The following is a 521,423-nucleotide window of genomic DNA, read 5'->3' as shown; positions in this document are numbered from 1 at the left end:
GAACAGTTGTGAAAGCAAACCCTGTCAGAGGAAATGAGCTGACACTATCATGGTCTTCAACATCTCATGGGAAATCTGCTTAGAGCCACTTTTTTTTGTATTAAAACAAAGAATAGAGATGCTGCTTTTGGTAGAAACTGGAATGACCCTGTATCTACTAGTTGGTGGTGCTTGGGAGAGAAAGGCTTAAGCCTTTGGCCTGTCCCTGGTAAAGCCTTGTTCAGTGATGACCAGCCACAGGAGGAAGTCTGGCACCAGTTCAGGGGGCCACCCAGTCTCCTGATCAAGTGAGTTTAATTCAGCACACAGGTGTCTGGAGGGCCAGAGCTCTTCTTGAACAAGGGTTCCTAGATGTGCTTTCAGACAACTCAGTGTGTTAAACAGAGATCCTGACTCACACAACGAACTCTGACCAGCCACATTCATCCCATCCCAGGCTGAGACCATCCTTGGACACAATTTATGGAACTCTTTTGTTACCCTTGGTGAATGTTGTGGTTTGGGAACTCAAGAAATTTGAGTCTTGAGTTATAGTTGTTTATGCTGAATACAGACCATGCACAGAGTAGGTCTCCATTGGTCATCACCCACAGCATTGCTGGACATGTTGCTTCCGACAAGCACACAGACTTCAAGGACACAGTGGCCCTGGCTTGGACACCAGAAACTTCCTCTCCAATACTCTCAGAGGACAGTCTGTCAACTAGCATTAAATCCATGCAAAAATGCTGTAATCCAGCCCCATTTTCTGTTATTTATGCATTTTCTATTATATATATACATACATTATATGTATGTATATACACACATACACACATGTATATATACATATATATACATATATATACACGCACACATTAGTTTTTAGATTGCTGTTGTTGCAAAATAATGAGACAGGCAGAGATATGGAGAAAGTGAGAGCTTCCATCTGCTGTTTCATTCCCCAGATACTAACTATCAGGGCTGGGCTGGGCCAGTCCAAAGCCAGGAGACAGGAACTCAATCCAAGTCTCTTACATTGAGGGTAGAGACCTGACTACTTAAGCCACCATCTACTTTTAGGGTCTCCATTACTAAGAAGTTGGGCATCTGGAGCCAGAGCTGGGGAATGAAACCCAGACAACCCTAATGGGGGGTGGGGGCAAGGGTCTTTTAACTGCTAGGCTAAATGCCAGCTGCATAGACATTTTGTAAAGACAATGTAAGGAGAAGGGAAGATGGCCGACGTAGGAGAAAGGCTATGAGGGAGAGTTCAGTGAGAGAAGGTTAGAGTGCTGCAGAGACAGCGAAGAGGAGCGGCAGGAAACCGTAGGGAGAGGTCCGTGAAACTCCCTGGGACAGTGTGGAGCCAAAAAGTTCCACACAACTCGGAAGAACAACGAGAACGGAGCAGGGCAAAGGTAGAGAAGCCGACATCCCACTCCAGACCTGCTGAGTCACCTTTGAGAGCGGCCTGACGGGAGACGCGGCCAGCTTGGAGACAGGGAAATCGGAGGGATCGTCGCCGGCGGAATTCTTCAACAACAGCAGAAGCAGACTGCAGCAGCCGGACTTTGGTGAGCTGGGGATTAACGTGGCAGCCTCCGCATTCCCCACCCCCTGCTGAGGCTCCAGCCTCTGAGAACACAAGGGGCGCAACCTGAAACTGTCAGGTCTGTGCCTTGGGAACAGCGGTGCGTGTTGGTGGCTGAAAAGGTCCCGGGAAAGCGCCTCAGATCTTCCTGCGCTAAGTGGGCCAGTGCATCTCAGCGCGCGGAGGCTGCTGGTGGGAGTCTGGAATCCCCGACACCCTGAAACCCTGTGGGTGGGCGACAGCACCAGGAGGACTCTGAGCGCCGCGCCGGGCTGGGCTAGGCGGTCCCGCCTGCAGCAGCCGCCTCCGTAGCGCAGGAGTCAGGAGGGTGCTGAACTGGGAAGTGTAGCGCTGTGTGTCCCTGACACGCAGATGCCACTCCCATAGTGTGAACTGTCCATTCCTCGCCTCCCACCCCGCAGTCCTGAGTGTAGGCGACACACCGGGAGAGCTCTGAAATCTCCTGTGCCACACTGGCACTGTGCGATCCCGCTGAGAAGTTATTTTAACAGGGCGCCTGGGTCACACCTCCTCTACGGTCCTGTGAGGAGGAGCCACACACACACCACGAGTGGTGGAATCACTGCACAAGAGCCACGCCCAGAAAGTGCCTCAACCACAGTCTTGTGTGTGGGAGACACACCAGGCGGGCTCTGAAAAACCCTGCAGTCCCTGACAAGGAGAACGCAGGGAGAAAGCACATAAAACCTTCTACGTCCTGTGGATTCCCGTGCAGGGGGCGCGCCCAGAGAGCGCCTCCATCCCTCCACGCCCTGCGGTGGCACACCTGTAGAAGAGGTGCCCAGAGTGTGCCTGGAATCCACTGGGCCCCCAAGGTGGTGCTCTACAGCCCCGGGCCCTGAGAACGCACCAACGGTGCCTTGAAAATTACCACGCCCGGCAACACCACGCTTGCAGGCTCCAATCTCTACAGGAAAGCACCTGACAGCCCCTCAACACACGGGTCCATTTGCCTTACCAGAATACACCAACGCAATGGGAAAAACCACTAGAAAGAGCTGTGCTCCAGATGAAAGAGCCAGCACCCCACCAAACATGGGCCAAAAGCCATTATCAATATCGGCGATGCGAGATGAAGACATGGACGTGTTACCAGCAAAGGAATTGATGAAAATAATGCTAAAATTTCTCAGAGACGTGGACACAAAGCTGGAAGACTACCAGAACCGCATAATCACCGAAATACAACAAATCAAAACCAAACTGGATGCCCAAGAGAATAAAATTGAAAGCCTCATCAACAGAATAAATGCGGCAGAGGAAAGGATCTCTGAAACAGAAGACACACAAAATGAAAGTGCCCAGCGAATTAAACAGCTAGAGACAAACCTCAGCAAAACTAATAAAATGATGCAAGAGATGAAGGATTACCTTAGAAAATTGAATATTCGGATCATCGGCCTCCCCGAGGGAGTAGAAAGAGAATCTGGGATGCAAGCAGTGCTTGATGAAATTATACAGGAAAACTTCCAAAACACTTGGAACACGAATCCACCCCGCATACAGGATGGACAGAGAACTCCCAACAGACATGATCCAAAGAGATCTTCACCCAGACACACGGTGCTCAAGTTCTACTCCAATGAAGACAAAGAAGGAATCCTGAGACAAGTACGAAGTAGAGAAAAGATCACATACAGGGGAAAACCCATCAGAATTACTGCTGACTTCTCCGAAGAGACCCTACAAGCAAGGAGAGAATGGACAAAGATCTTCCAAGTCCTGAAACAAAACAACTGTCAACCAAAAATAATCTACCCAGCAAAGATCTCATTTGTATTTGAGAACGAAATCAGATACTTCAATAGCAAAGAAAAACTAGAAGAATATGTCTACACAAAACCAGCCCTGCAAAGTCTCCTTAGAAATGCGCTAGTCCCGGACAAAAAGGAGGCAAATCACAAACAAAGTTGGCAAATAAGAAGGTCTCCAAACTAAAGGCCGCACAAACAAGACAACTACATAGGCAACAACACATACACAACACAAACACATGGCAGGGCAAAATTGCAACCTCTCAATTTTAACTCTCAACACAAATGGTCTAAATTCACCAATCAAAAGACAGAGATTAATAGAATGGATCATCAAACAAGACCCAACCATCTGTTGCCTACAAGAAACGCATCTAACCAGAAAGGATGCAAAGAAACTGAAAGTGAAGGGATGGAAAAAGATATTTCACGCTAATGGACGAGAAAAAAAAGCTGGGGTAGCTATCCTAATTTCAGACGAGATAGATTTCATTCTAACTAACATCAAAAGAGACAGGGAAGGCCATTTTATACTGGTGAAAGGAATGATCCATCAAGAAGCAATCACCATCATTAATGTTTATGCACCGAATCTTAATGCACCTAGTTACGTAAAGCAATTACTTACAGACTTAAGGGAAGACATAGACACCCGCACAATTCTTGTAGGCGATCTCAACACACCTCTAACAACAATGGACCGGTCTACGAAACAAAAACTCAACAAAGAAACAACAGAGCTCACACAAACAATAGAACAACTGGACTTAGTAGACATATATAGAACTTTTTATCCTAAGGCCACAGACTATACATTCTTCTCAGCGGTGCATGGCACCTTCTCCAGAATCGACCACATGATAGGACATAAAGCGAATCTAAACAACTTCCAAAACATTAGTATCATACCATGTACCCTCTCAGACCACCATGGGATGAAACTGGAAATCAACAACTCAAAACTCCCCAAGAAGTATACGCACTCTTGGAAATTGAACAATATGCTATTAAACGAACATTGGGTCAGAGAAGAAATCAAAGATGAGATCAAAAAATTTATGGAAACCAATGAAAACTCTGATACAACATTCCAAAACTTGTGGGACACCGCCAAAGCAGTGCTACGAGGTAGATTCATCGCAATCGGAGCGCATGTCAAGGCCCAAGAAAGACGCCAAATACAGGAACTAACCTCACACCTCCAGGATCTGGAAAAACAGCAGCAGAAGAGTCCCACGCACAATAGGAAACAAGAAATCATCAAAACAAGGGAGGAGATAAACCAAATAGAAATCAAAAAAACTATACATAAAATCAACAAATCAAAAAGTTGGTTTTTTGAGAAAATAAACAAAATAGACACTCCACTGGCCCGATTGACCAAAAAAAAACAAGAGAAAGTGAGAATTAATAGCATTAAAGATGAAAAAGGCAACATAACAACAGACACTGCAATCATTAAGAAAATAATTAGAAATTACTACAAAGAACTGTACTCCCACAAATTTGAGGACCACCAAGAAATAGAAAAGTTCTTGGACTCCCACCACTTACCAAAACTCAGTCCGGAGGCAACTGCAGAATTAAATAAACCCATAACCGAGGTAGAGATTGAAACAGTCATCAAGGATCTCCCAACGAAAAAAAGCCCAGGCCCAGACGGCTTCACTACAGAATTCTACAAAACATTCCGAACAGAACTAACCCCAATCCTCTACAAGCTCTTCAAAACAATAGAGGAGGAAGCAACCCTCCCAAACTCATTCTATGAAGCCAACATCACCTTAATCCCAAAACCGGACAGAGAACCATCAGAGAAGGAAAACTACAGACCTATTTCTCTGATGAACATTGATGCTAAAATTCTCAACAAAATCCTAGCCAATAGAATTCAAAAAATCATCAGACAGATCATTCATCCGGATCAAGTAGGATTCATCCCTGGGATGCAGGGATGGTTCAACATTCGGAAATCCATAAATGTTATAAACCATATCCAAAAACAGCAAAACAAGAACCACATAATAGTTTCAATAGATGCAGAAAAAGCTTTCGACAAAATCCAACACCTCTTCATGCTAAAAACTCTAGCCAAAGTAGGCATAGATGGGAAAATCCACAACATAATCAAAGCAATTTATGAAAAACCCAACGCCAGTATCATACTGAATGGAGAAAAGCTAGAACCCTTCCCACTGAGATCTGGAACAAGACAAGGGTGCCCGCTATCACCACTGCTATTCAACATAGTCCTAGAGGTACTTGCAGAGGCCATAAGACAAGAAAAAGAAATCAAAGGCATACGTATAGGAAACGAAGAAGTCAAGCTTTCACTATATGCAGATGACATAATCCTATACATAGAAAAACCAGGAGACTCAATACAGAAACTGCTAGAACTTATACGAGAGTTTGGCAGAGTGGCGGGGTACAAAATTAACGAACGAAAATCAACAGCCATAGTGTACGCAAATAACACCAAGATGGAAGAAGATCTAACCAACAGGATACCATTCAAAATAGCAGAGAGAAGTATGAAGTATTTGGGAATAAATCTAACCAAAAGCGTAGGAGACCTATTCGAAGAAAACTACAAACTATTTAAAAAGGAAATTGAACAAAACCTCAAAAGATGGAATAACATCCCGTGCTCCTGGATAGGCAAAATCAATATCATTAAAATGTCTATACTACCACAAGCAATATACATTTTCAATGCAATTCCAATCAAATTGCCCAAAACATTCTTCACGGAACTGGATACAATGATTCAAAAGTTCATCTGGAAGCACAAAAAACCACGAATAGCTAGAACCATCCTGAAAAATAAGAAGTCAGCAGGGGGAATCACAATCCCGGACCTCTGGACATACTATAGAGCAGTGGTTATCAAAACAGCCTGGTACTGGCACAAAGACAGAAAGGAAGATCAATGGAATAGAATAGAAGCACCAAAAGGGAACCCACACAAATACAGCCAATTAATCTTTGACAAAAAGACCAATGACAGCTCAAGCAAGTGGGAAGGCCTCTTTGGTAAATGTTGTTGGGACAACTGGCTGATAGCCTGTAGAAACAAAAAAATAGACCCACATCTATCACCATACACTAAGATCCAATCTACATGGATAAAAGACCTAAACCTACATCCAGAAACCTTCAAACTCTTGCAAGAAAATGTAGGAAATACCCTGCAAGACCTAGGAGTAGGTCCCGACTTTCTAAGAAGGACACCAAAAGCAATAGCAGTTGAGAACAGAATAAACAAATGGGACCTCATCAAACTAAGAAGCTTCTGTACAGCAAGGGAAACAATCAACAAAGTAAAAAAGCAACCCACAGAGTGGGAGAAGATCTTTGCACACGATATAGGCGATAGGGGGCTAATTTCCAGGATATATAAAGAACTTCAAAACAACCAAAAAACCAAAACAAACAAGCCACTCAAGAAATGGGCACGGGAAATGGGCAAACATTTCACAAAGGAACAAGTCCAAATGGCAAACAAACATATGAAAAAATGTTCCAGCTCCCTAGCAATAAGGGAAATCCAAATTAAAACATCGATGAGGTACCACCTAACACCAGTAAGATTGGCCCACATAAACAAGAACACCAACGACGCTTGCTGGCGAGGATGCGGGGAAAAGGGAACCCTACTCCACTGCTGGTGGAGCTGCAAATTGGTACAGCCTTTATGGAAATCAGTCTGGAGAACACTCAAACAACTCAAAATCTGCATACCATATGACCCAGCAATAGCACTCCTAGGAATATATCCAAAACACCTGTTTTACGACAAACCAACATGCATCCCTATGTTCATTGCAGCACAATCAGTAATTGCAAAAACATGGAAGCAACCGAAATGCCCATCAGCAGAAGATTGGATAAGAAAGCTTTGGTTCATCTACTCCATGGAATACTACTCAGCTATTAAAAAAAACAAAATGCAGTTCTTTGTGGCTAAATGGGTACAACTGGAAACTATAATGCTAAGGGAAATGAGCGAATCCCAAAAGATTAGATACCACATGTTTGCCTTGATTTAACCTGTAATTTTTTGTTTGGTTGTTTGTTATTTTTTTTTTTTTTTTGAACCTGTCATTGATACTGTCTCAACCCAGATGTTTCGAAGAAGGGAACTTGCATTATTTTTAACATATTGTTTACCCAATACTATGTCAATTAATTCCATAATGTTGTATATTGATACTGTGGCCTCGTTGGGGCTTTTAACTGACTGGATCTTTACTCTGTTAGACCTATTTTCAGACCATAGAAGGTCTCCCCAAGAGGCCACTGAACTTATCTGGACAACAAGACGCTGAACTTTATGCTAGGCATGTGTCTGCAAGCAATGAATCTCAACCGAACTTGAACTATGGTTATGCAACAAGGTGGAGGAATCCACCATGGGGGGAGGGGTATGGGAGGGGTGGGGGGAATCCCCAGCGCCTATGAAACTGTACTACACAATACAATGTAAGCAACAATAATAAAAAAAAAAAAAAAAAAAAAAAAAAGACAATGTAAGACAGTTTTCCTAAAACCCCATGGAACTCCAGATATGCTAACCCTAAGACATTCCTTCTCTTACCAAAAACAAGAAAACAAGATAAGCATGCTATAACTCGTTCCTAGTGAACTGAAAGTAACTTCCAGGGCACATTGCCTTGCTTTCCAACAACATAGCTGGTAACCCAATGAACTCTAATTTCATCACTTAAAGACCAATGAGCCATTATCATTCTAGAACTTTTTACTGACTTGGTTTTATCTTTCCTTTTAAACTTTGTGACAGGCTTATTATTATTATTATTATTATTAAGATTTATTGACTTACTTGAAAAGCAGAGTTACAGAGAGAGGTAAAGACTGGTATCTCTCATCTGCTGGTTCACTCTGCAAATGACAATAGTTATGACTTGGCCAGGCTAAAGCCAGGAGCTAGGAGCTTCATTCAGGTAGGTCTCCCACATGGTTGGCAGGAGGCCAGATTTGGACTCTTCTGCTGCGTTCCCAGCTGCAGTAATCAGGGAGCTGGACCAGAAGCGGAGCAGCTAGGGCTTGAACTGGCACTCGGATATGAGATGCCAGTGCTATGGAAGGCAGCTGCACCATTAACACCAGCACCTTAAAGGTTTTTTATTGGTCCAGGAGAGCCTCAAAATACCATGTGACCAAAGCTGCCTTGAACTCCTGTCTGCCTTTTTTGTGTTCACCTACACTGACATACAGTCAAGGGAAGGCTCTTTGAGGGCAGCGACTCTGTCTCCAGCTTCTTTGACACCCACCCCCTTTTGCATAATAAAATCCTCATGCTTGGAAAGGCTCAATACACATTTCTTATGTCAATCGGGAAATGACCTATGCTTGTGGAAGGATAAAAAAGGACTCCATGTTAATCAGTGAAGAAACACTGAGTGAAGCCTTTGGCTCCCCATAGTTGGTGAGGAATTAGGAACCTTGGTAAGGAGCAAGAAGACAGAAGGCTGGGGCTGGGTAAGTGACAGGCAGGCTGTTGCTACAATCCTGGTTCATGGAGACAGGGACCTGGAATGGGCTTGCGGCTGAGGACACTGGAGACAAAGGCAGGTTTTGGGATCTTCTTCTCTGGGACTTGGTAGCCAATGGCCAAGAGTGGATGAAGCAGACCCAAGTCTCCAGCTTTATAGTTTAGTAAAGACCCAAGTGTGCAGACAGAAAGGGGTGCCCTGGTGAGGCTCAGGAGGATCACAAAGGAAGACCGGAGTCCCTCTGTCACCAGTCCTGAAGGCAGCTGCAGCAGGCAAGCAGGGTGCACTGTTTAGGGCAGGAGCTGCTCTGGAGGCTGTAGTAAGGCTGGGTGACAAGAATGATGGATGGGGATCCTGGGGAGTGGGCCGGCAGCTGGGGGTCTTGTGGACCCCTTCCCTTCTACCTTCACCTTCCAGGTTCTCCCCTGCTCTCCCAGACTCTCTTGAGCCATCTTTGCACTTTAGGCCCTGAGACTTACAGGAGGAATCAGAGGTAGGAATGGGGCATAAGGTGGCACATATGGCAGTCCTACACCAATGGTTATAGCCAAGACTTCTCTGATGGGTCTGTGCTTTTGGATGATAAAGAGACGTAGAGCTAGACTCTCCAAACAGGACGCTCCATCCCTCAAGAGAAGGGCCTCATGCATTTGAGGAGTGCTGCCAATTTGCTCTTTTAAGGGGTTACATGTTCCACAGCTCCTGGGTCTGTGATGTTCCCGAAGGTAGTTGCCTCTCAACACCCTCCTTGGCATTTTCCCTGCCCCCATTTCTTATAATCTCGCCATAACACCCAAAATGGAAGCCACCAGTTCTCAGCAGGGAAGAGCCTCCAAAGTCACGTTGTCTCATGGCAAAAAGCAGAAAAAAATGAGATTAGAAGAGCTAATGTCTTATCTGAGGTCACAGAGCTAGGAACAGAGCTGGATCTAAAACCCAAGGCTCCAGGGTCTAGGCTGTGGTCTTGTCCCTGCCCTCTAAAAAGTCCCCTTTCTCCTGCAAAGTTCATCTTATGTCAACAGGTCTTATTCCCATTCTGTCCCCAGGTCCCCAGTAACTACCCTCTCCTGGAGAAGACTTATCTCTACAGCTCTGCTGAGAAATATCTCCCCATCTTAATTGCCCTGACTAGACCAGGTGAGTTTACAAAGACCCTGCTTTTCCCCCATCAGTGAGACCTGTTTTCATCTTGCACAGCCTAACTTTCCATTCTCTCCTGTGTCAGCACCTCCTTCACTTCAGTTCCTGATGGTAGGGGCAGAGGCCTTGGAGGCAGACACATCGGGGTTTGACAACCACTCTTGCTTTCCCAGTGAATCTCAAACTCCCAGAGCCCAGCTTTCTCGTCTATGAAACCACACACCAACCAGACATCCTCCTCCCCAGGCTCTGGAAGAGAAAATGGAGCCCTATGGGACCTGGAACTCACTAGATGAAGAGCAGCATGGTGAGGCAAGTTACCCAGTCCAGAGCCTGTAGCCACCAGCTCTTCTCCAGGCACAGATGGAGCAGCTGAGGCCTGACCATGCAAGGACTGGCCCAGCCAGATTTCCAAAGCAGGAAATCAAGCCCAAGGGAGTTGGCTGTCCCTGGACTCTGAGTTACCAGTAGTTGGAAAGGCGCAGAAACCCTGTGCACTGGCCTGAGCATGCAATGGGAGAGGAAAGTTGGCCAGAGGTTCATTTCTACAAAAGTCCCTTAGAAAGAGGAGCCACTCCCGGCACAGTAGCCTAAGCTATTTGCCTTGCATGTGCCAGGATCCCATGTGGGCACTGGTTTGTGCCTCAGCTGCTCCACTTCCCTTCCAGCTTCCTGCTTGTGGCCTGGAAAAGCAGCAGAAGATGGCCCAAAGCCTTGGGACCCTATAACCATGTGGGAGACCCTGAAGAAACTCCTGGTTTCTAGCTTTGGATTGACCAAGAAGTGGTTGTGTGGTCACTTGGGGAGGGGGAGTGAGCCAGTAGATGGAACATCTTTCTGTCTCTGCTTCTCTCTGTAAATCTGACTTGCCTATAAAAATAAATGAATATTTAAAAGAAAAGAGAAAGGAGGGAAAGCAGGAAGGAAGGACAGATGGATGGTTGGACGGACCGACGGATGGACAGAAGGAGCGAGCCACAAGAGGAGTCACTTGGCAGTGAGGGTGAGGTGACGGGGGGCGGGGGGGGGGTGGGAAGCCAAGAAGTGAAGACAAGGCATCTTGGTGCACTTGACCAGAAGGATTCAACCTACCTGTTCTGTCACTCATTTTTTCCTTCTATGGAAACTTTCACAGGGTAGGCAGCTCCCTTCCCCTCCTCTCTGCTTGTGGGCAAAGTCTCCCTGAGCCTTCTGGTCCCGCTGCCCTTAGACACCAGCTGTCATATCATCCTCAATCAGTCAGCACCTCCTGCGGGGTCTCCTCCAGGCCCATGGACCCTGCCAGACTTTGTTCCATTTGTCCCAATTCCTCTAGAATATGCACAAAACACACTCTCCAGGCTCCAGAGACTGTGGCAAGTCCCTCCTGGTTACTAGTCAGCTGTGACCTTAGTTCCTTGCTCCAGGATGCCCAGCTTCCACTAAAGACCTCCAAAGTTGCTACCAGCCTGACTTCCATACTATCCAGTTCAATCTTACTCCCAAAGCTTTCCCCAGGGGCTCTACGCAGCCAGAACTGTTTTTCCCACATCCTGTTCTGAGCCAGGAAGTACTTCCTGTTACTTGATCTCAATCTTCCATTGAGCCTGTCAACAAGAACATCCCAACCCTTACCCCCATTCCTGGTGCCTGCCGCTGCGCACATGAGCTTTTGCATCTTAGGATTTTAGCAGCACCCAGTCATCAATGCTTATTCCTTATGCTTCAGTGAAAGCAGAAGAGTAACAGAACTGGAGGCACTATTTCAAGTCCTGGCTGCTCCACTTCTGATCCAGCTCCTTGCTTATGGCCTGTGAGGATAGTGGAGAATGACTCACGTCCTTTTCCCCTACTCCCAGACATTGGCATTCTGGGAGCAATTACATGGCCTACTCAACAATACCTACTCGTTATTGGGAGCTGGGGCTTACAGGTCAGTCCTCTGACACCAAGTCCAGTGCTCTGGTCCCAAACCCAGAGGTGACTCATAGGCCTCTAGTATCAGCTCTTTGAGACATTCACACTGCCTCCTATTCCCTTCTCCACATCTGCACATGGGGTTAAGAGGGCAAGGACATGCTGGCAACGGTCTTTCCTTGGCCATGTCCAAAGTGCCTCTTAGGAGCCAGGCACTATGCTGAGCTTACTGCATTGTCTCATTTATTCTCCCAACAGCCTGGGCTGCCAGAGTCCCTTCTTAGCAAAAATGATTCAACATTCCCTAAGGGTAGGTCACTGGCCCAGCAACCAAGCCCTGAAACTGAAGAAGCTGGGTTTGAAGATGGGAGTGTCTGTCATACCCATGTGCTTTGCACCTGCTTTAAGTGCATGTGCTGCACAGAGTCATGGCAAAGAGGACATGGAAGTCAACCAGGCCAAGTCCCTTTCCCAGGCAAGGGGAGTTGAAGCAGTTGCACACAGAGGATTGGTGGGTGGGGGTGGGGAGAAGGAGAGAGGAGCCCGGGGAGTACTGAGAAGAGTGTACCGTCCAGCCAACTGGCAGACAGCAAAGGAGAGGTCAGGACAGGCTTCCAGGAGAAGGCAATAGTGAGTGAGTTAAGGAAAAGTGCAGGGGAAGGAAGATGCATTTCAGGCCAGGGAGGCAATGTAAATAGAGACATGAGGGGAGGAAGCTGCATGGTGCGAGGGACACCCAGCCCCCAGCCAGCGGCTCTGTCCCTCTGTGGCTAACAGGCAAGAGAAGGCAACCAAGCAGCAGAGTGGAGAAGGTGCCACAGTGCCTGCGCCTCTGCTGCCTCTCCCAGCATGTCTGGGATCAGGCCCAGAGCTTCTGCATGGAGCACAAGGAATGCAAACCATTTCCTGCTCCACAGGGGCGACTGTTCCCTCTACACTCACCCTCCTTGTCCCTGGGGGTCACCTAGGAAATGGCTCAGGCTCAGCCTACGCCAAAGGACATAAAGAAGCCTCTCAAGACTGTGTCCTTCTGCCTTACTGTAAACAAACAGGCCTGTGGTCCCTCCCTTGTAGCCCCCACTGCACCTGCCTGTGCCCTGAAGCTGTCTGAATCACCACTGCCCACCTCCACCCCTAACGCTCGCTCAGGCTCCACTCCATTGTCATCAGCTCAGACTGGGAGACTTCAGACAAGTCAAGGAGCCTCCCCTCATCTGTAACACAGAGGAAGTAGGGATCTGTGCTGTGGAGCAGCAGGAAAAGCCTCCACCCACAGTAGCCGCACCCCATATGGGTGCCAGTTTGCATCCTGACTGCTCTGCTTCCAATCCATCTTCCTGACAGTGGACCGATAAAAGCAGCAGCAAAGATAGCTCAAGTGTTTAGGTCCCTGCTACCAACCTGGAAGACCTGGTGGAAGTCTATGGTTTCAGCCTGTCCCCATGCTGGCCATCATAGCCATCTAAAGAGTGATCCAGTGAATGGAAAATCATTCTGGCTATCCCTCCCTGACTCTTTCAAATAAATTTTTGGGCCAGCACAACGGCATAGCAGGCTTATCCCCCACCTGTGATACCAGCATCCCTTGGGCACCGGTTCAATCCAGGTCTGCTTCGGATCCAGCTCTGTGATAATATCCTTGGGATGGCTGCAGAGGAGAGCCCAAGTCCTTGGACCCCTGCACCCATGTGGGAGACCCAGAGGAAGTTCCTGGCTTCTGGTTTCTGATTGGCTCAGTTCCAGTTGTAGATATTTGGAGAAATGAACCAGGAGATAAAAGACCTCTTTCTCTCCCTCTTTCTCACTGTAACTCCGACTTTCAAGTAAAATAAATATTTTTTAAAGACAAACAAGTTTTTTTGGAGGGAATAATATTTATACATATCTCACAGGGTTGTCATGAAGTTTAAATTGGCTAGCATTTTTACAGTCCAGCACTGTATCAAGACGTCACTGTTATCAATATGAAGATACCTGAGAACTGACTGCATGTATCTTAGAAGGACTTCATTGCATGAATGAATTTTACATATTACAGAGGTGGGCAAGTAAGACCAGATCAAGCCCACAGACATTTTCCATCCAATATATGGACTACAGGACAGCGGCATGCTCGTCCTTTAAGCACTAGCTATAGCTATCTTCATGCAACGTCCAATCTTCTCACCAACAGAGCCAGAGATCATTACTGCCAAGCTCGTTCAGAAAAAAATACCTATTGACTTTCAGGATGAGTCCTAGGCAGCTGGCAATATCCAATTATTTTTCATTTACCAAAACATCCATGTTAGGGTTGCTGTTACAGTAGAGTAGGTTAAGCTGCCACTGTGAGGCTGGCATCCCATATCAGCTCCAAATGGCGTTCAGCTGCTCCATTTCTGGTCCAGCTCCTGCTAGTGCACCTAGGAAAGCAGCAGAGGCTGGCTCGAGGGCCTGGACCCCTGCCTTCCCCATGGGCGATCTGGCTAGACTTTGTGGCTCCTGGTTTCAGCCCAGTCTGGCTCCAGCTATTGCAGCCAAATCGAGAGTGAGCATACAGATGGCAGTCTGTGTCACTCTGCCTTTCAAACACCTCTATCTTTTTTTAAAAAATAAAAGTTCCAATTTTATATCCATCATCCTAATACATCAAATACATCATACTTGCTCACCTCTTTCTTGTTTGACCTATAATATCTGGAAGAACATGCCCCTATGCCCAGCAATTCTGTGCCTAACAACGTTCTATTGCTCATATATTGAGCACCATGTGCAAGCTTTTTCTGGAACTTTCACCACCCCCCCCCTTTTAAAATTTTTTTTAATTTTTATTGTAAAGTCAGATATACAGAGAGGAAGACAGACAGAGAGGGAGCCCTTCTGTCCAACGATTCACTACCCCAGCAGCCACAAGAGCCAGAGCTGAGCCAATCCGAGCCAGGAGCATCTTCTGGGTCTCTCACTTGGGTGCAGGACCCCAAGGCACTGGTCATTCTCTGCTGCCTTCCCAGGCCATAAGCAGTGAGCTGGATGGGAAGTAGAGCAGCCAGAACTAGAACCAGCACCCATATGGAATCCCGGCACAGGCAAGGTGAGGACCTTTGCCACTAGGCTACTGTGCCAGACCCCTACCTCTGCTTTTTACAGACCAGAACCACTGAGGCTCAGCCAAGGGCTCACTGGGAGCCTGGGGATGAAGCCAGGGGCCCTGCCCCACCTCAGCTGTGCTGCCCCTACTCAGGTTTCTGCATCTCAGAGGCTGCTAGGGAGTAACAGCCATGGCTGATGTAGCTGACCTCCAGCACTCAACTCCTCTGTGTGTCCAGCCCCCACGTGCTCCTGTGCCGGCTCTGGCAGGAAGCTCCAGGAGGCCACCTTCGGCAATCTGAATAGTCCGACTTTGGGACTTGGCGGGGGCGAGTCCCAGGGCTGGCTGGGGTGGGGGGCAGGGAGCACTTTCAGAAATAAGCCAGCTCTCTTTCCAGGACTGAGAGAGCTATTTTTAGCAGCCGCCTAAATTATGGCTTCCCCTCCTGTGCTCTGGGAACAGCCAAGGAAACAAATGTAAACTCTCTCAGCCCAAGTCCCCCTGTGCAGGCCGGAAGGTGAGAGACCCAGAGCGGAGTTACTGAGGTGGAAGTGAAGTAGGAGGAGGCAGAAGGGGAACCCTGCTGGGAAAAGGCAAAACTGAAGCTGTCTCAAAGGGACATGTCTGCGGTGTGTGGCGGAGGGTGGAAGTCAAGGGCTTTTCTGTTGGTTTTCTCATGGAGAGAAATGCTAAGGGGAAGATGAGCGCTTTGTCTTAATGGGGCACCAAGGAGGCGGTAGTCCTCCAAGGCCATGGGCAAGCATCCATCCATCCCTCCCCTCCCACCCACCCACCTGCCCTCTGAGCCCTGAGAGGCTGGCACATTCAATGCCATTTCCAGAATGCTTCAGATTAGTTAGGCCCCTGAGCCATGCTCACTAAGCTACAGCCTTGCTGGGGAGCCACAGCACAATCACCATGGGGAGGCAGGGCTGCTAGGCTGGCTTGTGGCCATTGCGTTTGTTGGCTGAGGACCAAGAAGAGATTTTTGCGATGTCCAGTCAGCACAGGGACCCACACAGACATCCCCGGAGCAGTGGACGGGGTGAAGCACAGGAAGGAAAAGCAAAGAGAGGAGGAGAACAGCAGGCAGTGACCCTGCCATGTGGCCAACAGCTAATGAGACTCAAATGGAGAGGAAGGGGTGGATGTGAGAAATGGCATAGAGGAGCATGCGTGACAGCTTGCGTGTGAGTGGCTGATAGAGCCTTGGCAAGACCTGTCCTGGGAGCAGAAAACTTGACCTTAGGCTGAAAGTGATGGAAGCAGTGGCAAGCTCCTTGGGCACCAGCTGTGGAGTCCAAGAAAAGAGGCATCTTGATGCCCTCTGCTAGTCCTGAAAGCCAGGGTGCTGGGACCTGTGGCTCCAGGTCAGAGTAAAGCCACTCTTCACATGGCAGCCCATCCATGCACCATCTTCTGCTTGCAAGAAGCCAACCCACTGCCCTGGTTCCCACAGATAGGGCTGTGGGGTTATGCCTGTAGAAACAGTGCAAAGAAATGGCTTTTTCCTTACTGCACCTGCAGTTCTCTCACCTTGAGTGCCTCACAGCATAGACAGTTCAGCACCACTCCCAACATATGGCCGCCTCTTCCTAGTTCTTTCACCCCCAAAAGACCTCAGGACAAAAGTCATTCTGTTGCTCAGGCCTCAGGACTCAGGAGATAACATTAGGGCAGTTCCACCCTGGGACCCCAGCTAGGCCTGCACAGATGGTCCTCTCAGTGACCGCTGAGCTGCATAATCCCTAACACAAGGAGATGTTCCTGTCGGGAACCAGTATCTTGTCCCTCTCAGCTGTCCACATAAGGAAAGGTGCTACATGTAACTCAGGGCCTGGCTGGACATAAATCCATAAACACAAGCACATTCCTACCTAGGGAGGGAAGGAAAGAGGGCAGGGGAGGGCCGGCACACGACTTGAGCCGTCTCCTAGAAGACAGATGTAGTTGAGAAATGGAGATCCAACATGACCCATGACCTCCTCCCTGACACTGGCCATGCAAACTCCTCTGTTCATTCATTCCTTCTAATAAGCATTGTGAACACCGAAATCCCAGCTATGAAATGGACAAATGCATGGTAAACAAGAGTTCAGTCTGGTGTGGGAGGGAGGCAAACAGACTGTGGACACAGGGCAGGGTGATCAGGGAAGCACGCCTGTTATTGTCTACATCTGCATCCCAATAGGAGATCTGGTCCCCCAGGGCCCTCCACTCACACAGTTCAGAGAGGGCAGCGTGGAGGGGAATGAGAGCTGGAAGATGATCAGATGCTATTGAAGATTCATGATCAGAAGAGCTCCCCAGGGATGCTGATGCAATAAAAGATCAAACCACCCAAAATATGAAGATTTGAGAACGGACAATGGATGATGGTAGAAAGGCAGACAGATAAGCACACATATTTGAAAGACTGAAGCAGTTATTATTGAGTTCCTGCGGGGATGGTTAGTGAGTTTTCTTACGTTTTTCTGGAAGTTTTTCAAATTTTCTACCATAGGACTCTTGTTTTCACCAAAAAATACCATTTGTAGAAGAAAAAGAGCCCAAGACAAACAACAAAGAAACCCCTGCTTGAGCCCAATTCTAAGAGCCTACCTGAATGACTGTGGACAAGACAAGGGCATTCTCTATACTTAGGTTGGTTAAATCATACATTCTCTGGAATTTCTTCCAGTCCTAATTCTAGGACTTATGCCACAAAGTACAAGAGGAGTTCTATGGAATTTGTTGAACTGAATGAGTCTAATAGTTCACCATTCGCTCATGTGTCCATTCATTCAAATACCATTGGTTTGTTTTGTGGCACTTGCTCTATACCTAGCACTTCTCTTGACCTTGGGTTGGGGAAACAGAACAATCATCCAATCAGGTCACTCCTCCTCAGCGTCAGTGCTCCAAAGTCCCCAATGCCAGATACCCTTTAAACTGCCCCTTGTCACCCATCCCTAATGCTTCATGCTGTGAATGATACTCTCCACCTTGGACACACTGTTTTGGACATATTGTTTCACTGCAGAACACCATCTACAGATCTGGACAGCTCCATGGGACCTCGTGCTGAGAGCAGGGCTACCCTCTCCTTTTCCCCACTCTCCCTGTCTTTCAGCAAGGGGCCCGTGAATAATGTTATAAGCATGTTTGTGCCACATCCCTGGACTCAGGCTCTCTCAAGGTTCCCCCCAGCTGAAAGACACCTGCTTTTGTTTTCAGGCCACAGATTTTCTTCTAGCCAAGCCCTGACATCTGATCTACCACCAGTGACTCAGTGAGGATGTGAGAAACTTGGAACTCTCACATACTCCTGCTGCTAGAAATGGGAGAGGGGGTGGCCATGACAGAATGCAGTTTGGCCGTTTTCTTTGCCTACACATGACCCAACTCCGCTGCTCCCAGGCAATTACCCAAGCAGAAGACACATCCATGCAAACACTGCTCCATGCACGTTCTTAGCAGCTTTACACACACTGGTTCCCAATGCCCATTAATTAATAAACCAACAACTTGCATATTCACACAGCAGACTACTACTCAGCAAGGAGAAGGGATAAACTCACAGATGGCAGGAAACAATAGTTCCATGAGGTGGTAAAAGCCAAAGAGACAAGAGTACATACAGTGCTAAGAAATGCAGCCTGATCTGCAGGGGCTAGAAGCACACTGGCATTCACCTGCACAGGGAGCGGCAGGTGGGCACATCAGCAATAGGCAAAGGGGAACTTTGGGGGACACTGAACACCTTTACTATCTTGACTGTGGAGATGGTTTCAGGTCAGCGAAAAACATCAAATCACTCACTTCAATTTTGTGAAGTTGATCATGTGCCAGTCACACCTCAATTTAGCTGTTCAGAAACGAACACATCTATTCATAGTTTCACAATAGCAAACTTCCTAGGGTAGAGGCCACTGCAGCCAGCTACCCTCCTGAAAAGGACTTATGTCAGCCATCCCAGCTTCTAAAAACACCCCATATAGCCCAGGGTGAGGGAATGGAGAGCTAGGATTCTAACTCTAGGCAGAAGCCTCAGCAGATCTCCCATTGCAAGAGGCAGGCTGGGACACTGTAGAGACAACACACTTTCCTATCTCACCTCCAGCAAAATTACTTAGTGTCTGGGAACCTTGTTTCCCTTGTGGGCATAAGGAATAGCAAGGTCCACCTCCTAGAGTCTCCACTTCCATCAGCCCCAGGTGGAAGATCAGGTGTCATGTGGCCAGCACACTGCTGAGCACAGCACAGGTCTTTCCTGGCTCCCAGTCCCTGGCTCCTCATAGTAGTAGCCATGGGTTAAGGTTTGACCCACAGGAAGATGGAGAGAAGTCATCCTGAGGGTAGAGAGGGGTGGAAGTCAGAAACCAGAGGAGTAGACAGACCCCAAGCTGGCTCCTGGTGACCATGTGTGGGTGTAGGGTAGAAGTGACTGCAGCCAAGGTTCCTGTGTGGGTATGATCAGGGCTCTCACAGGCTGGGTGAGAGTCCAGAAATGTATGCAAGGCAGAAAAGAGGATGGAGAGAGGGCTGAGACTGGCATCCAGGAAGTGAAGCCTTCGGGGCAGGCATCAGGACGGATACAGATAGAGTGAGTGAGGGTGTCTCTTGATCCAGAGCCCTGGTGTAGCAAATGTTTGTAGTGACTACAGAGAGAAGGGATGGTCAACACATGCTGACTTGGGAGAAGGCCTGACGCCAGGAGTGCAGAGGAAGTGAGGTGTGGAAGTACATAGTTATTGGAGGTGTGCATAGATGTGTGGTGTGTTAGTGGACATGGTGTGCATGAGATGTGTGTGAGAATAGTGCTGTATGTGCATTGTATGTGTATATAGGGGGGAGATGAGGGTGAAGTGTATGTGTGCTGTGTGTACACAGAAGGTGTGAGTTGTGGGGTGTGCTCAGACATGGTTTATGTACATGTAAGGGGTGTGGTGCATATGTGTGATGCATATGCACATGTGTGTCATTGGCATGTTATGGATGCATGGTGGTGGATTCATAGGGATATGTAAGTAGTATTTTGCATGTGTAGGGCATATATACATGTATGTGTACTGTATGCATTGTGTTTTGCATAGGTGGTATACATAAATGACATGTGTATGTGTGGAGCATGTTTGCACATAATGAGTATGTTATATGAGCATCATATGTGCATAGGTGATGTGTGTGTAAGCAGTTTGTGTGCAAATGGCTTATGTGCATGTGTGGGTTATCTATATATGCATCCATCTTCGAGAAGCAGAGACATGATTACACAAAGTTCCATGACCAATTGGAAAACCCAATCAGATCCCGCAAACCTACAAGTGAATAATAGGGCCGAAGACCAGCCCCCTGCCAATTCCACCACCTGCCCTTCTCCTTAGTTGACAGAGGCGTTGCCTGAGCACAGTCTTTGGGTAGGTTATGATGCAGGGCAGGTCTGCCCTGGCTTCCCAGGGGTACCTAGCATGGCCTGGGGGCAGGGCCTCTCATAGAAAGCTTGTGTCATCATGAGCCAGACATGCATGTGCACATCCGTTGTCCCACGCAATCTCACAGCAGTCCAGTGACTGGCAAGGGTACAGAGGCCCATGACCAGGAGATGCTGCACAAATCAGGGCTCCTTCCTGCACACGCTGGCTCACGGCTGCTCCGTCACCCTTCTGCTCTGGGTGTCTGTACATGTTACATCTGTGTGCAGCAGATACAACTGTGCTTCCTAATTGGGTGTCCATTCCAGCGGGACATGCCCTTCTCTGCTTTTTGAAATCAAGACTATTTTTAAAGCTGCTTCCCTATCAAGCCTGGGGTGGAAAAAGCAAATTACCAATAAGAATGCATCTCAAACTAACCTGGTATCTACACTATAAAAAATTCACTGTCAAACACATTCCTAGGAAGAAGGCTACTAACATGTACTCAGGACTAAGTCGGGGTCAAGATTTCCCATTATTATCCCAACATCTGGCCAGGAGAGCATTACTGCCTTTATTTTTTTAAAGTTAGGGAAATTAAGACCCTGTAGAAGCCTAGGCACCTGCCAAATCAATGAAGTTCAGTCTACTTCATCCCAACTCCCACCCACCATTCCCATGTTGAGAACCACAGGCTCCTTGAGTACAGGAGGTTCCCATTGGGGTCACACCCTCCCCATCAATCCTGCTGGTCTCACAACCCACGCCAGCTCCCAGGACAGAAGTCAGCACCACATGGAGAAGCCCCATTCATACAGCCAAACACACTGCACCCTCTGCCCCTATTATCAAACACACATACACACTCACCCATTCACAGTAGAATCCAGGCCCACCCATCTTCAGAGCAGCCTCTTGGGTGTGTGAACTGGCCACACTTGCAAGGATCCTGCACATTCTGTGGGTTCTGTCTTGAAATGCTTAAGAAGCTCTGAATGAGGAGCCCCGTGTCTTCATCTCGCTTCCCCCAGAGCCCCGTAAATCACGCAGCTGGTCCTGCCTGTCTGCCGTGGCCAGCACCTGCGCAGCCTTTCCCAGCAAGAGCAGCCCAGTCAGCCACTCCCTGTGTGTTTCCAAAAATGTTACCCACAGTCCCCAAATGGTTAGGCCTGCACAGAGACAAGTTACTTTAATCTGGGGTGGCTTCCTGCCTGGACAGCCTTGACCCACAGCAAAGTAACTGCAGGGCTGTCTCCACCCCACCCAGCTCCTCCTCTGCATCCTCCAGAGCTCCCAGTCACTGGGTCCGACTCACTCCATCCTAAAGGCACCATTGCTCAAGGGTCTGCAGTTTCTAGAGGGCATGGACACTTCTGGCTAAGGGCAGTTCTAGTTTTATCTTTCCCCCTCCCCAAATGCTCAGTTAGGACTCCATTGGAGAAGAGGGTCTAGCTGGATTTTCTGAAACCCTGGCCCTATCGATATGACAATCCTCAGTGGGATAGCATAGATGAAAACAAGGGCACAGAAGAGCTTTGCACCATGGCCCAGCTTACTCCCTGTCCTCCAGCTGTCCCCTGTGCCCCCCTCGGCCGTCTCCCAGCAGCCTCCTGACCCTGCCGGTCTACCCAAGTCCTCCCCAGTCAGCTCACCGCATACTTTGCTCTCTCTCTGGAGGACCCTTCATGGCTTCCTGCCTCACAGCACTTCATGCTATCAGGCTTCTTGTGCTGCTTTACATATTTTATGCCAATGAACTCGTTCCCCAGCCAGACCCTGGAGTCCCATGGGACTGATCCCTGGCTCAGTGCCACGTACACAGCAGGTTCTTGGCTGTCTTGAGTGAATGAACGTGAATGACAGTTTGGGGTGGGCAGAGAAGGGACAGCCCTGGACTCCCCAGAATCAAGCTTCCCAGCAGAGCCAGGCGTTCCTCGCTCCTCCTCAGAGTCCTGAGAGTCTACAGGAGGCATCCTAACACTGGCCACACACCCTCAGGAAGTGTCTCAAGTGACTCTCAGCAAGTGGCGGAGGAATGCACCTTCCTAAACTCCCAGGTTAAATCAGGTCTTCAGATTCCTAGACGGGGCAAGCATTTGGTGTAGCAGCTAAACCCCTGCTTGGTGCACTGACTTTCCAAACTAGAAATGCCGGGGCTCCAGCCCCGGTCCCACTTCTGACCCAACTCCCTGCAAGGCGGCAGGTGGTGAGTCAAGTGCTTGGGGCCCTGCTACCTGGACTAAGTTTTGAGTTCCAGGTTTGGGCCCCGCCCAACCCAGGCCAGTACAGGCATCTGGGGGAATGAAGCCATTGATGGGAGATCTCTGTTAACTTTTCAAATATTTTTTTTAAATCTTCTTAATTCCCATGTAAATGTTACACATGGTAACTTGCTTATCCTGTATCCACTCCCAATCTCCCGTCTCCCTATAAACAGCAGGTGCCTTGCAAGGAGGAACTAAGGGAGATCTTTCTCTTAAGGCCCTGAGGGATAGGAGGCTTGGTATAGACTGTAAACCTTGGGAAGTTAGATTTCCACAAGAACTCAGGGCACACCCCACTCCCATTTTCCCAGGCTCCAAAAGCTCCTAAAAACAGCTCTGTGGAGGCCACAGGAGGCAAAGAGCAGATACAGCAAAGCTGTCTCCAGGATGAGACAGCCCCGGTCCTAATAGACCAGCACTAAGGATGGAGACCCTTTCCATGGAAATAATCAGGGGAGAGCTTTCAGGGATGTCAGAGTTGAAAACAAGGATTTAAAACTGGGAAGTCCATGCCAAGGGTGTCCTCTGAGACTGCAGCCCCGGCTGAAGGTGGCCCAAGCACCCTGGACTCCTGCCACCCCCACGGGAGACACAAGGTATTCTAGGCTCCTGCCTTCAACCTGGCCATTGCCACCGCTTGGGGAATAAATCTGTAAGTGGATGATTTCTCTGTCCTTCTCCCTCTCTGTAGCTCTCCCTTTCAAATCAATAAAATCGGTCTTATAAAGCAAGAGCCCTGGTGCCCGACACACAGAGGAACACTGGAGCTTTGCTAGGATTCAGATCCTTCTCCTTCCACAACCCACCTGCATCTCCATCTCTCACACAAATTCAGCAACAGTCACTACAAACTCCACTGGCTCTACTCAACCATGCTGATCTAACTCCCACAAAAGTCTGGCAAATGGACTTCCTCTCCATCCCTTCACTCCGTGAGGGACACCACAACCCCCTGGTTCCACACTCACAGCAGCATCTTCCACTGTGCCTTTGTCTTGAGGACCCAGTGCTGGGATTCTTGTCCAGATTATCTCGTTAAATGCTCACAAGCCAAGCAGATGTTGGCATTGAGATTTTACAGACGAGGAATCCACGCTCAAAGAGGTCAGAGGACCTGCTCAAGGTCAGACACACGAGCGTGTCACCGCCGTAGCCAGGAGCAGAGGCAGCATACCCCAGAGTTCCCAGTCTTCCTAAGACACAGTCTTCTCTCCTGTAGCTTATGGGTTAGCCAGTCTCCACTGCCAGTTGATATGACTCAGAGTGTGGACACAGAGCTGCTTCGGGCCTCAGGCACAGAGGATGATGTCCAGGCTTTCAGGGGAAGGAGCTGGGCCATGTAGAGTCCTGTACTTCTCACAAACACTGTGTGCTCACATTGTCTGCATGGGACATCTGCCCCAAAGGGCTGACCTTCCCCACTGGCTATGCTGACTGCCAGCCCAGGCCAAGGCTCCTGTGGTCCTGGCAGATTCTTCTGCATCCCTCTCACCCTCTGGTCTGCCTGGACCACAACTCTAGGCTCCCAGCCCTCTCCCTCTCATGTTACCTTTGTTTTTTCCACCTGCAGCAGATCTCAAATCACAGTGCATCATGAGTTACCTGGTAACTTATGAAAGCCGCAGCCCCCAGGGTCCAGCCCTAAGAGTTTCTGAGTCATGTGTGCCTTAGGTATGGCTCTGTGAGTCTGAGCTGCAACAAGCTCCCTTTGGTCTGTTCTGGTCTAGAAGCAGGCAGCTTAACTTACACTGAATCTTCTTCAGTCTTTTCCTGCTGGCACTTTTATCAAGCATTGCAAGTCATCTTCTCCCTTTCATTAATTTTTTAAAAAAGATTTACTTTCATTGGAAAAGCAGATTTACAGAAAAGGAGAGACAGAAAAATCTTCCATCCACTGATTCACTCCCCAAATGGCCACAATAGCCAGAGCTGAGTCAAATGGAAGCTGGAAGCAAGGAACTTCTGGCAGCCCTATTTCTAGAATTCAGGGTTTCCCACACAGGTGCAAGGATCCAAGGCTCTGGACCATCCTCTGCTGCTTTCTTAGTCTATAGGCTGCTCCACTTCCGATCACAACACTAACTGGCACCCATATGGGATGGATGCTGGTACTTGAATGGAGAGGATTAGCCTTTGAGCCCCATCTTTGTTCATTTTAAAGGCAGAGAGAGAAACAGACACACACAGAGAGAAAGAGAGAGAGAGAGAGAGAGAGAGAGAGAGAGAGAGAGAGAGAGAATCTTCCTCTGCACTGTTTTACTCCCCAAATGACTGCAATAGCCAGGATGGGTCAGCACAAAGCCAGGAACCAGAAACTAGCCAGGTCTCCCCTATGGATGACAAGAAGCCAAGTGCTTCTTGCACTTGCTCTGCCTTCTCAGGGACATCAGTATAGAGCTGGATCAGAAATAGAGCAGCTGGGACTCAAACCGACACTGACGAAAGAGGTCAGCATCACAAGCAGCACAACACTGGCACCCCTGGCTCAACCCTGGCTCCATAGAGAAATCCTCAGGCATTCTGGAAACTACTGATGGCTAGTGCCCATCCCAAACCAGCTGAAACCAAGCATCTCATGAGCAGACAGGAGAGCCACGGTGGGGAGCGCCTGGATCTTTTACCTTGTGATCTCTCTTGGCCATGTGGAAAATCTGAGCAACAAACAGGCTGAGGAAACCAGGTCAGGCCACACTGCTGGTCGGCAGCCAAGTCATGTCTAGAACCCGGATGTGCCCCATGCCAAAGCCCTCATCTTCTCTCACCTACACAGGCTTTGTGAGTCTCCCTCCAAAGCCACGCCTCTACAAGCCTGAGTGAAGGCAGTGACCAAGGAATTAACTGTCAGGCAAGCAAGAATTGGCATGGAACGGTTTGAGGCGGGGAAGTCAATGCCCCGAGAGAGACCTTGGTTTTGAACCTAGTGTAGCAATGCTTACTGACCACTAACTGGTTGACTGGAACATACCATCCCATCAAAGTCAACATGAATTCCACCAAGGATTGGAGGTTGGGGTTTTGCAGGGTTCCTTCATAAGACTTTCCACTTCTTGCTCAAATTCATCCCCGATTGAGAAACAGATTTATGAACTACACTGAAGGAGGTCAGATCAGCAGCCGTGTTTGTGAGAGTATAGGAGAGTTGGAGTAGGTAGTCTCACATTCCCTGCCAAAGGGGGCTTCTAGAGAATTCCACTCATGAGTGAGGCCAATTCGCACATCCAAACACTGTCACAGGAGATGACCACAGGTCACTGCATGGGAACAGGCTCCCAGTCTCACCACTCAGAGTTGGCCACATGCAGCCAGCCTATAGATGGAGGACCACAAGCAGGCCCTGCTCTCAACTCCCCGGGAGCCAATGAGAGACATCTTACCTCTTCCACTGAAGAAGTGATAGGGAAGGAAAAGCCAAGGAATGAACCCCACTTGCCATGACTTTTCAGGCTGCTCAAGCCTTGTGCATACTCCCAGGGATGAGGACTTGGTTTGGGAAGAAGGCCACATGCTCATATTTTACCAAAGCTCTTCCCATTGGCTAAGCTGCCACAGTGTTGAGCAGCCACTTTGAAAAGACTTTCTCTTAAAAACAAGCAACCAGGTCCCTCTGGAAGGGTATGCATTGTTCCCATGTAGAAACCAGGAAAACAATTGTTCAGGACACTCATGCTTGCCCTAAAGCCTGCAGCTAGTACCTACAATGATGAGAACCAACAATCCCAGTCCCCCCAACCTAGGGTGGACTTAGGAGCTTTCAGCCAGCCTGGAGTCAGACCAGCAAACTCAGCCATCTGCAAACTGTACTCTATATTTGAATTTCCTGAAGGGCTTGTTAACCTGCAAATTCCCCAAGTCTCTGACTCAGAGGGATGGCTCTGTAGCTGTGAGAATAGGCAAGTATGAATTCCTGTTTATTCACTGGCTTGCTTATTCATTTGAAAAGCAGAGAGATGGATCTCTCATAGGCTGGTTCACTCCCTAAATGCCCACAAGAGCTGGGGATGCGCTAGGCTGAAGCTAGCAGCCAGGAATGCCATCTGGGTCTCTCGTGTGCGTGGCAGAGCTCCAATGACTTGAGCTGTCACCTGCTGCCTCCCAGGGTGTGCACAGGCAGGAAGCCGACATCCTGAGCAGAGCTGATTCAGACTCAGGAATTCTGATAAGAGACACAAATGTCTTGAGCATGAACTTTCGAGTGAGGCGTGTCTGGGTTCTAGGCATAGCTTTGCCAGCATCGAACCTGGTTTACTCAGTTCCTCCGTGTGTCAAGTAGGGGTCACAGCCATCATGACCTGCTATGTTTTCTGTGAACTGAATGGGGACACGTAGAGCACTTAGGGTGATGCATGACCCATAGGCAGAATGTGGCCACATGGTGGGTATTACTGCTGGTGTTGTCACTTAGGGATGGTTTTTCAGAGAAGGTTAGGGGGAGGTCATGGATGCAGACAACCTGTTGAAATATTGCACTATTTTATGCATTCATAAAATGTGCCAGTATTTCACCATCATCCAAGAGCTTGAAAAATACTTTAAAACTAGACTACTGAGACGAAACACGAAGGCGAGATGGAGTGAAGCCTTAATGGATAGGCATGGAAAGGACAGGAAGTGATCTCTGAGCTGAAGGCTGGCATGGTCAACTCATGTGCCAGGAATAGGGTCTGTTTCAGACCTGGCAGCAGAGGGGCCAGCAGTCAACAACACCCAGAATACAACTTTCTTCTCTTTGGGCCTGTTATGTACGGCTCCCCTCTTCCCTAGGCCACACTCACTCAGCATGCCTGTGACCAGACTCATTCCTTAGAACTGGCCCCCCACCCCACCCCCACCCTGGCCCTAGGGACTCCAGGAATCTGAGCAATGTCTCTAAGTGCTGGAGGGGAAGAGGAGAAATAAAAGCCACGTGGGGTTGGGCGGGGGTGGGGAGCGGGCTCTCTCTGGAGACCTGGGCTTTTATAGGACTTCCTACTACCTCCCAGATTCCCCCACCCCAAGATATGACCATCAATATTTGCCTTCTGGTTAGGGGTAATCCACCCCAGGAAGGGCACAGCAGCCTTCCTCCCATCCCCGCCCCCACCTCCCTGAGCCACAAGCCCACTTGGCCAGCTCATGCCCTTCCCCCCTTTCCTAGCCAGGCTCAATGCTTGTCCCCTGATGAACTCAAAAGTGATTCCATCAGTTTCTTCCTCCACATGCTCATTCCTTCCACACGTGTTCCCTCAATGCCCACTCCATGACCAGGCTCTGTGCCATCCATCAAGGATTCTAAGCTGAAGCAAGCACAGCCCCTGGGCTCATGTGGGCTAAGGAAAATAGCTTGAGACTCCAGGTCAGGGGACAGGAGCTCCTGCAGCCAAGAGGAGGAAACAAAGCCCTTCTCATAGGCAAACTCTTTCTCTTCTCCTTATTTTTGATTTGTATTCAGTTTGATCTACTTGAAAGGCAGAGATATCAATACCTGAAGGTATCCCATCTGCTGGTTCACTCCCCAAATAGCTACAACAGCCACAGCTAGGCCAGACTAAAGCCAGGAGAGTTTGGGATACAATTGGGATCTCCTCCACATGGATAACAGGGGCCCAAGTATTTGGGCTGCCACCTGCTGCCTCCTGGGGTGCACAAGAGCAGGAAGCCGGAATCAAAAGCAGAACTGAGACTGAAATCCAGGTACTCCAGTATGGAATGCATGTTAAATGCTGGTCTCCTTCTCTTCCCACATGAGAGATCTCCCAGCCATTTCCAAGACATGGCCAGTTCAGTTCCGACTGTCCCTCATGCACATGCAAAACCCACAAAAAAAAGCACAGCACATCTGGCAAGGGTCAGACCCTTGCTGACGCCAGGCAGCTTTCCCTCCCATAGACTTCCAAAATCTGTCTCAACCTCCATGCACCAATGCCAGGTACTGCCCAGACCCTCTGTTCAGCCTCTCAGCTTCATGGTCATCTCAGCCAACAGTTCCTCTGGATATGCAAGTCCTTGGAGTGACCCAACAGAATGAGATATTCTGTCATACTTAGTCACATGGACAAGCACGCGCCTAGACAGCCATAAGACTTGTCATAAGAGAAATAACACATCAGTGTCATGTGAGTAGAGAGGGGCTCCTAACAAGTGCTGGCTCTGGGTGAGCAGAATCCCCAAGGGGCTTCCTGGAGGAAGCCACACCAGCACTCCATCTTAGAGGAGAGAAGCAGCAAGTGCAAACTCAAGCCTGTTCATTGGCTTGGTACTGCATTTTAAGTTCTTGAATCATCTCTCACTGCTTTCATTCCCTTCCCTGCCCTGCCTGGGTTTCATAGGCTCAGGGCACTGGGGATTTGGGAAAAACGAATCCATGTGTGGTATGATCATGGCTGCATTTTTCCCTTCCTTTTATTTAATGTTTTAACACCAATAACATGAAGCCAGTTGTGTAACAACAACTAAAAATATGAAGCAAGAGTTTATTTCCCTCTGTTTTTGTGGTCTTCAAATACCCACGCTGGTGCTTCCAACTCAGTGCAACCAAAGGCCAGAGTTGAGTTTTCCAATATTTCACCCGTGGGACTCAATCGCAGATCGGTTCCTGGCAGATGGAGAAGGGCAGGCCTCCATCCAACCGACTGACCAACCGGAGGGCTGAGTTGGAGCTGTCCTGGGCTCAGCTGACAGGAACAGCAGCTGTGAGTCAAGCGTCTCCTTTACTGGGAAGTGGGTGTGTGTATGGCAGGCAGAAGGGAGCAGAGGAGGGAGAGGTGGGTTTGTCCTTAACTGATTGGAACAATCAAGTCCAAAAACATAGGAAGAGGGACCAGCGTGTACAGGTTCAATCACCACCGGTACCTCTGACGTCCCATATGAGAGCAGCAGTCTGAGTCTCAGCTGCTCCGTGTCCCATCCAACTCTCTGACGGTGGGCTCCTGGGGTTCCTGGCTCCTGATCTCAGCTTGGCCTAGCCCTGCCTATTGTGTGTATCTGGAGAACAAACCAGCAGATAGAGGATTCTCTCTTCTCTCTCTCTCTGTCTAGCTTTCAAACAAATAAATCAAATTTTCAAAGACATGTAGGAAAGAAACAAGTGGACATGTGCATGCCTATGGATGGGCGAGTCTGAAAGCCAGCATGTCCTTTTCTGACACAGAACCCAAGTCCCTGTGACAGTGTCCTATTTACCCCTGCCTAGGCCAGGTGAAGCCAATACCCTGGACTTTGTCACCAAGCGATGGTTAATAAGTCCAGTAGAAGGCTCAGAAAGATCCCAGGAATGGCACAGGCGTTTTGGAGGCAGCAGGTGGTGGCTCAGGCAGGTGTGTTTCTGCCACCCACTTGAGACACCCAGACTGGATTCCCAATTCCCAACCATTACAGGCATTTGGGAGTTGGCCAAAAGATGGAAGACCTAACTATCTACATGCCTGTATGTAGGCCTCCCAAATGACCAATGATAAAAATACTTAAAAAATAGATAACCAAATGGTGTGGAGAATCTGCAGTTCTGAGAATCTGAACTTGCCTCAGCAGGTGTTGGCTTCTACCCGTAATCTGATCCTAGCACCTTCTGTGGATTTCTGAGCAGAGGCCCAGGAGGCAGGGGCCACAAGGCACAACTCAAGAGATCAGCAGAGACCCTGCGGCCCCATGGCTGATCCTGACTTCCCTGGGAACTCAAAGCACTGGGACTGAACTCTCCCCGCTGGAGTTTCCCCTCCCGTACTTGATCTTCACGAGCCTGGCCAATACCCACAGTGACTGTGGCCAGGCATTCGACCCCTCTGACCTGTTCTCACCAGATGAGCTGCAGAGGAGCCAGCACCTGCTCCTCTCTGCTTATACCTGTGTACAGACCTCTTTCCCCGAGAGCCTGGCCAGCCCTGGCCTGCTCAGGTGAAGTTGTACAGGCCTCTCACCCACTGCCCCCCCCCACCACCTGACCTACTTTTTGTCATGTGTCTGAAGCTAGACAGGCTGGTCACAAGCCCGAGCACCTAACCTCATCCACTGTGTCCCAGACCTCCCTGTGCCCCAATTTCTCCAGCTGGGAATGAGACTAACAATCTGCCTCACAGGGTCCTGATGTAGATTACATGGATGAGCCACGTCCAGAGGTTAGTTTGGCACCAAGAGGGGACCCTGACCAGGAGGTCTTCCACAGAGCCGTGCTGCTCCGTTCCCCACCCAACATGTTCCCCATAAATTGTTTGCATCTGTGAGGCTGTATGCTTCTGTTTATTTGCTCTCTCCTACATTCCAGGGACACTTGTCTACCCTTCATCTTCAGTCTGTAGAACCACTGCTTGGCACTTGGTAAGGTCCTTGAGATAGACAATGTGTTTATAGAACTCTGTATCAAAACTGTTAACATGCAGGCAAGTTATTGAGCTTTACCTGCCTCCATTTATGAATCTGGAAAATGGAGTTGGGGCTATACCCTGATACCTCTGTGAGAATTTTACCTGGTAGCATTCGTGTATTCACACAGCTCAGCCCTTGGAATGTGTTGAGAGGCCATGGACGCTCATGCGGCGGTCCAGTCTCTGCCTAACTCCTTCAGGGCCTCCCCGACCAAGGCCAGGCTGGGCTGTGGGGCTGCTGGCAGCTGGCCAGGTGGAGGGCACACGTCACAGGCACTTCCCGGTCTGGTGCCGTCTTGCCCTGGGCAGCTGGAGCCTCCTCCCCCAGCCCCTTCCTATTGAGAGACACTGCCTGGGCCTGGAGCATTTGGGAGTGAAGGAGCTGAGCGGTGGGAACGTCTCCCTGCCCGGGTCCCACGCCACATCCTGGCCTTGGGGGAGGTGGACCCAAGGCCCAGACTTGCTTCCCAGCTATTCCCAGGCGGCCTGCTCTCCCGCCAGCCCAGTTGTGTGCTGCTTGAGTCGGAGGAAAGCTGCAGGGACAGGTCTGTCCTCCAGTATCACTATGCCCTGTCACAACACACACATGTATAGCCTCAGCCCTACAGCCCCCATGTCTCCAGGCCTTGGGGCAGGGTGTGTGAGAACAGAGGGCGTGTGAAGGCAAATGTGCATGGCATGGCCAAGTCACACAGCAGACACATAAAGGGCAGGGAGCCCGACCTGGGGCTGCTTGCGTGCCTGCAGCTTCTGGCTGTGTTGCCCTGCAGTCTACTTCTCTGTGGATCACCAGAAAGACAGGGAAACTGACAGCCCCTTAGACTCCAGCACAGATGGGGCGGATGGAGTGAATGGAAGCCGAGGTCTGCCACACGGCTTGCCCTATTTCCAGGATCACGTTTGAGTGTTAACTATGCACACACTGAACAGAGAAGTGGCCACAGCCCAGACCCTGCCATCTGCAGCACCCTCAGTTGGGAGTGGGTTCAGTCAGGGAGTGGAGGCTGTGGGAAGGGGCAGCTGTACCTGGGAAGAGTGAGGACAGCTGAGATGACTGTCTGCCTAGGAAGAGAAGGGCCAGACATGGGGCAGGTGTGGAGCTACCCCAGGCAGCATGGGAGTCAGGGGTCTGAGACAGGCCTTTTCCCACACAGGGGCCAGTTTAGAATGGCTCCAGGAAGAGGCCTGGCTCAGCTCCCATCTTTCACCTGCAGGGACTAAAGCCACAAGGATAGGGACCTGGTACTGTCTGTGTCCTCGGTACTTGAAGCCAGTCACAGTCAGGTGTGCATAGGCTCATGGATACATGGCTAAGTGGTACCCCCATCCCCAACACAGGGCCTGAGTTCAAGGGTCCAGCTTCCTGCTAGCAGCAGCAGTGATGGCTCAGGTACCCAGGTCCTCCCCGCTAGCTGGAGCCCCAGATTGACAGATGATACCACTCCAAATTTTGTGGGCATCTGTGGCATGAACAAGTGCATGGGAGACCTGTTGGTGTCTGTCTCTCGCATAAACACAATGAATTTGGCATTTTAAAATTGTGTGATTGTCTAAAAGCACAAACAAGCACCTGGAGAGAAAATCCTACTGACCCTGAAGATTCTTTGTTCTCATTTGACCCCACCGAGATCCACAAACATCACTGCTGCTTGGGTCCCTCAGCCAGTGCGGGAAGTGCCACAGGCCAGAACTCACGCTGTGCCATGCAAGGCACCTCTCAGGCTCCAGCACCAGAACAAACAGGGCTCTGTCACCCAAAGTGCTGGCAGCTGCCCCTCCACAGCCCCCCTCCTTCTGTGCACCTAGGGTACAGCCACCAAGAATCACATGCCACCATGGACAATGGCCAGAAAGCCCGGACAGTTGGCACCAACGACCACAGCTCAATACTTACTGAGAAACTGATTGTGCTGTACAAGTTACCCACAGCAAGTCTCGGGCATACATGTTGGCCTGTCTGCACACCCTACGTGGAACATGCAGCCCCTCCCTAGGTGCCAGCCATGAACCGCAGTGATGAGAAGACACAGAGTAGAAAAATCCATGTAGACACCATGGCTGGCTTTGGGCACCCCACACAACACTAGTCACCTGCTTTCCTTTTCAGGGGAAGTTGGTAAAGAGGATGCACCCCCTGGTATATCTGGGTTTCATTTGTTCTATATTCATTTGTTCAGTTAATACTGGGTGAGAACTTCCTGGGCACTAGATTCTGTCACTGGGGCTGGACTGTTCAAAGGTTTGTGTTCGCTTCAGAATTCATGACACATTTATTCCCCATGGCTACGGTAGTAGTGGGTAAAGCTCCACCTGTGAATGGGTTAGCACCTGAAGAGGCCTAAGGACAGCTAGCATGGGCCCTCCTAACCTTGGGTCCCTTCTGGTCACACGAGGACACAGGAACAAGGCACCATTTTGGGGCCTCACTAGACCCCAGTCCTGCTGGAGCTATGGTCTCCTACTTCCTGACTCCAGAACCACAAGAAGTCAGATTTTGTTGTTTGTGGATTACCTAATTGATATGTTAGAGCAGCATGATTGGATGGAGGCAGACTAGGAATATACAATGGACCCTTTAGCTGGTGGCATGGCGGAAGTTCCTAGCCTAGTAAGAGTGACACGGAACAGGGGTTTTCAGGTAGGATGCTGTGCAGCAACAGAGACTGGGGTAGGGGTTGGGACAGCTCAACCACCTCAAGTTGGGGGAAAGGGAGGGCCTCCAGAAACTACACCAAAGCCACAATGTTGGAAGTGCATCCTGAGGGATGGCAGCCCAGGGGTGGGAGGGGGGAATACCAGGTAGGAAGCAGTGGGTGGCAGGAAGGGTGAGAGGCAAGAATGTGAAAGATGCAGTAGGCAGGAGGCACAGGTACCCTGAAAAGTCATCCAGGCAGGCACTTGAAGGAGGACGCCAGCCTCCTTGGGTTCTGAACCTGGGTTTGGCACCTACCAGGAAGAGATTCTGTGCTCAGGCCAAGCTCAAAGAGCAGTTCCCTCCACACGGATGAGGTGCTGGGCTGCCATCTGCACAGAGACCCCAAAGGAAGGCATCAGGCAACATCCTTCAGCTTCTCCCCATCACACCAGGCACAGAGTCATCACTACTGGCCCACACCCAGGAGGCAAGGAAGGAGGCCCGAATACTTGCCATCCACCCAAAGCCATGCATCAGACTCTAAAATGACTGCCCCTGCCTTCCACTCCTGCTGACCGGCAAGTCCCTCTCCTGCCAGGGAGGGAAGGGTATCAGCTCCTCCACACCCTGACACAACCTCAGGGACTCCCACACCACTGTGGGGAGCCGTAGGAAGCTGAGAACTGGACCATTTTGCAGGTAAGAAGTGGGCCACTTGCCCTAAGACTCACAGCAAACACGTGACACAGCCTTGAATGGAATCTCACCCTGAACCTCACAGCCCAGAGCTGCAGCCTTCCCCATTGTACCCCAGCAACAGACAGATCTGGATTCAGTTCTTGGGCTCTATTAGTTTCCATGGAAGACAGAGCATGCAGGAGAAACAAGCAAAACAGAACACAATACAAGACAGAATACAAATGAAAACTCTCCAAAAGTCATAGCCAAGATTTGTCAGTGATCCCTGCTGGGCCTCCTGCAATGTGGCCTGCCTTCCCATGGAAAAGAACTCACCACTTGTCCCAAGTTTCATCTTGCAGGTTCCCTCTATGGTCTGAGATGCACTTAGCAACCCCAGAGCTGCTGTGTGCTGAGGTGTCACTACAGGAACCTGAGGTCGGACACCATCATTATCACCTGCTCACCATCAGTGTACTTTCTCATATCTCACATCTAATATTCATGTATCTTTCCTAACTGTAGAGTATAAACAACCCTCACATCTAGGGAGAAAAATCATCAGGAAAAGCTAAAAGCAAGGGACTGGTATAGTGGGGGAATAAGCTAAGCCTCTGCCTACGGTGCCAGCATCTGATATGGGCACAGGTTCAAGTCCTGGCGGCTTCATGTTTGATCTAGGTTCCTGCTTATGGCCTGGGAAAGCAGCAGAGGATGACCCAAGTTCTTGGAACCCTGCACTCATTTGGTAAACCCGGAAGAAGCTCCTAGATCCTGGCTTCAGAGTCCCTCAGCTCTGGTTGTTGCTATTTGGGGAATGAACCAGCAGATGGAAGATCTCCCTTTGTCTCTCCCTCTTTCTCTGTAAACCCTTCATTTCCAATAAAAAATAACTTTTTTAATGGCTCAGTGGCTAAATCCTCACCTTGCAAGCACCAGCATCCCATATGGGCACTAGTTTGTGTCTCAGCTGCTCCACTTTCCATCTACAGCTCCCTGCCTGTGCTCTGGGAAAGCAGTAGAAGATGGCCCAAAGCCTTGGGATCATGCACCAATGTGGGAGACCCAGAAGAAGCTCCTAACTCCTGGCTTCAGGTCAGTCTAGCTCTGGCGATTATGGCTATTTAGGGAGTGAACCAGCAAATGAAAGATCTTTCTAAAAAAATAAAAATAAAATAAAAGGCTGGAAGCCAACCAGCCTACCTGATGCCCAAGGATCCAAGAATCTAGAAGGATCTGGGCAGCACTGGGGTCTGTTCTCCGGAGAGAAGATTACCAGCCAGCCACAAGCAATGCCTCAAGGACACAGTGGGGACCACAAAGAAAGAGAGAGAGAGAGAAGTTAAGGCACAGGGGCTTCCTGTGAGCTAGAGAGAGAGAGAGAGAGAGTGAGCAAGCTTAAGACAGAAGTCCCCATGGCTCCTCTCAGGCCACAGAAATGGTCACCTCTTGGAAGACTCATTTTCCCAAAGTAGTCCCAGGCACTCACTAAGGTGACTTCATCCCATGAGTGACAGAGCCATAAGCACCCGCTTTCAAATGGCAAGGACCCTTGAGAGTTCCAGGATCCAAGGAGAACTCAGAAGCCCACCTATGACCGGTTACTCAGATGAGCTGTGCCCCCATTCTAAGGACTGGGTGTCCAAGGCTTTCCTCCCCAGTTTCAGCAGCCACTCATCATGGGCTTGTTACTTCTCCAAGTAGCCTTTCTGGAGAGGCAGATCCCCAGTGGGAGAGCTGCTGCAGGGGGGGAAGGGAGGCATGCCAGGCTCACAGAGCCAGGTACACACTCTGTATTGTCTGATATTTACCAGCCCTCCTACTCCAGTGGCAAACCTGACATCCAGCATCAGCCCCACTTTCCATTACAGTCAGGAAGCTCCCAGGGCCCAGATCATTGATCCTGGCTCCTGGCAACCGCAGAGCTGGGCTGGGTATCTATCTCTCATACCCCATTCTGCCCATGAAGCACCAGGACCACTATATGCAGTACTCAGCCAATGAACTACAGAGAACTGTGCCCAGGGCAGGGACATGGGTCCCCAGAAAGTGCCTAGGGTACATGCTCAGCACAGTTAGCAGGGTGTAATGGAGCCTATCCCACACCCCCCACCAGAGACTGCCTGCCACCTGCCCTCTACCATCTAGGATGAAGGCCCAGCATCTCCTCTCTGGCACCCCAGAGGGCAGGCGAGTTGATGGGAGGGTAAATCCGTGCATGCACAGTCAGGTGCAAGAGTGTGTTCCCAGGGCAGAACAGGACTCCTTCCCCAAAGGTGTAGTAGACTCTGGTTCTGACCTGAAACTAGCATCAAGCCTCTGTGTGATGAGCTGCCTACCTGATTGTGGCTCCCCTTTGGCAGGTGGAAGTTGGTCCCCTGTGCCACCTCCAGAGGCCAGCCCCAAGTCAGCTGGCATGACTCTCATCCCATAGCTGGACAACTGAAATAGTTCAGCCCCTGAAAGTCTGGGGGGTCCCCAGGATACCTTATGTATCTCTGTTCCTGGTGCTGGTCCATGGGCCTCTCCCCAGGATCTTTACACATCCCTAAAGCACTCTGGGTGGGAAGGAGGCACAGAAACCATGCTGGACACTCCCCCAGCTCTGGGATAACAGCTTCCATAGCAGTTCCTCAGGCTGAGAAGTCACAGCAAGGGGCTTGGCAGGGAGTGCCCTAGCATAGCCCATCCTGCTGACAGGAACTGGGGACCTCTCTCACACGAACACAAGTCTCTCTGTCCTCACATTGCACTACCATCTCCATCAGGGATCGAGGATTTGTTTTCCTAATGAACAAAAGCCTAACATCAAATTCCAGGAGCTGGCAGGGGCCTGGCCTTCAACAACTGCTAGGGAAAAAAAAAATTTTTTTTTTTTGCTTTGAAATCTGGCTCTGCCATACCCTGTGTTGGGTGTCAAAACAAATAGGGACACTGGATCATGGGGCATAGAATGGGGCCAGTGCCCGCTCAGGTTACAGAGCCTGTGATGGATTTAGCTCCAGGATGTATCAGTGTCTGACAGGTGAGGAGATGCGGAACTCCCTGAATGGCACAGCTGGCCCCTCAACAGCCGGGTGCTGCTGCACAGTCTCTAGGGAATTAAAGGAGACGCAAAGGGTTGAGGCCAACTATATTCCATAGGGATCTGCTGCCTTGCAAGGCCAGAGATGCAGGTATGACAGGCACCAGAGAAAACCGAATCCTGTCCTTGAGGAAATGGGTTCAGGATAACTTGTTGGTGTAACATAGTTCACTCACCAGGCATGCACCAAGAGATGGAGTCACAGAGCACAGGAGGAAGCCTCAGGATCAACAAGAGTTAAAGGATGGGCAATTGTGGCAGGACATGAAGAGGGACTAGCTGACCTGGACAAGAAATCAAGCTTAAAAGCAGAACAGGACGCACAAGGAGGAAGAAGGGAGGAGGATGGACATGGCAGGTGGAGAGACCACAGAGACGAGGCCTGGGAAGCATGGAAGAGACAATTGTGTTCAAGGAACACAGGCAGTATAGTGTGGCAGGAGAGCTTGGTTTCCAGGGTCACAAGAAGGTCTGTGCCAAAAGGTACACCTGCAAGCACACAAGGAGTGGCACCATCATGCTCAAGCTTTAGGCAGCCCACAGGAATAAAGGAACTACTATAGTTCATCTTTCATCAGAGGCCACCTCCGTTCACATCAGGGTGGCACACTATGGCTCAATAGCCCAACCTGGCCCACCACCTCATTGGACTCCAGCCTCGTGGAGTGTTGTGGCTGCTTTGGCATCACAGGGGCAGAGCTGAATGGCAGAAACAGATGAGGTGGCCCTCAGCATGGGAATATCAGCTGTGTGGGAGCCTTGCAGAAGATATTGACGACTCCTATCACCAAAGGGCAGGGTGGGGTCTGGAACAAAGAAGCCGTCCAGGGAAAGCTATCCTGGAGCATCCCACCAAAGTCCTCTCTGGGCAGACCCTCAGCAGCAGCAGCAGGCGACGACACAGGAAAGGAGGCCCAAGCTCTGCGTCCCCCAGCTGCAGCCTCTGCACGGGTGACCTACAGAAGGCCGTTTGCCCACCACAAGGGCTAAGGCACAAGGCAAGCATGATGTGTCCTGGTTACCCTAAGTGGCAGGGGTAAAGTTACAGCAAAGATGATACCCCAGCCTTCTCACTGGGTAGCCTTGCCCTGGGGGAGGTGGGAGGCTCTGAATAGGCAGAGGGGACATCCCACTCTGGGAAGGGCCGATATTGTGGGGAGGCCCATCCTCACCTTCTCCAGCCTCAGAGCAAGCTGTCCACTCACCTACAGAAGGCAGGAGAGGAGCACTGAGGTACGGCAGGGCTCCAGGCTCCTAGCCCAAAGACCTTTCTTCTCCTGATTCGCTGGATCCTCTCCCAGTCTCTGGTCTGGGTCCACTCTTACCATCCAACCTCTCGGTGTCAGGCATCAACCTTCGAGCTGCCCAACCCAGTTGGGGACAGTCCCTCTGGTCAGAGGGGAGAGACTGTCACACCATGTGCTCCTGACATACTCTCCCAGCTCCTGTGCCTTCCTACAGTAGAATCAGTGCAGTCCTTCCTCATCTTTGGTACTCCAGGCCTTCCAAGCATGCAAGGCTGAGCCCAGTTTAAGAAACAAAGCATTAAAAGTTAAACACTATCATTTGAGGACACTGCTCACTGCCAGCTCGCACCAAAATGCAAACTTGGGGACTAAAATCTCCTGCCAATGGGAGGTTCTATGTGGTCATGGCCACGATGCAGAATTTTTAGATTATTATTAAAACGAAAAAAAATGAAACATTTTTCAAGGGAGAGAATGTTCTGAAGCAGGACTCACAGATGTGGGAGAAGGTGGACATTCCCACACAAGGGCCCGGCATGAAGCACTCCAGGTGGGAATGCAGGCCCAGGCAGAAGTTGGGCCCAATGTCAGTTTTCCCAGTCTTGGTCTTAGTTGCTCCACCAGGCACATGCTGGGCTGTCAGCTGCACGCTGTTGAACATATGAACACATGGTCGAAGGAAGGAATAAATGAAGGAATGGAGCAGGCTGTGCCCTGGCTGTGCACTTGGCTAGCTCCGTGTTTCCTAGGAACGAGACATAATCTCTGAACCTCTCTGTCTCCATCTGTAAAAATCTCATAAAAGTATTGATGACTCAAGGAATTTCTGCAAGAATTAACAGAGGGTAAGCCCTTGACACAGCAACTGGGGAATTCAAAATAATGGAGTAAATGGGTTCTACTCTGGTTCCTTTTCAAAAATGGTTTTCAGCACACATCCAACGCATCTTTCAGGTGGCTCTCCCTATCACCCCACCCCCGTTTCCATCAAGACCCTCTGCATTGTGCTAAACCTCAGACATGAAGCCTGGCACCAGCACGAGCACAGAATACAGCTGTCACAGCCGAAGCTAGCAGAAAGCTCCACGTTCTGAAACCCTGGCCTGGGGGAAAGCACAGGAGCTGAGGCTGCAGCTCCATCCTGCTTCCAGAGCCGGGGTTCACCACGCCCCTCCCACCTACTGGCACCATCCCACTGCACCTGGCATGCAAGGCCAGGGAGCTCATTGTGTCCACGTCACAGGAAGTGGAAAGGGGAGGGCCAGGTGCTACGTGAGGGAAGGTGCTGGCTCAGCCCCACCGACCTCTCCCCTCAGTCCTCCCCCTTCCAGCTCTGGGCAGCGTGGGCCTCCCCTGAGGCTGTGTTCCCAGGCCTCTGCGCTAACAGACGTTCCTTTATTCCCTGCCCTTGGCAGAGCTGCCTCCTCCCACCACAGCTCATGGGCAAGGCCAAGGGCACAACACAGACCTTTTAGGGTCTGGGGAACAAGCCCAGCCTGGTTAGTCGCCTCACCCCAGGGGGAAGAGGAGTAGTCTTGAAGCTGCCACTTAGGCAGAGTCACCAATCCAGGCTTCACCATCTGCCTGCAAATGTCACTTGACCTTTCTTCACAGCCACCTTTGACCACGCCGAGTTTTTCCCCAAATGAGGGAAAAATCTGACATCCGTCCCTCCCCGGACTGCACGTCTTGGGCCAGGCTCCAGCTGTGTCCAGATGTCAACCCTCAGCTCCCTGCCTCAAGGGTGACAACTGCTAGGAAGAGGAGTCAGGGTTATCCCCCTTCCCCCGCAGCCCCAGTCTCACCGCCTACCCACTGGGGATCCCGGGCCTCCCCTCCATCTGCTCCTTCTCACATTGCCCTGTCAGATCCTCGTTGGCAAATAATAAAACCAAGTAAAATCACCACCACTCAACCCCAACGCTTGCCTTCATAGTCCCCAGAGAACGCAGTGCAGGTTCCTCTCACTTACCAAGTTCATTCGCTACTTTCCAACTTTCTTTTAGCGATCCTGCGCTCAGTCCTCAAGAATGAGCTTCTTAAGTCCCCAAGCCCAAATGGGGTGGTGGCAACCCAGGGCCGCCGCAGTGGAGGGTTGCAGACAGGGGGTCCTTCCGTGGGCATGGATTCCTGGGGGGTGTGCACCTGACTCGGAGCAACACCTTGACACTGGGGACTCTGCTGCTCCCAACAGCCCAGAAGGGTTCCAGCTGCAGTAGCCCTAACACTGAGCCCAGTAGAAACAGAGAGGGGGCAGGACTGGCTGGCCAGCTGTGCTGCTGTGTTTCTTAAAGGGACAGCCTGTGCTGCAGCGGAAATGCCAGCAGGGATGGAGAGAGGAGCCTGGGGAGCCAGCATTTTCCAGGGAAGAGCTCAGAGCAAGCTCCCAGACCCTGGGCCCCTCACAAGCTTGACCCTGAGGATTTAGATATTCACCCGCTCTCCTGACCAGTAAGACACTGGAGCAGCAAGACCCTTCTCTTTCCCTTGTCCTGGTCCCATTCCAGAGGGCAGCAGCACAGTGACCAGTCACAGATATTCCAGAAGGAATGACGTGACTGCGCAGAGGGCACCCTTTCCCAGTGCTCTAAGTGGAGAGATTCTGGTAGACACCCATAGGAATTTGGGAACTGTTATTCCTCTTTTTATGGTTATTCCCATTTCAGAAATAAGAAAAAACTGAGGCCTCAAGAATGATAAGCTAAGAATTGAACAGGAGCTCCAGCGCTAAGCCTACTCTGGAAGAGTCCCAGGAAACTTCACCACATCTGTCTTTCAGTGCAGCTGGGGCACCTGCCAAGATCAGGTTCTCACCTCCGAGATGGCAACATTCAAAGCAGGCTGTCTGGTCCTGCAAATGCCTCTCAGAGCTGATACCCATCTAGTCTCTGAGGGGGCTAGGATCACTTGAGTCTTTTTCTTCATCTTTATGGTTTTGCTATTTTGACCACATTATTAAATGAGTGGTTATTCTTTATTAAGAGAAAAGAGCATGAAGTTTGCGCATTCTCTCCCACCCAAATATCTCAAACAATGAAGACCAGAGCAAGCAGATGCACACGTCCCAGATGGAAGCTCCAAGAGTAGTGCCAGGATGAATAGGACAGTGCAGGAAACACTGTGGCTGAATCTATTTGAGTTCAACATCGCCTGTTATAGACTAGGAGACAGGTTAGAAGTAAAATGAAAGCAAAAGCTTTTTCTGTTTGCCAAAAAGGAAATAAAACATCTAATTAAAAACTTCAAATGCACACAGGAATTCATGACTTGACCACGAACGCCAGCTCTCCTGCCTCCCAACAGCCCTCCTCCCAGTGGCCTGGCCAGATACCAAGGCTCACGTGATTTATGCATTTGGGGCCCGTCTCAGTGGACTTCTTCTCCCTCTTCCTGTGAAGGTGACATCTCTCAAGACCAGGTTCATTGCCACTGCTGCCCTGAATCCTGTCTCCCGCACAAGCTGCATCGAAGCTCTGTCCTCCGAGTTCCCACAAGTTCTGCCCTGTGTAGCTGACAGACAGAATGCTTGTGTGGCCTGGGAACTCTCCATCAGATGTGTGGGTGTTAGGAGTTGGGGTTTTTGACAGGTGATAGGTCATGGGGGCAGAGCTTTCACAAATGGGGCCCATGTCTTTCTCAAAGCATTCCACAGTTCTGCCCCACCCCTTCCTCCAGGGAGGAATATACTGAGAAGAGGCCCCCAGCAAGGGAGCCTCTCCCAGGCCCCGATTTGTGTAATTTTGACCTTGGACCTTCCAGGTTCCATCATCATGAGCTATAAATGCTTCTTAAGCCACTGGGTCTGTTTGGCTGTATCAGTTCAAACTAACAAAACTGCTAGAACCTTCTACCAGAGTTGGCAGCACACTGTACTCCAATAAATTCAATGTCTTGGTTCACTCATCTAGCACCAAAAGTAATTTGTGGAGAAAGCAGACAGAGGATGACAAGAACAATTAGGACTGTGGATGGTTTTCCAGACATGGCCTCAAATGTCATCTCATTTGACGGGCCGGGGTAGGTTTCAGTCAGGTCAAATGTGAGCTTGGGAAGCAGCAGCATCTAAGGGCCTTGACGTGGTCCTTTAGGAGTGAGTCTTGCCCACATGGCCTCTTGTGCAGCAGGACCAGGCAGTTCCCACACCTTGCTCCTACCCTGTGCCTGCCTCTTAGTGCTCTGACCCAACGTGGCCTTGCCCTGAGCCCTTCACCCCCAGCCAGGAAGAGGACCTAGGGACATGGGGGTGACACTTCTCAATCGGTATGCAGGGAATGCTTCTAGTTAGAACCCAGAACTATCCTTCCAGTTTTATGGCAGGACACCCTGACACAGTCCCACCTTCGGGCAACAAAATGGCCACTCCATAACCCCTACTGAAGTCACCAGGAAAGCGTGTGAGCCAAAGAAGCTGGAAAGCAGTTTTAGGATTACATTGCTCAAACTGCCTCCCAACCCAGGACAGCCAGGAAACACAACATCACCACCCCCTAGTCCACAGTAGAGAGATGCAGCACAAACACGGAATGAGATGGTGACAAAATGACAGCTGGCTCTCCAACACTTTCCAGGGAGTCTGATCCAAGCAAGAAAAAAAGAAAACATCAAAGATTTGCATTCAAAGGAAGTAACAAAGGTCAAGTTAATTAACAGGGCATTCTTCAACAACCATAAAAAGGATCCCTCTATGGGACACTACATGCAGAAAGCAGTCAAAAGAAGCCCAAGGCCCGGTAGCAGCATTCAAATGGAGTCACACTGGGGACCAGGTTTGCCAAATCTCACCTTCTGTGAGCTTGCCTGTAAATACAGCCATCATGTGGGCCTACTTCTAAGCTTGATTTGGCCTTAATTTAGCACAATACATGGACTATGACCACCCAGCAATCCCATCTTTCACCCTGGGACAAAATCACTTGCAATGGCACTTGTGCTTGGTGCTTAGGCAACCATTGTTGGTCCCCACTCCATATTCCAGGTAGAGTGTACTTCCTGGCCACTTGCATTTGGGAGAGACCATGCAGCAAACTCTGACCTTTGAGCCTAGTAGAAATTCAGTGTTGTGATGGGGGATTCACAGCTCAACCTGCCTGCATCTCAAACATCTTAGCTGGCTCCTACAATCCTGTGAACCAATTCCTTCAAAACAAACTCAGGGAGAAAGACCGAAAGGGAACCTGCCATGGAGAGCTCCAGTACAAAGCTCCTAAGTAGGGTGGGCAGCATTCCTTCTGTCCATTCTCCCAGCCTGTGCTTCTGGCAGAGTGGAACAAGTGCAGCCCTGAGAGCTGGATGACACAAGTGAAAAAACCTTCTGTTTCATGTGCCTAGACTTGGGAGAGGTCTGTTACCAAGCATGGTCTGCCTTCTACCAACTAGGACACAGACTGTGCCCTCTAGGCATGGGAGGCTGGGGTATGAGGAAAGAAATCTGGAAAATTACCGGAAGCATATGAGGATTCAAATCCAGTCTCCCCTGGGAGTGCCAGAAGTATGAGCTCTGGCTCCAGTTGCACAGCTTCTCCCCCATCTCTCTTGAGAACCAGGACTCAGCCACAGTTGCACATATGCATCAAAGGTACAATCTCACTGGCGAAACTTGCCTAAAATGTTCACAGTTCCACCAAGGAATCTGACCTGAGTCTCGAATGGGAGACTGTCCAAAGAACAAAAGTTTCCACTACGGCAAGAAGAATGCTAAACATGATTTGAGGGGGAAAAAAAAAAATCTCTCAGTAAGAGAAATGATCTGATGAGTATTTATAAGCCAAAAACCAAAGGCCATTCCCTAGTTCTGGCGAGGCTTACTGTTGCCTCGGGAGGGTCAGGAGGGTGGGAAGCGTCCTGGAAACAGAGTCAAGGGCCTTAGCTCAGATGCAGGTGAGCAGAGCATGGAGCCCTGGAGGAAGGAGAGGGTGCAGTGGTGAAGACTGTCCCTAGCATGCTAGCATGGTGTCAAAGCTGTAGACACTGCTGCATCTTCCTGTTCCATGGATAAATCCAGCCCTCTGACCTTAAATGCATTCCAGAGGGAAGCTCCAGGGTGGAATAAGATGTGATGGACTTATGGGAAGCGTTCTGCTCAGCTAACTTTCAACTGCTAGTGGTTTCTCACCCCAACTCCCAACCCTCACTCCCAGGGGACATTTGATAGTGTCTGCAGGTGTGTTTTGTTGTCACAGGATGACAACGTTGGAGAGAATCAAGATGGTGGAATAGGGTAAGGACACATTAAAACAGAGAAATGTTAGCCAGTGCAAAGCAGAGAGGGCACATTCCAGGCAAAAGGAGAGGACAGAACAGCAGAGAGGTAACTGGAGACTGACAGACACAGGAAAGCAGCAGACAATGATGCAATGTTGTAGTGACTGATACCCTATTTAGAGAGTGGCAATTTGAACTGCACCACCAGCCAAACTCCACCAGCAACCAGGTGGGAAGGGACTTTTCACCAGGGGAGCTCAGCAGGTGAACCCAAAGAATTGCCCATAGTGCTGGTCTGTTTGATTTGACCAAGAGCAGAGACAGAGCAGCAGATCCCAGACGGGCAGTGTGGGAACAGGGTGGATTTCACAACCTTGTCCATTCCCCAGAGCCATATCGGGAGCCATTTAGTTTAAGGAGGCAAGGGCTATGGGGCAGGACTGCACTGAGCTGGGAGTGAACTGATTTCTGACTCAGTGAACTGCAAAACCATGGCATCCTACAGGTTTCACCCAAGATAGCTCCAGGTAGCCCTCAGATGTGACAGAACTCTAGTAGTGGCACATCAAGTGCCATTTCGTACAGTGTAGCAAATTTAAAACTCCGGAGACAACAGTGAGCTGCGCATGCACTGAGCTCGCCTAATTCAGTGCATTGCACTGGTCCCACAGGAAAATACTGACCATGGCACCATATGGGTCAAAATAGGTCTGTGTGGCCCTCAGACGTAATGGCTGACAGCTTCTGGCAAGATCAGCACTACCAACAACTTAGCTACATAGGACACCTGGCGTCTCCCTAATCCTGGGAACTGTTCCAACTGGAAGTGGGAGAAAGGTTGCACAGACAACAGTGCAGCCTCAGCATGGTATCACAGGAGGTGGTGAGACTGGTAAGGCAGGAGCTGAGGCTACGGAGTTCTTTGTGGAAATCTAACATAGGAACCCAGACCTGGGACTTGCTGGAGGGAGTGGTACAACTGACTGCAAACAAAGAGTTGTGTGCCAACTGCAATAAGTAAAAAGAAATTATGGACCTGTGGGTGACAGCTTAGAAACCTGTCCCAAGAAGAAGATTCTGCTAACCAGAAGTACAATGACTAAGAGCAAAAGAAGAGACAAAGGCACAATGATTATTACTGAAGTCTCTCCTGCAAAGGAACAAAAGCTTACGCCAGCCTCAGAGTTAACTGAGGAAGACATCGAGAAAATGGGGGCTACTGAATTCAGAACACTTGTTATAAAGCTTCTTATCAACAGCGAGAAGCATGTAAAGCAGGCATTCAAGGAATTCAAGGAATATGTCACATTGGAAATCAATCAAATGAAAGCTGATATATCAGAAATGAAGAATACAGTGGAACAAATTAAAAGTATAGCGGAGCATCTCCAAAATAGAATGAAGGAGGCAGAAGAAAGAATCTCAAAATTAGAAGATATTTCGTGTCATCAGGGGGAAACAAACAAAAAGCTGGAAGCAGAGCTGGATCAGGCCAAAAAAGTATTCAAGAATTAAAAGACACTATTAAAAGGCCAAATATAAGAGTTATGGGAGTCCCACACGGTGCAGAAGGAGAAGCTGGGTTTAAAAATTATTCAATAAAATAATAAGGGAAAATTTCCCTAATCTATAGAAAGAATTGGAAAACATCCAGGAGGGCCACAGAACTCCCAACAGGCTTGATCAAAAGCAATCTTCACCATGACACATGATAATCAAGCTCTCTTCCATTAAACATAAGGAAAAGATCCTTAAATGTGCATGTGCAAAAACTCAACTGACACATAAAGCAATGCCAATTAAACTCACAGGAGACCTCTCACAGGAAACTCTACAGGCCAGAACAGAATGGAGTGACATATTCCAGATTCTAAAAGCAAAAAACTGTCAGCCCAGGATAATGCACCCAGCAAAACGTTGTCTTTGAAAGTGAAATAAAATTCTTCCAAAGAAAAAAGAATATGCCTCTTCCAAACCTGCCCTACAAATGATACTTAAAGATGTTCTCGACAGAGAAAAGGAATAGTGTCCACCCAAACCAAAGACTAATGTGAAGAATATCCAATAAAATAACAGAAGACTAAATCAATGAACAATTCATTGCTAAAATAACAGGACGAAATTACTACTCATTCATATTAACCCTGAATATAAATAGCTTAAACTCAATCAAACGTCATAGATTAGTAGACTGGATTAAAAAACAAGGCCCATCTATTTGTTCCCTATAGGAGACACATTTTAGCAAACATCAGCCAAAACTATATCTCATGGATTGTGATTTTTTTGTTTCACCTGTTCAAAACATTTTCTACTCATTATTCAGTGACTCATAGATCATACAATAGCATCATTTACTTCAAGAAGGTTCTTGGTTTTCTTTTTCATTTCTTCAGTGACACAATAGTCATTCAGTAGCATGTTATTTAACTTCATGGTGTTAATTTCTTTTGCTTCCTGTTGATTTTGTTTTGTGGCTTTTCATTTAAGGGGATGTATAGTAACTGTACAATGGAGACTATCATATCCAGATGTGAGGATACAATGCAGTATACATCTCTACATCCAAACAAAGATAGACTCCCAATGAAACTGTTCACTATATCTTGACAATTGGATGCTGGACTCTCTCCAATTGCCCATGCCCGCAATGATGGGCATATGACTGTGTAGGAAGAGCTATATAATAGTAATGATATAGAAGAACTCAGTGGGGCAGCAGGGGAGGGAGGGAGGAGGAGACCAGGGAAGAGGTAAGGGAAATCCCAGGGCCTATTGAACTGTATCATAAAATCATAATTAAAATTAAAATTTTTAAAAGGAGGACATTAGTGGAACCTCCTGGGTAGAAGGAATACCACGAAGCATCTTATAGTGCCCAGGTCAGATCAACTCCAAAGAATTGTCTGAGCTAGTACCAAGATTGACAAAAATCCTAGTTGAGACTTAAACTTTGGTAATAAGGGTGCGATAGTTCAGAACAAAGAGCAGGCAGGTCATTTATAACAAAATAGCCTCAAGGGGAAGGCCAAACAGATACTTACACACACATAGAACTCTGTGTATCGTGAAACATTTGTGAGACTTCCAAAAGTTCAGAAAATACAATAAAAATATTGATATTGGTGTGAAAGGTTTTAAACGCATGCATGCAAGAGGTCTTCTAACCTTTTTTAATGGAAATGTGTATTATTTAAAGAACTATGGGGTAGGTACGTAGCATTACATCACAGTTCAAGCCTTTTGCACCACTTGCAATGTCTGCCCCCCATATCAAATTGCCTAGCTTTAAGTACTTGCTCCACAAATTCCAGCTTCCTGCTAATGTACCCTATTGAGCAGCCAGTGATAGATCAAGGAGTTTGGTCTCTGTCATCCTGGCGGAAAACCTGAATTGAGCTTTTAGCTACCAGCTTCAAGCTGCCCCATCCCCAGCTTTTGCAGGTATTTGGACCAGCAGATCAGAGGAATTGTTCTGTTTTAATTCTGCATTTTCACAATTTTTTGAAGTGCCTTCTCTCTCATAAATCCAAACTGGCAGTACCACCAAAACCTCTCACCTGATAGGAATCAAACTGCCCATAAATCACACTGCTACTCTGTTCCTCTGGTAGCGGACTCCAGCTGGAGAATCAGCTAGAAGGTCCGTTACTTAGAAGTTAGCTTTAGTTGTGCCAGCGGGGAGCTGGAGGACTAAGATGGCAGAATGAGTCTGATCAGAAGGGGTGTTTGTTTGTCTAAGTCGCTGGTGAGCATGCAGGCAGAGAGGGGGAACTTAGAACAGGGTTGGCCAAGGTCACATTGCTTGCATTATTACATAAACACCTGCTTTCTTCAAGTGTACTGTGTTCCTTCTTTAACAGAACTATGTTCACAAAGTGTGTGTGTGTGTGTGTGTGTGTGTGTGTGTGTGTAAATCACAACACAGGAGCTGAATTCCACATCTTGGATAATGCAATACAAGAAAGTCAGTTTGCATAAAACTATTCCAACCACAGCTCCCACATACCACAGGCTTTCCACGCACCAGGCCCTGTTCATGTGCTCAACAGCCTCACTGACAGCTCCCAGCCACCCTATGGGTCGGAGAATGTCATGACTTCCCTCAACAGGGACAAGATGTCCAAGACAAAGGATGTTAAGCCACTCACTTAGACACTCTGTCCAACAAGTGAGCCTTGAGGCAGAATTCAAATCCAAGTGATCTGTGCAGCTCCAGGATCCACGTCCTCAGTCCTTGCCATGCTCTGCTTGTGAGCCAGGGTGGAATGATAATCCTAACCAATTGGGAGAAAATAGAACCAAGATTCAAAGGTGACATGAAAACCACTAGCCACCTTCTTTTACCCTGGAACATCTCCACCAGGCTCACATGGGTAACAGAGTGATCAGGGAGCTTGCGGAATTGCAAACTACAGGGCTGTAGCCCGAGTTTGACCCAGGACCATGAGCACAACTCTCAGATTCCTGCCTGATGCTGGTCCTAGAGTTTCTGCCATGGAGCTCCTCTATAGCCACTGCATTCTGCTTGCAGGGACAAGGCTCAGCTTGGATACTACAGGTCAGGATTCCTCCAAGGACCATCGGGCATTTTCTGATGCCTGGAATTCTCACAGGCTGAGCCTGATGGGACCAGAGGAGGGCAGGCAGTGCTGGAGGTAACCCAGGAGGAGCCTGGGAGTAGCAGGCTTGCTGAAATCTGCTAAAGACCCACTCCAGAGAGCAGGGGTTAGCCAAGGGTGTCCCCTCCCTCAGAGAACGTGATTTATTTAGATGAATGCCCATTCTGAAAACTTCTGTGAGGCCACCCAGTCCCTGGCTCTTGGGTGATTCCACCCAGAAAGTCTTGGCAGCAGGTGTGCAGGCAGCAAGCAGCCTCGGCCGGAAAGCTGGACAGGACACCAGCTGAGAGACCAAGCAGGTCCATTTGCAGCTCTGCTGCTGTGTGCTGTGGACTTGGCTCAAAGTTTTGGTTTTTCAATTAGGCATTTTCTTTTTACTTGAAAGGCACAAAAACAGGTGCCAAAAAAAAAAAAAAGGAAGAAGGAGAGGAGGAGGAAGAAAAAGAGGGAAAAGAATAGGGAGGATGGCAAGGACATAGAGAAGGGGGGAGGGAGGAAAGGACGGGGGAAGGTGGAAGAAGAGATGGAAGATGGGGAGGGACTGAGGGAAAGAGGAGCAAGGGTACAAGAGGAAAAGCAAGAGCAATCGCCCATCTACTGGTTCACTTTCCAAATGCAGAAATAGCCAGTGCTGGGTCAGGTGGAAGCCCAGAGCTCAGTCTGGGTCCACACAGGCCAAAGGACCCAAGCGCCTGCCTCCCAGGGAGGGTAACAGCAGGACCTGGAATCTAAAGCAGAGCTGAACTGTGGGGAGCGGCCGACCCCAAGTGTATGTTAGGCTGTAACAAGATGGCAGCTGGCCAAGGGCCAGGAGGCAGGATTTGTCCCGCCAGTAGGCAAACAGGAAGTCACAGGGATAGGCTAATGCTTCCCCTCCACCCCCTGCGATTGCTGGCCTATCAGCGCCAAGTGGACCCACGGGGAGAAGTGATTAGTGGAGAACTGTATATAAGCAGCCTGCTTTCGGCAATAAAGCCCTTTTGGTTTGCCTTCCCCTTTTCATTCCTTCGCCCTGCCTTTCGTTCGGCTTTTCGTTCACTCGTTTGTGCATTTGTTCGTGTGTTTGTTTGTTGTGTGTGGCGGTTCCCGTTTTTCCAGGCCCTCGAGATTCCTCGACATTTTAGTGTCACTGCACACTGAACTCCAACCAGACACTCCAATAACGGATGAGGGCATTCCAAACAACATCTGAACCAGTGCATCAAATGCCCACCTTGCTCAAGGCTCTGAACAGTTTCACGTCTGTAAAATGGATCAACAACCTACATTTCAGTTGCACGTGATGAACACACTACAGTGCCCCACCCTATCACAAAGCTTAATAGGGGCATTAGAGGACTACCCGTGGCCAGGAACACCAAGCTCAAAAAAACAGGGGCTTGCTTCACCACTGCTCATGCCCCTGCAGGAGTCAGGAGGGTGAACTGTGTCCCTGTGTAAGGAACCTTCCATGACTCAGGCTGTCTTCCAGTATTTTAGAGACCTTTCACCAAGTTTTGAGATTTTTTTTTCTCCAGCAAAGTGGTCCCAAGATCCCTTTCTGCACTTACATCAGCACATCTCTCTTCTAGGGCCTGCGTCATGGCACAAAGGGTCAAACCATGGCCTGTCCAAATCAGTTTTGGTTCAAGCCCTGGCTATTAACACATTTCTGATTCTGGTCTCTGTTAATGTGTCTGGGAAAGCAGCGGAGGATGGCCCAAGTGCCTGGGCCCCTGCACCCACATGGGAGACCCAGAAGCAGCTCCTGGTTTCAGCTTCATCCAGTGCTGGTCATTGTAGCCTTTTGGAGAGTGAATCAGTGGGTAGAAGATACCGTTCTCCCTATCTCCTGTGCTCCTGTATAACACTTTCTTTCAAATGAATAACAACAACATGTCCCTCCTCATTTACAAAGCTGGTTGTTTTAGGTAGAACAAAAGCAGATACAAAGGGGTCTAACATGTGCACATATGGTATCTAGTCAGCCCTGTTTTAAAGAGCGTGTACAGTGAGAAAAGCTTTGTCACCTGCCAAAAAGCTACTTAAGCAGTAAGACACATTTCCCGAGCATGGTCTGTGGCCATGTAGGAGGCTGAGGGGCAAGGGAGTGAAGGAACAGGAAGATCCAGACCCCATTCAGTGCCCCAGGAATGGACTTCAAAGCTGGTTCAATTGTTGGACTCTGCCTCTGCCTCCACTAAACCCGCATTCCCCTTGCAAGCCAGGAGGCAACACTTCTTAACTTGATGTTCTCCTAAAGCACTCCGTGGCTATAACCTTCTCCTTGCCACTCTGCTCACTCCCGTGTTTCCTCTTGGCTCTCACCCTCTGTGTCTGGGCCATGAATTTGCATCCATGGCTGTGAAAGCTAGTTTCCCATGTACGTACTTAAGACCCGCTGCGAAGCTGAGCTGTTCCCAGGTGGGAGAAGATGTTTCCCACACACAGAAGAGCAGCTGGGCTTATCGCCCACCACTCGCTTTTGGGCAAGCCCTCGCTCCCTCCCCCCAAAAACGCATAGAGGGATCGTCCTACAGTCAGAAGTTCACACTAACAGAGAGGAGCTGAGAGGTGAGAAGAATGGTGTGTACACATGGGTATAGGCGCACACACACAAGCGTGCCTTTGTCCCGCCCCTCTACAAAGGAAAGTGACATGAGATTACTGCCCTCGGATGAACCGAGAAGGCAAGTTCCCCAGTTGTGGTCTGTGAGGGGGTGGGAAGCGAGGGCCAATCCACTTCCATCTGGCTCTCCAAGTTCCTACTTATTTTCCTGGCCTGGGCCCCGATCTCATTTCCCCATGTGAGGAATCTTGCTCCCTTGGTGACACACACTTTTTCCAAGAATTTTCCACGAGGAATTTTTTGCATTTGGGAGATTCTTGGAAATGGGACAAAGATTAACGAATTGCCGGCTCCAGTTCTGTCCCTGGCTTAGATGTCTTCTGGAAATCACAGCAGAAGGCAGGCGAGGAGGGAAGAGGGGAAAAAAACTAGCAGGAAGTGTTGGGGGCAGGGTGGAGGGTGACGGGGTGGAGGTGATGTTGAAGCTCCAGGCCCTCCAAAAGCTACTGGCTGGGTGACCCCACTGCAGGAGGCCAGCCAGCCGGGGTGGACCTACTGAGGCTAGCCACTGGTAACAAAGCAGAAGACTGGGCTTGATTGCACTGTTTATGGCACAGAAGTGGTGGCGGCCTTCTGGGGGTGCCGCACAGAGCACATGGGCATGACATTGGCCATGTGGTCCTGGGAATGTCCTCTGACTACCTCTAGAAAACTTGGTAGGGCACCTCAGTTCTCAGGAATGGGATGGTAGCCCAGGGATAGTGTTTAGCAAAAATGAGATGAGCTGGAATGTACAAGTGTCTGCCACATGTGAAGCCCTCCACAGCAGGAGGTGACACTGCCTTCCCTTGGTGTCATGGGCCTGACAATCTCCAGGGAGGAGACCATACCCACAGTTCCTTCTTTGGTGTGTTCTCCAGGCCTCTGTCTGCTCAGGCAGATCCTGGCCCTTAATCCTGACTCCTGTCCCCCCAATCCCACTCCACATTCCGTGTGCATCTCAGCTGCTCAGAGCCAAGATGTAGCTATGCAGGCTCCAGAAGGAAATCCCAAGGTGTCTACAGGAATTCTAGGTACTTCAGGCTCATCCACTGAGAACAGCTGGGACGTGATCTTGCTGCTAAACAAACATCAGATAAGCCACTACATACCCTGTTGTCCTGGGATGCTGGGGCTGTTAAGCCAAGACCCTAGGCCACCTCTGCAGGGGCCTGCATGCAGCTCCATAACCTGGGTGGGTGTGGCATGGCCCCAGGGTGCCCTCAGTCTCCCAAGGAAGGCCCAGCACAGACACCAAAGGGGCTTCAGAGAGCAGAAACACCAGGAGCGAAGAGCATGCTGGCTGCCCTAGAATCTCACAATGCAGGTTACAAAGCCCGCATTCCACAGAGAACTCCAGATAGGCTATGCAAAGAGGGTGGTACTGGGTACCATTACCTAGCTGCAGCCTGGTCAGGCACTCCTTGACAGAGTAAGTTTATATAACCCTGGTGGTAGTGGCGCTGTGCAGGGTAGCTCTGGTTACAGCCAGCTGACAAGGAAGGCAGTGCTTCAGTGGTAGAGCCAGGAGGAAACAAAACAAACCCACATGAGGTTTTCATTTGCCTCAGCCACGTGAGATCGTCCCGTACACCCAGCTATAAATACTCAGCTGCCATGGCCAGAGGCGGAAAAATCACACAAGCTGGCTCACATGGGCACACATGGCCAAGTCACATGGGCGCGCACACACACACTCACAGATATATGCAGCCAAGTCATGTACTCATACACACTCAGACATGCACATAGCAAAGTCATATGTATACTACCCATGCTCGCACACGCAGGTACATATGTGTATACATAGAAGATTCATACATGTACAGTCACATGCCAATATACACATACACAATTCTGAAATAAATAGATTCACATGCTCATGTACACATACATTCATGCACAGCCAGTTCACACATTTACTCACAATACATACACATAAATATATTCACATGCGCACACATGTACATATACTCACGCATGATGCACATGTGCTCACATGTACACATTCATGTGTACAGCCTATTCATTGTGCATATTCACACGTGCGTATATATACACACGCACAGACCTGCTCATATGCTCACAACGCACATTTACCTAGACACAAGGCACTCACCTACCCAGTGACACGGTCACCCACACAGTAAGTCCTCGCTAACACTTCCCGAGTTTCAGAACAGAGTAATACTTCTAAGCATGTCTGCCTTGAGAGAGAACAGGTGCAGCTTCCCTGTGCTGTGTGTGCACCTAGCACTGAGGCATCCTCAAACATACTGCACAGGCCCGGCAGCAAGGAGCTGCCCCAGCAACTCCCAGGGCGGAAGGCAGAACTTGCCCCTTTCTGCACTCCACCCCAACACACAGGCCATGCAGAAGGCCACCAGCAGCCTCAAGAAGAAACAAGGACAAAGGCAAGATCTTAGAGGGCAAGGGAGAGCAGCCCACTCCAGGGAAGCCATCAAGAGCGAGTCTCCAGATGTGTACACACAGAATTTGCCGTAGTCATACTCTCAGGGGAGGCCAGGAAGGGAAAGAGTGAAAACAGGAGCAGGCACAAGAAGCAACTGGGCAGCAGTGTGCTTCCAGATGAAGTCCTGCTGCAGCCACAACCCGTGGGGTGCTCCCCCACAGTGGCCCGCACTGCCATGTTCACTCCTGGGGCAAGGGCAGGGGGCAGCCTCTCCTGGTCAGACATGGGCTGTAGGGTGCATGGGAGAGATGGAACAGAGCAAACTGGGCATGCCTACCAGGCAGCTCTGGTCAAGAACTCCCCAGACCCAGGGTGATCCACGCAGATGTGAGCCATCAACGGGTACTTGCGGCAGTGCAAATCCTAGTAGGCACCAATGACTTGCTCTGTTCAGGGTCTGGGAACCCCAGTGGGTTGCTGGCTTAGAATTTGTCTTTTACATTGCTAACAAGGGTTTAGTTTGGTTTTGCTTTGTTGCTCTTTCATTTGTCCTGATATATCTTCAAAAATCAACCCCAGAAGCCAAGGTTTTATCACTCCCATTGTCTACCTAGTACCTGTTAGCTCATTTTCCCATACTAATAAACCCTGGCTTTGGTCTAAGGCAGTGGCATAGCCAGTTCAAATGTGTTCCACTGCCTCCTAGGCTCTGGTGGAGCTTGGGATTTCCTTTTAATACAGTTGGGACCAGTTTCTGGCTGGGGCACACAGAGGAGCTTGCTAGAGAGTGCAGAATTAGCTGGCATGTATCTGCTATGCTTCCTTATTTTCTTTCTGTTGATAATGTGAGTGTGAAGACAGACACCACAGCCAATCGTAGTCACAAGGCCATATGCACAAAAATGAAAGTCTTATGCTAAACAAGGCTGAAGCAAAGAGATAAAGGAGCCCAGGCAGCCCTGTGGAAGCACTCTGTTGACTCTGTGTTTGCCTGCCATGTCTCAGTAAAGACCTCCAAGTGAGCAGCTCTGCTTGGGGTTCTGTACAGTCCTACCAACCTCCCAATGCTAGTCCTGTGGAGCATCTTGTGAGCAAGGTCCTTTCAATAAAGCACCTCGTGAGAATGCTAGTCAGGACGATGGGGACGCAGCATTTCACAGAGCACTGTGGCTCTGTAGGAATGGAAGGGTGACAGTTGAAAGTCATCCACTGGGAGCAAGTCTTCTCTGCAAGCCACTGCATGTCCCCAGCTTGCTGTCACAGCTAAACAAACCCTGAACCAGTCAGTACCTTCTTTGGACTACTCTTCCTGGAGTCTCCCAGTACTTCCTATATCTGTCCTTTCTGGGTAGTGAGCCCTTTCTGCAATCCTCACCAGCTAGATCCTTTGTGGGTCACCAACTTTTTCTGCCTGGAGTTTGCCCAAGCAGATTGCAATGCACATGCTTAGAGAAACCATTCTCCCATCATCTGCCCAGACAAGAGCTGTCTTTCACATTAAGCTGAATTATAAGACCTACAAATCAGCCAGAATTGAGGGGAAAACCACCCACAACAAGGTTGAGGGTCACATGCTGAGCAAGGGACAGAAGCTGTCTGAGGAGTCAAGGCAGTGTGTCACTGCCCTGGGCTCAAACCAGAACCCCTGGGGGAAGAGCTGTGACAGAGTCAAAGACTTGTAAGAGCTGTATCCACTGCAATGCCATGGGACGATCAGGGACTGAGGCCTCATCTATCAAGGGCAATACCAGAAGTTGCTCCCCATTCAAGCACAGGATGTGTGCAGAAGGACCAGAGCCCTGACGGTCTGTGGGCAGGCAGAGATGCATAGGGACCAGGCAGTCACAGTGGAATCAGGGGTGGGGATGACATTTCCATTCTGGACAATGAGCACTACTCGAGACTGCCAGTTCCCCAACCCTTCCAAAAGCACGATGGGAGGATGATGGCGGCTCCTTTCTAACACATCTAAGAAATCCCAGTCACTCCCCAGGAAGGGATGGGAGAAAGAAGGCTCCAGAAATCCATTCTGTGGGAATGTGCCCGAGTGTGGCTGTGACCCCATTTTGCCTGGCCACTGATGTATCAAAATAGGATCCCAACAAACCCACAAGTCAGAAAAAAATAGGTCACCATGTTTGATTCAAAACCAGCAGTTGCCATGTGCGTGTGTGGGGCCTCCAGGGGCAGAAGTCTGGGGCCTGGCCCACCAGGAGCCAGGGCTACCCCTAAGTCTCCCAGGAGAACTTGGAGCAGTGGGGAGCAGCCTCCCACTCCACCCCACAGCACGTCTGGCTTGCCAGAGGCTAGGAAAAGCGGGTTAGGAGTTCAGGGCTGCATCTTAAAAATAACTTGTTTTCAGCAAAAATGTCTGAAGTGTCTAAGACGTACTGAGAAGAATAAGCATTTGCACATTCACCACTGAGGGCAAGAAATACAATTTTTACTAGAAAATAAAAATCAGCAGACTCCCCTTGACTCTCCCCCAACCCAGGTTCTCCCTGTTGTGGTCCATAGAAGACGGGAAGACACCTCCTTGGTGCCTCTCGGCACCTCGTGACTTTTCACAAGCATGATGTACACTGTAAATACACATGCAAATACATGAAGACAAGAGTGCGTTGTGCTGCAGGACTTTCAACAGCAAGAGCACCCTTTTTGTGCTGTTTTTTCCTCCTGTGACAGACTATACTTCCTGGCCCCTGTCATCCTAATGCCTGCACCCATCACACCCCTGGGTCCCAGCCTATCTCACTGTGTGTGTGCAGCCAGTGACTACTCAAATTTCCAGTTGATTATGGATATTTGCCTTGCTGTTTAGCTCTTGAAACTTTTTGGATCTTCTTGATCCCAGCTCCTTTGCACATGTGTGCATCCTTTGCTTAAATCCCCTTCCACAAGGGGTGAGGGGTGAAACTTCTGAGTCCTATGTGGGTGCCTCCCAAGCATTCATGTCATTTTAGTTCCACCATCAACAACAGTATGTCCAATGGGATAAATGTGAATTCTTTCCCCAAGTTGATGAGTTTGGAATCACTCTCCTTGTGATGATCCTTCTCTGTTTCCACAACACCAAGCTAGGCTGAGCATCTTCTCATTTGTTATTCTATAGAAACGTTTTGGTGTTAAGTGCTCCATTTGCATGTTCAGAGAAATCCAAAACCTTGCCCTTTCCATTCATAAAAGTTTAGAAAACCTGTAGCAAAGAAATGCCATCCATAAAGGCAAAGGAAAGACCCCATTTTGCATATTGGCTTTAAAACAGTGATTTCTTTAAACAAGCAATAATATTAGAAATAAAAACCTCACAGCAGAAATGCCAGCAATCTCTATGCAATGCAAGGCATGCGTGTGGAGGCCTCACTGGCATTGTCCGACTTTTTTTCCATGCCTTTCACCTGTGAGACACACAACAGCACGGGTAGGAATGTAGGTGGGAGCACATTACAAAATTCATGGAGCAATAGAATGAAAAGTACATGTTGGTGAAGAACATGCTTAAAATGTATGCATAATTCAAGATTTACTTTTATTGTAAAGTCAAATATACAGAGAGGAGGAGAGTCGGAGAGGAAGACCTTCTGTGTGCTGATTCACTCTCCAAGCAGCTGCAACAGCTGGAGCTGCATCTATCCAAAGCCAGGAGCCTGAAGCCCCTTCCAGGTATCCCACATGGGTGCAGGTTCCCAGGACTTTGGGCCGTCCTCCACTGCCTTCCCAGGCCACAGGCAGGGAGCTGGATGGGAAGTGGGGCCACCAGAATTAGAACTGATACCCATATGGGATTCTGGCATGTACAAGGTAAGGACTTCAGCCACTAGTCTACTGCACCAGGCCCACATAGTTGTTTTTCCTAATATGCATTTTCTAATAGCTATTTGAAAGTCCCACATACACACAAGTACAAGTTGGTTTTACACCAAAAACAATTTAATTCTGCTTCCCACTGAAATGCCCTTGTAGCTACCACCCAACAGACACAACTAGTCCTCTAATCACAGAAACCCAAGGAGTCTTACATTCCCATGTTCAACAAAGCCTGGACCGCCCCCCCCCCAGGTTTGAGCATCACCCCATCCAGTGTTCATCACATGGAGTGGTAGAGACCAGGATCTCTTCCAGATCCTTCCCCCAGGCTACCAGCAAACATGAGAAGGACTCATCACACCCACCATGGCCCTGGCACAGAGACAGCAGCACAATGTGTGAATGAGTATGGCAACACACAGAGGCAGGGCCCGTGGGTTACACAGTTTCAAAGCCCCAGTGGGCACTTGATTCACACACTTGCAAGGTGGGAGTTTCTTGCACATTGACGTTTCAATGAGCTTCAGGACTAGAGTGAGGAGGTGGCCACCTGGCACAGCACACAACTCCCCACTTGGGATGGCTGCATCCCAAATGGGAGTAACAGCTCCTCGACTTCTCCAGCTTCTTGCTAATGTGTACCCTACAAGACAACACGTACTTCTCAAGTAGCTGGGTCTCTGAACCCACTTTGGAGACCACCTACTCTAGCTTTGACAGATGCAGCCCTGGTCAGGAGTGGGGGGTAAAAGTGAACCAGCAGGTATGAAATCTTTATCTCTGTTTCTCTGTCCTTTCAGATGAAAGGAAGCAATAAAAATTTGAAAAAGAATGCAGTGATGCTGGACATTAGCAAACCTCTCTTGCCTTGGGAGGCTTCTTATTCATGAAACCTCCCCCAACTTCTCCCGTCCCCAATCTTTCCTCCTCTAATTCTGTACTACGTTCATGTCATTTTGATCGGAGGGGAAAAAAAACCTCAGTGACTGGCAAATAATAATAATACACATTTATGAAAGACACTACATTCCAGGCACAGCTCTACACACTTTATCCACCTGATCCTCACTGGGATATTATCACCATCGTACAGAAGAGGATGCAGAGGACTGGTTTCCAAAGGCTACAGGTTACATGTCTGAAATGGTGGCACCGGGAACCAGATTCCAGCAGTTTGATCCCTAAGCTCCACAAGAGCAGCCCCTCTGCTGTGCCCAAGCTGCTGCTGGCCACACGATGCCCTCGAAACACTTCATGGTGTCACTCTAGTACAGAAGCAGCCTGGGATCAGCAAGAGATTAACCATCCTCTGTATGCTTCATCAAATCCTTAAGGCCCCAAACAAGCAGACTTCCCAGCCATTTGGGCTGCTAAGAGGGCCATGAATACAGGGGTGAGTTTTGCTCCCTGGCATCTCCCCAGGGTCTGGCTTGGTACTTGGTGTCTTAGACCCAACAACCACGCCTGTCAGCAGCCAAGAATTTCATGACTCTTTGCAGCATGCGGAGCACTGGCCATCAGCCCTCCATCATTCAGACTCAACTCTGGCCCACACGACAGGCATTCCCGTCATCTCCATTACACACATGGCTAAGCGAGGGCTCACATGCACACTCAGTCACTCATCTGAGGCAGAGTGGCTAATGAGTGCAAAGCTGGAATTCACCCCTGGATCCAGACACCCAACCCCTGATACATCAACTTTCATTACAAATGAAGTTCATCTCTTCTTCATGCACTTGCATACACATAGACACACCTGGCTTCCCTTCTGGATCAGCGGACGAGGGTAAATATCAGAAGCAGAAGAGGCACCTGAGCTCTTGCTTGCATGACTTATGAATGAAGGAACTGTGTGTGAATGTAGGTATGAATGATATGCACCATCAATAGGGATGACCCAAGTGCTGACTCTAGCCCACCATCAGGCTTGGTCTCTAACAGTAGCAATGTGACCGTGCTAGTTTCTAGCCAACTCTCAGGGGGTAACTGGAAGCACCACTGCCAGGGGTGCCATTCAGAGCAGGAAAGATCATGGAGAGCAGTAGTAAGAGGTCAGGCCCTGCTTTCCGCATGGGTAGAAGAGATATCAAGGACGAGGCACTGGAGCAAACTCTAGAGACCACGAAGGGGTTAAAAACAACCTGTACAGTCCCACAGATGAGGACAGCAAGGGTCATTTCAGACTTCCAGAGGGTGAGTGTGTGCCCCAGCTGGCCCAGGAGAAGTTTCCATTTGTTGTTCTTTCACGTCTGCCCATCCACTTGGTGCCCCTCTGGCACTTGAAAGAGTCTTGGTGCAGACAGTAAGTTACACAGTTGCCCTTGCCTTCTGGGAAATGCATGACTTTCTCCAACAGCGCCTTTTTTGGATTCTCAAGGTCATTGAGTTACAATCCTTTGTATTGGGCTTCTCACACAGGTCTGAGGGCAAAGACCCCACCCAGAGCTTTGTGCTTTTTTCAGGGACAGCACAAGGGCCAAGCATGCTGCTAAGGGTTCGCACCACACCTGAGCAGCAGAGGTGGAGAACCTCGTTTCATATCCCAACTCTCAGACTCATCCTATATCATCTTGAGTCACTAACGTCTCCTCTTCCATCCCAGTCTCCTCAGTGGTAAAAGAAGGTGGTGATGCCTGACTCAAGAGTTAGCTGAGAGGATGTGAAGAAGCAGTATAAGAGAAGACATCTAGCATGGTCTGGGCCCTGCCTACCCCTAAAGTACATTCTAGAACAAGTGCACTCTGGATGGAAGGGGTATGGAGGATGGAAACATCTAGAACCCCAGGCTATCCCCAGGACTTGATCCTCTGCACTATTGTGTTAGAACTACCTCTTGGTCCTGAAAACAAAGGGGTGGGGGGAAGAAAGGAAATGGAAAGAAATAAAAATGTGATATAATTCCTCTCTAAAATGGTTTGGCAATACATAAAGCTGCACTAATATACCAGTAGAAATATATTCACACATCCATGAAGCAAATGCACAAACATTTGCAGCAAGGGACCTGACGACATCCACACACATGCTCATTGGCAGAAGCATGAATCCATACAGTGTGGCAGCCATGCAATGGGCTACTACAAAACAGTGAGAGGGAATGAGCGGCACAGCATTGCACAGACCAAAAGAAGCCAGACCCAAACCAGGACCCAGTGCATGACTCTACATGAATTCAAGAAAAGGCAGAATTAATCTATGGGGTCCAACATCAGAAACTTGGACGGGTATTTAGCCAGCAGGGGGCGCCCACGGGGATATGTCAAGGAGGAGCTAGTATAAAGGAGGGGATGTACCCACAGCGCTGTTTCTCCAGACTGGTGCTGCTTACACACGTGTATTCAGTCTGAGAAAAATCCATTCTGCCAAATACTTATAAACCGTGTAGCTTTCTGAATTATGTCAACCTTCAATGAAAAGATTAAGTTTTAAAGTAGAACACGTAACTCTTGCTTGGCAGGGAGTTGAGCAAACTAAATGGGCACAGACATATAGCCGAAGGCTGTGGGATCATTTACTAACTGTTGATTGAGACCCAGTTCTACACCAGAGACTATGCACTATTCCTCAGGATGCTGAGGAAACAAAACAACAGATGTGCTACCTGTTCTCCATTACCATCTGTTATCACATCATCACTGCTGTCATCTTATAGTCATATCATCACCTCCATCTCCTTGTCATTACCTTCACCAACAGAAGTACTTTCCTTTTTCTAAATGAACAAATAATGTGTTGACTATATCAACCTTATCTTCATAACAACCCATCCTATAGGTAAGGAAAAGTAGGTACATAGAGAAAAATCATGGAAGATCAAGCGGCCAACAAGAAGTGATCCTTGGCCGTCTGAATCCAGAGCATGGTCTCTGAGAAAGAGCCTTATACTACATCTGCCAGTTGAGAAATCAGAGCTGCTTATCAGCTCTGTTCATCCCAGTTTCCATGGACTTGGAAGCCATTCCCTTTGGTCAGGACAGTGGTGCTGGTAACTTCTCCCTTGTGTGTCTTTGAACAGCACAGTGGTGGCTAACTCAGCCTCTGGGCAGCTGCCAGTGTAGTGTTGTACAGAAAGGAGCAGATAGGAGGGAACTTCTCAACATGTGTAGAAAAATGGAATTAAAAGGTTTACTTTGGCTCAAAAATCCGAAACACATACATACTGTGCTTTTTTATAATTACATACTTTCCAGGAACGGTTTGAAGATTCCTCATATGCATAGATTTCCAATTTTGCACCAAATTAAACTTACCTTAGGCAAGTATGTGACAGAGCAGGTTAACTTGCTGCTTGAGATGCTCACATCCCATGTTGGCGTGCTGGTTTGAGGCCTAGATGTCCTGTTTTTTATCCTGTTTCCTGCTAATGCCTCCTGAGAGGCAGTGAGTGATGGCCCAGTATTTAAGTTCCTGCCGTCCAAGTGGGAGACCTAAATGGAGCTCCTCGCTCTTGTCTTTGACCTGGCTCAGTTCTGGCTATTGTAGGCATTTGGGGATTGAGCCAGGAAACCGTGACTAGAAGATCTTGCCTTCTCGCTCTGCAACCCTCCCTCCAAAATAAACAAATCTCTCAAATAATTACACATCTTATATTCCATTTTCCAAGAACATTTTCAAGTGCCCTTGTTTATTGGTGCAGATTGAAAAAGGAGGGTTAAAACAGCCCATCCTTCTGTCCAAAGTCCACAGGAACTCTTAATTTGCTTCAAAGCCACCTCTAACATGTGGTACTATAACTCAACCTTCCCTCTGATCTGGAATCCTTTGCTTCCCTCCCCGCTCTAGTCAAGAGGACTTGAGGCTGAGGCATGCTGGAAGAAACAAAGACAGGACTGGTGACACTGACCCAGGCCGGTGTCCTTATGCCTGGCTGATCCAGTATACATCACGCAGGAAAACTTGGCTCTGGAGTTTGGGCTGAGTGAACAGTGCAAGGAGGAATGTTCCAAGTAGAGAGTGCATGAACAACAGTGCAAAGAACAAATGCTCACACAGAGGAGTCAGATTTACCAGAGACCTACACAGGTGCCTATCCAGTCAGCTTGGGGGCAGGCAAGGGACAGCTCCCAATGGACTGGCAGGGTCCTCCAAGACCACCTTGCTTTTACTGCAGAAGCAGCAGAAAAGTGAAAAGGAATTCTCCAAGTTCAATTTGTCCTGACTCCCATCTTGAGGCAGGACAATGGCAGAGTCACTGCTCATGCTTCCTCGTCAACCCTTCCTCAAATTACCATGGGGTGGAGTACACACAGAAATTCGCAAAGATACTCGATTGGCCCAGGCATGGCACATTGTATCAGAGAAACCAGTTAAAAATATCTTGGAAAGCACATGAAAGAAAATATGGGGGAGAGGGGACGGAAATGGGAATATACTTCTGCTTACTCTTAAAAACTACCAAGAAGTAGCTGAAAAATAATGCACTGCTCCCAATTTCATTTAGAAAAAATGAAACTCATGTAGTTGTCGCAGGCATTGTGTCAAGGATCTAATGCACATCTTCCTGTTTAACTGTTAGCAAAGCATAGAAAGCCACTGCCTGCAATGCTAACATCCCACAGAGACATTGGTTTGAGTCCCAGGCACTCCACTTCCAATTCAGCTTCCTGCGAATGGCCTTGAAAAAACGGCAAATTGGCTCAAGAGCTGGAGTCTCCACTCACGTGGGAGGCCAGGAAGAAGCTCCTGCCTCCTGCCCTTGAGCTGGCCCAGCTCCAGTAATTGTGGTCATCTGGAGAGTGAAGTAGTGGATGAAAAATCTGTCTCTCCATCTCTTTGTGATGCTGACTTCCAAATAAATTTTTAAAAAGGTGTGAATGTGGTTATTTTTCTACTTCATTATGAATCTGGGTATAACACTTGTTTAAACAAGGAACAATCATTTCATGACAGAAATATAAAACTTAAATACATGCATAGCACCTTGAGTATAAGACTGAATAGCATAAATATTATTATAAAATATTATTAAAATACTATTTCATCCCCTATTCTCTCCCTCTTAAGAAGCAGCTCCTGGTCAAAAAAATAATCTGATTCAAGTGGAAGAATTTTCTCTGCCATCCCTTTAACAACCAGGAAAGAACTTCATCTCAACATTATTCCACACACAATGTATATCTGCCACTACAATAAACCTGCTACTTAGATCTATAAAAATTATACAACACATTTTGCTGTCAAAGAACAAAACTGAGAATTTTGTTTGCTATTACCTGTGATCATGTCTGCCTCTACTGCTAGGAAAGAAAGCAGACCATACCAAGCCATCTTCCCATTATCTTGGCATGTAGACATAGACCTAGAGAAGCTAAGGCCCAACTTTTCACATCTGTTGACAAGAAATCAGAGCTAATTTTAAGCTTCTTCCATCTTTCCCTCTTCCTGGTTGCCACCTAGAAGTGTTTCAGAGGCTAAGAGCCACCAAAACCTGGAGGGATTAACACACAAGGCATCTGCCCAGAATTTAAAAGGGGCATCACCTGTGCTTCTTCCTGGCCTTGGAGATTTGCTTTTACACTCCCATTGATAGCTGGGCAGATCCTTACTACTCAAGGGTTAACACGAATATTTTTGTATTAGATCAAGTGTCTACTTGACATTGCTTGGCTACCAGGTATTGCTGTCACAATGCCATTTGACTTATGAGCTCTAAACACATAGAGAACATGAAAGAAACTTAATCCTTCCTTGGCTGCAACTCAGCATATTAAATTATGGCAGAGCTAGGTGCAGGTTCATGAAGTTGAAAAGGGAGGAGTGATTGGAGAGAATCCTGAAAAGGCAGTTGGACAAGCGAAGTGGAAACCTGAAAAAGACTTGAAGCATGAGGACCCCAGGAAGATGAGGGCAGTGGGAAGCTCTTCCAGGTAGAAAGAACAGTGAACAAGGTAACTGAAGTCAGATGTCCTTGTCACGAGAGATTCAGGGCAGGGTCACCTAAGCTAAGCCTTGTGGCATGATGGGAACCACTGGTCCACAAGGCAAGCACCTCCTCAGGAACACCTCATTCACACAGCCTAGGGCCTGACATGAGTGGTCTTGAGAAGACATCCTGCATCCTACAAATTGATCTTTCTTCAACACTAACTTATGGGTTGCTTACCTCACCTCTTGCCCTGTATCTTGATACTGGATTTATACTTGACTGTAATTTCTCCTTCACTTGGTTAATAACCAGTGATTATAGCAGCCATCAAAGATAGCAATAGCTAGTATTTATACTGGGTTTACTTCCAGCCAGGGGCTGCCAACTTCCACAACCATCCTATGAGAGAGATATTGTTGTTGTACCATCCCCACTCTTCAGATGAGAGAACTGAGAATCAGGTAACTAACAAGGTCTTACTATAGGTAACTGGAAGAATCAGAAATCACACAAAGGTTTGTCTGATTCTAGATTTATCCTAACAGTTGTGCTATCAGGACCACCTCTAAGCTACTAGCTCTATTCATGTCAAGAGGCAGAAAACATGTTCCACTGGGGTCAGATGTAAGCATTTGTTAATGTATTTGAGAGGCAGAGTAACAGGTAGAAAGATCTAACCAGTAGCTTATTCCTCCAATGCCTGTAACAGCCAGGACCAGACCAAGCCAAAGCTAGGAGCCAGGAACTCCACAGGAGGAACGGGGACCCTACTACTGAAACCAGCCCTGATGCTTTTCAGGGCATGTACTAACAAAAGGCTAGATTGGAAGGTAAAGCCAGGCTCTCCTATATGGGGCTATAGGTATATTAACCAGCATCTTAATGGCTAACCAAATGCTCTCCTTCAGGTAGTAAACATGCTCAACTCGTGGGTTGGTAGTCTATCACTACAGCTCCACCATTACAGCCTGAAAGGGGCCATACACAGCACATAAAACAGTGGGCATGGCTGTGGCCTTCAAACTATTTATAAAATAGGATGACAAACTGAACTTGGTTACTGAAATGAATGTCACCTTATCTATATAGCATTTTGTACATTATTCAGTCACCCAATGCTTATTGGGTGAGCCTGACAGTTCTAGAGTTACAGGGAGAACCATACAAGAATCCTGAACCTTGTGGAGTTTAAATCCTACAGAGCCTTGGCTGTCTGATCCACACATGGTGACCTGGTGCTTTTCAATCTTATCTCAGACCAACTGAGGTCCCAGCTGAGGTCTCAGCTCACCTGGGGAGTTTGCAAATCTGTGGTCACCCAGGCCCCACCGCCCAGGGACTGCTCTGTGATCTGTCTAGGGTGGGCTCATGGTTCATATTGACAAGCTCCCTGCCTGATTCTGAGGTGAAGTTGAAGTGCTCCTCTGATTGGTTTTGTTTACTGTTTTCTTCTGCTTGCTTGTGTGTAAAACAGTTTTTTTTCAACCCCCTGAATCTGAGCAGTAAAAAAATGAGATTAATACTAAACTCAGAGGATTGTTATGATGTATTTAACCATTTAAGATAGGTATTTAAACATTGAAGATGTATTGAATATTTAAAAGACCCTACACCTTCCAAACAGTACAATATTATGTAAGTTTATGGCACTGCTATCATTAAATAGTGCTATCATCACTAGATTTTAACGTTAGATTCTTCCTCAATGAGTGTTTTTAGTTGTTGTTTTCTTTGGCTTTGCTTTAATAAGAGCGAGCTCACAAATAGCTCAGGTTCACAGGCGTCCAAGCTAGCTGCCGGTCTCCCTGTTATTCCAATAGGTGGTCAGACAGACTCATCTGTAGTAAAGGTCTCCATCTCAGGGCTGAGATTCCTCGTTTTCCAGCTCTGTTGTCAAACCTCCAGTGAGTGACTTAGCTCCTTAGATTTGCAGTCCGATGTCCAACTCAGACTTCCATGAGAACCAGGGAGAGCAAAGGCATGACCATTGTGATGGTATTTAGCAGGTAGTTAGCCCTTTCCCCTGAACCATTTCATCTCATCTTGAGACTATCCCTGGGAGGTGAACACGCCGATTATCCCCATTTAATAGGCAAAGAAGATTCAAAAAGCTTGAACAGCTTGTGGCTGGAAGGTGCCAGGAGGCAAATACTAGAGTGCTGGATTTTAAAGCTCTTTCCAGAGAACATGGGGCATCCTATAGATAATTTAGCTCCTCTGCAGCCAGGATTTTAAAAGACACTAAATCCCCTCACTTTCATTTTTCCTACGGTTTTATTTTGTTAAAGAGGAGAACCCAGAAAGAAACCCACACAAGCTACTAATGACCACAGTCTGATAAGGCACAGACAGCATTCACATAATATGCACAGATACCAAGCAAAAACACCTTCTTCCCTCCATAGCTTCTAGCCTGTGCAGTTTTAGAACTTCATAACAAAGCAAAAACCCCCCCAAAAAATGTGAGGAAAGAGTTGCAGAAATAGATGCTGCCAGGAGTGAGGAATTCAATGACCCCCCCCCCACCCCCCAATCTGGGCCATCTCAAGAGAAGTTGGCCACTGACTGAGCCTCTTAAAAGCTTAAAAGTCATCCCAGGCCATGGTGAAAGAGAGAGCACAAAGCAAACAAAAGCAAATGTGATCTTCAAAGTCTTAAATGTCAACTTGAAGGCTAACTTAGCAGCGCAGGAATGGGCCAAGAGGACTGCAGCTGCTCTCCCAGCCTCAGGTTCGCCTTCTTTCCTTTGGAGCAGGCACAGGCCTGGATCATGTATCAATCAGGGTTCAGGGGGCAGCCTCCCACCCCTATCCACTGCACATACCCATGGTGGCTAAAGGCTCAAACCTCCATTCTTTACAACCCATCAGATTCTCCCTTAATCAGACCTGAGCTTCCCAGGCAGGCAGTACCCTGCTTAACCCATCTTGGACCTCAGGCTTGTCCTTCCAGGCACAGTTCATTCTTTTTCTTTTTTCAATTGGAAAGGCAGATATACAATAAGAAGGAGATACAGAGAGAAAGATCTTCCACCCACTGGTTTACTTCCCAAGTGGCAGCAACAGCTGGAGCTCAAGCAATCTGAAGCCAGGAGTTTCCTCCAGGTCTCCTCAATGGATGCAGAGTTCCAAGGCTTTGGGCCATCCTCTACTGTTGTCCCATCTTATAAGCAGGGAGCCACATGAGAAGTGGAGCAGCTGAGATACAAACCAGCACCCAAATGGGATCCTGGCAGATGCAAGGTAAGGATTTAACCAGTAGGCCACCATGCCGGGCCCACAGTTGGTTCTTAACCCTCCTTCCTGCCCAACCACCCCCTCTGTTTCCCTCCCCATCTCACATGCACAAACTTCCCAGTTTCCCTTCTACCCACCCCCGCAACCTCCAGAGAGCGCAAACACTGAAGTGGCTTCCAGGTTAGAAACTCAAAGTGCCTAAGTGCCTCCTAGAATCACCCCTAGGAGAACTGGCCAGGCATACTTAAGGACAATCCTTACTGGTCACCTTTTCCCAGAAGGAGGGTGGAAGTACACCCTGAGTCTTGGAACGCAGCCCATGACGTCATCTTCAATCATGAAAAATCACAGCCGGATTTGGAGAGAAGTCCCTTCTGGTCGCTGAACAACTGAAGAAAGACCCTTTATAAAAGGGTCAATGCTATTACTCATGTTTGTAATTAGTCTTTTAAAAAGTTGTTACCTTTTAAATAACCCTGGACAACAAATACTATCATCTTACAGATGAGGCAGTTGAAGCTCAGAAGGAGTAAGTCACGTATCCCAGGCTACTAATTCTCGAAGCAGTGTTCACAAAGTTCATGGGAAATGCATATGATCCTTTTTTTTTTCTATCTAAGAAACATAAGCAGATAGATGGAGCTCCCACTTGCTAGTTCATACTCCCAAATGCCTACAACAGCCAGGGCTGAACCAGGCCCAAGCTAGGAATCTAACACTCAATCCAGGGTGAAAGGGACCCAATTACTTGAGTTATCACCAGTGTCTGCCAGGGTATGCATTAGCTTCAAATCCAGGTACTCAAATACGAGACACAAGAATCTTAACAGCCACTTAACCTCCAAGCCAGTGTCCACCCTGTATATTATCTATTTTGCCACAAACTTCCTGAGGCGTCTTATGTAGGTCCCAGTTCTTTCCCAGAATGTCCTGCCCTAAGGTCTACAATCCCTCTGCTGCCAGGATGCACCTGGCATCCAGGACTGCATGACAGGGGATCCTTAATTCTGATATTCTGACTGTTGAAACTTAAAGGGTCCTCTGCTCTCAAGGTCAGGGATATCCTCCAAGCCATTCCTTCCCACCAGGTGCATTTGCCCTTTGTGGCTACAGAAGAGCCTGAGAAGGTAGCCTTTTAAGTCTGCTTGATCTCAGAGAGGACACAAGAGCTGGCCAGAAGCCCCACCCCCAGATGAGCAGAAAGAAGATTCCCAGATCAGTCCAAGAGTCAGTGGCCTGGGGTGCCATTCCAATTTTCAAGTTGAAGAAATCTCTCCCACACCAAGCTCAGAAGGCCCAGGGCCACACTGGTCCTCTAAAGAAACCTCAGGCATCAAGACCCAAGAGCTCAGTTCTGTCAGCAATCCTTGACATGTTATATGCTGGGGCAAGGGTTCTTCTGGGACCCCTGCAACAATGGGGTCCCTCTGGTGTTGACCATCTATTTTTAAACAATGGGAAGGAAGGAGAGCATTTGAACCAATTATTGCCATTGGCGCCTGTAAAAATCAAACAAAAACACCCACATCGTTTGTTATGCCTTTCTCACCACTTAGTCTTATGTTTGCCTCCATTCTTTACCAGCAACCCAATGACTATTCATTAATATAGACCATTCAGCCTGTTTTGTGTCTACAAGTTGAAAGGCAAGAAGTTGGGACAGGGGTTTGGGGAGGTACAGGTGTAGAAGCAGCAGGTGAGATAGTAGGAGTGTTGCTCCCTGGAAAGTCCTGGCTACTTACTGCACTTTCCATACAGCTCCCTGCTTGTGACCTGGAAAAGCAGTGGAGGATGGCCTAAAGCTTTGAGAGCCTGTACCTGCATGGGAGACCCGAAAGAAGCTCCTGGCTTTGGACTAGCACAACTCTCACAGTTGTGACCATTTAGGGAGTGAACCAGTGGATAGAAGATCTAGTTCTCTCCCTTTAAGATCTGTTTATTTGAAAGGCAAAGTTACAGATAAAGTAAAAAAAAAAGTTTAAAAAAAGTGGTACTGCAGGCTCCTCTACAAATACCAAATACAAAGACAGTTACAGGCTCCAGAAGGGCCCTGCCTTCACACCCCAACCTTGCTATACCGCTGATTCTTCAGGTCCTAGCTCCCTGGAAAATTTTCTCTCCTCCTTTTGTCCTGATGGGGGCACAAGTTTGCCCTTCGCAGCCAAGCATCTGGAGGGAAAATTCTGAAAACTGCACTTGCAGTTGGAGCAAGAGTGCGTCAGGGAGGGAAGTATAATGGCACAGTTGTGTTTTTAAAGGCAGAAATGGGGGTGGGATGCAGCTCCCAGCAGAGATGAAGAAATGACCCATTTATGCTTCCATGCCCGAGGCAATGACCATCACCACACAGTCATGAGTGCATAAACATGCACCAGTGGGTGCGTCTCGCAGGGACCCAGCTACCCCTGTTACGACGTGCCTGGGTTTACAACACTTGTAGATTACCCCATTTCTGCCTTCTTCCCTGTACTTTAGCTACCGGCTTACTCTAAAAGTTATAAATGAGTCTATTTCTGACATTGCCGCCCACTTCGTCTTTTATAGTGCTTCCCTGGGGGTCAATTTGTATCATTTCTAAAATCCTTCCTGAATTCCAACTTCCGGCATGTCTGTTTTTATATCCAGATTGCCTTCTTGTCCTTTCACACTCTTTTTTCTAGGACACAGGGAAGAGTCCAGTAATCTTCCTCCCACCCAAACATCTCAGGTTGGCTCCATTGCAAAACACAAAACCAGAAACCTGGCTAAAGCAAAGCTGAAGATTCGGGCTGTCTTGCAGTCACTCCTGTGTGTGGGTGCAATGCCATGCACCATGCAGTCAAAGCTGGTGGATCCACACGGTCCCACAGCCACTCTCCTCTGCGCCTTCCACACAGCTCTCCCCTTTGCTTTCTCCATCCTAAGAAAAGCCATCCCTTTCTCTGATGGCTTTCCAGAAAAATTCAACAAACTGATCTGAAACTCAGAAAGGGGAGCACACACAACCTGTGTGTGAGAGGGGAACTTGTTCTCATCTGGACTTCAAGGAAACCCTACCGGGATGCTTCAAGAGATGCAATGTTGTCTCCCGCCCTCCCCAAAGCCCCCTGATGGCTCCCGCAGAATTGTAGCAGAGGGGCCGAAGCAGAGAGAGAGGAGTTAAATCAAGCCCCGACCTCAGCAGCCTGTGTTCAATTTTGATAAAAATCTTCGCTCTCCCCCCACTGCCCCTCTTCCTCCACACCACCGTTCAGACACGCCTCTGTTAGCTCCTCGCTTCTTGCTTGGGGCACCCCACGCAACTCTGAGAGAACCCAGTGCCCAAACTCCCACCTGGCTCCAGGCACCATCCCCCTCCTTCCCTCCTCATGATTACCTGCTCCCAGTCCAGGTCCTTCATTCCCCCATTAAATCCTAGGCCCTTTGCCTGGTGAGATTAAAGGCCCCAATCCAAGGTTAGGGCGTTTGAGAGCCCCACAGCGGGGGACCCCTTTCTGAGGATGCTCTTTGCGGAGACCCAGGTCCCATTGTGGCCGAGAGCAATAACTTCGCTGCCGCTGCTTGCTACTGCCCTGCCTGCTGGCCTGGAGCCAGGCCTGTAAGTGGGTGCTGGGGGGCTCTTGCCTGCTGCCGTCCATACACGCTCAAGGGAAAGCACTAGCGTCCTGGGGTAAAGCCACCTCCAAAAAAAAAAGTTGTCAGTTTGGAGGTTCTGGGCTGTTTGTCCACTTGTGACAACAAGGAGTCAGATTTCAAAGCCACAGAAAAACATTTTTTAGAAGTTTTCCAAAGACATTTCCTGTGACCAGATGTGCCAGGACTGACAGACACACGCAGGCCCACGCAATCGCCGCCCCACACCCTCACCCTACACACACACACACACACACCCGTGGACACAGGGAGGCCCTGGAGCCCACTCCAACATCCAGGCTGTTCCAAACACTTGGGACACACAACAGTCTGATCCCAGCGCCGCCGTCTCTCCCAACCTCATCTAGCATCCCGAAGAAAGTAGAAGGAAGACTGCCCACAGTGCCCCCGCCACGTGCCCCAGCTGTGTGCGCCTCACTCACCCTAAGGGGCCCCCTGGGCGCGCCCGCTTCGCGCAGTCCCCAGATGTCCCAGTCCCTGCGGGCACCGTTGCTGCTTCTTGCTCGCGCTCCGCTGGCCGCTTCTGTCTTTGCAAGAAGTCAGACCTCCTGGGCCGGCCTAGCGCTGCAGCCCGCCCTGCTCTGACGTCAGGCGCCTTGGAGCGGGATATTTATGGCAAGGAAACTCTGAATTTTCCCTAGGTAGAGTTCTGGTTGCAGTTCCGAGGGATTTGTAATTTTCACACTTGCACACACCACGGAGGGCCGAGAGGCAGCAGCAGGCAGGGCGAAGCGCACAATGAAGGTGGCTGTTGTCCGTCTTGGCTCCCTATGTTAGGTAGTACGGGAAAGTGTCAAGGAGGCAGGCTTGACCCCTCCGCTGTGCAGCGATGTCCCTGGGCACCTGGCTGGAGGTTTGGTTGGAGGCCAGCTGTGGCAAGTGGGGGTCGAGTCCTGAGGGAGCTCTCATCTTTACCAGTGTCCCTTCTTGGGACCCCAGGGTCTCTGGCACTAGGCAAGACAGCAGGGAGGCTGGCTCAAACCCTAACAACTTTTCCATTTCTTCGCTGGGAATATACATGTATAAAGTTTATTTTTATTAAATTATGTTCCACACTCCCTGCCTCTGTGTAGCTTTTACAGCTCAGTGCCACTCAATTCATCTTACTTCTTTGCTTATATATGCAGTTGGAGCCGTTTACAATAGCTCTTATTCATTACTTTTTAAATTGGCTTTTTTTTTTCTTTTAATGTGATTGTGGTCCATCTCCCTGACTGCACTAGAAATTGCCTCAGTCCACAGCAACTGTTTGCTCCAGGATTGGCCACACCCTGGGGCGAGAACTTGATCTGTATTTTGCTGGCATTCCCAGGAGTCCCTGTGCCAGCAAACGGTGCCTGGCACTGGGTGAGGACATGCACAATTTTCTGGGTGTTCAGGTCTAGGTTCTAAAACTTGTCCATTTTTTTTTTTTAACAGTCTGAATAGGATATAGGGAAACAGTTTCAGTTAACAGCCATTTTTCTAGAGAAAACAGCAATGGGTCTGGTAGCATGGCCTAGCAGCTTAAGTCCTTGCCTTGAACGGCTTAAGTCCTCGCCTATGAACGCGCCAGGATCCCATATAGGCGCTGGTTCTAATCCCGGCAGTTCCACTTCCCATCCAGCTCCCTGCTTGTGGCCTGGGAAAGCAGTCAAGGATGGCCCAAAGCCTTGGGACTCTGCACCTGTGTGGGAGACCCAGAAGAAGTTCCTGGATCCTGGCTTCGGATCAGCATAGTATCGGCCATTGCGCTTACTTGGGGAGTGAATCATCAGATGGAAGATCTTCCTCTCTGTCTCTCCTCCTCTTTGTATGTCTGACTTTCCAATAAATAAATAAATTATTCAAAAAAAAAAACAGCAATGCTCCATGGTGTCCAAGGATTAAGGAAGTTTAAAATGACACAGGTGTGGCTATCTGGCCTAGCTGTTAAGACAGCAGCATCCCTATCAGATTGGGCTATCCTGACTCTAGCTTCTGTATGTGCAGCTCCTCAGAGGCAGCAGTGGTGATGGCTCAAGTAGAGTTGGATCCCTTCCACCCACATGGGAGATCTAGTTTGAGTTCTGGGATCCCGGTCCTAGCTTTGGCCTAGTCCCAACCACTGCAAGAAGGAGTAGGGGGTGAATGGGTATACAGTCTGACCACCTCTCCCTAATTTTCTCTCAAGCTAAAATAAATGAGTAAATGGTATCCATGAGACACAAGTCCCTTCTACTAAAGGTAAATGGCATAAGGGTGTAGATATTCTACTCCCCCTCTGGGGAGGGGGGGAGGCAGAGACCAAAAAATCATTAGAATTTAAAGTGATGAGCTTTTCATTAGCCAGATGGGGTAATGGCAGGAGCATGAATTCACCCAGCTTGCACATACAAAACAGCAAGGACTCGAGGGTTTGGAATGTGTTTAGCTTCTGGTTAAACACAGTGACTGGTTAGGGCTGATTGCCAGTAACATCCAAGACTTGGGCTTGGACCTCTTGGCCGGGGACAGGCATGCTGTTTTGTCATTGTTAAACAACTCGCCAGAGCATCAGGCCACTGGCACCTCCCTCCATCCCCTTCCGCGTTTCAGGGTCCCATCAGCAAGGTGAGGTCTCAACGAATTCCAACGCTAGGGAGAAGGAGGATCACTGATGGTTTTGAGGTCTCCCTCATCCCCAGTTGGGGAATCAGTCTGCTGCCCCCTGCTATCCCACTGGCTGCGCTCAAGGAGATGCTCAGTTCTGGCATTAAGAACATTGTTAATGTTGGGGAGGCCAAACAAGCTTGCTCCAAAGTGGATCCCAACCAGCAGACACCACACGCATGAGGGGATGCAATCAGGGGCGCAGGCATGAGCCTAACCATGGGTCTGCCCGGTCTCTCACTTGTAACGAAGGATCTGATCTCCAGTGTTTACAACAGGAATTACTAAGGATACACATGACTCAAGAGAGAAAAATTCCATAGCTATCAGTTTATTCTTTAAGAAATGATTATCAAAAGAACAGGACACTAGAGCAGCTTGAAGATATTTTAGGTCCTTCTTGTCACATGATGAAGTAGAAAGACATAGAATACAGCCTAAGAGCCTGATTTCTTACCCCAGCTCTGCCTCTTACAATAAATAGCATCATTTGCTTCACTACCAAATATGACTTAATAACAAGACGATCAATGGTAAGGTGCTAGAGTGTAAGTAAACTCAGACTGTTACAGATGGCCACTATTCGTATATGCTTCCTCCTGTCTTTACCCTCTTTTCCATTTCTCCTCTCCAAAACACACCATTCCTCTGTTAACTATCACCAAAAATGCACTTAGCATTAGCATACACTTCCCCAGGTTCCTGGCATTCAGCTCTCTGCAAAACTCTTTGCCCAGAGTTAAGAAATCTCCTCCAGTTCAGACATGACCACACCAAATAGGCAGTGATTGGAAAATTGCCCCCATAAAGGCTGGCTCTTTCTGAGGCACAGGGCTGCATTTTTTAGGAAGCCTTCCCAGGTCGTTCGCAACAGCTTTGAGGGTCAGCTCTGTTGCCTTGCCTGCGTCAAAACCCTAAGTGTTTAACCACAAGACACACAATCCTGGGACACGGTGGCGGCGGCCCTCCACCCCCACAGCGAGGCAAGCCACGCGTGTGTCTAATCTGGTATGCAGCCCCCATCACAGGCCAGTAAAGGCCAACTCTGGTCCACTCCACCGTACCTGACCAGATGTGAGATGGAATATCACAGTGAGCAGAGTACTTTGATGGGCAGGAAAGGGGGCAGAATTCTCTCCCAGCCTCTATCTCCCATCCCTTCAGATAATCTATGATCAGGGCTCAAAGCCTCCCCCACCGAGGAAGGCCATAGCCATTGTTAACCACAGCAGTTTATGTTATTTCTGGAACTGTCATGATCACATACGAACTTCCAATCTATCCCCATTTTCAGTAGATCAAAAACCTTTGGAAAAATAACATTCAAGGCCAAGTGCTCTGGTCAGCTTCAGTGTAAAATTATGTTTGGGACTCCTGAACAGAAACCTCCCCAGTTGATCCATATTGGCCATGAGGATGGATCTCTTACAAAGACAGACAGACACACACACACACACACACACACACACACACACACACACACACACCATTTCTCTGTTGAACCATAGTTTAAAGCCATTTACAACATCCAGGGGTGTGTGAATTTGGGTTGGTACCTGTATGTGTATTGGACAACTGAACAAGGAATTAGAATTCTAAGACTAAAGGACTTCAAGAGAAGCATAAAATGTTTCATCATTCAGTGGTTTTGTCTTTTAAAGGAAAATATCTTTAAAATGGTAAAGTGATGATGTTAAGAATCTGTTCTTAATTACCACTGAGTAACTTGGCAATCTGTTTCATCCCATTCATTTCTTCTGGAAAGTTCTCAGCATCTCATCTCTTCAGCTGTGTGTATACAATCTCTCTCTGAGACAGAGAGAGAAAAAGAGAAAAAGAAAAGAAAGGAGAAAATTCACCCTGCTTCCCCCTGGAAGGAGCACAGGACATTGAGCCAGCCTGCTACATATTGAATATTCATAAGCACAGATTTTTTACACAAAGGCGGGAGGGGGAAAAGGGGTGATTCTTAAACACCCAATACATTTACTGACTGTATCTGTTGTTTGGCATCCCTAGTATGGAGCCCTATCTTACACTGCTTAAAAGAAAAAGCAGCAGTAAGAAATACAATTAAACCAAAGGAAATGAAAACCCTCTCCAACACTTCTGTTCATTCAGTTCTGCAAAGCGCCTGGCACTGTAGCAAGTGCTGCAAGATGAATGCGATGGGGCTCCTGTGTGTACGGAACTTGTAACTTTGTAGAGGGACCACACAGTTCAAGCTTCACTAAGTGCCGGCTCAGAAAATAAAAACAACAGACCTTTCTGGGTCACCATGGATAGGAGAGGAGGGTGGCAACACGCTGCCTCTGGACAGGGAGTCTTCCACACAAAGCAGAATCCTCCCCACCCCCTACCCAGTGGGACTTTCCAGCCCAATAGTCCCCAAATCTTTCCTACAGAACACAAACTCCAGTGGTTTACTAAAGAGGTAATGGGACAGTTCCCCATGGCCAAATAAGTTTCAGAACTATGTATACTCTGTCCCTCACCTCCATTCCCAGAACCTCAAGGTGAGGCTTAGATTCCTGCAATGAAAGACTCAAAGGCTCTGAGAAGTCCTGCAACGAAAGGGACTGCTTGACACAGTGTTTCCATAAGTTAGCTCCTCAAAGGATCCACTCAACACAGAATGCCTGCGAACAACCCACAACTGAGAAATGATGCTTAGGAGCCAAATGTTGCTTAAGAGCCAACGGCATACAATGTTAAGTCCCCGCCTGTGGCACCAATATCCTGTACGGGCACTGGTTCAAGTCCTGGCTGCTCCATGTTCAATCCAACTCATTGCTTAATGACCCAAGTCCTTAGGCCCCTGTATCCACATGAAGACCCAGAAAAGGCTGCTGACTCCTGTCTTCAGATCATCCCAGCTCCAGCCACTTTGGCAATTTTGGGAGTGAACCAGCATATGGAAGATCTTCGCCTCCCCTCTCCCTGTTAACTCTGCCTTCCAAATAAAAGTATATCATGAAAAACAAATGAACAATGGTTAGTCTAAGGAGGACCAATAGCCAAACATATATGCAACAGAATGGAGAATTGCAATTTTTAATGAGACAGCAAGATACAATAGATAAGAAATCCTAAAATAATGCTTTAGGGTAAGAAGCAAATCTTCTAAATTAAATATCTGGGAGCCAGTATCATGCCTCTAAAAATCTTTCCTCCGAGTTTATAAAAAAAAAGTGGAAAAGGAAAAGAAAAAAGAGAAAAGAAAGAAATGACAAGTGTGGAGGTAGAGAAGAGAGATCTGCCCCGATGCTGGGTTTGTTCTCCTCACCCCACAGTAAGGAACGCCTCCAGGGACCGACTCAAAGAGCTCATCAAGCATGCCCCAAAGTTGGGGGATTGTGAACAGACTTGGACTGCAATCTGCAATTGCCTGGCAATCTGCAAAACAAGAGACCCCGCTGGTAGAATGCTTCTTTGGCGCTGGGGTCAAGGAAAGGAGTCGCCTTGCTGAAAAGCCTGGAACCCCCGGAGCTTAGGATGAATGCTTGTTTCCTGAGGACCATGTGTGGGTCACTTGAGAAAGTGAGCCAGGCATTATTTGTAGATTTTATCCCAGAATTGGAAGATTTATGGGATCATCAACACATGAAGTAAAACCAGTGGGAAAGCAAACCAAGTAGGAGAAAAGCAACTGCAGGGAGGATGCAAGCCAATGCCAACATGTTTCAAGTTCAAGAAGCCCAGTTGAACAGTTTCCGAAAACTCAAAGAACTATAAATATGGAAGAGTCTAATAAACTGTTATACAATTATACCAGTCATGTAGAAACTTCCCTGTAGAAGGAAGCACCTTTTAGCTAGGGACAAAAAGGAGATTAACAAGCCTTACTTGCCAACAGCAACCATAAATAGGGATACAAGGGACAAATACAACCATTTTGCTTCCTGTTTGGTAGCCTAGTAGCAAAAGTCCTTGCCTTGCATGTGCCAGGATCCCATATGAGCCCCAGTTCATATCCCGGCTTCTCCACTTCCCATGCAGCTCCCTGCTTGTGGCCTGGAAAAGCAGTCAAGCATAACCCAAAGCCTTGGGACCCTGCACCCATGTGGAGAGCCGGAGGAAGCTCTTGCCTCCTGGCTTTGGACTGGCTCAGCTCCAGTTGTTATAGCCACTTGGGGAGTGAACCAGCAGATGGAAGATCTTCCTCTGTCTTTCCTTCTCTCGGTAAATTTAACTTTCCAATAAAAGTAAATAAATGTTTAAAAAAAACAAGCCATTTCACTACTGTAGAAGTCAATCAGAGGCATAAAACTGAAAAAAATGATTTTTTTTAAAAAAAGATTTGTTTTTATTGAAAGATTTACAGAGAGGAGATAGACTGAAACATCTTCTGTCCGATGGTTCATTCCTCAACTGGCTGCAACAGCAGGAGCTGATCCAAAGCAAGAAACCAGGAGTTTCTTCAGGGTCTTCCACATGGTTATAGGGTCCCAGGGCTTTGGGCTGTCCTCAACTGCTTTCCCAGGCCATAAGCAGGAAGCTGGATGGGAAGTGGAACAGCCAGGACACAAACCGGTGCCTATACAGGATCCTGGTGCTTGCAAGGCAAGAACTTCTGCCACTAGGCTACTCTGTCAAGCCCCTGAAATATGTTTTTACCTTAATTTATTTTTATTGGAAAGTCAGATATACAAAGAGGAGAGCTAGAGAGAAAAATCCTCTGTCAGCTGATTCACTCCCCAAGTGGTTGCAATGACCAGAGCTGAGTCAATCCATAGTCAGGAGCTTCCTCTGGGTCTTCCATGTGGGTGCAGGATCCCAAGGCTAGCCTGTAGACTGCCTTCCCAGCCCACAACCAGGGATCTAGAAGAGAAGTGGGGTCACTGGGACACGAACCGATGCCCATATGGGATCCTGGCTCGTGCAAGGCAAGGACTTTAGCTGCTAGGCTACCTTGCCAGACCCATGATTTCACTCTAAAAACTACTAAGAAGTTAGGACTAGTAAGACTCTTGGCTGTTCTGATTTAAGCTGAATTAAATCATTGGCTTGTCCGTATTCTCTATGGCCATGACTGACCCTTAGGAGCTAACCTATAACATTAAGAAGGTTAAAAACATGCGCCCAGCATGATGGCGTAATGGTTAAGGTTCTCACCTTGAACGTGCCGGGATCCCATACGAGCGCAGGTTCTAATCCTGGCAGCCCCACTTCCCATCCAGCTCCCTGCTTGTGGCCTGGGAAAGCAGTCGAGGACGGCCCAAAGCCTTGGGACCCTGCACCTGCATGGGAAACCCAGAAAGAGGTTCCTGGATCCTGGCTTTGGATGGCGCAGCACCAGCCGCTGCGGCCACTGGGGGAGTGAATCATCAGATGGAAGATCTTCCTCTAGTCTCTCCTCCTCTCTGTACATCTGTCTTTCCAATAAAAAATAATTTAAAAAAAAATGGTTAAAAACAAAATTGAGCTGAGATTACATTGTCTGCATAATGCATATTTCACAAGTTCAAACAAGGCAAGTTATAAGACAAGCAAGCAAATGAAACAGCAATAGCAAGCTCAGGGGAATAAAATTATAATCAAAATTGCTATAAAATTTTATCTACAATGTTTTATATTCAATAACAAAAAAAAATCACAGGACACACAAATAGTAAATGGCATTCTGTTTACAAGAAAAAATTGCCAGTAGAAACTGTCTTTGCCCTAAAATGTTGGATTTAGTAGGAATAAGACACAGACTTTAAAATGTCTACTACAAGTATCTTTAAGGAAATAAAGAATGCAATGTTTAAAGAATTAAAGGAAGCATTGAAACTATACCAATAATGACATAGGACACAGACACTAATATAAAAAAGCAAATTAAAATTCTAGAATTGAAAGCTATAACAATGAAGAATCCACTAGAAAGGCTTAATAAGGCATTCCAGATGCAAGAAGAATTAGTGAACTTGAGCATACAACAATAAAAAAGACCATTTTGAAGAACAGAGAGATGGACATAGAGAAGAAAATGGAAGGAATAGACTCTCAAACCTGTGGAACAACATGTACCGAGCCAAAATTCATTTACTAAGAGTCCCAAAGACAGGAAACAACTCGGTACAATAAAGTTTTGAAAACATATTGGCATAAGATTTCCAATATTTGATTATTTTAATCTATTGATTCAAGAAGCTCAATTTTTTTAAAAACGTAATCATCCTGTACCCAGATAGCTCACACTTTAACCCATAAAAGACATAACAAACTGAAAGAAAAAGAAAGATGACTTTCTATAACCAGGGAGCAACAGCATGATTAGTGATTGACTTCTCATCCTACTCGGAGGCCAGAAAGCAGCATCACAACGTACTCAATGAGATGACGGAGGAAAATTATTGGGGCTGGTTTTATAGTATGGCAAATCGGCTCCTGTCTACAATGCTGGAATTCAATATGGGTGCTAGTTTGAGGGCCAGTTGTAGTGCCTCTAACCCAGCTCCCTGCTAAAACACCTGGAAAACTAGTATTAGGTAATCCAACAACCCAGGTTCTTGACACTAACGTGGGAGACCTGGAAGAAGCTCCTGGCTTAGCCTGATCCAGCCCTGGCCACTGGAGACATCTGGGGCGTGTAACAGCGGATGGAAGATGTGTTTATTTCTCTATCTATAACTTTCAGAGAATAAAATTTCAGTAAATAATTTCAATACAATTTCAATAAATAAAATTAGAGATTCCACATGAACATGCCATTCACTTAAAATTGAGGCAAGACTGTCCTAGCACAGGATTAAAACTAAGCAGTAATAGTCACCCCTGAAAACTCATTGAACTCATAGGAAAAACCATCAAGATGGAAGCAGCAGCATATGGAGCAAGTAGCAAGATAATTACAAATCCAACCATAAAATGTAAAACACATGTGAATGGTCTAAAAGCACATAAAAGACTGTCTTACTGGCCTTGAAGACAAGAACCAGCTATGTGCTGCCTGCAACAAACATATCTTAGGTTTAAAGATACAGAAATAAGTTGAAAGCAAAAAGATGGAAAGACATGCCATGCAAATGTCATCCATGAGAGAACTGAAGTGATTATACTCATATCAGACAAATTGCATTTAAAAGTTAGAAATACTACTGAACTCATGACAATCGTGAAATCATCAGTACATCAAGAAGATTCAACAGCAAGGGAACTCAAAAATTCATTAAATAATGACAAATTGAAATGAGAAATAGAGAATTGATCCTGAGTTGCAGATTTTAATCTCACTCCCAAGCAATAAACAATAAGTCAGCAAAGATAGAGCAGATGTGAGCATTTCTACCAAATAACTCAGCATAACTCATTGCATGTATGTACATATTTCATTAGCAGACACAAGGATCTAAGGCATCCCCTGTAAAATTCAGATGCTACCAATGTCAGCTATCAAGAGGCAGGCCTTTATGAAACGAATAGATCCATGAAGGTTCCTCCTTCATGAAAGGGAATAAAACCTTTATTTAAAGGAAAAAAAAAAGTTATGGCGCAGTAGCCTAGTGACTAAAGTCCTTGCCTAGCACACGCCAAGATACTATATGAGCGCCAGTTCATATTCCAGCTGCTCCACTTTCCATCCAGCTCCCTGCTTGTGGCCTGGGAAAGCAGTCGAGGATGGCCCAAAGAGTTGGGACCCTACACCCTCATGGGAGAAACAGAACAGCTCCTGGCTCTGGCTCGGCGCAGCTGCAGCCCTTGCGGTCATTTAGGGAGTAAACCAGCACATGGAAGATCTTTCTGCATCTTTTGCTCTCTATCTACCTTTCCAATAAAACCAAATAAATCTGTTTTTAAAAGGCTCTATGCAGTGTTCAGGTACTTTGCTCTTTACTTTCTGCCACAGGACAACGCCACAGTCCCCTGCCAGAGGTTGTAGTCCTCCTGGGGCATCAGATCTGCCTGCATGTTGATCTTAGACTTATGGGCTCTCAAGAACTGTGAAGAACTAAACTCTACTTAAATTACCCAGTCTTGGATATTTGACTGCAGCAGCAGAAAGACAGTGTGTGTGTGTGTGTGTGTGTGTGTGTGTGTGTGTGTGTGTGTGTGCGCGCGCGCGCATGTGTGTGTGTTATGATTTGTTTTATGATCTCGGAAATCCCCTGGGAAATGTTTCTAGTATGCTTGAAAGTCATTTGTATTCTGCAGTCATTGAATGGCTATTATAATAAAGTATTTTCCTTCTCACGTGTTTCTAGCCTAGCATACTCGAACACTCTTCAGGGGGAAAAAAAATCATTCATGAGGCTATAGAATGAGTCAATAAATTAGAAAGAATCCAAACCATTCAAAATATGGCATATGGCCACAGAGGGAATTATAAAGCAATGATGAAAAGAAACCTTAGAAATCCCCCAATACTTGGGAAATTCAACACACTTCTAAATGTGGACTAGAAGATTCCATCTCGTCAAGATGGCTGTTATGACTCTACATCATTGGACTGCATTCCCCAAAGGCCTGAGTGCTGAGAGCTAGGGCCCTAGGGCAACAATGCTGGGAGGTGTGGCAGTCCTTCAGAGGTAAGGCCTGTTGGAAAGAATTAGGTGGTGGAGACACAGCCTCAGGAGGTCTCTGTGCTGATCTCAGAGTTGGTGAACGCTCTGGAGAGTGGATTATCATCAAGTGATGTCACCCCAAGCACTTGGCCCCTGTGAAAGTGACCTGTTTCTTCCCACCTCTCTGCTATGTTATGATGTGAAGGAGGAACCCCCCAACCCCAGAGCCAGGACCATGCATTTTAGACTGTCTGGCCTCATGAGTCTAATAAACTTCATTATTGTCCATGTCCTCGGGGACTTTGTGACAACCACAGCAAACAGAGCAAGAAAACGGCATACCTCCCCAAACTGAGCTGTAATGTCAATGAACTGCCTATCAAAATTACAGAATTTTTTTTGGTTTGGACTCTTCCTGCTCCTCTTGCTGCTCCCCCTCTTCCTCCACCTTCTTCCCAATAAAAATAAACTCATCTGAAAGTTTGTAGAGAAATGTAAATGACAGTGACAAGTGAAACAGATTTGAAAATGAACAAAATGGAAAAATTCATACTACATGATTTCAAAGCTTACTATAAAGATACAATAGTCAAGACTAAGTGGTTTGTATAAAAATAAGCATCTGGAAGGACTAAAGTTCAGAAAGAAAGTTTTGCATTCTGTAGAATCAATTTTTGACAATGCAATGAGGAAATGATGGTTTTCAGCAGGTACTGCTATGACAAGATCTAGGATAGACTTAAGTAGAAAACTGTAAAACCTCTTCCAAGAAAAAAAAAATTCCAAATTTGGATCTTACAGAGTTCTTACACCAGAAACAATCCATAGAAAAAAAATGTTAAACTGAACTTTATCAAAATATAAAACTTTTGTATTTCAAGACACTGTGGAAGTGATAAGAAAAGGTAATGAAATGCAAAAAGACACACCACAAATGGAGAAAATGCTTTATAAATCATGTACCTGAAAAAATGTTTTGTTTTAACCCAAAACTGTTAACTCTTACAACTTAAGAAGACAAATGACCCAATATAACACTGGTCTGGGGCAGGCATTAGGCACAGCTGTCAAGATGTGAAAGCCTGGGTTTGAATTCTGGCTCGCCTTCCAATTCCAGCTTCCGGCTAGTGCACATCTTAGGAAGAAGCAGGTAATAGGCCAAGTGCTGGGGTCACTGCTATTCATGTGAGACCCAAATTGAGCTCCAGGTTCCAGGTTTCAGCCTGGTCCCAGGCCCTGCACTTGTGGCTATTTGGAGTAAACAGTAGGTATAAATAGCTTTCTCTCCTCTTAACTCTTTAGCGCATCTAAAAAAATGATATTTAATAGAAATTTCACTGAAGGAGATACAAGAATGCTAATAAACAGTGAGACATTCAACATCTCTAGACATCAGGGAAATATAATTTTAAATCACAACGAGATATATTTACATAGACACTGCAGTAGTTACAATAAAACAAGACAGAAATAATTATTGGTAAGGATGAAGAAAACTGGAACCCACACACTCTGCTAACACAAATGTGAAATTTCACAGCTTGCAAGGAAAACATTCTGGATAATCCCCAAATGCTAATTTTGAACTTATCATTCCATCCAGAAACTTTTCTTCTAGGACAAAAAACAAGTTCAAAAGAAATAAAGAGGCAACTAGATAAAGAGGTAGTGGCTACCTTGCATTGAGAGAGCAAGGGTTACTTGCAAATGAGCTTCAGGAAACATCAGGAGGTAATGGAAATCTTCTGATAGAGTTAACACTATGATAGTTACATAACTTCATAAATCCACCCAAAAAATAATTGAAATTACACACTTAAAATGGGCAAGTCTTACAGTAAGCCAATTGTGGTGTGCGGACTACTAGAAATAATCATAACTCTTGCCGCTTCTTTCCAACTGTTATCTTAGGGAGGAGGGTGACTGGGGGAAGAATCAGTCCAGAAAGAGGGGAAGAGGAGAACTGCATCCCAAAGGAGGGAGTTCGACTACAGCCAGTCTTGGTGAGGCAGTGATTATGATGCCAACCATGTTAGAAGGCCCAGGTTCAAGTCCCGATTCCACTTTCGGGTCTAGCTTTCAGGGACATGTGTGGTAGGTAGTCTCAAAAGGACAAATTAAGGAGATAATTTATATGTAAGGTTAAGTCTGTACAAAAATATTTTTAGTGAAAAGGCAAGTCCACAGAGAAAGAAACAAAAATCTCCCATTCACTGGTTCACCTCCCAAATGGTTGCAATGACCAGAGCTGAACTAACCTGAAGCCAGGAACCAGGGCCTGCTTCTTGGCCTCCCATGTGGGTGCAGGGTCCCATGGCTTTGGACTGTCCTCCACTGATTTTCAGGCCACAAGTGGGGGGCTGGATGGGAAGTGAAGCAGCTGAGATGTGACCTAGTGCCCACAAGGGATGCTGGCACTTGCATCTGGAGGATTAGCTTGTTGGATCACCAAGCTAGCCCCAGCATTAAATTTTCAAGCAAGACCACCTTTTTACTTCCCAACATGTTTGTGAAACTTTCTCTTACCTACTAAGAAATGAAAAGGTCACTGAAGTGAGTTTTTGCCTGCAAGTGAGAGTAGGTAGCAACAGACCAAAGTTGTGATCACCACCTAAGAACTCATTGATTAGCCTCATGCTGCACAGAGATGAGAAACAGTAAGAATACAGACTGAGCAATGCATTTTAATTCAAAGTGTCTGAGAAGCATAGAGGTTAGAGCTCAGAATCTATTAGGCCTGGCTTTGAGTCCCGATTTGGCTGTGTAATAGCTGAGTGACTTGTTACTTTCCGACTTCAAATTCTTTATCTTCAAGATTTGGGTAAAGTTTACTCTAAGGATTTGAGTGATGGATATACAAGGATCTTGAGGGAGTCTTGGCTTGTGAATCAGGTTTTCAGCCGAGAGGAGGATTCAGAATGGGACACAGAATGAGATTTCCTACAGGGCTGATATTTAAGATTTGGTGCAACAACAAATTTAGAGGCAACCAAGTCTGCACTGCCACAAGCATGGATGTGAAGTAGGGAGACTAAGGTTGAATGGGCTGAAACCACGACTTTGCTTACCACCTTTACAAACTTAAGAACACAAGTGACCCTCAAGGTGAGCTTTACCACAAAGCTTCACCTACAACTGACTTGGTGTCCAGAGAAAGGAGGAGGATGCCAGCTAGGAGCTGGTAGCGTGCTGGGCCCAGCTCCTGCCCCTGCCAAAAGATTTGTCACAGTATGCATGGGTGAGCAGCAACTGCTTCACAATGACTTGCTCCTTTTCCACCTCTGAAATCCTATGTGATAGAGCCATACAGAAAACTATGGGAAATGTAGTTTCAGCTTGGTGAGGTTGAAGTATATAACTCAGTCTGTCCCATGACAACTTGGTATCCATACGTATTTTTTCACAGTTAACCTCTAATTAAAGACAGTAACAAGATCATGCTTTACCATGAAGATGCAACTGCCTGGTACACCACCAAAAGCACATTAAGAGAGCATACAAGGGAGCTCAACACAGTAGCCTAGTGGCTAGTCCTCACCCTACAAGTGCTGGTTTTAATCCTAGCAGCCCCACTTCCCATCCAGCTCCCTGCTTGTGGCCTGGGAAAGCAGTCAAGGATGACCCAAAGCCCTGGGGCCCTGCACCCGTGTAGGAGACCCAGAGGAAGTCTCTGCCTCCTGGCTTTGGATTGACTCTGCTTCAGCAGCTCCAACTGCTTGGGGAGTGAATCCACAGATGGAAGATCTTCCTCTCTGTCTCTGTATATTTGACATTCCAACAAAAATAAATATTTTTAAAAGAGTATACAAGGGCATTTTTTTCTTTTACAATTCATCTTTGAGGGATGTTTATCCCTCTTGCAGGTAAACATTATGTTAACTTCTTGGGTAAGATGAAAAAGTGGGAGAAGGGGATAAAAAGAAAAATAAAAAGGAAATATTCATAATTATCTTTTCATTTCTGCAATTGATCATAGAATCCTAGTTGGTATCTATGATTACCTCCTTCAACACCTTATACTACCCATCGACTATTTCACCCTCAATAAGCACTTTTAAGGGGTCAGGTTTCTTTATGTGGACTGTGTAGGCAGCTCTACTTTTATCTCTAAAGGTTCTAGACCACTACAAGTCCATTCTGTAAGAGGTTGTTGCAATTGATCATTAAACCATTATCGTAAGTTCTAAGAAGTGCAGCAAAGATCTCCTGCATTGTAGACATATTGACACACTCTTCCTCAGCCCCATAACATTGTAAGTAGCAACCAGTTCCCCTTTGATGAAGCTAGCCATCTCAATTGACACAACGGCTTTCCCTTTACCTACTGTTTCCTAAAGAAGTCTACCACAACCAGAGGGCAGTCCCAATTTCCAGCTTAATAAGCACACTGTCATGGTAGATAATTTTATCTTTATCTTACATAATCTAACTGTTCTAGACAAAAACCAAAGACACAAGGCCAAGAAGCAAAGCTTACTGGTGATACCACTAATAGCGGGAGAACTCGCTCCCATTTCCACTTGATTTCCCTTGATTACAAGACCGCTTCTTCCTGATGAAGAGAAAGGTTGCTTGCACTGGTCAGAATTCTCTAGCGCAACAGTATCTGTAGGAACAGCAATAATGAAAGTTACAGAGAGAGTGAAGGGATATCTCCCCCCTAACAAATATGAGATTATTACGAGAATTGGTTCACACAATTATAAACATTGAGGGGATCACAATCTGCCATCTGTAAGCTACAGAACTAGGAAAGCCAATGGAAAAGCCAATCCCTGCGAATCAGGGGCGCTGCAGTGTGAGACTCAGAGTCTGAAGGCCCAGGAACCAGAAGCTCCAATATCTGCAGGTCGGAGGAAATGGATGAGAAGCCTCTTTTCTCATTCAGGTCTTCAACATGCGAGATGCTGCCAGCCCACTTTGATGAGCTCAGATCTGCTTTGTTCAGCCTATTGATGCAAATGCTCATCTTCTTTGGAAACACCTTCCTAGATAGCTCCCTGAAAGAATGCTTTGACTACTTTCTGTTAAAGCCTGCTCCAGTTCATACATAAAAATTAGCAGTCACACCATTCTGAATTGTTTGCTTATAGCATGTGCCTCAGGGATGGTGTTCTAGCTCTGCCAGAGATGTGATGCAAATATGGCTGCAGCTAAATCTTCAGAAGCCTCTCTAGCATTCTAAAAGGTTACTCCAGGACAAAGGTTTCTGGGTAATTTCATGAGCATGGGCCCATCCCTGGACTTCATTGAGCAAGTTCTGTGTCAGAAGTGATACTGTACAAAACATGGACAAAGCACTAAAGCCATTGCAATGTGTTTGGAAGAATTGAGTCCAGGAAGGGAAAATCTAGATCCCAAAACAGCATCTAGCAAGAATAAAGTGCTACGTCTTCCATGATGGAAAAAATGTACCATAATGAGTTTGTCACTGGATAGCTGGCTGGCTGATTCCACCAAGGAATGGTCTCTGTCAAGGACTCTGTCAGTCGCCACTATGGCATGTTGGCTCTCAGCAGTGATTATATACAAATTAGTGTTGGTAACAGAAAGTTCATGCTATTGAGCCTGTGCACATACTGCATTTCCTGGCCCCATGTTCACTAGCCAACTGGGCGAGAAGTGTGGCTAAAGATTCTGGGCATCTTGTCGATCAGATTCAGGTCCATCTTAGCTGTGGTCACTCTCTGGTGAAAATTCACAGCATATGCAAACATCTTTAGGTTTGCATGTGGAAAAGCTTATCTACATAGCTCTTCCCCAGAAGGTTTTGTGAGGAGTTTTCTAAGGCCTTGGCCATTTACCCGATCCATTATCCACCATACATATATCAGCATAAACCCAAATTGCTAGCTATTTCCTCTTCCAGGCAAGATGAGCTAAATTCCCACTAGCAGGCATTTCTTTCAGCGCTGGACCTGCAATTGGACTACGATTTGGTAGCCATCACCTTCAAGCAATGGCGATTCTTGAGCCTAGAATTATGATCCACCATGTTCCATTTTTCTTCAGTCAATTCATCATTGAAAATTCCTCACACAAGCATGGGCATAGCTTGAGAAGGAGGGAATTATGTGGTCCAGACTACATAATTTGAGAGTCTCTGATCAAGATGAAGAAGACAGGCCCTTCCTTTAAATATGATCAGTAATTTCAAGATGGTGACAGCACAAAAATAAACAGATTCATTGGAGCACAGATCCTGGGAGGCAATACAGGTCAGGTACCTGTGAAACTGGCCCTTGTCCAGAATGTGGGGTTTGGCATCTAGACCCTTTGCTCTTGTAACTTACTTGAGCCCAGTTCTGTGACTACCTCTCTTGTCTGATGGAAGGACGTGGGTACATTCCACTTGATGGCTTACCATGTCAGACAAGTTGATACCCCATTCATGATGGGCTGCTCCACATCCAAGGCATTCTTCTGTTATTCCAAGCCATGAGGCTCTGGGCATGTCTGGCACTTCCAAGAAGCCTCTGACAGCTCCAGGCAGATCTTCACGATTCCCAAGGCCTCTGCTACCTCTGACATTCTAATACTGCATGGGGACTCCCAACTGCCATGAACTGTGTGTCCCTCTCTCCCTGTAGCCATGAGCACCCATGATCCCAGCAGAGAGCGCTTTGATCAAGACCGTACAGCGTTTGCCCCAGAAGTAGGTCCACCAAAGATTTTTATATATGTGTGTGTGTGCGTATTACATATAGGTATTACATATAGTTTTCAGTATATATAAATATATATATACTGAAATATATATTTATATCTATCTATATATAAATATAATTTTCAGTATTTATGAAAGCCCTGGCAATGGCTCCCTCATATACAACTGAACTATTTTAAGCCCAGGCTATTTTCTTTTTCTTTTAAAGAGTGGGTGGATTTTAAGACAAACAGACTAATGAGGTATATGTTAACATCGCCACAAAAGCAAAACAGTCATATTTCCCAACACAACACCAAGTTTGGGCTTGGAATTTAGAGGATTAGAAGGGAAACCTAGGGAATCATTTCTGTTCTCACGCCCTGGGGTCTTGATTTGCTAACCATCCACCCTCTTGCTAAGCTTAGGCAGGGGGAGCCCCTGGGAGGGTCTCTGTCCTGGGGGTAGAAGGGGCGGGGACAGTGAGATTCCCTCTTTCCATTCTGCAGGCCCTAAGAAAAAAAGCAAAAACACCGCAGATACTTAAACAATTAGGCAATAATTTAAAACAAATGTGTGCTGGAGTCCGCATAGAGCAAAGGAGACTTGGCTTAATTTGCAATGTAGCAAGTCTTCCTTGTACTTTATCTTTCACTGGGGAAAAGAGACTCCTTGCCATATTCAATGCACCCAGGAATTCTGTGAACCCCCCACCACCCACACACAAACACACACAGAGGCCCCTGATTATCTTATTTACTATTCCAGAGGAGCCTCTAGCTCCTTGGAGCTGCCCTTGTATGCAAACTCCCAGGCATCTCAGCTAAACTAGTCTTGGCTGTATAAAGCCAAAGACCCCGAAAAACAAAAAGCATGGGGGAAGTGGAAGGTTACTTCTTGTTCACTTCTAAGAAGTCCATAGACAGGGAGTCCAAGGCTGGGTGCAGCAGTCAACAGTGATGAGCATGCCCTGCTGGATCTTCCAAGGGTCTGTCTCTGACCTCAAAGTTTTATCAGATAAGCAAAGAAGAGGGCATCTGCCTCAACTACAACATATTTACTGGGCATATTTACCTACTATGTGCCAGGTAGTACGCTCAATGCTAGGGCACTGTGTAGCAATAGGCATGGTCATACTCTCATAAACCCAGATCACAGTGGAAGGAACAGAGAAGTCAATTAAAGCTAAGTGTTCTATAGGAAACAGCCAGAGCCCATGACAGAAAAGCAGGGGAATTTGACTTTACCCAGATCAGTCTCTTCAGAAGTAGTAGAGAGAGGAATAAAGCAAGAAGATCCAAGCATTCTAAGACACACAATGTAAGACCTTTGGAACATGACTGCAGCTGTTCACACATCAGTCAGGCACACTCACAGCCTGGGATGGACTTGGGAGAAGGCACACTCAACCATGCCAGGCTCCGTGCTATCCTGCCAAACCTACATGGAAATGATGATGTAGCTCATTTTACCAACTGGAGTTCAGCCGGGGGCGGGGGCAACAGTGACCAAGCTTGCTTCAGATGAAACAGCAAGAAAGAACCTAGGTGCTGAGCTCAGGTTCTTGAGGTCCGAGTCCAGGCCCTTTGTACACACAGATGCTCAACTGACATGAGAATGCGGTCCTGTTTTGGAGCATCTGTTTGGGTTAGTGTGTGGGATACTGGCTGGAAAAGTTCCGTGCTGACGCCCATAGAGACCCCACAGATCTGCACAAAGGACACAAAAGGATTAAATTACATTGCCCAGACCTAATAGCTTTACAGATGACACAGTACAATGTACAGTCTGCTCCAGGACAATGACATCCTCCCTTCTAGTTCTGCTCTGTTCCCAGGGATTCCAGCAATTTCCTCAGACACCCCAGACTGAAGCCTGAAGCAACAAGGATCTCTGGGTTCCAAGGCAACCATTGTGAAAGACCCTCAAGCAGGGGCCTGTCAAGAGAAGGGGAGCTGAACATTGTGGCGGACTGGAGCTCAGCAGAGGGACTATCCCAGACAAATCTCATCAGAACTAATCCAGCGAGACCACGCTGACACAGAGGTTAACCAGAAAGCCAGCATATTAACCACCTTGGGCTCATGCAGGTTTTTAAATCAAGCCAGGGTAGACAGCCCTAATCCCAAGAAATAGCCGGCTTTATAAATCACACACAGAAAACTATTTCTCTCCATTTCCCTCACATCTCCCTTCTTAGGAGAAAGTAGCCATCGTTGAAAGATTAAAAAGTAAGCCTTTCCAAACAACACAGATTATCTTGCTGTAGTCATCACTTTAAAAAAGTAGAACTTGAACTTCATAGAGGGCCCTTCCCATTTTCTGCAGAGTAGCATCTTCATCTGTCTCCAGGCTGTGCCCTTACACTGTCATGACAGCCACAACCTTCTGCGTGCAAAGGTCACTACGAGGACTGTTGCTGTTCTTATCTATGTGTGCCCCTGAATATGTAAGGCAATGAACAAAATCATCAGCAAGCTTCCCTGTTCTCTTTATTCCCTTTCCCTATCTCCAACCTCCCTCTGATGGTAAGGGAAAGTAGCCATATATTGGAAATGAAAGGAAGAAAAGAATATGGCTTAGAGCTATACTAGTAGCATTTTTATCAACTCCTGGAGTTTCTACATAATTGTTCAGTGATTTGTGCCTCAAGTTGGGCATGCAATCATTAGACTCTTTTAAAAAATTATTTTAAGGCTCAGCACAGTAGCCTAGTGATTAATGTCTTTGCCTTGCAAGTGCCAGGATCCCATATGGGTGCTGGTTCTAACCCTGGCAACACCATTTCCCATCCAGCTCCCTGCTTGTGGCCTGGGAAAATTGTCAAGGATGGCTCAAAGCCTTGGGACATTGCACCTACATGGAGACCCGGAAGAGGCTCTAGAATCCTGGCTCCGAACTGGCACAGCTCCAGCCATTGTGGCTGCTTGGGGAAAGAATCAATGGACAAAAGATCTTCCTCTCTTTCTTCCTCTCTGCATATCCGACTTTCCAATAAAAATAAAATTTTTAAAAATGATTTTATTTTTATTGCCAATGCAGAATTACACAGAACCAAAGATAGAATAATTTTCCATCTGTTGGTTAACTCCCTCAAATGGCTGGAATATCCAGAGCTGAGCCAACATGAAGCCAAGAGCCAGGAGTCTCCTCCCAAGTCTACTATGAAGGTGCAGAGTCTCAAAGCTTTGGGCCATGCTCCACTGCTTTCCCAGGCCACAAGTGGGGAGCTGGAAGGGAACTGGAGCAGCCGGGACATGGACTAGTGTCCATATGGGATCCTGGAGTTTTCAAGGGGAGGATTAGCTATTTGAGCCATCACACCAGTCCACAATCATTAGTCTTACAATGAGGGCAATTATGGCTAATTAGAGATAAGGGTTCCATCCCCTTTATTCTTAGCTACACGTATCTCTTGGGTACCTTTCCAATTTCAAGTAGTCAGTACATAGCAGAAAAAAAATTCTGCTGGTTTTATCAAACCTCTCCACCTGTCCACTCGCCCACAAGAGCAGCAGCAGCAACCTACATCAGACAATGTGCATAGAAAGCAAACATAAGGGACATGCCTGGGTTTGAAGCCATTTGCTGTACTTTAATAATTGTGTGGTTATGATCAGGATACCTGATCTCTCCGTGGCTCATCTACAAAATGGGAAGGACAGAGCAATGAGAAATAACACAAGTGTGGTACAGTACGTGGCACAGAAAGCATTGTTGCTATAATAATTATAATACTTATCTTTGTTTATTATTATCATTATTATTAACATCATCCATATGATCCCTGGTGTAGATGCCATCAAAATGGTAAGCTCTGAAAATGATTTCTTCACCCAAAGATTACATGTACATAAGTTGTTAATGTATTATTTTTTACCTTTTCATCTTACAAATCTGGAAAATCACCAAAGTCACACATCCAGATAAGGTCCTTACAAATCGGATAGTGGAAAGGAGTGGTACAACTCGTCCCAACAGTCAGACCATCAGATTTGAATACTCAACATCTGCAATGCCTGCTGTGTAGACACACATGGGCATTCCATGCCAGCCTCCCCAGTAGCATTTAGGTCTGACTCCAAAGGGTGGGCAGTGTGAGTTCTCCTGCCTTTCACCTTGGTAGCAGGCATCCCTTAAGAACACAATTCAAGTCTCCAGCAAGACTAGGCAAGCCAGATCAGATATGAGAACCCTCAGAATATCAGCAGGTCATAATAATGAACAATGTCAGTGCTGCCAGACATTCCCTGGGTCTCCTTTCTGCCATTTCCCTGCATACCCCCTACATGTTGAATGCGGCTTTAATTGCCTGCACCTGCAACTCCTCTTCAATGGATCATCTCTGGCAATGAAAGCCATCTTGACTTCTTATCCAAGGAGCTGGAGACGGGCTTATGACTTGTTCTCTGCCCCTTCTTCTACCCATGACTGGAGTAGAGAGACATAGGGGTTGTGACTACCCTGAGGCAGAACTCTTAAGCCATAGGCCCTCTGCAAATATCAGGCTGCACCACTCCCACCAAGACTTTCTCTCAAGATACTCTATTTTCTTCTTCCTCTCTCCCACCAGGCCTACCACTCGTTGTGGCCATCCTCCATGTGGCTGTCCATTCCCTGTGGCTTTCCTAATGAATTACTCAGATATAAGTAACTGTCTCTGCTCTTGGGGAGCCCCACCTAGCCCCAGACCAAAGCCAGGAGCATGGAAAGCTTGTCAACTTTCTCCAAATATTCCTTTCCTTTTAGCCAGAAACAGAATCTATATTCCTCTCTACTTTGTCCTTTAGATAAACCAAAACTCTCTGGAGTTTACAGGAATCTAAGGCTTAGCTCTAGATTCTCAACCACCTTCAAGCCTATGTCCACAACAGCGGCGCACACAACGTTCTAGGTGAACAAGAGCATCTCCACGGTCTCAATGCTCCTGGTTTCAAGCTGGTACATTCCACCCCCACCATAAAGAACCCTGCAGCCACAATGTGTGACTTCACTTACCCTTCAGCCAGAAGCCTCAGTCTCTCTCCAGGACCCACATGGAGTTCCCCAAAGGTTAAGTTGAACTCCTCGATGATTTCTGCTGCTGCCGAGAATGTTGCAGAAAACCAGCAGAGAGCCCTGGTGAGCTCTTATCCTTGCTCTCTCTGTAGGCTTACACCTGTGTGCAGGATGTTCCTCTAGGGGCCCAAATTGAAGAGCGCTGGTAGAACCAGGAGTTCCTAATTTGGGATGAAACAGGTGTTTTAATTCTGAAAACCTAACCCAACAATGAAGTTAGTTAAGATGCACATTAGGAGAGCAAAAGAAAATGGGATGGTTCTGTCTAGTAAAATCTGATGCCCTCCAAAAGTCCCAGTAAGTTGTAAATTGCCTTAAAGAGCCGATCGACACTCATGACCAAAATTAATGGCATTTTTTTTTTTTGCTCTGGGTTGATAAAATTCTAGTGACCAACCAAGAAACTTCAGCCACCCGGTATAGCCTTCTTATGAGCAGGCTTTATCTTTTTTGTTTTAGCTTCTCTGATTTAAAAACAAAACCAAATCAGCTCCTCAGTTTTCATGGCCTCCTGGAGTCTGGAAAACTTGTGCAGAAGGTGAGATTTTCAAGGATTTTTGCTCTCCATAGTGATGCTTAGGAGCAGGCCCAGGTCAAAATGGATATGGCTGATTGCACTGATTTCCACCACCACCACCTGCAGCCATCCCTGCCAGAATGCAGGTTCCCATAAGGATGGAGGGGGGTGTGTTCAGAGGCAGCCTTTCAGGATCAGGGCCATCTCTGAGGCGGCTGAAACCTCCCCTGGATTTCTTGGTCCTGAGGACAGAGGCTGCACCAGAGTGGGAAATAACTGCCTGCCCCACGGACTTCAGAGGAGCCAGGCCCTGCCCTACCGCCAAAGACCATTTTCTGCTTTGCTGTTTTTCTCTGTTAAAGAAGCCTACTTGTTAAAAGCAACAGCGAAGGGGTCCCCTATCTCACGTGTCTTAGCATCCATTGAGGATGCTTCTATGAATGACAGAGCTGGCTTCAGGAGTCCCCAGACAGCAGCCTCTGGCTGGGTAATTAGGGGCTGGGATATTCAGTAACAGCACAAATGGTTTGGCTCCATTGTGCACGCCTTGTTTCTTTTTATCTTACCCCTAACTTTTTATGGGATTCTGCATGTAAGGCCAATGTTATAGTGCCAGCGAGCACACAATGTGTCCATGGGGAAATCATTATTCTTCTATGTTGGATGTGCTTGTTTGAACCATTTTAAAATTATTTCTCTGGAAACAGGTCTGGCTTAAATGTGTTTATCCCTCTGCCTTTGTTAGTCCTTGTTTGCATTCACTGGGCATTAGCAACAGATGAACACAGTCATCGGAAGGTATTTAACTCTCCAAGGCCCTGTAGTTGCTTCCACATTTCTAGCCTAGATAAGATCATCAGAAACTGGGAAAACGTTGCTGTGGCTAGAAGCCCAGGGGAGCAGAGTCTGGCTCGAGATACAAAAAACTCAGAGCAGAGTCACTTGAGGATGTGTCTTCAGGTCTTCCCCTGAGGCTATGTGCACACACATTAGTTACACATGCAGTATAGTAGCCCCAAGTCAGAAGGAAAGCAATGGGGGCGGGGGGGAGGGAATGAGTGATAAATTATGTCTAGAAACATTGAATAAAAGCAGGACAAAAGTTGTAGGTTGGAGCTTGCCGTGTCACCCGAGTGATCAAGAACAAATCGCTTTCTTTGAACAGTGGCAGACTTGGACTAGAACCAAGGGCCCTCCCAATTTTGGCTTTCAAGGGATCTAACATTCAGAACAGCTGATGGTAAAATCTCCAGGATAGCCATCCAGGGGAGCTCTCCCAGAACCAGAAAGTTCACTGGAAGCGGGGGAATTTGGAGCAGGTGGTATAGCTCTGTCCTGAACAGTGCGAGTTCTGGAGCTCTGCAGGAGGGGGTCAGATCCAGATGCAGCAGCCTTCCAGCTGTGCAACTGTGAGTCAGTTCTCAGCTTCTTTGTGGCTTTATTTCCACCCCCTATAAATTAGGACTAATAATAATAATATCTACTTCACGGTGCTCAAGAGAGAAACCAATGGATTAATGGGACGAATTGGTAATTAGATATTTTGCACCTAAGGATACACCCACATTCTCACTATACATATATAAATACATATATGGCCCTCGTGAGATTGGAGGATCTATCCATGTATGGGAGATTGCAAGATGCCTCTCAATAGTCTTATTAGGGGGGTAAAAATCATCCTTGTTCAAGGAGACAGGTCTCAGAGCTCAAGAAGAAGATTCCAGACCTGGATTGCAGATGTGTGGGGAGAATTGCTAGGCTGTGAGCTTAGGAAGGTTAGTTGGTGGTCGAAGCATAAAGAAAAAAGTTTTGCTGGTGTCCTTCAGCCTCACAGGCAGCCTCTGGAGCTCGAGAGAGGGGACTGGACCCAGACTTTGTAGGAAGATGACTTCGGGATGGGATAAAAAATATACTCCCCAGTGGGAAAACTGAGGGTGAACTGTTGCAATCCTCCAAATGAGTGACACAAGCTAAATGAGGGGTCAGTGACTGTCAGGATGCAAATGAAATTGGGATTCAAACATCAGAAGACTCAAGGAATTGTAGAACAGGCAAAGATCTCGTCAACAACCACAGTGAGGAACACAGTAGAAGAAACGTGAAAGAGGAAAAATGGTGAGCTTGGTTGGGGCTGTTCAGTTACATATGATCAGTAGTTGTTCAAATAGGAGCCCAAGGCGCAGGTGGGCAGCCCAGACTAGGAGCATTCTTAGGTGCAAGCTGAGGTCCCAGGAAGGGAGTGAACAGCTCAGGGAGGCACCACAGGAGGGTGCCAGATCACCTGCTCTTCTCCCAGTGTATGTAAGTACCAGGTACCCCCAAGAAAGGCATCAGCTCCCAGATCTCCATGATCTGGGTTCCCTTGGTGGCTTCCTTAAAGCCAACCTGGAACTAGTATCCTGCACACGTGTCCATCCTGGAGACCCGCTGCCCGGCCCCCCTCTCATCTCCTACCTCCCTACCTTCCCGTGGATCCCATTCCAGGTGAGCCCGAGGCTCTTTCAGACAAGACCAGCCTGGAGGGGGCTCTGTGATGATGTCTCCCACTACTGGAGAGCTTCCACTGCGGCTGTACACCTTTCTGTCTCATTTAGATATGCTCAGGGTCCTGGGGTGTGCCCAGCAGAAGAGGCCGCCTCTTAGATTCCCTGGGTTCTTCTCAATTTCCAGTAAATAAATTTCAATCAGCAATTATTTTTATACTTTCAACACAATTTCTCTTGTTTACAATTTCCACTTCTTTACCTATCTTTTAGTTTAAGGATTTGGGGAACAGAGATGGATATGTTGAGGTAATGGATTTGTGCCATGGCTTATTAGGTTAAGGCATCTGTGCAATGCCAGCATCCTATATGGATGACAGTTTGAATCCCTGCTGCTTTACTTTGGATCTGGCTTCCTGCTAATGAACCTGGAAAAGCAGCAGAGGATGGCCCATGCACTTGGGCCCCTGAACCCTCATGGGAGATCCACAAGATGCCCCAGGCTTCAGCCTGGCCCAGCCCTAGTCATCACAGTCATTTGGGAGTGAACAAGCAGATGGAAGATCTCCCTGTTTCTCCCTCTATCACTGTTACTCTGCCTTTCAAATACATAAATAATTTCTAAGAGTCCTAAAGATTTATTCTAAATTGGAATTTCCAGTTGATAGGGGCCTGAGAAGGTTAAATCATCACTGAGTCCAAGAAGTAAAATTGGTTTTCTGTGACTGCTCAGTGGTCTGGAACCAGGAAGGGAGTGATCTCCCAAGCCACAGATGGACCCGCAAGCCTCAAGTTCACAATCCACCATGCCTCTATGTGAAGCTGCTCTCCCTCCATGGCAAGAGCATAGCCAGAGAGATGGCTTCAAAGTACCACACAAAATATCTGGAACAGACCCAAGACAGAACTTCTGACAGTGAGAACTGTTAGGAGAGAGTTCTAGAAATGGCACTTTTCTGAGGTAGTGTACATGTAGTTTTATTGAAAGGTGAAAGAATAGATGAGTCAAAAGTTTCCTTCCAATCAGAGAAGAAAGTTAAAGGTCTCCCTTTCCTGGGGGTAAATTGTGCTGGGGTGGCTTGTGGTGAGGTGGCTGGTGGGCCCAGTGGAGCCAATGTTACTGCTCCAGGCTAATTGTTACATGGTGGCCTTGCCCCCAGACAGGCTATACACTAGGTACATCAGGGATGGCGGTGAATTTACTGAATTTTTTTTTTTAACCTATCAGGACCAACCTACATGAAGCCACCCACACATATAGGTGTAGTCCAGTTTTTTAAAGCTCGGCTTGAATGTTCTGTTTCCTCCTGCCTTTCTGTGCACGTAATAAAGCCACAAAGCACTTCACTCTGGTTTCTATCACAGTGGCAGATGCATTTGGAGCTGACTGGGAGTGAGTACAGATTCTCAGCACAAAATAGAACAAGCTCCATTGCCTGTTCGTGTGCAATTAAGGGCATGCAACCAGCTGCGTGCAGGACCAACCGTGACTGGTGAGAGAATCAAGGCTGCTGCTCTTTGCCAGGACCCCTGTGAAGCGTCTAAGTTCACGCTCTGATCTAAGCTGCAGACACTCTATGACACCAACATCCAAGGTTTACAGCAATGGGAAAGGCCCAATACCCAGATGACCCCTGGGGACTAGACAAGAAGGAAGATCTCACTTCAACGTAAAAACCAATCTTTCATCTTGCCATTATGTCTCCAGTGCTTACCCATTGCTTCTCTCATGCATGACTTCAGTTCTCTGTCTTACACCAGAAGTAGTCTTTTATTGTTGTTATTAACATTATATGCTGGGAACTTCTCCGAGGCCAAAGCAGTGATGTCGCTATTGCATTTGTACATTCAAGGAAGCAAGGACAGCCAGGACAGCATCCCATGATGAGGTAGGTATTGCCTTTGGCACAAGAAGAAGTCCCACTACTGGTCAGCCTTTCAGAGCAGTGTGGACCCATGTACAGCTTCTCGTCATTGGAATTCTGTGTATAAGAAGACTGGTAGGACTGAGCATCCTTCCTACTATGGTTGTGAGCAGATGGAGGAACAGGCAGCCTGCACTGCACCAAGACCCTTCAGGCATGCATCCACATACCTTATTACCCTGCCTGGTTAACACACCTCGCTCCTTGTGTCTCTAAGTGACTGAGTTCTCAAGGACATTTGAAGACACACTGAATGTCAAGTCTGCTTTATTTTTGTTATTGTGCTATCACAGAGGATCTCAGAAATCTTGCAGGAAAGGACAGCGATGTTTTTCTCCTAAATCAGACTCCAGTGCAACCTGTAGTGAGTGTTAAGGTTTCCCCTATCGAGGAAGGACCAGGGATCAGGAGGGCCAAGTGACAGATAGGTACCTCAGTTAATGGACAAATATACTAAACTACTACCTATCTCACACTTGGTAGTCTTTCTATCTAGCGTATGGAATAAACTCATAGGGATTTGGTCTGTTACTGAGCTCACTCCACTGGTCTTGGATCAGAAAGAACTTCATCCACTCTCAGGGAAGCAGCATTACCATCATGGAGCTTTCTTAGGTTTTAGTGAATTTATGAGCATGGCCCAATATATATACATCTGGTTACCAGAGTCTAAACCAAGTGATGGCCTGAATACATGGTGCCATGCTCATGCATCCAGCGTTAAGGAGTATCAGAGTTCCTGGACTATGTTGGGAATTTACCAAAGAAAGGTCAGGTGTGATGCTCCTTGTACAGTAGGAGGTCCGGGGGACTTGATTCAAGGCATTGAAACAAAAAGCCACTAAATGGTTCCCCAGTGACCTGAGTTAATCAGATTTTACCAAAGGCTTAACCACGCTTGGAACAGAGTTTACATATGGGAGGTGCTTGCTTGTTGCATGTACATTTGATCTCTTTTTCCTTTGAAACAAAATTTTTCCCACAGGGTAACTTTTAAAAAACTGTGACCATTTAATTTTGGAAAAACAAAAAACAAACAAATAAAAAAAACCCCTTTCTTTTGTGAAGGAAAAACTCAGCCTCATGTGTTTGTTTCCAGCCTCCCTTGACTTTCTGAGATTCTGTATTTTGCTGTTGGGGAGCTTTTTTCCTCCCCAGCTATACAATAAAGCCTTTGTTGTTCAGCATTGGATTAACCCCAACCCTCCAGAAACCAGCACATCTGTGAATCCCAGTACAGCAATTGATGTTCGTGATCATGACTCAGACTCTAGGAGGTCTCACACGCCTCCCATCTAAGAGAACACATTAACATGTGTTCACAGGCCCAGGGCACTGATCCCCCCAGCCAGAGAGAATCGGGGTCTGCCAATGCCTAAGGTAGAAGGAGCCTGTAGTGAGAATTTCTGATTGGCTCCCAGGTCGTCCACCATGGGAACAATGATCATCTACGCACATTGGTCAGAACGTGTCCCTCCTTTGAGTGAATCTCTCTGTGGTCTTCGCAGCCTCAGCCAAAACACACACACAGCTGTAAAGGCAGACATACATGCACCCAGTTAAGTCGATGCTGTCTGTGCCTACTTTGCATTTCCTATTGATGGGTTAGTGGTAGCTTAAAAAAAAAAAAAAAAGCTTTTTTAAAATGTAAAACTGAGTTTAAGAGTAAATGACTCTCTCCCTCTCTCCCCTTGATTGGTATCATGTGGATGCTTCCTTCTGCTGGCCACACAAGAAGGCCACATCAGGGCCTCAGCACAGACAAGATCCCAATTTACATGTGAAACAAAGCCTGGGGAAGAAGAGGGAAAAAAAGAGAGTGACCAGGAATGCTGGACTCCAGATCACTTTTGAAATGTAACACAACTGAAGGAACATTACAGCACCTTTCAGCAATGGCAAGTGAATTTCATCCTGGGGGAAAACCAACTCATGAGACCCCATATAAGGCTGATTGGCAAGGACTGATTGATTCGCAAGTAGGGCAATGTTGATTCAGTTAAGGAAGAAGGAAATATTATTTCAAGCAATGTTACCAGGAACACGTCTTCACAGAAAAACAGAACATAAATATTCCTAAATGGTAACAAAACTAGGATATCATGACTTCCACAGAGACAGATAAGTTAATGCCCTGAAAGAAAGTTTTTCAAAAGCTTATAGTACGTGATGTTCCTACTCTCTAGCCCTCCTACTCACTTGCTACTTCACTGTATTTTTCCATAAAATTATAACCTTTTGTGATTTTCTTATTCAATGTTTCTGAAGGACTGCGCTGCTGAGGTAGGTGGGAAAAATGCATGTTTCCAATGGTGGCCTCTTTTGTGAGCAGGCCAACTAAAATGTGTTTTCCATAAGCACCATGCTTTCTAGGGGTTAGCATCATGCCTAATCCTACCAAAAGTCTATGGTGGAATGCTGCAGTTCTGGAATCTTCTAAATTCTATATTTTTTACCTAATGATTTACTTGAGTGGATCTCAGCTGGGATGCCTCTGACATTTCAGCTTGAACTCTTCTCCCCTAGTGTGTGGTGGGACAGTCAGCATCTTTGGGCCATCTCTACTCAATGCCAGGCGTACTCCCACCAAGTCTTTAGCATGACCACATTTTCAAGGACTCCCTGGGAGGGAACTTCTATCTCCCTAGATAAGGAATAGGGAAGCCAAAGGCAACAACAACAACAACTCATCATGCTTTCCTAGTCGTTCCTTTACTAGACTCTCATCTCCCTGCTCTGTACCTAAATACGCAAGCTCATCGAATCATGAGTGATGAAACACAATACCCAAAGCTCTTGTTTTTGTATGCGTATTGGATTTTTCAAAAGTCCTTGGTATCAGGAGCAAGCATTTAGCCTAGTGGTTAAGATGTTCATATCCCATATCATGGCGCTTGGTTTTCTGTTGCAGCTCTGGCTCCAGACTCCAGTTTCTTAATATACCGACTCTGGGCAGCATTTGTGAATCAAGTCATTGGGTTCTTCCTGCCTAGATGAGAAACTTTTCTTGAGTTTCCAGCACTTGGCATTGGCCACAGCTGGCAATTATTGCAGGCATTTGGCAAGGGAACCAGCAAATGGAGGTGGTCTCCTACCCATCATATGACCACTCCCCCACACACTGTCTCTCAAATATTGGACTTAAAATCATACATGGTGCCATGTCTGACTCATGCTATATGTAATTTCCCCAGCTCCCTTCCTTCTATTCCCTGGAACCTTTCAGGGTCAACTTCCTGTTACAATTTCTTAAAATGTCTACCTAGAGTTTAAAGCCAATCTGTGTCTACTTCAACAGCTTCTCCTACTTTGCCTGTGCAGAAGGCTCTAAATGTTGAATCCAACTTCACTCTCTTCTCTAAGGCTCTCCCCTGTAGATCCACCTTCTCATACCAGCAGTTTCCAATGAGGCCTGCCATCAGTTCCCTTCCTCCTTCTATGTGTGGACTACCCCATCAAGGCCCCTGATGGATTTGACCCATAGAATGTGACAGAGCGACAAAGACTTCCAAGATCTGACAAGTTCTGCTCTCTTGTGCTTTAAAACCAGCTGCCACATAATAGGCTGGACTACCCTGAGACCACCATGCTACTAGGAAGCTCAAGACACCTTGAAGGGGCACCAAATTGACAGATCTATAGCTACAGCTTTCCCAGCCCTTCCAGCCTCACTCGAATGAAGCTAATTGTCCCTGGCTGAAACCACCAAGAGGAGAAAATTGCTCAGTTGAATTCTAAATTGGAGTAACAGCAATATTTTTTGTTTGTGTTGTTTTTTTAAAGATATGTTTATTCTTATTGGAAATGCAGAGTTACTGAAAGAAAAGGATAGATGGAGAGGTCTTCCATCCACTAGTTTACCCTCCTAATGGCTGAGGTGGCTGCAATGGCTGCAATGGCTGCAATGGCTGCAATGCCCAGGGCTGGGCCAGGCCAAAGCCAGGAACTTCTCTGAATCTCCCATGTGTGGGGACCTAAGCATTTGGACCATCTTCTGCTGCTTTTCCAGGCATATTAGCAGGAAGCTAGATTGGAAGTGGAGCAGTTGGGACTCAAACCTGTGCCACATGGGATGTTGGCACTGCAGGTGGAGAATTAGCTTGATACACTACTGTACCCATTCCATAAAATGTTATTTTAAGCCACTACATTTGGGGAAAAGCTTTTATGTAGCAATAGATAATTTATACAGACTAAAGGCTATGTTTAAAAAATAATAGCTCAGGCTGCATTTAGGGTTGTAGTTTAAATTCCTTAATTTGGACAAGATTCTTAAACAACTGCCAACTCACACCACCAAAGGAGAGGCCTCCCTGCTGCCACTCCAGCTGCTGTGCTAACCTTTGTTCACTGATGTTCTGGAGAAATCTTTTCAGAGGACTCCATGTCCTTGCTGCATTTTTTCAAAAAGGGACAGTTTTCCTGTCACTAGAGGAATAACTTCTCTGTATACAAAGGACACAGGGACCAGTTGTGGCTGAGCCTCCTGAGCTCTGCCAGCCTCTCTGGAGAGTGCTACTGTGGTTGCTCTTCCTCTTGCAAAAGCAGGTTCTTCACCAAGAGATATCTCGACAACCACGTCTTGAATTCCATTCTATTCCTCCAGCAACCGCTTCTTCCTGAAGTATAGACACACATTTAAATAAATCAATCATACAATGTGTAGGATTTCTTTCACCTCTCAATGTGGAGTTGCTTATTTAACAAAATTTTCGACTCTCCCGGTGTTATCATTCTCGGTGCCAAAAAGTTTGTGTTATGTCTCTGTTCCTGTGTTTTATTAACTTGGAGGAGTTCACTGTCACATTTAACAAACACTGAGAAGGTTTAGGAAGTGCCTATTACTGTCTTTGCATCATCAGGCCCTTGACCTTCACGAAGCTTTCAAGGGTTTTCCAATCCATTAGGGCAAGGGAACGGGAAGGCTTTTCTTTTGAATCTCAAAGATCTTTAAGAGGTAAATTGTGATTTGCAATCTCTGTTACACAACTTCACTCTGTGCCAAAGTCCTAGCAAACCAGAATAGACAGAGCAATTCTAAATTAGGCACCATTTTGGCATCTCCTTCATACTCTAATTTTTAAAAAGATAACATTTATACTGATTAGTTTACACATTCTTTTTAAGTTTGGACACATCAAAGTCCAAAAATTATTAGGCTGTCTAAAGATATTCAACCAACGAAGCCTGCTTTGCTTGTATTATTTCCTGCCCTGTTCCAAAGCTCACTTTGATGGCATGTTTATGAAGCCCATATGTACTGAGCATTGAGGCAGAGGAGGAGAATTCAATCATGTTGATGAAAACCAATGCCAAGGCTTGGAAAAAGATTTAGGTCTGTTGCACCGAAACATCTTCCCATCTGTATATTAAGATGATTCTGGAACTATGACACCACCCCCAGAATGTAGGAATGCCAAAGTCATGCAAAAGTTGGGCATGAAAATCCCATGCATTAAAACCTGATAATACCATAAAAACATTTCAAAAAAGATGGGTTAAGCTATGAATTTGGCTGCTTGGGTAGTAGTTGGGTTTCAAGTCTCTCTTGACAGGGACACATTAGAGGAACCCAGTTTCTGCTGGATAGATTAATTTAATAAGCCCAAGCTGTTCCAATGGAACGAAGTGAGACATATCTTCAAAATCCACTAGGCATTAGGAGTTTTACATTCATCACTTCAGATAAGCCTCACAATAGCCCAAGGAGGCATAAAACATCCAGAAACTAAAAAAAAACAAAAGCTCAGAGGGCTCACATCAACTGGCCAAGGCTATTTGCTCTTCCAGTAAAGGCGATAATTTGAGATTTGAACTTGGATCTGACGAACTCAAAAACTCTTTCCTGTAAATATCAGAGCTTCTTTGAAACCATGATGAAAGATTATTAGCTTGGCTCTGCATCAGGCACAGACTCCCCTCCTCATACTGGCCAACAGCTGCTAACAGGTGACTTATGTAATGGAGAGTGGAGAGTAACAAGTGGATGAATGAGGGAACCCTCACCTAGCTGTGAGAAAGCTGTGGATCTTGGTTACATCTGTATCTTAACCCCCAGATGACGCACTGCACTGTGGACCCTATCATAACACCTGCAAAGTGTTCAAGATCCTTGTTGAGTTGGATCTGCTGAGAGTAAGAATGGTGGTAGCAGCATCTTCTGAATTAAAATATAATGAGCAATGTCTTATATGATAAATACTGTCTTATATCCTAAAACTCATTGAACTCTTTGGGTCCTCATAGTGACTTAAGAGACATACAAGTTTGTTTTCATATTTTGCAGAGAAACTAAATGTTTCTCACATAAGTGTCAAATAACTTGTACAAAGTTACATAGCCAGTAAGGGTCACCAACAAAAATTAAATTGAAGCATTTGAATTCAGTACCACTTTATTAGTATTTGATATACATGTGTGATCACAAGAATTATTTGAGGCACATTAAAAATACTTGCCCTAGGACTTTTTTTTCCCAGAGACGCTAGATTAGAAGGTTTATGAGGGGTCCAGTGATGGTTTTGTAAATATCATTTCATTTCCCCCTGCTCTCTCTCCCTAGTGGAGGAACTCCCCCAACACACAGAGCTCTGTTAACAACGTCACTGACGAAGAGTGTCTCTTCCAGTTGCATGGGTTTCGGTCCTCTGAGAAGCTGATGCCAAGACAGCTTGGACATGCAAGAGATTGACTTGAGGAAGCCGCAGCAAGGCAAAGGGAGAAAGGACTCAGAGGTAGGTAGGAGAACCTTCAGATCACAATGCAGACATGCCACCTGTGAAAGGAAAGAGAAAAGGAAAGACAAAAGGAAGGATTAGGTGGAAAATTGTCAGTCCTGAAAAAGCATTGGCCAGGCTGGTCTGCAGTCCCCAGGAAAAGTTGCTTGTTAGAACTGAGTCTCACATGGTGCAGGAGGGTTCCATTGTAGTGCATCCAGCCTGCTCAGAAACAAGGATAAGTGCTGCCTGGAGGAAAAGTGGAGCTGGCGAGTGTGCTATGAAGGATACAAAGTGATGGTGATGGAGGCAGTTGGTTGGCTATACTTCCTGCAGCAGGTTCTTTGGAAGACGAACTGAAGGGTTCAACCCCAATAAGTTTGGACAATAAGTTTCAACCTCAATAGCTGTCACTGATGCAAACCTGAGAAGTGTGTAATCAAAACGAGCCCTGAGCCAAATGAAAAGGAACTAAGAAATGTGAAATATTTACTCTTTAAAATAAAGATATAGTATGAACATGAGAAGGCAAGCCACAGACTCTGGGGAAATAATCGCAAAACATTCCTGATATAGCGTTGGAATCCAGAAAATTTAAACAACTTTTACAACTCAATAGTAAGAAAGTAACAAATATTTTATTGAGGAAGATAGATAGGTCACAAAATTCATGAAAATTCACTCAATTTTAATAGTTACTAGAAAAATACAAATTAAGTGATAATGAAATGCCTGTTATGTCCATTATAGTGGCTGCTGTTAAAAGGCCTCATCAAGTGTTGATGGGATGTGGGAAAACTTGTCAAACAACTTGTCCAAATTTGCCAGCTTCTTTAAAAGTTAAGCAGACAGGACCAGCACTATGGCATTGCAGGTAAATCCCCAGCCTATGAAGCTGGTATCCCATCTGGGTGTTGGTTTGAGTTCCAGATGCTCCACTTCAGATTCAGCTCCCTGCCCACATACCCAGTAAAAGAGAGGAGGATGGGCCAAGTGCATGGGTCATCTGTACTCATGTGGGAGATCCAGACAAAGCTCCTGGTTCCTGGCTTAGGTCCAGCCCAGCCTCGGCCATCATGGTCATTTAGACAATGAACCAGTAGATAGAACATCTCTCTTTGTCTCTCCTTCTCTCCGTGTAGCTCTGTCTTTCAAGCATATAAAAATAAATCTTTAAAAAAAGTTAAGCACCTATTTACCGTATCAACCAGCAATGACAGGTCCGAATGTCTACCCAAGAACAATGAGTTTAAAAAGCTAAAAAGGCTAACAAATTGGAGTATGACTGCTGATTGCACCTGAAGAATAGGATTGAAGGGATGTCAAGATGACATACTTGGAACTAGTAGAAAATGTAAAGCTCACAAGTTTGACTTCAAGAAACATACAATCTGATCCTCTGGCTTCTATACTTGTTTCAATATATAGATTCTTGAATAGACAGAGGAGATGATGTAAAAGGAACTAGAAAACTCATTGATCTACTTGTTCAAAGAAAAGTCGAGAAGGATCTGGTAGATTGTCTCTGAAAGCAAATTTGAAGAAGTTATTCAGGCCAAAAAGGCTTCTGTTTTGTTTAAAAATATATATATATCAGTTCTTGTGGGTTTCTTTTTTAAGCTTGCATTGGTCATTTTATTCCAAGTAAATTTTATTCTGGTTTTCCAAGAGGCATGGTAAGTATTATTTTCAGAAGCTCTTAATAGGTTGTGCAATTCCTGGCAAAAATGAATGTGTTCCAGACAATAGAGAAGTGAGGCTGCTTCCTTGGCCCTTTCACCAACAATCTCTTCTACATAAAAATACAGATAAAGGAGCGCGGACTAGGTCTGACAAATGAGTTGAGCTATAAAAGAAGGACAAGGACAGCTCCATAACTGTGTGCTTGGAGGATAGGAGATACTGGCTCAGAATGACAGGTGGGTAATGAGACCTTTGAAAGCCACATGGAGGATGGAGAAAAGCCACCACCGGAACCGAAGACACAGATAGTCAATGTGATCTGATGATCTTGGGCAGTGTGTGGCATCTTGCTGTGTGAGTTATTTTTGGTAACTATTGCAAGGAGGACTGCAATTAGGTCCCAAGTGACCTGATGTGGCCAGACGACGGAGGGCTGATGTTTCCACTATCAGGCAGGGGAAGGAAGCTATGTCATGTGCTGCATGGACTAAGTCTGTATGAACTCTGGCTAAGCTTGACATAAATGGTCATGCTTCAAATTTCTCCCCAAAGAATGGCAAGCTTCTGTGGCTCTCCAGTAAGGGCTAGTCAAAAGCTCCCAGATAGTATGGATCAAGGAGGACGCTGTTGGAATACCTTCTATGGCCAGACCAGACCTGGTATCCACTCAGCCAGTTCTGCCTCCAGAGAATACCTGCAGGAATGCCTCTTCCAATTGGAAATCACTGCAAACCAGCTAAAGTTAAATACCCTTCTTTTAGCTTACAAAATGAGAGTTCCCTAAATTCAACTGTTTCAGTTAAAGGTTTTATGTGTAAACTCCTTAAAAATCACTTGATTCAAGAGGAAAGATTTTAGATGGTCAATTTCTAAATCTTTGAATCTACAAGTAAATCTGAATTATGTTTGATTGATACAAAATTTACTCAATTATGCTTATACTATTTTTTCCTACTTAGAAATTTTAAATGGATTCCCAGCATAATGAAAGAAAGCTTTCATGACTTAAAAAATTAGGCAGAAGCCAAGAACTCAATCCGGGTTTCCCATGTGAGTGGCAGCCAAGTTCCTGGACCATCATCTGCCACATTTGAGGGTGCAGATGAGCAGAAAGCTAGGTTAAAAATGTGGAGGAACTGGGACTTGAACCAGGCACTTCGTTATAGGATGGGAGTGTCACCAGCAGCATTTAACCCACTGTGCTACACTTGCTACTCGGCACAGGGTTGTATTGAGCTCCTTGGTCTGGAAATAGCTCTGCCTCATCTGATGCATAATGGGCTAGGAAAGATAGGAGAGTGATGCTGCCACTTTCCAAGATGCAGTAGATGCGTTAGACATTGCCAGCTTCTCCCAACCATTACACGACCATTTACTCAGGTAAAAGCCAGCAGACACAGCACGCTCCCTGATGGCTCACCATGTTGGTTTATTGTAGCCATTAGTTCTGCCTTCCAAATGCAGCACCAAATCTTACCTTACTGATCACTTTTTAATAGAAGATCATATTGCTTCTTATAAAATTTCTTTTATTGTGACTGCTTTTCAGTGACATGAAGACCTGTTTTACATTCTCCAAAGTGTCTATTTCCTCTTAATTACACCAAGGAACCAAATAACTCTCCCAGATCAGCCCTTACTATCAACGAGTCTGTCTGCATGATGGAAAACACTCCCCACACAGCTGTATTCTTTGCTCATTCCTTGGATATGAAGATTAGTCATTATATTAAAATCTGATTTTTCTGCCTTACAGATGAGAATCCTCTTGTAAAATATTAGACATAATTTATAAGTTATTCAAGGTAGATTTATAGATTCTTAGCTTTAATTTCACTTGTATTTATATAAACTAGTGTATCTGTTCACTATTACTCTGGATGAGGACGAAGATACTTTTTTTTTTACTCATTCTGTTTTTAACTTAAAAAGAAATATCTCTCACAATTTATGGAGTGCTTTGATCACAACTTTCTGTTGGCTTCAGTACAACACAGAGATGAGCTTCTGCATAGTGTTTCTAGGGTATATTGCCTATACCAATAGGCATCCAACTCATACCATTTTCCAAAATGACAGTTTCTCCCTGGATCTAGTTAGTGAAAAAGAGGCTATATGACATCTTACCAAGATCCTAATAATTTCTAATCTTCTTAAATTCTCTTCCTGTTTTGAAGATGCTAACTCTGAAAGAAGCCAGCCATTGGCCATGAGAAAGTTGAAACTGCCTAGGAGGAAGTCATCGGACAGAAGTCCTGATGGAGAGCCACTGAGACCCTCAGCTCACTGTCATTATCAACAGCCAGCCGAGGGAGGAAGGGAGCCTCATGATTGCAGGCTTCTTATCCCAGGCCCCAAGTTTTCCAGTGGAGATGCCAGGCATCATAAAGCAGAAATAAACCTTACACCTTCTGCTTTTTCTGCAATCCTGACCACAGACTCCACAAGCAAACTAAATGGTTGTCTTAACGCCAATACGTTTAGGGTAACCTTGTAGGCCATGAATGTGACTACAACATCTTGTTTTCTTCTTTCCTTCCTTGTCCTTTACACTCTTCTATGGTTAGTACAGAACATTTCTGGACATGTCAAAGAAGAGAATATAAGGCCTGTAGAACATTATTCTGTTATGCTGATATATTATACAGATATTGAAATTACAAGTACAGAGGTAGCTCTCATTGCTGAGAGATGGGGTACCTCTCGAAAGCAAAGAAGGAGAGACACCAAAGGCTTTCAGAAGGGCCTTGGGATTTTTAGGCTTCCCTGATCCCTTCTTGCTTGGACAGAAACCTGCAGAAAAGACATTCTCGAATGGTGGTCTCTTAACCAGTTAGGAAATGGCTCGCCAACTCTTATGCCACACTTGAAGGTGTGGCCACGATTTTAACACACGTGGACAGTTTCAAAGTCCAAATATTTATTTATGTTTCTAGAGTGTGATGATTAGCTCTAGGTATGATGTTAAAACTTCAGCAGAATGCAACCAAATGACAAGTTTTCCATCCCGCAATTTGGTTTTAAATGTTGATGCCATAGACGCCAGGATTTTTTAAGAGATCATATTGGGTTCAAGGCAACACATTCTTCTTGGCCTCCATTTAATCAGGAATCATGAACGTGCCATGGCATTGATTCAGTGGTCCATGTTGGTCTAACTACACAGTACAAATGAGTCGAGCTATGAAATAAGCACAGGGACAGCTCCATAACTGTGTGCTTGGAGGGTAGGAGATTCTGGCTCAGACTGACAGGTGGGTAATGGGACCTTTGAAAAGGAGGATGGAGAATGAAGAGAAGCAGTCACTGGAACCCATATTGATGAACTAAAAGTCATCATTCTTAACAATTTAAGGTTAGAAGGTACTCAAAGACATAAAGAATTCCTCTTTATTATGTGTGAGAAGCCTGGACACAACTACTGGTAAGAAGCTATTTGCTTATTTTACTCCTGAACACTCTTCATTATTTGACAACTTTTGAATTGAGTTCATATTTCCTTTCAATTAAATATATAATTATAAATATGTCATTTTAATATATACAGTTTTATATATAAATTATTTTATATATTTATAAACTCATCCTCTATATAAATTACATATTACATACAATACAAACAACAATTTATAGTATAATATTCATGTTGTATATGATATAATTATAATCTTATTTAATTATATATACAGCTATATATTATGTACAACATAAACATATAATACATAATTAATATAATATAAATTAATATAATATAATATAAAATATGCTATGATATAAAACATATATAATTAATTATAACATGCATGTGGTATATTATAGATTATATATCATATATGTAATATAAAGTCTGTTGTATATAATATATTGCATGTATATAAAATATAATATATAGCATACTATATAAATATGTTTTATATTATATTTCTATAAATATATAAGTAAATTTATATAATTTATGAATCATATATTATGTTTTTATAGTGTATGATTATACTGTGCAATTATATTGAACACAGTATATATTTATATATAATGTGTATACTGTATTATATATATTATATATAGTATATATTACATAATATATGCTACATATTATTCTATGTAATAAAATATATGATATAAAATATATGTGAATATATGTGAATATATTTCTATAGAATATAATGTGTTATGTATTATTCTAAAATATTGTTATATGCATTATACACATTGCATTATATATTAATATATGATTATTATAATATGATGTTATATATTTATATGTGAATATATAATCATATGTTATAATTATAATATAAATTATATATAAAATGTGTTTATAATATATTAAATATGTAATGTCATTTGTATATAATTGATCTATAGACAGTCTGATCTTCGTTACTGGTCCTTGGCCAGGACAGCTTGGCTGCAGGATGCAGGTTGGGCAATTCAAGACCATGCTGTAGATCACGTTCTATTTACTTGTTCTGGGCCCAAGCTTGGGAGATGCAAACCAGCTCACAGGAATCAAAGGGGCACCAAAGGACAAGCTAAATCATGCAAACAAACATAAAGTCTCTGTCCACGTCCCTCCCACCTATGCTGATAGCCAAGTCCGTTGGAATTGGAGGGTAGAAAGAGGTAGAGTAAACTCCTTGGATTGTCCCATTGTTCTTTGGAAGAACGATGCAAAGCTCCAAGGTAAGGGTGTGTGATGATTGCAAAGGAATGAAGGATTGGAACAATTTCCTTTTCCTTTGTAATTGTACTGTACTTTAAAAATAAAAGCCAGCTTAAATAACTGCATTTTTAAATCCAAGAGTAATATTCTGGGCTGAAGTCCTAGAGATTGTTGTATTAGGCGAACTCACAAATACTGAAGAATCTCAAACACTGAGAAAGTCAACAATCCTAAATCCAATTTAAAATTTTACCAAAACCTGATTGAGTGCAGTGGTCAGGGAACTGCCTTGGTTCTCAAAGTCAGTACACTTGGCAGGGAAGCCACACAGCTCTTCTGGCTGATTTGGAGCGTGGCAAATGCACTCAAGTTTCTCGATACTTCCAGCAGCATCAGAAAGGATGTGGCCAATGCATGCAGAAGCGCCACTAAAAATGGAAATATCAAGAAAAAAAAAAGTTGGGATAAAATGTTTAAGCATGTTTATGGGAAGACCTACCCATTTCTGAGTGATGTAATGGAAAAGTCATTTTTGGTTTGCCCATGTCAAGGATGTTTAAAAAACTGAATAATGTGACAATTTGAAATAAATTCTAAACCCGCTAACCAAAATCGCTTGCTGCTGAGAGAAGGTCAGCTGGAATTTCTAAATAAGTAGAATAATGCATTGAAGTCCCAAGACAAGGTGACAGCTCAGGCGTATTAAAGTCTGCTGACTGTGTGTGTGCATAAACAGATGAATGCCTAAATATAGATAGACATGTTACTTATTGATTTTGCCAACTAATAACTGCTTATTAACGTGAGGACTAGATCCCAGATATTGATTTGTTTATTTTTTAATAACAGTTATCGCAGTTAGCCAAATCATATCATTAGGCTTTCCTCAGTTCAAATTTGTCCAACCTTGAGGAATTTACTAGAGCTCTAACTCTGACGTAACAAAATGGAACATTTAAATTTTGTCAGGGTTGTGCTGAAAAGAAGATCTTCCAATATAAGGAGGGTGTCTCCTAAAGACAGCAAATTAAATTCAATGCATCTCACACCTTATACAAATTGTTCAAATGTATGGAAATACATCATAGCCTTAATTGATGAAAAAATAGATGAAAAATTGAAAAAAATTTGATGAAAAATTATAAGACTCTTAGAGGAAAACAAAGGTGAAAAATCTTGGTGATTTCAGATTAGGCCAAGAGTTGTTAGATGTGATACCAATGCATGAACCATAAAAGAAAAAAAAAAAAAGCTAGACTTCAGTCAACATTTAAGAAATCCTTTGCTCTGGGAATGCAATAGACAGAGATTCAAAATATATGCTACAGACTTGGAGAAAATATTTACAAATCATAGATGTATTTATATTTGAACTTGTCTTCTATACTTGCATATGTAAGGGTACTTGAACAATCTATAGAAAATCAAATTAAAACAGAAATTTATTTTGGTGTAAAATATTTTGAAGCCATGTATATGAGTTTTCAAAACATTCATGCAAAATGTATCATGAGAAACTACCTGGATTTTGGGCCCAGTGCAATAGCCCTTGACTAAATCCTTACCTTACATGTACCAGGATTCCACATGGACATCATTTCATTTCCTGGTTGCTCCACATCCCATCCAGCTGCCTGCCAGTGGACTGGGAAAGCAACAGAGAATGACTCAAAGCCTTGGGACCCTGCACACGCATGGGAGACCCGGAAGAGGCTCTTGGCTTTGGATTGACTCAGCTCCAGATGTTGTGGCATTTGGAGAGTGAACCAGCGGATAAAAGATCTTTCTCCATGTCTCTCCTTCTCTCTGTACACCTGCCTTTCCAATAACAATAAGTAAATAAATAAATATCTGAATTTCAAATTTTTTTGCACAACAAACAAACTTCTCTTTTACATTCATTTTGCGCGAACTGTTTGGATTGCCCTTCTATGCATGTATTTAGCAAAAACACCCCAGTTAAAAAGTGACTAGAAGGTTTGAACTTCATATAGGAAGATATACTTGGATTGCAAATAAGGCCCTGAGGAGGTGTGCTCAACAGCATTTACCACTAGGAAAATGAAAATTATAATTACATGAGGCACTATTACTTATTAAGCGGCTAAAATGCTCTTTAAAGTGTCAACACCAAGTGTTAATGAGGATGCAGAAAAGTCAGGATTCTCAAATATTGCTTATGGGTATGCAGAGTAATATAGTAACTTAGCAACTGATACAGTTACTTAGGAAAACCATCTGGTGGGGAAGGGGGCTCCTCACAGATTTAATCTTATACTAAAAATAGGAGCATAGAATCCTATCCCTGGGTATTAACTTTAGGAAAATGAAGACTAAGATCCTAAAGTGGGTGAATGGGTGAGCAAATGCAGTAATCCAGTCCATGAACCAGTACACAGCAAAACAGAATAACATCAATACCCACAACAAAATGGATAAAGCACAAATGAATTACTTGGAATGGAAGAAGCCACACTCAAAGATCACACATGGTAGGATTCCACTTATGTAACATTCTGCAAAAGGCTAAGACAGAGATGGAGAACAAGCCAGTGGCTGTTCGAGGCCCAAATCAAAGGGAGTGTTTGACGACAAGGAATCCCATGAGACAATTCAAGGGTGGCAGACAGCAATCAATTGCTCTGCTTCCTAATCATGATAATGGCTGCATAACTCCATGCATTTTTTAAAACACAGAGAAATATACATTTTAAGAAGGGAACTTAACTATATATGAATTTTAAAAGAAGTTCCAAACATTCAATGAAACAATTATTTTAGCATTATATGCCAGCAAATACAGATTATAAAACTGAGAAAGTTAGAGTTCCTTGGAAATGTCTTAGGAAGGGTCTCAGAGGGAATGATGATACTTTGTCACTGAGAACTGTATGAGGAGCAGTAAACGTTAAAGGCAGGAGAGGTGAAGATGCCACTTTGAAAATAGGCTGAGAAAGAGAAGAGAAGAGAAGAGAAGAGAAGAGAAGAGAAGAGAAGAGAAGAGAAGAGAAGAGAAGAGAAGAGAAGAGAAGAGAAGAGAAGAGAAGAGAAGAGGGAGGAGAGGGGAGGAGAGGAGAGGAGAGGAGAGAAGGGAAGGGGAAAAGAAAGGGAAGGGGAAAAGAAAGGGGAAGGGAAGGGAAGGGAAGGGAAGGGAAGGGAAGGGAAGGGAAGGGAAGGGAAGGGAAGGGAAGGGGGGGGGGAGGGGAGGGGAGGGGGAAGGAGAGTGAGAGGTCCACAGTCCAAAGAGGTACACAGAGGCCTTGGGTCAGCAGGCTGGTGCAGGGAGTGATAACAGATTCAATTCAATTGGAGGACAAGTGGAAAGTGAGAAAGTGCTGGAGCTAATTGGTATAGAGTGTCCAGAACAGCTTAATTCGATAGACAGTGGGAAGCCATTGGAATGTTTTCAGTGGGAGTTGACTTCAGAGTAAGATCTTCCAAACTCATCTGAGCACAGGTCACTTAAAGCATAACACTGAAGAGAAAGAACACCAACAAATTGTATGAGAGACTTCATGTCATCTTTTCATCTAAATATCCTTGATTTCAGAAACTGATCCATGGGAAAACTCTTGTGTAGTACAAATGGGATATTACCAAAACTATGCACGGATATGGCAAAACATAAGGCAGCACAGTCCAGTTATCAGACAGCAGACAGGTACAGGGATGGAGTGGAAGCATTTATTTGAAAACTGGATGTCCCATGTTCTTATGAATCTCCTATGGTTTCCTGCGACTCTCTGTGATGCCGTATTACCATTTAGAGACAGATTCTGTTACTTAGAAGTTGGTAACTATGTAACATGTAAAACTATACCAACATATTTGTCAATGTTCTAGCATCTATTTTCAGAAGCGAATTTAGAAGAAAAACACCAGCAATACTAACTGCTGAAGACACTGTTGGTAACCTGCTCATATCTCCTCAGAGGTCACTGTGCCTTGAGTGGATATATCCACAAAATCCAACAGCATCCTGCCTCAGTCTCTGTACCTCTCTTTGCCCACACTGAGTAGACTGGAAGTGCTAGGGAGAGGCGTGTCCCCTTCCTGAAGCAGCCCTCCAACAGTGCAGACCAGGAGTTGTTGGGTAATACCCCAGGGTCCCTTCCCCAGATGGATCAATTCTAGGGTTTGTTACATGTAGTCTTGCTAGGGTCATTGGTGGTATCAAACCCTGGTCTCCTACAATGATAATCCAGCTGAAATTGCATGCTTTAGTGGTATTCCTCCCTTCTCTGTCTTCTTGGGCTCACTCCCAATTATGCTCCTTGTGTCAATATCTATTTGGGAAGAGTGTAATCTGCAACAATGTTGGCTTTCCCAATATAGACATCCTTTGACCAATTTTACCCATATAGGATTTGCCACTAATTAAATATCTATCAAGCACTTCCCATGTGCATAGAGTAGGCATCCAATGATGAACTAGGGCAAAGTCATTGTTGCCTTTGGCAGTGCTATCTCCTGTTAGAAGCAGTGATGTTACACTGCAGGATGCCAAGGGCTTCTGCAGCTGGGCTCTGAGTCAGCTGTGAAAAAGGCAGGAAGGGAATGCTCCAGCAGAGGCCTGAACAATGACTCATGGCTGCAGAGAGAGGAGGGGGGCAAGTATTACCAGCTCTGTAATTTAGAAGACAATTCTTTCACTTTGGAGCCAAAATCAAGGAAGTGGTGGTACAAAATGCCAGAAACTACCTTTGTAGAATTTCTAAAAATCCAGTGCCTGTGAAAGTGAAAGATGAAGAACTATTTAATTGACAATTTCTGAAGGAACATTCTTTTTTAAATTAAAAATAAGCTGATTCCCAGATTCCGAAAACACATCTCAAATATCCTGAAAGATGATTAACTGATGGTGGATACCCTGGGCTCACACTTCACCACCTCATCAGATCCTGTGTCTGGTGTCTTCCACTGATATCAGTGTTAATGCGCTCCATTTATCACCCTGGGAAATGAGGAGCCACCTTCAATATACCTGAAAGGTTGTTCAGAAATTGAAACTACAATGCCATGAGTATCTATTCAGTATGTAGGTTTTCTGTTCTCTTGGGTGCCGGAGAAGAAAGTAGTTTTCACCACAGGAATATGAACCTTAGACATAAAGTTTTAATTTGTAGAGGTTTCATCAGTTCATCACAATGTGTCATGTATCCATTCATCCATTCATGAAGCATGTAGAAATCTCTGGTCTGTGTCCATCACTGGAAATAGATAAACAGGGCACACCGTCACAGTCCAAAGTAACCCTGGGCACGTGAGGAGCTGGCAATGGGGACAGATGCGTGTAAGAAGCACTAACTGGACAATCAGAACTAATACAAGAGAACATACCAGTATTTCACTAAGTCCACAAGATATGATCACTGTGGAAAAACTGCATGGATGCCTAAATGCTTTTGTACCAAAACTAACTTATCTTTAAATTTCATTCTCCATGAACTTGCACAAGATAAAACTTTCTCACTTAAATCACAGTTGCACTGGGGAATACTCATTCACTGTGGCCAGGGAAGGTAGGTGACGATCTTTATAGAACTGGTGACATTTGAGCTGTATTTAGCATGGCTGTTATTTTCCTAACAGATAAGGCAAGAAGTAGACTGCCAACACAAAGAGCGAAACAAAGGCATGGAGGTGCGAAAAAACTTAGCAAGCTGAGGAACTGCAGTGAAAGTGGAGGATATGATAAGGGCTGCAAAATGTAAACAGAACGGTTTGCAAAGGATTTTCAGACCTGATAGCACTTGAAACAAAGACTGAAGATCTTCTAACCAGAAGTGATCTGAGCCCATTGGCACTGTATAATCTGATGGCAGGTGCAGCAGAGGGAAATGAAAAAGAGCATGATTAGAGGTAAGGAAAGCTGTTGGGAGACTTTTGTGGATTCTGGTAAAAAGAAATCCACATAAGCCAACAGCATCATTTGGTAAACTAAAGTTACAAGTAGTGCAACAGATAAGAGAGAAATAAAATGCAGTTAGGAAGCAGCATTGTCCAACCACCAAGTAATACCCAGAACGGCCCAGAAAGTCTTTACTGTGACTCATTTCTTTTTCAAGACCCTAAAGCACCCGATGTTCTGCAAAGTTGTCTTTCGAGTTTTCAATCACATTCTCAGAGAAAGAGGCGATAAGCAGCCACTGTGCTGTGAGAATGACATGCACACAGATGGGTCGCCCTGGGCTTCGTCCGAATGCTAAGCTCTCTGCCTCAGGAGGTGCTTTGCCTTATCCATCCTAACTTACAACACATGCTTCTGCATGGATTTGTGCTCACGCCTACATATGATGACAAGAACACCCCCCTCTTACACATTCATCTTCCCCCCAGGATAAGATACCCATTACCCTGCTCATGGCTCTGGCAATGATTCCCTCTGGTCTCTTCATTTGCCGCAAATCCATTCCTTTGTGTGACAATCTTATCGGAAGAGTTTCTTAGTATTTGCCAGGAAGCAGGCCCACAACTTGGGTGGGTATCAATTAGGACTTAGAAATTAGATATATAAGGGAAGTTCAAAATATTTATGGAAAATTTGTGAACTAAAAGGTAGGTGTATTTTGGAGCAAAATTTTGAAAATCATGCCTTTGAGGTAATTTGCAAAAGATTCACGGGAAATAAATATTCTGAAAAGACCTATGCATGGTGTTAGGTGATGACTACCGACCACCCGCACACTGGTGGAATAATATCAGCAAGTTGTCCTTAGTTGTAACAGAAGCTTTATTGGAAAATCCACTCCTGGGCACCCTTCGCGCAGAGTGGAAGGAAGATGAAGCTGAAAAGGGCAGCTGAGATACCTGTCCAGGAGTTTTATATTCCTCTAGACACGTGGGCTGGCAAAGGGGCAGTCTATGCCCCAATTATGTAAGGAATGTGTGTTCAGGTGTGCCAGTGGTCAGCTGGAATCCTGTCAGGTCGGGGACATAACTGGCTCCTGTGGCCCCTCCTGTTCCGAGCTGAAGCCTGGGAGACATGTCGGGTCTGGAGCAAATCAGCCACCTCCAGTACCCTGGGTAGCCATCACATGGAAGTTTTCTCTCTTAAATTGCACCAAAATAAACATCTGTTAATTTCAGTTTTCTGTGGACTTATTGAAGTGCCTTTGTAGCTATCCAAGACAGAGAACAGCTCTGAGGCCCAGCATAGGCCACTGAGTCTCTCCAGGTGTTGTTCCACGATACACAAAGTTGTCACTCTGAACGCAAACCTTAAGCAGGTGCCATGGCGTGTGAGAGACGAAAGGCAGACCTCAGCAGGCTGAGAAGTGAGTAAGAGATGAGAAAGTAGAGGGCTGAGTAGATGAGCTTGCTGCTGCCTCTCCAGAATCACACAGATGCGATATGGCTGGATTTTCTGACAGTAATGATATGTCAGGTAAGGCGCTTCTACATGTGAGTCATTTTCTTTTAGGTTCTAAGTCCTGCTATTTGTTGGCCAGCATTTTTTTTTCAGTTCTGAAGTATGCAGAGAAACCCATTTAAGTAAACAAAGGGAGAAGATAGAACTGGGTGGGTAGTTCAAGAGCTTTTTTTTTTTTTTAACTCAGCCCATCTCTTGTTTCATGGGGGATGTGGGTAAAACATTCAGGTTGTTTCAGATGAGCCTGAGTATAAATACACAAACCGTCATATTTTCCATCCACTGCTGGAGGCAGCACCAGTTTCCCTTCATGCCATGGCACTGTCATTTTGTTCCTATGCTACACACACTCTGTAATCCGGCAAGAGTCTGGGCTGTAATTCCATATGGCTGGCCACCAGCTTCCAGCCTTAAATGACTTTGATGTTGTTCAGGGGGATCCCCAGGAGGGCTGCAGGAAAAGCATCAAACAAATTGGAAGAGGCCTGGCAGCCAGAGAGGTGATGAAGCAGTAGGAGAGAGAGAAGCCAGTAGGGGGAACACCTAATTCCACGGTCTGATGGAAAGGAAGATAGTCCAAGTTCACAAACCCCAGCCATTTCTAGTCATTCTACAAACCCAAGTGTGGGTGATGTTTAGTGAATGTCACCCTGCTGTGAAAAACGGTTATGCTAATGAAATCATGCTTTGAATTAGCTGAACATATTCTCAAAAGAAAATTCTTTGCTGAAATTATATATTACAGATTGTGTGGTACCCTTGCTCTGCAATTGGACGGCATATTGTTATTATTTAGCATTTAATGAATACCAGAATTTGTGCTGCGTGTTCCCCCTTAGTTCAGAAACAATGAAACTGCAGGGTGTGAAGGGATCCCCATGCCCCAACCCCAGTACTGGTCACTCTAAGACTGTTAACTGCAGACCCCAGCTAGGAAGGTGTCTCCGAGCGAGTGTGTCCTGTCTGAAACACACACTCTCTCCTCCTCATCTTTCAATTCCTTTCTCAAAATTCTCCATCAGGGACTTATCTAATAACCTAAATATAAGGGCCAGTTTACATGTTGGTTTTTGTTCTTTCAAGAGTGCTTTTTATTAACAAACAGGGGCGTTCTGGTTACTGGCCTGGCTTCTTGGAGGAGGTGATGGTGAGAAGATCCCAGTTAGCCTTCAGCACATGTCTCAACATTCAGTTCATAATCTCGGGAGCGGGGAAATCCTGCTGTGACCAGAGAGGATTTTTGAAGAAACATAAATTCCCTGAAGCCATGGATACAATGGAGGAGAGGAAGGTTTATTTGCAATTAGGCAATTTTACGCACATATTCTGTATCAAAATGATCAGCCCATAAAACTTTAACTGGTCCCTCTTCAGACTTGTAAAGTAAAATGAAGCATTTTATAGCTGTAGTACCAACAGCTCAAGAGGTAGTTGAAAACCAATACTGGGGCATCGTTTCAATCTTTCTTTAAAAACGAAGCAAAACATACAAGCAAACAAAACCCGACTCATTTGCCTATAGACTAATTCATTTCAGGCACAGCTTAATGTCTTTCAGATTTGGGATAAATAAGCCTCAGCTAATTTGCCTGGTGCAATTATCTATTATTTTGGCAACTGCAGAGCTCAAGAATCTCTGAAACAATTGCAAAGCATCTTAATCCCCACATTGAAACAAGGGGGTAAGGTGCAAATCATAACACTGGATATTATAAACTCAGCTGCAGGAAAAGCACTGTAACTTGGAGATTTAGTCACAAGGCCTACTTCATATCCATTACAGGTAGGCCTGGAAGTTGCTGGAGTTAGTTTTACCAAGAACAGAAGCAGGGGTTTGAGTAGGGTCCCCACAATTAAGCTTTCTTCAGGTGCATCAACCATTCTGAATGCTAGTGCTGTTAGTGGGAGCACCAGTCTCCAATTTACCATGATCCATTGTTCTTGTTTCTGCAGAATGTGTTTCTGCCGTAGGTCTGGCCCAAGCAGTCTCTAGTACATCTGATATATGAGGACCTTTAAGAAAATGTCTGTGAATGGTAGAATTAAAAGATGAGTCCATTTTATTGCAAAAAGAATTTGGAATCTTTGCGAACCTCTTTAATAATACATATTTTCTGTAAATTTTTGAAGACTCCCTCCTATGTGTGAATTTCAAGAAGTTTTTTTATAATACACCAAACTCATCTAATTCCATTTTCCATTAATGTCTGAAGTGTTGTGTTATATATATATATATATGTATATATGTATATATATATATATATGGCACAGTTTCTGTCACTTAGAAGGCATTTTTTTTTCCTCAGAAAGGAAACCAATTCAGAGATCAGAGTCTGTGTGTGAGCACTCTAGTCACTAGATATGCTGTTAACATCTCTACATTCATGCCCACGTTTAATCATCAAGACAACTTCATGAAACAGATGCTGTTATTACCTACCCCCATGTATTGGATGAGGCAGCCTAAACTTAAAAATATAAATCGCTTGGCAAGGGTCACATTCTTAGAAAGACAGATGCAGGATTTGAGCCCATACTTCCTCCCCATCAATGCAGGTGATCATCACATAACCCAGAACTCAAGAGAGAAAACATAAGATTGCCACTGTCTGGATGCAGACTCTGCTTCCACCCTCCACAAACTCCTGCATGCCAAGGCCAACTTTATTTTCTCCTGAGATTTAACACTTAAAGTTCTTTGTGATTGAATACTTAAAGTTATCTTCTCTAAATATCCCTGACTCTCTTGACTCTTTAAAACTCTAGTGGCACAAACTTTTACTGTCCTCTCTCTTTCCTGGAACTTTCATCTTTCTACTCCCTTAATTACAAACAAAAGACCATTCCCAGCCCTGAGTTTCTCTGGATTTTACATCGTGCTTTGCTTCTTGATAACCCTCCACAACAAGCTTCTGCAAAATACAGCCTATCTTGGCTGTCTCCGCTTCCTGCCCTCCCTCCCACTTGTTCCTGTCTCCTGCAACGTGGTGACACCTGTTCCTGCAGCTCCAGCAACATCACTACTGAACTCACTAAAGAACTTTTAGTCATTTAAAGCGATGGGTACTTATATGGTGCATCCTCTTTAGTATTCAACAGTACTGACTTTCTTTTTTAAATGCTGTGTCCCCCTGGCTTCCAGAACACAACGTTCCCCTTTCTCTTTCCGACCTTGCTGGCTGCTCCTTTCATGAAGTTTCCATCTGCAACCAGCAGAGTTAGCATTTCACCCTCAGGCCTCTTGAGCAACTTGGTCATTTTCTGGGTAAAAAAAAAAAAAATCCATGAATACTTGCCCATCCACATATGCCGCAGCTTCTGCATTTTATCAAGCTGCCAATTGAAGTTCAACTGAAGTTTACTGTATCTCTAACTCCTTATTTCCCTTTCTTCCTTATTCTGTTTTGTCTGTCCACGTGAACACCTTTATCATACACTGAATTCTGAGTTATTTCTCCTCCATCAGGTGAAGACATGCCTAAAGTCTTTATCTATGCTAGATCTTTCCTCATCTTTCTGCTCCATAGCTGCTATCAATATACTTGCTCATATCCACTCCGTTTTATTTATTTATTTTTTTGGCATTTCTTATTATGAAACAATTTACATTTAATATATTTTACTCTTTGAAGTGTATAGGTAGTCCTATGAGTTCTGACAAATACATATCATCATGTAGGTGCCACACTATAATCAAAATACAAAACAGTTCCATCACTCCCCTCAAAATTCTTTCCTGCTCATTTGCAGTCAACTCCTTCCCTTGCTTGCAAGCCCTGGAAACCACAGATCTGTTTTCTATCCCTACAGTTTTCCTTTTTCTAGAATGTCATGTAAATGGAATTATAAAGCGTGTAACCTTTGAGTCTGGCATCCTTCACTCGGTGCAATAAATTCAAGATTTAATCATGCTGTTGTAAGCATCTGCAGTTCATTGCTCTTTGTTATATGGATGCACCGATTTGTTTATCTATTCATCAGTTGAAGAGCATTTACTTTGTTTTCAGTTTTTGGCAATTGTGAATAAAACCGCTATAAACATCCATGTTTAGGTTTCTGTGTGAACATGAGTTTTTGTTTCACTTGGGTAAATACCTAGGGGTAGGACTGCTGGGTCATAAGGTAACTATAGGATGTATTTTATTTTTTTTTAAACACAGGAAATTTTTTCAAAGTGGTTGGTCCATCTTAGGTTCTCATTGGTGATGTCTGGGAGCTCTACCTGTTCTGCATCTGTTTCAGCAACTAGTTTTGTTAGATTGATTCTCCTACTTTCTCCATCCTAAGGAATACAGGATGGTTCCTTCTTGAAGTTTTAATTTGTCTTTATCAATGTTCAATGGCCCTGACCACCATTTTTGTGAGCTTATTTGACAGTGATATATCCTCTTTGGTAAAGTATCTATTCAAATCTTTGGGCCCTGCCTTCTTTTTTTAACATGAGATTATTTTTCTGCTTCTGGGCTTGTAAAAGTTTGTATGTATTCTGAATGAAAGTCCTTTATCATATATGTTCTCCAAAATTTGACTCCCAAACTGTGGTCTTTTAAGAACTTTTTCCAAAAAAAAATCCTTCGATTTTGAGACAACTGTGGATTTACATACAGATGTACAGAAATGACACAACCACCCTTCTCCTGGTCTCCCACAATGGTCACATCTTCTATTACTACAGTGGAGTAGCCCTATCAGCAGGACTGACATGGATAGGCTCTGCAGCTTAACTCAATCTTACTTGACTTTCACCAGCGTTATATGCACGCTCTGTTGAGTTTTATTCTATGCAAAGCTGTCACATATGCAGCTGTCTGTGACCACTGTCACAGTCAAGATACAGAATAAATTCAGCACAAGAATCTCCTTTACAAGCATCGCCACCTCCCCAGTTCCCTGGCACCACTCATCTCCTGCTCCTCTCATACCATCTCAAGAATGTTACATATGGGAATCACACAGTCTGTAACTTTGGAGTCTGGCTTCTTTCATGCAGCAGAATTTCCCAGAAATCCTTTCAAGTCCCATCAGGAGCACCTTCCTTTTCAAAATCAAATCATACTCCACAGTTTAATTCCTTGCAACATCTGGGTCGTTCCCACTTAGGGGTTCATGCCAATACAAGTGGTGTGAACACTGAGGCAGAGGTTTTTGTGGGAACATGAGCTTTCATTTCACTGGGGTGTTGGAAATGCGCCAGAGTACTATGGCTCAGAGCTGGAGTTAGTATACCTTCGGTTTTATAGAAAACGGCCAAACTGTCCTGCAGACTGGCTGAACTGGTCTACACCATGCATCTCACACTGAACCCTCCCATCAGCATCTGGTGTCGCTGTTTTATTTCAGCCATTCTGATGGGGCCTAAGGACACCTCAGGGTGATTTCAATTTATGTGTCTCTGCTGGGTCATGACACAGAGAATGCCTTTAAGTGCTCAGCATCTTTTGAGAAGCCCATCTTTTTTTGGTTTTGATTATTGCTTTTTACTTACTTAAGACAGGGAGAGAATTCTCATCACTGATTACACTTCACTGGTGCCTGTCTTGGGCAGAGCTGGGCCTAGAAAGGAACCAGGAACTTATTCCAGGTAGCCCACGTGCATGGCAGCGACTGGATCAATCTCTCGCCCCATCACAGTTGTCTCCCAGGAGCTGCTCTGACAGGAAGCTGGATTTGGCAACTGGAACTAGGGAGCTAACTACATTACCTTGGTGTGCAATTTGGGGGTGGTAACCCGCTATGCTAACCATGGCCCCACACTTTCTGGATGTAACTTTTGTGTGGAAATCTCCCCCTTTCGCCATTCGCATCCCTTCTCAAACCCCAGGCCTACCCGAGTCAGAGCACAGCCCTTCGTTTTTGGCCGAAAATTCATGTCCTTCGTGATATGGTGACCTCCAACGAGACAAGTAAAGCTTGCTCAGTTTGGGGTCCACCTGCCTCCTCCCCTCCCAACCAGGACACTATCATAGATTAAGTGACATTTCTTTAACGAAAGAATAGCTAAAAAGCGCTGAAGGCACAGAGAAAAGAATGAGTTAAGACATAATCCCAGCTATGGTGACCCTCATGCCTTTAGGCACAGTTCCGGCCAGCCCTGTTGCCAATCCCAGATGACAGGCCTTTACCCTGTGCACATGCGCAGCACTCGCCGCTCGGTCCCGCCCCCTCAGGGTACCTTAGCCCGCCCCTCTCCGGCACGACCAATTAGGACGAGGAGGCGGAGTCCTGGCTGCCGCGGGGCTCCTTGGGTAGTGTCCCTAGTTACTGTTGCTAAGGCTGCGGGTCCCCAGAGCTGGTGTGAGGGTCACAAGTTGTGGCGGCCAGGGCTTGAGAGAGGTCAAGGGTCAGTGCAGAGCGGGGGGAGGAGATGGTGAATCAGACGATCCAGATTTTCGCGAGAGTGAAACCTTCTCTCCGGAAGCACCAGCAAGGGGTACGGGTCTGCAGAGCTTGCCAGGGCACCCAGGCGGCGGGGTCTCTGGGGTCCCGGGGGTGGGACGGCACGCGAGGGGGCCGGGCCGGGGTGGCTGGCTTCGGGGGGCCGTCCTCAGACTCGGGCGCAAGGGGTCCGGGGCGCTGACCTGCCGACCCCGGGGCCCAGCGGGGCGGGCGCTGACTGGGCCGCTTCGCTCTGAGGTGCGCGGGGTGTGCGCCCGCCCTCGGTCATGGGGCGCTGACCCGCCGACCCCCGGGCCCCGCGGGGCGGGCGCTGACCGGGCCATTTCGCCCTGAGGTGCGCGGGGTGTTCACTCGCCCTCCGTCAGGGGCGCTGACCTGCCGACCCCGGGGCCCAGCGGGGCGGGCGCTGACTGGGCCGCTTCGCTCTGAGGTGCGCGGGGTGTTCACTCGCCCTCGGTCAGGGGCGCTGACCCGGCTAGGACAGCACCTGAGGCGCGCGGGGTGTGCGCCCGCCCTCCGACCCGACAAGCCTGCCGCTCATCCCGCCGCCCGGCAGCTTTGCCCCCTCGGGTACCTCAGGGAGAAGGGTTCGCGCCGGGGCGCGGCGGGCGGGTGTTTGGACGGGCCTGAAACTCTCCAGGTCCGGTGGAGGTACACAAAGCGCAGACACAGCCCGTCCTTGGCAGGAATGTGTTGACTGGCCGCGTTGACGCGCTGCGCCGTAAACCTGATGGTTGACATACACTCTTTGTAGCCGCAGATGGGTGGCTAGATGATGCGTCCAGACACAAAGAACACGCGTCTACACCTGGTTCCAAAACGTTTGGCTTTTCACCAGGTGCTTCCTCTGGGGAGCCGACTTCAAAAGGGGGACAACATGTCGATTTTTGCTCTGCTCTGAGCAGAGGTTCCCTGTGTACTGGTAAAATGTTTCAACACACACTGTTTGCTCTGCCTTGAAGGGGACGTGGTGGTTCTTGGCGCTTCTTGAGAAAAGGCCCTGTGACAGTTGCTTTCACTGCATGGTTTCTGATTCTCCTGAGAAGGGCTGCGTGTTTTCTTCACAGATGAGGAACCTGAGATACATATTGTGGCCGGGGTATCCAGCTGCTGAGTGGCGGAGCTGTGATTGTAATTCAGGATTCTTTATTCCCAAGCCATGCCAGTCTCTCTTCAGACAAAACCTTCCTTGCCCCCTTAAAGTGAGAATTTAGGCATGAACAATTTGGACCATGGTTATGAGGGCCTGGAGTTAGTATTTTTAAAATACAGTTTAATCTCTGTCCTGTTTCTATGCTGTGATGTGTGTCCTTATACAATCTCACATGTAACAAGCAGATTATAACGTCTTTGTCGTTATCCTTTTGAGTCCTTTCACCAGAATACATTCAGGAGAATCGGCTTGAGAAGAGCGGAGAGGAAAATGTTGCCTTTTTAAAACACGATACAAGGGATAAAGCAGCGTAAAAAGAGCCATGTGTGCCTTCCCACGTTTCTCTCCACTTACAGTCACTTACATGAAGATTGTTTTAAATGCATCAGGTGGCGACAGTGTGTTCTATGTAACACGTCCTGCCAGGGGCTTAGCTCTACGTGTTGTGTTAATTTACAGTCAGCAGTCAGGAGCAGATGCTGGGCTCTGCTAAAGCGACAGGGTGGGTGGGTGTGGACTTGGGAGTGTTGATGGAGAGCATTAAGTGCTGAGGCTCTTGCTGCCTCTGAGAAATACAATGTTGGGATGGTTTGATGTGCTTGCTTCCTTGTTCCTTTCATGAATTTGTGGAGTGGGTGGTTTGATTCTAGGTGTTCTATTGTATTTTCGTAATGTCACAGTCTTAATGGAGAGGTGACCTGTGTCACTCACAACATGAGACCAGGGATCAATAAATGTTGGGTTAGAGTGTGTGTGCTGTCACTGGGAACCCCAAGCATTGTAGCTTGTCCGGGATTGCAGGGTTGTTTCTCCTGCTGGAAGTCCTGAGAATCATTAAATCAAAACTGAATTCAAATGTTTTCCAAATCTTATTCCCTCTAAGCATCACAAGTTGAAACTTGTGGGTTAGATGAAGATATGTAAAGTACGGACCCCTGATCATTTTAACCATGACAGTGCCTTTCATTCGAAGAGTGCTTTATCTCAGAAACATTTTCATATATATTCGTAATACCTACCTCAGATGATAAATATATTTATGACTAAAGGTAGAAAGCTAATATTTTAGACAAAACAAGGTTTCTGGCTCTAGAAACTTTTCTCAATATCTGAAAGAAGCACTTAATCAGAGTGGAGGGGGAGCATTCTTCCTATCTTAATGGTTTTTTTTCTGTCTGCGGTGCAGTAAGAGATGGATTTTTTAAATGTGTGACACCCTCCCCTCATTCCTGTATGTTTCATGTTTTACACACACACACACACACACACACTTCACTCACCTGACTATCTATTAATGAACATGTAGTATCCCAAAAGGCATACTTTAAAAACGATCTCCTGAGAACATCTAGCCAGAAAACCTTGAGGCTGGTACCTTTATTTTCTATGTATTTTTTAAAATTTATTTATTTTTCATGATACAGTTCCATAGGCTCAGTGATTTCCCTTTCTACCCTCCTTATTTCCCCTCCTCCCCACTGCTTTCCCTTATATTAGGGCAGTAGTAGAATCCTTCCGGACCTTCACGAGTCCATCATTCAGCTATTCAACTGTATCATGGCGTTGAGGTACAGACAATGATAGCATGTTCAGCATCCTGGATATATTTCGCTTCTCTGTATCATACACTTTCTCTGTGTGTTAGTCTTTGCACACGGTTTTAGATTGACTTCTTTACATGAAGCCTTTATGTTTTTAAAAGGCTGTGATTAAAACCCTGCTGAGGAAATGAGTCTTACATCCAGGTGAGCTAGGTAGGCTTTTACTTGCTTAGCAATATGACTTTCCCTCACTTACACCCCATCATCAAGTATCTAACTGGGTCTTAAACTGGAAATTTTCATCATTTGAAAAAATTTTATTTCCTAGTGAAAGACAAGAAATCTCCTGGGAAGGCGTTACAAAATACTTGCATTTTCATTACATCATTGGATCCCCCAGCAGTCCCGGAAGGGGAAAGGCTCTGAGGAGCCTGGATTGTGAACGTGATCGCACATCACACAGCTGGTCAGATGAGTTCAGTTCTGGACCCAACTCTTGGGAACCAAATCTTAACTTTTTGTCTTTAACATGACTTTTTTTCTTCTTTTAAATGAACTTGACTCTGAATTGTACTGGCCAATAGATAAAGGTGTACATAACCAAGAAAAGGACTCAAGCGTTCTGTTGTGAGGATTTTAGTTAAGACCCTCTATTCCAGTTTTAGCTTAGAGAATCTCAGTGGTTTTTCAGAGGTCAGTTGCTAATTAGTGGCTGGGCTGAGCAGAGTACCTTGAAAATAAGATCAAAGACATGAATTACATCTTTTTTTTTTAACCACATGTCTTTTATCAAGTGCCTGAATCTATTTCACAGAAGCCTGGGATCCTTTGAATATAATATGAATTACAGCATTCTTAGGAACTCTGGGAGAAAGCTCCCTTGTCCTAGTTCTTTTGTCTCTGTGTCTGGTAATTTGTGAATGTTCAGAAAAGCTGTGGGTAGTAGTAAAATGTTAATTTCTGATACACATTACAAAACAAGCAACATGTTGCTTCCAGGACTTTTTTTTTGCATGACAACATTAGAGACACCCACCAGCTCAGATGTGAATGTCAGTTAATTTCAAGATGACCCAGCTTAGATAGACTGTTGATTTAGACTTTGTCTTTTGTTCAGCTCTACATTCTTGTTTGAATCCTCACATGGTTCAAAGAACAAAATCGTTCTTTTGTTATGATTGCTAAAATTGTTCTTTCAAATGACTTTTGAAAGTACATTTTTCATACCGTAACAGTGTAAGCTGTAATAATACGGTCGTAGTTTAAACTGCACTTGTATCATGTGTAGTAATTTATCTTTATTGTTTGTAGATTTATTCTATAGACGAAGATGAAAAATTAGCAGCCAGCTTGGAAATTATCTTACCACGTGATCTGGCTGATGGATTTGTGAATAATAAACGAGAAAGCTACAGATTTAAGTAAGTGTAATTTTCCCCTCGTTCATTTCTATCTCAGTATTTCATGCTTGCACTGTGTAACTATCCACTATAAAGTAAGAAAGGCCCATTTCTTCTAGAGACCGTGGAGTGGCTAATTGCTTCAGTGAGTAGCTGGAGCTCAGGCTATGTTTATTTTCCACTGCTGTGCCCAAGGTTGAAGGGAAGATATTTCTATATTCCAGATCATATTCCAAGATTTCAGCTTTCCTTTCCTACTCCTACTTCTCTAATGTGATCCATTTCCTTCTCAGTCCGCTAGGGCTTAGCACTCAGCGGAAGTGCCAATGTGCTGCTTAATTGTAGATAAGAACTTACAGTGCAGTCTGTGTGCTGGCTAGGCCAGCCTCATGGGTAACGTAAAGGATATGCGGACCTCATATTCACATGTGTGCTTTCTTTGTCCTCTGCGACATAATAATGTCCCTCAGGAGCACTTGAAATGTGCCTCACTGAACATGAGATGTGTTGGCAAGTGTGAAATATATGAAGAGTTTTGACATGAAGACTTAATATCCCTTTCACCATGTAAAATATCTCATGGTATTTTTTATGTGCATTAATATAGGATTGAAAGCATGAGGGATATGATGGGTTAAAAGTGTGCTATCAGAGTTAATTTCACCCATTCTTTCTTAGTTTTAAAAAAAATTACCGCTAAATCATTTTAACTTACATAGAAGAGTAGCTCATAAAGCTTGAAGAAAATGGAATTAAAACGTGAGCTTGTTTGGGTGTAAAAGTTGGATAACCTATGCAGGTTTTTCGTATGATGTATTTTCCATAGGCTTGTTGAGGCTCCCTCATGTTTTTGGGTGACAGTAGATTGCCTATTAGCCAGCACTGACCTGTTAGGTTCTGCTAATAATGCTGCCTTTGGGTGGTCCCTACCCCTGGGCAGGGCTTTTAGTCTGAATGGTCTTCTAGCGGCCAGGCCTTGAACTGTGTCATTATGGCTGTTTCATTACTGTCTTTATTTTCTAGTTTGCGTGAAGTTATTATTTTTTAATACTTAGTTAACCTTTTCTTTCTGGAGAAATTTGGACCAAAATTAAATCCATATTTAGTCTTCCTTCCAAACTTTTGTGATGGATTTCAAGGTTCTGTTGAAGGAATTCTAATCCTCTGGTGTTTCTCTTCAGACTATTTTTTTTAAATCTGAATTTAAAGCTATTCTTGTCCTTACCTTTGGATAAAATTATCTCAGAATTTTTTTAATGACTACTACCATCATTCTTTTTATTTTTAAATTCTTATCTTCTTCTTTTTCTTGTCTTGTAAAGAATTCTTGATCTTTAAACTGCACCTTTTGTCTCTCCTGTGTATTCTCTGCCTTTACCCCATGTTCTTATTACTTTTCCTTTTATAGAAAGTAGGAACAAGATGAGCTTGTCCTCATGATTCCCCAATGCCTTTGGCTGCTGTATCCTGGAAGGTGTAGCCCTATGTATCAAGTATGGTTTACCCCCACTAATGTAGAAAGCATGCAGTGTACCTTGACAGCTGTGACTCTGACGGCTGGGGTCTTGGCCACTCTCCATAAAGCAGCAGTTGGCTGAATCATTTTAGTCAGCATGTTTCCATTTGATGGTTAAGAACAACTGGCCATGTCTCCATCCCATGACATTTTCCCAAATATCCTCAATCCAGCGCTTTAGACTGCTTGGCCACACTACCACATCTTTCCCAAATAGCTTTTACAGAGCGTGTGTCAACTTAGGCTTATTGAAAGAGTCCCATTGGCTGACTTTGTGCCATGGGAAAAATAAGGCAGGAAAGAGGAATAGGGGGCACAAGGGTGAGAGCTGGCCAAGGAGAAGACTGGTGGCCACATTGTATAGGTCAGTCAGGGAAGACATCACAGTAATGACAGTAATTGAGCAAAGGCTTGGAGGAGGTATGGCAGCTGGCCATCATGGTCCCTGAGGGATGACAGTAGAAAGAGTGAGCATGCCTGGCATGTTTGAGGAAGGACAAAGGGACTGGGTGGCTGGAGTAAGCAAGAGGGTGAGAAGAAGTTGATTGTCCAAAGCACAGCGGAGTGGCCACTCATGGGGCTACATCAGCCACTGTGAGGGTTTAGGCTTATCTCCCAGTGCTGGATTTTTCTGAGCAGAAGGATGAAACAATCTGATTTTTTTTTTCTTGGCATTTTCACTTGGACCAGGGTAGGAAGCTATGAGGATGCTGGGAAACAGTCTGATTCTAGATGTGTTTTGGAGATCCAAGCTGACAGGGTTTGCTGATTGGTTGAATGTAGAGTGCACTACAGAGAGGAGACAAGGATGGCGTAAAGACCTGGACTGAGGATTTAGGACGGAATTATCACTTCTAGGGATGAAAAGGATTGAAGAAAAAACAGATGTGGGATGGGAAGAGACCAGTGTCGCTGAGTTTGAAATGGAATTTTGGAAAAAGCCATACGATTTCTTACATAAAAGAACTTCCTAGGAATCCAGGAGCCCAAGCTGTTATATCGAGGTGTGTAACCAATGAGCTTCCGGCCCAAGAGTAATCACTTCATCTCTGTGGAATTCGACTTCCTCCTCTGAATGATCCAGACGGAATGTCTTAATCTCCTTTACAGCGCTGATTCGATTTCGCCCTTCAGTGATCTTCAGACGTTAGCTGATCAAATTGCCTTTCCAGATGATTATGCAATTGCATTATATAAAGCAGAGCATTCGGGATGATGATATTTGGTGTTTCAGATACAATTAGTGATTTACACTCTATTGTGGTGTTGAAATCTTCATTCCAGAATGTGTGAGGGAAAGCTGGCATGCAGGGGGACCTGGATGGCTTGTACTTACACAACCTGTTATTTTAAATAGTGGAGGTTGTAATTTTTCTCCAAGAAGTTTGATACACTTACAGATGCTCTACTAAAATTATACTTGAGTCTCATGTAAACCTTGATCAAAGTTTCTGGCACCAGGGTAGACTTCCAGCATGTGCTTGGGAAATGAATAGATGAGTTAGCAAATGAAGATGATTTAATCTTTGTGTGCTATGCACCTTGCAGAATATATTGTGCTTGCGGTTTGGTGCCATCTTTTATTCTTAGGTTCTTTAAGGTTTTTAAAAATTTATTTATAGGCAGAGTTACAGAGAAAGGAAGAGGAGGAATAGGAGAGAAGGAGAGCAAAGGCGAAATAGTGTGGAGTTACTAGTGGGAGGGAGGTCATCCATGTGCTGATCAACTTCCCCAATGGCTGCCAATACCAGGCCAAGGTCAGGGCCTTCTTTTAAACTCCTGCTGTCTCTTTTGATTACACGACAGTAGATAGAATTCCCTTTTCTTAAGTTATTGGAGTGGAAAATGGCTAATTGATTCACTCAGCTATCACAGACTTGCTAAGAGAAGCCATCCAGCCTTCTCACCATTCTTCGTCAAAAGCACAGTCCAGTCTGCTCAGATGTGATCCTGGACCATGCTCCAAAGAGCAGGTCAGCAGCTGTGTGTCAGGTCAGCCTCTGATGGCAGATCTTGTCAAAGCCATACAGCTGATGGCAGATCTTGTCAAAGCCATACAGCTGTAGAATGGTGAAGAGTGAATCCTGAAATACAGCTCGTCTGCTAAATGTCTTAGATGACCTCTCAATATACTTCATCATTTGCTTCTCTGAAATGGATAGGAACATTGGATAAGGACAGTGAATTTTATTTCATATTCTACTCCCCATTCAGCTTCAGACATCCTTGTAAACTCCTCCTTAGTGATTGAATACATGTCCAGTTTACTTTGTTAAGCAGGCATGTAGAACAAACATTCCTAGGTCACTCTGAAAGCTGCTTATGATGCCCTCAAGTATTTGTCTTAAAGTTTCTCAATTGATTTTAAGTTGGAAAAAATAAAAAGAGGTACTGTACAGATACAATGAAGCAATATCCACTGACATTCCTAAACCCTGCTGAGACTTACTTTTTGTTAACCTTGCAGCACATTTGCTCCTCCCACTTACCACCCCATCTCTCTTATCCTTGTGATGTTTGGATGGGGTCACACTTGCTGGCAGCAGCTTACCGTACTGTCAAAGGGAAGATTGTGTCCACCTCAGGTATTCCACTGGGCCTGTGATTCTGTACCACACTAAGGCAGAGTGGTATTGCCATGAGAGTGAAACTGACACCCAACCACCTTCCCATGACTCTGACCCTGGCCAGTCTGATACAAATTTCTCTTGCAGGGTAGATCTACTTTGATTTATTCTTTTGGCCTCTGAGTTATGATAAAATTAAATGAAATAAAATCATGTAAAAAGCAAGTGTTTGATGGTGGGATGTGGTTCCTGGTTAGTAAAAAAAAAAAAAAAAACAACTTAAGTGGAAAACATTAAAAGTGAGTTCAGTGATCACATAATTCGCAGATTCACTTACCCTGGACCTGATATTAGACATTCTTTGGCTGTTTACATCCCCTTCTTGGGTTTCCATTTCATGCTGTTATCTAGATTTCAATTTGGTGCCAACTGTAGACACTGTCGCTCTTGAGAACTAAAAAACACACAGTTTACTATTGGTTCAAAGCTGCTGCAGTTTTTCAGAGAGATTTATTGTGCAGATCTTGTCAAAGCCATACTGTGTACCCAACATTTGCGTACTGGAGTACAACAGCACAGTGTGGCTGGGAGTACAAAGAAAAACATTGTGTTAAATTAGGTAAGCCCAGTGATGTCAATGTGGAGTAATTTACAAAGCTGTCGGGAATATAAGATGTATTAATCTAGTAGTGTTGGAGGGCTCAGCTTTGAAATGATTGTCATTTTTCATGTTGCAGATTTCAAAGGATTTTTGATCAGGATGCAAACCAAGAGACCATCTTTGCTAGCATTGCCAAGCCAGTTGCTGAGAGGTAGGCATTTCTCGTATTTTCTTCACTACATTGAAGGTTTCACATCTCATCTCTAGTTCCCAGATAATCCTGATAACATGCTTCAGGATACAAGGTGTGTCATGATGATAGTGTTCATACCTTCTGTTCATGTTGCCATTTGTTTGAGATTCAGATTCTGAGCATCTGAGCAAGCCAGAGAGGCAAGCAGGTTAGCTGTGATTACTCCCATTTGAAAAAGAGAGGCAAAAAATAAAGACATGCAAGCTGAGGCATGCAGAGACTAAGTGACACTGCTTGGGGCTGAATGACTAGTGGTAACAGAGTCTTAGATGCTTTTCTAGCTTTTGGGTTCAGGGCAATATTTCAGTTATGTGGTTAGGTGGACAAAAGGCCACTCTTGATGTTTGGTCCTATTCTACTTCAGTGTCCTTCGAAGCTTGGCCATTGGTCTCTGGGTTCCTTGGCTTCAATATATCCATAAAGTTCCAGACTGTTGACTACTGAAACCAAAGCCATTTGGGAATGCAAGCACATCAGAATGCTGGTTTATTGGCACGTTAATATACTGACAAAGCCTCCTTGGGGCTGAACACCTTAGCTAAGTTGGTAGGCACCCTGTCCTCTTGTAGGGTATCTGCATGAGAAATTACTTCTTCATAAGGTCACTTCCTGATTCTAAAATCATTTGGATGATCTTAATGGCCTAATAATCCCAAGATATATCCATCCATGTAATTAAAATGAAAAACATCTGCCAAATGGACCAAATTTTCAAATCTTATTCAGCATACCTTTTCTGATGGGTGCTGCTAGAAGCCCATTGCCGTACTGTGTCTCTCAGATGCCTGTTTTATAGATCTTCCTCAATTCCAGCCCTTGTCTCTCTTTTTTAAAGAATCTGTTTTTGTTGGAAAGTCAGATGTACAGAGAGGAGGAGAGACAGAGAAGATCTTCAGTCCACTGATTCACTCCCCAGGAGACTGCTAGGCCTGGTGCTGCACTGATCCAAAGCCAGGAGCCAGGAGCTTCTTCTGGGTCTTCCACACAGGTGCAGGATCCCAAGGCTTTAAACTGTCCTCAGCTGCTTTCCCAAACCACAGGCAGGGAGCTGGATGGGAAGCAGGGCAGCCACAATTAGAACCGGTACCCATACGGGATCCTGGCACGTGCAGGGTGAGGACTTTAGCTGCTACTAGGCCCAAGCCCTTCTCTTTTTAAACACAGTCTTCTTTCATTAAGTCAAATACTGTGGAACATGCTCAGCCTCTTTGAGTTGTAAAATCACAGCCCAGGAACACCTTTTTAGGCCTCCTTCTGGTCTCCCAGATTGAATGCCAAACGTTTCTCAAAACATCTTCTCTTTGACGATCATTTGGATTATGTCATTTTTCACATAACTAGTCTTCATGCGTTTTTACTTTAGAAACTTCCTGAAATGCTGCAGGACAGGGACCTTAGTTTCTGTTACATGGGGCTGGGATTTTTTTCTCCCATTGTTGAATATCCACCCTGTCTGCACCTCGCTGGCTTCTGCAGTCACTGCCCCTCTTCCTCAGCTTTCCTTGATAGAAAAGTTGGTCAAAATGATTGTGTTCACAATTTCACTTTTTCTCTTGGATGCTGCTTTTATCAGATTTTAGTTCCCGCCACTCAGTTGCATTTGTTTTGATCCAAGGCAGCGTTGGCTCCTATTTGCTAGATAATTAGCCCCCTGGTCATTTGTTATGTTCCCTTTGCGGCATGGTTGATTTTCCATTCTCCTTGAACAATTTTGTTTCCTTGGCATCTAAGATATTACTTTCTTCAGATTCCCCACTTACTCCTCTAGCCACTCCTCAGCTGATTTACTTGGCTTTGTTTTGTACAGTGACTGCTTGCCCATGCTGTTCTCTGCCTTCAGAAATCTATGGCTGCTTCCTGAGCAATCACATTTTGGCTCGTGCTTGCCACTTTCTCAGCAAGGCCATCCTTGACTGTCCTGTTGTTGAAAACTACATACCCATGACCCTTTCCTTTTCTTTCTTCTTTGTCACTATCTGAATATTATGTAGTATTATTATGTACTAAGGGTTTTTTTTTTCTCTTGGTCTTGCTTTGTTTGCTGATTTGGCAAAGAGGCCCAATTCAGTGATGGCAAGATTGCAGAAAAGATAGGCAAAATCATTCTTATCCAAGGCAGCTCAGGTGGGTCTGATCTGTCGTCAGTCAGCTATGTCCTTTTAATTACATTTCTTCTTGTTCATCCCCCTTTTTTTATTCTCTAAAACTATTTTTTTTTTCTGGTAGCCCTATCTGGTTTACCTTTCTTCATCTCTTCTTTCTTTAAGAGTTTATTTTTATTTATTTGAAAGGCATAGTGAGTGAGCGAACATGAGCAAGGGAGATATGTCAACCATGGATTCGTGCTGCATAGACAGGGCTAGACTGGCTGAAGCCAGGAGCTGGGAACTCCCTCTGGGTCTCCCATGAGGGGGACAGCAAGCCAAAGACACGCTTCATCACCTGCTGCCTCCCAGGAAGGCTGGGTCAGAAACAGGGGCCGACTTTGAACCTAGGTGCTCCGATACGGGATGCCTGCATCCCAAGCAGAGGCTTAGCCTCCTGTACCACTATGTCCATCCTCTTCATCTCTTAATTCAATTGCCTTGTGACATTTTGTTTTTAAGTATGGGTCTGGAGGGACCTGTGCTGTGGCCCTGCAAGCTGGTCATCTGCTCTGTGGTTCTGGCATCCCAGACCGATGCCAATCTTATCCCCGGCTGTTCTACTTCTGCTCCAGCTGCCTGCTTATGGACTGGAAAAGCAGCGGAGGATGGCCCAAGTCCTTGGGACACTTTACCCACATGGGAGACCCAGAAAAAGCTCCTGGCTCCCAGTTTCAGCTCAGCTTAGCTCAGCTGTGGTCTTTGCTGTCATTTGGGGCGTGAACAAAGGAGGACTTTCTCTCTCTACAAAATCTGCATTTCAAATGTTAAATAAATAAATAAATCTCTTAAAAATAAAGTGTGGGTCTTGTAAATAAAACATAGCTGTCATTCACCTTTTAGTATATGCACTGCTGAAGCGAACACAGTCACTCACTGTTTTACCAAGCCAAAAGTGCCTGACCTTTAATTGTCTACTTTAACCTGTTTATATTTATTGTTATTACCATAACATTTGCATCCATTGTTTCTGTTTTACTTTTTTCACTTACTATAATTCCTTTTTTTTTTCTGTCTTGCTTATGATTGGTCTGTGGTTTTGATTTGCATTGTTACTGCTTGCAGTTTCCTCTCTGTGTTACATTTCAATGCTTGCAGTTTAAGTTGAGATATTTAAACTTGTGTTTATCCCAATAGCTACAGTTTCTTTCTCTTGCTCACTAACTCTGCCTCTTTCTTCCTCCCTTATCTATCTCCTTCTGCTGGTCTCTCTTCTCCCTCTTAAGCACCTTAACAAATTTCTGCTTTAACTGTCCTGTGCTCCCATCTCCTGCAGTGTGGAGATTGAGTGAGCATTTGTCCTGGATTGGCGTTAAACATTTTTGTTAAAAACATTTATTTATATTTATGTCTCAGTTATGCCTGTCTCTTTGCCCACTGTTGTTTCTTGTACACATTTGTATTTAAAGATGTATTTTGTAATAATCATCGTTTAATGGTTTTTACAGACAGATTAGGACTGAAGAACTTTCTGAAGCCTTTGCTTTCTTGCACATTTAAATTACAGTTTAAGTATAGAATTCTAGAACTCCTTTTCTCTCTTATTTCTGAGGAGAAAATACCGCTCGCTCTATTATCTTTTGGTATACAATGTTTTTGAATATGTCAATTTTTTTTTCTTTTTAGAAACACTGATTTTTGGTTTTTATATGTCTTAGCTTTTCTTTTTTCCTTTTTGTAAAATTTTGTATTTGTGATTAGAGGTTTGGATTTTTAAAATATATATTTTCTATCTTGTTAAGCCATTTCTAGCTGAAAATCCTGATGTTCACAACCAAGAATTACCACATTGAAAACTTCTTAATTTATTTACATCGAAATGTATCTCTCTTTTCTTGCTGAAACTCCCAGTTCTACAACTAACACTTCTATCCTTCAGATACTTTAATTCTCCATTCCTGATTCCTATATCTTTGTCCTTTGCCTATGAATTTTGGAAGAACTTTTCAGCCTAGTGCATTCTGCCCTATTGCCAACTTCTGACTTCTTTATTTTTACCATCTTATTTTTCATTTCAAACATTTCTTGTTTATGGATGTGATTTCTTCCCTTTCTTTCTAGAAATACTTTTTATCTTCTTTTGAAACATTGCATTTGCTTCCTCTCCCCTTGTTCTTGAAACACACATTCTACTGTTGAGTTTGATGCGTTTTCTAAGCAGTGTAGAGTTTCTTGAACTATTTGGTGATCGCTAGCGATGGACTCAGCTCACTCATTTGGGAGTGCTGTTGTCTGAGGGTGCTGTTTCATTAACCTTGGGGTACTCACTGTACGGATTGTATGAAAATGATGCACACATGTGCTGTGGGCTCGGGCGCTCTGAGCTTCTCTGTTGGGTACCAGGCACTCTTTCTCCTGGTTGTTAGCGCTCTGGTTCCTGCCACTAATCCAAGTTTCTATTCTGTAGAAATGTGTGCTGTGACAGTTTAGATAGACAGATGGGACAGCTTCACATTTTCCTGCAACTCTGAAGGAGAGGGTTATTAAGTAAATTAACATGGTAAAATTGAGAGCCTGAGGAGAGAATTACTTTTGTCATTGACTTTAAATATGTCATATACAGTATGTTCACATTTTATGCAAACTTGAATGGGGCCTCTTTGAAATGGTCAAATGTTAAATATTAAATTCTCACTTATACACATTTGAAATAATATTTATCGCCATAAATTGAAAGTCAGTTTAAGACTGACATAAATGACATAATGGAAACTGTACCATTTTAGATTTTAAACATAAATGCCTGTGCCTGCTATTCCTAGGAAACATTAGACTTTAGAACTTTTTGCTCAACATAAAATCTAGCCATTCTAAACAGACCATTTAAAGGCACCCTTTTGGGTTAACACATGACTACACAATGTTGGTTACTATATGCAATTATAGCTAAATAATATTAAATAAATTCATATTCTGCAATTCAGCAGTCTTACTGATTCATACTTATCTTTATCAAACTAGTCCAAATCATTGATATTATGTGTATACTATATGGCTGCAGGAAGGGAGGGATGTGGTAAAGCTTTAGATCATTTGAATCCTGGGAAATCAAGAAAAAGAATCTTTGTATTTTATCCATGCATCAGTTTGGCGGACAAGTAGGCTTATTTCCGTATCTTAGTTACTTTGAGTTGAGCTGCTGTTATAGATAACTCCTACATATGTCCATTTCATTTCCTCTGGCTTAGTTCCCAGGAGAGGAAAGGCTGGATCATATGGCAGATGTATTGGCAGATTTCTGAGGCCACTGCCTAATGGTTATGCTAGCTTACATTCCCACCACCAATGTATTAGGGTACCTTTTCCCCAAAACCTTTGCCAGAATTTCTTAAATTTTTTTTTGATTTTTGAATGATAGCTATTCTAACTTGGATGATATTATGGTTTTTATATGCATTTCTCTGATGCTAGTGATCCTGACCATCTATTCATGTGTCTGTTGGTCATTTGTGTTTCATATAGTAAAAAAAAGTCTCTTTATGGCCTTAGCCCTTTTCTTAACTGGGTTATTTTTTTTTTGTTGATATTGAGTTTCTGGAGCTCTTTACAGTTTCTGCATATTAATCCTTTATCATTTGCATAATTTCTGAAGATTTTCTCCCATTCTTTCAGTTGCTTCTTCACTTTGTGTTTCCTTTGTGGTGCAGAAGCCTCTTGGTTTGATGTAATTGCACTTGTCAATTTTTGCCTTTATTGCCTGTGCTTCTGTGGTCTTATCTAAGAAGACTTTGCCGACACCAACATCTAGCCATGTTTCTCCTACATTTTCCTCTAGTAATTTGATGATTTCAGGTCTTAGATTTAGATCTCTGCTATGGTACGAGTTAACTTTTGTGTAGGGCATAAGGTGTAAATCTTGCCTCATACTTCTGTGTGTGATAAAGAAATTGTGATATATACACAACTGAATACTACTCAGCTGTAAAAAAAGGAATGAAATCCTCACTTTTGCAATAAAATGGATGCAACTGGAGACCATTATACCTAGTGAAATAAGCCAGTTTCCAAAAGGTCAGTATTATATATTTCCCCTGATTTGTGTTAATAAATATACGGAGTAAAAATATATATATGAGTGAAGCTGAGATTTATTTAGAGATTTGATTATTTTTTATCAACTTTGTGTATAGTTATGAGGAACAGTGGTTTTACTCTTACTTTTTGCTGAATTCCTTATTCAGTGGAGGTTTAAGCTTGTGACTATAAAGTAAATTGGAAAGATTTCATTTTAAAAAATAAAAAAAAATGAGAAGGAGATAGCAAAGGAACTATCATTATGATTTTAAAATTATATATGAAATTTGTTCCATTTATATACATTTAAAAATTGCCAAAACAAATTTTAAAAAGCTTTGTACTTATTTATTATTTTGTACATCACCAATAGGAAATAGTTCATCATACTCTTCTTTTGAACTCTGGACTTTCTGAAATTTATTCGTGTTTTTTTTGTTAACATGTACAAATTTCTTTTATACATGTAAATTTTTCTCACTGGTTTTTTTGGAAGGATTTTTAACAACGAGTTCTTTATTTTTATTGGAAAGTCAGATATACAGAGAGGAAGAGAGATAGAGAGGAAGATCTTCCATCCACTGCTTCACTCCCCAAGTGGCCACAATGGCTGGAGCTGAGCCAATCCAAAGCCAGGAGCCAGGAGCTTCTTCTAGATCTCCCATGCAGGTGCAGGGTCTCAAGGCTTTGGACTGTTCTCGACTGCTTTTCCAGGGAGCTGGATGGGAAGCGAGGCAGTCAGGACACAAACTGGCACCCATATGGGATCCTGATGCTTGCAAGAAGAAGACCTTGGCCACTAGGCTACCTTACGGGTATATCCACTATGTGTGGTATTGCAGTATATAAAAATGTTTGTTGGGCCTGGCTGCAGCTAGAGGATTAGCATGTTGTGCTATCTCACCAACCTCGAGTAAACTGATTTCTTGATTTTTGTGGTGCTCTAGCACAGGATTCCTGAAACCATAAGCTAAGATTGTAAATTATCCTATAATAACCATTTCACTTAATAGTTTAGGGAATAACTGGAAAACTTCAAAGTCTTAACTTTTATGAGATTGTATTGCACTGATTCACAGATCTGTAAAATTCCAGTTTGCGAGTAGAACCAATTTTACATAAATCTTGGGAATGTATGAAATTGACACATTTTTTGCAGTGAAAGGTTTTGGGAAAATTTTTAAATTTGATATTTTGTGGGAATCTAGTGCTTTGACCAAAATGAAAGATACATGTTGCCAGAGGACTAGTTCTGCCACAACGTAGCTGAGACTGGACGCTGAAGCGGCTGCACTGCATCAAGTGTGGCTGTGTTGCTTTGTGAAGAGCTGTTCATCACCTGTGTCAGTCACTTTTTCAGCCTTAATTACCAGTCATAACCAATATCAAATCTGACTTTTAATATGTATTAAACAAAAGGGTTGGTTGTAGTGTTAAACTGCTGCCCGGGGCACCAGGATCCCATATGGGTGTCATTTCAAGTTCCAGCTGCTTTACTTCTGATGCAGCTGCCTGATAATGTGCCTGGGAAAGCAACAAAATATAGCTTAAGTCTTTGGGCCTCTTCATCCATGTTAGAGTCTTGGACAAAGCTTCAGAGAGAGAGAAAAACTCCCATTTCCTGGTTTACTTCCCAAATGCCTGTGAAAGCTGGAGATGGACCAGGCCAAAGCCAGGAACCTGGAACTCCAGCTGGATCTCCCACAGCAGTCAGGAATCTAAATATCTGAGCCACCATCTACTGTGTCTCAGAGTGCATGCTAGCAGGAACTGGAATTAACAGAGCTGGGACTCAAACCCAGGCACTCCAAGATGGGATTGTAGAATGCAGGCATCCTAAGTAATGACTTAAACTGCCACACCAAATGCATGCCCCCTCAAAGAGTTTTTTAAAATCCAATTAGTCAGTTATTCTCCTGTGATTTGGCATAATCAAATTCTGCCTTCAGCTTCATAACTTAATTCACAATGTGACTCTGGGAAAGGTGTGTTACTTCTGAATTAGTTTCAAAGGGAAATGCTAATAATAATACCAAGTTTGCAATGTTGCTGTGAGGGTGAAAGGAAGTAATGTGTATGAATGTGTTTTGTGAACTCAAATGCCCTAATCAACTAAAGGAATAACAAATAGGAAATGGTTATTCATTTTTCCACTTTAAAAATAATGATAAGTGACTTCAGGTTCCCCACCAAGATGCTATATTTCTCTCACTGGGCTTTCTATAAAAAGAAACATGAGACTCTGAAATGCGAGAGGCAGATTAAGAAGCTAGGGCCCTTGGACCTGAGGAATGGCCTTGGACCTGAGGAATGGCCTGGGACCTGAGAAATGGCCTGGGACCTGAGGAATGGCCTCCTGGGTATTGCCTAGGGGCCTTTTTTTTTTCTTTTAACTTTTGTATATCGTAGACTGGATGCTGGAGAAATTTATAACACAGAAACACACACCAGAGCCAGGGAATCAGCATCCTAGCAAGACATTGAACCTACACCCATGGCAGATACACCAGAGAAAGCCATGGCTCCAACCTAGTCTGTTTTAAAAGGTCTGCCTGCAACAAGACACTCCAATCCCTTCATCAGGGTACTTTTAGAGAAGGAGCAGGTGGACTTTCTTCCTAACTTGAAGGCGATGACCCCTCTTCCTTCTGCATCTAGTTGTTGATGAAAGTCACATGGGAAATCTGGGGTTCACCACTGTGCGGTACTAACAAGAGCTCTCCAACTGTCATGTGGTGCCAGTGAGTAGGAGCAAGGTACTTCTCTCTTTCCTGGAGTGGAAGTGTCAGTGGGAGCCTTGAAGGGGGTCTTGCATCTCAGCTGCCTTTAGCAGGAATGAGATTTCTCCACAGATACTGAGAGTTGCAGTAAGAGAGCAATAGCAACCGATCTAACATCCAGGTTATCAGAAGCCTGAAAGAGATGAGTGCAAGGATAAGATTGAAAACTATACAAAGCAGTAATGGCAGGACAATCTCCAAATTGGCCAAAAATATTCATGTAGAGTTTGCAATAAGTTGAACAGATACTGATCAGAAGAATTGACCTCAAGACAAATCAGTCCAAGTTTAGCATGTTGAAGACAGGAGTTGATGTTGAGGCATAATGAGCTAAGCTGCTCATTGTGATCCTGGCATCCCCCAGTTCTGGTCCTCCACTCTGATCCAGGTCCCTGCTAGTGCACCTAGGAATTCAGCAAAAGATGGCCCAAGTTCTTGGGTCCCTGCCACCCATGTGGGACACTAGAATGGTTTTTGGCTCCTGGCTTCAGCTGGCCCAGCCCCTGCATCGCAGCTGTTTGAGAAGTGAACCAGTAGATGGAAGATCTGTTTCCTCTCTCTTTGTAACTTTACCTTTCAAATAAATAACTAAAAGAAATGTTAAAAAAAGAAAAAAAACCTGAAAGCATTGAGAGACAAGCTACTTAATATAGGGAAAGGATTTTTTAAATTATAGTGGATTTCTCATCAGAAACCACAGAGTCTAGAAAAAACAAAATACTTTTAGTGGTGAAAGGAAAGACTATGTGCCAAGGATCCTGTATCCAAGTATATTTACTCTTCAGGAATTAAGGAAAAATTAAATGTATTTTTCAAATTAAAGAATACTAGTCAGATGAAGAAAATTAGTTACCAGCATATCAAGGAACAGAGAAGTTCTTGAAAAGAAGAGAGACTGGGGCCAAATTATGGCATGGTAGGTAAGCATCCCACTGTTGCATGCACATCTCTTACGGTCACCGGTTCTGGACCCAGCTGCTATATTTCCAATGAAGCTCCCTGCTGATGTCCTAGGAATACAGCAGGGGGTGACTCAAGTCCGTGGGCCCCTGCACCTACATGGGAGACCTGGAAGACACTCATGGTACCTGAGTTCAGATCAGCTCAGCTGTGGCCTTTGGGCATTTGGGGAGTGAACTACCAGATGGGAAGATTCAATCTCTGTCTTTCCTTCTTTCTATAACTCTGCTTTCAAAAAAAACACCACCAAAATATATTAGCTTCTCTTGATTTCCTGAATTATTTGACAATTGAAGTAAAAAATACAACATTTGCTGCTGACAGCTCCATTGTAGTTGGGAGAGTAAAGGAACTTCAAGGGAAATAAGATTTCTATACTCCATTCAACTGGCAAAAGGTTAGCACTGTAGGTCTTTGTAACAGTGGAATCATTTTGTAATTTGATCAAAGAGGTGGCTGTTCAAATTTACATGTGATAAAACAGTATTACGCCAATGTCAGTTTCCTGGTTCTAATGATGTACAATTTTTATTTAAGATGTGTACCCATGAGAAGAAACCATATAAAGAACAGACTGAACCACTCTGTACTCTGTTTGCAATGATTTTATAATTGCATAAAATAAAACGTTAAAAAATATTCCCAGATCTGAAAATTTTAATAGCATTTGTTCTGTGATGTTCTTCTGTGTATTAAATTAGGCAATCTAAATTATTAGAGTAAAATTTCTCCCTCAGGGGACTCCATTAAATGAATCCCATTTGCCATTACCTAAAAAAATGCCAACAAGCAAACATTTTTCTCTATGCTGGCTTTTGAGAAGAAAACATTGGTCAACACGAATTATATAAAAGTCCAGTGGATGCAGCAGATTCGTTTAGCTTCTAAGTACCATTGTACTTCACCGGATGTGCTGTGTGTAAACATGAACCTGTACTTGTTCATTCCCTACTACATGGAGTTTCCTGACCTCATTACACTCTGATTTTACTAGTGTCATTGATATGAAAACACTTTTATGAAAAGTGTGACACTTTTCAACATGCAGTAGACTAAGACCATGACATTGTGATTTGAAGCAACAATACCAATAAATCAGCTTAAGACCAGTAAGTTGTACTGCACGAGATGATGGCTGACCTTGAAATGCCCTACCAAGATTGCAATGAAGAAGGGAATAACATCGCGACTCCACCTACCACTAGAGATTTTGGAGGGATCAACAGCATCTCATCTGACAAATGTGAATTGTACTACAGTGCATATTTCAAATATAAATCTTATTATAGATAAGTGAGGATTAGTGTGGATGCTATTAAGAATGATCAAGAATGAGTATGATATCATCATTTTTGAAATGGTAATTACAAGTTAAAGCTATTTATAACTCATTCAATAAAATAACCATGAGGAAAAAGAAGCCCTGAGAATTTTTTTTTGTAGTTTATATGTAGTTTTTTTTTAATTAATTACATTGCATCATGTGACACAGTTTCATAGGTTCTGGGATTCCCCCATTTCCTCCCTGTGGCCTCCCCCCAAGGTGGATACCTCCACCTTGTTGCAGTATTACAGTTTGAATTAAGTCAAGATTCTTTCGTTGTAAACAAACATATACCAAGCATAGAGTCCAGCATCTTATTGTCCAGATAAATTCAACAATTTCTTGCGGAGACCTTCTCTGGTCTGAAGGTAGAGCTGGTAGAATATTATCCCGATCAATTAGAAGGCCCAGTACAACATCAACCACAATTTACAACATTATGGAATTAATTCTCATGGTATTGAGTAATCAATATGTTAAAACAATGCAAGTTCTTAACCACATCCTGTGACTACTTCATTTTTGTTTGTACACAGAACCAACTGCTATACACCTGAAAGTGGCTATCGGGTACTATTCAGCTGTCTCATGTCTGTTTTCATTTTAGTATTTAGCAGTTTATTGTGTTGACGCATAATTTTGCTGAACTTGGTAGATATTAGGATAGTCTAAACTGGCTTACAAATCTAACAAGGCCTTTGTCAACAGTTGAGGTGCAGAACAGTTTTAGGAGGGGTGTGCAGAGAAATCTTCAACAGCTTAGTGAGGAGTAACTAATCGTTGTGTCCTATACAGTAAGGTATATATGGATCCATGCTGATCGTTTCCTGTTTGGTTCTAAGCTTTCCTTGTATTTCTCTATCTGTTCTATTTTTTGGGGGGAGAGGGAGCTCTAGAGCGATCCTGATGGTCATTGCAAGAGAGGGTGGGGATCCAAAGAAGGAACTAAGTAAGGACCAGAAAAAGCTCCTCTCCCTAGTCCCAAAGGAAGTTTGCTGTTCTTCTGTTTCTGCAGATCCCTCAAGCCCTGAGAATTCTATGAAGGTGTTTGACAGTGGGCACTGTGAGTTCCCTGACAAAGCATGCTTGTATGATGAAGTTTATTGGGTTGGTAGCAAACTACAAAGTTTGCTTGAATTAAAATGTCAAGACCAAATGGTGAACCAGAGATGCATTCATATAAGCCATATGATTTTGTTTTCTTCATTTTTGTGCAATATTTATTTGTCTGAAAGGCAGAATGGATTACAGGAGTTCAAACACTTGGGCCTTCTTGCATGGCTTTTCTTAAGCCATTAATGGGGAGCTACATTGGGAATGGAATAGTTGGGACACAAACCAGCACCCATACACTTTGGCCCCTCCATGTGACTTCTTAAATGGAGGATTCAAGGATCTTCCATAAAGTTTGTAGGTGCCTTATGGTTAAGATAGCACATTCTGGTGCCTGGATACAGCACCAGCTCCTGACCCTAGCTTCCTGTCAATGAAGACAGTGGTGTTGGGTCAGTTGTGGGACGTATGCTCAACTCCGCACTCAAAGATGAAGTCGGATTCAAGAAGTGCAGTGAAACCAAGTCTTATCAGTGCTTGTTGTTGCACAGTGTGTGTCTGATGATCAGGCATGCCTGGAGCAATTACAACAAGCAATGTATATCTCAGGAGGCAGGCCCCCACTCCAGCTGCCCATTGCTTCAGTACTATGGGGTGTGCAGTCTTCCTGGAGGTCACCTAACTTACAAAGTTACCTTCCTTCTATGTACTTTAATTTTCTCTTTTGAGTTGGCTATTCCACAGCATCCTGTTTGTCTAGTGAGTTTTGCTACATGTGCAAGTCAGCTAAGAGCAATTTTTCCATTCTGTGTTGCAAATGGACCACCAGACATTTTTTTTTTTCATCAAGTAACTTGATCCCTGCCACCCATGGAGGAGATTGAATTCCTGGCTCCTGGCTGCTTGCTATGGTCTTAGTCCAGCCACAGCTAACATGGAAGATGGAAGGAAGCTTTTTCTGTCTCTAACTCTCAAATAAATTGGTTTAAAAAAAACTTTATAGAAAAATAGAATTGAAAGATAAATCTATGCAGGATTTAATAATAAGCATTTTTCTGTGAAAGTTTTGAAATTCACACACATATTAATTTACCCAGAAACAGATTCTGGGAGTAGGATTCCAGTGAAGGTAGTTTATATGGAAGGTAAGCCTAGGAAGCACGAAGAGCAGGATGAGGAAGTGAGAAAGACAAGGAAGGAATAGTAGAGAGCAGATTACTGCCGTGAGCGTGAGCAAGCAGATGAAAATTTGTCCCACTGGTACTCACTGAGTTGTCCCACCCAAGAGACAAGGATGCTGGGGTATGGAACCACCTCTGTCCATCACCTGTTGAGGACATCCAGAGTATCAATGGTATGGTTCTTCCCTCCTCACCTGTGTATGAATTGAACAGATATCTGTAGTCAGGGAAAAGCGTGTGGGTAAGGAACCATAAAAGCTCATGGTGGGATGCCATCCTTGTGAAAGGAAATAGAGAGACCTGAATAAACGGAAGGGTGCCTAACCAGCTTCTGCTACCATACACTCAGCTTTGTAGCTTTGCAAGCTCTGGGCTTTTCTCCCCAGCAATTAACCCTGACAGTGAAACAGACTAAACAAACAAGATTCAAAACAAAACGAAAGGTCAGGCTGTTTGTATGAGAGTCCTTCAGAAAGTCTGTGGAAAGTGGAGTTAGAAGATGAGTGCATTTTGGTGCAAAATTTTGAGATTCATTCACAGCTTTTTCATAACACTTATTTCTGAAAAAAAGTTTGAAGAAGCCTATGTCACTTGGATCTGGACATTTTGTACCCAAGTAGATTATATTTTCATTTCACTTTTCATTAACTTTTTGAAGTATCCTCATATCTACATGTCAATGTGAGATTGCACCCTCAAAACATTACAGTCCAGAATAGAGAAGGAAAATTAATCTGCATACTGAGAATGGATGACAGCTCTCATTTATTCTCAGCACTCTGATATTCACGTATTTAAATGTCATTTTCTGTGGCTATCTCAGGCGCATTAGCAGGAAGTTGATTGCGAGACTGAGCAGCCAGCATGGGACTAATACTCTGATATGGGATGCCAGCGTCACAGACAGAGTCTTAATGTGCTGTGTCACAATGCTGGCCTCTGCCCACTAGTTCTTAAGGATAGTAGGAAACTCCCTTTACTTGTAAATAATGTAAAACTCTATGCAGTTTGTATTGCTATTTCTCCAACATACCACACCTTTTTTTTTTTTTTGCAGTACCTCTTCTTATCAGTGTACTCCTGACAGGAAGTAAGACAGTAGCAACCTCTACCTCTTGGGTCTCTGCTTAAGTGTCTCTCGGTTAGACTTTTCTGAGCCACCCCTATGTGTAACAGCCCTCATCCCAGACTCCTCACTTACTCCACTCCACTCTTCTTTATAGTGTGCCTCACAGACAGACACACCATACAGTGTTTACTTGCTTAAAAATTAGTATCCGTCTTAACCCACCCAAATGTAAACTTTGGGAAGGCATGAACTCTCTTTGTTCCTTGCTGTATACCAGCTTCTAGAACAGTGTCAAGTTGTGCATGTATGTATGTGTTTATGTATATGTATATACATATATATGTTGAGATATATGTATGTGTGTATGTTTGTCTATATATGTGTATACATATATATCAAATGCTCAGTGAGTACTTATTGAAAGAGAGAATTAGCAAGTGGAGGACTTACCTAAGGTTCTATTATCCTTCCCTTCCTTGCAAAAAGGATTATAATGGGTTTCATTTCTTGTGGAAGGAAGTTTGCTTCTTTTTCTTTCCTGAAGTACTTTTTTTTTGGACAGAAGCATTTTAGGTGTACCTCAATGCACTGTCTACAGACAGCTGCTTTTGTCTAGTCCAGTAGTTCTCACATGTGCTTCTAGAATGGCAGATCCCCAGGAGTTGGTTAGGGATGCAGATTCCTGAGCCCTGTCCAGATGACTGAAGCAGAGCAGTCTGTATTAACATAAGCCGCGCAGGTACCTCTAATGCACAACTCAAGTTTAAAATGCCCTGAGCGCAGCATAAAGCTTGCTACAGGTGGTGGTGGTTGTGATGCAGAAGGGACAGAGCACAGCCCTGGTATTTCTCACCAGAAACTTTCTCAGCGACCTGAGCTGTGCTCCAAAAGCTATATTATTCTGAAATTGCTATCTGTTTATTTATAGTTTGCATCTTGCTTATTTCTGAAATAAACTAAAGCACCTTATTACAAAGCCAGGACCAACTTCCTATCCATGAATTCCTGTGTAGTCACACAGGGCTCGATGCTCAGAAGGGACCTCTTCTTGGGTTAATGTGCAATTGTTAACATTCACAGATAATTGAAAAATAGCAGCGATCAGACACTGTGTGGATTAAGGAGGCTGCTGCATACATTGTTATTTTCTAGCAGGGAGAATAAGTGATTTCTAGCAAATAATTGTGGGAGGCTGTATGACACATTAAGACCGTGGACTGGTTTGCCATTTTATCTTAGATCTTCATATTAAAACGTGAGGATCTACTCAGCAGTGAATGGAGCTATTTCTACTTACAGTTATTCACCATTCACTTTTCTGTCCTCTGAAAGAATGATACACAGAGGAAACAAATAGGATGCCAGGCCTGCCAGGAAACCCTTCCTACGTGGGCATGCAGTGATTGATCACAACTAGCAACGTCTTTTATTATAGCTGTTTGAATGTGTAACTGACTGGCAGAAGCACAGTCATACCTAAAATATGTTGTTTAAATTGCTGGGAAAATGCGGCAGTAAATGTGTCTGGTTCAGATCCTTGCAGGTCCAAGTATCTTCTTCTGAAAGTTCCCACAGGATTTCTGCCATATTTCGTGAATTTGAGCTTTATTTTTAGGTCTGGAATGTGTTTTTTGGTGAGAATTTTTAGTGTACTTCTTACTCAATAACATGAACAAATTTACCGATTGTGATCTGATAACACCAGACGTATGCTTCAATTTGCATATATAAAGCTTTGCCAATCTTACAGCATTTCACAGGCATTATTTCACTTAGTCTTTGCAGTAATCCTGTGGACTGACAGATATCATTATCTGCATGTTGGAAGACTGGTATTGTGAGCACTCAGTTGTCTTCTGTAGGACCACGTGGTAATTAAATTGTGGAGTTGAAGTTAGAATAGATCTTCCTCTTCTTATTTTTAATATTAAGATTTTATCAAGCATTTATGTGTGTCATTCAATTTCACTGAAATTGGCCCTGCTCAATTCACCAGTGATGTTCTAATCACCGAGTCAGTGGACACATCTAAGTTCTTATCCTGCTTGCCTTTCAGTAGCGCTTAGTGTGGTCAGCTTTGCCCCTCTGGCCATTTCCAACCAGTAAAATCAAAGATTGGTGTTGTCCTGGCCAGTGAGGGGTGATGGTGGGTGCCGAAAGGGAATTTTCCCCGTTACTTCCTGCCTCCATGTATTTTTTTTCTCTTCTCTGACATCCCTGATTAATCCTTCAACTTTCCCATGCTCTGAATTTTTTTTTAAATGCTTCAAATATTTCTTTCTTAGGTCCATAAAAATCCTCATTCATGGTAACTATTTTCAGAGAAAAATAGACTTCATAAATTGAACTTATTTTTAGTTCCATTAATACTTATTTAGTACTAAGGAAACATAGAGAAACTTAGGTTATTTTTAAAAAAATGATAGTTTAACAAAATTGGTCCAAAGCTGTTAAAATTTCAAAACAATGTGATATACTAAAAGAAAAGATACTAAGCTGTGTGAGAGGGTGTTTCGAGGCAAAGATTAGGTTATATCATGAGGATGGCTGTCGCCTTGGTCTGTTCTACCTATGATGTCCAGTGGGCATTGTGTCGTAACCCTGTGATAGTGTCCTCTGCAGACCCAGCTAGCAGAGTTTGAAGAAGGGCTGTGATGAAGGACACCAAAGCAAAAGACGCTTGGCGGCTCAGGAGGTGATCTGGGATTGAAGCTCACAGCCGGACTCTCACTTGTGGGATGAAGGAGGCTTCTAGCAGAGGGAGCGGAAGGACAGGGCTATCAGTCGGAGTGTGGGAGTGTGGGAGTGTGGAGGGAATCTCTGTGGAAAACGGAGGATGACAGTTAACAGTTGGCGAGGCTGTGACCAAGATAGAAAGAAAGCAAGAAGGTCCGGAAGCCTGGTAGAAATTCCTGCTTCTACACGCCCCTGTTCTGACAGTTATCTTCCTTCTTCTCAGTGATCATTTTTTTCACCAAATGCATGCAAATTAAATCAGAATCCCGTTTTAGAAGCTGACTCGATCTACTTCATTTACACCAAATATTGGCCTGAATAAGGAATCAGAAATAACGTCGATATTCACACTGAGTTTCCAAGAGTAAGATGTTAGATGTGAAAATCAAGTTTAACACTTGAACCAGAGGAGCTTATTGAGCGGTATTTGGTGTGAAATGGAAAGCCTGTGCTTCCCACCCAGGGATGCAAGTGAGATGTGTGATGTTACTTCTCGGCTCAAAACCCTCCTTCAGCTCCCCATGTCCTTTCGCGAAAAACGAAAAAAAGAAACCCAGCTTAGAAGCAGCTGTTTCCTGAGCCTGGTGCCTGTGTCGCCTCACAGGACTCTATGATGAAAAGGGCCCCACGGTCCGTTTAATCCTCAACTGTTGCTGTCTTGAAATTCTTTACAGTTTTATCATGGATGCATGTTTTTTAAGTACAGTGCAGTGGAAGAACAGGACAGATGCTGGTATGGGAAATCCTGGAGCAGTTGCTTGTTCATGTGCTTGTGGTCCAGCTACAGTTTGTACACACTGTAGGGCCAGGCACCGCAGGCAAAAAGATTTGGCCTGCAACAGGGAAACACAGTGGAGCAGTCCAGAACACCACTGGGACCCCAGAGGGTGGGTTTGCTGAGACCTTGACCCAGATTGGCTACAGCAGCTACGGTAGCATGGGCTAAAGTGTCAGGCTGGCCAAGCAGAGGACAGGGCAGCCCCAGGGAGGCAGTACCAGGACCTGCCTGGGAGGTGGAGGTGTCACAGGGCCCAGAACACACCTCTGGAGAGCCAGTGTTGATCTGTCAGGCTGAGCACTAGGAAAGAAACGTCTGGTCCTCCAGTAACAAGGCTTATCGGTGATTTATTACCAAGTAAAAGCATGCAACACAATAAAATGTGAAATTGCAGTAAAGAATGTCAGGGAGTTATTAAGATTCTTGTTTAGAATTTTCATTTTTGAACTGCTGCAGTATTGCAAAGCAAATATCCATAGGTCTAGAAATTGAAATTAAGTGTAAAGAGTGTCATGTTCAATAGAAAAGATGCCATTTTCCTGTGGAATGTCTATGAGCCAGTTATTAATGAAGAAAACCACTTTCAAATTTAATTTTCCTTATAATCATAGATGCAGTGTTAGAATGTATCAATACATGTTTCCAGTTATATACCTACTACAAAGCTACTTTTAGTTTCTTGTTCAGTCTCCATAGTTATAGGAAATACTAGATAAAGCATTAAAATGCCATGTCTCCAATTGCATTTAAAATTAAATTCAAATTTATGTGAAACTGTTTTGCATGTAGAGTGAAATCTTTTAACAAAAATTGTTTTGTGAGAATCATTAGCTTGGAGACACCAAAATTTATATTTTAAAACAATTCATTGTAAAGTTTTGTCAATATTGTCACAGTCTATAAAATACTCTTATTATGTCCTGCAATAAGCAGGTAGCAGGAAGATGTTCCTCAAATCCAAAGTTATTTAATAATTTGTGATATTGCATTTCCAAGTGTGGCTACCTTTGTTTTCACTGTATCTGTTGAAAATGAAGTTGGTAAAAACATGAATTGTGATGATATAATAAATTAGTATGTGGGAAAGTAGGACAGGAAGTTTGTATGATTAATCAAATACAGTAATTCAATATTTGCATTATATAAATTGATGATACTGATACTATATTTTTGCAATTTAGCAACTTCATCATTAATCATATGTTACTATTATCTTTCTAATTGTAAGAAGGGTGTTTAAAATTTCATGGTAAACACTTGTTATGAAAAAATTGCATGTATTTCTAAAGGGTTTTACACCAAAATAAACTTATTTTAAAATTCCTTTTTCTACCAACTTGCTGAAGTTCTGTGTAAGTACTCCCCATATTGTAATTACTGAAATATTTTTTAATGAAAACAGCTTCATATTTCATAAGCACTTTCTCTGCTGCCTTTTGAACATACGTGGGCCCTGCATTTTCCATTGAGACCTGGACTCCACAATAATAGAGCCAGCCCTACCAAAAAGATCGTTTACTCCCTCCTTACGGGTGACGGAGCCCACACCATATAGCTTTTACTTTGTCTTCTAATAGTCTCCCTGCTCTGCTGCAGACTTTCTTTTTAAATGTTTATTCATGTTTATTTGAAAGAGAAGGTAACAGAGAGAGTAAAAGAGACATTCTTCTATCTGCTGTTCACTCCCCTATATGCCCACAAGAGCCAAGGCTGGGCTGGACCAAAGCCTGGAATTCCATTTGGAGCCTCTCATGTGAGTTGTAGGCACTTAAGAATCCAGGTCATCATCTGGAGCCTTCTCAGACATGTTAGTTGGAAGCTGAATGGGAAGCAGAGGTGGGACGTTATCCAAGATCCTAGGATGTGGAGTGTGGACATCACAAGCAGTGGCTGAAGCTAGTGAGGCACAGAGCCCACACCAGGTTTTAACATCTCAATAACATCCAGCCTCAAGGATTTTGCTCTAGATAGTTTTGTTTCTTTTTGATTTTCTGCCTAGAATGCTCTTTCTTAAAATGACCACATTGTCATCTCTTTGAACTCTATTCAAATCTCATCATAATTAGGCCATCCCGACTACTCTAGTTAAAACCGCAGTCCACCTCTTACTCTATGGTTTCCGTTTATCACCTTCAGCTGTATAGTCTACGTATATAGAATGCCTGCTATGCCTTAACCTCACTCTCTGCTAGAATGCTAGCTTCACAAGGACAGGGATCTTTTTCTGTTTTGGTCACTGTTGACTCGCAGGCAACTGTAATATTGGCCCATAGTAGATACTCATTGAATATTGCTGGAACAGTGTCTGAAACTTAGATTAGCACATAGTGGCTGTGCAAGCCAATATTCTCCACATAACCACACGGTGTCCTTTCTTTTTTGTGCAACAGGCAGATTAGATTCTTGATCCCTCAAATTGTTTATAGCTACTGCTTTTGTGTTTTCATTGATCTTAATCAATGAAAATTCCCTGTATGAAGCATGCACTCAGTACGTGCTAATTCTCTAGTGTTCATGTATTGCAGCCCATCTAAAGCCAAGAAGGTTTTCAGAATGCTGAGATACTCATTATAGAAGTTAAAACAGCTAAAATAGAAAGAAACCCCCAGTAGCTAAATTTTTAATTTGCTTGTTAAGAATATCTATTTCTAATAAGATCCTCAGTCTAGTTAGGAGTATCTGTACCATGATACTAAGCTTGGGATGTCTAGTCACATGAGCAAAACAAACAGTGAGTGAAACAGGGAAATGCGCTTTTAGTTGGGTGAAAGCTTGCTGCACTAAAGTCTGGGGGGTTAGGTTACTAAGGAGGAAGAAAAGAATGGCTGTGTGGAGGGTAACCAAGGGTCCCTGGCTTAACATTTTCCCTCCTAAAATGCATCTCAAACCCGGTGATCTGAGATAGAGTCTCCATGTCTCTGGATGTGTCCTGGCTTGGTGCCCCGATCACTGTATTTTCCTTTGTCTAAGGCGTCAGGCACATATGAAAAATGGCTCCTGGAGGACCCGGAGAGTTTTGACTTGCCTAGCACATCTATGTGTATTGGTTTAGCAGTGAGGCACCATACTAAAGGAGAGGTGGTCATTGTCTCTTCGTCAGCCCTTCCATGACTACCTAGTTGCATTGATTCTCTGCCATGTGGATTGAGAGAAGACAGTTGTTCAGGGCAACTATCCTATTGATGGGGAAAGGCTTTTTCATTCCTGTGTGGTGTTGAGTCGCTTTTAAAATGGAGACTCATACATATAAGGTGCAATATGCTCTTCTTTCGTGAAAACAGTGTTAACTCTTTTCTTTAATCTCTTGGATCACAAATTCCTTAAGGAGCCATAGAGTACAGCAGGGCTCTATATTAATTACCTCCAAGTAAATGTATTACCATGTATGTATGGTTAAAAATGTTTCCCCTTAGAGACTGCTTGAAAGACTAATGAACAGAAGTTTGGGACTATCTTAGTGACATAACCCTTGTTCTTCTTCAATAGGCATATAAAAGCACATGACATTCTTTTATTTGAACTGTAAACATGCTCCAGTAGCTTTAAGGCCTCACTGTAAGTCATATTCCATAATACTGGCATTGGTATAGTTTTGGGCCATTTACCTGATTACATGAATTATCTGAGATGCAAAGTATGGGCACCAATTCAGACATGAAGCTTCCTCAATAAAATGTTGCATGAGTAGGATTCTGAACAATCTGTTCCAGTGATTCTCAGACCAAAATGCAGTGTTTCCTCCACATGGCCACTAGGTTATGAAAAGAAGGCAGACATTTCAGAGGAATTAAGGTGTTTAGAAATTTGAGCACAGAACCATTTTCTTTAGTTTCAGGTTTGGATTTTTATTTGCTTTTGACTCTACTGAAATACTGGGAGGAACATGAGATTGGGTAGGGGAGACAGCTTTGTCTTTAACTTGATAGAGATCAAGTTGAGGTGTCCACCTGAGCACAGCAACTTCTGGTTTTTCTCTTTTACCCAAGGAATATTCCAAATGTTGAGAAATCAGTGTTTTCACATAGGGTAACATCTTTCAAATGTTCCTCTTTGTGGTTAACTAATCCAGGTGAGCCGTTGTTTTGCTTTGTTTTAACAGAAGATGGTCTCTAATCCATTAGACTGGTCACAGTGTTAACACAGTGTCTGGGAAGATCAAAATCTCTTACCTCTCTCTGTTTCAGGCAGTAGGGGCTGGATCTACCCAGCAAGTCCTAGATCCCAGCTCAGGTGACTAGTACGTTCCTTCCAAATCAGAATGTCTTCAATATCATACATGTTCCATGCACTGGTAATGTTTTCTTCAGGCAACAGCTTTTCGATGAATGACATATTTTACCTCTGTTTAACATGCTTTTCTCATAAGAACTTGAGCCATCATTTACTTTTGTTGTTGTTGTTAATGAAACTACTACCGCCAATCAATTTTTATAATTACTTTTTACATGGCTACCTTAAGGAATAAGGACATGTTATTACAGATATTCTAATAATATAAAAGTTATATAGCAAAAGTCCCAAACATTTATATGGAGAAGACTTGAATCATAGAAGCCTGAGGTTGAGAGGAACATCAAGGGTATAAGGCTTCTTCCAGAGGATAAAGTTCACAAAAATGAATACAAGTGTCTATATGGATTCATATGTATGTGTCTTTATGTGAATACATATGTATTTAATTTGATTCTACAGTGAGCATTTTTGGCTCTAACCCTCCAGAGAAATGATCAAAAAAGCTCATTTTTCTACCTCAACATGTATCTCTATATAAGATTTTCACAAATTTTATGGAAAATGCATTTGTGGAAAAAAAAACTATGCATAGATTAAAAAAAACTAAATAGGTAAGCATGTATATACATATATTCTCACAGATGAACTATGTAAATGGAGACTAGCAAACCAGGAAGTGAAGATATAATGCAGTATGCATCTATACTCTTGAATAAAAGAAGGACTCGCAGTGAAACTATTAAATATATCTTGACAATGTGATGCTAGGTTTTCTACCATTGCCTATACCTATCATGCCATGATACACTTGTGACTGTTGCTGAAGGACTCTACTCTTGTAATGATATGGGGGGAAATTGGAGGGAGATGGGGAAGAATAGGGAGAGAAAAAGGAGGAGCTTGAGGGGGATTCTCTATACCTACATGAACATATCATGGGAAATAATAATAGCAGTAAACAATACAAAAATACATCCCAAATATTGCACAGGTTACTCATACACTGAAGAGACTGTTTATCTGAAATCTGAATTTATCTTTATTCTGGCAATACAGCCCTCATCAGTATGATCATGTCTGTATGTTTTGTGTATTGAAGTTCACATCTCCGTGTCTGCACTGAACTTCACAGATTACCCTCTCCTGTAGCTGTGTTTTCCTTGGACTGCAGCCATTGCCACCTGCCTTGTATTCTGTTCTCTCCTTGTTGCTTTCTTTGACTTCAGTACCCCCTTTGCACACCCTTGTTCTCTCTCTGATTAAATATGTAGCAGTGTTTATGCTTGACTCTTTGAGGTAACTTTGAGTACTCCTTTCCCCTCTGTCCTATACCATTAATTAATAGTAAGTCCTGTGTGTTCTGCTGAATAATGTCCTTCTTTCCTTCCTTCCTTCCTTCCTTCCTTCCTTCCTTCCTTCCTTCCGAAAGAAGTGTAAGCCCTTCATTTAAGACCTGTCATTCCAGACTCCCAGATTCAGTTCTAGTGTTATTGACACTGCTGCCTTCCATCAGTGCTTATTACTATTTCAGGTTCATTCATTTCACCAACATATAATAATTTTCAAAAACTCCTTAGAGACATTTTAAATTATAGAATCACTTTTCTTACAGATGAAAGGGAAATAGTATTTTGGCTTTTTAAAAATCCCTATGTTAGTAATTGTAATTACAAAGTTTCTAATAAGAATCTAATGCTCTGATTATATAACTACAAAGACATATTTTGACTCCTGCTCATTTAGAAAATAACATATACTTCATTATAATTTAAATTAGGTAATGAAGAATGTGGTTTATTAGCAATATTTGCACTGGCACATGCATTGTTTGGGGACTTGTGAGAACAAATGTGTATTAAAATGTACGTTATTTCTTTTTTTTTTAGATAGGAAAACATTTTTTATTTAAAATGATGAAACAGTAAATGTTAGATAAAGTTGAAATAGCATTCGTTTTATGAATGTGGAAGATTTGTTACCCATTCTTTGGGTGGTCTTTCAAGTGAAATTTAGTGCAGTGCTGCAACTTTCAGTCTTTTATTTGAAAGTTTATTTAATCAGAAACATCAAAAGTGCATGGAATAAGTTAATACCAGATTGTGGAATCAGTTAAATCCAATTTATACAGAACATAGAAACCACAGAAGTTTGTCAATTGAAAAATTTTGAAGCAAAATAGTTTGGTAAACATATTTGTTTGTGAGAAAGACAAGTCTTACAACCAAATCAACTAAAAAATTAGCTAAAGGGCTTCAATATCCACTTATCCAAAGGAAACATATAGGTGGCTCACAAGTACTAAAGGATGCTCAACAACATTGCCATTAGGGATATGCAAATCACAACCTCTAGATGATATTGTTTCATACCCGTAGCTTGGCTATTGCCAAGAAACTTCATGAACAAAAAATAGAAATTAACAAGAGTCAACAAGGATTTGGAGAAACTGGAATCCTTTTCCCAATTATCGATAAATTGTACAAATTTTGTAGAGTGTAAAATGGTATAGTGAGGTTATGAACAATAACACAGAATTTTCTCATGAGAGTCTCATGATCCAGCGATTCTGCCTCTGAATATGTGTCAAAAAAAAATCAAAAGCAGTGTTTTGAAGAGAAAAATGTACGTTATTTCTAAACCATTGAAAGGTGAAATTTCATGATCTGATGTTTTCTAATCTTTGTCTTTTGCATTGGAAAAGAAACTATTTTCATACCTTTTTACATTATATTTCTAAGCAATTAACAAAGGAGGTAGATTTCTATTTCTAAGCATCTTCCACAGTGAAAATTTATCAGAATTAGACTATACTCGCAGTAAATATAAAGCCAGATTGTGTACAGTCCTCTCTTTCTTCACCTCTCTCTATTTATTCTATTGTAGAAGTTTGATGTCTTGGGGAATGTGCCTCAGAGGTGTACTTCACCACACTTCTCTTTATGGGCTTGGCTTGGTTACAGAACACTGAAGCGGCTGCTTGAGAAATCTGAGAAAAGCTACCACTGGTGCCTGCAATATGTCTTTTCTTATTCTTTTCTCCTGGGTCATAATAAATTGAATAAGGAATGAATTCCTGGTCCCTTGCCTATATCTATCAAGATGAAAATAGAGTTATGTTAATCATGAGCGCCTCAGTTAGTCTTCACAGCTGGTCCAAATTGATGTGATGCCATTAGTTACAAGGATGTATTACTGTGGAAGTTCAGGTGGTTTCGGTATGGGGAAGTACTCATATGGGTCTCCTCATTTGCTCTGGAAGATCTCCTGTCTGCCCTTCCCTGTCCACCTTCTGTCCCGACAGGCTGACCTGTGTGGGCTCATCAGCCTGCTTCCTGCCCTCTGGCTTCAGCAACCTTCACACGAGATCAGAGGAGAGGAGGACACTGAGACCAAATCTTTCTCCTAGATGGACTTTCCTTCAGACAGAAACTCAGGAGCTTTCTCAAAGCAGTTACTGTTTGCAGCTTGCTTTCTCATTCAGGATTCCCTGTGTACTTTGAGGCCTTCAGTGGTACCAGATCTACTGCTGTCCACTCCATGTGGGCATTATCTCTTGTCAGGCTCCATACACCTTTGTGACCAAGCCCTCCAATACTATACATGGTGATTTATATGAAGTAACTAATATGAAACCCATGGCATGAAATACTATCCTGCTCTGAGGGAAATGGAAAACAAAGCACAGAGCGCTGTGTGACCTGCAAAGGTTGCATGGCTAACACATGATGGCTCTAGGAATCAGTTCTGGAAAGCCTGGCTCCAGGCTCAACCACCAAGTAGCATACTGTATGAGTCATAAAATGGCTTCATCATTGTGTGGAGAATGTTCACACTAGTGCTACATGTAAAAATTAATCATTCTGATGACAGATAAGATCTGATCACCAAATTATCCTTCTTCCTCACCTAGCACTTTGATCTGTATACATCAAAAGATGTTGATTTTTTTCTCCTATTACCCAGAAAATAATGAAAGACTGATATCCTTTGATGTCAAGGAATAAGAAGTTCAAATTTTAGTTATTACTCTCAGCCCTCTTAGAGAATAATTCTTTGCCAACAACCCAGTGTTCTCTGAACTCTCAAAGGCTCAGATTTAGCTTCTTCCTTTCCTAAGAGCCTGCCATAAAGAGGAGGAAGTAACTTCATAGCAACCTAGTTTTTACATGATTTTGGTTCTGTCAGTTTGTTTCCAGAACTGATGTTGTCTGTCCTATCTGTATAGGAGGATGGGTTTTTTTCTCTTCTGTTTACTACGCTCATTATCCATTGTTTGTTGTTGTCCACTTCCAGCTGGGGTAAAATGTGTCACATTTTCCATCTTCGGCTGGTTATCATGATGCAGTTATGAATGCACTGCAGAGTGTTGATACTAGACTCTAGGTACCATTGATTGCTGCACGGTGGCATTTTTGGATGACTTATTTGGCAGCTGAAAAGTTTTGCAACACAGTAGCTTCCTAAAGTGTATCTTCATTTCTTCATACTAAAATACCAAAAATAAAGAAACTCACTCAGTTGTAGTCCCTTTGGGAACTGTGGCTCATTGGCATGGTAGCCTGTAATTTGCTGGTCTCAGAAACAAAACTTTGAAAAGGCAATTGAGTTTTAGCAGTTCAATGGAGAAAAGCATACGTTCAAGAGTCGGGTGTTCCTGATGTTAAAAATAATACACTCGAGTGAGTAGTTGTTTATAGTTTTGATTTTGGATGTATATTCTGTAGTAACAGTCTAATTCTTGACAAAGTTGCTTCGTAGTCATTTTTTCGAATGTGAGTGTTTGCATTATGGAAGAAGGCAAAGGTTTCTTTGCAGTTTGCTCTTCTGGTTGCCTAGAATCTCATCTGATATTACTATGGGCCTAAATTTACTGACAAACTAAAGAATTTGACCAGAAATTCAAATTTTTGTGCACAAGAAATGATCTGTGTTTTTTCAAACTACCTACCTTAGCAATACACTTAAGATTTGTTCAGAAATCAGATATGGCCTTGAGACCTTAAGAGAAGGCTGCATACCAAATTCTGTCAATTTTATCATTTGTGTAATTAGCATCTTTTTCAGCAAGTGTCTTGCATGAAAAAAGTATCTTCTAAGTTTGTTTTCAACAGTTTGCTCAGGTAAAAGCAGGAAATTATGATTGCATCTGTTTTCAAAGCAAATGGCTCCAAGCAGATCACTGTGGTAGTGTTTTGTTTTTAAAATCACTGTGTTGGAAGCAGTTATTTTGCATATAGCAACTGAGGTACCACTCGGGCCACCCACTTCCACTGTTGGAGTTCCTGGGTGTGATGTCTGGCTCTGCTCCTGATTTCAGCTTCCTGTTCTGCTGGGAGGCAACAGGAGAGGCTCAAGTAGTAGTTTCCTAGTACCAGGTGAGAGAGCCAGATGGAATCTGCCTTCTGGCTTCAGCCTCTCAGCTCCAGCTATTGAGGAAATTTAGAGGTTGAAGCAACAAATGGAAGAATTCCCTCTCTCTTCTTCTCTACCTTTAAAGCACATCATCATAAATAAATAAAATTTTACTTTGGAAATACCATTTTATGTGCATTTGAAATCCAAACAGATTTCATCTTCATCATCATCATCATCATCACACTTTACAACATATGCTGTATTCCGTTGTCCTGGCAGAAATTTTAAAAGGTCTCATGTTCAGCTATTTTGTTTGTTTTCATCAAAATGCTCTTTAATCTGTCATTCAACAAAGAATTTTTTTTAAAGATTTATTTTATTTTTAATACAAAGTCAGATATGCAGAGAGGAGGAGAGAGAGAGAGGAAGATCTTCCATCCCATGATTACTCCTCAAGTGACCACAATGGCCAGTGCTGCGCTGGTCCGAAGCCAGGAGGCTGGAATCTCCTCCAGGTCTCCTATGCAGGTGCACAGGGTCCCAAAGCTTTGGGCCGTCCTCGACTGCTTTTCCAGGCCACAAGCAGGGAGCTGGATGGGAAGCGGAGCTGCCAGGATTAGAACCGGCGCCTATTCGATCCCAGTGCCTTCAAGGCGAGGACTTTAGCCACTAAGCCATGGTGTTGGGCCCGAAGAATTTTTTTTTTTTGTACAAATATCTTGAAATTCAATCTACGTTATAAATGAGCATACTTTCAAAAAACAGTCTTTAAAAATCAATTAAACACAAATAGACTTGTACAGCATATATTTCCACATTGCATTCATTAAAAACTTGAATATCTTTTAGTTTAATTGGCACCAAAGAAAGAGTGATTGCAGAAATTGCCCAACCAGGAGAAAAATAGAAATTTTCCTAGATGTTTAAAAAGTTGAACAACTGCAAACTACCATCAATTCTGTCTGCTGGAAAACCATTCTGCTCCACATGGAGTGAGATTCACGGTCACAAAACACCATTAATCCTTCCTTCTCTTTCCTTGTCATATACTCAGCAAAGGCCATTCTTTGGTTAAGCTGAGCATCCACTGCTCCATGTCTGTGCTGCTCAATGTTAGAGGAAAACATTAACTTTGAACTCAGTGGACACCCAGTATTGGAGATGACTACTACACTTCTCAGTTTAACTCTTCTCAAATTTTCTACACTCACTTCCGTTTTCCTTCTCAATTGCCACATACTTCATTGGTTAAGTAGCCCTCGGGAGTCTCTCGCTCATTTTCATCCCACCAAATCTGCTAGCCTGCATCTGTACCTGATTTTTTGACTTCCTCCCCATTATTCAGAACTCTCCTGTCCCTACCAGTTCCTTTTCCTCCTCTTGCCTTCGCACGTGCACTGCACTTGCAGTTTTCTTTCTGCAGTATCAGATTCTTCTCCTTCTAAATGACACAGTGATCTTCATCGACTCACATCTGCCCCTGTTGTTTTCCAATTCTACGCTCTTTTTTCCCGAAAGAACTTCCTGAGAGAAGTTGTTTGTGCTCTTGTTCACTTTTACATTCCAATCATTTCTTTACCCTTTGGAATTAGGCTTCAGTCCTCTCTGCCCTCCTGAGGCTGCTCACCGTAGGGTGCTTGGTGTTCATGGGTGATTGTTGTGGCTAACATGTTCTGGAAGCACACAGGGACGACTTCCTTTTTGAAACACTCCCTTTTTCCTGTTGGTTTTTATGGCTCTGGAGGTATCCCAATGAGGCTTCCCTTCATGAATGTGGGCCAAGGCAAGACCTGACCCAGGGCAGTAGTAGCCTTTGGCTACCACATCCTTGTGTACAACACAGCAGAAATACTGCTCACACTGCCTTGGGGGTGTTCCAAGCCATCAAAAATGCATCATGGGAGTACTAGAACTAGGACATACTTTTATTTCATGGGATTTCTTTAAGGAGCAGTCTTCGGTCAGAATCCCCCTTTGGCCAAGTCACATTTTTCTTAGATCTGATCTTTGATCTGAGACTCTTCCAGTCCAACCCTTACATCCTAGTCTCCTTTCACAAATCAACAGACGTAAGAACCCATCACTTACTCCTGCTCTTACTTTTCTATATGCCTTTGGTACATCTAATTCAGTCTTTTTGTCAGGTACCCAGTAGATGCAAATGGAGTGGCCCTTTATCCACTTTTCTGTATCCACTTTTCTGTACCTTGTATCATCTGCCCATTCATGCTCTCCTCCATGAACCCTTAACCCTGATGGTGTTAACTTTTCTTGATCCTTTGTGGTCATATTTTCTCTCACGGATTGAAACATAGTCTTGGTGTCATGCCTCTGTGTGTCTGTGTCCCTAGTTCTGATCTCTCCCCAGAAGGCCAAGCTTTTTTAATCTAATTTGTACCTTGACATTTCCATTTGGCTATTTAGTGTCAGGTAAGAGGGGATGTATTCTTGAGGAACTTCAAGGCCTCCTTATCCAAGTATGGCCTCTCTGAGTTGTTACTCAGTGAATGGCTCTAGTTATTTTGAATTGTTTTTTTCTTTTCCCTGTCTTCCATCAGCAAACCCTATTACTTGGACTCTGAAGCATCTACATTAATTTTTTTTCCATCTGCACTATTTCTACCCAATCAGGTTTTTTTTTTAACCAATCCGAGCCTGTTGCCCTTTTGCCCACACTCAATATTCAACATCAGTTTTTAAGATGCAGAGCAGATGGAAATCTTCCCTTGATTAAACTGCTATAAATGCTCTTTGTCAGACTAAATAAATAAAACAGAAGTTCCCTTTTACTTTGTCTGCAAAACCCCTATGTAATGTAGCTTTTTTTAATTCAATTTTATTTTTGATGTTGTTTACATAGTTGTGTAATGTGGCTTCCAACAGCTCCTCAGAACTCTCTTTTCATCTCCAGCCATTTGATTAATCAAGATTGTTCTTTCCTCACCTGACTTTATGACTCCTTGCCACTCAGATGACGGCTTAAATACTATCTACCCAGAGACACCCTACCAGATCCCACTTAAGCTAGGTAGAAAGAATCCAGTTGCTTTGTAGTGTGTACCTCTATTTTATTCTTTTTATAGTATTTGTAACTGTAATTTTTGCATCACCCACCCAGCTGGAACATAAGATCTCCAAGAACAGTCCTTTCCTGTCTTAATGTGGCTATGTTCCAGTACCTAGAATGGTCCTGGATAAGAGTAGACATTCATAAATATCTGTGGAATACGTGAATTGAATCAACAGACCTCCAGGAATATATGTTCGTCCTTTAGAAGACAAATAGTGAATTTTCTAAACTCTGTTACTTCTGAATATGTAGCTCTCCCTACATTCATCATTCCTCCAAATGTACTTTCCCTTGAATTTTATACATAATGCCAATATAGTTAAAAATCCCCTCATAGTGAATTTCATGGGGCGTGCTGATTGGTTTTATTATAGTGGAATTTGTCACAGTGGCAGAAATTGTCTTTCCAGTGCAGCAAATCTGGGGATAGAGCCACTGGCTGTATATTTATTTGTGGAATTGGGAAAGGAAGAGTTCTGACTTAGAAATAAGGAGTGAGATCTAGAAAACCTTTCTCTTGCCTTCTCCTGGCTTTCTGACATTCTATGTAAAATTTTGATCTGGGCTTTGTTTCTTTGTGGCCAAATAACTTGTGTATGAGAAGAAGGCATAATTGAGGAGCAGGAAAAAAAAAAAACAGTAAAAGGCAATTGCCAGTTGGTGTGAAGGAAAGATTCCACAGTTATTCTTCAAACTGTTAAACTAAAATGTGTTCTCTTCTCCTTAATGTAGAAAAAAAAAAAAGTGTGTAATCAGGTGCTGTTTTTCTACACAAGAGCATACATGAACAAGGGCCAGTCTATTAAGGAAGACAAAACAAAACACAGTTCCTAATGTGAAAGATTTGGTGCTGACAGTTTGTTGTAAATAGTGTGGTGAAGGGTTTTTTTTTTTGTTTGTTTGTTTGTTTTTTTGTTGGTTTTTTTTTTTGGTTTAGCTTTTGATTGGGTATTTTTCTGAAATGTGGAAACAGATTTGTTTTATTATGAAGATCCTTCTTTCATTGCGATCGTAATTGCGTTCAGTGTTTTAAAGGCTCAAATGTTACAATCCGTATGTGTCTGGAATCACTTTTTAAAGTCATTTTTTAAATAACTTTGAACTCTCTCAAACTTAAGTGCGTGTATGCCCTTTCATTTATTCCAACGATCTTTGGTAATACGACCCTTACTGTTTTTACTTGTCCATGAACATATTAAGGGCAAGCAAAGGCTGTATTTTATATGCTTTTGCCCATCTTAAATTCACCTTCCACTTCCTTTCTTTACTGCTTTTAACAGTATCCTGGACAAAGAAGGGGGAGTACCTATCTTTACAGCCACCTTAGCCTGTTAAGCCTGTTACCCTCCTTCTATCACTCACTGGGTCTTTTCCTGCAGCTGCTTTTTCTGTCTGTTTTTATTCTTATAAAGATGTTCAAAGAAGGTGTTTATCTGTATGTTTTATTGTATTCCCTGTGTTCTCCTTGTTTTTGTTGTTAGAGTAAGGTCTTCATCAATAATCCCATCTTGTCTATCTCTACTAAGGACAGGCTAGCCCTAAAAAAAGTGATTCATTTCTCTTCTACACTTTTGTAGATTTCTCCATTGTTTTGGTGTTATTTCACTTACCTTATCAAACTGGTAATTGCATAAAGACCAATCTAAATCGAAAAGTGCATACTCGGTGAAAGCTAGTGGTATAATAAAACATTGGGCATTGCTCACAAACACTAAGGCTTCATGCATGCTCGTAAGGCGTTGATAGTTTGGAGAATTGAAGACTGCTTCTACCTTATTTGTTGAGATACACTGCTACATGTGTTATTAATGGCTTCTCTGGGTAAGGAAGGAATCGGAGAAAGTACATTCTGGATAGTGTTCTAGGGAGATGGAATGACTTCTGCAAAAGCCCACAGGTGCTGTGGGCAAAGCCCACTGGTGGCAAAGAACCTTGACGAGATGCTGCCGTTGATTTTCTTCCTCTGTGCTCTTGGCTCTACCATTTCCATTCCCAGGCACCTCTGCTCGAGTGGTAAGGGAAACAGTGGAAGCAATGCCTCCCTACTGCATCCCTTACAAATGATATAGGGTAAGCAGATTAATTGGACTCCCTAAAAAGGGACTCTGGAATATCATAAATTTGCAAATGTAGATTCACGCATCAGTACACCCAGTACCCTGTCACGTAAGTAGATACTATACATACCACTTAAATGATGGCTCCCTTTTGTCCTTGTCTGTTTTTATAACAGTAAAATTCTAATTGTATATGCTAACTGATGTGTGGGCCAAGTCTGTCTTCGCAAAGCTGTTGCTTGTAGATTTACCACATTGTATGATTTCAGCATGTGCTGTGATATTTACTTTTCCATATAGAATGCTTCTATCATTTGTTGACTATCAATACACAGATTCCTTTTTCCTTAATGGTGAAGTTTGAAGGGAGGGGATTGCTTGTTTTATTTCTCAAATAATTTTATTCATTGTAAAGGCTCCAAAATATTCTATTGTAAACAGTCCAAATGTTGTTAGAAACTTCACGTTAATTCTTTTAAAATCTAGCTTTTTGTTCATCTTTCAGTTGCCAGTACCCTGACATGTCTGAGGTTTAGGAGAATTTGGCTCAAGTTGATGAGGGGGTCTAATATAGGTCTTTGTTGCTGAGTGAAATTCAGTGGTTTTGGCTCATGGGAATTTGGGCAGAATTGTTGGTTTGCTTGATTTGGCTCCGTTTGGACCCCACCCATGAAGTTTTCTTTGGTTTTAGCTCGGTAATCCCCACCCCACACCAAACTCAGTGCGCAACAAAGTCAGAATGATGAGGTTTATACCTCAAGCTATAACTCATAGTAGAGCTTTACTCAGTTTGGGGGAAAAAAAAAAAAGGAAACTCCAGCCTAGATATAAATCTTAAATGAAATGTTTATTGAAGCTAGACTAAACAATGCCAGAGTCAGTTAGGGTTCTACAGATTACTTGACCAAACACTGCACCTGATACATGATTCCAATGATCAATTTCAAATTTCTTGAAGTGTTTAAGTCATTAGTTCCCTTGCTGCAGAATTCCGTATTTGCCTTTTGCATTGAGTTTACAGGCTTTTCTGTCCATGTTTGCTGTATCTGTTTGAATATTTCTCTCATTTAGATGTGTCAAGAACCAGTGAGGTTACCTTGAGACTTCTAGATGCACAACGGAGAGATCTTCAGAACGTTTATGTAACAGGAGTGTTACCTACAAATTTTGTTTTTCCATAGACCTTTTATAGTCCCCTCATATTTCTACTTGGCAATTCTGTCAATCTGTGCATTATATATTGAACTATTATCTGGTGGTATAGAATTGTAGCATCTTTCTGAAAATTTTTTCCTCCTAGCCTGTGTAGTCACTGGTTTTATATCTAAAATTTTGTCATATCCGAAAGTCTATTTTTAAAAAATAGGTTTACTGTATCGTATCTAAAGCTCACAGTAGAGAATATTACATAGCTGCAGTATCTGGGCTGGCAGCCAATCATCAAACACATTTATATAAGAAAATGTGTGAATATTCACACTAAGTGGAATACATAAAAATTTATTTTTTCCTCAAACATCTCATATATTCTGATGTCTTAGTTGTGCTACTTTGTAAATGAAATATGGGTGAATTTTACCTTTTTATTTAAGCTTTGGTTGTTGCTAACATTTGCAGTTCTTCTCATATTTATATTCTATGTTTCTACTTTCCCTTTTTTCCTCTCGCCTTTCCTTTTCCCTGGTTTGTTGACCATTTCCCTATCTGTTTCTCCACTGCTTTCCAGGAAATCTTATATTCTTTCAGTGGATATTGTTAAAAATGTATAAGCACCTCTGACATTTTAGAATCTAAAGTTGATTATTGATCATTATTCCCAATCTTCTGGGCGTAAGACTAACTTAAATCACATTCCTCTCACTTTACTGTATTGTTTAATGTTTTATCACCATTTTATTTTTACATGATGCAAATTAGCAGTTATTTTTATTTTGTGAAAGTATCAATGCACAGCTCTCCACTCTCTCTTACGATGAGCATCAAGGTCTCTTTGGAGCCCCCAACATTAGATCAGATAGACAGGGAGCAATAAGGAAAGCTTAGAACAGATGGGGAAAAGTCAGCTTGGACTACCATATACCTTAGTAGGTAGGACACAAAGATCATTTACTCCTCACTAAGGTACTGAAGATTTCTCTGCACATGCCTCCTAAAATTGTTCTGCTCCTCAACCACTAAAATATGGCTTGTCAGAGTTATAAGCCTATTTAGACCATCCTAAAATTCATGATGTTTAGTAAAAATTACACATGAGTTCTATAAGCTGCTAAATATAAAAATGAAAATAGACACGAGACAGCTGAATAGTACCCTATAAGCATTTTTAGATTTATAGCAGCCAGTTGTGTATATACTAAAATTGAGATGTCAAGGAAGTAGTTACAGGATGTGGTTAAAAACTTGCATTTTCTAACATAATGGTCACTCAATACCATGTCAATTAACTTCATGATGCTGTTAATTTCCATGTTTCTCCCTGTTGTTGAAGTTGTGTAGTGACATCTCATTAGTGGGAATGATATCCTGCCTGCTCTACTTTCAAACCATGGTTGGTCTCCCATTGAAACTGTTGAATTTGGACAATAAGATGCTGGACTCTCTACATGGTCCATGCCCGCAATGAAGGAATCACGACTGGTTATGATCTGTACTACTGTAACAATATAGAAGAATTCAATATGGGGGAAGGGTTTGGGGGAATCCAAGGGCCTACGAAACTGTATCATAAAATGAAATTTAAAAAAAGTATCAGTGCACATTTAGGTTTTCCCCATGTTTTGCTTTTTTACTTCTTATTTTTGGTTTCAGTTTCCTTCTTTCTAAAGCACAACCTTAAGTAGTTCCTTCAGAGAAGATGTATTAATAGTTGACTTTTTCATTGTTTCTTTCACTTGGTTTACATGTGATCTCTGTATGGAATTCTTTGTGAACAGTTATGTTTTCTGGGTACCTTGGTGATATTATTCTATCACCTTTGGGCTTTTCCCAAGTCATCTCTAATTAGTCTGCTTCAAGAATTGTATTTACTTGCTTTTTTTTTCTTTTTAAGATTTACTTATTTTTATTACAAAGTCAGATATACAGAGAGGAGGAGAGAGAGAGAGGAAGATCTTCCAACCGATGATTCACTCCCCAAGTGACTGCAACAGCCGGTGCTGCACTGATCCGAAGCCGGGAACCAGGAACCTCTTCCAGGTATCCCACAGGGGCGCAGGATCCCAAAGCTTTGGGCCATCCTCCAGTGCCTTCCCAGGCCAAAAGCAGGGAGCTGAATGGGAAGCAGGGCCACCGGGATTAGAACCGGCACCCATATGGGATCCCGGCGTGTTCAAGGCGAGGACTTTAGCTGCTAGGCCATGGTGCCGGGCCCTTCTTGCTTTGTTTTTAAGAAATTTTACCTGATGACTGTGTTCTGTGGTTTCTCAGTGATATTTCTCAGTGTGTATTTGTTTTTATTTATCCCACCTAGAACTCATGCTGCTTGAATATGAGGGTTTATGTCTGTCATCATTTCTGTTAAAATTTTAGCCACCATCTTCCTTGTCTCTCCTCTCTGTATATGAGTTTGCAGTAAATAAATCAGTCTTTTTTTAAAAAAAGAAATGGGCAAAAGTCTTGAACAGGTAATTTCTTAAAAATTTGTTTATTTTACTATTTTATGATACAGTTCCATAGGCTCTGGGATTTCCCTAGGACAAAGTATGAATAATTAGCAGACAAATGAAAAAATACTCAGGGTCACTAGCCATCAGTTAAAGAAAAATAAAGATCAGAATGAGGCTACATCTCACCCCAGTTAGAATGGTTATCACTGAAAAAAACAAAAAAAACCAGCAACTGCTGGCAAGGTTGTAAGGAACTAGGTACCCTAATCTGCTGTTGGCATCAATGCAAATTAGTACAATCATTTTGCAGGAAAGTTTAGAAATTCCTCAGTGATCTGAATATAGATCTACCCAGCCATCCCACTAATGGGAATTTACCGAAACAAAATGAAATCAGCATATGAGTTATTTGTATACACATATGTATTATAGCTCAGTTCATGATAGTTAAGATATAAAATTAATCCGGATACCATGAACAGGTGACTGGATAAAGAAAATACTGGTTTATGATACTATGAAACACTGCCCAGCCATATAAAGAACTAAATCTTGTCTTTTGCAATAAAATGGATAAAACTGGAAATCGTTATGTTCAGTAGAATAATCCAGTCCCAAACGGACAAAATCATGTTTTTCCTCATCTGTGATAGCTAATATACAGAGTACAAAGAAGTAGTCTATATGAGTGAGACTGGCATTTTGAGAATTGACTACTGTTTACAGCTTTTGTCTGTTCTCTTGAGGAACAGTATATCTTCCCCCCACACACACTTTGCCATGTGTTGAAATCTTTACCTAATGGAGTGTTAAGCCTGTGATTGCCAGTGAATCAAAATATGCCATTGTGAAATTTAAAAAGAAAAAGAAGTAAGGAAGGAGGAGGGTAGGTGGCACATGTTACTATGTTCCTAAATCTGTACTAAGAAATATGTGAAATTTGCTTAGTTTATATAAATATAAGGATTTATATAAAAAAAGATATGGTGGACATTATTGGAGTCCATGGCTTTTAATAGAGAATGTTTTTGTATAAAACTTTTCATTCTTAAAAGGTATATGTCAGCTGCTAAGTTAGCATCTGCCAAAGGCACTGCTAAATATATGCCCATTTTTGGTCACTCACAGAGGGATTTGTCTGGAAACTGAACCTTTTTGTTGTGATTGGAACACACCATCATATGAATTGGAGTAGGAGTTGGGGCCTGACTCCCATGATAGAAGTCACAGAAAGCCCAAGTCTTGCTTTCCCAGCATCCCTCAACTCGGGTGGTACTGTTTAACATAGGTGTGCTTACATAGATGCATGGGCTATTGAACTGGGATTGATGACGCAGGGAAAGTGAATTCTTAGACTGTGGTGGACGACAGTAATGCCGGCATTTGGCTTTCTAGGCTGCCAGTGGCTGCCAGCCCAGCAGTGGCGTCAAGTGCTTCAGTGGCGTTCTCCTCAAAATGGTTCTTCGCCTGGTTTGCACAGGATTCTGGCTATCTTGCTCTTTTTTTTTTTTTTTTTTTTTTGCCCCTGCCTGTTTGCTGAGCCTGGTTCTTTGAGATTCCTACACAGCTTTTGAATATACATAAAGTACTATGTCCTTTCAGTCAAGTTATTTTCTACTTGATACTTCCTGAATATTGCCACCTCCTTCCCCTTCCCCAGTTCGTTCATTGAAGCCCTAAACCCTAATGTGAGTGTATCGGCGGATAGGATCTCTGGAATTAATTAAGATTACACGAGTTCATAAGGGTGTAGAACTAATCAAACACAAGTGTAGCCAGAGGAAAGCATTGTGGGCAAGAGGAGAGAGGGTGGAGGGAGAGGGAGAAAGATCTTCTGTGGGAAGATAAAATGAAAAAGAAGCTATCTACAATCCAGAAGTAACCCACCAAAACCCAAACTGGGCTAAACTTCTGTCTTGGATTTTCCAGTTTCAAGAACTGTGAGAAAGCAATTTATGAAATTTAGAGCCGTTTCATCTTTATTCATGGAGGCCCAAGCTCACCAGTACTTTAAATCAGATACAATTGGTTCTGTTTCTTGTCTAATAATTTTGAAAACTTCACAGGATTGTCGTAGAAGTTAATAAGATCACATGTATTATCTGTCATGTGATAAATCTTCAACAGAAGATTGCTGTGATTATCAGCTGTGATTAGGGACAAAGGAGGATTGAACTTTAGAAGGACAACAGGAAGATGCAGGGACATCAGGTCAGATCTAGAACCCTGTTGCTGAGGGAAGTCAGGTTGAGATATCTGGGATAAATGAGAAGCATCAGAGGGGAGCTTGCCTAGGAACTAGCCTGGCAAGAATCACTTGGAAACAAAGCCCCAGCACAGGACAGGGCTCACTGCTGGCTGCATCCCCAGGTACCAATCCCTGTGCCAGAAGAAGACAGACCCACCCTCTGATAGCCCACTGAAGTGGCTGGGAAGCCGTGGCTGTGTGATGTCATTCAAGCCTAAGGAAGTCTCTGGGCCTCTGCCAGCGTTACAGTCCTTTGGTGATGAACAACAGAACAGAAGCCAGAGCTGGGCCCCCAGGGAGGGTTGAGGCAGCTAAAAACTGGGTGTTCATGTCCAATATTGGGTGTGAAAGTCCTATCAATCCTTTGAGGCCCTGCCTAAAGAGCATTTCCAGATGGAAACCTCTAATCCCAACTGAAAGAAGTCATCCGTTCCTATGTGCTTGCCCAACATTCAATCTGCACCTCTCCCACAGCTTGTATTGTGTGCTGCACATCATTTCTTATGCTGCAGCTGGACTGTAAATGTCAGGAAGGATCCTGTCTTGATTCGCAGATACATTTCTGCAATGATTCACACAGTGCTTTACATGCGACAGGTGCACAATAATATGAAATGAAAACCAAGTTAATGACATTTTAGTTAAGACTTTGTTGTAATTGCAATTGATTGTTAGATAAAGCCAATTCGTTAGGTGTTAGGAGGTGAACTGTAGGTAATGAACTACAGCACCCTCTTGTGGTTGGGTTGAGGACGGTGTTAGAGGTTTAACTGCTGCAAGAGTCAGGCGAGGAGGTGATAAGAGGGTTGTTTCTAGAAGAAGAGCACTCATTGGATGAGCCGAGCCTAATGTCATAAAGCGGGGTCTTTTGTGAAAACTCTGGGCTTATTAGCTGCAATCCAAAATGATGTCATCATTAGATGTAATCACATCAACAGCTGATGACTGTAGGAACCAGGCTGTGTTCCTTGGATGTTTCCCAAACTCCTTTGAGGGCTGAATTTGCCATTCTTTCTTATTCTCGCCCACCCCCGAAAAGTCACATTCTGCTGTGGATGGTCCCGATGTACTCCTGCTAGCATCGCCATGGGGTGGGGAGCAGAGGCCTGGGGTAACTGTCCCATGACTTTCAAGAAAGAAGGCTCTTACTCATACCTGCTAAGACTGTTCAGACAGACAGTTGCTTGTTTTTAATAAAAAGAGAAAGTGAGATCTTTCATCTACTGGTTCATTTCCCAAATCCAGGAGTCTAGGACTCTATCTGGATCCCCCACATGGATGGCAAAGGTCAAAGCACTTGGGCCATTTCTACTGTTCCTAGGCACGTTAGTGGGAAGCTGGGTAGGAAGCAGAGCAGCCAGAACTAAAACAACATCCATGAGTAGCAGTGTAGCACATTTGCCAGCATCAAAGTAGCAGTAACACATTGCACCACAATACCAGCTCCCAGAAACACAGCTGCCATCACTGGCTCTGAGTCCTCCAGAATCCAGGACCAGACATGCGGCCCTGGCTTGGCCAGAACCTATTTACCTCTGTCCTGACCCTGCCCCACCAGTGGCTACAGGCTCTATTTGGTGTCACCCAAGGTACGCTGCAGCAGGCTTACTCTGTTCCCCAGGAGCTGTTCCACTTGCCATCTTCTTTGTGGCACAAAGCCTGAGTACCCTCATGATGGAGATCAGTCAAAAAACAAAACAAATCCCAGGGTTTATTATGACAACTAAAGGTTTAAAAGCAGCTGGCTCTGAATAAATGGCATCATTTTCTTAAAGACTTATTTTTTTTAAGATTGATTTTATTTTTATTACAAAGTCAGATATACAGAGAGGAGGAGAGAGAGAGAGGAAGATCTTCTGTCTGATGATTCACTCCCCAAGTGACCACAACAGCCATGGCTGCGCCAAGCTGAATCCAGGAGCCAGGAGCTTCTTTCAGGTCTCCCACGCGGGTGCAGGGACCCAAGGCCTTGGGCTCTCCTTCACTGCTTTCCCAGGCCACAAGCAGGAAGCTGGATGGGAAACAGAGCTGCCAGGATTAGAACGAGTGCCTATATGGGATCCCAGTGTATGCAAGATGAGAACTTTAGCTGCTAGGCCACTGCGCCAGGCCAAGGTAACATTTTCAAAAGCAAAGCAAGTAACCTGATAATGGGCTTGTGTGTGGGAAAGCATTTTAAAGCAAAGGAAATGATTCATCACCCTAAAGACATGGGACATAGATGAATTATGCAGGTCAGTCTTGAACTTTTGGGGAGAGTCTCTGTGTCCTTGGACAAGTCCACATATGTGTGTGCTTAGCACAGCACTCGGGGAAAATGATTTAATACTTGGATTCAGAGAAAAGAAGAACCTCTCTGAATGATTTTAGCCATTTCCTCTAAGAATCAGAGTTGGGAGGGTTACAATTCCGAGCAGGGCTTGGGGAGCACAACTTTGGACTCTGTAAAGAAATTAAAAAGTGAACCTTAAAATATGTGACTTGGTTTATTTTGCTAGATTCTCTCATTTATTTCTTTTTCCTAGAGTCTGCTTTTGCAACTTCTGATAACATCTAAATGAATGCTTTAGGAGATCATATTTTATCCTATATTTTATGAATTAGATGTCTGCACATGTGTAAGTAAAAATAAATAAATAGCTTTGAAAAGTAGATGTAGTCAGATTACTTTGTATCCATTAAAGCAAATAAAGACTTTATGGTGCCATCAGAGTTGCTCAGTGTTTAGTCTTTTTTTTTCAATTTTATTTTAAAAAAATTTAAAGAGTTATTTTTATTGTTAAGTCAGATTTACAGAAAAAAGGAGAGAGAGATAGATATTCCTTCCACTGTTTCACTCCCCAAGTGGGTGCAACAGCCATAGCTGAGCCAATTTGAAGCCAGGAGCCAAGAGCCTTCTCCGGTTCTTCCACACGGATGCTGTGTCCCAAGGCCTTGGGCCATCCTCGACTGTGTTCCCAGGCCACAAGCAGGGAACCAAATGGAAAGTGGAGCAGCCAGGATAGGAACCAGCACCCATATAGAATTCCAGCACATGCAAGGTGAGGTTTTTAGCCACTAGGCTACCATGCCAGGCCCAGTGTTTAGTCTTAGTATAAATGTTTCCGTAGTTGTTTTGATTTTCGATTCCACCCTCTCCTCCATATAAATTTCATTTCTGAGAAATTCCGTTTTTCATGAAATGAAAAGGCACTTAAAAGATGTTAACAGAATTGCATAACTACTTTGAAACTAATATAAATGAATGTTAGTTAAAATTTGAGTTTCTTATTCCAAAGATTTAACATACAGTTAATTTGGGGGGCAGGGACCAGATGAGGTGGGACAGAATCAATTAGAGAAAGTTAGCACGCTGGAAGAGGGGGAAATGGTATAGAAGGCCTGTGCAAATTAGTGCTGACTGTAGTGAAGTGAGGTGATGGGCCTCTCATCACAGGAGGTGTTCAAGGAAAGGTTGAATGCTTTATAAGAAGAGTTGATTTTCTGTGAGAAATCCTAGAGTGCTGTGGGTTCCCACATTCAGTGGGGTGATCTCTAGCTGGGAGGGAACTCTGAGGGTTCTTTAGATCCTATAGGAAGAACTCTGAAGAGTTTGGCTTGAGGTAGTCATGTGCTTTTTGTTGGGTTGAGTCCATGTTTGAACTCATCCTATGATCATTTCTTCAAAAAGAAATCCAATAAAAATATAGATCATGATTATTTAAGATACAGTTAACACGTTTTCCTATTTTCTAAGTCCCAAATCCAAGTTTTGTAAAGCATGCAGAAAAATCTAACATTTTACTTTCAGAAATGTAATTGTGTCTGGTGTAAAGATAGGTAAACATTTTTGTCTCCCAGATCTGCTGTCATTTTTTGCCCTTCAGAGCTCCTGTACTTCAAACAATTGAATTTTGTTGATAGCCAGCTCACAATTTATATGGCCAGTTGTCTTGAAAAGCATTGCATAGTTTGGACCTTGATTTACTCAGAAATATCATGTAATCATAGGTCCTTCCACAAACAACTGTCTGTCAGCGAAATGTTGAAGGATGCAAAGGAAATTTAATAGTCTTCAGTCTCAGAACCAAGGCTGCCATCATGTGGGGAAATTAGAGGCAATTGTCATGCTATTTTCAAAAAACGGAGTGATATTTCTAGAAATGGCGATTCCCAAGAAACACTACTTCCCATATCTTTTGTGGAATCTGTTAATATTGCTGTACCCTAAAAATGTCATGCTTGAGCTCTTCTAATCTCCTGCATGTCCTCCCATTCATGTAAGATCCTTTCATTCTGACTCCAATCCCCAGTTTCTTGTTATTTATAACAGTGAACACCATGTAAAATTATATACTATAATCATGTACAGTGTTTATTTTATTAATTTGAAAGTGAGAGAGAGAGAGACAATCTTCCCCCCATGATTCGCTCTCCAAATACCCCCAAATGTTGGGACTGGATCAGGTTAAAGCCAGGAGCCAGGCACTCGATCCAGGTCTTCCCACATGTGGCAGGGGCCCAACTACAGTGTGCATTAGCAGAAAGTAAGAGTGGGTCCTGGGCTCAAACCAGGCACTCCAAGTATGAGATATGGTGATCACAAGTGACATTTCAAGCACTACACTAAACGCCCACCCCATTTGACTTTTTAAAATCCTTGTAGTTCTAACCTAATTAGTTCTTACTAGAATATGGACTCTATGGCAACCAGGGAACTTGTCTGTCTTAATCCCGGCTATATCTCAGCACCTAGAATACTGTTTAACATAGATGAATACTGGGAATGAATCTTTCAATGTATCTATTGGCTCATTCATCTGCTTAAATGTTTACTGGTACTGATGGAGGTACTTCAGATTTCCCCTTTCAAATGGTACATTTTCAATTGATGTGATCCTTTGCCTCCTCCTCACTAAGGCTTTTGCTATCATTATAAACTGTTCTCTCACAGCTGATTTTAAAAAGAACATTTCTGTCCTTAAACTCCTCATGTTCCACATTTTTACCTCCTGCTCTGTACTCCGTTTCCTTCCAAGTTCATGTGTTGGAAGTGATGGCACAATCTGCTCCCTTGTCCCCATTCCCTCCAAAATCGGCAAGCGCCTTCGTGGTTCCCCTTTTGATCTTCCCCCAGGTGCTCACCACCATGCATCTTTCCATATTCCTGGGCCATTCCGTTTTATATCTGATTCTAAATTTTTATTGATGTGAAAGGCAAAGGGACAGAGATTGCCCAACTACTGTTTCATCCTCCAAATGCCCTCCAAAAACATGATTGGGCCAGACTAAAGCCTCTGGAGGGATGCAGTCACCTGAACCATCATCATGTACTGCCTCTCAGCGTATACTTTAGGAGAAAACTAGAATCAGAAACAATAGCAGGAGTCGAACCTAGGCACTTTGAATGTGGTGCAGGTGTCCCAAGAGGCCTACTGATTCATCTACAGTCACTAGCCAGGAAACAGATACTGATAGTTCCATACAGTTCTTGCTGTTCCTAGTTATCCCTTGGAAATCTTGTTCCAAAATTCAATTCTTTTCTATAAGTATTCCAGAGAGTACATTTTTTTTTAAACTAGTGCAACTGGTTGACCTAATGTAAAGTTCAGAAAAATGCAAAGTTGAAGTTGAAGAGGCTCCCAGTTCAGAACTGTTGCATGAACACATTCATTTGATCCATAGTTTTAACTGCTGTCATGAGGTAATCCAGGGAGGCAAGCAAGGCAAAGAAAACCCTTGCCTTGTTAGAACTTTCTTACTTTTTTAAAAAGACTCACCTATTTTTATTTGAAAGGCAGAGAAAGAGAGAGAGAGAGCACTTCCATCCACTGGTTCACTCCCCAAATGCCCTCAATGGCCGGAGTCGAACAGAGTTGATGCCAGGAGCCAGAAGCTTCTTCTAGGTCTCCCACATGGTTGCAGCGTCTCAAGCATTTAAACCATACTCCACTGCTTTCCCTGACTGTATGTAAGGAGCTGGATTGGAAGTGGAGTAGCTGGAACTAGAACCTCTTCACCCATGCAGGATACCAGCACTGCAGGCAGAGATTAGCTTGCTGAGTCAACACATCAACTCCAGTACTTTCTTTCAATTGGAATGCTTTATTATCCTAGGGAACTTTTAATAGAACTTCCACTTAATTGCATTTTAAATTAATCTTGACTCTATTGAAGCTGTGAATTCAGAAATCTATTTTCACCTTAAGCTTATGATTCTGTTTTTCACAATAGCAGTTATTATATAAGAAAAGAATCTCATTCACTTATTTTCTGATTAACATCTGGTTAATTTAACAGTTGAAATTTCTCTAAACAAGATGTCCTGCCCCCAGTTGAGATAGTTCAGTTCCCTTAAACATTTTAAGCCTCAATTATATATTTAATTGATCTGATTTGATAAGCACCTCACTGCCTAGTAAAGAAGATGGACAAAGTCCAACAAATCGTCCTAAACACAAAAATTTTTATTTTATTTAGTTAATTTTAAATAAAAAAATTATTTACTTTTCTTGGGAAGGCAGATTTACAGAGAGAAGGAGAGACAGAAAGATCTTCCACCTGCTGGTTCACTCCCTAAATGGTCATAACAGCCAGAGCTAAGCCGACCTGAAGCCAGGAGCCAGGAGTTTCTTCAGGGTCTCCCACATGCGTACAGGGTCCCAAGGCTTTGAGCCATCCTCTGTGAAAATGCTAAGAGTGTGAATTTAATCTGAGGTTACTAGTGTGAAAAACCAAAATATCACTCTAGTGAGTCATTGGCCAGATTCTTTTGGTCACAGAGGGGAAGAGATCTTCCATCTACTGGTGTGCTCCCCAGATGACTAAGACAGCGGAGGCTGGGGCAGACTGAAGCCAGAGGCCATCCAGGTTTCCCACATGGGCGGCAGGGCCCCACCCACCTGGCCTGTCTTCCAGTGCTCTCCCAGGAACCTTAGCAGGGAGCTGGATCAGAAGCACAACAGCTGGGACTCAGACTGGTGCAATGGCACAGTACGCTGTCGCAACTTAGCCTGCTGTGCCTCGGTGCCAGCTCTTTGCTCTGTGTTTGTCAGAGATGGCACCTGGTTGTGCGGTGAAAAGGTTTAAAGGGAAACAGTCAGTCTCGTAGGCACTCTGTGGTCCTCTGTTACTCTTCCCCAGCTTTTTCAGGGAAGGGAACTTTGGATCCGCTGATGTTCTCATTATTAAATCTCAGGAGTTCACTGATTCTTGGTTCCCCCTCTTTTCTTCTATTCCCTGTGTATGATCTTTTAGCTCCTTTTCTGGATCTGGTTCTCTGATTTTTCATTTCTTTCTGCTTCTACTATTTGAGTGGTATGGAGTGCTTTAGTTTCAAACTCAGAAAGAAAATGGGATAAGGGAAAGGGAAAAAAAATGCATTTTATGCAGACATAGACAAAAATATAAAAGTGTATAAAGTATATACACATCCTGTTAACCAAGATTATCTCTGTGAGACAAGATTATATGAAAACTGACTTTCCACTCTATGTTACTGTTTTTGACAAGTCATGCATATTATTTACATAATCAGAGAAAATTTTTAAGAATTGAAATGATATGAAATTCAAATCAAGGCAAGTGCTGTGCCGATGGAATCAGAAAAGTCTTATTAAGGTGGTAGAAGTGAATCTTGATGAAGGATTGAGCCTAGCCATTTGAAAAATTTATTATTATTAAATCCCTTATCATTGTGTAATTGTAGAGTAAGAGTAGCTCTTGAATTAGCAGAATGTGATGTGTCCTTTCAGTCTGATTGTGAGTAATGGTCACCGTGGGTAGGTGCCACTATACGGCTGACTTTTCAAGTGATTGATTCCACAAAGCAATAATTGCTTTGTGAAGTAAGACCAATTTGGATTTTGCAGTTTCTCATGAAGAAAGCAGCAGTAGTATGCTAAACAATTTGTACATAATCACCAACTTCTTGCATGAAACACTACACTTTCATAGCCATTTGCATGGAATGAAAAAAAACTTTCTATTGCCTTAGAAAACTTGGTGTAATTATAGAATCATCCATAATGACTTTGTTGACTAGAATAATTGTATTTTAAGTTTTTACTTATTTGGAAGGAAAGTGAAAGCTTCTGGATCACATTAATCTACTTAGTCAATGTTATTATCTCATGCTGTTAGAATGTTGAAGTCTCTGTAAAGTTCTTTTATAAGGGATAGAGTGCTGAGTATTTTTAGACTGATGACATTCATATCTTTGGATCAAATGAGCCAAGTGTTGGGGCTCTTGTAAAGGCTTAGCTGTCTTGAACAGCCTGGGAATAAAGTCCCAGATTTCTTGGGACAAGAAATGGAAGGACAATCTTGTTGATGAAGCTGTGCAAGCATTCTGTATGTACAGTAAACTCTGCAATCTATACTTTGACAAAGTTACTGACAGCTCAACTGGAGAACTTAACACATTTGTATGTAGCTACTCACTGGCTGCCCTGATCTGATTTTGATGATTTCCCATACATTGGGCAGGAACCTATGGTTGAAATTCCCTGTCCAAGTGCAGACTAGACTGAATACATGATATGTACCAGTACAGAATATGTGTGTTTTAATTTTGTGCATTATGTTGTACCCAGAACAGTACTGCAGAAGAAAGGATATAATAAATGTTTGTTGGAATAAGTACATAAAACTGGATGAAGGAAAGAATACCAATAGGCATTCAATGCCATTGTGATTAGAGGCCCGGATGAAATACTTTATATTATATACATGAATTTATGAGAAAAGATGATGTGGGTGGGTTGGCCAGTTTTCAGTAGGGTCAAATGTAGGCTGTTTCTTTTGGTCTAAGTAATTTACATAAAGTACAATTTACTGATTCAGATCATTTTGCAGTTGGTCTACTGTGATTTGGCCATCAACTAATATAATGAAAATGCCAGTTTAACTTCCTGCTGACCGTTGCAGTGGCAATATATAGAACTAGTCTTTTTTTGTAATCTACTGCATGGCTGGCCTGAATATTGTGGCTACACTTAAGGAAAGAAAACCTGATTAATGAGATGATATTCCAAACACTGTAACAAAATAGGATATGCATTTTCCATAGGTAGCACTTTCTTGGCCCAGATACTCTTAAGTGACGGTAGGGAAATTGCTATAAAATCTATGAAGAATTGGTACTATTGTATGAGTCTTTATGGTTCAATATAACATACGGGTTAGGGGACCACATGTTCCAGTCACATTGGGGCCAGCTTTCCGGTTTAAATTTCAACACAAAGGATTTACTGGAGATATCGAGAAGATTTCTTGACAGAGCTATTTAATACCAGAGTGAGTTATTAGGAGCAATTGTGGAGTCTCTTGGCAGGTCTTAAATATAGTTCAATTTCTCCTCTGTCCAAGGGAGTTTGGGTGGGCCTACCTGACTGGACCTCCAGCCCAAAGTATATGTGATTCATTGTAACTCAAAAGAAAGCCCCTGTTCTTAGTGATTTAGTGGCTGCATTTGTGTGTGTGTGTGTGTGTGTGTGTGTGTGTGTGTGTGTGTGTGTGTGTGTGTGTGGTGTGTGTGTGGTGTGTGTGGTGTGTTTGAATGAAAGCCACACACCATATTGGACTCATGAGCTGTAGCTTGGCCGACTGCCCTCTGTGTGAAGACCTTCATTATTGAGTTTTGTTTTCATTCTTTCTGCACTTTTTCCCCTGGGTGGAAATATGTGTGCTTAGCATCAGCTCACAGGGAAATTATTTAATGTATGCTTCTGAACTTAATATGCCAAGTTAAGTAGTGGTAGAGCAAAATAAGCTGTTTTTCTTATTTGTGAAACAAATTATACTCTTCAACAGGGGTGAGTATTTATTTCCCAGGTAACAGAAGTCCTTTTAAAATATCTGTATCATGAGAGGTGGAAGGGAAAATGCATAAAATTGAAAAGATACTGTAAGATTGTTCATTTTAGTTGTTTGTTCTGTTCATCATTATAGAATTTTCAAGGTACCTCCCAAAATCATGCACTTCCCTTATCTTGGAAACAGGTAGTTTCTGTACTTTTGTTTTTTCTTTTCTGGTTTAACTAAAACTGTCCTCAAAAATATAGTAATTTTAACACACCTGCAGAGATGTTTTTAATGTAATGCAAATATTGAATTTTAAACCACTTGAGTATTTAAATTAGTTCAATTCCAGTTCTCCTTCTGTATTCATTATGTATATGGGAAACAGATTATGATAGTATATAGTTCTTTTAAAATAAGACATTCTAAGCAAGATAAAAACTTGAGGATATATCTATATCTATATCTATATCTATATCTATATCTATATCTATATCTATATCTATATCTATATCTATATCCATTTCCTTTTTGTGCTCCAACTCAGTGCTGTTAACATATCAGAATGTAAACTTAACACATAGAGCACATATAAAGTGGGTAAGTTAAAGTTCTTATGAGGGCCATAATTCCTCAGTTTCCTGTATGCTTAAATTTGAAATGTTAATGTTGCACAAAGGAATTTTGTATTTTATATGTCTGTGCATGAAGTCTACTAATCAGATACTAAAAAGGCCAAAATGGAACCGGTTAATACCTAAAAAATATTCAAAATGTGATTACAGGGTTTTGGAATCTTGTGGAAATCGCTCTCTCTCTCTCTCTCTTTCATGCTGGCACATCTGAATAGTCTTTAGAGTATGAGACAAATGTTCTTATTGATGAGACAGCATCCTTTATAGATTGCTGAATAACTGTGCAAAGCAGCTATCTATAATAAATTTTGTCAGCACCTTATATTCTTTTATTATTTTGGAGATGAAAGTGAAAAATATATTGAGTGTAATTCAAAATAACCTTAAGATTTTAACTCTAAATTTAGAAGGAGTTTATCAGTGGCATTTATTTGTTTGTGTGTAACTGTGTCCAAGTTATTGGTTAAAAATATGGGGCAAAGTTAATTTCATCCTGTCCTTGGAAATTTCACTGTTTGGTCATGCTGCCTATACTATTATTTTAAATGATGAGAAGAATTCTGTATGGCTGTATGTTCCCCAAGAACGGAGACAAAGATTGATTCATGAAACAGTCCCTGCCTTTGTTCCTCTCTCCAATTTTCCCTTACTCCACTGGCTTTATTGCATGCCTCCAGATTGCTAGCTACACTGTCTTAGGTTTTGGGAACACTGAATTGCTGGAAATAAAATTTCTGGCTGCCAGTAAGGAATAGTTCTTTGAATCAACTAGTCAAAATTAATCACTTACTGATTTGATGGAAGGTGTGATAAGTACAAGAGGAATATGGAAGAGACTGTCTTCTCTCAGTTGGTAATAGGGAGGTGAGAGGGATAGAGAAGTGTTTAGAAGGGCTTTAAAGTGGAACCGTGGGCCTGGCTCAGTGGCCAGATTCTCACTTTGCAATCACCAGGATCCCATGTGGGCACCAGTCCTTGTCCCGGCTGCTCTACTTCCCATTCCAGCTCCCTGATTGTGGCCTGGGAAAGCAGTGAAGGATCCTGCAGTCTCGTGGGAGACCCACAAGAAGCTCCTGGCTCCTGGCTTTCGATTGGCTTTGCTCAGGCCATTGCAGACACTTGGGGAGCAAACCAGTAGATGGAAAATCTTTCCCTCTGTCTCTTAAATCTTCTTTTTAAATAAAAATAAATAAACAATAATAATAAAAGTAAGTTGCCAGCCTGGCAGGATGGCTCAGTGACTAAATCCTTTACAGCTGCTCCACTTCCCTTCAAGTTCCCTGTTTGTGGCCTGGGAATACAGTAGAAAATGGCCTAAAACCTTGGCACCCTGTACCGGTGTGGGAGACCCAGAAGCTTCTGGCTCCTAGCTTCAGATCAGCGCAGCTCCAATTGGGGTGTGAACCAGTGGATAGAAGACCTTTCTCTCTGTCTCTCCTCTCTATAAATCTGACTTAACAATAAAAATAAATAAATATTTTTTTAAAAAGAGTAAGTTGAATTGGGTTTGAGTATGAAATATAGATGTATGGATTATCGAAGCAAATGAATGTCAGAAAGAAAGAATTTGACCAGGAAAGAGAGATTTTGTACCAAGGGAAAACTTAAAATCTTTTCTTTTTAAAGATTTACTTATTTATTGGAAAGTCAGATATACAGAGAGGAGGAGAGACAGAGAGGATATAGAAAGTCAGGTATACAGGGATATAGAAAGTCAGATATACAGGATATAGAAAGTCAGATATACAAGGATCCTGGCGGCATGGCCTAGCTGCTAAAGTCCTCACCTTGAACACGCCAGGATCCCATACGAGCGCAGGTTCTAATCCTGGCAGCTCCACTTCCCATCCAGCTCCCTGCTTGTGGCCTGGGAAAGCAGTCGAGGACGGCGCAAAGCCTTGGGACCTTGCACCCACGTGGGAGACCCAGAAGAAGTTCCTGGATCCTGGCTTCGGATGGCATAGCATCGGCCATTGCGCTCACTTGGGGAGTGAACTGTCGGATGGAAGATCTTCCTGTCTCTCCTCCTCTCTGTATATCTGACTTTCCAATAAATAAAATAATAATAATAATAATAAACAAATAATTTAAATCAGAGCAGTGGCCCAATTGTTTGTGCATAGAAAAAATTTCACGTGGCAGGGTAGACAGCATAAATGGGAGGGATGAAGGACTAGGATGGCACCACGATAATGCAGGGTTGTTGGAGGCAGAGACTGACTACGGCTAGGTAGGTCACAGAAAAGATCCATTTAGGCCAAGTTCAGAACAGGAGAACTTGGAGTTAGGGCCTGTGTTCTTCAAAGGAGCAGCCCCTACTTGGCTATAACCAGTGATTGGGAAGACAAAGACACCCACTACACACACACCTACACACACGCGCACACACACACACACGCACACACACACACACACATACAATTAAAACCCATTGTTTGCTTTTGGCTCTCCTATCGGTATTGAGTGTTTCAAAAGCATGGATGGATCAACACTGTACTGACCAAACAAAGCAAATTGTTGGCCCAAATACAACCTAAGGCAATAAATAATTAAAGTGTATTTTTTTTAAATGTTAAACTCTGAAAAATGAGCTTTGTGGTCAAATAAATTAGAAACAATTAGAATTTGGCAATGTTGATTTAAAAATTCATGAGGAAAAGAAAATAAGCAAGAATAGCCAAGAAAACTGTACAGAAGAACAAAGGTGAGTAGACCTTTCCTACCAGATATCAAACTAGATTATGAATCTATTATAATTAAACACAGAAATGGACAAGTAAATTAATGAGATAAACAGCTCAGAAACAAGCTCATGTATATATGAAAATGTGGTTAAAATAGAGGTGGCATTTCAAATGAATTGGGGAACATATGGTACTAGGGAAGCTGGGTATCAACTAAGCAAAAACAAAGATCCTACCTCATGGCAGTAATAATGATTAAACATCTGTTGCATCACATAACTGATTATAATAAAGTAATTATAATAAAGTAATAAGTGGAGGGAAATGGAGAAAGCATATTTATGATGTTGGAGAACAGAACTGAATCTACATACATAAGGCTGTTTTAGATATCATTATTCTTGCAAAACTGAAAGTTCGCCTGCTCTGTGAGTGTGATCCAGTAATGTCATACTGATGAGTCACCACAGAGAGATGGTAAAGGCTGTTGTCCTCTCAGCATTGTTTGCAATCGCAAGAAATTGAAAAGATTCCAATTGCTCATCAGAAGACTAGTTGAATAAACTGTTTATTCTGTAAAATACCACATAGACTTTAGAATATAAAAGGATAAGGTGAATCTACTGATGTGAGAAGATATTTTTGAGCAAAAAAGTAAACTGACTTACAATACATAGAATATTAAGCCAATTATTTAAAAATGGGGACAGGTACTTGACCTCATAGTTAGGACATCTTTCTCCGTTATTGGGGTGCTCGGGTTCCAAACCTGGCTCCTCTCCTGAGTCTGGCTTTCTGCTAATGCATACCCTGGGAGGCAACAGCCGACGGCTTAACTAGCTGGGTCCCTGCCATCCCTGTAGGAGATTTGGATTGAATGTCTGGCTTCCACCTTCTATCCGGCCTAGACCCAGCAATTGTAATGACAAGGTAGAAAGGAGAGCATTCGTTCTCTCCCTCTCCTTCTCCCTCCCTTGCTCTCACTTCCTTTGATTCCCTCTTTCACTTTCTCTTCAATGAATAAATACATAAATAAATAAACCTTTTTAAAAGAGAGGAAGCTATGAACCAATGTTATAGGTATAACTTCGGAAAGATATGAGCAAAATAATGCAGATTAATAAGGTGAAAGTTTGAGGTCAAAGGACGAGAATTATGTTGATTTAACATGCAATTTAAAAATTCAACAATCGGGTCTGGTGCAGTAGCCTAGTAGCTAAAGTCCTTTCCTTGAATGCACCAGGATCCCATGTGGGCACCAGTTATAATCTCAGCAGCCCCATTTCCCATCTAGCTCCCTGCTGGTAGCCTGGGAAAGCAGTAGAGGATGACCCAAAGCCTTGGGACCTTGTACCTGAGTGGGAGACTCGGAAGAGGCTCCTGGCTCCTGGCTTCAGAATGGCTCAATTCCGGGCATTGCAGCTGCTTGGAGAGTGAATCAGTGGATGAAAGATCTTCCTCTCTGTCTCTTCTCTCCTCTCTCTCTCTCAATATATATACATATGTATATATATATATATATGATTTTGCAATAAAAATCTTTAAAAAAATTCAACAATCATGTATTCATACCTTTGTGAATTATTTACATATAAATATAAATGAAAGAATTTTCCATGATGGAAGAACCTTATGGCTGTTAACCTAAGGAGAAATCAGCAATTGAAAGGGTAAAGGAGAAATACGGGAGAGTAGCCATTTGATGGAGAAAGATCCCTGGGAGGTAAGAGAGAAATTAATCTAGAACCTACTTGAAGAGATTCACTTTGCACAAAAGGAGGGCTAATCTCTAGCACCACAGATGACGCTAATGAAGATCAGTTTCTGTATGTGGGGGAGGAGATTGGGAGTGTGGGGAGAAGCTGAGGAGTTTCGAGTATAAAGAACTTTTAGTTTTCTCCTAGACATGTCCCTCCGGAACCCTTGTGTTAGTAGCTGTTAGGTGTTAGTAGGAGTGACTGACTTGTGTCTGTTCGCCCCAAGCACATCGGATGCGGTTAGTATCATACTTTTGAGCTCTTTCCTTCTGCAAAAAATGACTTGTTGCTGCTTTTTCCTTGCCCCTGCAAGAGCTGCCTCCGAGCACCCCTAAACGAGGCCAGGATACGGGGCCACTGATGAATACCTACCACTCTGTAGAAGAACCCAGGGAAGTGCTTTCAAATGGTTTGTTTCAATCTGGGTGTGTTGCATACTGCAATGAAGACTCTCTGTTTCCTGATGGCATTTCAGACGGCCGCGGTACCCAGCTCTCTGGTCAGAGAAGTTTAGGAAACCACCCTTACCCCTCCATGCACACACACACACTGAAATTATATGGAATTGCTTTTTTGGCAGTCTCACAAAGCCCTCTGTTGTTCCTGTTGAATAGTCCGCTAACTGTGAAGTTAGGGACAAGTGCTGGAGAGCTGTCCCTTCCCTTTCCTTCAGATTTTAAGAGCCTTCCAGCAGCCAAGCTTACCTTTCATGTAAAATATATTTAGCCACTCATTACAACTCACAATCCCTTTGTGGTCCTTGGGTTCCAGACAGGGATTTGAAAAGAGTTTTTTTAGATGTCAGGCATCAAAGGAAATTGAGAAAATTATCTCCATTTTTTTTGTCCTCTGCTCCAAATCTTCTGACATTGCTAGAGGCTGCCCCCCAAATCCCTGTTACTTCCTTCTTCTGATATCTGCTTTCAGGAGGAAAACCCCATAAAAACTAATCTTTTCCTGTTTCCTATGCTAGAAATCCTGTTATTGACATGTTGATGATAAAGGCACACTGAAGTTCTCCTCTAAATGGATGACACAGATCTGTGTTGTAGTTAATTTTCAGTCCTAGTTTTAATCATCCTAATTAATGGTATTATTCTAAAAACAGTACTTTTCATGACTTTAACATATAATTAATGAAAGTCAAGATTCTTATGATGAAAGTATTAGAAATCTATGACACTTGGGAGATAGCAAATATTGCATCAGCAACCAAGGTGTGGTTTGAAGATGAGAGCAAATTGAAAGTATTGGAATGTATAATTGAACTACACATAACCTGTGTTTAATCTGATTACTCTTCTCATTCTAAGAACAAAAATGAGGTCTATAAATTTAGTCCCTAAGAATTTGTGTTCCTATGAACTTTTAGAAAGAGTACTTTGACATGACTAGTTAAGTGAATACGACTCTAATGAATGCACTTGATGATTAGGTTTCAAAAAATGGTAGGTTCATTTTACAGCTTAATTACGTATTAGAAAGAGTATTATTGTATTTAGAATCAGAGAGACCCCTATTTTAGCTTTATCAATTACTATGTGTAATCTTGATGTTGATTTCCTTAAGGCTAAACTTTCTTGTTTCTAAAGGGGGAAAGATCTGATAGAAGTCTCACAAGAGACTTACCTGGAGAATGAAAGAGGAAGAATTTTTTAGGAGAAAAATTGAGGGCCCGTGTAATGGCTCAATTGGCTAATCCTACCCTTGCAAGCTCTGGGATCCAATATGGGTGCCAGTTTGTGTCCTGGCTCCTGCAGTTCCCATCCAGCCCCCTGCTTATAGCTTGGGAAAGCAGTAGTGGAATGCCCAAAGCCTTGGGATGTTGTACCTACATGGGAGACCCAAAAGAAGCTCCTGGCTTCAGATCATCTCAGCTCCAGCTGTTGCAGTCATCTGGGGAGTGAACTAGAGGATGGAAGATCTTTCTGTCTTTCTTGCTCTCTGTAAAGCTGTATTTCCAATAAAAATAAATAAATCTTTAAAAAGAAAGAGAGAAATTGAGTGCAGTTTTGGTCAAACTGAGTTTGAAGTGCTGTAGAAAAATTTAGATTTATGCATTTTTATTAACTGCCTTAAGACCAGAGACTATCTTTTTAGTTTATTCAGATGAGATTGATCATTGCACTTGGGAAAATGAGATTTTTATAAGCTGACAGTAAGATACATCTCAACACTTGTTGACAGCATTTTGTGAACTTTGTTCTTCCTGTGTCTCTTCTCTTAGTGTGCTCCCAAAAGTCCCCTCTTAAGATGTGTGCCCAGCCAAGCCCAGCTTCTTCACCACTAGTAACTGGTAGTCCTCGTTCAGCCACAGTCCACCTGCCTGAGGCTGTCAGTAACTCTCCAGGCTCTGCAGGATGAACTTAGCATGACTCAGGCCAACAGTCAGCTAAGCCATGGTCCACCCTATATACCACCTTCCTTCCTTCTCCTTTTTCTCCGTGTTTTATGGGTGGCAGATCATTCTTCCAGTTCTCAAATTTCATTGACTTGTTGCACATCCATGATGACATCAAAAGCACAAGGAAGAATGGGTAGTAATGGCATAATATGTATTTTGATTTACCTTTATGTTGCAAAGGATAATTCTCCACCCCTTTCCTCGGTTGTAATCGATTGAAATTAAAGTATGGTTGAACGTTCCCAAAAGTAAGCATGATGCCTTCAATTTCATATGAAAACTGAAATCAAATTAGAAGACCTTATTTAGCAAATAACCTTGAGGTTAGAAGTAGAGAGAATATGGCTTACAACTCAGATATATGCTTGACTTCATTGTGATTTAGTCTGTCACTTTGAAGATGCACACAGGTCAGACTAGATTCAGGCTTAAAAGGTTAAGAGAGTGCATTCTCTATGTGTTCTGAACACATTGCTGCTCCTCGGGGCATCCTTCACACTGATAGCCACCACCTGCCGCCCTCTCCTGCCATCCCACATCCCTGCATTCTTATCCTCCACCTGCTAAACTCCACAGCCACATCCCACAATGTCTTTTGTGCCCAACCTGACACACTTCTTCCTCTGGATTCCTGCATTGCTACCTCCTCGCATGTCTAAAGGACACAGAAACTCCATTTACTCTTGCAGGGGAAAAGATGGAGGATCCAGGAAGAAAGTTTTCTCCACTGGCCCTTGTATTGAAAACTCTTTGCAGTGAATTTTCTATAAATTCTGTCTCTCTCCAGACACACTTCTAAATAAGCCCCTTGGGTGCTTTTTTTTTTCTTTTGGTTATAGATTAATGTGTAAATTAGAAGATTGGGTAGGTGTAATTTCCACACATGCTCATTTAATTAAAGATGCTGATCTTGCTAATTATTTTGTTCGACCCTGCCTTGCAAGTGTCTTGAGAACTAGCTTTTTCTCTCCATAAATTCACATGGCACATAATAGCAGGTTTCTCATATAATGAAATGAGTGCTTAAAAACTGTTACTGATCAATTTATTGACAATAAACTTGGTATAGCAGTTTTAGGGGGAAATATTTTCTATTGTCCTTTGTGACCCTATGAGGGAAACCCAAAGTAACCATTTGAGACTTTATGCACAAATCTGCCCTGCTGCATTTCTTTGACAATAGATTTGCCTGTATTATTGTCTGAAACTTTTATTTTTACTATAGTTGCCTCCTCAGATTGTCATCTGAAAATAATTATGCGTTTACTGAATCTACATGTTTATTTTCAAGGGTCACAGAAAAGAAACCCATCAGAAATGCTATAGTAAAAGCATTTTACATAATGTAAATATGATAAAAATGGAGCCTTCACTTTTTAATACCGCATGCTAGACTTCAAACTGAAATATATTTCAGAACTGGATTATGTTCAGAAGGGGTCATTTTCTTCTGTTGAAGTTTCATGCATTTCTGTTATGTCTCTAGATTTAAGCTGCTTATTACTAACACTGAGACAAAATGGTTTCTCTGGGAACTTGGGAAATAATAAACAGTCTCAATTAGGGAGCACTTTTGCCTGGATTTGGTCCATGCACTTATGGATGCGAAGCCATTTTGTGTGCACAAAATCTTGAAGATCCTTCCAAGAGAGACTGTTTGGATTATTTACCCAGTGATGTGTTTGCCTCTTGCAAAACTTTTGTTTGCAGTAGTTGTGAGCAAAGCCCTGAGAATCACAGAGCTGGCAGGAATTTCAAGTGGTCTCCTTTCTTTGCCCTGGTATCCAAGGGGCAGAAATGACAAATCCTTCAGCATGGGTAACTGCTGATCCTATTTTTGTGAGGCATTCAGGAGTGGAAGTCTTGATAGTGCCTAGGTGACTCTTATAGAAGAAAGCATCCAGTATTTTTGTTTGTTTGTTTTCCTGTTTCAGTTTAAAATTTTGAGAGGCAAGCAATGATGAAAGAGACCGTTACTCTATTTCTTGGGTGGTTGATAGCATGAAATGAATTGCTTTGGGCATTTCAAAGTCTGGGAGAAGATTATATTCTGTTTGGTGTTCTTGATGACTTTTTATTGACATCATTGCATTACTCTCCTACCACTTACTGGTCCACATTATATCACACGTGAAAAGCATTCAGCTTTCTATATGGGTTAGGCAGCTCATCTGAAGAGAATTAACAAAGGCAACAGGGAATGGTGTACCTGTGTTCAAGTTGAAAGGCATAGTCCCTGGGGCTAATGAGGAGTCATATTGAGGTGTTTAATGCTAAAAAGGCAGCACTGGGCAAGCAATAATGTCCTACTGATTCTGTTTGTCCTACGGACCTCTTCTGTGGCCCTAGTCCAAATATTAAAGTGCTTTGAATGATGACCCTGTGTGTTTAAAAGACCACCTAATCCATGTTGGCAGTTTGATTTTTCTCCTGAGAACATATTTTAGATGTGTAGGTTAATTTCTTTAGTCTGGTTATTCTTGCCTTGGGTATTCTTTTCTAATAAAAGAGCTAATTATGTGATTTAGATCGACTATAGTTAACCGCATGATCGACTTTATTTCTCTATTAAGATTTACAATAGATAAATTTTAGATTTATATAAAATTATCATAGAAGTGAAACTGTCAATAATCTTAGACTGATCTGACTAGAACTTGCTTTTAGAAAGAACAGTTCTAAATAGTTCATCTCAAATGTCATTCAGTCAGACCTCCTTGTGGTGCCCCTCCAGGACTGTGGACATTGTGCAGATCTGGGGTATCACTGGTTCCCAGGTGAACTATGCTGTGTGTGACTGACAATCCACAGTTTTGTAATGATGCAATCTGGTGTAGGCAGGCAACAGGTATTTGGGAAGCAGCTGAATCTAAGACAACCAGGAATATGGAAGATCACAACCAAATGGAGAACACATATCCCATATGAAAGCATTCAAATTTGAAGAAGTTTGACCATTTTTATAGACAAAAATTCAGCATTCACTGCCAGCATGAGACTCCTATATTGCAGATAACTCTAGAACCTTTGCATTAGCTAGGGCTCTCTTCATTGTGTGAAATACAATCAAAACTCAAACAACAGAGGGGATTTTTTGGCTCTCTGGGTGATTGAAAGAACTGGAGGGAGCACTGTAAAAGCCAGGGTCTTCTGTGTTTGAATTGGATCCCTAACACACCCAGCATTACTTCCTTACTAATCTAACTTCTGTTTGACCTTGCTTCCTCATACAGAAGATCAGTGGATGTGGCTGGAGTTCAGGGACTCCAGCAAAAATAGAGGAGTGACTTTGATTTGTCCTATTGCATCCTAACCTCTGCCTCTTGGGAACAGTGGCAGGGGTTGGACACGAGGTGGTGTGGTGCAGTGAGGTAGTGTTGACCAGGCCTGAGTCCTATGTCTCATTCACCTGCTGGTGGAAGAAGATGGGGACTGGGGGATTGGCTATTACTGGAAGACAAGGGAGGAAAACAGCTTACTGGGAATAACACATGCCTCTCAAAGTCTACTGCCCTCTTGGATTCCCCAGAAGGGCATGTGCCCCTGCTCTTTTTCTCTTCATGGCACTAGGAATGAATGCTCCAGGACAGAAAGCCTGTTTGGCTTCTTGGGTGGGAAGATTCTTTTTACATATGAAATAATTGAGTTTTGTTCATTGCGAATTGTTTTTGTTGTTGTTGTTCCAATGCTTTGTAAAAGTTCAGGCTGCTGAATACACACTCATGGAAATTCTGAAGGGGAAACAGTGAAGAGCCATTTAGTCCATTCCTCTGTCCAGGACAGTGAGCTGCACAGATGACTGCTTAGGGCTGCTGGGAAGAAACTGGGGATGTCAGTCTAGGCAGAGGCCTACAATAGATGGAAATGAACCCTTCTGAGAATTTCAGAATAAGTGCTTTTCTGCAACCCTGGATCTGACAACAATGTGAAAGGCAAGTTGGGATAGGAATGTAAGGCACCCATACATTTGAAGTAAGGAGTCTCAGTTTTTATTCCGTTCCAAATTAGTCATATTGACATGACATTAAGACAAGGGTTTTAGTCTAGTTAAAATCAAGTATTGAATAATTCATGTTGGCTCAAAAGTTCTGTTTTTAGTACTAATAGTTTGTATATTTTTAAAATGATTACTTTTTTATTGGAAAGTCAGATTTACAGAGAAAAAGAGAGAGAAAAATCTTCCCTCCACTAGTTCACTCCCCATGTCACATGTTTTAACTTGTTTGTAATACCTATTTTAAATTGTCTAGTAAGACATTTGAACTTCCTCAAGGACTGTTTCTATTGAACATTTTATTTCATGTGCGTAATACTCTCCTATTCTGTTGTATGTTTGTCTCATGAATGAAAACTGCTATTTCAGGCACTAGAATATGATAGCCCTGAAAATCAGATTGCTATCCTCCTCAAGGTTTGTTGTTGTTTGTGACTGTTCTTGTTGCTGCTCCTTGTTTGTTTAATGACTTTTGTGTGCCAATTCTACAGAATTTTTCTTTTATCATATGCAGCTTCTGAAATCAAGCTTGTGATCAGCTGATGATTAGACACGGATATCCTTAATTGCTTTCAACCTGTCAGTATGTGTTCCTTCCAAGATACTAGGGACTCCGCATGTATGTCATGGCATAAGTTGAGTGCTCTGTAAAACATTTATAATTCTGGGGCCCGGCGCGATGGCGCAATGGTTAAGGTCCTCGCCTTGCACGCCCGGGATCCCATATGGGCGCCGGTTCTAATCCCGGCAGCCCCACTTCCCTTCCAGCTCCCTGCCTGTGGCCCGGGAAAGCAGTCGAGGATGGCCCAAAAGCTTTGGGACCCTGCACCCGCGTGGGAGACCCTGAAGAGGCTCCTGGCTTCGGATCAGCATAGTATCGGCCGTGGCGCTCACTTGGGGAGTGAATCATCAGATGGAAAATCTTCCTCTCTGTCTCTCCTCTCTGTATATCTGCCTTTCCAATAAAAAAATAATAAAAATAAATCTTTAAAAAAAACATTTATAATTCTGATTTATTACATTTATTGCTGTAAGTGTGAAAGTTTAAGAGGACCCAGTGTGGTAGCCTAGAGTCTAAAGTCTTCACTTTTAATATGCTGGGATCCCATATGGGTGCACATTCCTATCCTGGCTGCTCCAATTCCCATCCAGCTCTCTGCCTGTGGACTGGGAAAGCCGTTGAGGATGGCCCAAGTTCTTGGGGTGCTGCACCCACGTGGGAGATTTGAAAGAAGCTCTTGGCTCCTGGCGTCAAATCGGCTCAGCTCCAGCCACTGTGTCCACTTGTGGAGTAAACCAACAGATGAAAGATCTTTGTCTCTCTGTAAACCTGCCTTTCTAATAAAAATACTTTTTTTGCTTTAAAAGAGTTTAAGAGGGTAAGTATAAGAGACTATAGAGTCTCAAGGCTAGCCATACATGAAATATGAGCTGCGGAATCCTTTTCTGGTGGTGCATCTAGCTCTGTGCCTGTACATAGCCTTTCACAGTCCCAGGAACATGTCATGACTTTCCAAAGTCCTTCGTAGACTTCTAATTCCATAGATTCTTAAGCTCTTGGCCACCTTCTTGTTTACCTCACCAATAGCACAGCTCTAGGCAGCTGTGATACTAAACATTTGCCACTGATGTTTACAACAGTCACCCTGGGGATACAGCTGCTTGCACTGAGTGAGCTCTGAGTCAGGTCAAGTAAAGACAAGCAAATGTGGTGAGACTTCCAGGGAGCTACCAGACAAGTTAGAGAGTGAGTTTTTTAAAAGAGGCCATTTTGAGGCCCCCTGAACCTGCTTTAGATGCTGCTTCCTTGGTGAACAGACTTCTGATTTTCACAGCTGCTTGTGATTTCAAGCTTATTCCTTTCCAAGGCTACCATGGAATTGAGGAAAGAGACTTTAGAATGTTCAAGGTCAAATGCCATAAAAACCACTGTTTCACTGAGTTTCAGCCGTTTTTAAAAATGCTTCTTAGATTGTTGTGAACTTTGAAATATTTTGCAGAGTACTTCAGGCTGATTTGACTGTGTGTATATATGTGTGTGTACATGTATATGTACATATATTTTATATGCACATGTATATATATATAAAGAGAGAGAGAGACACAGATATCATTGTTATTGTGGAGGAATGAACTTTCAAAGGTCTTTATTCCATCATTTATCTTTATTTACTTTTTTTTTTTTTTAAGATTTTCAATGTTTTATTTATTCGGAAGAGCAAGAGAAAGACAGATAGGTTTTCTGCCTTCTGAGACTCTCCCCAAATGCCTGCAACAGCCAGGGCTAGGTCAGGCTGAGATCAGGAGCCAGTTGGCTCCATTTTGTTCTCCTACGTGGTTGGTAGGGACCAAATTCTTGAATCATGCCAACTGCCTCTCAGGTGTACATTATTAAGGAGCTGGCTTGGGAACAGGAGAGACTCAATTCTCGGCACACATGGAATGCAGTGATTCAAGCAGTGGCTTAACCTGCTTCATTCCCCACATTTTTTCATTTGTTGATTAATATTTTCACTTGTAATAGATCAGAGATACAGGATAATACCTAATGTCTTATGAAGAGGACATTTTGCAATTTGGGTCGAGATGAAGAAGCATTATCGAAAGGAACTGGAGACAAGCTTTTCCTGCATGCATTCCTTAATTTTCTGTGGTAGCAATGTAACAAATGAATATTAATGGAAGCATATATATAGGTGGTGCCTATATCTTTACATAATTTACATAGTGTTTTGTGAAACTATACCATGTAATTTTCCCATAGGAAATGGGGTAGAGTATCACATACTAGAAGCAGATATGATAGGACAACTCACATTGAAACACGAGAGTTAAATATTAAAAGTATACAAAAAAATTTGTGAGTGCCAATGTTGGATGCTTTAGTACTCAGGCTTCACAGGCTATAGCTACATCAAGGTGAAAATATTATTTGGCCTCTGTAGTCTTTACTTTTCAAGAGAAAGAATGCCTCTTATATATTTTTTCTGCTATTTAAGTGTATTATGGCATTGTCTAATATATTTTAAAACATTGTCAGTCATCAATAGAAAAGAAACTATTTTGAAGAAATGAAAATAATATTGAAAGGGCTACTGATCTTCTATTTTGCATGAAGGTCACCTTATCATATATTTGTGCTCTGAGTTATTTCACTGAGCATAATGGTCTCTATTGGGACCATTTGGTTGCAAATGGTAGGATTTCATTCTTTTTAATGGCTGAGTAGCACTCCATGAGTAGATGTACCACTGTTTTTTTTTTAATCTACTCCTCTTTCATTTTTTAAAAATTTTTTTTTATTGGAAAGTCAGATATCCAAAGAGGAAGAGAGACAGAGAGGAAGATCTTCCATCAATGATTCACTCCACAAGCTGGAACTGCATTGATCCGAAGCCAGGAGCCTCTTCCAGGTCTCCCACATGGGTTCAGGGTCCCAAGGCTTTGAGCCATCCTCTACTGCTTTCCCAGGCCACAGGCAGGGAGCTGGATGGGAATTGGGGCCTCCGGGATTAGAACCAGGGCCCATATGAGATTCCACAGTATGCAAGGAGAGGACGTTAGCTGTTAGGCCACCGTGTCAGGCCCTCCACTCCTCTTTTGGTGGGCATTTGGCTAAATTCGTCAATGACTCATAGGTCATACAGTAACATTGTTTTCTCCAGGAAGGTTTTTTTGTTTTCTGCTTAATTCTTCAGTAGAATGTTATTTAACTTCATGGAGTTGTAAATTTTTAAACTTTATTCCTGTTGTTGATTTTGTAGTATGGCTTTTCATTTAAGGGGATGTATAGTATCTGTATAATAGAGATTATCATATAAACATGTGAAAATACAATGCTGTGTGCATCTCTACTTCCAAACCAACGATGGACTTCCAATGAAACTATTAAATATATCTTGACAATAAGATGCTGGACTGTCTGCTATTGTCCATATCCACAATGTCAGGATACATTTAGATAGCAGAATGATGGACTTATGACTGCCTATGAAGGACTGTACTATTGTTAAAATATGGGGAAATCGGGACAGGGAGAGGGAGTTTGGGGAGCAGGTAAGGGAAATCCTAGAACCTATGGAATTGTACCATAAAAGTAAAAATAAACATCTTTAATAATTAATTTAAAAAGAATCAGTTAAATATTTAAGACTTGGTGTTTACAGATATAGCCTAATAACCTGGAACATTTCTGGATAAAAACAAAATACTATATATCCAAATGTTATTACTAATGGGACATTGCTAGTTCATGGGTGACAAATTCTGTTGAGGAAGAAGATCTTGTAACCACTTACCTCAGTTCATTGTCTTTGTTTGCTTACTGCTATAACTGTATGCATAGAACCAGTGAAGAGAAGTTTGCTCAACTCACTGTCCTATGGCTGTGATGTTTGTGATTAAGGGGCATCTTTTGTTTAGGGATTGCTTCTTGCTGTGTCCTGGCATGAGAGAATGACAAGCAAACTCATGAAAGAGCAGGGGAACCCAGGCTGACCCATCCTTTTATCAGAAGTCCATTCCTGTGACAGTTGGCATTCATCCACCCAGGAGGACAAGTCCTCACGACCTCATCACCTCCCAAGGTCTCGCCTTTCTGTATTACTGTAACTGCAATTCAATTTCAGCATGAGTTTTAGGGAAGGGGATATGTTTGAATCATAACACTCATGGTACCAACATCTTACAAGCTACGTGTGTCAACAGTGCAATGCCTTTATGTGAAAGACAACTGAAAAAAGATGACAAGCCTCTCAAAAGTAGAAAGTTGGACCACAAAGTAGGAATACCCTCGGCCTCACTGCTTGTGTTCTAGGTCCTTTAAGTAGAAAGTTCTAATAACACCTTCCACCTCCAGAGAAAAGGCTAAGTTGATTTATTGCTGAAGCCACTATTATTATTAATTCAATCAGTATAGAAGATGCTGAAGACTTCACCATTTACTGACCACGGGTGGTCAGCAGCCCTTGTATGTTTGGTAGACCCTCAGGGTGATAGATCACTCTTAGTGAATGCGTGAAAGCACAGTGAGATAGCAAGAGGACTGTGGACGATACCTCAGCAGAAGTAGTGGAGCGGGAATCCCAATGTGAACAATAAGGAGTCCTGCACGGGAAGTCTTCTATCCAAAACGCCACTCATGCCATGGGGGCCACGAGCTACATCATCACGGCTGTTTGGATGACAACATCTCAGCAATCAAGGACCCACATTAAAAAAAAAAAAAGTGAAGCTGCAGTGGTTTACAGTTCCAGGTGGCATAGGTAAAAGACACACTCCTGAAAGTCTGTATCACACCCTGCACATTGTGACAGGCCTGTATTACTGACAATTGCAAAGATCTGAGATTTTAAAGACCACTTTCAAAGCAAAGGCTGTTCCACAGAGCTGAAAAAACATACATGGATCAGCGTTTTCCACCAAAAAAAAAAAAAAAAAAAAAGACAAATTCCAAGGTGACAAGCACAGTGTGACCACTTGATCTAGCAGGTGACTGCTGTTGCAAGTGTTCATTGCAGGAGTTACTAGGTGTCAGGTTGACAGTTTGTCATATTACTGGGTGATGTCTTGCTGGGATATTTATACAAATGTTTTGATTCAAGTCCAAAATGCTAAAAATGAAAAAAAAATTAAAGTGATTAGAATTTATTTGAGTTCCATGTCTTCATGTGGAACCTGTGCTGAAAAGGAGCCAAAAGAGCTGCTGTGCTGGATATTCTTGGATAAAAATATAAATTTCAGGTAAATATTCACATTATGAGCGTCTCTGTAGGCATTTCCATACATTCCCTAAAATGTCGTTTCCGTAGTGTTTGATAAAAACTCCTGTTATAATAGAGGCTGGTAACGCAAACGCAGTTAACCCTTTGGATGCTTGGAGTGTGCTGTTTCTGTGTTGCAGTGTGCTGGCGGGTTACAATGGAACCATCTTCGCCTACGGGCAGACGGGCAGCGGAAAGACATTCACCATCACGGGCGGGGCTGAGCGGTACAGTGACAGAGGCATTATCCCAAGGACCCTGTCATACATTTTTGAGCAGTTACAAAAGGTATGAGACTAAATTTATTCTCTATTTTACATAACCCATACAAATTTGCAATGAATATTGCAAGGTTTCATTATGCAGGTTGAATATCTCTAATCCCCAAACCCCAAACCTGAAATTTGAAGTGTTCTAAAATCTGCAAGTTTTGTAATTTAGCAAAACACCCTAACATGCAAAAATCCCTCTTCTAGTCTCATGTGATAGATCACAGTCAGAAGGTAGGAAGATAAAAATGCCTTTAGGCTGGGCCAGGGCTGTGGTGTACCTATGTGTATAAGATGTGTGGGAAACAGATTCACTTCATCTTGGGGCCTGGGTCCCACCTCCCAGATATCCAAGGATATCTCAGTATGCATACATAAATATTTCAAAATAAAAAAAATCTGAAATCCAAAACTCTTCTGTCCCCAAGAATTTCAATTACAGAAATCCCAGCTTGTATAGTATATATGTATGATATTATTGTGTCTTAATACTGACCTAATTTTTAAAGAAAGTTTGGGATTTTGCTGAAAAAGTAGAAACTAAGGAAGTGCTGCTATTTATTTATGTGTTTATTTATTTATTTTTATTTGAAAGAATGATAGGAGAGACAGAAACAGTGAAAGATAATGAGACATTAAGATTTGTCATTCCTCTGGGTCACTCCCCAAATAGCCACTGCATTTGGAGGTGAGCTAGGCTGAAGTCAGGAGCTTCTTCTAAGTCTCACACGTGGGTAAGAGGGGCCCAAGGATTTGGACTATCTTCTGTTGCTTCCTCAGATCCATTAAGAGGGAGCTGGATTAGAAGTGGAGCAGCTAGGACTTGAACCTGTGCCCCTATGGGATTCCAGTGATGCAGGGGCAGTTTTCACCTGCTGTATCATAGGGCCAGTCACAGATGAACTTTTGAATGACTTATCATATGGTGTCATTTTATTGCATACCTCCAAGTGCATTCAACACAACACATAACATAACTAACAAGGTAGGTCTCCTTTTACCCATTATGTAGTTGGAACGACTAAACATCAGATTCACTGAGTCCATGTCTTTTTTTTACATTAATTCATTTATTTTTATTGGAAAGTCAGATATACAGAAAGGAGGATCTTCTGTCCACTGATTCACTCCCCAAGTGGCCGCAGTGGCCGGAGCTGAGCCGATTAGAAGCCAGGGGCCATGAGCCTCTTCCAGGTCTCCCAAGTGGGTGCAGGGTCCCAAGGCTTTTGGCTGTCCTCTCTTGCTTCCCCAGGACACAAGCAGGGAGCTGGATGGGCAGCGGGGCCACCGGGATATGAAACGGCGCCAGTATGGGATCTCGGCATGTACAAGGCAAGGACTTTAGCTGCTAGGCTACCACGCTAGGCTCAAGTCCACATCTTTTACGTAGCACATCTGGAATTCCACCCCAGGTCTGTCTGAAGCAAACCACTGTGCTTTTTAATGATTGTAAGTACTGCTCCTTGTACTACAGTCTGGTCTGATTTTATTAGTTGTGTTTCAGCAAATTCCCTATAGTTAGTCCCTTACCTTCTGTGGGTTTCAGTTTTCTGCTTTTTACCAGTAGGGATTGAATCGTATTGGAAGATCTCCAGCTATTTTGGGGTTGTATTAGTTCTATATAACAAATGTCCTAACTGAGTCAATGTAAAGTCACTTCAAAATCGCCCCCACCGTATGCTATTTGCATTTGGAGTGGTGAAGATGAGAAGAAATTGCTGAGATCTACATAATTCTAATTGCTATCCATAAAACAGCAATTATCCATTAGTTCAGCTCATCTCTCACTAACCTAAGCATGCCAATTCTGCACGCCAGAGATTTGGAGGATGGGTCCTCCTGCACATATGAGAGTAGCATATGTGAGGCCCAAAGCGTTGCTTTTCAAGTGGCTCATCTCTCTCTGCCATTACCTGTTTTCTGTTGTTCGCACAGTTTGCAAACTTGGACTGCCACTTTCCATAGTTGCTGTTGCTGTGGATAAATGTCTGAGTGCTGCTGTTCAGACAGACTGGGCTGGTTCTGAGCTACCCACACGTAGCTTGTGGCCTCAGAATGCCTCTTCTCTCTTGCAGAGTCATTGAGAGGCCAAACATACTGTATTTAAAGATATTGTCCATTTCTTGGCACATCATACATGCATAAAATTATGGGTGCTGTTAGTGTCTGTAAAGTCAATCACTGCCCAATGTCAGAGGACCCCCGAAACTCTCAGAACATATTAAGTCAGTTCTCCCGATGAAGTTAAACAGAATAGGCAGATCTCCTCTTAGCAGAAACTGTTTTTAAACTTTTTTTTTTTAAATTCATCTTCAGTTAGCATAGTACAGCTCTAAAAGTCTGAATATCTCCGGAGTTCTTCCCATCTGTGAGACCTGTGTCCAGATCTTGCTGTCCTTGACATTGCCCTCATCCCGTTTCCCTCAGAATGATCCTACATAACTTCCTGGGTCTGGACAGAGAGCCCGGGCCAACTTACAGCCAATGTAGCTCTTTATAAATGGCCAGATTTCCATGATGGGGTACAACAATTTGATTGTAATCAAACAGAACCACAGTGAAAGACAGGAGGCTGGAATTGCATCATGTAGTCTGTTCTGCTTTGCATAGCCCAAGAACTCAGACAGTGCTCAGAGGTCTCCAGTCTGACTAGCTTACAGGGCCATGTGCAACCCTCCAGAATTCCTAAGGGAACATTGGACTTCATCAGTCTTTACATCAAGGTAAAGTAAGAGCCCTGTGTTGAGGCCCGGCATCTGAAACGCCCAACAAGTGTGACAGGAGCACGGTTTCACTGATTTTTAAGAGAGCATTGATTTCATTTATTTTAAAAATCACTGTTCATTACTTTTGAGTATTGTGAGATTCAGACTTGTTGGGGGGGCGGGGCAGGAGAAAAAGCGTCTGCAGGAAACATGTGTGTTACATTACGGTCTGGCATGCCTGAACTCTGAGAAGCAGTAACAAGGAAAGGTAGCCTGCCACATAGCTCAGTGCTCTTTAAGTGTGTGTTCCAGTAAAAATCCAGGAAACGCAAAAACTAGCGAAGCCCAAGTCTCAGGGCAGTGGACTTGCCATTTTCCTGACTTTTTTATGGTTTATTCTAATTCCTGGAAAAAAGAGTTGCTCTACAGCAGACACATATACACAGTGGCTTTTGTTTTTGCTTTTCTTTTCCTTTCCTTTTTTAACTCACATGCTGAATTCTCCATTTGGAGTCTTCTGTAAACAGCAATAAAATAAAACAGCCAAAACAACAGCAATAACAGTAGCAACAGCAGCAGCGGCAGTGGCAGTAACTTAGTGGGACCTGTTAGAGACCGTACATTTTTTTCTAAGATTTTTAAATACAGAATCTCATTTCTTGGTCACAGTAGTTATTCAAGATCAGGGCTATTGTTTCCTGAGTTAGTATCATGGGAAAATAATTGAGAATAAGGATGGAAGATGACACAGTTAGATGTTTATTTTAGATTTGGTGCCATTGTGTGGTCTAACTGGTTAAGCTGCTACCTGTAATGCCAACATCTCATATAACTATCAGTTCAAGTCCCAGCTACTCCACTTGGAATCCAGCTCCTTACTAATAGCCTAGAAAAGCAGAAAGAGATGGCCCAATTGTTTAGGGTCTTGCCACGCACATCGGAGACCCAGATCAAGTTTTCAGGTTGCTAACTTCAGGCCTGGCCCAGTTCTGATCACTGTGGCCATTTGGATAGTGAAATAGTAGGTGAAAGATCTCTCTGTGATCCTGCCTTTCAAATAAATTAATTTCAAAAAACAAAAATAAATGGTATGTTTATTTAAACCCAGTTATGTCTCTTTCTAAGAAGAGATCAAACCAATATTGCTGAAATCTTCAAATGAAACATTTCAATGTTCATATAATATATAGAAATATGCTGTTTTAAAGACTGTTGCTGAAGGATCCTCCAGGGACTTATAACATGCTGAAAGAATCTTCCAGAGAAGAGTAGATGTTGACTATGGAACACTTTGTTCCAAAACTATTTCATGGAATACTTAGGAAATACTGGATTAGACTAACAGCCACACAGAATTTCTCCAGTGTTTATAGTTTCTGATACCTGTACTAAGCCAAGTTAAAACCGAAAGAATTAGATTGAAATGATGCTTTTACCAAACTATCATGCTAATGTAATCAAATAAGCCATTTGTTAAGATTAGCATTTGCGTCACCCACATTGCAGAATTCCCAACATTTGGTTGAAATTCGCTCAGCAAAGATTCAGTCCATCGTGTTACCTTCACAAACACTGAAATGTGAAAGTTGAACTCTAACCTGAGTCGTAGTCATGTGCTGGCTTCGATTTAACTTTTTATTTATTATTTTGTCTAGATAGGATTTTAATGTCTTTATTTGGATAGTTTGAATCATTTTAGGCCCAAAGAGTAATAATAACCTTAAAGTAAACAATATATGGAGGTTTATTTTTCAACTTCCTTGGTTTAATAAGTGTGAAAAACAAGGCCCTGCATGGTAAAGTCTTGTGGCTGGCTAGACTAGGATTCTGGTTTTTGCTTTATAAGCCACTGTTTTCTCTCTGCACTTTACCCCTTTTGAACAACACCTGTTAAATGGATTACTTTGGGTCAAGGTGATAATCAGTGAAGAAGGTTGCCCTAAGCAAATCCCCCTGTTAGAACCCAGTATGACAACCTAGCCACAAAGCAGATACGTTTAGCTCTTGTGAGAAGCAAGCCAATATTTGCAGATATCCTAGCATTTGTATTTTGATGAGAACAAGACAAAAGGACTATTATTTGACTTTTTTTTTTTGGTAGTGAAAACTGATTTTGGAGTTTTTCTTGAGTGCTGAGAAATGTCTCACCTCTATTCTACCTCAGCAATGTGATTGTAGGTTTTGTGGGGTCTTTGGTCTACTTTTAGTCTCATTACACTGGTTCCTTTCTCACTCCATTTCAGTAGTGACTTATAGATGATACCTCTCTATATCCCCGATTTGCTCATTTTAGCTAGAAGAAGTAACCCCATATGAGAGGTATATAGGCTGCAAACTGCTAATGTCCACTGCTAACCTGATTGATCTAAATTAGTTTTGGTTTCGTTGTAACAAATTTTCACTGTTATCTATTTATGTCACCATAAAATTTTGAAAAGTGGAAAAGAAAATTATAGTTGAAGATAAAAACTATTTGTTACTAAAGTTTTAAAAGTAATGACCTGCGTTCTCTTATGAATAGACTATTCATAGAATGAAAGTTTATTTTTTTCTTAGTGCCCTCCCCCCACTTTTTTTTTTTTTGGTCTAGAAAGTAAAATATGGTGTGTTTCAGAGGCCTGCAACCAAGTTGGCTCATTGTAAGTGTATATTGACTTTTTATGTATAATGTGAAACCAATAAAGAATAACAGACTGAACATGCTTGTAATCATGGGTGTTGGTCATTAAAGGAAAAGCTTTGTGCCATGTGAAGTGTCACGCACAAAAAAAACTGAACCATGTCAAATGAGACAGAGAATCTGAGGAAGCCAGTGATAAGGGTATGTGACTTCTTCTGAGTGGAATTGTTATTTATAGCCATTAAATAACATCTTTCCCAATTCCAATCAGGACAGCAGCAAAGTCTATACAACACACATTTCCTATTTGGAAATCTACAATGAATGTGGTTATGATCTGTTGGATCCAAGACATGAAGCCTCCAGTTTGGAAGATTTGCCGTGAGTAGCAGAACAACAAAGAATGGGAGGAAATTACTTTCAGATGTTCCTCTCAATTGTTTTCTTTGAAACTTAGTGTGTTTCTGGTCTCAATCATAATTAGCAAATACTGGATAACAGATCTTTTAGTAACATAAAGGGTATTTTTTCCAGTTATGACAAATGGACAGTAGTGATGGAAACTAAAATTGCCTGAAACTCATTTCTTGGGAAAATCTCTTGGAAGGAGTTGGCTTAAGGAAGTGGGTACATCCAGGATTGATGGGACAGCACTGCCTAATTTACACCACAGGAAACCCTTTGCTACAACTGTTCTCCTGTTCTAAATAAGGCATTTGAACTAGGACTCCAACAGCAAGAAAATTACCCAAGGAGAGAGAAAGAGCAGTGTTTGAAGTTTTTCCCAAATACTTCTGTACTCTGACAGTCATTTGATCTGATTGTTTCACAACTGAAGTAGAGCTTTATGAGTTTATGTTTTAATGGAATAAGCTACCATATGTTATACCATGTATAACACTGCTTAATGCTTATTTAAATATCTGCCTAAATTTGACATGTATTCCTTCATAACTAACTGTTCATATACTTTTGTCCAGATATTTTCATATATCAGAAATTGACTACATACAAGAAAATGTTTTAATTTTTTTAAAGATTTATTTTATTTTTGTTGGAAAGTCATATATACAGAAAGGAGGAGAGACAGAGAGGAAAATCTTCTGTCTACTGATTTACTCCCCAAAGTGACCACAGTGGCCAGAGCTGAGTTGACCCAAAGCCAGGAGCCAGGTGCCTCTTCCAGGTCTCCCACATGGGTGCAGGGTCCCAAGGCTTTGGACCGTCCTCGACTGCTTTCCCAGGCCACAAGCAGGGAGCTGGATGGGAAGTAGGTCTGCCGGAATTAGAACTGGCATGCATATGGGATTCCAGTGCATGCAAGGAGAGGACTTTAGCTGCTAGGCTATCATACTAGGCCCAATGTTGTCTTTATGAAATGTCTCCCAAATAATTTAGAAACACATATTAATAGATCAATCATTCTAATTTGTAAGGAAATTAAGATAACATAATAAGGAAAATAAGGTCTGCCGTTTATCCTACCTGCATAGGCATTCCTCCGGTAGTGTTGGTTGAGGGATGTGTATGCCATCTTTTTCATGCTTCTGAAAGATGGGACAGTTAGAAAAGGAGATCATTGTTTGTGTTCTAAATATCTGTGTAAGAATTAGAGGAAAGCAATGAATATGACTTTGGAAGCAAATGGCTTTTAAACGACTATTGGAATCCAACTTTTAGAAAAGATCAAACACTTCACACAGAAAAGATAGGAACAACTTTAGAGACAGAAGTGTATGTGGGGGAGACCATGTTATAGAGTGCTGTGCTGAAATGACCATTGTAATGCTGTTTAGATTTGGGCATTGGAGGAGGTGACTGGCTCATGAGGGTTTTTTTTGTGCCTTAAAAAATTGGCTTCAAGAGAATTAATTTGTCCCTTCCACCACATGGAAGGTGCAGGGTGCTGTGTGAGGCTTGGATTCTGGAGCCTGGACGAGTCTGCCTCTCTCTGTCTCTCCTGCTAGCTCTTTCTGCAGCTGTGCCTTTCACACAAATAAAAAAAAAGAATCTTTTTAAAAAAATGAAAGCGAACTGTTTGGTTGGGGCTGGCATTGTGGGACAGCGGATTAAGCTGCTGGCTGCAACACCAGTGCCCTATATGAGCACCAGTTCAAATGGTGATTGCTCCACTTTTGATCCAGATATCTGGGGAGTGAACCAAGGGGTGAAGGCTCTCTCTGTTTCTTTGTCTCTTTTCTGTCTCCATGGCTCTGTGATTATTCTTTTCAAATCAATAAATCTTTAAAAATATTGATTGGTTAATAGTACGGCCAAGATTTAAACTGAGGTACTCTCACTCTCATGTCAGAATAGTTTCAAAAAGTTTAAACTGGGACCAAACAAATAAATGGCAGTCACTGGTCTCAAAAGGCAATCCATGGTGATGATGATGAGGCTTCACATGTCCAACTTTGAGAGAACTGTGGTAAATGCTCATGTTTACAACAGCTCCTTTGGAAGTAGGAAGAATGCTCTATCTGATTTAGTAGCCTCTCTATTGTTAAAGGCAGAGTATCTTTTTAATAATTTTGAAGATCGTATATATCAGGCCTGGTGTGATAGCCTAGTAGCTAAATCCTCACCTTGCATGCGCCAGAGCCAGGATCCCATATGGACATGGGCTCATGTCCCAGCTGCTCCACTTCTGTTCCAGTTCCCTGCTTGTAGCCTAGGAAAATAGTCGAGGATGGCCCCAAGCCCTGGGACCCTGCACTCACATAGGAGATCCAAAAGACACTCCTGGCTCCTGGCTTTGGATCAACCCAGTCCTGGCCATTATGGCCACTGGGGACTGAACCTGCCTAAGGAAGAAACTATTCTTTGTATCTCCTTCTCTCTGTAAATCTGACTTTCCAATAAAAATAAGTAAATCACTGAAAAAGGAATCATGTATATCAAATTATCATACTGTAGCACATATAAGCATGTATATAATACTTGCTTTTTTGGATTTAGTAACTTTTAACATTTTACTATACTCACTTCATATAGAAATATTATGTACACATATATACTATTTATCTTGAAAGTACGGATATTAATAACATAATGTGTTTCACGACAGATCACAAAGTGGGGAAACAAAGATACATTATAATGCGTAGGGTATAATTCAATGAAGACAGCATTTATAATTTTATGTATCCTCAAAAGATGGCTTCATATATTTCTTAATTGCTTTCACGGTATATAAATTTCTATACACCCCAGGGAACATGTGAATTTTGTCTTTCTGTGTCTGGCTTATTTCACTTAGCATAATCTTCATCTGTGTCCACCTTGTGGAAGATGTCAGGATTTAACACATTTATGGCTGAATAATATTCCATCTTGTATACATGCCACATTTTTTATATAATTATCATCACATGGGTATCTAGGTGATTTCATTTTATAAAGTACAAATGTTATGTTAATTTTAAAAAATAAGGAATAAAAGACTTAAATTTATTAAGTAGACTTTTTGAAAATGAAGAAAATGGTTCAGGATAGAGTATGTGTTATATTCATCTGAATGTAATTGAGATGATTAGACTCAAGCTAAATATGGGAATAATCAGGAATGAGAGAAGCCACTTAAACTCTAAGAGAAGTACTGTAATGTAGATAGAGAAGAGTTCTTGGCTAGAAGTCAGGAAATCTTCTAGTCCCTGGCCTGTAATTTTAGATAGATAGGTTCTAACATTTTTTCTGGTTTCTTGTTGACTAGAACATGTGGGCAATGAATAGGATAATATTGAACAATGTTGCAATCACCTATACCTAGAGTTCAAAGATTGGTGACCTTCCCAGAATAGGATTTGTTGGGCAACTTCATACTCCTTCACAAATAGTGAATTTAGATATTTTCTAATGTCCTCCTTCTAGAAAAGAATACAGAGAGAAAGCAAGGACAATTTGCTCAGGATCCTCTGCATTTCTCAGCCTGCTCGGCGTTTAGTGGCTTTGCTCAACTTTGCCCGGGTGGTCTCTGTAGATGTCATTAGCTTTCTTCCTTCATCTGCGCCTGCTTCTTGGCAACCTTGTCATCTTTTGGAGAATGAGTTTCCTGACTCTGGTTAGAAATGAGCTCAGTTGTAAGACAAATATTTTCAATTTCTGCCCCCACATATAAGTGATCAGAAAGATGTGATTCTTGTATGTTGCACTATATTTCATGACAGCAAATCCCACTAAAATAACAAAGTCATTTAGAAAGAAGATACCTGTATCCAAATCTGTGGCCTGTTTACATAATTCAGTATTGACTCAGTCCACTTAGCATTTGGTCGTTAGCTTGCTGGCATGTAATCTCTTCACTGAGGTTATGAAGTGATGCTTTATAATGGAATGAGATTTGCCATACCTGGATTGGATTTATGTCACACACTTTTGAAATGATACAAACCCTAATTTTGAAATCTTGTCTGATTGAGCCCTTCACTGTTGTGAGCCTAAAAGTCCTACTCTTTGTTGCTATTAAAGATTTATTTATTTTTATCAGGAAGAAAGATTTACAGAGAGAAGTAGAGATTCAGAGAAAGATTCTACATCTTCTTTTTCACTCTCCAAATGGCCACAGTGGCTGGAGCTAAGTCAATCTGAAGTCAGGAGCCAGGAGTGAGAATTCTTCCAGGTCTCCCATTTGGGTGCAGGGTTCCAAGGCTTTGGACCATCCTCCACTGCTTTCCCAGGCTATAAACAGGAAGCTAGAAGGGAAGTGGAGCAGCCAAGACATGAACCATCATCCATGTGAGATGCTGGCACTTGCAGGCTGAAGATTAGCCAGATGAGCTATTGTGTTGGCCTGTCAACTCTTAAAGCCTTCCAAAAGTAGTAGGCAAAATGTCTGTTGATAGAGGGTATATGCACGCATGGTTCTGTCTGTGTTTTAACACAGGCTTGCTTATCCATGCAAACCTGCTGTATTTGTAAACCAGGTTGACCACGTGATGCTGCACAATAATCAGCCACCCATCATGGCTTTGTTCGCATGATGTTAGCCAAAAGGCCGGACAGCGATGCATCATGGCTTTCGCAGCATGAGTGGCATCACTTCTCCCATGTGCCATCTTCTGGATTCTCTTCTCACATGCACTCTGCTTTTTCTGTTTCTTCTTGTTTTTTGCTGTTACAGAAATATTTTTCTATATGTTTATCTTGTATGTATCTTGTGTATGTGATATCAAGATACCAAATTAGATTAAATTGCTCTTTTGAAAATCTTGCTATAGTTACTTGATGTAAGTATTGGCAACACTGACATCTAAATTAGCAATCAAAGTGATGAACACTACGTTCAACTAACATGAAATACGTAATTCATAACTATTTTAGAAATTGAATCTATAATTTTAAAACTCTGTGAACGAGAAATCTACAGAGTAAGATGTTTTCATTAAAACTATTCTACTAAACATTTAAAGAATCAACACCAGTTTTACAGTGTTTGTCAGCTAGTGGAAGAGAGAAAACTTCCCATGTTGTTCTGTGAAGCCAATATTGTGCTGTTAATATACAAGAGGTAAACAAAAATAACGTAGCCTAATGTCTCCTATGAACATAGGCTCAAAAATACTTAGCACAACGTTGGCAGTTCAACCTAAAATCTACCAGGTTATGCAGCACAATTTATTCTAGATTGAAAAACTAGTCCAACATTTAAAAGTCAATCAATGTAAACCACCATATTAATAATGTGAAGAAGAAAAATTATATGATGTTTACATAAAGCATTTCACATTGGCTCATTAAAGAAATTGCACAAGAATGAAGGATCATTCCTAAATTGCTGAAAAGGGCACCTACACAGACTCTTAGCTAATGCTGTATGTACCGTCATATGTAATGGATGCTTTCTCCCTAACATGCCCACTCTCAAGACCGATGTTGCAGCACGAAAAACTGCTGCCATGACAATGACACTGCATGTGGGCACTGGATCATGTCCTGGCTGCTACAGGACCAATCCAGCTTCCCACCTTTGGCCGGGGAAAAGCAGCAGAAGATGGCCCAAACATTTGGATCCATGTCACTAACATGGAAGATACAAAAGAAGCTCCTGGATCCTGGCTTTGACCTGGCCAGTCATAGCCATTGCAACTATCTGGGGAGTGAATCAGTGAATAAAAGGTTGATCTCTTTCTGTGTCCTATTTCTCTGAAACTTGACTTTAATATAAACACATCTATTTTTTTAAAGTCCACTCTGAGCATTCTTAGTTCACAATATAAAAATGTCATGATAATAAAGCAAGAACAGGAAATAAAAGTCATGTGTATTGCAATGAAAATGTCCCTGTATGCACATGATGTGATTGTCTACTTAGAATGTTTGCATCTTATAAATTCATACCTTATAAAGGTATAAGTTAAACATAAGCCTATAAAAGTTTAAATATATATTTATATGTAATTGCTTCTGAAAAAAAAAAAGAAGCAGAGTAAATGCTTCCTTACTTATCCAATGAGGCAAGCTTTACCTGAATATCAAAAGCAGATAAAAGTACACGACTCAGTGTTTTAGCATAGTGGATTAACACTGGTGTGTGGACCATGGCAGCAAGCTATATGGACAGTGGTTCTTGTCTTGGCTGCCCCACTTCAGATCCAGCTCTCTGGAAATGTGCCCGTGACAGTAGCAGAAGAATACCCAAGTGCTTCCAGGCCACACAGAGGAGAGATCTGGGTGACGCTCCTGGCTCCTGATCTCAGCATGTCTATTGCATTGCTGAAATGCAGACCATTGCAGCCACCTAGGGAGTGAACCAGCAGATGACAGGTCTCTCTCTCACTCTCTCTCAGTCTTTCGAAGGAATTAATGATTGTTTTTAAAGAAAAAGTGCAAACATATCTCTTCTGAGGTTAAATTCAAAAGTCTTCAACAAATTATTAGCAAATCAAATCTCAAATCCAACAGTTTACATGAAGAATCCTATAATACAAATAGATGATATTTATTGCATGTAGACAGAATTGGTTCAATATTCAAAAATCAGTCAATCTGATCAATCACACCAATAGTCTAAAGAAGAAAAATCACAAGATATCAAAAATGCAGAAAAACAATTTTCTGAAATTCAGTATCCATTCATGATAAATGTTTTCAACAAGCTAGGAACAGATACAAATTTTCTTAGCTTTATCAAGAATACCAATACAACAACTATAGCTAGCATTCTACTTATAATGGAAGCCAAATGCCTTTTCCTAAGATCATGGAACAAGGTAAGGATGTGCTTTTTAGCTCTCCTGTTCAAAATTATACAGGAAGTCTTGGCTAATGTGAAAGAAAAGAAAGAAAAGGAAATAAAGGATACCAAGAAGAAAGAAATACAGCTTCTTTTGTTGACAAATTATATGATTATGTAGAATATCCCAAAGAATCCAGCAAATACATTTTTAAAGCTAATAAGCAATTTTGCCAAGGTTGCAGAATGCAAAATAATGTAAGAAATCAGTTGCTTTCCTATATTTTACCCACACTGGAATACTTCATTGTAAATCTAATAAAATTTGTAGAAAACCTATATGAGGACAGTTATAAAACTCTGGTGAAATAATTTAGAAAGATCCCACTAAGGAATATTCTATGTGAAAGGACAAGAAGACCCAGTTTTACTAAGATACCAGTTCCTTCTAATTGATTTGTTGACCAACTATCAATGCAATCACAATAAAATTCCTACCAAGTTGTTTTGGGGATGTCAACAAACTGATTATGGAGGGTGATGTGGTGCATCAAGCTAAGCTACAGCTTGGGACACCTGCATACCATCGGAGTATCACTTTGAGGTCTGGCTGTTCCATCCAGCTTCTTGCTAATGTGCCTTGGAAGGTTGCAAATGGTGGCCAACTGCTTCAATTCCTGCTGCCCATGTAGCAGAACTGGATGAAGTTCCTGGAATCTGACTTTGACCTGGTGTCACTCTGGCTATTGTGGGCACTTGGAGAGTGAACTAGCAGATGGAAGCTTGCTCTCTCTGTCTCTCACTTTGCATTTCAAGTGATAAAATGAATAAATACTGTAAAAAAAACTGATAAAAAATTATATAAGGAAAGGACAAAGACTCAGAATATACAACACAGTGCAGAAAGAGAACCCAGTCAAAGGACTGACGCTACTCAACTGACAAAAGAATTGATGATTAAATCAACAGAACAGAACACACCAACAGAACAGAGTAAGAGCCCAGAAGAAAACTTGCACGAGTATTATCAATTGGTCTTTGGCAGCACAGCAAAAGGAAAGGGGCAGTCTTTGCTACAAATGGTGGTGGAACAACTGGACATGCTCATATGAAAACAAAAAATGGACATTGAAGCCTACCTACCTCCGTTACACCTTTCAGGAAATTATCCTAAAATGAATAATAAACTTAAATGTACATTGTAAAACTGTAAGACTTTTCCAAGATAACAGTGAAGAAAATCAAGGTGACTTTGGATTTTGTAGTGAAATTTTTTATGGTTGTTGTTTGTTTATTTTTTCTGTTGGGTGTTACAGCCCAACATTTGTGAGTTTTTAAATGGAATACCAAAAGCATTATCCAGGAAAGAAAAAAAAAAGTTAAATTGGCCTTCATTAAACTAAAAACTTGTGAAAGATGGAAGCGACAAATCACATGTTGAAAGAAAATAATTAGTAAATCCATTTTTGACACAGGGCTTGTATCCAAAATACACAAAGAATTTTCATGATTCAATGATAAGAAAATACATGACCCAATTTTAAAATTGAACCAAAAAAGATCTGAATAAATACCTGATCAAAAATTATAAACAAATGAAAAATAAGCATATGAAAAGAAACTCAGCATCATATCATTAAGAAAATGCAAATGAAAATATCGGTGAGACAGCCTGCTTACCTGTTAGAATGACTGAAATCCAAAACACTGACAATACCGAATACAATGACACCATGGAGTTATAGGAAGTCTCATTCATCGCTGAAGGGAATACAAAATAGTACAGCCACTTCAGGAGTTTTCTTCAAAACTAAACACAAGTTAACCTCACTGTCCAGTGATCCTGTTCCTTGATATTACCTAAGCAACTTGAAGAGTTAGGTCCACACAAAGACCTGACCACAAAATATTAACATACTCATAGCAGTCTTTGTGATTGCCCCAAAGGAAAAAGCAATCAAAATGTTACTCAGTGGGTAAATAAACAAGTTCTAATACATGTGTAGTAGAATATCATTTGACAATAAAAATAAAAGAGCTATTAAACACACACAAAAAATGGAGGAACATGAAATTTGTATTGCTAAGTGCAAAAGTCAGTAAAAAAAAAAGTCTATGCATTGAGGTTAAGCCACCCCCTACAATGCTGACATCCCATAAAGTCACCAGTTTGAGTCATGGCTGTTCCACTTCTGATCTAATCCCTGCTGAAGGCAATGGAAGATGGCCCAAGTACATGAACGTCTGCCACCACATGGAGAGCCCTACGAAGTTCCTGGTTTCAGCCTGGCCCAGAGGTTGCAGCCATCTGGAATGTGAACCAACAGATGGAAGATCTCTCTCTTGCTCTCACTCTCTGTGCTTCAATTAAATAAATATATCTTCTAAAGGAAAAATTATGGGTCCAGTACAGTGGCACCGAAGTTAAAGCTGACACCTGTGGCTCCAGTATATCTGTACCAGTTCGAGTCCTGGCTGCCTCATTTCCCATCCACTTCTGTGCTAATGCACATGTGACATCAGTAGAGAATAGCCCAAGTGGTTGGGACCCTGTATACACTTGGGAAACCTGGAGGAAATTTCTAGCTCCTAGATTTGAACCAGGCCAGCCCCGGTCATAGCAACTGCTTGGGAAGTGATCAGCATTGGAAGATCTCTCTCTGTGTGCTTCTCCCTCTCTCTGTAACTCTGACTTTCAAGCAAATAGGTAAATCTTCTTTAAAAAAAAAAGTCTATATACTGTATGATTTTAACTCTACCATATTCTGGCAAAGGCAAAACCATAGAGAGTAAAATAAAGGGTGGCCCACGAAATTTTGGAGTGCTGAAGATACCCTGTATGACACAGTAAGCGTGAATACATGGCATTGTGAGTTCACCAAATCCCATAGCTTTTACCTACCAAAGAATGAACTTTAGTGTAAACTATAGGCTTTAGCTAATAAAACAATAACCACATAAAGGAATTAAGCTATCAATATAATCAATAATTAGAGGAATTCCTCCCCCAAATTACACTGAATAGAAAAGGCCAATTTCAAAATAGTTGCATTTATGTCACATTTAAATGCTAAAATTTTAGAATTTAAATTTGTAGATGAGAGGAGTTAGAGAGGAAAATGAGAATGGTAACCTATCTTGGCTGTGGTTGTGTGTGCACAAAACTGCCCACATGATAAAACAGTTTAGAAGTGCATGCATGTATGCATACACACATGTGCAAATGAAAAGCAAAACTGGAGAAATCTCATTAAGACTATCAATGCCAGATCCTGGTTGTGATATTTTAATATAGATATAGTTTTTACAAGATGTCTCATTAGAAAAATCTGGACTATGGATACAAAGGTCTCATTTCAGTTACATATAAACTCCACAATTAACTCAGAGAGTTTAATTTTACAAAGTTATTGACTATAGATGTGTATACAGACTTATATAGGTATTATACACATGTGCATTAAATCTGTTTGATATTTAGTAATTTAAAATGAAAATAGAATTTCTGTTTGTGAAAGCTCCTTATGACATGTGCTATAAAGGGGCTATCATTAGAATCTAAGTATGTCTCATGGAGTAAAACAATATAACTGTTGGTCTTAGCTGTAGGGAAAATAGTTACCTTACCTTAGTATAATTTTAGTACTGCCAAATTGAGAACATATTCCATTTAAGATTGCAATGATTGCTATGGCTGTTCCTGTAAAAGAGTCAGCAAATGCTAGCATCCAGTATTGAAATCTTGGCTGTGTTGCATTTTTCTAATGATTTGCCATCAAAGGAGAAAATGTTGCCAGATGTTAAGTACAAATCACCATATTTTTAATACCTGATGGACAGAAAATGTTGCTAAGCACCACCAAGAATTACAAAACAGATCAATGCACAGTCTCTGCCCTCCTGGTTTACTAGTCTCAACAGATGTTCCAGCACCCTAGGCACCACGCTTCCCAACGGAATCCCTGCCTTCCTGGAACTCATAGTAGAGTGGATACAACTAGTATAAAAATAGCACCAGGTGGAACATCGAATACATTACAGAGACATAAAGAATGACAAAAGCTCAAAGAATAAAGATCCCCCAGTAGTTCACAGATTAGGAAAAGATCCTTTGACAAGATTGCACATGAAACAGTACTTGAAGGAAAAAGTAGGACTTAGGCCAGTGGAGTATGGCATTTATGTGGAAGCAGAGGTCGGAAAATTAAAGAGCATAAAGCTTGTCCTGTAATAATCAATAGACCTATCTGACTAGACCCCAGCAAGAGAGTAGACAAGAATGTAAAGAATGGAAAGATATGAAAGCCAGGGATTTGGCAGGTGAGGTGTAGCCCTGAATGATTTTTATTTAAAGACAATTTTTTGTCACTCCCCATTCCCATTCCCTTCACACCAGTGTCTGGCAACTGTGAAGGCCTAAGTTCTGACTGAGCCAAGAGCTGAAAGTGCTGCTATGTTGAGAGCAATGCTAAGCCAGCCTGGAAGATGGTACATGGGGAGGTGCTTTTATGATAGAGTCTGAATGAGAGACGGATGGGAAGTGAAGGAATTCCATCCGAAGGCTTACAGGGATCCTCCTGTCCCTGCTCTGGAACTTTCATAGCTATTGGGTCATATACATTGTTTTATATATTTATATATAACTTCATGTGTGTGTGTGTTTATACACATACACACATATAGCATTGTCATTGGTCTTGTGTTTTCAAACTGTATTGTAGAACAGATGAAGACATTTGACAGAATGAAAGCTATTTTCTATGACCCAGAGTTAAGAAAGACACTTTCCAAACTGGCTGGCTACCTATTATCTTTCTATATTTATCCAGCCTTAAGTAAGAGGCAAGCCCTAGGAATAACCTAGTTGGAGAAAAGTAGTGGCTAAGTGGATCTCTTTTTACAATAGTGAAAAAGGGCACAATATTCTGGGAATGTTCAGGAACTTTGCATCAACAGAGTAAGAGAGATGACTTGAAAATACACAAAGAGCTATATTACTCTGGTTCTGAGTGGGAAGTGTGAGTACCTTGAAGAGGCTGAGTGCCATTACAAATGAGGCTTTAAAGATTTAGAAAATGTAGGTACAATTCAAGAGTTGTTAACGAACAACCAAGAAGATCAAAGATATGCTTGAAAAAGTAGAGAGAAAACTACTGATTCCATGTATTAAAGTTAGGTCAAACCTCTAATAATGAAAGTATTAAACCACTTCAAAATGAGACAGATAAAGAAAGAACAGATTGTAAGATCGGATCCTAAACCATGAAACTGTTTAATGTGTGTAAAGGGAAGTTAGTCAATGGCAGCAGACATTTTTGTTTTGTCTTGTTTTTATTGTTATTGTTTTCCATGATACAGTTTTATAGGTACAGGGACTCCCCCTCCACTTCCCCTTCATTCCTCCCACGCCCTGCCCCACCACTGTTTTTCCCCTCATTAGTACAATATTATAGTCCTTCAGTAATAGTCACAAGTTCAACCTTAGACATTTTTGTTAGTAGATTAACTAACAGCCACATATAACAACAATTTAGTTTCCAGTGACTTTTCAAATAGTATGCCCCCCCACCCCAGTTGCCCTTCTCAACCTCACCTACAGTGAGGAGTTTGGAGATAGTCAATCAGAACTGCTGTGAAATGAGCCCTCTTAGCCATGTTTAGTTGGTGACTTTTTCCTCATGCAAAATGGCTGCCCCACCTGGGGCATGGCATGTTCTTTTCTGGAAGGAAGAAGGCACCTGCCATCTGACTGCCTCTGTCTTTTCCAGACGCTCTAACCAGTGACTTTCACTGACTTGTTACTCACCAGAATAATTTTGCATGGCCAACTCCAGGTAACCAGAGAGTTTGGGAAAATTAACACTTTAAAATAATTCCCTGAATGAAATTGGAGTCTACCAACCAGAGAGAAAGAGGAGGCAGAATCCACATGAACAACCTACATTATGAGCCACGGTAAATTCTGTAGGGAAAATCCAATTATAACCCTCATTCCATTCCAAGCATTCAGTTCCTAACACAGTAGAAGGAAAGGTAAGTCAATGTTTATCTATTCCTTTGATTGGGAAAGACTTTAACTTAGGAACATCAGAAAAACACAGCACCTTGGTACGTTATATTGATTTAAACTTTTCATATGTTAAAGAAAACAAAATCTCCTGTATTAAGTTAGGGACAATATGTGCATAACAAATGCAAGAAATGAAAGATTTTATTGTATAACGAGTGCATACATATAAGGACTCAAAGCAAATGGACTAAGGGCAAAACAATACAGCAGGTTACAAACAGATGGAAATAGGTTCAAGCTCATTAACCATTCAAAGAATGTAAATTAAAACAGAACATTTTAAACTAACAAACTAGGGAAGATTTTTAAAACCTAGTGTGCAGTGTGTGTGTAAGATAATAGCGAACCAGGTGCTCTCATACAGTAGATATGTAAATCAGTATAACATTTTCAAATTGCATTTTACTATCCACCTAGAGGCAGCAACCTATTTTAAAAAATTATTATGTGCTATATACTCTACTAAGCATATCCATTCATTCATACAACGTATTATTTCACATCAAATATATATATATGGGACATCCTGCTAGGCTTGTGGCACAGTAATGAACAAGGGACTTAAATATTTATCACATCTTCGCAGCAACCCACTGCAAGAGGAACCATTGTCCCCCGTTTCCTGCACAGACTGAGAGGCAGCAAGGGGTCCGAACATGCCGAGACCTTGCTGTTCCTGCCTGTGGTGGAACCAGGGTCTCGGCCATGCTTCTTCAGTCCGCCCTAGGGTTCTCCTGCTCACACACTGTTGGCCTCTCAGGTGTGGCAAGAGTCCTAACATTACCTGTGGATTTCTGATCCTGAAGTCAATTCTAAGGAAAAAGTAGAAATTAGTGAAACAGCCCTAAGAACAGACATTATCGTTGGCAGTGTTATTTAAGACAATCTCAAGTTGGATACCATTTGAGAATACCATAAGAGAAAAGCTAAGTAATTTAATTAATGCATCTTAACCCTAAAATACAGTGTAACTGTTGGGAAATATGTTTTTAAGGTATATGTAAGAATATGGGGAAAAGCTTGTTTCTATAAAGCTAAGGATTCAAGGATAATAAGATGCATACATTTGTAATTTTATTTATCTGCAAAATCTGTATAAAATTTACTTTAAGAAATTATAACAATATATCTCCATTTTCTTTGTGATAAGAATCTGCTTTATTAATATTTCTCTGTGTTTTAAAATTTTCTAACATTTTATAAGAATCACCTAACTGGAGAAACTATAAACTTTAATGTTACAGTGAAAAAAAATAAAAGTAAATAAATCCCAAACTTGTTAGCTGCAATAGCATAAAGAGATGTATAAAGCTATTTATCTGGCAAAGGAAATGCTATGATTTTAGAAAATTGTGAATTTATGGTCTCTACATTTAACTATGCTTGTAATTTCCTCTAATATGGAAAACTCAAGCACATAATTTGTAATGCTACAATTATAAAATCTGAATGAGAAAGCAATTATTAGTGAAAATGGAAGGAAAATATTTTCTTTGGAGAAAAATGTTGGTGGCTCTAAAGAAGCTAAATTTTAGTGTTTGGCTCTATAATTACTACATGGAATTAGGCCAATCAAGCCATTTGATTAAATGATGGGTTATTTGCGAGCCTGGACGAGCCTGGAACAGTAGAAGGAATACAGTGTGGCTGAATGTTATTTAGACACTAGCAAAGAGTGAGATGGAGGTTAGCAAGTATAGTTTGTGGGGCCCAACATGGTTGCCTATTTTTTGAAAGTATGCTCATTTATAATGAGGGTTGAATTTCAAGATATTTGTACCAAAAAAAAAAAAAAAACAAAAAACCATTCTTCGGGCCCGGCACTGTAGCCTAGCAGCTAAAGTCCTCACCTTGCATGCTCCAGGGTCCCATGTGGGCACTGGTTCTAATTCATGCAGCCCCGCTTCTCATTCAGCTCCCTGCTTGTGGCCTGGGAAGGGAGTCCAGGAGGCCCAAAGCCTTGGGATCCTGCACCCATGTGGGAGAGCCAGAGGAGGCTTCTGGCTTCGGATCCACTCAGCTCCAGCTGTTGTGGTCGCTTGGGGAGTGAATCATCAGGTGGAAGATCTTCCTCTCCATCTCTCCTCTTCTCTGCATATCTGATTTTCCAATAAAAGCAAATAAATCTTTTTTAAAAAGGAAAAAAAATAAAAACAAGTATAGTTTGCAAGATGTAGGACATTCGGTTTTGAAAAATCATGCCAATGGTGATACCCTGTGGGCGATAGGTAAGTGCTAGATCAGCCATGGTTAGTAAGTTAGATCTAAAGGCCATCTGCATGGCAGTGGTTGTGAAGTAATATTGTTTGAAGATGAAACAATTTAGTTACATTTATTGAATGCAAAAAGGTGATCTTAACAAGTTAATGGCAATCTGCACTATTATATTTCAGTATAATTTTGAAGAAAATGACACTGACAGAATGCTTCTTACATATACTACCTCTTAGTGAAGTGCCCAATAAATAGGTGAGTGCTAGGGCCCAGGAGTCAAGCCCGTGTTCTCTCGGCTGTACCTGGGAAGTCTCTGCTGATCATGGGGGATCCTGCGCTCCATTGGACCCGTCAGCACGCTGACACAAAGGCACAGAGCAAGAAGCCCAGCTCCCATAGAGCACAGACATGTTTGCCCACGGCCACCCGGCCCATTGAAGCATTGTTGGATTCGTTTGCCAAGTTTTCTCCTTTCTCAGAGCAGAAATAAATTATGTACAGGCTCTGAGCCCCTCCGAAATGACAGACTTAACCGTAGTAGGATAAGCAGGGGTGCTTCATTACGTTCTTTGGGAAATTAGGAGTTCAAGTGTAATCATATTACAATTTAGTGACACAGATAAATTTAAAATAATAATGAAAAGATTTAGGACGGCATATTTACCAGCTTCAGATTAAACAAATCCCTGCAATAATAAAACAAAATTAACCACAGAATCACTCAGAATATTTTGCAGCTTGGAATCTAGATTTATTCTTTCCTCTGATAGTGTTTAATTTGTTCGGGTACTCTAGTGCCCCTTTAAAAAAGTTATAACTGATATTTTCAGATGACTGTATTAGAATAATTCAATTTCTGAAATGCCATGTGATCAGCTTTATGTTCAGTGAAAAAACACATTGTTAGAGAAAACTGGAAAGAAAGAGTATGCTCGTGAGCAAACCATTACAAGGATTTTTCACAATATCTCAATAGGGTCTAAACAGAGAAAATGTTTAGCTCATTTTGTCTAGGTCAACCATAAAGCAAACATTTCTTGCAGTTTCCTAGGACTTTCTCAAGTGATGCATTTCAAGTATTTGTACTTTATAACAGAGGAAACCTTTTAAAAGGTTCATATCTGAACATCTGAAAAAATGTGATGTGCTGAAACAGAATGAGGACTGCTGAACTAAATGGTAATGTAACTGTGCTTACAATTTATGAACCAAACTGAACAATTTTGAAACATCCAGGCAGCCCCCTCATGCTTCCCTGAGGCCCACCTGCTATTGGTACAGTCCTGAAAAAGGTATCTGGACAAAGCGACTCCTAGTCTGTATGGTATTTTTATGTGATGTTAAAAAGGTTCCCAGACAATCTGTTGGGAACATTGTTGCAATGTGATACTGTCATTAGGAGACACTTTACTGCTGTCGAACAGACATGCATCATAATAAATGCACAAACTCTCAAGGTGAGTGGGACCCCTTTGGACATGGTACTGTTGTGCCATGCATGGCCTGCACAATCATACGGGACATCTGCAAGTAAACCAAAACAGAAATCACCATGGTAACACGTGTCAGTCCCATGAAAAAGCAAACACGTATGTGCTGCAGTAACTCCTGGAAAGCTCCTGCTTGGCAGGTTGGTGGCCTTGGGGTGCTGCGGAAGCAGGGTGTGCACGAGCAGGGAGAGTTCTCGCCCTGATGTTTGCGTTATTGAGAACAAGAGCTTGGCTATCACTCCTTGTATGTCTTCCAGTCAGTTAAAAAGAGCCTACACATTCCAGCCACTTAGCCAAATGGAAAAGATTCTCTGTTTACAGAAAAAACACAAAGCTTGCTTCTTCCCCATCATTAAACAGGCTGGGTACACTTAGAACTTTTCCATGTAGGTGTCCAAGTTAAGGCTATCAGTGACTTTTTGCTTGAAATCTCAGCATTTTAGAAACATTTTGTAGGGCAAGCTGTCCACAGGCCCATTGAAGAAGAATCAAATGCATAAATAGTTTGGGGGTTTTCCATCTTGGAGTTAGGATGTTTATTTAAGAAACTCTAATAAAGAACTCTTTCAAGCCTATGAAAATTGTAGTCAGAATCAAAAGGTGGACTCAGGATTCTGGAAATAACTACTGATGAGAGAGAAGTAGAGAGAGCAAGAGAGAGAGGGAAGGGGGAAGAAAGGAGAGAGAAAATAGCTATTGCTATCAGAAACCTTTGCAGATAGTGTTAATTTCTTCAAACTTTGAAAACCTGTTCCACTGGCAGTAGAGTTCAAAGTGTTCCCCATCGATAGTTACCTTCCCAATGCAGTAGTTGGGCTGGCTCAGGCTGGGTTTCCAAGAGCAAAGGCAGGAGAGAAGCAGGGCCTGTAACACTGCTACAGGGGTTTTCAGTGAAGGGAAACAGGACAAATACCAGTCTGCGGTCCCATGCCAAGAATTTGAGAAGATCTGGCAAGAACAGCTTTGATTTGGAGAGAAGGTTGCACCTCAAAGATTCCAGAAGGTTGCCAAAAATGGATTTTTTTTTTTTAAAAATAGGTTGCCCACAAATGAGAGAGGAGGAGGAGCACCTGAAAGAAGCCAAACTTGTTGGAGACTAACCTTGCCTTTTTTTACTTTCCAAAACCTCTAGGGACAAGAAATCAGACACGAGTGAGGGAAACATATCAGAAAAAGAGAAGGGCATGGGAATGGGTTACACCAAAGGTGCCAAGTTTTCCTCAGAATAAAAATTGGAAGCAGGTGCAAATGATATTTTGATCAGCATGACCAAGCCGGTCAAGCACGTGAAAACAATCTGGTGCTTCAAAAGTTCATGGAAAATGGAATTTAAATCTCATTTTCCATGAACTTTTGGAAGTACCTTCATATATGTAGAAATGTAGTAGCTGTGACTAGCCACCATTAATGACATTCAGCAAATATATTCTAGCTTGTGCTCATAATTATTCTACATAAAAATAACCTTAGGTCAGTAACCCACTGAGGTAGTCTCTTAAATGGTAATGCTTAGAAGGCCACACATACTTGTTTCCACGCATACTTGTTTTCTGTTTCAATGCGGTTTGCCTAGGAGCTATATGTGTGCTGCATCTCTGTCATCATTAACATTTTTTTTTCATTCAGAAATGATGTTAAGTCCTGTAATGTTTAATTAGATTTACAGTCCTCAGTTGAGCATTGGTTATTGTTGTGTAAGTCTCATGACTTACTGTACCTACTGGCTGCATGGACAGGGAGGTAGATAAGAAATTTGCCATGGGAAAATGGGCTTTTTAAAAATTCACACTGATCTTACCTGTTACGATATTTGGCTCATCAGTGTTTTTAGCTGGACCGGTGAGATAACTTCCCCCTTTGCACATAAGGATGGAACGGAATATAAAGTAAAGATTAAGAAATCAGAAATCAGGGCAGTGCTCTTGGGGGGCCCGTAGCCCTAGGCAGAATCCCTGACTACTTCCTGTTGGGGTACACCCTAGAGGACAGGAGGTGATGGCTCAGGTTGTTGCACCCCATGTGAGAGACCTGGTTTGAGTTCCTGCCCCTAACTGGTTCAGCCAGGCATTTGGAGAGTGAACAGTAGATGGGAGATAATCCCTCTGCCCTCCAAATAATTTTTTTTTTTTGAAGAAAAGAAACCAGAAACCTTCCCTCTCGATGTTCATCTTGGTAAGTTCCTGAAAGATAAGGTCAGTGACTCTCAGCCTCGGCTGCACGTCACATTCTAATTTGTAGCTTTTACAAATTTCAATTTTCAGAACAATGGCCCAACCTAGTCAAACTAAAAATTCTTAGACTGCACAGGAACAGCAGCATGTCTAGCTTGCTCTTAGGTGTGTCATTGTAATGCCGATTTTGCCTCAAAGCTAGAGATCTGTTTTTGGCTTGGGGCTGAAAAAGTCATCTCTGGTTTTTTCTCTTTTCTAATGCACCATCTCCTCATTTATTTCGTGCTGTGATCTTTGAATATTACTTAACTTTTTCTCACCTCAAAGGTAGAAGGTTTGCATCCCCAGAATCTGTGCATTCTGGAGGAATTCTGGCTTCTGTCCTCTTAAGGATTTTATTTAGCCAAACCTTCTTGAATGCTTCAGAATGATCAGGGTGGAAATAAAATTTAAGAAATGGAAAGGGGTTCCTAAAAATAGAATACAGTTCATGCATTTCAATTAAGCATGCCTTCATATTTTCCAAGCATTTTTGAACTCTTAAGCATTTTTAATAAGCTCACTTATGAGTCTTATTGAAAGTAAATAAATTACACTTGTTTTCATTAAGGGACGAGATCTTTTTCCATCTTTGCTGGTATTGTTGAAGGAGATGAAAAGGAGTCCAAATCTTGGCCAGGGAATGCCTTATTAGTGACATATTGGCCACAGATGTGCTGGTAGAGCTACGTTTTCTTCCTGTAATTAGTATTTTAAGTGCCCACAAATTACATGCGAATGGCTAACTAACTTGAAAATAGCATGGTATTTGCGAAATCTTCCTTTTTAAGGTATTGTAGGTTTTTTGTAAATGGAAAAGTGACACATCTGTTTGCTAGTTATCCTTTTTAAAAAACACCACCAACCTTTACTTATTGTCACCAGCTCCAAATGTTTTAAGTGAAGCGAAGATACCTGGAGATGATTCCTCTTTGGAGTATAACTGCACGGGCAGAAGGAAATGGTCTCCAGTGACTTGGGTACAGCAGCTGTGAGGAGTTTTTTTTTTTTTTTTAGTCACAGAAAAATCCTAAATGAATTTTAAGGAGAGTATTGACAAGTCACCTATTGGAAAAAGGGTTTAGGATTCTCATGGGGGGAAGTGGTGCTGGCACCAGGTTGTCCATTAAGGTAATAGGTAAATATAATTCCACCTGTAAGACTCTGGCTGTACTGATGTAATGGCAGGAGAAGGCATATTGTGAAGAAAACAGGGACCAAAAAACTAATTGGATGGGCATAAAAATTATGATGACAAGCTAAATATTCATTGTAAGAATTCTACTCTGACAATATAAGAGTAGTTACAATTTCTACTCCCAATGAGAAAACTCGACAAGGGTGCCAGTTCTGGAGGGACCACAGACGCCTTGACTTTTCACCCAGTTTAAGTTGATAAGTGACATCGTTTGGAGTGTTGTGTGAGTTGAGAGTGACACGCAATGGGACCAAAGAGTTAGTGTGATCTGTTTGCAAGAAACACTCAAAAGAATGATATGGCCAGGTTTCCTGATAGTTAAAGTTATTATCTATTTTCATTTTTAATTCTGCAAGAATGTGCAACTTAGCAAGATTTAGTGACCTGATGATTACTTTGACAGGATCTTCTGTTTCTCAACCACAAAGTTATTTGATAATACTGTCAGGAAGACTGTCAGTAGTTAATGATAATCCAATGCTCTCTGGTATCCTGTGTTATTCAGTTTTTTAAATACAAGAAATCATATTATATAGCTTGATAAAACAAACACTTTTAAGTTCTCTTCATTCTCAAGGATACCTTGTCTTCTTGCTTCCCATCTCCCTAGGAAAGTGACAATCTTGGAGGACCCAGATCAGAACATTCACCTGAAAAACCTGTCTCTTCATCAGGCCACCACGGAGGAGGAGGCTCTGAACCTGCTGTTCTTGGGGGACACCAACAGAATGATTGCAGAGGTAATAAGCTTTTCCTACCAGCTGTTTGAACAATACTATTTTTTTTAAAACAAGTAATTTTTTTAAAGATTTGTTTTTATTATTTTTTTATTGGAAAGGCAGATATACAGAGAAGAGAGACAGAGAGGAAGATCTTCCGTCCGATGATTCACTCCCCAAGTGAGCGCAACGGCCAATGCTATGCCGATCCGAAGCCAGGAGCCTCTTCCGGGTCTCCCACTCGGGTGCAGGGTCCCAAGGCTTTGGGCCGTCTTCGACTGCCTTCCCGGGCCACAAGCAGGGAGCTGGAAGGGAAGCAGGGCTGCTGGGATAGAACCGGCACCCATATGGGATCCTGGGCATGCAAGGCGAGGACCTTAACCACTTGCGCCACCGCGCCGGGCCCAAACAATACTATTTTATATTGTATCTTATTTAAGAAGATGAGAATTTTAAGATGCAGCAATGATCCTGAAAATGATCTCATGCATGATTCATGTAGAAAGTCTAGGTCCACACTGAGGAGACTCTCACCAGGGCACCTAGCTAGTGAAGAAACAGGATGGGGACTGGAGCCTCCAGATTCTCAACCACTGCTTTAGCTACTTTATTATGTTACCTTTTTGTTTTCACCTTTTTTTCAGTGTTATGTGAATTGGCTTACAATTGCTCAATGACAAACATTAAAATTTAAAATTTGCAGTTTATTCCTAACATCACATTATCCACATATCAGCACTTGCCTGGATACAAATATATTTTCATTTACTTAGTGATTGTGTATTTATAAAGCATCTAGAAGAACACATGGAACATAAGAAATGTTCTACTATGTTCTTGTTTATGATAATGATCAGAGATTAAGGAATAAAGACAGATTAAGAATTAGCTCATAGGGGCTGGCACAATGGCTCAACGCCCAAATCCTCGCCTTGAAAACACCAGGATTTCAAATGGGTGCTGGTTCATTTCCTGGCTGCTCTACTTCTAGCTCCCTGCTTTTGGCATGGGAAAGCAGTTGAGAACAGCCCAAAGCCTTAGGACCATGCACACACATGGGAGATCCAGAAGAAGCTCCTGGCTCCTTGCTTCGGATTGGTTCAGCTCCTGCCAGTGCAGCCACTTGGGGACTAAACCAGGAGATGGGAGGTCTTTCTGTTTCTCCTTTCTGTGAATTTGCCTTTCCAATAAAAAAAAATCTTTAAGAATTAGTTCATACTGATGAAAGACACCATGTCCTACTAAGTGGTATTCATTCATACAGAATTTAGTAGGGTCCTGCTCAGTATGGCTCTAAGAGAGAGAGGGAGAGAGAGAGAGCAGTAGGTTCATGAATGCTATTGGAAAGCACACAGAGGAAGCTGTCTTTGCTTCAGCACTAGTTGTCTACCCCCTACGGGGGTAATTAATCCCTGGAGAAGTAGATCTTGTCCTTGCTGATCCCATTCCCTTTCCAAAAAGATTTATTTATTTACTTTACTTTAAATGTAGAGTTAGAGAGAGAGAGAGAGAGAGAGAGAGAGAGAGAGAGACAGAAAGACAGAGAGAGAACACTTCCATCTGCTGGTTCAGACCCCAAATGGTTTCAGTAGTCAGGGCTGGGCCAGACTGAAGCCAGGGGCTTCCTCCGGGTCTCCTACCTGTGCTGGGGCCCAAGCACTTGGGCCATCAACTGCTACTTTCCTGGGCACATTAACAGGGAACTGGATCAGAAGTAGAGCATCCAGGACTTGAACTGGTGCCATGTGGGATGCCAGCATTGCACGCAGAGGTTTAACCCTCTCTGCCCATTCCGACATCTTGAATGAGTTAAGAAAATACTCTGATCCGTCTCATCTGGATCACCACCAGAGGGGAAAAGCTGGGCCATTTTCTTTATGCATACTCTCAGACAGTTGTTTCATAATGTTTCAAGTAACTCCTTTTGTGATGCTTACCAGTCACATTTGGCCATTTTACAAACTTGTGTAGATCTTTCAAATGTCTAATAATAGTATCACAAAGAGCTGAAACCTAAAGAGGTCCAATTCTGACAGTACTGATTGTGTCTAGTTCTTGCATAGTTTGCTCATTTTACCTGAGTGAAGTCTTTTTTTTTTTTTCCTATACTTCGTTTTTTTTTTTTCTGTAATAATCAAGCTGCTTTGTGATAATGAGACCCTCCTCAACAGACATAGCCTTGGGAAGACTCCATAACATCGCTGCTTCTCATTTTGCAGATGGAAACTGGGGCTGCAGGAGTTAGACTGCTTGCCCCAGGTCACGCAACTATTAGTGACAGTTAGGTCCAGCCTGACTTAGAAAGAAATGTCACTTATTTACACCACATTTGACAAGTGCAGTTATCAAATTGACATAGGTCCAGATTTTCAAGCAAGTCTACATTTCTGAGTTATTTAAAAAGCATACCAAGTACCTAACCTTAGAGTTTATCTTTTCGACTCAATGGCAGCAAATGCCAAAAAATATAAATGAAAAATCACTGTCAACCCCTGAAAATTCTTTATTATTCACAGTCTGTAAAAAAGCATGTTTTGGATTACAACCTAGCTGTCAGAATGTAATTTGTCAGCATAGAATGAGCTTACCAGGATAAAAAGAACACACCAATCATTTTTTTTAAGAAAACGAGGTTCCCAATTTCCCATTTACACAGAGAAATCCAGAAGTCACCATGGTAACTAGAAAAACATTTGCAAAACAAAGTCTAAATATGTGGGACACAAAGTGGAGTGCGCTTGCCTTTGGTGTTCTTTAAGCATAGCCAACATTTTAAGGAAAAGTTATTAAGAGGCGCTTCATCCCCTTCTTATTTATTCAGAACTCTTAAATAATTTCTGTAATCCTACCAATGTTTTGAATAAAACCCGATTACGTCCTTAGGGTAAATTATTTTTTGGAAGTTGAATCGCTGGGCCAAAGAGAGAAAATATTGTAAAAACTGAACTGTGAATGACCTAGCATCAAAACCCACCAGAATGGAGAAGAACTGGATATCTTTTTGTCCTTTAGTTGAAGTGCTTCTGTCAAATGATAAAACCTAACTGAACCAGACATTGTCGTATTTGCTTATCAGACAGTGTACAGTCCCATTCCTGGAATTCTCTATCCCTACCTTGAAGGTTCTGACCTGCCCTACCTGTGTTCAAGTTTGATTAGAGGGATCCCACGTTAAAATACTCTGTTTTGGAGGTCCCATTTCTGGTCAGTGGACGCACGATTTCTACAGTGGAGCCAAAGTAAAATGCATTTGAGGATTTTAAATTTGCTAAAGCTAATGCTGGGCATACTTGAGGTTTACTCTTCAGAAGGCTGATTGAACAGATCCATATTCTGTACCCTTGTCATCAGCACACACATCCAAAGTCCTACCAATATGTTAGGTTCAAACACAAACAAAGCCGACTTGTGTCAGTGTACATGTCTTGTTTTGTTCATGGCTTCTATTTGTTTATTCTGTTGGAATGTGAGGTAGGCTTTATTGACTTGTTGGCTCTGTGAGGGCTATAGTTTTTTTGTTATATATCTGACTGAGCCTAGAAGTAGAACCAGATGTATAGTCCCCACTCAGGAAATAATTATTGAATTAATGAACACTAGAGATAATGTTTTTATTTTTGTTACATATTTAGCAAATATTTTCTCTTTTTATATACTTTCTTTTGTTTTTTTTTAATATAAGTCAAGTTTTTTTATCTTATGGTATTCTCTTTGAGGTCATTTGCTTAGAATTACAAAGGTTCATTGATGAATAATTCTAATGATTTGAAAGTGATTTGTTGTTTTGTATTGAAATTCGGTGCTCAGTGGCATCTACCCCATTGTTCCCGTAGTGATCTGGGGCAGGGAAAGGACTGGTCATCATTAGGTTAGAATAGGTTTGTTGATTTTAAAATTATAAGTTGATAAATTAGAGTTGTGTATATTTATGGGGTAAAAAATGATGTTATAGTTTATGACGCGAATGCTGAATACTTACTTCATACTAATTAACATCTTCACCATTTAAAATACTTGGCGTTTTTGTTGTTGTTGTTGAGAAATGGATCTTTTAAGAGGTTTATGGAGCATAAAGATTTTACCAGAATTTTGAAAAAGGCTATGCCAAATTATTAAATCAGATTTAATTTTTAGCCCTCTCTCTAAAAATACTCTGCACTGGTAGGTATGCTGTTTAAATGTTCAAGTTAAAGAGTCCTAAGGCTGCTCACAGTCAAAAGTTAGGCTAACATTTATGGTATGAGGCCCCCACTAAATATATATGGGAAGGTTCTATTCTGTAATACCTTAAAATGTAGACTGTAGTTTCTTCAGAAGTAATTAAGTTAAAATTAAGTCATCAGGGCAGACCCTAATCCAAAAGATTCGAGTATTTATAACTGGGGGGGAGGGAACTTGGAGAAAAGCTGGGAGGATATATAGGGAAGATGCTGTGTGAACATGAAAACACTCAGTTTCATGTACTGGAATAGTTCCCTGACCCCCAACCCAACCAGAGCCCTCAGAAGGAAGCAGCTCTGCCAACTCTTGCCTTTTCGGCTTATTGCCTTCAGAACTGTGAGATAAGACACTTCTGTAGTTAAATCTGACCATTTTATAGTACTGTGTTATAGCAGCCCAAGCAAATTGATAGCCAGGTGATCTCATAAGTAACTTTTCATGCAATGGCATCTGGCAGAGCTCTTGACCTTGGAGGATTCAGGAGCAATAACATGTTATTTCTAGTATTCAGTGTTGCCTGTGAAAGCGCTTGGAGGGGGACCTTTGATGAGCAGAGTGCTCTGTACTCGTGCTGGGAAAGCCTGCTGCTGAGTGTCATGCTTTTTTTTCCATCTGGTTTCCTCCCAAAAGTGAACCAGCAGCTAACTTCCTCCAGTACATGTTGGTCTTTTCTGGAGTTTTCACCATCATCCCCCTTCACAGCCTGTTAGTGCTGAGGGGCTGGGGCTTTGGAGAGCTCCATCATGACTCCCGACTCCACCTCTTGCCAAGTTTGGACAAGTCACTGAGCCAGTCTCTTCTGCATTTTCTGACCTGCAAAATAGGTATTGGATAATTGCCTTTCAAGGGAAAAATATGAATGAAATGACCTTTGACAAGATCCTAGAGATCTCAGCTGGCAGCAATTTCTTTGTCTTGTTCATTTCTGTTCTCTCGTTACCTGGCAGCCAGTAGGTGATTGGTCATTAATTAATTGTTTGTTGAACTGATGGGACAAGGAGACCCAGTAATTTCAGGCTATAAGATGTGTAGTCTTGGGCCTTAAACTGAAATGAATTTTATAGTATACTGTACCTATTGGGGAGTACAGAGAGTTACACACTTCAACTCTTTAAAAAAAAGAAAATCAAACTGGCAATAGTCCAGACCTTTTGGAAGAGGTAACTTTCCAAATAATCAACCTACCAATAAACTTTATGGAAGCTCAAAATCGTTTTCCCAAGAGCTATTAAGCAGTCTTTATATCTAATTCTTTGCTAAAAATAAAGAACATACTAGATTCATCTAGGTTATACTGATATACTCTGTAAGCTCTCAGGCTTTGCACATTCACAAACTTTTGGAGTGAGTTGTCTGACCTTGTAGAGGTTTGAGTGGCATTCATGGGTTAATGCTGGAGTTACACAAATGGCTGTCTGGGGACACATTGTCTACTAACATGAGGATAGCACAGGAAGAAAAGAGCAGCTTCACTGTGTTAACACTGCTCTAAGCGCTGATCCCTTGGTGTGGTGTGAGTGGAAAGGAGGGGCGTTTCAGTTACAGTTTGTGTTCTAAAACTATGCTGCGCTGGGCAATTAGAAGAATGCTGACTGAGACAATCTTATAGCTTTTTTATTTGCAAGATATATTTGTTGTATATAATTAGCAAACTTATCTCAGAATTTGTATGCTTGGGAAAAGAAAAATACACAGCAGTTACAAAACATAGTGACCCTGGGCTTTCTAGGATAAGGATAGAATTCATCTATTAAAAGGTCCCAGTAGGTGCTAGAAGCCTTGGCAAAAGATGAGTCAACACTTATGTCCTCTTAAGCAATAGGTGTGTCTAAAAGGTAAAAGAGGAAATAAACTAAATTTTCTAGCACTTTCTAGATGCTGGGCATTTCTTTCCACTTCTCACATTTTACTTTTGAGCCATAGGAGAAATATCCAGTGTATTTGAAATAGTACTTCTGTGTTACAACACAGTTTTCATTCTGTTCCATTCTAACCCAGTTTAGTGGTTTTACACGGATCGTGAGTTTTGCATTCTGAAACAGTGATTAAAGTGGTCTGGGAATAGCCATTATTACATATCTGTGATGTGCCTATTCTGTACACATGGTTGGGACAGCACAGTCTTTTGGGCTGTGAAAATTTAGTCACAGAATTCCTTCCAATCTTTAAAAAATCTCATCTGTGGCTAAATGTTGCAGTAAAAAGTCACTTCTATTCCCTGATATTGGAATCCAGCAACAACAGCAACAGAAAATGAAAAATAGAGGGGAAGGAAAAGCCATCTTTTCAGTGAAACAAGGAAATAGCCATAACCTCAAGCCATGAGGACACCTGCCAAATACTGTGAAATCTGAATTATGATGAGGGAGGGTGCTGAGAGCCAGCACATATGTCCTCCAACCTCAGGCAGGATCGAGTTTCCGTTAAAGAAAGGGTCACCATTCTCAGACGCAAATCCAATGATCTCTTGGTTAGGGTGATGAGATCTAAAAGCATAGGCAAGAGTAGAAGAAGAATCTGGGACTATTTTATGGATATTCATGCTATACTTTAGAGAGTGGATCTAAAGAAGAACCCTTAAACATAGGCCCTTTTTATTGTCAGTGGTTTAGGCTTATGCCAAGAAAGATGTCCTTTAGTAGGGTTCAGGGACTTGGTAATTGAAGACATTCATGCAAAATCTTGAGAAAAGCTTATGCTCTTAAAGTGAAGCATATAACAAATGTAATATGAAAATATTCCCCTCACCTGTGCCCTAGACTTCTCTTTAAGAAGAGGTGAATTTGTTCAAGGATTACATTATCAGAAAGCAAACAGACCAAGGCCTATCCTTACATATAGCCTCGATGCCAAGGCTAAAAGAAGCATATATTTGAAGGGTTGACCACAGCAGGGAGCAGAGGACATGTTCTTTATAATCTTAAGTGTGTTACCTAAATGCAATCTTTGCTTTAAAACACTGGCTCAAGACTGTAGGTTTTGTTTTGTTTTGTTTTGTTTTGTTTTAATCATTATGAGAGAAGAAAAGCAAACATGAAGAATATGGACAAGAGAAATTAAAGAGAAAAAAGCCATTAAAAGAGATGAACATACCATTAGAAGTGAAAAAGAAGGAGGAACAAGAAAAGAAATTGGAGGTCAAAGTGAGGACGAGACAGTGGAGGAAGAAATGTGGCTGAAAAATGACCAAGAATGTAAACATCATGAGAGAAGCTGACACTTAGAAGAGAGATCAACTTAGGCATACTTAGGAGACTGACACAAGAATAAAGTAAAAAAAAAAAAAAGACAATGGGGAAAATTGAATTAGAGAGAAAGAGGAAAGTTTCCTAAAAGTTAGAATCATCTGAATCTGCAGATGAGAAAGGACATACCAGGTCAAAGGAAAAAGCTGAAAGAACTCAACTCTGAGACTAATGCCATCTGCCACTAAATTCCAAAACTAAATAAAGAGCCCTAGGGCAACAGTCAGAAAATACAACTATGAATGAAAATAAAATAGATTGTTCTGAGACTTTTCCATAGCACCACTCAGTGCCAGAAAACACTGCAACTTCTAGAATAAGCTCTTAAGTTCTAAAGCAAGGATGATGCATGTCTTAATAATTGTCTACTCAGCCAAATGGTCAGTATGTCTTCAGAAAACAATAGCAAGAGGTCAATATTTTTAAAGCATGTATAAATTCAAGAGGTAAGCACACAGATACTGTGTAAAACTTGTTTGATAATGAAACTTAACCAAGAGGTAATCAAAGAACTCGGAGAGAAACGTTGGTCACAGCACAATGGGAATCATTAAATCCCTTCAAATGTATGCCTAGAAGTCATCAGTGTGCAATAGATTCTCTGTAAGAAATTTCAGTTAGGAAAGGGGGAAGATGTATATGAAAACTCACTTCCTTATATATCATAATAAGAAACAAATAGGTATAATTTACATAGCATACACATTCATATTTTAATAATTATGTCGGGGACAGCACCATGGCTCAACAGTTTAATCCAGCTGCTCTATTTCCCATCCAGCTCTGCTTATTGCCTAGGAAAGCAATGAAGGAAAGCCCAGGTCCTTGGAACCCTACACCTACATAGGAGACCTAGAAGAGGTTCCTGGCTCCTTGCTTTGGATTGGCACAGCTTTGGCTGTCATGGCTTTTTGGGGAATGAAAAATAGACAAAAGATCTTTTTCTCTGTCTCTCTTTCTCTGTATAAATCTGCCTTTCTAATTAAAATAAATAAATCCTTAAAAAAATTAAATAATTGTGTCAACTATATAATCTAGAAAGCAAAATCCCTTAAGTGCTTTCTGTGTTTTTCTTATTTTTCACTGTTTTATTTTGTTTGTTTGAAAGAGCCTTTGTGCCATTTGGGAAATGAACAACTGGATGGAAAACATTTCTCTCCTCTCCTATCTTCATCTCCTCTCTCTCCTTTCCTTTACACTGTTACTTGGGAGGGACCCAAGTACCTGAGCCATCACTTGCTGCCTCCTAAAGTGTCTATTAGTATGGAACTGAATCAGAAGTAGAGTTGGAACTCGCAGCCAGGCGCTCTGATATGGGTTGTAGGCATATGTGGGATATGGAATATATAACCACTATACATAACCACTATACCAAATGCTTGGGGAAGGGGGTGTCAATGTGTTTCTTCCTAACTCAATCTTCCCAGCTGGATGCCAGCTTATAAATGTCTTGGAAAATGCTGTCTTTGAGACTTAGCATCGTGTGATACAGAGCAAAGCGGGGATAGGGTGGGAGCAGGAAATAAATGGGAAGGTTTAGACATCTGGAAATACCCTGATTAAAACTATTTCTGAGATCATAACTTAGATACATTGTGGTGTGTCTCATCTTGCAAATCAAAAATACACTCTTCTCAGTAGCCTAGTGGTTAAAGTCCTCACTTGCATGTGCCAGGATCCCATATGGGCACTGGTTTCTGTCCCAGCTGCCCCTTCTAGCTCCCTGCTTGTGGCCTGGGAAAGCAGTAGAGGACAGCCCAAAGCCTTGGGATCCTGCACCCATTGGGGAGAACCAGAAGAATCTCCTGGTTCCTGGCTTTGGATTGACTCAGCTTTGGCCATTGTGACCACTTGAGGAGCAAATGAGCAGATGGAAGATCTTTCTGTTTCTCCTTCTCTTGTAAATCTTCATTTCCAATAAAATAAATAAATATTTTTAAAAACACTTTCTGGAAGAAACTGGTATAAAGTCAATTTTGGCCGTTAGGGTGCTTTTTAGCCCATGTAAATATCAACAAATAAGGTTATTATATTTTGGGTAATGCTATTTCAAGTCTTGTCAATTCCGATAGCATAAGATCTTCATAGCCACATAGAGAACTGTAGCATCTTAAAAAATATGGAGAAATGTCATTGAACTGTGCAGTGGAGCAAAATAACACACCTGGCATCCAACATCTGTTCTTCCAGAGTCCTTCCCTCAGTAACCCCACTGTGACAGACTTTGTCTCCAAATTCATGTTTGCTTCTGGTCTGGAAGTCCAAACTCAAGCACCGGGAGATATTACAATCCAGTTTAATGGGATACATTTCTTTCATGGGAATAAAAGTATGAAAATATCTATCCAGATTCTGCTTGGTATATTATCACTATCAGTATTCTAGTTGTCAATGCGCAAGAGAGTAAAGCAGTAAACTCATTTTAAAAGATGAAAAATGGATGTGCTAGGCCACTGTGCTTTCTTTCTACCACGGGGGACTGAATGTAAACTTTTTGCACTCAAGAAAGAAAAATGAAGGCAGGAAAGAGGTGGTGTTTAGTTTCACTTGTTCAGAGAGCAGACCTTCAACTGGTGAGGATATGATATTCGTCCAGGGTGACAGTAGAATAGAATTCCAACTGGAGGTTAGTACAGTGCCTTCTCACTTGCCACATGTGTTGCCACTTTTCAGACTTAGATTTGGGTATATAAATGTGTTGGGATTTGATTTATTTTTAAAGATTTATTTATTTTTATTGGAAAGGTGGATATACATAGAGGAGGAGGAGAAATAGAGAGGAAGATCTTCCTTCCGATAGTTCACTCCTCAAGTGGCCGCAATGGCTTGAGCTGAGCCAATCCGAAGCCGGGAGTCAGGAGCTCTTCCTGGTCTCCCACGTGGGAGAGGGTCCCAACGATTTGGGCCACTAGCAGGGAGCTGGATGGGAAGCAGGGCTGGCAGGATTAGAACTGGCAACCATATGGGATCCTGGGGTGCGCAAGGTGAGGACCTTAACCACTGCATCACAGTGCCAGGCCAGGGTTGATTTTTGAAATCCTGGAAAAATGAAGCACAGGGAAGCTATCTTCTGGATCTTGACATTCAACAACATCATCATTGACTCTGACATTCTGTTTTTCAAAAAGCATATTAACTCAGCCAATCAGTCTTTGAGGATGTGAAAATTGAAAGCCATCAAATGGCTTACAAACTAGTTCAGAGGATATATGATAAAAGTGGATTTATTAAACTGTCCTTATTAGAAATGTGAATTATAATGGCCAGAACTTTCTCATTAAATGTTCCAGATTGCCCCTAAAGTTTATTTTTTAAAGTTTTAAATGAAATCAGCATGCCTAATCTATTTTTTTTCTCCCACAAAACCACTTAGACAATATGCTGGATAAGAAAAAGACCTAGGGTCCTGTCACTGGATAAAATTGCCTTGGTATCTTTTGTAAAAGGCAAGTAACTGATGAAAAGAAAAAGCTGAAAGGAAAGAGAAGTTCAGGACCCTTATTTCTGATAGAGGGCTCTCCAGATGGATACGCAATTGCTCAGTAGTGTGATCTGACGCAACCCTGGGTTGTCTAAAAAGTTGTGAGCTAGACCTCTGCCTTTGGTCAGGCTTCAGTCTGCAGGCTGAGGTGGAGTACTTCAGAGGCACCGTGGGTCTCTTCATCCAATCTGTTTACTATGGCAGGCTCCAGATTAAGAAATCAGTTAATCAATGGCGATAAATAGTTAATCCTTAGTAGTTTAGGGTGAGATTTAACCCACAAGGCTGATATGGCAGCTTAGAAAGCATTTTGGAAACCCCCTGGAGTTTATGTTTTCAGACATGGATTTGTAACAAAGAAGCAGAGGGAACAGATCAAGTAGGTGGTCAGTTAGAAGGGCCATCAACCAAGGTGGCATTGACATGGAGAACCAGAGTATGTTCTGTGGTTTTGCTGCTGTTGTACTCAGGTCATTTGTTTTACAGAGTCTGAGGAACGCACATTACCATGTTCCATTCAACCTAAAAAAAAGTTTTCCATCGCCTGTTGTAAAGTACTAGAAATTCTCATTAATTTATTTCACTCCCAAAATAGCAGAGTAACAAGGAAAAAAATGATTTTGCTATATGGAAATAGAATAACTGTTTTAAGTTATGACAAGAAGTAAGTGAGCACTCAAAGAATCCTAGAAAAACAGTAGTGTAATATGAAAGGTTATTTGAGTCATTGAAAGCTGTATTAATTATCTGCAATCATTTTTGGAAGGGATTGGAAACACATGAGTTTAAAAACAGAAAAAAATCAACTTAAAAAATAGTGTATTGTTGGAAACACTAAAAGAACATATTTCACTTATAGAATCTTTCCTCCCAAACCTTAAAAATGTCCATATACACACATGAACACAGAAAATATTCATCCTTCTTCTTTTCAAATGCAGCTTTCAACCCAGGAGTGTCTTCTACTCTGTTGAAAATCAGGTTTGTTCGATGAAATAATTGTTTACTGAGGGCTGGTAGCTGAGCTAGGGCCAGTAAAGAGTTCAAGAGCAGAAGGTTAAAGAGAGAAGGGGCTTTTGCACTGTCCCCCAGTCTTCAAGGCAGGCATTGGGTTTTCTTGGAGCTTAATTCTGTATCATGTAAAAGTGCTCTACAATAGCAGTTTCAAACACAGTTCCCACAATCATGCTGCAGGTTTAAGCCCTGCTGCTCAGGACATTTTGGAGCCACTGTTGTGTGTTAGGATAATTTCTGAGTCATCTTTCACAGATATACCACACTCTGTTTACAAAACACAAAATCAGCTGGCCATCAAACACTCATTGGCAACAGGCAGGATCATACCAGACACTTCCCTAGCCTCTGAAGCAAATCATTCATGGCAATGTCATGATTTTGCTAATGATAAACACTTGGGCGTTTATATGGGTCAGCCTATCCTCTGGATTGTTCCAGGATTTGGATATCAGTGATAGAGACTACGATTTGCAGAAATGTTAAATGTCCTTTCTGAATTCCATAGCTCAAGCCAGCTGGGAGTGGTCCAAGGAAGTTCATGACAATAGTTGAATTTTGAGTATGTCCATCGGGGGAGGAGAGGTGACAGACAAGAGCACATTCTAGGCAAGAGCAAAGGTAATTGAAGATGTAGAAGGTAGTGGTTTGGAGCTCTGCAATCGGACACAACAAGGAAAAACCCAAAGCAGGTAGAGAGACTTAAGTCTTCCCAGCTGTTTCAAATAGTTCTAATTTTTAGACTCAAGTGAACTTTACACCATGGACTTACAAGGCTTGCTGATGGACTCTCGGAATGATTTGGAGAGCTGTTTTTAGAAATTACAAAATGAACGTAGAGATGCCAGAAAGTGAGAAATGAGAAAAAGTCAACAATTAAAAAAAGAGAGAAACAAACCCATTTTTAGAACTTCTATGATCTGCTAGGGTTTCCATGATGACCAAGACACAGTTGCTGCTCTCATGGTACTCAAAGTCTAGGTAAAAGCCTTCATAAAGGAGGTGACCTTTTCAAATGGGTGGGCCTTCAGTGAAAAGGAAACTTGCTCTATACTGGAGATAAGATGGAAGAAGAAGGATTTTCTAAGAAGGAAACCAAATTCAGAAAATGGAAAGAATGTTTTTGATGCCAAACCTTGGGGAAAAAAAGAGAGAGGAGAGAAGAGGAGAGGAGAGGAGAGGAGAGGAGAGGAGAGAAGAGGAGAAGGGAGGAGAGGGGAGGAGGGGAGGGCAGGCGGGGGGAGGGGAGGGGAGGGGAGGGAGGAGAGGAGAGGAGAGGAGAGGAGAGGAGAGGAGGAGAGGAGGGAGAGGAGAGGAGAGGAGAGGAGAGGAGAGGAGAGGAGAGGAGAGGAGAGGAGAGGAGAGGAGAGGAGAGGAGAGGAGAGGAGAGGAGAGGAGAGGAGAAGAGCCAACATTGTGGCATAGCACGTAGAGCAACTGCCTGAAATGCCAGCATCTCTAATGGCTTCAAGTCCCAGCTGCTCCACTTCCAATCTAGTTCCCTACTAGTGGCCTGGTGAAAGCAATGAAAAATGGTCCAAGTACTTGGGCCCCTTACAAGAGCTCCTTACTCTTGGCTTTGGTCTGTTTGAACTCTAACTATTGCAGCTATTTGTGGTGTGAACCAGCAGACAGAAAATAAATGTCTCTCTCTTCCCTCCTCTCTATCACTCTGATTTTCAAATAAATAAATCTTACTAGAAAAATAAAGTGATGAAGGATTATTATTGAATAATGGAGCCTGGCACGGTGGCCTAGCGGCTAAAGTCCTCACCTGGATCCCAAATGGATGCTGATTCATGTCCTGCAGCCCCGCTTCCCATCCAGCTCCCTGCTTGTGGCCTGAGAACACAGTCAAGTATGGTCCAAAACTTTGGGACCCTGCACCCACGTGGGAGATCTGGAAGAGGCTCCTGACTCCTAGCTTCGGATTAGCTCAGCTCTGGCTGCTGCAGTCACTTGGGGAGTGAATCAATGAACAGAAGATCTTCCTCTCTGTCTCTCCTCCTCTCTGTATATATCTGAATTTCCAATAAAAATAAACAAATCTTTTTAAAAAATGGCTGGTAGCCACTAAAAAAGAGTCAACATTGATTCATCTTAAATTAATTTTACTCATTTTTCTGATAGTATTACAAAAATTGACACATAGAATTTAATTTAGATAATAAAGTCTCAAAAATAGCCTTTTGGATATAACGAGAAATTGAAGGAATCTGAAAGACTGAAGCCAATTGGAAAATATTCACAAGTATTATCCAGCGGGACCAAGAGCAGAGGTGGTCTCCCTGGAATGTTGCTGTTCTGCCCAACTCTACAGAAGACTTCCATTTGTAGATATGACGATGCTGAAAAACCAAATATCCCAAAGATGGTAATGTTGAGGTAATAACAAGGCAAATGCAGTAACTCAGATGAGAGGTGACATGGAGTAGAGGTACAGAGTAGTGTAAATCCAACAAGAGGAGGATGAAGTGAATTTCCATCCATGGGGAGGGAACGTGATGTGGTTGTTTTGGGAAATATCATGTTCAAGATGCTGACAAGGTATTTGGGGGTAAATTATTAGTTTAGTTGTTGGATAGTCTACTCTGATGTACAGAGAACCTGAGCAGGAAATAAAGCCATGGGAGGCTTCTGAGCAGAGTGAATGTCAACATCATTAATCTGTTCATTTACAATTCACAGACCACTCAGTTGGGATGTAACAAAATTGCGGTGGGCCTAGAGTGAAGGCTCAGTGACTAAATGCTCACCCTGCAAGTTCCAGGATCCCATAGGATTATGCCAATTCATGTCTTGGCTGCTGTACTTCCAATCCAGCTCCCTGCTTATCACCTGAGAAAGCAGTCAAGGATGGCCCAAAGCCATGGGACTCTGCACCTGTGTGGGAGACCCAAAAGAAGTTCCTAGCTCCTTGCTTCATATCAACTCAGCTTAGCCATTGTGGACATTTGGGGAGTGAACCAGTAAATGGAGGATCTTTCTATCCTCTCTGTAAATTTGATCTGCCTTCCCAATAAAAATAAATAAATAAAACAAAACAACTGCAGCAAAGCAGCTGTTACAGTTGCATGTCAGGGGACTTGCCTAAGCTTTTGATGCTAGCAAATGATAGAAGCAGATTTGATACCAGAGCACTGATACAGAAATTAGAAGACTTTTTAAATGTGCTGGCTTTTGTTGTTGTTGTTGTTGTTGTTGTGTTTTGCTTTTATTTGTTTTGTTTTGTTTTTATGATACTAGGATCCTAGACAGTGAGGATTGAAGCTGTAGGTGACTGTCCAAGGAGAAGTAGTATGATGACCATAGCTTAGACACACCTATTTCAGAGACTGGAGGGAAGAAGGCACCTTAAAGGAAAAGAAGGAGAGCTGCTGGAAAGGAGAGCCCGTCCGTGAAGCGTGTTTTCAGAGCACGGAGAACTTCCAGGACAAGGGAGTGCCTGGCCCTGGCAGATGTTACCTGAAGGTTTGGGATGCTCAGTGCCCCGGGGGGTGGGAGGGAAGTCTTCCTTTACTGTAGGCTGTGCTTCTCTCTCACATCACGTTTACTGTTATTTCACACATTTCGGCTTTAGCCCCTGATTAGATTATAAGTTCCTCAAGAGCAAGTTTGAGTCTTCCCTTCTTATCTGCACTGCCTAGGCCGTGCTGATGGTCTGATAAGAAATGTGAATGCTCTCAGCACACAGATGATGAATCATCCCTGGACTGCTTCCAGAGGCACAGTCCATGGTGCCAGAAACACATTTAAAATGTGTGTTTCCATTTGAATGACTATGATGAAACGTTTGGTGCCATCTGTTCCAAGGCAGTCTCAGAAACATTCTAACACACTTTTACCTTTAAAAGGACAAACATTGGGGCCTGCCCAAGAGACAAGAAGAACAGACACCGGTACATCCAACCACACTTAAACAGCTGCACATTGAGAATGTTTTTGAGGCTTACGAAATTTTTATCTGGGAGAACACCGACCACTACTTCATGCCGAAAATATTTATGAGACAGCACAAAGCTAGTCATGCACTCCTGCAGCACTTTAATTACCGACTCCAGATATAGAACTTGAGTTTTTGTGTAGAATCTCGTATTCCTTTGAAATGGGTACATTTTTCCAATATGTGTTAGTGATCCACGTTTTCTTGTGGTTTCATGAGATCAGGATTGAAGCTGAAGACAGCTCCCCAGAGCAGTCTCCATGTTATTCATTTATGTCAGTTGTTAATTTGTCTGTTGCTGCAGTACTTGAGGATTTATTGTTGTGTGAATATAAGAGTGAAATGAAACCCATGTTTAAGTTCTGCAAATAACTTACAGTCACTTCCAAAACACCTCAACTTAGATTCTAAATTTGACTTTGCGGTTTTACATGCACAGTTATTTGCTGATCCACTTTAGCACGCAAAATCACACACTGCCTAGCTTTGGATATAGTTACTGTGGCAGAAAGTAATGGGTCGAATTTTCAGCCTGTTTAACTCACTAGCTACATCATCATCACCCAAGCCATGCCAGCATTCTGACATCTGTGTATTTGCAAGCTGGTGTCAATCAATGATGGTGTGTATCAAGAATTTATATGTAAAGAAAGAATTTCTGGCTGAAATAGCATCCAGATACGTTATCCCTGACTGAATGCATGTGTATCCATATTGAAATTCGTTGGTTAAATCCCATTTCTCACAGGTGGAACCCTGAATGTATTTATTCATATAAATATTCATTTTGAGTTTCTTTAGAGTTTCATTGTTTGAGAAGACGATACTGCTAGCTCATCACTTACATCTTGGCTCAGGTTCAGTTCTTTCTTGCAACTAACTAAATAAATAAATAAAAACAAAAAAGGACGGAGAATAATGTGACCGATTCTCATGGTTTTACAACCCCCAACTTTGATTCTGTTGATTACAAAATAAAATAAGAGTATTGCGGGTAAAGCAGAAGTACCTAGATTGGCTATTTACTTCCATCCCTCACAATGGGAACCACTGTCAATAATTTGTAGACCCTTCTTTGATCTGGCTGCTCCACTTCCCACCCAGCTCCCCTGTTTGTGCTGGGGAGGTAGAGGAGGAGGTAGAGGAGGATGGGGAGGTAGAGGAGGATAGCCCAAATTTTTGGGACCCTGAACCCACATGGGAGACCCAGGAGAGACTCCTGGCTTTGGGTCAGCTCAACTCCAGCCATTGCAGTCACAGTGAGTGAACCAATGGATGAAGGATCTTTCTCACTGTGAATCTGTCTTTCCAATAAAAGTGGGTGAATCTTTATAAAAAAAAATCCACTTTTTTATTATTATGTTTACATAGTTGATTAGGGTGGGAAGGGACAAGAATTAGGGGAAAGTGAATGAGACTATTGTTTCCGCATTTTCTTTTTCTTCTTCCTGTATGGAGTGAGGGAGGAGACAGGGGGCGAAGCCACATCCAACCTCCTAACTGCCTCAGTATTAGGGGAGGGGGAACAGACACCCGATGTCCAAAACACTTTTACTAACCTAAGTTATAGCTCCATGAACAATTAATTATAGTGCTTTATTTAAAAAAATATGCTATATAAATTCTGTCATAACATTCATATCATTCCTCAACTTGCTATTTTGCTCGCATTCTATTTTAGAAATCTATCCATGCTAATCTATCCAAAAATTGCCTCATTTTAACTTCCCTATAGTTTGGATTATCTCAATTTATTAGTTTTTTGCTATCACCAGACGTCCAGTTGAGTTGTACAGCCTACAGCAACTTCCTGCTGTTCCAGATAGCATGGCAGTAAATGTCCTTGTGCATGTCTCACAGTGGTGCACCTGCCCAAGCGTTCTCTCTAGGAAATTATGCCTTTTGTGGGATAGGGCTAACAGTTTTGCCACATATTGTTAAATTTCATACTTCTAAATTTATATTCCCACAAGGAGTATATGTAAGTTTCCACTTCCTTATGCCCTCAACAACATCTGTTGTGTTAGACTTAACTTCTTTTTTTTAATGTTGCCAATCTGATGGGTGTAAAATGGTTTAATTTTAAGATTGTAAGTTATATGGTCCTGATTATGGATGAGTTTTAGATTTTTTTCCCTTGCTCTTTAAAAGATGCATGTTATTCAGCAGCAGTATTAGACTGTTACATTTAGCAGTCAGTAGCTAGCATGGTTACCAAAAAAAAAAAAAAAAAAAGATTAAAAAACTACAGAAAAACCCTTTGTAGTTGTAGGAATGTTTTACAGCCTCCCCCGAAACTAAATGAACCTGGTGTACAATTAGTGGCAAATGCAGTCCTTGAAATGGTCTGCCTTTTCATGGGAGCATGTTTTTGCTACAGCAGCTGGGTCCTGCCTGCTCTGTGCTTGATTCCACAACTCTGTTGGAACCTGACCCTTCTTTGGCTCTCGTCCTCCTGCCATGCTCCGTTTCCTGGCATTACCCACCCTGTCTGCCACGGCCATGCCTGCTCTTGCTACTGGAATTTCCAGAGACACTTTGGTTTGGTGCATTGGCCCCACTAAAGGGGCCAGAGCTGCTCTTTTCAGCTTCCTCCCTTTACAGATACAAAATTGAAGGAATCCTTGCAGCCTTCACTATCAAAACCATTGTAGCCACCCCCACTGCTGCCATAAGCCACCACAGCCACTGAAATCTCTTCCACAGCCAAAGTTGTCATTGCCACCAAAAAATATCTTTACAGCTGCCACCCAAGTTCCCCGAACCTCTTCAACTTCATGGGTGGCTGAAACACCAGCCCTCTCCTGCTTCCCCAAGGCCTCCCTGCCTTCACAGCTGTGACCTTTCACAGGGCAGTATTTCTGAATGGTCATCTTTCTCCATACAGTTACCGTCACCAGGAGCCACAAAAGCAAAGCCTCTCCTTTCCACTGCCTCAATCTGAATCACTTCAATTTTCTCACATTGTTCCAAATGGTCTCTGAGGTGATGTCCTTCCACGTCTTGCTTCACGGCATCAGCAAAGAACACCCATGCAGCAAGGAGAGCCCCTGGAGCTTTAAGACGTTTCTCTAGAGATGGACCTCTTTGGTCCCACCAATTCTGGCATCCACTTTATGTGGCCTTGCCTTCATGGCTACACCCAACCACCGCTTCTCTGATGGCATGGGTGGCAGTTGCACAGCTCCCAGAGCCCTGGTCATTGGGATCTCTCATCACCTCACAGTATGTGAATGCTCTCCATCAAACACAGAGGCTGAGCAGACACTCCTCGGTGGTTGCACGGTGCAGCACTCCCAGTAAGAGCTTCCTAAACTGTCAGGTTCCATCAGAGACTCTGCTTTAGACATGACAAGGGTGGCAGGTGGGGCTTCTGTGGTGCTTCTTCAACAACATCCACGGGTGGAAAGCCAGACTGCTGCTGGATGGGATGGTGTAACTATTCTCATCCTTTGCTCACTGTTCTCCTGAACTCTTAGTAATTTGTGGGAGCTCTTTATCTCACTTATTAATCTTTTGTCACCCATATGTTTTGCAAACATTTTCCTCATTTTTTTTTATCACACAGAAGTTATAAACCTTTGAGCTATTTGACTAGATAGCTGAAATCAATTTTATTTTCTGTCCTATCTTATGGTATTCATCACTATCTTGAGTAGATTGCAATATGTTTCCGTATTTTTTTGTATTAATGCTAACATGGTGTTACTTTGCACATATGGCTTTAATCCATTCAAGAATTTATTTGTGTATGTAATGTGAGGAAGCAATCCAAACTTGTTTTTTGGTGGGCTGATGCTATGGCACAGCAAGTTAAAGTAGTGCTTAGAAACCTGGATCATACATCTGAGTGCTTGGGATTGGGTGCCCCCCTCACTTCTTATTGAGCTTCCTGCCACTGCGCATCCTGGCAGCAGATGATGTCACCTGCACTTGAGTTCTTGGCACCCACGTGGGAGACCTGAAACGTGAATGGAGTTTTTGGCTCCTAGCTTTGGCCGGATGCAGCCCCCACTTTTGCAGGCATTTGGGGAGTTAATAAATAAAGGATATCTCTCCTCTCTCTCTCTCTTTCTCTCTCTCTCTCTCTCTTTCTCTTTCTCTCTCTCTCTCTCTCCCTTTCTGTCTCTCAGCTTTTCAAATACATAATGAAGAAATAAAACTTTAAAAGGAAAACAATTAGTTTTTCTCAAGCTAGGAAGCCAGTGATTCTAGCACCATTTTATTAGTCCATCCTTTCTGTAGCATGATGTCCTGAACATGATTCCTCAGTGAGCAACGTATGTCCTCCTGACCTACTTGCCTCTTGCTCCAGTGTTGTAAACACCGTGGCTTTATGGCACAGCTTGATCTGTCAGCACAAATTCCTTTCATCCTTCTTTCACAGAATTACTTTTCATTTTATCTGAAGATTTTTCTAGACAATTTTTAGGATTGGTTTGTAACATGTTTGTTCTCAATTACATTTCACATTCAAGTAGATATATAGAAATTCATATGTGCATTTTTAATTTTTCATTTATGAAATGATATTTTGGTATCTACAACACCGTCTATTCAGATCCCCTTTTTCATGTAACATTTCCTTATAGTTTACATATTTTTTGACCCGTTATTACTAGGTTATTAGAACTTCAGTGAGTTCATGTATTGATCTTGCACCCATCAACTTGACAAACTTTTTCTTTTTTTTTTTTTTTATTGTTGCTTACATTATATAATGTAGTACAGTTTTATAGGCGCTGGGGATCCCCCCCACCCCTCCCATACCCCTCCCCCCATGGTGGATTCTTCCACCTTGTTGCATAACCATAGTTCAAGTTCAGTTGAGATTCATTGCTTGCAAACACATGCCTAGCATAAAGTTCAGCGTCTTATTGTCCAGATAAGTTCAGTGGCCTCTTGGGGAGACCTTCTATGGACAAACTTTTTCATTCCTAACAGTTTATTTGTAGATTCTCTTAGAGTTTCTGAGTAAACCACCATGGTTTCTTATTTTGTTTAAGATTTACTTTATTTGAATGACAGAGTGATAAGGAGAAGAGAGCCAGATTTTTTTTTTAACCTGCTGATTCACTCTCCAAATGGGAATGATGGTCAGGTGTGGGCAGTGCTGAAGCGAGGAATCAGGAATTCCATACAGATCTCCCCTGTGATGAGCAGGAATCTCAGTACTTGGGCCATCTTCTGCTGTCTTCTCAGAAGCATTAGCAGGGAACTGGACTGGAAACCAAGCAGGCCAACAGGACCTGAACCAGCACTCACATATGGGCTGTGCCACAACACTGGCCCCTACCATTGTTTCTTAACATAATTGCATTTTAATCCCTTCTTTTCCTAATATTATGTCTTTTTTTAATTGCCTTTCATGTTGGTTAGAACTTCACTTTAGTGTTGAATAGTGGCAGTGTGATGTCGGCCTTGTAGATTGTATTTACAGTTGGGACAATGAATGCTCTTGGTGACTAATTCTCCCCTCTTGTTCTATGCGATTGACATTAGTATTTTCAATACAGCTAGTTAAAGTGAAGATACAGAATTATGTTGGTAAGAGCGTTTAACCTCTACCTCAATAGAAACTCTTTTTCACTTTCTGAATCAACCGAACACATTTGTTACTGGCCACCCAGGAGCTTACATTTTTAAAAAAATTGACTTAGTCCCAGTCTGGAGTCGTCTTGTTCCACCTGAATATTGCCTTCATGGAAAATGTCCTACATTAAACATTTAAGTCTTTTGATTTTCTTAGATAACTTTCATTTTTAAATTTGTTTTTATTCAACTTCTTTTTTCATAGACTCCTATGAATCAAGCTTCAACCCGTTCTCACTGCATTTTCACCATTCATTTATCAAGCAAGGAGCCAGGATCTGCAACTGTCCGACATGCCAAACTCCATTTGGTGGACCTGGCTGGCTCAGAACGAGTTGCAAAGACTGGAGTAGGGGGACAGCTTCTAACGGAGGCCAAGTACATCAACTTGTCACTGCATTACTTAGAACAGGTAAAATGGGCAGATACTATATCAGGCATGCCCCTAGATTTTCATTCTGTTTTGTTGTGTTTCCTTTTATCGTGGTAAAATATATACACACATATATACATAATTTAATGGTATGTATGCTCTCTGATTTCTTTATTCATTCATATGTTTGTGGACACTTGAGTGATTCCCTATGCATTGGCTGTGAGTAGTGCTACTAGAAACACTGGTGTATCTATGAACATTTTGTACACACCATTTAATTTAAACTTCTCAATAAGCCTATATTGTGTTACCCTTATCTAAGAGAGTTGAAAGTTCAAGCCCTCTCATGGTCTTCTCAATGTTAGTCAGCTGTCAAGGAGTTAAACCCGTGTTTGCTTGGCTCTAAAGTCTATTGTGCCTTTTTTCACTTACTGCCTTTATTGGAGTAAGTGAGGTATTGGGATTGAACATAGCTTAGTAATTAACTCCTGTTGCCTGTTTTTCCAAGTTAATAGATTAACTGTGGGAACGTAAGTTGTAGATGATCAATATTTTCAGCTTCCAATGGCTTTTATCTAGTTAGCAGTTTTGACCCTGCAGTCATTTTCTTAACCTTCGCTTTTGTTCTGTTTCTCTACCCCCAAGTTGACTGTAATCCACCAGTTTTAATTGCCCTACTTTTAATTATCAGAATTTCATTCTGAGGTTAGAGAAACCTCATCTGAAGTTAACTATATTAAAAGTAAAAAAAAATACTTTTTTAAAAATGAATGGATTAAATCAAATGATCTTTCAAGTGCCTTTCAGCTTTATGAGTAAAAGTCTTGTTAAAGATGACACCTACTTCCAAATTCTTTGTTTCTTTCCTTATTTTTTAAAAGGATAGAGAAGACATGTTCACAAAACAATGGGGAGAAGTACTGAGAATATTGGTAAGGCAGAGCTTGTTAATGAGTGTTGGGGGCTAAAATGATTGAGGCAAAAGAAAAGTTTTTAAACTGCTTAATGAACTCTTGAGACTGATGTTGTCCTGGTGATAAATGCTTCCTAGCGGCCACGTTGGTTGAAGAAGTGGATTGAGAGAAACCCAGAGGAGTCTGTCTGATAAAGGAGCACACTGTTAGTCTCAGACCAAATGGATTCCAATAATGTGGAACCCAGAGATTAGGGTCTACGTGACATCCAGTTCATTGTAGTGTTTTGCCAAGAGTCAGCATTCCTGAGCTCTTTCTTGCTGCAATACTGCACACTACTTATACTTAACAGAGCTTTTTACTTAATGGGATTCTTATAGAACAATGCTATGAAAACATAATGGGCTGTATTCAAAGTGCTTTATTTCAAACAAATGTGCCTACTTGTTTTAGATGATAACACTGTTTTAATTCACATCTGTTCATACAAAATTATATTCATCAGTTGGATCAAACTTTCCATCAGTTGTAATCACTCAAGAATGATTCTCTGCCCTAATCTTTCTTTTCTTTTTTTTTTTTCTTAACCATGCCATAAGGCTTTTGCAAACTGCTACTTGTCACAAAAAAACTATTCCTACCCTCACTTGCATCTCTTCAAAATGATTGTAACATCAGTCTCATGCCAGTGGTCTTGGTAGCCACATGGCATTTGATTTTCTGCTACTTATTCATCTAACATATTTATAAGGACTGATATTGTGCTATGCACTGTGCCTGGAATAGTGGTGAACAAATAGAAACCATCTTTGCCCCAAAAATGCCCTGGTTGTGTGTAGAGACATGTGGATTAGATAAGCAGTCCTTCAGTATGCCACTGTAGTCTAGGTAACAGCTGTGAAAGGAAAGGACAGGGATTGAGAAGAGCTTGGCATGAGAGGCTGACTAAGACAGAGGAGGTGAGCGTGAGATAAGGTAAGAGTGAGGGCTCTCTGGTGGTGGAGCAATGAGGGATGGGTGTGATGCTAAGCAGAGCCTACAAGAATGAGTAGGCGTGAACAAGACAAGGATGGGGATTGGAGCGGCTCAGGCCTTACCGAAGGGTGAGCCAGTCACCTCCAACTCCAGTCCAGGGGGATTGGTTGACTTGGGGCCTCAGTGACATTCCCACATTCCCTTGGCTCTGTGTTACGTTTAACCCATTGCACCACTGCTGCTGTTTACACTGACATCCAAGTGTCTACAGGAAAGGAGAAGGCTCGGCCTGCAACAGTGGAGAGATTCTAGAAAGCAGGAGGGAGAATTGAACTAAGGGAGAACTACCATGTATGCAGAAGATTGCTGGGGGCTGAGTAGGTCGAGGAGGAACCTCCACAGAGCCGGTAGAACAATAGGAGAGTTTGGGAATGCCACAGAGAAAGATAAAAGAGAGACCTAAGAAGTACAGAAAAGTTAGAATGTTTAATTAATTTATTTATTTGAAAAGGAGAGTAACAGAGAAAAGACTGGAAAAGAATCTTATATCTCCTTTTCAAATGGTCACAATGGCTGGAGCTGGGCCAGGCCAAAACCAGGGGTCAGGAGCTTCATCCCGGTCTCCCATGTGAGTAGGATGGGCCTAAGCACTTGAAGCATCTTCAGCTGCTTTCTCAAGCTCATTAACATGGAGCTGGATCAGAAATAAAACAGCTGGAATGTCAGTGTTGGAGATGGTGGCAGCTTAACCCACCGTGCCCCAAAGTATGTTCTAAGAATAGTTTTAATAACCATAAGATACTTAATGAAATAACAGAATTCAAGCGTTTTTACAATTGAATTATATACTACTGTATTGGACTAATGAGACTGGGAGTGTAACACAGTTTAGTTTAACTAGTTTCATTCATTCTCTAATCAGCAAATGATGATTGAGCACCCACTGGGTGCTATGAGATGTGTCAGGCAGTAGGAGTAAATGTGTTTCTGGAAAGGAGGCTGTGTCTGTTATCCTGCAAAAGGGCAGATCACACAGATTCCCTCACCCAGTAAGACACAGCTATACTACAACCCCATAGATGTCTCCTGGTTGTTACTCCATCCTCTTTCCATTTTAGTATGTAAGAGTTGGAATGTGAAAGAGTTTGGTGGCATGTCTCATACCAATGAGCCTGCATTGGTTCTGGAAACTGTGCAGAATCAGAATTGCCCTACTGACTGATACTGTGAGAGCCTCACAGCTGCTCAAAAGTGAACAGACTCAGGCCCGGTGCAGCCTAGTGGCTGAAGTCCTCACTTTGCATATGCCGGGATCCCATATGGGCACTGGTTCATATCTCACCTGCTCCATTTACCATCCAGTTCCCTGCGTGTGACCTGGGAAAGCAGTCAAGGATGGCCCAAAGGCTTGGGACCCTGCACCCAAGTGGGAGCTCCTGGCTCCTGGCTTCAGATTGACTCAGCTCTGGCCACTGTGGCCACTTTAAGAATAAATAAATCTTTAAAAGAAAAAAAAAAGTGTACAGTCTCTTCGAGTCAAATGTTTCCTGTCAAATGCACAAATAAATTGCTTCTCTTTCCCAAAGTATTTTTGGTTTTTCAAGAGCCCTTGTGCATGCAGTACTCTTCCCCAGAAAGTTTTCCTCAAAAGCATTTTTTAAAGATTTATTTTATTTTTATTGGAAAGTCAGATAAACAGAGAGGAGTAGAAACAGAGAGGAAGATCTTCCATCTGCTGATTTACTCCGCAAGTGAGCGCAACGGCCGGAGCTGCACCGATCCGAAGCCAGGATCCAGGAACCTCCTCTGGGTCTCCCATGTGCGTACAGGGTCCCAAGATTTTGGGCCATCCTTGACTGCTTTCCCAGGCCACAAGCAGGGAGCTGGATGGGAAGTGGAGCTGCCAGGATTAGAACCGGCACTCACATAGGATCCTGGTGCATTCAAGGTGAAGACTTTAGCCGCCAGGCCACAATGCCAGGCCCAAGAGCATCTTTTGAAGCCTCCTGCAAAATACCAGAAATGATCTCTGTTGATCTTTAAAATAGTTCTTCAAGACAAAGCTTTCTATTCCCACTCTGACAGACAAGGAAACAGGCTAAAACAATGTAAGCAGTTTGCATAAGATCACGCAGTGGGGAAGACTGGATTCTAACTTGCAAATTCTGGGTTCTTTTTCTTATAATGTAGTGTCTTCTTCAGTTTTTAAGACCTTATTTTCTAATTTACAATCCCATTCAAATGACTAATTCTTTTTCTTCACCATTGTAGAATCTTCTCCAGAGAGGGCAGTGGAATGGCCTCTGTAACATCAATATCAGGGAGTAGCAGCCAGGAGCCCATCTCAGCTCCAGGGGCAGCTCCTGCCTGAGCTGAGCAAATTGGAACTTGTCTTTTCTCCTGGCTGCAGTGATTGGTTCAAGGATAAGCCCAGAGCCCATATGGTTCCTAAGAAGTTGAGGTCTTTTGCTTAATCATTAGAGAAGAAAAACCCTTCCCAGGCCAAGCATCATGGCTCAATTGTCTAATTTTCCCTTGCAAGCGCCAGGATCCCATATGGGCACAGGTTCATGTCTTGGCTGCTCCATTTCCCATCCAGCTCCCTGCTGATGGCCTGGGAAAGCAGTAGAGGATGGCCTAAAGCCTTGGGACCCTGCACCTGTGTAGGAGACCCTGAAGAAGCTGCTTGCTTCACAGTGGCTCAGCTCTAGCTGTTGCAGGGAATGAACCAGTGGATAGAAGATTTTTCTGTGTGTCTCCCCTTCTCTCTGTAAATCTGACTATTCAATAAAAAATAAGTTAAAAGAAGGAAAAAATATTTCTTATCTAGGTTATGAATAAAGATGTAGTGCCATGGGATTTAGCAGCCATACTGTGGCCATGAGGAGAACTGACTTCCACCACGAGGATGATGGTGGAACAGAGAATGTGAACAACAACTGACTCCTTGGTCGTGGTGCTCACTTTGGGGGCCATTTCATACCTGCAGCCCTTTATATTTCGATTACAGTAGCCAAGAAAATCCCTTCGTAATTGAAAGCTATTTGGTTCCATTGTGTTGTGTCACTTGAATATATATATTCACTTGAATATATTGAATATATATATATGAATATATATAATGATGTACATTTATCTGAATGAGATTAAGCAAGTTATGATTGATTTTTTTTAAATCAGAGGCGTATTTACCAACACATCATTTACAGTAATATCAAGAGGAAGTATAGGAAGTATATCCTTCTTTGTGTCATCTAACTCATAATAACTTTGTGAATAGAAAGCATATCAAGGGGGCAGGTGTTAGGTTAAGGCAGCACCTGAGACACTGGTCCACTTCCAACCCAGCTTCCTGCTGATGTGCCTTGTGAAACAGTGAGGGATGGCCCAAGTGCTTGGGCCCCGAACCCATGTGGGAGACTCGGAAGAAGCTCCTGGCTCCTGGCTACCATCTGACTCAGCCCTCGCTGTTGTGGCCGTTTAAGGATTGAACCAGCAGATGGGGAAGCTTTCTCACTCTGTCGCTTTCTCCCTCCTGTTCTCTCACTGTGCCTTTCAAATAAAGAGCTTTTTTTTTTTAAGAAAAAATACCAATATTGTTTCCTAGAGCAAAATAAAACTAGTGACACTTGGTCTATGAAAGCATTTCAGAGTAAAGAATTGTTAGATATTTAGTTGCTGATTAATAAATAATAATGCCACTCTGCACATCAATCAGGCCACCCTCTGGTATGGGAGCTGGTCCTATTCACAGGTTTTAGGTATTTAACTTGTCATTTTTGCCTTCAAGGCCTGGAGCTCCGTTAGCATCCCTTGCCACTCAGCCTTGGGTTTACAACATTTCCCCATTTTCTTCCCAATTTCATTTACCTAGAAGCTGTAGAGCTAATTCATCTTCTTCATTCATGTCACAGGAATTTGTTGAGCACACATTGTTAGCCATACCTCTTAGTGCACAGTGTTGAGTGACGGACTGAACAACCTAACAAAATGGCAATCCATGTTCCTCTGATTAAAGAGGTGCTGATGATGCTGGTGCGAGCCATCTTAGTTTATTACTAGAATGGAAGCAATTCAAATGAAAGAATTTGGTGCAGTAGTGAGGAGTGGAGAGTGAATCCAGGAGCAAAATAGACGAGAGCAGTCATGGGAGAGAATGAATGTAGCGGAAGGAAGGGCAGAGCACCCAGAGATTCCAAGGAATAAGGTAGTCCTGATTGGGCTTGCTTATATCTAACAGGAGGATGGTCACTGGCTCAAATTGAAATTGGGTAGAGAAAAAGATGGATATACCAAAAGAAAAAGCCTGGAAGGCTTTTTTTTTCTTTAAATGAAAAGTATTTAGGGTAGGGAGAAATCAAAGGTTTGCTGGTTTGTAGTAATGTTGGTGACCCTGCATTTAAGTCAAGACTAGTGAGAGCTATGTGGTTTTGTTCAAAGCAACCTTGAATGTAGTGCCATCTTATTTTGTGAAACAAAGGAGTGTAAGAATATCTGATGATGGGAATGTCACACCTGGAAGGAGGGTGGACTAGAACAAAGGTAGGTAGATTGGCAGAGGTAATTTCATGAGAGCATCTTGTGATGTCCCTAAAGTCAAGTTCTGTGGGTATGCAATTCGAGTTACTTTGCAAAGGACATCCTAACATTAAATTAATCTTCTCAGGCTAACTCTGAGCCCCTGGTCTTCAGCCCTTTAGAGACAACCCCAACAGTCTTTTCATCTTGTCTTAAAATTCATCCATCTATTACCTTCACTTAAATGCCTAAGAAGCTCAGAAGTATAGGTTGAACAAGCTTGGGTTGAATCAGGGTATTACAATTATAGAAAACACCTTTGTAACACTTATTCTGGGCTGGTTACAATTCAAAGTAACTGGTGCATTTTAACTTTTTTAACTATCCTAACTATCTGTGAGGCAGAGATTGTTGTGATCATTGTTTTACAGATGAAAAGTCTGAGGCAGAGATGCTGAGAGTTATGCCCTAGTAGGACAAGGATGTGTTCCCAGACAATCTTTTTTTTTTTTTAAGATTTATTTTTTTATTATTTTTTCATTGGAAAGGCGGATATACAGAGAGGAGAGACAGAGAGGAAGATCTTCCGTCCGATGATTCACTCCCCAAGTGAGCGCAACGGGCCGATACTATGCCGATCCGAAGCCAGGAGCCTCTTCCGGGTCTCCCACGCGGGTGCAGGTTCCCAAAGCTTTGGGCTGTCCTCGACTGCTTTCCCAGGCCACAGGCAGGGAGCTGGAAGGGAAGCGGGGCTGCCGGGATTAGAACCGGCGCCCATATGGGATCCTGGGCGTGCTAGGCAAGGACTTAACCACTTGCGCCACCGCGCCGGGCCCCCCAGACAATCTTGTAAGGAAATCTTAAGGTCCAGCCACCATCCTCCACTGCTGCACATAGTTTTTATTTCCTGTTCTGTTTCTTCTATCTTGAAATGGAACATATCACTCAATTTTATAGAATTAAAGTAAGTGGATGGGACTGGTGGTGTGGTGTAGTCGATAAAGCTGCTGCCTCCAACAAAGATATCTCACATGATCACCAGTTTAAGTCTCAGCTGCTCCACTTCTGAACCAGCTCCTTGCTAATGCCCTGGACAGAGCAGCAGAAGATGGTCCAAATGTTTGGTCCCTGATACCTGAGACCCAACTGAAGCCCCTGGCTTTGGCCTGGCCATTTGGAAAATGAACGAGGGCATAGAAGACCTCTCTCCCTCTTCCTCAGTAACTCTAACTTTCAAATAAACAAATACTCTAGGGGAAAAAAACCCCTCTTTAAATAGGTATTGTAAAAGGTCTTATGTTTTTATAAAAATGTCCCAACAGCTGGAAACAGAATAATAATATATCCAATTCTATACACGTTCTTTCATCTGTCCAAACATTATGAGCTTTGCAATGCTATGTTTATGTAACATTTACTTTAACCCATCTTTACCATGTTAATGCCAAATATTATTGTTAAATATTTATTCTATGCCCAATATTTTGGTGTCACCCTCCATCTAGATATTATTTCCATTTTTATTGTTGTGAAGTCACTGTGTGTGCATTTTCTGCCAAGGTAATGTTGTCCTGTTTCTGCCATACTACAGGTTATCATTGCTCTTTCAGAAAAACACCGTTCACACATACCCTATAGGAACTCCATGATGACCAGTGTCCTGAGAGACAGCCTGGGGGGGAACTGCATGACAACTATGATCGCAACGCTCTCATTGGAGAAAAGGAATATTGACGTATGTGGGCTCTTCTTTCTAGAGATCTGAGTCTGGAGTTGTAATTGCAAGTTTATAAGTTGAGGGTGTTGCATGGGTTTCCATCCCTGGTAGCCTGGTTGAGTTCTGTGTACCTTCAGAGGCAAATGCCCTACTGAATTCACAGATTGGAGCTATTTGCTGGCATTGTAATGCTGCACTAAAGACTTGGCTTCACATGACGCTGGACAGCTTGAAGGTCTCATAAACCAGTTGTGGAAGCCTGCTAATGGTGTAGTTCTCAGCCAGAGACAGGAGAGAAGTCATCCATCCACTTCCGGCTCCAGTCTACTCCTGATTATAAAGAGATGGACACCCTGGGTATCCCTGGCATACATTCCTAGATATGTCATGGGAGTAGAGTACCCGGGAGGCCTCTGGCAAGGGCTTCCCTGCCTGGTTTCAGAACCAAGTGGTGTTTGAAACATCACAGTGTAATGTGTGTGATCCAAACACCCCCCCCCCCCAAAAAGAGGCTAACGGGAAGCAGCAGAGAACTTCTGACAAGGCCAAGCTTTGGCCCTAAGATGCCTTGAAAAGTCCCTCTTTTTTGGTCTGTTGCAAATATTTATTTCGTAATCTTTCATGCTCATGGATTATCTACTAGGATTGTGATTTACATATGTGGTTCTGCTTTAACAGATCGATCATTAGAAACACACGCCAGTCACCAGTTAAGACCTCAGGATCTCCCGCATGTTTGGCATCGGTCACTGTTATCAGACCATAACAAAGTTTGGCAGAAAATAACATCCTAGAGCAAACTTCCCTAATTTGGGAGCTGAGTGGGGTACTTTGAACAGTTTGTGGGAAATGGAGTTAAAAGATTATATCGGTGCAAAAATGTTTGAAATCCATGCACAGATTTTACATAATGCAGGTTTTCTATGCAGCTTTTGAAGATCCCTTCAAATACACAGATTCCAAATTTTTTGCATCAACATAAAACATGTTTTAACTGAAATTTCTGGAGACTTTTTTAAGTACTCTCATATTTCCTGTGATATTTTATGCACATCACTCTTTCAGTGTGCACCTTTTTTTTCTTATGAATAAAAAATTCAGTTTTATCTATAGAGAAATACCTATGTCATAGTGGTTTTAAGAAAATATTTTACTTTGTTAGGAGTCTATATCCACCTGTAGATTTGCACAACGAGTGGCGCTCATAAAGAACCAAGCTGTTCTTAATGAAGAAATCGACCCCAGATTGGTAAGCAACTTTTCAAGTATGCTAAAAAGAAACAAAATATATCAAAGATTGGCTAATACTTGGCAGAGGGGGTAACTGGCTCTGTACCAGGCCATGTTCTGAGAGTTAAATCATTTAACTGTCAAAACAACTTTAAGAGTAGGTACCATCTCTACTTGTGTTTTGCATATCTCAGAGCGGAGCCAGAGGTGCTAAGTTGTTCAGAACTGTAGCACTAACAGGTGGCAAGGTCAGCATTCAAACCCAGACCATCTCATTTAGGAGTCAGTGTGCCTACCTCTAGTGCTCCTCTGCTCACTGCAAAGACACGCAGTGAGTCCTGCAGACCCACACGGTGGAATCATACACAACTACGATCATTCGCAGGTCCTGGCCTTTCAAACAGCTCAGCTTTTGTTAGGGAAAGTAATAGGCCGTCTTTTATAAAAACCTACAGAGAAAGAAAACTCTGAATGGCTCATAAATAAAATCACATTAAGTAACAGGACAGTTACTTATTCTAAGATTTTTAAAAGTTAATTATCAGTTTGATTCATGGAAAAAACAAGCTAGCTTCTAGTTTTATAAAAAATAAATTTCATTTTATCAAAGCACATTTTAAGTCAAAATTTTAAAACCCTTACAAGTTACATTATAATTACAGATTTCTTCCCACTATTTTGCCAGTTTTCTGTAGATGAAATGCAACCCTGAACCAATACATAAGAATGCAGCAAATGTCAAAATATAACATCTCAATTTTGTCAAAATCCCATAATCATGTTCTTTTTCAAGACACTCAGCATTTTAGAAAATCTCTCTGGGAAGTAAGCTAATATAGACTTGAGAGGGAGAGAGATTTGAAATCTTACGAAGAGAGCTTCATTTACAAATTTCTCAACTACAGAAACAAAATTCTCAAGTTCACTCTTAGCCATATTAATGACTTCCTTGCTTATGCTTTCTCCCCTGAAATCGTTTCCTTGAAGGATAGAAGGAGAGGTTGATGGGGCTGTTTTATGCAGCTTGCCTCAGGGAGCGACAGGCACCCTTGGTGGAATGCTCTGCAGGAGACAACAGTGAGTGATGATACAGGCTCTCTTTCCAGTGCTGGCCCTGCTCTGATCGCAGAGGCACTCAGGTGTCCCAGCTGGGAAAACAACACAGGATGCCAAAAAAAAAAAAAAATCAATGGAATCGAATGAAACTTCTTGGGCAATGTTCTTCTGCTGTCCTAATCCTGCTAGCCGCCCTATAACCTTACCCTGCAGAATGAGTGGCAGAGCTGTTAGCCTAAAGACAAGGAAAAAACAAAACAAAACAAAACAAAAAACAAACCTTAGTTCCTAATTTAAGGGGATGAAATATAGTAGGTGTTGGAGCAATATTTTTTTTTTCCTTTAAACTCATCTGGAGACTTTTCGTTGAAAGAATTCAGATAGCTGAGCAGTCTCCTGTGTCTGAAGTGGGTCTAGGAGAGACTTCAGACAAAATCAGAGTTGAAAGCTAATAGCTGAGGGTTTAATCAATTCTGAGGTCTTTTGGTGAAGAATAACCTGGCAATGCTCAAGTGCTGTTCCCTGGTCTTTTTGTTAATTGTTCCCGAAGATTGATGTTGTGGTTCACGATTGTGTGCAGCACTCCACCGAAACACAGCAGTTAACTGATCCTCAGAGCCAGCCAACACACTACTTGGTGGGCCTTCTTATATCTCCCTCTCAAAATTCAGTGGTGGCCATGAAGTCAGCCCGTGTAGCCATGGTCACCAAAGATCTGCCCTGCTTCCTCTTCACGTGTCAGTGACCTCAGTCTGATGAGGTCCAGGAAGCACTGTGAGCTGCACCCCGCCCCCGCCATCCCCCAACTACTGGCCATGTGCTGAAATCTTGTAAAGATGGCCCTAATTCCGGAGTCCTCGGAGAGAGGACTGATAGAGGGGTGTCTATACTCAAAACTACATGATTACAAAAATTGGTGTTAGATTTGACTTGGAAGGCCTTAGCAAAAATAGAAAATACACATTAATATTCATTTAATAAGAGAGGGTGCAAATGAATGAGTTTCATAGTTTTGATCTAAAGAGTTTTATTCTGCCTACCTTGGTGATTCTGAGAGTTTTGTTTTGTTTTGTTTTTGGAAAAGTAGTAAGGAAACAAAACCTACAAATCCTATCCATTTAAATCAATTCCCAGGAGCAATGGCATGTTCAAAACACTCAGTATCATGTTTTCTTGTACGCACGTGTTCCTGTTGATGTGGTCCAAATAACCTGAAACTTGCTGATAAAAAAGGGTTTGTGTACAAGCATCCTTTAAATATTCACACGAGTTTGAAAAAAAAAGTAAGGACATTTTCCAGATACAGAGCTGATGCTAAAGTTGTCCCAGCATCCAGGGTCAAAGGCATTAGAGCAAAGAGATGGCAGTCAGAGCCCAGAGACTTAGCAAGGTGAGTGTTGCCCTGAAAACAAGCTTTCCTCTGCTCAGTGTGAAACAGGGGAAATGTCTTCCCTCTGTCACAGGGAACTATTAGGACAGTTTGTTTGCTCCAGATTGTTAGGCTTGAGATTGAATAAAAAGTGGTTTCTCTGAAAATGTGAAGCCCTGGGTTTCACAGTTCCCATTTACAGAGCCCCTTAGTCTGGTAAATGCAAAGCAAAAAAAAAAAAAAAAAGTTAGAAAAATGAACAAAGGTAGCAAAGCGAGATGAAGAGAAGCAGAAGAGCAAAGGAAGAAAGACGAGGACAGAGGGAGGCAGGAAAGGGGAGGGGAGGGGAAGAAAGGATAGATCAAAACTCAATCTGGTGTTTTGTTTTACATTTTAAATGCAAAAGAATAAAAAAGCTGGGTTTAGACTGCTCATTTTTATCTTGGAATTTTGCTTTATGATGTGTTTATAAAAGTCCTAGATCCTGAGATCCACGTGGTCTCAGCAGTATTCTGGTATATAGTATCCTAACCTCATTGGGTTTTTTTGGGTTACACATCACTAGAAAATATGTGAATACATAGTAGCAAAACAGGAGAAGTTAAAAATCAAATTTAGGGTAGCCATAATGGGAAAATTCTTTCGGAAAGGTTATGTGAGGCACTGATTTCAGTGAGGTGTTACTGTTTTATTCCTCAAGCAGCAAGTACATGGTGTTAGGAGGGAGATACAGAATGTTCTGTACTGTTTGGTGTATCTGAAATCATACTAAGAAATAACCACATTGGTTAATGTGATTCTTTGCCTTTACTGTTTGCAGAGACAGTATCTGATAACATTAAACATTTATTCATACTTTCAAAAGATTTAGCAAATTATGACAATGAGTATGTATCTTTAAACTAAGGCTATCACCTAAAATTCCAGTAAACATCATTTTAAAAAGATTTGTCCTTATTTTTATTTTGAAAGGCAGAGTTACAGAAAGAAGGAGACAGAGAAAGAAAGATCTTCCATCTGCTAGTTCACTCCCCAAATGGCCCCAACAGCTGGAGCTGAACCAATCCAAAACCAGGAACCAGGAAATTGTTGAGTCTCCCGTGTGGGAGCAGGGTCCCAAGTACTTGAGGCATCCTCTGCTGCTTCCTCAGGCCATTAGCAGGGAAAAATGGAGCATCCAGGTCTAGAACTGGCCATATGGGATGCCATCACTGTGGGCTGAGGGTTACTTTGATATGGCACCATACTAGCCCCAGTAAACATGATTTTAAAGGTAAAATGTTAGACGAAATAATACAGGAATGCCTTCAGAGTTATACTTTAAAGATCTAGGTAGCAAAATGTGCTAAATAAATAAAATAGAAGAAAAACATGCCATTACCTGCAGATAATTTTTAAAAGATTAATTATTTGAAAAACAGATTAATGAGGAGATAGAGACATGGGGACAGAGATATACTCTCATTCACTCTCCAAATATTTGTCCACAATGATCTAGGCTGAAGCCAGGGCCAGGAACTCCATCAGAGTCTCCCGCCTGAGTGGCAGGGGCCCAAGGACTTGGGTCATCTATCATTGCTTTCCCAAGATCCTTAGTGGAGTTGCGAATCAAAAGCAGAACCGCTTGAATTCCAAAGGATGCTCCCTTGTGGGAGGCTAACATCACAAGTAGTGGCTTAACCCCTGTGCCACAATGCCAGTCTCCATGGTATTAAATAATAAAACAAGACCCAAAAAGTTCAGAGAATTATTTGGTATATCAACTGTAGATAGAAATATATTGCCTTCCCATATACCAGAACCCAACAATCAGAAAACCTAACTTTACAAAAACTCCATTTGTAACAAAAGCAAAGTCACAATATACTGTCTAATCATAGAAATATATTTTTAGATAAAATTCTAAATTCCCATCCAAAGAAATCCATATTTATGGGTGAGATGATTCAATACTATAATTTGGTAAGATTTATTACACTAACATTTTAACTAATTTTAATCTCAGTTAAAATTAAATAAAAGCCATTGCTAGAATTTGATGAGTTGTTACTAAAATATACATGGAGGAGTAAATGACCAAAAACAGGCAGGTAGATCTTAAATAGGAACAAGAAGGAGGAAGTTTGTCTTGTCTAAATACCAAAAGTGCTTAAGAGTAATTAAAGCATATAGACATATGTTTTCAAGCAGTAGCCCAGAAATACACATATGTGTAGAAACATATTTATATAATGTAATTATAAACACAAATATCATACAGTTAGCTATATAAAAAGTAAAGTGTGATCCCTATCCCATACTTTGTACAAAATAAAATCCACCTAAATGTGAAAAAGAAAGCTTTGACTTTTTTAATGATAATGCAAAAGCATGACACAAAAAGGAACAAATTCCTAGGCCTGGCGCGGTGGCGCAGTGGTTAAGGTCCTCGCCTTGCACACCCGGGATCCCATATGGGTGCCGGTTCTAATCCCGGCAGCGCAGCTTCCCATCCAGCTCCCTGCCTGTGGCCTGGGAAAGCAGTCGAGGACAGCCCAAGGCTTTGGGACCCTGCACCTGCGTGGGAGACCCAGAAAGAGGCTCCTGGCTTCGGATTGGCATAGCATTGACCTTTGCGCTCACTTGGGGAATGAATCATCCTACAGAAGATCTTCCTCTCTGTCTCTCCTCTCTGTATATCCGCATTTCAAATAAAAATAAAATAAATCTTTAAAAAAAAAAGGAACAAATTCCTAATTAGATTATATTAAGACTCAGAAGTTTCATTTAACAAAAAAGAACACCACAGAATGAAAACCATGACATAGATTAGGAGAAAATGGGTACATTAGTATAAAACTAAGAAAAGAGCCGCATCCATCCAGAAAAGAAAAACATGTCACTGAAAACATGAGCAAGAATGTGAACAAATGATTCCCACAAGAAGCAGCTCATGCAGCTAATATGCATATGTAAATATGAGCAATCTACTATCATAAAAATGCAAATCAGGACTAAAAGGAGATGTAATTGTATACCTACTAAACTGGCAAAATTAAAGGGCTTCCAATTTTACACAGTTGCAAAAATGTGAGGAAACAGGGACTTACCTATATCTACATGTGCAGCTCATGGGCAGAGAGATTTGTTCAACTTCTCCAAAGACTGATTTAATAATGTTTCATGAAAGCAAGATGTTAACACTCCACTACCAAGGAGCACACAATGCAGAAATTCTCACATTGATGCCCAGAGAAATTTATGACATTCACAGAAATTCTTAATAGCAACAGTGAAAATTCTAAATGTCCATCAACAGAAGATATAGCTAAACAAATTATGATACATTCCTATGCTGAAATACTCTATATCCATGAAAATTAATGAACTGGAGCCACATGAGGCAATACAAATAAGCTCAAAGACATAACATGAAGGTAAAAAAAGAAAGTCACAGTTACACGTGTAATGTAACATTTACATAAAATTTAAGGCATGCAACATGATACCATACTCTCTCTAAAAGTTCAAGCATATATAATGGTGCCAATGTATGAAAGCCTGCAGGGAAGTGATCACCCCAGGAAGAACGGAAGGGAAATAGGAAAAAGGGGTTCCAGTTACATTAGTAAGGCTGTATTTGTTTTTAAAAAAATAAGAATTCTGGAGCTATCTTGACCAAAATATTAAGATTTCAAAAGCTTTCTGGTGGGCAGAAGGCTGCTTTTGATATCATTCAAGTAGTTGGTGGTTTGAAAAGCTGCATGTCCTCTGCCAGCACGTTCCCACCTCGGTGGAAAGCTGACATTTATTCTGCCGCCTTGCTCTTTGTAGATGATTATCCGCCTCCAAAAGGAGATCCAGGAACTGAAGGATGAACTGGCCATTGTCACCGGGGAGCTGAGGACAGAAGCGCTCACAGAGGCAGAGCTCCAACAGTAAGGCTGCAGACCTTCCCCTACCCTCCACCCAACCCCCCACCTTCGCCCTCCCAACTCCACCCCTTCCTTGAACAGCGAAAGTGTGTGAACTTCTTTGTTGGCCCCGATAGTTCTGAATTCACCTCAAAGCCTGAGGTTGTCCCGGGACAGTCTGAGACTGCCTGGAGGCGCCAGTTCAGCATGGCGGCTTTCCATGAGAAGCTGGAGAGGGACTGGCAGTGTTTTTGCCGCCTCAGCTTTGAGGAAGTGAAGCACAGCTTGTAGACAAAATGGGAATATCCTTCTCGTGCCAGATAAAGAAAAGGGATTGTATAATAGTCCTGCAATTTTAAAGCACACCCGCACATATGCCCCTAACCCTCCTAAACTGCAGTGCTCAGAACTGAGAGGAGTTCCAACAACATCCTTTGTGTGAACAGCATCTTGCTGTAAGCACCCATTTATCCCTTGCCAAAGTAAGCACTCTCCTTTCATAAATAGATGACCCATTTATTAGAGTTCAAGGGCTCACCCCGGGAATGAAAGCAAGTATTGAGAGTTTCACACAAGTCTGGCTTCTGTCAGAGCCTTTGGATTTGCAGCCACAGGGGCCCCATCACTAACACAAACGTGGCCCTCCTCCCTCTGTTTGGGAACCCCGGGGGCAGGAGGTGGTAGTGGGGATTTAGGGTACACTTTTTTCTGTGTGGCTCGTTAAGAAGTTATAGCACCTTATGAATGCAATCAGGCTTAGAAAGCAGTGGCATGCTCTGCTTCCAAATAAGAAGTGTAACAGGGAAGATTTTTCTTAAGGTGATCAGCCATTTGATGGGCCTTCTTAACAGAGAACACAGTAAAGAAAGAAGAGGTGATGATGGTAGGTTTCTAGAAGGCTACCCCCCAAGGTGTGCCTAATGATGGAGAAGTCTTAAGCAAGGCCTCAGAGCTTCCATTCCTCCAGGGTTGTGATGCTTTCTGGTAAAGTCCTCTGTTGAATTAATGTGATAGGCACCTAAGGCTTGCCTTACAAAACTGCCTGGTGGCATATTTTTTGAAAAAATTTTATGCTATTCCTTAAAAATTACCTGGGATAGCTTGCATATTGAGAATGAAAAGCCAAGAATCCCCTCATTGTGAAGCTCTTTTCCTTCCACACATACCCAAATAAAGGTATTCCCAATTACCATCTTTGGAAATATTTCTTCAGAATTTATATGTTTATGTCGGGATCCAGCCAGGAATACACAATCATTCCAGGCCGTTCAGAAAGGAATTTGAAATAGGAAGTGGATTACCCAGAAAATGCTGAGCAGCCAAATAGAGACTGATGCAACAGCCCCTTCTCCCCTGCCATATCACTAAGAGTAGGAGCTCCTGCAGGCCCAGCACTGGAGGGACCGTGGGAGAAGATGTTATCAAGACCCAAGAGCTGGAGCTGACCCACGCAATCCAGGCTGTGGCTGAAGAGCCACACTTGCTATTTTCAGTATTGATGGGGAATATCTTTGTCCTGGTTCTTCCCATCCAGTCTTCCATGAGTGCCTCTCATTCTCCAAGGAAGCCACTCATTAATGGAGTCAGGGGATGCAGTTTCTTTGTCTAGAGTCTTAACTGAAGAGTAGAAATGTGAATGTCAGAGCAGCATTTCAATTACACACTCATGTTTTCTCCAGTTTTTTCTGTGTATCCTGTTTGATGCTCTGAACTCTCAGGATTTAAGGGTGAAATTCTGAATTTGTTGGTTGCAGACTCAGCAAGTATATGCTGTAGGTTCCTTCTACTGCACCAGATCTAGAGGTTGGTGGAATGCACAAATGTGTAACTCTGCCTGAAAACAGCATTTCACAGTGAGGCTCCATACCTAGAAACAGTGGAACCCTGGAGTGGGAGAGGGCCGGGAATAGTCCAGGAGCATCTGGTTGAGTGGTTGTAATAGGAACCATTTGGCCTATGAACACCTGGGCTGTCGTCATTCCCAAAGGCTGGGATGGGAAAGAGGGAAGAGCTCAGGAAGTTGCCGATCAACCCCTGGTTTCAGCTCAGCCCACTGCCCACTTCTTTCCAAAAACCACACAGAGCATGCACGCATGGCTGTTTCAGCCCCTCTTCATCCCAGGCTGGCTGCCCATGCTGAGACTGCCGAGTCTAGAAAAGATGGGCTCGCCATCAAGGTTGATCAAACACAGATCCGTGAGGACTGCCAGCAGTCAAGGAAAGACAAGAACATAAATGCATGATTCACCAGGCCTCTGGATTGTGTTTTTACAAGAAAAGAATGATTCATATCTTTAGAAAAATAAAATATGGTATTATGTCCTTGAAACAAGAATAGGATCTAAAGTTTAGGAGGAGATCCCATAATTGCTGTTGTTAAATACTTAATGGATGGCTCAATAGCAGACTTAAAACAACAAAGTTAGAGGTAAATTAGTGATGTTGGAAGAGCAGGGCCAAGGGTCAGGTAATTCTTCCACAATATCAGATAGAGAGCCTAAGACATGTGGTGCTTGTGTTTGGGTGCTTACCTTAATTCCTTACATGATGTCCTCCAGTTCTATCCATGTTGCTTTCATCATTCTTTTCATTTTATGGCCTGGAATGAGTGTGGTGTTTTCTTTATCTCACTCATGTGTAGAACCTAAAAGAAAGAAAGAAGGAAAAGCCAAAGGTGGTGTCTTAGAAGTCAGATGAGGTTGCAGAGGAAAGGAGGGGTGAACATGTGGGGAAATGTTGAATAAACAATATTACATTGTAACAAGAGTAGGAAATATTGGGGTTCTAATACAACAGAAGGCATTAATGTACCATACAGCTTTCCACCTAAAAAACTGAAAGGCAGTGTTTTGGCTATTTTCACCACAAAGAGATGCTTCATGTTTGAACATATGATCTATACATGTATTGAAATAGCACATGGTAAGTCATATATATCTGTAATTTTTATGTGGATGTTAAAGAATTTTTAATTAAGTGAGTAAAATAATAGCAGGAATGGATAATGCAGAATGTTTCTAGAGCTACCAATATCTAATGCCTGGGAATTTGTGGAGGAGAAAATAGAGATGATAGAGGGAGTTAGTTGTTGAATAAATAATAAGTGAGAATTTCCAACTAATAAAAGGCCATAAGACTTTAGAAATGAAAGAGCCACCAAGTGCTAAGCCATATTGTGGTATTGTAGAAAAGTTTGGAACCTCAAGACACAGGAAAGAACCCCAAAAGTTACTGGTGAGAAAACAATTACTGTAAATATGAATTAGAACAGCCTTCTCATCAGAATCTCTGGAAACCAAAACCTCTAGTACTAGAAAGTAAAATAAAAAGTGCTTTTAAGAAGACAGTATTCCAATGGGAAGATGAAATAAAGGCATTTTGCAGATCTACTTCTTAGCAACCACAGATTATATGTACGCCGTCAGAAAGGAAAATGCCATGAATTCTAAGAAACAATAATAATACAAAAACTTTCTTTTGTTCTCTTATATTCAATATCACATAATGTTTATCTTTTATATTTTACTAATTGTTTATGGCATAAATGAATTTTTCTGGCTACAAGTTATTCAAAGAACAGTCAATGTTTTTCATTTACAAGGTTTTGGTGGATATATTTGGGAGAAATGAAATTATGATAATAGATTTGAAAATACTGAAGAGCACTTAGGTCCTGGATAGATTTCTGTTGGTTCATGGATGACTTCTCTGCTGGCAAGAGAAGAAGGAAAGGGGGAGGGAGGGCTGGGGAGATGTTGAGTAATGTTGTGTAATGGGTATTAACACTGTGTTTTATTAGTGATTTTTGATTGGCATTTAGGGAGAAGAAATGTTGCAAACCACATCCCCTCTGCCAAAGCAAAGCACGGGGTTTCCCAACAATCCTGTAAATTTGTTGCTTGTTTACACTGACAATAAGCATTATCCAAAGAATAAATTTGGGTTTTTTTGTTTTTGTAATAATGCTGTTAACTGAGTTGTGCCGTTATTATCTTGACAAAATACAACCTGTATTTCCAAGAGATCCAAGTCTCTTATCAGCATGAAGTGCAAGGGATAAATTAAAATGCGTCCCTTTGGTGACACTGCTTGTATCCTGACCCAAGTCTTAACGGCCACATCTTTTGAATTCTAGGGTCCCTGAACACTTCCTCAGGAATGTGAATGAGCTGCAGGCTCCATGCTGCACCCAAACACTCCAGGTCCTGGTGTTGGAGAGAGAAAGAGCCCCATAGCCTGGCAGCATGCTGGTCCACATCCCTGTTCCTTTGTTTTCCTGCTGCGGCCCCAGGCCGTTCCTGTCAGGGGTCCTCCTGAAGAATGTCAGAAAGCAGATATTCAGGGGACAGAGTAGCACACAGGGGGCAGTTTGGAAGGGTCTGTTAATATCCAGTCCGATCTCATTTTTTGAACCATTTCCCAACATTTCAGTTCTCAATGTAAATATTTGTTGCATTGACTTGGGTGCTTTAATTGAAGATTTCAGATGTCAGCCTCCAGTTACTGTGATATTTTTAGCTTCCTTTTTTTGCCTGAAAATTTTTGAAGAGAGACAGCTGGCTAAAAGCTGTAGAGCCAAGTTAATGTTTATACAGACCATCTTGGATGAAGATTTGATCGTTATTGATTTTCCAAATAAGCATCTTTATTCTTCTTTTAAAACATTAAATGTATAGTTCCTTGGCTGGTATGGAATCATGACAGCAAGTGGAATAGAGTTTATATATATACATATATGTGTGTGTATATATATATATATATACATATATATAAACATATGTATATATATGTTCTCAGCTATTTTACTTCTGACATGCAATTAAATCATATTTCATGAATTCAGTTTTGTCTAAAGTACTTAGATACATTCAAATATCTGGATCCTTTTCTAACAAAAAAAAAAAGCTCATCCAAATCAGTTAACTCCATAGCATGCATTAACTGAGCACCTGCTAATTGTTTAACAATGGTAATAGATGCTCTCGAGCATTCAGAAGTATAAGATACAAAAAGTTATTAAGGGGTTATAGTTTTATCAAGAAAACTTTACATAAACACACATATATCCATGTTTTATGCAACAATTATGCATATATCAGATAACTTAAAGAAGTCCTTAATGGGGAAAAATGTTTATATTATAGTGCAAAAATAGTATCCATGTATATTTTTTATACTGTGTATTTTCTCTGAATCTTTGAAGCTCCCATGTCAGTAGGAAGAATGGATGGGCTCAGAAACGTGTACAACTTTAAGTACATTCTAATTATACCTCTATCACCTTTCTACTAGAGCTCTAGACTTGCTTGGCCTCGTGGACAGCAAGAGACACAAATGTTATCTCTGCGTTCTTTTCAGCTTTGTGCTTTTTCAATTTTCATGCGATTTAATGCAATATTTACTCTCTATCTGTGCTGATCAAAAAATTATGTCATGGTCGAGTAATTCAGGGATGAGGGAAGTGAACGCAGGTTCCACTCACAGAGTAGGCTAAATAAAAGTTAAAGAATGCCAAGAGAAAGCAGGCACCATTGTGACAAAGATGCTGAGAAAGGAGAAAGGAGTGTAATGGGGAAAGAAAAGAGAGGGGAAAGCAATAAGAGACCAGCATGGGGATTTGCACATACCAAGCACCAACCAAGGGTCTGAGTGGAAGCTGGCTTGGTGGGATTCTGAGCTCCTCATCTGAAAATTGGAGAACAGGGCTGGACAGTTAGATCCATGGTGACCTCAGGACGGGCTGCGAGTTCCCCGTGTACAGGAGCAGGTGTTTTATTTAGTGGTGACTAGCACGTTTGCTGTGGTATGAAAATGTCATGAATCATGAGTTCACACAGTTGGTGTTGACTGTGCTCTTTAGGTGCTGAACACATAGAAGAGAACCAAATCCTTGCCCTCCTGGAGCTCACCTAGTCAGCGAGCGAGAGGCATGGTACACACGCTAAATCCCCACCTATCCAGCATGTCAAGAGCAGAAGGCGCAAAGAGAAGAAGAGCGCAGGAGTTCTAGTGTTAGTAAGGGGACCATGAGGGAACTTATGTGATGGCTGGTTTTCTAGGACTGCTGTGCTGATAATAATGGACACAAATGGCTAGAGTGAAAAATCAATGAATTATTATCATGGTGTTTGCAGCAATGAAGAGGGAAGGGAGCAAGTCTGGGGAGGAAAAACTATCTGAGAGGACTAGTGAAGGCTCAGTCGGGGGTCACCATGATGGATGGCATCTAATGTAAAAGAGATAAAGGAGGGAGATAATGAAGACTTTCAAACAGGCCATCAGAAAGTGGGAGATTGAGAAAGGAAGTTTAAGAAGTGCCCAGACCTTAACCTGAAAAAGAAAAATAACATACAGGCTGAATTGTGACACTTTTAGAGAAAACATGAACCTGAAGATTTTGGGGTGTCTGGGATCAAAGTCATACAACACTGAAGCCAAAGGGTTAGTTTGGAGAGTCTCTTATCTGACTTGCAGTAAGTAAGGGTTTGTAGCCACAGGATTGTATCTTTCTGTGCTCAGGCTTACTGTGGGTAGACTGGCTGCATTTATCTTCTCACTTAGCCGCATCACCTCATTTCACTCTCGTTTTTGGACTCAGATAATAATAGTAGACAGTGTAGAAATAAAAGACATTAAAATATTATGAAAAATATTAATTAAAATATTCATTAAAATATTATGAAAAACTCATGACAGTATATCCACAGCTTATATACAATTAATAAGTTCATAAGTGATATAGATTATCATATTTCACCCAGGAAAAATAGAATACCAGAATAATCCTGTATCTATAGAAGAAATTAAATTTGTAGGAAAACTCTTCCAACAAAGAAAATGCTAGGTCCAAATGGTATAATGCAAGTTCTCCCAAATATTTAAGAAATAAATAATACCAAATAAATGCAGGCTTTCCCAGCAAATAGAAAAGAAGCACCCTCCAAAGCACATTAGGAGTCTAGCAGTGCCATAATTTAAAAGGCAAATAAACACTAGATAAGAAAACTTCCAACTAATAGCCCCCATGAACAAAAATCCCTAACTATTTTCAAATCAAGTCCAACAAAATATAATAATGGTACTAAATCATGACCAGGTGGGGATTATTTGAGGAATGCAAATTTGGCTCAATAATACATACACATACATACAAACAATTAATGGTGAAAGAACGCATCCTTTTCCCTAAAATTGGAAGCAAAACAAAGATTCTTAACACTTGTAATCAATGTTAAAAGATATCATAATTATAATATAGCCAAGAAAAATAAGTAAGATGTAAAGATCATTGGAAAGGAAATAATAAAGCTAACTTTATTCACAGATAACCTGAATTCTATGTTGACAATGACAGAGAAACTACTTTAAAAGACTACTAAACAAATTTATGAGAGTTTTAGAATATAAGGTCTGTATACAAATCTCTTTATATTAACAATGCATAATAAAAAGCTTAAATTTAAAACTAACACCACTTAAAATAGCATCAAATAGTATAAAATACTTAGAAATAAATCTAGGAAAATACATTCCATATTTCTGCTTAAAACTGTAAAACATCAGTAATAAAAGTAACAAAAAATAAATTGAAAGAGATTCTGTTTTAATAGATTGGATTTTTTTGATGCTAAAATATTAGTTCTACCCAACCTATTTTATAGATTTCACATAGTACTAATAAAAACTTCAGTAGGTTGTGTGTGTGGTGGGGGGAGTAAAATGGCAAATTGATGCTGAAATTCTCAGCAATGCAAAGGACCTAAAATAGATAAAATAACTTTGCAAGTGAAAATCAACCCATCCCCTTATACCACGCCCCCCCAAAAAAATTTATTTGAGATTGATTATAATCCTAAAATATAAAGCTCTTAAATTAAAAAAAAAATAAGAGATCTATGTGACCTTATATTAGGCAAAGATTTATTAGGATATAAAAAAAAACCCAAAATGATAGGAGAAAAAGAAGATAAACTGAGCTTCCACACTATGTGAAATAGCTTCTCTTTGAAAGATTGTTGGGCAAAAAAAATTTAATAAGGAAACTAGATCCAGGCCATACATGTTAGGACTACCCCACCTCTCTTTTATTTTGTTCTTTTCTTTCTTCTTTCTCATTTTTTGGAAAGGTAGATTTAACAAAAAAAAAGGAGAGAGAGAGAAGGTCTCCCATCTGCTGTTTCACTAGAAAATTAAATAGTGCTCATTTCGACAGCACGTACACTAAAACTGGAACAATACAGAGCAGGTTAGCATCGTCTGTGCATAAGGATGACACTAGAAAGTTAATAACAAACCTCGGACTAGGGGAAAATGCTATCAAAATACATACATGAGAAAGGAATTATATATCTAGAATACTTACAAATGATCACAAAGAATCCATGATACAAAATGTGGACAACAGATATGAGCAGATATGATATCAGAAGACATTCTAAAGTAAAGAAGGACATGAGCCCTCAGCATCATTAGCAACCCAGAAGAACAGAATTGAGAGAATGATAACATGTTGCTCTGTACTTGATAGAAGCTTTTAAGAACTGGCTATGGCACGTGCGAGTGACAGTAAGAAACAGCTGACACATGTATATTGTTGGTGGGAATGTAACATGCTATATCCCACCAAAAGTTGGCTTTGAAAAAAACAACTTGGTAGTTTCTCGTAACATTCACCATAATGCCTTAAATCCAGCAATCCTGTTTATAGGTCCTAATATGTGAGAAATGAAAATACAGCACTACACAGAACTATACATGAATGTTTATAAAAGCTTTACTCATTATCTCTTCAAACTGGAAACCACTCCAAAGTGTCTCAATCAGCAAGCAGTTGCACAAATTGTGATACAGCCATATCATGGAGTCGTACTTGGCAATAAAAGTGGAATGAACTATCGATGCATCAGACAACTTGGATGGCTCTCAGAAGCTGCGTGCTTCGTGACAGATGCCAGGTACAGAAGGCTACATCCTACACATTCCAATAATACGCCATTCTGTTGAAGGCAAAAGTTTTAGAACTGAAGTCAGATGCGTGGTCCCCAAGGCTGCTGATGGGGGAGGGAATTTGTAACAAAGAAACGAAAAGAAAATGCACAGGGTCGTTATCTCTTTATTTTGGTGATGGTTGTACAACCCACAGCATTATGAATTTTGAAAGAGTGACTAACAATTTCGTTGTCTGTAAATTTAACTTGAGCTAATCTAACTTTCAAAAGTTGGAAAAAATCTCTGTGACAAAAGATAACATAAGCTTTGAAAGCCTGTTATCAAAACAAATTTTTGAAAACCATTAGAAATCGAAAAACTATAGACTGGGAATTTTCCTGCAAGATTTCAGTATAGCTAACATTAAAATAGCAATGTATTCTTTCACTATCAAGTCCTTTAGAGCACCCAGACATCACCTTTTGCAACTAACTTCATATTTAGGTTGATTGCCAAACTTCCAGACTAACCTGTACCACCCCCCTCTTGTCTTTCCTATAACAGTAGGGACTGTATTTCTTTTCCTGACTGACCTTGTTCATTGTACTGTCAGTTGCAATTTTTCTGCCAGCTCAGAAACAATACTGCTTTTTCATTTTTACATTATCTTCAATCTCTACATTTCAATCACATGCTTAATGATGATCAAAATGGGCTCAACTTGGCATTAAAACCAACTACTCTCCCTCGATTCCAGTTTTCCCACTGGTTAGTAGCCTCTTCTTTCTTTGAGTTAATTATTCCAAAAAGTTGTTGCTGTTTTACTTGGTATCTCAGTTTCGTTCTGCCCCACTCACTCCTCCGTACGCTCCAATATGGCCTTTGCTCTTGACATATTGAAGTGGTTTTCATGGCAGTTATTAATAACCTCTATGTAAAGAAATTTAAGGGATTTTTGCTAGTTCATCTTTCTCAACTTTGCAGCAACACTCATTTTTAGCAGCCTTCTCCTTGAAGCTTTTTCTCTTTTCCTTCCTGTCACCTTTCCTCAACTTTACGGGGTGGAATTATCTTCTCACATCCACTTTCCTCAAGCCCCCGCACCAGGACCTGGTTTCTCTTAACCTTTTCTACTTAGCTGTAGGTAGTCTCAGAAACACCATCCAAATGTTGGAGAGTTTCACATTTGTTTCTCTGGCTCATACTCTTCTGAACTCCCTATTCATTGATCTCATTTGCTTACCTGAGCACAGCTGGCTGGGTGGGAACTCAGCACGTCCCAAGCTGAATTCCTCTCCGTCTTTCTCCAGACCTGGTTTCTGTGCCACCCTTTCCCTCTTGGAGTTGCCACGCTGGAAAGTCACAAGTCACCAATGCCCAATTCTTTTGCTCATACCCTCAATTCAATTCATTTGGGAGTTCTGTTAACTCTAAAACAGGCCCTGAATCCAACCACTCACACAAGCACCCCTGCAGCTGTCCTTATCTAAATCTTTGTCATCTCTTTTCCACTCCTAAAATGTCCTCAGATGGATTCCACTGAACCCATTTGGGCTCGCTTACAAATCTTTTTCAGTGCAGCCAGAATATTCTTTTTGTTGTGTTATGTTGTGTTGTTTTGTTTTTATTTTTCATAATACAGTTCCATAGGCTCAGACATTTTCTCTTCCATCCGCACCATTTCCCCTCCCTTCACTGTTTTCCTTTAAAAGTAGCTCATCCTACCACTTGACCCTTCTGAATATTGACTCACCTGTGACTTCTGACTTGACGTTGTTCCTAAGGCCAGCCTTCTTCATGAGGCCTGTGAAAATGTGCCTGTTCGGACCTCTTTCTGTATTTTTCGTCTTCTTTCCCCCTTCTTTGTTTACACGCTTCCCCTGTCTGACCATCACACCTTTGCCCTTGCAGACGCCTTGCCAACTTACACACATGGAGACATACCCGATCTGCTTTTTCCTCCTTCTCCTTCATGCCTCACTTTAAATAGTTCCCCCTTCAAGAAGCCTTCTCTAATCTGAAGCTCCGTTTAATTCATCACAGTTTTACGTATTTTTGTGTTACATATATTTCGTATGAACTTGTTAGCTATGGTTTGGTGGATATCTGCTTCTTTCACTATTATGGGAAGGCTTTGAGGGCAGAAACTATACCTGTTTTATATATATATATTCATATTCATGAATATTCATTCATATATATGTGAATGATATATATATGCATTTCACCGATCCTTGCATCATTTTGTGGCACATAATCAAAGAACCTGCAGTGATTGTTAATATAATAAAGTTTATGTATACGCTACATGAAAGCCCCTTTAACTGGTTTTGAAGCATTTACTTACCCTCTGAAAGACTGAGATGGCTGGAAAAGTCTGTGCACATAAAGGGTACTTCAAGTAATGACTGCCTGCTTTGGTGTCCACTTCTACCAAATGAGAGATGATTCTTGCAGTTAGTCAAGCACTGACCAGGTTTCTTTGGGCCTGCTTTTGAGGAGTTTCCAGGTTCCACTTGCTATACTCATGGCTCCTGTTGCTCCTTTGACACTGAATGAGCTGGGGGAAGCTGGGCTGTTCTGGATTTGCCTCTTGGGCCCTTACACCATGTGCATAAAACAAAGTAGGGCATCACATTCCATCCCTCAGGCTTTGCTCTATGTTTGAGCCCATTTGGAAATTGTTATCTGATAGGACTCCTTTAAAAAAGCTATTCTTTATAAAATAAAACAATTTAATGCTAGAATAATTTAAAGCCAAATGCATGGTGTTATCAAACTCAGAATTTGTTACAAAAGGACCTATTTGTGCTGGTAAAAGCTTCCTTGATGTCTAGCCTTCTATTTAAATGCAAATAAATATGCCTAAAGGGAGAATCTTAAATCTTCCTTTCTCCATCAAGTAAATCTCAACTTTGAAACAAAACTAATTTATATTTGTATTCATTCCTTTTGCTGGATCAAACCAAATGCCTATCATGGTATATGTGGGCACTGTGTAAGGAACTTGGGATTGCTCAAAACAGAGGATCCTACAGGAGCCCACAGAGTGGGAGATGGGGGCAGGAGCATTGGTGATTAAACATTTGCCAGGGGGCTTCCAAAAGCTCCATGAGAATCCATAATTCCATCTTTCCGTGAACTTTTTGAAGCCCCTCATTAACCTCTGCACAGTACCCATGTGCTGTGACAGGTATCCAGGTAGGAGAGGGCAGCACACAGTGAAGGAAGGGCAGGGGCACAGAGAGGAAAGACCTCAGAGAGGAAGCGACGTATTGGAAACTCACCAGTGCTTTCATTCTTTTACAGTAAGCCTGTGAAGGTGACTCCATCATATTCACCGGCGGTTCAAATTTTTTTATTGGCTAGTCTAATAAAAGTTTAATTGAATTCCGTCCTCAGTAGAACCATAAAACAAAATTCAACTTTAGGCATAGAGTGGCTCTCTTGAACCTAAAATTTGATAACTTGTTCCAGAATGTGTAGGACAGAATAACTCAAATCAAGGACATCACATATAATTTGAGATTTAGCATCACAATGCCTGTAAGTCTTGTAACATGATCCCTGAGACTGCTTTAGGAGCAAATGAAACAAACAAAGAGCTACACAAATATCCTAGAATATTTGATTTAATATAATCCTAGTGAGAATCAGATACCAAACCAGTCATTTAGGAAGCATCTCTAATGTACTTAATTCTGGATCGATAGTGTTTTATCGCTTTTATATCAAGTTTGCTGTCACTAGCCTCCAAGGTAGCTTTAATTGTAAAGCTATTATTAAAAACATGTTTCAAAGTCAGGCCTTACACTGCACATTTTCTGACATGAAGAGCCCTCTTGATTGTTCCCTGAAAGTGTCTTCCATTGTGGGGGGAGATGGAATAGATTTCAGGAAATTTGCACCTCCAGAATGAGAGGGCGGAGAGAGAGACAGATAGAAAGACACTGGGGAAGGGGGAGAGGCTCCTGCAAGGATCTGTAAAGTCTGTTGAACATTGCTTAAAACATGACTGACTACTCTTTCCTACAAAGACCTCATTAGAAAGTAAAAAAAACTTCAAGAAATCTTGTGCCTAATCTCTTGTCATTAAGGATGAAATTGTCCCAATGATATTGACTCCTTCTCACCTAGGCAGAACTTCTGTGACCTGCAGAACCCCACGTGGTTGTGTCCTTGGCTGACTCTGGGGCCTCATCCCTCTCTAAGCCTCACCTCCCTCACACTGGTCTCCCCTGAGATACTCCATCCTCATCTCAGTCTTCAAATGACTCACAGAGGAAAGACCTTCCCAGGCCACCTTATCAAAGTTGCACCTTCCTCTGGGCACATGAGGTGAGCAATTTAAGCTGCTGCTTGGGACTCCCCTATCTCATATTAGAGTACCTGCTCTAGTCCTAAGTACTCTGCTTCCTATCCAGCTTCCTGCTGCTGCACCTGGGAGGCAGCAGAGCAGCATCAGTCTGAGATGTGGGAAAAACAGACAGAGCTTTTGGTTCCTGGCTTTAAACTAGCCCAGCCAGGCTATTGTGAGCATACCAGCAAGGTCTCTCTCTCTCTCTCTCTCTCTCTCTCTCTCTCTCTTTGTGTGTGTGCCTTTCAAATTAAAAAAAAAAATCTGTGAAAATGAAGGGGCACACACTCTAAGAACTCCAAGCCTTGTTTTATTAAGCCTTCCCCCGTTACTCTTTATCCCTTTTATGCTGTGTCAATTTCCTTTGTAACAACACCATCATACCTAATGTTAAACTGTCAGTCTCTCCCTACTTAATGAGCAAGCTTCTTGAGACTGGGCATTTATCAAAGTTGGTCACCATTGTGCCTGCTAGAACCTAAAAGGGTACTCAGCATGTGAGGGACCCTCCGTAACCACTTTAGTGACCTCTATCAGGCCCTCTGTCTTTCGCTGGCTTCTTTCAAGAGCTATTCATTCCAAATCACTTAGAATTCTTCACACCTTCCCGCCCTGGGGTGTTTGGTGTGAACAGGGTCCTGCTCATAGGAAACACTTCCTGGCATTGGCATATGATGACCACTGTGTGCTATGCCTTGTGGATTTCTTCTCATGCATGTGAATGATGGAGGCATTGTCTGAAATATAAGAAATGTTGCTCATAACTATTTTTTATGAGTTCTCATGTGCCGTTTCACTCTTTGGATGCCTCCAGGGGTCTGAAGGTGGGAACAGAGAATACCCTGCAGGCCTCCCTGTGTGGACGTGAGGGCGTTACTACCTAAGCTAGCACCTGCTTCCTCCCAGAGTATGCAGCAGCATGGGCAGAGTCAGGATTCAAACCCTGGCACCCCAGTGTGGGATGCAGTAGTGTTAACTGGCAGGCCAAACCCTTGTCCCACACAGCGATTTTTGAACTTTCTTTAGGGTCACTAGGACCAGACAGGAAAAAAAAATTATGTGAATGGACAGAAAAACCAAGAGGTTTGAATTTTAACCTGAACTCTGCTCTGGTCCATGGAGATTAGTTGTTTAGAATTCTTTGTGGGCCTCAAATTTCCAGCCAGACAGGCATACATTGCATTGTTCCTGCATACCTCAGTACTTCAGCTGTTTAGTGAGAGTAGTAAGGTGCCTGCCTCCCAGTGTTGGTGTGACAACAGTCACCCAGCACAGTGTCTGGCCCAAGGCACCCCGGCAATGTTAACTATTGTTATTAGAATTTCCATGTAATTCCCTGACACAATCTATATTGTCAATCTACTTCACATACAGCTGTTTTGTGAAACTTCTCTATCAGAAAAAAGGCATCAAGCCATGCTTTAGGTCTCTCCTTATAGCATACATACACTCATATATGCAGACCTAAAGACAGAGTACAAGCAAGAAAAAAAGTATATGTGTATATATATGTGTGTGTGTTACCGGACATCTAAGTGATTTTTGTTTTTTTAAGGTTTTGTGTTTTTGTAGGTTTTTGTTTTGTTTTGTTTTTTTCCCCTGGCTGTATTTCCTGGATTTTGTATAGAAACTTCGAAGTCATCTTTGAAAAGTAATGCCAATTACTCATTTTGCACCTCCATGTCACAAAGTAAAATTGATGAGCAGCAAAAAAAAAAAATCTCTTCTTTGTTAACTTTACTTTCATCCTTAAGTTTATAGCCAAATTAAAAACAAATGTTCTTTTTTGGCATGTAGCAAATGATTGCACAACACACATAGCTAGTTCTGAAATCTAAATTACATCTGCTTCTGGAATTTTAAACTTAAGTTATTTTCATCTTTGATATTTGTATTATTTTGTGTATTTGGGCTATAGCATTGTATATTTTAATAGTAGGTTTTTTTTAATATAATTGATATATGAACTGTGTATCCAAAAGGCTAAACAAAATAAAAACCATAAATTGCCAGAATGGAATGTTCATAAAATGTTTCCAAATTGGAGCTGTTTGCTTTGCATCTTCGTATGCACATCTTTAACTATAATCCCCAAGTAAGAAAACATTGCTGAATCTTTAAGATATTTAGAAATTCAAAAATAAAATAGCAGCCTGAATCATAAAAAGAACTGATGCATAAACCTTTTATTTAATATACAATGTCAGTCTTTAGGGGAACAAAATAGATGTTTGCAAATGCCAGGGTACTTCAGAAAGTTTGTGGGAAAAAAATGCAATTGAAATATAACTTTACATTTGTGCCAAAAAAATTACCTTGGATCCCACACATGGTTATTTAAAGGTCTGCATATTCCATAAACTCTTTGAAGACCCCATGTATGTGTATGTATGCTTATTTATAATACACGTAAGTAGTTAAGTAATATGAACTCGTTATAGAAATTCAAAGAAATGCCACTAAACATGAGAAGAAAAACCACATGTGTCCATAGCATGCCCATATCTGAGTGTGTGAGAAACATGCCAGAAATGAATGCAGACACTTGATGCCTCAGGGCTGTTGCTGAAGAATTTTCCCCTAGATGACTTTGCAAGGGACTCTTAAATGTTACATCCAACATGGAGATGTGGTAGCCCGGCCTCTGCTCTCCCTTCCCCACTCTTCTTTAGAACTCTCTGGCTCTCCTATTGGAAGTTCAGCACAAATACTGCGATACCTTAGCGATATCTTAATGTTTCTTTCAGGCCCTGTCTGGTTGTTTTTATTTTTAACTTCTCTGTTCTTTCTTTCAAATGTTAACAGGTCAGCCAAATCTTCTGTCTTTCATTTTATATGTTCGGCTTTCCAACCTCTGTGTAATGGTTGTGCTAAAAAAGAAAAAAAGAAAAACCTCAAATACATTATAAATTTGTTAGTGATCACTGTAAATCTTCTAAATGGGCAAAAAGAATGGAGATGTGTTGTGGCTCCTGAGAAGGAGTTGGTTTGTTCATTTGGGTTTTTGGTTTCTGGAGATGGTTGGGGGAAAGCGGCGGTGGTGCCAACTTCTGTATTTCCTGAATTCTCTCATTTGCTTACAAGTCTGTGGACTAAGGAGAGTTCAGAGAGAACAGTCTGTCTTAGCTTTCCCCCGACCGAGGTTTGGGAGAGGAGGTGTTGAGGTTTCTCCTTCTACTTGATTCCTAGAGCTTGCAGCCCCTGAAAAGTGGGTATTGGATCTGTGCAGGGCTTAACTCTGAAGTCCTTGAGCGTTAGCCAGCTCCATCTTCACAGCACCAGACCAGAGGCTGCCAAAGCAGCAGAAGGGGAAAAAGCCTGGGCCTGCCCAGAAGGCGCTAGATGAGGCTCTCTGGCATCTGCTTTTTGGGGAAAAAGAGGGAGATAAGTAAATGATCACATGCAAAATATGCAACACTAGGATTGTGAAGACAAGAAGTAAATGAAGGAAACATTAATTACCTAGATAACTATCTGTCAAGGTCAATTTTTTTTTTTTAAATACAATGAAAATAAGTGACTGGCTTGAAGAATGGTCTGCACACAGTATGAACTGGAACTTCACTTCCACTTCTGGCACAACCTGGGAGGCAACAATGCTAGCTCAAGAACATAAGTTCCTGGAGCCCAGTTTATTGTCTCAATGGCTAAATCCTCACCCAGCAAGCACCAGGATCCCAAACGGGTGCTGGTTCACGTCCCACCTGTTCTACTTCCCATCCAGTTCCCTGCTTACGGATTGAGAAAGCAGTAGAAGATGGCCAGAGCCTTGGGACCCTGCACCCATGTGGGAGATCTGGAAGAAACTCCTGGCTTCATATCAGCTCAGTTCCGGCCACTGTGGCCCTTTGGGGAGTGAGCCAGTTAATGGAACATAAGCTCCTACCACCCACATGAGAGACCTAGATTCATTTCCTGGCTCCTGGTTTTGGCCCAGCCTAACCATGACTGTTGCATTTGGGCAGTGAGTCAGTATATATGACAGATCTCTATTTCTGATCTCTCTGCCTTTCAAATAATTCAAAGTAAATAAATAAATAAGTAAATGAAATTGTCTATTAAATCCGGAAAATATAAACGCGCAAATAATTGGCACACCAAGTGTATAATTAAAAACTTTTTTCATCTCTCTTCTCTGAATGGTACGGGTTTAATCCTCCTAAAATTTGGGTTAAAATTGTGATAAGTTGTGAGAAAAATTCAAACTTTTCCATAATATTAAAGAACCCCAGTGCGAGACAACCTAGTGCTGAAAGCTAACAGTGCTTCAACAGGGAGCAAGAATAATTTATGCAATTCACTGGGCTGTGAGGTGGTATTATCTTTTCATTGAGCTAAATATTGGGAAAATACTATTTCCTTTTAATTTTATACCTATGGATGTTTAAAGTGGCAATTTAACACACCCTTCTAGTTTGAATTGCCTCCCAACAACACATAAAGCTGAATTCAACCAAGCGTCAGCATCTTACTACTTACAAGGTGAAGTGCAAGGTGCCCTGTGAACCGTGATCCCCCGCCCCTCCCTGCCGCTTACCCCGCTAACCTCCTCTGGATCCTCTCCAAGCTACCCTTAGGCGGTGCATCTATTGCCCTTCCCGCTGGCTGTATCAGACTTACCTGTGTAGACACTAGCTTTCACTTCCAGCCCTTACATCCTCCCGGGCTTCCGACTGCTCTAATTGAGCTGGAAAATAACTGGCGCTCACTCCTGCAGCCTAGCTCTAAGGAGCTAAGCCCAGTGATGTCGTGAAACCGCATGTTTCTCTACTCTGCCTGGTCCTCATCCTGACTCCAGGCCCAGCTTCCTTAGTGATACCCTCTGTGTTTAGCATTAGCTGAGCATTCCTTGTGACTTTGGCCACATCCTGAAAAATTTGCTATCATTGATGCCAAGGTAGCTTCTGTCTGAAGTATTTCCACAGTGGACCAGAGAAACCAGATTTCCCCTTCTGTCCTGACTGCTCCTCCTCCTAAGTGCTCCTCGGCTGCTTTCTTCATGGCTGGCTGGCTGACAGAAAATGGTCATTTAACCAGCACATGACTGTATGGTTACCTTCCTTCTAACCTGAAACCCTGATTGGAGTCTCCAGCCATGGGTTTGCCCTTCTTTCTGCTTCTCACTTTTCCCTCATGTTCCCTGTCTGATAGCTATGACTCATTCAGTAATGAGTTTGGAGGAAGAAAGGCACCGTTAGGAAGTAAAGATGAAGTAAAGATGTGGCTAATTATTAAAGTGACAGGTAACTTTCTGCCAACATGAATGATAAAAACGATGAGAATGCCTTGTGTTGGTGTGGGCGTGGAGGGCCTTTCCCATGGCTAGCAGTGTCCGTGGTGCCTGTGAAGAGGTGGCACAAGGAGGCCAGGTCCTGAGACCTGGGGCCAGGCTCCCATAAGACTTTGAGCCTCTTTCTTCTTGCTGAAATACGTTTATACATGAGTGTGAGTATGTCTTTAGGTCCAGGAGTTTCATTTCATGAAATTTCATCAAGATCTTAAGGAGATGTGTCCAAAGATATTTATAATAGGACATAGGAATATAGCACATTACTTCAATGGAATGTAACTGAAAAATTAACAATATCAAAATACAAATATGTACAAATATATTCACATACATGGGAATATATCTAAACTGTTTTGCTAGTTTTTTAAAAGTGATATTATAGTACAATTTCACCTTCATAATTTAAAACCTACATGTGCTATACATGCATATACATACACTCCTATTTAAGGAATATATATGTCATATATACTCATATATGTTTACAAATAACTTTGGAAGGACAAATACCAAAAATTCACAATATAATCTCTGGGTTCCAGTTTGATGTAAACTTTTGTGTTCTGTGTTTTCTAATTTTTTTGCACTTAACAAACATCATTTTATGAACAGACAGAATTAAGCTATTTAAAACTATATTCAATATAAAAATATACAGATATGAAATAGTCTATTTATGTCAACTTCCATAGTTAATAATTAAACTCTGGAAACAGGTAGTAATGGTTATAACAATCACTGCCATTTACTGAGCATTTGCCAAAGGCGTTGGATTTTTTTTACATGTAGTCTTAACAAAATATTTGTAATAATTTCATAAGGCAAAAAATATTCACCTAGCAAGAAGCATAGTCAGAATTTGAATTCTATTTTGTTTTCCTCCAAAGCCATTCTTTTTTTTTTTTCTTTTAAAGAGTGATAAACAAAGAGTGGGAAAGTAGAGAGGTCGTCCATCCACTGGTTCACTACCCAAGTGGCCACAACAGCCAGATCTGGGTCAGACTGAAGCCAGGGGAGTCTACCCTGGACTCCCACGTGGGCACAGCCCAAAGCAGTTGGGCCATCTCCTGCCACCAACCACACTGCAAAGCAATCAATATGTGAACTGACACATTGACATGGGAAGGGGCACCACACCATACTACCATCTCCTCAAAGTCATTCTTCCATGCCCATGAACCATAAAGGCATGAGGTTTGCAGTAATGACTTAACCTGTACCCTGCCCACCCCCCAGTGAAGTTTAGGTGTCAAAGTGGAAGGTAGTGTTTAGAACTGGCATGATTTTTTTCCTTATCACTCTGTATCAGAAACTAAGGCCTAACTGCAATTCTGGATTTTCTTTGCTTTTGTTCACTGACTGTGTCCTGCAGAAATGGCCTTTTTTGGGATGTCTGACGGGAGATCAGGAAAGGACTTGCAGCTTTACGCTAGTTGGGACAATTTCTCCTTCTTGACTCCAAGGGATGGCTTCTAAACTAAGACAGGACAGGCTGTTAAGTAAATATCCACCCACTGCCTTTGCCTGATTCCTGGTGTGTTAGAAGTATATTAACCAGTGCTTGTTTTCGTATCAGACAGTTTATGTAGCAGTAACTGCAGCTGATAAGATTCAAGGGTTCATGCCAATAATGAAATTCCTCACAGTTCAAGTAATCACGGGGCCACTAACCTATGAGGCAGCTAACTAAGAAACACAGGGACACATCCTAATTTTTCTTACTTGCTGCCTTTTGGGTCAAATAACTGACTTTCCCCAAGTTCATCCCCTCATCCTTCATCCTTATCAGCCAAAGAGGAATAGCGGAAGCAGAAGGGACTTCTTGTTCATTTCTGATGGTAAGACTTCTTTTATAGAAACGTGTTCTCCCATAGCTGTCGTGGAACATGTCACACAATGGAAAGCTCAGGGGAGGGGGGCTTGTGAGAAACCCCAGGACCACCTGCACCACCCCTTGCCCACCCAGCACCTCAATTACTCTTTGAGGAGTCCCTGGGTGACAGTATCCTGCCCATGGTTTACCTCCCAGTGCCAAGGAGAACATTCTACCTTGGTGAGCTGGGCTTTGAGTCTTGTTCGCTCCCAGAGTTAAAAACCAAAAGTGCACATTATTTGTCTAAAAGGTTCACATTTGATATTCATCAAGTACTTACTTCTAGCACTCTCAGTGTTCTCTTCTTAAAAAAAAATACTTTGAAATCCACTTTCATAAATTTTCATTACAAGTAATATATAGATTTGTGACAACTTAGTGTGCAGGCCTAGTTTTAGCTGGCAGCCTTCTGCAAGAACCATGTCTTCTCCAATTTCTGGCTTGGGTTCTTTGTCTTTCGTAATTTTGTCCTGCTCAGTCTTTTGATTCAAGGGGACCCTGAGCACGCACACTGCCCGAGATTCCTGGTTTGAATGCAGATCCTTCTTTGACCGTGAAGCCAAATTACCTGCTTAGTTCAAAGTGCCCCCTGTCATCCTTTGACGTGGTAGAGTTTATCCAGCACAATTGCAAAACCTCAAGAGTGTATGCAGTGCTATCCTCATTGCCTTAGTTAGTGTATTCCTGCATGCTACTGCTCTGATGTGTACAAAGCAGGAACTTTTAGAGAAGCTGATTTAGAAAATGCCCAGCCAAAGATTTCTGCACAAAGGCTTTTAAGAAGGCTGCTTCCTCAGCTCGCAACATGGGCATTTATCAGAAATGGATCCTTGGTGCTGGCATGGCTCAAGGTGGGGATACAAAGATGACTTAGTGATACGTTCTGGCCTCAGAGGCAGTGAAGAAGGCAAGTCCATGGACACACACACACACAACAGAGTGACAATTACCACTTCCAGAGAGGTGCTGGGATAATTGGAGGGGGCAGAAAAGACTTTTGACTGGGAAATCAGAGATGACTTAGCAGCCTCATGCATTAAGACAAGATTTAGAAAAAGCCAAGTTGGCCAGGGAGAGCATTTCAGCTAGAGGGATCAATACTAACAAAGCCGTATGTCTGGTTTCCTTAGTTTAAAGATGTGTAAACAGATCCAGAGAAGTGATGTGACTTACAGAGATTTCTACCAAGTTGGATTCTTGCCTGAGAAAAATCAGCCTTCACAAATTTTCACCCCCTGCGGGCTCCAAGCAGTTTTATAGCTGTCTGAATTATTATCTTTAAACTCAATTGAAAATATAATGTATTATTAGTGGGGAAACATTTAGATGCTGTGGGCAATGCTGTTCTTTTTATTCTTTTCAGAAAAGCACAGTAGCATTGGGACCTGCTTCAGTTTATGACTAGTGAGTGAGTTATTAACCAACAGCAGTGCTCCTCCTGAGGTGCTCCTCCTGCTTCCCTGGGTATACACACTGCAGCCCTGAGCACCCACGGGTCAGCTGCAAAAATGCCTACAGGCATTCCAGCTCTCGGCTTAGGGTAGCCACAGCTCCTAAAGGAGGATGCTCAGTTAAAGCTGAATTTTGTTTAGGCACCCAGTAATTCCTAACATTTTATTTATTATTCATCTGGGAGACAGACAGAGACAGAGATCTCGCCTTGAATGGTTCACTCCCCAAATGCTGCTAATGGCCACAGCTGGACCAGGACTGAAGCCAGGAACACCAGTGTCACACATGACCATGAAGATCCCAGTGACTCAAGCCATCCCTGCTGCCTTTCAGGATGAGTGTTAGCAGGAAGCTGGAAGCAACAGCCAGAGCCAAGAACTGAACCTGGGTCTTAACGGCAAGGTTAAGTGCCCTTCCCATCAATCCATTTTTTTAGAAGTTATAGCTGATGTACTATTTGCAGTCCTTTTTCAGATTCATTTTATGTAACCACAGTTCTTATTTTGATTTGTATAACTCCTGTGAAGTAGCTTTGTCTTTAAAATAATTAGATAATACTTGCCTTTTTACTTAAAAAAAATACTATTGAATATCACTTCAGAAATGTCTGAAGATGAAAATCCAGGGGTGAGAGGAATCCAGCAGGCACTGTAGTAAATAGACTTGAATGTGTTTTATTCATCTCTTTGTACTCATCACCTAGTTCATAATAGGCAGTCCGTAAATGCTGAGTCAAGGCAAGGATGGATCAGAGCACGTTCTTGGCTCTCAATCCCATCTTTCTGCAACTCACTTTATTCAAAACCAAACTTAAACTTCAAATGCGGTCCTCTTGCAAATGTCTCAGTACAGGAGAGCAGATTAAACTCCTGCATGTAGTCAGTGCTTACCAAATGGTTAAGGCACACCACCGAAGAGAAGCTCAGAAATCCAGTAGAGAGAGGAGAGAAAAGGAGAGGGGAGGAGAGGGGAGGAGAGGGGAGGGGAGGGGAGGGGAGGGGAGGGGAGGGGAGGGAGGGGAGGGAGAGGAGAGGAGAGGAGAGGAGAGGAGAGGAGAGGAGAGGAGAGGAGAGGAGAGGAGAGATTATCTATGAATTATCTATGAATGTGGCCCCTGATTCACATCTCCAAGCCCCTGGGCATGCTTCTTCCCAGCTTCTATGTCTGGCTCTAAAACAATAACCTAAACTTTGTGGATTAAATATCCCAGAGGTCATTAATGACTAATGCACCTCTCTCTTGTTTTATAAGAAATCAGATCTCTAAAATCATTCATGAGGTATAATTCACTACAGATGAAGTTTCTCCACTTGGGTACAAAGTGTTTTTGGTTCTGATGCTCCATTTTGAACATATTAAAGCCAAAACGAAAAGCGTGCTCTACAGCTTGTGTTAATTATCCTTGGGTAGTTTATGGAAGCATTTGGGTTCTTAAGAAATAGTTATCTAATATGATTAAAAAGGCCTGTCTCCATCTCAGGGCTGTTTCTGTACTTTAATGATGATTTCATTCTCCAAAAGTTTAAGTGCTTTGGCTTCTAAAGGGACAAAATGAATGAATATTGAAGGCAGATAATAAAATAAAAAAGGACGAGGCGTGAATGGCACTTCCATTTATTGAATTTAAGTTGACACATTGGGTTCCTTTGGCCTACACAGCCCTTTAAGTTGGAGTACTTTCTTCTAAATTAGAAAGTCAGGAGTTTGAAAACATGAGCACACTGTTGCATTCTTCCTGTTACTTAACACTTTCTCAATGTGAATATTCTTTGCCTGTTGAGTTCTCTGAGCTCCAGGAAATTCCTTAAAAGAAGGAATGAAACCCTTCATCACATCCAAGAATATTGGCGTTTTTCTCTTGCTCTGCCGCAGTAACCTTTCCACAGGAAAAGTTTGCATATGCGTGGAGCTGGATATTTTTTCTTAGGACTTCCTGAAGCTAATGTTTGTTCTAATTGCAGTTTTATATGGGCCATGCTACTTACAGAAAACCCACAGTGTGAAAACATGCACTTCTGGAAATAATAAATTACATCAGTGCCCAACACCTGGATCCGGAAACCCCTGCACAAAGGGTAGACAAACAAATGCAGGCATAACCACCAACCCCTATAAGCAGGACCATAAAATGAGTAATTAGATCATGGCAACCAGTCAAGTCCATCTGCAAGCACATAGGGAACAGCTCTGAGCTCGCGCTGTGGCTTTAGTTTCTCCACCCTAACAACAAGCGTCTCGGGCGTGTCAAAAGTGACTTGAATGGCTACATTGCCATTTTGTAATTGGATCTATTGGATCTTTTTACTTTTTCTTTAAAAATTGTAAAAATCAGGCCTGGCACAGTGGCTGAAGTCCTCACCTTGTATGAGCTGATATCCCATATGGGTGCTGGTTCTAATCCCGGCAGCCCTGCTTCCCATCCAGCTCACTGCGTGTGACCTGGGAAAGCAGTCGAGAATGGCCCAAAGCCTAGGGACCCTGCATCCACATGGGAGACCAGGAAGAGCTCCTGGCTTCTGGCTTCAGATTGGCTCAGCTCCCGTCATTGTGGTTACTCGAGGAGTGAATCATCAGACAGAAAATCTTCCTCTCTGTCTCTCCTCTGTATATTTGCCTTTCCAATAAAAATAAATAAATCTTACAAAAAAAAAAAAAGAAATTAAGGACTGCTCTCTCCCCAAAAATGCACACACAAAAAAAAATGCTATGAGTATATGTATTTGCTTTCTGGGGGAGAAATGCAGTGGGGCTTTTACTGGGTTTATTTTACATTTTCTGAAAAAATGAATGTGAACTTTACAGTCCTCCATCTTCCCATTTGAGAACATGAGAAGTCTTGTGTTTGTACTTTTCTTTATATAGGTTCTGAATCATTGTTTTAGCGATGTAGTGATCATTCCTTGAAAGATTTATTATTTATTTTTATTGGAAAGTCATTTATACAGACAGGAGGAGAGACAGAGAGGAAGATCTTCCCTCCGATGATTCACTCCCCAAGTGAGCACAACAGTCGGACCTGTGCCGATCTGAATCTAGGAGCGCAGAGCCGCTTCCTGGTCCTCCACGTGCTGGTACAGGGTCCCAAGCTTTGGGCAGTCCTCGACTGCTTTCCCAGGGCACAAGCAGGGAGCTGGATGGGAAGCAGGGCTGCTGGGATTAGAACTGGCACCCTTATGGGATCCCAGTGCATGCAAGGCAAGGACCTTAGCAACTAGGCTACCATGCCAGACCTGACCATTTTCTTCCAAAACTCTGTTCATTGTTTAGTATTGTCTATTGTGATTTTGTTGTGTGTTAGATCCTGTCTTTACCTTGTAAAGCCACCTTCAATTAATAAGGAACTCAACAATTATTTCATTTACATAAATTTATTTAGCATAAATAATACAGGGATTATTTCTTAACAGCTAAATATTATTTCCCATATATAGCAGAATAAAATAACTCATTATAAAAGGGAAACATAACTACAAGGGTTAACTTCATATTTTGATACAGCAAAATGTTTTAAAACTGTCTTGAAGTTTTTACAAATTTCTCTAATAACATGTTATGCATATTTTTCTGCAGTTTTGCATTTGAAAAAAGGCTTTTAGTTAAATTTTTTTGCTGGAAGAAGAAGCTGAAAAATGTTTATTTTAAAATGTCAGTATAGGCTAAGAGTTCAATTTCATACAAGCAGAACTGTGGGAAAAGGAGTTCAGAGATCTGGAGCAAAAGGAGATGTGAACCTTGCATTAGTCACTGAAGGTAGCGAACTGTCAGGAAAGTCTGTCTGTAGTAGATTCTTTGATTGGAATCTGAAGCTTGAGGCCTTGGAAGCTGCTTCCTTTGAAAAGTCCTGGGAATTACACAGACCTGCAAGAGTGAGGCTCCTGTGATGGCATTACTGGCTTCACAGGAAGGACAAAGCAGCCCTAGCTAGCACCCTTGCTCTGCTCCCTTGAGTATGCCCTCCCCCAGTGCCCAACAGGTGCCAGCGCCATGCCCTGGACCTCTCTTCAAAGCCATGAGCCAAAACACCCATCTCTTTACAAATAGCCTGATCTCAGGACTTTGGTCAGAGCAATGGAGAAAAGTATAAGCTAGCAGGGAGAACGCCTGCCTTGGACATGACATGACACAACCTACACAGAGTCCAACTGTCCCCTCCGTCTCCGTCCCCCGGGGGCTGCAGAGTTTCCCGCTGGCGCCCTCTAGTCTCATCCACTTGAGACCACCTCTTTCCTCCTCTTTCTGCATCCCTTCTGCACCTTTTCCCACCTTCTCTTTCTGTTCTGCCACCTCACTCCCTCTCCCTCCTCTCTTGCCATTCACCCTACATCGCTAGCCTATGTCTTTACCCTGGCCCCAGTGCAGTGCAGGAGGGCACTCCAGGGAGCTTCTCCCATTCACGGCTTTATCCTTGTCCATTCCCATCTCTAGGCAACTGTCTTTGCTACACTTGTCTCCTAAAGTTTCCTTCACAATGGTTGTAGCCTCTGCCACAGAAAGCCTCATTGCTGCAAATGGTCATGGCCTTCCCTTCCCGAGTATGACTTTTCCCGAATATGGTCCTTCCAGCTGTCCTGCTCCATACCTCAATGTGCCACATTTCTGTTTCCCCAAAGCCTGATAGTAGTGCATCCAGCAATTCAGATGTGCCATACCGTAGAGAAGTGGTACAGTGCATTCTTTCAGTGCAAAGGTGAAAGTCCTTAGCTTAATAAGAAAAGGGGGAAAATATGCTAAGATCTGCATGAACAGCAAATCTTCTAACCATGAAATTGCGAAGAAGGAAATAGCTCAAACAGCAAAAGTTAGAGCTAAATTGCATAATAAGAGCTTGGTGAAGGAAGAAGAGATATTAACTTACAGGATTCAGTAGTAGCTATGCTTTCAGGCACTCACTGGGGGTCTTAGGACATGACCCTGGAGATGGCAGGGATGCGAGGGAGGGCTTACCCTGCTGCTGCTCTTGCTGCTGCTGTCCTTCAAGGGCCAGGTGTCCCACGCTACCAAAAGGGAACCAAGCTCACTAGGCTTTGGTGCTGTCAGAGCCTAGGTGGGGCTGGTTATCAGGAGATTGATTGGCGTGAGGCTCCTAGGGCTGGACTAGAGCAGGCTATGGCTTGGATGGAGAGGTAGAGACAAGTAGACTCCTGAGGGTGGTAGTCCAGGCAGCCCTAAGATGGTGAACACAATGCATCCTCACTCCCCCAACAACCCTATGGGGCCACTCACCCTTCAGGTCTATTTGGGTAATACTTCTACTCACATAGGTCCTCTGGGATAGGTATCTACACATTTATGTCACAGCAGAATGGTCAGGAGGATGTCTTCAGCAAGGTATTGGAGATGCCCGAGTTACAGAGGCCAAGCAGCCATCCTGCTCATCCGCCGTGATATGCTGGGTGTCCTGCTGCATGTGTACCTTGTACTCATCCAACTCTCACTCATCTGCAATCTCACAGCTATTACTGCCAGGACCCAGGCCCTTCCACTGGATGCTGTTCTTGTTATTTCTTCATCAGCCCAGTGCTGCTTCTACTGTACAGCTGGAGTGTCAGCTGCTAGTGTGAGGTCAAGTATGCCATTCTTGGCCCTTCTGCATGGGTGACATGGTGACAGGAACTTGATGCTGAGGAGTGCCAAGCTCTTATGCAAACTGGTGGAGCCCATGTGCAGTAGCACCTGTGGCCTGGCCTCTGCAACCACATAGTGACCACTTCCCTTCAACCATGCCAGCTATTTTCATCTCTTATTTATATTTGTTTTCAACCACCAAGGCTTTGTATGCCCACTGAAGTTAAAATGTCTGATCGTTACCAGACATATATGTCTTTAAGTAAATTGGGTACATTAGATCAACAAAAACAGAATTCGTTTTACATCCTTTAAAAACCTTCATGATTTCATTTTAAAAGAACTAGTAAAGTATGTCTTCATTGGCTCTAAGATTGTCTTCATTTATTAAAAATTTTCTCAGTGGGAGATTGAGGGGGGATTCCCTATACCTACCAAACTGTATCATGGATAATAGTAAAATAATAATAATAATTTAAAAACTGTTATCAATGGGTGCATGGGGAAACATTATAGCTCACAAAATTAAGCTGGCACTTCAGGCACCAAAGCCAACGTCCCCTATCAGAGTCCCTTGTTCAAGACCTGGTTACACTTCTTACAATCCAGCTTCCTGCTAATGCACACACTGGGAGACCTTGCCACACACCCAGGAGACTCAGATAGGGTCCTTGCATCTGAGCTGTGACCCAACCAAGTCCCAAATGTCACAGGCAATTGGAAGATGAACCAACATGAAGATTCTCTCTCTCTCTCTTGTTCTCACTCTCCCTTCTCTTGCTGTCTTTGTGTGTAGGTGTGGGTGTCACTTTTTATATAATTGTGTGTATGTGTGTGTATTTGTTTAAAATCCTACAAATGGAAGCAAATGGTCCCGGGTGTATATTCCTGTAAACTGGGCCACATCTTCACCAATGTGGATGCTAACTGTGGTTTTTCACAAGTGCTATTTGAAACTGCTTGAAGTATCAGAAAGCTGTGCCTCTGGGTGTCACATAACTATTCTGTAGAGGGAGCAGGAACTGCTCACTGCTGAGGGGAATCTGAGGTAGCCTTTGCACAGGAGTGTCCTCTGCACCACCATCACACCGTGCACTTGCTGGCTCCCTGCTGTTACAAAAAACTCATTCCAACAAAGTGGCTGACCCTGAACAGGAGGATCTATGTCTTTCTGTTATTGGTTAGGGCTAGGGGAGTGTAAATTATATAACATATACAATACTTGCCACAGACCAGGGAATTCTAACAGGAAAAACTCTTAGAAGCAACCACCCTTTAGCCCACTGGGAATGTTTCTTTCAGCAGAATCTGACAAAAACAAAAACAAACATGAAACTAATGACCCTGAAAAGTATTTGTGTAATTTCCCTTGGTCGCAGTGCTGTTGGCACTATCTCTGCCTTCAGTTTTTCATGTCCTGTGGCTTGTAGTTAATCACAATCGTGCAGTTATTGTTCTTATCTGAACTTTCCTCTTGTGAAGTAAAATCCGTGCTCCCCCAACACTGTACATTTCAAAGGGTCACCCTCTATAGGAGAAACTCCTCATGTCTGTAAAAATCAAAATAAGGTCTTCCTTTGTACCAGCTGGCATTGGGGTCTCAGGAGCCCCCACCATTGCATCTTGTTAAAAAAAATGCCCCCCTTTTTTTAGATGGTGGCAGGCATCAAGTTTATTTGATGGTATCATTGACCTTGTTTGCATCTTTATTTGTTAAAAATCACAGGAACTTTCTGAACAGAAACCACATATGCAGGGTACCAGGGGTGGTGGCAGGGGTTGGGCATGCTTCTGTTTGGAGAGAATGTGGGTTCTAAGGATGGTGGCCGTTGGTAGTGCACATTTCTGTACAGAGAGAGTGTGGGTTCCAGGGCTGATGGCAGGTGGTAGGCCTGATTCTGTATGGAGAGAGTGTGGGTTCCAGGGATGGTGGCAGGTGGCAGGCACATTTCTATATGGAGACAATGTGGGCTCCAGGGATGGTGGCCAGTGTTAGGCACATTTCTGTGCAAAGAGAGTGTGGGTTCCCGATTCTAAAGACCTATTTTCAAAGCCCAGCGTTGGAGTTTTCCAGATGCCTCGGTAACGATGCATGTGAGTCCTTCAAAAATTTCAGAGGAGCTAGAATCATAAGATAACCTCATTTTCTTGAGATTTTCTGAAGACCCCCCTTGGATGAGGTACTCAGCTTCTGTGGGTTTCTCTAGCTATAATTGTGAAAAGGAGATAATGGTCCATAGGCATATGCCACAATAACAAAAAATATACCCAAGTGCTTGATTTTTTTCAATGGATATTCTATACAAGAGATAGCAAAAATCACTGGGACAAGCCAATTATGAAGACAGCCAGCTGTGATAGCCTCTTTAATTAATTTTCCATTCAATTAGAAAACATGTATGAAGTCACTAGTATAGTCTAGCTCATAGTTGGCCACTAAGGGATGCAAGTTTCTCTTCCATGTAGTTTCTCTTTCATTTCTCATCACAGGGATGAGAAGAAATGCATATATTCATATTCTTGGGTCAATATTCAATATCTACAGGTTGCTTATTACAGTGTTTCCTTAAAAAAAATTATTTATTGCTTGGGATGCTTGACCTGGGTCCTTGGACTCGCCTGCAAGAACATGTCCTACTTAATGAAAAAGGCAGAGCAGTGGACACAGGCCCTGTTGTAAAAGGAGAATACGGCAGCTCATTTGTTGCTGTAGCAGAAGAACAGAACTAACTGGACGACTACCCCAAATAAACAATGACAGCAAAAAATCTCAGTGAGTGGAGCCGATGGACATTGGGAGGGTGACATCATCCTCAGATAGGTGAAACTGACAGCATTTCAGAACTATCCAAACCACTTGAGCAAAACCCTTGGAATATGTACACATTGAGACCCTGGGTTGATATGAGGTGGCAGTTCCTCATCCCTGGGTACTGGGATGGGTGGAAAGTCATGAGTGGTTTCCCCTTTTGTTTCTCCCCTTCCCCAGGAACAAGAAGAAATAGCAAATTTGGAAGCAATGAGTACATCCAATTTTCCCTATGCCTCGATCCTTCCTACCCTGATCCACCATGTAATCATTATAAAAAAACAAAAATTATAGTTTCTTAAAATTATGTATTCATTTTAAAGACAATTGCTTCTCAGCCTTTTAGCTAAGGTCAAGTGTATTTAAAAGCAAAAAGAGAGATGGGGAGAAAAAGAGAGTTTCCTCCTGCTGGTTCACTCCCCCCAAATGGCCACAACAGCTGGGGCTAGGCCAGGCTGAGGCAGGGGCTGGAAGTTTCTTCTGAGTCTCCCACATGGTTGCAGGGGCCCAGGGACTTGGGCCATCCTTTGCAGCTTTCCCATGCTCACAAGCAGATAGCTGGATCAAAAGTGAAGCAGCTGGTGCCCATTCGGGACACTGGAATTGCAGGTGGCAGTGTTAACCCTCTGCACTGCAACACTAGCCCTGCCGGGATTCTTAAACCCTCCCCAGGAGTGTCACTAAGTAAAGATTCTGATTCAATGAGTCTAGGATAGAGCCCAAGACTCTGCATTTCTGGAAGGTCCCCAGACCTGGGAGGTTGATCTGCTGCTCACACAATAAGGCGTTAAAGAACCAGACAACACCCTCTCTTTGTTCCTTGCATTTACATAGAGCATATGGTATATAAGTGCCATTATTGTATGTATATCATAGTGAGGAAATTATGACTTACCAGGGTTGCTGAATTGGTTAAGTTCGTTCAACCAGGATGACTATCTGTCCTATTATTAATGTGGTGTTTGGGATGCCTGCATGCCGTGTTGGAGCGCCCGGTTTTGAGTCCTGACTCTGGCTACTGATCCTAGTTTTCTGCTAATGGTAATTGTGGGAGGCCGAGTGTTGGCACAAGTAACTGGGTTCCTGTCACTCAAATGGGAGACCTGGGTTGCACTCCTGGCTCCTAGCTCAACCTGACCCAGCCTCAGCCATTGCTGGCATTTAGAAAGTGAACCAGTTGATGGGAACTGTCTCTGTGTGTGTGTGTGTGTGTGTGTGTGTGTGTGTGTGTGTGTGTTCCCTCTTAAACACAATGTGTTTGTAAAAATCACTCAGCTTAGTTGTCTAGCCACATCCCATCATGACCAGTATTTTTAGCTATGGGGGGCAGTGTTGTGGCATGGCAGGTAAAGCCGCCAAATGTGTCACTAGCATCCAATATGGGCACCAGTTCATGTCACAGCTATTCCACTTCTGATCCAGTTTCCTGCTAATAAAAAAGCAGCACAAAATAATCCAAGTGTTTGGGCACCTGCCATCCATGTGGGAGATCTGGAGGAAGCTCCTGGCTTCTGCCTTTCATCCTGGGCCAGCCCTGGCTATTGCTGTCATCTATGCAGTGAACCAGTAGATGGAGGATATTTCCATCTCTTTCCCACCCCCAATATGAAACTATGACTTTCAAATTAACAAGTTTTTTTAAAGACAGTTTTGGGTAACTATTCTTTTGCTCTTGCTATTTAGTTACTGTGTTTCCTGAATGTATTGGTTACAAGTTTTCTTTTGAATCTTTATCACTCTTTTCAATCCTTTTCCAAACATTTGTTTGTGTAGTATGTAACTGTGCTTGGTCCTCATTGCCTAACTCTGCCAGAGATAGTGCATCTTAATGGAACCATGTTTAGTAGTAAGGTGACTGGTGGAGGGGCCAGCTTTGGTGCAATGGGTTTCCACTACATGCAACTTTGGCATCCCATGTGGGTGTGCATTCAAGTCTCAGCTGCTCCATTTGATCCAGCGCCCTCTCACTGCACCTGTAAAAGCAGTGGTTGATGGTCAGAGTATGTGACTCCCTGGGAATTCCCTGAGAAACAGCTCTTGACTTCTGGCTTTGACCTGGCCTAGCCTTGTCTCAATCTCTCTCTCTCTCTCTCTCTCTCTCTCTATTTTTCTATCTCTTTCTCCTTTGCTACGGTCTCTAAAATTCTGCCTTTCAAATAAATAGTAAAAATATTACAAAGGTGGCTGATGAAGGTCAGGCAGAATTTTGTACATTTAGTATAATTAATTCCAGTGTTCTTAAATCAAAACTACTTCCTAACTCTTTAGAATGAGCCATATGGCGGGTTGGCATTGTAGCATACTGGGCTAAGCTTCTACCTGTGGTGCTGACAACTAACAGGGGCACCAGCTGTTGTCCCAGCTGCTCCACTTACAATCTAGCTCCTTGATGATGGACTGGGAAAGCAGCAGAGAATGGCCCAAGTCCTTGGTCTCCTGCACCCACATGGAAGACCCAGAGGACGTTCCTGATTCCTGGCTTCAGATCCACTCATCTAACCATTTGGAGGGTTAACCAGCACCTCTAGAATAGCAGACATTTCCATGGTTCTAACACAGAAAAGTTCTTACCCACCAACTGAGATGATATTTTCAAGTAATTTTTTCATATTCTTGAAGACTGAGGGTGAAAAATTAATAGAATGATATCAATCCATCTTTCATCCACTGGCTCACTACTCAAATGCCCATTAACAGACAGGCCAAAGCCAGGAGCTAGGAGCTCCATATGGCTCTTACGCATGATGACTGGGATCCTCATACACAGCTTCCCAGGTTCACTGAGCTGGAACTCAAAGTGGCTCACTACTGTGTTGCTGCATCCTTCCTGTACTGGGATATGCATCCTTACCTCACTCTTGTTTTATTATTATTATTATTAATTACATTGTATTATGTGACACAATTTCATAGGCTCTGGGATTCCCCCAAACCCTCCCCAAACCTTCCCCACATGGTGGATTTCTCCACCTTGTTGCAGTATTACAGATCAGATTCAGTTGAGAGTCTTTCATTGCAAGCATATACTAAGCAAAGAGTCCAGCATCTAATTGTCCAGATACATTCAACGGTTTCTTGGGGAGATCATCTCTGGTCTGAAGGTAGAGCTGGCAAAGTAGCATCCTGATCAATAAAAAGCCCCAACTTAACATCAATGACAATTTACAACATTATGGAATTAATTCTCATGGTATTGAGTAACCAATATGTTACAAGATGCAAGTTCTCAACCATATCCTGTGACTACTTCATTGACATTTTGATTTTAGTTTATGTATAACCAGCTTCTATAAACCTCAAAATGGCTATAGGGTACTATTCAGCTGTCTCATGTCTATCCTTACTTTAGTATTTAGTAGTCCATAGCATTGAGGCATAATTCTGCTGAACCTGGCAAATTTTAGGATAATCTAAACTGGCTTATGACTCTAGCAAGGCATATGTCAACAGTTGAGGTGTAGAACTATTTTAGGAGGGGTGTGCAGAGAATTCTTCCATTCCCCAGTGAAGAGTAACTAATCTCTGTCTCCTACCTAGTAAGGTATATGTGAGTCCACACTGTTTCCTGTCTGGTTCTAAGCTTTCCTTATTGTTCTCTGTCTATCTATTCTGATTGTGTTTGTTTGTTTGTTTTGGGGTTTGTTTATTTGTTTGGGGTTTGTTTGTTTGTTTCTGGCAATGACCCTGATGGTCATTGCCAGAAAGGCTGGGGATCCAAAGTTGGAACTAAGTAAGGACCAGAGAAAGCTCCTCTCCTGACTCCCGAAAGATATTTGCTGTTCTTCTGTTTCTACAGACTGCTCAGGGCTCCTAGCTGTAGTTCCGATGGCCTTGGGTCCTGTGAGGAAAGATTTGGGCTTCCTCTATCCCATGTGGTAGATCTCAATGGGGGTGGGTGACCTCAGAGTCCTGGGCCTCCGAAGGCACTCCAATTCCCAGCGGTCTCTTTGGCAGTTGGAATTTAGTCCTTGGTACCCATACTGATAGTCCTTCTTGTAGATCCAGGGGTCTCCAGGGTTGGGATACAAGCCTCCTCCTGTCTAACTGCTCCACTCTGGGGTCCCCCTGACTCTGTGCATATGAACTCCTGTTAAGAGGTTGTCAGGATAGCTCTTGACTCCCCCTATATGTCTTTGTAGTTTTACTATTGTCTAATGCTGATTCGAGTCTGCTGTCTATGAGTTACCTGCTTTGTTCCTGATAGGTTATGCTTCACATCATCCTCACATGCTCTAAGGAGATTGAAAACTTCTCTGCCCTCCCGTCCCATTACCGAGTAGCATACAGTCTTAAAATTATATTTTACAATTCTTTGATGTAGGTCACAAGCAGTCTGACTCACATTGGCTGTTGGTTCATTGGTTACATCACAATACCATTGCATTTGATACAGGCTATCTGAGGTTGAAATAATATTATAATTTACAGGTACTATTTTGACATCATTTTATCTTAAATTAAGGCAAACATGTGGTATTTAACCTTGCCCATCAACAGAAGACTGGATAAGAAAGCTGTGGTTCATTTACTGCATGGAATACTACTCAGCTATCAAAAAAAAAAATGAAATTCAGTTCTTTGTGGCCAAATGGGCCCAATTAGAAACCATTATGCTAAGGGAGATGAGCCAATCCTTACCTCACTCTTCCAGCTCAGTGTCAAAGGATGAGGTCCCACTGCTTTGCATTCCTAGGCTGGCCTTGTCTCGCTTCAAATCCCTGGAATGATAATGTGCCAATGAATCCCTCTATTCACTTCCTGCAGTAACAGAGCCACGCTCCCACTCATCCCCTGGGTCACACACACACCCCTGTAGACATCCTTCTGGGATTTTCCATGCCCTGGTATACGTCTGCTCCTTTTGCTAACGCACTCTTCCTCATCTCTCCCAGCTTCCCCACACCAGTACCATAGAGACAGCATTTCTAGCCCATTTCTAGACGATGATGCTAACAGTAACAGATTCAAAAAAAAAAATTTTATGGAAGGAAAGATTGAGAATAATGAGAATGTCTTAATCATTCTTGATGTATGAATGATGGATTTATTTTTTGAAAATAGCTAAATATACCATAATCATAACAAGGCTGCCAAAGAGCTCATTTTGCTTACACCAACCAATCTGTCTCCTCACAGATAGAGAGATGATCAATGCCGTTGAGACAAAGGCAACTGGCCAAAAGTTCCAGAGCAGTCGATCTACTCCCTTCCTCCCACCCTCCCTCCCAGCCTCCCTGTCTTTCTTCTTTCTTATCTTCTGTCTTCTCATGTGTGTTACAGAGTTCTTCTGGAATCCCTGCTAAGGGATTCACTGTTAGCCTCCCCATATGTATCATGAGTGTTTTCAATATCCCTAAGTAGACGCCTTCACCATCATGTTAAATGACTGCTGCTCAGCTCTCCGTGACTCTGCCATCATTTATTTAACTAATCTCCTGATGTGGGACATTCTGATTCTTTTCCAACTTTTTGTTCTGTTACCGTTCATGCTCGTTAGTGGCCTTGCTAAGATCTAAGCAACTGCCACTCAGTTATTTCCTGCATTTCCCCCAACCCTCCCTAAAGCATTTTAGTAGTTGTGGACTCTCCCTTTCAAAAGGACACTGGCCAGCATGACCTGTAAGTAAATTTGGTAGTTTTACTGTAGTGTGGATAACGTACTTCAAAACTTGGATTTTAACGTTAGTCTACCTGAATTTGAATCCTGCTTCCACCATCAACTTGCAGTGTGACCTTGGACAAGATACTGAACCTCTCTTTACTTCTGTTTCTTCATCTATGATATAATACTCTTACTTATCTCATATGGGACTCCTGGGGATTAAGGAAAGGATATGTGCAAATAGCATACATGTGCCCAGTTAATATCTTCTGTTATTGATGCTAAGAGACTTACGTTGCCGTTTCATTCAGGCTTTCAAATTTAAGTTTCCATAGAAATGTGATTGCAGAGAGAACTTCATTTGGCAGGGAGGAGACTCTAAGAAGCAGAGAGAGGTGTACAATGGTTTCCAGGGAGTAAACCACATACTAGGAATGTGGCCAAACACCAAAGCTGATAAAGATGACAGAGCTCCTGAATTAGGTGACAGGCTATCCAACATGTCTTTTTAACAAGTTAGCTTCGTTGAACTAAATATAGTTGCAACACATCACTAGTTCTACTGTTGGGCAGATCCCACATACTGTCCACTGAGATGATCTGTACTTCTTGTCCTTATGGACTAGAATGTCCTAGTAAACATTTAGTTTTACTTTTCTCCTAGAATGTTTTGCTCACCCTGCTTTTCTCCTGGGAAAGACTGAGACAAAGATCCTTGTTGGCTTGGTCTTTCCATAAAGGACAAACTTGATTGTACTCACTTGACCTCCTTAGAGCTCCTCTTCTGTCAACAGTTCCTCACTGTCCAGCAGGGTTCTGGCAGCTGGGAGACCCCTCAGTGGGAGCAGGGCCTAGGTATGAACTTGGGAGCTATTTTGGGAGATAGGAAAATGTGGGGAATTTGAGGTCATTTGTTCACTTTTGACTACTAGGAGAGTACATTGAAAACATCTGAATCGAGCATTTCTCTGCATTTTAATTACTGGCCCAAGCTTTTGCTTGGTAAGAAAATGAATTCAACAATAAATCAAATGTATGAAGGAAAAAGCCAGGCATTTTTCTTACCTGAAGAGGCAGTGAAGTCTCAGACACTGAGAACAAAGCTGCCCATCTAAAGGCCTGATCTTCATTCTCAGTCACACACCAGACCAATCAAGTTCCAGAAAGAAAGCAATTCAGTTTTTTTTTTACTTGGGTAGAATTTCTTATGAATTCCTTGGCATCATTTCCTTAAACTTCCTTATGCCCTAACAATGTTACTGTGTGGCTCAGAAATGGCCAAATCTCTGGTGAGATTGAGGGCTCTTGACATGTTCACTCAACTAACCAGCAGACTGGGGAGCCAGTATTCCACTTGGGCCTTCCTTCAGAGAATGCATCTTATGATATATTCTTTATGAAGAGATGATGCAAAAATTACTTTCCAAAGCAGGAGGGCAACCAAGAAAGGATTGATCAGCCATTGCTCTCAACTCAGTACCTGCTGGAAGTTTTAGGGATACAGAAAACCCTATAGTGTTTTCATTACAGTTAGTGGATCTCTCTTAAAACTCATGATGATTTCCCGCCTTCAGAATTTCTACCTATGTTCAGGAAAAGTATAAGAGAGGAACATTACAATTATTTTTTCATGAAGCTTCAAGAAATCCAAGCCTCTTTGTGGGCTTGTAGCCAGGGTGACCCCAAGTCCAACATGACAGGAATTTCTTAGTTAAACCATGGTACGGAATGTTATATAGTCATTAAAAACAAAGTTCTGCTGTCTATTTTGATGTAGAATATTATCCATGATCAGTTCTGTATAGAAATAATGATATGGAAAAGGGGAAGCAAAAGCTCACACCACTTCTTATCACTCCTTAAGGGAACTAAGATGCATCCCAACCTCTAGAAGGCAGCAAAAAAATGTTCTAGCAGGAACTCAACCAGAATTTCAGAATGGAATGCCTGGATGTTCCCTCCAAAGAGTGGTGCTTTGTTTTCCATTTTGTTGTTTTAGAATGAAAAAAAAAAACCGAAAATATTTGTAAGCAGAGAGGAAAGAGGTGATCAAGAAAAAGGTGGTAAGCAGGAGAGCCCTGGAAGGAACCCCAAGGAGTCCAGCACCCGGAGCCGGAGGAGGGATCTTATCCCGATTGTAGAGAAGACAGATGATGGGTGAGACCCTAAGGGAGAGTCGGAACAAGCCACGCTAAGGAGAAGGCAGCAGACACCCAGGAAGTCTGCTTGTCCCAGCCTAATAGGCTCTGTCTGGGAAGAGGCTGCTTTTCCGACAGAGTGAAGGCTACCAGTGGGCTTGGCGGACACAGAAAGGTTTGGAGTAGTCACTGTGGAGAGCGTAAGTCAACCAGGGAAGATTAGCAGCCTTGTTCAGCATCCCTGAGGTGCCAGCTGAGGCTGATTAGTATGAATTTCTAAGGAAGTTAACATTTTTAAAAATTACTATTATTATTTTTCACTAGTTTCTCTAGCAGTGTGGAATCCAGGCACCAGGGGCAAAGAAATCCAATTTGGCCAGGATGATTTAAATCCACTGATGGTTATTTTGAAGTTGCAAATGAAAACTCATTGGGAATTAGTCTGAATTACATCATCACAGACATTGCTCTGTCCATCTATTCCTTTCCTCCTCAATTTTAGCAGGCAAATCAGATAACTGTGCTTCTCTAAGCAAGTAGGACTGTTAGCCTATATTTCAGATGTCAACCAGCCGTGCCATGCCATTTAAATTTCTAAAGCTTGTAGCTCATAGTTGTTTCTCATACATTATGTATTTCTTTTTAGGCTGGAAAAACTAATAATGTCCTTTCTGGAAGACCAAGATCCAGAGAGTAGGCTAGAGGTTGGCACCGACATGCGTAAAATTCATCACTGTTTTCATCATTTAAAGGTAAATTTAAGTGTCTCCTACAGCAGAAGCCATTTGTCAGCTATGTTCAAAGAGCAGGAACAGCTTTTCTGGGTGATAAGCTTTGCCATGTGAGGCCCAACACCACACATCCAGAAAACAGTGTGATCTCTGAACCAGCTCTCTGATTATCACAGCCTCTCCTCAGAGCTTGGCTCTCACTCTCCAGCAAATAAGCTCCAACTGTGAGCACCTCTTTGCCAGGCATCTCTGCTTTTTATAACCAAAGAATTGTTTGTTCAGAAAAATGCACATTTTCAAACTGCCTCAAGAAAATCATGTCCTGGATTAGTATTATCATGTTTAGCACTTTTGATTTATCTGTATAATTCCTTGGGTTTTCTTTTTCTGCCTCAGATTTTAATTGTGATACTGAGGGAGTAAGGGTACGGTTAGATCTTACTTCTACCTTATTTGTCTTTTTTGTAGACTTCGTTAAGACAGCGAGCATGTGTCTGAGTCTACCACAGGGCTGGGCATAGGTAGGGCAAAGCAAAAATAATAACTCAGAGAAAAGACGGCCATGTAAAGGATAATGACAGCACAAGTTAAGTGCTGTAAAAAGAGCAGGGCTGCATGGTGGAGAAGGGCAAGGAAGTCTAAGAGGAAATCACGTCAAGCAGGCATGCCCCAGTTTGAGAAGGACAGCTGGGATCGGGGAGAGGGGGAAAGGCCAGAAGAGGGAAGATGGACTATTGCATGCAAAGATAAGGGCACATGCCTGATGTGTGCAGGAAGAGAGCCAAGGGACTCGGGATGAGATATGCACACTGAGCTCCTGTTTTTAAACTCTCAGAAACTGCTGAATGACAAGAAGACACCTGAGAAAAGTACAGTCTCCTCTGAAACCAAAAACCAACACTGCCAAGAACCATTCAAAGAGGAAGAATATGAGAAACTGCGAGATCTACTGAAACAGAGAGATAATGAGATCAGTATCCTTTGCCAAGGGCCGAGGCACTGCGCCTACCCAGGCTGCAGAGGGGAAATGCGGGCAGTTGTGTGCGTTGGCCAGGGCCACACCCTTGAGCACCCCACCCTGCTCCCTCCTCAGAGTGCCTCTATGTGTTGAGGTGTGGAACGTTCCTTCACCAAAGTGCAGAAAACAGCAACTATGAAAGGAAAAGTTTATTTTTAGTCTGATAAAGTTGCTGAAAAAGTTGGAAAACATTTCTACTTAGGGAAAAGTCTGTGCTTTTTTACACCCATCTCCTCATGTAAATGTAATTTTTTTCTCACTGCTTTGTGGCATCCTTTCTGTTTTAGTCCTGAAGCCCCTAAGTTAGCTGGATATCTTTAGCCAGCAGACCAGACAGCAGACTGACCACAGCCTCACCATGGCCCCGAATTTGTGGCTGGTGTGTGGGTGAAACTCGTATGATGGCTGAACACTGACAAACAGTATTTCTCTTACGAAGAGCAGAGATTGATTTAAATGTAACTTTTATTTAAAAGCCAGATCTACTGCTCTGGTCACACTCCTACTTGTTCCTGAAACTGGTGGAGAGTATAGATGAGTATTCAAGAGAGAATTCTTACGACCTCCGGGAGGCTGGATGTTTCTCATGCTGAAAGTGGTAGCAGCACATAAGAGCCTGGGCTGTCTCCAGTGTAGATGAAGTGGTTACATCAGAGACCCCTGTTGAGTTGATTAGACCTCAGGACCCCCTGAGAGTACTTCAGTATTGCTTCTCATTTTATTTTTCAAAATTCTTTTAAGAGATTTGACATTTTGCTGACATCTGTTGCATTCAAACACATTAAGAAATCATTCTGGTCAATTCTTTATAAACAGATAGTTATATTCATTTGTTAAAATCATTAAAAGTCAGATGTTCCAGCTGATGAAGGTGTAAAATGTGTAAAAATCATCAGCCCAGTGGAAATCTAGCAATAAAGAGGCAAGAGCAAACTAAATGCCGGGTAGGCACACTGCCTGATTAACTTCAGTCTCTAATTTTAGTTGAGACTTAGCAGACCTGTTTGTGGGATGTGAGTGAGTTTTAGCTGCTTTGTTATCCAGCCAGTAACAGTAGGTTCAACTGTAAATTCCACCCACACACAAGCTCTGGCGTGTGAGGGCTGCCCGCAAGTGTTGTCACCCTTGCATTCCTTTTCTTCTCTCTTACCCCATCCATCTCCAGGAATGGTCCCAGACGGGACCTCAGTCTGGCCCCAGCCCCAAATCTGAGCCCTGCTTCTTTTCCTGGCCTTGTTCCTAGTCTAGGATCTTCTGCTCTAAATACTCCTACCCACTTCTTAATCCCCTTCTGGTCTTACGAACGTCTGTGCATAGAGGAGGGTTGAAACAAGACATGACAGGGCAAAGTCCGGGTTTCTCCGTGTATGTTTATTTTTAAAGGACAGTAAGAGAGAGACATACATCACCATCTTTCCAGGTATGCTGTTCATATGGCTACACTACGCTCTTTACTGACTGTGAAACTCGACACAGCTTCCTTCCTCTGAGACCTGCATCCATAGTGCGTGTGTATAAGGAAGCAGGATGAAAAGAATACTGCATATGAATTTATAGCTTGGTGGAAATCCTAGTTCCTCGTGGATTAACTGGCTAATTACTCTATGGCCTGTTTCCTCTTCTTAGAGAATAGGGCATAAAACCAGACCCACTCACCTCAGCAGGCTGAGCAGAGTCTGGACCTGAAGTGCTACACCATGGGAGCTATCACTGCTTGGACAATAGGAGATCGAGAAGAAGCATAGATTGCAGCGAAGATTTAATCTGACATCCCAAAGGCTCAAGGCTCAGAAAGGTTCTTGAAATCTCAGAGTTCTTGAAATCTCCAATGAGAAAGATTGACTCCAGGGGCACACAAGTAATATTTGAGTTGAACAAGACAGTAAAGTAACCGAAATGTATTTGAGTGAGATTGAGCATTCTTGGAAAGAAATGAAATGAAAATAATGCTGTGTCAGTAATGATATCACCTTGAATAAAGTTCAGACCCTCCTTGACAAAACTTAGAGCAAGGTGTCATTCTGTGTCCAGTAAGTACCTGGTACAGAGGCCAAAGTTACATGGGAATGGATAGGAAAAAAGGCAGGAAAGGTGAAATAGGAGGTGGCAAAGAAGATAGATATGTATTGTGATCTTTATAAAATTTAATCAGAACATGTCATTTCTGTGATTAAAATCTCAGGGTTAGTGAGGGTGGAAGACATTTAGCCTAGGGGTTAAGATGCTGCTGGAAACACCTGCATCCTATGTCCGAGTGCCAGGTTTGCATCCCAGGCCTTTCCTGATTCTGCTGTCCTGCTAAAGTACACCCTGAATGGCAGAAGTGAAGGCTCAAGTGATTGGATGCCACCCAGCAAGAAAGCTGGACTGAACTCATTCCTTGCTGCCAGTCTGAGACACTGGCATCCCATATGAGTGCCACTCTGTCTCCTGAAAATTCCACTTACTGTTCAGCTTCCTGCTTTTGTTCCTGGGAAAGTCACAAATGGTGGCTCAAGTGCTTGGGTCCCTGAAATCCACAGGGGAGACTCAAAAGAAATTCTTGGCTTCTGACTTAGGCCTGGCCCAGCCCTGACCATTGTGGCTATTTGGGGAGCAAACCAGCAAATAAAAGATCTCTCTTCCTTTCTCTCTCTCTCCTTTGCCTTTCAAGTAAATAAATCTTTACAAAAAATAAATAAACATTTACATTTTTATGAGAGAACAGAAATTTATCTTAGCAGTTAGAATGCCCGTGACCCACAGAGCAGGAGGTAGGAAAGGGTGCCTGGGTTTAATTCGACTCCAACTTCCTGCCAGGACAGTCCCTGCAGTGCAGCAGTGATGGCTCAGATGACGGGGTTGGCAACACCAAGCTGGGATACTTGGACTACACGCCCAGTTCCTGTGTCTGGCCATGGCTCAGCCCCAGCTGTTTCAGGTATTTAGGAAGGAAACAACAGATGGAAACTCTTTTCTTCTCTGTCCATCACTGAAAACAAACAAGAAAAACCCTTCACAGGGCTTACCATTATATTTAGAAAAAAATATAAACTTCTTGCTCTGGTTTATTAGACTGTACATGATCTTACCCATCTGACTTTATTTCTTTTTTAAGATTTGTTTATTTGTATTGGAAAGGCAGATATGAGTTATGGAGAGAAGGAAAGACAGAAAGTTCTTCCATCCACCAGTTTACTTACTCCCCAAATGGCTGTAATAGCCAGAGCTGAGCCAATCCGAAATTAGGAGCCAAAAGCTTCTTCGTTGTCTTCCATGTGGGTTCAAGGTCCCAAGGCTTTGGGCTATCCTCCTCTGTTTTCCCAGGCCACAAGCAGGGAGCTGGACCCAGCCCTTGCATGGTGAGGATTTAGCCATTGAACCATTGTGCCAGGCCCCATTTCTTACATCTCATCCCCATATGTGTTGTGCTTCAGTCTTAGCAAGAGGGTTCCTAGTCTTGGCATTACTGACCTTTTTCCATCCATGTCTGGATAATTCTTTGCTGTAGGAGCTTCACCTATGTATAGTAGGATAGAGCACTGGGAACCACTTTAATGTCCATTGCTCTCTAAGGATTTGGCCATCATCCACTGCTTGGATGATTTTCCTGTGGCTGGCTCTTTACATCTCAGTTTAATGCCACTCTTAAAAAGAAACACCCCCCCCCCATTTTTTTTTAGCACTGAAAAGCCACTCCGTCACTTTTCACATTTTAAAACTCAGCTACCTGGTACTGCCACTCTCTATTAATGTGAGTGTTCATGTACATGTATGTGTGTATGGGAGCTGCCTTCCAGTAGGACATCTGCTCCATGAGGGCCAGAAGGTGGTCTTCCTTTTCATTGCTCTATGGAAGTGTCTAGAATAGTGCCTGGCTCTAGTTCAAGTGCCCAAAAAATCACTGATTTGATGAATGAGTGAATATTGCCACAGCACTGATGATCAATGGTAACGTGGGGTATCATTTTGATTCCTCTCTGTTCCATACAGAGAAGTGGAAATGTGGGCAGGGATTGTGAGAGAAATCTGATTTTGCTTCTAGAAATTACCAACAAGTTAGAATTAAAACTAAAGAGGAAGATAGAAATCTGATGATTTCCCTGCTACTTTTGCCCAAGAGTCCATGTCATCTGAGTATTTCCCTTCCTCTCTGAATAGCAATCTTCTCCCACCCCATCACACATTTCCTTAGACTTTATTTCAAGGAAGCCATCTCTAGGAATGATGAGGTCTTGCATTCCCTTTTCTGCATATGCTGTTAAAGTTCTGAGATTCTCAAAAGAGGTCATATGTAGCATTTCCTCTCAGTGAAAGATGGAACCCCTTGAGCCCAGAATGAACAATGAAGTAGTGTGGAATGGAGTGTTTTGTCACTAACCATAAATGTTCCTGACACATTACATGGTTTACAAGGGAGACATTTTCTAAATACCATGCTAATGAATCATTTATTCTCAAATCCATTGGAAATAAAAGTTAGAGAATCAGAGTTGACTTCCACCCCCTGTTTGAACATACTTCAAGCCAGAATTGGACACGAGGGTGGTCTTGCTGTATTTGTCACAGTGCTGACCACCAAAATGGCCCACCTGCCTGCTGGATTGTTTTCACTGTTCTTTCTCTTTTTCTGCTGCCAAGGAGGTGATTTGTCAGATTAAAGAGTTAATTACTTATCTATAAGTAAGTGCCTCCATTGCTTACTACTATTCCATGTTCATTTTACTTTTAAATGAACGCTTTCATAAAAACATTAAGACTTTGGAAGATTCTTGGATTTATTACTGTTTACTGGAACTGACCTCCTCAATTGTCCATAACTGTGTGTAGGACTTGAGGAACCTAAACTCTTCCTTTGTCAGTCTTTACTAAACGATAAATACCAAGGATTTGGGGGGTTGTTAGTTGCATTTGGAACCTTTGTGTTTTGATCTAAATTTGTGTGTGTGTGTTTACTCTAAAGTGAGTAATTGAATCTTTAAGTCAAGCTCAGATATTCTGGTCAATATGTTAAAAAAGGAGAAGAAGAAAGCTCAAGATGCCCTCCAGCTATCTGGCATGAATAGAGGTGAAGTAAGTCACTCCAGGAGCTCACCCTTCCCACCCAGAACGTCAGAAGGGCAGAAGACATCACTCTCCTCAGCTCCCACCCAGTCCCAGGACCTCAGCACATTGGAGTACAGATCCAGTTTGCTCCACAAAAAAACAGGTTAGTCTGAATTCCTAATTTTCCTTACTGCTCACAGTAGATTTGAATCTGGTATGTTTAAATGCACAAGGATGAAGACTCCAGCAATTTATTTGATAGAATTATTTTACTGAACTAGTGGCTTTTATATATATCAATAACCGATATGAGAAGAATGAAGTATGAATTTCCACAACATTCATGGACAAAAATGAGTAGCCCAGGGCAAGGATAGAAAAAAATGACTTTAGAGAAATGGAACAAAAATTTATATAGAAGGGAATGAGGTCAGAAATCACATTACTAAAATGGTGGTGATGATGGAATATTTATATCTTTTTTTGGAAAAAATGGATTAATTTTTTTTTATTTGAAAGAAAGACTTACACAGAGGAGAGACAGAAAGAGAGAAAGATTTCCCTAATTGGCCACAACAGCCAGAGCTGAGCCAATATGAAGCCAGGAATCAGGAGCTTCTTTCAGGTCTCCCACGAGAATACAGGGGCTCAAAGACTTGAACCATCCTCTGTTGATTTCTCAAATCATAAACATGAAGCTGGATCAGAAGTGGAGTGGCTGGGACTTGAACCTATACCCTTATGGGATGCCAGAACCACAGATAGAGGATTAGCCTGTTGTGCCACTGCACTGGCCCCAAGGTGTTTATTTCTAAGTCGACATGTGCTTTCTGAGGCAAAAACAGTTTAGAGATATCATCAAAACTTTAAAGGATAATAAATTTAAAAAAAAATGGACAGAAAATAGAACTGACATTGTTAGGCCAACTCCTTGGCACTTTCCCCACTTCTGCCTTTCAGTAAGTTGGACAGTTGCACTCCTGCAGAATCCAGAAAAAGTCATGTTGGTATATAGTCGTCCCTCATTCTGTTAGAACAGCTGGGCATTTTATCCAGACCTTTGGGAAATATCCTCATCTGCTTGAGAGCTGGACACAGGCTTGGGAAGGGCCCTGAAAGCAACTCGTGCTTCTGGTAAGCAGGCACACCTGTAGCAGTGGCATCGAGCAGTGTATATCCTAGCAAGCAGAAGTTTCCTGATCCTTCCTCGGCTGAGTATTATGGGGCATACAGTCTTCCTGGATTTCATGTAAGTTACACAGCTAACTGTCCGCTCCCTCTCTGTATTCTAACTTCCTCATGGGAGTTGGCTACGTACTCCACAGCATCCTATCTGCAGAGTGAGTTTTGCTACATCTTCAAGTCAGCTCACAGTAATTTTCTATTCTGTGTTGAAAGTGAAACACCAGTTCGTACCTAAGTGGTAACATAGGTTAAAATTTTGTGTGTGAACATCTATTTGAAATGAATTATCTGACTTGCTGATGTCCAAAAGGTTTTATTGCCCAGGAATAATTAAGGAGTACTATCCTCATTGAGAATCACGTTTTTAATTAATAAATTCAGGATTAAGAAGCATGGAAATGTACTTCATGATGTCATATGTCTATCACTGAATTCCAAGACTCCTTGCTTTGAATATTTCTTCAGCAACACAAAAAGATAAAATCAAAACGCAAAAAAACCATAAATGAAGTTTGGCCATTTACCATGCTATCAGTAGACAGTGAAAAACCAATGATTCGTCTCTGTGTTGCCTTACTCTATTGTGGGTAATAAATGGTTGGGAAAATGGAGGCCATCTAGATTGCTTCTTTTTTTTAATTCTGTTTTTGTATACATGTTTTCCATCATTATTATTATTTTTTGATACAGTTCCATATGCCCTGGGATTTCCCTTTTCCCCTTCCCAAATCCCCTCCCTTTCCCCATTCATTTCCCCTATATTATTACAATGGTATAGTTCCTCATACTCAGTCATATGTCCATACTTGCTGGCATGGACAATGGCAGAGAGTCCAGTATCCTATTGTCAAGATATATTTTACAGTTTCATTGAAGTCCATCTTTGATGTGGAAGTAGAGATGCATACTGTATTGTATCCTCACATCTGTATATGATAGTCTCCATTACACAGTTACTATACCTTCCATTAAATGAAAAGCTACAAAACAAAATCAACAACATGAAGAAAATAGAAATTTATGCCATGAAGTTAAATAACATGCTACTGAATGACTAATTCGTCACTGAAAAAATGAAAAAGAAAATCAAGAACATTGTTGAAGAAAATGTGGTTATGAGTCAGTGAAAAATTTTAAAAATTTTTAAAACTTTAATATTAGAAAAAAAAACTGGTTTTGAAGAAATGAAAATAAAAACAAAAATCTCAAAATCCATGACATATACTTTCTGCTGATCTTTTTTGGTAAAACGTGTCTGCTCCAGGCAGGAGATAGATGGGTTTTGTTTTTTTTTTAATCCAGTTTACTAATCTATGACATTTGATTGATGGGCTTAAGCCATTCACATTCAGGGTTAATATGAGTAGGTAGTAACTTGGTCTTGTCAGTTTAGCAACAGGTTGTTCATTGTTTGATTTAGTCTTCTGTTGTTATTTTGCTGGGATGTTCTTCACATTTGCCTTTGGTTTTGGTGGGTGGTATTCCTTTTCTCTGTCAAGAGAACATCTTTAAGTATTATTTGTAGGGAAGGTCTGGAAGAGGAATATTCTTTGAGCTTTTCTTTGCTATGGAAGAATTTTGTTTCATTTTCAAAGATAGAGAAAAGCTTTGTTAGATACATTATTCTGGGCTGACAATTTTTTGCTTTTAGAATCTGGAATATGTCATTCCATTCTCTCCTGGCCTGTAGAGTTTCCTGTGAGAGTTCACCTGCGAGTCCGATTGCCATTTCTCTATAGTTCAGTTAATTTTTTTTCCACATGCACATTTAAGGATCTTTTCTTTATGTTAGACTGGAGAGAGCAAGAATTATCATGTGTCATGGTGAAGATTGCTTTTGGTCAACCTTGTTGGGAGTTCTGTGCCCCTCCTGGATGTTGTCTCCAAATTCTTTCTCCAGGTTTGGAAAGTTTTCCCTTATTATATCATTAATTATATTTTTAAATCCAGTTTCTTTTTCTGCACCTTCTGGAACTGCCATAACTGTTATATTTAGCCTTTTAATAGCGTTCCTTAATTCTTGAATACCTTTTTTTAAGCTTGATCCAGCTCTGCTTCCAGCTTTTTGATAGCTTCCCCATTGTGACAAGAAATATCTTCCAATTCTAAGATTCTTCTGTCTCATTCATTCTATTATGGAGAATTTCCACTGAATTTTTAATTTGCTCTATTGCATCTTTCATTTCCAATAATTTGGATTGATTTTGTTTCAGTATTGCTATTTCCCATATGACATATCCCTTAAATTTCTTGAACTCTTATATTATATGCTTCTAGTTTTTGAGAAGCTTTATAGGGAGTTTTCTGAATTCTGTATCCCCCATTTCCTTGATGTATTCCTCAATTAATTCTGAGGTTGGCAAAGGCTTTTGCTTCTTTACAAGGGAGTCTTCAGTAATATTCATTGTGCCTGTGTCTTTCCTTTTGCTAAGAAAGGCCATTGTACTTCTAGTTAGCAGATTCTCTCCTTGGGGCAGGTTTCTAAGTTCTGTCACCCACAGGTCTACAATTCAATTTTACTTATTATTGATACATGGCTCTTTGTTTGCAATCACTTATGCCACTCCCTCCAGTGAGTTTCAGATCTGGGCTCTTACGTTAGATTTCCACCATGGTCTCCATAGCCCAGCTACTGGCTCACAGCTTTCCCACTCCTATGAAACTGAGCTGTAGCTGCACCACTGTTGTCCAACGTTTCTCCCCTTCCAGTTCAAGCAGTTCACAGTATTAGAAGACAGCAGGTGTCCTAAATAACTAGTTTGTTGTTGGTGGTGATCTTGCAGGAACCTGTTGGCCATTAGGTCTGAGGGCCACACGGACTTATTTTGAGTCGTAAGATGCCAAAGTCAGTTTTATTTTCCCTGTGGGACCAATGCAATGCACTGAGCTGGAAGTGAGTTTGTTCCCAGCTCAGTGCATGTGAGCTCACTGTTGTCCCTCCATTCTCAGTATTTGCCACATTGTACAAACTGGCCCCTGATGTGCCACTTGTGGAGTTCTATCTGCTGACCTTTAGACCTGGGGACTACCCGGACCTATTTTGGGTGGAGCCTGTATGATGCCCTGCTGATGCAATTCACTGAGCCCAAAATTGAGTTTGCTCCTAGCCTAGTGAATGCACAGTCCTGTCCCCAAATCTTTGCCTCCCTACACAAAATGGCACCCAATGTGGCTTTGGTGGGGGTCTGGGCTGTGAAAGCCACCCTTTTCCCACACTGCCTGTTTGGCATCTGTTGCTCTATCTCTGCTCTTGGTTGAATCAAGCAAATCAGCAGGATGGGCCGTTCTTTGCCTCAGTTCACCTCCTGAGTTCCCAGTGAATTCCCTTTCCCATCTGGCTGCTGGTGGAGCCATATCACCATTTGCTGACGTCCACTGCAGTATCTGGTCATTGAAACACCACAACATTGTCTCTGCTGCTTTCCTGTGTCTGTCAGTCTCCAGATTCCCCTCTGCCATCAGCCTGTCTTTTCCTATTCTCCAGAATGTGCTCTCTCTGCTTCACTCTGGCTAATATTACTCCATCTGTTTAAATGTGTCCTTTCCCTATTCCGCCATCTTGATTTTGCCTGGATTGATTCTTTATTCTGACCATCAACTTATTCATTCCTCTTTCACTCAACATATATTTATTGAGCATGTGCTTTGTTCTAAGCATAGTTCTGATCATCATTATTAAAAGCTTCCCTTCTTAGACAAACAAGACAAGGTACTTCTCTAAATATTTTGCTTGAATTAACTCACTTAATCTTCATCCTAAGGGACAAGCTTTCATCTCATCTTTGTATTTAAGGTGAGGATTGTCCATGTAGAAACACCGCCTCTGACCTGCCCTTACAGAGTGCAGGGAAAGAGAGTCACTGAACAACTGAATACAGAAGTATACCTCTGTGTTACTAAAGGGGCACATACCAGGAGCTCTGCTTCCTTCCAGTTAAGACCAGAAAAGCCCAGACACAAGTGTGAGGGTACAAGTGTGGCAAGAAGGAATATTGAAAACAGAGGGAACCAGTCACTTGAGTGACCTTTAAGGCCTTTGTATGGGAAGGAGCATTTTGCAAAAGCTAGACCCGTTGTGTGCCAGACCTTCTCCTGTTTCTATGTCTTCTTGCTCCTCAGCACTTCAGTCTCATAATTCTTCTCCCACAGCATCTCACAATCTCTCACCTCCTTTACAGTAGTAGGGTTTTTTTTTTTGTCTTTCAGTAACTTTTTCACTTGCTATTGCATCAGGTAGACTGTAGTCTTATTTAGGGAGTGAATTAATTTTACATGAGTAGAAAAATCACAGAAACAGTAATGGAAATCATAATGTCCAAAAGATAGAGATTTCAGACAAGAGCCTTGTATTTGAAAGGGGTTTTGAGTTGTTTTAACTGTCATTGGACATAGAGGAATAGGTTCACAAATGCACTGTTACTTATCTATCCGTGGGGTTGGTGAGAGGGTGTTGGCGGGGTTTAATTTTACTTTCTGGCAGAGCTACAAATAGGATGAAAATTGTTGTGAATGGATCAACACTGCAAAACTACAAGTAATAGAATAGTTTGTTACCATGTTTGAGATTCTGGGAGCCAACTTGGCTTTTATTATTGTGTTGTTTTATATACAAGTAGCTTGTATAAACTAAGCAAAATGCAGAAACTTCATAACTGTGTTGTTTTGAAAGTGCAGATGTTAGGTGTTGTCAGTTTGTGTTAGTCACCCCTGGAGCTGTGTCTGATGCAGAAAACAAGTGCCTTGACCACTTCTACGGCTGCTGTGAGACTCTCCCCTTCCATAGCCCACCTCCTTCTTCCAGTCACTTCCTCTTAGAGTTATAAATCACTTCCTGCAAATTAGGAGATTCACCAAGGAACCCCACCCCTCCAGAGACTTTGTGCAAGCCGCCTGCCAAGGCTGGGAGAGACTAGGACTTCCTGGTCTGCTTTGATGGCTCTGGAATCTTATGTCTGTTTTGATCTCATTGAAATACTGAGGGGGATTGTTCTGTTCTGTGCTTAAAGAGGGTCGTGCTGTTCTCTTGAAAATAGGAAGAGTTTTAAGGTTGAGGTTTTTTTTTCTTTTCTTTTCTTTCTTTTTTTTTTTTTTTGTTAAGATCCCTCCCTTCCCAAATAAGCATGTGGAATCAGTGCGTATTTCCAAAGTCTCCAGGATTCACCATGGGCCTTTAGCTGTTTAAGAACCAAGAGACTCTGCTCATCACAGGTGAAATCATTGGCATTCATTTTTAAAAGCCTTGGGCTCCATGGTCCAGAGGGCTCTTTTGTGTTACTCATAGAGAACGTGTCAAACGTGCATGCTGTAGGCTGTACCAACAGGGACCGGGAAAATGGTCTTTGAATCTGGAAGCCCCCTTTTAGATAGTAGAAACTAGCTTTGAACTTCAACAGCAGAAAATAGAACGGCAATGTTCTCAACAGAAGCTGGAAGGAACACGGTGGGGTTTCAAGAGAAGGCCAGAATGTTAATGAGTAGTTAGAAAAAGTGTTCCAGAGCAGTTCACATGAAAATTAGATCTCACAGGATTGGTGGAATTTGGATATTCAAAAGCAGAAGGAATTCATGAACATTTAGTTCCCTTTTTTGAGAACTGTCAATTGTCTGGTCTTAATCAGTTTGTTGTGTTTCTATACATTAAAATCTTTAAAGATTTTTATTTAACCCCTTAGCATATGTATGGCTTACAGATATTTTCTCCTAATCCATCAACTGTAGCTTTACTCTTGTTGGGTAGAAATTTCCAATTTTAATGTAATTCAACTTCATTTTCTGCTTTTGTTTGCTGAACTTTGGAGGTTAAGTCTAAAAACAAAAATCATTGCCAGGTTCATGATATTTAGTTTTTTCTTCTGGTTCCCTCTAGCAGTTTTACGGTCTTGACCTTTTATTTAACTCATTAAACCATTTTGAGTTAATTTTATGATATGACATAAGAGTCTAGTTTCGTTCTTCTGCATATTAAGTATCCAGTTTTCCCAGCATTATTTTTTCGAAGAGTCTGTCCTTTCCTTGTTGTATATTCTTCGTTCCTTTGTTAAAAATGAGTTGGCTGTCCATGCATGGCTTCTTTTCTGGACTCTCATTTCTGGTCCATTGATTGATAGATCTGATTTTGTGATATTGGCCTCCTATTTTAATTATTGTCTCTCTGCAGTACACTTAGACATCAGGCAGTGTGAAGCTTCAGCTTTGTTCAGTTTCCTCATAATTGTCCTGACTCTTCAGGATTTTTTGTTTCCGTATAAAGTCTGTGAGTGTTGAACCCAGACACTCTTGATGTGGATTGCAGGCACAACAAACATCATCTTAATTACTGTGCCAGATGCCCGCCCCCACCTCTTGGTACTTACCCCAACGACTTCTCAAAGAGGTGGCTTCACTCCCATATTCATTGCAGCATCATCTGCGATGGCCATGTTTCAGAGTCAGCCTAAATGTTCATGTACAGATTTGAGCAGATGAGGAAAATGGAGAAAATGTATCTTATATAATAGAATACTATTCAGCCTTTAAAAAGAAAGGGATTTTGCAATTTGCAACAAGTTGGATAGAATCAGAGGACATAATGCTAAGTGACACAACCAGGCGAAAGGAAACAAGCACCATGTGTTTTCACTTACACATAAAATCTAAAATAATCAAACTGAAAGAAGCAGAGAGCAGAAAGCTGGTTGGAGTGGCGGCAGATAGGAGTAGTGGGAGTATGAGGGGATGATGATCTCAGGACACTTTTTGTCGGAAGGAGTAAGTGTCCTTTTACTGTGAGATACACACATACATATTCACAGTCAGATGAATATTGTGAATAATAAGGTGTATTTCCAAGTTGCCCAAGAGAATAAATTTCCAATGTTTTTACCACCCCCCCCAAAAAAGATGATATTTGAGGTGCCCAAAATGTTAATTTGCTCAACTTAATTATTCCATTTTATATTATTATATCACAACATCTTCTGTACCTCATAAATATATGCAGCTATTACAAATCAGTTTGATTTTATCCATTTAAAAGCAAAAATCTTTAAAAAGAATAAGATGAGCAAAAGCTTGAGGACAGGAAAGCAAGGAAAAGCCATGTGGGGTAGATGAACTTATTTGTTGAGCTGGGGTCAAAGAAGTATATAGGAACTCAGAAGGAGTAAGTCTAGAGAAATATATGGGCAATTCCTAGCGTGGTTGCTTCAAGGAGAGGTAGTAGCAGAATATGTGGGAACTTTTTTCTTTTAACTTTGCATGCTTGCATATTGTTACAATATCTTACAAGTTCTTTATTGAGTAAGTGGGACCAGCTTACCAAAAGTCCTCAAGTGCCAAGCCAGAGGATCTTCTTCTCGTGTTTGTAAGGGAGCCACTAAAGCAGAAGGGGATGTGTAATAGTTGTGCTCTGGAGAGGTATTTCCAAAAGAACTCTGTCGGGTATATTGGAGAAGAGTGCCTGAAGGTCAAGTACACAATTCAGAAAACACCATGGTGGGGGTGGAAATGATGGAAACAAAGAAAGGGACATGAACTGATATCATGGAGGCAGCCCTGTACAGCTCTTTGTGTTTCTTCTCCTTCTTAGATTTCTAAATGCCCCTGGTACTAAGGAAGCAGTTATTAATGCAGAGGCAACATCACAGAGCAGCAGGAGCTTCCGTGCAATGTTGTACCAGACCTTGAGTCAGTTCTTTGAGTTTACTTCATTGTGGCTCAAAATACTACTGTATAAAGCTACTGTTTATAAAATCTCAAAAATACCCGATCCTCCACCAAGCTAAAAGGCAAAGATCAGGGAAGAATGAATGGAGGCAAAATTCACTTGTAAAACAAGAGGAAAAAAAAGAGCAGAATGTATTTGGGGTTCTTGCCAACTTACCTTGTTACTTGCCTCAAGCACGAACACCAACCTGTAGTTTTCAGATTCCTTGTGATTCACCTTATCCTCTCTTTTGGAACTGACCCAACTTTCATCTTTGCATGTTCCCATAAATGCAATTGAAGAAACAACTAATAAACGAACCATTGCCTTGTCCACAAGTATAACTCTGGCCAAGTGCACTTCTCCAGAGCCACAGTTCCGATCGATTACTCAACATTTACACTGAATGTTATCTTGGAAAAATACATCATTGCATCCATCCTATTTGAAGGTGATGGATGATGTGAAATAAGTGAGGCCTGAAAAAAGAAGAGGAAGAGGGAGAGAGAGAGAAAAGAGAGGGAACATGCAAGAAAGAGCATGCATGCCAGTTGCTACTTTCAGATTCAAAATCAAGACACACTCTTGAAGGTTGATTTTATCTAGCAGTCTTTGTGATCCCAATGAGGCTTTGATTTTTAAACGTGAACAAATAGATAATATGTGTTATGTAAAGGAAAGCAACTTGGCCTTAGTTAGGGCTCAAACTCTGATGTTTAGTTGAATTCTACAGATACCCATGTGGCCATGTGCCTTAACCATCTGACTGTCCATGTATCTATCAATGAGTACCTATTTGCTTTGAAAGTCACCATCCAAGAGCATATTTCTGGTGAGAGAGATAAGTAGGTAGATGGAGCTCTTTTCCTGGGCAATGAAGGCCTAAAGAAAGGACCTGGATAGTTAACCATTCCTGCAAAGCCATAGCTCATCAATAGTCATCAATTCTGAAATTTGTGGTGGGGGTAAAGAAGAGATGAGGAGGAGGGGAAAAACACTTTATAAACTTGTGGAGAATTACAAGAAGTAGAAGTATCAAAATGGCAGAGAGTGGTAGTTTGGTAAAGTAGAGATACTTGTTCCCTTTTGGGCCTGAAAATTGCCCAAGGCTGTGTTGATCATGCAGAAGAAGAACACGAACCTGGTCACTGAGTGTTCGGTGAAAGCTTTGAAGTGGTTCGAAGGAAGATCTGCTGGAAGTAGAGGAGAGGGAAGAAGGGGATTTTAGTGTGTTGTTGACTTGTTTTAATCAGCATGAGTGAGTATTGTTCCAACTTATCTATGGAAAATAGGGATAAGGCTGGTCAATGTCCCTCTTTCACCACCTGTTTGTAGGAGGAGTTATGTAGCCATTTTTTCCCAACTTGCCCTGAATTTTGGGCAGAAAGACTGTATTTATTTTTAGCTGTGCCCATAAAGTTGGTTAGCAAGTAAGTTTGTCAAATAAGAGGAGTATCTTCAAACCTCCTTTCAAGAACTACTGGGGAGAGGGCAGGCCAGTCCTGTGTGGTAGAATTAATTACCTCAACCAAATAACCATGGAAGGCCAGTTGCCAAGAGTGATTGAACTGTGAGCAACAGAAACGTTAGTGATGCTGTGTGCCTGGGGCCCTTAACTTTTGGTTCATAGAAAAATATTGTGAACATTACAACCAAGTCAGAACACAGACATTGCATTCAATATTACTTTCAAAAATCACTGATTGATTATTCTGAGCCCATGGTGTATCTCTATACACAGGGAGGTTGGATTTTCTGGGAAGCAGATAATGAGCTAGATGTTCATTGGGAAGTCCTTGGGAACAGCATGGGTAGGCATGAAGAGACAGAGAAGCTGAGCAGTATCTCACTTTGTCAGGGAACCATGGTCACAGGTGACCTGGCAAGGGGCCCTGGAACTGGGCAGGCTTTTCAGAGTTGTCCTGAGTTAAGGCAAAGGTATAAGGCTTCTCTACTTTCCTGGCGCTCTGTCGCTGGATACTGGCCTGTCCCTGGAGCGTGGCTTTAAGTGAGTCAGTTTTTTCCAATTGACAAAATCTCCAAATAGAGTTGACAAGGAGGAGTTCCCTCTGATGCACTTCCAGCAGCTACAGGAATAAGTCTGTCATTCTTGAAGGAGTGTCTGGATAGTGTATCATATTTTCCATGATATTCAAAATATGCATCTAGTCCCTAATTTAGCCAAATTATATAACTTTATGGGCTGTAATGTAATTCTGTAATGATGTGACCCATAATGCTGAATAATACAGGGAATGTAAAATCTAATCATTTGAGTGTTTTAATATTTTTATAGCAAACTACGTCCTTTATTTCTACCTCAGATGTCAAAAATAAAAACCCTGTCATCCTGGCAGGGAATAAAACTTCTGTCTCTGTCTCACTCTGTCTGTTTCTCTTTCTCTTACACACACACACACACACACACACACACACACACACACACACACACACCATCTTACCCAGACTCTGGAACTGAATCATTATTTCTTTGAGCAATCATGTTCCTACTCTGTATAGCATGAAGTTTTGTGCTATTCTAGATGAGATGGAGAATAGAAAGCAATCTACTGAAAGAGCTCTGGAAAGCATAAAGGATGGTCCTAACTGCAGGAGTACTGGCTCCTATTAACACATTTAGTAAAAATGTATTGAACCTAAGTAAGGCACCAGGCAGTATGTGGAGTATCAGAGCCACAAGGTCAATGAAACCCAGCACATGTTAAGTGGCTCACTAGCTGGAGGAGGACCTACAATACACATGCATACAGGTGCCATGGGGTGTAGAAGAGGAGTCACAGTTCTTTCTGGAATTGTTTAGGAAAAACTTTCTGAAACAATAGTTGAACAATATCTAAAAGTAGTCGTGGAGGTAGGTGTTTGGCACAGTGGTTAAGATACAGTTTAGGGGGGCCTGGCACGGTAGCCTAGCTGCTAAATTCTTCTCCTTGCATGCACCGGGATCCCATAAGAGCACCAGTTCTAATGCTAGCAACCCTGCTTCCCATACAGCTCCCTGTTTGTGGCCTGGGAAACCAGTAAAGGACGGCCCAAAGCCTTGGGACCCTGCACCCGTGCATGGGAGACCCAGAAGCGACTCCAGTCTCCTGATTTCGGACTGGGCAGCTCCAACCACTGCAATCACTTGGGGAGTGAATCAGCAGATGGAAGAGCTTCCTCTCTGTCTGCCCTCCTTTCTGTATATCTGACTTTTCAGTAAAAAAATTATAAAATAAATATTTTTTTAAAAGATATAGTTTAAGATACCCACTTCATTTATCAGAGTTCCTGGGTTCAATCCCAACTCCAATTCCAATTCCAACTTCCTGCTAATGTGCATGATGCAAGTACTCAGGCCACCCTCTGTGTCTCACATGTTCCTGGGATTAGCCTGGCTCAGCCTTGGCTATTGCGCACCTTTGGGGAATGAACCAGTGTACAGAAGATCTCTCTCTCTCCCTTTTGTGCGTTCACACTATTTCTTGCTTTTTTCTCTCTCTGCATTTCATATAAAATGAAAAACAAGTTTTAAAAAATAGTCATATTCCTATGTGACAGAAAATGTGGTGGGGTACCGATAGAGAGCACTGAGGCCTAGGGAACCTTTCAGGCAGAGGCGTGGGGAGTCATGGGACCCATAATGGGCTCATAACACTCCCAGCATTTGCTTCGGCTGGACTGCAGGATTTGTGTGCATAAGGTGGTGTTCAGTGAGAAATAACACTGAAGAAGGACCAGCTCATGAGAAATTGGTAGAAATTCTTCTAATCAGAAGAATAAATACAGAAGGATCACTGACAGCAATTTGGGGGCAAATTGGAAACCAGTGCAATAGAAGCATAGTGAAAAAGTTATATGGGATTGAACCACGCCAGCTGTAGTAGGAGGTGAAGAATGAAACAAGTATTTGAGGTACACAGCAAGGAAAACAGATTGGGATGGGGCAAGATGAGTAACACTTTCAAGGTTCTAAATGGATGTGAATCCATGAACAGAGGCAGGTTTGGAGGGAGACTTGATTAGCCAGCATGTGAGTAGATTGAGAATGAGTATGAGATGGGAACACAAACCAGTGAATTTATAGGTTCAGTTCTCAAGGCAAGGGGTTAATTAGAAATATGGTGTATATTGAATTACTGTAGTGATAGGAAGGGATAAGGTCATCCAAGGAGATGAGTGGGAAGGAAAAAAGAGAAAAACAGAACACATAAGGCAAAGCCTTTAAATGCCTTAGTGTTAATGGAATGGGTTGAGGCCAAAGAACCCAGCAAAGGACAACCATGAAAGGCAAAAGAGTCAAGAGAGAAGAAAATTTCTGAAACCAGGCTAGTGGTTAAATTTTAAGGAGATGGATATGATTAACAGTATAGAATGTTACAGACTAGTTAAGTAAGGTGAAAACTGCAAAAGAAAATGTTGGATTTGGATTGGACACAGATAATGTAGGGGTGGGAAGCTCATTGTACCAAACTGAAGAGCAGGCGATGAGGAGCAATCATGCAGACAGAGGGTTGGAGGTGAAAGAATTTTGAAGCTAGAATTGTTCAGTGGAGTTTCTTGTTGGGGGCTGAAGCCATTCCAAGATCATGGCAGGCAATTGGGTGGAAGGGGAAACTGTGAGCCAGAAGCCTGTGTCTGCTTGTGGTGGCCTGGCCGTCTGTCTGTTCACTCACTGAACATCTGTGCACACCAAGCAGCCTCAAGTTACATCACTGGAGGGTGAGTGGTGAGACCACCTGACATGAACCCCAAAGGAGGAAAAGCTTTGACCCTGGTATTCAATGACTGATGAGTCAGAACAAGTCAACTCTTTCTCTGACCCCTCTGATATTTACAATTAGAGGGAAACGGAGATGCTGTGCTTGATAGAGCCCAACGCAGGCAGTATCCATGAGGGGAACAATCGGAACTCAGGGAGACGAAGAGGCCAAAAGGAAGACTCTATGAGAATATTGAGCAAGAGGGAGAATTTCATGATGACGGAATGAGGGTCCCAGAGAGCAGAGGGAAATATGCTGTCAGGCAGGTTGGTGGTGGTAGCAAGAGCAGGTCAACAAAACAGAGGCGGGGCAAAGGAACAGACAATAATGTGTGCGGTGTGGGAGACCTGGGGGAGCTTGTGTTTGGTGGGTGGCAAAATACACCATAGTGTATTACACCATAGTGGCAAAATACACCAAAATAGCCATAGTCACACTGATTATGCATGCTGCAAGCATAGTTGGTGTACCAGATTCAGTGTCTTACTGTAGTTTTTAATCCTGTGTTTCTGAGAATCCACTTTGAAAGGAACCGTTTCTGAAAGATGTGGTGGAATAGGGTTGCAGAAGATGAGCTAGCTTCTGGAATGCTGTACCTTCTGGAATGTGAGACCTCTGGGTCCCGTGGATGTTAGGACCATGCCTTGTCACAGACAAAGGCTTGAGAAGGTGATGGACATCTCCTCCCTCAGGCATTCCCCCCTCCCTCCCCGCCCCTCGCATTGTCGGAAAGGCAATGGGCACAGCTCCCACTGGAATTATCTCTGGTCCCACAGCTGCACCTGCTCTCATAGGAATGGCGACCTTGACATGGGAATCATTCTTGCATTAGCTTGCTAGAAAGGGGTCATTCCTAAACAAGTCATGTTGATTATCCTAGATTGCAAGTTTCTATGTCTTCCATGTTCAGAGGTCTCCTCAGAGCCCCCTCTGGAAACAACATAAAGACACACAAGCAAGAGAAAGGGAGTTGAGGCAAGATTTCTTTCCCGAGTCTGTTTCAGTCAAGCACAAATGGAGAATGCTTAAACCTGCTGTCTGACAACATGAACTCTGCTGCTTCTCTCTGACCACAATGTAATCAGACTCCATCCTGCGATGAGAGATAATAATTACTCTGAACCACAGCATCTGTCTTTGCTCTGCAGTTTGAGAATTCCATCAGCGCTTTCTTTTGCAAATATGATTTTCTGGGATTTATACCAACAAAGATGAAAATGGTTCCTGTCAGTATGTTCAGCAGGAATTGTAGTTTGGAAATATAGTAGGTGAACCTTGACTTTACTCATAGCACAAGAGATGGTCTTTATAGCACATCTATCAATTGCTCTGACAACCCCAGGGATTAACTCAACACACTGGCCCTGCCACAGTGAGGTGTAGCTGCTTTTTGTGTTTATGATTATGTTATTCATATTTACTACAGCCAGTATATATGAATGGGAATGACAGAAAAGGACACCTTGGAAACAACAAGCCTTTCTCCACGTGCGAAGTTTGTCTCTTGATTAGAACTTTAGTTGTTGTTGGAAAAGATTTTCGTCACCTGTCACACTGCCTCCTCACCTCCCTGAGCCAGGAAGCTTGGCTCAGAAGTATTTCTTCCCCCACCACAGCAATATTTCAAGCTGATTGGCCTCTTCAATTTCTGGTTCCCTTATTACTAGTTATGCAACATGAGTTGCGGTGTGCTTCAGTGAATCTTTTTCAGTTTTTTGCTTTGGGTTATTCTGCTTCATTTTGGAGAGCAGTTTCGTGGAGTTCCTGCAGCCATCCGTTTTCTTGACATCAGGAACATCCTAGAGCCGTGTGCCAAGTTGAGCATTGTCCTGACACTGATTGACAGGCTTTTTCTCTCTTTTTCCTCAAGGAGTTGGGAGGTAAGGTTAATCTTCAGTGTCTTATTAACACCAAATGTGGCAACTTTCTACTCTCTGATCTGTTTCTACCTGGACTGGCAGAATTCCAGCTTCCTGAGACTAGAAGGGGAGGCAGGGGCTTTTAAACACATTGCATCTCCAGCTTTTGCCTCTTCATACCCGGGAGACTCTCGTAGGAGGCATGAGCTCTGTAGAACATGGTTCCATGCAGTATTCCCACAAATGTAGCTTCTCCTCAAGTCCTCCTGATACTATTGCATCCAGCTCTTTCTTCCTCAGATTTATTGTCAAGGTCTAGATTCAACCATGGCATGAAAAACCGCATCTCTTGATGCACATATGTTCCCGGAGCCCAGTCTGCTTCTTTTATAACCAAGTCCTTCATCAATAATGTGGCCTCTTCCACTAGAAGTTTTTCAGATGCCCAAGCGTTCGCGGAACCTAGTTTCCTCATACTGAAAAACCAAAGCATGATTATAGATACTGTTTTAGTCCACTGAAGCACCCTTGACTCTAAATTGGCCAGTTGCACGATCAGAATACTCTACGAGCGCTTGTGAGCATCTCAAGGCAGCCAGATGTGATAGCTTCCAGAACTCATTTCTGTGATTGAAGTCAAACACCTTTGCAAAATTGATCGATACAATGAAGAGGCATTCCTATTTCACACTGTGATTTTCTCATCTTCACTGCATTATAAAAATCAACTCAAAGCTTCCCAGAATCATCAGATGATGGGGTTCCCTTCTCCAGTGGTGTTATTGAGAATGTTCATAGTCTCTTTCTAGGAGTTTTCTTTCTCTAGAAGCTCAACATTGTCCATCCAAATAACTGCAGTGGGGGTGTTTTTGCTGCATGTGAAAGACCCTACCCATTAGAGTTCAAGATAGAGTTCAAGAGTTGCCCCAATAAGTCCAATAACAATTATCTCACCATTCAGGTCTCACTACTAAGCAATGATGTCATTCATGTATAATCACTAACTGGGTTATGAATGTATGCATCATGTCTTTTTTTTCCAGTAGAAATTTTTCTGTATCATCATAAACTACCAACTGGCATATTCTTGTATAAAAGGGTTACTATCATACTTAATATTCCCACTCCTATATTGTGCAGTCACTTCTCTCACTCTTAGTGAGAGTCAAATATGTCACCTCACTACAGTCCATTGATATGACTTGAGAAGGAGTAAGTAAGTCTCCTTTAACCCTCGGTGTTCTTCACTTAGGCACACACAGTAACTCCAGAATCATTTCAGGATGGGCCGTCACACAGTGCACACACACACGGCACCACTGTGCTCATCCGCTCATCTCACTCTGCCTAGTACACGCTGTTCTGTTCTGTCGTGGTCTATACTAAATAAAGTGAATGTCCTGTCTTGCCTACTGATCCAGAACTTTCTGAAAGGTTGATGTGCTGATTCACAGGTTAAATTTCAATTGCTTTGTGCTAAGTCTAGCAGTTACTGGGGTCCTGGACAGTAACATTTCTAGTGCCCTATATGATCTCAGTAAATCTCTTTGACCCATTTTGCTTTGTAAACACAAAAAGCAGAGCAGCATTTGGCATTTACTTAAATACTTCAGAAAGTTCACAGAAAATTGAGTTAAGAAACATTTATTTTTTGCAAAAATAAATTGAAACTCATACATATGAGGTGGCTTTAAAAAGCTTATGAAAAATGTATTATGAAGAAAGCATGCATGATATTAAAAGTTATGCATGAAAACAAAATTTCATGTTTCTATGAATTTTTAAAAAAAATAAAATTTATTTTGTTCATTTGAAAGGCAAAGTCACAAAGAAAGAGAAGGAGAGAGAAAAGAGCAAAAGTGTGTGTGGGGGGAGAAATACATATCAAGAGAGATCTTCCACTGTTCACTGATTTTCTCTCCAAACGGTTGCAGTAGCCAAGGCAGGACCTGTCCAAAGCCTGAAGCAAGGAGCTTCCTTTGGGTTTCCTCTGTGGGTGCAGGGCCTCAACACTTGGACCATCTTCCACTGTTTTCCCTGAAGCATTAGCAGGGAGAAGGATCGGAAGTAGAGAATCTGGAGCTCAAACTAGCATCCACATGCGATGCTGGCTTCAGAGGCAGAGCTTAACAGGCTACACCACAAAGCCTGCTCACCATGAACTTTCCTGCAGTTGTGTGAGATCATGGAAAAATAATGCCATGTCTAATTTTAATTTTTGTGGTTTTTCTTATCATAGCCCAACATAGTTTGGATGATGTCCTGTAGAGAGATAAATAGAATTTAGTAGTTTATTTCTGTCTCCACATTAAGATATGTTAAACTTGTTATGTTAGCCTGAGTAATAGATTGGGTCCCTTTAAATTTTTTTTTTAAAGCAGAAGTAGAAACCTAATTGATTTTTATATTCATTTCATAACTTCACTGCTCATTACCACTCTCCACTTTAATTACACAGCAGTGTGAAATAATCAATTCTTGTTACTAGCAAATGGAACTCACAAAACCTCATTATCCCCAGACTCGTTGCTTCAGTGCTCAATTAACCATTCTTCGCATAGCAGGTTTGTTTTACTGAAGATTGTCGCCAGGTTTAAGACATCTTTTTCATCAAATGGAGATATGAAATGGTGCCAGGAAGGTGTCTGATATGAATAAGAAGAGGAAATTTCTTCAGTGTTTGTTATTTAGGGTCACATGCCAAATCTGGCAAAGGTTCAAATGGGAGGTAGTCACGTGACCCCTGCCACCATCAGTGTCAGGTTTCCCACAGTAACTCTCCATTCCATTTGTTCCTAACCTCTAGCGGTTAAAAGCCCGTTGTGGGTCTGGGGATACTCTGGCCAAAATATCTCCTTTCTCTCCTGAACCTGAAATTGCCTCAAGTATAGTTTATTTGGATTAATGAGGAAACGACCTTGAAGAGGTTATGCTGAAGGCAGCCACCGTTCTGCTTGAGCGTGTTTTGTTTGGTGAGCTCCTTCCTTAGCTATGATGAGCAGAAGGAATATGAGGAAGGCCCTTGGGTGAGTACTGCGAGTACTGCAGTGCTGCTCTCCAGAGGCCTGGGGAGCAGGAAGACCGGTCAATCAGAGAACAACTGAAGGAATTTTGCTGGCCTGACATGCTGCTGATCCCACTTTTCTCTTAAGACCCCTGGGTGCCCTATCATGTCAGGAACAGGTATTATTTAACTGGAAGTTAACTCCTGGAATTAGAAGGGACAGGAGCGAGTAGGAAAGTGGAAGGGGAAGCATCCAGTCAACTAGCTTCATCCTAATTGATTCAGAAATCATTCCAACAGACCCCAGACTTGCAGTAGACAGCCAGTATGAGGAGCTTGTTAGATTACTCTACATCACGTGTGGTAGCACACTCACATAGCTTAGCAAATATGGTGCTGTGGAAATCTTAATAATTAATTCCAAAGGCAATATTTGCTCACATTTCCTTTACAAATTGAAACCTTAAAAGTAACACTAAATTTTCTTCACTGTCTCAGAACTCTCCTGTTAATAACTCTGGCTGTAAGATCATACCATGACCATATCAATTCAGTTATGTTGAAATTTTAAATATGGTTATGTGGTAATATGGTGATACTTTAAATATCTATATTTGTAATGTGGCTATATTTTCCTGTGAATATGTAGTATAAAATATTATTTGATATACACATATTTATGTATTTAATGTATATAAATGTATTTTTTCTGTGCATATAAATGCATGCAATATAGCTTTAATTCATTTACATATATTCATAAAAATGAATAACACTATTTTATGTGGATGTATTTATATGGTTTTCCTTAAATTTCATTCGCCCAATGTTCAACACTTATTGAAGTTCCTGCTCTGTACTGGAGCTGTTGCTGATTCTGACTGTTGAACTCTGAATGGAATAAAACTCCTGCCCTCCAGGAAAATCCTATTACAATAAATATCATCATGCTGAATCTGCTTTTTCTCACCCTAAACGTCTTGATGGTTTACCCATTTTCTTCTGCTTAATCCACCTGAATCATTTAAAGTGACTCATAAGTGTGACTATCACAGTTGATCCCAGAGTGCTTATATTGGTGGAATTACCACTATGGAATTTTGACCTACCAACAGGGTCCATTGGGCACTTCTTCAGAGTTCATTGACAGTGTCAGGGATGAGGAAACTACATCTGCCTTCATGATGGTTGTACTAGTTTACATCACTCTGTGATGATTTTTTTTTTTGTCAGTTTTATTCTGGATTGTGAAGCCAGATGTATACACAATAGAAGTATTTGGGGTGACTGATTCGGGGAAAAATTCTTTCATTTAGCATTGTGCATCAGAATATTAAGGACAAGAAAGAGAGCTCCAGATGGTGACATGGAGAACTGAAATGCAAGAGACTTGTGGGCAGGGAGCTTGTGAAGGATTGTTCCTGAGAGAGAGCTGGGTGGGACACAATTTGACCCCAAGTGGCAAGTGATTCTGACAAAGGAGGGACAAGTGCATTAGGCTTGTGTGGGTCCAGGTCCAACACCAGGGGAGGGTATATATTCCTGTATTCCAGTTTCCAGTGTGGTTTCTACCCGCTGTGCTACCTGATCATTCAGGTTTGATAAGGATCAAAAAAGCCGTTATGTCTGAACAAAAACAATGATCCCGTAAGAAAATCCTCAAAGACAGCATGAAACCCAGCCCTCAGAAATGAAATATTTCCCTTACCTCATGCTTATCCACATAAATTTAATGTGTGTTTGTATATAAAGGTTATTCAAATGGTTTCAAAATTTGGTAGGTTTTATAATTTTCTCTTTCCAGTTGAGATTTCAGAGCATCTATTTTTGTCAGCCTATTTTATCATAAATTAATGTAAAAACATTATACTTAAGCTTTTCTTTGGTTTGTAATCATCAGTGAAAATAATGTTAGCCTTTTCATAATTAATCAAATTTTGATGCTCAAATTAGCATTATGTTGTTTTGCAATTTTTTCATTCACTTATCTTAAAAATTATTAAACCAGAGAGGGGTGCTAATCATCTCAGGCTTGGAGGAAGCTTTGAGTTTGGATGATTATTTTTGGAAACCTCATCCAAGTAATTTCATAAATGAGATACTCAAAGCATGCCATTACATCTCTTCCCTGCCTCCTCCCACCCCACCCCCCATATAGCTTCTTTATGTAAGTTTTATATGTGTCTGTTAGCATGGAAAATACCAGAGGACTTACTGAGGGTTTAGTAATTGCGTTTATTTATTTTCCGGAGTTATTCTAAGACATACAAAACTTAAACCATCTACATTCTATGTCTATATGTAACTAATAGGCATTTAGAAAACACACTTTCATTCCTTCCCACTGTTGTCCCCCACATGAAAGAAATATTTCTCACCCTTTTCTGAAAGTGGTTTGTTCATGTTAAGCAAACAAATTTCACAATACAGTTTTAGAAACATAGTGATACTTCCCTCCACCCCCTTCTTGCCCACACTTTCCACCCACCCTCTTCCTTCCTTATGTCTTCTTTTTTCCCCAGATTTTTGCAATGGCATACTTTCAGTTCTTCATACTTTCATACTTCTTCATTAGGTAAAGAATTCAACAACTGGAAAGGGGGTGGGTGGTAAAAGCCTAATGTTCCTCAAGAGTACAGACAAAGGTTGTAATCAAGAATCAATCCTCACAGTGTCAATCTTGTTCCTGTAGATAGGATTTTTTGCTATCTGTGTATCAGTTACCACAGATTAGGGTAAAGACATGATATTTGCCTTTTGGAGCATTTGAGTTGATTTCATACTTTAGCTATTGTGAATTGAGCTGCAACTGAAATGGGTGCAGAGACAATTCTCTCATATGCTGATTTCATTTTGTTTGGGTAAATTCTGAGGCATGGAATGATTGGGAAATATGGTCAGATCTCTAAGGAATCTTCAAAGTATCCTTCACGATGGTTGTGCTAGTTTGTATTCCCGCCAACAGTGCATTAGGATTCCTTTTCCCCCACATCCTCACCAATAATAACTGTGCTTTGATTTTCAGATGATAGCGGTTCTAACTGGGATGAGGTGAAACCTTACTGTGGTTTTTATTTGTATCTCCCTGCTGGGTAGTGATCCCGAGCATTTTTCAAGTGTCTGTCGGCCCCTTGTATTTCGTTCTTTGGAAATTGCCTGTTTATATCCTTTGTCCACTTAACTGTCTTGTTGACTGTTGTTGAATTTCTGGAGCTCTTCATAGATTCTGCATAATAATTCTTTATCATTTGTATGGTTTGCAGATATTTCTACCATTCCATTGAATGCCTCTTCATTTTGTTGATGATTTCCTTTGCAGTGCACAAGCGTCTCAGCTTGATGTAATCCCAGTTGTTCCTTTTTGCTTTCATTGTCTCTACTTCTGGGGGTCTTTCCCAACAATGTTCTGCCCTCTGCTTATAGGCTGTTGGATGCCAGCTGGTAGCAAGAAGGTAAAGAGCAGGGGTTTTCTGCTCATCTGAGCCATTTCATTTCCCAAAGAAAAGGTAAAGAACAACAATGGCAATAAGATTTTCTTTAAAAAAAAAAGGTCAATTTTTTACAAGTCACACCCTCAAGGACTAGATTGCTATTTTACAAATGTCACTGTAAAGGTTTTATGGGTCCTAAAATGTATGCAATTTGGGGAATTATTCTTTTTTTTAAAATGCAAAATTATAAATTCAAAAATCATCAGAAAATAAATAACAGCAATTACAAATTTTAAAAACTAACAAATAACAAAATTCACTTGATGGGGAAATACAATATTTTATTCAGTTAAGTATTTGATCAATACCTTGGTAGTACATTTTTCTCTACATTGTTTATTGTCTAATGTTTGATCTGTCAAAGAAAAATCATTTTGTAATGCTATTTTTCATGGAGAATGATCGGCTAAAAGTTGTTTGTTTTTCATTTAGAAACTACTTTGCAACTTGTCATTATTAATGTCACACAAATCATAATTGTTGTCAACTGGGAAAATGCCATTGAGTTTCTTTCACATCTGAGCTATAAAATGTGGAGAGATCTCCTACTGCCATGGATCCAGGCACTCAACCCTTCTTACTTTGCCAGTTCCAAACCCTGGAGTGCTGAGTTTCACTGGGTGTATTCATATAATAGTATCAGCTCTTGACCTCTGCTTCAGTACACTGGGTTAGATGGTACAGCAAGTGGAAAACATGCTGCTGGAGATTTCCTACACCCAGAGCACTAGCAACAGCTTAAACAGCTTAATCACTCCATGCAAATTTGTAACTCTAAACCCAGATTTAGTCAGATCCTAAAACTACTCATAATACCCAGCATCCTTTCCTTCCAACTGCATCCACTGGATGAGAGGTGTGGAGGGGGAATCCAACTGAAAAGATTCCCTGATTTTGATTGTTATTAAAAATATATGGATTTTAAAACCTTATGCCTCATGTCTATATACCCATATATCAAGAGGAAGGGGAAGACTAGCAGAGAGACACTTAAGAAACTAGGCATAGCACTGGAGATATTAGAAAATTGATTTGCTTCAGATCTTGGCAACCAAGGCTACTATTGTTGTACAACCTCATGGTCAACTGCATCCTCGCAAAGGCACATGCAGAGCTTCAGGATATCAATGCTTGGACAGCTTCCTGATCATGGTGCATGGGGACTATGTGAAAGTCATCAATTTTGTCCGTACCTGCTACTTGCACACCTTGCACAGGCTCAGTCATTCAATGATTTGGAAGGGAGTAGCTGGAGAAGGTGGCCTGATGCAGATGCTATTGACCCTGGGAGAAGTAAATCCTAGATACAGGCTGACTGACCTTCCTCCCCTAAAACAAAACAAAACAACAAAACAGGAGGACATTAAGCATTGTGACAGACCAGGTGAGAATATTAGCAGGGGGCCAGATGTTGTCTGAAGATTCATGAAGTTCTGAATTAAAATCTAAATCAATAAGGACCATTCAAAAAGTTTATGGAAATTGAGTATCATGAAATAAATTAGGTATGGCTATAAAATATTTTCGCACAAAAAATTAACTTATCATCTAATTGCATTTTTGGTGAACTTTTTGAAATATCCTTGTATATGCTTTCATTAGCAGAGATAACAAGAGATATTTATCTCTTTGGATTGTGGAGGCACTAATTGTGGGAGAGACATATTATATGCCTTCCTCATATTACCAAATTTTGGTGAACTTTCTTTCAGGAGGAAAGTAATGCTCAATGTCTTGAAAAGAGATTATTCCTATGGATCTTTATAATCAATTGATAAGCAATAAGGCCTCAGTGTGGGGTTAGAGACAGAAGAAATGGAAGCTAAGCCTATTGCAAAAATCTGTAGGAAGCAGGCTAGAGCCCAATGGCCTCAACCAAATTGATTGAAGCTCAGGCTAGGCTTCCATTCTGATGGGAAATTGACACAGTAAGCTAAGAAACTGGGCAAAATCCTGACACAGAATCTGTGGTGGCATGGCAGGGAAGAAGGAAGAGAGAGACACAAGAGAATGTAGACTGATGGCTGGTAACATGAGGACTCTAGGTTGTCTCAGAGCTCAGCAGCCAAGGCTGTGAATGTGCAGCTGCCATGGTCAGGACAGATGTGGGAGGCGGGTGGTCTCAGAGACTCCTGACCCCACAGGACTGGGAAAGAGATAACCGACAGCTGCCAGAAAATCTGGGAACGCCTCCCTTTCTTTATGACCCACCCACATTACAAGCAGATATGTACCAAGGGTGACCATTAAACGCACACATAAAATCCTGTGTCAGACAACAAAGAGAATCTTAGGGCAAAAAAAGAAAGAATATAGCTTACAAATAACATCATTTCCAAACTATGTAGAGACATGAGGCTCCTTTATTGTTGATTCCTTGTCCTAATTCCTTGTTATCTGTGTCAACTGCCTATGAAACTAGTGCTTCCAGTCCTTGGTTATCAATGTTTAATACACTTAGGAATCTTGTCAGAATCTTGATGGATAAGACCTAGGAGTCTATGTTGCAAACATACAGGCCATGCTTTGGCTCCATTTTTTTTTTTTGATAGAATTCCCCCAAATCACACTCCTTTCTTTCCCATCATCATTTCATTCCATCTCTGATCATCTTGAGGACCTGACAAGAAAGGACTCTAGGTAAATCAGACCTAAAGAAGGTGCCTACTATGCTTTGGTCAAAAACACAGGGATTCTTTTACATGTGGGGATACAATGCAAATTGCATCCCTGCTTCCAAATCAAAGATGACCTCCCAAAGAAAATGTTGGAAATGTATAGACAGCGGGATGCTGGACTGTCTGACATAGTCCCTGTACCAGCAATGTTGGGACACATTTAAATAACAGATTGATGGTATCATGATTCCTTATGAAGGACTATACTATTGTAACAATCTGGAGAAAATCAGTCAGGGATGTACTTTTTTTAAAGGGGGAAATCCCAGACTCTACGAAATGGTACCATAAAATTTAAAAATTCAAAACAAAAATAATTTTAAAAACCCACAAGGATTGTCATTGCTATACACAGCTACACACAAAAGGGAAGAGAAGGCAAGAAAAGGGGGTGGGGGACTGCCAAAAAGTCAAGTAGTAGGGTGTGACCTTGAGGAGAAAAATGACATACACAGGTTCAGGTTGTGTATTTCCAGACTGATGGGGGAGAACACCAGAAAGGGCCAACTAGAAACACCAGGGCCTTCTCCTTCTAACTTCACAAATCCTTAGCTCCTGCCTCCCTCATCTCCTATCCTAAAAGAAAAAAACCTGCCTCTCTACACTTATGCAACACTTCTGACACCAAATGTGTGGACTGTTTCCATACAAAGCAATTTTCCACTTCTCTGTGCCCACTAACGGGATGCCCTGTACTTCAGGTCAGTTCCGACACTACCTATCTGAAGTTAGCATCAGGCCCCACAAGCTCAAAGGGCTCAGTCCCACAGGCTGCTTCCACCTATGATACCATTTACCAGTCCCAGATCACCAACCTGCGAGAACCAGAGGTTTCCATGATTCTGTCCTCATGTGCCATAATTTTTCAGAACAGTTCACGAAACTCAAGAGATCTCTTCACTTAATATTTAATGGTGGATTACAAAGGATCAAATTTAGGGACCTAAGAAATGCCTAAATCAATGTATAGGGGTGGGAGTGGCACACAGCCCCAAACCTTGCTCTCTCCGGGGATAGCCCCGTCCCAGCAAGTCTGCGTTTGCCAACCTAGAAACTGTCCAAAATCCATAGATTAGGGAGTTTCATGGAGGCCTCCTTACAGGAGCATCATTGTTAACACAGTAGCTAACCCTTCTCCCCTTCCTGAGAGGCCTGGAGAGGAAAAGTCCCAGAGTTTCTAATCACAGTTTGGTCTGTCTGGTGCCAGCACCCATGCTGAAGCTAGGTAGGAATCAAGAACTCAGCTGTAAGATCAAAATCAAAGCAAAAGATGACTCTTCAGCTACTCACCATGGATAATCTGTTTGCTAGATATTCACTTAGACAAATGTGAAGCAAAATAGAGCAGGATGTGGATTTGTGGTAAACGGGACAAGTAGATGTAATCTGCTGGAAGAACAATGCAAGAAACTCGGGAGGCTTTTGTACTTGGTGGAAGGGAGAGAGGAGAGAATGACAGGAGAGTGCAAAGTTGTCAAAAGTGTCTTCAGCATCACCCTGCCTGGAGGTTGGATCCCTTAGGAAGCTGTCGCTGTGGTTGAAACTCTGGCTTCTTAATGTGTAGAACAAGTGTAGTTCTGAGCCTGCCGCTCCAAGCAGTGAGCAGGAGCCCTGAACACTGTGCCGTGTCTCAGAACTCACTGGGTTAGTCAACTATCAAATCAGCAAGACCATCTGCCTGGAAAGGTGAAGATTACTTCTATTAGAAGATCTCTCACTAAGCTACAAAATAAGTCTGCCATATGACCTTACTGTATCGCTCATGAGAATATATATCTGAAGAAAATTAAATCAGTGTATGAAAAAGTACCTGCACACTCATGTTTATAGTAGCTCAATTCACAATATCTTAGATGTGGAATCAACCCAGATGTACATCACTGATCATTGGATATAAGTGCCTTGTGGGATATTACTCAGCTACCAAAATAATATTAAAGCCTAACATTGGCAGCAAAATGGGGGCAACTGGAGCTCATTATGCTGAATGAAATAAGCTATACTCTAAAAGGGCAAATATCACATGTTGTCTCTCCATTTCAGTAGCTAATATATAGAGTATAAAAATTGCATGGATGTCAAATCATTTGGTACTGCTATAAATACTGCTTCATTGAATTATACCATGTGAATGGCAATGTGCTCTTTTTTCATGTTAAAAAAGAAAAAGAAATGGTGGGGTGATAATGAGGCCTCTTGGAATGTTTAGCTCTTAATTTGGGTATTGGTCAGGAGCGTGATCAGAAAATCAGAAACTGATTGATTTGTACACTTCTGTGTATTTCTTGATACACATACTATACTTGAATGAAGTGTTTTCTTTAAAGAAAACAATATGCAGGCCTGGAGCACAAGCAAGAGATCCGTCAGAAGCCTGCAGTTCTTAAGGTCCTCCCCAGTCTTGGCCAGCGGCAATGGCCTCAAACCGTGTTGACTTCTCTGTTTGACAGTTATACCAATCTTGAGGCTGACAGGCCTGTTTGTCTTGGATCTGGAACATCGTCTTCGAGCAGCAGTCGGCGTAACTCTAATTCAGTGCATCAGCCGCACGACGCTGGGTGTTTATGTTGGCCCAGATCCTGTTGCTAACATTTTGGCAGGCTGGCTCCTGTCACTGAGGAACTGAAATTGAAAAAAAAAAAAGGAGGGGGGGGCACGGGATCGGGGGATTGGGGAGAAGGGAGTCGGTGGAGACATGGAGACTGAGCACTTTTCCATTGTTGATGTAGCCCAGTGGAGAAGCTGGACATGGCCGTGTGTCCTCTGCATTCAAACTGGCCCATCACAGTGCTCAAGGCACCCACAGACAAAGCTGTCACATCATGGTTTGGCATCTTAGCCTTGCAACCCGATTAATCTAGCATGGTGATGGTTTGCTAAATCCAGGAAGAGAGTTAGACTTTCTAAGTAATTTGATTAAGTATTCTAAAGCAAAATAGAATTCCTAAGTTTGCTAACTTTCTGAAGGGTTCTCAAAATATGTGTAAGTATTGTAAGTTTCTGAAGCAAAATCTATTTCTGCAGGCTTTGATTTACTTTTGTCATGTAGTAAATTAACTAAATTTATTCTCATCATTCTGGGTTCAATATGAAAATGTTAATAATTTACCATTATTAAATGGTCTCAATGGACTTAGGCATTGAGTGTAAAGAATATTTCTCCATAAATAGGATTTTACCCTGAAAATAGATTAACCTTACCCTGTGCCCATATCAGGCTTCCAAAAGAAGCTCACTTTTCCCTCAATTTCATTTCTTTAAATAAAAACAAGTAGGAAGGACGGTGTGGGAATCTGGACTCTGCTATTCACAAGGAAAGAATGGAGTTACTTATCCCCCGCCCCCATACACGCACACAGTTACTGTGAGTGTTAAATCCATTAGTACTTGGCGTTTATGTGAAATGCTTAAGATAGTGGCAAAAGTAAGCAAAACAAGTAGGCAAGACACGTCACCAGAGCTCTCAGTGTCACGATTGTGAGATCCAGTTATCCTCTTGAGACACATGACTGGGATGTGAAAGACCGGCCTCCCTGGTTGGCTTCCATCTATCGATGTGACACTGAGAGCCGAGGGACTTTGAGTAGAGCTCCTTCAGTAGACAGTGGGCACTAGAACCAAAATGCAACGGGATGTGGACTGTGCAGAATTTGAAGAAGCAAAGCAGGTAATTTAGAGGTTTAATGTGAAGGGGAAAGAAGAAAAATGGACTGACAGTTTGAGGGAAAGATAAAATCAAAGAAATAATTAGGGTAGGCAGGCTTGTACAGATGTAGCTCAGGTTTCTGCAGACCACAGCAGTCTGAGGGGAAATGGCTCTCACAACTGGCTCCCTCTGCTGCCTCTTACTGTGGGTCCCCAGCCCCCTTCCATGATCCCCCTTTCATTAATTGTAAGAGTCCACAGAGACCATTCACATTTGCACATGGTCAGGGGCTCCATGGCCCACATCCCCCTACAGCATACAGCTGTTTTCCTCTTCTCCATAGAGTGCAGTCCTGGCAGACACTCTGCTCAGGAAGAATTCTCTGATCATAATGGTGAGAGATACTGTAAAAGTCTAGCCAATCTGTGGGGAGTGGGGTGCTGAAGCCGCTCCTGGGCCAGCAGGTAAACAGAAGTCACAGGGATAGGCTAATGCCCCCGCTGCAATTATCAGATAGCACCAAGTAGACCCACGGGGAGAAGTGATTGGTTGGAGAACGATATAAAAGTAGCCGGTAAAAGCTAGGCAGAGGATGACGACCACAGACGGACGGACAGACGACAGAACGACTGCGACAAACTACAGACAGATAGACAGACAGATAGATGAAGACGGATGAGAAAGCCTGTGGGGCGGGAAGAAGGGTGGCGGAAAGGAGACAGGGAAAGTACGGGAAGAAAAACCGGAGGAAGGGTGCCGGAAAGATGGCCAAAGAGGCGGGGAGGAAAGCTAAGGCCAATGGGGACAGGAGCAGCTGAGATAAGGATTTAAATGCAGCTGCTTTTGGCAGTGAACGGTCCGGTTCCAGCTTTTCCCGGACCCTCAAGAGTGTGCCTCATCGTTTTAGTGTCACCTCTGCTGGACAGCAGCGACACCAATCTCTAAAAAAAAATCCCGTGAGAGGAAGCAAGATGACAAATGATTGAAACCCTCTATCAATCAATCATATCTTCATCGACAGAGATGCAAATTTGAACGGCTATTCATACCACTTCTCTCCTTTAACAAGAGCTGTGAAAGTCAAGCAGAAGGCCATGATGCCTAGCTTTAGTAAGGAAAGACACATGGTTCTTCAACAGCAGTTGCAAGTCCATCATAATAATATAGGGGAAACAGGTGCGGGAAAGGGGAAAGGTAGGAGGGAAAATCCCTGAGCCTATGAACCGAATCATAAAAAATTGAAAAATTACATATAAATGTTTTAATGTGAAAAAGAAAAAAAATTAAGATATAGATTAAAATAGCTCTGTATGATTGAAAAAAACACACACACACACACACACACAGAAGAAGATAACAAGGAACGTGTGTCCTCTCTTCCCCACTTCTCCCCAACTCCAGTAGCACAGTGTGGAGACAGGCACTTCCTGCTTGGGGAGGAGGAAGAAATGAGGTTCAGGCCTTAGCACCAGGTCAACCACAGTGGCACCTAGTGCAAAGCGGAGCCCTGAGACCCCGCTCCTATCCCAGTTCTGTAGACTAAGCCTCTGAATCAGCGTCAGCCAGTTGGCAAAGGGACTGTTTCCCCCTCCTCTACCCCCAGCTGTGGGCAGCACAGTACAGAGGAAGACTCCACTGACCATGGGTGCAGCAGGAAAACCATCTCAGGCATTTACTGCTAGAATATTCTTGGACCCTAACAAGTTCTCAGTCCAGCTTGGCAAATGAGGTCGGTGGGATGCTGCACTGCCCATAAGAAAGAGGTTAGCTCACCTAGTACTCCACCTTCCACCAGACTTTTGTTGCAGACTTGGGGAAGTAATGAACTGCTCCTTACATCCATCCCATGATCCCAGCATATAGCACAACAGGATTTCCTGAATTTTTAAAACCACCAGGACCCCACTGAAGCTCGAATGTGACCCCACCCATCCCTCTGTGACTCCCAAGTGCAGTTAAGCAACATGTTCTCAGAACACGGGCCACCAAAGGGCTGAGAAGCAGATGCTTTGTATTGCCCACCTTCACCACACCCTAGGAAGTGGCTACACAGATCTCTCCAGACAGCTCAGTTAGTAGAAGTCCTGTAGACAAGCCCAAGCACTGGCCAGAACATCACTGCATCACTGGACATACTGTAACACATCCACCTGAGTACATGGAGGAGGCCTTGCACCCACATCACCTAAAGAAGCTAACAGAAGCCCCACATCCACACCTGGGCACACTGCACAGAGCTGCCAGTAAACTGGTCCCACCTAAGGGAGTGCATCCTGATATTGCAATCCAACAGTTCTTGCAGCCCAGTCACCGGGGCACCATGAGGTACCACCAGTGTTGACTGTAGCAGAGGAAACTACAGAGACACTGAAGTCCCCACCTGGAACCATAAGCCAACATCATCCCAGGTCACATTATTGACCTAAAGTCCTTTATTAGGAAAACCTCAATAGAAGTGACTGATCCACCAGGTGCACAAAAAAGCAACATAAGACACAAGAAAAATGAAAAAACAATGTGACATGACACCTGCAAAGGAGCACAGTAACAAAGAGTTGTTGACGGAGAAACAGCAGACCACAGAGAAATGGAAATAAGCAAGTTGTTGGACAGTTCAAAGCAATACTGTTAAGGAAGCTTATTGAAATACATGAGAATACAGATCGGAAATTGAATGACATTAGGAAGACAATCCCTGGTAAGTATGCGAGTCAGCAAAAAGACAGAGACCATTGAAAAAGAGCCAAAGAACGAACACAATATGTGAAATTAAAAACACAGTTGAGCGTCTCAGCAGTGACACTGAATAAGCAGAAGAAATAATTTCCAAGCTTTGTTGCCATTTTATGAAATGGATAAATATTTTAGAAAAAATTTTAAAAATGAAGAAAGGTTTCAACATTTATGGGACATCACAAAACAAACAAACCATCATCCTATCAGTATTTCAGAAGAACAAATGAGAGGGAAAAGACCTAGAAAGTCTATTAAATGAAATAATGGCTGAAAGCTATCCAGATCCTGTGCAAGGTCTGAACACCCACATCCAGGAGGCCTAAAGGCCCTCTAATAGAATATGACCAAAAAAGATCATCGCCAGCTCTGTACCAGCATGTCAGCTCGCAGAAGCTACAAAATACAGACTTTGACTCCCCTAATATTATGGACTATTTCTCTTGAGGGGAGAATGTGGGGTCAGAAGGTAAACCTGGGCCTCAATGTGTGACAGAGGCTGAAGAATAAAAATGGGAGATTTGTGCGGTAGAATGCGGGAAGAAATGTGGAGGCGGGCCTTGGAAGCAGCCCAGCATTTGCACATCAAGAGTCTTGCCCATGCGCTGTAACCTTGCAGGTGAACCCCAGCCTTACCTTGGGGATGTTCAGGGGACTCTTCCCAGTGCTACACCAGGGATGCTATTTGGCACAGTAACACCTTGCTAATAAAGCTCTAGCAGGAATTCTGTGAATGTCACACCCAGGAAGACCTGCACCAAGCAATATTGTAGAATGAGACAGAAGGTGAAAGAGAGTTGGTGGGCCCCATCTATAAAAAGTCCATCTGAATACAGATTCGACTCTGTTTTGTTAAGATCTGCACCTTAGCCTTCTAGGTATAATCTCTTGATTAAAACATTGCTGGTGTGTTTACTGTCTCCCTGCCAATAAAGAAGAAAAGAGATATTGCAGTCAAACTAAACACACAAACACACACGCACACACACACAGAGATGCCCCAAGATTGAGAATTTTTAAAACAACCTGAGGGGGAAAAAAAAGAAGAAGAAAGAAAGAAAAAGAAAACAGCAGGAGAAAAGCATCAAGTCACACGTAAGGGAATCCCCATTAGATAAATGGGAGACTTTCCAGAGAATGTGATGAGATACACCAAGTTCTGGAATGAAACATTTACCAGTGTAGAATACAACACCTGGCAAATTTACCCTCCAGAAATGAAAGAGAACTGACAGATTTCCCATAACAAACAAAAGCAAGGAATTTATCACCATTAGATTGACCCTATAGCAAAAGCTCAAAGGAGTCTTACGTTAGGAATAAAAGGATGAGGGCTGGTGCCAAAGCAAAGCTAATTAGGCCTTTGCCTGTAGTGCTGGCGTTCCAGATGGGCACAAGTTTGAATTCCAGCTGCTCCATTTCTGATCTGACTCCCTGCTAACATGCCTGGGAAGGCAGCAGAGGGTGGCCCAAGGACTTGTGCCCCTTCACCCACATGGGAGACCCAGAATGCTCCTGGCTTCTAGTTTTGGATGGGCCCTGCTGTTGTGACCATTTGAAGGATGAACCAGCAAATGAAAGATTCTGTCTCTGCCTTTCAAATATACATAAATATATATATATATATATACATATACATACATATATACATATATATTTATTTAAAAGAAACATAAGCAAGTTTAATAAATTGACAAGATTATTGATGTACTATTTTCTGACATCCTTCAAAATTGTTTCAAATAGCACTACCCTGCCGTGCAGCAATTTCACAACTGCCTGTCCATCCAAAGCAAATAAAATCAGCCTGCTCAAAGATACTTGTGCACTCCAGGTTTTGGCAACACAATTCATGATAACCAATATATGGAATCAATCTGCGCCCATCAACAGCTGAATAGAGAAAATGTGGTACATCTGCATAAAAGACACAATTCACCTATTTTTTTAAGTCAAAACCCTGGGTCTAGTGTTGTGGCATAATGGACTAAGCTGCCACCCACATTATTGGCATCCCACACATGCCGTTTGTGTCTCAGCTGCTCCAATTCCCATCCAGTTCCATTTAGATGTGCTGAGAATGCAACAAAAGATGGTCCAACTACTTCAGCTCCTACACTCAGTTGGGGGACCCAGATGTAGCCCCTGGCTCCTGACCTCAGCCTGGCCCAGCCCTCCCTCCAATCTCCTCTTTTCTCTCTCTCTCTCTCCCTCTGTGTGTGTGTGTGTGTGTGTGTGTGTGTGTGTGTGTGTGTGTGACTCTAGCCTTTCAGATAACAACAAAATTTTCTTTTCAAGAAACACATTTTAAAAAATTGAAATCTTGACATTTGCAGCAACATCGGTGAACCGAAACAACATCATTAGACAAAATAAGCCAAGTGCAGAAAGATAAATACCATGTGATCCCACTCCTATTTTTTTTTAAGATTTATTGGAAAGTCAGATATACAGAGAGGAGGAGAGACAGAGAGGAAGATCTTCCGTCTGATGATTCACTCCCTAAGCAGCTGAATGACCAGAGCTGTGATGATCCAAAGCCAGGAGACCACAGCCTCTTCCAGGTCTCCCTCGTGGGTGCAAGATCCCAAAGCTTTGGACCATCCTTTACTGCTTTCCCAGGCCACAAGCAGAGAGCTAGATGGGAAGCAGGGCATCTGGGATTAGAACTGGCACCCATATGGGATCCTGGCACATGCAAGGCGATGATTTTAGCCACTAGGCTATGGCACCGGGTCCACCACTCCTGTGTATTTTAAAAAAATTTATGTTGGAGCAGGATGTGGTGGCATATCAGGCTAATCCTCCACTTGTGGTGCCATCATCCCATATAGGCACCAGTTTGAATCCCAGCTGCAGTACTCCTGATTTAGCTTCCCATTTATGACCTGTGAAAGCAGCAGAGGATGCCTCAAATCCTTTGGCCACTGCACTCACTTGGGAGACTGAAAAGACGCTCCAGACTCCTGGCTTCGGATTGGCTCAGTTCCAGCCACTACAGCCATTTAGGGTATGAGCCAGTGGATGGAAGATCCCTCCCTGACTCTTCTTCTCTCTCTGTATCACTGCCTTTCGAATAAAAATAAAATAATACTTTTTTAAAAGCAGTTGATATCATGGACGTTGAAAGCAAAATTGTGGTTCCTGGGGAGGGAGGAGGCTGGAGAGGTTAGTGGGTGCAGGTGAGGCGAGGGTTAGAGAAGAACCCGTTCTGAGGTTCTGCTGCACAGTACGACTGTAGTTCACACTAACACCCTGTCGGTTTCAGAACAGCGAGCAGCTTTTTTTATATTCTCACCACAAACAACTAATTATGTTTGAAGTGATAGATGGCTAATTATTCCAATTTGATCACTACACAATGTGTGCTTATATTACACCCTGTGAATATGTGTCTGTAATTTTGTGTCAGTCATAAAGAAAAGGATAAAATATTTGTTTCTCCTCCTCCCTTCCCCCAAAAAAACCCTCACACTGTGCCTTAATTGACTAGAAATCTGGAAAATTCTCCTCACTCAGCTATTTGTTTTGTTCAGTCTGTTGCTTGGGGATGTTTTTCTGATCCTAGCGTTGTTACTTCACGCCGTTTACTTTTAACATTTGTTGCCACACCCTGCAAGTAGGGCACAGGGGTGTCCACCGGGGGGAGGGGGATAGTGCAGGTAGAAGTATGACAGTCATCTTGACCACCTTCTTGAAGCTGCGATCTCAGGTCAAAGTAGGGCAGGAAGGGCCTCGTGCCGGCCAGTGGGTGACCAGCGCTGCGGCGGTGAGGCTGCTCCTGCTCCTCTGTCTGGACCAAGTGCTTCCTCCCCCACTGGACGGAGGACCGCTGCACCACCACACTGTAAACTCCTAAGCCGACTGGGGACCAAGACCTCCACAGTCCTGAAAAGAACCAGCAGCCTGAAAACAGCGTCTGTGTGATGGCCGTCACGTGTCCCTCGTGTGGCTCTCTGACTGAAGTTGTCTCTGCAGAAGATGGTAGCGGCTGGTGAATTGGGGTGATCACCAGCATGTGGGTGGGAGTCGCGGATGCAGAATTTTTTTTTCCACCTTCATTTCCTTTCCATTAATATATTAGGCAGTTCCAAGATCTCTGATGTCCTCATTTGTACTTCCCCTGAGAAATTCCCCTGATGCAAAAAGTGTGTTTGGAAGCTGATTAGAGATGATCCTGGAAACTTCTCTGTCTTGCTGGAAAGTTTCCATATAATTGCCGTGCCCATAGCCGCTCTCTTATCTTTGTTTCTGTGTCAAGTCCTAAAAGCATTTCTTGTGGATGTTAGTTATTGGCGATTGGGAAGAATTCACAATTTATTCATTCATCATGGTTTTTTTTTTTAACTATAAACAGAATCCAGGATTCAAAACAAGAAAATATCACCTTAAAATTTTTCTGCATGAGTAAAAATGTCCTACTCATGGAGTCAGTGTGGTAGTGTGCGGATAAAGCCATCACTGGCAATGATGGCATCCTATTAAGGTGCTGGCTCACGTCCTAGCTACTTTATTGAAAAATATAATAATAATAATTAATTTTTATTTGGAAGTCAGATATACAGAGAGGAGGAAGGACAGAGAGGAAGATCTTATGTCTGATGATTCATTCCCCAAGTGACCATAATGGCCAGAGCTGTGCCGATCCAAAGCCAGGAGACCGGAGCTTCTTCCAGGTCTCCCACGCAGGTGCAGGATCCCAAGGCTTTGGACCATCCTTGACTGCTTTCCCAGGCCACAAGCAGGGAGCTGGATGGGAAGCGGGGCTGCCAGGATTAGAACGGGCACCCATATGGGATCCCGGACGCATGCAAGGTGAGGACTTTAACCACTATGTGCACCAGGCCCGAGGTCTTTTATATTCTTAATTCAATGTATTGCAAGATACTATGTTTTTATAGCTATTGTGAAAGTGATTACTCTTACTTCTTTCTCAGTGCATGTTTTATTGTTGTGTAAGAATGTTACTGGCCTTTGTATGTTGGTTTTGTGCCCTACAACTTAACTGAGTTATCAATTCTGATGATTCTTGCTGGAGTCTTTGGCTTAATTTCTGTATTGAATCGCATCGTCTGCAAACAGAGATAATGTGACTTCCTGTTTTCCTCTTTGTATGCTTTCTCTTTCTTTCTCTTGCAAAGTTCACTGTGGCTAAAACCTTCCAGTACAGCATTGAATTAAAACACTGAGCAGACATCTGTGTCTGGTTCCAGACCTTACAGAAAATACATTCTGCTTTTCTCCATTGCATGTTACGTTAGCTGTGGCTTGGTCACACACAGTCCTTGAATTGTTGAGGTATGCTCCTTTTATGCCTACGGTGTTCAAAATTGTTGGTTTTTGTTTTTATCATGAATAGGTATTGAATGTTATCAGAATTCTTTCTTTGTATCGATTGAAATGATCACATGCTTTCTATTTTTTATTCTGTTGATTTACCATAGTTATGTTTATTGATTTGCTTGGGTTCAACCATTCCTATATGCCTGGAATAAATCTCATTTTACCATGGTACACAGTCTTCATAACATTTTGTATGGCTCTATTTGCTGGTGTTTTGCTGAAATTTTTTGCTTCTTCATTCAAAACACATTGGTTTGTAGCTTTCTTTTGTTGCTTCCTTATCTGGTTTTGGAATCAGGATAACGCTGGTTTCATAAAAGGACTTTGGAAGATTTCTGAAATAGTTTGAGAAGAATTCTGTTAGTTCTGTGGTGAAAGGTTGGTAGAATTCAATAAGGAGACCGGCTGGTCCTGGGCTTTCCTTTGCTGGGAGACTTCATTGCTGATTCAGTCCTGTTATTCATGAGTGGTCTGTTCAGCTTTCCTGCGTCTTCATGGTTCAGTTTTGGCAAGTTACATGTGTCCCAAACTTACCCATTTTTTCTAGATTTTCCAATTTGTTGGCATGTAACTGTCCATGATAGTTTCCAAATACAATAATGTTTATCTTTGTGGTATCTATTATAATATGTTGCTTCACATCTCTCCTTTTTTCTTAGTTTACATAAATGTTTAGCAATTTTACCTGCCTTTTAAAGGAACTATATATTTCATTCATCTTTAGTAATTTTTTACTTTCTGTTTCATTATCTCTTTTCTAATCTTGAACTTTTAAAATCTTTATTGTTTCTTTCCTACTTCCTACTACATTTCGGCTTGGTTCATTCTTGGTTCTTTGGGTCCCTGAGACGCATTTTATGTTGTTTATCTTTCTATTTTTTTCTATTGTAGGTACTTATTTCTATAATCTTTCCATTTAGTGCCACTTCTGCTGTATTCCATCAGCTTTATTATAGTTCCATGTTAATTAGTGTCAACATATTTTTATTTCCCCTTTAGCTTCTTCAATGACACATTGCTTATTCAGGAACATATAACTCATTATCCATGCATTTGTGTAGTTTATGAAGTTTCTTTTGTTGATGATTTCCAGTTTTATTCCATTTAATCAGAAAGAAAAATTTCAAATTTTTTAGATTTATTGAATTTTTTTTAATGGCGTAACATTTGGTCTGCTCCAGAGAATGTTCCATATACTGTTTTTTTTTATTATTAATATTGTAGTATTGTTAAACCATTACCCGTAATTCCAGCATTCCATATTGGAGCGCCTATTTGATTCCCAGCTGCTCTGCTTCCAATCCAGCTCCCTGCAAATGAGCCTGAATAAGCAGTGGAAGATGGCTCAAGTACCTGGGCCTCTGCCACCCACATGAGAGATCCGCATGGATTCCTCTCCTAGCTTCAGCCTGGCTCAGTCCTGCCCATCACAGCCATTTGGGGAGTGGACTAGTGGATGGAAGATCTCATTCTCTCCATGTCTCTTCCTCTCTGTCTCTCCCCTTCTTTGTCACTCTGCATTCCAAATAAATAAAATGTATCTTTAAAAAAAGAATGGGTATTCTGCTAGTGTTTAATGGAACATTTTGAAAGGGAATGTTAACACGATTTGGTCTACACTGCAGTTTCATGCTGATGTTTCTTTGTTGCTTTGTATCTGAATGATTTGTCCATTGCTGGCCGTGGGGTTTTTAAGTCCCCCAATATTGTACTGGTGCTTATCTCTTCCTTTACACACAATAATGCTTTTTTTAAAAAACTGAGTGAATGAATATTTTAGACACATGTTCATATATATCTATAAATGTTGTATCTACTTATTGCACGAACCCCTTGACCATTATATAATGCCCTTCTTTCTCTATTTTTACAACTGTTGTCTTAAAGTCTATTTTGCCTTACACAGCTAAAGCTACTCCTACTTGCTTGCTTTAGGTTTCCATTTATAGGGAATGTCTTTTTCTATCCCTTTTACTCTCAGTCTGTATGTATCTTTGCTCGTGTAGTATATTCTAGTAGGCAGATATACTTGAGTGTTGTTCTTTAATCCATTCTGCCTTTTTTCTTATTTGGGGATTTAGTCCATTTACATGTGAGGTTATGGCTGACAATAATGACTCAATCCTGTCATCTAGCTAATGCCTTCTGTTTATTTTGTATATACTTTGATCTGTTTCAGTGGATTGTTGTCCTTGCCCCTGTCTTTGTGATGGCTGTTACCTTACTTGTGCCTCTGCACACAGGACTCCCTTACGCACGTTTGGTCAGGCTGGTTTGATGGGGATGAATTTCTTCAGCGTTTGCTTGATTTGGATGATAGTCATTTCTTCTCCAAAAAATTCACTGCCTGGGGGAAATGTTCTTGATGGACAGTTATTTTCTTTCAGAACTAAGAATATTTTATTTCACTCCTTCCTGGTCTATTACGGTTTCTGCTGTGAAGTACACAGAGGTCACCTAGAAGTGACCTCACTCTTTCCTTTTGCAAATTTTGAAATTCTCTCTTTGCATCTTTGCACTGATTTCTTTTTAAGAGTTTGTCTGTAATGTGTCATGCTGAGGATTTTTTCCTGGTCATGATGTATGATTTTGGTCCTAGGGGCCTCCTATATTAAATGTCCGTGGCTTTCTCTAGACCAGAGAAGTTTTCTCCTGTTATTTCACTGAATGACATTTCTCTTAGTTTTCTTCAGGAATCACCATAATTCAAACATTTATTAATTTAATGATGTTCCAAAAACAGGCTATTTTGTTCTTCTTTTCTTCCTTCCTTCTTTCTTTCCTCTTTTGGGATAGGGTGTGGGGTGGGGGAGGGAATCTGACTGAGATATTTCAATGACCTGCCTTCAAGTTCAAACATTCTTTATTCTGCTTGATAGAGTCTTGTTTTGAGCTCTTCAGCTGCATTTTTTTATTTGTCTTATTGAATACTTCACTTCTAATATTACTATCTGACTTTTTGAAAAATACTTTATCACTGTACTGAACTCTTCATTCAAATCATACATTGTTTTCCTAATTTCATCCAGCTGACTATTCCCTGGTGTCTTTATATTTTAAGACATCACATGATCAACCTTTTGAGCTCTTTAGGAGGCATTTCATCCACATCCTTTTCCTTGGAATCTGTTGCCAAAGCATTACTGTGTTCCCTCGAGGGAATTTTGTTGCCTTGCCTTTTCATACTTCCTGTGTCCCCTACATCTGTATTTGAACATCTTACAGATTGGTTGAGCTATCACGTTGAGTTTTTTATTTTTAATATTGTTTTTAAAATTTTTCATTATTGTTCCATAGGCACAGAAATACTCCCCTTCCCCCTAACCCCTCACCACTGTTCCCCCCCTCATATTATTACAATAGTATAGTCCTTCAGCAACAGTCACAAGTCCAACGTTCTGCTGTTGAAGTTCATTATGGCATTGAAAGTATAGATAATGCTCTTTAGTCTATAGCCTAGAGCATCTAGTATCCTAGTGTCAAGATTTATTCTACAGCCTCATTGCAATGTTTCTTCACTTCCTGGTATGCTAGTCTCTATTCTACAGTTCATCTATGAGAATATATGTATGTATGTGTTTACCTATGTATCTAATTGTTTTATATTTTGTATGAAGGTTGCCTTTTATCAGAGAGAACATATGATATTTGTCCTTTTGGATTGGCTTGTTTCACTGGGTATATGGTCTCTAGTTTGGACCATTTGTTGGGTTTGGACCATTTGTTGGGAATGGTAGAATTTTATTCTTTTTAATGGCTATGTCGTATTCTATGGAATAGAGGTATCATAGTTTCTTTATCCATTTCTCTCTCAGCATCTGGATTGATTCCATGATTTTTGCCGTTGTAGATTGTGCTGCTATAAATATAGAGTTGCAGGTCACTTTCTCATATGCAGATTCATTTCTTTTGGATATATTCCCAGAAATGGGATAGCTGGATTAAACAGTGGACCAATTTTAAGTTGTCTTGGCACTATCCATACTGATTTCCATAGTGTCTACACTAGCTCACACTCCCATCACCAATGAAGTAGGGTCCCTTTCTCCCCTCATCCATGCCAGCAGGTGATGTTAGTAGCTTTCTGAATACAGGCCAATCCCACTGGAGTTAAGTGGAACCTCAGTATGGTTTGTATTTGTATTTCCCTAATAGCTAGGGAGCCTAAGCATTTTTTCATATGTCTGTTAGCTATTTGAAATTGCTCTTTTGAAAAATGCCTGCTCATTTCCTTTGTCCATTTCTTAACAGGGCCATTTGCCTTGCTACTGTTACGTTTCTGAAGCTCCTTATAAACCCTGGATATCAGTCCCTTATCTGTTGTGTAGTATAAGTGGCTTTTCTCACAAAAGGCTTTTTCTTGAAGATATGTTCTCAAGTGTTGGTTTGGAAGACTAATTTGACTTTACTTTCTTGTTGGATACCACAGTATAGTCTCCCTGTATCTTTTTCCACAAGGGTCACAAGTACACCAGCCTTCAGTCCCCTGAGGCTGAGGTTGGGGAAACACCAGCCAGGAGTCCTGGAGGAGTCACTTGGGTACCTTTACATTGGCAGCAGCATGGTTGAGATGGCAGTAACGCTGGTTCAGTGGGCAGCAGGGGTTTGAGTGCCTACAATGCCATCCCTGAGTTTCCATGCAATTACATAGTACCCACCAATCTTCTCTTCCCCTAAGCAGACACTTGCTCTCTCCATGTTATATTGCCTTGAGCTGGAGGAAGAATGGAGTGAGTAGACCTTTGCTGCCTACACTCAGTGCTAGGTCACTCATGGAATTACAGGGTCCTGATATCAGCACTACATAGGACAGGGCAAAGCCCACTTAGCAACAGGCTGCCTGCTTCTTAGGTAGGCTTATATCCCAAGGCCACTGCAACCAACTACAGGTGATATTAACTAGGATACAAGTCCAATTGAGCAGGGCAACAGATTTCCATTTGTGGGTAAAGTAGGTATGGGCGCTCCATCTACAAACACTAACTCGAATAAACATTAGTGATTACAATAAGCATATTAATAATTTTATCAGATTCAATACACAGCGATATGATTACTTGGGTACCCTGCTTTCCAGTGGCTAGAGTCTTGTTCTTGATGTCTGTCCATAATTGGGGAAAAAGTTAAAGGCCATCCTTTGCACACCCAGGCTGATTTTGAGCTGAATTTCAGAACTGTGGAGCCCTGTGCTGTCTTGACTGTGAAAGACTGAATATGAAGTAAACTGAAACACTCATCTATTCTATCAGGATGCAGATCTCTGCCTGATACTGGGACATATCAAGAGGCTGTACCTGGAATCACTGGCCTGGAGAGAGTCATTTGGTTTTCACCATGTCAGAGCCTCCTCTAAACTTCGAGGAGAATTCCTAAGCTCACTTTCTCATTTTACCCTCCAGCAGCTAGACTCTTGCTCTGCTGTCTGCCAGAGGTTGGAGGATGGGTAGTAGAAGTAATTCCTTGATAGACAGCTAGTGCACACCTGAGATTCATGCAGCATCTCAGGATGTATCTCAGGCCTACACAGTGTTGGCAGTGATAGACTGAAAGGAGTCTCTCCTCCCAGGGCACAGGTGTCCACCTAAAGCGAGCCCTGGGCTTCTGCTCAAAGTTCACCTTCTCCTACTCACCAGCACCTGGGATCTTATTCTACTATCTGCCTGAGGTTAGAGAAGGGTGGTGAAGGTAACCCCACAGGGAGACTTGTGGGCAAAGGCTGTGGGATTCTGTTCAACTCCAGGTTTCCCTGCAGCAACCTGGTACTGGATATAATGCCGACAGGCTGGTGTCTACCTCATCTTCTCCCCCAGGCTGCTGAGACAGGCATGCTGTGACAAACCCTTTCCTTCCTGTCTTCCTTAGTGAGTCTTTTCTTACTGTTATACAAAACCCAGGCACTGTGCTATCAGCTGACTTCTGTGGCTCTTGGGAGGGAGATGTGACAACTGTTCAAATTGGTCTGTCTGTGGGAAGATCACATCTTACTCAGCCACCATCTAGCTCCACCTCCTCCACCTATCATTTACATGTGATTATTTAACCTTTAAAACACAGTAGTTTCCTATTTGATGTAGATGCTATCTTCTGTCAATTTATGTCTTATTTGACTAATAAACTATTTTAGAAATTGAAGCAATGAATGACTTTATTCTCAAAAGATGTTATTAAATGCTCATCAGTGCATGAGAACACACTAGGAACCACCCAGTGTTACTAAGTATAACTCTTAACATGCCAAGCTATCTACATATCAAGTAAGGGTGAAAAATATGTACATTTTCTGCTTATAATCCTTCAAGAAGTAAAGAAGAAATGGGTTATCTATTGACCTTTTGCCAAGAGTATCAAAAATATTCTTTTTCAAAAAAAAAAAAAGTGCCGTGTTTTCATCTGCTTGAAGGACAAAATAAGAGAGACAGAGGGAGACTGAGAAAGAGAGATGAGGGAGATCTTCCATGCACTGATCTACCACCCAAATGCCGACAACAGCCACTGTATGGCCAGGCTGAAGCCAGGAGCCCTATTTGAGTCTCCCACATGAGTGTCCAGGCACTTCTGCCATCATCTGCTGCCTCCCAGGAAGCATTAGCTGCTATTGAATGGAAGGAAGCCAGGTTGGAAGGAGCACAGCCAAAATTCAAACCAGACTCTCTAATCTAGTAGCAATTTGACCTGCTACACTACAGCACTTACCCAAAAATGTTCTTAATGCTTTTGGTATTGACAAATACTCCTCACATAGAGAATTGTGCAATAAGAAGCTAAGTGCCAGGAGAGAGGAAAATGGGTGAAAGATGCCAAAACGTTACTGAGCTATGTATAGAAAGGCACCAAAAGAAGACTGCATAAGACATGAGAAGCTCCCAGATGGAACTCCAGGTCCCAAAGAGCCAGTGACACATTTTAGGACAGGTCAGGGAAGAGGCCAAAGCAGTAAGAGGGGTTGCTGAAAATTTTTGAGTCAAATGTAGTATGTATAATTTTTAGATAGTCTTTGGTTCAGGAGAAAACTAGTCTGCTTGGTTAATAGCCAGCTTATCTAGCTCTTGATTATCTGTGAGAAGGTGGTATTCAAGGTCTATGGCACAAATAAGCCAAAGTAGCTTGCCAACAGCAACTGTTTTCAACATCTCCTCCCATCCAAGCCTTTGTAGAATTGCTAAAAGAGGAGTTAGCAGATTGGCTTGAATGTTTGTCTGCTTCCTGACTGAGAGAACATCATCCAGTGAGTATCAAGGGGAAGCAGAGAAGGAAAGAATCTGACACATGCCTTACAAATAACAGGCTTGCCGATAAGCCTGTGGAATGAAGGGAAGGAATGACAAGAGGAATTTCTAGTCTTGGCTCTGTCATTAACTATACAACCTTGGACAGGGCACTTAGCCACTTCATGTTAAATCATTTTGCTGACCAATAAAACCTCAGTGTCCTCGTCTGTAAAATGAACGGGTTGAGCCATTGGACTTCTAAAACTCTTGAATATACATGATTTATCTTGCATTAATTGTCTCTGAATCATTCAGGATTGACAGTGTTGAAACTAAGAATTCTGCACCAAAGAGCAATATATTTCCTAGGATTTATAAAAAGAAAAAATGCACACACCTTTCATTGCCATTTTCATCATCACCAAGCATGTACTGTGTGCCTGATAAATATAAAGCCCCAGAGCTTAGTGCTGGGCAAATAGAAACTTCATTCCTACTCCATCCAAGTGAATTTTCAGTCGTGGAGCAGTCAGCTTCCAGGAGGAAATAAGACCTAAGTTAATGGTTTAGATGTCAAGGAAAAAAGGAAATCACAACACTAAATATGACAGGTTCTATGCTTTGGGCTATAATTTTTCCCATAAAAATCAAGAGGCTGCAGAAAACATCAGGCTCAAAGTCTAGGGTCTAAATCAGGTCCAGGTGTGAGTCTTTGGGTACTCTGACTTGAATACCATGCTTCTCCAGCTGCAGAGCAGTAGAAATAAGTTACCTTCCCACACAAATGTAACACACAGTAGAGTTGGCAGTAGACATTTCCGTTATTAGGGTAGCAATTGGGGGTGGGTGGGGGTCAGGTATTCAGCAGTCACTGGATCTTAGCGATTGTAAAATCTCGTCAGGTACATATCCCCCGATCCTTCGTTAGAACTCAGTTCTACCTTCTGGAGGTTCTTTCTCAGACTTTTGTCTGCCCTATGGCTCCTTGGTTCCAGTCTCTGAACCAGCCTTCTTATTCGGTAAGAATTGGGCCGGGCCTGGCAGGATAGCATAATGGCTAAAGTCCTCACCTTGAGGGCGACAGTTTTAATCCCAGCAACCCCACTTCCCATCCAGCTCCCTGCTTTGTGGCCTGGGAAAGAAGTCGAGGACAGCCCAAAGCCTTTAGACCCTGCACCCACGTGGGAGACCCGGAAGAAGCTCCTCGCTTCTGGCTTCAGATTGGCTCAGCTCCAGCTATTGGGGCCATTAGTGGAGTGAATCATCGGACAGAAGATCTTCTCTGTCTCTCCTCCAACTGAGCACATTTTTTCTGTTAAGCCCCCTCTTCACACTGTCTCTGCTCTGTCTGTTCAGCCTTCAATCCAACATGATAGAACATCCTTTAATAATGTATGGGTCTCCTGAAGTTCAGTTGGTAATCCGTTGCATTAGACAAACCCAACACTCATGAATCTCTTTAAGGTTTCCTGTGAGTCTGTTGGAGAACCACTGACGGTCCTGTTGTCTGTGATCTCTGTGAGGAATGCCCTGATGAGCTTTAGGATAATTCATATATATCTAAATGAAAAATAAGCCCTCCCCGGGTTTTTATGTGACCTCAAATAAGAATCTTACAGGGCCCTGCGTGGTGGCCTAGCAGCTAGGGTCCTCGCCTTGAACACACCGGGATCCCATATGAGCACCAGTTCAAATCCCAGCAGCCCTGTTTCCCATCCAGCTCCCTGCTTGTGGCCTGGGAAAGCAGCCGAGTATGGCCCAAGACCTTGGGACTCTGCGCCCGCCTGGGAGACCTGGAGGAGGAGATTCCTGGCTCCTGGCTTCAAATTGGCACAGCACTGGCCATTGTGGTCACTCGGGGAGTGAATCATCGGGCAGAAGATCTTCCTCTTTGTCTCTCCTCCTCTCTGTATACCCGCCTTTCCAATAAAAAAATAAATAAATCTTTAAAAAAAAAAGGATCTTACAGATTCTGCCTTCATGTCATCTTTTCCAAGGAACCATTTTTTAACTCAAGAACGTTTTGTTGGCTGAGAAGACTGTTCTGGACCTTTTAAAGTCCTTCAGCTCCCACTCATAAATTTAATAACTGATTCTGCATTCGTTTCTGTCCTCTCTCGTATTAGTGTAGGCTGCTAGAAGAAGCCTGTTTTAAACCTAAGGAGCTAAGAAGTATTGAACGTTGCATTGAATTCATTAGGCACCCCTCTGCTTTTACCAGCATTACTGGTGACAGTTTTGCTGAAGGTCACGACACTACATAACCAAAGTCTCCTTTCCTCAAGCTCAAATAATGCTTTCTTCCCTTTCCTGTAAGTCTTTACCAGCAACAGCCTTCTCGAGGCTTCTGCTAATACTTTCTTCAAAGCTCTTCAGACTTTTCCTGAAGACTGTGTAAGTCCTTCTGGCTTCCTGCTGCTGCCAATGCCGCTCATTACAAGTTTTGATTACAGAGATACCATAAATTTCAGGTACCAAAAAACCAAAATCTGCTGTCTAGTTATGGCTAAGAAACAAAACACTCTGAACCATGACAATGACCTATTTGCACTTCCAGTTTGTCTGAGTGTAGGATTTGGGAAGGACTTGGCCAGATGATGCTGGCCTTGGGCCTTTTTGGTGATTGCAATGTAACGGTAGCTGGTGCAGAACAGTGGGGCGAGGGCATGCAGGACAAGTTGGGTGCTGCCTAAGCACCTTCCTCCACCTTGCCCTTGTGCCTCCACGTGGTCTGAGTGGGACCTTTCTCACCATATGGCAGCTAAAGCCTTCAGCAGTGAGTTTGCAGGGACCACCTTGCCTTTTAGGAAGCAGCCTCAGGAAAAGCCCTGCAGAATTACTTCTGCCACACTCTGTTGGTTACAGATGAGTCACAAGATTCAGGAGGAAGGAAATTAAATTCCACCTCTAGATGATGATGATGGTACACAGTTCTAGAATAGCATGTGGGATGAGAGACAGCACAGTAGCCGTTTGGGAAAATAGTTTCTGTGTAGATGACGGTGAGAGAAACAATGATCATGAAGCACCATGAAGCATAGTAGCTGATTAAGTTGTTGTTGTTGTTATATGAGGTTTTTTCTGAACAGACTCGACATACATAATGTATTGTGTTAACCTCCTTCTTTCTTTAAAATCTGTGTCATTGTGTTTGCTTGCTGATAGAGCACTTTTACAAGTTTATATCTCATGAAATCATGGAGTATTAGAACTAGAATACATCTTACTGATCTTACCAATTTGTAGTGTATTTTGTAAACAATAAACCCAAAGTAAATCGCAGCAGAGTCATTCACCACATGCAAAGTCACATAGCTTATTGGTAACTAATGTCAGGTCCAGCAACCTGGTTTTCCCCAGTTTGCCATCCCAGTGCTTTTCCCCCTGTAGCAGCTGTACTGCTCTCATCAATTTGCCTTTGGGATGAAGGTTTACATTCCCCTTATTTGATGTGCTCATAACCCCTCTTTTCACATCACCCAGGAGCCTCAGCTGCAGGCGGTCAGAATGTTTACTGAAGACAACACGCTCCTGTGGACACATCTAAAGGTCCTTGACAACTCACTCATGTCAGGGAACACAAAGATGGAAGTTCTGCCAAGGGGAGACTAATGCCACACTCCCCCTCTCCCATGGCAGTGCTCTTATGACCCCACAATCATTTTCACCTCCATTACTTTATTAATATCCTTGAGCCAAATTTGTCCTTTGAGCATGCACATTTAACTTCCGCTTAACTTAGCAAGAATTTTTACAGATATCCAAGGGTGAAATTTGGCCAGAGGATAAGAAGAGCAAAAATGTCATGGGACAAATATGCTCCCCACCCCAGTAGTTCATTTCTGGATGTTTTGCCACCTTCTGTTTCCTGCTGTTCCGTAGACTCTATGCCCTGCTCTAAAAAAAGAATTTCATTTTTCTTCTTTAAAACTGCCGATAACAATGTGAACTAGTGCCTCTAGGTGTGTGCTAAGTTGGCTTTGTAAGGTTTTGTTTGCCAATGCCTAAGACCCTTAGCCTCCTCCTGCCCCATACATGGCTCTCGCTGGCAGCTGTTTTCCTGGCTCCGTGGTAATCCAGCCACCAGGGAGACACTTCATCCTGGAGGCAGCTGCTGCTTGAAGACACCAAAATACTGCTGCTCTTGTCTCAGCTGCCAGCCCTTCTTGTCCTTTCATTTCCCCTTACAGAGTCCTGCTCAAGTGTTAGTGTTGTTCATTTTCCATACTGGATTGAATTTTGAACCTTTCTTCCTCCCTCGCAATAAGAAATAAACAAGCCAAGGCTAATTGTTAGTGATAACAGTAATGACACTGATCCATGCAAACCTGGACTTTAGCTAGGGTGATTCTCAAATCCACTGCCATGATCTCCCTTGACTTTTTAAACTAACAGATGTGTTTATTAGCGTCCCCATCTATGTGGTTTAAGAAAAAAAATATGGGAATTGCCAATGGCACTCTAAGGGAAAAAAAAATTGAGCTCACAAAAGGAAAAAAGAAATTCTGCACAAAAAATACAAATGGTCAAAGGGAAATCAGGGGGAAAAGGCTCTATATTAAATGAAGAAAAAGTGGAAAATACTCTAAAATGCATGTCTTTTTTTCCACTAAACTATATTTCTGCAAATGTTAATCATTTTAATTCAGGCAAAGAGGGAGCCTATTATCTAGCAAGCCTTAGGTTTCAAATATTGTCCTACATTTAAAATTGCTGTCATAGAGGAAGATAGGGGCAGGAGCATGAGACATCAGATGGCTGCTGTCAAGTTTTTAAAAGGTAACACTAATTTGATGAACTCACATAAGCCTGGTGGTTAGCTCTGCCGTTCTAGACACAAAATTTTGTGCTTCCTCCCAGGGTTCTTAAAATTAATGAACACTAACTCCTGAAAACCAAACCTACAGGAAATGCAACCATAAGTCACAAGATATCAATCAGCAAGGATTTGCAATATTGTTTATATTTGCTAAACAAGCTAGAACTGGTCGGAAGCAGGGGGAGCAATTCTCAACAGTTCAGTACAGTCTCTCTTCAGTAGGATTATGTGCATGGCTAGAGAAAAATGTTTATTTGTTCAACAGATATTTATGACATGCCTACTTGGTGCCAACCACTGTATCGGGTCTCAGGCAGCCAAAGACCAAGTCCCAAGGCTGATAGAATTCACCTACCTGTTAAATGCACAATGTTAATACGATCGATTTTGATCACCCCAGCCCCAGAGAATTAAAAATTTCTAGGAGACAAGGAGCATCCCTTCAGAGTCCTGAAGGGCAGATAACGATTGTTAATGGGCAATAGATGAAGACTGGCATAAAGAACAAGTCCCAGGCATAGGGATCAATGTGTACAGAAATCACAATGCCAGCTAAGTTGGTTATTGAATGTGGATCAGGGCAAGAAAGTCAGATGGGAAATCTTAACATAAATGTCATGAAGCTGGGACAGTGGATGTTGCATCCCTGTTCTGCCTGCCAAGTGAACTGAATATGAAGATTGTCTGATTCTGAGTTATTGTTGTTTTTTCCTAAAAAATACCATACATTGAAGAGTTTCTCCTCAAGGTATAGTCATTCTAATTTGCAAGTATAGACACATTGGTGTGTCAGGAGAATAACTTAGTAAATGCAATAAATAATGAGTGACTTTTAAATTCAATAAAATGAAAACCATTAGAGTATATTACAAATAGCAAAAACAAGTGTTAATTTGTGAGATTCCGTATTAGGTGAGTGTGGGCAGGGATGGATGGAGAGGGTGGGGAGAAAGAGAGAGAGAGAGATTCATGTGAATACACACATATAATGAGAAGTCCTCTGTGTATACACTGGGCAAGTGTCAAATGGTTCATAGTCAGCTTTTCTTCCTTTCTTATACTAATTATATTCCTTATCTTGCCTGGATCAAAGGTGCTTGTTGCAGAGGTTAAGTCACTGCTGGGATGCTCACAGCCCATAACTGAGTGTCTGACATCGAACTCTGCCTCTGCTTCTGATTCAGCTTCCTGCTAATGCATACCCAGCGAGACAGCATATGATGGCTTATTTCTCCACCTGGAATTTCTGACTCTGAGCTTCAACTTGACCCAGCATTTGGGGGAGTGAACCAAGAGAAAAAAAAAAAAAAAGATACCTCTCCCTGGCTCTCATTCTGCCTTTTATCCGAACAGATATATTTTTTAAAAGAACAAAAAAGAAACAGGAGGAATAGAAAGGAAGATAAGAAGCAGTTGTCCCATCCACTTTCCCCCATTCCTGGACCCTTCCCATCCTAATCAGTGGTTCACGTGGACGTGCATCCTTCTCGACTATATAAACATCATCAAAAATAAAATAAATCTGTTATGGGGGGGGGAATACACAAAAAATGAGATTGCTCTCTAAAGTTGTCCCATGCTGGGCTGTCCTGATCGGTCTCTTGGTGCAATCTGCCTTGGGAGAAGAACCCTGATCCTGTGTGAAGCAACTGTCTTTGCAAAAAGCAGTTTCCAGAGAAGGACTGACCTCTGAGATTTACAGGCCAGCAGCACTCGCAGCATCCTCAGGCCTCATCCTTCGTCCCGAAGGCAAGGAAGATGACAACATCCGAGTGCCCACTCCAACTATCCAGCATGAACTTAGACTTTGTAGGTTCCTCCTTCTCAAGAAGTTTGAGATGGTGAAATAGATATTCTGTTTTTAATTCACCCATGCAAGAAATGAGCATTTCCAAGTAGTCTTTATTATTTTTGCCATACTTAACCTCAACTAAATTACCTTAAAAATGAATACAATTCTTAAATAAAAATACTTCTCATCCAATATCTATTACTTTTTAAAAGTTTATAAAATGTATTGGCACAAAAAGGGATATAATGGTATTCTTAAAGTAGCCAACCATACGCTTTGTTACTATTTATCATAATTTAAAATTTTAATTACTTTATATTTTACATCATAACCATTCTGTTCCATTTTAGTTCTACATGGTGAATGTACAATTATAATTCACTTTACTAGTGAATTTACTACTGAATGCACAGTTACACATAGATTCTCTGTTCTATTTAGAATGATTTACCTTTTTTTAATTGTACATCTTTGATTTTTTTTTATTTTAGGATATAATTCCATAGGCTCTGGAATTTCCCTAACCCTTTCCCAAAATTCCCTTCCCCCACTGATTTCCCCTATATTATTATACTACTATAGTCTTTCATAAGCAGTTATAAGTCTATCACTCTGCTATACTTGTAATGCGTTACTGGTAATTCAGAGTGAATCTTCGTATATTTAATGGATTCAAATGAAACCCCTTGTTTAAGCATTTGCACTGTTGAGTCTGTGCAACCTGTTCATTCACGCTGCGGCTGATCACTCGTAAGTTCAAGAATTCCAAAATTGCTATCGAATGAGGCATTTGGTCACTGGGGACTTTGACAGGCTGCAGCCAAAGCTAAACTTCAGGGTTTCCTTGGCACCTGCCTATGTGTGTTTTTTGGAAAACATTTTTTTCTGTGCATCTCAATCAAAAAAATTTGAAGAACACTCAATTAATACAATACAACCTCTAATAAGCTATTTCAAAACTCAGTGACGCAAAACAATAGCCATTTTGTTATAGGTCATGATTTTGTTCATCAGAAATGTAGACAGGGATCAGCTGAATGATGTTTCTACTTTTTATTCTGTCCAGTGAAGTCATCTGGTGCTGTAGTCAGCTGGGCGGGAGTGAATATCCAAGTGGTTCATCAAGCTGCTGGGTGCCCTGCAAGAGACAGCTAACAGGCTGGCATCTGCTGGCTCTCTATCTCTCCATGTACTCTCAGAGTGTGTTCAGTTTCTCCTCTAACAGGATAGTGATTCATTGGAAGTGTATTTCTAAAAAAAAAAAAATATGTTAATATCCTTGTTCAGTTTAGATGAACGGTTTGCCCCTTTTTGTTTGGCTCGTGCACAGCTGAGGGCTCAGCCTTGTCCTTCTGGGAAGCTGGCTCTCTGCCCACTGTTTGTTCATGAGGGAGCTAGGGGATCAAAATGTCTGTGGGTGGTGGGAGAATGGAGAACACTTTGTCAGTGCTTCATTCCTGAATAACTAAACTGGGGGCATTGTTGTGGCACAGTCAGTTAAGCCTCTACTTGTGATGCCCACATTGCATGTTGATGAACACATCCAGGTCTTGGATATTGTTTTTGTTCTGGCTTCCTGCTACTGCATTCTGCAAGGCAGCAGATGATGGCTTACGTGCTTCAGCCCTTGCCATCTAGGTTGACCAGATGAAGTTCTAGACTCCTCCTGACTTCAGTCTAGCCTATCTGTAGCTGTTGTGAAAGATTTTTTCCCCTCTCTCTCTCTCTCTCTCTCTCCCTTCCCCTCTTTCTTGTCCTATTGTTCCAGTAGATGAAAATCAATTAAAACAATTTTTTAAAAAATAACCAAACTATATGTATTTTTAAATTATTTAGCTACTGTTTGTCAAACCCTGTCCTAGGTCCTAAGGATCAGGGTTGGAAGGGCCCCAGTTTTCAAGTTCAAGTTCAGCAGTGTGAGTCAGGTAACAATCAAGAAAACAAATGTATCACGAGCACTGGAAAGGAACTCAATGCATAGTCAGGGCAAAAAGAGGGAAGTGGGAGGATTGACATTAGGTAAAGGGTCAAGGATGTTCTTCTGGATAAGGAGACCTGTGAAAGTTCACGTTGTCTCATACTTGATCAAGTTCCTAGAACTTTCCTTGCTTGCTTAATGTTGTGAGGTATCCTGTCTATGGAATGTGTGGCAGGTCGTTAGTATCATTCATGATGTTCAGGTTGTATGAGCAAATTTCACAAGGTTCTTGTAAAAATGCAGTTAAAGGTGAATTTTGGTGCACGATAGTTTTAAAATCCATGGAAGCTTTTTTTTTCATAACATGCATTTTCTGTAAACTTTGTAAAGATGTGTCATACTTACTATAACTTCCATGTCAAAAAAAACCCCACAGCAGGCCCCACCTTGCTAACTACACTTAGCAGCAGAACAGCAGTGAGCAAGTAATGGGGCCTCCCCAATGAAGAACTCGTTTGGACAAGGACAGAACTCTGGGCGAAGTGTCAATGGGAACTGCCACACCCCTCTGAACAGGGCCAAAGGGAGAGGACTGGTTGTGTAGACTCAGGGTAGCTCTCCTGGGGAAGGTAAACCCCAGGTTGGGGAGGAGAAGAGATGACTACAGCGTAGCCTGTTCATTAGCAAACAAACCTATAGAGGAAGTGCAGCACCAAGGCTTACAGTCCAGGTGACTCAGTAATTGCATAGTAGCTCCAATAATATTGTCAGGTTTGCTCACATCTGGGACTCCTGAAATTGGTCATTTCCATCCATCCACCAGCAATTGGTTTTTCCTTACCTAGAAAATACAGTTCAAGGTCCATAATGTAACATTGGCCTGCTTACATTTGCAGCCTCTGCTGCTGCCCCACCTCCCAGCATTTCTAGCACGTGGTCCATACAGTTTCCATACAGTTTCACCCTCTTTCCTCTGCCTCACCACCCACCTTCCCTACAGATCCAAACAGAAACAGGCACTGCCTGCCCTGTACTCCTCCAGTACCTTTGTCCCCACTGCCTTTACCACCCTTGATCATGTGATGCCTTTGCTTCCACTGCACTATAATCTCCTTGGATGTTTTGGATCCGTTCGTTCATCATTGTAAGCCTCTTTTATTGTTTGTCTTACATCACATATCAGATACTCCACAAATATTTGCAGACTTAATTATTTGCATCTGCTTTAGAGCAGGCCCTGTGAAGAAAGCAAGTTGAAAACATAGTCCCTACCACGTAATAGGGAAAGTGGCTAGAAATGCCCATGTGCACATGTGAGGTCGTATTTAACCACAGAACCAACAGCAGTAGAAGTAATTCCCACTAAGTCACTATTGCGAGTGTTCTCAAGGCACAACTTCACACTCGTCTTCATGATCATTTATCACAATGTGCTGGCCTCCCCTGTTCTCATGTATGTATGCCTCCCATGCTCCATGAATTGGAGAACATGGAATATGACTCATTCCTCTTTTTTTTTTTTAAAAAAAATCTCTGGTTCCTGGCCCTCAGTCAGAATTCAATAAATGTTTTTTGGAATGAATAAAGCAGTTAGTCACTGAGAAATGTCACTTTGAGATACCTTGTCTTCCATCAGAGCCTGTCTCATTTCATTTACTCATCCTGAAATGCCGGTAGACATTTTTTTCCATTTCCCTTTTCCTCTTGGGGCTAATATCCTGGATATTACAGTAGCAGTCCTTGAGTTTCTCTTTTGAATCCTGGATAAAGGACTGGAAGAGCAGCAAAACATTTAAGTGCCAGTGCCCTTACTGCTGGGGGTCACACTTGAGATCTCTTTCAGATGCTCGAAATGTACTGCTATAAAACCTACTCTGTATCCGTGGATTTCAAATTGTTACCCTGAGTGAAAAGATTGCCCTTTCAAGTGCCCCCAGAGAAAACTTGTCGGATCAAAGGTAGACCCTGGTGGAATGACTCCTGTGATAGGTCAGGTGGGAAATCTTTTTAAAAATCACCCTTTCCTCATAAAGGCAGCTGTAGAAATCAGAGGTGGAGCTAGGACAGGGGAAGGCGGCTGTATGCGCCAGAGATGATGGAAGGAGCATCAGAAACGCAGCCGTTGGGAAGAGATACAATCCTGGGTACAAACCAGGAAACTTACAGGCACCACCAAAGCTGGGTTATTTACTCACTCTGTGTACTAGCCAGATGTTTTCTGCCCTGCTTCTCGTTCAGCCTGCCAGTATTTCTTTCTGGTCTCTTCTTTTTAAGTTCCTCTCCCAGAGGGTTAACAAAATGTAAGACAGAAAGAAGGAAAACATCTCAGTTCCATTAACTATCTTATGAAAAACTGTTTCTTGTGTAGGGGGGAGGTAGAAACAGACAGGAAAACTGAAACTCTTGACTAAAACCAAGGTTGAAGATCACGTGTTTTATTATTCTTACTCTTTTGTTGATCAAAAGCAAACAAACAAACAAAAAATAAAACAAAAGGCTGACAAGGGATTGGAGACAACTGGATAGGGAGCAAACGAAGCCAGACTGCACTTGTAGGCTAGACTCTAGTTCAACTCTCAAATGAAACTTCCTGCCACTAACACTAGTTCTAAAATTCTGTCACTCCAAACTGTGTGCTCATCATCAGTGAGACTGTGGGCCCAGTGCTGCATGCGGAATGATTACCAAATGCATTTCTTAAGGTGACATCTGTTTGGAGGAGTGGATGAGTCTTTATACCAACAGAAATAATCCCAGTTTTTCTGGCTTTGACTCTCACTTTCATCCTCAACCTCTTGGAAAAACCTCCTGTGGGCATATTAAGACCTGGTCTTTCTTGTAATTCCATTGTGATCTTCTCAGCTGATGTCCAAGGCTTGGCATGTCACTTGATCTGCTTTTGCTGTGACATCTACTCAGGGCTCTGACACCCAGAGGTCCCCAAGGCTACAAAGTTCAGAAGAACTTCTAAACCACCTTATACTCCAATTGCTCACTGTCCTAGATCCATGCTATGTTCCACAGTGATGTGAAAGGATGGCTTCCTCACAAACTCTGAAGCCTTCTTTGTGATCCTGGCATTTCTCATGAGAATAGGCCCTTTTGGGTTCAGTCTGCTGTCTTTTGCTCCACAGTCCTCAGATATGGGCTTAAAGAGGCTGGGGACATACATCGTACCCTCTTCTCTATTAGAGACCTCAAGTTTGCTTACAGCTTTTTCCCCACCTGATACTGATGGTGGGAGTGAGTGATGGCAGGCAAATTACTGCCACATGGGACCACCCTCCATTTCACCAGGCCAACCAAGTAATGTTTGAATTTCAATTTGGCCCCAAGGTGTGGTGCCTGTCATAAAAATAGTGGTGAACAAGAATCTGAGAATTTGGCTATTGTCCCTAAGACTCTACTGGAAGTGTGAATAGTAGGGGTAATTTGGGAGCCTTAACCATTTCTACAGCTGTAGCCATGGCAGCTCCTTATCAACAGGTCTCACAAATCTAAATATGGGGTGCTTGATGCTACCCTCCATGATTCCAGTCAGGAGCAGGGCACATTGTACTAAGGTCCCAGTGGCTTTTTTATTTTTTCTTTAAAGAACTAACTGTCTCAGAGCAGAACCAAAGTTCAGCATAGAGTACTGACACTAAGCATCATGAAGGTCCCATCAGGGACAGATCAGTAAAGGTCCAAAGCACCAACCCGGGGAAGTGAATGGCCTTGGAAGGCAGCAAAGCTAAAGCTAAGCAGAGGGGAGGGCAGGAGGCATCCCCACAGACAAGGAAACAAGCCAAAATCCAAAACACAGGAATGGGAATGTTCCAGAACCATGAGGACCCAGCCTAGGGGGAGCAAATGATGCTCGCTGAGAATGTCAGTGACAGACATGGAACTGCATCCACTAGGCAAGCTGAGCTTGAGGAGAGCTCCCATCATGAGAGGGAGGTCGGTGAACCTGATGTATAGACCATCTGTCTACAGGGATGTTTGGGAAGATTCCTCCGGAAGGCATTCATAGAATAAACTGGAGGGGAAAATTAAGACATGAGTTTAAAGAGTTCACAATGTCATTTCTCCCGCGAGGAATTTTTAATTTAGTTACAAAATAAGATAACATTATATTTTGTACATACGATTGGCACATGTGTGTCTTCCCTATGAAGTTTTTTAAACACTTATATTTGAAGAAATAATTCCTCTACTTGCTCTTAAAACAGCATAAAGCCTTAGTTACATGCTGAAAGGCTTTCTCCCACCTCTGTCCTGTCTGCACCCTTTGTACCCAGTACTCTGTCACCCATCCCACCTTTAACCATTCTCCTAATTTCCTTCTGTGTGCTTCCAGAGTTTATTTATACAAGCTCAAATAGTATCTTATCTTCCTTCTTTCTTGACAACAACAACAACGAAACACTTGTTGTACATACTTTGGACTTGGTTTTTCTTGCATAAAAGATATATCTTAAAGATTTTTATACAATATTCTTCTTGTCACCCACATAATATTTTCTTGTGTAGAGATCAGCCCTTATCAATGGATACATTTTAACAATATTTTCTATTATAGATAATAATACCAAAAATAGCACATCTTTTTTTTCATTCTGTGTATCGGCTCATTTATTCGTAGAATAAATTTCCATGAATGTATTCACTTCTTCAAAGTCTGCATGCATTTGTAATTTTGATAGAGATTCCCAGATTGCCCTCTTTGGGGATTTTGTGTGTGTGTGTGTGCTAATTTGCATTTCCATCAGGATAGCTGGGATTGCCTAGGTCCCCACAGCCTTGCCACTAGAGTGGGTTATCACTGTGGTGGGTTTTTAGGTCTATTGGGTAAAATCTTCCTTTCTACTTTAATTTGCTTTTCTCTTGTTATGAGTAAGGTTGAACATCCCCTTCATATGTTTATAGACCCAGTGGGTTCTAAACCCCCTAATTTAGGAGCTGACTTCATCACTTCCAGATCCCTCCCAGAGCCTTTCAAAATGCCTCACTACAAAGTAGATTTTCGTTTGAAGATCTGTAAAGATTTGTAAATCCAATAAGTGCTTGTATGAATAAGTAGATAAATGATTGAATAACTGCTCATGATATTGGAGAGATAAATCTCAAATTAGATATGAGCCCTCCCTCAAAAAGTATAAAATATGAGCAGTCCACAGTGCGGCTATAAGAGCAACCTGGACATCATGTCGTATCCTGCAAGTGAATAAATTGCTGGCTTGGGCAGAAAAAGTGACGAACTTTACATGAAATATCCTGCTCACCCGCGAAGGTGTGTGTCTGGGGAAAGAGGAATCCCACCCCTCTTTATCGTGAGTTCTTGTTCATCTCGGGAATGATCGGAGCGCGAGTGTTTTTTGCAGAACTCACTGGTTGAGCAAGAAGAGAAACAAAGTAAGACTGCAGCATGTGGACTCCTCAGACTCCTTCCCGTTTCTTCCCAGGCTCCACCCAGAGATCAGCTCCCTCTGGGAGTGCAGACGGTCACTGGCTGCCAGTTCAAACCTGAGTCTCTTTTTCTTTTCTTTTTTGAAGATTTATTTCTTTTTATCACAAAGTCAGATATACAGAGAGGAGGAGAGACAGAGAGGAAGATCTTCCATCTGATGATTCATTCCCCAAGTGACCACAACGGCCAGTGCTGCGCCGATCTGAAGCCAGGAGCCAGGATCTCTTCCAGGTCTCCCACATGGGTGCAGGGTTCCAAGGCTTTGGGCCATCCTCGACTGCTTTCCCAGGCCACAAGGAGGGAGTTGATTGGGAAGTGGAGCTGCCAGGATTAGAACTAGCGCCATACAGGATCCCGGCGCGTTCAAAGCGAGGACTTTAGCTGCTAGGCCACCACACCTGATCCAAACCTGGGTTTCTTTGCTTTTGCATGTTCCCACACCACAATGCTATAACTATGGGAATTTGTCTGGAGGACAGGGTAGGAATATTCCTGAAAAAAAATTTTTTAATATTTTCTTTATCTCGAAAACTACTTTCCTTACTAGTACAGAGTAAAGATTCCATTTGCTGTACAGTTTAAAATATGAAATAGAAAACAGACTAGAAACTTGAGTTGTTTGCCTCTAACCTGACTTCTAGCTCTAACCTGACTTCTAGCTTTATTTTTCACTGCTAAGGAGCTTTGCTGATTAATTTGGTGACCTGAGAACAACAGAACACCTAGGACTTGTATTTTTTTAATGAATAAATTTCTTTGAGTTTTGAGCTAGGACCATGATTCTGATCATGGCAGTGATCACTTCTATTCTTTATATGGTCTCTGGAAAATCCAATTCTTGGAAATAAAACAGATATGAACTCCCTAAAGAGGCTTCATATTATTTCTATATGTGTCTATAGAAAAGCTGATGTTTGTAAAAGAGTAACAACTGGCAGAGGGTCTTTGACAATGGAATATTAAAGGAGATAGTTATTTTTAAGATCTGTGAAACATTTGCAAATCCTTGATTATATACAAGCTGTGACATGTGAACAAACGGTAATTAAGAGAAATGATAAAGGCATCATCTGTTTTGCCATTACTATGTTTGTAAATATTAAAAAAAGTTCCTTCTTGGCTAAGGGGTTTCTTTAATTGCAGATCTCCAGCAACCAATGCGATTGGCATATAGTAAGGACTCAATAAATTAATAAATCTTTCTTTTTCCCACAAAATGAATGAATGAATGGTATCTTCTATTTCATATAAAAAAAAATTGTTTCTTAAGTTCGTCAGAATAGCGTTCGCCTTTTCCCAATGTCCTTGGGGTCTGCTGCTCATTCTCCACACCCACAGGTCAGCAGCAGGTGGGGGGCTCAAGCCTCACACGAGCACAAAGCATGTTTTCCTGGAGCACCCAAGAAGGGAGAGGATACATAGCAGAAAGGGGTGAATCTCGGGGCCCTTAAAAGGTCCTGTTGTACATATGTGGAAAAATTAACCAAATCTTCTATGTAAGTCAGTGTTGTATTGGTTTTGCTTTGGGGTTTTTGTTTGTTTTTTGCCTTTGTTTTTTAGCTTTTGTTGTCTCTAATAACCTAGTAAGTAGAGCTCGTGTGTGGGCTCTGCCAGTGACCAGAAAAATCTAGTGTGCTAGTACTGTTGCTGCCTGTCAAACAGCAACATCATGATGATGTGTCAGAGAATGTGTGACTCTCACCGGCCTGCTTTAGCACGACTAACCTGCAGAAGCGGCAAAGTCGTGAGAGTGGCTGTCTCCGCAAGGCTAAGGAAGCCCAGAGACACACATTAAACAACCAAACAAAAAACTGAAGTATCATACTAAGATTTGTTCTTTCATAGATGGTGTAGAGGACACCAGGTTTTTATTAGTTGTTTTGCTTCTGACACTTCATTGTGCAGAAGCACCCAAGTCTGATTGATTTTCATTCCCTACTGCCATTTAGCACTGACTGTAGGTTTTGTTTATGACATGTAGCCATGCTCACTTTCCAAGAGCATAAAAAGCAAAAATGCCAACAAGTAATCTCAGATACCCATCATTTGCCATTTTAAGGGTAGCGATATTTGAATTATAACTTCACCGAAGGACATGAAAGTTTCCAGCTAAAAGAGAAGAAAGGAAAGTGGAGTGGGGCGGAGGGAAAGGGGAGAGCTGTCTCTAAAACAGCTGCAGACAGGAACTCTGAGAGGAAGGATCAGGATCGGCTGCTGTACCCAATACGATAAGGCAGTGCTGGGTGACCCCAGAAGAGTCATCTCAGTGAGGGGCTGCGGATACAAGCAGACTTCAGTGAAATGAGGCAGGAAGACTAATGATTCAGGATATGGATCCATGGAGCACTCACATCTCTGACAACACCAGTACATAGACACTGGTGCATAGCTGGAGAGGGCAAGTTCCAGAGAGGGATTTTCAACTGCTTGCTGCAGTAGGACACAGGGCTCTCAGAAAGACTCCTGCTGCTGAAGGCACCAGATTCCTCAAGTCATGCTGCAGCTGGAATTACCGTAAACATCACTGGCTTCATTTTAAGATGAGAAAAGAAGACCTGGTGTTTCGAACTCTCTGCTCAGTGCGTGTTCATTCTCTGAAAAGGCCATTCATGCATCCTCTCTGTTTAGATGATGAGCAAGCTGCTCCGTCAACACCAAGAGGACATACAAAATTGGGGGAAAACTCTCTTTTCCTAGAGTTCTATGAGTTACTTTGGGAGACTCCAGTTGCTTAGACTTTGAGCTGAACTCCAGATGGGCCGAGACAGAGAGTGTGTTGTTTACTATGTTACCCCTTTCTTAATGGCAATGAGAGGACACCTAAAGCCATTTAGCTAATCTGTAGCCATCAGGGGCACACACTTGCTGAACACACATGGCTTCACTAAATGAAGGACCCATAAAATGATCATAGTTGAGTAAAGCCCAGAATGTGGAATACTCAGCTATATTTTGGGTGCACCATCCTTGCCCAGAAAGTGGTGTGTGTCCTCCTGGAGAATAACTGGCCCAGGATACGGGGCTGGGGGGTGTTAAGTCTTATAACCAGACAAGAATGTGTTTGAGAAGATTGGGTGTGGGCTGCCAACGAGTCATGGAAAGAAGCCGAGTGAAAATCCACAGAACAAGTCTTGAGAAGAGGTGAATCCATATGCTGGAGACACTTCCTCAAAGAAGGACCATGAATATAGACGATACCAAGAGAAGAGAAAAACAGGCCAAAAGGAAATGAAAACAACAGAGAGGTGTCACATTGCATTTGGCATCTAACACACTTGCAAATTATATCCCATATTCTTGCTGGACCAAGGATTGCAAACTTCTGGTGAACTCAAGGTCTCAGCTTTGGCATCGCTGACCTTGTAATATCAAATCACAGTTCAATGCCAAGTCGTATTCAACATGAAAGAAAAGGTCAAGGGAGGGACACAAACCTGTGTGATGTTACATTAAAAGAAAAATACCTGATCATCTTAGAGCAATATGATCTTCAGGGACCCCGCATTAACAAGGGCAATGGGTAGAGGAATATGCATAGCAGTGCCTGTTACACCCTGGGAAGCACATCTGCTGGCCAGGAAGGGTGTTTGCTAGTATACTTTGCAGGATTATTAGCAGGCAGGTTCTACATAAGGGTCCTTTTCTGGCCTGATGGAATTAATGTTTGTTTCCAGTGTTTGCCTTGCTGGGAACATCTGCCCCTAGAGGGTTTCCCATTTAAGTGAAAAATGGAAAATTCCTCATCTAGCCTGTGCTGAAACATTTTGCCTTCTTGATCTGATCCGGTGAATGTGCAACATACTCCACATGACCGGGGATCATGAGGACTGTGTCCTAACCCTAACTCCTGGGCTTCACAGCCATCATCCCCCAGATGAGCTCAAGGAAAGTCGTCTGGCAGCAGCCATGCTGGAGAGCTCCAAAACCAGTTCCTTAGACTATCCATTGGAGATTCCACTATGACCAGTTCATATAACTGAATGAAAGGAAAATCTGGAACCTCCTGTGTCCTGGAGCTACCAAGCAGGCACTAAGGTTGTACAAAGTCACATTGTATAATTCAGTCACCTGTCAGACTGTGAGCCACTATCACTCTTTTGCCCTTTTATCCATAGAAAAATTGATCTTAGACTTCTAAACGGTGGGCTTCAACCCTGAAGTTAGCCTTGACCTCCCAAGCCTCCTTGTTGTGTCCTGATACCCTAGTTCTAGGCCCCCTACTCTACTATCTGATACCCTTTGACCTTCCTTGTCAGAATACATATCTGGTAAGATTTTGAAACTTCTGAATTTACTGAGGCCCATTTTATGGCCTAACATATGCTCTATCCTGGCTAGTGTTTCATGAACACTTGAGAAAAATTGCTCACGAGATTGCTGCACAACTACTATGTCTCTCTGGTTTATCGGATTGTCCGGGTTCTCTGTTTTCTTGTAGATCTTCTCCCTGGTTCTGTCTACTATAAAATATGGAGTATAGAAGTCACACGTTATGTCAATTTCCTTTACGTTTCTTAGAGCACTGTGCTTTTTGTGTGATGGCTGTATCCTAATGAATGGGTCCTTTTATCATTATCAAAGGCCCCTGCCTTAGCGCCTTACATTTTTAAAGTTTTTATTAAAAAGTGTAATAGGCGTAAAAAATTTGTGCATATTTTATGGAGTACTATGTGATGTTTCATAATATATATACATCGTGCAGTAATGTCCAAGCAGGGTAGATCCATTTATTCTCTCAAGCATTTAACACTTCTTTATAGTGAAAACATCCAAAAAAAATCTGTCTTCTGGTTTCTTACAGAAATATGCAAAAAATTAACATCATCTATCTTTACCGTGCTGTGCAGTAAAACTCCAAAATTTCTTACTCCTGTCCAACTACAAAAAGGTTTCCATCAATCAATGCAATCCCTCCATCCTTCCATTCCTTTCCAGCCTCTGGTCACCAAAAAAATATTTTTAACTGGGCCCGGCGCGGTGGCGCAAGTGGTTAAAAGGTCCTCGCCTTGCACGCCCGGGATCCCATATGGGCGCCGGTTCTAATCCCAGCAGCCCCGCTTCCCTTCCAGCTCCCTGCCTGTGGCCTGGGAAAGCAGTCGAGGACAGCCCAAAGCTATGGGACCCTGCACCCGCGTGGGAGACCCGGAAGAGGCTCTTGGCTTCGGATCGGCATAGCATCGGCCCGTTGCGCTCACTTGGGGAGTGAATCATCAGACGGAAGATCTTCCTCTCTGTCTCTCCTCTCTGTATATCCGCCTTTCCAATGAAAAAATAATAAAAATAAATCTTTAAAAAAATATATTTTTAACTTCCATAAAATGACTTTTTGTTCATTCTTCTTTTCCATTTTTCTCTCTCCCTTTCTCCCCTCCCCATTGACCCCTGTGTTTTACAACAAAATAGTCCTTGGCTGTAGTCTTGACTCCTGCGTTCTGTTCTTTACAGGTAAAATGACCTGTATTTTTAAAAGAACCACATATGGATGAGATCAGATGATTTTTCTGCTTACATGCTTGACTTATTTCACTTAGCATGATGCCCTCCAGTTCTAACCCTATTGTTGCAAATGCCAGATTTCAGTCCTTTGTGACTCAATCATATTCCATTATGTATACACAATGTATCTTTTTATCCATTAATATATGTTCATCAAAGGCATTAGTCTGTAACTTTCTTTTGGTGTGTCCTTGTCTAATTTTTGGTATCAAGGTAATGCTGGCCTCATATAATAAAATTGGAAGAATTTTTAAATTTTCTTCTATTAAAAAAATCATTTTAGAATTTGTGTTGTTAATTTTTAACTTGTTTGTTTGTTTATTTTGGTAGAATTCAGGAATGAAACAAAAAGGCCTGAGCTTTTCTTTGCTGGGTGGTTTTTTTGTTTGTTTGTTTGTTTGTTTTGTTTTGTTTTGTTTTTAGCACTGATTCAATCTTGCTATTTGTTATTGGATTATTTAGATATTCCATTTCCTCATGTGACACTCTGGGTTAGTTATATGTCTAAGAATTTCTAGAGCATTTAAGTTGTTACCTTATAGTTACTCATACTAATTTCCAACCAGTTTCTGTGGTATCAGGGGTAATGTCTCCATTTCATCTCTAATCCCATGCATTTAAATCTCTTCTCTCTTTTTTTTTTTTGTTGATTAGCTAAGGTTTCATCCATTTTGTTTACCTTCACAATGAAGCAGCTCTTCATTTCATTAATTTCTTGTTTGCATTATTCATTTATTTATGCTACAAATCTTATTCTTTCTTCCTTCCTGTTAATTTTGGATTTGATTTGTTTTTGTTTTTATAATTCCTTGAGGTGCAGTGGTAAAGTTGTTTATTGGAGGTCTTTCTGAGTATTTTATATGCCAGCATTGATTGCTTCGCATGTCTGTCTTAGTTCTGCTTTTGCTGTATAGCATACATTTTTTGCAGTATGTTGTATTTCCATTTTTGTTCAAGAACTTTTTTTTTAATTTCTCTCCTTGATTTCTTCGTTAATCTGTTAGTTGTTCAGGAATAAGTTGTTCATTACCCAAGTAGTTTCATGGTTTACAACACTTTTGTTTTTCTAGTTTTGTTTTCTTGTTGTAAGATACTTGATACATTTTCTGTTTTCTTTACATTTGTTAAGTTTTTGTGACCTTCTGTGTGAACTACCCTGGACGTTTTCCCTTGTGCTGTGGAAAAGAATGCATATCCTGTAGCTGTAATGCAGTTCTGTAGATGGCCTTCAGGTCCAGATGATCCAGGGCATAGTTTAACTCTGCCGTTTCTTTGTTGATTTTCTGTCTAGACGATCTGTTCATTTCTGAAAGTGGAGTGTTCAAGTCCCCTACTAGTATTGTATTGAAGTTGCCTCTCCATTAGGTCTATCAGTATTTGCTGAATGTATTTGGGTACTCCAATATTGGGTATATAATGTATCTACATATCTATCTATATCTAGATAACTATATCTATAACTATCTATAGATAGATAGATTTTACAAGTGTTAAAATTCCTGGTATCTTTTTACTTCTATTGAGGCTTTGGATTTATCTGCTTGAAATATAGCCATTCTTGTTTTCTTTTGGGTTTTATTTGCATGGAATGTCTTGTTCTATCCTGACACTTTCAGCCGGTGTGTGTCCTTTGGGGTGACATTTCTTATAAACAGCATATAGTTGGGGCCTGCGTTTTAACTCGTTTCGTTACTCTGAGTCTTTTAACAGGAAATTTAACCATTGACATTTAAGGTAACGTCCTACTGCTGTCATTTTGATAGTCACTTTGTATTTTTATGGTAGTTCTATCTATTTTGTGTTCCTAAATTACAATCTTCATGTGAATCCCAATGAGGCACTCTATGTGTGTGCTCCATCCTCCCCACATTTTGAATTTTTGATGTTCCACTTGACTTCTTTCCATGTTGCCTATGTCATAGCATTTTAGTGTTATAATTATACTTTCTCATCACAGCTAAGACAGAAACGATATACACACCATGTTTACAGTAGCATTGTTATTCTTAACAGTACATTTTCTACCTTTTTCCTGCTTTCTTCCTACTTCAGGTCCCTTCCCTTTGAAGAATTCCGCTGAACATTTCATGTACCACAGATCTGGTGGAGATAAATTGTCTCAGCTTTTGGTTGGGAATGCCTTTATCTCTCCCTCGAATCTGAAGGATCACTGTGCAAGATGCGGTGTCCTTAACTGACAGCACTTTTCCCTTCAGCTCTATGGAAGTCTCCTCCCACTCCCTTCTAGCCCATAAGGCTTCAATTGAGGAATCAGCAGTAGGTGACTTGGGGCTTCTTTGTGTGTTATTTGCTTCTCTTACTGCTTTGGTAACCATCTCATTATCTTCCAACTTGAAAGTTTAGTTGGATTAAAATCTCACTGAAGACCTCTAGCCTTCCTATAGCCTTTCCTAAGTTTCAGAAGTTTTCTGTCATAATCTCTTGAATGTACGTCTCACTCCTTTGGCTTTATCAAGTCCCTCTTGAATTCCAGTTACTTGAATATTCACTCTTCTCATGCCATCCCATATTCCGTGTACAATTCCGTCATTGCTCTTGATTCTTTATTTTTTCCTCCCGCTGTGTATTTTCAAATCAATTATCTTTGAGCTCACCGATTCTTGTGTTTGATCTATTCTGATATTGATGTATTCTATCATGTTTCTAATTTCATTTGGAGCAATTTTTCACTTAAAGAATCTCTGGTTTGTTTTAATTGCTTCCATATCTCTATCAAATCTCTCAGAATATTGAATCGGTTCTCTTGAATTTCATTAACTTTCCTTAAAAGGGCTGTTTTGAACTCTCCATCTGAGCATTTGGAAATGTCGATTCCTGGATGATTGGCTTCTACCAGCTTGTTTTGATCTTTAGGTGAGGTCGTTTTTCTCTAGAAGTTCCTGGTGCTTGGAGTACAATGTTATCCACACACTGAAGAATTTAATTTTTGTGATCTGATTTCCTTTGTGGCTGTCCTTCTAGAAATTCTAAGCACTATGTTCTGCTGCTAATGTGGGCTTTGGTCCATCTGTTGCTGAGGTGGGCTTACAGCCCAGTGCTGCACCACCAGTTACTGGTGTTGCTGACTGGGATATAAAACTTCTCAACCAGGGCCTTAGAGTTCTATTGTATTCTGCAATAGGTCCAGAGGTTCTGTCTGCAGGCACTGGCCTAAGGACAGGAGCCGTGAGTATATGTTGAATTCAGAGTTTTATCAAGCTGGCAATGAGTTCCAAAACAGTCTTGTGATTCCTTGCTGTCTCTTCAAGGTTACAGAAAGGATGAAAGAGGTAGACCCTCAAATACTCAATGTGCCTCTTAGGTGGGTCACAATCCCCAGACCCTGTATAATCTTGAAGGATACATCAAAAACAAATCTGTCTAACCAGGTCACAGGTCTCTGCATGATTATGGAACAAATCCAGAGACTCTGTTTGCAACCAGTGATAAAAAACCATTTGGATCTGCTCAGTACTAGGCTTCACCAGACCAGCACTGAGTTCTAGGACCTAGCCACCTTGTCCATTGCTGTCTGCTCAAGTTGGAGGAGGGTGATAAAGGCAAGTCCCTGGCCTCACTGATGGGTCCCAGGTTTGTCACACCTAAGTGTCACCATCCCTGGGGCCCACAGAGTCTGAAGGGTGCCTCCAAGGCCCATGCAGGGCCAGTAGTAACACAAGCCTCAGTATGTCTAGCCTTCCAGAGTCCAGGTGTCCTCTGATACCTGGAAAATCTAGAGTTTCAATCTTTGGGGTACCTGCTGAAAGTAGAGACCCTCGGGCTTTCTCAGGTGCCAGGTCTCAGTAGTAGATAGCCCCAGGTTTGAGATTCAAGGTGAAGTCCTAAACTGTCTCTGCTGGTCTCTCCACACAACTGGGATTTAGCTCTCTGTGGGCATTTTGGGGAGGGGCGGTAGAGGTCATCTGACTGTTGAAGCTTCTACTGTTGACTCCGTGGCTGAGGGCCTGAGGACAGAAGTTGAAGAGTTACGCTGCGCCTTCTCCCCAGTGGGAGGCTTCTCTCCACGCAGAGATCCTTGCAGCTGGGAGAGGAGTGAGCTTCTTGCTTTCTCCATTGCGACTCGTCCTGTGACTGTAACAAGACGAAACACCGAGGTCTCTCCTCTGGCTTCCGTAACTCTTGTGAAGGTGAGTTGGTGAGTGCGCAGCTGTTCACAGTGTGTTTCCCAGGAAGGTAGCTGCCACAACTTCATACTCAGCTGCCATCTGGGCTCTGCCTATTTAGAACTTATAAAATCTGTTTTGGCTTTTGTTACTATCACATCATCTTTATTTGTCTTTTGGTTTCTATCTATATGATACATCTTTCCTTCCTTTTACTTTGAGCCAATGTTAGATGTGCTTCCTAATTTTAAACCTATCTGACAATCTCTGCCTTTTGATTAGATTTTTGATCCACTCACATTTAGTGTTATTGTTAATAAAGATGGATTTATAAAGCTGCTTTACTTTTTGTGTGCTATATGTCTTTTTTGTTCTGTCACTTTCTTTTTTAATGCTTTATTTTTTGCATTAAATGAGTATTTTCTTTTGTGTCATCTTAATTCCTTTTTTTTACTATTTATTCTTTAAAAACTTTAATGTTTGATTGGGAATAAGATATATATATATATTCATTTATTTATTTTATGAGAATCCACCCCAGATTTATACTAATTAATCCCAGTGGGATACAGAACTATTAATTCTATGTAGCTCTATTCCACACCACTTCCCTTTTTTGTCTGGTTATTTTTATGTGTTACATCTTCTGTTACAAGCCCAACAATACCTTGTAGTAATTACTCTTTCATGTAATTTATGTCTCCTAAACAATTTGAGAGAAGAAAAGATAATTAGATATTCATAGGGCTATTTACCATTTCTGATTCTCTTTATTTCTTCATTTGAATTCAGACTGCAATCTGATGCCATTTCATTTCTCTAGTAGGGCTTTGCTGCCACCCACCTCCTTCATGCAACTACTGTCAGCTATTTAGATGATTAAGACTTCTCTATATGTTTAAGCCTCATGATACAATTACACACATATTTGTTTCACAATTAGCTTTTTAATCAGTTTTTTTTTTAAGTATAGACTTATACGACTTATACTGTCCTGCAAAACTAAGTTGGTATCTCTGATTTCCATTTGAGTTCGTGACTGAAATCTCCTACAGTCAGGCCAAAGAAATTTCTTTCGTATTTCTTGTAAAGCAGTTCTGCTAATAGTGAATGTGTTAAGAATGTTTTTAGGAGGATACTTCAAAAAATGTTGTGGAAATGGATTTAAAGATAATTTATTCTTAGTAGAAGAAATTGATGAAATCTATGCAAAATGTTTTCCATACTAAGAATTTTCTCATGAATTCTTTACAGAAAAAAAAATGTTTTTCTTTTAAACCCAGTTTTCCACAATTTTTTTTTTAATGCTCCCAAGAGAATGGAGAATCTGGTGGGGCCTGAGTCACCTGCTCTAAGTCCTTGGACCTGCCTGCATGGTGGGTGCAAGGGTCATGAGCCCCCAGAGATAGGCAGTCCAGTGGGACCCAGGGCTCCTTGTCCAGTGTCCTTGAGCCTGCCTGAAGGGTAATTGCCATGTCCGTGAGGACCCAGGGGTGAGAGACTCTGCAGGGCTCTGGTTGGGTGGTCTGGAGGTGCCAGTGGCACCAGAGGAAACCCAGGGCACACTTGTAGAGACGTGGTGTGTGGGTTTGCAGGGGCCTTTTTGATGACACTACTAGGGGTTTGCAGGGGCCTGGGTCTCACATCCAGGATTGGTGGTCTGACCGTGAAGTTCATTTGTCAAAGCTGAGCCCCCTCAGTGAAAAAGACAGAGCAGTAGGCAACTGACACAGATGATATGGCAGCCCACTGGAGCCTGCAGAAGACTCTGGTACCATAGCAGAGAAAGGAGAATGGAACAAATTGGACAACTAACCCAGCCAAATGATGACAGCAAATATCTGGGTGAATGGAGATTGTTAAGTTCAACTATGTCAACCAATGGACATTGAAATGGGTTCCTCATCCTTGGATCAGTGAGACTGACAACATTTCAGAACTAGCAAAACCACTGAGTAGAGCACTCCGAGCGTTGTATTGGGGACCGTAGGTTGATTCTAGATGGCCATTCCCCAGCACTGGGTAGATAGTAAGAATTATTTAAAAGAATCACATGAAATTCTGAACCTGAAAAGTACAGTAACCATAATGAAAAACTGTGGGGCTCAGTAGTAGGTCTGAATTGATAGCAAACAATTTAGGGAATTTGAAGAGATTGTGCAATTTTAGAGAAAAGAGAGAACAAACATTACAGAAGACAGAGACACAGAAAAGTATTTTGACACCATTAAGCACATTAACATATAAGTTTTGGGGATACTAAGGAAGAGGAGGAGAGAGAGAGCAGAAAAAAGAGAATGTTGAAGCATCCTAAATGTGATGAAAACTATTAAGCTGCGTATCCAAAAATCTCAGGGAATTCTAAAGATAAACACAAAGAGAGCCACATCTAGCCATGTCATAATTTAGCTGGTGAAGCTTAAGGACAGAGAGAAATCTTGCAAGCAACCAGAGAATAATGATTGATGTACAGTGGAACTCCAGTAGGATTAAGAGCTAACATCTTGAGCTGCTGCTGTGGTGCAGCACGTTAATCTACTGCCTGTGATCCTGACACTTCCTAGGGACACCAGTTCGTATCCCAGTTGCTCCGCTTTCTGACCCAGCTTCCTGATAATGGTCTGAGGGAAAACATCCAGGTGGGAGACCCAGATTGGAGACCCCGATTCCTGACTCCAACCCAAACCAGCGCTGGTTGTTACAGCCATTTTGGGGGATGAACTAGCATATTTCTCTTTGTCTCTCCCTCTTTCTGTGTATGTAATTCTTCCTTTCAAATAAATAAAAAAATTTGGGCCCAACAGCATGGCCTAGCGGTAAAGTCCTCACCTTGAACGTGCCAGGATCCCATATGGACTCTGGTTCTAATCCCGGCAGCTCCACTTCCCATACAGCTTGTAGCCTGGGAAAGCAGTCAAGGATGGCCCAAAGCTTTGGGGTCCTGCACCCGTGTGGGATACCCGGAAGAAGTTTCTGGATCCTGGCTTCGGATTGGCATAGCATCGTCCGTTGTAGTCACTTGGGGAGTGAATCATTAGACAGAAGATCTTCCTCTCTATCTCTCCTCCTCTCTGTATATCTGACTTTCCAATAGATAAATAAATCTTTAAAAATAAATAAAGAAATAAAATAAAAATAAATAAATAAATTTTGGGGGAAAAAGGAAAATTGGATGTGTTAAATAACGTGTTACAATAGCTCAAATTCCTGATATCTCTCCCTCCTCCCTCCTCCTTCCTCCCTCCTGGCCTTGTTATTTTCTTGCTTAGTGGTTAGGGGTGACTTGGATGCACTATAGCAGGCCATCTCCCAGGTTTTCCTCAGAGGACCCAGCCTTGGAGGCTGGCACGGTCAACCTGGATGTCAGTGTTCTTAGCAGGGCCCTCTTCCGGTCTCTGGTCTCTTTACTAACCCACATGTGTTTGTATCACACCTAGTTGTAGGGCCTCCCTTCACCAACAGCTGATGGCTTAACTGTTTGCACCAATACCTGGGCATAACTTACTGTATAAATCGATGTACTCTGTCTGTAGGAATAGTCTCTGAGACCAATATTTGAGGTTTGTTTTGACTGCTATAGATCCTTTTTTTAAAAGTAATTTGGCTATTTTTAATTATTTTTATTTTCTACAATGCAGTTTTGTAGGTATAGAGTTTCCTCACCTTTTCCTCCCCTTTCTCCCTCTCCATCTTTCCCTCCCACCATCTCCTCCCATATTATTGCAATAGTATAGTCCTTTAGTAACACTTGCAAGTTTAACATTCTGCTCTTGAAGTGTAATCGTGGCATTGTCGGCATAGACAAAGGTAGAAAGCAAGCATCGTATTGCGAAAGTATATTTAACTGTTTCACTTGGGGTCCCCCTTTTATTCCAGAGAAGAGATGCCTCCTGCAACATATCTTAGTGCCTGTTCTCTCCTTAGTTCTTTGTAGCTGACCTCAGTTGAACCTCAGCTGGTGTAGCCCATTGCTCTCACGGGGCTGCATAAACTCACAGGGGTTCTCATGAGCCTGTTACCACTGGCTGTTGCTTGCAACAGCACTTTTAGGCTTGAACCTCCCCAGGTTCTCTGTTTCAAAGTCAGGTAGCTGTGACTGCTTTCCTGAGCTACTCATGCCACCACTTGGAAACGCCATCCTCCAACCTTTTCTTTGATTCTTAACTGAAAAACCACAAGTGCAAAAAAAATTCTGGCAGCCAGAGTTTGTTGGAAGGAATGGAGAAAGAAAAGGAGGAAGAAAGGTGGACCATATTGTCACTCAAAACTGTTTACCCAGGATAACTTCCTAACTCCCTTCTTGTATTAATATGCTCAGCAGACATAATTAAGCACTACATACATGTGTGGCTGTGTGTTAGGTCCTGAAGCACAAAGTCCAGAGGTCCGGCAGCTCCCAGAAAAGTTGAAGTAATAACTTCAAGTCAAGGGACAATTGCTTGTAACAAGGCAGGGAGGAGGGAAACCTGTGTGGAGGGCTGCGTCTGGGAGAGGAGCCCCATGTTGCCGGGGTTAGGGGGAGTGGGATTAGAGTGGGCTTGTAGGACAGCAACGTTCAGTTATCTCTTGAAACGCATTTCATCAGACATGTGAGAGCGTTTGAAGAATCAAGAATAGAATGGCTGCAAAGAAAAGAGTGTCTTAAATGTTTAAAGGACTTGGATGTTTGAATGTAGTTAGAACCTCTGGGTCCCTGTATGATGCAGAGTGGCAGAAGAAAAAAACTTATTAGGTGGGACTTATTGGTAAGAAACCTCTGAAAGTGTTTAAATATCAGACAGAAATTTGAGATCTGTTTCAAAGGATGTTACTAATGAACATAGTCAAGGAGGTATTGCAGCAGATGGGAGATGATGAGGGCCTGAACCAAGGTGGTAGTGTTGGCGATTGGGATGGGTAGGAGAAATCCAGCCAGGAGATCAAAAGGCTGTGGCGGCCCCTCAGGCACCAGTGCTGAAGGTGAGGAAGAAGGCTCTCAGACAGACTCTTTAGAAGTGTCACCTGTAGCTACTTTTTCTCAGCCACCTACTGTTACCTTCCCTCCTCTCCCCTCCCCTTCCCTGCCCATCACTTTATAGCCAGTGATGCCAGCAACCAGAGAACAGGGCTGTGGCCTGCAAGGCTTTTGCATGCGTGGGCTGTGACGTCCCTGTCTACTTAGGAAAGAGCAGAGTTGGCACATGCCCTCTTCTGGAAAGGAGAAACACGCAGACATCTGGCAATGACATAAACATTTGGGAAAATGGGCAACACGGAAAGAAGCCCTGACCAACAAGAAGTCATCACTACATTTGAAAAGGAGCTGCTGATTCCCATCCAAACTGCTGCTCAAGTGACTAGCAAGCACAAAGTCTGGTCCACTTTTAAACCGTAAACTGGGACAGCTGTACTTTCAAAGTTAGCTGTACCTTAACAAGGGTGGAAGGACAACTATCAAAGGGCAATTCTTGAAGGGCCTCTGCTCCATCGTGGTTTTGTTCCTGAACTGAACTCACAGCACCTCGTAGTGATCTTCCATAGTCAGAATGCCAGTGTGCTGCTGGTGATCTTGTAAGCATGAAGCCCACTGTACTGAGGAGTGGTTATCAACACACCACCCACCCACCCTGGCCAGCTCAGCTCAACTGGCATCCAACCAGACAGCCTGACAAGGCAGAGGAGGAGGAGTCCAATCTGCTTTGTGTTTCAGATTCCACTTTTAAACAGGTGTGCACAGTTTTCAATTACAAAAGAATACTTGTGTGAGATAAGGGAACATTAGCCGCAAAAGCAGACACTTCATTGGGCCCCTTAAGACCATGCACAGGTTTGTCCTAAACACATCGGTTAATCTGAAACAGACCTTGAATTTAATTGAGATCACTTTTTGCAAAAGAAGGTTAAGCCTCCCATATACACATGGGTCCTTCATCTTCCAGCTACTCAGCAGCCAAAATAAATATGTTTTCATTTAGGCTGCAAATGCAGATGGTCTCTGAATGCCTGAGAGTCCATCTTGTTAAAGCTGGGCCAGCATTCGCCTCCTCCTGCGTGACAGCTCTAAGTGGGACAGTATTCCTGCTCCTCACCTCCCTTCTGGAACTGACTCTCAGGAAGTTGAAGAGCAATCAGAAGAGGAGACCCCCATTTTCCCAGGTCTACGCTTTCCTGCTCACACTGGTCCTCCCCTCACTGCCAAACCATCCCATCATGTGCTAAAAACACAAATGCAGTTGGCCACAAACAGCCAGCGTCATAAATATGTGCACTAAACAAAAGAAATCGTTGAATGGTAAAGAAGGCAACAGTGAGAGGTGAGGAAAATGTCACCTGATACAAATTCCATGGAAATGATGATATGACAGGAAAGTTGGCTCACAGGAGAGAGGAGAGTCGTACATGAGAAGGAGCAAACCATTGTATTTGGCTAGAACACGAAACACCAGCTGGAAGACAGAGGCAGACACAGAGTGACAGCACTAACACAGCCCAAGCTTAATGCAAGAGAAAATTGGCAGTCTTTCTGAGGAACCAGAAAAGAGAAATGATGATTAAAAAAAACATGGTTCAATAAACCTACAAATGGCAATCTGATGGACTATCTCGCAGTCATTTTTTAAATGCTTTTGAAGATTTTTTAATTACACAAGGAAATGTTTCCTGATGTGATGTTAAATGAAAAAAAAGATGAATGCAAAGTTTTGTTTACGATGTAATTTCAATTATGTCCCATAAATTAAGCATACATAAAGCAAAGTCTGGAAAGAGACACTAAAATATTACAGCTGTTATCTCTGGCTAGTTAGATTAGAGATCTTTTTGTTTCTTTTTAAAAGCTGAAACACTCAGATGTTTTACAAATGATATATTATTTTAAAATCTGAAGAACTGCATGGCATTTTAAAGACAATAGAGAAAGCTGACTGGATGGAGGCTGAAGTTGTTGAAGCTGGAGGCAGATTTGGCCAATAGAAGCTGGCACACTGTTGAAGCTGTGAATCGGAGCCAAGTCGGAGCCAAATCGGAGCCTGTGACGGTGGGGTGAAGGAGGAAACACAGGGGGACTGACTTCAGAGGAACAGCTAAAAGGACATCAGGAGGTTCCATATTACACACTCAAAGGGATGAGAATAGAAATGCATGCCATAGGAAGGAGAAAGGTGAAGTAGAAGGGGTCAGGCAAATTTTCCTTCAGTGTGGTCCCCTTGTTGAGGTAATATAAAGTCATGCCAAGGACTTTCTTTTTGACATATTTTTTAAAGACTTATTTTTATTTGGAAGGCTGTGTTACAGAGAAGGAGAGAAAGAGAAATAGATCTCCATCCCTGTTTCACTCCCCAAATAGTCTCAAAGTATCTCCCATGTGAGCGCAGGGACCAAAGACTCAGGTCATCCTCCATGGCTTTCCCAGGCTATAAGGAAGCTGAATTGAAGTAGACCTGCCAGAATATGTACCTGTGCCCATATGGAAGTCCAGTGCTGCAGGTGGAAGTTTAGCATACTATGCCATGGTGCTGGCTCCCTCTTTTTGACATATTGATACAGGAACCCTTAACAGATTTTTCTCACTGAAGACTGAAGTTTGCTGAGCTTTCTTTAATGTTAGTTATATGATCTATGTTTAAGACCTAATCCTGATACCATCCATTCTAAGTCTAATCATCATTTAATATTTATTTTTAAGATTTTTATTATTTTATTTTTATTGGAAAGTCAGATATATAGAGAGGAGGGGATACAGAGAAGCAGATCTTCCATCAGATCATTCACTCCCTGAGTGGCCACAATGGCTGGTGCTGAGCTGACCCAAAGCCAGGAGCACAGAGCTTCCTCCGGGTCTCACACATGGGTACAGGGTCCCAAGGCTTAGGACCGTCCTCAACTGCCTTCCCAGGCCACAAGCAGGGAGCTGAAAGGGAAGTGGGACCACTGGGATTAGAACTAGCGCCCATTTGAGATCCCTGCACTTGCAAGGCAAGGACTTAAGCCACTAGGCTACCGTGCCGGGCCATTTAATATTTATTGAATGTTATCTCTGTGCAAGTTCCCAGTCCTTACAATCTAGCATATACACACATACTAGATTACATATATAGTATGTGTAATTATGTATATACTATCCTATATATATTAGTATATGTGTATATTAGATATAATAATATATGGATGGGAATTTCTATGTTGCTATTATATGTATTATATATTTCTATATACTGAATACTATAGAAAAAACTTATTAGGACTTTTCACCACAAACCCAAAATACCAGACACAAGCAAGATATGTAGGAGCTTTTTATTCTAGCAAAAAAGGTGGCTGCGGGAAGAAAAGAAGGCACAGAGCAGAGAGAGCACAGAGGCAGGTGGGTACGTGCTTTTTTGGCAGAGTGGATATTGGAAACACAGGGTTGGGAGGGATTGGTGGGTAGGGCCATCAGGTATGGTGCCATGAGGTTATTAGGGGAGCTCAGGGCTGCGAGGTTACAGCTGGTTGATGGAGATAAGGGTTGAGAAGTTATAGTGGATTGGTAGAAAACAAAATTTGAACATAAAGGGCACGAAACTTATAGAAGCAAACCTTAAGAAAACCCAAACTCAGGGGAAGCAGATGTTTAAAATGGTGCTGGGTCTAAAACGGTGGGGTCTTAGCAATCCTGAGGGCTGATGTTTGAGTCACTCCTCACAAGACTAAATATGGTAAGGGCTATAAGATCTCTGAATTTCTCAGTTAATATATCTGTAGGGACTGATGCTATGATGCAGCAGTAAGCCTGCCAGCTGTAACAACAGCATCCCATAGGAACAACAGTTCAATTCCCATTGCTCACCTTCTAATCCAGCTCCCAGATAATGTGACTAGGAAAGTGGTGAAGATGGCACTAGTGCCCAGTGCTTGGGCCTTTACAACCAATGTGGGAGACTCCTGGCTTGTGCCTGGCCCCAGTTCCCCTGGCCATTGAGGCCATTTAAGGAGAAAGCCAGCAAATGGAAGATTCTCTCTTTCTCCTTCCAGCTCTCTCTCCCTCTCTCTCATAGGCCCTTTATTATCTGGCTCCGCTTCATCTCTGCAAACTTGTCATTGTCCTTCAGTACATACCTCTACCTTACTCTGTTGAATCCATGAAGAATGCCTTTAGCCAGAAGTGTTGTCTATGAAAGACTTGACTAATGAGGACAGTTATTGTTTTCTTATCAAGAAGTTAAAAGGCTGGTGACCTCAGGGCTGGCCAGCCACTGTGATTCTTATCAAGGTCTTAGGTTATTGCTTCCTCATTCTTGGTGAATTGACTATCCTTATGCACACTGTGTCATGGTTAACAAGGTATCTGCTGTAGTCTGGATGATACATAATGGTTACAGGGAAGAAAGGAGTGATGGCAACCAGTTCTATTGGTATGAATCCTTAACCATGGAAACAAAAACCTTCCCGGAATACACCTCTAGGCTTTCTCATATACTCTCTTTGGCCAGCAATGAGTTAGATAGCCACCCTAAACTGGAATGGAGGCCGGGAATGTACATAGAAGGTGTTTTTAGCCTCTGCAACTATACTATCCAATATGGTAACTTCAGTTATCTACGTTTTTCTGTTGAGTAGTTGAGATGTTAGTACAACTCAGGCTCTGAATTTCACATTTTATTTGATTTTGATTAATTTGATATAACAATTGATACAGTACTTCAGTTGACTTCCCTTTGGATATACATATTCAATAGCAGAACTGCTGGATCATATGGTAGTTCTATTTCTAGGTTTTATTTTTATTTTTGGAGGACCCTCCATATAATTTTCCATAATGGCTGTACTAATTTCTATTTTTACCAGCAATGTATGAGAGATGTTCCATAATATAAATATATGCCAAGGAATTCCAAAATACTATGAAAACAAAAGCAGAATATCTTAATAATTTTTCAATATTGATTACATGTTAAAATGATAAAATCTTGAATACATTGAGTTATATAAAATAATTACTAAAATTAATTTTTACCTATTTCTTTTTCATTTTTAATAGTCTTTTTAAAACTAAGATTAGATTTTATGGGACAGTGCTCATATGGAGTGAGGAGGCAATGATATTTGGGTGAGCCAACTAGTAGGTTGGCATTGCTCGCCCTGCCTGTATGATTGGCTCATGAAGTATACTTCTCTCCTTACTTATTAACTATCCAGCGCAGTGCTCAGTAGATCTCACTGCTGTGAGTTGCTTTTGAGGTCACTCCTATTGTTAATTAAGTCGGGCAGTAAAGCCCCAGCAGAGCTGTCAGCAAATCCTAGCTTAAGGCTGACCATCTCCCAAGCTCTTCTTTGACCCCCAGTTTGGCACTGTTTTTCATGCATGCTTGCCTACTTATTTTCACACAACAAACATCTATTGTGTACTAGTATTGAAATGCATGTGAATGTAAGCATGAACTTAACAATTCTTTCAAAGGTGGTCATGAAAGGGTTCCAGAAGAAGCAGCACTTGAACTGAAATGAGAGAAAAGAATCAGAGCCTGCTCTGTGGGGAAAGGGTTTTCTGAGCCAAAGGGTTGGAACTGAAAATACACAGTTCATGCAGATACTGTGAAATCTTTTGTGTCGCTAAGGGAAAGTTTGTGTGGGGTTGAAGCTGGGGTTTGCACTTTCCCTCAGGGTGGAATGAAGGAATAAGCATTTTGTTCCCCCACATTTGAATGGATTTGAATGGCAGTTTAGCAACTATAGAGCTCTAGGTCCATCCATGTTTTTTTCTTGATAGTGCAAAGGTATTATTGTGTTGTCTGTCTTTATGTCCATTGTGTGGATAATGAATTACTGTCATTTCTTAGTAGGCAGCATACCTCTCCCCTGGCTACATGTGAGGCCTTTTTACCTTGGTGCTCTCAGTGTCATCATTATTGGGAGTTTTATTTTTATTTTCTATGGTCAGGATGCACCATACTCCTAGGTATTAGGAGTCCCCTATGTATCATTTGTGAGAAATTCAGGGCCATTGTCTCCTCCAGCATGGCCCCTCCTCCATTCTCTGTGATCACTTCTTGAGAGACTCCTAACATTTGGGTTCAACACTATTATTTCTGCTTCATATCTCATCCTTGTTTTCATTTTTTTCCCGTCTCTTTGGGGTCTGTGTGCTGCATCTTGGGCGATTTTGTCAGATTGGCTTTTTCTCTTTTTACTCACCGCATCAAAAATCTCTAAAACCAGATCTACTTTTGCATTTTTCTATTAACTAAACTAATACATGACTTTTTTTTTTAAAGCCAGCTTGGATTTTGAGTTTCCCCTATGGCAACACAAGACTTTGAATACATGCCCACACAAAGTTAGTTAGTTGCCAAATTCCATTAACAATGCATACATATTCAGTATTTCCTTTCAATTCCTACTGGTCTCCTCTTTGTTAGTTGCATCACTGGGGATAGGCAGAATAGCCGTCAGCAAAAGACGCTCAGAATGGACAGATCCATGAAGGGAGAAGATGCAGAGATCATTGTACAGATGCCAGAGAAGAAAGACTTGTAGTGATACAGGAATATCCGTGTCTCCCAGAGAGGCCAGGAGGTGTGGTAGGTTGGAATGTGCACTGTGGCTGGCCATTAGGAGGCGGTGGTTACTGTGAACATCCTGACAGTATCTTTCATGGCTTTTTCTGATTTACTGTCAACTACAGAGATCAGCAAAAAAGCAGAGACGAGAAATATTGAATTATTAATAGATTTCATTTTGGAGGGTTGGGAACACTTGCGGGGAAAAAAGCCAGTTGGTAATCATTGTTTCTGTGGAAGGGAAAAGGAGTAATGGATTCAAGAAATAAGGAAAGCAGTTTTAAATTGAAAGTAATTTGTAAAAGATGTAAAATTTTAGTCAGATGACTTAACCCAGAGCCAAATTTCTCATGCAGCTGATGTTGTGGTTTGCAGTGATGTAGATGAAATGGGCAGCTACTTCAAATGGTGACCTGCAAATCTCAAAAACCATTCTTCCAAATCATACTTTGGCCATGAAACCCTCCTGTGCACCCCAGATCCTTCCCCCTTGTCAAGTCCTGAGCAGTATCAGTCATACCCAGGGCCTCAGAAAAGAATCACAGTCCTTGCAGTGGTTTCTCAGTCAGAGACCACTGTTGCAGCAGGGGACCTCAGGGGAAGGCTCTGCAACAGAAGGCTATGGAATTCTCCTTCTGCCATAGGGAGGGTCCTCACTAGATCACCTCAACCTAATACCATTGCTGTGCCTGTCTGTCTGTCTGAGTATATAGTTTGGGGCAATTCAGAGGCATCTGATCATCACTCTAGGTTTGGGTTAATACCTTCCTTGACTTCAATTCTAGCAGCTCCAAGTGAGCTGGGAGGAGGATGGAGAAAGGGAGAAGAAATGTCCAAACATCACAGGTTTCTTATGCTGTTGGCTCCATAGGTTGACTTTACATCTTTCTGTTGTATTTTCTGTTTGTTTTATTGCCTGGCTTGCCCTGGGCCTGAGCATGACTTTGGTCGGCATGCCTGGAAGGCACAATGCAGTTCTCTCTCCTTCTACACATCCTTTTCTTTGAATCAAAATGTTCCTTTTATTCCTTTAATGCAGAATGGTTGATCACAGTATTTGGCAACGGCAAAAACTGATAATTTGCTTAAAATGAGTCACTTTTGCACTCTAGACTGGGGGCCCCATGACTCATACTTATGAGTTCAAAGACTGCTTGTTTGTAGCAGCCAGAGGCGCTTTCAGCCTATTCCCTCTCGCATTCTTTATAGTCCTGAGCAAATGACTGCCCTGGGCAGCCCTGGGCTCATTAGCGAACCCAGTGAAGTGAAAGACGAGTTCCTGGGATTGGGCAGAGCACAGGGCTCTCTATCTGAGCCCGCCAGTCACAGCCCTCCAACATCTGTCCGTGAACATCTGTCCCGCAGACAGATGTCAAGGTAGGACGCTAGGTAAATCACACCTAGCATGTTTGTCATGTTGCTTAACTGTAAACCTCTCTCTCTCCCCCTGCCATATAGCAGATGGAGGAAATCTAGGCCCCTTCTCCTTGGCAATTCCCCCCCCCCCCCAATACAGTTCAGCTTCTGGCTTAAAGCAAAGCTAGGGTTTGAAAGTGGGAGGGGGGAATAAAAAGATCAAACACAAGCTATTCATGGAGCTGGTGTTGTGATGTAACAGGTAAAGCTGCTGCCTGTGACACCATTGGCATCCCATATGAGGATCAGTTCACATCCCTGTTGATCCACTTCCGATCCAGCCCCCTGCTAATGGCCTAGGAAAAATAGCAAAAGCCGATCCAAATACTTGAGCCCCTTCCACTTATGTGGGAGATCTGGAAGAAGCTTCTGGCTTCTCCAATAGTATTTTCCTCCAAGTGCTTCTAGGGTAAGGAACTCCAAGCTACCAGTAGGGCTTGCGAGGGGAAAAGCCTGATGCTGGAGACCACATTTATTATGTGTATCCCATACACAAAGGGGATATGCCCAGTGCCTAGCTGGGGACACCTTAAAAGGAGGCCCCAGCTGGATGAGAAAGGCGTGCTGGAAGAGACCATGAAACAGCAGAGATTAGAGCAGGGCTCACAGAGCTGGCTAATCGGGATTGGGAGTAAAAACTGCAAAAACAAAGATCAAAAGTAAGGGGACATGATTCAGGCTGTGTTTCCAAATCAGATTCATCTTCAGAAGTGAGGAGAGGAGCATGTGAGTCTGATGCTACAGGGAGGGCCTTGATAGCTTTGCTTGCCATCAGCTACCAACCAAGAGTGTGAAACTCCTGCCGAGGATTTTTATGTCAATATCAACACACATGAATTGCCTTATGTTCAACAAAGAAGTTTATTTTGTTACTACAAATCAGAGATTTGTTGCAAAGGAGTTGAACTGAAAATAGGCAAATACACTGTCTGGCTCTTGGGGGTTGGGAACACAGCATTTACTCAGTGCTCTCTGGATATCTCACTCCACCGTCCCACCTGTTTCCAGCTAACCATGCAAGATGAGAATAATAAACATTTATCAGCACTTGCTGTGAACTAGGTGGCGTGATACAGTTTTCCCTATCTTAATTCATGTCAACCCTCGGAACAATCCCATGAGGCAGACATTAGCGGTCCCATTTCCTGAACAAGAAAACTGAGGATACCACCCACTTGGAAGGGCTTCTTCAAAAGTGTCTGCCCTACAAATCATGAGCCACCATGCCATTAGACATCCAAGACACCCACCCTCAGAAAGCCCTTCTCAGAAGCTGAGTGCCTCCATCCATTCAGTACACACCACTGGCCACCTAGAGCATGCTGACAGTTAAACACCACCTTCCAAATCTCTCTTTCTGTCAAGGTTTCATCCCCTGGAAAGACCTTTATTCCCCTTTTACAGGCAGGTGTTTCCTGCCTGCCCCAAGTTGTCTGGGATGCAAGGCCCTTGGTATCCCACCCCCACTGCCCACACACACATGTGGACATACACATACAGGTGCAATTTCTTCTACCTTGTGAAGGTCAGAGGGATTAAGGCTCTTTCCTCTTCTGTCAGGGAGTGAACAGGCTTCCTAGAAAGCAAGAACTGCAATTCAGGAACTCCCTCCTAGAATCTGGCCTCCAGAAACACTCCCCAAATTCCCAGGGGCTGGGGGATCTCCATCTGAGCTTCAGAAGCCCCACAGCCTCCTCCTTTATTTGTACCCATCTTTCCCCATTACTTTTCATCATCTCTAATCACAGTTTATTAATAACATCCGCTTATTTGATTCCCTTGTCTGCTGCCCTCAGTAGAATGGAAATACTCCAAGGAAATCAGCCTTGATGTTCACCACCATTTTCCCGCTCCAAGAATAGTCACTGACAACGTAAAGTGGGCACTCAGTCATTACCTCATAATACTTCATAATACATAATACTTCAGTCAATTAATTCATTAAAAGTGGGAGCCACGCAGCTGGAACAAGGATTAAAACTCTGTATGGGACACCTGCATTTTATGTCAGAGAGTCTGGGTTTGAGTCCTGATGCTGTTTCCTAGTCCAACTGCCTACAAATACACACTCTGGGAGACAGCAAATGGTGACTCAAATGCTTGGTTTGCAGATTGCATTCGAGGCTCCTGGCTTTGGGCTGCTGAGGGAAGTTGGAGAATGAAGCAGTAGATCGATGACTTATCTCGCGCTCTCTCTCTTTCAAATAAAAATTTTTTAAAATTGGAGTAAATATGTACTAGGACACCCACTACAACATTATTTACATAACATATATATATCAATGTGAAAGTCCAATGTTAGAAAACAGATATAATGATCAAATACTCTGCAGTCATAAAAAAAGCAATATTCACAAAGGTTGCAATGACTTACAAAAAGGATTATAATTTATGGGGGCACACCCTCATAGAGGATGTTGATACACAGGTGGATGATGGAATCACACAGGTGGCTTTTTATAGGACCTGTGGTTTTTATAGGTTAGGAATTACAGAGGAGGGACTTCCTTAGATAAATCCATGACATGTATATATTTATACACATACACACACACACACACACACACACACACACACACACACACACACACACACACATATATAGGGGACTAACACCAAAGTGGCTTGGAGGAGAGAATAACAGTGAGAAAAGTGGGCCTGATAGCAGAATCTGTGGAGGCAATGTGGGCTCACCCCTGTGGAACTGCAATCTCTGCTGGCTTGCCCAAGAACGGCAGATGGGGTCAGACCTTGCTGGGGAGCTAAGGGGGTGCCCCAGCTGGGTTGGGGTTCCCACTGATGAGAATGAGAGTAGGATTGAGGGCAGCAGGCATAGCTATACATGGCTACAGACCATACCAGCTCAGGTGTGCGCTGGGACTGTGGAGCAACAGATTGGGCTTGACTCCACCCCCACTGGTACTTGTAAGAGCCAGTTTAGGTGTAGAACGCCAGACTAGGAATGATTCCCGCTGAACTATGTGAAAGCTGTTTCTGGGTGCATACTAGGTAATGCTGGGCTACAACAGCCAACAAAAGGAACCAGAATGGATGTGCCTGGTTGAGCAAGGCCACTGTTCTTGTCAGGATAGGATGTGGACAAAGTCAACCTCAGCCAACAATCCATTGTTTGCAAGAACTGCCCCTGGGAGGAAACTCGATGGAGGTGCTTGGGAAGCTCCTTCATTGGGATGCAGCCCTGATGGTGAGCGCAAGAAGCAAGGCAAAGAGCAGCCCAGACCATGCCAGGTTATAATACCTGCCAGCATATATGTCGGTCAGGTCTGGGGACAGACAAGTCTGGGCCAGTTCATAACACCCACTGACAGATTGGGGAACCAGGACAAGGTCAGGAGGAACCAGATTGGGCCACAACACCAGCCAGTTCACATTAGGACCAGGATAGCAATCCAGCTGGGCTGGGATAGGCTGCAGTATCCACCAACAGGAACCAGAACAGGGAGCAGACTAGACGAGGCCAGGCTATACAATAAGACTATGGACACTGAGGTGAGGCGAGTCATGCCAGCCTGGGCCCAGTGCTGGCCGGGTATGTGAGTCCCAGGAATGGGGGATCTGACAGGGCTCAGGTAGCTTGGCTCAGGTCATTGGGCCTATCTGTATTGTGGGAGGTGGATTCCTGAGGCCTGGGGATAGTGGAACCGATGGGGTCAATTGTCCCAGATCCTGGGGCCCACCTTCTAGGTGGGTGTTGGATTTGTGAACCCCAGAAGTGGGGATCTGACAGGGCTTGGGTCTCCTGGCCCAGGTCCCAGGGCATGCCTGCGTGGTGGATGTTGGTTTCGTGAGCCTCAAAGATGAGGGATTCGGCAGGGCTTGGGTCTCCTGTCCCAGGCCCTGGGGTCCACCTAGTAGGTGAATATTGGGTCCATGAGTCCCAAGGGTGGGGGATTCGGCAGTGCTTGGAACACCTGGCCCAGGTACTATGATTCACCTGCAAGAACATGCCCTACTTAATGAAAAATGGTGGAGCAGTGGACACAGGCCCTGTTATAAAAGAATATGGCAACACATTTGGTGCTATAGCAGAAGAACAGAACTAACTGTACAATTGCCCTAAACAAATGATGACCGCAAAAAAATCTTGGTGAATGGAATCAATGGACATTGGGAGGTGACATCATCCTCAGATCAATGAAACCTGCAGCATTTCAAAAGTATCCAACCCTCTTGGACAGAACCCTCGGAATATGTACACATTGAGACTCAAGGTTAATATGAGGGGGTGGTTCCTCATCCCTGGATACTGGGATGTGTGGAAAGTAGTGAGTGGTTCCCCCTTTGTCTCTCCCCTTGCCCTAGGAACAACAAGAAGAAATAGCAAATTTGGAAACAATGAATTGACCCAATTTTCCCTAAACCTCGATTATTTGCACTCTGATCAACCATGTAATCATTATTAAAAATATAAAATTTTGTGGAACAGATCAGACAAATCTGCGGTATATACAGGCAAGCATGGGAACCAGGGCAGGGGGAGGGCCTACTGGGGGTTATTGCAAGTCACTCTGACCAGGCTGAAGCTCTCACTGTTTTTTGTGAGGGCCGAGGGTGTGCTGAGCAAAATCAGGCTGGACTGCAACACCCATTGGTTCCAGTGGAAGACAGGGCTGGAAACAGAACTGACTCAGCAATTGCAGCCATCAGCTGATTGGGGTGACAGACTGTGCCAGGCCCTGTACTGGCAGGTATACACATGAATCTAGTGTGGGATTACCTCAGACAAAGTTTCTTTGGGGATCTCCCCAACCAAACTATCAGGCTCAGAACCCCAACCATGAAGAGAAGTGCAGGTTCCATGGTCTGCCACGGAGTGCAAGTGTCAAAGCTGAACCTCCTCAGAGGCTCACACGGAGCAGTGGACAGTATATCCAGGTGCATGTGGAAGATATGACAGTCCATCAGAACCTGCAGAGGACACCTGGTACCACAATAGAGGATAGAGGACAGAACAAATCAATCAACTACTACAGCCATGTGTTGGCAGTGAAAATCTGGGCAAACGGAGACTCTAAGGTGAACTATGTCAACCAGTGGATTCTGCAGTGATTTCATCGGGGTTGGAATGGTGAGATTGGCAGCAATTCAGAACTGTTGAGTTATAAAAACCACCTGAAAACTCCCCTGCAAAGAGCTAAACCCTTTGTCAATCTCAGAGTTCACTGAGGAAGACATCGAGAAAATGGGGGATACGGAATTCAAAACTCTCGTTACAAAACTTCCTATCAACAACGAGAAGTACATAAAGCAGACATTCAAGGAATTCAAGGAATATGTCATACTGGAAATGAATCAAATGAAAGCTGATATATCAGCAATGAAAAATACAATGGGGCAAATTAAAACTACAATGGAGCATCTCCAAAATAGAACAAAAGAGGCCGAAGAAAGAATCTCAAAATTAGAAGATATTTTCTGTTGCCAGGGGCAAACAAACAAAAAACTGGAAGCAGAGCTGGGTCAAGCTAAAAAAAAGTATTCAAGAATTGAAAGACACTATTAAGAGGTGTAATATAAGAGTTATGGGAGTGCAGAATGAGAAGCTGGACTTACAAATGTATTTAATGAAATAATAAGGGAAAATCCCGCTAATCTAAAGAAAGAATTGGGAAACAACATCCAAGAGAGTCACAGAACTCCCAACAGGCTTGACCAAAAGCGATCCTCACCAAGACACATGATCATCAAACTCTCTTCAATTCAGCATAAGAAAAAGATCCTTGAATGTGCACATGAAAAAAAATCAATTGACATATAAAGGAATGCCAATTAAACTCACAGGAGACCTCTCACAAGAAACTCTACAGGCCAGAAGAGAATGACGTGACATATACCAGATTCTAAAAGCAAAAAATTGTTGGCCCAGGATAACGTACCCAGCAAAACTTTCCTTTGTCTTTGAAAATAAAATAAAATTCTTCCACAGTAAAGAAAAGTTGAAAGAATATGCTTTTTCCGAACCTGCCCTATAAATGATACTTAAAGATGTTCTCTTGACAGAGAAAAGGAATAGTACCCACCAAAACCAAAGGCAAATGCGAAGAACACCCAAGTAAAATAACAACAGAAGACTAAATCAATGAACAATCCATTGCTAAAATGACAGTACCAAATTACCACCCATTCATATTAACCCTGAATGTAAATGGCTTAAACTCATTTATCAAACATCATAGATTAGTAGACTGGATTAAAAAACAAGACCCATCTATTTGTTGCCTACAGGAGACACATTTCACTAACAAACATCAGCCAAAACTATATCTCATGGATTTTGATTTTTTTTATTAATTTCACCTCTTCAAAACATTTTCTTCTCATTAAATTCTTCAATGACTCATTGATCATACAATAGCATCATTTACTTCAAGAAGGTTCTTGATTTTCTTTTTCATTTCTTCAACAACACATTAATCATTCAGTAGCATGTTATTTAACTTTGTGGTGTCATTAATTTCTTTTTTTTTCCTTCCTGTTGTTGATTATGTTTTGTGGCTTTTCATTTAAGGGGATGTATAGTAACTGTGTAATGGAAACTATCATATCTAGCAGCATGTTATTTAACTTCATGGCATTGTAAATTTCTATTTTTTTTCCTGTTGTTGATTTCACATTGTGGTTTTTCATTTAAGGGGATATATATATAGTAACTGTGCAATGGAGACTATCATATCCCAATGTGAGGATACAATGCAGTAGGCATCTCTACTTCCAGACATAGATGGACTCCCACTGAAACTGTTTACTATATCTTGACAATAAGATGCTGAACTCTGCCATTGTCCATGCCCGCAATGATGAACATATGATTGTGTATGAAGAACTATACTTTAGTAATGTATAGGGGAACTCATTGGGGAGGGGAGGGAATTGGGGAGGGGATAAGGGAAATACCATAATCTATGGAACTGTTTCATAAAATGGTAATAATAAAAAGAAGTAAAATGAAAGAACGAAAGAAAGGAAGGAAGGAAGGAAGGAAGGAAGGAAGGAAGGAAGGAAGGAAGGAAGGAAGGAAGGAAGAAAGAAAGAAAGAAAGAAAGAAAGAAAGAAAGAAAGAAAGAAAGAAAGAAAGAAAGAAAGAAAGAAAGAAAGAAAGAAAGAAAGAAAGAAAGAAAGAAAGAAAGAAAGAGAGAGAGAAAAAGAAAGGGAAAGAGGAATGGACAGTATTGCATAAATGCACTTTAAAAAAAGAAAGCCATTCTATAGACTTACAATGCAGAAAACAAAAGCAAAAGCAAAACAAATCACAACAGTAAAGTGAAATCCTAGTGATAAAGCAATCACCACAGAGTGCATGAGGAGGTGAAACCAGGGCTAGGTCGCCAAGAGCCTGTGGAAAATGAGCCCTGGCAGATCCCCAGGAAAGCAGGGCTAGTTTTAAAATTCTGACTGTGGGTACAGAAAGAAAAGCTCAGTTTCAGGGGTCATGAACTTCAGGGGGAAACAAATGTACCCTTCATTAAGGAAGGCAGACAACAGTGTCCATCTGTTCTCTAGCAGGGAGCTCCTTCCTACAGGACTGTGATCTCTCTCTCCACCTACTTCCCTTTCTTCCCTCCTTCTTAGTATGAGTGAAGGAGGCAGTGACTAAGACTGGCCAGCCTTTGTGGGTCCTCTTTCTACATAACACACACACCTACAGGCTCCAATAGTAACACATTTCAGGAAGGATTTAGGACACAAAAATGGGTAGGAAGTGATTGCAGTGGGCTGGAGACCAAAGGAGGTTGCATGTAAGCAGCCAACTAGATGAGCTGATTATCATAAAGATCCAGGGGGAAAACATTCCAGACAGAAACACAAATAGCAGGTAGATCAGGCCCAAAGGTAGGACATCCCTGAGGAGCTGAAACAGGGCTGTGAGCCTGGAAGATATAGACAAAGGATCCCTGGGCAAGGCATGAGGAGACAAAGGTGAGGCCTCCTCTGAAGCCAAGGGCATTGGGCTTTGTTCGGGTTTGTTCATGGGGAGCCACTGGAGAGTCTAAAGCAGAGAAGGACATGATTTTGTTCTCACAAGACCTCTCAGGTTGATTTCTGGAGAAGGTATTGTAGGAAGATATGACAGCAGCCAGAGGCAGTCCAGGTGAGAAACGGTGGTGACTTATTTGGGCTGGGTAAAACAGAGACAGAGAGAAACAGAGAGGTGTAAACATGTCTCAAAAGGCTTGCTATCTTGCTGACTTGCTGACTTGCTGACTTGCTGTGGTTAGAGCGGATGTGGAGCAGGAGTTGAGTCCTGAAAGAATCCTGTGGCTTTCTGATGGAGACAACTATGCCATTTGCCATTGTACACTTAAAGAGCTTTGGGGTAAAGTTGAGGCTGGAATATGAAACATAGTTCTGTTTGGGGCATGTTGAGTTTCAGAGGTCACCTCAACATTCCAGAAGCGATTTCATGAGGCTGTTGGATAGTCCAAGGTGAGCCCTCCTAGAAAAGATCAGGCTGTAGAGCCATTTGTGTGCAACTCCCAAAGCTGTGCCACTGAGTGAAATCCCATGTCGGAAAAGAAGAGAACCCAGGACCGAGTCCCACTGTATCACAGTATCTACCAGAAAAGTAGAGAAAAAATCAAGAGGGAATGATGGCACAAAGGGCCTGGGAAGGCATAATGGATAGGATGGACAAGAATAAGTTCTGGCAATAAATTCACACTGGATCTCAGTGATTTCTTACAAAATGTATTTCTCATTCCCAGTGCATGAACAGCATGACCTGGGAGGGGTAGGAACTGTAGTCCTGACCTCCAGGGACCCAGACTGTTTGATGGGGACCATATTACAAATATCCCCTACTGACAGAGGGAGCATAGTGCAAGGGCTCTTTGTGGTGTTGGCCAATGTGGCTCTGCTGCCCACCTGCTGGCCAGCACCAGTCACGTGCGTTTCTTTAGCTGGGCTGCTCAGTCATTTACAGATCAACTAGCTGAGACAAGAATAGAAAACTGACTGCTGGCTTGACAACATGGAGACCACAGGACAGGCTGGAAGGATAGTATCAATGGCTGGAATAAGAGAATAAAACTCCACTGGATTAATTGAGGCAGGAATGGAAGGTTGAAGAAAGTGAGATGCTTAACAGAGAAAACCAACCCTGCTGAGGTGTTTTTATGAAGAGATCTGGAAAGTGCCGAACTGACTGGAGAATGAATACAGTTATGGGAGGATACTATTGAGAGTATTCATGTTTTCTTCCCTGAGTAAAAGCCTTGTGTTCATCCTGCTATAAACATAATCCTTTCTAGCTCACCGACAAAATCAAGACCTAAGAACATGAAAATTTTAACTTCCTATTTTGTACCTACAAATCCAAATATAACTATATCCAGTTATAACTAGTTTGATGTAGATTTCAAAATATAATTTTTGCGTTAATGAATATAACCCAAGGAACATGAGGAAATTCCTCAGGCAGGAGGGAAGGGAGAGTAAGAAATGAGGCCAGGAACAGATGCTGGGATACAGCCTAGGTGGAGGGGTGCTTTTTGGTAAGATGGGGGTGGTGCTTGTTTCATTGTTATCTGAAGGAAGGCCTGGGCACAGGCATTTAGGCTCCCAGCTAAGAAGCTTGTGTTTTACCTTAGAGTGTATAGGTTCAATCCCCAGCTCTAGCTCCTGGCTTCAGCTTCCTGCCAGTGCAAACCCTGGGAGGCAGCAGTTGATGGTTGAAGTAATTGAGTTCCAGGAAATGAGTTCCTGACCAGGGGCTCTGGCCCTAGCCTACCCAGGCTATTGTAGACATTTGGGAAGTGATCCCATATATGGGAAGCTTTCTATCTCTTTGTTTTAATTAAGGAAAGCTTGAACTACAGTCTGCATGAGAGCCCACCGGTAGACATAGTGGTGAGAAGACATGGAAACCCCTATCAGTTCTATGTAATTTCTCAATGAGTTGGAGCTATTACTGTGGAATGAGCCTAGCTGGGTATTGCTAGGAAGCAGTATACAGAAGAAATGGGACCAGGCTAACCGTTAAAGCTATTCTGCCTCCTTAGATTGCTGCCGCCCCTTATTTACTTCCACGTAGGCATCCTCCTACTGTGCTGAGTTAGCCCTGAACAGCTTGTTGTGGGTGGGCTTCTAAATGACTCAGTATTACTTATGATGATAATTATAACTCAATTTTACACTTTCACTTTTTATAGTCTATTCCATGTTTATTCATTGATTCTGGCAGAGATTTTTTAAATCATGATTCATAGCTGCCATGTTCCATTTTCTTTATTTTTATTGTAAAATACATACAAGGAAAGCAGCATTAAGAGATACTGGCACAGTTTAACAAGGAGTGTTTTTAAGAAAAACACTTTCATGGAAGATATCTCATCCTTGCTCATCCATTCAGTCAACAAAGCTTGTGTAAAGGATGTGCTGTGTTCCAGGCAGTGAGCTTGGAGCTCTGGGGAGCTCAGGGATCGAGTCCTGGGGAGGTCTAACAGCCTTGGAAATGCAAGAGCCCTTCATAAACACTTTTGGGGAAAATGAAATGAAAAGTTGGTGGGGAGGGTGAAAAACACTGAAATTCATGCATAGTCTTCCCATGATCCACATTTTCCATGAACTTTTTCAAGACATCTTGTAAGGATGGATTTCAAGATTTTTGTCCCAAAGTAAATATGTAACTCCATTCTTCTTTTTTGAAGTACCCTCATGCATCATCAGAAAGTTATTCAACAGCTCTAAAACAGAGATATACACATAGAGCTATCTACTTTTATTAATCTTTTGTGACAACCTTGAGAGAGGGGAATTATTCTTACAGCTTCACTTAGCACAGTGTAAGTGACAGGCCTGAGGTCATGCTACTGGTCATACACACCAGCACTCAGCCCCATCTCTAGCTCCAGATCCCTGCCTCCTTTCCCATCACTGGAGGAGGGCAACAGAGGAGTGGCCTGAAGTCACACTTGCATGAAGCAGGGAGTGAAACCCCAGTTTCCCTGCCTGGGAGTCCTCTGGGCTGGCCGGGAACTGATTGAAGTGCAATATCTGTGTCCAGCAGTGTCACTCGGGCCCAAACTCCCCAGGGAGCCAAAGGCCATCAGAGATACTGTGACTCAATCCACATGCCACCCTATACACCCAGTGGGTTCCTCTCCACGCCTACACCCCAGACAGAAGAGACCCCAACTGCTTCCCTCCGGCTCAACCTCTTAAGGCTTGGGAGCATCTGGCCACAGGTTGCTTTGCAGCCCAATAGTCACTTGCTCCTTGCCCACTACACAGACATCTCAGGGTCTCCCACATCTTCATGTCATCAGTTCTGCCCTTTCCCTTCTTCCAGGACTGAGATGCATTGTCGAGGTTCATGGAAAATGTGCATTCTCTTCTAGATCACTCTTCTGTTATCTGCAGTTAACTGGAGCCAAGGGTCATGGATAGCCAAGCAGCTCAGCTCTTGTTGACAGATGGTCCACTTCACCACTGAACTCCCTGCCTGAATGAATAAACAAATGTTCTGTTTTAATAATAAAGCATTTTCCAGAAAAGCAGCGGCCAGGCTACTGGGAGGTCAGAGGGGAAATGTTGGCTCCCTGGGTCCTTCCCAGCTCTGACTCTGTTCCTTGCTGGGTAGGAGTTTGCTCTTCCCCTGACCCCCAGCCCTCATCCTTGTAACCTGCCCCCTCCTCCTGCTTTGCAGTGTCTGCCTCTCCTGCATCCCAGCTCAGAACAAGCAAGTGAAGCGTGGGAACCATTTTAGTGCAAGACTTTTCTGAGCACAAACTCAGCACAGATGGAACTTCCCTACAGCTCTTCTTTTACCCTGTGTTCTTGTCCTCCTTCCTGGGTGAAGCTCCCCCACTCCCCCGCCACACAGCCAGAACCCTCCCTGGTTTCCCATTCACAGAAGTCTCTGACTCTACCCAGCTAATGGCTTGTTGTCCTTACCCCAGCTCGCTGCCCTCCAAATTTCCCCCTTCTTTCTTTCCCATCTCTGACCTGCTCACCCCACAGCTCGAACACAGCTGATTTGCTGGTATTTGTGAGATTGTTTCTACTAGACAAATGAGTTTCACTTAGCAACAAAGATCCACAAAGGGTGTTTTCAAAAAAAAAAATTGAGCTCATAATAAAAACCATAGAGTGGGAGTTGCCAGCAGCAGGACAGGGTGTGGGCAACTGTCAGTCAAAGGAACAAACCTTCAGTTATGAAGTTCTGTGGAATCTGACAGGCAGCATTTGTTAAACATGCATTACACTGTCTTATATGCACCGTATTTACAATGAGTAAGTCTTACAGATTCTCACCAAACACATACACACATGCACAAGAGGAAGAGAAGTGCTGGGTGTGTTAACTAACTTAATTGTCAAGGGCTATACATCAGGACAGAAGCCAGTGAAGCCAGTTAACCTGTCCTTTGCAAGGAGTTGAGAACCATGTAGAACTTAGGTTCTGCAGAACTCAAAGCCCAGATGTACTCACACCCAGCTTCCCAAGGTTGGCTCCAATAGTGAGTAAGGAATTGAATCCCAAGGCTCTTTAGGGCCACCACATCTATGGGCTACAATCAATAGAAGAGGCTCCACAGATGTGTTTGGCCTGGCAGCAGGAGCCGCAGCCTGCTTTCTAATTTAATGGAAATGTTGCTGGTCTCCAGATTTCTGAGTTAACTCCAAAACACAGACATGCCAGCATGACCCAGGCTCCCTTCCAAGCCCAGGGCCCGCGCGCCTGACCATGGGTCTCCCTCAGAAGAACACTCACAAAATAAAAGCCCGAGATGCCAGGTTGGGACTGTGAGGTTTTTATTCTATACAATGGCCTTGAGGACCACCCTCCAAAGAGCTGAGAGTGAGCTGCAAGTAGGAAGCTGCCCTCAAGCAACTGCCACTCCTCCTGAGGGCTCCACATTCCTCGGGGACACTCGCAGGGCCTGTCTTCACCTGCTCAGGGGAAGTTCCAAACCACAGCAGGAGGGTGAACCAGACACAGTTACCAAGGGGAAAGGAAAAACACGATCCGCCTTGAGCACAGGGCCCCCTTTCCTCCACCCAGTCCCGTCTGCCTTCACTGCCCGGCTTGTGTGGACGACTGGTAGGATGTGCGATTTCTGGCATCAGGAGTCCAAGAACCCATCTGATTGATTTAAATGTGGTGCCGCTATTGGGTGGGTCTCCTAAGGTTTATGTGGCTTTCCAGTTCAGATTTTTTTTTTCCCTTCGTTCCCTAGTGCCCTTGCCAAGCCTGCTGTGCTGCAGCCTGGTCCAAACCAGCCTAAGAACCTACTAATTAAAGGTCCTTCTGTAACATCTTTCATGTGGCAACCTAGGCACATCCTGATCCAAGGACTTTAAGCCCAGGTGATTATCACCTTGCTTGAACTATAGGCCTTTAACCCCAAAGCCTAGGGACACTTGGCTCATTCCAGCAGCTGCCCATCAAAAGCAGGAAGCAGGTTGATTGATTATGCCTGGTTACCCCCCTAAATGTCTGATCTCTGGTCTTCACATCTGTAGCCACTTTGGCCGTGGCTACGCGGTTTCTTCTTCCCCTCCATCTTCAGATGCCACACTCTGCCGGACTCCACCCGGCAACCCCTCAAATTGCAGCTGGGCTGTTTCTGGCCCTTTCAACAGAAACATGGCAAACAGCACTGCTTTGTGCGGTGACCCGCATCACCGAGACTGAAGAAGCATCTACCGCACACTGTCCTGCATGACTCAGGCATGTTAGGGTATACCCTCAAATGGTCCATGCACTTCATTTGGTTGAGCTGGGCTGGGACAGGGGAGCAGCAAACACTGTGGAACAAGAGGACGGGCAGGATGGAAGGGTGTGGACCTGGGGGAGAGTAAACTCCTACCCAGTAAGGATGCACAGCACCCCGGGGACATGTCAGCTCCTTAGGTGCCGGGAGCAGGCAGCACAAGGGTGACAAAAGTGACAGTAGGAGCTGCAGGGAAATGACAGTTGTCATTTGACTGGTTAGTCATCTGGAAGCCATCTTTTAAAGGAAGAGCTTCTATGGCAGGGATGATGGGCTGGAGAGATTGCCCAAAGACAGCTGTGCTGTCAGCTCTAATGCACTAATCAGTTTCCCTAGCAAAAAAAAACATGGTGCCTGATAGGCAATACCTGCCATGGACATGAGGCAGGAGAGAGGAAATACAGGGCCACATCTTGGCCATGCCTGTCTTCCAAGAGCCTTCCCACAGACTCCTCCTTCCTAAATGACTCCATCCTCCCCTGTGGCGGGAAGGGGAAAAGAGTATCCCACATGGTCCATTCTTCTCAAGACCCAGTAGCATCTCCTTATCCCAGGCATTTACCCAATCCAACATCAAGGATTTCTTTCCTTCCCATTCTAGCAGTTGCCGCCTTCATCCCAGAGCTTCTGACACTAGCCATCATTGCCTTTTCCTAGTTACAGGGACAACCTTGTCCCCATTCACCATTCCCACAAGGGCAGGACTACTTCTGCCTTTCCCCTCATGTTCCCTGACCACTTATATCCTTCTGGATATTTTCTACCTCATCTCTGTTTAAACCTTCGCTGATTCTTCCTCCCATCAATCCACTCATCCTAACTTCTCCATGTACTCAGAGGTGCAATTCTCCTCTATTTTTTTTAAACATGAGGCTATTTGTGCATTTATCACCCTTGTCAACACTTACTGAATTCCAGTATATGTAGAAGAACCTTATGTCAGATGTCTTAATAAAAAAAAAAGTAAATAAACCTCTCCCCTGTTCACTGCCTCTTATTCTTGTGTGCCCACCCTCTCGTACTTGCTATAGGTATTCATCACATCTCTGTATCAGAACCATCCTCATCACAAGAGCTTCCACCATCAAACCCCCCACCCCATCTCTGGCCTTCTCAAGCTTTTAATGTTCAACAGTGTGTTCCACACTCCTCCCCACTTAAACCCACCACCTCTCACTCTTCTATTTTTCCTAATGGCCTTCCTTCCATCTATTCTCCTCAGCAGTCAGAGAGAACTGAAACTCCACATGAATAAATGTCTCCCAAGGAAAATGAGAGATTGGGCTGTGTGACTAGAAAATCATTTTTCAGCATGAATAACACAATTCTCAGGCATTTGACTTCTGTCAATTTTTAAGCAATAGCTTAAGCAGCAGTCGGTTGTTTGGGAGCCGCCAGGAAAGTAAGCTCTGGTCCCCATGCCCAAGACTGCAGGAAATCAGACAGCAGGCCCAGAGGCAGCAGCATAAACTCTCCACTTCCGGTGTTTTTTCTTTCCATTTGGTTTCCATGGAACCCTGTGTTGAGGGCAGGAAGGACTTCCAAAAATACTGATTTAGTATTCTTAAGCAAAATAAGAAACTGAATTTCAGGATGACAGAAAAAAAGGGAGAATAAAAGGAAGAAGAAAAGAAAGAAGAGCATAAAGAAAGGAATAAAGGGACCAGCACATAAGAGTCTATATGTCTGATATTTTCAGAAACTCAGCGCCAAGGCTGATGCTGGAAGTCCCTTGTTGGCTGCTGTCTCCACCTAAGTGATCTTTAATAAGTGTCACAACTCCAGAAGAGGTTATGCCTCTGTTGGTAACTATTCTTCATCCAACCCACCACCTGGAATTGCCACGTTATGTGTCTCAGCCTCAACACTGAGAAGCCCTTCTCCTAGAGGTTTCAAGTAGTCATGTGATTTCAGCATCTGTGTTTTCTGGGATGCGGTGCTGAAACCTATGGCTGAAACTTACTAACAGCAAACAACTGAGAGCCACAAACAAGTAGGGCAGGTCAGGATTCCTGGGATCCTGAGCTCTGAGGAGCTGTGCCTGGCAGACTAAACAAAGTCAGAAATAGGTAGGTTTGACCAGGGCATTGCAAAATGTCCATAGGAAGATGGAATTAAAAGATGAGTTTATTTTGCTGCAAAGAAACAAAATTGAAATCCAAATGAAGATCTTTTTTCTCATAATATGCATTCTCTGTGAACTTTTTGAAGGCTGCTCAAATGTTTTTGCAGGACTTAGTATTAGCTCATCATCAAGAAAAGATGCAGTTCTTTGTTATCACTAAAATAGCGATATTGTCAAGAGTAGCTACATTTTTATGAAAGCAAATTAGGATTATAGTTGATTTCTAATGGTGGGCTGGGATGGCAGGCAGTGAGAAGAAGGAATTGAGTGTCTATAACCACACCCTACAGACCATGGTCCTGACCAAGAGCCTGGAGGAAGAGTGAGTAATGCACAATGAATGTGTCCATTTCCCCCAGCCCATCCTTGAACACCGCATCAAAAGAAAGAACACTCGGCATTTATAACATGCATCCATCCAAAGACATTGGATGGACTTCTTTCTGTACTCTAGGTACTATCCAGGTGCCAGAGATACTACATCAGGGGCCTGTTTGTAGCACAGCAAGTTAAACCACCTACCATCTACAATACCAGCATCCTATCTGAACTCCTACTCATGTTCCAACTCCTTCGTTTCCAATTCAGTTCCCTGCTGATATAACTTGGAAAGCAGCAGTAGATGGCTCAAATATTTGATCCACTGCCAGATCATGTGAAAGAATCAAATTGAGTCCCAGGATTCAGACTTCAGCCTGGCCCAAACACAGCTACTGTAGCCATTTGAGGAGAAAATCAATGGATGGAAGATCTCTTTTCCACATCCCACCAAACTCTGTATTTCCAAATTTTACACAAATAAATCTTTAAAAAGAAAAAAAAACAATATTGAAACAAACCAAGCTAAAAATCATGGAACTTAAAATTTTCTAGAAATGACAATAGAATATATTGATGTATGAAGTCAACTAGGGAATTAGTTAACAAAATTGATGATTTTTCCTGTGAAATAGAAGAAAACTCAAGATTTTAGACAAGAGAAGTATCAAGAATGATGTGACCTCATGGGCAAATCTACTACCAGCCATTTTGAACACCAATCAGCCTTGTCCACTCCAGACTTTCCTTAGAAAAAAATTGATCTTAGAGAAAAATTCTGCCTTTAAAAATGAGTCAGGGTAGGGTTTATTTTATTTATCAGAAAGACAGAGGTACAGAGAGAGGAAAACACAAGAAAAATATTTTCGATTTGCTGGTTCGCTCCTCAAGTGACTGGGACTGGGTCAGTCCAAACCCAGGAGCAAGGAACTCTATCCAGGCCTCCCTCTGGAGTGTCGGGGGCCCAAGGCCCCCTGGAAGGAGCCAGAGCCATTTTCCACTGCTTTATCAAGTGCATCAACAGGGAGCTGGATGAAAAGTGAAGCAGCTACACACCCTGATATGGGATCCCAACAACACAGAGAGCAGCCTACTCAGCTACACCGCAAACATTGGCCTCTACAGCCACTTCTTTAACTGAATCTCGGTTTTCTCATCTGAAAATTCATTAGCAGAGACTATGGGAAGTATAACTGAATGATATATAAGAAATCACCCAGGGGTTGGTGATTTCTCAGCAAAAAGCTTACTGGCCTCCACCTGCATTGCTGGCATCCCATATGGGCACTGCTTAAAGTCCTGGCTGCTGTGTTTTCCATCCAGTTTCCTGTATATGTCCTGGGGAAAGCAGCGGAGGGTTGCCTAAGACCTTAGGTCCATGCACCCACATGGGAGACCTGAAAGAATTTCCTGTCTCCTGGCTTAGGATAGGCCCAGTTCTGGGCATCACAGCTACTTGGGAAGTGAATCAGTGGATGGAAGATGCTTCTCTCTCTCTTTTGCTCTTTCATGCTCTCTCTGTCTCTCCTTTTTTCTTTGTAACTATGCATTTCAAATAAAAATAAATAAATCTTAAAAGAAAACAAAGCACCCAGCACCATTATAAAGTATATAAGAAACTCATTTTTTTAACCACTCCTACATCATTCCTACCAGATAACAGACCAGAGAGAGAGAGAGATCCTCTATCTGATGGTTCATTCACCAAATGACCACAAAGTTGGGACTGGGTCAGGTCAAAGCCAGGAGCCGGAAACTCCAACCAGATGTCCCAAGTGGGTGACAGGGGTCTAGTTACTTGGTCCATTCTCTTCCAGGAACACCAGTAGGGAGTCGGATCAGAAGCAAAGCAGCCATGACTTGAATTAGCACTCCAATATGGGATACTGACGTAGCATGGGGTGGCTCAACCCACTACGCCATAATGCAGCTCCCCAATTTGCCCTGTTGATTTACACTCCAGCCCTCCCCCCTCCACCTGGCTTCTTCTGTTATATCTTCCCTGTGTGTGCAGTGCTGCTTCAACCTTCAGGGTCCTTCCAGATGGAGGGCACATGTTTCTCCGCACCACAGCCTTTTTCCTCTTTCTCTCCCACTTTCTTTCCTCCATGTCTCCCAGGGCTGAACACCGCCTACCCTCCCTACAGCAAACAGCAACCCTCACTACTCACTATAATTATTTCTTCCACTTTTCTCTCTCCCTTACCAGACATTGAGCTTTCAGCACAAGGATCAAAGCTTTAATCTGCGTGTTTGATTTTTCACATGCCTATCACAGGCTTAGCACTGCTCCTAAGATAAATAAATACTTCTTGAGAGAATAAACAAACAGGTGATTGTCTCATTAGCAAGGCGGGTGTTCAATGGGTGTTTTTGTTCTATTCTTTCTTTTTCTTTTTTTCTGGCACATGCAATGTGAGCATAGGGAAAAGAACTTGCCTGGGCGGTGGAGGGGTGGAGGATTGCTTTCTAAATTCCCAGACTGAAAAGGAAGTGGTAATTTTGCCTCAAACAGTAAAGAAGTTGCTCATTAACTTTGAGGGTGACCCCAAACTGGAGTGCGAACTGGTCTATTAGCACAGAGGGAGGGGCCAGTCAATGGGCTCTGACCGAGTCGGATGCAGACAGGATTCACACCCGACAGCTGCCCCTGGAGTCCCTCCCTGAGCCCCTCTGTGGACTCTGTGTCTTGTGCTCTGTGAAACATCCTACCAAGAAGTCCCAGAGGCATCCAGGCCTTGCTCTACCTTGGGGCTTTGGGTTCAATCTGTCGACTCCCGTTGGCCTCCAGAGCTGGCTCCGTGGGTAGGTTGCTGCTAGGATTACAGCCCTGGTGCCAGGGGTCACTCACTGCATCACTAATTCCAGAACACTTCTGCCAAGATAACAACAACAAAAAAAATCAATGTCACATTCATGGTGATAAACCCGTGGCATTGATGGATTCCTCAGTGCCTTTTCTATCACCAGAAGTATTAAATAGTCTCAGTGTCGCTTTCCCATGATGTGGATTCTGGGATGTCCTCAGTGGTTGAACACTGTGACCCGTGTTTAAGGAATTGTACCTCTGGCCCCAGCCTTCTTAGCAGGACCTTCAAGATTCTTAACAGGATGATCCCAGATGAGTTTGTTTGTTTGTTGGTTGGTTGGTTGGTTTTTCTCCTCTGCATACTCTTTGCAGTGTGTCTTTCTGTTTCCACTGCCCAGGCCTCTACACACCTGGAGGAAGACCCCAACAGAGGGGTGCCCTTCACTCTTCAAGTCCCAAATCCCATCGCTATAACAGAACTACAGTCCCTGAAAACCCTTAGCCTCTGCTCCAGCAGTTCTACAGGAAAGCAAAGCCAAGAGAGGAGAGAGCATGAGTTTTGTGCTGTTGTAGCTCTTCGAGCAACTCTCCACATCCCAGCCCCAACCCCTGCTGCTGCCTGCTTGGCAGAAGCCATGATATCACCTCCACTGGGGGAGACAATCTGCCTTGATCCCCCAGGTAAGCTTCAGAGGCATCTCTGTGGAACCTCCCTCTTCCAGAACTTGTATTCCAACCCTGGGTTATCACCATGGGAGAAGTGAGCACAGAGGAGGAGGTGAACTGGATAAAGCCCTGGGCTCCTGTTGGGGACAGTACTGTCACAGAGCCTCTCATGCACAGGGTCTACCTTGTTACTGCCTCTCATGCATTGGGGTCTACCTCTTGGCATCTCACAAGAACTCTTTGCCATGCCCACTCCTTTCCAGCTTCCCCCGCCCCCGACACACACTGCCGGAGTGTGCAAGGCAGATGTGGAGACAGAACCGAGTCATGGCCATTTGCTTCTTATTGGAAAAGGGTGGGGGTGTCTCTGTGTGCCTCACCATTCAGACATTCTTCATGCTGCTATTTTTATCATAGTAATCATCAAATTGGTGTCAGCTGGGCTGGTCCAGTTCCTCACACTGAGGCTAGGCCAGGGGACAGAGCGGGCTGCTTCCAGGCAAGCAGAGATGTAAGCATCTCCAGAACCCCAGGCCTCAACCGTAAGCCGAGCCAGCCCTGGACTGTGTTCCCAGGGCCGGAAGCCCAAAGTACATCATCACTCTCACCTTGTGCTTGACCCGATTCATGGAACATACATATGCTGAGCACCTCTTGAGTGCCAGATACTGAACAAAATACTACAGATTGAAAAAAAAGTTATCTCTACCCCCAGAGAAGCTTACATTTTGCCAGAAAGGATTGTCATGGGAAGTTACAGGGTCTGCTGCTGGGCTGTGCAAGTTCAGGTGTGTTGATAAGAAACACAAGACGGGGAAAGCTTTGTGCTGCCTGAGCGGCAGGGATAGCTTCATGGAGATAATAACATTCATCCAGGACTTCAAAGATAAATAGACTTGCTGGATGGAAACACAGGGAAAGGTCACGCAGACCAAAGAGGCAAAGGCAGGAACATTGAAACAAGGACCGTAGATGTGTCTACAACCTGGCTGTGAACCCAGCTGTCATGGAGGGGCTCCAAGGCACGCACATGCTTGCCCAGAGCCTCACCTGAGAGACTGGGAGGAAGGGGGCCTGGTGCAAGGATGCTCCCTGCTTGCTGTGGCAGCTTACTCTCTTTTGCTCTCTCTTTCTCTCTCTCTTTTTCTCTCTCTTTGTTTCTCTCTCTCTCTCTCTCTCTCTCTCTCTATCTCTATCTCTATCTCTTTCTCTCATGCTCTAACTCCAGGTCTCAGAATCTGCACTCTGAGCCAGACCCAGCACTGAGTGTTAGCCTACATTGACAATGGCAATGCAGCACACTTAAGATAGACACACCCTGGGGAGCCCAGGGCCTTGGGGTTTCCCAGTGAGAGTCTGACTTTGCGCTAAGAACTGTGCCCCTTCACCAGCCACAGGAAACAGGGATGAATCATTATGTGGGACCAGGAGCAGACTTTCCTGGATTCTGTATCTGTCTGGATTGTCATCCTTTGAACTAAATTCCTGGTAACTCAGTGTACAATTTAACAGCAAACCAAAATGGAGCACAGCAGGAAAGTAGGGCGCAGCGTGGCCTGAAACAATGGCATAAAGTGCATTTACAGATGTGCTGGGCAGTGCTGGCCTTGCCTCTCTGGTTCTCATTTCCTCTGACCCAACATTCCAAGCCCCACCCTAGCCCCAAGTCCCGTGGTGGTGCAGGCTCAGGCCTGCAGGGCACAGTAGGTGTCACTGGAAGGTCCAGTGGCTCAGTAGCCAGCTGGAAGAGCCTGGGGCCACCTGTCTAGTCAGAAGCACTCTGCTGTGTGCTTCTCTGAGCCAAGGCTGGCTTTGTGGGTCTGAGCAGAACGACAGGGACATTCACAAGATTCCTGATGCTGTGACTGAAGGCATTTCTCTCTTTCTCCAAACAGGAATGAGAGAGGAGATGTCTCTAGGGCGCCAGGAGGCCTTTGAAACCTTCAAGAGGGATCACGCTGACAGCATCACCATCGATGACAACAAGCAGATTCTGAAGCAGAGGTAAGGCCATCTGAGGCTACAGCTGGCCTCCCCAGGCACCACCAGCCCAGCCAGAAGCAAAGTTGCTCCTCCCTCCTTCCTCATCTGCCCAGCCCAGCTGAAAGGCACGGCATTCATTCAGACTCATGTTTGAGTATGTCCAGCCCACATGGTTCTTTGATGTGTGTGAGCCCCCATCATCCCAGGTTTGTTACGGTGAGCAGCTTCTGGGGCCAGGTCTATGACTAACACCATGAACTTGACATGCAGTGGTCACATTGTAACTGACTTCTCATCAACCTGAGACTGCGACTTTCCCTCACCCCTTGTTCTGAATATGGGGGAAGGGTCTGTCAATCAAATTATTGTCTTGGAACACCAAACCCTGCACCTGTTCTTTGCTTCTTTGTTTAAAAAAAAAGATGAGCCCCAGCATGGTGGCCTAGCAGCTAAAGTCCTCATCTTCAAGCCTTCAACATGCCAGGATCCCATATGGGCACTGATTCTAATCCTGGTGGCCCTACTTCCAATCCAGCTCCCTGCTTGTGGCCTGGGAAACCAGTCAAGGATGGCCCAGGGCCTTGGAACCCTGCACCATGTGGGAGACCTGGAGGAAGTTCCTGGCTCCTGGCTTGGGATCAGCACAGCTCCAGCCATTGCGGTCACTTGGGGAGTGAATCATTGGACGGAAGATCTTCCTCTCTATCTCTCCTCTTCTTTGCATATCTGACTTTGCAATATAAATAAATACACCTTTCCATTAGAAAGGCAGATTTACAGAGACAAGGAGAGACAGAGAGAAAGATCCTCTATCCACTGGTTCACTCTCCAAATGGCCACAATGACCAGAGCTGAGCCAATCTGAAGCCAAGAACCAGGATCCTCTTCTAGGTCTCCCATGCAGGTACATGGTTCCAAGGCTTTGGGCTGTCCTCTACTGCTGTCCCAGGCCATAAACAGGGAGCTAGATTGGAAAGTGGAGCAGCTGGGATATGAATTGGCACCCATATGGGATCCTGACACATACAGGGTGACGATTTAGTCATTGAACCATTGCACCAGGTCCGAGATCCACATTTTAAAATAATTTCTACATCCATTGAAAGTCACGGTCACACCAAGGATTAAAGAATAGTTCGGCATCAGCAGGGTGTAGCCCAGAAACTGCCCGTTTTCTTAGGATTGGGGCTTTTGTTGACATTCATGGAGGTTTTTCAGTGGTTAGAGATCACGTGCTCATGACTGCTTAAGGCAGCAGAGACCAAGAGAAAATTTGGTTTCATGTGTGGACAGCTGCACAGGTTTCCCCTAATGAAGACTTTTGCAACTCTTATTTGGGGAGTGGTGTTCCAGTAACCCCGGTCCTGTCCATGCATTTGCTGCCATTCCTTCTCATGCAGGGGAGGACCCAAGTGGGACAGCCACAGGAGCCCCAGTCGGTCCTGAGCTGAGAGACCCAGACCAGAGCTCAGCTGGCATTCAGCTGCTGTTTCCTAGCTCCAGGATTCCGTCTCACCTTTCTGCATCCAGACCCCCTCGGCCTGATCTCCCATTTGATGCCTCACTGCTAATACCAAGCCATTCTGCAGTCTGACCATTCTGCTGTTATGACATCCTATTGGAAGAGGGCCACAGAAAGACACTGGAGCCAATCACCCTTACACAAAAGCCCTGGTCTAGTTCAGCCTATAGCAAGTAGGTTCTATGCCCCAGTGTCAGGATTACTAAACCCAGGGCCCCCTCCAATGTTTTCTCTCCACTCCCTTCTGGCAAGAATTAATAGGGGAATTTCAGGAGGGAACCATGAATGCTTATCCTTGTCCACCCATGAGACTTGCCACAGGGATTTCTCTTTTCCTTTTCACTTTGCACAGATTCAGTAAGCTCTGGTCCCTCCAGTCAGGCAAAGTTACTGCCTGTCTGTGACAACAGAAATAAGATGTTGGTGCACACGAATAGGATGTTTGCCCTCTGCTGTGCTTGGAGCATACAAGCCAAGTCTTAAGCAGATTTTTTTTTCCAAAACAGAGAAATTGCAATTCCAAATCACAGTATTCTCCAGGCATGACTCATGCTTGGAGTAGATAATGAATGGGAGGGAGATTGGGAAGCCCACGCTTGGCAGCTCCCTGGGCCAGCCCTGCGCAACCACCTCTCTGCTGCCACATGTCCTCCTGCGGCAGATACCCACTAAATAGCTCAACAAGAAAATAAAGAAGGAGACAACTATGCTTGGAAACAAAGGTGTGGATAAAGGGAACAGAGGCAGGAGAAGCACCCCTCGGCTCCAGACACAGAACAGAGCGGGAGCCCTGAAACCTGGAAGGCTGGAGCGAGAGTGGAGAGAAATCCCGTGCCACCATCTGGAAATGGTGCCCAGGACAAATAGCAGTTCCCTGGTTCCAATAAGACTCTGGGTTTAACCTTTGTTATTTTACCCCTCTGTTTTTTTTTTCTTTTCTTTTTTGTGTTTATTCTTTTGTGTGCTGAACTGGAATTGTTGACTTGGAGAACAGAGGTTAGGCTAGAGTCTTCTCAGCATCCCCATGGTTTTTAAAACAGAAAAAAAAAAAAAGAAGAAGAAGAAGAGGAAAGAAAGAAAAATCACCAAATGGTGCCCAGAGTACATTTTTGCTTGTTTGTTTGGGAATTTTTGAAATCGATTTAGAGCAGCCTTAGCAGCCAAGAACATGGCCTGAGAATTACCCAGAGCCTCCTAGAGGCAAGAGAGTGGGTGCCAGGCCTCCCAAAGCTGGGCAAAGCCCTGCCCAGGAGATGGACAGGCAGTCATCCCAGAGGAGGTAGAGGCAGAAAGGGGCATTCATATCAGAAGTGTAAGGCTCTTCGTTATGGTGAAGCAGAGGCAGCCAGGTACTATACTGCAGTTTGCAGGACAGGAAGTGGGTGCCTGAGATCCATTCTTCTTTCTCCCTCACAAGTTAGAAGGAGTAGGTATTTTCTGTGAATAGTCATCCTGAACAAGGAGGACACTGCAGGGGCCCCTTGCCCTCTAACAACACACTTACCCAGAGAGCCTGAAGTAGGCCCTCCAGCTGACACAAAAGTGTGAGTGCTGCAGCTGTTGGGTACCCAGCAGGCCCTGTCATGAACATCAGCCCCTCTCGTTGCCTTACAGCTTAATGCAGTCCCTAGAGAGCCGTGTGTGTGGCTCTGACCACCCTGGGGCGGAAACAGGTGCAAGCCTACCGCATCTCCTCCACCCTAGCCTCTCCCCTGCTACCCACCCCCTACCGTGGTGACAGAGGAGGCTCCATCTGCCAAGAGTAAAATGGCAGGCTCAGCTATTCCTGGAAGTCACTCAAGATTCCACCTCACCTCACCTTTCCACAACAAATGAAGTCTTGGCAGCCATGCTGAGTGTCCTTGACCAGTTTGCTGTGTGTGGTCAATGCTGCCTACAGGTAGCTCCTATCTCACAGGCCATTACACCCGCTGCCAGGCACACACACACACACACACACACACACACACACACACACAAAGCACGCCTCCATGTGCGTCCTTGCTGCATCAATACAGCCCGAAAGACATCTCATCCTCATCTAAGTGAGGTAGCTGATTCCCCACCCACGCTGCCGCCAGTGAGAAGTGGAGTGGGCCTTTGGTCCATGGCTGCTGACTGACCGCCAGTCCAATGCTCTTCTCCCATGTGTGCTGACTTTGCACACACGCTCACTCATCAGTTTATTTCCTCTTATTCTACAAATTACCTGTGAAATGCTTCCTGGCAAGGAGCCTCTGGCCTAAGTTCCAGGATGAAAAGAGTGAGTTAAACAGGGGCTGGCATCACAGTGTAGGAGCTTACGCCTCTGCCTATGACTCCCACACTTGTACCAAATGGGTACAGGTTCAGGTCCCAACTGCTCTACTCCAAATGCAGCTCCTTGGGAATGTGCCTACAAAAGCAATGGAGGATGGCACAAGTGCTTGGGCCTGTGACACTCAAGCAGGAGATGTGGATGGAGTTCCTGTTTCCTGGCTTCAGCCTAGCCCAGCCCCAACCATTATGACCATTTGGAGAATGAGCCAGTGGGTAGGAGATTGTGTGTGTGTGTGTCCTTCTCTCTCTGTAATTCTGCCTTTCAAATAAAAAGAATTCTTTTTAAAAAGTAAATTAAACAGACATGGTCACTGTCTTCATGGAGCTTATATTTTGAAGCTTTTCTTGATGTATTTGAGAGACAGAAAGAGCTCTCTTTCTCTTGCTCACTCCCAAATGTCCACAACATCCATGCCTGGGCCTGACAGCCAAATCCAGAAGTCTTGGCTTTAATCTGGGTCTCCTGTGTGGCTGGCAGAAGCACAGTCACTTTAGCCATCACTGCTGCCTCCCAGGGTCCACACAGGCAGGAAGAAGGAACCAGGACCCAGAGCTAGGAAATAAATCCAGGAACTGTGATGTGGGACATGAGCATGTTAACTGGCTTCTTCACCAGGAGGCCAAGTGCTCACCACAGAGCTTACACGGCCAAAAGGGAAATAAACCAGTCAGTCTGCAGTTCTCGTAGGGTAAGCTCTCCGTGGCGGTGGCTGCAACGGCGGGCACTACAGAGCACCAGGTTCGTCTCCCACCGCAGACTCACACAATCCTAGACAGCCATCTAGAGAAACAGTCGGCTTGGCAGAAATGGAGGGGTCAGGTAATAACGAGCCAGAGGAGGAGAGGGGCTCCAGGAGGAGACAGCAGCCCCCTGGGCGATGGAGGGTGACACCTGATGGGAGTGAAAGGCCAGAGAAAAGAATGCTGGGCTCAGGTCTGCTGTCTGTATGGTGCAGGGACATGCTTGTTTGACAAGAGTCAGGAAACTCCCACTAGGCAAGGAGAACCTTGGGGACAGGAGGAAGAGAAGGGAGTAAAGAGTGAAGGACACTTAGGCTGGGTGGGGAAGTGTGGAGGGTCAGGGTGAGCCAAGATGAGCAAGGCAAGACTGGTAGGGTCACCTCCCTCCTGACCTCTTTGCTAGCCTCCCCCTTTTCCTCATTTCTCTTGCCTCACTTTTATGTTTTCCCCCACTACCCTCCTCCCTCAGGGCTGGGCTTCTCAGAGTTTCCCTTAATGACCAGGAACACAAGCAGGCAGGGTGGCCTGGAGTGGCCACTGCTTGCCAACAGCCTCATGAAATGGCACAGCCCTCAGCCCACACCTCTCCAGCGGAAAGCCTGTTTTAGCTCTGTGCTGGGCAGCCGGGGAGAGTGTCACTGGTCCCTGCAGACTGCCCTGCCATGTATGTACCAGCTCTGGTGCAGGGTGGCTCTTTGGAGAGAGGTGTCCACACCCCTTGATACTCCACTGCCATCCGCAAAACCCCAGCAGACCCCCTGGGCAAATGTGGAAATTTCCACTGGGCAGCACTACAGAGGAATCTGCCTCTTGTGCTTGCGACGCCTGCATATTCAGGCTTCCAGCCGTCCTGCAGCCCTGCTCTCAGATTCTCTAAACCTGAACTGTATGGAGCCAACGTAGAAGAGTCGCTGAGCAGTGTGTGACTGCCCGTTCCTATGAAAGCCTAGCGGCTTGAGGGGGACAAAGTGGTGACCACACTGCTGCAGTCCTGGCCGCCCAGGAACACTGTAGGAAGGTAGCACTCACCTGCTGGATAGATTGAGCCACATCTCAGATTATGCCTGCCTAGCAGCAAAGGCCAGTGGGAGCCTGCAGAGCCAGCACAATGACCCACATTCCCCACAAGTGCTTGTTGAGCTGAATCATATTGGAATGGCCTCACACGGGAACCGAACTTCTCTCCGAAAGGTGGCAGGCCCTGGCTGAGGAAATGACACACATGGTCTAAGCTGAAGCTGAACAGCCTTCGTAAAGGAAGCCAGAGTGGCATCCCAAAAGTCTGACAGGGAGAAAATTGAGTCCCTTTCCCTGGAAACTTCCTGCCCACAGTCCCAGGCCAAGCAGACAGATTTAGAAAATGGCAGTGACGTAACTCACACTTCTGCGTCAAGTGCCGAGCAGTTGGGCACGCTGGACTTTGCAGCTCTCCTGTCTGAAACGCCCTCCTCCCTCCGTTTCCTCTTACAAAATCCTCAACACAGCCCAGCACAGCAGCCTAGTGCCTAAATCCTCATCTTGCAAGCGCCGGGATCCCATATAAGCGCTACTTCATGTCCCAGCTGCTCCACCTGACCATTCAGCTCCCTGCTTGTAGCCTGGGAAGGCAGTGGAGGATGGCCCAAAGCCCTGGGACCTGCACCTGTGCAGGAGACCCAAAGGAGGATCCTGGTTCTTGGCTTCAGATTGGCTCAGCTCTGGACCTTGAGGCCACTTGGGGAGTGAATCAGCAGACAAACCTTCCCACTGTAAATCTGCCTTTCCATTGGAAAAAAAAAAATCGATCTTTTTTTAAAAAATCCTCAACACAGCTAAAGTACCAAGTACACTAAAGTGAGGCTATGGCATCTGGGAATCAGTAAGATTTGGAATGAGCTGCAAAGAAGGGTGAGAAGTGAAATAAGGTTGAACAAGTGATGAAACACAAAAGGGATTTGTAAGACATAATTCAACCATGTATCTTGTGTCTATTTTGAGATTTCCATAACAAAAATTCCTATGCCCAAGGCTATTCTAGCTTACTTCTGAGGCTCTCCTCACTGCTCCCCACTCTTGGATCAGCCAGTCCTCCATCGTCACACTCCAATGGCATGACCCTTGTTCAAGGGATCACAGTGGCTTACTGTGGCCACCCCTTATGCATTTGCTTTCATTGACTTTCAATGGTATGTTTAATTTCACAGCAGAAAGGCAAGGCAAGGAAAGGAACTGGTATTTTGCAATACCCGCCCATGTGACATATCATACCACATGCCTGTCACATAGGCTGTGTCTTACACCTTACCACAGTACAATCCTGGCCTCATAAATGCATGTTGGATGTGAAGGAATGATGAATTACGAATCAACACAGTCTTCATGCAATCAGAAAAACACACTTCTGAAGTATGTCTTTTTTGGCTATAGCGATGTGATCTCGGCACTGTGACTGATATATCACGGTACGAAAATCTCACAGCCATGTTTTATTCTGGTACCCTTGCATCATAGAACAATAGAAAGAGGAACGCATTAGAGAGTATGAGAAAGAATATTCTATTCCAGTGCAGTAGAAGTTTGTGATACCTCTCGTTAATGTAAATTTTATCTCCATGTTTAGGCCTACCACATTTTACTTACTAAGGTTTTATCATATACCATCTCAGAAAATTTTATGCTATTATTTTTTAAAAAGATGGACAAAAAAAAGTCAAAATTTGTTCTTGTTTGTTCTTGTTTTTGTTTTTCCTCTAGATTTTCAGAAGCAAAAGCCCTAGGAGAAAGCATAAATGAAGCAAGACGCAAAATCGGTAAGCAGCTGGTATTCTGTCAATCTCTCTTGGCTGATGAACTGGTCAAGATGTGCCTGCACATGGCCCTGAAGCTTGGTTTCAGCAGAGACCCTGCCAAGGAAACTACCCTAAGTCCCTTCCCTGGGAGTTTGCCATCTCCAAGCACCCACCAGAAGAAGCAGTCTGTGATCTAGAACTTGAACTTCCCATCCTCTTGCAGGTCTGAGCTCAATAGCATCCTAAGGAGAAAGCTTCACTTTCCCCTGGTGCATGGCAGCGATAATTGCACCAAAGCCATGATGTCAGTTCGTATTTCCAAGGGATATGAAACACTTCTACACCTCCCGAAGCTTATGTTTGCTCATTCTGGCACAGGTGTGCATTTGTCAGTAGGCTTTATAAAGCCAGGGGAGGGATGAGAGGCAAAAAATGAGTCACTGTTCCTCATTGGGGCACTGTGCAAGCACTGCTCCTCGCGCTAGGTGAGCATCCTGTGAAAGGCAGGTTATAGCAAGAGGCAAATGCATGCAGTCAAAAAATAGTAATGATAACACACCTCAACCTTTGTCAAGGCAAGAGGAAAATGTCTCTGCATCCTAAGCTGAAAAACACAACAGACTTCAGGCTTGCAGCAGCCTCACCTCTGTGTTCAGAAAGGCAGCTGGCTCCCTGGGCCCATCCTCCTCTCTTTCCTTCCCCCACACACATGAGGACAGGACAGAAGACCTTGTGACGGTGAGTGCCCCTGTTGGCTTTTCCTACAGAGTATGGACAGTCACAGAAGCGTCAGCTCAGCTCAGTAAGGGAAATAGTAACCCCCACGTGCCCTTGGTACCATCAACCATAGCCTGGAACAGAAAGGACTTGGGACAACCATACCCTGAGCCATGTGCAGCAACCATCTTCCATGGGCCTTAGGGCTTCTTACCCTAAGGTCCAGAATCCTGGATGATTGGAAATATGCATATATTTTCCCTAACCTCTCATTGAAACATAGCACTGCCTTCAGTGACAATGTTGTCAGTAGGACCCTAGGGGACTGGGGACACCTGCTACCAGGCAAGCCACAGAATTTTTTTTCCTTAAAAATTTATTTGCTTTAAAATCAGAGTTACACTGAGTGGAAGAGACAGAGAGAGAGAGAGAGAGGTCTTTCATCTGCTGGTTCACTCCCCCAGATGGCCACAACAGCCAGGACCAGGGGCTTCATCCAGGTCTCATACATGAGGAGCAGGGATCCAAACATCTGGACCATCGTCAGCTGCTTTTTGAGGCACCTTAGCAAGGAACCAGGTTGCAAGTGAAGTATCTGGGACACGAACTGGCATCCATATGGGATGCCAGCATTGCAGGGGGCAGCTTTACCTACTGTGTCACTATGTTTGTCTCTCACCACAGTGAACACACAACATAAAATACCATTTGTGCTCGTTAGTACTTTAAATTTATTAGACTATTATTTATGTACATCAATTTTTTGTGTCACAAAGAATGTTTTAAATGTTGATACCTGTTTCAGTAGAATTTGTTTCCCCAAAGAGCCTACATGTTTGACTTTCTGCACCTGGGATCATTATCCTGAGTGAGTCCATAGCTTCAGCAGACTGCCAGAAGATATTTGGCACAAGTAATGATTGCAAATCCCTTTCTTGACCAAGATTCCCAACTCTCCTAAAATTTCATGAAAAAATAAAGGCATACAGAGTGTGTGCATTTTGTTATCCAAGTCTCAGTGGGGCAGGTGACCCAAAATAGTATGCAAATTAATGTCCTGCAACTACATCAGGAATTGAATTAGCAAAAGAAATCCCTCTACTTAGGGCCGCCCAGCCGCTTAGTTGGAAGGTGGCCTGCCTGGAGGGAGCTGTCTGGAAGGGCAGGGATGAGGGGAAGCAGATCATGGTGGGCTGAGGGCTCCTTTACTAGCATCATCCAAGCCTCTGGGACCCAGTTGCCTGTTTCCACCCTTGGATGGGTAAGAAAGACCTTTTATAAAGTGCTCTTGCAAAAACAAAGTTTTCCTCTTGACCATGATTTCACACTGTAAACTGAAGTGAGATGGTTCCAGCATTCATGAAGTGAGAGATAATGGAAAGCACCAATTCCCATACTAACAGACTAGTGTGCCACTCTACCTACAAGGGGTCGTTGTCACAGGTAATTATAAGCCCATGGTTGCTGCGTGGTAATGAACGTTGGGGAAATCCACTTCACCCTATTCTCGAAGCAAGATAAGTAGAAGGTTGCCCCAGAGCAGCACAGGTTGTGCCCTATCCAAAAGCCAGAGGACAGAGCAGTGAGAACTGTACTTGGCATGCACAGAAAGAACATCTGTTTGTAATTCACACACACAGGGTCCAGATCAACAGAAGGCCTGGGCAAGGAAACTTTTGTTTTTTCCAGAAACTAACAAGTAGAATTCACACCAGCATGGAGATTCAAGCTCCCGTGTGTGTGTGTGTGTGTGTGTGTGTGTGTGTGTGTTCTTCAGGAAACCGGATAGTTCAGTCAGTGCTGCTAACAAGGCCCATGTCATTCTTCACTTTACGCAAACAGGAATCTAAGACCCAGAGTTCTCAGTCCAAGGGGCTGCAGGTGAATGGTCACCTTCTGATGCCTGACCACAGAGAATAGCTTATCATCTAAACATCTCAGACAGCAAGCAAAAGTTCAGGAACTATATGGTAGAACCAGTGCAGGCAAATAAAATCTAAAAGGCAACCACAAAGGCAGCTGTTTTTGGAACGTTTATGACATTGCTGAGTGCATTATTTTCTCTCCAGAAAGAAAACTGAAATCAAATGGAATTTGCTGTCCCCCAGAAGTGCTTTGTGGAGCCTAGAAATCTGGAGGTAGTCAGAGAGGACCCAGGAGTCAGGGGTGAGACTCAGCTCTGCTCTCAGCTGTGATGCTGGACCCTGTGGACTCTGAGGCCTGGGATACCAAGGAGGCCACGTGCCATTAGCCTGCGAAGAAGACATCAGAGCCGTACTTGTGCCCTACACATCTAGCCAGCCTGTGCACTCAAAGTTTAGGATGCTCCTCTTAGGGTACTTGTTTCTTCACTGAAAGTGTGAAGCTGGAGCTGCCCCCTGACTTGCATTCTTTAAAAGTTCCTAAATGCTGTTTATTCTGTAGCAAACACATAACAGCTGGTGCTTCCATGACCTCATCAGTCCATCAAAACTTACACATTATTTCTTTTCCTTATAAGCAGCCAGCTCAACTAGGTAGATAAACGTTGGCCGTAATTTATTTGTTGTCCTTCTCTGCACACCATTTACATCAATCCTGAATGCTGAAAGAAGCAGAAATCAGAAATGGAAGAAATCACCAATTTAATCTTCCTGAAAAATAATAGGGTTCTCATTTTGCAGGAGGGCCATTTTTTATGGCATTTGCTTGTCCAATACCCAAGGGTATTAACGCTGCTTTTCATCACATGGCCTGTTTGGAACACATTTGTACACACCATCTATCATGTCTCTTAAAATGCCAGCAAGACCAAACTGTGGGACAAGTAGGCTGATGTAGAAGCAGTGGTGTAAACCAGGCATCTTTCATTTACAAGCACTCTGGTGTCAGTCTTCCTCCATCGATGATCTACCCCTGGCAGCATTGTCTCTGGCTGCAGAGGACAAGAAATGGCTTTTCTTGACCTAAAGCCGACTCCCTAGTCCTGTCCAGGAGCCAGCTGCTATGAAGGCAGGTGAAAAGTGTTTGACTGACACCTTTTGGCACCTCTCCATCCCTCCCCAAAACCCTGCAGGCCCAAATGAAAGTTGTCATCGTAGAAAACTACACAAAAGGGTTTTTCACTAGTGAGCCACTCCACCATCAATTCACTCATCGCAGGCAATATAATAAAAGTAGCTATTAATGGAAAGAACTAAACAAATACTAGAAAAACCAATAAAAGGTTGTGAAGATTCTCTTTGCCCTACTTTAAATTCAGAGAAGGACTCCAACCCATCAATTGAACAACATACTTTAAAAAAAAAAAGTTTCTCTTATGTATTTGGGATTTAGGAAAATCGTTTCTCAGTTCTGTGTCTTTGTCAATAAGATAAATAGGACTGTTTTTCATGGTTTTTTTTTTCGCTTTTGAGCACGTTCTCTGCTTAGTTTCTGTGAAACATGGTCTTTCTATTATTGTCAAGATTGTTTTTTAAGTGAAGTTTCAGGAAAGTGGTCTGGCAAATGGCCAAACTGGATTTAAAATCCATTTCTGTCCAACTTCTTTGAAAACTCTACACCGTATACACAAATTCAGATTTGCCTGATTTTAACATTTTCTTCTAATTTAAAAATTATGTTATTCCTGGGTCTTCCTCAATCTTTGTCTTCTGTCCATCATGAAATGCACCCTCACCCCCACACTACCCCCCCAAAACACGAAGCTTGAGCTAGACTCCAGCTGAGGGGCCTGAAGCATGACCCACTAGAATTAAAAGGATCCTTACAGCACAATTAGTGCTAGATCATATGGGACCTGTGTGGGAGCAAGTAGGCCCATAGCCCAGTCTGCCTTGCTCCCCATCCTGTGAACACCAGCTCAAGCTCCATGTACCTGCAGACAGATGCACCCTCTTCTGGTTTGCACAGTGGTGCCCTTGGATGTGCAGCAACTCTGGAAGGACTCAGTATCCCAGATGGATCATAACTGGCTATTTTCAGTGGTTTGAAACAAGAGCACTGAACAGTTGTAGTTTCCGCCTCTGAAGCAATCCAACTGACCAGATTTCCTGAGAGAACTCAGACCATAAACTCCAATGGGATTCAGTGGAAAGAGATGTGGTGAAGAATTCCTGTCTAGGCACCTAAACCAGCACCTACCAGGACTCAAGAAGTCCCATCAAAAACTGGCATCAGAGGTCATCAAGGACAAGAAATAAAAACATGCCACCATCAAATGAAGAGTGGGAAAAGCAAAGCCAAGGTCTTGTCCTCCTGCTGCATGCGCCCAGCACCTCCTTGCCTGCACTGTGTTGTGTTTCCTCACACCTTCTGCTACAAGGATGTGGGTCAGAGGAAATCAGCTAACGGGATCCCTGAAATCTACAAAGTTGGTCCTGCTTTATGAAATGGCACACCACATATGCATTTAAAATATCCAGCTTTTCGTGTGCATTAGAATATTTAGGGTTTTTTTTTTATTTGTTTCACTTATCCTGGAAAAGAACAAGCAGTACCTAATTTCCATTGGCCAAGATGTTTGACTGCAAACGTAAAAGGAAATGTGCTGTCTCCTGTAACTGGAAAGTAGAAAGAGTCCAGCCAGCTTCAAATGCAGAACTCTCCCTCCCTCCTCTTCCTTTCCTGTCCCCTCTCCTTTGCTGTTTCTCCACAGTTAAGCCCCACTCATTTAAGCTGGCTGACAGCCTCCCCTCAACAGGGGCCAGGTGCCCTGGAAGCTCCAAGTTTTCATGATCTGTGGAATTCATGATTCCAGTAAAGGGGATCTTTCCCAACAATCCTGACCAAAGTCCCTGGGTTGGAGTCGGGGGAAGGATGATGAACCTGGCTTAACTCACGTGCCCATTTCTGAACCAAACCTTCCATTACTGGGGACAAACTTCTCTGGCTGACCAGGCCTAGACCATATGACTTATCCTCCAGCCCACCCTTGGCCCGTCCACACTACATAAACTGAACAATATATTTTTTAAGGAATCAAGGGTGTCTCTTTCTCCACAGGAGAGAAATGCTAAGACTACAAAAATCATGTTCGCTACAGACTTTATAGAAGTGTATCAGTGATATGGAGCAAGGACTGTAACTTCTGTAAGAGATACCAGTTCACTGTATTTGTCCTGGGGAAAAGGCAAGCTATGGGTGTGAAGGTTTAAAATACAGCTTTAGATACAGGTGCTTCCACGAGAAACATACAAAGTGACTGAGAACTTCTCAAAACCCTTTTGCTTTACAACTAGAATTCCAACAAGACACACTCCAATCCTAATAAAAAATGATATATTTAAATAGATGTATAATGATGTCAATAGACTTGTCACATTCCAGGGATGGGTGTTTAACTGGGTGGACTTTTAGCCTAGTGATATACCATAACAAAGAACCTGGGTTCAATCCTCAGCTCCAGGTCCTGACCCCAGCTTCCTGTTAATGCCGACCACAAAGGCATAGGTGATGACTCAGGTCATTAGAGTCTGCCACCCACGTGGGAAACCGGGATTGCATTCCTTGCTCTGGCTGTCAACTCTGGCCTGGCCAGCCCTGGCCATTGTGGGTGTTTGGAGAGCAAGGCAATGGATAATATTGCTCATCCGCTCCCTTTCTAATAACTAATGAAAGAAATCCTTAATATGTTAGGAAACACAATGTAAAACATCAGATTTTATTATTTTTTTTCCCCAAAATGAGGTTCTCCCCATAGCAGAGGGGGTTAGGAAAGGCTGAGGCTGCTCAGCTACGGAGATGTGAACAACTCCGCAGGGCTGGGGAGGAGCAGCACAGTCAGCACTTCTGAGAATGAATTCACAGCTGTGTGGGCCGCCAGGGGCATGTGGCGAGAAGGGCCCGTGTCCAGTCCCTGCTGCTCTACGGCTTCCTGGGCACAGCTGTGCTGCTTACTTAGAATTCAGCTGCTTTTACTTGGCGGTACAAAATTTTAATTTCTAGAGGAAAAAAACTTTCTCAGGAACAAATAGCTTGCTCTATTACACTGAAATCCTTTTCTTCTTTACCAATTTTCTTTTTTTTTTTCAATATTGTATGTGAGTTTGAGTCCCAGCTTCTATACTTCTTATCCAGCTTGCTTTAAAGTACTGTAGGATGCTATAAGTCCTTTGACCTCTGTACCCATGTGGGAGATGTGGAGGAAGCTCCTGGCTCCTTAGCTTCAGAGTGACCCAACCTTCACCACTGCAGCTATTTAGGAAGTAAACCAGCACATGGAAGATCTTGTTCTCCCCCTCTCCTACTCTCCTTTCAAATAAATAAAGTTAATCTTTAAAACAAAGGAAAATAGGTTTGACAATGTGGCAGAACGTTAACCCAGGGAGCTCAGTCAATGGACAGAGATCCTAAAAATCCTGACATCCTGGAGAAGATTCTTTCTGAGATGGCTCGGGCCATCCAGAGACAAAAAGGACCTACATGGCTCCTTAAGGTCCCTTCTGCAGTGACTGAGATGACGCTGAAATGGCAGAATGAGATGCAGTTGAATGAGTGACAGCCCATAACCAGCATGACTGATGTCTTCATGAAATGGATGGAACTTTTTTTACTCTCATCATTTGGAGATCAAAGAGCAAATGATTTGACACAAACTGGAAAATTATAAAATATAAGAAAGAACATTAGTGATCATCATGTACAAAGGAGGAAGCAAAGATTTTCTTGGGAAGTCAGTGAGAAAAGATGGATGGCTGGCTCCCCAGAGGCCTGACAGTAGGAGTGACTGAGGTCCAGGACATGGCTCTGCCTAGGAGGACTCAGGAAGGCTGGCCTGCATCAATCACCGTACGCCAGAGGGGCCATTTATTAGTCTTCCATGGTGGATATCCCTTCTTGCATAGGAGAAGCTGTTAAACCATGTCCATCCAGGGCACCTCATCCCAGGGAATAAACTAGATCAGTTACTAAAAAACAAATAGGCTTCTCCAAACACAAAGGAAACCCAAACAGAGACGCAGAGGGGTTTGGGAGTTGGATACCAATGCAGCCTCTCAAGGCCAAGGTCCAAATATCCCTTCATCAATTACACTCCTGGGTCCCCTCTCTCTTGGAACACTCTTCATTGGCCATCACCAACTTAATCCATCTCCCCTCCAGGTAGACAAGTCCCCTTTGTGTGCTCAATGTCCCTTCCTCCACAGAAGTAGAATAGATCCATTCAATTTGTCCTTATTAAGTGATCATTCCATTGCACTCCTGCTTCCTGAGAATGAACCCTAAGTCGCAGTGATGAGCATTCTGGTTCACAGAGACAATGGTTTGTAGTTTGACTCTTTGGATGTTCAGAAACCCAGAGGGGCTTGCTCAGGCTTAGGATACAAGAAGCTCCTAAAGATGCAATAATACAGTCAGGAGTTAGAATGGACCTGGGTCACATCAGGAGCCAGGGTGGCCCCAAAGCCCAGCCGTCTCCCTCATGTCTCCCTTGCAGCCTGTGCCAGCCATCAGCCCTCCCTGCTCAAGGCCTTGTACTGCCAGGCTCCAGTAAACCTGAAAATATCTGTTACCTCTCAGTCCTTAAGACTAACAAGCTAGGGTTTTGTTTTGTTTGTTTGCTTGCTTGCTTACTTTTTTTTAGCTCAAAGATACTAAAAGAGAGATCTTAGCTTGCCTAATTAATGTTCTCTAGGCCTTAAGGATAGTAGCTGCTGAACCATGTGCTGTTTGTGGCTCAGAAACACATCCCCAGGCCAGGCAGCTTTGGCCAAGGAGAAGAGAGGTCTCGTGTGTCAGAGAGTGACCCCCTCCAGACAACAAAGAGCCTGACAAGAGGAGGGTTTCTCACATAGAAAGAGAGGAAGAAGGAAGGAAAAGGAAAGGGGGGAAAGGAAAATGGAAGAGAAGGGAAAGGAATGGAAGGGAAGGGAAAGGAAAAGAAGGGAAGGGAAAGGAAAGGAAGGGGAGAAGAGGGGAGGAAGAAGAGGAAAGAAGGAATAAATGAAAGAAGAAAAGGATGAAGGGAAGGAGAGCAGGCACAGTGATAACGTTGCGTGTCCTCTGCTAGGGTTCATCTCACTCTCAGAAGATGCCATCAGTTCCACAATTCCCAGGTGTTCTTGGTGAAGCTCCTCCCTGTTGTTCCTTTGTTCTACCAGTGGTGGCAGCAATGGCCAGTCCTGGTAAAGCATCATAGTTTACAAGAGTTTATTATTTTAACATAGTCACGGTCATTGATCTTCCCTTTTATAATATCCTCCATTGATTTTGCACTTAGAAGGAGTTCACTTGGACAGAACAGTGGGTCACCCATTGCCAACTGTCTGTTTAATACTCTCTTAGATATTCTGATAGCTTTTTTTCTTATTGTTCCATCTTCCTAACTCAACTCATTCAGGATTTATCGCAGAATATGGTAAAAACTAGAGCTCTAAGCTGAATCTTTTTTCAAATAACCAATTTTCCCAACACCTATTTGATTTTAATGAAATGTCTTAAGATGAAATTCCTTTCCCTCGTAGGGGAGTGATTTCACATTTGTAGACAGCTGACGCATTCCAATCTCGACACAGCAGTTAGCATGCATTCTTGATATGATGGCTTTCATCCTAGTATTTCAAAAATAACGGTGCCAGAAGATACCGTCATCTGGATATCAGAATGACCCTGCAGAGAAGTGTCAACTTTATGTAAATCACACAGCTCACACATGCAGAGGGATGGGAGCATGCCTGGAAGTGGGGGTCCCTCCAGGCCGAGGGCTGCCTCAGCACCCTTGCAAGGGAAGGGTCTGTCTTTAAATACAGCAGCACAAGCTGGACTCCGCTTACTGATTTACCTAGAGAAGGCAGCCCATATAGGTTTCCCCAGGAAAAGTGTGTGTGGCTGTCTGATGTTGACTAAGGGGGGGAGGGGGATCACCACAGCTGGGGTAGAAGGGTGGCTCTGTAAGTGATGCTGAACAGCAAGTCGCTGTTGTCAACCGCCCTGGAAGCTGAAAACTGCATGCACAGCCTTCAGACGCAGAGAACACGCAACGGTAGGCAGCCGTTCCCTCTGTAGCAGGCATTCCCTTCAGCAGGGAAGCAGCCCCAGTCTCCCATGCTGGCTTCACCAAGTAGCAGGACCCTGTGGGTCAGACCCTTCCTCTAATGCGCTCACTGTATATCACACCTTTCCTTTTGTTTACTTTTTTTCCTAAGATACATGTTATTTTTATTTGAAAAGTAGATTTACAGAGGAAAGAGAGATGGAGAAGGTCTTTTATCCATAAATTCATTCCCCAAATGGCCACAACAGCTGAAGCTAGCAGCCAGGTATTTCTTCTGGGTCTCCCATGTGGGTGCAGGATCCAAAGGATCTGGGCTATTCTCTGCTTCTTTCCCAGGCCAGAAGCAGAGAGCTGGATCAGAAGAGAAGCAGCCAGAACATGAACCAGTGCCCATAAGGGATGCCAGTGAAACAGGATGGAGGGTTAGCCTGTTGAGCCACCGTGCTGACCCCATACTGCACTTCTTTTGTTTTTCTTCTTCTTCACCTTTTCTTAAGCCAGCTAAAAATATGCTGATTGGCCATGCCTCACTGGTTAATCATGCACCATGAATGGAGGGCTGAAGCCCAGGCAGAGATTCTTGTGCCTCCTGAGTGACTCAGTGCTGCTTCCATGGGGAAATGTCTGCTGTTGGACAGCATGGACCAAGCAAGGACGCTGCCTTGCTGTTCATCCCCACCTCGGGGAATTTGCATGGAGAGGACAGCTTACACAGCAGGTCCTGACAGCTTCTTGAGTGAGGTTGAAAGAATGGCCACAAAGCAAGACCACTAGACCAAGCACTAGGGGGGACTCCCTGGAGTCTGCTATCAATGTTTGGAAAGCGCTGGGATTGCCCGGAAGAACCGTAGTAGAAACAGCCCACTTTGGCAGAGGTGCTGTTGCTGGCCCCTTATTACAAATGAAACCCACTGAGGTATTGGTTTGTTCATTTCACCTTGTAAGCCATGTAGCTGATATTTCCGCACCATTTCTATTGGACTCCAAAGTCAAAACCCATAGTCAAACAGCAGGAAAACTCACAGTCTGGCTAAGAAGGTGCCATTAAGCCTTCACTGTCTTCCTTTTGGCATTGATGATTAAAAGAGTGAAGGGAGCAGATGATGGAAGGCTTTTCCCCCACCTTTTCTCTTAGGAAAGTAACAAGGGAAGAGGGGAGAGAGTGTGCTGGGGGATGGGGGAGGATCCAGCCTTCTTACCTAGAACCTGACCTCCCATCTACCGCTTAGTCAGGCGTGGAGAGTGGTTGCTGCTCTGTGATTGCCTAACTGATTCATGAGTGACTTATGCTATAGTTCCAGCAGTGCATCAATGCAGCAGACTTCCTTATCCAAGACCCACAGTAATGCCTGAAGCTGCAGAGTACTGGGGTCCCTATATGCTAGGATTTTCCTGTGCATACATAGGCTGCAGTGTACGTACTGCAGTGGGAGTTATGTGAATGCTGTACCTCTCTCTAAACCACCTTATTTTACTACAGTCACTCTTCTCCTTGTGATGATGTGAGATGATACTTCAAAAAGCACTGTGTGGCTTGTTTTTGGCAAATCCAAATGGGTAGCATTGGTATGCCAATCTGTTTAAATTACAGTTACTTGAGCACAAAGTACTATGATAGTCCTTCTGATAATCAATAAACTACTGACTCATGCACAGGCAGCAAATACAATGAGGATACACTGAACCAAGGATCAATTCATACACTGGGTGGAGATATGGCAGAATGACACAAGGTTTCATGCTGCTGTCAGAATGGCATGCAATTTTAAATGTATCAATTGTTTATTTTGGAATTTTTCATCTAATATTTTTTACTTTGGTTGACTTTCGGTAACTGTAACCATGGGGGAAAAAAACACAGATAAGACTATTGCATGTATATATACATATAAATGTATGTATGTATGGGAGGCACAGCCATTAAGCTGTCACCTAAATAACATGCATCTAATAGGCAGTACCAGTTCTAGAGTTTACTACTCAGCTGCTAATCCAACTTAGTGCTAATGCATACTGGAAGGTAACAAATGATAGTTCAGGTTCTCAGGCCCCTGCCACCTGTGTGGAAGGCCCATATGAAGCTCCTGGCTTCTATATGCCCAGTCCTGCCTGCTTGCAGGCATTTGCAGAATGAAGCAGTGAATAAAACATCTTCTCTTTCTCTCTAGATAGACAGATAGACAAACATATAATACAGTTTCTTTTTAAGTAGATGAAAATACACAAACATTTTGAAATTAAAACCAAATATGAGTCTACCACTCATCGTTTTTTGATGTTCAATAAACTATAGTCTATTCACTCCATCATAAGAAGTATTTCCCTTTTTCCCATTTGTTCTTTCGCAAACTGGGCATGCAGTTTTGAATGGGATTGATGCTAAAAAGAGGGGTTATATACATTTTTAACTTTCCCTGGGGTTTCATTCCTTCACAGCCCACTCAGGGTGTGATAGTACCCACATCCCTGCTTCCTCACTCATACATAACATCAGCCACTTTCATCTCTGCCAGTTGGAGAACAAAAATATGGCATTTTACTATAATTTTAATTTGCATTTCCCTTAGCAGCTGGTGAAACTGAGTGCTTATTCATGTATCTCATATTTTTTGCCCTCTGGTTAGTTGAATTTCTGCTTTTGATTTGTAGGAGCTCTTTGTGTAACAGCCAGGGCTGGGCAAGCCCAAGGCCAGGAGCCTAGAACTCAACCCAGATCCCCCAAATGCGTAGTAAGAACCCAAATACTTGAAACATCACCTGCTGTCTCCCAAAGCGCGTATTAACAGGAAGCTGGATTGGAAGTGGGACAAAGACTCAAACCCAGGCACTCTGAATGGGATGTGTGTGTCTGTTGACCACAATGCCTACCTTTTTTTTTTTTAGAAAAGTTGTTCTGAATTGGGTTTTATCAACTGTTCCTCACCATACCACTGCCCTAAGGAAAATAGCCAAACTAACCCTGGCCGCACCGTACACATTGTCACTAACACATGGGTCAAAACTGAAGGCAGTGATTTCAGATAATTTGTCCTGTATTCATACATGCTTCAATGACTCCTGTATGCAAATGGCTAAATTTTTTGCCAAGCACCAGTCCGATGCTTTAACTGCTAAAAGTGTAAATTTTGTAGTGAAATAAACACTGATTTCATTAGTTTAATCTTTGTTGAAGACATCATTAATGATGCCTGAATATTTTAAAATTTTAATTGTGCTTTTTGCAAAACAACTTACTAACACATGTTGAGATGAAGCCTAGAAGACTTCCTAACAAATAATTGGAGTGTGACAATTATTATTGTTTGCTAATTAGTGTAACAACTCATTAGCAAATCCTAGAGTCCTTGGATTCCCCCTTTCATTGGAAGGTGAAAGAAAATAATTAAGGAACAACTATAGCAAACAAATGTAATAGTCAAGGGACGTCAAAGACAAAAGCTTATTAACTGCACCAGTAATCCCAAGTAAGACCAAGTCTACATCTGAAGGTTATTCTTTGGGATAACTATCCCAATCTGGTATAAACGGAGAAAGTACCTCAAAGAGAAGAGTTAACATAGCTTTTAACTTCTACTCACTCCCAGAGCAGAAACTAGAACAAAACCTTTACTGGCTCCCATATGAGAGGTGATGTCATGACACAAGGCAGGTCAGTCAATTATCTAATTCCATACCCACTGGAAAGAGCTGGCCCAGCAGCCACTGTGTGGACCATGAGCATTACCTCGGGCAGTCTGTACTAGACTTGAAGGGCACCACAGCAATATGTCTCTCACCAATGGGAAGCTGTCATGAAAACCCAATCACTAGGTGACTTTGTCACTGTGAGGGCACCATAGAGTATACTATACAAACCTGGCTACGGTGCCTCTAGACTGTCATTCTGGGAACAACTCACATGCACGTGGAGCCATAGTATGGGGTGCCGTTGTGGCTGTGGTGGGAGCAACAGAGAGGAAGACCTTCCAAGTCAGGATGGACTCAAACCACTACAAATACCACAGAGTTGCTCATCCACCAAAGAAGAAGCCAAAGGCACTGACTGCAGATGAGAGAAAGCCATTGCAGGCAGACATTGAGTGGTGAGGGACACAGCAGATTTGGCAGGAATTCTGTCTTCTGGAAATGGGCCACTTATAAATTAGAATTTGGGGCAATGAGTAGAGAAGATGGAACTCTGCAAATGAATTTCTCCAAGCAATAGCTCCAACAGAGTCTCTTCCCCCACTTCAACGCTGCCCAAAAACCTCTGAAGCCCAGCCAGTGCCAAGCAAAAGTGTTCCTGCCCTTGGCCTAACGCTGCATAATCTTTTCCCATGTTAATATAATACACGCTTGATTACAAGCAGGGCTGGCTTGCTTGTAGCACAGAGAAAGGATAAAAGCCATCATGTACATTTCTTTGCCTCCTACTTTCGATGCATACACTTTTGTGTGTTTCCGTGTGGGTATACACAGATGCTCCTCAACTTACAGTATAAACCCATTACAATTTGTAAAGTATCACAAGTGGAAGAATGTATTTCATACACTTCACCTGCTGACCTCCAGACCTCAGCAATGCAGTGCACTATGGAACATGCGTTCTTCCCCCTGGTAGTGGTGGGGCTGGCTGGCAGCTGTGGCTTGCTGCTTCTACCTGGCCTCAAAAGAGGAGAGGGCTGCATGGCCAATGTCAGCCTGGAAAGAGTACAGAACTCAACAAGTAGAGTGCGGTTCCCACTGAATAGGTGCCGATCTCCCACATCATAAAGTCAAAAGCCATCAAGTCAGAGCATCATAAGCCTGGAAGCATGTGTGTGAGAGAGAGACAGTGAGAGGGAGAGAGAAATCCCACCAGAACAGCTGTGTAGGTGTAATTCATTCCCTTCAGAGGCTACCTGCTGTTGTAAGGCTCAGTCCATCGCTGTTCTGCTGAAAGGTATTTGTTTTATTTCCATTTTTCTACTGTATGGAATATGCCTTACAAAATGCCCATTGCACACATGTCCTTAAGTGCTGCTGCTTTCTCCTCTCTGCAAACTCTTTCCCTCAAAGACCAGATAAGAAATCGACCCATCTTTGTCACCCCTCCTCCTTCCTCTACTCTTCTTCCTCCTTCTTTCCCTGTCTCTTTCCCTCTACTCCCCTTCCCTCCTCCTTCTCCTCTTCCTTCACCTATAAAAATGTAAAAAAACAAAATTCTTTGCAAGTAGGCAAGCCATAGTAACTATACAGAAACAGAATTCAGAATCAAATTGGTCCACCTACCCCAGTTTGCCAATCTTTAAGAGTCCTAAAAGTAAGATTTACTTCTGTGCATTTTATAACTTGATGTTTTGAGGAATGTTCTATTTTTTTTTTCCATTTCATGGGGCAGAAAAATATATATCTATTTTTTAAAAAGCAATATATTTTCTTTTTCCCAGCCATTTTCCCAAGTCTCTTTTCAACAAAGAGAGCTTTTTTTTTTTTCTTGCTACAGATGCTTGAGTTTTTGGAAATGCAACCATATTCATCATAAAACAAAACTCTTTTGCCAATATGATGCCTTATTGCATGCACAGGACTTGTGAACCACTGTGAGCTGACTACAGGAGCAGCCTCTGCTGACTTAATCTGGAGATTAATGGGAATGCCTGAGGGTCACAACCAGTAACAACAGGAGGTTTCATCATATGGTGTTGCACAATACGTAATGCCATACATGGCCAAGTCCAGGCTCTGAGAATTCCTGCCGTGCTAGTATGATGTGAGGTGGACCTGTGGCCTTCCAGAAGTGGGAGCAGAAAGGGCTGATGGTGAGTCAGAGACTCGCACAGGCACAGCATCTGAGATTTGAGAAGGAATTAGTTGTAGACAGAATAGGTTCATGGCCTAGGAAAAGGAAAAGATGGGCTGCCATGCAAATGAAGCAAATACTACATACAAGTGTGTTTAGTCCTGTTGAACTGACAGGTGCAACAAACACGTGCTTGTAATCTTAAAACCAGTAGAAGGCACTGGTTCTGGGCAAGGTGGGAAATCACACTTCATCCTGTCTCTCCCACTAGAGGGAAAACTGGATGAAATGTGTGGAACAGCTATCTAAGGATCACAAAAGTCAACGACAGAGGCAGCTTAAGGAAGGAGACCAAAATTCAAATTCCTCAGTAACAACTGCAGCAGCCTAGCAACAACCTACAGCTTTGATAGAAAGAGCACTCATTTGTTCTGGCCTCAACAGCCATAGTACCAAATACAGGGGAAGACTCATTGCGTCTTCCTTTCTCTGTCCTCTCTATCCTCCCCAGCAAGGTGCCAGACACAGGCACGGTCCTGGAGATTTCATCACAGAGTAGTGAACCTTAAGTCTTATCTGGCAATTGAGGTATGCAGGAGGAAGAATATCAGAAAGTCAAACCATCACAGAGAGGAAAAAGGTACACAGATACACAGAGAGGAGGAGAGACAGAGAGGAAGATCTTCCATCTGCTGATTCTCTCCCCAAGCGGCTACAACAGTTGGGGCTCAGCCAATCCGAAGCCAGGAGCCTGGATCCTCTTCCAGGTCTCCCAAATGAGGGCAGGGTCCCAAAGCTTTCTGCCATTCTTGGCTGCTTTCCCAGATTACAAGCAGAGAACTGGATGGGGAGCGGGGCCACCAGCATTAGAACCAGTGTCCATATGGGATCCCTGCATATGTGAGGCGAGGACTTTAGTTGCTAGGCTATCATGTCGGGCCCATGAATTTCTTTTTTTTTTAAAGATTTATTTTTATCATTTTTTTTTTTTATTGGAAAGGCGGATATACAGAGAGGAGAGACAGAGAGGAAGATCTTCCGTCCGATGATTCACTCCCCAAGTGAGCGCAATGGCTGATGCTATGCCGATCCGAAGCCAGGAGCCTCTTCCGGGTCTCCCACGCTGGTGCAGGGTCCCAAAGCTTTGGGCCGTCCTCAACTGCTTTCCCTGGCCACAGGCAGGGAGCTGGAAGGGAAGCGGGGCTGCCAGGATTAGAACCGGCCCCCATATGGGATCCCGGGCGTGCAAGGCGAGGACCTTAACCACTTACGCCACCGCGCCGGGCCCGGGCCCATGAATTTCTTGACAGAAGACTGGGCTTATCTCTGACACATGCATGCATGGATCTGAAAAGAAAGCTGACAACACTGAGAACTGGAACACCTGGTAGACCAACACCCAGGTCCCCACCAGACTGCTGGATGGCGTTCTACAACTTGATGCTTTTCCACCAGGTTACTGGATGGGATACATATGAGACAAACAGCAGTACAAACTCTTTGAAAACCAGACTGATTTTGGAATTCTAGCTCAGAGAAGGCTCGCTGGGATTCTTTTCTAAAACTAACAAGCAATAACAGTAGTCCTCTTGGGATTTAAGTAATATCCAAAAACTGCTCAGGTCTCCCATGTCTCCCACGTGGGTGCAGGGTCCCAAGGTTTTGGGCCCTCCTCTCCTGCTTTCCCAGGCCATTAGCAGGGAGTTGGATGGAAAGTGGACCAGCAGGGATATGAACCAGTGCCCATGTGAGATCCTGGTGTATGCAAGGTAAGGACTTTACCCACTTGCCTACCACACCAGATTCTTAATGCAACTCTTAAAATCATACCTCAAAGTACCGATGCTGGCCTGGCACAATAGCCTAATGGCTAAATCCTTTCCTTGTATGCACTGGGATCTCATATGGGTTCCAGTTCAAGTACTGCTGCTCTATTTCCCATTGTGGCCTGGGAAAGTAGTAAAGGGTAGCCCAAAGCCTTGGGACCCTGCACCCACAGGGGAATCCCAGAGGAAGCCCCTGGCTCCTGGCTTCAGAAAGGCTTAGCTCTGACCATTGCTGGTACTTGGGGAGTGAACCAGTGGATGGAAGACCTTTCCTTCTGTCTCTCCTGTCTGTATATCTGACTTCCCCATAAAAATAAAGAAATCTTTTTTTAAAAAAGTACTGATGCTATTGTATACAACATGATTTAGCTTGAAAGCATTCTGCTAAGGGAAAGAAGACATCGCAAAACCACATGTAACCATTTACATCAAGTGGTCACGACAGGCAAATCTGTAGATGCAGGGATTAGATAAGTGAAGCTTGGGGGGGAAATGTGGGGTAGATGTTAGTCAGCATCAGGCTTCTTTGGGGCAACAAATGTACTAATCAGACGACAATGATGTTGAAGATATGAAACATCATTGATGTGTATGGGTCAGTCTGACTGCATTTGAATTATATCACAATATGGATTTTTAAGAAAATGAACAGAACTTTTTGGGTCTATGAAACAACAGCAAAGTCTTACATTTTTTTCATCAGAATCCCAGAAGGAGAAAAGAAAACATGACAAAAAAAAAAAAATAAAGTATTTAAGTAAGTGAAAAAAGTTCCCAAATTTGATGAAAGACACAAACTTTACTCAAACCCATTCACGTGTGTGAGTTGCCTTTGAAACACCACTTAAGGGAACAGCTTATAGCAATGAAGGGATTTTAAAATGCAAGTTTAAAAGGTCTAGAGGCTGCATGTCTGTGACAATAATTAAGTCCCCACATGGGATACCCATGTCTCATAGCAGAGTGCCTGGGTTTGAGTCCCAGCTCCTCTGCTTCTGATCCAGCTTCCTGCCAAGACACACCTGGCGAAGCAGCAGGTGGTGGTTCATGCTTGAGTCCCTGCCACCCACCTGGGAAACATAAATGAGTTCCTGGCTCCTGGATTTGGCCTAGCCTAACCCCTTGCAAGCACACAGAGCACCAATCGGCAGATGATGAGTTCTCTCTGGCTCTCTCCCTGAGTTTCAAATAAAACAGCAAATAAATAAAATCATAAAGGTCTAAAATAATCAAGTTTAGCTTCTTTCTTGAGAAAGTAAGAAGATGAAGAGCAAAGTAATTCCAACCAAAGCGGAACAAAAGTAAGAGCAGTACAAAACTCAGTGAAGTCATAAAAAGAAAAACAATATAAATAAAATAGGTAAAACCACACTGATTCTTCATGAGAATCACTAAAAATGATAAACATCCAGCCAAGGAGATAATGAAATAAAGAAAGAAGACAGTATCAGGAATAAGCAAGGACATATCATGATAGGCATTGTAAGGATGATAAAATATTACAGATAATCTGCCAAATTTGATACTTTAAATAAAATGGACAAATTCCTCAAAAGCCCGAAACTGTCAAAATTTCACCAAGAAGAAATAGATAACCCAAATGGTTCTGTATGTGTTTAAGAAATTGAATGCATGTTCAAAAGTCTGCCAGAAAAAGAAATTTCGAAGCCCAGATGATCTAATTGTAAGATTCCATGAAATACTTTTTAAGTATGAAGAATAGCAATTCCACACAATTTCTTCTAGAAAATAAAAGAGTAAACATTTCTCTACTCATTTTATGAGACCAGTATTATTCTGGCTTGGACTACACAAGGATATCAAAAGAAAAGCATAGACTAATACCCCTGTTAAGCATGTACTCAGAAATATTAGCCCATTGAATGTAACTGTGGATGTGAAATAGTATACCATAAGTGAATTTGGTTCAGTATTCAGAAGCCAATCAATGTAATCCTCCATATTAACAGGTAAGGGAAGCAGAACAAAGGGACGACAAAGGTTTGTGAAGGATTAAAATCAAAAGAGGATGCACAGGGTGAGGAGAATAGGGCATTCAACTAATGCTTATAAGCCCAGTATGCTGCATCAGAGCAACAATTCAGATCCGAGCTCCTCTGCTTCCTTTCCAGCCTCCGAGGAGTGTGCCTAGGAAGGCAGTGAGAGATAGCCAAAGTTTCTTGGATTCTGGGTTTCTGTCACCCATATGGAGTGGTATAGGGGTGGCAGACCTGGCCATCGCAGCTCTGTGAGGAGGTAGTGAACAGAATGAAGACCTATCTCTGTCTCTTCCACTTTGTCTATTGCTCTTTTAAATACACACTTAAAAAAAAAAAGCGTAGTGCACAGGTGTGTGTTTGGCCTACCAGTTGAGATGGCATTCCACACCAGAGCATCAGCGTGCCTAGGTTCATGCCCTAGATCCACTCCTGATTCCAGCTTCCTGCTGATGCCCAGCTTGGGAGGTAGCTGGGTCCCGGCCACCACTCGTAAGAGACCTGGATTGACTCCCTGGCTCCCCTGCTGATGTAGGTACTAGACAATGAACCAACAGGTGAGAGCTCTCTCCCTCTCTCAGTATATAAAAATTTTTGAAGATAGTGCAGATATTCCCTAAACTTCATCTTTAAATTTTTTTTAATTTTCATGATATAATTCTCCTCCTACCCCTCCTCCATTGTTTCCCCTATATTATTACAATAGCATACTCCTTTACAACAGTCACAAGTCTTTCCTTCTGCTATTTAAGTGTATCCTGACATTGCAGGTATAGACAGTAGTAGACAATCCAGCATCCTATGGTCAGGATATATATAACAGTTTCCCTGGGAGTCTTCCTTTTATTTGGGAGTACAGATGCTTGCTGCAATGTAGCTCCACTTCCCAGTATACTTTTAAAAAGTTTAATTATTTGTCTGGAAGAGAAAAGGAGAGATGGACAAGCAAGCCGAAATCTTCCCTGCTCTGGTTCACTCCCCAAATGCGTGCAAAAGCCACAAGCCTGGATGTTGGTGCTGCTGTCCCACCCACATGCTGGCAGGGACTCAACTCGCTGAGCTATCACCTGCTACTTTCCAAGGAAGCTGGAGCTGGAAGCAGAACTGGGACTCAAGCTTCTGCAATGCAACAAAGAGCATCTATTTAAAAATTCACAACCAACATGACACTTAGTGGTGAGTGGCAACAATTCTCTTTTAAGGCTGGCAACAAGACAAGGTTGTCAACTCTCTCCATCTAACATGGCCCTGAAAGACCTGTGCAGCGCAACCAAGCAAAGAAAATATATAAAAGGAAAAGTGTTTGAGAAAAGGTAGTAAAGTTGTCTCAACTGCTGCATTATTTATCTGCTTAGATAATTCATAGAATCTCAAAAATCTACTAGAAATGATAAAATGTTATAAAAGAAGAAACTGGAGAACTAATGCCACTCAATTTTAAGATTTAATGTTCAAGCTGGTACAATGGCTCAATTGGCTAATCCTCCTCCTACAAGTGCCAGCATCCTATATGGGTGCTAGTTTGTGTCTCTGTTGTTCCACTTCCCATCCAGCTCCCTGCTTATGGCCTGGGAAAGTAGTAAAGGATGGCCCAGCCTTAGGACCCTTCAGCCACATGAGTGACCCAGAAGAACCACCAGGATCCTGGCTTCCGATCGGCTCAGCTCCAGCCATTGTGGCCATCAGGAGAATGATCCAGTGGATGGAAGATCTTTCTCTCATCTTCTCTCTGTCAATCTGCATTTCCAATAAAAATAAATAAGTCTTTTTTTAAAAAAAAGACTTAAATATACTGCCCTAATTTAGAGAATGTTGATGATATTGACAAAGCAGTGGACAGGATCAGTCACATTATCCCTGTTAGCCTTGTCCCTCCCCCCACCAAAAAAAGTTTCCTTTTTTTTTTTAATCTAGCAAGATTGTGGAGCAGCTAGAACTCTCATATATTTTCAGAGTACAAAATGGCACAGACACTTTGGAAAACAGCTTATCCATTTCTTGTAAAGTTAAACATAAGCAACATATCAAACAACCCAGCAATTTACCCTAGAGAAATGAAAACATTGTGTTCAGGCCGAGACTGGTGTATGTTTGTAACCTTTCTCTCCGTGATAGCCAACTGGAAATCACCCAGATGTCCTTGGGTGAATGAGCACCTAGACTGTGCTACACATGACAGACACTACTCAACAATAAAAAGAGCAGAGTGCTGACACAACACAAATAGTGTGGATGGATCCCCAAAGACTGCATCACGTGGAAGAAACCAGTGTCATTGATCTGATTTCACATGTAACTCGTTCTGATGAGGAGAAGGGTCTGAGGGAGGTGTGACTCCATCTGTTCAATCCGAGGCGCTCCAGGAGTAATGGAATGCTGAGACTTCTTCTAGTTAGGAAGGCAGCTACACAAAGGCGCCTTCAAACTCATATAGTGCACGCACATACGCAATCAATGTATGGGCCATTATTCTAAATAAATACCAAGGAAAACTACAAAGAAGACAGGAGGGAATATTCAACAATTCACCTCGGTTATGATTTCCGAGGGAGTTTTACATAGAAGATAAAATTGTCTTCAAATTTCTCCGGAAAGAGTGGCTGAGGACATGAGTTCTGTCACATTCTGTCACTGTGAACATAGTGGGAGCTTTCACTGCAACTTTTCCTTAGTTTGCAGCAAGTACACAGAAGTCCAGGACTTCTATAACCCAAAGGGACTATTCTAGGTCTTGGGTTTATTTGTGTAGCAACAATTGTGAGCCTGTGTATCACTCTGACTTCTGGACCTCTTGACTAAGATCAAGTGCAGCTTGGGGCGGGGCAGGGCAGGGGCCTGGAGCCCACACACACAGCCTTGGGATGCTGATAGGTTGGTCAAGAAGATACAACAAAGAGAACTCCTGGGGTAGAGTCGTTACCAGCCAATAAGGGCTTCTCTGCCACAAGTAAGCATTCTGTGAAAGGCCTGTGGACATTCTATTAGAGAGCATCATCTACGGTACAGTCTCCCCCCTTCTATGGCCAATCCAGCAAAGTATAGGGGCTTCTTGATGTGCCGTAAGAGATTTTTGGAGCTCTGCCCCCATATAAAGACAGTTTGATTACATTCCAGTGTCGCTGCACCGTGTAGTATCTTATCAGGCTCCTCACAGCCAGGCATGCCTTTCCCTGACCTCCTAAATCACATCGTAACTCCAACCTGGAGTGAGGCACACAGGCCAGAGACCCAGGCTGAGGACAGGGCGTGGCACTGCTCTAGCGTAAGTCTTGGAAATGACTTGAGTTCCTTCTGCCCCAAGATGGAGCCCGAATCTGCCAGGATGGATGGAAATAGTGCTTAGCTACTCTGCCCCAAATGAAGGCCAGTCTCCATGAAATAAATAAATACGTACATACATACATAAAAAATAATGAGCTTCTCAAAGCTTCACTTCCAAGGTGTCACCAAAAAAGGGTAGCAAGAAAGTGAGAATAGCTCACCCCCGCCTGCAGAATGTGAGGTTTGGCCTAGGGGTTCTGGTTTCTGTTAGACTACTCAACAATAAAAAGAGCAAAGTGTAAAGGGCAAGGGCAGTAGAGAGCCAGCTGCAATCATTCCCATTTGTAAGAAAATAGCAAAACTCTCCCCAACACCTGCCAGGCCGAATCAAAGTCAGGCTCTGGACCAGACCGAAGGTTAAATATTCTCCACCACTGTCCTGGCCGGCCTCATTGCCAAAGTCTTTGCTCAGTTTGTAAAGAGACTACATTATTCATAAGCATGATCAGTCTTTCTCAGACAAGGTGATTGGAGAACAAGCTATCAGAGCAGGTGATGTCACACAGCTCCTCCTTGCCCATTGAGCACAGCCTGTGTGTACACTCTTGCACAATTTCAGCCACTGGGCACGTCCACGCTCCCTGAGGGCACCCTTCTGCCCAACCAAGAGATGCCCACAGGGCAGTCTAGTACTAAGAAATCCACACTTCCCCACCACCACTGCCACCACCAGTGGCCTCAACCAATGACTCTTAGAGGCCAGTGTCTACATTCCCCAGTTCCCCCTGACCCTCAGGAGTGATGACTAAAGACTGTCCTGTGGGCTACCAGGGTCCCCAAAGCACTGAGCCCCCCTTGTCCACAGTTGTTCACTCTGGCTCCCCTTTCCTGACAGTCTTCTGGCCCTGCTTCGCTCTGTTTGTCTTATAGCTATGTTTCCCAAATATGCTGTTTGCATCTGCCTCTCTGGAAGAAACCAGTCAGATAGAGAGTAATCAGAGAGGATGCTCAGAGAGAACTCAGGCAATACAGGGAAGACCAGGCACTGGGAAGCTGGTTTATTCAGGCTGGACCAGAAAAAACCTATAGTGGGTTGAAGTACCAGGGCCCAGGTCTCTCACTAGAAAATACACCACGGGACGCTCCACTTACTACCCAGATCCTTGGATCTGGATTGCTGTGTAGGCAACATCTTACCTCATCCATCATTGACCCATTATATTGGCACACTTGGTAATTTCCACAGGCCCATGTGAAAACCACCAGTCCCACTAACCACCTCCCTACAAACCCTGTTAAAACCCAAGCCCATACAGTAGATCACTGACATCAGTCAGGGAACACAGGATTTGTGTCCAGGCTCCCTGCAGCACAAAAAAAAAAAAAATCGCTAGGTCTTCAAGCACGTTATCTCCAGCAAATCACATCCCAAGACCCAGAACAAAGAGCCCACTAGAAACTGCCTGTCACACAAACTCATTCTGATGGACGCCCTTGACTGTAAAGGGAAGAGATGGCAAATACTCATCACCACAAAGGCTCACAATCTGTTTCCGGGCACAGGTCAGACTCAGAATCCTCTCACAGGACACACCGATCACTCTCAAAAGCATCTCGTTACCTAAGCCTGCTCACACCACACACTCACACAACCCCTCCAAGGCCAGAGCTACTTCACATGGAGGCCTCTGGGGTGAAGAACCATCCTCAGATTCCTCTGTTAATTCCTTGGCCACCCCACCAGCCCCCCTGAGGCTGACCAAATCTAGATCAGGTGTGTTTGCTTTGCACCCCCATGAGGCCTGGCCAGCGTGGCCAGAATTGAGCTGTCTGCAAAATATTAGCTTTTGATGTTTTTCAGAAGGGCAAAAAAGAACAAATCTAACCAGATTTCGTTTCTTCAGCAGTTTGAGAGTTAGGCTTGGCATGAGTCAGGAATACGATCATCCAGCCTGTGTTGGAAAGAATGCTGTCCTCTTCCAGAATGCATGGCCTTCTCGCCTCCTGCCCACCCTGGGCAGCCACCCTGTGCTCACTCCTGGAGGCGTGACAGCACCGGGGGCCGTTTTTCCCAATGCATCCCGCATGCCCTAGGCCTTGCTTCACCAGTGACAGCCAAACAGAGCTGTGCTCCCTTTCTGCTTCCAAACTGTTATGGCCAAAGTTCCTGCTGACTTTGCTGTTGGCAATTAGGCTGCTTGCCTCAAAATGAGTCCCCAGGATGCCCCCCACAAGAAACCCCCCAAGCACCACCCACCCCTGCAAGGCTCTGCAGTTGTTGCCTGGGCTCCCTCCCCTCTGTCTGGCTCCCTTTCTTCCATGCCACAGGGGCTGCCTTTGGCTGCACACTGCTGTTCTCTGACTCTAGGGCTCCTGTTTCCCTCACCCCACCCCTCACCCTTGGCTGTCACATGCAGCTAGACCATGCAGGCCTGTATAAGGCTTCACTGAAGGTTTGGGGCTGACGGAAGTGCACCTTGGAGAGTAGCTGAAAGCTCCTTTGACAGGAAACGGGGCTGCAGCCATGCATGCTCGAAGCCAACACAAGCCCTTGGACTTGGGGCCCCACGGCCTGTTTACCCATTCACTCTCTCCAGGGCATTGTCCAAACTCACCCTGATGACAGACTCCACAGCAGTTTGCCTTCTGAATTCCTGACCTACTCAGTCTTAAACAACACTAGCACATCTCTAGTCCAGGTAGGTTTGCCCTAGTCATCAGAAACGTGTCTCCTCTTCGCTTGCTGTTTCTCAGTGGATTTGCCATTGGCCTGCTGCAGGATCAGGCCTGGCTCACTAAAGACCGGGAGTATCTCTCCCCTAGGGTTGAGACCACTGATGAATACCTGGATGAGAATCTCCATGCATGCATCCCATGCGCAAGGTGAGGAGAGGACTATGCTTGGATGTTTAGGCCACCGTGGTTATGTTGCCCAAGCACTAGAGCAGAAGCTTTGAAAGCACACACTCCCACAGAGTAAGTACTCGTCAGGATTCTCATGAGAAGCAAATCCAGTAGGACACACACATATACAAAGAGAGAGAGAGAGAGAGATGGGGCAGGGTTAAGGAACCAACACACTGGATTGTGACAGATGACAAGCTAAGATTCTACAGGCCTGAGACCCAAGCAAGAACTGCTGCTGCGGATGGAGTCCAAAGGCAGCCAGGGGGCAGAATGTCACCATCCTGCAGAAGACCTCAGTCTTCTCATCCCACAAGGCCTTATCTGCTTCGACAGGCCCACCCGCATTATGAAGGGTGATCCGCTTCACCCAGAGACTGCTGGTTGAAGTGTTGCTCCCACATCTGGGCACCACAGCCTAGCCAAGTTGGCACAAAAAGTAACCATCCCAGCATCCAAGCACAAACACTGATGTTTAAAGCTCAGAACAATCTGTGTGCAGAGTTAATTTAAAAAAAAAAAAAAGAAGCTTATGTAGCTGTGTGGATTAAGAAACCCCCAGTGTCTGGTTCTGACTTACCTCAAAGTGCGTGCTCCAGGGCTATTTCATGTCTCAGCCTCCATAAGAACAATGGTGCGCGTGGGCCTCAGATGATCTGATCAGGTGATGTCCAACAGAGCTATGCTTCCCTCACAGCTAAGATCCTGACTCCTGTGGAAGTAAAGTGCTGCTCCTAATACACACACACACACACACACAGCACCTCTCAGACCACGGGGCAGCTGGCCTGTTCCAATGAGCTGAGTAAAAGCACCTTCTCCTGAATTGAAGATTGTAAACAGTTGAGTCCTAGGATGGGCACAGTCACCTCTTGTCATTTACAGGGTCTAATTGCATGTCCATCTGTCCCCCACCATGAATGAACTGACTCTTCCTGTGACAGGAGAAGCTATCAGTAAGGATTGAGTGTTCTTAAGAAACAAACAAACAGGATGGAGATTGCAACTAAACTCGCGAAGGTCCCTACAAAGACTTTTCTATTCACCTAAACAAAACACTAAGGAACCTAAATTTGGACTTCATCCCCAGTCTGTCCTAATGGGTTCTGTATATTTTCACTTCCATCCATCATCCTGTGGACATGGAGAGTTTTTCACCTCTCTCCCTCCCCTAAAGTCACAACATAAAGCTTGTAAATTATTTTTATCTTTGTGAATTGTGGCAATGCTTTCCCCCTGTCTGTTTTCCTTCTTCTCCAGGTTCACTGCCTTCCTGATGTTATCCCTCAATGGTTTTTGTCTCCCCAGAGAAGTGGCACCAAAACCCATCACGCTTTCTGCCTCTTATCCGCAGGTCCCTGCTCCAACCCCCTGTCCTCGTCCCCTGCCTGATGGAGATCTGTGTTCATTCCCCTCTTCAACTTCCTATATCCCAAAAAACCCACTGGCTCAGCTTTCTGCTTATTCCCTCGCTTCCTTTTGTTCTCTGCTTATCCCCAAAACAGCTAGCTTAGATCCATGGGCACTGAACTCTTGGAACCTTGGAAGTACTGGAAATTTTGTGTGGCCAGAACTCCAGTCCAGAGGGAAAGCTGTGTTCCTCCCGAAATACGTCACACCCATAAAGTACTCACCAGGCACGTTCATCTTCTGCCTCTCTCTCTCCTCTTTGTGAACATTTAACCACAGAAGAAACCAAAGGAGAAAGAGGCTCCAGCATTATTTTCTGAAAGAGAAAAAAACAAAACATAGCAGGACAAGTGTAGGAAGCCTTCCCGGCTCTGAAAACAGAGCCCTCACCACCAGCATTTCAAGCAAGCTTATTAAAAAGTCATTTACCAACAATTACAGGAATCAATCATGTTTGACTATAAAGGAATAGGGAAGACCCTGTTCATAACCAAAGTAATGGTGAATTTAACTCATCAGAATGTTAAATAACCATCATTGGAGTCAATGATTGCCCAAGGGCCACTGCCCAGCTTTTAAACCCTTGCGTGGATCATGGAAAGGACCTATGACTGACTCTGAGGGAATAAGACACTGATTCAGTGAAGTCCAATCACCCATAATGACTTGTTAATGCAGGCCTGGAAGATGCTCCCCTAAGAAAGAAAAAAGGGAAGATGCAGATGTCTGGCTGTATTGGAACGTCATCAAAGCCTCGGAGACAACCACAACAAGTCTGCTTCCTTGAGTTCCACAGGCAGTATTATCTGTCACCTGAGCCCCATCCCTCATAATCATTACTCTTACCGCCACAAGCACCAATACACCACCATGTGCCATGTGCCATGTACCTACGGTGTAGCAGGCACTAATCCTTGTAGCAGCCTTGTGAGCTCCGTGTGTCTAGATTTTAATGAAAAAAAAAAAATGAGGTTAAAAAAGGATGGAAGTAGCCCCAGGTCACAGGTAGCAAATGCCTGTGATCAATTCCATGTTCTTTCCACTCACCCAAACCTAGGGCCCCTCTGTGATGGCGTCTGTTGTCCTCTGTCTCTTTCCAAGGCCAAGCTCCTCCTCTTGAGTTCAGCACCCCCAGGCTCCCTTGTATGGTTGGCCTGAGTTTTTCACTAGAGTGTCCCAACACAGTAGGAGTACCCATGCAAATGACCCCAAATGGCTACAACAGCCAGAGCTGAGCTGATCCAAATCCAGGAATCAGGTGTATCCTTTGGATCTCCCACACAGGTGCAGGATCCCAAGGTTTTGGGCCGTCCTCGACTGCTTTCCCAGGCCACAAGCAGGGAGCTGGATAGGAAGTAGGGCTGCCAGGACACAAACTGACACCCATATGGGATCCAGGCACATGCAAGGCAAACACCTTAGCCACCAGGCTACCGTGCTGGGCCCTAGGGGTTGATTTTCTGAAGGTATTTAAAGAGTTTATGGAAATACAAGAGAAGTTTATTTTTTATGCCAAAGCTATACATGATTTCTCCCAAGTCAGCATTTTTCACCAGTTTGTGGAGACCCAGTAAGTGCACCTGACCCTCTTTCTCCACAGACAGTGAGGGACCCCAGTCAGCTCGTCTCCAGTGCTAATAAAGGGACTGACAGGATCAGATGGAATATACCTGTCTCACTCATACTGCTGGGGCAAGGGAGCCCTTGGGAGTGTCCCCTGCACTACCTCAGGGGTGCACAGATGAAAGTCAAGGTCACAGCTATATGGGCTCTGCTCTCAGTCCAGACAGCAGCCTTGGCCGCTAAAACCAGTCTTCAAACAGAAAGAACGATTGTGATCTGCAGCTACTCCTCCAGGGCGGGCCTTGGAAGGGCGGGCCTTGGAAGCTGGCTGTAGCCCTCCCTTGCTGACATAAGTACTTGCAAGCATCCAAAACAACGTCTTTTGAGTGGACGCCAAGGCCTCAGCCCCTCCCCCACCCCCGATGTTCAGGACTTAACGATCAATCGATGCAGATTGCTGAGCTGAAAATTCTCCTTCTGCTTACCTACTTGCGTCTCCACATTAATAAATGTGCTGATTTACGTAATCCTCTGAATATGTTTGTGGAATATTATCACTTCCTGGAATAGTGGTATCAATAAGCTCCTTTAGCCTAATTAAGCGTGTACAAGAGCCAGACGCCAGAGCCCCAGACAGAAGGCGCTCCTCTAGCGTGATGATTACGATTGCTCGGATAGTCCAAGTGAACAGCTCATAGGAAAAGAAATCAGGTCTCCCAGACATGGTGTAATTTAGTCATTTTTCAGAAACGAGCGCATCCCCCACCGTGTGGTCATCATGTACTGTCCCAGGGAACGGGTAGGAGCTGTTCCACCAGCCCAGAGCACTGTCAGCTCTTCCACCGGGAGCCGAAATGTCCATCTGTTCTTGTGCAGCCCCCTCGCTCCACACTAGGACCGAGGTAATGAGGGGCTCTCAAGAAAATTCCCTGGGGAGGGAGAGGGGGGAGAAATCAAGGCAAGTTGCAATGATCGCTTTTTCCCCCTCTGTTGAAAATATACCTGTTGTTTCTAGAGTAAGCTGCTTTTTCATCTCTCTGTGACTTAATTTTGTCACCAAATAGAAGGCTCCGCATACTAATATGGAAGAACAAGCCTGATTTCTGGAAATCTGAAATGTCCCTTTGCAATGAGAACATGGAAAGGCAGTTCCCTGACACATAGACCAGTCCAGGACCCCACTCCAGGTTCTGATCCTGTCTTTCTGATCCTTCCTGGGATGAAGGCTCTGCAGAGCCCCCTGCCCCAGCCCCAAGCCTCACCCCTAAACCAACAGGAATCTCCGTGGTCACTAGACTCGCTCTGACTCACCCCTGCAAAGTGAGTAACAGAGGTCTAACCAGTAATCTGACGCTGGAATCCTCCGCCTCCTCCTGCCTCCTCCCTGTCGTGGAGAGTCTGGCAAGCCTACCATCCATCAGCACACACGACAGATGACATGAGGTGTGTGGCAGGTGCCCAAGCGCCATCTTCAGCATGCCCCTGATGGCATCACATTCCCTACCTCTACATTTTAATTTCTCTCATACATACAAGTATACTTCCATATAAGCCGTAAATCATACATACTTACTAAGGTAATATTTTTCCATCTTATTTGGCTGCCATCTTTCCTACCCAGTCTCTACCTTATTAGCCCCCTCAGTAACATGTGGTAACAGCTTTGTAGACGTCCATTCACATAATTCCCCTATGCACCTGTGCGCATTTATATGTATGTAAGAACAGTGCGTACACACACACACACACACACACACACACACACACAACTTGTTCCATTGTTGGACCAGCCCAGGATTCATTGATACCCTTTCTCCTCTCTTCTTATCTTTGCTTTATTTTTCCTTGTCCTGCCTTCTTTTGAATTGTTAAAGTCTTGGCACTCACTTCCGCCCAGGGTCCAGCCTCTATCTTTTCTCTGCTCCTCCATCAGTTTGGCTGCTATTCTACAAACTTTTACTTTTCTAGAATCAAAAAGTAACTGAAACAATGTCCTGTAGTTATTCCAAATAAATCCTCCTCACGGTCACATTCAAGGCCACATTCAAAGCTGGTGTTAACTCCCCGTGAACATCTCACTACTGTATCTTCGTCTCCTTAGTATTGCTTAAAGTTTTAGTTTTCACACTCACAACGTTTTAGGGCTTTACTAATGCACTTTATCCATGTGTTATGTCCACCATGGTTTGTTTTATCCCACGTCTTTATCTGCATTTGCTTCTCTGTCTCACATGGTTCCTATTTTATGCCAGTTACTCTTCTTTTTATTTTTTTAAGTTTATTTATTTGGAGACTTTATTTATTTGGAGACTCAGAGTTACAGAGAGAAGAAATAGAGAGATGTTCCATCTGTTAGTTCACTTCCCAAATGGCCACAATGGTCAGAGCTGAGCTGATCCAAAGCTGGGAGTCAGGAGCTTCTTCCAAGTCTCCCATGTGGATGCAGGGACCCAAGGACTTGGGTCACTCTCTGCTGATTTTCTAGGATGTAAGAAGGGAGCTGAATGGGAAGTGGGATAACTGGGACATGAACTGGCACGCAGATTGAATCCCAGCACTGCCGACAGAGAATTAGCTGTTACTCCACGCACTGATCCTGCCAGGCACTCTTCTAAATGGTTTACATATGTGACCTATTCAGTTCTCACAGCAAATACTACCATTTTCTCCAGTTTTCAGGTAAGGACACCACAGCACACAGGCAGACAAACACAGAGGGCCTGGCTGCAGTCTTTGCACTTAGCCTTCATGCGTGCATGCACCTCTGTTGAGTTGTTTTTGCAGAGCTGGTGGGGGCTGGGACTCTGCGTATAGCCAGTATTGAGGGTCCTCCAAAGACCGCAGGGTCTTTATAGTGCCCTCAGCTCAGAATGATTGACAATGAATGATCCTCAAGTCCAGAGTTCCTCTCCTTCCTTGTCACTAGGGCACCTGCTGTTGTTCTTGAGACTACCAGCTAACCTGTTCCTTTACAGGTCCCATGGAAGCTGTTCCTGCAGTTCTTTCCTCAACCCCAAAGTGCTCTTGTTTCCCTGTAATATGTCCAGGAGCAGACTTACCATGATTTATCCTGCTCAATAGCCAGGGTGTACTTTCAACCCCAGGTTTATGTTTTTCTCCGATTCTGGAACATTTCAAGGGCTGTCTCCCCAACCCCTGCATCTCCACCACCGCCCGCAGCCCCTTTTCCCAGAATCCTTCTCAGACAAGTCAGAAAGTCTCTTGGCTCTTTCCTGTGACTTTAACTGCTGCTTCCCCTTCTTATCGCTCTTCCTCTCTGTTGTGTTTGAGTTTTCGCCATGCTTACCTCCCAGTTCACTAACTCACTTCTGAAATGTGCCTGGCCTAGGGGTCATGTTTCTACTTTTGAGATATCTATCTACCCGGTCCTGTCTCAGCTGCATGTATCTGATACATGGTTTCCTGTCCTTTGTAAAGAACACCTGTCCCTCCCCTACTGTCTCCAAGCATCTCACACCACATTTTATCTTGAGAGCATGGGCTAGTGTGGTCATTAGAGAGCAGGGTTCAAACCAAGCGAACAGATTCATCAAGACCCTGCAGAAGGACCTTATCATAGACTCGTAAGAGTGCCTGTTCAGTACAGCATGATTTGTGTTGATGGAAGAATGGAGGGCAATCCAAGTGGGTCAGCCACCAAGAAATGAAAAGCGGAAGGCTGAGGAACATTCCTACGGAATGGAGGTAGCAGTTAAAGACTGCGAACGGACGCACATAAACAGTATGAGCAAATGTCAAGATCAGAGTATAAACAAATAAGATCTGCAGAGCAGAACTTCTTTCACAACTTAAAAATTACACAGAGGGGTGGCTCCATGGCATAGAAGGTCAAACCACCACCTGTGATGCCTGCAACCTGCATGGACATTCATTCCTGTTCTGGCTGCTCCACTTGCCAACCAACTCCCTGCTAATGACACAAGAAAAGCAACAGAGAATAATGACCCACATGCTGAGTCGCTGTCATCCACGTAGGAAGCCTACTTGAAGCTCCTGGCACCTGGTTCCTGGATTTGGCCTGACCTAACCTTGGCCATTGCAGCCATCTGGGTCATGAACCAGTAGAAGGAAGGTCTCTCCCATTCTCTGTAACTTGTGACTTTCAAATAAATAAGTCTTCTTAACAGTAAATATGTAAAAATTACACAGGAAACATTAACACAAATTGTAAGAATGCAATGAAAGGACATAAAAATTAAGATGGTTGCATGTTAGAATAGGAACGTAATAGAACATGACACATGGGTATAAAAATACATGTGTATGTGCACACACAGATGTACTTGTGTCCATACACACACTTGTATGTATGTACACAGGGGTTTTGGCCAGACTGATGAAGATAAGATTAACTCAACCTTCTGAGCTTCTGTGTCAATAAATGTCCCTATCTACCTGTCCAAAAATTACTTTGCACTGTCCTCATTTGTACCTTTTTTTTTTCAAGCCTCAGATGTGTTACATATTATGACATTGGCCGGGGCAGGACCATTTTTAAATGAAATATATTTTATTTATTTTTCTGACTCTCTTTGTGCTCGTCTTTCTCTGGCTGACAGGGGCTTTTGGAGACACCATCCCAGAACCAGCTCTGATAACACCAGAGAGGTAGCTGACTCCACACAGAATCAGTGGGCAGCTTGACTCAGCAGCTGGAGGCAGGCTGCGTTTGTGCATTGCTTCCTCTCCATGCTGCCCCGTGCTGCCAGCAGCATGAGAACCGTGGTCCTAAGCAACATCCAGAACGTGGGGATTCCTTCTCAGCCCGCTTCCTCCCACAAACAGAGTAGTGGAAAGGCTCAAACCTTGCCTGGCGCCTCTCCCCTATTTTACATGATGCAGTTTGAGTCACCTTCTTGGTACTAGAACCAGACACTCCACAGGCTCCAGGCTTCCACTCCACTTAGTATTTTTTATAGTTCAGTCCTCCGGCTGGCCTTCAGGGATACACCTTGTCATCTGATCCAACCATGTCTTCTTAATTTTCTCATCTTTGCTTTATCCACTGTTGGTCTGGTTGAATCTCACCTCAAGATTTTTCAGATTCTATCCACAAGTGGGGGTAGTATGTGTGAAATATCTATCAGCAAGGGGAGATTTTCAGGCTTCTAAGCATCTACCTATTCCCTGCTCTTGGAAATTCAACTGAGAATCGCATGATTTATTCCAATCTCGTCATTTTTTTACAGATCACCTTCCAAACAGCCTTTAGGGTTCTGACCTTTTGGTAATCACAGATCCTCCATATTGGTACAAAGAAACTAGCTTCGCACATCACAGCTGAAATCAACACTCCAAATTCAGAACCACTAGCTTACTAGACACTCCATTTCTAAGAACCTTCAGGCAAGAAATATACTCTGTGCATTCTACCCAACACCTCTGCTTGACTACTGATGTTTATTTTATTTTGACTGTACTAGTCAAATAGTCAAACAGAAAGACATGTTTTACTTGAGTCCAGAGCTCTTGATAATGACCTAGACCTCAGACTTTATCATAAATTCAACCCAATCCTCTCCCAACCCTTTTACCCTACTGTATCCCCCACTAAGTCCCTATCCCAAGCCCATGTATACCTGGCTGCCTTCCCACTACTGTCCCACCAGTTCCCTTTAACAACAGTGCCTTGGCATAACCCACCTGCATATCCCTGCTCTTTTCTAATGCCTTTCCTAGTGTACACCTCTCCCTGCCTCTTCTAAACTCATCTCTACCACTGATCTGACAGGTAATCACTGGGTCTGCCACCTTAGTATGTGGTATCCTTGGCGTGTGTCTCAGAATATCTTAATACCTCCAACTGTGTGTACATATCTGATGTGCCAGTTCCCTGTCCCTTACTCCTCCCAGGAATCTTGGGGTAGGTGGACATTTGGCACAACAGTTAAGCTGCTTTTTAAAATGCCTACATCAATGCGTGATTCTAGTTTTGCCTACCCTGCTTCCAGTCCAACTTCCCGTTAATGTGTGCCCCCAGGAGACAGCACATGATGGCTCAAGTATTTGGGATCCTTAAACCCAGATGGGAGACTCAGATTGAGTTTCTGGCATCTGGCTTCAGTTTGACTCAGACCCAATCGTCACAGGCATTTGGAAAACAAACCAATGGATGGAAAATGTTTCCTTCTTCCTCTTTGCTGCCTTTTCAATATTTTTTTAAGTACAAAATTTAGAATCTTGCAATATAATAATATATTGCATTTATGTTATTTATTCTGGAGTCTTAGAAATGTTAAATAGCTCACCCAACTAAGAAGCAACAAAGTTGAAATTTGAGCTCCACTCTTTGTAAGTCTAAATTTGTAATCATTTCCTAATAGGAGGATAAGTTCATGGAAAATGTATATCATATATACTATGAAAAATTATGCATGTATTTCAAACATTTTTGTGCTGAAGTTTTTTCCATGACTTTTTTTTTAATTTGGAATGAGCAGAAATGAGTAGAGAGATAAAAAAGAGATCTTCCATTTCTCAAATGTCTGTAATACTGAAAGATGGTCCAGGTGCAAACCAGGAGCTGGGAATTCAGTCAAGGTCTTCCACGTTGCGGGGCAGAGACTCAAGCACTGAGGCCATCAAATGCTGATGCCAGAACACATATGGGCAGGAAGCTGGAATGGCTACCAGATCTAGGACTTCAACCCAGGCCCTCCAGTGTAGGTTGCTGGGGTCCTAGGCAGTAGTCTAACTGTTGACCTACATGCCTGCCTCTCCACAAACATTTTGAATTCATATAACAAAAATGGCAGAGTCTACTCCAAGTGATCAGCTAGAGCTCTTGACAATGTTGTGTTTGAAGAGTCAAGCTCCAGGTTGGCAGGCAAGTGACCATCTGTGATGCAGGAGGTGGGTCAGCCATGGGCCCAGCTGACATGCTGCACCTCTGTGCTGATCCCTGGACTGTGCTTTCTTAGGCTAGAGTGGCGTCTCCAGTGAACCTGCACTGGGAACATAGCATTTGGCTTACAGTAGATGAACAGTGCACGGATATTGCTTGATAGTGATGCCAGAAGACCCTGCCTCACAGAAGGTGCAGGAGCACGGCCGATAGCATGCTGGGGGAAACCTGAGGGAATATGACTCCTCCCAAACCACTCAAGCAACTTTCGCCCAATGACTGATGTCAGACCAACATGCCTGCCAAATAAAGCATGGGCTTAAGGAATCATGTGTCCACCGAAAAGACTGATCAAGTGCTAAAAGTCAGTCCATGATAATCCTCTTCCTGTGAGCTATATCTGGTAACAGAGAAGCCATATGTCGTCTTGGATACCAGCCGCCTACTCCTGCCCATGGTTACTGTCAAGGTCACGCATCTACAGCGCTAACCTACAACCTGTTTTCAGCTCAGGATGTCCCTTTGGCCCCCACCAGCCTCCCATACTCCAGCAACAACGGATCAGAAAGGGAGACAAGGTGTTTTTAACCTGTGTCACCACACATCCCTGCGGGAGAAAGCACTGTTCACCAGCAACCTCCTCTAAACAGGGCTTTCCTTCCCTCCCCTCCTCCCCCTGAATTTCAAACCCCCAACTGGGGCTCCCTGCTTCCCTCCCAGACTGTCTCCAGCCTCGGGCCGGGTGCTCTCTATTTCCGTTTCATCCCTTTTTCCATACCTCTGTGTGGGGATGTGTCCAGGGACCCAGGCCAAAACCAGCAAATTTATCAACGTGGTCATGACAGCAAGCTGCAGGCTGAGTGGATTCCACAATCCCCCCTCAGTCCCTTCTTCTGCCAAAACCTTGCGGGGCTGTGAGATCCAGCAGATTATAGAGACCACTATCTCCCCTGCTGGAAAAGGCCAGGCGGTATCCGCCAACAGGCTATTTTTGGAAATGTGTTAGGGAAGTCTCAAAAAAGAAAAAAAAAATCCCCATATGGTGGAAGACATTAGTCAGTTCACCAAAATAGAGCATCCCTCACTGCATTCCAAAGCGACCTTTAGCGATATGTCATTTTATAATGACCCACTCACCTTTGTCCCCTTGGGACTCCTCCTGATGCTGAAAATGAAGTCTGTTGGAGTTCACAGACCTACCAGTCCATGTAGCAAATGTCCCCTTCCCACCCCAAGCCAGGGGTCGTGGCCAGTCCTCAGGCTCATCATTCCAACACAAGCTCCCTGGGTGTGGGGGCTGCACACTGAGGAGACTCACTGTCAAGGACGCTTAGTGTCAGGCAGGCTCCTCGTCAGTGTGGTGGGGTGGGGGGGTTGTTCTTTCAGAGAGGAACACATCCTGGGGTGTGCTGTGAAGGAACAGGTCCCAGGCCACAGGCTGCACTAGGGAGCACCTGAGCCAATACCCAGGAGACTGTCACTGGCTGTCCTCATCCACAGGGCCCTGGAGCCCTTCCTGACCTGCCTCGGCGTGCTGCGCTGTGCTTATTTGGGACATACTTATGCTGCTATGCTTTTTTTTTTTAATGAAAAAACAAATTCCTACTAGAAAGATGCAAAGATAAAACAGAGGCAAGATCATATATTGAACACATTTTGTTTTGAAGACTTCTTACTTTAATTAGTAACATTTAAAACATAGCTACCCTTCGGGTACCTGGTGTCTATAACTGACTTAAACATAAGAGCCAAGAATATATCACCTCTGAGAGACTGTGCTGTTTAAAAATCCTGTCCTGCCAGCCCAAAGTTTTGGGACCCTGCACCCAAAGGGAGTCTCGGAAGAGGCTCCTGGCTTCGGATCGGCATAGCATCAGCCGTTGCGCTCACTTGGGGAGTGAATCATCGGATGGAAGATCTTCCTCTCTGTCTCTCCTCTCTGTATATCCGCCTTTCAAATAAAAAAAAATAATAAAAATAAAATCTTTTAAAAAAATTCCTGTCCCACAATGTTTGATGCAGAGTGGAGTCTCAGCACTGCTCTAGGTTTATGCTCCTAACTCTTTTTTTGGACAAGTCAGAGAGAGAAAATTATTTTCCCATTTGCTGATTCACTCCCCCAAATGCCCACAAGAACCAGGGCTCAGCCAGATCAAAGCCAGCAACCAGGAGGAACTTAGTCCAGGTCTCCCACACAGGTAGCAGGGACCTAAGGACTTGAGCCGTCACCTGCTTGCTTCCGGGATGTGCATCCGTCAGCAGCTGGATTGGAAATGGAGGAGTTGGCTGGACTCAACCAGGCATACTGATGTTAGATGCAGGCATCTTAAAGGGAAACTTAACCACTGTGCCACACATGCACCCCTTCTAACTGTATTCTGCTAGAGACAATAAGGGTCATGTGCAGGGTCTGGGTGGGAGCATTTTGTCAGCGGCTGTGACTGCTCCAGGTGTTAGGTCAATCCCCCCAGGAGTCGTCACTAAGTGTTCACTGCCCAGCTGCCCCTCAGCTTTACCCAAAGTTCCCACCCTTCCCAACTGGGAATTAGGGAGCAAATATTGCTTGAGCCTATGGGTGGCTTCCTCTAACAGGAGGACAAGCAGAAGGCAAGGCAGAGATTTGCAGGTACCTGGTAACAGTGGCCTCTGGGGGAGCACTGAAAGGCAGGGGTGTGCAGAGAGGGCATGCAGGTGGAAGGACCTAGGTGGACTCATTCTCAGGCCTATCCCATGCTGATGGAGAGAACACGACAGATCCAGGTACTGAAATTGGGACTGGGAGCAGGTGCCACTTCTCATACACAGCTTAGGCAAAGGGACATCCCAAACTCAGGCAGGCTGAGGCGGAGATGCACATTTCATCTGTAGAAGGGATTGCCACCTCCAGTGGCAAGTTAAACTGGAGGACCTCTGCCATCCTTTGCCCAGTCATAGCATGCACAGAGTCCCCAGGACCTTTCTGTGAGCAACACAGTGTCCTGTCATTGCCACGGCCTTCTGGTCTCCTGAACGTTCAGTCCAGCTATAGCCTGGGAGGGCAAGGATGCACTTTAGATGAGGAAAAATCTCTATGAGACATAGTGAGCAAAAAAGTTCCCGGCTGTCTCAGAATCCCTGTTGAACTGGTGATACACACACACGCACTTACACATGGGACTTATCACAGAGTCCTGGGCCCTGGGAAAGAAGTACTCACGGGTTTGCTATTGTACCCACCCATCCAGTAACACACCCATCCAGTTCTAGGGACAACAGCAGCCTGGAGACCGCTGTCCCCTGAATGCTGCCCGAGACAGATTTCCTTGCCCTCCTAGCGGTGCAGGTGGCCTCACAGCACATGTCTGAGCATCTTCAGGGAAGGTCATGTGGTCTATTTGAAGCCACCAGGATCCATTTTGAGGTCCCCTCCCCTGCCATAACCCCTAGGAGATGTCTCTTCCTCAGGTGGAGTCCCATTTGTCTTCCTTCACCCAACCTGACCTCTGCCCTTGGGCTAACGCAGGAATGAATGTGTTCTCTGGGCCATGTGACAGCGCTGACATTGCTACCTCCTCAACTCTCAGGTCCTTTATTTCTCCAGCTAAACCTGTCAGGTCTGCAAATGTGTCTCATTGGCATGGCTTCAGACCCGCCCGCCGCCCACATGTCACCTTCTGGATTCTTTTCTTTTTTTTTACTTCACTAGTGTTCCTGATAGTTGCTGCCAGAACAGATAGCACCTATGGGCCCATCACTACTTGGTCTACATGCTAGACTTTTATTAATAGAATCTAGAATTATGAGTTTCACACCATTCAAGCAACTGTTATTGTTCATTAACTAAGACTGCCAGTATTTTAATTTAACACAGTATCATATGGTTCCAAAAACATGGGATGAATTCAGGGGTGAATGTTGTGGTGCAGCAGCTCAAGCTGCCACTGGAGACGTTCACATCTCACATCAGAGGCCCTGAGATCAAGTCTCAGTTCTGACACAGCATCTTGCTGATGTATGCCCCAAGAGAGGTAACAGGTGGATCTCCAACCCATGGCCATGGCGGGGTCCAGCCCCAGCTGTGTGGGCATGTGGGAATGAACCAGCAGATGGAAGAGCTCTTTACACACACATACAGTAAGTTATTATAAGTGCAAATGTGCCTCTCCCTTCCCTGCAAACAAGAAGAACCCACCTAAGATAAAAAGGGTCTAGAAAGGTTATGGGTGGGTGGCAGATGGAGCTCACCGACCCCAGAGGGGAGAGGCATGTCTGCACTGCCCCAGCATCTTACTGGCACATGAGGGCTCATCTTGGAAGCCAGGCCTGCTTTTGTCCCCTTACTCTCTTTTTGCTTGCCACTGCCTGCTGAGGCCAGGTCTCCCTCCAGCCCATTGGAAACTCATGATTGCAGGGTTGTTTTCTTTTTGTCTCTCTGCAGGTCATCTGAAGGAGGAACTCACCCAGCGACACATCCAGCAAGTAGCTCTAGGTAGGTACCAAATAGAGCCTGCAGGAAGAAGATGGGGAAGGCGAACCCCAACTACAAGATCATCCATGTTGCCCTGGGGGAGGTGAAGGCATGGGCTGCCATCAATGCAGCCGCTTTAGGGTGCTCCTCCTTCTTCGGGGGACCAGCTGCCCCAGTCAGGCTGTCCTCACCTGGAACTTCACCCTCCCAACCACTGTCCTTCACATCCCACCTGCTGGGTCCTGCCTTGAGCTTTCTAGAACCTCGGCCAATGCATCTTCACAGTTAACTGTTAATGATCAAAGCAGCCAGCCCCAGGGCACAACCTGAGGTGCATCTTCTCTTCACAAACCCTGCCAGAGGTAAGTGCATTGGCCAGGTGTGAGTGGCATGGCTGACACTTGTCCTAGCTCACTTTCTGTTGCTAATAACATAACCCTGCACCCCAAGTACATTTTAGAGAAAAGAAGCTTTTTGTGGTTGATAGTTCTGAAGGTCAGAGGTTGAAAAGCCTCATCAGGTGATGAGTTTCTGTGCTGGCAGAGTCTTGAGGCAATGCAGAACACACATGCGATGAAAAGCAGCGTGTGTGTGTGTGTGTGTGTGTGTGTGTGTGTGTGTGTGCGCCCTCTGTTCTCTCTATCTTCTTAGAAGGCCAGCAGAATGCAAGCAGGGCTGCACTAGAAGACCTTATCTAACCCCAATCACCACCTCTGAACACCACAGTCAGTTTAAGCCTGTGGACTCAATACCTCCTGACAGGGATTAAGTTCCAAATTCACTGACTCCATACTTATACTTTTACCCCCGTGCAGTTGACTGCCCAACCCCCATCAGCTGTGGACCCATTCCCATGCCTTCGTAATACAAATGCTGAACAAGACAGTCCTATTCTAAGTGGCCCTTGGCACCTTTTGAGCAGTGGACATCTGCGGAAACCACGCCCTTTGAGTCTGTGACCCAGAGAAAGTCATCCAGGAGAGTCTAGCTCCCAGGCAGGCAGGTGGAGCAGGCATTCCAGGCAGAACCACTCTGTTTTCTCACCAGCTGCCCAGAGACCGCACAGCTTCAGTAAAAAAAAAAATATATATATATATATATATATATATATATATATATATATATATATATATATATGTATCTCCTTTCCGATGTTGGGGCTCCCCACTGGGATGGCCTAGGCCTTACAGGGGAGAAACCTAGCATTGAGGGCCAGTGGTCGAGAAACGGAAGAGGGTCCCCAGTGCCCAGAGGGTGCCCCAGGTGGCCCTCGTAACTTGGATCTGCAAGAAGGTTGGTTAGCATCACTGATGAGAGTAATACAAAAATAGAACCTCTCTCCCTGGAAGCATTGCTAACGTGACCGTCTGGGCCTCTGAACTCTGCTCCAGGCTCAGTCCAGGAGGCTCCCTGGGAATGTGTCATCACCAGGGCCTCCTCCCCAGCCTCCCTGATGCAGATGCACTGGCAACAGTGATGGGGAAACACTCCCCCAACTACCCCACAAAGAACGTTCCCTCTCAGGCCCCAGAAGCTTTCAGAGCATGCTTCCAAACACACAGGCATGCTATGTACAACAGGTTGTACAGGCACAAACTGTAAGGGCAATAGGTGCTCTCTCCCCTCCACAACCAAGTACCCAGCCTTCCCAGGGCCGATCCAGCCAGCCAGGGCAGGCCTTCCCTCCCCCAGCTTCCCTGGCTATCTGTTGTCAGATGCAAGTTTGGGCCCTGGTCCCTCTGTTCCTCTCTCTGGGAGTTTCTCCTGATTCGTAGCAGGTGTGGTGTTCAGCCAGGGACCAGCTTTCCCTGAAGTCCTCAGCCAACTTCAAACACAAAACACTCTGGCTGGAAGTCTAATTAAGAGCATCTGAAACACCTATTTATTTCAAAAGCGTGTCACCCCAATTAGACAGGAAGTATTAACATCACCACTTGGAGATAAAATGCCAGGCGGGCCCCCAGGCCCCTCAGGAGGTATCTGCAGGCATTTAGGAATGCTGGCACGCATGCCCCCCACACTGCTAGAGCAGTATGCAGAACCAGTATGTATGTATCTAGACTGCATGTAGAACCAAGGCCTGCCCTACCCGCAACCTGCAGGCTGGCCCAGGCTGGGGCTTGCCGCTGTCCCAGATGTGGGTTGCGGAGGGGAGGGAGTGAAGCAGGAGCTGATATGCCCTGTCCTTGCCTGGATGCCTGCCTGGCACTGTGTCCTCCTCTCTCCTCCCTGTGTGCTCTGCTTCCCCTGTGTGCTCCTCTATCTCTGCTTCCATGGTTGCGGCTTGCCCTTGTTACTGTCTCCTTTGCCTACCTAGTCCCAAATCCCACGCAATGCAGTGCAGGTTTGCAGGAGCAAGAAGGAGGAGAGGCAGTGGAGGCAAAAGGTCCAAGTGAGCAGGAGAGGTTTGTTTGTGTGTGTTGCCTGGGAATGTGACTCTGGGTGTCCCAAGGCATTGGCCTGAAGGTCACCTCCCATCCCAGGGGAGCCACGATTAAGCCTATGACAGGAAAGGCCTCTCTTGGGAGCGACTTTTGCCTGGTGGGAGATGTTCAGAAGCCAGCTTTGTCCTAGCAGCCCTGGTGAATCCTTCAGGAATCTGGGGAATTGTTACTAAACACCCGTGTTAGGGGAATGACATTGTATAAGCTTGCAGTGAATTACACCATAAAACAAAATTTACAAATCCTCAAAACTCATCACTTCCTGATGACTTCACTGTGTTGTTCTGGAATCTTTGCTCCTGAAGTTTGTCATGCCCCATACCCATATGGAAGAGACACTCCACCATGCTGTGCCATGTGCACGTTCCCCACATCCACACATTCAGGGTGCAGCCACATACCCACAGTGAGTGACATCACACTGCCAGCTCGCCATGGGCCATTCACGCCAAGAAAACCAACAAACGCAGCAGATCAGTACATTTTTATTTTCCAGGATCACCTGGTAGATGTTGACCACCATACCACTGGCACACCAGAATCCTTTTCACCAAGATCATGCATGTATATTCTCTGTGTGTGTCGTGCTCCCTCCCCAGGCTGAAATACAGAGTCTGGTTTTCTCTTTATTTCCCACCCACCCAAGACACACCAACAATCATACATTTCTACCAGACCAGAATCCTTTTGAAAACCAGCAGGCAGGAAAACCAGTAAAGCCAGAGATGAGATAGGGAAATTCTGGGTCCCAGGGAGTTCCCAGGAAGTGACGGCCAGAGCTGGGAGTGGGAGCACCCTCCAAGAGGAGCTACAGTGACCAGTTCTAAGGATGACCTCAACAAACAGAAGTTACTGGTGGACTTGGAGGGGGACTCACTTCCACACACTGTTTGGGGTGATAAAATAAGGCTATTTCTTTTACTAAATATTTATTTGAAAAGCACACTTACAGGGGGAGGGAGGCAGGGATGGAGGGAGAGAGAGAGACAGAGAGAGAAAATCTTCCATGCATTGATTCACTCCCCAAATGGCTGCACCAGCCATAGCTGGGCCAAGCTGAAGCCAAGAGCCTAAAACTCCATCCAATACTCCCATGTGGGTGGCAGGGGCTTTTCCAGGGGCCTTTGTAGGGTGGCTGCATCTGAAGTGGAGCAGCCAAGACTAGAACCAGCACTCCTATGGGATGCCAGTGTCACAGGTAACAGTTTAAGGCACTACGCCACAATCCTGGCACCAACCATGTTATTTATATACTAGACATCATTGTCAAGTCATGCTGATTTAACCAGGTGCAGCCAGCTGGGCTGAGGCTGAGGCTGACCACTCTGAGGGTACCATCCACCCTAAATGGCACAGGATGGTAGATCATGCCGATGGAGCTCACCAGCCAGCGTTTCTGAGTGCTCTACACTGTGCCTGGTAGGATTTTGATTCTTCTGCACACACTTCCGTAATGTGCACAAAATCCTCATGAGGGAAAGGCTGCTGCCAGCCTCGCTCTCTGGCAAAAGCCCCCAAGAGGTTCTGTGAACTATCTCACTTTGCTCAGCCTGGCTCTGAGCCCATGCTCTGGGTACCACAGTACTGCACTGCCCTCAGCCCCCTGCCCGGAATCCTGGAGAAGTGCACAGAAGGGCACACACCCAAGGCCTGCCCTCCAAGAGCCTCCAGTCCAACCAGGAAGAGTGGACAGACTTGGAAAGTAGCAACTCCTTTTACAACTTCAGATCCAGATCTGTTTGTTCTTCCATCCACGGTCCCCTTCCTGCAGGGACTACAGCTACTTCAACCTCGACCTCCCTCCAATGAAGCCTCCCTGACCTCTTCTCCCTAAGTCGGCTTTGCTTCTAGCTCCCTGCTTCCCTGGTAGATTGTGTTGCAATCGAACCCCTCATACAGCGATCCTCCATCCTAATGTGAGAGTGAAAGCTGAGTGCCATCAGGTTGACCTCTGTAAGCCCCAGCAGCTGGCACCAGCACCCAGCGGGCCAACTCCACGGCCATGCAAAGGCTGCCCCAGATGCCTTCCAGACGCACACATCTCGCAAAGGTGCAGCAAGACGTCAGACGTAAATAAAAGAAAGCCCATCGGAAAGAAGGAGTGAGTGCTTCTGGACCCCACAGCCAAACAAATTACAACACACAGGCAATAAATCTGGTGTGTGTCTGTCTCACCACTCTGCAAAAGGAGAAGGACCCAGAGCCACACAGTTTTCATTTTCTGACAGCAGGAAGCACACTAACTAATTTATCTGAAGAAATAGAATTTCTTCCTGGAACTAAACACAAGCCAGAATTTATCGCGTGAATCCTGCTGTAAAGGACACTGAGTGATGTCTTCAGCCGCAGTTTTACAGGAAACACCGAAGTGTTGTTCAACCAGATGATTCTTGTATCGACCCTCCATAAAAGCTACAGGCCTGACGTTCAAGCGTAACTCACCGAGCACATCTGTGCGAGCAGCCAAGACAGTATGACCCAGGTCCTCTGTTCCCCTTTGGTCCCACAAAACAGGGATCTAAGAAGCAAAACCCGCTCTGGGACTGTGGGCCACTGCCTCCTCTCTCCAAATGCCTCTGGTTCAAGTTTATAAGATGCATCCCACCATCAAGAACAAGAAGTACGAGGAAATATGTCTAAGACATCAGAGCATTAGGAGCTTCATAGAAGGAGTGGCCTTCCCTGGAAATGTCACCAAGGGCACAGGCCTGGGCTGGGTGTTGAGGAGCGGGCATAACCAGAGAAGAGAGGGGAGTGGTTGGGATGTGCATTGTGGTGGAGTGGGCGCACATATGATATGTGCTGTGGTGATATGCTATGTGTGTGACACATTGTAGGGGACATGTATATATGGTATCTAGCATGTGAGTGGTATGGGTATTGTGTGTGTGTGTAGAATGACTCATGGGGGTTCAATTTGAAGGAGTTGGGGACAAAGTTCAGCAACAAGATGGGCCAGCATGTGGAGGCCCTTGAATCTGAGCTTTCATCCGACAAGGCAGCAGAGTCACTGGACACATTTGGACAATGAAGTCTTAGGGGAGGCAAGCCACAGCACTCGCTCGGCTTGATGAGCACCTGCTCACCGACTGCTGCATGCATGCATCACCTACAGCAGCAGACTCCTTGCACCAGCACCCAGCTTTGCCCTCAGGTTTGGGCTTTCAGCTGAGGACCCTCGGGTTCTCCTGACTGTGAGTGAAACTGCCACGGACATCACCCAGTTAGATCTGGGATCAACCCTGGGGGTCTCCCAGCCGATCCCATGCCATGTGAGCCAACCTGGGCCCTTGGGGTTAAATGATCAAGTGATCACTTCCCTTGAGAAGCTCACAGAGGTATCCAGCTCAAGCAGTGCCCATCTTGCTCCACCTTTGCTCCTTGACCCAGTGTCTGTGGAAGCCTATCCTACAGGAGTGTGCTATGTCCTCTTATAGGTATGTTTCAGGTCCTGGCATAGAAGAAAGGCTGGAGCACTAACAGCAATTCATGTGTAAAACAAGGAAACATGCACTGACGTGAGCCTGGCAGGTCCCACGTGGCGCCTGGTGTTGTGCACCACAAACTACACACCTCCTGGGACCCAGCCTCTCCTTGCCATCGCCTCTCATCAACCACGGGCTCTGAAGGAAGGCAGACAAAGCCTCAGGGGAAGAGGGTTCTCTGTTGCCCTGGCGCTCTCCGGGTTTCAGCCTCGGAGCGGCTCTGTCTCTGGAACGGAATTGCCACAGCGACCTCTGGTGGCAATGCTGTTGCTGTCAGTGGGGGCTGCAGCTGCTGGTGGTGCCACCTTCGCCCGTGCAGGACAAATGTGAGGAAGCAGGAATCTTGACCAGCTTTTTGTAATTCTGCACTTAGGGACAACTCCTGCGAGGCAGCAGGAGGCTTTGCTTGCTGCCCATTGCCCCCCACCTTGCCCAGGTTTCCCTGAGCACCTGGCAAGATGGGGTATGTAACACCTGGACTGCCAGGGGCGGAGACAGAGCTAAAGGGGCCCTCTCCGCAGCCTCTAGCCAAGTGGTTTGCAAAGTGGACTATGCCTTGGCATAGCAAGGTGAGTGGAAGACAGTCAGCAGGCCAGCACGAGGGCCCCAGGATCTCTCTCAACTCCCTCAACCAGTGTGCAAAAACTGAACTCTGTGTGTGTAAAAGAAACTCACAGCTTTTTAAGAGATTTTAAAAAATGATTTATTTGAAAGACAGAGTGAGAGAGGAAGAGACCAAAAGAGGGAGAGACTGAAAGCAAGAGATCATCTTTCTGCTGATTCACTCCCCATGTGGCTGCAATAACCAGATCTAGTCCACACTGAAGCCAGGAGCTGGGGGAATTCTGTCTGGGTCACCCAGGTGGGCAGTAAGGATCTGAGCACCTGGGCCTTCTTCCACTGTTTCCCAGGCACATGAGCAGGAACCTGAAAGAAAGCTGAGCAGCCAGGACGCACATCAGAGCTCGCATGAGCTGCTAGTGTCACAGACAGTGACTTAACTTGCTCTGCCACAACACCAGCCCTGGAGCCATAGATTTTAACATGCCTTTCTCTCTTGAGAGCTATGGTTGTGCTTAAAACATTTCCAAAAGGAGCCCTTCTCCAGGGCTGTCCCAGGTCCCTCTGGCTTCACCTAGAGCTATGCATAAACATCCATGAAGGGACTTTCCCACTGGACAGTGAGTGTCCCACTCTGGGCACAGTGACTGGCACACAACAGGCCTTCTGGGCATGACTGTGAATAAAGCAATGAGATCCGGGGGGTCACTGACTGCCTTAGGTGTGCCTAAGCGGTGAAGGAGCTGTGTGCCTGGGATCCATCAGCTGCAAAGTGAGTTAGTTGGGCCAAGTGATGTCCTAACACTTGCTGAATGGGCAGATGGATTGTCTAACCCTTGTCAGCTCTCCAGGGACCACTGAGATGACCTGTGTGAATGCAGACTCCCCTGGGATACACAGGAAAGCCTCATTCCTTTGAGCCCTCGACCACCCAGGATCTTATTAGCACTTGTCAAAGCCATTCTTTTCATCATCCAGATGTGTAGAAATCGCAGGTGCCACTCGGAGCAAGTTGGGCATTTAGGAAATGTATCAAGGACAAAATCCCAAGCCCTTAACTTCATCTCGTAGATTAGAATAGACTGGTCAGCCCCTCCTTCTGTCCTGTCTTTCCTTTATACTTGATGAGAATCACTATTGGTGTTTGACAAATCAAGGCCTGAGGAAGGTCCTGGTGTTTCCTGGGAATAGTCTGTGGCATACGCAATGATCTGCATGAATTGTTTCCCATGTCTCCAGAGAAGGAGACATGATGAGTTTAGGCAAGCTCTATCAAAGGGAAGATCCAAGTGACAGGTGCCGTGTGTTCTGAGGAACCAACACAAGGCTTGCGGCGGTGTTGTGGAAGCTCCGCTGACTGTTGGGAAAAGCTTGAGGAAGCTGTTAAGGGCAAGAGCCTGCCTCAGGTGTACCAGGCCAGAGTGCACGTCCAAGGCAAACCATGGGCAGGTGCCACCCGGAAAGCAGAGCGGAACAGGTTCCTTTCCAGACAGAAGCACTGAGAAGCAAGAAGGGAATGACATACTTAAAGTCCCTGCACAGTCATTCGGGGATGATTCTAGAAATATCAGGAAAAGCTGAAGACAGGCAATCCCTGTGCCCTAGCAATCCCATTCCCAGGAACACCTGGCCAAGAAAGCGTCACACACACGCCCAAAGAGGTGCTCATCACAGAAGCTGTTGCTCTCCTAGTCGGAGTCACACAAACAAGCACAAGGGAAGGAGCAGACAGGCCTGCGGCCCCAGCAGGTGGCGGATACAAGAGCTCCAGCTGTGCTGTGGTCACGCAGAACACCACCGACTATCGAACGGGAGTCTACCAGATCTCCATGCAGCCCGGTGAACTCCTGTAAACGCCACAGCGGTGACAGAAAGGATGAAACGATCCTCGGTGACTGGCGTGATGCCATTCACGCAAAGCCCCACAACTTCAAGGCTATGTAATAAAAAAAAAGAGTGTGAAAGTCTCTCACATTCTCGATGTGCAACATCACATCTTCACAAAGATGCTAAATATATGTGTAGTTCAGGTAGACAGTTCAACAAATATTTACACGGGGAACCAATATGTCACCTCCTCTTGGACCAAGAAATAGCTCTGTCATGTTTAAGGGATGTTAGCGATAGAATGAGACTATAAAACAAAACGGAAAGGTGACCTACCATCAGGGCAGCATTCCCCATGTGGAAGAACTGTGTATCATCGCCCGTTCTTAGCAGCAGTGAGGACACCCCTTGGGATGCTCACTCACAACAGAATGACTAGGCTTGAGTTCCTGCACAGCTTCCCACCCCAGTTTCCTGGTAATGCACACCCCAAAAGGGAGCTGCGATGGCTCAAGTGCTGGAGTCCCCCGCCACCCATGTGGGAGACTCAGACTGAACTCCTGGCTCCTGGCTTTGGCCTGGCCCAACCCGGGAGACTGCGGGCACTTAGAGGGTGAACCAGTAAATGGTAAAGTGCTCTGTCTCTCTCTGCCTTCTTCTGATTCTTTGCCTTTCAAATAGAATCTTTTTTTTTTTTAAAGATTTATTTTTATTATTTTTTCATTGGAAAGGCGGATATACAGAGAGGAGAGACAGAGAGGAAGATCTTCCGTCCAATGATTCACTCCCCAAGTGAGCACAACGGGCCGATACTATGCCGGTCCGAAGCCAGGAGCCTCTTCCGGGTCTCCCGCGCGGGTGCAGGTTCCCAAAGCTTTGGGCTGTCCTCTGCTGCTTTCCCAGGCCACAGGCAGGGAGCTGGAAGGGAAGCGGGGCTGCCGGGATTAGAACCGGCGCCCATATGGGATCCCGGGCGTGCAAGGCGAGGACGTTTAACCACTTGCGTCACCGCGCCGGGCCCCAAATAGAATCTTTAAAAAGAATTTATTTTTTAAGATTTGTCGGATTTTTATTAGAAAGTCAGATCTGCAGAGAGGAGGAAAGACAGAGAGGAAGAACTTCCATCTGTTGATTCACTCCCCAAGTGGCCCCAATAGCTGAGCTGAGCCGATCTGAAGCCAGGAGCCAGGAGCCTCTTCCAGGTCTCCCACCCGGGTGTAGGGTCCCAAGGCTTTGGGCTGTCCTCAACTGCTTTCTCAGGCCACAGGCAGGGAGCTGGATGGGAAGCAGGGCTGCCAAGATTAGAACCAGTGCCCATATGGGATCCCCGTGTGTGCAAGGTGAGGACTTTAGCTGCTAGGCTACCATGACAAGCCCAAAGAGAGTTAATTAAAAAAAAAAAAAAAAAAAAAAGTAAAACTAAAACAACTGTGGGAAATGATTTAGATGGAAGTTTTTAAAATACAGAGATGGTGGAGGGTGTTACTGCTGTCATTTTCTGAACCTCTCAGGGTCTATAATGACATAATAATTCTCAGAAGTCGGTGGCGCAGTCAATATCAAGGATTCAGAGAGCAAACAGAAATCACTGCTTTGTGGATTCTTCGTGCTGAAGAGTGGCAGAAAATATGGATCCCCGTTCAGTTTGGATTCATCTCGGTTCTCCCCACTACCACCTGCAACGGGGTCATTTGCCTTGAAGCTGCTAACCGAACCCTTCCTTCCACCCCACCTCCCTTTTCCCCTGTGCTTCCTGGTGGGGACACACGCACTGCAGAGAGCTCCCTGGCCTTGTGGAGGGATGTGAGGCTGGGCTGGTGGGGGTTGCTTGTTTGTGCCCCTAAATCCTCACAGATGGGATAATTTTTCCTCTACAATCCACCTAGAAACTGAGCAACCTCCTACATAGCTCAGTTGTCACCCCTTGTCAATCACAAACAACACAAACAGCAACAAAACATGGCAGCATGACAGCGGCCCCAGTCGTCCAACGTTCACTGAAAGATGAGACTTCCCTCCCTTCCTCCAGCTAAAGCCACCTGTCAGAAGGAAAGGGACATGGTTCTCAGCTCCTCTCCCTCTAACTCACTTCCGCTGTTTACCTGCCAAGAGGTAGTCCCCCCAGAAGGGGTTGGGCAATAGGAGGAACAGAGGATGAGCCACTGGGTACAGTTGCACCTGACTGATGCTGCTGGGACGAGGCCTTGGACCCTTGAGGCCTAGTGGATCTTCAAGGCTGAGTATCCTTGCTTATTATGGCCCTTCTACAGGCCTCTAGCGGTGCCTCACTGGGCAAGACCCCAACCACAGCACATGCACCTCTCTCAGACACTCGTCCATCCACTTTGAGCAGGAAGCAGATAACAGCATACAAATTAGGTGCTAGGAAGAGAAATGAATAAAGGGCCCATTTGCCAAGATGTGAGCAGAATATACTGAAAAAGGGTACAGCCCAGAAATATAATAGTAGCAAGACAGGAAGCATCACTGACCCTAGGCCAAAGGCGCAAGAGAGTGAGCTATCCTTGGCACATGGAGACAGATGGACTATGTAGAAAGGCCCCGGCCGCGTGACAGGGGCTGTGGCCTCCAGTCAAGTCAGGGCTCTGGGTTATGGGTCCCTGCTGCAGAGATGTCTTGGGGAAGAAATACTTGGCTTCCTTCTGTTCTCACCCTGCAGCTGCTTGCCAGTGTGTGCCGGTCGCTGAGCCCAGGCAGAAGGCCACGGGCAAGGAAGGCCATCACTGTACTAGCTGGCCTCCTTGGAGGGTGGAGAGCAGAAGGGGGTGACAGAGGGTGGGAGAAGGATTCAAGGGAGCTTTTACATCTTTTATTTGTTTATTATTATTATTATTCATCTGGAAGAAAAAGGGAGGATCCATTTGCTGGTCCACCGCACCCCAAATGCCCCCAGCAGCCAGAGCTGGGCCAGGCACTGAAGCTAGGAGTGAGGACCTCAATCCAGGCCACTTGAAGCCATCACTGCTACCTCCCAGAGTCACATCAGCAGGAAGCTAGAGTCAGGAGCCCAAATCTGGGTGCCAAACCTCTGCCCTCCAATTCAGGACCTGGGTGTCCTAAACTGGCTTCTGAGCTGCCAGACGGAACACCTACCCCAGGCCTGCTGGAGGAGCTGAGCAGAGGTCCTGGAAAATCACTTTGTGCATCTCTGCCCTACCCCAAACCCAGGAGCACCAAGGTAGCTTCAAGCTCAGGACAGCAGTGTTTCCACCTCAGGCATCACAGGTCACACAAAGCAGGGCCTCTCCCTGCCCAGGGGGCTGGTTGCTGAACACTTAGCAGCACACCACCGTTCCACGGCCCCTCCCAGGTTGGGTCCATGGCTAGATTGGGTTGGGAACAGGCAACACAGCAGCAGAGCAGCTCGGCCCTCCTCACCCCTGCCCCCCAGCAAGTCTCAGGGGATCCTCCACAAGCTGCTGGAGGCTCTCCCAAGCTCCTCCCTGCCTCTAAGGAAGGAAGGAGACACACACACACACACACACACACACACACACACGCCTCCCCCTACCCCACCCCAAGGTGGGTGAGGTGGGCTCAAAACCAACTGTTCATTCTCTTTTAAGAAAATGCTCTCCAAACATTTGTCTTGGCCCTATCCTGAAACTGATGCCAACCTTTTGCTGGCCTGGCCAACTCATGCCATCTAACTTGGAAAGAGTGCCCAATTCCACCGTCTGTGTCAGAACTCACTCTCAATTCCAAGACATGATGGCAATCATTGCTGAATGAACAGACCGATTCACACACGGATGAGTTGTAGAGAGATTTCCCCAAAAGGACAGGAGGATGGCCTTACTGAGCACCCTCCACTCAATCCCTCAACACCCAGAAATACATCACCAATAAACCCATGAGATTTGACCAAACCCCACCAGTCACCCTCACGAGGTGTCTCTACAGCTAGATGTGTCCCAAGCACATGCAACACTGGTGGAGTCCAGCTGATAAAGGTTGAGGGGGGGCGCAGTTTCAGGGTTGCCGAGGCTCCTGCTGCTGACTCCCTGTGAAAAGCCACTGAGATCTAGGCTGGTGGCCACCACCAGTCAGTGAGGCTGTGCCACAGGCAAAGTGAGAAAGTCAGGGTGGGTTAGAGAGCAGGCAGGTACAGTCTGTACACAGTGGCAGGAGGGGAGCAAGGGACCTCAGCCTGGGAAAGAGGGAGGGTCCATGGGTCAGCTCCAGAGCTCGAGGGACCCGGAGTTGCTCAGAAAAGGGGGGAGTGAGAGGAAAAGGAGACAGTGCCTATTGCAACAGATATGAACATGAAGGGAATCAGCCCCAAGCTCGAGCGGCTCATCCAGATAGAACTGTCTTTACCATGTATGGAGTGAGTGTTCAAGGTCTCTCTTCCACTCATGACTAGCGCTCATGCTGCCTCTCTGCCTGTTGGTCACCCCCTCCACTGGAAACAAGACCCTGAGTGAGAGAAACCGCCATCACTGGTTCAGACCCGCAAAAAACCTGGCTGGTCCCGGCTGGAGGCAGGAGCTCAGAACTCGGTCTGATTCTCCCATATGGGTAGCAGGAACCCAACTACTGGAGTCCCCACCTCCCCGCCTCCCAGGATGCACATTTAGCAGGAAGCTAGAATAAGAAACAAAGCTAAGACTGGCATCCACTCATTGGGCTGTGGGATTGGGTGTCCTAAGCTGTGTCTTCACCTCCATGCACTCTCAGCAGCCATCCTCTGGGCTGTGTTCTGCTCTGAGCATGGCCAGGGAGATGGGCCAGACAAGCTCTGGGGATTCCAGGGCTGAACTTGAAGATGCCAGGCCCCAGTGCAGGGAGCAATTCCTCAGACACAGCAGGCCAGCTGCAGGTGCCATGTGGGACTAGGGCACAGAGTATGGGCAGTCAGTGGGTCAAGGGCAGGCCTCTCAGGCCAGCTGCCCCCCGACCCCACCCCGGGCACAGCCCAGGGCTTTCCCTCAGCTGCAGCCCCAGACCTGAAAGGCATTTGTGGAAGAGGGCCTGGCCTTCAAAGACCATGGACAGGTCACTCCAGGCGGACTCCAGCACTCTGCCCCATGGCTTCCATCGTGCACCAGGGGCAAATGCTGTAGACCAGGAGTTACAATCTCTAAGCTCTATGCTACTGTGGTGTGGCCCTCTCAGAGCCCAGGCTACCTGTCTGGAGGGGGAAAGGGGAGGTGAGATTCCTGATCCCTGTGGCAACTATGCGCCCCGTACTATTCAGGTTTCGTTGGGCTCCTACAGGGGCCAAGTGCAGACAGTCCAGCCATATGCAGAATATGTCTTCCTTGTCTCTGCTTTTGCCCCTTATCATAGTGCCTCCCTGTAGTCAGGAGGGCTGGCAGGGGTGTAGGGCCATGCCGGCTGCCACACATGGTGCCTATGCAGACTTCTGCAGGCCCTGCGTCTCAGTAACTCCTACACATAGTTCTTGGCAGTGGACTGGAAGGCTGAAACTACAATTCTTAGGGGAGGGGGTGTGCATCCTCAGCCATGGTGGGGGTGGGAGGAGCCTGCTGGCAAGTTCAAGCTTTGCAGCTCTGGAGGAGGGCCTGGCTGTCTCTGCACTTCCCCAAGCTCCTTAAGTGATGCTCATGGCATCCCCGGTTGAGAGTCACCGAACCAAAGAGATGAGATTCTGCACACTTCACACATTGGATGACTCTGTGTGTGTGTGTGTGTGTGTGTGTGTGTGTGTGTGTGTGTGTGTGTGTGACAGAGAGAGCGTGCGCATGGAAAGTGGGAGGAGCAGTCACAGGAATGCTTGTAGCTGTAGCCACGGCTGCAGGAGTGGCTCGGGGGTCCTGACTTGGCCTTCCCAGCAGGAGCCCTCCTGTGCTTGCACGGCCCACAGCCCAGAGACAAGGTTGTCCTGGGACCGTGCCTGCCCTCAGCTTGAAGCCCCAGTGGCTCTCCACTCACTCCTGCTGTGACATACAGGCCCGCAGGAGCCAAGAGGAGGCAAAGCCCTTCTCTTGTTTTTGGTTGCCTCGGAGCCAGCTGTTTCCACGGATTAACAGGGACTCCCACAGGCCAGCCAGGACCGTGTCCTCCAGTGCTGTCCGCACCACAATCCTGCCTCAGTCAGGTGACTGCAGGTTGGTCCTGCCCCCTGGCCCGAGGTCCAGGGCAGCCGTGGCCTACAAAGTCCCAAATGTCCTTCCATTCCTCCCTCCCCCTCTGCTCCTGCTCAGCGCCTCTTGTCTGGCTCCATGGGAGCGCCCAGGCCTCCCTCTCTCCAGAGGGGCCTGAGAAGCCAAGTCTGGCAGCCAGCGCCGGCCTCCTGCTGGGCTACAATGCACTTCTCTAAGCAGACATCACCTCTGGCCACAGAACCACTGAGGTTGTCATGACGACCCTAGGGGAATTCATGTCCCCAAGGATATGCTGTGCCCTCATGGCCACCCCACCCCCAGGCATCCCCTGCTCCAGCCTCCTTTCCCACATCCCTGCACCAGGCTGGCGCATCCTGGCGCCACTCACATTGACCGTTCCTAAAGCAGCTTTGTCTCGATGAGAAAAGAACTGTGTGACTGAGCTGCCCAGAGGAAAGCACTTATCATGCTATTCTTCTGTTTGGAACCCGCCAGCCTCTGAGTCCTCGCTAAGGCCCACAAGTTCCTACTGTTCCCGCCTCAGTTCCCCCATCCTTTGCCCTCACTGCCCCTTCCCACATCAGCCACCCCAACAATGACCCTGTCACTATTCCTCAGGTGCACAAGCCCCTGCCATCATTCACTCTGCACCCTGCTTTCTGCACGCTGGTCCCCTCCTTTCCCTCTGGTCCCCTCCCCTGACCTGACCGCACTACCTCATACAACAGCCTAACACCTTATCCATCTTCATCTTTCCTCATAGTAGCTTCTGACCTCTGGCATCACATCGGAGACCCCGTTTTTCTGCTGGGTTCATGTCAGAGGTTCAGGGAGCCCTGGGGCGGGGGGTGACAAGAAGCAGGGTCAGGGGCTCCCCATCGCTGGGACACTTTGGGCAGAAAGCAGAATGTGATAATCTCAGCGCTTGAACATGGATTTGAACTACACAGATCCACTGTGACACAGATTGGTTTTGTTTTGGGGAATCTGTAGCAATATGAAAAACAACAAGACGAGAGGTGACCCTGTAGCCTAGAAATACTGAAAGCAATTAAGCAAAAGCCAGGGGCCTGGTGCTGCTCCAGGTCTCCTGCATGGGTGCAGGGAGGCAAGCATTCAGCCTACCTTCTGTTGCTTGCCTGCGTATGTTAGTTAACATGCTGGATCCAAAGTGGTGCAGCCAGGACACAGACCCACACCCATATGGGACGCTGGTGTCACAGGCGGTGGGTTTACTTGCTATGCTACCATGCTGCCCCAGAGATGCAGTGTTGAACCACAGCTGAGGAAAGCTAGCTGGCACTTGCACGGCGGCTGTAGGAGTCCCAGAGCCACCTCCTACTATTGCTGCAGAATCAAAACTTGTGCCTGGGTCTCTCACTGTGCAGGACCTAGATGCCCCTCTCCACTTGCTGTTCAGGGGTTACCTGTAAAGGGAATTTTTTTTAAAATCCAAGCCCCCTTAAGAACAAGTTTGGATGTGTACCTGGTTCCTAAAGTCACCATCATGACTCAGACAAGTGCACGCCCTGGACCACAGCGTCCTTAAGGGTAAAGTAGGACTTTACCCACTTAGCTCAAACAATGACTCGGAGGAGGAGTGAGCCTGATTCTGCCCATAAAGAGCTTGGGCTGTAGCCCCCAACCTGGAGTCCAGAGCAGGGCTGTGATGTCCCAGGGTCTCCCGTGGGCCTGGGAAGTGCATCACAGCTACACAGAAACTGTTGGGGGAACCAACAGGTCCCACACCCCAGGCTGGGGAAGGACCAAGTCCAGACCGGCAACACAAACACTCTGGGAGCAGGCTGGTTGGTGTCTGTGGGAGCAGCGGAAGCAGGGTTCAGTTCTTCCCCACGCCCTGCCAGGGTCCTCAGTCCCAAGTGCTGATCAGGCGGTCCAGCCACAGCTGCGGGACAAAGAGGAGGGAGAGTAATTCTAGAAGCACCCTCTCTGGTGCTCAGTGAGTGAAGGATGCCCTCCTGTGGCCCCCGGCTTCCCTTTCCTGCTGGGATGCACTTGAACTCTATCTCACCCAAACATCACACCCTTCCTTCTGCCTGACTTCTCCCCCAAGTTACCTACCAGCACCCTCCTTCCCACAGGCATCTCAGAGCACACAGCCGCACCCACGGCGTCAGATCCACGGGAAGAGAAGCTGCGATCCCAGCTGGAGGAGGAGAAGACAAGGTACCCTTCCTACGGGCCAGGCACAGCTGGGCCTCGACCTCCAGGAGCTGTCAAGGGCAGGGTAGAGAGGCCAACCCCCAACCCAGAGCCCTGAACTACTCAGGGAGGTGGGTCCAGCGGCTGGGTCCTAAAACCATGCGAAATGAGCAGGCCCCAGGAAGTGTGAGTGAGGGCAGGCCTAACACAACCAAGGCCAAGTCAGCCCAGGAAGTAGTTGGTGTTGTCTGCTGCTGCCACCCGGTGGAGTCCAGAGGTATGACCATGGGGAGGCCCTCACCTTTCCAGTCCTGATCTCTATGTGGTTTCCTAGTCCTGGTCCCCAGGGGCAGGCGAGGGGAGAGAGCTGTTCACTGCCAAGCTTCTGCAACACAGGCCCTGCTCCCTTTCAGCCCTCCCTGTGTGCTACTGCAAGACAGCCATATGCTGCAGGCATTGGGCACAGTGGCTGGGATGCGGCTCTGACACCTAAATAGCAGTGCCAGCTGGAGTCCAAGCCACACTTTCAAGTCTGCCTTCCTGGTGAGTTGATGAGGCAGACCCTGGACACAGTAGGTGATGTTTTGAGTACTTGGGTCCCTGCCATCCAAATGGGAAACCTGGGTAGAGTTCCTGGCTCTGTGCTTCAGCCTGGCACAGCCCCTGGCTGTTAGAGGCTTTCAGAGAGTGAACCAGCACATGGAAGATCTCTCTCACCTTGCACTGTCTCTGTCATTCTGCTTGCCAAGTACATGATCACCATAAACAAACATTTGAAGAGGAAAAAGACAGGAGTACCGAGTCTTGTGATTCCACGGCAGGTATAAAGCCATGTTCACGCGCCTGAAAGCCCTGAAGGTGGAGATCGAGCACCTGCAGCTGCTCATGGACAAAGCCAAGGTGAAGCTGCAGAAAGAGTTTGAAGTCTGGTGGGCAGAGGAAGCCACCCAACTGCAGGTACAGGGCAGGGCAGGGGCAGGTACGGGGCAGGGCAGAGCAGGGGCAGGGGAGGGGCAGGGCAGGGACAGGTGCAGGGTAGGGCAGGGCAGGGCAGGGCAGGGACAGGTGCAGGGCAGGGGAGGGGCAGGGGCAGGTGAAGAGCAGATGCAGGGCAAGGCAGGGGCAAGGGAGGGGCAAGGCAGGGTAGGGGCAGGGCAGGGACAGGTGCAGGGTAGGGGCAGGTACGGGGCAGGGCAGAGCAGGGGCAGGGGAGGGGCAGGGCAGGGGCAGGTGCAGGGCAGAGCAGGGCAGGGCAGGGCAGGGGCAGGGCAAGGCCGGCAGGGCTTCAAGGAGGAGGATACTTCAGAAGGCTCAGAGAAATGATTTGAAAAACAGTGAGTTTTCTTTGGTACCAAAAAAAAAAAATTGGAAACTCACATATGTGTGGGGTCTGCAAAAAAAAAATCATGGAAGAGGCATATTATGAAAATACTACATGGGTTAAAAAACAAACAAAACCCTCGCAGCGCCTTTTGCCGCTGAAGAAATGTGCCCAGGACTCTCTCATGTCCACAGACCCAGGCTAACGCTCTGGTACTTCCTGGGCCAACAGGTAGATTCTCCAGGGGCGAGTTCACTTGACCACGTAAAGCCGTATCCCCACACGTCCGAATCCAAGCATGAGCAGCCCCACCTTCCCTCTGCTGCTGCCAGGTAAGCCGGGGTGCCCAAAAGGGGTTCCACCCACTCCTGCTGCCTCAGTGTGTGTCCCAGATGAAGGGCCCCTTGTGTTGTTGTATTAGGACTACACCAGGAGCTCGTGAGCTCAGTGGGGTGCCGACCCCTCGGCCCCTCATGCTGGCAGCCAACAGACTACTGCCATGGGATTCAAAAAAGGAAGTTGACACCCTGGAATCAGAAGAAGGGGCCGTATGGGAGACTAGGGAGGGGGTTAAAGTGACACAGGAGATAGGTACCCCACCAGGGTACAGGGAACAACTGTGAGGGACTGTGTCCTAGCAAGGGCCAGATAAGCTATGGGAGCCTTCCCAAGCCCACCACAAGGTCGCCCACCATCCCTAAGTGATGGGACGGCCCAGCAGGGACCCTTCATCCCTGTCCAATCATACAGTGGAACCCGCGGCTCAGGGCTCCATCACTCCCCGGCCCTGAGATGGGCGGCTCTGGGCCTCACTGCCCGCAAAGAGCGGGCCTTTTCTTGGGCGTGGCAGAGCGGAGCTCTGACCTGCAGGAACAGACACAGCTTTCCAAGAATCAGCCCGATGGACCCTAACCTCGCTGTGATGGGAGAGCCGCAGGAAAGCCTCAGCCCTCCCTCCGGGCCTCCTGGCTGGGCCCCCGGGACCTGCCCCTGGACGTCACAGGCAAGCAGTGGCTGACAATGTGTCACAGCTGGGGGACAGCCAGGGGGACACGACCAGGCTCCAGGGAGAGACCAGAGCAGGAAGCCAGGCCACGTCCCGTGCAGGACAGACCTCAGCTGGGAGAAGGGTGTCCATGTTCATGTGTCCCTGTGACTCACATGCCCATGGACGTCAACATGAGCAAGAAAGGGACCCGGGTGTGGGTGGGTGTGAGCTCCTTGTATTATCTCTGCAATCTCCCCAGAAATCTAAAACTGTTCTTAAAAAAAAAAAAAAAAAAGCCCAGCCAATGACCTGCCCTCCACCTGTCCCTAATCCTGCCCTCCATGCCCATGTTCAGCCTGACGTCCAGTTTTCTGAATCACCTCCCCAGCGGTTTCCAAGCCCGTGGCAGCAGCTGGTACGATGCCAGCGGCTTGGCTGGCTTCCTATCTTCATGGGTGCTGTGGAGTATGAAAGAGAAAGACTGACAAATTAAGGTTTCTTAAAGTTAAGACACTGATCTGCCCAAGACCCTTTAAAAGGGATGAAAAGCCACAGGATCTGTGTGCCACCTCCCCGCAGGTCCCAGGAAGCCAGACAGCAGCAGTGGCACCAGGCTCCCCCTCGGCTGCCACCTTGTCTGGGAAGCGGGGAGCCCCCATCACTGCGCTCCCCACCAGTAATTATCCCACAGAGACTCCCAGTGAAGTTGGTCCCTACATGGCCTGCCTGCAGCCCAGGGCCTTGGGTGCCAGGAGTGGGTGTCGGATCATCAGGGGGCCCCCTCCACAGGGTCCACAGGGTCCGCAGAGTCCGTGGGGTCCGCAGGGTCCCGTCATTGGACTTCACACGGATCCCAGCTCCCACCCTCTCCCCTCAGGCTGGGACTCCCCCTTCATCTGCAAGAACCTCTGGGGTCCCTCTAACCCTGTCATCCTGTGAGCACAGACATCCCCGCGTCATTTCGGGGATGCTGGAGCCAAACCAGACCCTTGGCTGCCCTGTGGAAGAGGCGGTTTTCCCCAGACGAGCGAGCGGAGTCTGCCACCTGGTGGCTGCCTCTGGCCTTGCAGCAACCTTGCCGGCAGTCTCCCTGCTGGGAAATGGGTCCGTGTGGGGGTGGCAGAGGCCAAGGCCCGGAATGCCTTCCCACTGTCACCTACCGACCTGAACCTGTGGCACATCCCAGGGAAAGAAACTTCTGGCCAGCTGAGCTCCCAGGCCTCCTACAGCTCTGACACTGGCTGCAGGCAATGCCAGAGCACAGGGGACAGTCCATCACTGAGTCCTTACAACATGAGGCAGAGCGGGATCCATGCGGTCAGGCCCAAGGACTAAGCTAACATCTGCTTCTTCTCCACCCAGGAGACGTTGGATGTACCCAGCACCCATGAGAAAGCAAGTATTGAGGCAGTCTAGCAAGATCAGGACCGCCACATTCCACCCACTGCTGGGTGGGACTCCACCACACCGGGGAGCACAGAGCTGGTCCCCTGGGCCCACCCCCAGGGCAGTCAGTGTGCTCAGAGGTGAACCAACCCAGTGTGGGCTTGCTCAGGACACCCAGACACCAGCAGCCTGCCTGCAAGCGGCAGTTCCACATAGAGCCTCACAGAGAAGGGGGGTTGGCTCACTCCAGGTTCTGCCACCTGCCTGCTGGCTCACTTGCAGAATCTCCTTAAACCCCGCAAGCCTCGGTATTCTCATCCACAGGTTGGGAGCGGTGACGCCGAGGGGACTGAGTAGCACAATGCTTACAGAGCGCTTGCACGGGGCCTGGCACCTGCTCGGGGTCCACGCGTGCCAGCTGCAGTCATTGCTCACTGCTCCAGCTCTGCAGCTGGCAAGCACAAGGCTGCAGGCACAGATGTGGGCCTGGGCACCATCCAAGACACAGCATGCCAGGTCCCTGCCTTGGTGTGCCCACTCCACCGTATCAAAACACCACAGGCCAACTGGCCCATTTAGTCTTCAACTTGCACTTCTTTCTCCACAGGTGCGGGGCCTGGGAGGTCCAGGACCAAGGCACGGACAGGTTCAGCGGCAGGTGAGTGCCCTCTGGGCTGTATCCCCACAGGGGGCTAGGAGCAAGGCATCTCTAGTGTGTCTTTCTAAGGATGCTGAGCCTGTTCCCAAGACATTTGTCACTTGTTACGAGCCCCCCCACCCCACCCCCCAGTTACCGTGACACTGACACTTAGGCATTAGGCATTAGCTAGTTCGTTTTCATTTGAAAAGTAGCGCTACAGAGAGGGGAAGAGAGACAAAGAGACAATTTTCCATCTGCTGATTCGCTCCCCAAATGACTACAACAGCCAGGGCTGGACAAGGTCAAAGCCAGGTGCTTCCTCCAGGTCTCGCACATGGATGCAGAGACCCAGGGACTTGGGCCACCTCCCTCTGCCTTTCCAGGCACATCAGCAGGGAACTGTGTGAGAAGTGGAACAGCAGCTGAGATCCGACCGGGCGCCCATATGGGATTCCAGCATCACAGGCAGGGGCCCAGCCTGCTGCGGCCCCAGTGCCAGGCCCCACGGCGTTAGGTGTTGGTTTACTACAGGTGCATCTGGAAGTGACACATGAGCTTCAGTCACGGTAGTAGGTTCCATCAATGAGAGTGCCTTTTCCAGCTGACATCCGCCTCTTTCTTAAGCCGCAAGCTCTCTGCCACTCCTCAACACGGGGACCTCGTCCAACCCCAGTGACCTCCCACAGGGCTCATCTCCACACACTGTCACACTGGGAGGGCATGTTCAGTCTGCAGCAGCTCTCCATGTTAACCCTGACTCTCCTCTTCATACGTCTCATTCTCGTCGCTTGGTTTTGTGCAATGATGTGACTGCCAGGAGGACCCTGGCCTCACCAGTCCCCAGCCTGCACAGCCAGAAGTGCCGGAGCAGCAGCACCCCAGTGGAAGGCAGGTGAGTGGACCACCCCCACCCCCCGACAGCCTGCAATGGACAGAGCAGGCCTACAGGGATGGGCTGCTCCCCTCACCACCAAAGAGCCCCTGTCCTGGAGCCCTGAGAACCCCTTGAGCTCTTACAGAATTCAAGACTCTTCCTCCAAGGTCATGAGGGTGGGTGGTGGCAGGGTTGGGGCGTGAGGGATCCCAGAGATCCTGCGTCACCTCTGGCAGAAGTGGAGCGGATGTGGCCCATCCCACAAGGCACCTGTGCCTCTCGGCAGCCCTGTGTCCCATACACCCCTGCTGCCAACTGCCCTGTGGAATGATGGGAGCTGGGGGAAAGTGGGGAAAGACTGGCAGGGCCCAGGGTGTGTGCTGCCCTGCCTCTCCTTGCGGGGAGAGCCTTGGAGCCGATGGAGAACTGAGAGGGCAAAGGACACACATCCCATCCCTGCCGAGGCAGATTTCCTGGAAGCCCCACTTGGCACTTCCTCTGCATGCCTCAGCCCAGCTGGCATGCCCAAGCAGTGGATGTGGCCACTCACTGGGCAGGTGGGAGGAAAGCAGAAGGCTGACCATGTCACCTACTTCCGGGAGACACCAGAACACTGAAAACAGCTGAGCACTGGGACCGCCTCCTAGGGTACGATAAGTGTGTGTGATTGTCCCCAGTGATCCTCAGAGACCGGTGTCATCCATCCCCCTCACCGGGGACAGCCAGACCGACTCGGACATCCTGGCCTTCATCAAGGCCAGACAGAGCATTCTGCAGAGAAAGGGTACGTGTGCCCCTGCCCTGGGATGCCCCCCCGTGGGAAGGGGCAGGAGGGGAAGGGGCTGGTGCAGGAGGTATGGGAGAAGAGAGCCAGAAGCTTCCCGTGTGTTCCCAGAAGCTCCAGGACTGGCCTTTGGGTCACTTCACATAGGCCTAGCCTGCAGCACTTCCTCCTGGAGGAAGCCCCAGGGGGCCACCCAGATGGACCCTAAGGAGTGGGCAGCCAGACGCACCTGCCCCACTAGACAGGGCACTGGTTCCCCTCTGTAGTCCCTCTTGTCCTCTGTCCCCAAAGGCCGGGCCTTCTCCAAGCAGGAAGGGACTGAATGAGGCTTTGGTGACCTGTGGAGTGCGAGGCTGGCCTCACCCTCCTGGCCGCTGAGCACTGGACCTAAACTTGAGTCCCGGTCACAGAGGAAAGAAGTGTGGCGTGCTGGGCCCCCCAGCCTGCACCACCAGCCTGCTCCCTGCTCTCAGCGGCTGCCCAGCCACCACTGGCTGTGACCACGCCTCTTCTGCTCATTGGTCTCCCCCACAGACACCCAAAGGGGCCCTCAGCCAAGCCCTGCACTTGGTCTTCACCTCCACCCAATAATCTGAGGCTACCAGACAGGCCTGGTACTGCCTCCATGTGTCCAGCAGGTGCCCTTATCTGTGCATCCTGCACTGTCACCTGCTCCAGGCCCAGGGGTGCTGGGGTGGCCCTGCATATGACCTCTTCCCCAGGCATGTGCGCTGAGGACAATGCGGGGTTTTGGTGTAGTGATGCATCCCCCGCCCCCAGGCTGAGACACAGCCTTCGCGTGTGGCCCCTTGTCACTGGGGGTCCTGCTGGCCCAGTCTGCCTCAGTCAGCACCCTCTGCAGCCATGCCTGAGGCAGCCCAGCACTCCACTCACCTGCTGTGATGCCTGGATTTCCCTCCCCCTCAGTTTCCTGTTCCCTTTCTGGGCCTCCACCCCCAGGACTCACAACATGAGTCAGATACTGAGTGGTAACAAGAGCAGCCAGCCAGGGACCCAACACTGCATCTCCTGAGTGCCAGCCACTGCCACTAGGCCTGGGAAAATAGCCGGAGCACACAGAAGCAGATGACCAAGTTCACTGAGGTCTAATAGGTGGTGACAGGGACAATCCGGGTGATGCCTCTGAGCTCAGTGGCCGGAGACCACCGGGTGTATCTGTAGAGAGGACCTAATGGGAGCACTGGACAGTGAGAGACAGAAAGCCTTGCTGAGCTCTGGGCACAGAAGGGAAGGAGTCAGGGTTAGGGGCAAAAGGGGAGTGAGTAGCCTGGGCTGAGTCAGGGCACCTACCGGGCTTCCATCTGGGTAGCTAAGAGGACAGCAGTGCCACCCGTGATGTGAGGAAGGCAGAGAAAAGCAAGTGTCAGAGGGAGAAGCTGGAGGTGCTGAGATGCTCTGTAGACCACAGAGCTCTGCCAAAAGCAGATCTGGGTTAGACAGAGAGGGCATCGGGGCATGTGAACTGCCCCAGGCCTGGCCAGCACTGCCCCCTCAAGAGTACAAAGGTGACCTCCAGACTGACACCAGCTCCCTGGAGCCTCCCGTGCTGAGAGGATGACAGAGTGCTGGGAGAGAAGGACCTGCAGGTGTATGTGTGTGGCCTCTGGCTGCTCAGTCACGAGAATCCAGTACCACCCAGAGAGCCCACAAGAGTAAGGATGAGCACTGGCGCTGGCCTGTGTGCTCACCCTGGTGGCCAAGGACAGGGCAAGGAGCTGGCAGAGGCTGAGGAAGGCAAGGGGAGGAAGCTGAGCCGCACAGCAGAAGCCACTCTTTAAGGCTAGGGCTGGAGGTGGGACAGGGAGGCCCAGGGGGAAGGCTTGTTTGCACTGGGGACCAGGAAGGCGGGTAAGGGCTGATACATGGAAAGCAGAGAGCCGGGAACACCAGGCCTGCGGTGGGAAAGCTCCCCTGCCCAGGACACCAGAGGAGGAGGGCGATGGCTCTTGGAGCTGGGAGCTCTTGGAGGCAGGCACAGAAATCAGCTCCTGTTTCTGCCTTCGGGAAGCCCAACCAGGAAGCAGCAGTTCTGAAGTTAGGCTCACATGGCTTGTACAAGCAAAAGAGATACCGTCACCCAGCACAATAGACAAGGGATGTAGACCCAGGGGCTTTCAGCAGAGTGACTTTCTTCTTTAAGATTTTCTTTTAAAAAGATCTATGTTGTGTGTGTGTGTGTGTGTGTATTTGAAAAGCAAGAGTTACAGAGAGAAGAGACAGACACAGACACAGAGAAAGGTCTTCCATTCTGCTGATTTACTCCCCAAACGATCCCAAAGACTGGGGGTGGGCTGGGACACATCCAGGAGCCAAGAACTTCTTCCAGGTCTCCCATGTGGGTGCAGGGGCCCAAAAACTTGGGCCATCCTCTGCTGCTTTCCTAGGCACGCTGGTAGGGTACTGGATAGGAAGCTGCGTAGCCGGTGCCTGAACCAGCATTCATACCTGGGATGCTCGCGTTGCAGATAGCTTGCAAACATGCTGTGTGCGTTCCTGAATAAGGCCTGGTTTCTACCCATGTCCCCAGGCAGCACAGGAAGCTGGGCCAGAGGGCAAGGCAGCTTTAGGAAAGTGAGTATGAATGTGCATGGCAAATGGCCCCCTCCATCCGTGCTTCCATATGTCATGTTTCCTGCAGAGCAGGGATGTGTGTGCTCCCTTCTGGATGGGTGTGCTCCTTTCTGGATGGGTGCTCCCTGCTGGATGGGTGTGCTCCTTTCTGGATGGGTGCTCCCTGCTGGATGGGTGCTCCCTGCTGGATGAGTGCTCCCTTTTGGATGGATGCTCCCTTCTGGATGGGTGTGCACCCTTCTGGATGTGTGCGCTCCCTTCTGGATGTGTGTGCTCCCTGCTGGATGGGTGCTCCCTTCTGGAAGGGTGTGCTCCCTTCTGGATGGGTGCTCCCTCCTGGATGAGTGTGCTCCTTTCTGGATGGGTGCTCCCTGCTGGATGGGTGCTCCCTGCTGGATGGGTGTGCTCCCTTTTGGATGGGTGAGGCAACAGGTGCATAGAGAGGGAGTGATCCACCCAAGATCACACAGCTCATCCATGGCTTTCTGCCCTCTCTCCACGGGACCACAGCCGCCTGGCTGTCCCTCCCAGGCCACACCTACCCCTTGCCAGAAGTGACCAGCATGGGCAGAGGGCAACGGCTACACCCCTGATGGAGGAGCTTTGTTCCCCCCTGCAGTGGCCTGGAAGTGATTCATCAAAACAAATCGAAGTTCCAGGATCCAATTTTTATTCCTGGTGGAAGAAAAATAACCATGGATTCTTAGTGACTGTAAGGTTATTAAGGAAGCCAAGACACAAATGTCCAGGGGTCTCCCTCTCTCTTCCCTCTCTCTCTCTCTCCTCTCCTCTCTCCCACCAGGTCGGGGCCCACTAGCTGACAGGTATGACCCTTTCAGACACGCAGCAGATGGCCAGGGGCCCACTGCAAAACAGTTCACGCATGGCCCCCTTATCAGACAAATACGCAGGCCGGGGGCCGGTACCTCCCCAGCCAAAGCAAACACTTCCTCTCCCGCCCCGGGCTTCACACTGCTCATTTAGCATGCAGCAGGGCTGCCGTTACGGGAAATTTGTGACTTGGAACGCGGAGCCCAGAGAGGGAGATTTAATGTACAGCTCACCCGCTGCGGGCTAGGGCAAATCTGGCTGATTTAAGGTTTGTAGGAAAGCGTGGAATGGCTAAGTCCCTGCCAGGAGTCCCAGGAAGACAGGTAGAGCTGCCCGAAAGGGGGCTCAATCATCCTTGCTGGCTGCCAGGGACAGTTTCCACAGCTGAGAAGTGGTTAATCCCTTATTGAGGGCATTGTAGCCGAACACCCTTCATCCTTGAGTTTGAAAGGATTTCTACAGGAAAGGAACTCAGGGTGAACCCCCAGGACCCCAGGCCCATCTGTTTCAGCAGGTGCCAGAGGAGGTCTTGCCAGAGGGTAGGGGGAGTTATGGCCCCCTGCCTGTGCTCAGGAGTCTTCTTGAGGAATCAGGAAGAATCAAGAGCCCAGTGGGGGACTCAAAGGCCACCTCTGCCCCCTGTCCAAGGTGGCACCACAAGGCTCCCTGAGGCAGGGTCCATTCCAGTCCTGCCCGGCAAAGCCTCTCTCGCCACAGCCTGGGGGGAGAACAGGCCCACCCAATGGCATGGGGGGCTGTGACTATCTCTTTATATCACAATGCACCTGGCAGCTGTACCCCTATTCCGGGAACCCACACTCATCCCAACCCCAGTGCTGACTGGGAGTTCCATCCTTCAGTCCCTAAAGTGATAGAACCAGACACATGATACCTGCAGCCGAGGAGCTCGCTGTCAGGGCGCTGGCTTGCTGGCAGCCCCAACTCCAAAGCATGCATCCAGCCCCGGGCCCCAACTCCCCTCATCCTGAGCTGTGGGTGGCGGTAACAAACAGGGGCCCCCGGCTGCGGGCAGTGGATGGTGGTGGTGGAGCATGTGTATGAGGAAGGATTACTTTGGTAAGCCAAAAGCAAAGAGAGCAGGTGGGCCCAGTGCAGGCTGCTGCAGTCAGTCACAAGAACTACCTCGAGGGCACGCACCTGCCACTAGGCCCACCTCCTGAACTCCACAATCAGATCAAGTTTCCAACCCACTTAGTACTACCCTGTATGAGTTCAGGGGCTATATGGTGTTCAAGCCCAAATCCTTCACCACTACCCCCAGGACCACACCCAGATGGCTGCAGCTGTCCCCTCACCCATCCTGTGGCTGGCCTCACCCCTCAGTCTCCTTGCCCACTGCCATGGGATCTGAGTTCGTCATTTCACCCAAGAACATCAGAAACTCCCTTTTGCTCTGCTTCTGTCAGAACCAAGTAAGTCACACATCACTCATCCCACTTCTATCACAGAGAGGTGGCCAGTGAGTGTAAGAGGGATGTGAAAGTGGGGTTCTGATCCAGCAAGCCCCGACACTTACATTTCTTAACAGCCTCCAGGAGACACCAGTGCTGGCAGTCTACGAACCACAGAGAAACCAAGAGCTGTGCCAGCCACATGCATTTTCCCAGGCCCCCTGTTGGCACCAGCAGCTTGGAAATGACCAATATCGGCACCAAGTCAAGCCACGTGTTGGCGACTTCCTGGTTAGAACTCAAGGGCTCTTGAGTTCTCAGTCCAGGGAACCCTTCCCCACATACAGCCATGAAAGATAGCAGGTTTTCAGGGCAGAAGTAGGAATAGGAACCAGCCCACCATGTGGGTAGTGGGGGGTGGGAGGGCATCCTGAAAAATAAGGAAAATCTAGAGCAAAAATCAAGGACAGGGCCAGCATTGTAGCATATCAGATAAAGCAGCAGCCTGCAATGCCGGCATCTCGTATGAGCATGGGTTTATGTCCTGGTTGCTGGTTGCTGTTCAGCTCCCTGCTAGTGGCCTGGAAAAAAAAAAAAAACAGCAGAAAATGGCCCAACTCCTGGGACCCCTGCACCCACCTGGGAAACATGGGAGAAGCTCCTGGCTCCTGGCTTTCAGATAGGCGCAGTTCCTGCTGTGATGTCCATTTGGAGAGTGAACCAGAGAAGGGAAAATCTTCATCTCTCCTCTCTCTCTCTCTGTAACTCTGCCTTTCAAATAAATAAAATCTTATTGTTTTTTTAAAAAAATCAAAACAAGGACATATTCTCTTGGGGAATTAAGCAGGAATGTCAGCAAAACCCACTGCTTTGGAAAATGAGTGTCCCAGCTCAAGGAGACAAAATTTGCAAAGAGCAGAGAAGGCCAAGTCCTTCAGACTTTGGGAAGTGAAGGCGGCCCCTGGGAGACAGGATGAGAGTCCTGCTACCCAAACCCCAGGGGGCGTGGCCAGAACTTCAGCCTGAGAAGTCAGTATCTGCAGGCACAGCCTAACCAAGAGCATCTATCTCCTTCCAGGTTTGGGAAGCAATTGAATTTTCAGCCAGAGCCCAGCCATGCACCACACCAACGAGGATGACAAAAGAAGAAAGACTGTTCCCCCTTCATTCTGCGGGCTGTAAGCGGCCAGGAGCAGCGGGAGACATTGACTCCAGAAGGACCATGCTTCTTCCAGAATGGTGTCCCAGCAGCCACCAGAGAGGTCATGCTGGGGGCCAACCACACCATCTCGAGCTCCTGGCAGGGCCAGGTAGTGGCAGGGTGCTAGGGGGCAGGATGAGGGCTCTGGCTTCCTTGTAGTGATGCTCCACTTAGAATCTGAGGTTAGACAATAGTGATGTTGTCATGTCGTGACGCAAGAGCTCCCACAGGTGGGATATGGGGGTGGTGGGGTGACTGGTCGCCTGTTAATGTCCAGTTAATCCCCTGTGCCCCATTCCCCACCAGGCAGCCTTCTCCCTTGTTTAGAAGTCCAGGACTGGCTAGAGGAGGCCAAGCAAAATGTGAGAGTCAGACAAGGTGGTGAGAAAGATGCACGTGATATTGATAGGCAATATCCATCTCCCAGACCAGACCCAAACCCCACCATCACCCCCATGGACTGAGCAAGCCATGTCTGTTGGGGACACCATTCACCAGCAGGGCTTAGGACATGGCACACGAGGGAACAGTGGGTGGCTGCTGCCCAAGTCCTACAGAAAGCTTTGAGAGGGGGCAGTGTGGCACCGTGAGCCTGCCAGCCTGCACATGGAGCTCTGCAGGATTTGGACTGAAATGCCCACTTCTCAACCTAGCTGGCTGGGAGTGTGCAGTGGAGCCTGGGTGGTGGGGGACAAGGGGGACACGTCTCGCCCTGTGAGCCACAGGCCCCGGCTCAGGGACACACAAGCTGAAGAGCAGACCCGTGGAGAAGTGCTGCCTGACCTGGGAACTGCAGCCAGAGACGGGAGGGCACCTGGATGGGAAACCAGCTCAGTAAAGCTCTATTGTCTGTGACTCCACGAGCCAGGCCCATGAGATCCTGAGGGGAACGCAGAGGGAGAATGCAGCATGAATGACTGGTTGGATGGTGTGTGCTTTCTTTTGTTAGAGCAGAGGAAGAAAAAAAAAATCATTACACATACCCTACCCCTCCAGGACTTAAAGCTCCAGGCTGGCTGATGGTGTTGCTTCCCTGTGGCTCTGCAGTGGAGGCCCCTGTGAAGGTCCAGCCTATGCGTGGACCCTCACAGGCCCCTGGCACACAGTGGGCCTTCAGTTACATGGGTATAACCAGGGAAGACCAAACACAACCCTTAAGGTCAGATTCCAGAAGTTCCTCCCCCCACCCCCGTCCCCTGCCCCTGGAGTGCACAGAGCTCATGCAGATGCCCCACTCAGCTCCCCAGGGACCAGCAGGTGTGAGGCACGTGCCTGGAAACCCAGCCCCCAGAGCTCCTGGCATGTCCGGGGAAAGCGCTGTTGACTTTGGGTCTGGCTGAGATGTGTTCTCCCAGCTCCAAAGGCCTTATTGACAGAGATGAATGCTGGGGCCCCACACGGAGTAACCAGTCTGCCAGAAAAAACACAGGGGGAGGAAGTGGACAAGAAGGGGAGTCTGGGGCCACGGGTGTCTCGCTCGACAGGGTCACATGCAAAGTGTGTGCAGCTGCTGGCAAGGGCACCTCCCTCCTGGTGGATGCCCCGGGGATGTGTGCTAAGGACACACCCTGCACAGCAGGTGCAACTCCCCAAAGTCCGTCTCTCCTCAAGTCTGTTGACTTCTACAAGTGAGGGGATGGATGAAACGCTCCAACAGGCATGGGCGTTACCTACCACCTCCCTATTTAGACCTCTGAGAAGCAGAAGATGTTGACCCTAGTAGGTTGGTTCCTGCCACACAGGTGGGAAACCCTGATGGAGCGCCTGGCCAGTTCCCTGAAGCTGAGAAGGGACCAACAGGTGGATACCTCTCTCTCTCTCTCTCTCTTCCCTCTTTCCCTGTAACTTAAAAGATTGTCTACAAAGTCCACCTGAGCTCACAGATAGCACAGAGGACAGGAAGTGTTCAAGTTCACTCCCAAGTGGGTTTTCCCAAAAAGCTTTTCTGGAAGGTATCCTGGCCAATGGCTCCAGCCCTGTCCCTGCTAGCATTCACTAGTTGGACCATTTCATTGACCGGAAGTCAGGGCCGGAGGGGACGGGGCTTCCAGAAAATTGCTCAGATCTTGCTAAAGAACTACTTAGGAAGCAGAGAGCAAAACTGTGGTGTGTCGATAACTACTCTGAATTCTTCCCTGCCTGTAATAGAATCACATAGTCACAGCCTCACATGGGTAGCTTATTCTTTCCTATCCCATTAAATTTGCACATGAGCTTTTAAAAGAAAATGATTAATATATATATGTGTGTGTGTATGTGTGTGTGTGTTAAAGGCATCAGAGTAAAAGGGGAGGGAGAAACAGAGAGAAATCACCGTCTACTAATTCACTCCCCAAATGGTTGCAATGGGCAGGGCTGGGCCAGGCTGAAGACAGGAACCAGGCTCTCCATCAGTGTCTCTCACTTGGTCCATCTTCTGCCGCTCTCTTTGGCAGTTGGAGCAGAAGCTGGGCAGCAGGGACTCAAACCAGTGCTCTATAGAGGATGCCTGCATCACAGAGCAACAGCTTATTCCCACCCCTACCTCCCACTGTGCCACAATAACAAGGCCAACCTGAGCCTTGTTACTCAAAGTGACCACGGAGATGTTGTAGGACAGCAAAAGCTTGGTGGGCTAGCACCTCCCCCCCGACACCAGGGATGTGTCCTGGGCAGCGGCTGCCCTCTCATCTCTTAGCCAGAGCTACTTCACTGTGGGCCACATCCTAAAACAAGGCGGCCCCCTGGGCCAGGCCCACAGCACAGCAGGCTTAGCTGAACCATGCCTCACCCCGAGACCTGATGTCCCAAGAATAGATGCCGCCTCTTGTCACACACCACCATGACTCAGGGCAGGCTGTGAATTTCTGCTAGTCTTAGCAGCCACTGACAGCTACTGGAACTCCGACACTACAGCTGTCTAGGCCCAGACTTTCTCAGTCCGGAGCCCAACCCCGTTTCAGCATGCTGTCCAGACCATGCCTGGGAAAGCAAGGCCAACACAGTGGTGACAGAGCGGCAGACACGTGCTCCATGCTCCATCTTTGCACAGCAGTAACCTCAAGCAAAAGTGCAAAACTGGCTTTCAGACATTGGATGGCAGGTGTTATGGGATGCTGATCCCCAAGAGACAGGAAGCCCAGGAGACAGAAGGCAGAAAGGTGTCAGGTGACTGCTCAGGAAGGGGAACTGGACAAGTGGGCAGAGTGGAGTAGTCATCCGAGCCAAGGAGATGGAGCTGGATTCCAGCAAGGGCAGGGAGGCAGGGTGCCAGAGGTGTGAGTGTGAGAGCAGAGGCAAGAAAAAGAGAGAGTCCTGCAGATCCTGGGTGGGTTACTCTAGCTTCCTGCTAATTACTAACCAGTGTATACACGGAAGTAAATTACCCAGGACAACAAAGAGCCACAAGAGCAGCAGATGAAATCATTATCAGGATGACCCTGGGCTGGGTCAGGTTCCCAGCAGCCAGTGGGGAGAAACCTCATGAAGAGGGAGTTAGAGGAGGGTGGGACCTTGAAGCAGAGAGGACAGCTCTGGTCCCAGCTGCACAGCTGCCAAGCAGGCCTCCAGGAACTCGCCAGGCATCTGAGACCCCAAATCAAACTCAAAGATACTTTTAAAAGAAGGAAACCCCAGCATCCAACCATGGAGAATTGGCAAAGTCTGGCATCCAATCAGAAATGACCAGGCATGAAGGCGCAGCAGGTCCCTAGTGAAGTTAAAGCCAATCAATAAAAACAGATTCCAGGAATGAATGACACAGGTGATTGAATAAGTAAATAGGAGCTTCCCCACCCCCGCCCCCACACCTGCTTAAAAAAAAAAAACGCAATGGGTCGTGTGTTGAGAATCAACACAGAACGATACCCACCCACCCCCTTGCCATTTTCTAAACGCAAACACAGCACACTCACCTGTTTGCTGCCTGCCATGACTTAGACCATCTGCCCTATTGGGTCCCCAGCCATTACAGGTGACCGAGCAGAGATAGGGCCAGCCCTCTGGGGACCTCCACATTAGCTAGGGAGTCGGACAGCAAAAAAAACCAACAGAAGGGTCTATGTGAAGGAGGAGGTGGTGGTGCAGCCGTCACGGATACAGCACAGTCAAGGAGAGTGAGGGTGGAAGGGCAGAGGCAGGGTACAGAGGGAAACGGCTGAGACCAAGTCCAGCATTGCAAGAAAATGTGAGAAGTGAAGCATGAAGAGGCTTTGCAGGGCCCAGGGAAGGAGAAAGAATGGAGTGTCCATGACACACAGTCAGGGCTTTAGGACAAGGAGACGTAGAGAGATGGGCTGGGAAGATTGGGAGATGAACCTGAACAAGGATGTGTAAGATGTGGGAGGGATGGGTCCAGTGTGTGGTGTAGTCGGCTAAGCCTCCATGTGGGATACACGCATCCCATCTGGGAGCTGGCTCAAGTCCCAGCTGCTCCACTTCCGATCCTACTAACGCACCTGAGAAAGCAATGGAAGATGACCCAGTGCTTGGACGCCTGCACCCACGTGGGAGATGGGGAAGAAGCTCCTGGCTCCTGGCTTTGGCCTGGCCCATCCCTGACTGTTGCAGCCATTTGGGGCATGAACAAGCAGGTGGAAGATTCTCTTTGTATTTGTATCTCCCCCTCTCGAACTTGGTCTTTCAAATAAATTAAAAAATACATGTGGGAGGGAGACAGTGGCTCCTCAGAACAGGTATTTTCAAGTCTGTGAGTCTCCCTCCAGTGCTGCTGGGACCACCTGGGCGGCAGCGCCACCCACGGCAGGCAGTCCTCACTTCTGTCCTCCACAGCTTCTGTGGACAGTTCCAGGCTTTAGGTGGGCCTCAGCTTCTCCTCTCCAAGAGCTCCCGAGCTCATCTGCTGGGTGGGCCAGGTGTCACAGCCATTCTCGGTCAACCCTGACTTCGGGGACCTGGCCCAGGGTGTGACATCTTTCCCTCAGTGTCACTTGGGATTGGTCCACTGAACTGGTGTCAACACACTGATTTGAGTGCCTACCAAGCTGCCAGAGGGCACAGAATTTTCCCATGAGGCACAGAAGCAGCAAGCAAAGTCGGGAGTCCCTCTTCTCTGCCCTCATTCTAAACCAATGGGGAGAAGTGGCATCATTTCACACAGGTCTATGAACATGCTGCCACCTTGGTTCATGGATCCGCCTAGACACACAGGTGGCCAACCTGCCGTGGCCACCCCAACTCCATTACCCATGTTTTCTGGTGCTTGGCTCACTCTGAGCCCTAAGGAGGCTCCTTCCTCTGCCTTCACACAGTCCTGGTCACTACCATCCCCTCCACTTCTGGCTGCATAGCCCCAACACCCCCCGCAGCTCAGGGTTCCTCCATAGTATGAAGAGGGGAGACAACACAGAGGCCCTTGTCTGCATGAGTATCCAGTGCATTCTCTAACAATCAATTCAAGGCCAGTAGCCATCAGGAGAGCTGTGCAGGGCCTCCCACCCAAGTCATGCCATGAAGACTGACAGGTGAGCAGTTGCCCAGCTGGGCTTACAAACCCCAGGGACCCATAAGAGGGACGGGGAACCAGGAGGTGATGGGCAGCTTCTGTGGACAGTTCCATCCACACCACTCTTCAGCTGAAGGCTTTCCCTGGGCAGGGTGGGCTGGCACTGCAGGTGGGCACTTCCTCTTATGAGGGCCGAAGGCAACATGCCCACGCCCCTGCCACTCCGTGGGACAGCCCTGAAGTGTCCCCAGGAGCACCTGCCACAGTCGCCCACAGCAGCCACCTGCTATCTAGCACCTCCCAATGCTGGGCCCAGCCGCCTACCCTCTCCCACACACCTGCAGGTGCATCCTGGGGTTTCTCTCCGGCTGGACCACTCACTCCCAGGCTGTGTCTAGGGATCTGTTCCAAGTGAAGTCCACTTAAGGCTCCTGAATTTCATCTAGTGCAAGGGAAACCCTCTCCTCACTTCAACCTCAGCCCTGCTGCTAACTCTGCCCCTAGTGGGCTCAAGGAGAAAGTTCATGTCGGAGAAAAGTGCCACTCCTTTTTAGGGAAGGCAAGTTGTGGGGCAGCAGGTTCAGCCTCCACATGCAATGCTGCTGGCATCCCACATAGGAGTGTCGGGGAGTTCCAGCTGCTCCACTTCCCCTCTAGTTTCTTGTCAATGTGCCTGGGAAGGCAGCAAAGACAGCTCAAGGGTGTGGGTTCCTAAGAAGATCATGGCCAACCTGGATAGAGTTCCTGGCTCCTGGCTTCAGTCTGGCTCAGCTCTGGCCATTGTGGCCATTTGAAGAGTAAACTAGCATGTTTTTTTTTAAAAAATAATTAACAAAAAGAAAAAACATTTGGTCCACCTTTGTGGCAGACGAGGCCTCCACCTATGATGCCAGAATTCCTTCTGGATGCTGGTTTGAGTCTAGGCTGCTCTGTTTTCAACCCCACTACCTGCTGATGCACCTGGGAAAGCAGTGAGCCTGACCTCACGTGCGTGGATGCCTGCACCCACATGGGAGACCTGGAAGAAGCTCCTGGCTCCTGGCTTCAGCCTGGACCAGCTCTGTCTGTTGCAGTCATTTGGGGAGTGAATCAAAAGATGGCATATTTAAATCTCCGTGTGTGTATGTCATCCTCCTCTCTCTCTGGAGTTCTGCCCGTTAAATAAAAATTAAGAATAAAACCTTTAAGTTGCATATCCTCCCTGCAGGTCCCAAACTGACAAGATCTCCACTGTGAAGCCACGGTCTTTGTTCACAAGGACAGAGAAAAGCCCCCTGAGACCCTGCACCTGCTGCCAGCATTTGCACGTGAGGTGCAGGGGGCCGTCTGATGGGCTCAGTTAAGGCGCTGGGGTTGGAGACCAGGGCACGTGACTGAACCAGGGGCCTTATCTTCTGCCCCTGGCTCCCGCCTGGAAAGCAGCTGCGTGCTGGGTGCCTCAGCGGCGAAGGCCCGTGCCGCCTGGCAGGCCCCTTATCTCAGGGCTCACTGAGACGGAAAGAGGCGCGTGCCCAGCAGTTCTGTTTGCTCTGCCTTCTCTGCCCATTGTACGTGAAATTGATCTGGGGGGTTTGTTGTCCTTCTTCTCCCTCCAATCTCCTTATTAGTTCAGCCTCACAAGGCCCCTTATCACCTCCGGATGTCAGCAGGCCCAGCCGTGTCAAGCCTTTCCATTAATTGATTTTGCCCTCCCCCCCCACCTTGCGAAGTACACATTGACTCTGCCCATTAGCAGCCATAATTCCCTGGAAGAAGATGATCAGTCATGCCTGTGCCTACCCAGGGCTGACCACGGAGGGCAGGGTGACGGAGCCATATCGAGCAGGGACCCTCCTAAACCTGACCAGGTCTGACCTCCCCAGACCGCAGGCAACAAGCCAGAGTAGCCCGGACTGAGAGCCTTTTGGTTAACATCCTCCCCACACTCCACCACTGGGCTCCTACTTCTGGGGATTTTGTGATCTTGGAGTTTTCAGAAGTCGCTTGCTGAGCCGATTGGGTTCCTAAGAAAGAACTGATCTTGAATCCTGGATAAGTGAAAGTCTTGCTAGGCTTTGCAAGCCTTGTGAAAACCTGAATGTAAGAGGAAGATGTGAGAATCAGTGAGGAGGGATGATAGGAGCAGCCAGGAAAGGGGGAAGCTTTTGCCAGCACACAGTAGGATCTCCACAGATAGTCGCCAGCACACAGTAGGGCCTCCCTAAACAACCCAGCATGCAGTAGGATCTCCATGGACAACCCATAAATGATGTTTTGCCAGGATTGAGACCAGGAGCTGATGGAGGACACCCCCGAAGGCTAATTAGGTCTTCCCTGCTCCCTAAACATCCACAGCCCCTTAAACATGAGGCCCACTGCAGCCCCTCCTTTCTCTCATATAGCATCTGCTGTCTTCCCTTTCATCCTCTGCTGTACAAGAACCATCATTCCCCATGGACCACATCCGGATGGATGGAGCCACTCAAGGGCATGCAGACCCCCACAGGGGAACACGTCATCTGTCCTGGCTCTCCAGGGAGTTCCCATAGGGGCTTATTTTCCCACAGCCGTCAAGATAATCCCTCAAAGCCAGGCACTGCTGGGCCTACAGCGAGACAACCACCAGCGCTCAGCACACACACAGAGGAAAATGAGTAAGGGCCAAAGTGTTGGGACTTAGCTGCTTTTCCCCTGCTTGGGGCCACATCCCAAAAGGGCACCACTTGGGGACCTTGTAAGGCCAGGTGACTTCAGAGGAACGTAGACCCAGAGGATTCCAGGGGAGACAAAGGCTCCCACCCCGCCAGTTACCCAGGCCACAGAACGGCCAACAGGTTGCAGACACGCATTTTCCCATCAGCACATATTCCTGCAACGGCAGTGCAGCTCGCATGCTTGCCTCTATTCCCTTTTCTGTTGGGGCCTTGGAGCAGATGGAGGAGCCCCTACATTCCCACCATACTCCCAATCATGAATGACAGTGTCCGTTCAGCCCCAACAGACACGCCCTCCAAGCAATGCCTGTGCCTGTGGGACACTCCTCCTTAAGCCACCTGGCTATGGCAGATCACCATGACATAGGTCAGCCCTTCCCTGGCCAGCCTGAAATAGGCCCTGTGAGAAGCACTTGTGGATATCCAGCCCTGGGAAGAAAAGCTGGGAAGAAACCGAGACACCCTGGCTGACCTGACACCCAGGTGGGACCTGGGCCAGAGAAATGGAGAATAGAGAAGGTTACAAGCGGACCAGTCCTTCGAGAACCCTGTCTGTCCTGGTTCCTACGATAAATTATCTCAATTACTTGAGTTAATGATACTCCTGTTCGTTCCAACTCAAGCCTTGCACAATTAACAATTCCCATAATGGGCTGCCACTGTGGCATAGCAGGCTAACCGTTCCCTGTGGTGCCTGCCTCCCATGTGGGTGCCAATTCCAGATGCTCCACCTCTGATCCAACTCCTTGCTGTTAGTGGCCTGGGAAAGCAGCAGAGAATGGCCCGATTACTTGGACCCCTGAATTCATGTAGGAGATCCAGAAGAAACTCCAGACTCCTAGCTTCAGACTGGCCCAGTCCCAGCTATCTTGGCCATTTGGGGAATGAATCAGAGGATAAAAGATCTCTCCTCTCTCTGTGTAACTCTGCTTTTCAAATAAAAGTAATCTTTTTAAAGAAAAATTTCATGTAATAGCTGAGAAAATAATAGAATACCTAATAGTTGTTTTGATAAACAACCTATTTCCCCAAACGTGTAAACAATCTTGACAAGTATGAGCCAGGGATCGAGTGACCTCCCGGCGGTCCCCTGGGCTTTCCCTGTGTCTTCATGTAAGACGACTCAGCAAGTTCAGGCATCTGGAGCTGGGCTCTTCTCCAGGACTGAGCGACTCTGCCCCATCCTCTGTGGGCTTCACTCATTTTGGCCCACGCTGGGTCTCAAGGCTGGTGCCAGTTAAGGGAACTTGGGAAATTAGGTGCAGGGGACATGGTTAATCCTCACATCTTTCCCTTTCTGTGCCTTTCCTCCACAGACTTTTCTCTGCTTGCTTTCCAGTGTCTAGGCTGGCACCTGAAGCTTGTCTCCTGTGGGTTGTCTGCTACTAGAGCCGTTGTATCTGCGTGTACATAGAGCAGAAAGGCCCAAATAAGGATGGGCGTGGGAATGTGGAAGCCCAACTCCCCTGCTTCACCTAGGGACTAACGGGCTGCCAGAGCAACCTAAGTTCTAGGCCGAGGCTGGGATCACGGTGCCTCAGTTGCCTTGCTTCTCTGCCTCTGGTTAATTCACTGCCTCTGCTACCTGGACACAGATTTTTCTCTCTCTCTCAAAACTTGTCTCCAAGACAGGGTGGGCAGAGGGAGGCAGTGATGGCTTAGAGTCTGTCGCATGCGGTCAACACACATTCCTACATGGGTCACAGGAACCCAAGTTGTTGGGCCATTTCCTACTGTTTTCCAGGATATGCATTAGTAGAGAGCTGGATCAAAGGACAGCCTGAGCCCAAACCAGGCATTCCAAAATGAGATGCAGGTGGCAGAAGCCCCAACATGACCCTCTGGGTCACAATGACCAGCCTTGGGGTTTCTCTTAAAAATGATACAAATGTTGAGGCTGGTGCATTGGCTCAACTGGTTGATCCTCCACCTCCACAGGGAGCATCCCCTTTGGGTGCCAATTCATGTCCCGGTTGCTCTACTTCTCATCCAGCTCCCTGCCTGTGGCCTGGGAAACCAGTGGAGGATGACCCAAAGGCCTCTGCACCCAAGTGGGCGACCCAGAAGAGGCTCCTGGCTTCAGATCACCTCAGCTTCAGTTGTTGACAGCCATTTGGGGAGTGAGCCAGCAGAAAGAAGATCTTTCTCTCTCTGTTTCTGCTTCTCTCTAAATTTGTATTTCTAATAAAAATAAATAAATCTTTTAAAAAGAAGACAGAGAAATGATAAAAATGTTCTAAAATTAATTGTGGAGTAGGCGTGCTGGTACAACCCTGTGAATACACACACACACACACACACACGCAGAAAACCATTGAATTTTATGGTATGTGGGTTATAACACCATCAAGCTGTTACACACGCACACACATGCACACGTCTCACCAACACAGCAGCCTCAGAGGGCAACCCGCCAACAGACTTAACGCAAGATCAACAATCAACAGGCACTAGGATGGCTATGAGAGCAATTTATTAGCAATAGTAGCCCTGCTACAACCTCCCAGCAAGACTGGCATCTGTCTGTTGACTCTGCCCTGATTTGTCATCCGGGTTCCCTCAATAGGCAGGTCAATTCTGCCAGCCTGGTGTTGTAGCCAAGGCAACTTGGTAGAAGGTTCATACACACCCATTCTCCCCAGCTTCCGAGTTTGGGGGGCTTACAGCCTTCTGGGGTGATGAGGCTGGGGCCTGTGAAGAGTCCCCATTCAGGCCTGGGCAATGGGGATGACCCTGCCTCTCCCCACCTCCCATCCAACCCAGCCATGAGTGAGACATGAAGCACTCAAGAGAAACAGGTAGGTCTCTTGGAGGGGGTCTGTGCAGCTGACTTGCTGCTGTCCATGGGGGAAAAAAAATAAAAAGAGGCTGGGTGAGGGGTGGCAAGCCTGTTTGCACTCCGAGCACTTAGTGCAGCCAAGCTGAGCCGCGCTGTTCAAATATACTCCTGGCTGGCGGACACCTGTGCTGTCTGTACAGGAGGCTAGGACAGGTCTTGGGCACGCTCACGTCTCACCTGCTTCCCACCTCTCCCCCACCCCTGAACCACAGCCAGCCACAAAGCCCTGGCAGGATCCTGGGCAGCTGCGCCATGCCCTGCTCTGGGTTCTGTGGCTGCTGGGGCGGCCGCGTGCTGCCCCTGCTGCTGGCTTACATCAGCTACCTGCTGCTCGGTGCCGCTGTCTTCCAGCTGCTGGAGAAGCAGGCGGAGGCGCAGTCCCGCGACCAGTTTCAATTGGAGAAGCTGCGCTTCCTGGAGAACTACACCTGCCTGGATCAGCAAGCCCTGGAGCAGTTTGTGCAGGTGAAAAGTGGTGGCGGGAAGGAGGATGTGGGGATGGAAGGGAAGGACTTGGAAAGGTGGGGGAGAAAGATGGCTCCCGTGGCAGGTACCAGTGGTTGATGCCCCATGTGGAAGCTCAGTGGGTGCAGAGAACCTATGGAACCGAGCTCTGGATTCTGGCCGCAGATCTACCAATGAATTGGTGTTTGATCTTGAACAAGTTATCTGTGCTGCAGGTTGCACTTGCTCTCTAAGCCACCCCTTGCTGCGTAAATATCAGCGTGGGTCAACGTTATCAACAGAGACACAGATCAGTGTCAAGCGCAGTCGCCAGGCTGGCTTCCCCTGTGTTTGTTCCATCTGGAGCTGGGTGTGTTGGGCAGTGGCCAGCTGCACCCAAGGGATCTCTCTCTCTTGTCGGGGACCTTCTCCTGCCACATCCCCTCCACTTTCCTGTGTCCCACAAACAAGGCAGACTCCAGCTGTGGTGGGAAAGGTAAATGAATGCACCTGGGACCGGAGGGCTCTGGGACAGCGGCGGCTGCAGAGGAGTGTACCAAGGGCAGAATCGATGCCTGTACCTGCTGAGCATTCCCTGCCTCCAACAGCTGGGGCAGGCCCACAGGGTGGCCACAGGCCAGTCATGACCGTGGCCAGCTGGGGGTTGAGCACTCTCCAGATGGTTTTCTCACATCTACCTGCCTCTACCACCACCGCCTGCAGCTTCTGGAACCATTGGGGGATGAGGGCAGCAGCCTGTAACCAAGCCCCACAGGAGGTACTGAGGTCCCTTCAAATGCAAGGTGGCAAGCAAGACGATGACACCTGGGTCAGCAGTCAGAGAGAACTTTCTGGAAATGACAGAGACATGTCCAGGTCCTTCCAGGAAACGTAGTAACTAGTGTCCAGTTCCAGGCTCCACTCCCTGGGTCTCTGGTGGACAGGGTCAGTGAGGTTTGGGGCCATGATCCAGGCTAAGAAGTCAGGAGCCACCCAGACCCTGGGATAGAAGTCAGAGGTCGCCAGAGACTCCCTCAGCTCTGCATAGAGACAGGGCCTAGCAGCCGACAGGCATGGGAAGCACCTGTGAACAAGGCTTGACCAGCTCTAGAAGGGATAAGAAGGGAAACTGCGGACCTGGCTGAATAGAGGGGTAACCCTATAAGGAGTCCAGGGAGGCCAAGGCAGCCCTGCCCCTAACTTGCTCGGGATAAGGGTGATGTGGATCTGGGAGGCCAAATGATGCCATGCCATACCAGGGTGAGCTGCTGAGAGCACTTGCAGGGACACCAGCAGTGCTGCTAGCCTGCCTGGGGCTGACTCCAGGGGCCGTGTGCCAGACTCGCCTACTTCCACACTTAGCACCTCCCTGATGCCAGGGCACCTTCCCTCAAGGATGGAGAACCCAGGCCCACTGTGGGGGCCAGCATTGCTCCCAAGGCTGTGAGGGTCTCCTAGGAGCAAAGTGTTCAGGAATGTTCCATCAGGCCCTCCGTGGGTCTGTGGGAAAAGAAATAGACGCCAAAGGCTACATCTCAAGAGGCCAGTTCCAGCCAAGGCGAGGGGCAGCACACAGCCTGTCTGGGGATGCCTGGACTGGCATGACACAGCCAGGGGAGTCAGTGTTCCCATAGGAGCAGCAGGCCTGAGCCGTCACAGTCCTTTCTGCCTTTTGCGCTGTGCCAACCTGTACTACTGCCCAGGGACAGCACACAGCTAAGCAGAGGGGAGCTGAGTCTTGAGGGGAGGGAGGTACCCCCTCTCCCTAAGAGCTGGGCCCCAGGGATAAAAGCTCTCAGGCCTGAGCCTGCAAAGGTTCATGTTGTGTCAACACAGAGGCTCCCCCCCACACACACACACCATGCACACTCAGGCACCAAGCACATTTGTGCAGTATACAAAGATGTTTCATGGAGTTTGTGGAAAATGGAAATAAACAGTAGATTTAAAAACATACTCATTTATTTGAAAGGTGGAGTTACAGAAAGAGAAGGAGAAACACAGAAAGAGATCTTCCATTTGCTGCTTCACTCTCCAGATGGTCAAAACAGCTGCAACTGAAACCAGGAACCCCATCTGGGTCTCCACATGGAGGGGCTGGGGCCCAAGCACTTGGGACATTTTACATTGCTTTTCCCAGGCCATTAGCAGGGAGCTGGAATGGAACTTCCAGAACTTGAACCGGTGCTCACATGAGACGCTGATGTTGCAGGCAGCTTAAGTCACTAATGCTACAACACCGGCCCTGGGAAGAAGAGCACATTTTGGTGTAAAGAATGTTTGACATTCATGCATACAAGGGGTCTCCAAAAACTTCACTGAAAACCCTATGTAGAGTTTCAAAATTTGGGACACCAAAATCAACTTACCTTTTAGTTCCATTTTCCCAGAAATGGAAGAGCCATGACATGGAAGCATGCACCCTAAAAAGAATTTGGGGACCCCACCTCTGTCGCCTCTACCTACGCAACCTCTTCTCCCCACCACAGGTCATCATGGAAGCCTGGGTGAAAGGCGTGAACCCGAAAGGCAACTCCACCAACCCCAGCAACTGGGACTTCGGCAGCAGCTTCTTCTTTGCAGGCACCGTGGTCACCACCATAGGTAAAAGGGTGGGGATGCACCAGAAGTGCCCCACGACCTGGGTCCCAGCCTGGGCTCCCCAGGCTGAGACAAAGACATGGTTGAGCTAGGAGACAATTCAGGATGCCTGGGCAGGAAAGTGGGAGGAAGAGGGAGCAATGTTAGCCTTAAGGAGTATGGTCAGCTCAGGACTCCCCCGGGGACTGGGAGGACCCCACCCTCAGAAGAGTTCCAACGAGGGAGGAGGATGAGGGACTATGATCCACCAGCTCCCACCCTGGGGGCTCAAGACCTTCATTTGGGCACATTGATCCTGCAGGTTTGTGCATCAGTCCCACAGACCAGGCATACAGCTGCAGACAGGAAAGCCTGCCCGCTGGAGCAGGTGTTTAGCCCAGCTGTTAAAATGCCGGTTAAAAACCCCACATTTTCCAAGGGTGTGTCCAGCTGCTGACTCCATTGATGCTAACCCTGGGCGGCAGTCATGGTGGCTCAAGGAACTGAGACCCTGTCTGCATTGAGTCCTGGCTTCCAATTTAAGACATTATGGGGCATTTAGGAAGTGAATCAGAAGATGGTACAGCTTGCTCTCACATGCACTTGCTTGCTCTCTTCCTTTATCTGTTCTCTCTCCCTCTCAAATACATTTTTTTAATCTCTTGGGACTAGTGCTGTGGTGTAGCACATTAAGCCTCCACCTATGGCAACAATGTCCCATCTGGGTGCCATTCCAAGTCCCAGCTGCTCCACTTCCAATCTAGCTTCCTGCTAATTTGCTTAGGAACACAGTAGAGAATGGTTCAAGTCCTTGGGTTCTTGCACCCATGTGGGAGACCCAGAAGAAGCTCTGACTCCTGGCTTCAAAACAGCTCAGCCCCAGCCACTGCAATCATTTGAGGAGTGACCAAATGCATGGAAGACTCTCTCTCTCTCTCTCTCTCTGTCCTTTCAATGAAAATAAATAAATTTTAGTACATAAAGCTCTCAGGTAGAATCAAAAGTTTGGCATAGTGGTTAAGATCCCACTGGAGATGCCTGGGATGCAGTTCTGGCCCTCTCCTGACCCCAGCTTCCTGCTAATGCAAACGCTGGGAGCAGCAGGTGAGATGGGCTCCTGCAGCCACCAGGGAGACCTGGACTGAGTTCCTGGCTCCCAGCTTTGGCCTGGGTCAGCCCATGCTGTTGCAGGAATTCGGTCATGGATATGTGATTTCTCTCTCTCTCTAGAAAAATCAATCAAACAAAAAACCTTTAAGTAGGATGCAGGGTAAGAAGTCATCTGTGTACAGGAACTGTCCCTCAAAAGATGCAAGTGATGCCTTGGGTATCCCGAGGGGACAGGACCCCAGTAGCATCCGCTGCACTCTGCAGCCAAAAAAAAAAAAAAAATTCCACCCAGCCCCCAAGGAAACATTCAGACCCCTTCTAGCTCCTCCTCCCCATGTGCTCTGTTAGGTGCGATCCAGCACATTTAAGCAAAGAAGATCAGCAACAAGAATGACTCAGAGCACCCCAAGGAATTACATCCAGTAGGAGGAAGGAGGGTGACATTCCCGAGGGCTTCCTGGAGGCAGTGTCATCTGAGATCAGCAAGAGGTCTCCTCCCTGAGAGGAGGTGGAAGAGGCATCTGGGAGGGGAAGCAGATGTGCTGTGAACCCTGGTCTCTACATGTGCACATGTCCCCTCCCTCCGCAGGGTATGGCAACCTGGCACCCAGCACAGAGGCAGGGCAGATCTTCTGTGTCTTCTATGCTCTGGTGGGGATCCCGCTCAATGTGATCTTCCTCAACCACCTGGGCACAGGCCTGCGTGCCCACCTGGGCACGCTGGAGAGGTGGGAAGACCAGCCCAGGCGCTCCCAGGTAGGGCCCCTCCCTCCCTGGCAGCCCTGCTGTGACCATGCACTTGCAGGTGCCCAGGCTGAGGCTGGGGTACGGGGGAGGCGGGGGGAGGGTGGTAGGGATGGACACCTACAGAAGACAAGTGGCAGGTGTCAGGACAGAGGCAGAGGGAGACACTAGACAAAGGCTCAGCCCCAACCAGGCTCCACGTGGAACCCTTGGGGGAGAGACAGGTATAATTCCAGCCTAGAAGTTCTCCATGGCTAGAGCTGGAACCGAGAGCTGGCCAACCATTCCTCCTTAAAGGGTATCTGCATGGACATCACAGAGTCCCAGCATCCTTCGGTGTGGCCAGAAATGGGCTCCACAGCCACACAGAACACCCCCTCCCTAGTGCCCACGCTTAGGAGTGCAGTGGTACGGAGGACTCCAGGATAGTCCCTCGTCCAGATCTGAGCCCCCACAAGGAATGCTCAAGTGTGACCCCTCAAGCCCAGAGGGTTCTCGAAATCTCTCCTTGACCCTACAAATGCATTGTTTCTGCCCTGTGCATCCCCTGGTCTGATCAGAATCACACACACACAGAGCAGGTGTCTCGCCTGGGACCACTCTGCTCCCGTCCTGGAGCCCTCCCAGTGGGCTCAGCAGCAGACCCCCGTCCCGCCCTGCCCCCAGCTCCTGCAGGTGCTGGGCCTCACCCTGTTCCTGATCCTGGGGACGCTGGCCGTTCTCATCTTCCCGCCCATGGTCTTCTCCCATGTGGAGGGCTGGAGCTTCGGCGAGGGCTTCTACTTCGCCTTCATCACCCTCAGCACCATCGGCTTCGGAGACTACGTTGTGGGTGAGAACAGAAAGATCACGTATGCCAGGGTAGGGAGGGGGTGCCAGGCAGGGGGCTCCGTGGGATGGAGAAGCCAGGAGGAAGCACCGCCAAGCATCACACATGGCCTCCAGCTCTTCAAGGGGACACAGCAGCGTATGGGGTAGCCATGGACAGAGATCTGGGGACCCAGTACCAATCGTTTCCCCAGGGACTTCTGCAGCTGATGCTCATTAAGGAAAAAGGGAGGGAGCGTGGGGCCCTGGGAACCGTAGGCATGGCTGCTGCCCCCTCCCCTGGCAGGTACGGACCCCAACAAGCACTACATCTCCATCTACCGGAGCCTGGCGGCGCTGTGGATCCTCGTGGGCCTGGCATGGCTGGCACTGATCCTGCCGCTGGGGCCGCTGCTCCTGCGCAGGTGCTCCCAGCTCTGGCTGCTCAGCAGGGGCCTTGGCCTCAAGGACAGAGCCTCCCCAGACCCTGCGGGGCTCTCCAGACCTCAGAAGATCCCCATCTCGGCCTGAGCGCCGCTCCCCAAGTGGCCCCAGAAACCCCCGCATAGCTTCCCCCACTCTACCCTCAACTCTGTGCCCTCTGCCTTTCCTGCCCCGCCTCTCTTCTCAGAACCCACTCACTCCCCCGAACCAGGGCTGACCTCAGGAACTCTCTGGAAGGAGACAGATGTGCCCAAAAAAGCAGCAGAGGGGAGAGTAGAGGCAACACCAAAGATACACATGTGAATGCCGCATGTATCTGTCCCCGCAGGGCAGTCTGTGTGGCCCAGATCTCCACAGCAGTGCCCACACACCCAGCCTGGCAACTTCACAAACACAGCGAAGGCTGCCTTTATCCTTGCCTGCCTGGCTACAAGCACCAGGCGCCAGGCCAGGTTCTGGGATACAGGGATGTGGAGTGGACAGTTGCATCCCTCACTGCACCTGTTGTCTAATGAAAGGACCCAAACACAGGCAAACCCAACACAGTGGCCAAGATGCTAGGATGGGAGCAGACACACCCCACAAGGAGGAGGAGGACCCCTGGTGGGGGCTGATAGCAAGTGCCAGGCAGAAACCGGGACCAGTCTCAGGACCCAAAGCATGACTGCCCTATACAGAGCTGCCTCTCAGAGCTCCCCCGTGCCCCTCACCTGCAGGTCCACAGCTGCCATGAACAAGGGCCTCTGGGACCTCCCACTCCTTTCTCCACACCCAGGGGACCCTCTTGGACTCTGCTCCCCCTGGGCTCCTGTCTTTTCAACAGCCTTTCCCGCACTGGCCCTGGGGTAGCCAGAGAACCAGCACAGCCGGCCCTTGGACATGCCCTGTCTCTCCCCCACCACCCCCACAGCCAACAGGTCTCTAAGTGGCTGTGCTGCCCTCCTGTGCACGGCACTCGAGGCAGGTGGAGGCTGGGGGAGTGGGGAGGGAGGCAGGGAAGGAGCTAGCAGCCAGAGGGACCCCAGAGACGCCAGAGCTGGGAAAGGGAACCCTGCGGATGGACCACCAACACGCCCTGTGGCCCTGCTCTGTTGTGGGTGGCAGAGGGACTTAGGGGAGCTGCTGTGGTCTGTGCAGCTCCGGGATTGTGTCCCTCTGCTTAGAGACACACAGCCAGGGAGAGCTAAGCAGGACCTGACTGGCAAACCGTGGAGATAGTCACAGAACCCGGGACCTAAGACAATAAAGTTGGCCTCTACTTTCTCTTCCGCCACTTGAGTCCCGCCCACTGCTTCCGCTGAGGGTGGGAAGGTGCTGGACCCCTCTCCTCTCCCCGGTCCTGCGTCCGCAGCGCCGGGGCGGGGAGCTGAAGTCCAGGAACCCATCGAGGAGGGGCCAGAGGTCCGCTCGGGCCTCTTTTGGTCCCTGGGATTGGGTCCCGGGGCAGCGTGGGCAGGGCTGTCCCAGCTCTCCTCCCTTCCGGAGAAAACCAGGGTGCCAGGTCCGTGCAGCTACTGCAGAAGGCATCCTCCGGGCTCCGGGTCCGGCCTCGGGTGCTGGTCCACCGCTCCAGCTGCCGCACCTTCCCGCCGATGTCCCGGCCGCCGCGAGCGCGGGCGGTGCCAGAGGGTAGGACCCGAGGCTGCGTGGTGCCAGTCACTGCGCTCCTGCTGCTCGCCTACCTGGCATACCTGGCGCTGGGCACCAGCGTGTTCTGGGCGCTGGAGGGCCCTGCAGCGCACAAGTCCGACCTCAGCTTCCAGCGTGACAAATGGGCGCTGCTGCAGAACTTCACCTGCCTGGACGGCCCAGCGCTGGACTCGCTGATCCGGGTTAGGGGCGAACCGGTCAGGGCCTCAGGTCCCAGAGTCCCTTCTATCCTGGGACTGGGAAACCCAGGGAGGCATTTACCCAAGGGGAGGGGAGGAATTCACCAAAGGTTAGGTCTCGGAAAGAACCACCCACCTCCACGCCATCCAGTGAGGGGCTTTTGGAAAACCGGGCCTGCTCATCCTGGCTTAGGAATGAGAACGACAAGGGAGGGGTGCGCTTGCCCAAGCCTCAGGACTGGGTCAGAACCGGGAGGCGGCGCGTTGCGGGAGGGGAGAGAAGGCGAGACTGCACCTGTTCGCGCGGCCAATAGAGGAAGGGTGCGCCCAGTCACTGCTGCGCAGAGAACCCGCGTGCAAAGGAGTGCACTGTGAGGCAAGGACGGCAGGTGCACGCAAACTGGAGTTTGCGGGCCAGCAAGAGCTTAGGGCTCAGCAGTCCATTGGGTGGAAGGGAGGGTTGAGGCGCGCTGCCTTGGGCCGGGACAGCAGAGACCGCGAGCAGGACTGGAGAGGTGGAGCGGCCTCCGCGGACGCTTCCTCTGAGCCCACGCGCCAACCGCGGGGTCAGGTACGCACAGCTTTCTGTGGGCAGCGCGGCAGGGCAAGGAGAGGTCCGCCGGCGCTGTGGTGAGAGGCTCCAGATCCTCCAGCAGGGCAGCAGAGGTCAAGCAAGGCCCACCTCTTCTGCTAAGGAGCCCAGGGGCTGCTTCCACCCCTACCTGCAACCTTGACAAACAGAGCAGATTGACTGCCCGTCCCCACTGCTGCGCCCCAGCCAAGTCGTCCTGGTGGAGCATGAGGGTGACAGCAACAACTGATCTTTGTGCCAGGCACCCTTCCTCTTCCTCTGCCCCTACCAGCTAGATACTATTCTCATCATGCCCATTGTAGAGGTGAACAGACTCAGAGATTTCCCACTAGCTCAGAGCTTGTGCCATTCTTCACCATGTGTTTGGTCTGAGTGAAGCCAGTGGAGGAAATTGCATGTTGTGTGTGCTCCTCATGGCAGACCTGGCCTGGACGCCACTTTCTCGTTCCTGGGGGCAGATTGAAGCCACGGGCTGGGTTGAGTTGGAAGGTGAGGTCGGGGTGGGATAGGAAGGGACTGGTGAGGAACAGAGACTGCAGCCTGGGAGGGAGGATGGCGATTTCCTCCAGGCCCAACTCCCCCTGCCCAGCCCTGCCCCAACTCTCCCTGCCCAGTGCTACCCTCTACCTGCTCCCAGTCTGTCACTGGGCCCTCATCCATCCACCCCGACTGCCTGCCTCACTGCTCAGACCAAATGGGGCCAGAGACCAGCACGCCTGCAGACTTTCTCCCTCTGCCTCCAGGACCACTCTCTACTTGTAGGCGGGCCAGCCCCTTCCATCACTCACCGGGGACAGGGGCCTCCCCTCCTGGTCTACCAGCCCCTCCTGCCCTGCCAGCTGCCACAGAGAATACACCTGAGGCTGCTGTGTGACCTCAGATGAGGCCTGCCCCTCCATCCGGGCCTGACACCAGCCCAGCCCAGCCACTTTTACATCGCCCAGTGGTAGGGCCCCAATGTAATCTCACCTTCCAGCTGAAGGAAGGGAGACCTGGCTAAAACAACCCCCAGCTGCTGGTACCCTATGCCTGAGAATGCTGTGCTTACAACTCTCACAGTCATGCTGCATTGGGTACTGTTACTGTACTCATACCAAAAAAAAAAAAGTAATTACTTGACAGGCAGTTACAGAGACAGAAAGAGAGATCTTCCATCCTCTGGTTCACTCCCCAAATGTATGCCATGGCTGGAGCTGAACCAATCTGAAACCAGGAGCCAGAAGCTTCCTACAGGTCTCCCACATGGGTGCAGAGGTCCTGGGCCATCCTCTGCTGCTTAGCAACTTCACAAACACAGCAAAGGCTGCCTTTAGCAGATACGTTAGCAGGAAGCTGAATAAGAAGTAGGGCAGCTGGGACTTGAACCTGGGCCCACATGGGATGCCAGCCCCTAGGGTTCCCGTTCTATAGATACGGAAAGTGAGGGGAAGGAAGGAAGGAAGGAAGGAAGGAAGGAAGGAAGGAAGGGAGGGAGGGAGGGAGGAAGGAAGGAAGAAAGAAGAAAGAAAGAAAGAAAGAAAGAAAGAAAGAAAGAAAGAAAGAAAGAAAGAAAGAAAGAAAGAAAGAAAGAAAGAAAGAAAGAAAGAAAGAAAGAAAGAAAGAGGGAGGGAGGGAGGAAGGAAACCATGGGACCTTCCTAAAGCCTGGAGCAGCGCGCTGACCACAGCGTGTTAGCGTCCAGTTCACCTCTGTTCCCCTGAGGGCTGAGATCGCTGTGGTCCACGGGTTCTCTAACTGTGACATGCATATTGCCCTGCCTGGCACTCTTGCAAGAGTAAAAGTGAGCAGAGGAATAAAGAGTTGTTCTGCCAGCCCCCTGAGACATCACAAACCCCATACTGACCTGGGCCCTGGGGCAAGGAGAGAGGAGAGAGTTGGCACTGGGTACTGCTCCTAGGGAGCCCTCGGTTGGTAAGACGGGTACAGCCTCATGGGCTGGGCCAGACAGGATGCTGAGGACTGTGCTTGAATGTGCACGCACGTGTGTTACATGCATGTGTGTAGTATGTATTGTGCACGTGTGTGCGTGCACAAGCATACATGGGTGTGCTGCGGTGCAGGAATGAAGTACTCACAGCAGCCTTCCTTCTCCCCTCCCTGCCCCCCCAGAACATCATCCAAGCATACAAGAATGGAGCCCACCTCTTCAGCAACACCACCAGCATGGGGCGCTGGGAGCTTGTGGGCTCCTTCTTCTTTTCCGTGTCCACCATCACCACCATCGGTAAGAGCGGTGTGGGGAAGGGAAGGGCAGCTGGGCAGTCAGTTGCCTCCTGGCTGGGTTACCTGAGGCCTCCCTCTCTGCGTGTGGCCTGCCCTGCAGCCAGGCACACCTGCCAACAGAAGCTCAGGCCTCCTTGCAGACCTCTAAACTCTAGTTCTGCATTTGACCCAGGTCTCCTGGGTAAAACATGCACCATGTTCAAGGTTGAGAAACCTGTGCCAGGTCCTGCCGGTTCTTGCAGCCTTTCGGGGTCTCTAGGACAAAGCAGAAATGCTGCCTCTGGATGAGTCCCAGGTTCTCCAGCTGGGCCACTCAGCTCTGAGCCCTGGGCATGATGTTTGGGGCAGATGAGGGGAAAGTCGGAAAGGAAGAACTGGCATGAATGAAGCTGCAGAGCCCTGCTCGCACACCTTTGTGGGCCTCTCCTCTGCTCTATTCCTACCGGCCTCTCCTGGAGCTCCCAAGCAGCTCCTCATCCACCATCACCAAACCCAGGGACCCCATTCCTCCTCATACACAGGGACATCAGAGCTGGCCCGGCAGGATGGCTGGGAGGGCGCATGGGGGTGGTGGGGAGAGAAGGGGAGGAGCAGGCTGTTCCCTGCAGCTCTACAACTCGGGACACACTGCAAGTGCAGGTGCCAGCCCTCCGCCTACTGCCAGCTCATGGCCTCTGCATGACCGCACACTCACCGGCAGGTGGCAGGCTAACATCACCAATCACCAGTGAGAGACGGCGTGCCTCTGTTGGTGACGCTGGCGTCTCCAGCCTGGTCCCTACCCAGAGGGAACAAGGTAGATACCCATCTAGCTGGGCTTTTTTTTAAAGTTTTTTTTTTGAAAGGCAGAGAGGCCCACAGAAACTGACAGAGATCTGCCATCTGCCAGCAGTAGCAGCAGCAGCAGAGGAATGGCCAAACCAAGCCGGGGCAGGGAGTGACTCCACCCAGGTTTTCCCACATGGGCGGCAGAGTTCCAAGTACTTGAGCCACTACCTGCTGCGCCCCCACCCAGGATGAGCAGTAACAGGAAGCCGGAGCAGGTGGCGGAACTGGAACTCAAACGCAAGCACACCAGTGCAGCGTGCTAGCCCCCAAACCAAACACTCATCCCTCCGTGTAGTTTTAAGTCAGCCAGTGTTGCTTGAAGTTGGTCCAACCATTTCTCAAGACTCTGGTAACCTTGAAGTTAGGGAGGTGTCGGGGCCCTGGAGACCCCGCAGGGAGCGGCAGAGGGGGGATGGAGATACGCAGGTGTATTTGTTGTCCTGGGCTTTGTGCCAGACCCAGCACACAGCAGGCACTCACCACTCTAGGGGTTCCAGTGCACAGCATTCAGCCAGCCCCTGCAGAGGTTCCGGGGTGACAGGCCATCCTTGCCAGAGCAGCATCACGCACCAGACACCCCCATCTGTGTCCAGATCCCAGCCCTCCTCCTACACCCACTGCCCCAGGCCCAGGACTTTGGCCACCAAATGCAAGTTCCACGGCCTCCCTCTTCCCAGCCTCATGGCTCCTAGCCTAGACTAGCCTCCCATCCCTGCTTCTCCACTTGCCTCTGCCCTGAGGTGCTCCCAGCCGACACAGCTGTCGGACAGGGCAGCATAGGACGTTCGCCCAGACGTCCTCCTGGAGCCGGCTCGGTACCAGGCACTTCTACATCTGAGGTGCATTTTGCCCACTCAGGGATATTGCTCTGTTCATGTCCCGGATGAGGAAACAGGCAGAGAAGTGGTGCAACTTCCCCCAAGGTCACACAACTGGGGAGCCACAAAGTCAAAAATTGAAATCCAGCCTCGGTCTGCACAGCTATTTCCAAGCTCAGCTGCTCTGGGAGAGAGGGTTTACAAGAAAGGACAAAAATGGGTAGATTTTTTTTCTTTTTATTTGAAAGGCTGAGTTATAGAGAGAGAGATCTACCAACCATTACTTCACTTCCCAAAATGGTGGCAGTGGCCAGAGCTGATCTGGTGCAAAGATAGGAACAGAGAGCATCTTCCAGGTCTCCCATGTGGGTGCAGGGGCCCAAGCACTTTTCCAGGCCATTAGTAAGGAGCTGGACTGGAAGTGGAGCATCTGAGACTGGAACCAACCCCCATATGTGGCGGAGGCTCCACAACCCCACACATCTGGCATTGTTGTGCTTACCCAGCACCCAAGAAATGTCAGGCCCTGTGCCACTGCTGAGTGTGGAAAAGGAGTGATCCCCAGTGCCTGTGGGTGGATGCTGGAGGCATGGGGGACAAACTGTCCCCACACAGCGTGGTTGTTTCACGGCCGGGGCAGAGCCCTGGGCAGTTATGGACAAACAGAATGAGGAAAGGACATATACCCTTAGTAGACAGAGCAGACACTCAAAGACACAGGGGCAGGAGAGGGCCAAGGCCTGCAGGGATGGGAGTGAGGCCGGAGGAGCTCAGAAGCAGACAAAGATTTGGAGATTTCCCAGAGGCAGGGGACAAACAAGAGCTGGACTCTGACTGATGGTGTGACCAGGTTTGCAGCATTCAAAAAAAAAAAGATTTATTTATTTTTATTGGAAAGTCAGATATACAGAGAGGAAGATCTTCCATCTGTTGATTCACTTCCCAAGTGGCTGCAATAGCCAGTACTGAGCCGATCCAAAGCCAGGAGCCAGGAGCTTCTTCCAGGTCTCCCATGTGAGTGCAGGGTCCCAACGCTTTGGGCCGTCCTTGACTGCTTTCCCAGGCCGCAAACAGGTAGCTGAATGGGAAGCTGGGCCACCAGTACATGAACTGGGGCCCATATAGGATCCTAGCGTGTGCAAAGCAAGGACTTTAGCCACTAGGCTACCACGCATGGCCCCCAGGCTTGCATCTTAGAAAGACAAGACAGCAGAGAAGGTTGCCCAGGCAGAAAACATCCCTGGCTGGACATGCTATCTCCCTTTCCACAGAGGCCCCCATCCTCTACCTGTTATAGGCAGGCTGATCCTCCAGTGTCTGTCCACCCACACCCTGCTCCCAAGCCCTGACTCCCACAGAGGTTTACAGGAGCCAGGGTGTTGGCCTGCGTCCTTCAGGAATCAGGTGTGTGGAAGTAGATATGTACAAGGCATAAGAAGGGGGAGGGTCGGGAGCAGGAAGATAAAGAAGGCACAGGAGTACTTGGTGAAGGCTTCAAATGACAAGAGGTATGGCCCCTGCAAAAGGTCATGGCAGGGAGGAGAATCGGATGGGCAGCTCTGAGAAAGCCCAGAGCCAAGAGCCCCCTGGAGATGCTGCTGCGGTGGGCAGGTACACCTGCAGCAGGTGCCATAGCAAGCCCAACCCAGAGGCAGCCCAGATCCTGCAGGTGCGGCCGCTGGAGCCTCTGCCCACCCCGGGACAGGGAGAGGATGGAGAGATAAGAGCTGCTCAGCCTGGTAGGCTGCAGCACACGCTCGCTGCTCAGCCTTCCATTCTCTGCTCTACATACCGCAAGGCATGACCTGATTTGGAAGGGTGGTGAGGCTGAACGGGGAGTCAGGTTGCATCTGGCTCCTGACCACTGCTTGACATGGAACGGGAAGGCCTCGACGAGCACCCTCACATCTGGGACGAGCTGGATGTGGGGTGGTCAGGTCTGGTGGGGGGCAGGTCTAAAAATGTTCCTCCTTTCCCCCCAACTGCAGGCTACGGCAACCTGAGCCCCCAGACCATGGCTGCCCGCCTCTTCTGCATCTTCTTCGCTCTCGTCGGGATCCCACTCAACCTGGTGGTGCTCAACCGCCTGGGACACCTCATGCAGCGGGTGGTGCACCGCTGTGCCCGCAGGATGGGGGGAGCCTGGCAGGTGAGGGGCTCTGGTGGGAACCGGGGCAGGCCAGCTGCCCAGCCTGGAGGAGCGGGGAGGGTCTTAGGTTAATAAAGGGGGCATCCATGGGTGGGGCTTGGTGAACAGAAAAGGAACGAGGCAGTCCAAGATGGAACCCAGCACAACAGAGGGGCCTCTTGGGACAGCCGCCTCCTTCCTGCCCCTGCCAGACCCTCCTAATACCAGCCGGATCCTCCCAAGGTGGAGCAGCGGGAGCCACAGCGGTGTGTGTGCATGTGTGTGTGTGTGCTCCCGCAGGACCCGGCCAAGGCGCGCTGGCTGGCAGGTTCCAGCGCCCTGCTCTCGGGCCTCCTGCTCTTCCTGCTGTTGCCCCCACTGCTCTTCTCACACATGGAGGGCTGGAGTTACGTGGAGGGCTTCTATTTCGCCTTCATCACCCTCAGCACCGTGGGCTTCGGCGACTACGTGATCGGTGAGAGTCCCCACTTTGTCTTCCCCCTCCTCTGCTCCCTCCCTGGGGTCTACTGGTTCTAGGCCATGTCCAAGGGCACAGGGGGAGTCTGGGAGGCCCCAAGTCCAGGGGTCCCTAGGCGGGCTCAAGCCCCTTTCTTAGGTTGTTCCTGCCCATCTCGGCCACCCTGTTATTATTCCCTAGGTGCCCTAGACACGACAGTCCCTAACTTCCCTTTCATGTTGGGCTGTCCGCTTCCCCTGCCTCCCTGGCAGCCATCCATCCAACTGCTCCCCTCACAACACCCCAACCTCTCCAGGCCAAAGTGTGTCACCACAGAGAACCACCAGCACAGAGAGCCAGAAGTGGGCCAAAGTCCATGGTCATGCCCCACCACAGGCCCCCGGGGAACTGCAGAACCCACCACCATGGCTGCAGAATAAAGACGAGGAGATAGCCAGCAGGTGGCAGTGCAGGGGCATTCTACACCCTGATAGGTGTGACACGGCCCCCTGCCCAGCCTCGGGATCCCTCTCCACTGGCACCACCAACCACCTCACTGCACTGGGGCAGGTGGATTCTGAGCCTTCCCCTGAACCCAAAGCCCTAATGTGTGTGGAGCAGAGGGATGGGGACACCTACCCTTCCCTTCTTGGGGACAGAAGGCTGCCTGGAACACAGCCTTAACTAGGCACTAACATGACAGGCCACCTGTTACCCCTTCTGTACTGCAGAGAAAGCTTAAATTCAGAGAGCGACCCTTACCCAATACTGCACAGTGAGTGTGCGACCTGATCGGTTTGATTCCAAAACCCTTGCATTCTCCCACGGTCCTGACTTACCTTCTTGCAGCCGAGTTCCGTCCCTAGTTCTGATCTCAGAGCAGAGAGATACATTTGAGGAGAGCTGAGCCCAGCAGCTCTGAGCGCCACTTCCCTGGGGCAGCACCAGTGGCCATAGCAACCTCTTCCGGCTCCAGAGATTCCCTGCCCATTGTCCCCCTTCCCTCTGCAAGCTGGTGCAGGACTGCGTGGCGGGCACTGCACTGCACTGCCAGCCCTTGTAGCTTCCTTTACAAGAGGAGGGGAAATTAAGCCGCAGAGAGGGTAGGGTGCAGATGGAGGTGCCAACGTGGGTGAGTCTAGGACAGGCTTCCCATCCAGTGCTCTTCATGCCATGCACATTCTGACACTTATGCCTCCTCCCCAAGCTGGGCTCTGCCGATCCTCCCCAGGGTACATGAGGGTGAGGGGGGGGGTCAGTCCCTTTCATGGACAAAAATACTGAGGCCTCTACTGGCCATTTGGCATGCACTGTTGCTATATCAGCTGCCACCAGGGGCCTTGTCCTCATGGCCAAAGGCTGAGGCCAGAGCAGCACCAGGCACTGGCCTCCTGCGTCTCCCAGCATCCCCTGCCCCCTCTACCCCACCCGAGCCTTGCTTCCTTCCAATTGCATTTGCACTTCAGTGGAGCGCCTTGCCAGCTGCCAGGGGCCCCGCCACTCAGAAGTTTTTTTAGTAAAAACAATGAAATAACAAGAGAGAAGAATGCCTGCCATTCCCCCTACACACACACACACACACACTTCCGGGGCCGGGAGTCAGGGAGCTGGTGGGTGGCATTGCCCAAATGCTGGCCTGTGTGGCTGATCTCATTTGGGGCCGCCAGCGGGCGGAATCGAGGGCCCTAACACAATCAGTGTAATCCAATCCCAACCCCTGCCAGGCAGCGGAGGGCAGCTCCAAGGTGGTGACAGCAGTGGCCTTGTCCCTGAGCAGGGGTTCTGGAGAGGGGCCCTGGCCTGGAGTAGCTGAAGCGCAGAGTCTGAGACTGGCAGGGTGAGACAGGGAGTGAGTGATACAGGGAACTCGGAGGGCGGATGGCAAGGAGGCAGGAGGGCCAGGCCCACCTGTACATCCTGCCAATGCAATGAGAGAGGCAAGGCAGGCAGAGGGTGGGGCTGAAGTGGGGGAGCAGACCCCTGACAAGACAGAGGCAGGATTTGCAGCAAGTGTTGGGGATCCCTGCCTGTGCCAGGGGCATCTGGGAGCGAGTTGGATAGTGAGCACCCAGGACAGGTCACGGGCACCTGCCCTGCACCATGGCCGTGGTCCCAGCCCTTGGACTGCATGAGTTTATTCAGGCTTTGCAGTGGTGGAGCAAGGATTCTTCCAGCCTGTGTTTTACAAAGCAGCAAGCAGCTTAGTCAGCAAAGCTGTGAGAAAGGCCAGGAGAGAGAGAGAGAGAGAAATTCATCTGGGCTCAAAGAACCGACGTCCATTTGCGATGTGAAAGGTCCTTGGGTGGCAGTCAGGATGAGGCAAAGAGCTGCAAAGGAAGTGCATCTGGAGCCAGGAGCACAGCCAGTTAAGAAGGGCCCGCAGTAGGTGGGAGGTGACAGTCGGGGATAAGGCTGGGGAGTTGGTGCAGAACACATAGCCAGGGCACCAGGCACTGAGGACTGGCACATCAGCCAAGAGGGGAAGTTGTCTCCTCAGTTCCCGCTTGGATCAGGAGCAGGCCACACAGCTGTTGAGAGCTGAGCGGGCCCAGGGATCCAGGCCTGTACTTGTCCCTCCCCAGCCCCTCTAGCTCTCTCCTGTCTGTGGACGGGAAAGCCCTACCCAGCAAAGAGCAGGCAGGTGGAGTCGGCTCCAGTTCACAAATATGTTCAGATTCATTTCAACACAAAATGACTCTGAAATCCACATGCAAGGTCCACATGCCTTTCCCATCATGGACCTTGTGACGGCTGCTCACACAGTGGGCCTCCTCCACTAGGCACCCGGTCCTGGAGTTTCAGATTTAATTCGTCTGGAATGCATTCTACCCCATCACTGCCACTTCCGGCGCTGGTGCTGATGGCCTCGGCACTCCTGGGATGGAGCAAACACAGAGTTTCCAAATCCTAAGTGCCAATCTGGGGTGAATTCCTGGAACCGTAGGCCAGAAGTCAGTCTAAACTCTGCTCTTTCTCTTTTGGGTGCGTGGTCCTGGCCTTCCCAGACACCACCCTAGCCTCTCAACTCCCACTCTGCCCTTGCCTCCTTCCCAGAGATGAACCCTTCCAGGAGGTACCCACTGTGGTACAAGAACATGGTGTCCCTGTGGATCCTCTTTGGGATGGCATGGCTAGCCTTGATCATAAAACTCGTCCTCTCACCGCTGGAGACCCCAGGGGGCGTGTGTTCCTGCTGCTGCCCCTGCTACCACCGCCACCCCAAAGGGGGCTTCAAGGGCTGCAGCAGGAGGCAGAGCCCAGGGGGCGAGCCCCAGTCCTATGGCCCACAGCCATGCTGCTGCCCGGACAGGGCTGTGGGCCTTACAGAGCACCTGGGTGCCTCCACTCTGACAGCGGGCTGCAACAAGGACATCTAGCACGACCCTCGATTGCGTCCACCTTTCTGCTTGGTATCCAGACCCCTGACCTGGAGCTCGCCCTGTGACCATCCAAGCCTAAGACTACAGTTTCTAGGTGCAGCTATGTGATTAAATTCTACCCAATAGGATACATGGAGAAGTATCCTTATGGGGTGAGACTTTCGGGATGGGGATTCCCCTCTCCCCCACTCCAACTGGCTGGAATGCTGACACAGTGGCTGGAGCTCTGGCAGCCATATGACATCATAAGACAGAAAGCATCTGGATTCCTGAGGCTCACACAGCCATCATAGCAAACCTGGACCGAAACCCCACCAGTCTTCATCCATGTCGAAGCGAAATAAACATCTGATTTCAAATACTATGGTTTGAATGTTTCTATCACTGGGAATGGACCTAATACTTTTTATGATCCATCTATTTTTATTGGAACGACAGAGTTACAGAGTGAGAAGGAGAGATCGTGAGAAGTTCCACCTGCTGGTTCACACACCCAAATGGTTGCAACAGCTAGAGTTGGACAAGTCTGGAGTCAGGAGCTTCTTCCAGATAACTCAAGGTCTTGGACCAGCCTCTGCTGCTTTCCCAGACCATTAGCAAGGAGCTGGATTGAAAGTGGAACAATCAAGACTGGAACTGGTGCCCATGTGGGATCCTGGGGCTGCTGATGGAGGCTTAGCTCTCTACATCACAGCACCGGCTCGCGAAGCCCAATTCTAATGGATGCACACTGTGCGGGACAAAAGCAGCATCTGAGACTGGCACCTACCCAGGAGAGAGAAACCACCCCTCCCACTACCCCTGCCCCAGGGAGGCCTGCCCAGGACTGGTGGAATGCATGGAGTGAGGTTTAGAGCATGCCCCTGTCTTCACAGCCTTGCCAGGTACACTCATGGAAGATGTGCTGATGAGTGTAAGTCCCGGGTCATCTGTTAGCTCCTTGCTCTGTCACTGCCCATTCTTGAGGAAGGAAGCGCCAGGGGAAGGCAGCAAGTGAGGCCTGCCCCCATCCCTACTCCCCTGCACTGAAGCCTCCACTGTGGTCTGCAGAGCCTGTTAGGAACAACATAGACCATCCTTGTTAGCGGAGCCTCCAACCCTGCCCAGGGCCACCTGTCACCCAGGACTAAGACTCAGGCAGCACAGGATGTGGTGACCCCCATCTCACACGCATACACACATACACACACACGCAGGTGCCCACAGCCAGCTTACAGCCCCTGGCAATACCAGCCAGTACCTGTGACTCATTGCTTCCCATCCTACCAGACACTCAGGACACTCCATGAGACCAACCCTGAAGGCCCCCCTCCACCCCCCCGGTCCTGCTGAAGCCAGGACAAGGGCAACCTTGTGGCCAGGAGGCAGTGAGCCCTGTTACGCCATTTCACTTGCACTATCAGATCTAGCCCCATGTCAGCCAAGGCCAGACCCACAGATAACAGCAGGGCCCCCTCCAATCCCAATGGCACTGGGGCTGGGCAGAGAGGTACTCGTGAACAAGAGGCTGCTGGCCACCTAGGACCACAGCCAGCCATTGCACTTACAAAGCAGACAAGAAAATTCAAGCCCAGGCCAGTGCAAGTCTGTCTGCCTGGGGTCCCAGGGCTATGCAGCTTCACTCTGGACCTGCCAGAACCATGGTCTCCCTTCCCCAGCAAGTCCTTCACTTCCAACCCGACCAAAGTGGAATGCCAGGGAGGTGGGCAGAGGAAGACTTTTGATTGGCTGGTGCCCTCCAGTGATTTGCTTCTCAGCCAATGGGAAGACACATCGGAACCCTTGGGAGCAGTTGGAGTAGGGTAGGGACAAGGGTCATGAGAAGGTGCATGTGCAGGCAGGAGGAGGACCTAGCAACAGAGCATCAGACCCCAGAATGCAAGGCCCAGACAGGGACAGAGAGAGCAGGCAGGCTGGGAGCTAACATGGGGTCACAGACAAGGGATCACCCTCCAGTGCCCTGGCTTCCTTCCTGCAGCCTGGGCAGGACTGCCATGGCCAGGAGGAGAAGAGCCAGGGTGATTGGAGGCCAGGAGCGGTGCCCAGCTAAGGGTCCCCACTCAGCTCCATGGCCCTTTGGGAAAGCACAGGATGTTACTGACACGCTAGATGGACTGGCAGGAGGTGGGAAGATAATGTCTAGCCCAGAAGTCAGGGAGATCCTTCCTTTAGGTCCTGTGTGGCCCCTGTTCTGTGCCTCAGTTTCCTCACCTTTAAAAGCAGGCATTGGAGAGAATCAAGATGGTGGAATATGGTTAGGACACGTTTAAACCAATGGCGAAGCATTAGCCAGGGTGGAGCAAAGATACATTCCAGGAAATAAGCGAGGACAGACTGACGAGAGAGCAACACCTGGAGACTGATGGGCACACGAAAGCAGTGAAGACAGTGGTGTGGTGCTTACAGTGACCCAACACACCAGCGGCAGTCAGCCAACACTGATCCAAACTCCACCAGTGGCCAGAACTCCACCAGGCGGGAAGGGGAGGTTACCAGGAACTCAGGGGGTGAGTCCAAACAGAGAACTGCCCGCCCTGATGGCTTGTTTGATTTGACCAGGAGCAGAGAGAGAGCAGCAGACTCCAAACAGGTAGTGTGGGAACAGGGTGATTCTTACAGCTCAAACCCCCAGGAGAGCCAAATCAGGCACCATCTTGTGTAGAGAAGCAAAGACTATGGACAGAACCGAGCATGCACTGAGCCAGGAGTGAATTCATTTCTGGCTCAGTGAATTGCAATCACATGGCATCCTACAAGATTCCACCCAAAATAAGTCCAGGTAGCCCTCAGATATAATGGCCAATGGTCTGAGAACTCCACAAGTGGCACATCAGGTGCCATTTTGTACAGTGTGGCAAAGGCGTTGAGACTACAGGGACAACAATGAGTTGTGCATGTGCTGAGCTTGGAGCAAACTCAATGAGCTCAGTATTGCACTGAGGGACATTGCACTGGTCCCACAGAGAAAATAATACTGACTTTGGCATCTTATGACTCAAAATACCCCCCATGTAGCCCTCAGACCTAATGGCCAAGAGGTTCCTGCAAAATCAGCACCACCAATAACCTAGATATATATGGGACACCTGGCGTCTCCCAAATCCTGGGACCTGCTCCAACCGGAAGTAGGAGAAAAGTTGTACAGACAATGATGCAGCTTCAGCACGGAATCACAGGAGGTGAAGACTGGTAAGCTAGGAGCTGGGGCTACAGAGATCATGGTGGAAATCTAACATAAGAACTCAGATCTGAAATTCACTGGAGAGAGTGGCACAAGTGACCACAAACAAAGAACTGTGTACCAACCGCAATAAGTAAAATCAAACTGTAGACCTGTGGATGACACAGCTTAGAAACCTGCCCTAAGGAGAAGAATCTGCTAACCAAAAGTACAATGACCAAGAGCAAAAGAAAAGACAGAGGCACAAGGAATATTACTGAAGACTTCCCTGCAAAGGAGAAAAAGCTTTTGCCAACCTTGAGTTCACTAAGGAATGCATGGAGAAAATGGGGATACAGAATTCAAAACACTTGTTATAAAGCTTCTTATCAATGAGAAGCACATGCAGGAATTTAAGGAGTATGTCATACAGGGAATAGTAATACTGAAACAAAATCAAGCAAAATTATTGGAAATGAAGGATGCAGTAGAACAAATTAAAAATTCAGGGGAAAGGCTCTATAATAGAATGAATGAGGCAGAAGAAAGGATGACAGAATTGGAAGATATTTCTTGTCATAAGGGGAAACCAACAAAAAGCTGGAAATAGAGCTGGGTCAAGCTAAAAAAAAGTATTCAAGAATTGAAAGACACTATTAAAAGGCCAAATATAAGAGTTATAGGAGTTACAGAAGGTGCAGAAATAGAAGCTGGGTTTAAAAATATGTTTAATGAAATAATAAAAGAAAATTTCCCTCATCTGGAGTAAAAATTGGGAAACAACATCCAGGAGGGGCACAGAATTCCCAACAGGCTTGATCAAAAGTGACCCTCACCATGACACGTGATAATCAAGCTCTCTTCAATCAAGCATAAAGAAGAGATCCTTAAATGTGCATGTGGGAAAAAAAAATCAACTGACATACAAAGGAATGCCAATTCAACCCACAGGAGAGCTCTCCCAGGAAACTCTACAGGCAAGAAGAGAATGGAGTGACATATTCCAGATTCTAAAAGCAAAAAATTGCTGGCCCAGGATAATGTATCCAGCAAAATTTTCCTTTGTCTTTGAAAATGAAATAAAATTCTTCCACAGTAAAGAAAAGTTGAAAGAATATGCCCCTTCCAAACCTGCCCTACAAATGATACTTCAAGATGTGACAGAGAAAAGAAATAGTGCCCACCAAAGTAAAATAACAACAGAATACTAAATCAATGAACAACCCATTGCTAAGTATCAGGACCAAATTACCACCCATTCATATTAACCCTGACTGTA

The 521,423-nt window shown here is 44.4% G+C and overlaps 3 protein-coding genes and 1 non-coding gene across 4 annotated transcripts; all 4 read left to right on the top strand.

Annotated features, from left to right (window-relative positions):
• Nucleotides 1-126,507: 126,507 nt before the first annotated feature.
• KIF6 (kinesin family member 6) lies at nucleotides 126,508-488,089 on the top strand. The gene is made up of 23 exons (XM_040983056.1): nucleotides 126,508-126,573; nucleotides 130,545-130,654; nucleotides 135,454-135,528; nucleotides 201,334-201,481; nucleotides 207,059-207,168; nucleotides 227,751-227,880; nucleotides 249,561-249,767; nucleotides 257,730-257,873; nucleotides 259,018-259,104; nucleotides 265,324-265,427; nucleotides 304,064-304,169; nucleotides 304,984-305,122; nucleotides 310,139-310,354; nucleotides 411,865-411,973; nucleotides 419,268-419,323; nucleotides 458,995-459,045; nucleotides 475,536-475,620; nucleotides 476,418-476,553; nucleotides 477,149-477,249; nucleotides 479,899-479,945; nucleotides 480,727-480,823; nucleotides 481,483-481,589; nucleotides 487,932-488,089. Exons 1-23 carry the CDS (start codon nucleotides 126,508-126,510, stop codon nucleotides 488,087-488,089), a joined length of 2,589 nt encoding a protein of 862 aa, XP_040838990.1.
• On the top strand, nucleotides 273,600-273,706 carry LOC121158836. Its single transcript, XR_005884226.1, has one exon. It is a non-coding gene; the product is annotated as a U6 spliceosomal RNA (small nuclear RNA).
• Nucleotides 488,090-498,852: 10,763 nt separating the features above from the next.
• KCNK16 (potassium two pore domain channel subfamily K member 16) lies at nucleotides 498,853-504,816 on the top strand. The gene is made up of 5 exons (XM_040982966.1): nucleotides 498,853-499,065; nucleotides 501,534-501,648; nucleotides 503,324-503,490; nucleotides 504,145-504,310; nucleotides 504,593-504,816. Exons 1-5 carry the CDS (start codon nucleotides 498,853-498,855, stop codon nucleotides 504,814-504,816), a joined length of 885 nt encoding a protein of 294 aa, XP_040838900.1.
• A 1,280-nt stretch (nucleotides 504,817-506,096) lies between these two features.
• On the top strand, nucleotides 506,097-517,024 carry KCNK17 (potassium two pore domain channel subfamily K member 17). Its single transcript, XM_040983315.1, has 5 exons — nucleotides 506,097-506,561; nucleotides 509,260-509,374; nucleotides 513,008-513,168; nucleotides 513,448-513,622; nucleotides 516,659-517,024. The coding sequence occupies exons 1-5, from the start codon at nucleotides 506,322-506,324 to the stop codon at nucleotides 516,979-516,981; spliced, it is 1,014 nt and encodes a 337-aa protein (XP_040839249.1). The 5' UTR covers nucleotides 506,097-506,321; the 3' UTR covers nucleotides 516,982-517,024.
• The last annotated feature ends 4,399 nt before the right edge of the window (nucleotides 517,025-521,423 follow it).

This window comes from Ochotona curzoniae, unplaced genomic scaffold (genome assembly GCF_017591425.1).
Source record: "Ochotona curzoniae isolate NIBS_2020 unplaced genomic scaffold, NIBS_Ocur_1.0 contig_3819, whole genome shotgun sequence".
Classification (NCBI taxonomy): Eukaryota; Metazoa; Chordata; class Mammalia; order Lagomorpha; family Ochotonidae; genus Ochotona; species Ochotona curzoniae.
Note: the sequence above shows the minus strand (reverse complement) of the source record. Positions and strands in the feature narration are given on the sequence as shown.

What these genes read in the sequence shown, in the direction of transcription:
- KCNK17 (XM_040983315.1), top strand. Translation starts at nt 506,322, where the DNA reads ATGTCCCGGCCGCCGCGAGCGCGGGCGGTGCCAGAGGGTAGGACCCGA. An exon ending in GTCCACCATCACCACCATCG is followed by an intron (nt 509,375 to 513,007) that starts GTAAGAGCGGTG and finishes CCCCAACTGCAG; the next exon opens with GCTACGGCAACCTGAGCCCC. An exon ending in GGATGGGGGGAGCCTGGCAG is followed by an intron (nt 513,169 to 513,447) that starts GTGAGGGGCTCT and finishes GTGCTCCCGCAG; the next exon opens with GACCCGGCCAAGGCGCGCTG.
- KCNK16 (XM_040982966.1), top strand. Translation starts at nt 498,853, where the DNA reads ATGCCCTGCTCTGGGTTCTGTGGCTGCTGGGGCGGCCGCGTGCTGCCC. An exon ending in CCCTGGAGCAGTTTGTGCAG is followed by an intron (nt 499,066 to 501,533) that starts GTGAAAAGTGGT and finishes TCCCCACCACAG; the next exon opens with GTCATCATGGAAGCCTGGGT. An exon ending in CTTCGGAGACTACGTTGTGG is followed by an intron (nt 504,311 to 504,592) that starts GTGAGAACAGAA and finishes CTCCCCTGGCAG; the next exon opens with GTACGGACCCCAACAAGCAC.
- KIF6 (XM_040983056.1), top strand. Translation starts at nt 126,508, where the DNA reads ATGGTGAATCAGACGATCCAGATTTTCGCGAGAGTGAAACCTTCTCTC. An exon ending in TGAAGCAAGACGCAAAATCG is followed by an intron (nt 419,324 to 458,994) that starts GTAAGCAGCTGG and finishes GTCTCTCTGCAG; the next exon opens with GTCATCTGAAGGAGGAACTC. An exon ending in AGGAAGCCACCCAACTGCAG is followed by an intron (nt 476,554 to 477,148) that starts GTACAGGGCAGG and finishes CTGGGCCAACAG; the next exon opens with GTAGATTCTCCAGGGGCGAG.